This window comes from Cuculus canorus, chromosome 1 (genome assembly GCF_017976375.1).
Source record: "Cuculus canorus isolate bCucCan1 chromosome 1, bCucCan1.pri, whole genome shotgun sequence".
NCBI lineage: Eukaryota > Metazoa > Chordata > Aves > Cuculiformes > Cuculidae > Cuculus > Cuculus canorus.
The window spans coordinates 148,438,739-148,878,306 of record NC_071401.1 but is presented as its reverse complement, the minus strand read 5'-3'; the positions used below and the strand labels follow the sequence as shown (position 1 = coordinate 148,878,306).

Below are 439,568 nucleotides of genomic sequence, written 5' to 3'. Positions count from 1 at the left end.
CATTCCCATTTTAGGGGGACTGTGCAAATGGGCATGAGGTATCCTTTGGTCTCTCAGGGCCAGAAATGCTACGATGGCATCACCTCCTCATCTCTGCTACCTGCACCAGGCCCTGGCTGTGCCAAAAGCATGCTGGGGCAGTGCCAGATGTGCCTGCTACTGAGGTGCAATTTCTTGCTCTTTCTCCCAAAGAGAGCTGAGACCTTTGTGGCTCCTAGCTTTCCCAATTTATTGTCTATCCACTGCATTTAAAAAAAATATACTAATAAAAGATTGTAAGGTACATTAAGAAAAACAAGCAACAAAAAATAAAAGCAGAAAAGAAAGGCTGCAAGCACACAGGGCGAGCACGTCTCCTTCAGTGACAACCTTTAATACCTGTTTGTCTTCATGGAGGAGCTGGAAGGCAGCATGTTGTTAACAAGAATCAAGCCCCAAATCTTGTGCATTAAGCAAAGCAAAACATTTTTGTAAACACCAGGGGAAGGTTTCCCAGTGAAATACACACAGATGTTTTCTTTTTAAATGTAAATCAGTGCGGGAATGGACAGTTTAATTAAAAGCAAAATTATTAGGTAAGTGCTGAGGGAATCTACTTTATTTGCTGGGTACACTCACATATTTTTACTGGTGAGTCAATTGGTATTTTTAATTTCTTTCCTCCTAATACAATCATCTCAGAAAGTAGTCACTGTGATGTGGAATGTTTGGGGGAGGGTTTTTCTTTGGATAGAAGGAAAGTCTGTTCTGTGTGCAAGTTGTGGGTGCCCAGGTAGCCTCCTATGCTATGTCCATTCCTAGCCTTACATCTCTGTTAATCACTAGCAAACACTTAATATAGGCTGCCTCCATGGCACCACCTGGAGAAAATCCTGTCCCTTGTGGCAGAGATTTTGGGTCGCTGCTAGCAACTGAAATACTTGGGCTTCCTGCTGACTGGGATGCTGAGGGAAAGGGGCTACAGTATTAACTGGCTTTACAGTCGCTGATGCTCTGTTGCTAGATTGAGCTCCTTTCCTCAACAGGCAACCCTTTTTTTCAGGCAGATGTTTTGCTGAAGTCCCTCTGCCTCTTCCCTTCAGCCCACACGTCCATTTTCAGCATGACAAATGACACAGACTGACTCTTAAGCATGTCAGAGAACAGTCAGCATTCTGGTCTGGGACTATGACTGCTTATTTTTTAATGTTCTGAGTAAAGGCCCTTATCTTTGAATGCACATGGAAAATATGCTGCATACTTGAATAGGGTTGGGGACCGATGACCTTGATACAGATAAAGTTCAAAATAAGACCACGAAAACCTACAGCAAAATTATCCCATGCATTAGACTCTACAAAAACATAGATATTTTACTCAGTCTGAACATCAGTGGCATCCTCAGTGTGGCTCACCTGATGCAAATGCTTCTTTCAGGGGGTAGCAATCAGATTTACAGTGCAGGCATACAGAGGGATGAGATTTAATTCCCACTATGAAACCAGATGATGCTGATAAAACCTCAGTGGCTTCAATAGATATATCCCAGCATAGACAGGAGTGTGGCAACGAGAAACAGGACAGTTGTTGGTAAGATGCTTTAGGTATCATGGATAGAAGAAAGGTGTGATGAAAGCACACAGTCTGATTAGTGCTCCAGGGAAGGCAGAGATCTGGGTCACCTCATCCATGCCTACCACCACATCTGATCACATTTCTGAACCTTGCTTCCCCATCAGGAGTATCACTGAAATAAATGCCCTAAAAATGATGTGGCCTTTCCGTTTGGGGGGTTAAACACAATTTCCCATCATCGAGCTTTTGCCGTTGGCTCAGGTATTGTCGGAGTCTTGGATCCTTTTCTTTTTATTATTAAAAAAGTAACTTTGAAATATATAAAATAAAGTGCTTATCAGATAATGAAATTCTAGCTGTGGTCAAGTCTTTCAAACAACTAGGGCCATGATTTAATTGGAAGTAATTATAGTCTTTTCTGAAGTATAATTTTTAGGGTATTTTTTCCCCTGACATTTGCAATGTGGAAATTAAAAATAAAATGATGTCAGAATCACGAGATTTCAATCTGTCTTCAAACAATAATGTGGGCTAGCATCAGAGGTTTGTCCTTGGCTGGAAAAATTCAGTAAGGAAAGTCCTCCTGGTGAAAATCTCCAACAGTATATAGTTGTGCATTTTCTGTGTTCAGAAGTTCCAGTGAGACTCTTGCTTCTCAGAGCCTGCTGGAAACCCTCCTACCTCTGCTGCAGTGGGAAAGGGTACATTAGTACCTAGCTCCTGAGAGCATCGCATTTGTGATGCAGGCTTTGTTAATTATTCTGCTGGTAAGGATGTAATAAGAGACACGCTTAGAGCAAGGGAAAAAATCCCCAGTCCATTCATCACAACAAAGATTAAATGCAGTCCTTATATCCTGCTGAAAATAACCCAGGATCTAAAAATGTTATTTCCATAAGTTCCTCCCCCCCAGTATTTTCCCAATTTTCAAAGAAGAAAGTTTTCAAATTATCCTCTTCTATATTCTGCCCCAGTTTCACTTTGTAATTCTTCAGCTTCCTTTGGTGAAATGGTCAGTGCATCCCTTAAGTTCCAGCTTGCACACTCCTTCTTACCCAAACTGTCATTCCCAAGGGAGGGACAGTCTCTGCCAACATCAACTCAGCCTTTTTGGTGGCCAGCAGCATTAGCAGCACCCTGGTACCAGTGATGCTATGATGCCTATGGACAGATATGCGTCTCTAAAAACAGCCACTTGGAAGGATCGTTTGGCCCAGCCTTCAAATCAGCTACTCCAGACTCCAAATAATTTCTGTAGAAGTGCATGGATGTGAGGAGTTGTTTTGCTCTCCAAACTCTGTGCTTCTGGATCTGAAATTTTAGATTTAACACCCATTTTAAATCTATTCCTGCATATCAGTCAAGGGAGAAGGAGAAAACTATTCCAGATTAAAAAAGTCACATCTGGACAGGCTGTGATTATAGTGCTGCATAAAGTACCTGTAGAGGATTGTTTGAGGGATGCTCTGTTCTGCAAAGCATGTTGTCTTTTTGATGAGGCATTAGGCAAAGTCCCCTATCGCTATGAACTCTATAGAGTTATTTACCAGCTGATTTACAAGCCAAATTCCCACTGGGCAGTGTGTGCCTGGCTCACTCGCATACCCCACCTTGCCGCTTGGCTTTATTTATTCCATTACCCACTCTCCATCTTAAAAGGACCCATTGTGTGGCCTCACTGGCACAGAACAGCTATGTGAGATCTCAGACATGGCTTCAGCAGCAAGGGAGCTGAAGCTACCCTTCAGCCTCTGAAACAGCCTTTCAAAGAAAGGTATCAGGAAAGTAATGTTAATTATTTTATTATACTGGAAGTTGTGAAAAGGGAAAAAAAATTATAGACTGATGTAAAATTTTTGGTCAGGCCTTATAAAACATACTCAGTGACTTTAAAGTAATAAAACTTTCTGTAGCGCTCTGCTGAAGTTGATCTTCCATATTTCAGGGATAAGCAGGGATGTGCTGACAGGAACCTTGGGGCTTCCAACCTATACAGTGTGGAGAGCCTTGTGGGATTTTCATCCCCTCTCCCCAAATGTCCAGAAGACTAGCAGTTTTTCAAAGACAAGCATGCATGTTTACTTCTGCGTTTTTCATGCTGTCAACAGAAAACACTTGAAATCACAGGCAATGTTTCCAAGAAAGCAGAGATGGAAATCTTCTTTGCTTAGATTAAATTTCCCAGGACCTTTCAGCAGTTCTTCCTGTGCTTTGTGCTTCTCCTTCCCTCAGCCAGGAGTGTGGAGATCTGAGCCCATGACTTGACAACTGATTTGCTTGTGGTCTTTGTGCACTTGGGTACCGTGGGCCAAAAAGTACATTTGGTACACACAGCACCCACCATAACAGACCTGAGCTTAGTGGAACCCTCTTGGCCAGAGATGGGAAACCTTTGTAATATTTACATTTATTTGACTATTTAATAGAGGTCATCTCATTTTCTAACCCGGACCTCCAAAAGAGCCAAACCTTGTCATGTTGTCCATAACCATTAATGCTCTACCAATACTAATAGATAAGCTATTGGTGATGGGTTCAGACAACAGCGTTGTGCCTCGCAGTTAATCCGCAGCCTGTGACTATGGCTTTAAAAATTGTGCTTGTCTTGAGACCCCGCTGCCCGCCCGCTTCCATGCTGAGAGAGCCGAATAAATATTTACTACTTCTCAAAATAACACCCAGCCACACTCATCCTTACCACTGAAGAGTAGTTCATCTAATTGAAATAAGAATATAAGTAAACTGTTTGTCAAGGCAGTTTATTAGGAAAAGTATTGCTGTGTCAGGAGCTCCCTCACTGTGAGAGATGCTGTGTTGTCTCTCTTAATATTTAATGCTATTTTAATAATATTTCCCAGTTAGGGGTGCAGGCAGATGCTATAACTAAAGGCCAAGGCTGCCAAAGTGGGAAGAAAGAAAGCTCAGGGAAACAGATCAGCTCAACTTCACTGAGTTACCCAAATGGAGGCTGGACAAAGAGCAGTCCTGCTCTTCTTCCAAGGGACTCAACCTCTACCAGGTCCTCCTCTTGGCAAGTTTATGTCAGATTTGTGGATATTGCCTTTCCTCACTTGGAAGGACACTTTGAAAGTTTGGTGCCATATCCTAAGATGGTGTGAGAAAATCACATTTTTCCTTTGACAAATCTATCTCTCATTGTGATGCTGCTCCAGTTTGGATCATTAATCAGGTAGTACCATGAACTACTGAATTTCTCTCAAGCTTTTGATTGCAACTGCAGCTGCAACTACAGCACTTTTAGCTGTCTTTGGCAACTGTTCTTTTGGAAACCTCTAAACCTTTGAGTTAAAGTTAGAAGTATTTTAGCCTTTGAGTTAAAGTTAGAAGAATTTTAGCTCAAGGACTGGGGGTCTTCAGCTTAAGTATCAAAGGTTTCTGCTTCTTCCACTGCTGCTCAGGTGGAAGAAAAGAAAAAAATGGTGGTGCCCCAGTCCCAGTGCCTTCCTGCAGGACTTCTCCTGGCAGTGATGCCCAGCTCAGGGACTTCCTTGTTGTGAAAGACTCATGGATGAAGGACCAGGGAGTCAGAGCCTTTTGAAGCTGCTGCATAACAAGCTTTATTTTTTCCCAAACCTCACTGGACAATTCAATAATAATTACATGAGCTTTATAATCAGCCAAACCAGTGTAGGCATCTGCCCGGCCTACACGTAACATCTATGAGTAATTTTACATAAACGTCAGATACTTTTGAACTTAGTGCACAGTACTTGTGCACAAACAGCTATAGGGGGAGGGCCCAATTATAAATAAGCCGTCCTTAGTTGTCACTTTGCTGTCTCTGACTTCCCACACATTCAAATGGTGAGACTGATTCATTTAATCTTACTCTAAAGCAGCAAGCCACAGAGGCAGTTTCCTTAGAGTTGCTTAAAAAAGTGTAGCTGAGCTCTCTTAAATTGTCTTCCCTTATATTATATTTAGACTTTGTGTTTAGAGTATCTGCCACGATATGCTCTTACTTTAAGGCAGAAGTTCAAGCGGCTTTCTGAAAGCGAACAGAGATGCTCCCAGGAAACGAAGGAGCACGAGCACTGGGATTTGGCATTTAGAAGCAGAGATCTTCAGCTTTGCTTGCCCTGCTGGCTCCCCCAGCGCAGCCAGCCTTATGAAACCTGAGTTTTCAAACAAGTGCATCATTATTTACCATAATGAGACTACTGGGAAGGGTGGAGGTAGCGAAAGACTTAGCGACTGTTTTCCATGCATTTTTGCAATATCAGCTGAGCAATTCTTATGGTCTTCCCTTCTTTCCTTCCTTCTTCCCCGCCCCCCCCCGCCCCTTAAACTTGGCTTTTCTTGGCAAAGGCTTGGATGTAAAATCTAGACACTCCTGTCATATGAACAATGCTTATATATGTTTGTGTCTCTGCTGAGCAGATTATAATAACCACACTTGATGCATTTTACTCTAATTAAGTTGGTGGAGGTTTCAACACAGATACAAACTCAGTGTGCAGCTCTGCCCTTGACAATTGCATACCAAAGAGAATACTGAAAGCTCTTGTTTTGCTAAATATGCTATTTAATATGTTGTAATACTCAAGTAAATACAGTCAGGGAACATGGAGTTTTCTGCATTTCTTTATTATTATGGAAGAGGTCATTAGAGTTGCACTGAAAGAGCTTCTCTTGTTATGTGACCTCCTTTGCCGAAGTGTTCGTCAGATACAGAGCTGCAGATTCTAGTCCTGCTTACCCCTAGCTGTGATGAGAAGACCTCCAAACTCCAGCAGACTTTTGGCCATTGTTCTGGCTGCAAGAGTTCTACAGCAGGTTGGCAAACATGACAAAAGGCTGTCAGGCTAGACAAAGCAAAAGACCTTCTGGGGTCCAAAGCCCCTGGGGAAACAGGGAGGGCTTCGTGTAGAGGGGGAATGGTAGGGAGTAGATGCTATAACTCCAATGTGTTTTGTTAACCTGGAATAAATGCTGCTATGAATTTTAACACACTGAATTGAAAGGTGAGTTTCTCCCATGTCCCAGTTGCTAGTTTTTTATGTTTGTGTAAGATGCCCATCTTCCTCCTCTGGCTGATCCACAGAGATCTGCAAATCTGTTATTGCTTCCACATACCCTCATAGAAACTTGTGCTTTCAGTTAGTATGTAGAAAACTTGAGGTCCTACACCCACATCTTAATGTTGGTCCAAATGTGATTGGATTACCATTCTTTTAAGATCTGCACTATTACAATTCTTTTAAGATCTGCACTATTCCTTTTCTCTCAGATGAAAATGTCATGCTTTCCACCATCCTTTTGTCTCTAGAGACTGTTGAGGAAAGTCCTGGAGACGTGAAGGTGACTTTTCTATGAAATGGTCTCAATATAATTACAAAAATACTTCATAATTTGAAGCCTGCTCCTCAACCTCCAGCAGAGATCAAAGGAACCCCAGAAAAAAAAATAGGCATCATGCATTCCTAGGAGCTGAGCCTTTGGCTGTAATGAATCAATCAACTACCCTTTTATCAGTCAGATATGAATTGACTTGGGGCACTTTGGAGCCTAAGGCTAGTATAAGGCTTCTGTTTCAGGCTTTATTTCCATTAAAAAGTTTGACTCCAAAGGAAGACCTTTGTTTTCAAATGGTGTCTTTTCCTTTTTACCTTCAAGCTTGCTTGGCCAGTTGGGTATGAAAAGCTTGTTCTTGCTTCCTAGCAGCAAGATTATCTGTTGATGGTATTTATGGGGTGCTAGTTACTATCTGTCATTGGTATTTATGAGGTTCCTATTGCTACAGTACCTAGGCGCCAGGTACAATATTGAGATAAGCATAAATGTTACTGAACATGGACTCTGCTCTTCCCATCCTAGTGCCTGACCCCCTTGGTGCTTGGCCCCATTGACTTGAATACTTTTCTTTGTCCTCTCCTTCCTGCTCCTTTTCATATTTGTGAGGCATCTGAGAAAAGGTGAGCTTTGTGCTCCATTGGCTTGTGAGCTTACCCCCCCGGGGAGGGTACTTGGTGCCTGTGACTTCATCTTGGAGCATAGTGTGCTTCTGGCTCTCACACCGGTGAGTGACCCAAGGCATTGGCACAGTGAGTGGTGGTGCCAGGGGAAGAGTCCGCATCAGCCTGGGTCTGCTTTGCGTGTACCCTGCATGCCATCTGCTAGCAAATTATCTTCTGTAGGATGTTTTCTGAAACCCAGCAAACTGTGGCAACTGGGACAGCTGAAATCAAACCCAAGGGCTGCTTTGCAGCATGTGCACAGTCACAGAAGATGTCCTGGTCAGAGAACATGGAAAATTTTGAACTCTTAGGACCAAGAGCTGCCTAGAAGTGAGTGTAGAGCTGCTGCAGCCTGGCTGGCATTAATGTGAAGAATTTCTTTGGGCTATTGGTATGAAAGAGACAGTTTGCTACTTAAACTAGAGGCCTTGACTAGCTTGACTGCCAGCTGTGGCCAGAGACTGAGTTTCAGCCTGATTTGGAGAGAAAACACATGCCTGGAACTCCCTTTCCACTACAGAGAAATTAAAATAATCCCACAAGAAAGTGGAGATGAGATGAAAAAAAGGCAGGTCACAGTAGCAACTAGTTCCGAAGCAGGACAGGCATGAACTTCTTTAATGTGGGTATAGAAGGGGACATACGTCGTTCCTATTATTACCTAATTATAGGAGGGAAATTTGCTTACAAGCTCAAGAAAGAAGTGTTTAAACACATTTTTAAAACATCTGAAATTAAAAAAAAAAATTAGAAAGGAAATTGAAATTAAGTATCTGCGAAGATTTTTTTTCCCTGCTTTCTGATCAGCTGTGATGGTTCTAAGTGAGTCCAAGGAGAAAGCTGGAAATGACATCAAAATGCAGAAGAAAGGGATTGCACCCTTGGCAAGCCCTGCCTGTGGGACAGCAATCTCAGGACGTGCTGAAAATGCAAAAATAAGGAAGGTGCCACAAACCAAGATTTATCTCCTGCTTCCCCTTACAGCTATTTCCTTACCCTCAAATTTTCTGGAACGAAAAGCTGTAAGGATCAGTAATTATGCGAAGGCTTTTCCTTGAGGTATCACCGCTCACTCAAGACTTTCAGCGCATTACACAAATACTAGTGACGTGCTTGGCTGGAACCCTTTGAAGCAGGTAGTGGAGTTGCTGCCAGCTTAGTTTCCCCAGCAGAAGAGCTGCAGTAGAGGGAGGTGAAGGGATGGAGCCTGCGATGGTTCGATGCCCTCACCATCCTCACTCTCCCCAGTTGCTCATACCTCTCCTGCTTTGCCCCTACAAAGGTTTCCGGCCTTGCAACCCATCTGAGGGCAGGCTCCCTTGGAATGAACGTACATTGCCAGATGCTGTGGTGTGCCAGGCAGACAGCAAGCGGGCACCCACCACACAGCACTGAGGGCCAAGCAAGCCAGCGATCCTTCTTCTTGATTGCTGAGGGCAGCTCCACGACGCCAGTAGAGAACAAGCAGGCTGGGGTCAGGTTACCCTGACTCCAAAGGACCAGGCAGCAGCTTCCCAGGCAAAATACATGCCTGGGTGAGTGAAGAGGGAAATAATTATAAATCACTAATTAACTGAACAGAAGTAAAACCAGAAAGCAGAAGCAGGACTGAAAGAGAGAGGGAAAAGTGCCTGAATTGTTTTGTAGATGCAGAGGCTTGTATTTTGCATCTAAAGAAATAGGGGAAGAAATATAAATATATATTTAGGAAAAAAAGTCAAATGGGAAATGCAAAAAGAATTATGAGCTTTGTGAAGAAGCCGCTGAAGAGACAGAGCTATAAATGCAAAAATCCAAATATCAACCTTTGTTCCTTTAGCAGTAAAAAAAATCATTTAGTACAGAGTGAAAGTAAACTTTTGGGAAAGCATCAGAGGACAGTGCTGGGAATTACTTACCCTGTTATTTTTGCTCAGTCATTGGGCAGTACAAGTGAGGTAGTTATTATAGTAGAGGTGTTATTTATTCCAAGAAATATTTAATTCCTTTTCTCTCACCACTAGCTTGCTTACAGTCAGGTGTATTTATTGAAATGTGCCCAAAGCCCTGAACTGCACTACCACCAGTCGCTCAGCACCATCCACTCATCTGGCCAGTAGAAGAAAAAAGATCTCTACCTGGTGAGGTATTCTTTTTCTCTATAGAATCATAAAATGGTTTGTGTTGGAAGAGAACTTCAAAGGTTATCTAGTCAAGTCACTCCCTGCAATGAACTGAGATACCTTCAACTAGATCAGGTTATTCAGAGCCCTGTTTCCAGGAATGGGGCATCTACCACCTCTCTGGACAACCTGTTCCACTGTTTCACCACCCTCATCATAAAAAAAAAAAAATTCTTCCCTATATCTAGTCTGAATTTACCTTCCTTTAGTTTAAAACCATTATCCCTTGTCTTATCGCTATCGGCTGTACTAAAAAGTCTGTCTCTATCCTTCTTGTAGGCCTCCTTTGGGTACTGGAAGGCTGCAATAAGGTCTGCTCAGATCCTTCCTTTCTCCAGGCTGGACAACCCCAAGTCTCTCAGCTTGTTTTCATAGGAGAGGTGTTCCAGCTCTCTGATCATTTTTGTGACCCCCACTCCCACACATCCACGTCTTTCTTCTGCTGAGGACTCCCACAACTTCCTGGCCGCACTTCTGATGCGACCCAGGATTCAGCTGGCTTTCTGGGCTGTGAATGCACATTGTCAGCTCTTCATTTCTCTTATTGAGGAAAAACTAGAAAAAAGGATAGGCCTTATGGCACATTCCATCCAAAAGGAAATAGCTGCCAATGACAAATGTCCCTTGAACACAGATACAGAAGATGGTGCCTAATCCCTTCCTAGAGGGAAGTCCTACCCAATTAAACAGTAAAGCCGGTGGTGAGTGAAACTGGGGCAAGGAGGCAAGTAGAAAATGGCCTGTCAAGGAAGCAGGATATCACTTACAGAGCTCCTGAACTGAAAACACAGCCTTTAAGTTTGTTCCGAAAGCCTAGATGGAAAAGTCTCTATATGCTTTATTTGCTCAACAACAGAAAGTACCTTTTGTACTCCGCTCTCTCATGTTTCTGGATGAAAGAAAAACTCAGCAGGCAATTTACCACCAAATTCACGTCACCTCTATTAAAATAATTCTGGTTCCAAAAGAGCCGAATAAATTTGATCTTGTAGAAACGTATTTTCAGCAGTAATAAAGAGTCTGTACCAGTTGCTTCCCACTTAGTTCTTATATAGGCAACACCTGCGTGGATTTCAGTCATGGACTAGATCTGTGAGGGCTGGTCATGGGAATTGCAGTGCTATGAGCTGAGCTGGAAACAGAGGAGCTGGTACCCGAGGAGCACACTATGTTCCTTAGCCTGGGACACTCCAGAGTCCCCAGAGACACGGCATCCAGGCATGTGCTGCTTTTTTTCCAGCCCAGTTAAGAGGTAACAGGAGTCATAGTGGAGGGAGAAGACTCAGGCAATGTGATTTTAAAAAAAAAAATCAGTAAGGAAAAAAGAAAACCCTTTATGATTTTGTGGCTATTTAAGCACACTGGGTGACGAGGCTGGAAGTATAGGAACACCAGCACAGACTGTATTAGTTTAATAAACTAGAAGGACTAGCATATTTTGACGCTACGTCTCAGTAACAAGCCTTTAGTGAGACAGGGTCTTCGGCCAGTGCTATTCCTAAAAAGGATTTTCTTGCCCTTTTGCTTGCCCTGCCTCCCAGGCACGTGGGGGCTGTGCTGTTTCACTGTCTCTCCCTTCATTTATATTCCCCTTTCCCACACAACCCATAGGCAGTATTGTACAGCACTACTCCCCTCCCCCAAACTTTCCCTCTTTCAATTGGTGTCAACACAATGGAATAGATTATTACTGACACTGATCCCAATTTAATCCTTTCAATAATCTGATTTTTCCAAGAGTATTTATATCCTTGAAATGACAGTGGGGTTTAAAGTGATACAAATACCTGAGCCTGAACACTGGTACTATCCACATTGGCCACTCCAGTTTTGAACCTCCAGAATAAAGTGTAATCACAAAGATTATGTAAAAAATTCATTCCCAAGAGTTGGCAGTGCTGGAATGGTCCTTGGTCCCTCTTTCTGATGGGCAATACTTTTCAAGTTACAGGTTTATTCTACATTACACTGGTAACAAGCTGAGGTCCCAAAATAAGTTTTAAAGCTCATATAAATGTAGAATTTCTTTTCCCTTTGTGGATTTTTAATAACCTTCTGGTGTCTGGAAACAATCAAGAAGCAAAGCTTTCATAGCAGTGTAAGAAGTATAAACCCCTTCTAGTTTGTTATTTCATCCAGCAACTTGAGAACTTTTTTTATTTTCCTAGGCTTTAAGGTGATCAGCCGTTGTTTTTTCCCATCCCCAATCTCCTTAAGAAGCTTATTAATGTTTTACATTCAAAATAAAGACAAAATAATCTGAAAACAAAGTCATCCTTAGGGCTGCATACTCTAAATGTGCTTGCTGGACTATTTCCACTATTTGTAACCAATTCATTTTAATATTGCTCCTGCTTCTTGCTGGATCTGCAGAACTTCAGTTCACACGTAGCCAAGGAGTAGTTCAACCAGCAGTCAACAGATTTTTGTTCTTTCCCCCCTTTTATAATTCAATGCAGTGACCTGTTTATATAACCAAATCCTTTTGTTTCTCCAAAAGGAACTTGGATATTCCACTGAGCAATGACACCCATGATAGGTGATAGTGTGGGTTTTTTTCCAAAGCAAAGACCTCAATTTTCAGCAGAATTTACATTCCAGTAATAAATATTTAAAGGAATTATAATGGAACTGAAGCAAAGAATGTCCCTCAGAAACACACATATGCGGACACACACGTGTGCACGCACGCACAGACACACAGAGTTAATTAGTCTGGGGTCACTCCAATGCAGATGGTGCCTCTGTTCAAACCCTGAAATATTTTACTTTTTCCATGAGAAAACTTGTTTACTTTGGATTTTTAATATTCCATAAAAAGCTCATAAAATGCTATTCCTTACTGTCTATGTAGCAGATCACTCAAACTTCTATGTCAAAGGCACTTAACTGCAGGAAGATCACTTTCTGCCCCTAAAATAGTGTAAAAGAGAATACAAACTGTGCTGATTTCTTGCTGTCCTTTCTCAGGTATGAGCTTTAGGATTTTTGATCTTCTCTATTTTTTCTGCTAAAATAAATGACACTAGTATGGCAGTTTTGGAGCACACCAAGGCTATACCACTATCTTTTGGTTTCAAATGTGTAGGCTATTATTAAACAAATGAGATACTGATGTACTTTTCTATTTACAAAGCTTTTATTTGGCCCTGTGGGCATAACACCAGGTGATGCCTTAATTAATGATGGTGAAGATCATATGTATAACATAAACAAAAGAGCTGCTTTTTAAAAAGAAGAAAAAAGAAAACATTCACACTCCCTTGAGGAAGAAGTATAAACGGATTCCAAAAAAACGGAATAATGGAAACCAAAAGGGAAACCAAGGAAGAATGCAGCATAAATACTGGAGTTACTTGCGAACATCTCCATCTGTAAACAAGACTGTATTCTGTATGGTATGTTGTATCCTGCACAGCACTTCACATTACTCATAGGATAACCTGTCTGTCTTTACCTGTGCATTGATCCTTGTCCACATTAGCAGCACGGCATCTGTATTGTCTGCAGTCAGACTGCGGTGCCCACGGAGTGCTGCCCATTTAGGAGGAATCAGAGCTTGCTGTCCCTTCTCATGCCCTGGACTGCCTTATTTCGGGAGCAGCTTTGCCACAGAAACCTGCCACCCATGGAGGAGTTACCTTTGCAGAACCAACCCACTGAAACAACACCGTATGCTGCGGTCTGGCATGTGCCTCTTTAGACTGGCAGATGAAAATGCGATGGTCAGTACTCACTTTCACGCACTGTGTTATCTGCATCGATCGTGTGGTGGGAGCAACATAGTCATGTGTACCTATCAAGGGAAGAGTACTGGCTATGACTTTCAAACCTTGATGCGTATAGGAGGGGTGAGAGCTGCAGAAAGATATGTCTGGCAGTTTTACCAAAAAAAGCAACTGAAAGGAATGAAGAAATGGGTGTTGGGGGAGAATCAATCTTGGAGAGAGGCCCTAAGGCAAGAGGGCATGAGGGAAACGGTTACATGTTATTTTTCCATACATTCCTGTGTCCAGGGCTAAGCAAGAGAAGAATACTTCATCTCCATCTCCACCCCCATCTCTTGATTTTTCACCTTGGTCATTCTTAGCTCAGTAGGTTTATTTTGCTGACCCAATGTCAACATACCCATCTTTCATGTTGATCCTAGCTTAAACTCAGCAGAAACCAAAATAAGAGTGGAAAATAACCTAGCTGTTATGTGTCTGTCACTACAGACAACGACACTGAACCAGTTTATGAGAAACGGAAGGTGAGCACAGGTATATGGATGATCTCCAGCTACTCAAGGTAGTCCACAGCGAAAGAGCAAAAGGGTGGGGGTGTGTGTGTGGACACGTGAGCGTAGACTTGCATGTACCAGCAGAGAAGCAGGGATAACCACTTTAATATTCATCAGCCCTCCCTGCAGTGTTCAGCTTTCTGCAAGCACCAGTGCAAGACAGCAGCCCTGGGAAAGATTTATGTTCATCTCTAGAGACCTTTGGGATGGATCCTCCATCCAAAGGAGGGAAGGAGAAAGACCTCCTCCTGCAAGAAAGATGCCAAGCAGGGCAGGAGAAGCTCCTTTTGATAGAGGAGCAGGCATGGACGGAGGCAGAAGGGCCTCCTGCTCCTACAGCTGGCTCTTCCTATGCCAGCCCTGCTCCATCTGCTGGCAAAAACAATGCGAAGCCTCCGACGTTTGCCCACTGAGTTTCAGCTCCTGCTGTGGCTTCCCCAGCCCAGATTCTTTCCATGGCCTCATTTCATCTGCCACAAGGGCCAAAGGTGGGAAAAGCAGAGCCTTCTCCAGTACAACAAAGAAGAACAACCTTTTCTCTTGGGTCATAGGATGAGAACTGCCCTTCCATGAACTTCCCTCTACTTTTGTTTCCAACGTCATCAAGGTTACAAAGGAGCAAACTGAGCATTGGGCAGACTGTGTGCTGGCTCACCATCTGATCTACTGGTTGGGAAGCTGATTGCTGTGCTCACTTGTGGTCAGTCAAGCTCCAGTGGAAATGCCGTGCAAATCCCCCAAGGCTGCACGGCAGAGTTGGATCCTGCTAGGGACAGGGTGAGATGGGAGCATCAGCCTCTGGCACAGCAAGTGCCCAGGAAAGCAGGGTGCAGCTGTGAAAGGTATTCAGGGGAAACATGAGCACTTTGACTCTGTTTTGCTGCGCAGCACTTTGAAAAGTTATTGTTTTGGCTTTACTCTGGTTTTCCCTTTGCCTGCTATGTGTTAAAGAGAATGTGCTGGGGAAAGCTCTGGTCTTTTCAAAATATGGAAGCAACGTGGAAAGCATTTGCCGTGTGTGAGGCTGAATGGCATTGCAAACTTTACTCACTTTTGTGAGTGCAAAGAGACTCAGGCGGGTTTAAGAAAGCTTACCCATGAAAGGCAGTGGGATTTTTATCTCTAGCACTGTTGGCATTAAACAGTTTTTGCCTTCTGCAACTGGGAAATCATCTGCACCTGGATTTTGCTTCTCTTTTCCATGTGGGAAAAGCATCATATTCATCCTCCTGTGGTCCTCACAGATGGCATCTCTTTCGGCTGCATGTTAGAGGCAGTCAGATGAATGCGGTGGGCTGAGGTTCCCCACATCAGCTGTTAGCTCGAGAAGGGAAGAAGAACAGCCAGTGTCAGACCAATGTTAACAGAAAGTTTAGTCTCCAGTGGATTTCCCTATTCCAACAAAACAATAGGAGGGTCTGGTGCAATATTATCCCTGCTTCCTCTCTATTCAGATTTTAACTGTGAATTCTTGCAAATAGTAAATGACTGAGACTATTATTGTGGGAAAAAGGAAGATGAAAACATTAGATAGACCTTAGCAATTTCAATGGACTTACTCATGGTGTATTTAGTTATGCAAGTCTTTGCAGAGTCAGGAACTAACAAAATACCTGTTGGAATAAGTAATAATCCTGTACGATCACCAAAGCGGTTCTTTTATGGCTCATTTTTAGTAAGAGATACTGCCTCAGTCAACCAAATGGTATAGAGCTCAGAACAAAAAAAAGAAAACAAACATAGCTCCACTCTTAATGCTACAAAATCTTGGGAAGCAATCCATTCCAGCTCTTCTATGTCTCTGCTTTAATACAGGCATTCTTGATGTAAATCAATGCTGGTGATTAATAGATGTTGTATCAATTGAACTTGAACTGAAGTCAAAAGAACATACTCTTTCTTTTTTAGTTTCTTTCTTTCTTTCTAAACCTGCATTAAAAAAGATTATTCAGAAATCTTGGAATGAGAAGTGCTAGGTCAAAATCACATTTTTCTAGCAAGTCTACAAAAACTTACTTTTAAAAGTCACATACTGTAGAATCTCAATTATCCTGGAAGGATTATCTGGGTTATGGTTTAAGTATGCTATTCATGCGCTGCCAGCTTCTTCTAGAAGTACAGGATGAGCTGTAGTGCCTTGCAGAGAAGCTAAACCCTTCTCTGGGCCAGACAGAGTTCAGGAGCAGTTCAGTTGTTTGACTCGAATGAAGAAGTCCTGCAGCTGCCCGCTGGTAGCATGCAAAACTGGGCTGTGTCTCAGCGCTACAAGCCACGGAGTAATGTGGGTCTTTTGCAGTTCTGACAGGACCTGTATCTGCCTCCCCATCGCATCCCAAGCTTGGGGAAGTTGTCTTCTTTTAGGAATATTGCCGTATGACCGCATAGAGACGGTGTGGAAGATAGTACTGTGTGGAAGATAGGAAGTTTTCATGGGTGCCACCATTCTGTACATTAAAACCTCCTGCATCACTTGTAAATTATTATTTTCCATTATCTAGGGCCTACTCTTTTCCTCCTCATCGCCTCAGGTGAAGGGGAACTGTTTGTATATCCATGAGCTTAATATCTACTGGTCTTGAAAGAGCTTCACTAGCTCATTGTACATTAACATCATTTTAGATGCGTATGTAATTGATAAAATTTGGGCAAAACTTTAAAGCTTTGACTATACTCTGGGTACATCATGAATTTTATGTATCATTAAAACTTGCTACCCACCAGGACTAATTACTAAGAGGAGATTTTACTCTGAAAGGAGAGCTTTCTCTCCTCTGCATAGCCTTCCTCTCGGTGACAGAAAAACAAACATTCTGATTTATGCAAATAGGGCTATGCTCCCAAAGGGGTTTTTTTTTGTGGGTCTCGTGGTATTTAGCGTTCCTATTGACCTCTCAGATTCAGGACAGCAGCAATTGTATGAGAAATCTCTACTTTTCAAAAGAAATGCCTAGCTTTTGGGCAGAGATGCCCAAAGAAAGGCTTAAATACAAAGGAAAAAAGAACACGCAGTTCAGGCTTACCTTGCACAAATCCATCAATTCAGGCAAAGGTAGCTTGTGAACTGAAAGCTGTAATGGTACAAACTAATTCAGCAAACCAGTCTCGGTGTGAAATACATATCCAGCACAGGGGAGGAGAGTTAAGCAAGTGAAGCTACGCTGCAGCAATATCCAATGTGGATAAGCTCTTAATTACTTCTAAAATCTCACCATTGCTAAGCCATGCTTATAATTTCTAGAGGCCTTGAGTTTCTGGAACAACTGGAGTATGAGATTCAATTGCATTCACTTCAGTGGAGGATACAGTTAAGTATGGGCACGTTCATAGGCTGGAGGCCAGTCATTAACTAATTAACGTATGGGAACATTTAGGTTTTCCCCATCTGATTTTGCAAAGCTATCTGGGAATACTTTTTTTTCCCGCTTTTACCCCCTCCCTTCCTAGCAAGCCAACCCCCTACCAGGATCAGAAAGAGTACTGGAAGCTGAGAACAAAAAAATATTTTCTGAGTTTTTATCTTTTTATACGTATATACACATATACATATACATATATATACATACATCTATGCATACATACATACATATATACATACTTCTATACTTACATACATACATATATACATACATATATATACATACATACATATATCCATAGGATTTGGGTTGCTGGGTTTTTTTAAACAATAGGTTTAGTGTGCTTGTGTCCTTTGCAGCCATGCAAAGCCTCCGTTCCCAGAGGGAGAGGCGGGGGAAGAATGCGTGCTGCCTCGGAAGAACTACAGCCCCCAGAATGCATTGCGAGGGATAGCTGCAGGGTAGATTAGCGGTGAGGCGCGGGGCGTTCTGGGAGTTGTAGTCCAGCGGCCACTGCCTCACTGCTAGCCGAGGGCAGCTTTCCAGGCACCTGTCTGTTTTGTGGGAGGCAGGGATGACTCCGCTCCCCGCCGCTCCCCTCAGGGTGTTGCAGTGCAGCTGCCTTCTGGCAGCACGACCAGGAACTGTTGGGAGAGGCATGGGAGGAATTTCAAGGTAAGGATCTCTTAGTATTTGCCGTGGAGTTGGTGGAGGAGGGAGGCTGTAAACTCTGTGCCCCCCCACCCCCCATCCCCCCCGCCCTTCGCCCCGGTCCTCCTCACCCTATGCTCTTGGCTGGGAGGTTTTGCCCTGTTGTCCCCTGGGCAACTCATCTGGATCTGAGTTGGCTCGCAGAAACATCTGCAGTGTTAGCACGTGGGACCGGCTCTTTGGGGATGTCATTCCCCCTTGTAGCTGCAGTTAGAAGTGTTGCTGTTGGCTCCTCTACGTAAAGGTGGGGGGAAATAAATAATCATTCAATCTTAGAAGAAGGCGAGGGAGGGAATCGCACTCCCCGTAGGGACTGGAAATCTTTCTGTAGTCAATAAGGGTCTTATAATATCAGCTTCTTGACGAATTCAAGCTTGCTTTTTAATTTTTTTTCTTTTTCCTTTGAAGTTGACTTTTTAGGTTTTAGTAGAGGGAAATAGCCAAATACAAATTTTGCGGAAATGTGTGCAATAGTCTTTGCCTCCTTACATTTCCTTGTAACAGTGTTTCTGCTGTTTGCTGAACTAGAGGCGACTGCAAGTCTCAGGCTGTGCAGATCACTACAGTAAAAATCCTTGGAAGCACTTCAGTTTCATGCTGCTGCTTGATAAAACAGAGTAGTGGTCAGGAGAGCACAGAGAGGAGAAACAGCTTTGTGTATTTGGTGGGACAGGTAAAACACTCCTGAGCATGTTGCCTGTGATCCTCTGAGAAGTAAGTGCCTGGCAAACTATCCCAGTCTTGCTGTTCGTCCTTACACCGAGTATAAATTTGCCAGGGAGTTTTGGGAAATACTGTGCATGAGGCAGCTCTGCGGGCCTTGCAAGGCTGAACATACATGACATGGCAATAGCCAGCACATAGGGATTGGACTAAATGATGCCATTGCAGCCCGCTGGTCCTTTCCTCCAAATAATTTACTAACTATGAAGATGGGAGATTTGCTGTCTGCACTACTTGGAGCCAGTGTTACTGGTTCGCAGCCATTTCTTCTGGGGTGGGACAGAAAGCAGTGGGCACATCGAAGACTGTGGGACCAGAACAGAAGCGTTCCACTAAGGCTACTGGTGCAGGACCATATTTAAATGCAATAAAATGGAAACAAAGACAGGAGTTAGTCTTAGTAAAGATATCACCTAAGAGAAGCTGCGAAAGGCAGTTCTCAGTTCTGCTGGGAATTGCATTGCCCTTTTAATGGTAATAGAGTAGCTTTGCTGTTAAATCTTGGCAGAAGCTTGCCAAATACTGAACAGGTCTGGACAACGTGGCAATTCCCATCCTACTGAGAGACTTGCTGCCTCTGGGTCAACACAGAGGTACAGCCCTTGGGTGTACTGGGTTTGTGCACTGTGAGCATCAGGGCTGCTGTTGTATGGAAAGTAGAAAGCTAGCGAGAAGGTGTCCTTCATGAATGAAAAAATGCAGAAATGTTACACACAGTGCCCTAGAATGGTTACCCACGAAGAGGGAATATGCAGCTAAAATGAGGATGTTATGGCTAATGTTAGAGGTGTTGCTAAACTTTCTGTGAACTAATCCACTACTTTAAAAAAACCCTCCAGCTGCTGTAGTGGGGAGGTGTCACGGGCTGCTTTTCATGTGAGGCTTTTCATACACCTCGTGGACTTCTGGCATATCTGATGTTCTCTCTGTTTACAGTATTAGAGACACAGCTAATATGTAGGTAATAGAAGATAATTTACGGAGTAGTGGCACTAAAACTGACAACATTCTCTACACATTCCAGAAACTTACCAAAATGTGAGCAGAACTAACATAAAAAACATGGACCATATATGCAAGAAGTATCTCTGACTTCTGCATATTTCCCTGCATGCTGACACCACATACGAGAGTTTAACCCAGGCAATGAGAGCCACTGCAGCACTGGCAGCTCCATCTCCAGAGCAGCAGCACAGTCAGGGATGCCACCAAGACCCCAGGGTCCATCAGGTGCCTGAAGACAAGGATGGTGGTAGTGGGATCTCCTGTTGCACTGAGCCTGTGCGGGCAGCAGCAGTGATGGGTGCCCTTTCCTGTTCCCTCCTGGATGTTAGGGCTGTGCCAGAAAAATGCATGGACTTCCCTACTTCACCTTTCCCCATCTGTCAGTCAGGCTGCAATGTCTAAAACAGGCATGGAATTTCCTGTTTATCCAACATCCATATACCTCCCAAAAAGCAACTGTGTCAGTTTTGTTTTCCTTTCTTCATACATATCAGAAGTGAGCATGATGTGGCTAATGGAATTATATTGACCCACCTCTGCCATTGCTATTAATATCTGAAGAACTTCCCGAATGCCACAGCCCCAGTGATAGTACAGTCGCCTGCATGTTTTTCTCTTGCCAAACAGTTTGGGGTATTTTTACATTAGCAAGTCCAGTAATTGCTAGTCCAAATTTTGCTCCTTGGTAGTGTTAAGAAGCGGCACGAGATTATATATAGAAGAGAATATACATAGAATATCCATTTTTGCAATGGATAGTAAATTGATTTGCGATGTCATTTGAACAGTATCCAAATAGTCACTTGTATTTTTAGAAGAAAGAAGGATGAAAGGGTTTGACGGGGTCGTGTCTTCTTCTTGCTGACCGTAGAAACATAACCCACCCTTTAAAAAAAAATGCATTCAGAATCCAGCCCTGGTGCACAGGCTACTAAATTTCAATTGCTGTTTTTATGTCATTATTGCAATTTCAGTAACTCTATAAAAGACAAGACAAAAGGTTGCTCTTTCCACTTTGAGCTGTTTCCATCCTGCACTTTTACAGCAAAGGTTACCATGAGCAATGTGTACATCTGTCTGTTCTAAGTGTAGAAATACATATTATTCATACCTTGTCAATGTATATGCTGGAAAACAGAAGCTGAATTTATAGCCATATTTCCTCCCTGCCAGGGCTTTTAGAGTTGTGTTTCAGTGTTTCCATTATAAACCCTTGTTTTCTGAGGTTTATAACAGTCTTGAAGAGCTTAGCGGTCTTGAACCATAATAGAAAGTGTGTAATGTTGCATTTACAATACAGCTGTAACTGCACATTAAGGAGCGCAATCTTCTCAGTGTACCCACAATGCTCGAATAAGGTTAATTGGAGTTACATATACTAAGAGAAAACCAATATTTTACCCTTGGAGTTGGTGCTCTCCATCTACAGAGCTGAGAGCATCACCCAGGGACAGAGTGCATCTACCTGCAGTAGCCTTACGAAAATGCCATTCCTTTCCACACCTGTATGTGCCTACAGAGACGCCTCTCAGGCACCTGCTTCTCTCTTCCAATGCCTGACTGCATTACAGACTTGACCAAAGGAAACCAGGGTACAGGGTGGCTGGAAGAAAGTATATTTTATTGATTGTATGATGAGGCTTTGGTCCTGTGTGGTCTCTCTGTTGTTTCTGCCCTTCGCTTCTGATCTTGCATAAATACAGGTCCCATCTGAAACCTCAGGCTCTTCTCCATTTCCAGTCAGTTTACTCCATCTGGAATCTTGTATTCATGTGTCACTATGCTTATGAGTATAGGGTGAATGAATTACAATTCATCATAACATGCTACTGTCCCTGGGCTGTCTGAAGTATTCTTAGCTCTTTTGCCACACAGCTGGGTAGTTGCTGGCTTATCTAGTTAGCCCGAACTACCACAGTCAAAGCAGGGGCACTGAAGGAGACAGTCCCACACACATTGGGGTACCTGGCTGGCCGGTCTGGCTCTCTGAGCTACGTTGCACCTAATTCAAATTTTTGTTGATGGCTGGGCTGGGCTGGAGATCTCACCATGCCAGTTCAGTTGCTTTTTGAGTGTTAACCATGAAAGTTGATGAGAGGGAAGTGTCTTCAAGTAGTGGTGTGTGAACTTAAAATGAATGCCTGAAAATGCATGGTGAGAGGAAGAGCTGAAGTAGAAAGCGGACAGTTGCCAGGGCTGCTGACTATGCTCATACTAGAGCTGATTTATCATTGCAATTGCCCACTTGAACTTGTTGGACTTAATTAGCTGAAGGTAAAGAAAGCAGCAGCATATTCAGAGTAGAAACAAACTTCTAACAATTGTTAAGCCCCCTCCCCCAAGACTCTTGGAACTTGAAGACTTTGTTAGGCTCTGTGGAGAGTACAAAGCTGTCCTCTCAGATTGTCACAGGGCCATGGGTTTTCACAAACCTTAGCTCTGATCAGCAGTCAGTGAAAAGATAAAGTATGATGGCTAAAAGTTTTATTCTATGGATTTTATTTTTTTTTTTAGTTAAACTGAGAAGTATACCTATTTCCTTTATGCATTATCCTAGCCACAGCCTAAGGTTGTGCTTATCTGCCACTCGGTAGAGGCAGCAGAAGGTGGGAAGGAGGTAGGAGGCTGAGCTAACTGTGAACCTAAGGCTCAGATCTTGTTTACGCTTCACTCTGAGACGGTAAGTTAACATGGGCATCAGCAGGGTTGAAATCTTGTTGAAACTAAGTTCTTCTTGCTCTTTTGACTCATATGTCATGTTATTTAGTCTACCACTTAACCTTGCTTCCCATGATTAACAGGTCAGCTTGTTGGGCTCACGCCCCTTTGCAAGTATTGCTAACCTCAAGCATTCAGAAATCACAAATTTACTCCAAAAGTCATGAGACTGCAGGAAAATCGTGCACTTTTTTTTTAAACTGAGCAATTAAAACAGTTCAATTACTATTTTAGCCCTGATCCTTTGAGTTTCACAGCTTTGGAGCATTTTTTCCTTGCTTTGAGGGCTTGACCCAGTAAAACCTGTATTTGTCACAATTACACAAATGAAGAACTAGTGCTTTAGCAAAAATCTGAGGTAAGCCAAGACTTGCAGTAAGAACCTGAGATCTGGAAATGCTGGTTTTGTGTTTGTGTAAGTTTGATTTTTCACTTTTTCTTTCTTCTGCCCCTCACCAGTTATGCGTGCCCATGTTACAACATATCAGCTGAAAATGAGAAAGCTGAAGGGATTTCTGATTTGGTGAATTAGTGTACAAGAGGTCAGCAGAAAGGACTGCAGAAAAAAAGTTGATGAATGGGGGAGCACAAAAGGCTGAAGTAGAGTAAAGCCATCCATATGTTACATGTGCTTTTCTGCAGCATGTAAGGGGCTGTAATTTGCATGTTAGTTATCTGTGCTCCCTTTCATATGCGTAAGGCGGCCTTTGGGAATATTGGGCATGATCTACCAAGCATTATTCATCATGTGATGCATAAATTTAGGCAGTAAATATCCCCTGGATAGGGACATGAGTGAAGATAAGATTTTTCAATGTATTTTATATTGCCCTTGCATTTGGCCCATAGTGTGAAGGTGTTATATATCTTCCAGCCACAGCTGTGTGCTCCAGTGCACCATGCCTTTTGTGTTCTTACTGCCATCTGAAAACGTTTGTTTACACTGCAGTTACTGGCATTTTGAAATATTTACCCTGAGGAACATTTACAAAGGCAGGAGAAGCAACAGGGCACCATCCTGCCCCAGCCTGACTATAGGAGTTGGAGCTGCATCACCAAACCCTGCACGTGGTGTTTTCCAGAACGGCTTGTCCCAGGATGTTTTTGCTGCCTAAAGAAAGACACTCTGTGAGTGCCGCTAAAGAATTGCTGAAGAACTGGAGTTGGCCCTCAGTGATTACTTTGAACTGCCAGATTATGTCTCTGCAGTCATTATCGCCTTTCTATATGTGGATGTACACTAATAGCTTCTGGGCTTCTTGAAGTATGAAAATCATTACCGTGGCAATAGCATTAGTCTGACTGTTTGATTTTGAACTTTCTTTTTCCGTTGTGCCAACTGACTACCTCTTTGGTGCTAAGACTAGACCACATGCATGGTGGTAGGGCATGACTTGTCATGCCTGCCCTGTTTTTGGCATGTTTGTATTGTCTAATCCATTGGCATTCTTTCCCCCTTTCTTTTTGCTTTTAAACAGTTAGAGATAAATCATAAAGGCAGAGCTGATAGTACTCACAGTTCCCAGACAGGACATTGTTCTACCATTCTTGGTCAGCCTGAGGGCCACAAACCATGGGAACATTCTCTGCTCACATCTGTGGAGCTTCTTCTGGAAGCATATGCAATTTGAAAAAAACCCACTGGTGGGCCTCAGGTGAAGGACACTTCTTTACATCATCAGAGGTTCAATGTTTTTGTGACTACTGGTGCCTTCCCCCTTTTGTGATTTTGAGTTTTGACAGGTTATTGACAAATGCATTGTATTAGTGAATTTACTTTTCCAAAAACCCTGTTCCCTTGTGTCTGTTGTTACCTTTTTACCTGTTCCGGGCCTTAGTACTGAGCCTGTCAGGTCTCTGAGGGCACCAATAGTTCTTAATTGTCCTAATTGGCCTCACCTGAGATCATCCACCAACGCACTTTGCTCATGGGTCCAGGAACCCCATTGAAGGTTGGGTCTGGGTCTTCGCTTGCTGACTTGACCCAGGTGGCCCATGGTCCTAGCTCACTCCTCGCTGTGCCGACGGACCCTGTTACCTGCCTTCTGCATTTGGCTTCATGAGCTGTTTGGTGAGGGCTGGTCTATGTGAGAGTTTGCCTTAGCTCTCACCCATCCTGTCCCTCCTCCTGGTTGTGGGAGCTCATCTCCAGCACGCATGTGCAGGCTCTATCAGTAGTCAAGTGCTTTTGAAAGAGGTAGTGACAGCATGTTCATCCAGCTTTAGGCTTGTCCTCTTCACAAGCAGAATGCAGGTTGCTGTGACGGGATACTCAGCCCTGCCTCCTGGCTGCTATTCTCCGCTTTGACCTGTCTACTTGTTCTTATCACCCTTACTTCTGTTAGGGCATCTCAAAGGATGCATTGGCCAGTATTTCTCCAGCTGACAACCCAGGAACCATTTCACTGCTCTGTGCAACGCTGATTGCTGTGGTTAATTGCCTCCGAGGTGGCTGTCCTGTTTCTAAGGAGGCTGTGTGTAATCTTTCTCTAAAGAAATCTCCTTGTATTGCATTGAAAGGATTCCACAATAAAATTATTAAACTGCAAACTGGAGAGGTAAGGTGGGGAATGTAGTAGCTAGAGACAGCACACTGAGCTCTCAAAATATTTCCATTAATTGGGGAGAACCATCTTCCTGTTTGTGAAGTGCAGAGAAGATCTGGGCTTTATGTGTTTTGGTGTTAATCCCATGGGTTAAGGGATGAAAGAGAAGTTGATAAGCACGGTTTAGTTAATTACATTATAGAATAAGATGCTTCTGTTAAGTTTTTCATGGTTCTTTTAACCTGTGGTCCAGCACTGAAACACAGCTTGGAGAATTTAAGCCTTGAGTTTGCTATCTAGAGTAGCCTTTCAGTCAAACAAAGAAGCTTAGATATTTTTCATGGTGTTTAAAAACTGAACTTCATAGAAGGAATTATAACTTACTGGGTCTTACCATGATATTGTTACAAAGGCAAGCATTTATTCAGCTCTCTGCAACTACAAGACTAGTCTAGGCAGGGTTCTTTGGACTTTGCTGTCAATGTGGAGCTATTGATCCATGAACATAAATCCTTACTTATCTCCAGTCAAGTTTATAGGACAATGAAATCATAGGATTGCTTGAATCAATCAATGTTTCTAAACCAAGCTATAGAAATATAAACAAGTTACCAATTATTTAATAAAGTCAATTTGCTTAAAAATGCCTTGGCCATGGGCAGCAGATGTTAAATTAATTTCTGCTTTCTCTGGAATTTCACTGTGGCTTCAAGATCCTAATGTTGCTATTAGCAAAGGTAACTTTATTTTAGAAATTAATTCCAAGCTCTCACAGCAAGAGGAAGAAACTGTCACTCCTTTTGACCACAAAATCTGTGTTATTTCTAAGAGGAGTTCTTTGAAATAACTAGGATATCTCACAGCTTGTTGCTTTAGAGGGAACTTGGTACAGAGGCGCTACATTTAGTTAGCATAATGAGTATTTTAGTCCCTGTGATATTGACTGAGTTTGAAGTACCATAACTTTTAGTCAGCTACGATTACATTTGTTAGTGAACTACAAGTTTGCATAATATTTTAGTTTTCCTAGAATTTTAAGCTGGATTGCTGTTTTCTAACAAGCATTTAGGTTAATATAACCAGGTTCTGTCTTGGGGAAACAATTTAAGTATAATAGTATGTCTTTCTGTTTCTCAGTGGGAAGTGCCATGAAAGCAGCTTCCTCAGAGTCGTTTCACAGTTACCGTGTTTGCCTTTTGAGATCCAGTTCATTGGAGTGATTTTATTCAAGGTGGTTCAAGAATATTCCACAAGCCCATTGTGTCCTTTCAGTGCTTCTGTCCATTTTGAATACAGAACACGATTCTCCTAAGTGGACTTTGATGCATTGATGGTCTGTCTGTTGAGTAGTTTGTCGTAGTTTATCATGCAGGAGTACAGAATTACCTGATTAATCTGCTTGGTCAATCCTTGTGTAGGGATAGTAATAATGAAGTCATAGATGGCCACTGTAAAGCCCTCTATTCTGATAAATTAATATTCCTAGTACTTTGGCTATTAAGGTTGTTTTAAATATAAAAAATATCTCTGTGAAATGCGCCTTTGATCTTTTTGAATGGTCTACTTTAAAGATGTTAAGAATTTATTTTGGGTTTGGAAAGGTTTTTGTCTTTGAGATAAATTAATATAAATACTTACACAGTTTTGTACATGGGCTTTGTTAAACCTTATACATAAACTAGTCTCTGATTAATCTCATGCAGTTTTTAAGCTGTTCAGTGGTATTTCATTTGCAGTATTTTGTAGCTAAGCTGTCTGTGTAACAGAATTACTTTGATCTGAAGACTATGCTACAAATTTCTATGGAGAAGAACTATAAAATTTAAACTTAACACCTTTCTAGACTACTTTCATCTATCATAAAGTTGGTGTGGTTCAGCCTTAATTAGATTTTTATAGACCTAAAACATATGAGGTAAAATAGCATGAGAGAAGTTGAATTTGTTCATTAGCACGAGTTTGTGGTTAGTCTAGCTGGTTGATCATTAGCCTCTGAAATACAGGAGACTACATTTTCCATTGGATATACTTTGAAGACAGGTCAAAATTCTTAACATGATTTAGGTCTACTGAGAAGGTCTAAAATCCTGCTTTTTAATAAGCTCTATATTTCATGTTTGAATGATACTTGTGTATGTCAAGTATTGCTGAGGCTTACTGCTCCACTTGTATTCATTTTGAATTTGAAATGCATTGTTTTGGAAGAGTTTTATAAAGATATAAATATAAATATAAAAATATAAATATAAAAAAATATTTTATAAAAAATATTCCTGGAATCATAGCAGACAGGTCTTTAAGGCATGAAAGCTTCCTGGAAAACCTGGATTTTCTGAGTGCTGAGTATTTTTCAGTAGAAGAACACTTCACTTGTCACACTTTCAATTCTATAACACACTTCCCTTTTTTTAATATTTACTGCTGTGAAGCTCTGGCTGTTTGGGATTGAGCTGCTTCTGTCTTGTAGGTCTACCATTTGCTGGGGATCTCCGAGGTTGCAGTTATGGCAGTGCTGAGGAAGGAGGGATGAAATGGGTGTCTTGAGTGTAAGTATGTGTTGAACATGGGGTTTTTTTTGTTGAAGTTTGTGTTGAACAAGGTGGTGATCAGTGGGTTTTACTTACTATGGAAGAGAAGAGCTTGGGTGGCATCGTGTCAAGGAGGTGTGAACCTTGGTAGATGCCATCTTGAGCGAATCCGTGTGAAGGCAAATGCAGACAGTGCTGCTGACTCATAGCATTCTGACAGCAAAAGGCTCTCTTCGACTTCTGCTTGCCTCTGGCTTCCTCCAGCATGCAGAGGAACTTTGTATTTGTATTATGTATTTTTAGTTAGGACTTTGTATTTGTCTCTGAAGTTCTTTGATACCATTATCATAATCAGCCTGACTGGAATGGCTCCACTAAAAGAACTGGGAGGGAGGTTGGTGAAAAATATCTGTGCCATTAACTAGTTAATTAAGATGGTGTTTCTCACGTGAAGGAACTGTAAAGAAAGGTACAGGAGTAATAAATAGCCTGTTGTCATTGCTGTCTGCATCCCTGACTCCTTTCCCCCTGCCCCACAAAGAGGCATGTGGGTTTTTGTAATTCTTCATGGAACTGAGATTCTTAACTCTGGGATGATAACTGTGTGTGGTCAGTGGTGAGGAGTGCTCCAGGTGGGTTTTAGAGGCAATGCTGCATGCCACCCTTCCTAATGGTTGGAGGTGCCAAGTTAAAACCCTTCAGCAAGAAACAGGTGCTGAGGCTTAAAAAACAAAATGAAGAGAAAATCCCAATATCAACAACAGAAAAGGATGGTTGTTGTTATTGGGAGCTTGATTATGTGTTCTCTTCCAAATTGGATGCTGATGTGAGAGCCGATTTTCTTTCATAATGCATGTGTTTAAGAACTATTCATCCCACCTACCTCCCAGTGTGACTGGGAAAAGGTTCCAGTGCTTCTTAAAAAATAAGTGAAGTTGGTACTTGACTCTGTATTTGCTGACAAGAATTTTGCTGTTGACTTTAATAGGAGGGCATCAGTCCTCTATGAGCAGAAAAATATGACCTTTAATGAAAAAGCCTAGTAAATTTAAGCACAGTGAAATTGGAAAGTTACTTCTAAACCTCTCACTTGTGCTTAGTGGTTTAGTTTTTTCAATATTGGATATTTTATTTTTATGTTTTTCTCAGAGTCCCACAGGGTCAGTTGCTCGTTGGGGTTGGCTTGTGCCAATTCCTTGCGTTACTGATCTTGAATCTTGTTGCATTTGTTCTTGGAGAACTTGGCAGCAGCAGCAAACCAGCAGAGCTGTTATTGACCCAGAATAGCAGCAGCATTGTTAATACAATAAGCAAGGTTTTCTGTGAACCACAGTGCTGTTCTGTGGAGCTGATGAGCTGGTTAACACCTTTTACTTATTTTGCAGGGATCTGAGGCTGGAAGGGAATTAATGCAGTTGTGAAGCATGGAGAACCAAAATAGCAGTGATTCAGTTAGAGTAGAGCCAAATCTTCTTAAAATTAAACTCCATTGTGTTAGAGACTTTACCTTTTTGATATCTATATTATTAACTTCTCTGATAAGAGCTGGAAATGTAATACAGTGATATTGGAGAAGCCTTGCACATTAAATCTAAGCTATTATCTTGGGATTGTATGAGGAGAAACCACTCTTCGTCTGGTGCGTTATGGGAATCAGATGTCACAGCATTTCTGTTTCTCAAGGTTACCATATAATTCACAAATCTTGAATTTATTTTTTTTGTGTAGCCTTGATTTCCTTATTTTTCAAACAGGTTGTTTGGAATGGGTGGGAAGGCTGCAGTACCTATGTGGATGTTTCTAGTTTCATTAGCAACAAACGGACTGTTTGGGGATTTTTTTCATGGGCAACAGTGTTTACTTGCAAGCTGCTGCTGCTGCTGCTGTTGTAATCCTGAAGAATTTTTTTTTTTATAATACCATTTGGTAACTGTGTGTAACAGATTGGTGGCCTTATCTCATAGAAGTGCTTCAAGGTTTGCTTTCCGGTTGACATTTCTAATTGGAGTGGATCAGATGCTTGAAACAGGATTGAGGTTTGCAGGCAGGAAGATATGGAAGAAGGCTGAGGAGTTCATATATTACAAAAAAACATTTCCTGAACTGCAGTCAAAGCTTGACTGTTCATGTGCAGGTTGTTCAAGTGAGTGCGACAGCTTGACTGTGCCATAAAGTAGAGTTGAGTTAGTAGATGCTGGCCCTTGTACTAGAAATACAATGCAAGGGTAGCCAAAGTATCTCCAGAGACGCTGGTTAATGATACTTCTAAGGGGAGCACTGCACTAAGCCAGGAAAATTTGCTGTAGTACTTATGAACCTGAGATGACACAGCCAAACAGTCCTGTCTTTGTGGACTAACCAGTGTGACAGATGCTTACGTGCAGACCCTACTACTACAGTTGGGTTTTTCTGCTCATTAGTTTTTCTTTCTATATATGTGTTCTAGTAGTCACATTAGAAGAGTTTTCCCCTAAATCATCTCTTTAGTTATAATTTAAAGTTTACTTTGTTCCATTCTTTTAGGGTATAACCAGTTTGGAGATTAAGTGCTAATGAAGTTTTACATTACAAAAATGCTCTATTTTTGTTACTTCAGAGAATGCCACTGTTTGTATGCCAGGGCACCCCTGAAGGGCCTTTGTAGTCTTCTTCTGTGATTTGTACTATGGTCAGACTCTCTCTCCCTCTTTTCTTCCCTACTTTTTCCCCAGTTTCCCATACTTGATGTCTAAAAACCTATTCAACAGCACTGATGTCTCAAGTGGTGGGTATGTAAATATTTACTGGCATGACAGTCAACAACAGTGGGAGTGGAGAAATTGCTACATCCTACCATTGAGGGAGCCTTGAAGTTCTCTCTCACAGTATGCAGTCGATGAGAACAGGAAAGGTTTGCAGTTTTTACTTGATTTGGTGTGGTTTTGCTTTCTTGGTTCCTGTTTCGTTGCAGATGTCATTCATATAGCTGTGGAAGGCTTTATCAGCTCTTGAGCACATTTTCTCTTGCACACACACTTACACCACTCAAGGCTGGAACTGCAGTGGAGGAAAATGGAGCCTGTAGATCTCCTGGCATTTGTCTCTGCAGAAATGAATAGTACAACGGTCACCCTGGCTTTGCTGGCCCTCTTCCTGGTCCTGCTATATTGGTAAGTGATAACGATGATATGGGCTGCATCTCAGACATAAAGCCTGCTGAAGCTCCTCCAACATCTATAGTCTTTTAGTCTTAAGGTGAAATGGGAAGAGAACTGTCTAGAAGGGACACGAAAGAGGAGTTGGTTTGACTGCAGAGGTTGAAAACTCATAATGCTTTTTAGTGAATTCTCTCCTTGCAATATTTTCTCGTAAATGCTTTACCAATGAACTGCTTACAAAAATTACCTTCAAAATTAAGAATTTCTTATTGTTAACTTCTTATTAATTTATGTAGGTGGCAAGGAACCTTGGTGCTGGTCAGAAGGAAACCAAGTACTTGTTGCAGATCCTTGTTGGACCTCTTCTCTGTACTATGCTGCACACTCATCCCTTGCCAGGTTTCTTGGCTTAAGTGTACAGACACTTAAACTACTGCTTGAATTTCCTCTCTTGTTCTTTCCATGCTGAGTAGTGGATACAAATTAGAATAACAGCAGCCCTAATGGTAAGCACAGTAGGCATTGCAGTGAGCTGTGCAGAAATAAAAAAAGCAACAACATTCTGTCCTGATAATTTATTTCAGGAATTAAATAGGCTGAACTGTGAGTGCTTTTCTAACTGTTTTTACTTGAATACCTCTTCAAATCCTGCTTCCCAGTCAATCAATGTTTTTTTCTGTGTATTCAAGAAAAAGTTTTGGGGACAGTGGTAGAAAAAGAACCTCTGATGAAACCCCGAATCTAATCTAGAAAAGAATGCCGATGGCATCATGAGTTTAGCACAATTATTGTAATAGTGCAAATGATGTATCATTTCTGCACATATTGCTTCATTCTTTGACCCTGTTGAGCTTTGTTCAACTTCCTTGTGTGTCAAATGAGGGTCTAGAGAGACTGAAAAAGACTTTCTCAGTCAAGCCCATATTTGATGTGCGTTGCCATATCAAGTATGTGGCTGAGCCTACTTTCTTAATGAGATCTGCCCAAATTGCCACAAATGTCCAAGTCCTACTTCCTTTGAATTTTATTGGGAAAAAGAATGGCAGCACTAGGTCTTTCAGTAGAAACATCCTGTTTAGCTGCTGACCTATGGATCCCCATAAGCTTAAGGGGATGAGTGGGAGGGCAGAGGTACATACACAGTTCAGAAATGCAGCCACAGTTCAGAAGTGCAGCAGATTGGCCGGTGAGATCTGGCCACCTGTGAGAAAGCTGAAGGAGCCTGATGCTTCCATGTAGTATGTGTCAAGATGTGTGTAGGTCTCTGAAGACACAGCACTGCTCCATGTAAATGTATGTTCCGGTGCATGCTCCTCCAGAGCCCCATTTTCTGGTTCAATTTGAGGAAGGCTGTTCCTTCCCTTGCGGTGAACGTGGCAGTTTAGTGCAGAATTCAGTCTTACTATAAACAAACCTAGCTGTAATTGTAGACAGAAGTCAAGGTTAAATGAGGCTCCTGGCTGTGGAAAGTTAGATGGTGTATTAAGTGCCTACCATTTAAGTTTCAAAAAGTCCAGCTTGGGAGTAAGCTGGGAAACTCCCTTATAGTAGAGATACACCATTCCCTGTTTCTCCTTTCCTGGCTGAAAGTGAGTTCTGTGAAGGCATCAAGTAAAGGCAACTCGTGTTTTATAGGGAAAGTGTTTTATGCTCTTAACTGCCAATGGCTATTAGGACCAATCTTGTTGATTTACAGATACAGGTTATTTTTAAGTAGCTTAATAAATACAGGTGCCTATAGGTCACTCTTCCAAAGAGAAGCTGGTGTTTCTTAAATTTGCAATGAAATGTGCTGGGCAACATCTGTGGGCTATTGGTAGGCTTGCCTGCTGGCTGGGCTATTCAAATCCATTTATTTCAGTGAAACGCAGTGACTGAACCTGTAAGGTTAATAGCTTGAAGCACATATGCAAGTGTGGTAGTTGTTGTTCAAACCTGTCAACCTATTCACTTGAGAGTCTATTTTTTACAAAGTTTTTTTATACTGCACGTCTGTTTAATACAAATGAGTAAAAAGAAATGCATGCTCACAGCTTCCTTCATTCATGGCTGAAACCTTGGGTTCAAGGAATTATTTAAAGAATACATAAAGGGTTGCTAATAGAAATGCAGGTCCCTAATGCTAGAAAATGTTGTTATTACAAACATGCTGCATACCCAGTTGTCTGGTTCTTCTAGGAGTCAGAAAAAGTGTTATGTATGGCAGGAATAATAATAAAGTAATAATTCTTCAAGTTCCTTTGATGTTTTCATTCTCTGCTTTATTCTCATTTTTTTAATAACTTCTGAATTCTTTTTGTAGCTTTTTCTGCCAGTATTTATCTTTTCAGAAGGGCAGTAATGGGTGAAAGGAGGAACGAATATTTGCTGTTGTAAATTTTGTTACGGTAGAAGCTTATGATTGATTGGGATCGTGTTGTGTCAACCGTTGTGTGAGTACAAAGAATAACCTGTTTGTCCACCTTGTTGGCTGTAAAAAGCTTTCAGGCTAAACAGAAGGCAATTGCAGGTAGAGAAGACAGTCAATATATCTAATGCACACTAGACTAGCAACATGGTGATGGTAACTGTCATGTTATTAATCTATTTCCTTAGCATGATTTTTGTGTTGGGGGTACTCAGTGGTTTAAATGACAGCCTTGAGCTGCTGCTCATTAGCTCAGCCCCAGTTGCTTTTAGCATGTGTATCGCAAGGCCAGCTGTGATTTATCACAGTTCAGCTGGCAGGTGGTATCTTGCTAAGTTGCGATAAGACCAATCTCTTCACATTTTTGGGTAAGGTGAGGTCATATGAAACAGGGAAAGAAGCAAGGGTTGATTGGGAAAGGGAGGAAAGGCTGTAGCTGCATAAAAATAAACTTATAGAGAAGATAAAGGTGGAGGAACCTTGAATGATTTAATAAATTCTTTAGACTATTATTTATGGCACCATGAAGATCATCAATAACTCTTTATAACGAATCCTCTAATAGCACATCTTTGGTTTCTCAGGTTTTGTCATCAATGTAATATGAAGGTGATGCTCGTACTGTATTGTGTCAATTTTGAACCAGTGGAAAATTCAGCAGCTATAATTTCTCAATGTTTATCTTGCACATGACCGTAAGTCAGCTATAAGGAGGGGCTTTTTAAGATAGTCGATAAAATGTTGGGAGTAGAAAGAACAGAGAAGCTTTTGGGTACCTAGTCTCTTCAGATTTGAAATTTTGGGAAGAACCAACCTGAAGTTGCTTTTTTTGGTAATCTATTATTTATCAGGCAGTTCAAGCCTGCTTGCTGTCCTTTGTTCCTGAAGGACTTGTCTGCTACCCTCCCTATCCTTACTACTTGCTCTCAGTAGGTTGAAGTCTCTTCTGATAGACCTCATAGCATGGATTCTTTGATGGCTCTTGCCACCTCATTACCATTGTGATAGACAATGAAATTACTGCTTTACCAGCCACGGAAAGGCTAAACACAAAGTTCAGTAATACCAGTGAACATTCTTAGGAAATCTCTTGCCCATGTCTCTCCCACCCCCTGTGATTTCTACTAGCCAAACTGATTATCAGAATAGTTTTAAGAGCACTTTCTTTCTCATTTCCATGGACTGCTGTCTCTATTTGCTTAATCTCTGTGAATCTCAGGGTTTTTTCAGGCATGAGATGAAAACAAACACTTAAGGGAGGAATGAGTTTAACATTTACAAATACCAGTGATATTCTCTGCTGAAAAACACAGTAGCGTAGCTGTGCAACATATTGTTCGTTTTCATTTCAAACATAAGCTGAGTTGGGTATCCCATACTTGGTTGTAGCTGCAAACATTGCTTTGTGTCTTTCTTTTTGCTGCCTGGGAAGATGTTTGATAAAATGAAAGCAGGAGTTTATCTTGCTTTAAAGTTTAATGTACCATAAGCTTAGCATTATGAAGAAGCTGTCACAGCATTCAGATACCTGTGTTCAAACTGGATTATCAACTTCTTGTCTAAACAAACCTGGGTTTTTTTAGAAACATGGAGGTTGGATGGGAGGTGTTTGTTTATGTTTGTAAGATACATGTCTAATTGCATGCTTTCAAACACAGCAAAATATATGCTAAGGGTGTTCTTGGCTGTTTCTGAAAAGCTAAATCATTCAGAAAGATGCCATTTTTACATTGAAGTAATATTAATGATCACTTGTATTACAGAAAAGTAGAGAGAGAGTGAGAGATTTGGGTTCCACTGGAGGTAGATACTGTCCATCCATCACATAACAAGTCAATCCTTACCCAAAGCATTTGCAGTCTCTGATGAAAAAGAATGTAAACTAAACTTAATATTTCCTCTGGCCTTAAGTCTAGATATTTACATAAATTTAGATGCAAGAGGTGATAGACATTGGGGACAACATGTGTTACAGTTCATCCATTGGTACCATACCCATACTAGACCACATCAGAAGTTAATCTTAGGAGAGGTAGTATTTTGATACAGGTGACTTCAATACTATTGCTTACTTGGCATTACCTTACATTTGTGATCTTGGAAAGAGCTCTGAAAGAGAAAGTTTAGACATAATCTGTCTCCAAACAAAAGTTTGTTCTGGTTTTGCAGAACCTTGCTATTTGGGCTTGAGTTAGGCAAACCCGAGATCAAATAGGTCTCAGGTGGGTGGTTTGTTGTGGTTTTTTTTTTTTTTCCCCCAACTAGATGCCACCTAAAACTACGTCTTGCACAAATTTTGCTCCTCAAAAGATCAGTATTTACGAAAGGTGTTTGATTGGTAGAGTTGTAGACTTATGGTTCAAGTGCAGATATAGAGTGAGCAGGTTATTCATCCTGGCACATACAGATAATGCTTCTAGACAGATCCAGTATCAAGCAGTACAAATCTTGGATCCTTTCTGAAAGAAGCACCAACTATCGGTGGATAGGCCCAAACTTTTTCAGCTGCCACTGCTGCCATCAAAGACACTGGGCTGCAAGGACCACTATGGCTAGAAATAAGCCTGGATACGGAGCATCAACATGCATCCATAAAGATGAGAGGTTCAGAGAGGTGTTCCAATTCTTGGATGTTGAAGCATACTTGTTTCCCCGGCTGGCAGAAAACACAGCTTTGCAGATGGTGAGTGCTTAGGGGTTGGTGCTCTGGCCTGCTGAATGCTCCTTGGTTTTGTACATTCCTCCCACAGCAGTGGCTGACCTCACAGCTGGGCTCTCATATCAAGGTCCTTAATGAATCTTCTCCTATTTCAACATTGTAGCTTCTCAGTTTGCAGTGAACCTCCACATCAAGTTTATAGGTTCAGATGGCAGGGATGTTGTGTTTTTTATATTCTGTTAACCCCGACTGTTTTTTTTTTCCCTGAAATGGTCATTAAGTCACTGGAAGTCATTCTGCTTCCCTCCCCTTGATTCAAATGGCTCATGAAAGCTAGAAGGATCTGACTCAACAGGAAACATCAACAAACTGCTGTTGATGACAGAAGAAACTAACAGATTCTGAATTGTCTTTGTCATGCAGTTTTACATCAGACAAATCTGGAATTTCCACTAACGTGTCAAAGATAATTTGAGCCCACAGCTGTGCAATATATGGTCTCCTCTTTGAGCTAAATCAAGCATCTCTAGGTGAGCCTAAGAAGGGGCAGAGTGAACTACTGAATTATAATTTGGAAAAGTGCCACAGCAGAAATGACTCAATACTTTGTTTCTCTGAAAACAAGGTAGATTTGATCACCCATAATGAAGTTCACTCAGTGCCCTGATTATGCTGCTTTTAGGTAAACAAAGTTCTCTTCATCTTTGGGGTGAGAGTAGAAGAATGTTGCATCATTGCTTTTGCAACTTCAGAGTTAAATTCTCTGGGATGTCCTCAGAGGACATCCTTGGTTACACTGATAAACATAGCTCAGCCTTTAGTGCTCTACAGCTTCATTTTACTTGCTTGCACTTCACTGCAAAACTCAGGGGCCTCTTATGTTCAAGTTTTGTTTTGATTTGGTTTTAAATTTCGAGATTACATGGTCAGCCATGTTTATATGAGGACCCCCAAGTATTTCCTGTTGTGTTGGTTTTGTTTTGTGAAGGTATATTTTACCCTAACACCTCTGTGTAAAGGAGTAAATCTCCAGCCTATTAATTCCTGGTAGTATTCATTTTTCCCTGAACTTTTTCATGACTCTCCACTTAAAATCCCTTAAAACTGATTTATTTTTAGTGCGTGGAGATTATAATGTTAATCATATGTTAAGGTAGACCTACAGGATTACATTAGCTTCCTTTCATTAAACAAGTATATTTACATATCTTCTGGCATCATCTCCAGGTCTAGTGTCCACTGGAACATGCTGCAAAGTTGGCTAATGCTCACAAATGCCATCAGGCCACCAGGAACTGGACACAGCCCTTGAGCAATCCCATTTCTGCTGTTCCTTCCTGCAGGGCTTGGAGTGCACTGGGTCAGGTCTGGACTGGGTTGCATAGGCAGGAGATACTCCCAGCTTCTGCCTGGGAGTCTTCTCTGGAGCCTTATTTGGCTCTCTGGATTAGCACTTGAGTTTTAACTTGTGAACAGCTGTTTGCCTTGGGGAAGGTTGCTTTGTTTATCTTGGGGATATTCAGGCACCTTGCAAGTTAATTTTGGGTGATCTGAATTAATTTGTAGGAGCTCCTGCCTCCATCTACTGACCGTATTAGGAACCTGAGGAACTTAGCGCACTGCTCTTGGTGCACTAAATGGAATTGTAATTAGATGATGAAAGAACACAATGCAGACAACTTCCTTAAAGAGAAGGCTCTGCTGTGTGAGCGGTGGGGCACTCTATCCTATTGTCCAGGGGCTGTCTCTTTCTGTGTCTGTGCATTTAATTGCCAGGCTCAGAGTGGCCTCTCAGGACTGCTTGTAATTCCTCCAGGCAGTGCCATGAACTTGGCTCTCCCTGAACTCCAGGGGAGCATATTGGCAGTTCTTGTGACTGCCTTGCACTGAGGTGACTAGTTTTGCATCCTCATGTGCTCCAAAGGATGTGGGCTTGTCACTCAGCATCTTTCAGATAGAAGACCAAGTGTCCTGCCTGCCTGGCTGTACTCCTTAAATTGAAAGTTAAATCAATGGGCCATTTTGACAGGCGAAACTTCCTCAAAGTGCTGAAAAGTAAATCTGTGTTTCCTCCTTCTCTTGCCTTCTGCAACACTGCTCTCATCATTAAAAGAAAGTTGCTTATATTTTTCTTCACTCCTTTTTGTCTTTAGATCAGGCTTGGTCAATAACAACATTTGGTGCATTTTGTCTTGATTTCTGGCTCGCCAGTAATTAATGCCTTTGATTGCCATGCCTTGTTTTTCTGTAGGGAAGTTTTATATAGTATTTAATGGAGCAGAGCTGTCTGTAAACTATTTTAAAATAAAATATTGACGTTTTATTGAGAGATTGTCTTTTATCAGTTCTCCTTGACATACCCGAAACCTTTAGATGGATTTTTCTATCTGTTATCTCCCTAGATTAGTTTTTGGATTTTTTTCCCCATTGAAAGCAAAGTTTACTGTTGCATGAGCTGAGTGTGTGTTAACTGCTGAGAAACAGCCAAATTATTTTCTGGCTTGGGTTTGGAAATGCATTTATTTCACTTTCACAGGAATAGTGGAGGAGCTTGAGAAAATGATGTTCAATGTTTGTCTCTTCATTCTGTTGCTTTATGTGCCATTGCTTGCCCTGGTGACAATTTCTTTTAACTTCCTTTTGTTTATTTTACATGTATTTTCTGTGGCTGGAATGACTGCAGGTCCATGAGGATACAAGAGATTTAATGCAGGGATCATCTAGCATGTGGTAGATTGCCCACATCCATTCCTCTGGTTAGTTTCTTCTCTGGCCAGTCCCTTCTCTGATGGTTCTGCAGAACAAGTGGGTTGCTGTGGGAGTTTATTAAGGAAGAAATAAACAAGGGAAAAATCTGTTATATTGGTTTGTTTCTTGGATAGGAAGAGAGGCTGGATGCCCAGCAATGGCTGGAGAAGGACTGGGAAGAATGAGTGGAAACAGAAGTATATGGCTCCATGTGAATTTGAAGTGGGTTGTTACAGATTGAGGTCAAGTATATTTGGGAAAGTTGAGGCTGGAGGAAAGAAGCTGAACTGAGATGTATGTTTAGAGTACAGCATGGGGCAGTGGCTCTAAGCTTGTATTGACAAAGTGAAAGAATAGCTTCTTTCAGCTAGTAGAAACCTTGTGATACCTCTTAGGATTTGGGGGTATGGGAAGAATGAAAAGGCAGAGGACTTTAGAGGAGATGGGTAATTGGTTACTGTATGATCATACACTCCTGCTGTATGAAAGTTCTTGGATGAGAACTGCTGGCAGAGTTTTGAACCCGTAACCCTTAAGTATTCTTTTAACTTATTCAGTAGCAATAAATCTGATGTAATCTGTGCATGCATGTTTGTGGTTTCCCATCCAAAAAGCTCCAAAGAGCTTTTATGTAAACACCCTCTCAATAGAGCTATAACAAGATGAAGAGGTCATTGAGGCACGTGGTTTGAAATGTGGGAAAGATGTGAAATATAGCCATCTTGGGAGAGGAGGGAGCAGCTAAAGGATCTTCAATGTGTTGCATGCTAGCGGGAGGGACAGGGGGTTATGGTGGTCAAGAACACAAGGGCCTTCTTCCAACTCTTAAAATGTCATTGTACTCTGTGTGCCCTCTGGAGACTTCAATAAACCTCAGTTTTCTGAAATACTCATCATGGGTTGAACTGCAGCATTCTCTCCTCAGTATACGCTTCATGGTACAAAACCCAAGAAGCTGTATGTTTATGTAATGAACATTTTTTCATTAGTAAAGCACTAATATTCTGGATTGTTTCATGTCTCTGAAAGTTATGATGTATTGTATCTAGTATGGGACTCTGGATTGACCAATATTTCCTCAGTAGCCAGTTGGGTCAGAGCTCTGGGCTAGTGAGAGACAACACAGCTTTAAGAAGAGCAAACACCTCCCAATGGTTCCAGAAAGACTTAGGTCTATGCTGTAGCTAATGAAGTAGGGCTGTTCTGGAGTGATCTTCAGCAGCCTTCACTTCTAGATATGTATCTAGCTTGCTGTCTTTCATCTCCTCTTAAGAGCTAAGAATAGGTGGTGCAATGATAAAAGACCCTTCGGTTTATGATAAATAATTCCTATCTATGGCAACAAACCTTGAGCCTTTCAGATCTCAGAAGAATTGTATTTTAAACTTTGTTTGTCTACCAGGAAGTTTTAGACTTAAGGTAATTTTTCAGTTTGAACACCATCCTCAGCAGTTATGTTTTTAAACTCTGAAAAGTCAAAATTATTAGCAGTAGTTAAGTAGTTAATGGTTTCACAATTTTATTTTCTTTGCTGATATATGACTTTTGCTTCATATAAATGACAGTGCTATATACTTGAGTGGAAAACCAGCTCTCTGGTGTTCTCCTAGGGCACGGAGCCCTGTTGTTGAAAAAAAAAAAGACCATCAGATTTTGGGTGTCAGGCACAGAGGAGTGAGGAATCTCCCAGAGCAAGGTTGCAGAGGGAGACTGAAATATCAACTGTGGGCACAAGATGGTTGAAGGACTGTTAAGAATCCTTAACGGATTCTTAACACAGGCCGTGCATCTCATAAGGACTGATGTATTTACAGTGTAAAGATGTTCCTGCTGGGACTCAGGCTGGGATCTGAGATTTGGGATTTCAGTAGTTTGTCCCCTAACCTGCCTCCTCAGCTTTAGTAGAAGCAAGCTATTAACAAGCGTAGTAACGAGGCCCTCATTTCCATGATAGCTGATGACTCAGTTCCTCTTGCAAGCTTTGACTGTATAATTGATGGACATTTTTTATTTAGTTTTTGACATTGCTAGGGATTCTGTGCAGTAAAGCCTTTTCTCCCTTCTCCCCCTCCTTTTTATTTATGTTCCTGAGTGAGAGCACAGCCAAGCAGTGAGCTCAGTACTATGGAAGCATTTTATATTTTCAGCAGAGATAAAAATCTCATTCCTTCTATAAACAAAACAAATCAACAGATGATGCCCAGGAGAACCATTTCTCTATAGCCATTTTCCTCCAGCTGCTTTCTATTCTGTGCAGCTTGCAATGCACCATATGAAATATGTGTACACCTTTCTGTGTGTGCGAAACACAGGTTTCCTCCAGACAGTGGCAGCCCCATCATAAAAAACCTCACATTTTTCTTTTACACTGCTGTAATAATAAGATTACTAATAGAGTTGAGACATTTGGTTTATTAATAGTATATACATTAGCAGTGCTGGAGGATATGGTGGAGGAACTCTGCCATCACAGCTGCTACCTCTTCCCTCTGAATGGGATTGGACTATTGAGGATGAGGGGCAGAAATTATCTGAGTTTGAGCGCATCATAAACATGGAGGCAGGAGGGTACAGTCAGAATGTTTGGTTGGAGTTTGCTGCCCTGTGTGTGCTTGTGTGTGTTGGTTGGTGAGGAGTATGTGTGTGTTGGTGAGGTGTTTCTCTCTGGTTCTGCTGTGGCTTTGTGGCTGGGCACAAGCTTGTTACAAGAACAAGCCTGATGGAAGGCAATGAGAAATGACCCCTCTAGCCTTTTGTAAGCCTTTGTTTGATGGCATCTCTTGCTTTCCTGCTTTTGTTTGGCTGTGGTGAACAGTTCAGAGGCTCAGGGAATGGCTGAAAGCTGCAAGGGGTGGAGGGTGAGACTCAGCCAGTACCATGGAAGGAGATCTTGAGTGCACCCTCAGCATGTTTGCAGATGACACCAAGCTGAGTGGTGTAGCAGCCACGCTGGAAGGACAGGATGTCATCCAGAGGGACCTGGACAGACTGGAGAAGTGGGCCTGTGAGAACCTCCTGAGGTTCAACAAGGCGAAGTGTAAGGTCCTGTACCTGGGTCGGGGCAATCCCTGTTTTCACTACACAATGGGAGATGATGTGATTGAGAGCAGCCCTGCAGAGAAGGACTTGGGGGTGCTGGTTGATGAGAAGCTCGACATGAGCCGGCAGTGTGCACTCACAGCCCAGAAGGCCAACTGTGTCCTGGGCTGCATCAAAAGAAGCGTGGCCAGCAGGGAGAGGGAGATGATTCTACCCTTCTGTTCCTCTCTTGTGAGACCTCATCTGGAATACTGTGTCCAGTTCTGGAATCCTCAACATAAGAAGGATATGGAGCTGTTGGAATGGGTCCAGAGGAGGGCTACAAAGATGATCAGAGGGCTGGAGCACCTTCCCTACGAGGACAGGCTGAGATAGTTGGGGCTGTTCAGCCTGGAGAAGAGAAGGCTCAGAGGAGATCTTACAGCGACCTTCCAGTACCTGAAGGGGCTACAGGAAAGCTGGGGAGGGGCTATTCATAAGGGCTTGTGGTGATAGGATCAGGGGGAACGGGTATAAATTGGAGAGGGGAGGATTTAAACCGGACATTAGGAAGAATCTTTTCACCATGAGAGTGGTGAGACATTGGAACAGGTTGCCAAGGAAAGTTGTGGCTGCCCCATCCCTGGAGGTGTTCAAGGCCAGGTTGGATGGGGCCTTGGGCAGCCTGATTTAGTGGGATGCCCCTGCCCATGTCAGGGAGATTGGAACTAGGTCTTTAAGGTCCCTTTCAACCTATTCTATGATTTTATGGGAAAGAGTGGAGAGTGCGGGATGAGGAGGTGGTAGATAAATGTATGGAGAGGTCTCACGTGCTTGGGAATATTCGCAGGTCAGCCCTTGGCAGAGGTGCAGCTGCAGGTTTCTCGATCTCAGCAGCATCTTTCTGCTCCTCTCCCCTTCCTGAGATGTGCTTCTGTATAGGAGGAGGGTGGCTAAGCCAGATGTTCCTTACTGGGGCCTGGGGGAGTTGTATCTATCCCTGCAGGGGCAGGGAAAGGTGATAAAAGTTTGAGCATTGCTAGGTTCATGGACTATCTTTTTGCCGTAAATGGTCTGTAGCCTCTGAGATGTGTAAGACCTTGGAGCTAGCCGGGGGGAGGGGCGGGAGGGCAGTAAAATTTGGCAACACTTCTGGTTGTCTTGATAAAGCATGGTTTAGAACTGAAGGAAACTAGTGTGGTTTCTCATCCAAAGAGCTCCCAAGAGCTTTTATGTAAATACCCTGTAAGTGTACATGTATGTACACCCATATGTATACATTCGTATTTATATATAAATACATAGCAAGTGACTTGGAACAAACGGTTTCTGAAAAAGCAGCCAAACATATCAGGTCTGTTCCTTGAATAGATTGCACTCAGTGCCCAAAGCAACTCTGTTATCCCATCTCTAGCCAAATGACTTCTGGCAGCTAAGGAAATAACCTTAGGTAAAACCAATAGAACTTTTATAATAGGGACGTTAGCTATTGACCTTGAATGTATTTTATGACACCACCTTGGGTTTGCCTTGTATATCTTCATCCTGTGGTTGATATGTTGTTCCGTGTTTCTGAAAAACTGCAGTCTCTACACACAACTCCGGTATCTGTCATCGCAGCACTCAGGCTGCAAATTCACACTCATCAGCTCTCTAAAGCATCTGAAGCAGATCTGATCTGGATTGGGACGGGCACATGAGACAATTTTGATTTAATTAATTGGAGTGCAACACAATTTATATAATTTCTGCTATGCTGCTGGGAGAAGATAGGCTGTAGCTGATCTGGTTTAAAGTTCACTTTTTCATGTGAACAAATTTGAATTCATAGAGCTTATTTCTACTAGATCAATGCTTTGGGTGGTGTGGCTGGGATGGTTTTGGTCAGACACTTCTTGCCCTGAACCTGGACTTACTGTATCATTAAAACAGGGCCTCAAACTTGCTTGAGAAGTCAGTTCCATTTACTTTGTGTGATTGCCCTGGAAATTTACAGTGCAGCAACAAAAGGTCAGTAGAAATTTCACCGACTACCAAGCGCACATGAATCAATTTTTGAAAACTTATATTTGTGAATGTGTTTCCCAAGCTGATTTGCTTATGTCTGAGCATTTATTATTATTTATTATGCTTGACTTGTAGCATCATGGAGCTCAAATTCAGAGCTTTAAGGAAACGAAAGGTGTTTTAATATTGAAATATAGCTGACTTTTTTATTTTTTTTAAAGCAAAGTATTTTAGGTGCTCAGTTCTTTTGAAATTTTGGCTTTAAATGGAGATGGTTAAAAGTCAGAAATTTCATACCCGTTGTTGGTGGCAAAAGCTTTTTTTTTCTGGGTGACACTATTTTGTGTCGAGTTATAGAGCTGACTGTAAAATTCAAAAGTGTTTTGGTAAAGTTTACATGAACAACGTATCTCATTCATTATCCAAGAAATCCTGAACTCTTAAATAACTTCTCTAAGCTGATTTGCTAGTGCAAGCTGTTTAAATTCATAGGCTGAATTTGGCTTGCATTGCTTGGACCAGTGATAAAAGTGCTGGTTTTCTTTCTTCCTTTCTTACCTGAGAACAGTTAGAAGTAATTCTTGCCTTTGAGCTCTCACATAGACCTTGTTCTGGCTGCTAAGTGTTGTTAAACATAATATTGATACAGTAAAAGAGCAACCCACACAGAAACCCAAGCCGCACCATAAATCCTTCTCTGAAGTTGCTCACACTGGTTATGTAAATAAAAGAAAATTGATGTTTTTTGCAGAATTGTGATGATATAGGGAAAATTGCTTTTTGCGATAGAAATTCTGTGTGTGTATGTGTGCCCATCTATCTGTCTACCCACCCAGCTTTTTGTTATTTTGGTTAGCTCTGTAGTGGGTGAACATACCACAGAACCGCTACCTGAGGTGGAAAATGTCCTGCCTGCAGATTTCATGGAAGATCATTACAATAGTGGTTTTGTCTTTTCCTTGCTTGGCAAAGACCTTTTAACTGAAAAATATATTGCTCAGTTCAGGAAGATTTACGGTATGTAGTTAGACAATAATGACTTTCAGTTGAATATGGTGGATTTTGGTTCCCATTCCAAATAGTTTTTATAGATATAGTTCACTAAGGGACATTTTAGCCCTGATGACTGTTGATCCCCAAGGATGCAGCTGATCCATCTATGCTTTTTTATTTGTAAATTGCATTGCATTTGTAAATAGCTGGTGGCCAAAATCATTATCAATGTGTTAATTTAAAGATCAGTCAGCATTTTCAAAGGTTGGACAGTTTCAAGAGCTTTCTCTGAGCAAGTTGGAGGCTTTGTCTTGTAGGCTTTGAGCAAATTGTTACAAAACACAAGAGAGTTGGTAGGAGTTTGTGGAATCATAATTAATTGTCAATGGTTTTTCAAAAAACACATTTTCCAATTTGAAATAAGCTGTTAAAATAATTTAGAACAGTGTTATGGTAGTCCCTTGATACATGTGGGTAGCTTTGGGTTAAACATATAAATAATGCTGGAAGGACTATATTTAGTTCCAGACTGATCCAAGGACAACTGAAAAACTGAAGGTCAAATAACAAAATGAAGAAAAGAAAATTATAGCTGTCCTTGTTCTGTTCTGCAGCATGCTGCTTGGCAGCCGTGAAGGTTCAATACTGGGGAATTTGTCACATACAACTATTTATGATTTGTACTTTAAGTAAAGCAAATAAGCATGAAGTGTGTGTACTTATAGACAAAAGCACATCACTGAGTCTTGTCACACTGAATCTAGACAGCAGCTCCTGAGTATTGCAGAATTTCTGGAGCCTGGATAGTAAAAGACCTATGAAAGACCAATTAATCAGTGACAGCTTTCCCCACGCTCTGTCTTGACCCTTGGGCTTTAGCAGTTTCTGCTTGGAACTGGGCTAAAGTGTAACCAGGTGCTAAATGGTGGATGAAGATGATTGCTTGTTGGTGGGATTTTTTTGTATAAGCTATTAAAACTGTTGAACGAGAGAAACTTCAGGTCACTACTAACTTGAGAGAACTAGGAGTCCGTGCTTGAGTGAGAGCATTTTTAAACAGCTCAAGTGCAAAGCTCAGTCCTTCCATTTGCAGAAACAAGTCAATGAGCTTCAACCCATCAAAGTCAACCCTAAGGTTGTGGTGTTTTTTTCCTCCCTGATGGAGGGACCTAGTGCCTGCACTGCTGATCCGGGCAGGATCCAAGGTAGGCTGTATTCTCTTCATCTAGGAAAAACATTTCACTTAGTGGCTGCAGGTAACACCAGCACCATTAGAGCCACAGGGTCAGATCTCAGTGGGTCGTGCCTATTTGTTCATCTGGGTTTCTGCACAAGGACAGTGAAACTCTGAATGCTCAGGCTGGTGATAAATTGATGGAGATTGTCAGTGATGTGATTTGTGCTATCATGTTTATGTGATGTTTCACTTGACCTAATCTTGCCAAGCCTGATCATGCCTGCCTGTCCTCTTACACAGCTCCCCAGCATGCCCAAAGCACTTGCCTACTGGGCAACCAGGTCACAATTCCTGGGGCCAAATCCCTTCCCCATGGTATCCACTGGCTGTTTTGCTCCAGCCAGTTGACACATTCTGATTGCCATGCCACTAAATAACCACTAGATATTTGTGATTTGGGTGAGGAATCTCTGGGCAGAACATGATGTTCAGCAGTGCCACAGATGAATGTGGGTACACCTCTGGCTTTGTTTTAGTATATTAAGTGTGACACTTGCATGTGCATGCAAGAGGAGGAAGAGGACATAAATCCCTGAAACCTCCATTTCCCTTACTGTTGACTACCAAAACAGAATTAAAAAGGAACTCCCAGCCCTCACTATTTATGGTCTGTCACCACAGCAGATTTTGGAGTTGTTTTTGAAGGGCTATTAACCTCACTGTCTGAAAACAAGCAAACAACCAGCATTCTTCTAACTGCCAAATGCAAGTTAAATGGATGCTTTTAAATCAGTTTTTGTCTATGAACAATATTTTGTTATTCATATTAAGTCTGTAAGGGTGCTCAGATGCCCCAGTTAAAGTCAGGGCCCGCTGACAATGTGCTGTCTAACTCTGCATGCTTTTGTGAGAGGAATGTACCTTTCGTAACAAAACAAAGTAAGAAATATCTTAGAAGCATAGAAGGCTTGATTGCGATCTTTATTACCTTGCTATAAAGCAAGAGCAGCACCGCTGAACTGTATGGAGTTGCTCTAAATTGAAGTGTGAGCTCTGAAATAGAGAGCAGAATAAATTCAGTTTATATACTTTAACTTGGAGAAGACAAGTCTCTGTAGCAGTCCCAGCAGGATTACCAGCATTCAATCAGTTTCAGGACTTGTATATCCCAGCATTGTAGGTAGGCTTGGGAAGCTTATTTTGCAGTAGAAATGTCACTACTCTTCCACACAATGCTCCAGTAGCAGCCAAATGTCCTAAATAATCATCATTCCTACTGTTCAGTGTGGGAAAGCTGGGTACGGAAGTGCTGGGGAGCTCTTCCACAGTTCTGGCAGAAAATATGTCTCTTGGAGCATAGGAGACTTTCTGCTGGTGCAAGTCCTTACTTTTTGGGGAACCTATCTCTCTGCTGAGACAACCATCTCTTCATCTCTCAGGGACGGTGTTTTCCAGTGTGTGGCTGCTGAGGGCGGATATTAATCTTTCTGGGTGGCTAGGAAAGGGTTTTACAGTTGCATGCTATTACCATGGGCCAAGTGCACAACTGCAGGATTTTGAATGCTTAAATTCAGTATTCAAACTCCAAAATATTGTGGGGTTTGGTTTCTTTTTTTTTTGGGGGGGGGGGAGCAGGTGCTGCGGGAACCCTAACCCTGATGTCTTTCACTTTGTTATTTAAGCCATAAACAAGTCTTGACTTGCTCATAGCTTTCGGGACTTTGAGACTGCTTTCGGTTTTACCTAGCAACCACAAGCCTGGAAATAACTTTTAGTTGGAGTCCTTTATCCATGCCTAAACTCCACTTCCTTATGCTTTAATACCGATACTTTCAGAAAAATACAAATAATGAGGGATTCATGATAAAGCTGTGAGATTTGGTTGCCAGGTTCATTCTAGCGGAACAGAACTAATAAAACTTTAAGGACAAAGCCTTAGCCAAGATTTTAAGAGTGTGCTATTTTTATTGTGAAAAACAAAATTAGAAAAAAACAACGAAAGCTTGGAGATTGAAACTCAAGTTAATTTAATTCATATGGCCATTGTAGGCTTTTTGGTGAGCTGGAACTAGACAAATAGGTGTCAGGTGCATAGAAAACAAAGCACTATCAGTATGTTGGCTATGAATTGAGCCCTGCTTCCTCCTCCTTGCATGCATGATACTATGATGAAAGTTGGCAAAAGGAAGTACGATGCACGTGATTGAATGTTGACAGCTGAGGAGCTTGGCTTTCTGTTTACAGAGGTAAAAATGACAAAAAAGTTGAGGAGTAAAGCTTCCTATGTGTCTTTGCATGATCCTGGAAAATATGAGCTGAAAAGATGTGAGAAAGGCTGTAATAGCAATCTGATGTAATCAAGGGAAAAAAAAAAAAACCAAACCAAAAACCATTTAAGATTCCAGAATGCTTTAATGAAAAAAAATACTATGATGCAAAGCAAAATCACTGTTCATCCCCTGGGTGTGCACAGTATTCCAGAGCAATTGAGAAATGCATGTTAACAGGAAAGGAGGGACAAGTTTTCTCCTTCCCTGAACTTTTCATATAATTATTTAGCCAGTGCTGAGAGAATCTCTGCATACTCTAAAACTTCAGTAATTTCTGAAATATTGATCTGGCAAGGTCACTAAATTCCAGAGCTGGTGAGGTCAGGGTAATGAGATCAAGTGACAGGCCCAGTGGTACCCACTGATTTAGTTGTTTAGACACTGTAACCAAACCATGACCTTCTTGTTCTACAGCCTCTTTGATCTAACTCTGTGAAAACACAGCTGCATACTGGATATCACCTTAGTTTGCCTGTAGGTGTTAGGGTAACTTTTTGCGACATTTACTTCAATTATTCTGGGGTTGGATTATGAAAATGAGTATCACCCACCTGCCCAACCTTATCTGTTACTCAGAGACCTGTTTTGCACTCTGTCAGTATAACTAGCGAGCAGACAACCACATAGTGTTTGCAAGATACTACTTAAAGAGACTCCCCATCTAACTTGGGAGTGAAGGAGGGAAGTGGAAAAAAATCCTCCTGAATAAGGCAGGAAGCAAGACCTAATCTCTGCAATCTTCTAGAAATATGTTAAGAGGAGGTAGAAATTACTGCTGTCCTCATTGCTGGCAGCTTTGCCTAAGGACTAGCTCTGGATCAAAGTCTCTTCTAACAGACAGGTGGCTATGGGTTGCCATGACTTGTGCAGCGTGCAATGGCAGAGGACACTCTGGCTTACAGGTTTTGTGTGAGGAGACTCATGCATGGATGCCCCAATCCCAGGCTTGGTGCTGGTTTCTTCGTGTCTGCTTTCCCCTGTACTTCTCTGTGCGACACAGCGTGTCGAACTGGTGTTCAGCAGGCAGGGCAAAGCCTCCAGCGCAGGATGTGTGTCTGCCTTGGGCTCTGCCTCCGTGTAAAACTGCCCATGGTATGGGTCTGTTCAGGGAGGAACCAGTGTTTTACTGTTTGTCAGTGTTTATATTTTTCCTCACTTTTAGATAGCTGTTTGGTTTTCAACATCTCTGCAACGCAATGGTTCCATCTGGAGATACTCTCCCATCAACTCTCCACTGCCTGTGCCAGAGTCCACATAGTATTTCCTTCCCCAGGAAAACACAGGTATGCAGCCGAAATTAAGCCTTCTGAAAGCTGTACCATGCTCCCATGGAAATATCTACCCAGAACCATATGAGATCATACATCGGAGCCCAGCTGCTTCCTGCCTCAAGTTTAAACACCGTGAGCACAATAGTAAAGTTTCGTGATGTATGGATGTGACCTAGAATCACTTAGAGCATAGGACTGGGATGGAGAATTTATGTCTGGCCCAGGGCAGAGCACGTGGGCTCCTGTCTGTTGTGTGCTTTTGCCTTTCCACTTGCACACAAGCTTATCAAAATGGTTTGCAGGCTTTCTCCAACTTTTCTGCACAGCTTTTAACTCTTCATTTGAGGGTCTCTGTGAACTAAGGAGTAGCAGGCAGTGCTTAAAGAGGATGCATGGTGAGAGATCAGTTGGAGCCAGGCTAAAGAGCCAGGCTGCTGCAGGGCTCGGCAGGAGCTGGGAGCCTGCAGTGCTGTCTCTGCAGGCATGCTGACTGGTCTCCTTTCCCCAAGGCGTAAGAATAGATGATTTAAAAAATAAATAGGAAGGCATCCTGGAGTGCCACTGTGTGTGTCCCTGAGCATGATTCAAAAGTGTGCACTGGAGAAGTTTAGAGATGATTAGGCATATGGACAGGCATTAGAAATACAAAGTGCATCCAGACAGGAATCACAACTCCCCGTGAAGTCAAGCGAAAATAATCCTGTGATGATTTCTGTCCCCACACACATACACTTCCACACAGACTGGTGTGGGTATGGAAACCTGACCCCACAGTACTGAATGCTGAACAAAAGATGAAAAGGTGGTTCCTGGCCTAATAATCTTGAATACACAGTAGTCCAGTTTAGTTCATAGTTTCTTTCATATGTACAGTTGGCAATAAGGTTCAGATCCTTAAAGTGTGTTTTGTGTTTAGTAGAGAGATAGTTGTCTTTTGAGGAAGACAGAGAATACTTCAAACTTTCATCTGCACTGAAGTAAGGAATCGAAACACCTTCTTTATATGATTTTTCTGTTTTTATAAAACACGGTCTCTCCTACTTTGTATGTAACATTTGCACAGTGGATGCATAAAAGGTGAGCAGAACAGTCCAGGCACTTGCAGATTTTTGCAGTGTGCATAAAAGTCTGGAAGAAGCAGTTTTGGGAATGTCTTCCTTCCTGCCATAAAATGTCCCTTAGCTGCAGAAAAATGAATTACATTAAGGTGTTTTTTTTTTTCTTTTTGCATGAGAGTGTAGATGTTTTATGGTAAAATTAAGTAATTGAAATGCTCTGGCATTTTTCTTCTTGTGCTTATGTTTGTGTCTTGTTGTGACCACCCATCAAGCACCAAACCAAATTGCTGAACATAGTACAACACCAAAACAAAACTGCCAAACATGGTCCAAATTCATAACAAGGCGACAAGTATATATATATTTTTTTTATTGTAGATGTCTGAGGAATCAGCTGAGCATTTGTACCTGTCTGAGCTTTTATATCTAACGCAGATTTATATCAGAATTGGTATAATGAATGAGTGTGGAAGGAATTATTTCTGCTGCTTAGGATTATCTATATGAAATACCTAGAACAGAAGACCTAGTTGAACATTGCAAAGAAAAACAGCTTTCAAAGCATGCACTTTCTCTCTGTTCTAGGTTAAAAGTATTATGCAGAGGTTTAAATAGCTCAGTCTATTCTGCCCTTTCACATAATGCAATAGTGAATGATAATTTACTTTTGTGTTTAATATTGGGCAGCTGTGAGTTGGCTGTAAATACTGGAAGAATGCTTACACCCATATGAGAGGTATGCTCCAATTCTCTAGAGAATGCTATAAATCCTCCACAAGGATCAAATAACTAAACCTGCAAAAAGCTATTGACTGTTCTTCTGATATGATGCATGTAGATAACAGAGTACTTTTCAAAGAAAATTCTGAAATGGCAAAATTTGAAGGGATCTGGAAAGTTGTCTTGCAGACTGATAAGCAATTCACTTTTACTTGCTTTGTTGATTGTATGCAAATTGAAAACATACACACATGTATAGGAGGAAAAGTCTGACCAGAGCATTTTCACATGTGGCGTGTGAGGTGTTAAATCAGAGAGCACCTTGAATTGCAACAACACAGGAAACTGGAGCTGAGACCTGATGCAGTTCAGGGTGAGAATGACTTCTCACTGGTGTCAATGGGAGCTTTCATGAAGTGAGGTACCTCTGCAGGCAATGCATGGTATTGTGGCCCAATACAAATCAAGGAAATGGATTTCAAAGATTGTGTAGTCAAGGGAGAATTGGGAGGATGGAGGAAGAAAGTCAGTCAATATTGAGGTGCAAGAACAAATCACTGAGAAAAAGCTGTTTCAGTACAGGGTGTTAGGTAACTGCGGGGAATGCTGGTAGTATTTTCTGCTTTACCAAAGATGAAAACACTTCAATTTAAAACCTTCTCTACATTTCAGCTATCCAGTCCTTATGAGAACCCTGTGAAGTATGTATGTGATATTGAAATGGATTAGATGGGTTGTGATGGAGACTGTGGGATTAGAGTTTGCTCTCCCACAGTGATCCTCTTGCTCTGGGCTGTGGTTTTGCCCTCTGTACAGCTGTGCCTGGCTACAGGGGCATGTTCCTGCTCAAACTCTCTATGGAGTTCAAAAATGCTACAATCTTACTGGCATAACACTACCAGCGGTGGAGCTTAGCAGGCTGTCTGTACAGCTTCTGTCTTCTTGGGGTCCTGGCGTTAAGGCAAGGGACAAAACACTTGATGGGAGCTGGTTAGGAGAGTGGGGTGCTCAGGAGGGAGAGGATGCTGCCATGAGAGGTCCCATTTCTGTAAGCTTTTCTGTAAGCTTTGCTCTTCTCCATTCTCTCTAGCTGTGCTGGAGAGAAGGGCTGATGTACAGAGACGCCAGACTCTGCCAGAACAGAATTGTGTTCTTACATAGCTCAATATTATGCCATATCTTGGAAGAAAACCTGAATTATTTAGCCACTTGCATAACTGCGTGTAGGAGTGTTTATAGTCAAGGACTTGGGTTCTGTCTGTGAATGACCAGGGCAGAATCTGGGCATAATTCCAGCACTGATACTGTGTGTGAATTGCACGACTATTGTGAATATGACATTGCTGCTCCACACTAGGCCATAGGATGGATGGGACATCTGGCAGTTTGTGCTCACTGCTTTGACGAGTTCATTCACTGCAGGTAAGTGCTACTGTACGAGCATGCAAGCCTGGCACACTTAGAAGTCCTTCTGCTGATTTAGCTACTGTCTCTGGCTAAATGAGAGATCCCTCTTCTTGAGATAATTTAATTAGTTACAAGCCATCCCTTGAATTTACCAGGAGCCTATCTCCAGCAAAATTAATAAGAACCTCTACCCCAGCTATTAACTTCCTTGAGTATTAATTGTTGACTCTTTTTGCTTTTTATTAATGGCACATGGATACAGTCTCTTTACTGTACTTGATAAAATGATGGGCAAAATGTTGCAATTAGTTCCACAGCTGCTTTGGTCATTGACATTAAACACCAGTACTTCTCTAGAGGCCACTTTAAATAGGAACCTGATCCAGGCCATTGTTACCAACCCCTTTTGCTTTTGCCTGCAGCTGAAGGAGTGGAAGCATTGACGTTACCTAGGGAGAAGAGTAGCAAAACTGCTGCGTCTCCATTTCGCTCACTCCTCAGGGCTCTGCTCCATAATGTATGCTTCCTGCACCACTACTGGGCTCCACCCCATCAGTGTATTGCTTTCATCCTCTAGTTACCACTTCACAATGATCTAGTCACATGCTGGCTGTTTGTTGTACTTTCTTCCTCTTCATGGTCCTGAGTGTCAGGTGGTCAGGTGAGAGCCCCTGCTGACAAGACTAGCTCAAGCTCCTCCTGGAAGTAATCAGGATCCTCTTGGCCCCCCGTGTCTGATCATGCAAGGCACAAAACAGAGAAACCTTCCTGCTCTGCAGATTGTACGGTCTAAATCAGAAGACTGCTAGTATGATGTATTCATTATCAGTTAATAGCTGTTGTGTGTTCTGGAGGAAGGCTTTGCCTGCAGTACTGACATCCATCCAATTTGGGTAAATACTGGATTAAGCAAAAGAGAGGCAATAAGAAAATGATCTCCCAGAAACAGCCTGCGATGTGTAACTTCTTTGCCTTGTCCTAAATGAATTAACACTGCTCTAGAAAATGGAAAAAAAACCAAACCTCTCTATGTTTTCAACATAATTATTAATAGAGGACATTCTCCTTCCTGACCATACATTGGTAGGTCAGTAGATCCCTTCTAAAATGACACAAAATTAAGGATGTAGGATAATGTTCCTGTCGTAGCATAACATACCCTGATTTCTTGTCCTTACACAAAGTAATGTCTTTTTTCAAGAAATGCAATTCCAAGTCAGTGGGAAGTTGCCCTACTTATTTTGAGAAACTGTGAGTAACTACTGACAATACAAGAGGAATTTGTTTTGAGGGGGAAGCATCATTCCAAATTGTAGTGTCATTTGGTCATAGAAATATTCTGTTGTTTCTCTTCTGGAGATACAATAGACTTCCCTCAAGAAACATCCATGTATAAGCACAAAGCACACAGCAGTGGAGCTCTGAAGGAGCTCGTCTTTCAAGGGAGGTGCTTATCCAACTCCTTTTCAAGTACATTTTTGTCCATTGCCAGGATGCAGTGTGTTGGTTGTGCACTCTGCTTGAGGAATTTTAATTCTTTGTAGTTCTCCAGTAGCTGGACCAGGATGGCATGTCATCATCTGCATCTGGTGGCAGGAATACAGTCAATGGTTAACTTCCTGGCAATTGCCTGTCACCAGTTATCAGGAATGACACTCTTCTTTGAAGACTAAGTCTCTTTGGGGGGAAGATGGTGGCTGCTGTTTTTAGAAAGCAAAAAATGCAATTACCTTTACCAAAAAGAATGGAGCAACTCTAATAGGATTTTTTTATCAGACTATTTTTTTAGACTATTTGAGTAATTCAGTGATTATTACTGCACAGCTTTTTTCCTTAGGGGATGCTAGGCTGTTCCAAAAGCGTTTGTTAGTTTACTCAGACATTAAAGGGGTCCTTATGAATTTAGATTATGCTAAAGTACTTCAAAGTGCCCCTAGAGGTCCAAGCTACTTTGAACTTAACCTTTTCTGCCCAGTCTTGTCATATGTCTGAGCCCAAAGACTATAAGCAAGAGGCTGTTCATTCTCAGGCTTTTTAATATTTTGACCTATATTACAACAGGAAAGAAATCCTAATCAGATTCCCTCTGATCTAGCCTGGAAGAAAGAGAGAGGACAGTTTCAGTGGACCTCTTTGTAACCTTCCTCTTAAACCACTAGCTCTCCTGACCTGTTAAATAGTACAAGCAGGAAATAAACAAGCAAACCCCAACTTTAAATGCCCATCGTCTTACTTCTAACTGCTTTCCTTTAAAATGTTTTTGGTCCTCAGGATACCTTGAGATCTTAATTTTTATTTATATAAAATTTGAATAATGAAGCGTGTAAGACACTCACGATTGGAAAAAAGATGAACTTTAATAAAAGCTGGTCACGCTGCTTGTGAGCTGTGTATATCACACAAAAATGTGTGGCTAGATTGTCCACTGGGGCTGTTCAAAATAACTGCAGTGACTCCAGTGGTGCTGTGCTGATTTACGTGAGGTGAGAATCTGGCTTGCATCCCGTATTATCTTGCAATGTGACTGTGCAGCTGTAACGCAATCTTATTCAGCTTGTTGGTTCGGGGCAAAATAAGTGCCCATGATTATTTTTAGAAAAGCACGTCATCAGAGGGGTTCATATGATTCTCTCTCTCTCTCTCATAGATTTATTTTTTATTGCTGTCAACCTAACTGAGCTCTTTTGGTGTTTGGAGACTAAAAAGAACAATTCAATATTTTTCTCCACTGGGGTAGCTGGCTGGTTTGTTTTTTCCCCTTTCTGTTGCTTCATGGTGTTGAATGCTATACAGGCAAGGCATTATTTTGCAACACAGCTCTTGATTTTTCTTGACAGGTGGGTCTGACTGCACCTCTTTTCAGTTTTCATGTGTCTCTACACAGCTGTATTCTCCTTCACTCTGTTTGAGGTTTTGGGGTTCATGTACTTCTCATTTTCCCATCTGAAATCCTAGCCTTGAGACTTTACAGTCATCTTGGCTACAGATAATCATGATGGTCGATTTGTCCAGTTTGACCCTTTTCTTCAGTCTGTGGTCTACAAAGGGAGCATGAGGCTATTAGTGTCCTTGGGATCAGGGTCTGTTACTGATTAAAAGGCCTCTTGGACATGTGCATCCTGTTTATATGCCAAGATCCCCCCTAACAGCGTTAGGGAGGAGGAAATTTGGAGTGTCAGTTATTTTTGTAAGCAGCAAGTGCTGCCTATTTCCTCGTGAGGCTCTTTAAGAGTGCTTGGAAGCATGAAGCAACAAGGTACGAATGGGTGTTATCACCAGCATTCTTCTTTAAACTATTTTTATTTGTACGTACTTTATCTCCAGCATTTCTTCAGTCTGAGAAGATGAAGCAGATGCCACATGTACAATGTAGTCCAGACAGCCAGATGACACAGTACTGTTTTGACTCGAAAGTCAGACTTCTGCAAAGCATCAAGGGGCAAACCTTTATCTCTGCATGTAGTGCTGAGGGGTGGAGGAAAGAATTCATTCCCTCAGTCAGTGGAGCTGATCTAGATTTTCCATTGCAGTCTTTCACTGTCAGCCTACCAGCTACAAGGCTCTTTTCACCAAAGTATCTCTGGGCCCCCCCAGTGAAAATTAGATCCACCAGCCTTGTACAGGTTCCTCTCATTGTCTGTTTCTCCTCTGCTGCAAGGAAAGTGCAGAAGCCTCTGCTTGGTGCTCACACAAAGGTAAATGAAAAGTCCTTGCATTCTCTTTCTATCCCACCTGTTAATGAAGTGTGATCGCCACCTCAGTCCTCCTGTGTCAATACCCTGGAGGAAGTGACTGACTTGCCCCCAAGAAATATGTAAACCATAAAGGTGATGCTTGAAATGAAGAGCTTTACATTAATAATTTGTCACTAGATTGTAATGTATTGAGTCACTTGGACTGACATGGGTTCTGGGTTGCAGCTTGCTGTTAAGAGCAAAATCTTGTCCCTTAAAAAAGAATCCTTAAAAAACATTCTTTTACAAGTATGACATCATCTGGTACTGTGGAAAGTTTAGTGCATTTGTCTTCCCTGCCACAAGGTAAACATAAATCAGACTGTGTTTTGATAGAGTTGCTCACTGAAACAAATTCTTAATAAAAGAATAAACATGGAAGCAATTCGTCTGTACCCTCCAAATTCCTCAGTGAAGCCTTCCTAGAAACACAGCTTGGAAGGAAACTGATGGGGTGGACGGGGGATACCGCTTGTTAGTAAGATTGACAAATGAGGAGAGGTGTGCTGAAGTTAATTCTGTTTCCCAAAAAGTAAATTAGATTCCCACTTAACTTCTATTTTGCCAGTGAAGCTAATCTAAACCAGGCAAGTCTTTGCTTTAGAAGCTGAAGCACTAATGCAACGTGAAAAGCTCCGTCCATTAGCTCAGATGTGTGTCATCTGGTCTTGCTGGTTGCAGTATCGTCCTGAATTTAGCTATTGTCAACCCTGTATATTTATAAATACCTTTATTAATCTTCTTCTCTGCCTACCCTTTCTCCCCTTCCAGAAAAAACCCACCATGAGAAACAAACCACCTTGTAACAGGTCCAAATTCAAGTGCACTGTTCTATCCAGAATAAATTTTGTATAGGCTTTGCCCAGATTTCATTCTGTTTTGCGATCTGTCTTGCCCAACCAGAAGAATACATTTAAATAACACTTGATAAATGAATACTTATGACAAATGCCAAGTGCTTAAGAGGAGTATCCATGGAGGAAGCATAGAAGAGTCTTGACCAGTTTGATCCACAGTTCCGAGTTATTGATCCCAAAAACTAAATTGACTACTGAGCAGTGTTTAGATTTGAAATTGTGGTCATTGAGAAAGAAGAGAGAAGTGGCTGTTCTTTATGGAAGAGGAGTTAGTCTAACACAACTTTAGCACCGAGTTGTACTTCTTATACTGGTTTCTGCAGAAACTTTAGCTTTAAAACTTCAACTGTTCCATAAACAAACTTGGAATACTTGCAAGAGTGTTGTTTTTCCCATCTAAAGGTGGGAGAGCTTGAATACAGATTAATGATTTGCCACTGGTGCAGAAGTCCACATCAGGGCTAAGAGTGGACTTGAAATTTCGGGCTTTCCTGGAAGTGTGCTAGCTTTTATGCATTCTATTGTGCTTGTGTGAAAAATGAGTACAATGAAACTATCTCTCCTCCCCAGTGGAGCTGCAGTGTTTCCTGTGTATTGATAACAAGGCAAAGCATCTATAATAAATTCCAGGAATCTTATTTCAACTGTTCTGCACACAGTGATTACAGAACAAGGAGAGAAAATTGTGGTAGCAATGAATGCCTTGTCACTGTCTGAAAGCTGACTTGACTTGTGTGTGCCTTTCCTGCCTGGCATTGTATGGACTGAGCTGAGTTCCCAGTGAGTTTGATGCACATGTGGTCTCCTACAAAAATGACTTTGGCTGCAAAGAAGAATATGCAGTGTTCATCTCAACTTCATGCCCATCCAGGGCTGTTTTCGAAAAGACAACTCTGCAGTGTTAGATGTCTGCTTTTATTCTGTACTGTTAGAGAAAACATACGTTCATCTCACATTTCATTGCCTGCCTGTCTGCTGCTGCTCCCCTTAGCTTGTTTTACCATGCTGAATGAGTAACACAGTTTTTTGCCTGTGCAGACTGGGATAGGTATCCAAAATAGCTGGTCTGGAACCATGATGGGAAAAGGGGAAGGCTGTTACTTGAGATTTGCTGGTACGCTTTGTATTTCCTCACCTGTGAGAGTGCCCAGTGCAGGTGCTACAGACCCTCCAAGGTGTCCTTTGTACCATTCCCATGCACTTGTGAGCTCTCACAGCTCTGGCATAGCAGTGTCAGACCTTCAGTACTATGGTGTGACTGCCAAATCAGCATGAATCCTGCTTCACCTGTGCCTTTGTGAGATCTGGTGGTATGCTTCCAGCCATACCTCGCAGTACTGAGACCTTTCAGAAAAAGCATATGTATGGGGGGATATGGGATGGGATGGAGGGAAAGAGGGGGGAGGGTTGTTTAAACTGTCTCCAAATAAGGATTTGCTTCTGCTGTCTGTGGGTAATATTGATTTAACATATTTTTGCTACAACTCAATTTAGACTTTACTCTCATCCAGCTGTGGGAGCTCTGGTTTGCAGTTGCCTGTGCAATTAATCCTTTTGTGCATTTCTCTCATTGTATGCTTAGTGTCAACTCTCACCTAGCATATCACATGCGGAAAAAATCCAGAAACCTGCCTTGTTTTCATTTTCTCTGTTGTATGTACATATCAGTGTGGGTATTTTAAAAACAAAAACATCCATGAAAACAATGTTATACTGTTAAACTTCTGTCCCTCCCTCCTTAGCCTTCTCCCAACACCCTTCCATCCTTCCTAAGCCTGTTAAAGGCATATATAATCATTTGGCTTTCCTGGCTTACTGCCATATTTATTACATGAACAGCAATGCACAACAGCACCTGTGAGCTTATAAAGGTCTTATTCATCTGATGGGCTTGTGCAGCACTCAGCACAGAGATGAGGAATACATACAAAGGGAGCTGGAGGAAATACTGAATGCCTGCTTATGGAAGAAAATACAAGGAGCAGGAGGTAGAGTGAGGGGATTTTTTTGAGTTGAGGCCTCTTTGTGTCCTTTCTACTGATTGATGATGGCAAGCACTCACCCCAGCTGCCACTCAACTCACTCTCATATGTGCGCAGATTCTTGCTTATAGATCATGCTTCTCTGGACGTACACATAAAAGGTGTCAGCTCTTACTGATATCCTGTGCCTTCTGGGAAGAGACTGTCCTCCTGCTGCCGTGTGTGCTCAAGAGAGGGGCAGTGGAATACAATTTCTGACTGTGCACACAGTCACACTTGTGCATCAACAGTCAAAAAGGACAGTAATATTTGTGTTTTCTTCTTTCTTTTTTGGGATGTAAGTAGAGGATCATATACACAGGGAAGATAGTTTATTGAAGCTTTCTGTTCCTTGAGGTATGCACACACACCTGCACAGGTTTACCTTAAAGTTTAATATTCTTTATACTGAATTAATAAAATAATTACAAGTTTTTGTTGGTAATTTTGAGAAATGTTGTTGCATTTTCTTTGTCAGTCCTGTGATACCTCCCTTCCTATCCCAGGCTCAGGCCAGTCACACTTTTGGGTTAAACCCTCAGCAGAAGAGGAAACACTAGTCAGGACAGCAAGTTAGGTGGGTAGTATAAAGGTTGTAGAGTTTCTCAAGAAGCAGTTATGGTTTTGTTTTTCCTTAAACATAAATTACGTTATTTTTTTCCATTGAAGTTTGTGGAACTATGTTGCTGTAAAATCCTATTAAGAAAGTTCATACTTGAACACCGGCTTCTGGTTTTAGTGGGGTTTTCTGTGTCTTTCCTAAGATTGTTTTCCTATTGGTACGTCAGTAACAAAGACATGCATTTGAAATCTCATGTAGTGTGAGAAGCTTTAAAGGTGTTTTCCACTTGATAAGCTCTGTTTTTGAGAACATAACGTGTTTATTACAGGTTACCAGATTGCATCACTCAATTTTCTCAAAAAAGCGATCAATTTCTTATAATGAAATAGCATTGAAAAAACATTCAAGTGTTTCTTAATATAGCGGCCCTTAGCCTATCAGTTGACTTTTTTTTCTGGTAATGTCTATTTGCACAGTGTCTAAGTGCTGAAGTATATTTTCCTGGTGTTATGGTGTGCATGAAATATAACTCAGAAAAAGTGCAGTGCTCCTTCTATTAAGGCTTAATATAAGACCTAAGCTCTACTTAGAGTTTAATGTAAGCCCTGTTTTGATGGGTTGAAGTAGGATACCTGCTGACTCTTTGCAAAGCGATGGATTTCACGTCTACAGTCTGGTTTGCAATTGATGTTAATAAGGGGATGTTAAAAAGGGAAAGCAGTCAGCGTGAAGACAACTGTGGAAGCCCCACTTTTGACTGGAAACTATAATAGGTGTGGTGCTCTAAGTTTGACATGGCTTTTTTATAGCTTGTGAAATACTGGAATGGGTAGGCCTGTCAAAAAATAAATGGAGGCATGTTGTCAGCTTTCCACTGCTTATTGGGCTGTCCTGCAATAAACAACAGTAAGCAAGGCAAAGGTGGGTGACAGGCTAAGTCTGGAAAGGGGGCTCCCGAGACACTGAGCCCAGTCCCCTGTGATTGTGTGCACCTGTTTTACCCCCTGAGCCTTTTCATAAACTGATAAAGCTTTAAAGCTCTACCTTAATAGGTGATTTTGACTCTCCTGTGTGAATAAGCTCAGTAACATATGTCCTTGTCTTCATACCTCAGAAGTCATTATTTGAGGAATTTCTTTTAGGAGGCCAGTAAGAGATGTTGTTAGGAAAGAGATAAAGGAACCAAAAATATCAGCTTGATGGCCAGGTTTTGGGAAAACTTTTGCAGAGGTCTAGAGGGGTAGGTGGCTTACTTATATCTATGAGAACAGGAAAAAAGAAAAGATGGGAGGGCTGATGTCTTCAGTAGAATAGAAAGGAGACACAAAAAGATACTAAGTAAAAGATGTAGGAAAGAGTCATGTGATGTTTCAATCCACAAAAACAAAGATGAGAAGATTTAAATATTTAATTCTGTTTGCAGAATATAAATATTGTGTTAAAGGAGAAGGTCTTTATAATTCACTGATTGCAACTGAAAAGTCAGGGAGAGCCTTATGAAAGCTAAACACTGCACAGAAGGCAGCAGTGCTGAGGAGTTTGTGTGATACAGCGACAACCAGACGATACAGAAAGCAAACATATGTTGTGCTGCTCAGTGCTCACAGGCCGGCTTCTTGCCTGAAGAACAGGCCAGGGTCTGCATGCATATGGTTAAGACTTTGAAATATCATTGACAATGGTGAAGGAAACATATCTGGATCCCCTATGGCACTTTTGTAGAGTGGTCCACTATGGCACCAAAGTGAAGTGTGTGCACCCCAAGGGATGTGTGAGAAAATCCGTCAGAGTGCAGGAAAAAAATATTTTTGTACCATTAATTAAAAAAAAAAGGTTACTACTTCTTTATTTCATCCTCTCTTAATTTCTACTTTTACATATGCCTTGTAATATATATAATTTATTAGTACAGTAGTACATGGATTTAACTTATAAGTACATACACATATACTGGGGGTGGGTGCTTAAATAAATGTTTTACTGTTAGAGTTGCACAACCAAAAAGGTTTGGAGATCACTGCTCTATGGAGCCTATAGAAACAGACAAGTAGCAAATTAATTGATAAAATACACTATGTCAAATTGGACAATGCATTTCTTAATGCAAATCTACGGTGTGCTGTGGACATTACTGCTCTGAAAGTCTTGTGCAGTGGTGTTCATCCATCAGAGAAGGTCAGAGCTAAAAGGGCTTCTTCGTATTGATTTGGAATGTGGCTGAGCATGCAGTTGTTACAGTTTAGTCCAATCCAGCTTGCTTGATCGGCAGCTAAATGTGAGCAGTTGTGAACCCAATCTGCCTCTTCCCTAGGAAAGGGAAATGAATGGAAGAGACTTGTGGGTTGGAAGCTAAAACTAAAACAGCTTTAATGAAACAACTAATAATAATAATGAAAATACTATTAATAAAATAATAAAATATATACAAAATTGCCCCCACCCCCTGTTGATGACTACATCACCACTGATGCTGCAGAGCAGGCACAGGGTTGGACTCAGCAGCAGATGGGAGCTGGACCCAGGAACTGGATTCAGTAACACACAGATCTAGGATCCTGGGCAAAAAGACAGATGAGGTACATATTAGACATTGGCCATCAAAGAAGAGAGCTTGACCTCTGTGATCCTTTAGCTTTATACCAAGTATGATATGTATGGAATAGAATTCTCTGTCGGTCAGCATTGGGTCATGTCTGCTCCTCCCTGCAGGTGTGATCCTTTTTCGCCTCTTTCACTTATGGCATTCCATCACCTTGAAGATGACCTTCATCTCCGTAGAAACAGATGTAAACATTGGCCTTTCTGCATACCAATGCCCCATTGTTTTGGTGATAGTCATAAATTTTAGGTGTTATCACTTCTAGAGACAGACACTGTCCAAAAACATGCAGTTAATTTTCAGAAAATGAAGTTACTTCAATGAGGCTCAGCTGAAAAGTTAGAGAACTGATTCTACTTCAGCTCAACCAGGACAGCAGTGAGCCTGGAGTGTCAGTGTTACCAATTTCTACATCTAGCTAAAGCATTTACAAAGGAGAGGACGTTGGGAACAAGATCAGTGTTGTTGTAGTGTTATTTATGTGCTTCACCCTCTGTCACACTCAAGCCCATACAGCAAGGGCAAAATCCTTTATTGCCTTTATCCTCAAGCTTTGCTGCTGCTTTCCCAGAGTCAGGTTTTGTCAGCACTTCTCATGTTCTGCAATACTTTTTATTCCAGCAGTAACGCCAATTAACACAACTATATCAAATGAGATTACTTGCAGAGTGGGTCTGATCCAAAACCCACTGAGGTCAGCTGAGGAACTCCCATGGTCTTCAGCACATTTGGGATAAGGTCCAGGATAAAGAGCTTGTTGAAATGGGGTGGTTGAATGAGTCTCTAGCTCTTTTAAATAGATTGATTCAGCTCTGCTAATAGTTTTTTCCAACTGGAAAAAAATAGATAACAGCATGTTTGCGTACGGGCTGTGCTCTCCTCCTTTCTCTCTCCCTCCTCCCTGCATGCACATGTATTTAGCACAGAGGCAGACGCGTGGTTGTGTCAACTAACTGACATGAAGCAGCATATCTCTGATAAAACTGGGACTCTGTTTGATGTAGTTGCAGTCAAATGTGCTTGATTTGAATAAAAGATTTTTTGAAATCTATTTTTATGCAGATTTTAAAGCCTGTAAAGTAACGATTCAATAAGACAGCTATTAACACTTCAATCTTTCTGATACCCAGAATACAAGAAAGAGATGGATGAGATCTGGCTGGTGTAGATTTAGCCGGCCTTTTCGTGCTTGGGTTAAGTTAACCCTGGTTTATATGCTGAGTTTCATGTTTGAGTAGTTCCGGATTTTTGCAAATGTGAGGTTCAACTACGTTAAAGTCTGCTTAGGTGTACTGAGATGTGCACAATGATATTTCTTGACTGCATCCTTCCTTCATTTCCACATTTATATTTCTCTGATAGCATCTGTTTTTCAATCAAATCACACAATAACTTTCACTGTCCTCATGTTTTCTCTATATTTATTGATCACAGCAGGCTTGATTAATGAGCTTCAATTTCTGTCATTAGTGCAGGCCACGGAAGCTCTGTGTCCAATTATTTAAAAGAAATTCTACAGAAAACACTCCCATTATATATTTTAGAAATGAATGTTCTGTTTTTCATGTAAGGTCTCAGGATAAATTACATACACACTAAATCTTCTGTTTATTTTGCTTGCCCTTTTCAGGATACGATCTTAGTTATACTTACTGAGAGTTTCCTGTGTACAAATGCATGGCACTATTGTGTGTGTAACATTCACATATTTACAATTACTACATGTTCAGACTGAGTAATTACACGTGACAGTGCAGATAATTAGGAATTTGTGTAGGCACATACTTGGTAAAACTATACAGATAGTTGTGCGTCTCAGCTGTGTGAAAATTGTGGCCCCACTCTTCTGTTTACAGCTTTTGAAAGCTAAAGGAATTTTATACACAGAACAGGTAGGGCAAACCCAAGAGTTTAGTTGTTGCCTTGCAAGACAGAGAGCAGATGTGCAGCATTCTGCTTCTTGCTGACTCTACATTTCTTGGGGCTGACCCGTAGGTCTGTCTGACAGTGAGATGGGACACCCTGTTCCCTTTGCTGTCTTGAAGCCCTGGCCCCCTTTCTAAGATGCACACTTAACAAATCCATCATTGTTTGTCTCATCCTTCCTCTCTTCTGTTTTCTGCTCCTATATACTGTTCTTTCTTCCTTGCGTTACTAGTGCAGATGCAAACTTTTTCAGCTGGGTTTTTCCGTCATCTTAACTCTTCTGATCTTTGTAGTCAAAACTTCTTTTCTCTGTTTTCCTCAGGTGTTGTATTTGGACACTTACACCTGCATAATGTGACAATTTCTTTTTTTCTTTAGAAAAGAAATAAGTGGCTGAAACTTCCTTTTGTTTCTTGAGAATTTGTAGGTGATGGCTGGTTAAGATAGAGCCCCTTTATCTGAGTAGCTAATATAGATTTAGGAGTTTTGTCTTTTGTCACCCAAGTTTGAAATATGTGGCTGCAGGCAGCAAATCCAAACTCTCATTTATAATGAGGGAAAACACTGAAATATGTCTCTAATAAGTGAGGACAATGCGATGTGGAATATGCAGCCTCTAGGTTACTTGGGATTTTTTTTAGTTAAATCTAGAAAAGCTTGTTTAGTATAAGAGCTCTGTAAGGTGAGAGTTGTGGAGTATCAGTTGTGTACAGAACTGTTGTTGTGCTGCTTGAACAGAAACAAGACCACGGCCAATTCACTGGCAAGGTTCATAAGCCTGAGCTGCTAACATGAGTGCTGTAATTACTGTGTACTCGGGGTGCCTGGGCTGCCTCAGCTCACATACCAACCTTCATAAGCCCAATATTATCTTTAAAAACAAACAAAAACTACCACATGCTTGCACCATTTTAGAGATGCACAACCTATTCTATCACCAGCCTTAACTTGTAGTGGAACAATAGGAACCACCGTAGCCTCGGATGACTGGTCTGAGGATGTTTCATAAGGTCTCTGAGTCATCTCCTGTCTATTTATTTTAATGTTTCAGCAACCAGGTGCAGGCAAGTAAGAGACTCATCTGCCCTTTTTGCCAGCATGCCAGCAGCTATAACTGTAAAACCCTCTTTCTTTGCCTAAGATCAGTCACAAGCATTTCACATAACCCAGTCCCAAAATTTTGTCCCAACACCATGTACTGACATAAAACTTTTCCTTTTCTTTCATTTTTCTCTTTCCTTTTCAAATCCCGGTTTCTAACATCACAAGTCAGTCTCTCACTGCTTTGCTGCATAAGAAGAAAAGCTATCATAAGATACATGTGAAAACCTATGCCAGTAGTCAAGCAACAAGAGGCAAACAGTGCACGCACAAAAAAGGGTTATGCTCTGCTGTAAAATAACAATTCTGTTCAAATAAACCTGTTTCAGAATCAAAAAGGCAACTGTTATTCTACCTCTGATCTGTCAGGAGAGAAAAGTAATAGCACAACTTTAATTTTCAGGAGGTTTAAGCCTACAGGTGTCTTGCCCGTAGTAGTAAGTTGCAGGTGCTTTGTATGTTGCTGATGGAATAATTAAGCCTGCCTGCCACTCTCACAGTGGTAAACTAGTGCAGGCAGAGCTGCCAAAATATATGTGGTCTCCTCTAGATATTCATGTTTTGAAGTTGAGAGTATACCTTATGAGGTCTAGTGTTTAGGAGGGGGCTAGAATACTGACCTGTTTCTTAGTTTACATTGAAGAAGAGACTTGGTTGGAAGTTTGCTATGTTAATATGTAGCAAGTGCTCTGCTTATTTGAGAATGTGTTTGCATGTGCTGGCTTTGAAATGGTAGGAATTGCACCTTTTTTTCTTCTTTCCTTAATAGATGCTTTAAGTTACTGGCAGTTACTGTAAGTTGTAAACCATTCTTTGCAGCTGTTCATGCATCCACATGTCTTCATCTCTCTGTACATGCAGAGGGCTGCACAAAATCCTCTAATGATGTTTTGCTATAGTTGTAAGGTTCAAAATGGTGACTATATTGTGTCTCTGTCTGTGATTGTGTCCTTCAATGACAGATGTTTCCCCTATGCATGTGTAAAAGAGTTTCTTTTAATTATGATGATTTTTTTTTTTTTTTTAAAGTGGACTTTTGGGATGATTGGTTTCCCAAATAGGCTTTATTTGGCATGAGGAAGGGAGGTGTTTCTCTTCACAGAGATCTTTGTGGTATCTTTAGATACAAGGCTTCACGCTCTAAAATATGTTTAATGAAACTCTGTGGTAGGGTAAGGTGCTAAAATAAAAGCCAAGAGCTAGATTCTAGTAAACCTTTCAATACAGAAAAGCCAAAACATGTCTGGGACTGTTTGGATAATCGCTAGCTAGCTTAGTATCTTTGCTTAGGCATTTAAAGAGGCAAAGTGTTCAGATAAGCTGTGGGCAATTTCTAACCAAAGCCCTTTTGTTGCTGTCTTTAGGTGTGTGACTATATTGGTGTGGAAGGGGCCGGTTCTGTGACTTTGTCACTGACTTCACTGACTTGTATTGGTAGCAGAAATCCCTCTCTGATGCAAGAGAAGGAAAAATAGTCTCTCTTCCATTGATAGCAAAGAACAATTAAACCAATAGTTAATCACTTGCTTATTTATAGACCAGAATGAGTTACACTTCCATCTAGTTTTACTTCCTGTGTATTCAGGCTGTGTATTTTCCTTTAAACTTTGTAGGGAAAAGTGCTATGTGGTGTGGGCTTTTGTTTAATTGTCTTTCTTTTGGGTTTTTTTTTGGTTTGTTTTTTTTTTTTTTTACTTTGAGAAAAAGAAAAAGGGCATTAGGAGAGGAGAGGAGATTTTTTTCTGAAAGGTACAGTGGGTCTACTAGCTTCCCTGGTAAACTGCTGTAGTCTTTACATGCCCTCCATCCCGAAAAATGTCATCTGAATTCAGGTTTATATTTCTGTAATGTCTGTATCCAGCTCTGTGAGTGTTTTTGCTTTGGCAGGGAGGATGGAAAGCTTCTTGCAGTCAGAGCTAATTCCTGTGTAAGTATTTGTAGGTAGCTGTCAAGGCACCTCTCAACTTTCTGTTTAATATGCTGCACTAAATGAGCTCCTTCAGCTTCCCACTTAAAAGTTTGTTTTATTTTATTTTGTCTTCCCACCCTTAGAGCTCTTTCTACAAGCGTCCTTTGAGCTCCACCCAAGTACTCCCACGCCTTTCCTGAACTGCAGTGGGACAGGACAGTGCATAACAGTTTTCTTACCTATGCTCTACACCTTGTTTCTTAACTTCTGCCTAGTAGCCCATTTTTATACTCCTGGGGATTATATCGGTGCTTCTAGTCCCACCAGCAAAGCTTCCAGTGCTAATAAAAGGGATGACCAAGGACATGTCTGTGACCTTTCCAAGCAGAGCTTGGAAGTATGATCTGTGTTTCTGCTTCCTAGATGTACCATCAGGCTGCCAGATGAATTCACTTCCCTATTCTTTAGCTGCAGCCTGTCCTTTTTTTGCCCAGTGCTATCTTACCCATCTTTGTGTCAGTGGTTAACTTTGCCAGGAAAGAGCTTTAGAGCCTCTGTGTGTAAGGGAAACATTTCACATACTGACTGAGTTGGCCTAATAGCTCACAGCTTCCAAAAATGGTATGTCCACCAGTTGCTGATGCTGACTCTGGTACTTATTTGGCCCCTCAGTGGATCTATCCACTATTCCCTCTCCTTATAGATAGGAAACCGTCAGCAAAATAAATTGATTTCTCCTGAGCTAGTTGGCTGGTTTAGGGGCTGTATCAGCTCAGGCATTAGGGATTAGGTGAACACAGAGAAAGCAGCAAGAGGGAATATGTGGAGGTGGGTGGTAGAGGGGGAAAGGAACCACTTTTTTCAAGAGCAGTGTGCTCTCACATTGTCTCAGCTGCCTTCTGTAGCCCTGCTTTAATAGATGACCTGCTGGCTGGAGTTTACTCCTATAAATGGCATGGCCAGGATGGCTTTGTCATAGTTCAGGTGAGCAGGACCATTGCTGGCAGTTGTGATATCCAACTGCTATCAAACAGCTGCCAGGACAGATTTCCAACTAGGAAGTCCCATGACCACTCTAATGGCTCTAGGGCAGCAGGATGCCAGAGAGACCTGTGGACACATTCCTTAGCACAGAAAATCTGGATCAGATTGAAGTGAATATAACTAATGATTCTGTTTATTGGTGAATAAGAAGCTATCCCTGTAAATCCTCCTGGTAAGAGTGTCTCTGATTAATACCTCATGGTTATCAGCCACATTTTTTGGCCAAGCATTAAGCCAACTTTTAGCTTGTTTAGTTTGGTGTCACATTAACTCCTCATATAGTGTGAGGTCTTTTAGACAAGAAGTTACATGGTCTGCTGGTTCTAGCACAATGAATAATAGCCAAGTATATACTATTGAAAGAGTTGTATTTATCAACCATACCTATGTCCCTGCCAAAAAAACCCATCTCAATATGAAAGGCTTGTTTGACAATACTGAAAGTCACTAATTACATTTTTTTCGCCTCTCCTTAAACTCCTTTTTGACAGCATCCTGAATTAATAGTTCCGCTATTTTAGGTAAGGATGATGTCAGGCTAATTGACTTATCATTACTTTTGGTTTCCTCTTGTCTGTTTATATTTTGGGACTGTGCTGGCAATCCTTCAAATGCTCTGAGTCATACTAGTGTTCGAGGTTTTGTTAAAAATCGGTATTGTGTTAATACAGAGCATCTTAGCCATTTTGTTAGGCGTATGTTATATGATGCTACTTAATTTTGAAAACCTTCAGCAGGATGCTGTCTCATCTTTTCCTCAGTTACAGATTGCACCATTTCTGTTGCATAAGCTTAAGCAATGCTTTTTAAAGTGTTGGCTACACACTGATACCTATGGATGCAAAAGTTAAACCAATCAAGTCTTCTAGATTGCTTCAGGTAGAGAGCCGCTCCATTCCTTCATCACATAACTTCAGTTTTCCTCTTTCTTCTTCCAAGAATCCTTGAGGCTTGTTATCTTTTTCTATTTTGTCCTGAGGACAGAGAAATTGTTACAGGTGAGTGTATTTACACCAGCTTGCAAGTCCCTAAGTTAATGTGGTAGTCATGGGTAGGTTGTGGCCCTTTGCATGGATTTGAAGTAAAAGCAGTTGAGAAGGGCTAGATTTTCCAGAAGAAAGCTCAAGCAGTAGAAAAGGACAAAACTAAGGTGTGGAACCATAGCATAGAAAATCTTCAGCCTTGCATGTTAGGCTTTGCTCGAGTGTTGTTCAGTGGGGGAACTTCCCACGGAGGAGGAAAACGGTGCTTTCTGTAGGAGGCTGGTGTGAATGCTTGATAGCAGAGTGTCACCTTAACTCACCTCTGCTGCAGATGCATCTTTAAGGAATAGATGCAAATGAAAAATGGATGCTTAGTGTGATTAAAAGCATGATGTACAGAACCCCTTGTGGAAAATTAACAGTATCCAAAACACGCAAAATTGTTAGATGATAATTTTATTCTATAGGGGAATGAACAGAGTTAGAGTTTGTGTGTGTATGAACATGAATATCTGTGTATATATGCATTAATGTGCATATATGGATGCATACATAAATATAGAAGAATGATTTCCTAAAGGATTTGACAGTGCCTTAGCTGGAGTTGGCTGTTCATAGTGTAGTGATAAAGTGAGTAGCTAAAGCAGCCAGTATAGGAATGCATCACCTTAACTGGGCCTTTACATTTGCAAAATTGTAGAGTTGTTTAAATTGGAAAAGACCTTTAAGATCATCAGGTCCAACTGTAAGCGTAGCACTGCCAAGTTCCCCACTAAATCATGTCCCTAAGCATCACAACCACTGTTTCACTTACCACTTGGGGGAGACATTAAAATTAAAGCTCATCTTCACAGCTTTGGTACTGACCAGTGAGGATCACCTTTTTTCCAGATTGCCATGTTTTGCACATGATAGATGAGATTCGTGCGCTGCTGCGCTTTATTTGGTTTGAGTGGGTTGTGCTGAAGCTTTTGTGAGTGTCTTTTTTGTATTCCTCCAATTCAAAGGTTTCTATCCGTTGCTTTTTTTGCCATGATTAGATCTTCTAGTCTAACTTCACTTAGGACAGGCAGTAAACTGAAACTCCCTAGTGGTAAGTAAAATTATTTGTCTTCAGGCCTCCGGATGCATGTCATATGATTACTTCCTTGGAGACAAACTAGAGCTGGAAATAATAATGCAAATCTGTAGGGAACCTTAACAGAAATTATCATTGTTTTAGCACAAGAAATGCACAAATCTAACTGTAATGATTCAGTTTAATTGCTTCAAAGTCTCTTTTTTATACGTGGCTCAAGGTAGTCTTGAGGATCCTGCATGCCCTCCCCAGTACGTAACTTCTCTGAGACTTTGGCTGACCATCCCTATCCTTTCTCTCAACAAAAGCTCTTCATTCCTGCCAGTATTTCTGTAGTCATTCATTGGTCTTATTCTCTTCTGCTCTCCATCCCAATTCTGTTGTCAGTACTTCTCTTTTTATCAACTTCTTAAGCTCTTTCAAAGCCTCTCTGTATCAGAATCTAGTTTCTTTGTTCTGCCTCTGGAAAATATTACTGGTCTACACCCAGGCACTTATAGAGAGGGTGAAGAAAACTGGCTTACCTGGGTGTCAGCTGCCCTATTGCCTCTCTGAAGGTAAATGACTCAGTAGTGTTACCTCCCTGGGGAATTGAAGTTCATTGTAGTAGTTAAAAAGTAATCAAATGACAGTGCACAGACTTCCCTCCACTTTAGGGGACCTCATGATGATAATTTATTTATCATTTTGGTTCCAGCAGGAACTATGAAACCTTGTCAAAGATCAGGGCTCTACTGCGCACATGAAGGCTGTGCGATGTAATGGAAAGATGGTCACTGTCCTAGTGAATTTGCAGTTGAGGCGTTGAAGCGTTTTGCTTTCGTGTGCCAGGAGCGTTTGAGACTGTTTTACTGAAGGAGAGAGGATGAGCTGGGACAGGGGTGCAATAGCAGGTCCTTTGAGACATGCTGTGAGGTGGGTCTTTAACGGATTCATACGGCCCATTACTCGTGCAACACTGTTAGATGTTAAAAACCCAAGAGTCAAAGCAGTAGGCAACAATAATGGACATTCCTTTGTGAGCAGGGACCAATGATTACAAATTGCATCCAGGAGCCTGCCAGATAAACAGTTTGAGGAAGAACATGACTGATAAAAGAGCAAAGATGCTTCATTAAAATTAGTTCTTCCTGTCATGTGTGCAGCTGCTTCACAGAGAGGAGGGCTGTGGCTGTGTGGATTATGGAAGATCCAGACAAGCAGGCAGCAGAGTAAGCTGTCATGTGCTATGACACCGAGTAATGTAAATCAACTGTGTTCCAGGAAAGCCATTTCCATGTCAGCCTCTATGTGAAAATTATCTGACTTGAACAAGGGTTTCTTTATAAAGTTAAGAGAATTATTCTGAAAGATTGGAATTTGTCTGTGTCATGCAGAAATGGCCAGAATGGACTTCAAAGTGCAGAAGTGCAGTCTGAAGATGAGATAATCTGCAAAAAGCACTTTTTCTTTTTATAACCAGCAACCCAGAGAGGAACATGTCAGCTTAAAAAGTGTACTTCTCTCTGAATGGTCCAACCTGATGTTTTACAAGTAATGTGCAGTGTTAATGCATTTTTTGGTGATTAAAGAAGGAAAATACGTATCAGTCCATTCTGCTCTGGGTTTGACACTTTGTGTATACCCAGTGCTGCTATTCCTGCATGTAGTTGGTTGCTCAGTCTCCTTAGGGCTTGAACGAGTGATTCAGAGCTCCAGGAAACCCCAGTTGCTTTTATTTTGCTTTTAATCTGGATGGCACTTGGGAACAACGCTTCAGCCCACTTTTTTTTCAGGCAGTATTTCAAGTTCAGAGATTCTCCCTGAAGTTTGCTTCCTGCAATCCTTTCATCCAGTCTGTTTGAAATTCTGCTTTTCCGTTGGCTTTGTTTGGCATCTATCCAAGCACCTTCTGTTTTGTAGTAGGTATCAGCCTTTTGTTAGTGGCCCACAATAGTTTTCTCAGGCTGGTGATGGTGACTGACTGCTCAAGGACACTGAAAGGTGGTGGAAATAATTTCACTGCTCTTCTTGTCTCATGCCAATGGTTCCTAATGGGTTTTCTGCTAGTGCTGGGGTAAGAGGTAAGAGTTATACATATTCCTTGCTCTACCTAGTTTCTGTTACAAAATGAATTCACATTGTGAAAAGGTCTGAGTTCCTCTTTCCTGTTAGCTCAACTCTTGTCAGTCTGTAGGTAGTCAAGAAGTCATGAATAAGGTGCGGAGGAAAAGAGAAGGCCGAGTTTATTTTCAGTAATTCCACAAGCCTTTGAACTCCACTTCTTTGCTTCCACTCACTGTTCATGTGTGCAGGAGCTTTGAGGTTAGAAGGATTTCTCTTCTTCCCCTCAGGAACGTTTTTCCTTGGTGACCATAGTGCTTTGCTGCTTTTCGTGAAGGGAGCTCTCTGGACACCCTTCACTTGAATCCTAGTGCTATTAAATCATGCAGTAAAACAGAGCTCCGGACTCGCACTGCTTTGATTCATGTATGGTAACTTCTCTTGTTTAATTCTGGGTTTTTGCAGCAGTCACCAGTGCTTTTTCATGATGTAGCAGGTTGTCATTTGTTCCCTGGAGCATTCTCACTCCAGTGAGTCCTTCTATGCTGCTTCATGTGGCTGGTTCAGCCACCTGTCAGGACATGGGAACAGTCCTCCAAGGTGTTTGTGCCTCCTTTGTACCTAAATGGTGTGAAAATGAAATGTGTGTGTGAAGTGTAATTTAATAATTTGTAGTGGGTTTGTTTGTTTAGAGGAATGGTGGAAAGTAAGAGAAACAGGGGAGTGAAAATCTGAGCAAGGAAAGAAAAATAAAGGCATACATTCGTTTTGTGGTATCAAGAGTACTCCCACAAGTCATGGGGAGTAGGCAGAGTCTTCAGTATTAATTTCAAGTTTATCACAGGCTATCTGGTATGTACAGTATTATGTACATCTTTCCTGTAATTAAGGGTCAGACAACGTTGCCATTGTCACCCCACTACTGTAATGGATTAGAACTTGCATAAAATTACTAGCTATGAGCTGAGATTTTATATGTGCTTTCAGACTGAGAGCCAGCACTTCCTTTACTTTCAATCTGGCATACTTAGTTATGGGTGGGTCTGAGAGCATCACAAAATAAGGTGATTCTGTGATGCTCTCGTTATACAAATCTATTTTCAATTGCCTATTGCTTTATCAAACTCTAAGCAGTTGGGCTTGAAGTTTTCCATGTCTAGTGTCTGCCATAGATGCAGTTATTACAAAATTTCCATTAAAATAAGCTCCATAATTTCTGAGAAAAAGGCTAAAGAAAAATATTTTGTTTTATTTTGGAGATGTTTCTGTTTTGTTTTCTTTTTATTGCTCTTTAGAGGTGGTTTGATTTTTATACAGGCTTTGACATAGGAGTTCCAAATTTTGTGAGAGGAGGTGTTTTTTGTCAATGGATGTACTTTTTGCCTTTCTCATGCAAATTTGGGCAAATTGTAAGTCTGAAAAAAATGCAGTTGGCACACGTTCCCTGGAATCTCTTATGTTTATATAATGTTTTAGGATAATATTTCTGTTTCTGTCTTTGCTAAGTATATTCTCACCCCTCGTCAGTGCTGAGGACTGACCAGGCAGCAAGTTCCTAAGAGAAGTTCAGCTTGCTGCAATTACAGGGACTGAGGAAACGTTTCTGTAATGCATCTCCCATGTAATAGCACCAATGAGACTTGGGCATGGGAACTGCAAGCAGGGAGCCTGTCTTGCCTCTCCACCAGCTCTCGACTCACCTACCACCTGTGTGCAGCACTGCTTGGGAGGGGAGAAAGGTTGTGTGCTGTGGGTGTTGAAGTGGTAAGAAGAGAGATGACTGGTACAAGCAGTCCTGGGATAAATCACTGCATGGAGAATGGTGAATGGCTGATACAAACCAGTATGGGACTGGATTGGGGAGCTCTTAATGGGAGATGAAGAGAGGCGGGGTGAGGGGAGCAGTGCAGGTCTGCTCAAATGAGAAAGGGCTGGGAGTGGCACCAGGACTGTGGATGAGGAAGAGTGAGGATGTGGCAGTGCTGCCACAAGAGCAAACGAGTGTTTATTGGTGGGGTGTCAGCACCCAGCAAGGAGCCTAGCATTTGGGTTCAGGAACTCCTCAATTTTACTTTTCTTCCTCTGTGAGGAAATATTAGAGACACCCTCCGGCAGGCTGTGCTTTGCAGCTCCCTTGCGTGATAGACAACCTGCTTATTCTGTCAGCTCTGCCATTAGCTCACTTGGCAAAGGTCTCAGCCATACTCCTAGGGTCTTTTGATGACCCCTGGGGATGTAAAATGATGCAATGTGATGGATTTTTAATGAGCTTTTAGAAAAACTGAGAATTTGCACAGAAAACTGCATTAAAGGCACATTAATGAGGTTGTAAGGTCAAGCATACATGAGTTAGGAAGTGCCAGAACAAAGCTAGCCTCTGGACCATTAACTCGGGCTCTTTGTACACAATGAAATGATCTTCAGTGCTCTGATTACATCTGTCTCTGGTCTACAGGACCTCTGCCACGTTCATTGCGTTGGATGGATCATGGCCCCTTGATGTTAACTTAAAAATAAATAAATGAAATAATTATTTTGTGTGCTGTCTAATCATGAGGGCTTTCTGTATTTATCCAGAACTGTGTAAAGGAAAGTGCATTGTCCCTGCAATCTGTCGAAACTGCTTATTTGAGTCTACAAGTGGGAAAGATGCCTGGAGGTTTGCTCCAGTAACTCTCTGTCTATGCTTTGGTGTGGGCCGTCCTGCCATATGTACGCTGACAGGCTGGTCTCAAAAAGGGAAAGTAGGACTGTGTTCTACAACTCTCCTTCAGTCAAGGAAGACATTTCGGGCCCCAAAAGCACTGGGAGGTGTTGAGCCTTTTGAAGCTTTCCCTGGCAAGGTTGCGACTCCATGCAGCCCTTGTGCCATCTGGTTCTTAATAGCACCAAGCAGCTCTCTTTGTAGTGTTGCTGTTGAGAAATGTGGTGCAGGACGTGAACTCTAAAACCAGTTCCCTGGCAGCAAGAGACGTCATCAAGTTGTCTCATAGACCAGAACTGCATGGATTAAAAAATGAAAGGCAGCTAGAGTACGTATGCATGAGGGGGAATACAACTTGGCTTTGCCTGCATAGCATGTCACTACTTGATATATATGCATTAGATAACATTTAATGTTAGATAACAATTCAGAAATGCAGCCAACATAGCGCTTCAAGACCTTTTTGACCTTATGAAATAATGGGCCAGTGGCCTAGTGAGTATCTTCTTTATGGCAATGAAAAGTCAGAATGGTGAGGCTCCCAAGCAGAATTTCCTCCCTCGATTTTAACATGAAACTGCACCCCTCATCCATACCATTATTCCTGGTATGTAGGAATGATTGAGATGCATACATAAACAGGTGCCATGTTTTCTGCAAATGTAGTTGCATAACTGGGATATCAACTTGCATGACAATTAGGAAGACTAATTAAGCTGAAACTTCATGTCCTTTTAATTATGCAATTAAGATGTCCAATTACAAAATGTCTGTGTGAATAAAAAGGGGGAACAGTAAATTGGTCCTTAAGAAAAGTATGGTACCAGTGGTCCTAGGGAGAGAAAGGAAGGCTCTGCCTGTGGTTAAGGCTGTGGGGCTGTGACATGAGAACCTAGCTCAGCTATCGGCTCTGACCCAGGCTTCCTGCAGACATCATGTATGGCCTCACATATGCACCAGACCTCAAATCTGCTATGGACAGTCCTCTTGGTGAGGAGACCGCACTTTGCACCCACACAGGTTGGAGGGCCTAGCTCCTTTCCTAAAGGATGTATATTGCTAGAAGGACACAACAGACTCTCCTGCTGTTGACCTCCATCATTTTATTTAAAGGTGTTGGGCCAACAACGAAGGGCTGAAGCTGTGGATTTATGACTCTTCTTCTTTTGCTCTTTATTTGGAAAAGTCACTGCCCAGTGTGAAGGGGCTGCACTCTGAGTGACGTGATGAAATATTGTCATTGGCCTGCTGTACGGACCATCTGTCTCTCCCAGGGCTACTCTGGAGCATGGTGAAGCATGTTGATTTTCTGTATGGGCTTTTTAATTTAATTGGCTTTGATTCACTGCTGTTTTGTTTTTTTTAAATCAAAGTAACCCCCAAAAGTTTAAACACACTGTGACAACCTGCAGCCTTATTACAACCAGTCCCTTGAGCCTCTCAGATCTCTTGCGATAAGTGATGTTAAAAAACTTGTTCTGCAGACCAGAACAGTAAGAATTAAAAAAAAAGATTGTTAATAGATAGATTAGGTATAAATTTAATAGGGGCCATATAATTTGGCCTTTCCTGCACATCATTCCTGGTGCATTAGCAAATGTTTCAATGAAGTAATAATAATAATCCTATGGTGATTTAGGTTTTGCAGCTGGAAAACATCTGCCCCTGTGGAGGCAGATGGTGCAAATGTGTGTAATGTCTATCTTGTCCATTTATGTAAAAATTAAATGCTGGGAGTGCGTGCAAGTGATTAAGGAGAGTAAGTGTTACGTGGAAGTTCTCATTAGCTCTGAAACTAGTATTACAGCCCTACAAATTCATAGTTAAAAAGTAGAGATTTGTTGAGCTTGAAAATTAATTTGTAGTACTCAAATAGCCTTATTTCAAACTTGTCAAAGTCTCTCTTGAAGCTCACCTATAGAATCTACAGAAATTATACTTGTGGATATTTTGTGTATTTTTCATTTTTCTGGAACAGTAATAATTCCTTACTCTGAGCCTGGTATTCTGCACAACCAAGCGTATTTCCTTTTGGCAAACCCCTCCATTCTCACCTGGGGTACAGCTAGGTAAAAGTAAAGGCCAATTTGGTAACCTTTGTTGACATGTTAGTCAACATCTTAGTCATAAGAGGGATTTACTTCATTTTTTGCTGTTCTGCTTTGTGAGAGTGCTTCAAGACCTACCTGTCTTTCGGGGCTGGACAGCTGATTTAAGTTTCTGTTTTCTTTTAGCGAGTACACTTTCTGGAGGTCATAAACAGAGGTAGTTGTATCTATCTGAGGTGGTATTCACTTTGGCTGCAATACTCGCCTACTTGCAAGAACCCTTGATTCTGCATGTTCCTCTATCGGAATTGGATCAGATAATGATTTTCTATCTTAAACGTCCTGAGCATCAGACCAGAGGGAATACTTGTATGATGCCAGCCCTCCAGTGACCCTGCTGCAGTATTCATAATGCAAAACTTCCCTGGGAAGACTAAGAGCAGAAAGTCTAACACTGTAGCCAGCCCAGGGATGATATCAGTGGTTCGGTGAGATTGGGCTGTCCAGGCAGCGCTCCAGGCAATATTTTTATATTGAAATGCTGAGGAGGCTACTGTTATTTTGTATATTAGCAATACTTTGTGAGCAAAATACAAAATACAACCCAATGTTGACTGGGATCTGTTATGGGTATAGGTAAATAGACACATATAGGTGAAAGTGCATGATGATTTTTTTTTTTTTTTTTTTTTGGGCAGGAATGATTCCCATTATCTCAGAAAAATACTTTGTTTTCCCACACAGTCTTCCCAAATAACACCTCCCTGCTCCCAACAATGAGATTAAGTAACATCACATTTTTATCTCTGAGTGTCCTAGTTTACAGCTTTTAGATATTATTAGGTTGTGCAGTACTTGGATGTAGAAGGAATAATGCGCTTTCTCTCTTGAGAAATATTTGGGGTAATTTCAATGGTCTGTTGAACTATATGATGCAGAATTGGCAACTCTGTAATGCTATCTGCTACACAAACTGATTGCACTTAATAGTAGACTGTATAGTATTTCTTCTTGCAGTATGGATCAGTACTGACCTGGATGGGCAGGTGACTAATTCTGTTGATTATATATCCATTGTAATTTAATTTAGTTATCTGTTGATTTTAACTCTTTATTTTTTTTTCTTTTCATTATGTTTTGTGGAGAGAATTTCCTATTTCAGAGAGCTTAAATCTGCTATGCTGACCTACAAGAATGTATTTAGCACGTTAACTTTCTTTTAACAGTTGTTTAATATATACAGAGAGCATCTAGCTCTGAGAGGCCATTTGAACACCTTCAAAGAATTATTGAATTGTTTATTGACCTATTTCATTACTGCTGTTCCTCTGGTTCCTTTTGATGCCTTGTCACTTTGTTCAAAATATAATGCCAGCGTTCTAAATTAATAGTTGTGCAGGAAGCCCTACATGTGTAAATATTAGGGTATGTTTCTCCTTTGAGTAGGAATGTGCTAGGTTGTCCAGTAAATATTGCTGTCATCAGAGTTTTATCTTTTTTTCGAGCCACTCCCTTTGCACAAAGACTCCTTCCTCTCTTCCGCTTAAGAAAACTGAAGTGTCTGAAGTTTTATCTTCTATGTTTTATAGAAGACTAATCTCTTATTCTGCCATAGGAAGCTCACAGACTAGTTCCCTGCAAAGGGAAATAAATCTGATTAATTTTCCTTCATTCTCTTTAATCTTTTCCATGTGTGTCTCTTACATTTGTTAAATTCAGGAATTAAAAGTGCCTTTTTATTATTAATTTATTTAATCACTTTTTGAAGTTTTCTAAGCTTCTGGAACAAACAATATTCCATGGCAAGTACTCCTATAGTATTGATTACTTGGAAAAGTGCATAATTCTTAATGCTTCGACCTCAATATTCAATTGTAGGTTTTATTATTTTTTTTTTAATAGTGAATAATATTATGTACTTACTTTCTCTAAGTCATGCAGGATTTTAAATGTATTTGTCATATCCTGCATCAGTTGCTTCTTTTTTCAGTATTGAGATTATAGCCTGTCTGCTTAATTCTTGCATAGAAATTATTCCATTTCTTTGGTCATTTTGGTCACCTCTCAGCATCTCTTGTATTTCTAGATTTTGCATTTGAATTGTCTCTTCTAGTCCATTAACCGGTCATCTACCTGTAATGTGCACCCATAGCAACAGCAGGAGGTCACTTGATGTCATATTAATTTTTGTGATAAATTAATACGGAAGTATGTTAGGTGGGAGAGTGAGAAGACTTCCGGCTGGCATTAAGGCAGAATCAGGACTGTTTTATTTAGCTGTGCAGCTTCTCCAGACTGCCTACAAGACAACTCTGTCTGTTTGCACTCTTCTAGCTTCTAGCCCACCTGCCCTTCCCTGCAACAAAACCCAGCCACTGTATTTCCCCCTGTGCTTAGAACACAGATCGGAAAGTCACTGGCCAAGTGTGTATGTCGTGGTGGTACTGAGTAGCCAAATCACATAAATTAGCCTGTTCAAGTTATCAGTTGCTTCTGGCTGAAAAGACAAAGGGTTTTGCCATGAAGCTGTCAGATTTGTGCATTCCTGGTGTTCGTTATGTGTTATACAGGATAATTGTTTATTTATTTATTTTTTAAAATAAATTCCTTCCTCATTCTCCCCACCCAAAATGATGGGAATGAGCTGAAATATTGCAGAGGTGGGGGGAGAAAAGGCTCTTTAAATAATATTTAAGGTTGCAGAATATAAGCAATTAGAAATGGCCAAAGTCAAGATTACCTGTGCAACGTTAGATCTTCCTTCTTTTGGCAAGCAGCATCATCAGTCTCTAAGCGCTTGCATACTGTTTTATTCTGCAAAACTGCAGTTATTTCAACAATACCAGAAATATTGTGAAGTCAGAGGGTAGAGATAGATGTGTTTATTGATGAGATTTCTTTTTTTTTTTTTCTTTTTCCTGATGGCTCTGCCCTTTGGTTGTTATATTTCAGTGCGTAGCCTGACAATGTCACTTCTATTTCCCATCTTATTATAGATCATGTTTCCTTACCTTTTGAAAACCTACTTCGAATGTAACTGAGTAAAAAGCGTCAAAGAAAGCCATGTTAGGAGGGGGAAAAAGGAAAGCAGCTCCTCAGCTGTATGGAGTTGCCAGTAACATTCAGAAGCTGACAAAAATAAACTGTTCGTCTAAGCATAAATAGTCTTCCGAATCTGTGTGTTTCTTGTCATGTGAAACTGGGGGCACTGTACTCACTATTTTTGTTCCTTTTAAAATATTTGGTGATCACTTCATTCACTTTGTGTAGCGGAGGGCTCTGATACAGTTACGTTTCACTTTGCAGTACATGAAGATGAGGAGTCTATAGAGTGAAATTAAGAGTTAACTGTAGCCCAGCCTGGTGTTTTGTCATCTGCCAAGTATTTTAAAGTGCAAACAGCCAGGATAAAATGCTGCAAAACTGATGAGTTTCCATTGAGATAGATTTTCATACTTCCCACTGTTTACATACAGAACATGAGGAATTTGCTATGAAACAAAGACACTAAAGGAAGATTACAAACAGCAGCAAAAAAAAAAAAAAAAAATCCTCCTTTTGCGGATGTATCATGTAGGCTCTCTGTAGTTTTGAAGTTAAAACATTTTTTTCCTGAAGTGTATTAGCTTCTTCAATAAGGTAAAACTTAATTTTTTTTCAAAGCGGTTAAGTAGCTGAAAAGACAGTAATATGTATAAAATGTGTAATAAATGTCAACTTCTGTGCCTTTATTCTGCAATACTCTGTTGTACTGAAATACTACCCTTGCACAGACAGAAGACACATCATTTCTATTGAGAGGGTTTGTGTTTGTGGAGGTTTGTGCTGCTCCATAAAAAGAACATTGTTGCTATTTAAAAATGATCTAATCTGTATCTTCTGATTACTATTTTTGTAAAATGCCTTCACAAAAGATGACCGATTAAAAGAATATGTACTGTGCTGCAGGAAATCTAAGAAAATGGAAGTATAAAAAGCTACTTACTTGATACTTAAGTCCCATTTTCTTAATTTTATATATTTCATTACACAACATCTCTCTTTCCTTTCTCTCCAGCTGGAGGAGTGTTTTCTGACACCAACTCTTCTCATCCCCTGTCCTCCCTGACCCCAAAGAACTGTGTACTGTTTGCCCGTTAGGTTAAACTAGAATATCCCTGCCTGTATGACATAGGGCATTTCAGATGAGGCACATTTTGATTATTGGACCTGAAGGTGGAGAGGTCTAAGTCTTATCAATGGGTTAGCATAGTCTTCAGAGTCAACATAGCTGTCAACAGTATACTGGGATTAAGAGGGAGTCAGCCTGTCGAGATCTAAGGGCACTGCTTCTGCTGTTTCTCTGTTATGCCATTCAGTTAACTTGCAGACCTGATAGACTAAAGTAGATGATATTGAAACCCCTACACTATTATTAGTCACAGTTTTTATTTTGGGCTATATTTAATTTGCTCCCCAGGCCTAAACAGTCTTGCTGTACTTGGGGTTCAAAGCTGAAGGACTGCTTATAGTTAAGACCTGCCCTGGTAAGTGGTAAAGGATTGGAGCAGAGCTTCAAGTTCAGTTTCCTCTCAAAAAAAAAAGTGTGCCTGCATGTGCCAAAACTGCCCCAGACATGGAGCTATCATGCAGTGGGAAAGCTTTAAATCTATACTATTGCTCTGAGCTAAGGTGTTAATATAGTCACACCCTTTATTAATCTTAAAGCTATCTTGCCCTCCTGGTGATAGTATTAAGCATGATAGTATTCAGTATTATTGTGGTTTTGACTAATCAAAGCTGCTGTTAGCTCTTGTGCTTTCAGGTTTCACTGAGGCCCACTGACTTAAATCCATTGTTTGTATTAATAAAGGGGAGGGGTTGGGTTTTTCTTTCTTCTTTTTTTTCTAGTATTGTCCCTGTCAACTTACCACAGTTTCATCCAAAACAAGGGATGCATGAAGCTTTCCAGTCTGGCTTTTGTTTCCCTGTACTGTACTTCTTTATCTCTTGTTTATTTTGCTGATGGCAGCTGTAAAATGACTTAATCAGCATATCTGGCCCAAATACTCGGCTTGACTGGAACATACTGACAGTGTCTTGGCTCATGCACAACTGAAACTAGTTTGAATTCTTGTTCTGTGATCTGTATAGGTAGCGGTGATGAAGAAGAAAATGCTAGTGTGAAGATCTGTCTTATTCCTTTCCCAGCTGTGCCACAGTTGTCAAACTACCAATGCCTGTTTTGACCTCCTTTGTAGCCTCATGTAGCTTTGGAGAGTCACTTCTGACTTACAACACCCTCTGTGGGAAGAGGACCAGCTATTTCCACTGCTGCACTCACAGGCCTGTGTTTTGAGTCCCTTCTTTTGCCCTCTTTGAAGCACCAATGTGTTGCGTTCGTTTCTGTGACCTGAGGAGCTGCTGAGCAATGTCACTGTATTGGCGGTTCTGTTTGGCCAACGCAGAAAACATCTTCTCTCTCTCTGAATCCAGGGAAATCAATTTAACTAATTATTATGGAAAGTCCTATCATGACAAGATCTAAAATTAACTTACTACCTTATTTTTTCCAGGTACTCCACTTCTGCATTCTCTAAACTAAGTAAAGTAGGAATCCGACATCCTCCACCTCTTCCTTTCATTGGAAACCTGCTCTTTTTCCGTGAGGTAAGATATGAGTGTCTTTGTATTCACCAAAAGTTATGGGAAGACTGCAAAGGAGGTAGAAGGAAGTGAAGATAATCCTGCACCTCAGTGGTACCATATCTTTGAGCGTGTACTTCTGGAAAAAATAAACAAACTCAGCTTTTTGAGGGAATAAGTAGAAGCAGTTGTGTGCAAGCAGCTCTAGTTCAGGGTAAAATAAACGTGAGACAAAGAAAACGTGTAAGCTCCTGCAGTTAATTACTTGAGCTTTTCCAAGAAAGTTCACGCCCTCAGTGAAACATACTTAGTTATGTGAATAGAGCAGATTATGTTAACTAGCCCCAACTGGTTTGCTCTGAGTAGTTTTGGCTCCTCTGACCTTTCTGTTCGTGCTTTTTCTGATTGTAGATGTTCATTTTAAAGCTTGTAACATTGCTTACACCTCAGCAGTAACTTGAATTAGGCACCGCTGAACACTGTTGCTCTGTACGCAAAATATTGGCACTGGGAGGAGGAAGGAAATATTGGGATTCTGCATCCAAATTTTGTTCCGTTATTTTTCTCGCCCATCCCCTTTCATTAGATTCCTAATGCTGTGATTTTTTTGTTCCTTGCTTAATCTCAATAATGCTTTTGAGGGTCTAATGATGAGAAGCTGTCATTCCTCTTGTTGGATCTTACAGTAAAATCTCTCTAGTATATGTCTCTTGTAGTCCAGCAACTTTTCAGGAAATCTGGGCCAACTCCAGCTGCTGTCCAGTTTCCCCTTTTAAGTGCATGGTCATCAATATCCACACTGAGATTTGAATTATTAATGAGAATATAGTGCCTCTTACCTTGGTCTTCATGGTGATTGTTCTGTCAATATCTGAATCATTATTGGCTAAAACCCATTTAAATACCAGTTTTACATGTAACATCTGATTTCATTTAGAAAATAGCATAAAAGGTAAACTTGATCCACTCTTGATTAATTTGAACTGGAATTGATAGAGTGACTTTAACATACAGGGGATGCTCGTAGCGTGGAGTACAGTCCATTCACCCTCATTCTTCTGGTTTCAGTTCAGCTGGATGGCATGAAGCTACTTGTTCTGTAGCAATTTGGTGACAAAATCCCATTATCATTAGTTACCTGCTAACACTTGCTGTAGGAAAGGGTGCTAGAGAATAAGTTATTTTGATATGTTGTGGACAGGCTTGCCCTGTACCAGCAGACAAGAGGAAAGTTTTTGCAAACCATTATCTGTGATCTGCTAGGCAAATTTCATTACCAGAATTCTATTCATTAAAGCAGGCTAATGAAGAAAAGATAAACTTGATTTTACTGACTTTAGGAAAAAAAAAATTAAAGATAGCTGAGAAATTGCTTGGAGTACCAAGAAATACTAATTTGAAACAGATTTGAGTGATGCAAAACCATAAGCCCCACCAGACTCTATGTTCAGCACCACAACATTTCACTGTCTGTTTTCTCTACAGTCCTATTGCTGCCAGTAGGAACAGGCAGGGATGAGTCCACACACTTTGTAATTTTTCTTCTCTTATATATCTTGCTTTGTTTTCTGGATCTGCTCTTGTGGCTGCTTTCTTAGAAATAGTGCCCATAGCAACGTGCTGGTAATAGGAGAGCTGCTTTTATACTGCAGGCTGCTCTCTATAAGGGTGTTTTCAGGGATACGAGTGCTCTCAGGGCAGTCAGTAGAGGACAGGTTCCACTTTCCCCTCCCCAGCAGTGGAGAAGCCTCATAGCTTCTCGGGGATGGGGTGGGTTTTGGGATGTTGCTGTAACAGGCACAGCTGTGCATGAGCAGTGGTTTGTTATGGACTGGTGTTACTTTTTTAAAAAATAGGAAGTATCAAACCATTTATTTGTTCTGCTACTGCATCTATAATGTTGAGAAGTTCTTGCACTTCCATATTTATGCAACGATGTCTTTTCACCAAACTGACATTTTAGAGTCTTCCTTTTAAATATGCCAGCTCCTTCTTGGTGTTGCCAATGTTGTGCAGGGAAAACACACAAGCCACGCTCCCACTAAATCATCAAACTAGCAGAATTCATTCCATGAGCATTTATTTCAGAGGAATTTAGAAGTGGTGACCAAGAAGAATGAATTAATATGTTCTGTATGCGAATCTGCACGTGTATAATTCATATGTTTCCAGTGTCAAATTCGGTCTGCAGATCAACATAGGTTGACAAGCCCTGCACAACCGTGAGATCTAGAAGAGAAAGGGAAATCAAAATATGTAAACATGTACAGCCTTCCAGTCCAAAGAGTGTCCTTATCTTGTGCTTTCGGGCTTTCCTCCTAGAATATAGTTGCTAGAAACATAAGGAAAAAATAAAAGAGGAGAGGGAGTCCCTTTTGACATAATCAAGTAAATCTAGGACCTGGGGATTTAAGAAAAAAACATTAACTATCAAAATCTCTCAGCAGAATTGTGGGAGTAAGAAATATTTTTAACTCATAATGGCATAAAGTCAAAGATTTGCTTGGGAGTAAATCAGTTCTCCTGAAGTGAATGGAGGTTCCTGTTTTGCTCCACTGTATACGTGAGCAGAGCATCAGGCTTTATAATCCCTTTTTTATTATCCTTCTTCTGTAAGCGTGCCTGAAAACGAATGAATAATGCAAACAGGATTTGACCAGTAGTGCTGGGTTCTAGGGTTTTGAATAAATTTTCAAATGTATTTTAAACAACAGAAAAGAAGTTTTCTCAATGAGATTTTTTTGAAAGAGTTGTTTCAGGAATTTCTTGAACAGTATATTTTCTTGCAGTAGTATAAGAGTTGCAGGGCTAAGAGGAACAACAGGAAAGACGTATCTCCATCACAGAGAAGCAGATGTCAGGAGCTGACTTGGGGAAAACAAAGTTATTTTACTGTAAGTCACCCCTTCTCTGTCAAGTACAATAAAGAGAGATAATCACACCCTGAAACTAAAGCTACCCATGTTAATCGGCTTATCTCAAAAATGAGAAAATAGGAAATTATTGCAGTTCTGCAGCTGGGAAATTATCAGAGTCCAAGATATTAGATTAAAAATTCTTCCATTGCATGAGAACAATTTGTAGTGGGTAAGTCTGATGTAATAGTAAATATGATTAGTCTGTTTAAAGAAAGCAGCGTGGTCAATTTTCCAAATAACTGAGCAGACTTGCAGCAGACAGATAAACGTTTTGCTAGAAACTCCTGACTGTTCCCCTGCTTCTCCATGTACTACACTTTTCCTTCCAGTCTGTGAAAGAACAGGAGGATTTTTTGCAGTAGCTGCATAGTGGGAGACACAAGAGCATACACAGCATAGGCTTTCACACATGGACCTGCATGGGCTTTGGAGCATCAGATTGCAGAAAAACAAGACAAAACTCTCCTCTTAATTTACAGGCTAATGATATTATTACATGACAAATGCTCTGAAAACCAAGAAGGCACATGTGTTGCTTTACTCTTCTTCCCAAAGAACCGCAGCAAACACTTGACCTGTTGCTATGGCTAACCATGCTGTCTTTTTCTCCCCCTTCCCTATCCCTTTTCTAAAAAGGCAGCTATGCTGGTTTTAAATGTCATTGGCTCTGACATTTGCGTGGCTCTGGTCGCCTAGTACTGTACCTGTGTGCGCTGCTCCCTACGCAGCCTTCTGGAGAGCAGCGCTGTGCTGCTGCAGCCTTGGGTCTGGCATCTCAGTACACGATGGGGGATGACGTGCTTGAGAGCAGCCCTGCAGAGAAGGACTTGGGGGTGCTGGTTGATCAGAAGCTCGACATGAGCCGGCAATGTGGGTTCACAGCCCAGAAGGCCAACCGTATTCTGGGCTGCATCAAAAGAAGCGTGGCCAGCAGGGAGAGGGAGCTGATTCTGCCCCTCTATTCCTCTCTTGTGAGACCTCATCTGGAATACTGTATCCAGTTCTGGAATCCTCAACGTAATAAGGATATGGAGATGTTGGAACGGGTCCAGAGGAAGGCTGCAAAGATAATCAGAGGGCTGGAGATCTTACAGTGACCTTCCAGTACCTGAAGGTGGCCTACAGAAAAGCTGGAGGGGAGCTATTCGTAAAGGCTTGTGGTGATAGGACCAGGGGGAATGGGTATACACTGGAGAGGGGCAGATTTAGACTAGACATTAGGAAGAATTTCTTCACCATGAGAGTGGTGAGCTACTGGCACAGGTTGCCCAGGGAGGTTATGGATGCCCTATCCCTGGAGGTTGTCAAGGCCAGGTTGGATGGGGCCTTGGGCAGCCTGGTCTGGTGGGAGGTGTCCCTGCCTATGGCAGGGGGGTTGGAACTAGATGATCTTTAAGGTTCCTTCTAACTCTGACCATACTATGATACTATGATCTCTGCTGTTTTGGAGTGGTGGTAGGTGTGTGGTTGGCTGCCTTGTTTTTGTACTTGGTAGGCAGGACATGCAGTTGTGCCCTGTGTACGTTTGTGTGATGTGCTTGCTTTGGGTCCTTATAATTGTGTAATCATGTGCTGCTTTCCTCCTATTACACCTAGCAGGCTCCAGTGATGCTTTTGGCTGGCCATGTGCTTGTATTCCTGCCTTGCATTTTAATGAAGGACATTACTCTCTTTAGCCTCTCTCTGCTTGGACAGGATACCCTTTGTTTACTCTGTTTATTTCTATCTGGCCTAATTGTAGATCCCGGTCTACCCCAGAGTGGCCCATTTCTGCTGAATGGAAGTGGGGGCTGTGAGGGTGCTTTGTCTTGCTTTCAGTTTGGCATCTGGCTGGACTGTGTTGTTTCATGGCTGATGGGTGCGAGTGGAGAAGGGGGAGTGCAGGGAGGAAGCAGAGAGCAAACATGATCTTTTTTTCCACTCTGCATCTGCCAAAGCATCCTTTGAGTTGGACATAAATAAAAGGCAGAGTCCTTGCAGGAATGAAATTAACCCCATGTCTAATTTTCAGCCTAGAAAGCACTGTATCAGTGCTTAGAGAGGTGGCAGCATTTACTGTTCTGGAATTTAATGACATTGCATGTAAACCCAAACAAGGTTGGAGAGAGGCAAATGGTGAAGGTAGTGAAGAGTAAGGAAAGGAGAAAGTGGAGAAGAGGAGCTCTCAGATAGACTGTGGATCTGGGTTTAATTACAACAACAGTATAGCTTACACCGACAGTGAAAGCCTGTATATAGTTTTGTGTTGTTTGTGCAGACAGACAAGAAGAATGGGATAAGGAGTGTTTTGCTACTTGATAGCTGTCTGTGTGGAACCAGAAAGGGCATCCATGGCATCACCAATCAATCTGTCTTTATCTCCCCTAGGTGGCTGTATGCATCTTTTGTGGGCTGCTGACTGCCCAAACAGAACTCATGCAGTGCCTCAGGTCTTCTCTTACTTCCTGGGAAACCTGGCCTTGATTGGGAGTCCTGTTTATGTACGTGTTTTATGTGACGTGAATACATGTGGTGCAGATCTAAACCTAGCCATGTCGCAGTCTGCAACATGACAGAAAGCCTGGGGTTAGGCGTGTTTTTATGTGTATATTCATATGTCTATAAAGTCAGTCTTCCTCCCCTTCAAATACGTATATTTTCCTAGTTTCCACTGATACTCTGTGCTACCTCCTTTGATCAGATGTTAGAGTTGTCAGATACCCTGACGAATTTGGTGCAGTATGTTTGTGGAAACCTATTGCAGGAAATCAAGACATCGTGATTAGCTATCTCCCACTTGACTAGATTGTTATTTGAACCCCTCAGCAAGAGCTGGATCTCTGGTTTCTCAGAAGTGTTTAGCAGAACTGTGCTGTGGCTCACTCCAGCTTCTCCGTAACTTGTGGGATCTCAGCAGGGTGGGCCTGCCCCTGTGGGATCAGTGTGTACGCCTCAGAGACCCTTCTGTAGAGGCACAACGTTCTCATTTTTGCACTTGGTGTTTCCGATAGCTGTTTGCAAAGTACCCCTGGATGTGATGTCAACTTTAAACAATGTTTATGGAAGCTAGAGACAATATTGTATACACAAAGCAACTTGCTGGTTTTATGTGACAGAAAAAGAGGAGTGAATCATTGCTGCTTTGCTGGTGAATAATGGTCACCGAAGCAATGAAGGTAATAGTGGTCATGACAGATGTTTTTGCTTCTTTGGACTACGTTGTTTTTCCTTTGAGGGAAGAAGCAGGTCCCTTTCAGATTCCAAAGAATGGCATGTTGACTGTGTGGCTTCTGAGTAGAGCAGCTCCCACGTGTATTTGCGGTGGAGAGCTGGGTGAGTTTTTCCTGTAGACCTCAGCAGTTGACCCTAGAAGGAGACGTAGACTTTGTTGACAAGCAACATCATGATTTTGGTATTCTTTAAACTGTGTTTGGCATGCTTTATGCTTTATTAAACACTGCATGGGATGAAGAGGCAATGCCTGAGGCAATTGCTAGATCTATGTGGAGCGCTTTACCTGTTAAGTGGAAAGGGGATGATGTTCTCCATGGCAGCACAATGAGTGAGAAAAGAGACTCGCTGATTATGCTCCTGTCTTTCCCCAAACTCCCAATGTGATTTAGGGCAAGTCTGGCTCAGGCAAAGCTTTTTTATTGTCTAGGTAAACAAATCTTTCTTTTGCCTGACCTTGAGTCTCTACTTACCTGCCTGCAAAATGGCATAGATGTTGTTCTGGAATAGATAGGTCTGCTCTTTCATCAGGCTATGGTGGAATACTTTAGGCAACTTCTCTGGGGACTTTTTCTGGTAGACTTGGGGAGGCTGGTATCACTGCCGCCTTTAATGGACTGGGCTGCTTCAAGGCTGGGGGAAGACTAAATGATTTGGCAATGGTCATGCAGCAAGTGGTGCTGTGAATCAATGCCAGGCCTGAGCTCTGGTCTATAAATGCAGGTGTCTGATTAAGGTGGGTTCCCAAAGTAACAATGCTGAAGGACATTTCTCTGCTCTTCCATTCCATCCTTGACCAAAACCATTGCTTTTTGATGCCTTTTTGGAGTCAACTCAGAAACAGCTACTCAATATCCATCAGCGCAGAAGTCTACATCATAAATGACACCTGGCTTCTGAGAGTGGTGTAGGGGAAGTTTGCCATGTGTTGTGCCTTTTGGAGACTATATTTGCGTGTTCAACACATAACCATCTGGAAGTTGCTATATAGCCTGCTCTTTAAGAAGTGTGTACTGCTGAATTAAAGCCAGCTCTGTCATGACATGTAGCAACAGCTATCTATGCAGTACCTGGGTTCAGAGGATGAAGATAATGTATAGCTGCAATGGTAGTCGCATGTAGATAAATCCAGTGGGGGTCCACTGGGTTCTAGGTCCACTTAAACTCCAGGTTCCCTATGATCATACACAAGGAATACGATCCCCACAAGGAGTAGGGACCTTCACCTTGAAAGGCAGCGTAATAGTGGTTTGATGGAATAGGAGGAGTCAAGTAGCTGTCGTATTTAACTTAATGGGCTTCTACACATGGACTTAAAGAAGCAGGAATATTTCTTAGTCATGATTGTCTTCTCTTAAGTTTTGTCTGTAGTCACATTAGTGTGGCGATGGCCTAGAGAGAATGGGATTGGTCTAAATTAAAAAAATTTTAGTCCTTGAAATTAAAAAAAAAAAGAGCAATAAAAAAAAGAGCAATAGATTCTGGGTTACAATAAGAACAATCTCTATTGTTTTAAGTGAAGTATAGCTTGCTCACATTGCCTGTAAATCTGGAGTTTAGTGGCATCATATGCTATTCACCACCTTATTGTGATATAGAAAAATTCATATTCAGAAAACCAGTTCTATGTCAGCAGGATCACTATGTATAATAATGACCAGGTATCAATTGTAATGCTAAAATTATAGCAGGCTCTGATTGGTTGTTGAGAACAGTTTTTATCCATGAGCCAACAAATTTAGCTGAGTCTTAACTTCATTAGCAGTGTCTAAATGCATTAGCCATATGCTCCTCAGCATATGGGTAAATACGTAACAATTTATTTTCATTAGGATTTTCTTACAAGTGCTGCTAACCCAAGCTCTACTAGAAATGTTTACAGCATGACATGTCTTCTCAAATAAGAAGCTGGCCTTCTGTACAGCGAGTCTTCTTGAAAGGGTGGCAAGCAAGATACTTCACTCATTCTTTTTGAGAGTAGGAAGGTACGGCTGCTGTGGGCCTGATCTACTGCAGCTTCCTGGGCTTGATTTCTGCAAGGCTTTATATTAAAATGAGAAAGAGGGTTTTGGAGAACTGCATGTGCAATTACATCTCTGATATTCATTGTATACTGTCTTCTGGCTGCCTGTGGTGCTCCTTGGGTGGCATTGCCTCCTGGTAGTTTTATCTGGATGTAAGACTTAAGACCCACTGGGTTCTCCCCACTTCCTCCCCTCCCCAAGCAGGATGTAGAGATGCTATTTCCCTAAGAGGGACTGACTATGAGATTGGGTCTTAGTCACAGCCAGTAGTCAAATAGGTGCAGTGCCAGGAAGGAAAGGGTGGTTGTCAGGGTAAGGCAGGACTGTGAGGGCTTCAGTCGCTGTGGGCATGGGACAGAGGTAAAGCAGCCATTACTTGCTTGGGATTATCTTAATTTGTCAGTAATAAATGCGACATTATTTTCTGGAGTGATCTTTTTTGGATAAGTATTCATGCAGTTTATCCAGAAATACAAGTTGCCTGGTAAGACATGGAAGTGTAAGAAACAACCAGTCTTGTTGGAGAGGTATAAAGTTCAAAAGTTAATCTAATTCTCCACATCCTCAGAGGCCTCAGCACGTGTCTAAGTGTGGGCAATAGTGGGAAACCAAAATCAGCCAGAGCTGGATTCTAATCATGTTTGTTTGAGAACTGACTAGGGTTGGTTGGTTTGTTTTTCTTTTTGTTTGAGTTTTTTTTTTTTTTTTTAGGGAAACAAAAAATAATTTCCATGGAAATTCTAAACAAACTTCTGTGTTTTAAAAACATGTATTTCAAATTGCTGTGGGTTTTTTTTGTTTGTTTTCACCATGCAACACAGTCAAATGGATGATACAATCTTGGGTTGTCCTTCTACTTTTTGACTTTTTTTGTTTGTTTGTTTCTTTGCTGTTGACCTTTTTTTTCCTGCTTCCATTTTGTAATTTTTAAATTTTCCATGAGTTTTAGATTATGTCTAATAAAGCAGAGGGAAAAGTGGCATGTTCTTTGGACAATTGTACTGAGGGACTTTTAAATTCGCAGATAGAAAAAGAAAAAAACCTCAATGAATATTGGTGATTTTTTGTGTTTGCTACACCATGACAAGAAAAATGGAAGTTATAAACAAGAGAAAAAGAAATTCAAACCTAAACATATGTTGAAAAATATTCTCAAATACATAGTTTCATAATAAACCATGCAAGAAACAAACACTAAAATAGTCGCAATTAGTTTTCACTATTTTATGAACTTTCATAGGTTTTGTGCATTATGTCTGATGGCTTTTTTTTCAATTCTGGGAGTACAAAAAGCTATTAACTTTTCATAGGTAGCATGATGCCATGTTTATTTTGTGAAAACCAGGCTGCGGGAACCATAAGATGTCATGTACAATGATGAGTTTAAGTATTCTCTGGGAAGTTGACCAGGGTTTTATACCGGGTGATTATGTTCCACTCCAGAAAGGGAAAAAGATACCTGGTAAAAGCAGGGTTTGGAGGAAAGCGTCCCTTTGGACATGCAGAGAAAGGGGATGAGAAGACCAGAGTTTTCACTGACTTGCCTCTACCTGCTTTTATGTGTACACATTGAGAGGAAACAGGAGGTGATAAGCCCTGGATAGGATATAGCACCTTGTGCCTCTAGAGAGTAGTCTAGGAAAGAAGTACAAAGAGGTATGACTAAAAAAAATCAGTGACCGATATGTGATTTTTGCAAAGGTTACAGCTTGCAAAGGGGTGAACAAATCTACCTTGATCTATTAATACACTGCAACATAGAATGTGTTGTGAAAAGCACATGGTGAGGCAGCCAGAGGAAGGATAGTGTTTGAGTTATACTTATTTGTGTTCCACAGCTGAGGGCAGTCTTGGTCAGGAGCCCCTTGCAGCCTACATGGGACAGAGAAGGTGTTTGATCACATATAAGGGGGAAATGGGAGAGCATGGGGAAAAAATGGCTGTGGTTGGTGACCTTATACCAGAGGCCTCTGTTTTAATAAAGAGTCTAATATAGTTCATGACAGATAGAATTAGGGACCATACAAGTATCTTGTAGTTATATTTGTGTTTATATTTTTTGCTACCTTTTTTCTCCCCCCAATGCCCCAGGGAGCCATCTCGAAGACCTCATAAATGTGAGATTTCATTTTCTAATGCTATTTCATTTCCTGGATGGAGGACCTGCCACAAGAAGACCAGACCTCAAATTATAATAGCCCTATAAATAACTCCCTAAGGCAAAAGGAAAAGAAGTAAAGCCTTTGAAAGACAACCACAAATGCAAAAACGGAGATGTTTGGGTTTTTGAAGAACCAGAATAAGAAGCTCTACTTAGAACATCATTAATTTAGTCTACGGGGATTTTTTCCTATTTTGCTGTGTTTCTTTGTGTACTGTTTACTTACAAACTTGTACCTTGAAAATTCTCAGAGGTCTTTTGCTTGAGCTTAATTTTCTACAGTGTTTTGGTGCCTTTTGGTCTTTAGAACCTGCTAGCAAATTGAGTTTCGAGGTAAAATTGAAAACAGTCCAACAAACTGACTAAAACAACTACAATCATGAATCAAGTAAAAATAGTCTGAAAACACAACTTTTTCTTCTTTCTGAGTGAAGTTGCTTTATTTCAGCAGACCCTGACTGTCTGCCTGCTTTCCACTGGAAATCTATGCAGAATTGGCACATCGACTAGAATAAAAACATTCCTGAGGAATCGGCATGTTCTGTCAAAACATTTGAACAGCTCCCATCACCCGGAGCACAGCACTGCTGCGGAGCCTGCAAAGGGAGCTCTGCGATGCGTGATGCCAGCTTCCCCTCCAACCTCCCTTTTTGAATTATTGCATCCACCTTTTTGAATTATTGTGGGCAAAATGCTTCAGGTTAAATGATATTTAACAGAGAGAGGAGGTTTGTAGGAGCCTTTTGCACCATGATGTGACCTATGTGAGGGCTGTCCTTTCTCTTTTCGCACTAAGGTTGTGTTACATATAGGATGAAAAGTAGGGAAGATGAGGCTTTAGGACCTCAGTATCTTCTTGTAGCAGCCTGGGTCAATATACTGGCTAGGGAAAGCTAGGCTGGCAAAGCTGAGCTCCAGAAGTCCTGCCATACAGGGATAGATTCCCTCTTGACAGGGAGGCAGAGGCCTCTGTGCCATGCCTCTTGATGCTGCATGACTGCTACGTGTGAGCTCAACTTCCAGCAGCAAAGTTCAGTCTCTGTGTTGTGGAGTAATGAGATTATTTTTTATTTTGTCTTGATTAACAAAAAAAAAATAAGGAAAGAAAATTGTATTTTTTGGCTAGAAAAAGATACACAGCAATTACAGAATGCAACTAAGCAAAGTATGATTAGCCTCAACCTTTGCAGCAGGATACTGATTAGTAATGTCTTAGTCCCTTAGCACTGAAATGAAGGGAGGCTTGCTGGTAGGCTTTACTGTGTATGAATGAGAGTGGTAAAATCAGGCCTGCAGCCAATTTACTAGAGGTGCTGTCTGTTTGTTATTGAGACCGATTGCTTAGGAATGTAATTATATCATTCTTGTTACAAAATTGATATCCCCTGACTGACCGCAGCTAAATGAGTTTTTATTTTTACAGAATTTCTGGGCTGTTGCATGATAAGGCACTGTGGTAGACAGCATGAAGTCAGTGGTTTGAAACAAATGAAGTTTTTCTTTATATTTGAAACAATGATGTGTATTAAGCAATTCTTTACTTTGTTGATGAACTAGCAGATGGTGTCCTTTAAGGGTACACATGTGACAGTAGCCTGTTTGAATGAGTATTGTACCTACTTGTCTAAGCCCTGTCCTGCAGAAAAATCCTTTATAAAATAATAAAAGTAAACAAGGCAGGAAGGCAGGCAACCCTACATAGGTGTTACACCATAGCACATGCCCACATAGCAAATCAGAGCCACCCTGATAAAAGTGGAGTCATTGAGAAATATAAAGGAAAACAGTGATCCGTGCAGAGCACCAGCCCGAGCTCTGCGTTGGTTAGTGGCAGTGCAGCAGTCTTACAGGGGGTGGGTTATGAATATGCATTCCTAACTCTATTACTTATCCCTTGGGCAAGAAGTGTTGCATAGGGAACTTATTTAATCTGTAAATGATCATTCGTGATGGATCACCTCCAGCCAGTCCAAAAGTCACAATCCTGGGCCCCAGCCCACTTCAAATAGAAAGACAAGACCACCCAATATGCTCCCTTTAGGGAAAGGAGAAGGTAGAATTACTGTGATTACTACAATGAATAATTTCGTGTTTTATTGAGTAGTTGTAAACTCAGTGGCCAAAGGAGTTATAGTACTGATGTCTAACATTGTGGCATCTAAAAGCGACACCATGTGATTCTCACAGACTTAACACGTTGTTGCTTTCAAATGTTGCTATTACTCTTTTTATTTAGTTATACAAAATATAGCATGCTGCACTTGTAAATTTTGGCCTGAGCATAAACCATGCTCACAAAATATGGTCTCCTCTGGGACTGAGATAAAGGCAATTTACCACAGTATGGACACAGGGGAGGAGAAAACCTGTTAAAATCCTTGTATGGACAATACTGGCAAATATATATTAAAAGGCTTTGAGAACTTGCACAATGACAAGCCCATCTCTTCCTAGAGGAGGTAACAGGCTGAAATGACATTGCCAGCATTGAAGCCTCTTAATATATTATGTTACTGCGTCACAGAGGTCTAAATGAGACTCAGGTTTGTGCAGACTTATCACTATCCTAACACAGGAGCAGTCATCTGTTTTGCTAAAAGCTTGTCATCTGCAGAGACAGACCTGGAAGAAAGGAAACGTTCTTGCACTTTTATGGACAAGGAAACTAAGGGCTGTAGCTGTAACAGTTTTGATTCACCACCCATTGAGACCAATGGGTGAGTGCCCATTGTCTTCACTGGGTATGGAAGCAGGTAGCCAGAGAGTCCTCCAAGCTTGCGCAGAAAGAGGTAATGGCAAGGCTGCGAACTGCATTCGCATCCAGTGGTCTGTGGCTCAGCACCACAATTGCTGTTGCCTTCTCAGAGCCTTCTGTTGTTACAGGTTAAGTTTATATTACATGGAGGAGGATAATGCCTCAAAACTTCCCCACTGGAATAAATAAGCATCATAAGTCAAGTATTCAAACAACTTGCTTTTCTACTACTTCTGTATTCAGTCTGGTAATTTTTGTTTGGCTTAGGAAAAGTAGGAATATGTGTTAAATTCATGCTTAAAAGCTTGCCTCTCTTCAGAGAAATTTGTTATCAGTTTTCTCATTTTCAACAAGGAAAGCTTGCTTTTGCAGCAGAGATTTTGACATTAAGTGTCTTGATAGAATAATAGGCATGAGATGGATTGTAATCTATTGCCTCAAGACTTTGCCAATCATAAACTAAAATCAGCTAATGCATTGAGTTAAATCTTGCTATATCGTGCAACGTGCTAGTAGTATTAAAAAAAATCAATCTAGAAAATATATTGATTATATTATCTCCATAGCAACAAACAATAATGGGATAATGTTAGCTTAATAATTGTGCTTTGTGAAAACCTTTCAGAATAATTACTGCATTGTGGTCGTTTCACAATGTGGAATGCAATAACGCTTCTTCCTTGACTGCAGTCACCATCAGCGCTGCGTCAAGAGATGCTGTTTTTGTGTGCATGCGTGTATATTCATGGGTAATTTTGCTCCGGGTGAAACAATTTAGCAGACTATTTTGGGATCCATTTTTAAATGGTCAAGCCCACAAACTGGCAATTATTTTCTATGTGGTTTGTTTTCTCAAACCTCCTCTGACAACTGGCTACTGTAAAAAGACTATTAACATTCTTTATCTTATGTCTTACTTTACAAGGCACAAAGATTTTGGCATGTAACAAAACTAAATGTCCACCTGATGTATTAAGGATTTGTGGGAGACAGGAACTCTGCTCTAAAAACAGTGCTTCAAAGCTGTTCTTTTAATTGAATTTCATCTATCGTCCTCTAGAAAGGACCTGTTCTACAGGAACTGAGATATTTGCCTGTATTTTGGAGGACCTAATTCTCTTGTGCATCCTGTATCGTCATATAAATAGCATGAGGTTGTTGTGAATAAATATATATGTGTGTATATTCTTACTTATAAGTAGAGGTGTTTGTATATAATATTTTTAGCTTGAAATTTTATCAGGAGAGTCAGAGGAATAGATATATACACTCTTCATCTGGGTTTTGCTTTTATTTTTACTTCCAGATCAATTTATAATTTTGATATTGAATTAAAAAGAGATGTTGACCTGCGTCTATGATGGAGCGGCCAAGGTTTTAGAGTGGTCAAACCCCCTCAGTTTAATCCCTGTAGCTTAAGCAGACCCTAAACTGTCCTCTCTTTATGGCAGCCCTCAGGGACCCGGCAGCGGATCAGGACTCCATTTACCTTCTGGTTGTGCCTTTTGAGCAAGGGCTGGGTTTAGAGATCAGCCATCAGAGAGTAGGCTGCTGCCAGATCTTGCAGCAGCAGAAGATTCACAGAGCATGAGTGGATGCCACTTTCTCCAGTGGTCACTCCTCTGGCCCTTTTCCTCGGGGACAAACCAGGGACAAACAGTGAGGTCAGGTTAAATTGTTATCTCCATTTCTTAACAGTGCATTGTATTATTTTGACTCTTTCTTGTGGACAGAATTTGTCTGTCCTTTCAATGGCCTATAATTTGATTTCTTACCATTTACCAGACGTGAGTCCTCCTATCTTTGAGGACCTCCAGGAGAAAGCCCTTACATTCAGGCTGTTTACAGTATGTAACTGTCTTGGGCTCAGGAATGTGCCAACCTTGAACTCTGTAGGTGGTGACACTTTAGTATTGTATACATAAGAAATGTGGTATAGTGCAAGCGCTGACAGCTTCGTGTTTGAGAGGACACCTTCAAAAGGAGCTCGATTGTGCTGTTGTGCCTGGCTGTTGTTTTCCTCCACACTCCTTCCAGGATGTTGCTTTATAGAGAAGTTGTGATGGAAGAGTGGCTTTCTGTCCTAATCAGTGGTTACTTTTTGTCAGTGGCCCAATCCCCTTAGGAATGTGGTTAATTCACAGGGAGAGGGAGGAGTAGTGGTTGCTTTCAACTTCGTGCCTTGTGCCAAAGCATCTAGTTCTGTATAGCTGTAGAGCTGAATGAGGATGCCAAGCCTCTCTCAGCTTTTCTAGGTGCAGATGAATGCAGTTACGAAAGGGCAACTAAATGCATCAGTTACTCTGGAAAATATCTGTTATTTGCAGGTGTGTAGCACCGTTCTTAAAAAAAAAAATAAAATAAAGCCCACATGAATTGGCAAGGTGCTTTTTCTGATGCTGCTGCAGAATCCAGCCCTGACTGGTGATCTAGAAACAGAACTGAATGGCTGACACGAGCCAGTTCCATCCCCACCTCCAAAACTAAGCTCTTCTATCTATGAAATTATCACAGTTGAAGCTATGACTCTACTTCTGTTTGGCAATCGCTGTGTTTGCCCTAGTTGCTGGCCAATGGCCTTGCTGATCTCTAGAGCTGTACCAAACTACTATTCCACTGAAGCCGCTTGTTTAGTTCCTTTGTGCTATCTCAATTCATACAGCTCTCCAAAATCCTCTCTCCAGCCCATGCAAGGGTTGGTACTGCGTGTTTCTGTCTGTCTCTTCCTAATCCCATGTTCCAGGGAGGCCTTCTAGTGTATCTGTTTTCCATGCTTTTATCCTACCACATGGGTGGCTTCAGGACAGAGCATGAAGAGTAACCTACTGTATGAAAACAAGGAAATTTGGAATCATCATTTTAAGATACATTAAGAGTCAGCTGTCTGGTGTGATGTAGCTGTTGGGGCTGCAGCTTGTCCTCAAAGGGATAAAACTATTCTGTTCTGCACAGGATCTTAAAATACATTTCTGTCCATAGTGGTTCAGGGTAGGTCTGTCCAACCTGGTGGACTGTCAGTCTGAGAGCAGGATGAACCACACCAAGTATTTTTTGCATAGCTAGGGTGAAGGCACTTGTAGCTTAGCAGACACGTGCCCCCCATGCCCTGCTAAATGTATGGGCTCACTTCAAGGCTCGCATGAGTCAAGCTGACTTGTCTGCCCTTAACCTTGTGGCTTTTACAGAGGTGCCATGTGATAGAAGGTAGTAAAAAGGGACCTGTCATGCCTGTGCCTGGTCTGTCCATTCTACAGATAGCAGCCTGGTCTGTTCCGCATCAGAAGCCAGTGCAATCTATGGGGACATTTTTCTCTTTTTGTGCTTGAGAGCCTGAATCCATACAAGGTGGGAATTAGACAAGAGGAAGCTGGGCTTGTTGAGCTATGTTAAAATACAGAAATAGTCCTAGTATCTTTCAGTAATGCATTAAGTGTCATAATTAATGTCTGCCACATGAAACGCTCTTGCCAGGTCTCATCTCTTGATGGAGTACTCTGCATGCAGCCTAGTGCTTTGATTTGGGCACTGTTTTGTGTCTAAGTGTCATCATGCTAAAAGATCAAAATGTGGGAGCTGAGCACAGATAAAGTTTGTAATAATCTTTAGTTCTTTCAGATCTATGTTTCATAGTTTCAAACCTGTGGTTACAGATAATTAAGTGGCATTGATTTTATAATCAGTTCATAAACAATAGTAGAGACCCCTAGCACTAACAAAGGAAATGTCTCTGAGGAGGCCAAGATCTTATCACCCACTGAATGTGAAATGTTGCTTCCTAAAGCTGAGGTTTCCTTGAAACCCACGTGTCTAAATAGTATCGACTCAGACTCCACTGAGTTAAAAGAATATGAGATAGGTCAGAGTTTGCACCAGAAAAGAAAGCATACATGCTGTCATCCTAATTTTATAGATGAAGATGTGAGATTTGCACATGGACTTGTAGTTTCTCCAGTACTAATTTCAAAGTCTGTTTGCGACCTATGGCACCTAAGAGAGACTGAAGAACAATGGAACTGGTTATTATCTTTTATCCTTAAAAATTACACTTTAATAATCTGAAGCAATCTGCTGTTGATGGATCTAAGAAGGGAGACGCTCTACAGAAGTGGAGAAACTCCCTGGAGAAACAGAAGTCCCTGTCTCCCTTTCTAGGGAAAGAGGTCAACTTTTATTTCTCCAAATGTGAATTTTTTGCCCCCTAAACCACTGCTGTGTGTTCAGAGTACTCCCAAAATGTTTGTTTTCCTTAGATTTAGCTGGCATGTCTGTCTGTCCTACAATAAGTTGTTTCCTTGTCTTTAAATTATGCAGTTACTGCTTTGCTTCCCTTAAGGGATGCCAGCAAAGAAAACTAATAAAATTCATTCACTGTTAGTAAGATGTGCTGAATGCTTGTGCTATTCTATCAGAGAGACATTGAGTATGCAGTGAAAATACACATTGCAGTGGTCTTGCACAATGAATTCCCTCCTGTAGAGAGCACTGTAATTCTCTATTTTCATGTTGTCATTGGAGGTGGTAGTAATATTAAGAAAGGCGACAAATATGGTTAGTAAGTCAGTGGAATTACATACAAGAAGAGATTGTGAGGAAAGACTTATACTCAGTTTGGAAAGAAGGCAACTTAGAAGAGATTTAGTGTAAATTACATATTCTAGTGAAAAAAAAAAATCCATCATTACTTTCTCTTTTGTTTTCCTAGTTTTTTGACTTATTATAAATATATGTTTATCACAGGATCAGAACAGGCGGTGAGTCTGTAAGACCTCATATGGAGCCTTTCATGAACACACACTGCACAAATTGTATTTCACTTTGTACGTGTCTTCATAATGACATGTTTTCTGTTTTTGATAAAGGTTCCTAGAAGCCTGAATAGGTGTCTTCTGTGACATTTCCTATTAAGTAAAATAAGGGCTTAGCAGGTTTAAGTGTTATCTAGACAATAATCCTAATAAAAATAGCAAGGTTGCAATTATAGCTCTACAGCAGATATAAACAAGGTCTAAGCTAATGGCAGGCAACTTCCAAATAGATAAAAAGAAATATTATCTTAGCCAATATAATCAGTCTGGAGAATTCATCATTGCAAGAATCAGGGAGTTGAATACAGCAGCTGGAATAATTTGAGGGTCTGGATAAGTTTATTACTAATTACATTTGTAGCTATGCATGTTAAGATAAGAGTAATTGAATCTTAAGTTAACAGTTGGGTGAGGAGGAAACCTCCCTCTACTTAAAACATTTTAGAGTTAACCATATATGTAAAGTTGTTTTACGTTTGCCTTTCTCTGAAGCTTCAGGCATGTGATATGTCTAAAAGCTCAGAAATAGATTGAATTTGTTCATATTCCTATTTCATATACTGTCTCTGTTTCTGTGGCAGAGAGGGAATGGTTTTGTAAGGTACCAGGAAGGAGGACTAAGAAACTTGCAACTTCTCTCTGGCTCTACCACTGACTCCTTGTGTGGCATTTGGCAAATTGCTTAATCTTGTGTACTTCCAACTTCCCACCTGTGACAGATGGACATCTACCATCCCAGAGATGTTGTGGAAATGAAGTTTGTAAAGTGAAATGAGATTGAAAATAGACAGACAAAAAGAAAGCAAGAATCTCATTGCAGTATGCCAAATTGTCTGAGGCTGTATCTATGTGGGAATGCTTTGGAAAGTTAAGGTGAATCAACATGGATTGACTGGAAGTGTGAATGCAATGTGCACACGTGAAAGCACAGTAAATCTTTTCCACTAGAGAAGAGTCCCTCTTATTCTAGAATTGGCTGTGTATCATCTTGAGGGGTGACATAGACGGGCTGGGTTATTCATTCTACACTCCGTTTCTTCTAAGTATCCACGTCTTATCATCTCCTGTGACTCAAAATCCTCTTTGAGGTTCTTGTTCCTGCTATTCTGGCTTGGAGGCTGTTCTAAAATCTTGCTACATTGGTAGTCAATACCTTTCATCTAATTTCTAGCAACATTTATCCATGGCCAGTTTATACTCATTTGATCTTTTAGTAATATAGGCCTTTATATTAAATAGATATTTTTCCCTCCTTGATGATTACTCCCAGCACATTTATAGACAGCAAGCATGTCTCCTCCCTTTGGTCTGATAAAATGAACCTTTGGTTTGCTAAAATGAACTCTCCTAATTATTACTTGTAAGACAGACCTTCTGTTCCCTGAGGATCCTTGTAACCCTTTTCTCCATTCGTTCCATTTTTAATTCATTCCTTTTGAACATTTCTTGTCAGATTTGTATGCAGCATTCAAGAGAAAGCGTATGCCAGATATTCGACGTTTGTAGTTTCCATCATACTTGTTGTTCATCATTATTCTGTGGTTGATGTGTCCATTCAGATTTTTTGCTTCTCTGTCAATAAACAATACTCTGCTACTGCAGAAATTCTTGGAGTTAGCATGGTCCTTCTAAAGGCACAAAGCTTTACTTTCAGCTAAACTCTCTCCTCTGTTGCAGTCATTCAGGTTCTTTAGGTCATCTGGTTGTTCTGATATGACAATCTTGGTCTCTCTGCCTGCTGAGGAGAGAATCTGTCTTTCAACCCAGAACCATGAATGTACTTCACTAAAGTTGGTCTGCTTTTTGTGCCCAAGTCAATGCTCAAAACTTTGGACAAAGTTTGTCCCAAGTCAGACCCCTGAGAAATCTGCGGGTTTCCTCCTTTGATGCCTGTACTTTTTCTTTCAAATCTATCTATATTCATTTCCCTACAGCTTCCATGTTTACTGTCTTTCAATTTTTATCCTAATCTTCATCCTTTCAGGTGTGATTACTCTGCCTACCACCAGACCAAATGCATCACTGAAGCCTGTGTAGCCTTCCCCCATCCCCTCACCTAGAAAATGTATTATCTTCCCAAAGAAAGATAACATTGAGTGTATCCCTTTTCCTGTTCTTCTGACCCTCTTTTGTTTAGGTATCTGCTGTGAAGAAAGGGTGCCAGGTTGTCACTGGTGGGCCAGAGGTGCATGAGGGACTGTTAACTGGCTGCAGCTGCTCCGTCCAGCCATGCCACTTACGCAGTGCTGGTGCTTATGACTCAAATGTTAAAAACATATGGCAGTTTGTGAGAAAATCTGAGAACTGTGTGTGTTCCATGCACTGGGAAATCCTGGATGCTATTGAGGTCAGGCTCGCAATTGTGTATTTACTTGCTTGGCTTCCCCTCCCTCCTGCCGACTCTTCAGTTAGCAGCCTATTAGGATCAGCCATTAACTTGGTTAATGGGGAGAGACAGCAAATACCAGAAAGGATGATGTGCTTTTCTTAATTCCCCCTTGGAAACCTGACTGTTTTAAACTGTAAACGTCTCAAGCAAAGGCTGAAAAGGGTCCAAAACATGTCTTGCTTTTGTAATGCAGGCATATCCAGGGAGAGGAGAAAGACATGAGGCTGTGTTTTCTCAGTGGGACTTCACTGGGAAGTGATCTTTGGGGGTGAAAGCATAGTGCCCTTCCAAAACTACCCAGGTGGCTTTGAGCTGGCTGTGTGCAGACCTTGGGGTGGCAAATCATCATGACTGAATCATATTTTGGCATCACATCATTGTGCTTGGTATGATCCATTGAGGTGATGACACCTCAATGCCATCTGATCCTTTGGGTGAGATGACTCAGTCCCAACACCCTCTGCCCTCTCTGACCAGTAGAGGTAACAGACAGCAGAAGGAGAAGAAGGGCGATGAAGGGCACAAAGTAAGGGCAAAGGGAAAGGGAAAGCACATGCAACAGAGAAAACAATGATCTTTCGTAGATGGACTCGTTTCTCTCAATGCTGTTACAACAGATCCTTGTTCCAGACAGCAATTGCTAGTGTACCACACGGAAATAAACCTGCCCACTTAGTTTTTATTAAAGACCTGAAAAGGTAGAAGGAAAAAATTTACAATTTGTTTGGTATTTAGTTCAGGTAATTTTTTTTAATTGTGTAATGAGAACACATTGTCCAAATTTTTATATGCAGATTCAATTAGTGTTAGTTAATTAGCCTTTACAGATGAGGATTAACTTAATTACATAACACTAACCTCTCTTAATAACTATCAAGGGTACGAAGGCTGTTTTTAATAAATTTGGAAGGGCTATATGTGTTTTTTAAAATCTGAAATGGCATACTCATAAATTAAACCAAATTACACGCAGAGGACAGCCATTAAGGGTAATGATCAAAGGAAACAAACTATGTAGATGGCTTAGAATCAGGCTGGTTGGAATTTCATGCTGTTTTCCTCCTCTTACTTGCTGGCATCCTAGTGTTTTCACTAGGATTATTACAGGAGATTATGTACAGTCTGCGATCATTCCTTCAGAGTGGGCTGCAGTCTGATATAAGGTTGATTTAATCAAATGTTAGCTTCTATTAAAAAAAATAATCAATTTGACTATTCAGTTATTAGCAGTTAGGTTTTTTTTTTTCTAGGTGGTCTAAGGAAAAGAGACATGAAGCCCATTGAATAATAAAAATCTGATCCATAAATGTCATTTATTGCCATTATGTACCTTAAACAACTGTACAGATTTTTGTCTTTTGATATGAGGTGTGCACTTCAGCAATGATGTGTTGGTTATTTATATCATAGTGAAACAGAACATCATGTCTGACTACAGGGTAGTCAGGGTAGGTTATATATGGGACTAGTGCTGGGAATGTGTCATCTTTGGCTTCTGAGTCACAGGTTTGAATCCAGGCTGTCCTGGTAAGTGACTGACATCAGGTAATATGTGATGCTTTTCAGAAAGTGATAACAAAAGAAGCTTTTTCCCCGCTGGCTATTCTTGCATGGCTAATTTTTCTCACTTGCAATGGATTTTGATAGGCACACCACATTGCTCTCCATACAGCTCAGTTGCTTTTGTAGGATTTAATACACTGCAAAATTCAAGGGCTACCCGCATGCATTCTGGAAGTAACTTTTTTTGAGTCCATATTTTGAGCTACTGTTGGGAGCATCCATCTGCTGGATTCTAACTATGTGGCCACCTTCAAACCATTGTATCTGGTGGTCCTTAAGAACTATAGTTAAGTTCATAAAGCATGTGATTTGTTTTCCAGTTGGCAAGGTAAAATGTTACAAAGTATCCTCCATGCAGTCTGGCTTACTTTAATTTTAAGCTCAAGTTTAAAGTCCCTTAAGCTCCCATTTGCAGCCACTAGATCTGCAGGTATTGAGCAACTGACAAGGATTTGGATATCCTCATGTTAGACACCTCAAAAAATCAAAATGGATGATGCTACTGCCTCTTCCTGAAAACTCTGGCTTAATGCCTACACCCATTTTCAGAAAGGAGGGACGATGACATTGCTGCAGATTTTCCCTCACTGTGGGGAACTAGCAAGGTGAATATGCAGCAAGGAGGGAATTACTCAAGGATCCGCCTTGCAGTGGCAGAATCTGTTGAAGAAAGAAAAGGGGATACTTGAGCCAATGGAGTCCTTTCTGAAACCCTTTCATGTCTGTTCTGCTCAGGCTGAAGTCTCAATTTTCGCTATCTTAAGATAGATGTTTGGCAACAGCCAGACTTGGCTCTGACTGATGCAGACCCAAATCTTGTTCCCTTCCATAGGGGTTGCACCTGTATCCCTGAGAGCAGGATTTGGCCTTGTGAGTGGTTCTACCCACAGATGCAGCTGATGATACACACTTAGAAGGGGAGAATGCAAATTCCCTGTAGGGAGGCGATCGCCAGCCACATAAACAAAGAAGCCTTCTGGGTGTGCAGCAGTCAGCCCACTTGAGCTGCTGTTTCCATGGTGTACCAGATGCTGTAAAATATGCTTTCTTCAGGGAAAGAAGCTTTCCCTACTCCTGTATTGTCTTGTTTGATAATGGGCTGTCATCAGGCTGGTACCTCATGGTAGGGGCCACATGCTGCAAGTCCCCCTGGCCCCAACCCTTTTCTGAGTTGTTGACAATTCATATTCTGCAGCTTCCAAACAAAGAAAAAGCTAAATGATTTTTTCTGACTTGGAACAGCATTACTGACTGTGTTTTTACATTTATTTGTTACAAATGACTGTTCAATATGCTGCAGTTTCTCCTGATGGACGTGGTGTCATCTCATAATACCCTCCATTATTTTGCTTTTCCATTTCCTTCTGTTTTCCTAAAAGATTTGAACACGTTTTTCCATTTTTCACTGTTTACCCCCTTCCAAACCCTGCCACTGCTTCATTATAGCTCCTGTCTTACAGTTGTTTAAGCCACTGGGTACACATCAGCAGACACCATTTCTAAGTTTGTGTCCTCTCCACATGTTCACCCACTGAGTGTTCTTGAGTCAAAGAGAGGTCTTTGTCGCTATTTTCTTGTCAAACAGTTGCTGCTGGTGGGCAAGTGTTTATTTATCCTGTACAATTAAGTACAATTGAAATTATAAACCTGGGTAAACCTACAATAATGAGCATTGGAGCAGATTGACCTCAGTGCAAATAAGTTACCAAAAACACTTACGTGGCTTGCTGTGCTTCAAACATGACTCAGAGGAGGAGGAGGATGTTTTCAAGCTACCTGTCTACTGAAAGCCATGTTCAGGGATATTGCTACAAAACTGGCACAACTATGTATACACAGCATATCTCCTCAATGTGCACTGAGACCATTACAAGATCATTGGCCTTCCTGATGTCTAGGAGAAACACAGGTGACTTCATGTGATCCTAGCTTCCTCCAGCTGAAAGGTATGCCTTGAGTTGTAAGGGATACACGCACGTTCCCTTTGCCTTGCACAGCCACCGCAGCCTTGCAGGGCTCTGCACGCACTGTTTGCTTCTCTCTCCCAGGCAGCCGGATGAGACCTGCTCCCAGATGCTCACCATTGAGGGGTCTAGGATAGCAGTAGGTCATAGGGTGGACGGCGGAGACAGGCAGTGGTATGTATGTGTGTACAGTGATGCAGGACATGAGAAAGTGCCTTATAGTCACGGAAGGGGTCATCGAGCACTGGAACAGGCTGCCCAGGGAGGTGGTTGAGTCACCTTCCCTGGAGGTGTTTAAGGGACAGGTGGATGAGGTGCTGAGGGGCATGGTTTAGGGAGTGTTAGGAATGGTTGGACTTGATGATCCAGTGGGTCCTTTCCAACCTAGTGATTCTATGATTCTATGATAGTGTAGATAACAAGTGCTTTTTTTCACTCCTGAGGATGTTTTCCCACAATCTCTCCCAGGTACTTTTAAACTCCTTTCCTCCCCCGATCCTGCAGGCTTGTAGTTCCCACTTTGTGAGGAAAACAACTAAGCACTGGTAATTTTAAGCCAGTGCAATCATTTAGGAGACCTGGGGGTGGAAAACCAGTTATTGGTTAACAGGCCTGATTTGAAATGTGTTCTGCCTGACCCCTCAACTGTAGCGAGTCAGGAGCTGTGCTTCCAAGAAGCTGAAAGGCTTTTTCACTGAATCATTTAAAGCCTGGGTTGCTTGTAAATGTTAATATCCTGCTGGCTCACTGAAATGCAGCTGGTGGATAGAGAAAGTGCAATACCTAAATGCGTGCTTACAATCCAAAGCAAAACTTACACAAGATTTAGGCTGTAGTTTGGGATGTCCTCATTGAAGGCTTAGGCTAGGAGGAAAGTGTGGTGGAGAAGATCTGATGAGGCATCATCTCACAAGAGTGAAAGTCCCTTTGCCCTGTGCAGCTGATACAGTTGTGATACAGTAGTGCTTTGCACCCCACATTCAACTCTGCCTGGCAACCTCAGGTCTTTCTCTGTGTTGCACTGGTGTCTCAGTGTGGTTTTAAATCTGTCAGCTGTGTTCAGGTAGGATGGAGTCAGTCTCGCAGACAAAGCTTTCAGAGTGTACCGATGAGCCGAGCCTACTTTATGCAGTCTTAGATGACTGCTTGGAGAACAGAGCTGGGTGGAATTTGGCCTCAGGATTTCCTCTTGCATCAGCGGGGGAAGGCAGTAGGCAACCTTTGTAATGCTGAAATCATAACAATTGCAGGCTGAAATCCTACTACTGCTGAAGTATCACTATAGCAAAATGTAGGTTGGTGTCAATGCGTATGTACCTTTTCCCCTCCCTTGGCATCTGCAGATAAAAGCCTTTTTGAGTTAGCTGTATGTATTTGTGGTATTACAAAGGCTTTGTCCACTTTAGTGTTTGTGTGCTAATGGATGAGCTTTTCTACTTACCTTAGTAGTAAAATATTTTTCAGGTGAGAATATATATTTTTTTTCAGGCAGTCATCTAAACCACCTCTTTCATAATTTTATCTTTAGTGTGTTTTCTTACTCACCATCCAGTGCTTTAGCTTTTTCTATCTTAAGGAAAACTTGAAGTTCTTGCCTTAAGTTGGAGATATGTTGTCCTGTAGAATAAACATAATGCAAGGGCAGGATTAAAAAAAACAAATGCACAACCGTATTAAGAACGAAAAACAACTGAAGGGCTCTGTAAGAGGAGGACTGTAGGTAGTGGCAAGTACTTTGCTAATTTGGGTAATAAGTTAGCACCCAAGGATGATAAGTAAGATAAATACTTTGGATTATCAGATTTTCTTTTGCTTAGTGTGGTAAAATGTAAAATGTTCCCAAAGCATACATACATTACATGGTCTTGTTTATTTATGTCTGTGGTTAATGTATTTACAATAGATCATATTGTTCTATCTAATATTCTGCATTATGTCATAAAAAATAAGAAGGATTCAATTTGAGGCATAAGTATTCTACTTTGTTAGGGAATTTTCCCTGACGAATGAAGATAGATCACAATAGTCTTTCTTGAATTAATATAAATGCAGATTAATGCAGTCAAACGTGTTATTTTTCCATAGGCAAGATAGAAACACAATCAGTATGAGTCTTAATATTGCAGTTTTGTTAAAACAGATTTTTTAACACTCATTTTTGGGGCTGCATTTTGCACACCTTCTTTCAGATTAATCAATTTGAATTCATTTAGGATGCTAACAATTGAGTATAATGGCAGTATAATTCATTTATTTATATAAATGAATACCAATTTTCATCAGTTATAAAAAATGAAACAGAGTAAAAATTCTAAAAGTTTGTTAAAATCAATCCACTTACTATTCTGCAGAGTGTCCCAGATGACTGCCTCATGCTAAACTCATGCTTAGCAAATTAGGGTTGTTTTCTTTTTTTTAATAATATAACTAAAACAAGACAACATTTCTACATTCCCTGCATTTCTCTTGGGTGCATTAAGTCATATAATTATTCTGCTATTGATTTCTTTTGTCGGTTTTTCCATCCACGCACCTATTGGGGAAAAAAAATTATTAGTTGGGACCTCAATGATGAGATTAGTTTAAAAAAAAAAAAAAAAAAGCTAACATGAAATAGTAACATATTCTGGAGAGTAAAATTCTGTTGAAAACATGTTCCAAGGCTTTCCAGGTCTTTTCTGGGATTGGATTTTTTTCAGTCATCATTTCTAGACCCTAGTATCACAGATGGATAATGAGAGAAGGGTGAGGTTATGAGTTAATACTATGCTGCTTCTAGTTGAAGGTCAAAGGTTTGGTGTGTTAGCAACACTTTATCACAGAGTTTCTGTTAAGTACTGCTCTAAAATATTGTTGTTGTTTTTCTTTTATCCAGGGTTTTTGGGAAAACCACACAAAACTCATAACGGAATATGGGCCTATTTGTGGGTAAGCTTAACAGTGCCATCAGCGTTCTTATTTACTGGCTTTTGCTGTTTGGGTTTGTTGGGAGGGAGAAGAGAAACCGCCAAGATAACATGTTAATAAAAAAAATGTTGTTTCATTATGTGTAGAAAGTAACCTTGGCTTATTTTAGTTCAGCATTTGGAGTTGGACTTCATTCTTCCCTTTCTAATTTTAATTACACACATAAACTTTAGTCTTTTTCAGAACCGTATAAAGCTACCAGCTTTCAGTATTCTCTTTTCACCCGCATATTCTTTAGATTTATCGTGAACAGTGGAAATAATAATTTTAATGTCTTAAAAACACCCCTTACCTAGTTTGTGAAATAGTATGAATTTGGTTCAGCTGCTGCTATCTATATTTATGCAAAATTCCTAAACTTGAAGTACAATGAAGTACAGATTAGAAATGAGGCATTCCTCTCTCTATAGCTCAGCTGTGCTATCTTAGCAGTTTCTTAGGAGTAAAGTGTGTCCCTTCATGCAAGCACAAGAATATGATTTCTGTTCCAAGAACCATTTTCCAGTTGTCATCGTTTTAAGTGGAAATGCAGTTATTTTGTGGCTTCCATTTTTGTGGTCAGTTGGTGTTTCCAGCATAACTATTATTTCAATATGTAAGTATCGAGCAATATCACAAAGTACAGACACTCAAAATTTTTTGTGTGTGTTTTGAGACTTGTAAGAGAGCATATATGAATATGTTTGAGCATATTTGATCATAAACTATATAAATATAGTTTATATGCTCTTCCAGCAAAAAAGCTCTATCAGAAAGAAGTCTGAGTTAGGCATACGAAGCATTCGATGCTTCGGTCACAGCTGCCTTGTGGCGTTTAGGCTCAGCCCTAAGGACAAAGTGCTGCAAGAACTGATGGAAATAATGAATTCCAAGGGTTAGGTACTTGTCTGAGAGGAAATAATACAGTGTCTTGGCTGACCAGGAATGGAGAAAGATATTCATTAACACTGTGGCAAGTTGTGTGTTGTGTAACAAATGGAAAATGACTGAGGCTTATTATCTCCGTGACCTTTGGTGTGATGCCCGTAAGTGGCAATAATGTAAGAACACTGGCATTCATTCCTCAGTGTATTTCCCTCCTTTTTAATATTGTGCCTATTTTTTTTATAAGCTGAAATTGAGACAAGTTGCTGTTTAGTCATCCGTCTGCTCACTTGGCCACACAGAGGCTATATCATTGGAGAAAGAGATGTATAATTACAGTGTGAGAACAGATAGAAAGTCGCATTTTTCCAGTCTACCCACAGCTGTTAGGGAGTGAAACCTCTGTGAGAATTGCGTGGACTGTAAAGCTGGATGATGGTGGTAGTGGTCAGCCAAGACAGTTCTACCTCTGGGATCTTGTCGGTAAGAGGAGTGAGCTGATTGAGCATAACTATGTCCCATTTATTGGGTGCATGAAAAACTCAGTTTGTGAGGGATCTAGCAGACGGGCAAAGAATAAATGCTGCTTTTTGATATCTCCCAGGAAAACAAAGCTGGGATCAAACATTGTTGTCCTTGAGGTAAACTTTATTTATAGCGGAAGAAGGATGTTTTAAAACCTGGTTTGTGAGCTGCTGTTCAGTAGGTGTTGTATGTGTCAGAGGGTATTTATCATGGTCCTGTCAATTAAAGAATTTCCTTCTTCCCTATACATCTTCTGTGTGGTTTTTTTTGTGTCCTTTGAAATAGGCAGTAAATGGTAGGTGTGTTTACATGTACGGTCCCGGCAAGGTATTGGATCTGGCAGTTTGAAGAAGATGTGGCATTTTGCTTTTCCCAGATTGAAAACTGCTTTCCGATAAGCATAAAGAGCAATGATCTTTATTTCCACAGTGGTGAAGTGAGTTGAATACAAATCTTTGGAACTGAAGCCTTTTTTTTCTTTCTAAGGTCACTTGAACAGTCTGAATGATACCATCACAACTGTTTTCTTTTGTGTGTGAATTGGTTTCCTTGACAACAGGATGTCAAATCAACTTTTCAGCTTTAATCAAGTCAAAACAATATATCCCTATCATTTCAAAAGGCCTCAAGTCGTAGAGAATTATTTCAAATAAGGCTTTTGTAGGTCACAAAAGCATTTTTCTTTTCTTCGCTCCCAAGGAGAGGTGATGGTATTACTCTTTTATAGAGAGAGACAATGCAAATAGTCTTCAGTTGTGAGTGTGTGCTGTGAAAACTGTCTGTTTTCATATAGAGATGACCCAAGATGGAAGCCAAGGCAGAAACAAAAAGCTCTGGTTTGGTGCAAAACCAGGGTTTTAGCGTTTCTGTTCAATGAGGGAATCCAAGCCATGGACATGACTTTTGAAGAGATCTTGCAACAGAGTGTTAGTTTTTAGTTCATGTATAGTTTGATGTATCTTCTATAAAAATACCTCCTCTAAAATATATGTGCTGGTTCTCCATACCAAAAATAGAAAGTGAAAAATATCCTGTTTGGAAAGCAATGTATTGATGCATGTTAAGATTTGTGTTGAATATTCTCCTTTTTATGGTGAGAGTTTTGCAGGAAAGCGGTCTTCATTTCGGTGGAAATTAGTGATTTACGTCACTTATCTTTTGGATGAACTTTGGTATTTTGACACTTTATTTTCACCCATACCGTATCCAATTATTTCATTTCAGCTTTAGGTGATGGCTGCTGATCGGAAATAGGTGATAATAGCAGGCAGATAAACAAAGAGCTTCTGAGTTGAAGCTGAGAAATAATGGGGGGAAGTATACTTTATGGAATCAGAAAAGCAACTGCTACAACATGAGCAGAGCCGTAGTGGCAAAAAGTTAATATTATTTTATATACACACTTTGTATGTGTTTGACTGCTCTACTGTGATTGCATCATTATGACTTTACAGCCCTGTAAGCATGTATGGCTGATACGGAGTTGGAGAATAGTGCCAAAATAAGTAATATATTCTTGGCCCAGCAACACACCACCAGTGAAGGAACAGAAAATATGATATAGCCCCAGGCACAGAGGTGTTTGCCTCTGGGATGAATGAACCTATTCTGCTTCAACTGTAGCATTGCACGTGGATGTGGAGAAGAGTGTAGGTGTTCATAACATAGACCTCAGTGCATATAATCAGAGTAAGAACAGAAGATTAAAATTCAGTGCAGCTTGTAGGGTGACACTCTTTTCTTCATGCCCTTTTGCATCTGAAACAGCTTGCAGCAGGTCAAATCCTGTTCTTAGTCTTCCTTTACTCGAACTCTCAACTTCAACCTGCTGTGAGAAATCTGACCAATTATGTAATAGAATAAGTGCTAAGGAGGACAAGAACAAAGTAAGGTAGGTGTGAAGAGATGCGTCTAGGAGTAGCAAGAGGATGGAGTTAGGATTAAAACGCCTCCAGAACGCTGAAGACAATCAGGGCATTTAAGCCCTGGATTGGAGCTAGATGATCTTTAAGGTCCCTTCCAACCCTAACTATTCTATGATTCTATGATAATATACAGAAAGCAACTTGAAATAGGACAGCCAATTTTCTTAAGGTGTCTGTGGAATTACTCAACGTCTGATCTGTGTGCAGTGTTTTATTTTTTTCCCTAAAGATGTCCTAATATTTCTTAAACAATTTCCTGGTAAGTCATTATTGGGACCAAGATGAAGCCTGGTTACTTAAATGGTTGGGTGGTTTCAAGGATTAGGCTAGACCATGGAGTCAGTGACTTGAAATGTGTCCACGAGTGAGTGTTGATTGTAAGCTATGCTGGCAACTGATGGCTTTTCAGAAGTATCTGCAGCCTGAGTTGGTTCTAACTTAACGCTCGACTTGTCCTCTTCCCAAAAATGTTGCTGCAGATGGCAGTAGTTAGCATTACTACAGATGAGCCTATAATCAAACATTTGTGGATAAGAAACAGGCTTTTGTCACTGCTGTTCCTGGCCTTTGCATCAGGGCTGAAGCATACTGGTTAATCACTGTGAAGGTTTGGGGCTTTCCTCTTTTGTGGGCAAAAGAAGGACATGTGGTTCCAGGATTTGGGCACTTGGAACTTTTCTGGGAGTCTTATCCTTCCTCAGCACTCCTCAAACACCTCCGGGAAAACCTAAGGTAGATAGGGGCAGGATTCCCTCCTGCAGGAAACAGCTGATGCCTTCATCATGTGGTTAGTTTACCTGAAGAAACAGTGTCTTTATTGCCGTTTTAGTTTCACTTCGTTCTCTGTTTTTTTGGGGGGGGCTTGTGTGTGTGTTGTTTTGTTTTGTTTTGCTTTTCTTTTTTTTTTAACCCCCCAGTTTCTAGCCTCACTCTGCTTTATGTGAAAAGAGTAAGCCTAGGACAATATTCTCATCTTTGTCTCTGAAGGCTCATGTAAAGAAATAATTTAGTTTTATGAAACAATCTTACCCTGTTTGATTTCCTCTTCTACACTGGGGGGTCTAATGGACTTACTACCTCTCCTGTGGTCCTTCCTTTACTTTGATATTTTAATCAATTTGCTTTTCATATTTCAGCTAGAGAAAATCATGCCTGGGCAAGTATGGGGAGGAGGGAATAAAAACAGACTTCCTATTTCTGATCTATAGCCCTTCATGATCTGTATTTCACGTTTAACCCGATAAAGATTTTTGATAGCTTCACTTGCCTGGATTTTTGTTTTCTTAAGTGATATACTTTTATTGCCAGAGTCAAGTCTGTCATATTCTGTCAAGATTTTTTTTCCTCACTTTTTTCCTCATTTATGTGTTCTGAATTGTCCTTTGATTCTATAGGATTGTTAATCAGTTCCAGAATTTCAATTGTGAATTGGAGTTATCTTCTTTTCCTTTAAGTTTCTGCAAACTATGCATGCCCTTAAACATGTGCCTAACTTTGGGCACATGAGCAGTCCCATTAAAGTCAATGCTGTTACTCAGTATGCTTCAAGTTAGGCAGAAGTTTTTCTACCTTGCTGAATCAGGGCCATAAAAGAAACAATTGCATTTGTGCCTGAAAAATGATGTATACCAACTGCTGTTGGTACACATAAATACCTAGGTTTATTGTAGCTGAAAGAAGTTAATGGGGAGAAAAATATTTCTTTCCCCTTTCCACCCTCTCTTTTGACAGCACTTTGCATGTAGATAAATCTGTTGCTCCTCTATGTAATGTGCTAGCCATTCTCTCTGAAATAAAAGATTATCTCCAAAATTGGCTGAAGAAGAGGAGAATCTTAAAATTCTTAAGTTAAAGTTAAGTTCGTTCCAATGGTTAAATCAAGCCGCTGGCACAAGTCTGGCGAGTTACTTGTGGGTGTATCATCACCAGTTTCTCCTCTTCTCTCTTTTGCTAATTGGTCTTAAAAACAGAGCCTTTTATGGAACTGATGCCTAAAGATTTACTGAAAAGGTAGCATACTCTGTTCTGAGAATTGGAGTCTAATGTTATTGTTACAGTTCTAACAGGTTTAGTGGGCTGCCTCATCATTATGGAGCATTTTACATTCTGCGTATGGAGACCTGTGGGATGCAGTTTATAGGCAGAATTTATGGTAAATTAGTTGACTAGTTTAATTCTGGCATGTTTCATTTGTACTTAGGTCTCTGGAACATTGCAAATTGATGCTTAGTGTACTAGTAATGTTGGAGGCATTCGTTAATGAGTTCTTCGTAGTCATGGACAAAATCTTATGTTTGGACTATAACCTCCCATGAGAACCATGCAACTTGAGCTTGTCTAATCTAGGATGGCTGTTGATTTGTCACTATGTTCTCTTTCTATGCTAGTCAGGTCCTAGGACATTTGTGTTCTGCGTATTCACAGAGACTCAAAGGCCCTCCAAAATGTTAGTCCCAGCCCTTAGTGTAGCCAAAACCATTTGCATGGTAATTTTGATGCAAGTAGTGAACACTTCTGCACGCAAAGCTCCCTGTCTCCTTCTCGGAGATTCCAGACGCTGCCCTGGGGTAGCTGAGGTTCAGGCATGTGCATCCTTCTGCACTTTTCCCAAATTTCTTTCCTCTGTCCATAGAATCATAGAACCATGACTGCTCCATGACTCTATTGCAGCTGTTCAAGCCAGCCTAAGTCAAAGACCTGATGTAATCTTTTACACCTCTGGAAAGAGATTGTAAAAAATGTGTGAAATCCAACCAAATGAGACAGACAGCATTTTATATGTACTTGGCAGAGCAGCAAAGGACAGTGCCTGTCATCTGTATCACGTTCCTGATGCTCATTTCACTACTCACAGCAATTTGAATTAGTGTTTGCAGAGGGAAATCCCTTGGTCAGTGCAGGTCCACTGAGACAGCATTGGCCGGAACTGTGTCAGCTCTGAAGTCTGACAAGGGAAGCAGTAGACCAGGCCCTTGTACTGTATCTTAGCATTTGAGGAACCTAATTAAATCTTGGTCTACCCCTGCGGGTGCTGGTGCCAGCTGTGGCTGAGAGGTGGTTTTACCTCTGTCTGCTCCCAGGGAGGTGTTTCTTAGTTCCCTTCTTGCCTTGAACACTGGTAGTGCAGCACTTAGCCATTAAAGCATAGTCCATGTGAGCCCCAGGTTAAGGTTATATGAAAACTGAAGTTACTTTTGGAAATATGCTGCCTGAGGGGCATTTTACACCTTAAGTACGATATGAGTGATCTTTGATCTCTTCTGACTGCTCCTTAGCAAATTAATTCTTAAAATCATCATTTTTAGGAGCTTGGGATGGGACTCTTCTTATCATATAACACTGCTGTGATCAGCATCTGCATACCAGACAGCATCATCCTAATTTAATGCAGGGGGAGGGAATATTCTGAGTGAACCACACCATTATAGAAGCTAGTTTCCTAGACTTAATTTCACCTTAACCTATCCTCTTCACCATCTACCAGAGCCTGCATTTCTTAATCTTCTTAACAAGCAGTAAAATCTACCTTGTAATTTCTCCCCCTTTCCACTATTTGAGAAGAAGCAGGCTGAGGGCTTTTAAAAGGTCAAAAAACTTGGGCATTATTTTACTAAAACTGATTTTATTTCAAATATTTTGCTGTGCACTTTAAATGCTTTCATTAGGATTTTCTGCAGCACCCAGAAGTATTAATGCAAACCTGAAGTGGATACATACAATATGTAACATCTAGGAGGTATTAATGGACTTCACCAGCTATGAATCTGATTAAGAACTGGTGTTCTCAGTGCTGTGCATGGCAATTTTTAAATGAAGTTCCTGAATCATTTCCTCTCGCTCTGCACAAAGGGGGGGAAACTGTATCATCTCCCAATGTCTCTTGCCCACCTCCTTCCCTTTCTTGGCAGCATTTGAAGTGGATCAATTTTAAACTAATGCTGCAACTTAGGAGCTTCCTCCTGCCCCTCCTTAGTTGCCCAGCTCTTCACAGGAGGATCACAGTTACTACTTCTCCAGGTGACTCCCTAATGCCAGTTTACTCTTCTTTGTCATAGACTGAAGAAATCCAAAATCAGCTTGTGATTGCTTTTTTGTGTGCCATGAGAAGCACCAGTCGAAAGCGCTTTCCATTCCCCTTTTCACACACTGGGGTCTGGAGAGGAAGGATGCGGAGAACAGTAAATCAGCAGTCTGTTGCATGTCCCAATTCTCTTCAAGCCCCAGCACAGGCTGAAGCATCCATGGCTCTGTCACCTCCTTGTGCCCACCTTAATAGCAACTGCAGGAGGGAGACACACATGCTGGTTAGATTAGACTCTCTCTCCCCATGCTGTGGAGTCCTCAGATGAGATCTTGTGTGGCCTCTGCCCATTAGGACACCTAAGCATTCCACAGGAATAGATTGGAGATGTCTCTTATTTAGTTTCTTAGAAACGGTCAAATTTGCTGCTTTGCCCTATACATGGAGGCACTTTATGTTCTGTTGCTGCCTCTTGTCCTTTGATGATGCCACTACTTTGTTGGCTCTAAGGTTCGTTCTAATTTACTCTTTTTTGCTTTGACAACCTTGTTTTGTGGGCTTTGTATACATGCCTCTTGCTGTTATTTTTTTCTCCTCTTACATATTTGCTCTGGCTCTGTTTTATTTGTCCTGCTTCTCTCCATCTCCTTCAACTCTGTGCTATCAGTTCTCTATGCTCTAATTTTTATTCCTTCCTGTTTTTCTTATCCATGTTGAGCTGAAAACAGTAACATGACCTGACAATTTTTACGTCATCGCAAGGTTTATATGTACTTCCATAAATCTCTTCGTTACTCCTTTATTGTTTTGTCATATATAGGTTTTAGGTTTTGCTCTGCCATATTAGCCTGGGGATCAATTTTGGTCTACTGTGTTTTATTAGTAGTAAGGGGAACAAAACGTCTCCTTTTTCTTTGTTGGTTTGCCACCGTCTTCAAATTACCCTTTTTTCTCTGTTTGACTACCTCTCTTCTTTCTCTGGAGAGTCTGCTTTGTGTCAGACCTTCTTCTGGTGAACTGGGTATGATTTCATCCGGCAACAGGCAGAAGTATACCCCACTGCAAAGGAAGAAGTTCTTTTCTGCTGTTATTCTATTTTTTTCTAGCTTGGCGAGTGTGGAATGGGCTGAGCCACCATTATCCCAAGGACTGTGGATCTCTCTTTCCTTCCAGTAAATCTGGTGGCTAAATCTGGAGGCTTGTCTTGAAGGAGGATTTATTATAGTCATACTGATAAAATTGTACTGGTATAATCAAACAGCTGTAATAATGTCAAAAAAACTCCCATGCACAAACACAGCAGTTCTGGAATGACATTAACTACATAAGGGAAAAAAACCTGACCATCTCCTTCAGCAATTATCGTATCAATAGGGGTGTGCTCCCATCGGATTATTTTCTAGTCTAACTTAAGATTCAAACCACGTTTTGTCCCAGAATCTCCTCTCTTCCAAATGTAAACAAGCCTGAAAATAGTGGTCTAGACCTTCAAGCTGTTGTTTACTTCAGTGTAGCTCCATTAAAGGCATGGAACCATGACTGTTTGAGGATCTTGACCCAATATTTTTAGGTCTCTCTCATGTTATATAACTTTGATTTTTGGATGATGGTGCCTATTGAATAAAATAAGATTTTGTACAGCAAATTGTAAGATATATCCAGATGTCTTAAAGTAGTTTACAGAAAAAGGAGTGAGTTGGGAGCAATGTTGTGACTCTGTAAGGATAGACTTGTCTAAGCAGTAGACATTTTATCACTCAGCAATAATCCAGGCTTTTTTGGTCAATGTTGGAATCTATTTTGTTGAAAAAGGATCTTGATAAGGACACTGGGAATTGCTGCAAAGACTTTCTGAGTGACATTATGAGACGATCTTGGTTCTTTGAGACCTTTTATTGCATTGAACATCTTATGAAGTACACTGTGTGAAGGGCCAGAGTAAAATGTTATGAAAGCAGCCTAACAATTTTATATGTCCACTGGCTGTCCATTTGGCCCAGTGGGAAATAAGCTGTGCACAGGGCATGAGAAAGAGAAAGTAGGTCTACAAGTACAGTACAGAGGCAAATGTTAAAATAGGTCAGATGGTAACATAGCATCACGTGGAAAGGCACTAACCATTAACTATTAAATTAGTTTCTATTAAAATAATTTAAATTCAGATTTTTGAGGCAGAGAAGTGTATTGCAAAATGGGAAGAGTAATAGTTGAAGAATCTAAACTTATACTTCCTACAGACCCAATTTTTCTCCCACATCAACGGCGTTTCATTTGCTTTTGCCCAGTAACTAATGCAATTGGATTTTCATCAGTGGTGAAGAACAGAATCAAGTTTAGGAGACTACCATATTTTTCCTTATGTTCATTTTCTTAGCTAAATATTTAAACAAATGCACAATTTGTAAGCCCTCAAATAGCCCCGACACCCTTCTGATACACCTCTGTGTTTATATGGCCTCACAGGACTGCTTTGGGCATTGTATTCAGTATATTTCCCCATCCCATGCTTCTTTTGAGCTTGCCGTTTTCAATATTGGATTTCTGCAGGCAGCTGTTCCCGTGATTCACTGTAGCTGCCCCCTCCTCAAAATCCGCAGGCTGTCCCTGACTGCTGCCTCCTGCCAGAGGAGGCAAAGCAGTGGTGTGTGCTGAGGTCAGAGGGCAAGCGGGTGTTGCTGGCAGCGCTAAACAGCCAGGCAGCGTCAAACAGCCATGCAGACATCATTGCATATTTAACTGTAAGGTCTCTGCTGGATTAAAAAGGCTCCAGGTGAGGAGAATATGATCAATAATAATGGCAAATATTAAAAGTTGTGCCTTCTCTTGCTTTCCTCCATTCCCTTCTTTGCCTACAGGACACGAAGCATCTGAATCCCCCAGACAATTGCTCACGCATTTACATTTTCGTTTGCTTGGTTTACAGCTAGATTGTTCCAGCGTTTGGGAGGGGCAGCTATCAAAAAGGTACAGGCACTGCCATTGTGTTTTATTGTTGCAGTCCCTTTTTCCCTGTGAATGCAGGTGGGAGTTTTTCAGTGGGTTGGTTTTGTGGTTTTGCTTTCTCTTTTTTTCTAGGCATTTATAACCCTTGTATTGTCAGTCTTCAATCATTTTTGATAGATCAATATATTTACTTCAGTGGTGGTTCATCCTACAGTTGTGCTTGGTTTGGTTGTTCTTTTTTTTACTTTCTTTATAGGGGTTATGAATAGATTCAGTGGGTTGTATCTCTGCTAGATCTCTGTTGCTGCGTGAGTATCAAATCACTTGATCTTGCCCCAATACCTGTATATTTAGGAGGGAGATGAAGTTTTTACATTGGTCTGCTTTCAATTCTACTCATTTTCCCTTTTTGCTAGGTAGACTTTGAGCAGTTAAAAATGCTATTTTTGGTTCAGAAATGTTTCCCTCAGAAATCCAAAGTACAACTGCTGGTGTTTCATGTGTGCTTGACCGTTTTGAGGGAAGGGCTCTAGGAAACCACTCCAGCAGACTTCAGAGATCCAGAGGCTTTGGGGAGTAACATAGCAAAGCAGTGTTGAATAATAATATTTATTTGGATCACTCAGAAATGAAGCAGGTCCATGCAAATCCTGAAGTCTTTAGCTAGGCAGTTGTGACCAAGCCAAAGAGGAGAAATTTTTGAGTCCACATCTCACTCATGTCCCTGGGCAGCCAGGTGCGGTCCAGGATGGCTGCTTAATGTAGCTATGAAAAGAGCTTGAATGTGTGCAGTACACACATGTGAATTGGGTGCCAGCATTGGTGTGATATGCTGCACTCTGGCTGGCCATCAGGAGAAAGAGGTGGGTGAACAAGACCTGCTGCTTCATGGTGAAAGGGGTACACCCATGGAAGAAGAGAGAGCTAAATGTACTCCTGCATCCTCAGGGATTTGTGTTGTTGCAGGATACAGTGACATATATGCTATTCGTTATACAACTGCCCCCTTATCCTCCCTAAAAAAAGAGAGCAGCGAAAGAAGAATGTATGTTACAACTGGTAACATGTACAAAGGGGAAAATAGGTCAAGTAGGTAGTGCTCTTACCAATATTACTGTTTGAAACATGATCTATGTCTTATGACTGCACATTAAATATTAGGAAAAGTCCCCAAATGTGCATGGATTTCAGTGACATTTAATAATTTAAGCCAGGTGAGCATATTGGCTGTTTGTAGTGTTATCCCCATAGCTGCCTTACCAGACCTATATACATCCTGGTTTTCAGTACGTCCATTTTAGGCTAAAATAATTTCCCATGTTATGAAAGTCATGACTCAACTACTGCTCAGCAGCCTGTTGGCCATTTGTAACAGCAGATTTTCCTGGAAGTCATTACTTTGGAGTGCCATTGTCGGCTGTACACATAATTTCTGCTCCTCTCGTCTTTTGTGGCACAGATTTGCCCCTTGTCACTGATGCACAAGCTATCAGTTTTTTCCATTCTTTTCTTCCTTTTCTATCTCTGTTGAATTGCAGTTTCCTTTGTCTTCTGCATAGTGCACTGAAAGAGGTTAGGAAATTTGTAATGGTTATTTTTAATGGGTTTTTAACGTCCAGCATGACACAGATTGAATTGATTCAGGAAAACTTCCTGGAGCTGTAGCATTTTTTACTATTAAAAATATTTTTATCATTGCAATTTTTTTTGGAAGAAAATGCATCTATTTGTTTCCTTCTAGTCCTATAGCAAAGCCATGCTTTTTAATGTTTCCACATGGTCAGATATTAGCCATTCCTCAAGATAATTTAGTTTGGTCATGTGTACAGCCAGCATTTTTATTGTAAAGAATTTTGCTAGTGGTTTCATGGTAAACGTATAAAGCGTTGGGAAATGACTTTCATTTGGCTTAGTGTGCATTTAATAATACATTAACAAAATTAAACGGTTTTGTGTGTACGTTTGTAGATCTTAAGAATGTATACAAAAAGTACGCATTCCCATAGGTATACAAGGATTTTGAAAAATGAATCTTTCCTGTGTGCATTTTGTATGCTGTAGCATAAAAAAGTACATTCACAGGAGCTCAGTAGGTGGTTACTATATTTTTTTTCTTGTTTCAACGTATTTTTTAAGGCAGATCTGGGAAGAAAAGTGAGTCCCAGTGATTGTCCCTCTTGTGGCCAGTCTTGCAAACCTATACTTGCCTGACTAAGGCTAATGTTGACTGGCATCTGCATCTTCATTGCACGCTAATTGGATGAATGCATTGTCTCTTGTTTCTCGTTTATGAAACCCTGCTTTCATTTGCTTAAACTTCAAATACCTTCAGGTTGGTAGCCATGACCAAATCGAAGTGTCTTGTTTCTTATTCAACAAAGTGTTGTATACATGTGTAATTATGCAAAAGTCGATTTTGCTTACTCATTTCATAATGTTATTTTTATGATGCAAAACAACACTGTTTTGAGTCTTACCTTTTATCGATGAATTAATACAGTCTAATATTAATACAGTATTATTTCAGAATGCATTAACAAAACCAGGGCAAAGGAATAAAAAGGCACGGTGTGCAATATATTGTAACTCTTTCATTGATTTAAGATCAAAATGCTAGTAAGAAGGAGTGGACTGAAATAAAATTATGTATATGTTTATTTCAAACATGTGCAAAAAGAAAAATAATTGTATTGTCCACAACTGCTGATCGTATTTACAGGAGGCAGATGAGCTGTCTCACCTACAAAGAAATCAAAGATGAAGTGCAGAATTAAAACAAACAGAAACAGCCTACTGATTTTGAATGCCTCTGTTCTGAATGCCTCTTTTGAAGATATGTATGAGGACGTGACTTTTCAGCAGATAGAGACACTCAGTGTTTTTTGAAAGCCTTTTCTTTCCTTTAGGGCTAAAATGGCTAACCAAAACCAGAGATGTGAAAATCTCTAGCCACACTTGAGTCCTGGCCATGGTATGTAAAGTATATATGAGATGAAGGTAGCAGAAATGCAGATTTAACAGATAGCTTTTCTTTGTACGCTGGTGCCAGGTCTAAAGGAGGAAAAATAATAAGCCCCTCAATTTTATCATGGTCAGAAATGCTTCACAAGATGCAGAAGTCGGATCACACAAGTTTTGGTTTAGTCATCTTGAAGTATGTTTGCATATATGAAGTTTAGTGATGGGTGTGTAACTAGCAACTTCGTTACGGCTGTGGTTTTATTGCAGTCAATCTGCTTTATAGCTTTCTGTATCTTGTGATATTGTAGTATCACAAATTATATTTAAATTGTTTGACCTCCCTCCTGTTTCATTTTCTCCATATAGTTGCACATATGCTCCCTTCTTTTTGTCCTATGTCCCCAAATTTTCTTTGGATCCTGCACCACAACACACACATACTCCCCTGCTTTCTGGGACACTAAGGATCCTCCTTGGCTTTATGGCCACCTGTTTGGATGGGTCCCCCCTGCTTTGCTAGAAAGCAGCAATGCTCTGCATGCCCCTCTTCTATGTGTTCTCTCAGCCGTATTATTTGATGTAGCATCACAGTCATATCCCTCATCTTCAAGTGTGTAGCTCTGTCTCCATTTATCTTGTACAAAATGGCTGTAGCCCTGCCAGGGTAATACTGCATGTTGTTTCCCAGAAATTGCTTACCTGTCTGTCAAGGGAAGCTGCTTAGAGCTTCTGACTAGAAATCAGGATAAGTGCTCAGCAGATCCCTCTCCCTCCCTTACGTGAAAAAAAAAAAAGGGATGGAGAAAATGTTGTCCTTGTTTAGCCCGAGTAACATTGTCTGCTTATCCTCCTCAGTCTTTTTTTAATTTTCACTGCACTGATGAAGAAAGGTAGCACTGTTGAATATAAATAATAGACTCATATAAATCCGTACACATGAACCGTGTATAGATGTTAGCAAATAAAGTTTGGAAACAGAAAGTTTGCTATTCCCAAGATGTAACTTTTCTTAGAAATAGTAATCCAGTGTTCTGGAAATAGTAACCTGGTGGGTTTTCTCTCAGGGTATGGTGAAGTAGTAATTTGGTAGTGGATTAGGTGCAAAGAGTGCAAGATGAGACTGTTCTCATGACACATCTCACAAACTCATAAAAAGACTGGGCACAGAAATATGCTGAAACCCACAGGAAACGTCTGCTGCACCATCACATGAGGTCAGTCAGGCGTACCCTGCCTTAACAAGTGCAGACAAAACAAGCTTTGGTGAAAATGTCACAGTCTAAACACAAGTAACAAAACACAGACTAATACAGTCCAAACTTGGTGGGAAACATCGTGGGAAAAGATTTAGAAATCTTTTGGCAATCTTGCTGAGGTGAAGAGCTACAAGTGCTTTCAGCATCACCCAGTAGAAATAGCATTGCAAACCCAGGCGGGAGGAGTGACTGGTTCCTTATTAATATCACAGTACTTCTCTTTTCCAGGAGCATCCTATAAAAGCAGTACCCTATTTACAGCTTTCATTTCACATTAATGAAGTGGAATACTGATGTAGCTAATCAGCGCTAGCGGTATGATGCAAGCACGCAGAGCAGCGGCAGTGATGGTGGCAATCATCTTAGCCCAGTTGCCAGGATAAAAATAAACCCTACCAGCCCTGGGAAGCAGCAGCTCCCCAGCTGCAGAGAACAGCCCAGAACCCCAAAGAGCAAGAAAAGAAATGATTCTGTTATCCCTGTCCACCCCTTTGCTGCTTCTTTTCTCAACCTCTGAACGTGGGCATGAGTTTTCAGGCTTGCAGTTTAATCCAGACTCAGATTTCCTTAGAACACCAAATGGACACAGGTTGCCAAACGCGCTTGTGTAATTCAGAGGTTATTTTTTGGGGTTTTTTTTTTTTACCTTTTCATGGTACTTTGTGAGCTTAATTTAATCCCTGTCATTTCTTATATGTGGGTAAATGTCATCTACATCATTTCATGAATGAATTAACATAGCCATGCAGAGTCTGCATCTCCTGTGCTGCACACTTGGAAGGGGGAAGGGATTAGTAAGTGTGTGTCGCCCTCAAGTTGCTAAACTCTAACTGGGGTTAGAGGTACCCAGAAATAGATCTTGTTTACACCCTGGTGTAAGGTACTTGAAAGACACTACCAGCTCTCTATCTTGTAATGCCCCCAATCAGTCCTCCTTCTCTTTATTGTCAACCCTAAATATATTACTTTTGTACCATGACTCTAATTGCACCTTACAAGGGAGGAGCTCCTTTAAAAATATCTGTGCTTTTAGTGCTGGGGAGAATATAAATAATCCTAGAATTTTCTTCCTTTTTTCATACTTCCTTAAGTATGTTAGAAAGCAGAGGGTTTTTTTTTGGCAAGATGCAAGTTTGAGATAGGGCTAAGGTTCTTGGTATGTAGAAGATAGCATTTTTAATCCCGAGTATGTGGACAAAGAGGTGGATGCATAGCAGTGCATAGCGGCACAGAAAGTGAGCACGAGTGTGTGGGCATCTTGTTACATGATATTTTTAATACAGTCAGGAATTAAATTAATAGTTTTATGTGCTCATTTTAAAGCTTTCGGGGCATGAAACGAAGTGCAGTTCATCAAAGAAAGGAAATAAGGAACAATTTATTCTGAAACAAAAGTCACTCTGGGCATGTCTTCTTTTTCATGAATTTGCACAATGGGTTGGATTAGTCTCTGGCCGAGGACACTGTGTGTGTGTTGGCAAAGCTGTGCTTTGAAAATTTTTGCTGTGTCTGAGACTGATCCATGCTACCTGGGCTTCATTTTCATGCACAGAAAGTTTACCTGTCTCTAGAGTATTGTGGGGATTGGGGTTTTTTGGTTTTTGGGTTTTTTTCTTTTTTTCTTATGTGATGGTGTGCATTTCTCAGTTCTCTAATCCAGAGATTCTCAACTCGTCAGTGCTTTATAAAAATAGACCAGAAAGGCACCCTTCAAGCTAAAGCCACAGACCAAGGTGCAGGAGAAGTGGCACAGGAGTTAGCTCCTGACTTTCCAGCAGACTTTTCCCTGCCTGAAAAAAGCCGATATGGGATTTCCAGGTGTACGCGGCAGCTGAGGAGCTCTGTTCACACAGGGAGTCAAAAACCCCTGGTGATTGCTGGCAACTCCCAACTCCACCATACCTGCCTGTGTCCTAGTCACTCAGATGGAAAATTGAGGAAGTGTTTTGTTTTCCCCACTTTTTGTTGCTCGCCTTCATTTAAATTGTATACCCTGCAAGCCTAGAATAATCCTTCTCCTTATGTATATCTGCTGACAAATTGGGGGTAGGGACTTTGAAGGCCTCTAGTTGCTAATATAACACAAATAATAACGGGAGACAATTTTTTGTCCCCTCCTTCCCTTCCCTTTCCTCTCAGCTGAAAGTAACCCTTTCCTTGAAGATTATGTTTGGGCTTTTCTGATGTTCATTACGTATCGCGTAGTCCTACAGAGTCTGAATTGCCTGCAAGAGCTGCAAGGGAACAGTGTCATGACAAATCAATTTGCTGACCTATGAAATAATTAAGCAAGTAATGCCAGGCTTGAGTCCTCTTTTAAACAAGCAGTATACTGTTTGTTTATTGTGTTTCTCTGCCTGCAGAGAAGAGAAGAGGCAGTGTGATCTAGGAACTTGTTTTTAAGGAAATGTATCCTAAGAAAATTACCCTTTTCCCCTTTATCTCCATGATTCTCATTTTTTCCCCCTGGTTTCCTCCCCTTCCCCGCCCCAATTCTTTGTTCTTTGTTCTTCCCCAAGGAAGACAGAGATAATAAAATTCTCTATTTTCATTTAGCTTTCCAGATGATCTTTGTGTACTTAACCAGACTGCAGCATAGAAAACAAAGCCTTGTTTATTGCCTAACAGCATATATTTGTTTTTTGATTAATGTGATGTGTTTGTAATACTTGGACTGATAATAGATAGGGAGATCAAAGTCTTCTGTGAATTGACAGCAGCTCTCTAAACAAGGTGAAAGGGTTGCAGGTGTTTCCTACACAGGTGTTATACAAAAACATATGGCCCTTTGCCATGATATACGACATACACACTTCATCTTTTCTTGCGCAGAAAAGCAATGTTGGCTGTGAGCTTTGTTCAGAGAGCACATCCATGGTTCAGGACCTTGGGGCATTCTGTCAGCAGCAGGTGACCTTGCACTGTGACCAAAATGATCTTGTGGGAACAGAAAGGATAATGCTAAATTGGTTGTTCAAATTAAAAGTAGCTAATTGACCCACTACATCAACTGAGAACAGAAATCTGCATTCCTGGGGAGGGAGTCCCAGAAGAGTGCTGGAAACGGAGATGGCTTGCTTGGGTGTTGCAGGAGGGACAGGGCAGACCAACCTGCCTCTCTTCTCACTGTTCCTACCTCAGCTTGTGATTGGACTCAGCAGCTGATCTCTCATGTATCTCTTACCTCCATGGGATAACTTCTCTAGCCACGGCCACAGCAGGCACTAGGTGTGGGCTGGGGCACCTAGGTCTCATCTCTGCAGAAAGCAATGGTGGGGCACATGCAAAACAGCAGAAATCATAGCTGGATTGCTGCTTGTTCTTGCCGATAAAAAGATGCACTTACTAAATGACTAAATATTTGCCAAGAGGACTACAACATCCTGGGTGAAACCTGAACACGAGGCACAAACCACTGTCACTTTTATTAATTGCCCTAAGAGTGGTGCTTGTCTGCTCTTAGGAACCAAACTGCTGCAGTTGGCTGTGTTGGGTATTTGTAGCTCTTAAGTTATTAAAACACTCTGAATGCAGATTGACTTCTTTTGCTCAGTATACTATAACATAACCACTCCCTTGACCTGCGAGACCTTTGGCAAACACACTGGAGGGCAGTCTGACTTCCATAACCTGTGGAAGAACTTGTAAATCCATGTCCTGCAGTGAATGCTTCTGAAAAAGTTTTTGCCTGGCCCTCTCGGGGACGGTGCAGCACAAAGCTGCCCACTTCTTCACCGGCTGCCCACTAGAGCAATGGCTTGTTGTCCATCCTTTCATCAGCTGGAGGAAACTAAAGTTGTCATCATGCTGTTGATGTACTGGTACCAGGTCTTTCCTGTCTCACATTCCAACAGAGCTAGAGCTGCTGGTCTAAAAATGTGGATTTTTTTTTTTTTCCTATTTAGAGGGCTGCATCTTAAACTGAGATTTAGTAGAAATTGCTGTAATGGCATAACTTAAATAAGAGAAACCCCATGTGCACTTGAAAAAGTTGGTCACGCAAGGATTGTGATCTTTATTTTTACTGGTATGGCAATGTTATAACAGATTCCCATGTGTACAGAGTTGTGTTGCACTGAGGATGCTGTTCTACCTTTACGCATTCTCGTTTCTGTGCAGAAGTGAGCTAGATAGTCACAAGTATTTGTATTACATCCTGAATGCCCTACATGAAAATATTAAAAGGGCTGGGTCAAGCGTAATGGTACTGTATCACTGCAGTTAAAGGCAGGACTTCTGTGTGTGGAGAAGACCTGCGAAAAGATTAACCTAGAGAAAGTTAATAAAAAGTGCTGTCCTAAATTATTCATCAATCCATTTGTAATGCACTTGCCGGGAGGCTTTTGTTTTTCTCAAACTCTTATTTATTAAAATCTGACAAGAATATCGGGTTTTGTTCAATAATAAATCTAAGTCTATGTGAGGCTGGTGATATCGTCGTGTAGTAATACAGAATCAAAATGAATTTACATGGCAAGGGTGAATGTGTTATTTACTTGGGAAGAATAGATTATTGTTCAGGAGGATTTTATCTTTTACTTGCCATTTCTGAACAAGTAAGAAAAAAACGAATTCTAGCTGGGAGATATTCTCTTGGTTTGTGACCAAAGTCTTGACCTTGCAAAGGATTTTAAATATGTCAAAACTTTGTTAAGCCGATTTCTGATGGCTTTGCAGGTTCTATACCTGTGTTTGCTAAACAAAATGGCTCAGTTGATCTTGTTTCATACTTAGCTGTTCTTGTCATTTTTCCTTAGCTTCAAGGGAAGATCATGGAAATCATGCTCCTAGCCTGTGGATTTTGACTTCCAAGAATGTCCATACATACTGTCTTCTTCTTGTGTCCTAGAAAATGTTAGAAAAATTATATACAGAAAGTAGAAGAGCAGAAAAAAGCCAAGGAGAGAGCTTTTACTGTGGTAACTGGTGTGTACTTTACAGCAGTCAGTCCTTAAAAGCAGACAGAATGTTGCTTAAGAAACAATTTAAGATATTTTATTCAGTATTTTCAGTTTATTAATTTTAGGAATTTTTTCCCTTTCTCTTCTTTGTCCTTCTCTGCTCTTATTTATAAATAGGTAATGAAGGGGAAAATAGGTGCCTATAGATAGAAAGTTAGAGAGGAGTAAATAGAAAAGAAAGAGCGTAGCTGTGGAAGCAGAACTGGGAGTTCGGCTGACTGGTCTGAGTTGGAGGATGATGAATAGATTTGTTTGCATAAGCTTGGCTTGTGAGTCACTTTCTTTTAAAAGTAGCTTGAGTAGGAGATGCTCCTGTCCCAAATTTTAGCCCTGAATGCATCCAAGCACAGAGTGCATTGTGACATAAGGGTTTTGACTCTGTATTGTCCTGTTATTCTGTTGCACTGGAGCTGGAGCTTTGCAGCTTTCTAAGTCTGAAGTAAGCTAGAAGTGTCTTTTACACACCCACACACGTGCTTTGTGCTATATATTGTGCGGTGCCTATTGGTGCTCAAAGTTAAATTTTCTGGGTAGATAATTGGTTTCTGATTCAGATTTGGCATTTGGTGTTCATAAAAACATAGAATGGTTTGTGTTAGGAAGGACCATAAAGATCACCCAGTTCCAGCCCCCCTGTCATGGGCAGGGACACCTTCCACTAGATCAGGTTGTTTAAAGCTCTATCCAGCCTGACCTCAAACTCTTCAAGGTATGGAACATTCGCAGCTTCTCTGGGCAACCTGTTCTAGTGCCTCACCACCCTTGCAGTGTAGAAATTCTTCTTTATGTTTAATCCAAATCTACCCTCTTTCAGTTGAAAAAGATTGCCTCTTGTCCTATCATTATATGCCCATGGGATTTGTGTTAGGGATTTGGACCTTGTGAAAAGTCATGTGTTAGAGGACCATCAGCCACTTACAATAAAATGAGACAAGGGACTTAAACTTAGAGAGGAAGAGAAAAGCAAGGTGTGAGTATGAGAAGTCAGTACCCATGGATGATCATCCTGGGTAGGACCACAGGTCTCCACCTTGGGAGTTTGCTTCTCTCTATAATGCCAGAGAAATTGTATATAGTACACATAGAAGGTAGGGCATTATTGCCTTTTGCCAAAGACAGATCAAAAAACTTTTTAAAATGAGGCTTCAGCTCACTTTTATTAATCTGTTAGGATTCTGAAGAAAAGTTTGACCATTAATAGCTACTTTGCTGTGGTTTAGCAAACTGAGAAAGGTGAAGGGCATTTATTTAAATAGAACACACAACCTGTATCTAAGGTTCAAGTGGAGCCTGTGGGTTGGATACGGGAAATAATAGTTCCCTCTGAAAACCCATTAAAGAAGAAAAGATCTCTTCCTTCCTGAAAAAAAAAAAAAAGTGTTATTCTTCTCTGCCATTTGTTTGTTATGAGTTTTGGTGGTACAGGGGTCAAGGTGGACTTCGAAATCCTGCTTTGGAATCAAGGTATTTGTCTGACTTGTTTGCCCTTGGTGAAGTCAGTGCTGCTGCAGCTTCATTGCCATGGGAACCTCCAGTTACTAAATTTAATTCAGCCCAGGGTTTGCTTGTCTGTTCTGTTGCTGCAGTGTAGATAGGTGATAAGCAATATATTGATACTAAGCTGTATTATACCAAGATGATAAGGCATCAATATTTCTACAGTATTGCAGTTTGTCTCTCCCGGTGGAGCAAAGGCAGTACCACGTGTAGATTTTTTTGGTCCACCAATGGGCAAGTGCAGGGACAGCAGGCAGTCGCTGCTTGCTGGTGGTACTCCTTTCTGCCCCTCCAAAGCAGCCAAGCACGGAGTTCCCGTGGGCCTTGGAGGGAATCTTGCTGGACAAGGGAACTCTGCACTTGTCAGAGTTGCGGGGTTGAGGTGTGTCCCAGTACCTTTGTGGCATCCACAATGATGTGAAGTCTCCCAAGGACAGACCCTGGCTCCACAAGATCAGGTTAAACTGGGAACACAGAGACAGGGTATACAAGTCTTATTACTCAGTCTTGTTCTAAACTTTTATTAATTTCTTTATACCGGATGACTTTTGGTTTTACCCTTCTTTTTTTTTTTTTACCTTCTCTGGTGTTATGTAAGGTTCAGATGGTGTCTGTTAGATGGTTGTGTTTGTGGTGATGGGGGCTGAGATGTACTCGGTTCCAGTGCTAGTATAAGTTGTGAAAGCGTGCCTTTACTGCAGCCACATTGGGAGGACTTTTGGAAAGGCTGGCTCTAGGCAGGGCTTTGCCATGGAAAGATATTTCATGTGGCTAACTGCAGGATAATAAATTTTGTAGGTCTTTCATGATTGTTTGGGTTGTTGCTTACTAACGTTTTGCTCCTCTGTAGTTTGGTTTAGAATTTGTACAGAATTCCTAGTGAGCACAGAATGTGTTCACTATATTAAGATGTTGGCTGAATATTAATTAATCAGTAATAGGTTTTAAGCTGTTTCCCTTAAATTTCAGGACTATGCATCTTAATTTCATAGTTGAGAGTGGTGGGGAAAGATACTGGTTTACCCAAGGGAATATATTTTGTTCAGTATTTGTTCAGGGCAAATACTTACAAGCCAAAAGAGATATTTTCAAGCTAAAAGAGGTATTTCAGGGAAGGAGACAGCTCGCTAGTGGTCATTATCTACTAAAATGACTGACTCTTTCTTTTTTTATAGGTACTACATTGGTCGCCAGATGTTTGTGGTGATCTCCACACCAGACATGATCAAGCAAATCTTAGTGACAGACTTCAGTAACTTCTCCAATAGAACTGTAAGTAGATGAAAAGGTTGGCTTTGTGGATGGAGTTGGTAGTACTGCTAATTTGAGGTCAAACCAAAAGTGATTGCAAGGGAGCTGGAAACAGAGAGGGAAAAAGTACAGGATTCGATAAGATGTAAAGCTATATAAGCTCAGTATATACATTCAAAAACTCCTATTATAAGGATACTCTGATGATGAAAGACAATGTTCTGAAAAGAAATGTGCTGCCCTTGTGACTGAGTCAGCAGATGGATACTGAAGAGAGAGGGTTTCAATATGCAGTTTTGCCACTGACCTCCTGTGAAATCCTGGGAATATCACTTACGAGCTCTCTTCCTTCGTTCTCAATCTGTAACATGGGGAGAGTATTATTTACTTTCTGCCACCTATGGTCTGTTTTGTGTTTTTAGATTTTCTAAGGCAGAAACAGGTTGCTTGGGACAGGGATATACCTCCTGCAGCTAACGTGTTTCTTTGTCATACTTACTACTCTGAAAATAAATAAAGAATGAGTGTGGGGTTAGCAAGGACTTATATGTACACTGTTGATTACCTGCTTTACTTATATATATATATATATATATTAAAAAGCTCTTTTCCAAGTGCTGGCTAGAACAAATAGTGAGGGGGAAATGACCAGAGGTTTGCAGCAGTTCCTCATCATTGTAAAAGAAAATACTGTCACTGTGACCACATGCTGCCTCAGTGCTATCCATTCCCTGCTACCTCCTGGCCCCTCCGTGTCTTAAACCTGCTCAAATAAACTCACGTGTATTCAGGAGAGGTTTTTATGCCTTCGGGGAAAATTTCATCTCTGATCAACGGTTTGTTTGTCTCCTCTGCCCCTCTGATCCTCTCTGCAACCAGTCTTTTTGCAGACTGCTTTTCTCGTTTCCTTGCTTCTTTTGGTATGTAAGGTTCATATGCTGACTACCTGTATCTTATTTAATAACCACTTGTACCAGTTACCCTCCCTTCTGCCTGTAACTCATACCTGAATGAAAGAATTCCATTGTGCAAGCTTCTTAGGCTGAAGTTGTGTGTGGCAAGAGTCTTTCCCTATTTTCTCTGTATTTAAAGGATTTCCCACCCCTTCCCTTCTTCCAACACTATTTCTTTCCCTCTATAACTTTCCCATGCTTTTCTCCTGTGTATTTAGTAGGAGTAGACTGTATCTGCTATTCATAGCAGTAGCTGGTGGCTAAATAACACCTCCCTGAAATTAGAAAGCATTCCTTTGATGGTACATTCACGTATTTGTTCTGCTCTTGATTTTAGTCAGTGTAGTTATTTGAATATACCTATTGGAGGATGGAATTAAATGATCTTTAAGGTCCCTTCCAACCCGAACCGTTCTATGTTTCTATGATCTGTGCACTGTCACCCTTCTTATTTGGCAGTTTTTCTTTCCCTCTAGACTTTTATGATTAGAGGTTTATCTCTCTTTCTTGTGTACATCCATCTGTCATGCTCTGTAACATTTGTGTTCCTCTAAAGTTCTGATAGGTCAGGTCACAATAGCCAGTTTCTCCCTCTGTTGTTTTTTCTCTCCAGTTAATCTTAAAATATATGTATTAGAGTGAGAGACAAAGGGAAATTGAACTTGTGAAGGGTTGCAAACAGAGGATCTGCTAAAAAGGTGGAAGCAGATAAGATGATGATTCAGTGAACTCCAAGCTTTTATTAAAACTGTCAATAATGTGACGTCATGTATTTGAGTACTCATAAGAAGAATAACCTTAATCTGGGATTGTGCACTTGCTAGCTTCTTTCTGGGAAGTAATCAGAAGACCTTTATGGAATCAGAGTGGTTTTTATTTGCTGAGAGGACTCTTTTGGAAGCATCTTGTGTCCTGAACCACTTGCACACTTCTCATACATTGAACCTACCTGCTCACTCATTATATGGACAACGTAGGTGTTGCGTGTGTTCAGAAGCCAAAGCCCTCTTCACTTTATGCAATTATTTTTGCCTTTGATGTTATACATTTCACATCTTCACTCTAAATGTCTTTCAAATATTGCTGTAAAAAGCCTTTTAGGTTCCCTTGCCATCTTCTGTTGTTTCTGTGTTACTAATCAGTAATTCTTGTGACAGAAGTGTATGATGACTGCAGATCAAATCTGCATTCAGATTCACTTCCTTTTAGAGCAAGCAAACAAGTCTACCACACAGAGTGTTATTCCCCTCTAAGCATGGAGTGTATTTATTGTTAACTGTATAATCACAGGCAATAATGATGTTCTACTTTCCCACTTAATTTTGTCTTGATTAAGGTGAGCATTGTACCATTTAAAAACAAAAATGTCTACTGTAATGTACCTTCATACTTGAGCCGTATGAAGCCTTTTCCCTGTGTTTTTAATTATAGTTGAAGAAGAAAAGTTGAAAATTAGCTTATAGACCTTCTGCCAAAAACTATGGAATTGATTTTAATTTAGGTTAACCATGGAAACCTCAGCCAGAATTCTAGGCAGGGCTGTGCTGCAGTAAATGATAGCTTTTTCTCACAACTATGGTAAGTTGTCTCATGAATAGAAGTTTTCTTTTAAGAGTACTAAGACCGTTTTTAGCTGCATGACTGTGTTGTGAATGTGATAGATTTATAGTGCTTGTTGCATTCTGCCAGGCACGATAGTGATACATAATCTGTTTTCAGATTGTTTTTCATTTCAGCATTGAAAATTTGGTTTTGAATTTGTACTTGAGAATAATTAAAGTGTACCTTTAAAAAAGTAAGAGGAGAGTGTTAACATGGAGCTATGTGGATAGACTACAACGTTGTACATAATTTAAATGACTTGGAAGTCGTAGGCCAGACTATTTGTTAAATATGTGGATCAGTGAGGCCTAAGACAATGTTAAGTACTGGCTAGCCAAGGTTTGCCAGGTTGCTGGAGTCAGTGCTCTGTTAGGATTCATGTGGCTGTCACAAGTGGAAACTCATAGTTGTTCCAGACCAAATCCTTAAATGTGCACGCTGACTTAATGGAGGAGGCTAACTTTTTAAAATATAAAAATCTGCAGCAATTCCAATAGCTGTAAGAAAACATCACTGTTTTCTCATCAGGACCCTTGCTGTTACAGTGGAAAAAGTGACAGTGGGTTAACAACAAATAATAATGAAGTAGTAAAAGTAAGAACAAACTAGGTAGTAAAGAGGTTGGTATAACATGACAGTACAAATTCCTTCTATCTCTCTTCTTTTCATTTGCTTGTCTGTTCTCCCCCTTCTCCCTCTCCTATTTCATCTGTGTGGGACATGGCTATTCTCTTGTCTTGTAGAATTTGCGTGTTAATACTAAGTTTTTCGCTTTGTCTTTATTTTGTTAAATCTGTAAAGCTTCAGGCCTACCTTTGGCATTAAATGGATAAAATACAGCCCCAAATAGGACGCAGCCTATGTTATGTATTTTGTCTAGCTGTGATACAGGATGGCTGCCATACCGCTGGCATCGGCAGTTTTCTCCGGTCTCTTATTAGAGTCAACAGTACTGGCAAGAAAAGTGCGTATGTATCTTGCTCTGTCAAAAGGTCTATCCAAATTTGGTATATGTGCTCCAGAGGTCCCTTCCAACCTCAACTATCCTGTAATTCTCTGGATTTTGGGTCAGGCCCTCAGCCAGCATAAATCAGACTACTTCCATTAACTTCAGACAACTTCACACCCACTGGTAGTGATTATGTGTTTCCAGAATGGGGCTGGGATGCACGACTGGCTTCAAGCAGCTCCATGTGGTGCCTCAGGAACTGCCTCTGTGTGTGTGTATGTATGTGTTCATGTCCTTTTGCAAGCAAAGGGTCACTTGTGTGTCTTGTGCAAGATGTTACTTGATTCATCCTGCCTTGGTTTTTAGAGCGCTGGCGTTGTCTGCACGCAGCAGCCCTGCTGATGCGCTGTCATTCAGTAACCAGTACTAATTCAGTTGTCTGTCTAAATCCATGGGCTGTTTCTTCAGTCCCTCTGTCACGAATACGGGTTTTGTTTTGAAAAATCAACCCACTAACATTCATTTGGAGACATGTCATATAAAAATAGTTACGAAATGAAGAGTTGTGTGCTGTTGCCAAAAGATGCACATTTGTGCTGTCTTGACCCTATACCCAGGGTTCTTTGGTTTAGAAATGTTTCTTTTCTTCAAATTAAACATCCTAGGATTATTTGTGGTTGTGTCAATGCCATCGTCATCATTCTTTAATGTGAATTTCCTACTTTATTTGCAAATTGTTGTTGCAAAGTATGATGAACTCAGTTTGTAAACAGATGATGAGTGTTCTTTGTTGGAGGCTCACCTTTGTATGGGCGTGTGGTTTGAAGCACTAGAGACACAGGTTATGACATCTAGTAAGTCAATATTTGGAAAATTATTCAAACAAATGAGAAAAAATGATGAAATATATATCATGAGATCTTCATTTTTCCACCCTTTAGAACAACTGTTCAGTGGGATGGTTTAATACACCAATGGTGTTCCAGTGTGTGCTAATAATTTGATTGTGATACTTAGTTTTAAAAACAAGCTACTTTTTGTGGCAGCAAAGGGAAGGAATGTGCTTTAAGTTTGTTCACTGCCTCAGTCTTTTTAGGTATGTTTCTTCTTTTTCCTATTCCTTCATCTTGTTTCATCTTGGTTTTTGTTGGGTTCACATGGAATGTGATCAGCCTGTTTCTGGACAGGTTATGTCTCAGGATTAGTTGTTACACCTGTATATGTGCATGCATGTGTATTTGTATGTATTTATGGATGCATACAGATGTACATATATTTGTTTTGGGATCTCTTAGTGATTTGAAGAGATGCCAAATCTCCAGTCCTCACTGGAGTCCTGCAAATGTCAATTGTGCAATGTCTTCTTATGGAAACTCCACAAAATGTGCCTCTTCATACATGCCATGGTGACATTTTAGTTCCTGATGCAGCAAAGCCATCACACCTGGTGGCAGGTGGTGCCTTGAACATCCAGTTCTTTGTGATACAGAGCTGTGATGTTCTCCCTTCCCTCCTTCCCTCTCCTTGTAGGACAAATTCAAGTAAGTGTCAATCCTGCCACATCTACAATAAGGCTCAGTCTCACTAAGCTGAGAATATTCAGTGCTTCCAAAAATCATTCTGTGCCTTATGAGGATAAGTGAAAAGGTGTCCAAGCAGTGAATTTATTAAGATTAACTTTTTTGCCTAGCAGTTTTCTACAGCTGCTGGATCATAGTTTGTTTGAAATCTTGGCCGGTACAGCATAATTATAGAAAGGGAATTGTGCTAGCAGAGAATGTGTTTGGCTGTTTGATTTGCATGTTTGTGGGTGCTGTTGTACAGCCATGTGAATCCAGGTGCCTGAGGGATTTTCTGGTACCAATCTCTGCCAGGGATCCAAGCAAGAGCTCTTATTCTTGTTTTGACCTGATGGTTTTCACTGGGCTGTGCCAGAGCGGGAGTTCCTAGGCTCAACAACAATACTAACGTACCTGTTTTCTTTCTGCAGTGTGTCTCCATAGCAGTCTTCTAGACATACCAGGATACACTTCTTGCTTGGTCAATGTGTGTTTAATTATTTTACGTTGTTCTTTACCTGGTAAAATAGCTTTTAATTCTGGATTACTTTTTAAATTCCTCTTTTTGCTTTCAGAGCTTGCTGGATAATTTTTCCAAGCAATTAAATCTGGTTTTGTTTAAATGTTTTAAAGTAGCAGTGTGTATGTTTGCAATAGACAGTTTAAAACTAAAGTAATAAATATTGTGAGGGTCATTTATTTCAAACTGTGTATGTCTTTTTATGCATGCACAACAAGTTTCCCCTTATTCCCCATATGCTGCAGCTAATCACACAACACTAGCGTTGTCAAATGATCACTGTTATTGACTGTAAAATTAATCAGACTTTGGCTTCAGTTAGCCTTAAGGAAACACTTGACATATTAGTAGGACCTGTTCTGGGAACCACCCAATCCCTGAATCCCAGTGAGATGAAATCTGGTTTTGTGATTAGGGCTCTAGGTTGGTATTTAGGAGCTCTGAGCTCAGATTTTGGCTTTGCTACAGGATTCCTTTGTTCACAAGAGCAAATAATTTAGGAAGTGCTTTGTCACCTTAACAAATCTGAAAGAGTATGTTAGAATTTCCAGCAGAATGTTATTATTAGTGAATGTTAGTGCTTCAGAACTGAAGGAAAAGGATTGGGATTTGGTTTATCTGCTAATTTAAATAGTTGCATTTGGAGGGGTGCTGTTTGTTCTTAAAAGAATTTTCAGAAATGTAGAGAAAAAAGTTTTATTGAAAAGCTATTTTTTTTCCTTTTAGTATCTTTCTATTTTGAAGTATTTAAGAAAAAAACTAAAACAGTAAAATTGAGATTGATAGATTCAATTGAATGTATTTGGAGGATTATCTTCTCTTAAGTTTGACATTTGTATTTCTAATTCGGAACAGGAAACCAAGTGGAATCTCTGTCCTGCAAGTTGAGAAAGCACATTTGTACCTACGCTGAACACCTGGCATGTGCCTCTGCTGACTACAATTCATAAAAAGACGCTAGCATTTACTTACTTCCATGCACTTTCTTACGTCTCATTTAATTCAGTGGGCTGCGAGTGTGTATTTACCTAAGCATATTTATTAATAGTCTGCCCACAATGGGGATGTTATCTTAAACAAGAGCCTTTAGTTTTCCGTGCCTCCTATGGTCTCTTCTCACACATTTAAATACTTTATAAAGAGCAGTTTCTGAAAGTTTAGGAAGGTATCAATAATGACAGTTTGGAGTGCCACAGAATAGCTTACAAGCGAGCAATGTAAAAACACTAACTGTGGTTAAGCCCAGGTAGTTTAAGGATGGTCTGGTTGACTGACTTGGAAAGACCCTCTGTTAAAAAGGAGAACCTCTAATGAACATTTTATTTTCTTTGGGAGGTTACTTAGATGGTTTGTTGTTTGAGAAAGGTTTGCTATCTTGAATGTGGCTGCAGGGAGCTCTCCTGAGAGATGTCACCATATCCCCAGCAATGGTGGTCAGACCATAATTGGGCTTGGAGAAAGCCACACTTCTTGTGAGACTGCTATTTTAACTGGCTGATATATTATTGTCCAGGTAGGCCACGTGAATTTATTTGCTTAAGATTTATGAATCTCTAATTGAGTAAGCAAACACTAGTATTTGTCATAGGTAAGATTGCAAATAAAACCAGCTGATTCCTGCTGTATGAAGGGCTGGCATTAATGGTGGAAACGGATAGGTTACACACAGATGAAATACAGGAATACAAATTTTCCACTTTTTCTGATTTCTAGACATGGGTTGTCTGGTTTTAGATGCTATGGGTCATAAACCTTGGCAACATAAAAACAGTGCAATTGACTGTAAGGAGGCTAGAAGGCTTAAAACCAAGCTTCCTTATGCCCCATCACAACATGATGAATCACTAGTTTGAGAACATGGCTGAGATGCACAGTCATCCTATCTTTTACAGGATGTATTATGAAATGTATTATTTTTCAGCATGGGCCGAAATATTTGAATCTATCCCTGAGTCTTTCTCTGGTTTATTAATGGGCTGCAGTGCTGCCATCACCATGGTATCCTGCTACCTCTTCCCCTGGAAGACTGCATGGTGATGAAATTTTCATTTTTAATTCTCCACTCTCTGTGCCTGTATGTATAAAAATGGTTTGCAAAACCTGGGGGAACACAAACACAAGGACAATCTGGTATCGAGAAATAACTAGTGTTGCTGTGTTGTTTTGTTTGGTTTTAATGCTCGTTCTTTATGCTATTATACTGCAGCCATCATTGGTTCAATACCTGCTCCTAGGTAGACACCAGAACACCAGATGGATTGCATACTTTACAGCACTAATGATAGTGGCTGATAATGTGTGCAAATCTCCCTTTCACTGATTGTTCAAGGCATTTAAGAAATACTGAATACAGCTGTACGTAATTACGCTTCTTTTGAAACTAAACCAGCCTGTGAAATTTCTGTTCCTGGAAAATGGTAAAATTAGTCAACAACAAACAACAAAACAAACAAACAACAAAACCCCAAGCCCTTTGCATATACTTAGTTAATGGTATATTGAGGCATTCTGTTTCTTAGCTGTGAGACTTCCCTGCCAACTCTATTGAGACTTAAAGGGGGGGACAAGGCTGCATAATGAAACTACAAAAAGGTGGGTTTGCTGCAGGTTTAGGAAGATGTTGATTTGACAATACCCTGTGCGTGTGCTCTTGTTTGTATCAGAAGGAGTTTGTGTAGGACTAAGTATGTAGCTTAGCATGTTGCAGGTATGTTAAGGGACGTTCCCTCTTTCTGCCTACTCCCTGTTTCTTTCGCATGCTTCTTTGAGTTACTGTAAGATCTACTTTTGAAATTATCTTTTTGGCTCATTTATGCTCACTTTTTTTTTTCCTCTCATTCTGCAAAATTTCCTTTTCTAAATAACTGAAGAAAACAAGATCAGAGTTTTATTAGGTTTTGCTGTTCCCTTCCCCCAGTTTTTCTCCTGTTGAAACTTGCCAATCACTTTTAAAGCCTACACTGGGCTTTTCTGCAGCACAGGAGTTATCATTAAGGCTTTAAACCCACTAATGAGGGAGATGTGCACTGCTTGAAGGCTCCTGCAATATTAACTACATCCAATTATGTTAGGTAAACGTATGAGTATAGTCAATACAGGATGAAAGCATATCTTTCTATTCAGGCCAAAAGCAGTATTCTGAGCCAATCTTTCATCAAACTTACATTGGCTATTTATTTACTGGCTTTGCAGCACTTTTTTTTTTTTTTTCCACATAATACTGCAACACTGAAGACAAACATCACATATAGACAGGAAAGGACTATCTATTCCCAGGGTTCTGTTCTTTGTTTGAAGAACATGTTTTATTGCTGGATAAAATATGTAAAATCTTAAGGCTGATAAATGTTTGTTTCCTGTTTAAAAACAGAGTTGCTTCCTTATCTAACCCTGTCCTTAGCTGACTGTGTTGTGAGTAGGTGTGATGCCTGTGGAGTGGAGGTGCAGTGCATGCTGGTCTTTGCTGGTCCTGACCTTTGATTTCTGTCGATTTATTGTTTTTAAACACAATTTCAACTTATCGTACTCCTTTGGGCGTATGCTGTAGGGATATTTTTTTCTGAAGCTTATACAGTCTAATAGCACAGGTTTTCAACAGTCCATCATTTCTGACTTCTGGAATTGTTATTTGTCAGTAGCGGATAGGTTGTTTTGTTTACAGTTTTCTCCCTTTTCCCTGTTCTTGCCATGTAGTAAAGTGTAATGTCTTTTAATTCCTGCTTTTGTATGTCTGCTTTTGTTAGAAGAAGAGTAAATAGTTTGACAATAGCTCCAGAATTGATACAGGCTCAGTTCACAACATTCAAGTTGGCCTTTTTACATACTTGAGCAATCAGAGGTTTTTTGTGGTTTTTTTTGGTGGGGTTTTTTTTGTGTGGTTTTCTTTTTTTTTGCTTCCCCCTTCCCCCCCCCCATGTCTTTGTCTACTTTTCGAGGTAACTTACCTGCTCATAACCAAACAGTCTTAAGAAGTCCTTTTGGAGCGTCTGGTGGTTGAACAACCTGTTCAGGTCAATGCAAGTGATGTTTTCACAGCACAGAGAACTGATTTACAAATACTTACCTGAGAAGCCTAAAAGTTCAGCATTGAGCATTGGAGAAGATGTGACTCAGCAATGTATGGTAGTTTGAATGGTTGTCCTGTACTTTGCCTAAGATCTGTGTAGCCTAGCTGGGTGGCCTCTTTTAAAGCTGCTGGCAGCAGAAATTAAAAGATGAGCGTAATAGCAAGACAGACAGTGAAAGTATCTTCTAGCTTATCTGCCCAGCTTCCAGCAACTAGCACTATGGTGACTTCCAGTGCCAGAGTTTGCACCTGCACATCATTTTTCCTAATGGCTCCATTGGCTACAAGTGGTTTTCTGCCCTCCACTGTTGAATCCTTTCTATTACACAAGCAGGTGACTTTTATTCATGGATGAGCTTTTTGTTTTCAATGTGGTAGCAGTTATATTTGTGGACAGGTGTATGTGCAAGTGAAGTTCTTTCCTCTTCAGTGAGAGTTAATGTGATACCTGTGGCTATTATTAAACTAGTCATTTCAAGCCTCTGCTCTTCATATTAAGTCTTTTTAAAAGTAGTATTGTCATCTCAAAAATAGTGGAAGTAATTCTCTCTTTAATCATTCATTCAGATAGTTTAATCCATTTACCTGCTTTTATGTTTATATTTGAGATTAAACTTATGAAACATTTTTTTTCCTTTCCTTTTCTTCTTTTTTTCTGTGATACGATGATAATAGTCTTATCTCACACAATGCTAACAACGTTTTGTTAAGATGTCTTAGCTGGACTTAACCATTCCCACGTCATGACCTACGGAACGGATCATGTGAGCATTCCTCATCTGGTTCAGCTCAGAAGCTAATCCATCTTAGTTTATGTATCAATGCAGACTTTTTCAAAACTATGCAGGCTGACTTGGTGCTGAAGCAGACGATGAGCGCTCACACGGGCTCTCCACCAGCTCCATTTAAGTGATAGTAATCTCCAACAGACAGGGGGTGGCAAACAGCTGATGGAGTAGTGGCATCTTCAACCGACGCATCTGTTTTTGTAGTGGTTCTCTGACCAGAGCCTGGAAAGCTGCCTTGTGATCTTTACAGCATTACCTAGAAATTAACTCCAGTACATTGGCCCTAAGTAAAAATTTTTGCCATCCTGTTTTTTTACTTTGTGGTTGTGCATTATGTAATGTTCATTCTGCAAGAGTAAAACCTTCATGGGAAAGGATGTTTAGAGACAATGCGCTCCTTACTACTGACAGTGTGTTGCAGCTATAAATCTTATAGATCATAAGGGAAAAATGAGCTGGCAGGTCTTATTTTAGTTTCCAGTGAGAATTCGTCTTTGTTTATATAGCAACCACATATCTTGGCACCATTTGTTGTAAATAGTTGATAGCAAATCGATGGCTGATCTGAACATTAGGAGGGGAACATGCTGCAGTGTGTTATGCAGGTGCTGGGGAAGCGCTGTGCGTGCAGTGCTCTTGACCACAACCAAGAAAGTTGCAGAGTACTTGCCAGTGCTGCTGACTTTTCATCAGTGTTAAATTCACCACCCTTAAAAGAAAAAGAAAAGAGGGGGAGAGGTATAAAATGTTCCCAGGTCTCCAGTGTAACAAGTGCTCCCTACTTTCAGCGTGCCTGGCCACTGTTTATTTCTATGTTGATTCACCTGTTTCTGAAGTCTTGGTAATATCTAAAGGAGGATCTGTTTAGCCCCACATACACATATGCAGCAACAGATATATATGGAAATCAGGAAACAGCTATCCTGCAGCAAAAGAAAAGGACTGTTGATCATTGTTAATTATTTACTCCTGCCAGTCTCCTCTCACTGGTGTTAAGCAATAGAAACTAAAATAACTACATTCTTTACTGAAATAATATCCCATTCTTCCTCTTTTCCTTTCACGCTTGCTCTTGCAGAAAAGGGTTTGGGGAAATAAGCAGTAAAACAAGAACTATCTTGCACTGTTCTCCTCTGCTAGCTTAATTGCAAGTTGAAGATACACAAGATATTCTTTTTTTTCCCCTTTTCAAGGCAATTATAAAGGACTGTTTCCCCATTTCCTTTTCTATATTTCAGTATGCGCATTTAGATGAAGCTAAAACTGCACTCGTGCACTTTTTATGCAGCTTTCCTAAAATAATTCTGAATAATTTAACAATGGCTCAGAAACACTCCAGTTTAACCAGTCATTGACCTTCAGTCATGTTTATATGTCATCAGGACTGTATTGATATTTCATCAGTTCCAAAGAAGCTGTAATGTAGCAGGGGCAATGGTGATATCTATATTTAAGTTGCCCAGTATGTTCCATTATAATGTTTGCCTTTCAGTGGTTTATCAAACTTCAGTTGCTTTAATTAATATTTCCCAGTTAGAATTTTTCAGGCAAAATGGTCTCGCGATTTCAGAGAAGCAGCTTAGTGAAAAGATAGAGTTATTTATCTGTTGTGGGGAAAACTAACCCCAAAGTCATTTTCTTTGACTTTGGCTTTGATCCCTCTAGTTTAAGGGCTGGATATAAAAAGAAACACTTTGAAAATCTGACCAAACTGCTTAAGTTTATAAGCTGCTGAAGAATCTCATTAAACACAGACTCAACAAAAATTATTAAAGACCGAAGAAACTCACTTGCTACTATCATTCTCTGGTGACAGAGCTCTACAGATCACTAACTTCTGCAAGTTGTCATATGAGCTTTATGTCTAAAGGTTGAGAATCCTGAGTTTACGACTGATTCATTTAACATGGAAGTTTTTTGTTTTAATAAGTAATATTAAAAGATTTCAGGACATTGTTTTGTTTTTAAATGATTACATATGCAAAATCAAATAGAGAATCCATAGGTAAAAAAGAGCATATGGGTAGTATAGCTAAAGAATTGGACCCATTTTTGCATATGCTTTAGGATACAAAAACTGCACTCAGTCTAAGATTTTTCAAACCTTTTAGTCTTTTATTTTGCTCTTTTGATTTCTTCCTAATATCATCTTAATCGAGTGCAGTAGGAATATGTGGTATGCTATATTGCTAGCATCAAGAAATGAAAGAACCCCAAGCTTGCATGGCCCTTAATGTTTTCTGGGATTTGATGGGAAAACATGTGGAAGTTACCATTTTCATGTTGCAGCTGATTTTGAAGAGTCAAAAGCTGAAATTAAAATAAAAAGCTGATTACAATGTCAATGTGAAGTCAAAGTTGGTTTAATGTAAAGTCAAAGTTGTAAAGTAAAGTTATTTTGTTCCAAAAACATATGTAACAAGGTATTTTGTTAGAAATCTTCTCCATTTTTAATTCCAGACAGCCTGGAAAAACAAATTGATTTTGCAGTATGTCCAGTTTCTCTTGGCTATGGAGCTTTATTTAAGCTTTTCTAACCAGCTCTGGTTTTAATTTAATGTTTGATTTGTGTTTTTAGAGGGAACACCCCTCCCTAACTGATGTTTGACCACATCAGATTAGATGTTCTCTGGATGCCCCAGCTGCTGGATGATGCAGCCTTGGTTTTTCCTTCCTTAGTGTTTAAGCGGGGCAGCTCTCATTCTCTCACTTCTTTCAGATGTTCCCTTGGTGCTCATGGTAGCTTTCTTATTATATTGGCAGCACAGTCAGTTTTGGCTTAGGCTAGTCTCAGGATTAAGATTTATTCTAAGTAAAAATTTCAGCAGGGTTTTAGACGTGTTGCAGTGTTATTTTTTTTTCCAGTTTCAAGGTCCCTTTCATTTATCAGGATGTTGGATGCTAGAGAGGATTCAGGACCGATCTCGGATGTGGGAGAAGCAGCTGTGCAGATGCAACATGAGTTCTAGTGATGTGGGAGTGTGTACTGCACTGTCCATCACTGATGGCTGGAAGCTTAGACCCCTTCTTTTCCCCTTCTCCCACCCACCAGCAAAGCTGGGCTTGGAAGTGCAGATACAAGTAACTTGCAAAAATGCTAGGTGCGCACAATCAAGTGTGATGTGCATGCTGGCAATTTCACTGGTGCTTTATCTACAGTGAGGCCTCTTTTTCTCCTTCACAAGGTAAGTCTCAGCAGTCAGGACTATGGCAACCTTCATTTCAGTTCCCCATTGCCTTTCCGCATGTGTCTGGCTGTTGTGGGGTTAATACTTTGTAAGAGGTTGCAGGTGTTTCATTCTCCTGACTGGCACACGCTCCTTCCCTGGGCACATGATAAAAGAGAATCTAAATCCCAAATACCGCTCTGTCCTAGTTTGCATTTGTCGAGCTTCCAGCGTGTCTACGCCTCAAATGATGGTGCTGGCTTTTTGGGCAACATAGTGGGGCGGAGGGTGGAATTTGGGATCTGACCCATCCCTCTAGTTCTGTGTCACAGTGACAGTGCAGTAAAACCGAAGCAATGAGTTGGTGAAACGGGCCCTGCAAATGCTGTGTCACCTGAAGTACGCCTGTTCTGCAAGAAGGGGATGGGTGAGCTCTGGAACGTGGGCTCCAATCTGTGGGGGTTTTGGTTGTTTTAAAGTTTTATCTTATCCTAGGACTCTTAAGATGACAAGATATGGTGATGTGCTTTATGCTTCATAATCCACACTACTTGCTATTACAAGCCTAATATGTTTGAGAATGCAAAAGCAGCTGATACTGTTAATTTATTTTGAACAAGGGACTTGCTGATACTCAGAGGAGCATTTTAGCTGCTCTCCTTGAAGAAATCAAATAAGAGGGGTGTGAGGAACAGTCTGGTTACAGGTTGTTTGGGAAGTGAGGATGTTTTACTGAAATTGTGAGCTCCAGGGAATTCATGATAAGTCCTGTAATATTATCTGTGTGCAGCAGGACTCTGTTACTGTTGAAATTATCTTATGACAATTCTCGATGTGCTCAAATTAATTTGTGAGAGTCAAATGAACAAATGCTAGTTCATATAAGCATTATAATCATGTTTTGACATGCTTTAATAAATTAGGATTTTTTTTTTCCACTTGATTGAAACCAGACAAATAACCACAAATAGGAAATCTTGCAAGATAAAATCCTGAAAGTGTGCAATTCAACAACTTACGAAGTTTTATAGCCTAGCCCTTCTTGAGGGACAAATAAATGAGGAATGAAAGCAGCTACTACTATCAGGAAAATGCATTAGTGTTTTACAGACAGATGTGGAGATCTTAATACAAAAAGTTTGGGTTTTTTCCCTGATGTGTAAATGTACACTTAATTTAATTAGAAACAATTGTGAAATAGCAGGCAGGGAATTCAAATTCTTCAGTTAAGTGGATATTGCAAATGTGATTCGTTGACAGCTTGTTGTGCTACCATTACAGCTGATCTGAATAACTTTTCAAAGGAAAACTAATATAAGAAGAGACATATTTGACCAGGGACTGCTTTGCCTCTGACTGGCAGCAGAGAAAGAACTGAAGAACAGGGCAAGTACAGAGTGTAATTTCCTACAGAAAGCCCCCTAACATTTGACTGTGGCTGACTTCCTGATCTGGAGGTTGCATTGATGTTTTTCATTTTTAATAGCCCTTTTCTTCCAATAGTTTGATTTAAATAGCATTTTGAACCCATTTGTATTTTTGAAAACCACGAGGAGTGTTCAGAAGCAAACTTTTCTTTGCTTTGTATGACATTATTTCCAAATTTTCATTTTTGGCATTGTGGGGAAAAAAAAGGTGAAGTACTTTTTTCTTTAGTTATTTCACATGTATACGGAAATAATTGGTCAGAAGTACTGATTCCAAATGTTCTGTTTCAAATTAGACAAATCAGAGTTTGAAGTATATTTCATTTATCAGGACGTTGTCACTCAGGAAATAGGATGTTAGGCAACAACTTTTAGGTGCTGCATGGGAAATTGGTAGACTGATAGAAACCCGTTAAAAAGACTCTCAGCTTTTGGTCATAGTTTACTACTTACTCACTTGTTTACTTCTAGTGTTTCTCAGGACTTTGAGATTTTAAGCTAGAATGGCCTGTTTATAATTTTATTTCTGTATTACAACATCTGAGCGAAAGAGGTGAAACAAAAATTGTCAGTAAAATATGAAATACACAAAAATGTGACATTTTTAAGATATACTCTGTTCTGAAGAAGAGTTTTGCATGCAAGTTATATTTTTTAATTAAGCCTTTGGTAAGTCTCTCCTTCTAGCTTGCCTCTGCTACTAATCAGAAAGTCTTAAGCATTTAACCCCCATTTGAGGAGCTTAATTTGAAAATGCAGATTAAAACCCCTTGCCCAGCCGTTCTTTAGTGCTTGGAAATGTCTTGAATCTTGGAACAGGTGATTTCAACACTGATGATTCTTAGGCACCTGCAATTCTTTTCCTAAACATCATCAAAAGCCCTTTGGTGCCATAGTGCTTAACAGTTTTGAGACCTACCTCATGTCCTGCCTACGAGATCTGTGAACATGTTGTTTCAAGAGGAGATATACCTCACAGGTACCTTTGAAACTAGCTAGTAGTTCAGGCTTTGAAGAAAATGTAGCAGCAGCAGCAAACACATTCCTTTGAGTCACGAGGGAGGGTGATAGAATTGGACCTCTTTAATACAGTCCCCAATGATAAGAGGAACTGCCCAGAGCGCAAAAGAAAGGCTTTCATGGATTTTTTTCCTGGAAATTATTTCAAGGCACTCGTCTCTCTGGAAAGTGCAGTTCATGGCGTCCATGGTGGAGAAGCTGGCAAGTCTCTAATAGGGCAGTCATCTGGTTCAGGGAGAGCAAGGTTTGAGATATTACTACAAAATATTACTGATTGCAGAGGCTGTGGTTTCAGATACTAATGCAAAATATTATTCGTGTATCTTTATCTAATGATAGCTTTATATAAACAGACCTTGGAGAGGAACAGGGACTGAAGCACTTTTCACAAACAGAATGAAGGCCCTAAGTCCAGTTTCAATTCACTTACAAGTATTTCCTCAAAGGACAAGAGGGTTTAGGACTATCCTGCCCTGCACCTTCCCCTAGCCTGTACTCCTGCTGTGATACTTCTATCCTTCATCATTATTCTTATTTCCCTAATTTTCTTCCCATCTTTATCCACAGGAAGAAATTCCACTTTTATTCCCATGTGTGAGTTTTTTTCCCTCAGTGATGGTATGAAGAGGAGTTGCCACCATGACTTCTTTCACTTTTCAGTTGAAATAAAGGGATAATCCCTGATGACAGCTGCAGTGGCCTCTCTTCTGGGACAGGTTGTGTAATGATGTCCATGAGAAGTGAGGTGGCGAGACCTTAGAGAGGTGTGGGACTCTTCTTGCATTGCTGTCATGACAGCTTGGACAACTTTATTCTCAGCTTTGGTGAAACCTCTCCTGAGGTTTCTAACTGCATTTGGGTGAGGATTACAACAGGGGTCAGCAGCCTGAAGGATAGGCAGCGGGAGACTGGGCAGTACTTAAAATCTGTCTTCATATTTTCCAGAATCTGCAAGGGTGCTGCAGAAATGTGTCTGAATGAGCAGGTTATGGAACATGATGTTCCTGGGTGACAGAGAGATCTAGCCCAAGTTCTCATGAACATTGCTTGCTATTCCTATGTACACCAGTGACTGAAAGCAAAAGTTATTGGTGACTGGTTTTCTCCAAATTCTCCTTACAATCTGTAAAAGGAACCTTCTGGTTGTCAACCTTTCCTCTAGGAAAAGTGTGCATGGACAGAGATGCTCTTAGTAGTCTTATAGCTTTATCCAACATTAAAAAGCCCAATGAAGTCAGCTGGAAAGTAAATTTAAACATTGTGTTTAAACTGCTTCTCTGCACAGCAGAAGATGCATATAGAGCACAGATTCTCTAATACAACCTGGATTGATTTATAATATGGAAACTCCCAATTAATTAATAGTAAATACTTTTTTCTTTGGTTTGATTGTTTTGACCCCAAATATGTAAACTGACCACCATATGCAAACCAATGAAGGCGTGGACATAATTTTGATCTTTCTTACTCCAACAAATGGAATGATGTGTGACTTGCATCAGTCTGGATCAGACTGCAGGAGGCCATATGTGTTTATTTTAGCATTTATGAATGGTTGTATTTACCTCATTGCAATGACTCGCTTTGGTTTCTATTGACAAAACCATGACTTAAGAGAATGTTTGCAAAGACAAGAACAGATGTTTCCAGGCTGCTTGCCACAGGGAGGGAAAACCCCCAGCATTTACTTGTGAGCTGGTATTGGCTGTGCCATTTTTCCAGTGAGTAGTGATGAACAGTAGCTGTTATTGAGTTGCTGAAGGTCCTGACTTGACAATAAAAGAATGGACTTGGAGGTCCCTTTTTGTATAGTCTGATCTATACAGCAGAGTGAAAGACGATTTCTGTAATCACTGAAACCAATTCTACCTTGTAACACTATTTTAAAATATCTTAATGACCAAGGAGTACCTGAAAGATCAATGCAGTATATAATGCATGAATACTTTGTCCCCTTCTGCACAAGCGTGTTGGTCTCAAATTAAACTAAAAACTTTTACTAGACACTTTTATGAAACTGAAAAGCAACATAAGCTTTTTGGAGTTATTTTAGTGATTTTCTTTTTCCTTCTGCAGCAAGAACACCTCCTAAATCATAGAATCATAGAATCACCAGGTTGGAAAGGACCCACTGGATCATCGAGTCCAACCGTTCCTAACACTCCCTTAAACCATGTCCCTAAGCACTTCATCAACCCATTCCTTGAACACCTCCAGGGAAGGTGACTCAACCACATCCCTGGGCAGCCTGTTCCAGTACCGGATGACTCTTTCCATTAAGAATTTTTTTCTGATATCCAGCCTGAACCTCCCCTGGCGGAGCTTGAGGCCATTCCCCCTTGTCCTGTCCTCAGTCACTTGGGAGAAGAGGCCAACTCCCTCCTCTCCACAACCTCCTTTCAAGGAGTTGTAGAGAGTAATAAGGTCTCCTGTCAGCCTCCTCTTCTCCAGGCTAAACAACCCCATCTCTCTCAGCCACTCCTCGTAAGACCCGAACTTGTTTTAAATGGATTTTTATGGAGGTGAAAAAAGTGTAATGGACTATCAGCAGGGTTAATGATGATCTGAGAGGGTTTGGAGGAAAGTGTTCGTGAAGAAATATCTGTGCACATAGTTTTAATGGTCACGGAAGGCCTGACCAGTCACTTGTGAGCAGCAGTGAGGGGCGTGTAGAGTTTGAGCATCTGGATCTGCAGTTTTGGAAAGGCAAATGAAGAATGAGCCTAGCTTGGGAGAGACAGCACCTGTGTGTAGAGATGGCCTCTAGTGTTACGTGGGTGGTGTTATGCAGGTGGAGCAGAGGGTGGGAGGGACTCAGTGGTCTCCCACACTGTGACACGGTGCTTGGTGGGCAATGCCAAGCCTTTGCCCTTTGTGAAGACTGTGATCTTTGGGTAAGGAGTTGAGTCTTGCTCCAATATGATGATTATTTGTGAAAAGTGCTACTTGTGTGGCTTTAACATCTGTGTAAGCAGAACCTGCTAGGTGGAAATTGTAATGAGCTACAGGGTCTGTGAGGGAAATGAACTCTCTTTTGTTCTTAAAAATGTGCGACACAGTGCCCTCCTGGTTCAACCAGAAACCACCACACAATGTGTCTTTGAATGTCGTGAATGCAGGGAGAACCCGGCATGGCTTTTCCTCTTACAGAGCACCAAGCAGGTTTGAAGTCATGCCCTGTATTAGTTTAATAACAAGGAATTTTTAAAACTAATATATGGAAACAACTTCTGCCTCCTGGCTTTCTTGATCTACTCACTGCAGGCCTGGTAAGATGTGTTCCTAGAAATATCTTGTGTGTGTATTTTTTACCTTTTTATGTTGACCTGTAAGTGTCATGCCACTGCCACTGAAGTACCTTAGGAGGAGATCATGGGCTTACTGGTTCCACCTGCTGGCAGAACTAGTGGTGATGACCTGTAAGTCACGGGTTGAACAAGTAATCTTATGAAAAGATTTTATGTACAATTTCTGTCTGATTGAGGGGCATAGACTATTGTCTTCATGCTATAAACTTTCTCTTTGTTTTGTTTTTTTTTTCATTAAATGTAATTCCATTAAATTAAATTTAAAAATGCAATTTCTTAAGCAGGTTGGCAATATGTAATCACAGGTGCATTTTTAGCAAGGAAAGGACAGCAAGCCTTTTTGAAAATAAGGAGATGAAAAAATTAACCCACTGATGTGCCAGTGTTGCTGCCTGCTCATCACTTCCAGAGCCCACTCAGGGAGAGAAAGCCCAGACCCATTCCTCCTAAAGCTATCACAGATGCTGAATGGTATGCATGAGGCCTGGGAGAAGGATGACTCCTTGCATTGGGAATAGCCTCAAAATTCTCCATAGAAGGAAAAGAGCGGATCATAGAATCAGAGAATAGTTAGGATTGGAAGGGATCTTAAAGATTTTTTAGTTCCAACTCCCCTGCCATGGGCAGGGACATCTCACTAGGTCAGGCTGCCCAAGGCCTCATCCAACTTGTCTTTGAACACCTCCATGGATGGGGCATCCACAACTTCCCTTGGCAACCTGGTTCAGTGTCTCACCGCTCTCACGGTGAAGAAATCCTTCCTAATGTCTAGTCTAAATCTGCCCCTCTTCAGTTTCTACCCATTCCCTCTTGTCCTGTCACCACAAGCCTTTACGAACAGTCCCTCTCCAGCTTTCCTGTAGCCCTTTTCAGAAACTGAAAGGTTGCTATAAGATCTCCTTGGAGCCTTCTCTTCTCCAGGCTGTACCCAACTCTCTCGGGCTGTCCTTCTAATGGAAGGTGCTCTGATCATCTTTGTAGCCCTTCTCTGGACCTGTTCCAACAGTAGATGTGGGGAGAACGCAGACCTAGACTTAACCTTGGCTACTGAAGAAAGGCTGGAGACGTGAGGAGAGAATGGTTCTCATTAGCGAGGGTTGAGACTAGGGCTAGAGTTCAGGGGTGTGTGGGCATGGGATTCCAGTTAAAGCTGGATCCTTCAAAGCCTCCAAGGCTAGAAGAAAGGTGAGAAGAAAGCTTATGTGAAGGTAAGTGGTGTTTGCCAGGTATGACTAATGCCAGAACTAGTTTTGACGTTAGTGTTAGGATTTGGGATTTTGCATGCTTTAGAACTTGGTTCTTTGTTTGAATCTCACCAGGCTTCCAGTGCTGAGGGTTGGATCCAGCAGAAGTAAATATTTTTGATTGGTTTTGGTAGCACTTGGCTATGATTTAGTCTAAGTTTAAGATAACAAAGTTTCTGAGGTCCTGTTTTACAGTTTCATTTCTTGCTGTGTGTTCAAAGCGTGTGGAGTAGATTGGCAGCTGGTTCTTTGGAGGTGAATAGTTTATATTGTAGGTTTCAGAGCTAGCAGGTTTTTAAAGGTCTTTAAGGATGCCATTTAGGTTCTTTGAAGATTCACCTATTTGAGATATTTTAAGAGAGTGTAGCTGCATTAACTTTCTTCTGCTGGTTGCAAACTTTCATACCTCATTTTTGCAGCAAAGGAGGTTTCCATTTTCTACCAGAAGGTTTCTGAGGGAACATCATGGTGCTGCTACCCTTCCTCCTGCTCCAGGCAGTCACTGCTGGATGCCTGCTAGTGACAAACTCAGAAAAGGAGCAAATGATTTACGAATCACACAAGGCTACAATTATACTCCAAAATAAAACAGGGACAGGATATTAGTTCATGAGTAGGTCCTATGGATGTCCATATTGACATGCTGCTTAGCATGGTTTTGTCCTGTATCGACTGGTTGTCCCCCAGGCGTGGTCTGGGCACAGATCAGGAGGTAAACATGCACCACAACTATAAGCAGTTTGGATATGGCCATTCTTTTCAGGAAAGTGATTTAACCTCAAGGACAGGAGATGTTCTGTACCACTTGGCCTCAGAGCCAGAGGAGAGTCGCTTGCCTGAATTATTTAGTAATACACAGGAATCCAAATTGACTCAGGGACCAATAAGCCAATAACTGGGTCTGAAGGGTCAGCCTAAGGAACAGCTTAATGGGGAGGAAATTCTCTGGGAAGATGCTGCTCATCTGCAAACATTATTTTGTTTTTCGTTTTAAAAGCACTGTTGTTTTAAAGGATTTGTTTGGAAGCAAATCATACTAATTTTCTTTGTTGTTTCTGATGGCATTTCTGTGACTGTAGAACTTGCAGGTATGCTGCAGCAGATTACCATGCTGCCAGTAGTTTTCATGCAGCATAACTGTACCATGGTCAGAAATGGTTGATTACACAGCAGAAGGAAGCACAAAGCCGTTGTTGAGTGTTCAGATATTGCTAGATGGAATTTGATAGAGTCTGATTGCATTTGACTTAAAAGCAACTTCCTTCCTCGCCTAAAAACAAAAATCACACCCCTGAATATATTACAGCTGCTTCCCATGATAATATTTCTAGTAATTTTTATAGGCTCAAGAATTCTCAGATACAGCTAGTACTTCGACCATTCAGAGAGAGGTGACACTTCGGCTTTCGCTAAGATACTTTAGGCTGATTCTATATCAACCTGTAACACAGGTTATGCAATTAGAAGAAAAGTGTTTGCGGAAATGATAAGGCAAACCTGATAAATGAAATCCGCTATACACTGCCAGTCACGCTGATGCTATTCCAATAAACACAAACATGTTTTTGTGTACCCGTTTAAAGAGACAGAGTAGAATAATTTATGGCCACAATTATCTTTCTTTCCTTGCAACATTTATATGTATATAATACTATACATGCTAAAAATATGTTAATGGAGCACTACTGACATAAAGTAGAGTGGTAAAAAGGCAATGCTATGATTACTATTGTAGTTATGGCATTATGGTTAACAAGCTTTTTGTTCAGTAACTGAGCTCCTCTCTGTGAATGCACTATATACAGTCTTTATGCAATTAAGAGCATTTTTTAGGGTGAATGTTTGGGTTTAGCAAGGGATTTTACTTTCAAGGCAATTGCAGTCAGGTTTATATTGCAGTCAGGTTATTATCTAAGTGGAGCCTTGTCTTCCAGAGATTTGTCTTATAGAGTGCACAGATTGGGCAGCCTTCAGTTTAGGAGTGGATGCGAAATACTTTTCACCCCTCACTATTTAAACCTGACCTGAAAGACAGAATCGGTCATTTCTTTGTGGGAATTGTTATTCTGGTCTTTTCCTGTAGTTTCTGAGTACCTTAGAAATGTTAATGTGTTGTTTGCAGTTCTGAGGAGGTGATGTGATACCTCCACATTACAAATTAGGAGTGAAGGCTGGTTGTTCAAGTGCAGGTCCAAGAGTATTTGCTAATTTTCAGGCCTTGTTCAATGATCTGATTTCTTGGACTGATGCATTTTGTGTGATCAAGGCACTTTCCCTGTTGTTGATTTCAGTGACATTAGTGAGTGCTCAGGAGCTCTGCAATCTGTGCCTCAGGGCTTGATACTGAAGACCAGAGATATAAGAATACACATTTGGTGACCAGCCAAGTCAAGATTTAGTGCAAAGGGCTTCCCTAGCAGCACATAAAAGCTGTAGAGCAGAGGCTAGCATACAGTCCTTTCTCCAAGGATGATGCTCATTTTCAGTTGTCCGGAGCCTTTCCTCTGATTCTGCTATGCTTTTGAATATCTGTAAGAAATGAGACAACACTCCAGTGATTGTCCCTCTAGCTGCACTTCTAATCCTCAGAACAGATACCTGCTGATGAGTTAGAAAGCAGATAATTTATTTAAAGAGGACACTCAGAGAAAACAGTCCAAACCACTTCAGCTTTGACAACCTGTCTCAAATTTTCCTTATTACTGCGTGAAATAATATAGTCTATGTATATATTATAAAATATCCCCATATTTTACCTAGTCAAAAATAGTAGTCATCTGATGAGGGTACCCAAGTCAGCCTCTTCCTTCCGCTTAATGTCCTGTTACGTACACTGCTACTTGAGAACAGCTCATCTTTGCTCAAAACTGGTCTGTAGTGTCATCTCAGTGACATTAGTTTACTACACCATGTGGTGTTGCTGAGAATGTAAAACTATCCCATTAGCCTGTTTGCAATATAAAATAGGCCTCTGCATTTTACAAGCTTATGCAGTGTAGTGAGATTCTGGCAAGTGTAAAGGAAAAAGGTGTTAAGGAGAGCTGGCAGCTCCTTAAAGAAAAGATATTAAGTGCAAACTCTTCCAGGAAGGAGGAAAGTTATGGACATACAGTAGAAGACCAGTGTAGCTAAACTGTCAGCTCTTCATGGCCCCTGAAGAGGAGATTTTTAACAGAGTGGGAAGTAGGTCAGATTTCCAAGAGCAAGGATAAAAAATTAGCACGTATGGACAGTAAAATCAGAAGTCTTGAGGTGCAAAAAGAGATTAAAATATCCAGATGTGTAACAGGTGGTAAGAACTAATTTTTTCATGTACATTAGTAATGAAAGTAAGACTGAAAGAAAATATTTGAGGGTGAAAGGGATCAGCAGATAGCATTGGGAAGGCCAAAGTATCTTTTCTTTGCGTGGGTCTTTTCCAATAACTGCTGCTGTTGATAACATAAGGGACCGTACTACCACTGCTACCCTAGGCAGGCTACCCGGATACCATAAGATCTCACATGCAAATGAGTATCTCTGTACAGCCTGATACCTGCAGAAGTGTACACCTTCTACCTCCACCTACCAATTTTAGGTTCGTTTGTCTAGAGGACATCGCAGTATGATACCTGAAATACTGACTCAAGATGACTTGGAAAGTGTTTGGGAACACTCCACTGTCAGAAGGGAAGCATGAAGTGAAAGAATCCTAGAGGTGGCTTCTTTTGCAATCTGTACTTTTGTTAATGGGTTAAATGACGGCACTGAGTGCAATAACAATTTATATAGAAGGCACTAAGGTGTTAAGGATGAAAGACGCTATGAAAGAAAGGGTTACCATTAAAAATGCTGTTGATTAGTTGCAGAAGTATCCATAAAAAGAATGGTCACACTTCAACAAGGACATGTTCTATATATGACTCCTAGGAGTAAGCAACTTTAATGATAAAGGCTAGGAAATAACTTCCTAGGGAGTAACAATTCAAGAAGAAAGTCTGAGAGTTGCAGCAAACCACAAGCCAATACATGAGTCAACATTGTCATGCTTTGCTATGTAGTATTTTGGGATGAATAAAGAGGAATATAGCCTGCAGAACATATTAAAAAAAAACCTCCTTTGGCTGGAGAACCATGTCATGTCACTATGAGACTATACCTTCAGAAAGATGTAAATCAACAAGACTATGCAGATGGGCAGCAACAAGACTGAACAAATAGCCCCAGGTAGCATGGCTGGTAAGTACGTATTGAGTGAATTGGTGTTATTTGGGGTAGATGGCAGTAATATGATTAGTGGTTACTCTAGTCTTCTGTATGCGTGGCTGCTGCAAAGAGGGAGAATAACCTGTTTTCTTTGTGTGTGTTAGCACAAAGACTTAAGAACATAAGTTCCAGCAGGAGAGCTCATGCTACCATGGTAAGAGTACTTCAGCACTGGAGGGTTTTGCGTGGGGACATTATTGAATTTCCAGTTTTAGTGGTGTTCAAGAATGATCAGGAAACATCCTCTGGTAACAACATAAGCTGTAGTAGATTTGCTATGGGGTTAGACATCTCCTGATGCCTCTTCCAGATATTAGTGTCTTGTTTACTGACACACTTTCTCTTTTAACTTTTTTATCCCTTTACTCCTTTGTGAATATCACTATTGTCTGGATGAGGGTTTCTTAGTTGGTGACGAGAATTAGAATTTAGCAAATCCATAGCATACATCTTGGTAGAGAACTTCATGGGGCAGTGCTTTAAAATACTATGTCTGACTGACTGCTGAAGCTGTAATTGTCCCAAGCCACGACTTCTTACTTGGGCAGAAATCCATGAAGTGTTCCTTATAGACAGAGTAAGGACTGGGACTTGCTTTCTAATGAACATATTTTCTGAAGACTTTTAAAATGCATGTAACAGTCTGACATACCAGCTGTCACCAGAAATCGTGTCCTCCACTGACACCCGCATGCAGTGCATTGGCACTGGTGTCACATGGAGAGGGAGTGTTGACAGTTCCTTTTGCTATTCACCTTAGAAAGGGAGGAAAGAAGCCAGGGTTCAGCAAACGAGAACTGGCAATTGCAGGAGAACATCAGGAATGGCAGAACCAGAACAGCGTGAGCAAAGAGTTACTGGACTAGCCCAGGGCTTTTTTTTTTTTTCCAAGTCCAAGAGGAAATGTGTGCAGCAAGCATCTCTAGTCTCATCCATGTTTAGCTTGGTGTTTGGGACTAATTTGAACCTCTTTCATTATGGGACAGCAGTGTAACACCATTCATGGCCAATCTTTCCAAGTTCCAAAGTCTCAAGTAGCTCTAATTGCATTTGTGTTAAAACTTAATCATGTTTATTTTTGACTTAGAAGCCGAACTTGATTTCCAAGCCAATGCTTGACAGCATACTTTGTCTTCGTGATGACAGATGGAGGTATGTCCGGAGCCTCCTGACCCCAGCCTTCAGTGATACCAAACTGAAAGAGGTAAGGTGTAGACTGTCTTCTTTTCTGAATTTAGAAGGCATAATTGTTTTCTTTCATGCAAGCATCTACTTTATAGAGCTTTATATTAAGAACAGATGAAAACCTGCTACTTTATGCCAGTTTATTTAGACCCGAAGAGCACATGCATTTGAGCAGTGTGCCCCTGGTTATATATTGGTGAAAATCAGAACAGCTCATCTGAGAATACGATCCTCTGTCTTTATATACACCAATTTTTGCCATAAAAGTGTAGCAAACTCAAAATGGAGCCTTATACCTTCCTCACCCCCACCCTGTTAGGATTAAGCTAAAGTATGGGAAAGGTTATTGTTCCCAGTTGGAACATAGCTTTTCGTGATTTGCAGAGTCAGCAGCTCTCACATTAACATGGGAACTGCTGTCAGTCTATTTTCATTTCTCCATCTCCTTCCACCCCTCCTCCTTTTATTTTTTAATCCTTCCATATAATAAAATAAGTCACTGGAACAGAATGTTGTTGCCAGATAAATACCTCTGACTGAAAATAAATGTCTCCATGCTGACCTGCTGCTAATTTCCTATAAATGTCTCAGCATTTACTTAGCCATGGGAACCCATTAGCCAGTAACAAAGTCCTATTCCAGTGGCATGATATCTCTTAATTAAACACAGATAAATGACTGACTGCTTATAGCCTTCTTTCAAGGAGGGGGGTGGGAGGGTGGGAAATAAAACCAACAACAAAAAAACCACCTCTTCCTTATGAAAGGGAAACATGCTTCACTCTAGTGCCCAGTCCTGGGTTGTAAAATTTTCCACTGGGCAGACGCTTGTGTTGTTTTGACATGCCGCTGTCGAAATCCACAGTAACATCTAAATGTGTCTGGCTCTCCCAGCTCTATAGACAGCGGTTGCATAGCAACGCCGGCTGTCACCTCCTTATTATGGTAAATTCTAATTGGCCACCAGCCTGGTGGAGATGCTGATTAATCACGACTGACAATGCCATTGGTTATGCGCCCCGACGTTTGCTCTGTCACCGGCTCTATCGTGAAATTTTAGTGAGGCAAGGATGTTTAAATATGCAAGCGATTAGTTGCTCATGGCATGGTGGGGAGCTGAGAGTTTTGCATTTTCCTAGCGGAAATTAATCTGCCTTACTGCAAGTCATCGGTTCTTTGCTGGCGGACTAACAAAAGATAAAGCTGTGCTCCCCTCAATTTGTGGAGAGCAACCTCTGCCGGCACCAGTTGGGCAGACTTGATGGAGGAGAGTGGTGAAGGCGAGCAGGCAGAGACCCTGGATGTCATGTTCTGGGGCTGGGTAGGCATGGCGTTGCAGGGTTTGACTGATTAAACTGAGGTGGGAGGAGAAGTCACAGTGCTCACTTTGCAGTGCTTGGTGATGGAGCTGCAGTGCAGGAGTAGTGGTAGGAGGTAAAATGAAGGGCCGAGTAGTGCCTGGTAGCTGTCTCATGTGTGAAAATTAAGATCTTCATTTTTAGCCAGATAAACAGCTTTCCCTGTGCTGTCTCTTCCCAACTCTGTGGAAGGGGTGCACTTGTGCATGGGCTTAGGATGACTTGGAAATGGTCATTTTGTCTACGGAAAGTGGGAGACTTCAGGAGTGAGAAAGGTGTCTCTGAAAGGCTCAGCATTGTTCCTCTGTCCGGTATCTTCACCAGAAGACCATCCTTTCCTACACAGAGAGACACTTGCAGTAAGTCCATGTGAGATTAAGAACTTCTTTTGAATGGATGCAGCCCTCAGCCTTGCATTTCACTTTCTACTCAAACACATAACAGTTCTAGGATTTGAAGTTAATGCAACTAAAGTCCTCGCCCATGTGCTTCTCTTGCTGTTGCTTAATTTAGAAGTCATACCAACACTTCTCACAGGAAATCAATGCTTATTAATTATGATCTTGCTTTTTGACTCTCCCATACTTGGTACTCTCTCGGAATCTCTACAGCAGCATGGAAATGAAAATACCATGTTCCAGTATTGACCATACTACAGAATTTTCAGTTATGTAGGAAACATCCTATTTATAATAAAATCTTCCTTTCTACCTCAAAAGAGTTACAAATAATCTAGTTTTGATACTAATTTACTGCGTAAGTATGGATATGTCTTTTTATACATATTTATAACTACTGCTCAACACATTCCTCATTTCTTCTTCTAAGACATTGATTCCTTTGCCGCAGAGATCTGAGCTCTGACAAAACCCCATACCAAAGTCTTCCCCTCTGCTTACTCTGGATGTCTGCCTTGGCTTTGTTCCTCCATGCAAACTCCCCAGTGATGCTGGAGAGATTGCAGACGTCCCATGTGGCTTTGGAAAGCGGTTGCCCTTGTGTGCTACAGCCCCTCCAAGCACAGACTTGTCTGTCTAGATGCTGTGAGTGAACTGGGAGCTATTACCCTATGACAGAGCAATAAATGTTAACAACTCCTTGTGCTCCCTGTAGCAATCACTTCAGAGAAAAGATGCACGGAGAGCCTGAGAATTGAGTGTAGGTTCCTGATATCTCCATTTCAGAAACACAAGAATCTGCTTCTAGGCTAAAGGACAACTTCAGTACTAGCAATAACAAGAAGGTGGTCATCCACTCTATGACCTGGCTGCTGAAGTAACAAAACACCAGGTAAAGCTAAGGTGTGTTTGTAAGACTTGGTCCACAATATTCCACTGAGGCATCTAGCTGCTGTGGCTGGGGACAGAGGTGTACTTCGCCCTTGTCTCTCCACGGAAGTGGTGTGGTGTCACTAAGAAGTTCACTAAGCTTGAGGAATTTCACCTTGGTTTGGTCACTAAGAAGTTCACTAAGCTTGAGGAATTTCACCTTGGTTTGGCCAAGATCTCCAACAGCCAGTCACCAAATGAGGTGCATAACTCAACAGACTTCTAAGCTTCATCCTGCAGTAAGATTTGGGAGCATCTCGCATGAGATGCCACTGGAGCTGGTAGCTGATCCGATAATCTCTTTCCAGTGAGACCCCTGAATGGATCTCATAGTGCCATTACTATGGGAACACTAAAAAGGAGAAATGAGAGATAGGAGACAGGAGACAGAAAGTTTTGCTTCCAGCTCTGCCTTTGTCTGGCTGTGTGTGATCTGGCAGAAGCTACTTAAATTCTCTGTGCATGAAACAACTTTCATCTGTTGAATAAAAATAATACTGACCACTGAAAGTTGATCAAAGATGTAATTCATGAGGAGCTGGTTAATTAAAATACCTGCTGGCCCTCAAGTAGAAGTTGCAGCTCCCAGTGTTCCTGTCATGGTCTCCTCAGCTATTATGTGTTGAAACAAGCTGATATGTTAGTGATCTTGCTGTACCGATCTTGATTCCCTATTTAGTATTTCTTATTTTGTTGTTCTGTGGTGCCCATGATGATCCTGCAGTTCTGGACCCCTTGTCAGACTTGATAAATAGCTTTGCTCTCTTTTACAGCCAACACCAGCAGAAAACCTATTGATTTTTATTTATTCTGATGCTGCTGCAGTAGTCTTGTCATCTCCTATCAGTATGCCAGGAATCCTCGCCCCCATTAACCAACCATTAAAACAAAACAGAACACAAAAATTAAAGAATAGAGCACAGCATAGTGTAACATTGTCCTAAATAACCTGCGAAGTGGAGTTTATGTTGAGACATTTTCTTTCAAAGGAAAGGAGATACAAAGCAGAACTTGTGATCACATGGCAGAACAGTGCAGGAAAATCCTCTAGTTTCACTCTCAGGCATGTAGATCTTTCAGTATGTCCCAGTAGGAAATAAGATCTGACAGTCCAGCAGCTGAGGTTTCCTTGGCTTGCTCTTACTTTGGTTATGCACATTGGTAAGAGGCATTTTGGAAGGGTCTCTGGGAATTGCTGTTCTTACTCAGTAAAGCAAGTGTGCTTACCTGCGACAAAGCAAATCACTAGTGTTAAAGCTGACATGTCAAATGTGCATGTCTTTGAGCCACCAGTCATTGTCTGGTTGAGTTGCTCGCTTTGGTAAGTTATGCCCATGAGTAGCAAGGCCCCACTGTGAGGTGATGGGAATAAATCCTCTCACAAACATCTTCATGATGCTCTACTCTCTTACTGGTTTTAATCAGGGACTTGAAATCTGGTACAGAAGCAATTCTTATGTTAGGGATGTATCCTTTTTCCTTCTCCTTCCATTTCATCCTATTTGTGGGACAAGAGGCCCAACATGACTTCTGTGTACAACAGTGAAGTCTCCTGTGTCTGTCTACAGTGAATATGATACAGCTTTCTACTTTATAGTCTAGGTCCTAATAATAAGGGGAATAATAATAGTAAGTACCGAAGACCACATCTAACTACAGGAACATGATACTGATGCCTTTGAACAGCGTAAACATCCCCTTGCACTGTGCAGCCACAGAATCAGAAACTATTTGTTGTTATGTGCCAAATAGCATATTGGCAGGATTTATACAGCAAAGCCCCTAGCATCATGAAAACCCTAACCCTGAAAGCTCTTCATTGGCAGAAAGAATGAGATTTGGACTCTGGGCTACTCTTGCTATTAGATAACTGGAAGATCAAATATTTACAGGGACCATATTGTTTAGATTTTTCTTCATCCTGTTACTCTCAGTCAGTCTAAATACAGAGCAGCTGGGGTTTGTTTACCCACCAAGAACTGAATCTCAGGCAGGTTATGCAGCTTTTGTGTTCTCACTGGCAAATGATAATGTATAGAAAGTTAGTGACACACAGGGTGGTGCAGATCAACATGTCTGTTTCTGTGCTGGTTTTCAAAGTTTGGTGTAGTTCGCCCACCCCAACACTGGTTTGTCTTTCTTGACAATTAAACAAAGAGTTTAAAGTGTTAAGGGACTTGAGAATGTTTCAGTCTGTGTTCTTTGTAGTTAACAATCTTGGACTAATTTATGCCCCTCAGGGGAGTAAAAACCCAAACCCAAACCCAGGATTCCTGAGTAGATATCCCCTGTAGCTTTCATATGCAAATAATTGTTTCATTGATATGGCTCTGTCCTATCACGCTAACAATAAATCAAATCCATGTGACCCCCTCCCCATTTTCCTGGTTAGATTTGGTAATAAAGTATCTTATGGCTAGAAATGAATTGCAATGGTATATTAAAAGGCTGATGTGTTGTGGAAAGTGCAGAGGTGCTGTGAGGTGCCCTGGCCAGGTGAACATGCCCCTGCCATCTCTGCCAGCTGTTGGAAGGCAATAGCAATCAGCTGTGTGGTTGAAGATCTGGTGGTGTGATGAAGAATAAAAGAGAAAATAAGACAATAAAAGGAAATTCTGAAATTATCACCATCTGTTTAGATAATATCATACCTGTTAAAATATGGATTTTTATTTTGTTCTCCTTGATTGATTCAGTTCATTGGAGGGGTTGGACCCAGAGATCATAATGCGTTTCACCTTGGTTCAATCTGTTGAACAGCAATGTGTTAATTTTGTTGAACCATTTGAGAAGCAGCTCACTGCAGGGGACCGTCTTTAGTAAGCCGAAAGGGGAAAACAACTGCCACATAACGTCATGTGCACCTCCCCAATACATACCAGCTACTTTTACAGAATATTAATCTGGCTTCAGAATTGTCTTCTGAGCCTGTAGCAAAGCCCAAATCAATCCAGTTTTGAAGTGAATTAGGAAAAACCTGCACCATCCTATATAGGTACGGGGCCTTGAGAGCAGCTAGACACGTTCTTGACTCAGACTTCTGTCTTTGGAAAACATGTTGGATGCTCCTGCGTTGGCCTTTTGACTGCGTATAGTCTTACCCATGTGTTAGCATGGCAGTGTGCCTGTGCACAAAGTGTTATGCCAGTTTCACAGAGGTAGAAGTGCCAAGCAAAATGGACTTGGCTGGGCAGACTGCATAGCTCTCAGAGTGTGCTGAGAGGCTGCAGTAAGTCTTTTTTGGTAACAAGAGTGTCAGAGGAGTAGGATAAGTCTGTTCTCATGTTTGTTGACATCCGTATGCTGAAGGAGGTTGTTCAGGAATGAAAGGCAGGTTTCTGTGCATATGTCTGCTGATGCTTGGCAAAAATGTTGAGGCAAGACTGGGATGTTAAATTGTAGTCTATAAGGATCTCTCAGCAGTCTATATGGAGAAAGAGCCATAGCAGATAATGCCTTTAAGGTCACAAATGGATTGCTGCTACACCCTTCCTCTGCTCCCCTAGTAAGCATAATCAAGGCAAGTGTCAGATGCCTTTCCGATGTAAAAAGTTAAAGAGAGAGAGAGACAGAGACATTAATGAAAGTCTTGATGGTTGTCTATGTCGTGATTTCCATGAAGTACTAAAGAGGAAAATGTTGCACTGCTTTGTACAGCCAGGCTGTCGGTAAATCTACCTGACCATCATGTGTGCAGGACTGAAAAGAACCATTAGCTGAAAAAAATCACGTTCATGTCCATTTAAGGGCATCACCACTACAGAAACCCCTTTCCTCGGGTTGCAATAGCAGTTTGCCCTCAGCAACTTGTGCTGGTATATCTGCTGCTTTTCTAACGTGCAGGTTAAATCCCTCAGACTGGGGGACAGCAGGATGGAAATGCTGAGCCTCTGATGCTAATATCTTTACAAGACTTTGGGACTACGGAAAATATTATTCCTTCTGCCCTGGAGCATATGTAGCCTAAATGTAATGTACTGTAAATATGGATCATGATAAAACATCTGTTCGAATAGGGATTGATTAAAGCAAGAGGGGGATGTCCTTGTTTGATAGCTTTCTGTGTATATAGCCACAGATGGGCCACTATCGAAGGCCAGGTAAGTGACAGAGCCTCTTATGTTTAGGCCCAGAGCTGGAAATAGACAACCTTGTTATGTGTAGGTTTGTTTTTAGCAGGTCATCCCAACTTTTCATCCTACCTGTGCAAAAGTGCCTGACCACACCAGAAGAAGATCCTGAGAGCTCTGTGCTATCTACTGGATAAAATTAAATTAGAATAATTTAGTTTTTTTTTTTCACATTTTAATATTTTCACAACACAATGTGTTTCTTTCTAGATGACACCACTAATAAACCAGGCCTGTGACGTCCTGCTGTGTAACTTGAAAGTGTATGCAGATTCTGGCAAAGCTTTTGATATCCAGAGGTATGTTCAACATGCCAGAAATTAGTAGCAGATTTAAAAAAAAAAATAAATCCATAGCAGCAGTTATTCTAAATATGCACTTACTGTATAAAAGACAATTTTTTTCCCTACCTTGCTTTCATAAGTGGAGATCATAGTTTAATAGAGGATGTGTCTGATAGATGCCTTTTCTTCCTGGGGCAGCCATAGTATACTTGAAAAGTAATTTTGGAAAAGCATCTAATGTTTTTCTAGCTGTTTAATGAAGTTTTAACAGCTGGAAGCAGAAAGGAAAGCTACATCAGTCCCTGTCCAGTCTGCTATTTACAGTCTGCCAATAATGTACAAATATAGGAATTGATCCAGTATCAAATCCCATCACCCTCGTGGGGTTTTTTTATGTGAGGTTTTTTGAGCACTTCATCATTCTGACCACATTCCTCCTAAACCCCTCTAATGGCACGATAGCCTTTTGTGAAACAATGGGATCAGTACTCCAGACAAGAATGCACCACTAATATATAAAATGACACTGATATTTTCCATACTGTGCTTTCTCCCACTTGTTAAACATCTAACATCCTGTTATTTTTTTTGTTGCTCTTTTGTCAGAGGTCTTCACTGAACTATTGACAACACTGTCGAACCCCTACTCTGAGCAGATGCATTTCTTCTAGAGGCTTGTATGGCATATGAGTAGTTCAAATGCATTCTTTCTAATAGGCACTATTTTGCATACTTCAATAGCTGGGTTCGCCAGCACTCTCTAAAGTTCTTCATGATTTCTCCCAAACTGGAGGAGTACAAATAATTTTGTTTCATCTAAGAAAATAGATATTTAGCCACAATTCATCCATCTCTTTCAAGTACAATTTTATGTACACACACAAGTGTGTGTGTGTGGACAGAGATCTCTTTATTAAACGTCTGAAGAGATGCTATGAAACCTCGACATACATTATGCTTAGCCTAGTGCCGTGATGAAAATTGACCTTTTGAGTCCTTCCAGGGTTTTCCTTTTCTTTTTTTTTCTGGTTGTCCTTTTTCTTTGGCTTGTCTTTTAGCTATTGATCCATGCTAGGGTTTCACCTCTCAGGAGGCACTTTGGAAAAGACATTTTGAAAGTATAAATGGATTATGTTGACCATCTCAGAATATGATCCAGTTGTTTTATCATACTACCATTTAAGCAGGTTTGACATACATAAATATGATTCTCATTGCACTGCAGTTTCCCAGAATTGCCTCGGGAGCTGTTTTGTCGGATGTAAATACCCCATCTGCACCCTCCTGTCATCTTGTACATTAGTTGTCTTTAGCTATTTTGTGTTTTACCAACACCTCCAGATTTAGTTTTAAGCTTTCTCAGTAGCCATGGAGAGGTAGATGATCGAGTGCTTCTGAAATTATTATTTTGTTGTACTGCTCCTCTTTTAACATTTCAACCTCTAATAATGATTTTGTGTGTTTGTGTAAGAGTTGAAAATCCAAAGAAGTTACTTAGATTTGCAGTATTGTTGTTATTTTCCAAGTCTACTCTGGTATCATCTGAATGACAGCACCCAAAGGTTGTAGTTTAGAAATGCTGTTTCACAATATATATATACAGGATATACTGGGCCTGAGTCCTGTCCTTATCTTAGTACAAGTTTGCTCAGGTTAAAGCACCAGAGACTTTAATATTAGCCTTCTGTAAGGGAACACAGAAGAACAGTCATTGCAAACTTGACCACAGATGAGAAGAATTGAATTTCAAGGGTATTCTACATTCTCAGTCCATACATCTCAAAATTAAATATAACTGCAAATACCCAGTGGAAATGAAGATGGTGAGAAAACTGGATAGATGGTCAAATAGGCAGGGAGAGATTCAGCAAATTCTGAAGTTTCAAGATCATTGGCCACAGATCATATGTAGTTCTCAAAACATTTGCTGCTCCTTTGCAGAGATACAGATTTCACATGATGTCAGTTCCTTTTGGTTTTGACCACAATTTTCCATTACAAAGGAGCTGTCAGGAAGATGAAGGAAATCCTTTTTACTGAAATTTTACTGAAGCGCTTATTGTCACTGAGACTTTAGACTGGACTGGTAGTAGATGTGGTTTCTGCAGTTTAAAATGATAAAGAAATGATCTCTTTTAATAGCATGCATACTAAGAAAATGCTTATGAATTTCTGACCTGCTACATTTGATTTCTAGGTAATAACAAGTGAAATTGTTTACTTTTTATAAAATTTGTAGTGGCCTTATTGAGCTATATGAAAATATATTCATTTTGTAGATGGAGAGAAGGTGATCATTATTAAACATACATATTTGTCAGAGTGCTGTAAACACCTTTTGTTGGCAAGCTCAAATTTAAAAGCAAAAAGAAATTCAAAGGCAAGATTTAATGTAATGTGGTGTTTGTAGTAGCAAGATACTAATGGATATATCATTTGTAGCTAATGATCTATCATTCTTTGACTCAATGCAGGTGTTACAACTGCTTTACCTTGGATGTTGTTGGTAGCGTAGCTTTTGGTATTGAAGTGGATTCTCAGAAGAATCCCAATGATCCCTTTGTTAAGAATTGCAGAACATTCTTTGAAATGTCTTTGTTTAAGCCTCTCCTCATTCTAATCCGTGAGTATAATCTACCTTTGTCTACTTCTTTATGGTAATTTTCGAAAAGTCATTCATAGAATCATAAAATCATAGAATCATAGTATAGTTTGGGTTGGAAGGGACCTTAAAGATGATCCAGTTCCAACCTCTCTGCCATTCTCAAATTGTAGAAAATGCTGAAGCAGTAGAAGGAAGATGTATGGTGGACTTTATTTCAGTGGTGTTCAGAATGCAACCTACCTGCCAATTATACCCTCAAGGTTTCCACCATATGCTCTACAGCTCTTGTCACTGTTAATGCAACTTCCTCCAGAAACTGAGAGTCTGGGAAGGTTATGCTGCAGATTAATCTAAGTGGAAGGTTTCTGGGGCCTGTAGTTTCTACAGTATCTCTTTTAATAGACTTCTGCATTCAAACAGAGTAACTGCCCTTTGGAGCCTGAAAGTAAAGTTTTTGTGTGCTCGGTAGAGATTGAAATCCCACCCATAAACAGCAGTGGGTTAATAACCCACTGAAGAAAAGAGGTGGCAAAGAAAAAGAAGATAGCATAAGTCCTCCAAATTCTTATCTGAATGGCAGCAGCAGCCTGGCTGATGGCTATAAAAGGTAAAGATGATAAGTGCCAGCACAAGCTGTCATTAAGCGAAGGTATTTATTTTCAGGTGAATAGATAGGGATGCAAGAATGAGGTATTAGGTTGAACCAGAGACCATCTTTGTGATAACATCCCACTTCCAGAGTATGTGGCCTGTTTAGAGAAGCAAAATAATACAGCATACCAATGTCCTAATATTGGAGATCTGTAAATGAGAATGACTACTATGTAGTTTTGTAGATCAGTGCCGTAAGCTGCTAGGCTAGGTCAGGATCCCCCACCTTCTGTATGTAATTCTTTGAGTAGGCAGGGAAAACAATTGTCTCCTTTGTTGTGGTGGCTTTGTGACATCTAGAAACTGAACTGAAATCCTGAAGCACTCTGAAAGCAAGCTTGGGAAGGCATCTGTCTGGCAGGGGAGTCCTGGCCAACACGGAATTTCTAAGAGGAAATCCTTTAGCGGCCTATGGGGGTGGAAGAAAAGAGGGAGCAGGAGAGGGAAAGAGAAAAAAAGAAATGGTTTCACTAACACAACCCACTTGATGAGTTTTATAATATTAATGAAAGGAGGGGGATATAATTTGCTTTTACAGTCTGATTCAGTGTTTTTTTCTTTAAAATTTCTTACAGTTTCTTTCCCATCCATAATGATCCCATTGCTCCGGATTTTGCCAAACAAGAAACAAAAGGAACTGAATAGATTTTTTATCCAAACCATAAAAAAAGCAATTGCCTTCAGAGACCAGCAAGATGCAGCTGAGGTAAGGCCATTTCTGTGATAAATATTTGGATAAGCAAATGTTTTGAAGGAAAATGGAAAGTGGCATAAGCCTGAGTTGAAAAAACAAAGTAAGTCTGAACATTCAAAGCAATTTTGTGAAGATGTTATTCATTTTTAGCTTTATATACAATCAGCTAGGTTTGGTGTTGGTGCAAAACTGTTAGCACATTACAAGAAAGACTGCTTCTCTTAGTTTTTCTGTTCAAATAAGGATGCAGAAAATGTTACATCTGGGATGACTTTCCGACCCAGTTTCTAGACCGAGAAGGAAGGATTCACTCTGTAGAATTCTCTCTCATCTTAAAGTCAAGTGTTTTCTTTATGCTACTTTTCCTTAATGACCAGAGAAAGGAGAGCCCCCACTGAGTGTTTCAACCCAATCATTACCTAGAAGCTGAAGTAGGTTTTAAAATGTCCTGTGACAGTTCCTACTGCTTTTGAAAACTGAATGAACCTGAATGTCTGGTTAAGAGCAGACACTTGATATTGAGATGGCTAAAGAGAAAGTTGGTAAATTCTACCAGAAGTATGCAAACTAATGGGTATGCATTATTAGGCAATCATTTGTTAACCATGTATTTCTCTTTCACCTGAACATAAGGCAGTTCTAGGATTTTTTTGGTTTGTTTTAGTCACTGTTGGTTTACAAAGTGTCTGAAGGCACATGTATTTTTATGACAGTCTCTCTATTTTTGATATACAAAGCGTTTGGATCACAGAATTATAGAATGGGTTGGGTTGTAAAGGACTTTGAAAGGTCACCTAGTTCCAGCACCCCTGCCATGGTCAGGGACACCTTCCATTACATCAGGTTGCTCAAAGCTTCATCCAGCCTGGCCTTTAACACCTTCAGGAATGGGGCACCCATGATTTCTCTGGGCAACCTATTCCAGTGCCTGACCACCCTCCCAGGAAAAAATGTCTTCCTAATATCTAATATAAATCTGCCTTCTTTTTGCTTAAAACCATTACCTCTTGTCCTATGACTACACTCCCTGAATAAAGAGCCCCTGCCCATCTTTTCGGTAGGTGCCATTTGAGTACTGAAAGGCGTCTATAAGGTCTCCCCAGAGCCTTCTCTTCTCCAGGCTAAACAAGCCCAACTCTCAGCCTGTCCTTGTATGGGAGTTGCTCCAGCCCTTTAATCATCTTCACGGCCCTTCTCTGGGCTCAGTCTAACAGATATATGTCCATCCCGTGCTGAGGACTGCATGACTGAACACAGTACTCCAGGTGAGGTCTCACAAGAGCAGAGTAGAGGGGCAGAATATCCTCTCTCAATTGGCTGGCTGTACTTCTTTTGGTGCAGCCCAGGATACAGTTGACCTCCTGGGCTGCGAGCACATGTTGCCAACTCATGTCAGGCTTCTGATCAATCAGCACCCCCAAGTCCTTCTCTTCAGGGCTACTCTCAATCCATTCTTTGCCCAGCCCGTAGTTGTGCTTGGGTTTGCTCCTACTCAGGCGCAGGACCTTGCTCTTGGCCTGGTTGAATTTCATGAGGTTTGCACAGGCCTGCCTCTCAAGCCTATCAAGGTCCCTCTGGATGGCATCTCTTCCCTCCAGTGTGTTCACCTCACCACACAGCTTTGTGTCATTAGCGAACTTCCTGAGGCTGCCCTCAATCGCACTGTCCATGTCTGCAATAAAGATGTTAAACAGCACCAGTCCTGATACTGACTGCTGAGGAATGCCACTCATCACTGGTCTTCATGTGGACATTGAACTGTTCACCGCAACTCCTTGAGTGCAGCCATCCAGCCAATTCCTTATGCACCAAAGTGGTCCATCTGTCAGAGCTGTGTCTCTCCAATTTAGAGACAAGAATGTCATGCAGGACAGTGACAGTGAAACACATAGACGTGTGTTTCATACAGTCATAAAATTATAGAATGGATTGGGTTGGAAGGGACCATCTAGTCCACCCCCCCTTGGTGTGAGCAGGGACATCTTCAACTACATCAGGTTGCTCAGAGCCTTGTCCAACTGGACCTTGCGTGTTTCCGGGAATGAGGCTTCTACCACCATTCTCAGGAACCTGTTTCACTGTTTCACCACCCTCCTCAGAAAAAAAATCTTCCTTATATGTAGTCTGAATCGATCTTCTTTAGTTTAAAACCATTGCCTCTTGTCCTATCACTATAGGCCCTGCTAAAAGGTTTGTCCCCATCATTCTTTTAGGCCCTTTTTAAGTACTGAGAAGCTAAAGTAAGGTCTCTATGGAGCCTTCTCTCCTCTGGCCTGAACAAGCCCAACTCTTTCAGCCTTTTTTCAAAGGAGAGGTGTTTCATCGCTCTGACCTTTGTTTTGAGCCTCCTTTGGACTCACTTCGACAGGTCTATGTCTTTTCTGTGCTGAGGGCTCCAGAGCTGGACACAGTACTCGACTGGGGTCTCATCAAAGCAGAGCAGAGGGACAGAATTGCCTCCCTCAACATGCTGGCCATGCTCCTTTTGATGCATCACACATTGTTTGATCATGTCCAGCTTTCTATCCACCAGTATCCCCATTGAGGGGTACTGTGATATTGAGGGGAACTGTGTCAAGGGCCTTACAGAAGTCAAGATAGATGACATCCGAAGATTTTTGCTCGTCTACTCATGTAGTCACTCCATCAGTAGAAGACCACTAGATTGGTCAGATCTCAAATTGTCTACCTGTACTCCATAGATCTTCTCATAGCTTCTAGGAGGATCTGTTCCATGATCTTCCCAGGCACAGAGGTAAGGCTGATAGGTTGGTATTTCCCAGGGTCCTCCTTTCTACCCTTTTTAAAAATGGATGTGATGTTTCCCTTTTTTCCAGTCACCAGTGACTTCACATGACTGCCATGACTTTTCAAATATCATGAAGAGTGGCTTGTCAACTACATCAGCCAGTTCCCCCAGGATTCTGGGATACGTCTCCTCCGGTCCCATAGACTTGCATGTATACAGATTTCTCAGGTCCTCACGAACCTGATCTTCTCTCACAGTGGAGAGACTTTGTTCCCCCAGTCCCTGTTTTGTGGTCCATCTGCTATAGAGGTGTGGAAAGAGAGGTTGCCAAAGGAGGCTGAGGCAAAAAAGTTATTGAGTACCTCAGCTGCCTTCCTGACAGTTGGTACTAGTTTGCCAGTCAGGGTCATCAGAGGGAGTATGCTTTCTTTGACTTTCCTTTTCTGTCTGCGTAGCTATAGAAGCCCTTCTTATTATTCTCTGCATCCTTGGCCAAGTTCAGCTCCAGCTGCACCTTGGCCTTCCTGTGGTACAAAGGTTCTTCAGATCAACTTGTCCTTTTGGACCATTCTTTGCTGCAGACTGCATGTAATATCCCTAAAAATAAGTTAACCACTTAATTATGGATGTGTGGTGAGAAAGAAGGAATATAAATAAGAATTCTAATTTAAAAGTAACTGAGCCAAGTTTTGCATATCGGTTGACATGAAAAACATGACAACATACTCATTAAGAAGCTGTTAATATTGAAATATGAGAGATGTTTGTGCCACTTTGAGATGAAGAGCAATTCTGATGGGCTAACAGCTCAGGTAAGAATGGATCCTCCCAACTTCTCCTCACAGCCTAACCCCACAACTATAACCTTTCAGGAAGAAAATGGATTTTAGTTTACCCTACATTACATCCAGGACACATTTAAAAGTCAAATTGATTTTCAGACACCGCTGCTCTTTGCTCTGTTGCATGCTCTGCTCTTTTTCTTTGACTTTTTCTGCAACATTTGTATTTTCTTCTGTATTTATTGCACTTTATCACCACATCCTTTCTTTTCTTTCTTCCAGCCCACCTTTATGAGCCTTTGCCCCCACCAGCCTTTAGGTCTTTGTCTCCATCCTTCTTTACACTCAAAAGGTTGTAAGCACTACTGACTGGCCACAAACAATTCATGATTCATAAACATGGTTCTTGGCCTACACTGAGTGCTGGAGGAGTATTTTCTAACAGAAACGGTGTATCTAAGCTGCTTGCAGACACCTTATTCGTAGTGCACAGATACAACAGAAGCTTTTAATACCACACTGGTGTAGCTGTATGTATGGAGAGTTTTGAATCAAAGATTTGTGCCAAAGGGGTCTGCATGAAAAATCTGTTCTGTGTAACAATCATTAACGCATAAAAGGGACAATGAAACAACCTAATGTGGATTAAAAGTAATGTATTAACTGCTGTTAATAACATGCAATATGTTTCTGTGACAGTAGCACTGGGTGGGTAAATCCTTCACTCTACTAGAGATGGTCACTTTCTCAAACTGTGGAATAAGATAAAGGACAGCAGGCGGGTATGGTTAGGAGAAAACAAGAAAACCAAGATTGTGGTGATAAGAGCAGGAGGCAGCGTTTTCTGCATATGCAGTCTGTTTGCAGGTTTCAGTGATTGATGCAGCTGAGGTGTAAGGTTATATTGGAAGGGATGATGGGAGATGCTGTAAGAAACACGTGATAATAGCTGCCTGGTATCAGGGCAGTGTGGAGGAAAGTACAAGGTCCATGTTTGCTTTAGCAGTGTGTGCACGAGTCCATGACTGGCTGTCATCCCGCTTGCTCCTGGATTTTTGCCTTGTTTGCAAAATTGGCATATGGGAACTATTTCAAATACAGCAAGTTAGGCACTTAGGACCAGATTTCTGGGAGCACATTAAGTTCCCTTTGCAGTTTAGGATCATTAGCATGGCTTCTGAAAGCAACCAGAAAGTTTGGGGCTTTCTTTTTGTTTTCCCTTTTCACTGCCTGTCTCCTTACACGCTCAGAATTGTAGGAACACAAGTCTTCCTACAAGTATAGGCAACTTAATAATTTGCCAGGAACATCAAAATGGTGTGTGAAACAGATCAAAATGCAGCTGTGTCCAATTTAATGCAGAAATGTAATCTGTAGAGATTAGGTGTCCCAGATAGCCCTGCATTTGAAGAATTATGTCCTGTCTCCTAGGTCTCAAATGATGAAATGTACCCTCTGAAGTCAGTTGGAGTTTTGGCACTGAATTTTTATGAGGCCAAGATACAACCGGTAGTTACCAGTTCCGTGGGCTAATAATGGGACCTATCAGCAAAGCCTTATGATCTCTCTGTGCTGCATTAGGCCAGTGGATATTTCTTAGATTGCCACATTCTTAGAGGTTACGTTTTGTGCATCTTTGACTCTACATTGATTTTTATCACCATTAAAAATACTTTCGGGTTTTTTCTTTAGGGAGGGGGAGAAATAAAAAAAAAAACCTTTTGAACAAACTGTAAAACAATGAAAAGCTCCAAAAGTGATTCAGCTGAGGCTTGCCTTCTTCTCATCTGCAGGAAGAATAAAGAAAGGCCAAAAAATAGTGTGACAAGCAAAGTGAGGCTGTTATCATCCCTGTCCTATCAGTAAATGAAACAATGGTTCTGAATGCCTAAAGATAATCCCACGGGCAAATAGTAATTTTACAGCCAGGTTTAGATCTAATAATATGCTTGCAACTTATATGAGATCTGTGATGTCACTTTCTCTCATCCCGTCGGTTAGCGCTGCAGATGTCATTTTAATTATATATTATCTTTCTGTGGTCAGTCAAATAATTTCAGTCCTGGATATTCTACTCATTTGGCTTATGTACAAAAACATTTTAGTGGTCATACTTTAGAAACTTTTATATGACATTTATTCATGGTTTCACACTATTGTAAAATGCTTTTCACACTGTTTACAGAAGAGCAAATTCACTCTGCTCAGAAGAAACAGCACGAATTTAATGCACCACTTAACACCTACTTTGAAGACTCCAGCAGGATTTAAGTGTTCAAATTCCTTATCCTGATTATCTGCCCAGGTTTAAATTTTTCCCTTAGGCAAAATGTTTCCAGAAACTAGGCAGATAGACTGTTTGTTTACTTCAATAAATGATTGTTTGATAGATTTTCATTTAATAACCTGATACCAAATAATTATTCATCTAAGAGTTGTTCTTCTGTGATGTCATAGCTCAGTGCTTAACATACCAGTCTGTTTTAAATGATGATACCTAGATGGAGGAGTCTTTCATGATGCTCAAAATTGAGACTCCATTCTAAAACTATGGGTTGAAACTATGGCCCTTTAGCAGATGAAAGACCAGAATTTCATTTATAATCCCTAGTAATAACAACAATTTGAATGGAACAATTTAAGGCTATTGCAAGACATCACTTTTGGAAAATCACAACAGCTCTGTAGGAAAATTCAATTGTCACAGTACACGCTCTTTAACAAGGAGAATTGGAGAGTTCATAGAGGCTCCAACACATTCTTGTGGCATCTTCTGAGTTTTCCAGTCATACTGTCTGCTATGAAGGCTTAATTCAAGATCACTGATCCATGCCAGGCAGGTGATGACCTGATGCTGTTCCTGATGATGATCAGCTTTTTTTTTGGTGGTCACAAGCCGATTTGAAATGAGAGGATGACAAAGCACTGTGAAGTGTCACCAGAAGTGTATTCATTAGCATCTCAGTTGACAGTTTTGTCAGTCTGGCTGAAGACATACAGACTACCTGAATGCTCTCCTTGTAAGTGCAGAGCAAACAGAAGGAACAAGACAAGACTGTGAAGGCTGTGCTGCTGTGAACCATGCTGCCTGTGAGCCACATGGCGAAAAGCCACAAAGAAGCTTTGCAGATGACACTAAGCTGGGAGGAAGTGTGGATCTGCTGGAGGGTAGGGAGGCTCTGCAAAGGGATCTGAACAGGCTGGACCGCTGGGCCGAGACCAATGGGATGAGGTTTAACAAGGCCAAATGCCGGGTCCTGCACTTGGGGCACAACAACCCTATGCAGCGCTACAGACTAGGGGAAGAATGGCTGGAGAGCTGCACGGAAGAGAAGGACCTGGGGGTGCTGGTTGACAGCCGACTGAACGTGAGCCAGCAGTGTGCCCAGGTGGCCAAGAAGGCCAACGGCATCTTGGCTTGTATCAGAAATGGGGTCACCAGCAGGTCCAGGGAGGTTATTCTCCCTCTGTACTCGGCACTGGTGAGACCGCACCTCGAATACTGTGTTCAGTTCTGGACCCCTCACCTCAAGAAGGATGTTGAGGCTCTGGAGCGTGTCCAGAGAAGAGCAGCAAAGCTGGTGAGGGGGCTGGAGAACAAGTCTTACGAGGAGCGGCTGAGAGAGCTGGGGTTGTTTAGCCTGGAGAAGAGGAGGCTGAGGGGAGACCTTATTACTCTCTACAACTACCTGAAAGGAGGTTGTGGAGAGGAGGGAGCTGGCCTCTTCTCCCAAGTGACAGGGGACAGGACAAGAGGGAATGGCCTGAAGCTCCGCCAGGGGAGGTTCAGGTTGGATATCAGAAAAAAATTCTTCACAGTAAGAGTCATTGGGTACTGGAACAGGCTGCCCAGGGAGGTGGTCGAGTCGCCTTCCCTGGAGGTGTTTAAGGAACGGGTGGATGAAGTGCTTAGGGACATGGTTTAGGGAGTGTTAGGAATGGTTGGACTCGATGATCCAATGGGTCCTTTCCAACCTTGTGATTCTGTGATTCTGTGATTCTGTGATTCTGTGAAGCTGTATGTCGGTACTGGTGATGATCTAGCCTCCCATGGATTGTTATGGCCCCAGGATGCCCTCTGCTAAGTCTAGATGGAAAAGTTTTCCTCTAGTCATCAGTTGCCAGTAAACAATTGCAACCCCCTCCAGTTTTTTCCCCCCTTATCATCCTCATTCTTACCAATCCCTGATCTATGGTAAGTACAGTTACTGACTCTGCTGCCTCCCCAGCTGCCTGCACACCCAGGCAGACATGAATGATTCCTGGTATGTGGAGATCCTTTCATTTTCCACCATCATCCATGAGAGCCTAAAAAGTTTGGGTAACTGAATTTTGAGGTAGTCTGAAACTATGCTATTTAAATGCTTGCAGAGGGGAGAGAGAGATGCCCTTTCACTACTGGGTAGCAATAGTAATTTACTATAAGGAAGTGGTATCTTTTAATATCTTTCTGTGAAATGATGCCCTGGTTACAATTTTAATCTCTGTAACACTGATTCCCAGGGAAAAACATGCCGTAAGCTTCCCTAAATTCTTTACCGATGGGGAAGAGGGACATGTGTGTCTGTACCTGCATTCTGGAGGATAAGTACAATCTGAAAGCCTAATTACTGTGGCACTCTGTTCTTTCCTCTTCCTTCCTCAGCAGTTCCCTGGTGTTTTTCCTTTTCATGAACTAATGAACTATTTTATTCAAGAGCTGCTTGAAATGAGTAGAGCAGAGGTAATCCTCCTGAAAAAGTCTGATCCTCTCCTTGTCAAGGGAAAACTGTACAATTACTAGGAAAACTTAGTTAAAAATATGCTAAATACTATGTTCATTCCAGGAGGTGTGTGTGTTTAAACTGTGGAAATGCAGTACAGATGTTAAAAAGTAAATATTTTTCTAAGGAAACACTGGACGGGAGGATTAGACACCTTCTAATAGTGTGCAGTTTTCCTGCCTTTGTAGAAAACAAGCAAAACTTGTTCATATTTGAAAAAAAAAAAGATTATGTCCTTTTAGGGGTATACACTATATGTCCATATTAAGTAATCAATTTTTATTGATTTATCAAGTCAGTAAAACAAAGGATCACTCCAGTCCTTTTGTTTTCCTAAGCCTGTAGGAGGGAGGCTGCGATTCCGTTCTGCTGGGCTGTTTTCACAATTTGATCATGTCATTATCCACTGCCTTGGTTGAATAAAAATGTGAAGTGGGCTTTCCAGAAAGGTAAATGTATGTCCTAAAAATATAGAGGGAATTTGTTCTAAATAGAATATATTAAAAATCTTTTTAACATTAAATCTGGTGTCAGTGCTTGGGCAGCATACGTGGTTCTAAGAGGGGAAAAAAGTGGCATTATGCTAAAAGGTGTTTCTGTTATTCACCTTCTTTTAAAAACCAAGCCATTCCTGCTTGCTTTAAAATTGTATTCCTTCCTTTCCAAATGTTAAAAAAAAATCCTTCTTTTTTATTTTTTTTTTTAAATTTTTCTTAAAGATGTAATGAAATTTATAAATTCCTTGGGATTTCTCAAGTGGGCATTTAAACATAGTAAGTCCTCAAAACCTCAAATGGAGATGAACTCTTAATTCCCTATTAATTTTGGTCACAATTTGAAATTTCTTGATCAGTTTGTTATCTTTCCAATGATGAATTGCAGGCCTAGAAAATGTGATCTTTTGATTTCAGGACTGGTCTGTAGCGTGTAGCTGAGGTGCTTTCATCTTGAAATGCAATTCTGCAGTCTCTCTGCTCAAAAGAGATAAAGGACAGAATAAGTAACGAAAGTGGTGACTTTCTCACCTCCCTGAGGCATGTTGATGGGGAAGCAGGAAGAGTTTTGCATTACTGCTGCATCTGTCCCAGTTCTGCATCCCAGCACACCTGTGAGCCCAGCACTTTATGGGCACTGCAGTCACAAGAAGAGAGCAAACGTCTGCTTGGTTACCTGCTCCCAGCAAGTGCATATGAGGTCTGCTTGCTATTGCTCACCCTTTGCTCTTTTGCACCATTTCTGCTCTTTCCTTAGTTATGGATCAGTGTACTTTATGGATCCTAGACAAGGAACAAGACAGGTGATATCACGCATTATCTGCCCCACTCCAGCAAGCTCTGCAGCAACCATAATGATATAATCCTGGCATCTAGGACTTTTTCTCCAGTATCTCCAATTATCCCCACTGCCTTTTAGTCTTTTTTTTTAGCCACTGCTGTGTATCTTCAGTTCTCCTTCAGGAGGTGACAGAAACAGTGTCCCTGACTTGTACTTTACATGTTCAGGTACTTCAGGTACTGTCTAGGATCCAAACAGCCATCATGCATGTGAGCAATCTCATTGACTTCTTGGAGGACTGCTCACATGCTGCAGTTTGCCAGAACATAGACTTGTACCAAAGGACAGAAATTCAATCAAAGCACCACGGCATTAATTCTGATTAGGCTGGTGAAATCTTTGGGTATCCATAGTTACAAAGGATGATCTTGCGGACAATATGGTGAAAAATGTGAGTATCTATGCAGGAAAAGCTAACCTTACTTTCAAGAGATGTGTGGTGGAGCTTCTTCAGAGGGCCTTCAATAAAACTGCAATCTTTGCCCCTTTCTGGGCAGAACTGAGGAGATTCATATACTCTTTGTAGCAGCATTAATCCACAGGAAGTCATTAGGCAAACAGGATGCCTTCAGAGTCACAAGAAGGAAGGACTTAAATGCTTCTGTCAATAAGGTCTGCATGCATTTGCCTCACTAACTGGTGTGGGAGGTGAAGATGAACATTTGGCTTTGCTGATCTACAGCACAGGAGAAACATCTTTTAATTGAGAAATGTGAGGTTTTTAGTGTTGAAAAGGCTTTTTTATCCAGAGTAAAAATAAACAATCCCAAATGCTCAGTTGTTGGTAATGTCAAGGGGTTTAATGACTTTTTAAAATTGTGTTTATGTGGTAAAATCAGTCACTTAAAATATTATTTATCAAAAATCCAGGCCAAAAGATAGCTTAAGGACTCTTTCAAATATTTGCAGTAAAATTTCTGTGAAAAACTTCAGGAGGAAAGAATTAAAAGGCAAACCTGTCTTTTTCAAAGAAACCACCCCAGCCTTGAAGGGGAAATCAAAAGTCTTTTTTTGTTGTTGTTTTTTGTTGTTGTTTTTTGTTTTTTGTTTTGTTTGGGCCAGCCCTACTTACTTGCACCTCTTTCTAGATGCTGATTGTTGTGGCTATATCCTGTTTTTCCGATACTTTGTACTGAAGGGGAGGGAGTGGTCTCAGCTCTGTTTTATGTGTCCATAAAAATAAGAGCCAGAGCTCATTGTTCTTTGAAGGTAGGATCCAGCAAACATTGGTTTGTGCCTCTGAGCTTTGTGGTAGCTTGACACCAGCACAGGCAAAAAAAATGGAAAAAAAAAACCAAAAAAGGTGGTGGTTCTTTCTAAGAGCATGGGTCTCTTGCTTCTCCTCTGCAACCTAGACTCGGTCCACGCCATCATGATTTTTTTTGCTTTACCCTCCCTTATGATGGCAAGGGGACCCTGAGCTTGTTTTCCAGAGAGTAGTTCAAATGTTCAAAATCCTGTTTATGCCTGTGGTAATTCCCTGTAGGCAACAACGTCAGTGCTGGCCACTTGTCCCAGTCTGATCCTGTGCTAGTAATGAGTATTCGCAGCATGCATTTCAATCTCTGATTAAATCTTTCTGAAAGGCCATCTGTTTGAGAAGCACGCGGCATAGGCTTTAATACTTTTTATACCTAGTACTCAATACTGCTGTTTCACGACCTTAGACATAAAGTTTGTCCCCTGGTTAGTTAGCATCTCTCCTGATACTCCGATCAGAGAAAATAATTGGTTCAAGGCTATTGCAACCTGTTGGATCACTGTATGTCTTTAGGGAAATATTCCTAGGCATTGGGTCACAGAAGTTATACAGACATAATGAAACTTTGTTGTGTCCAGAGCTAAGAAAAAGGTGTCTGTTTTCTGGGAACACTGTAAAGCGTCTCCAACTGCCTTTCTTTTGTAGCACTCAGAGTCAAATCTGATACAGTCGACAAGGCCAAGTGCAAGGTCCCACACCTGGTTTCAATACAGGATGGGGGACCATGTGATTAAGAGGAGTCCTGTGGAGAAGGACTTAAGGGTGCTGGTTGATGAGAAGCTTGACGTGAGCCAGCAATGTGCACTTGTCCTGGGCTGCATCAAAAGCAGCGTGGCCAGCAGGTCAAGGGAGATGATGTTCTCCCTCTGCTCTGCTTTTGTGAGACCGCATCCGGAGTATTGTGTCCAGTACTGGAATCCCAAACATAAGAAGAATATGGAGCTGTTGGAATGGATCCAGAGGAGGGCCATGAAGACATCAGAGGGCTGGAGCACCACTGCCTTGAGGACAGGCTCAGAGTTGGGGTTGTTCAACCTGGAGAAGAGAAGCCACCTTCCAGTACCTGAAGGGGGCATACAAGAAAGCTGGGGAGGGACTTTTTACCAGAACATTAAGTGACATGACGAGGGGGAATGGCTTTAAATTGGAAGGGGGAAGATTTAAATTAGACATTAGGAAGAAATGATTTACAATGAGGGTGATGAGGCACTGGGACAGGTTGCCCAGGGACGCTGGAGGTGTTCAAGGCCAGGTTGGATGGGGCATTGAGCAGCCTGGTCTGGTGGGAGGTATCCCTGCCCATGGCAGCAGGATCAGAACTAGATGATATTTATGGTCCCTTCCAACCCAAATAATTCTATGATAGTCATGTGTCTTTTAACACATGCCTAATCAATAAGTAATCTGGCCTTTCTGTTGCATGTTCTCATCTGTGCGAAATATCCATCCTAGGCAGTGTCTTTAAGGGTCATTTTCCTCTAGGCTTGGAAGCAAAATTTTCCCTTTGCAATTCCCTTAGCATAAAATAAATTTTCTCCGGTGTGTCTTTTCCCACTTCTTGTCATTTGCTTTCCTTCGTGGTACAGTCTCAGTATTGATCCCTTTGGCTGAAAGGAAAAAATCTCACCCTGAAGCTGTGCACATTCCCTTTCTTTTGTAACTCCTGCCTTTTACAGCTCCTCATCTCCTCTGTACATTACCCTTGCAGTCTGTCCCTCCCAAATTTCTGAGAAGAACCTGTTTTAGGTCACTGAAAGCCCTTCCTTTTTCCTGCTTTATCTATGATCCGGTCTTCATCCAGGATATGGGGCTTTCAAATCAGCAAACAAAGGGAATCTTGCCATAAAATGAATCTCTTTTTTATTTATTTTTTTTTTTTTGCATAACAGAGTGGTGGCCTTTAATGTCAAGGTAGAGTGTAAGACTGGGAGTTTTATGTATTTATTTTACCTTGCTGTTCAGAGCAATAGCATGTTTGGGTACTTCCCCCTCTACAAACAATCTTTCTTGTGACATATGTAATTGAAGTGTAGCATCTAAATTCTTAATTTAGACAAAGAATCAGAGATTTACCGACTTAATTTCAATTATAGAGCTTTCCCTTCCTCTGTCAGTTTTAGCATTTTCAGTTTTGCTTTTTAGATTTAATCTTTTTTTTTTTTTTTGTCTGTTATTCGTTCAACATCCTTCCTTGAGTTGCTCCCAGAACTAGGAGAGGAGTTGCAGCACTTGTGGTGTTAGTGGGTGATTTTCAAATTTGTTTCTGTTAGTTTCTGTGTTTCTATTTGCCTACAGTGACCTCTCTAAGCCCCACACACTGCCTGCTTTCTGCAATACAGTATGACCTTTTCTGAAGCAGTTGCAAAAAAGCTCTTCCATGATATTTCATTCTGGTTCAACTGCCTTGTCCATTTGTTGACATATTTTGATCTCTGGAGGCTTTTGCCTTGATCTGTCTTAACTGCTGGTATCTACTGTGCACTCCTTTGATATTTCTCCCTTTTCTCTTGTTTCTACTTACCTTAGCAGATCAATAATCCGACTTATAAGAGACACTGACAACTTGTCTTGCCAACAGGCAAAACATTTATGTGGGCAGTATTTGGATGCCAAGTGCATGAAGATGCTTTTCTTTTGAACTTGGTGGCAAGTCAGCCTGACCATCTCAATGCACAAAGGAGACCAATTTTGTTTGCTGGGGGAATTATCTTTTTGCCACTGTTCCCAGGCTGTCCCAGAGGCTGCCTCTGCCCCCTCCCAGTCTGCTGGAGACAGCAGAACTGGAGGCCTTTGCTAGACCACATCAGATCATGACTGCATCTGGATTTTGAGGATAATGTAATATTGGAGTTATTTGTTGTGGAAAAAAACCAACAGATTGCCACTGGAAGCCTCAAGGAAAGGCCTTCTAAAATGTACCCTCGATGTCAGCTGGCTGTGAGGCAGGAACCCCTGTGCGGGGTTCCTCAGTCTGCCTTTTGCTAAAGAGCAGCCTGAATGATTGCAGCAATTCCTCTTTCTCCCTGAAAATCCGACTGGGAAATCCTGTGTCCATAGCAGTAAATGGCAGCCTTGCCCTGGATTCACAGCCCGAGACTGCGCAGGGCTTTCTCCACTTTCTTTGCACCTACTACCCCTCATTTTCCTTCCTGCTGGGGTAAGAAAGCTATGTTTAAGAGAGAAAGAGTAGAGGGGAGCAGAGCACCTTCTTTCTTCAACAAAAATGTACACTTTTTAATAATGTAATCTCAATTAAAAACATACCAATTAAAATGGGCTTCTTAGCAGGTCTCTGGGGAGAGGGAGGCATAATTCACATTAAAATGTAAAGCTTCAGAAGCAGGGAGAGCTAGGTACATTCCAAGTGCCCAAATATTCAGTGATTTTAATTACAATGGAAACTTGATAAATTGCTTTGTGCCACAATCCATTATTAACAGCTTAATGAATATCACTGCTGCCTGTTTTAGACTGCTCCACAGTAAAAATTGTTGACAGTATTTCAGCTGTGAACTCTGATTTTTAGGATATTTGTAAGTTGGCCCCTTAAAGAAGGGAGGAGGGTGAGAGTCTGCAGGCTTGGCTTTGGGTCTGGGTAAGTTCTGCCGGATGCAGCATCCAGAGAGAGAGAGAGAAAGAAGGAAAGATGGAGCTTTTGTGTTTCACCAGTATTGGGACTGGCTGTGGGTTAAATCTGCTCCTTGTACAGATTAAGAGCAATGTCACGGCTGTTCCTCAGGCATGCCAAGAGCCTTTATGCCAGCTGAGGATTCACCAAAGCACAGGGCTACTTTTACATATGCTGTTTCTCTGCACAATCCCTATTAGGCTGGAGGAATTTGGAGTATCTGCTCAGGAGTAAAGGGAAATAGTTTAACAACCTATGATCACGTGCTGATGAGCTTATTTTGGAGTGAGCAAAGTACAAGTTGGCTCACATTTTTCGAATTTTATCTGGCAAAAAGGTGATCCGAGCTATGGCAAGTCTCTCTGGAGCACTGAAACTTAAAAAATTGTTGTGATCAGCTTAGAATAATTATTGTGGCTGTAATTGTGCTAATTTTAAGATGGTATATGCACATATGTATATTCATAGTAAACTGGTCCCTTCCCCCTCTTTTCAAAGCAGCTTAATATTTCAAGGATAAAGGTCATTATTAGGAATGTTAACATTAACATACCTAACAGCAGGTATGGTGGGCTTATAGTTGTGCCCCACTGAAGTGTTAAGCTGTAGGGATTTAAATATTCATAGGTCTGGGTTCTATGAGATTTATTATTTATTTTGGGTGTTCTGTTTTCACTTTTCCCTTGATTGTGCGGTCTGACCGGAGGGTCACAGTCCCCGAAGCGGGGTTACTGCCAGGTGTTTGACGAGATCTTGACAAGATCTGAGTGAGATGGAGGGTAGATCTCAGAACAGAAATGACTGGGAACTGCTCTTTTGATTCAGAGAAGTCACAAGCACATATATGCGGTAAACACGATTTGTCTGAATGTAATTAACCTCTCAAGTTTTGCTGTTATTATTCTGATTAAGTTTTTCTGGAAAACCACAAGAATGTATTCACTTTCCCCATCTCAGAAATGGCAGGACTATTCATAATGCTGTTAACTTGCACCCTGCCAGTTACACAGAGCTCTCCTGGTTCATTATATCAATAATTACACATAGGATTTTTTTTTTCTTGTGAAAAATCTTTCATTGACAGAAAAGTAATGATGCCTGTAAGTTGCTTAAGTATTGCTTAGTCAGGGATATGTAAGATGTGGGAGACGTCCTCATATTTTTGAGGAGAAAGACAGCTGGTATTCTAGCATGCTGTTAATATTCATGTGTTTCTGAGGTTGTATTTTTCTTTTTTTTTAGTTCAACTTTAGGAAGAATTCCAGACCACGGGGCTGCCTGACTCTCATTTTTCATGCATCCCTGTCCTGGTAAAGGACAAAGTGGCATGAAATATATATTAAAATGCCATCTAATTTTTCTTTTGTTCTTTCATTCATGCACACACACTTCTTCTGTGTGTTTATCAGTGTGCACAAAATGCCTATATTTGCAAGATAATGGCTATGTAAATATTAGAAAGTTGTACTGAAACTCTGTGAAGGAAAGAAGAGCAGGGGGAGAATCCTTCCTGCTACTGAGGAGCCATCTATTGGATAAAACCCATAACTGAACCAAGCATCCATGAAACTGTGGAGGATAACACAATTTGTTATTGGTCACCAAGTAGCTGAAAATAATGCTTTCCTTCCCAATGGTGCTTTCACCCACTGGGTTAGACACCTGCACCCATTCATGCATACAAGTGGAGAGTCAGATGTAAAGGTGATTTATGTACTATAGGTAAAAGCCAGTTTAGTATAGATGAAGGTCCAGAATAAGTCCTAATGTAGGATGGAGGTGTGACCATGAACAGATAAGCCAGCAGTTGGATTGCCCACCAGTAGTAGAGAGCAGTTGCTCAGAAAAGTAACAGAAAATACAAGCATGTTTTTCATATTGTTAATAAAGAATATTAACTGGGCTTTTATTGTACCAGTGTATGCCATTTATATCAGTCTTACAGCCATAATTAATTTAGTTTAAAAAAATATATATTTTATTTAGTTACCCAGAATCACTTAAGGTCATAGCAAAACCAAATAGTGAGGAGTTCCTTCCCTCAAAATGTATGCTATCCATATGTAATGTGATGCAGAAAGAGAGGGTCTTGAAGCAATCATGGGGAGAAATGAGGGCGCAAAGGATGTGAACAGAAAATTCCTAGGATAGCCCCGAAATGTCTTCTTAACTCTTTAAAGCGAGTGGTGGGGCTTTGCAACCATGTTAAAGAGACCATATGGGGCCTGAAAAACAAAGGATAAAGAAGAAATAATGAGATTCCCGTGCATTTTCTTGCATGTCAGGCAACTGCTAAAAGCAGAACTGATTATTAATCAGGAATTAAATTTAAGCAAATACAATTATAACCTGTGGCAAATAGAAAAGGAACAGAGGGCTGCTTGCAACAGCAGCCTTTGGTCAGCAATTTAAGTCAGCAGAAGGTCAAGCTTCTGGGTGTCAGACATTTAGCCTAAAATACTCCCTTCCTGCATCCTCCCTTCCTCCTGCAAATAGTGGAGGGGGAGGAGTGTCCTATGGTTTACTGAGAAGCCAGATAAGCTTTGGGAGAGGCTGTGTGCATACAGCGTGCAGCAGTGTGGTCAGCTAGCTGCTAGTTTGGAAGTTGGTGCCTGTCCCACACACTGGTGTGCATGGCACGGAGTTGACCAAGCTGTTTTCCCCCAGCACACAATTATTTCTTCTCTCGGTGTATTTGCCTGCATATCCAAGGACCAAAACATGTGCAGGACTGGAGAAGCTCAGCTACCACAGAGACAAATCCAATAGTTATTGTTTGTACTATGATAATGCCGATCAGAGCATTGTTATCCTGCATGTTTTGATAATACAGAATAAAGAGGTTCCAGTCTACTGCCATTTGCTACCAGTTTGTCTTGCTGACCGTGACATTGGTATCAGGAAAGCTGTCTGAGACTCTTGCCATTGTATTTTGGGCTATTTTCTGAGCCTTGCTCAGGTGTGCACGTAATGGTGGGTGCTGTGCTGGTTGTATTGTTGTGCTGTGCTCTGAGCTGAGGCTGCCAACCTGGCGCAGAAGTCGTGCGAAACAGCTGCCACAAAATGCGTGACACTCGTTTGCCATTACACTGAGTTTCATGGAGAAAGTTACTGCTTCTCTTAGACACCCAGCTCATTCTGCTCAGCCTGGTATTGGAAGGAAAATCCCTGGAGTCAGAGACAACAGTCAGTTCATTAGGAGTGTAAATGGAGCAGGCTGCTGGCAATCCCTTGTTTTTACACTGAAGAACTAGTGGAAGGGTTTCCAGCTTTCTAGGCAAGCCATAGGTTTCCCTGTGGGCCCACGTAATTAATGAAACAGTCAAACAGGTGTATTTCTTATTTTCTCTTTCCCATAATTGTAGTGTCTCTTTATCCTAAATAAAGTCAGGCCTCTAACTAGGATCTCTGCAGCTCACATTCAACAGGTTTTAGTTGAGTAGCCTCTTTCTACAAGAGCTATAAAGATCTATGCTAAGCCTGTCTCAACCAGAAAGAGCTCTTTACTCTCTCTCTCTCTCCATTCACTAATAATTAGATGTGAAATTAAAATTTATTTTCATCCCTGGACTGTGTGGGAACATCTCGAGGAGGAGGCTGTTGTCTTTCAAAATGTGAGCCCTCTAGTGCCACTTGCAGCATCCTAAGATGAAGGGAGATGGGTCCCTAATCATATCTTGCTTTTAGGAAATCCCTCCAACTTTATTTTCAGGTTGAAGTAGCCTTGCCTATGCCTCTGTAGATTACTACTGCTCTTAACTTTGCATTTTGGAAGTCAGAAAAGTGCAAATATTTTGAGGAAAAAAAAAAAACCCAGCAGCACTCTTCTCCGTCATCTCATGGATGGAGACACTACCGTGTGAACATAGTTTCCTATTTTTCAGCAGTATGATTTTTCTGTTATCAATCTGCTTTCTTAAATACCTACTGAAGTAATATATACAGAGAGAGATACATATACAAGTATAGGTTGTGGAGCGTAAGACCTTACAGGAGGAACTGAGGGAAATCTTATTGTCTGCAATATCTGCAGTGTCTCCTTGGAGGGGCGGGGGGAATATCTCCAGTGACAAAAATGGTTCAGTGCTGGGGCAGATTGCCTGGAGAGGCTGTGGGAATCTGGAGTTTGGCTGGATTTTTAAGAACGAGTTAGACAAACAGCTGTCAGGAGTGGTTTGGCTGATCCTGCCTCATGGCAATGGGATGGAGTAGATAACTCCCTGAGTTCCTTCCAGGCCTCTTTGTCTCATGGGATGGTGCTTCTACCTTAAACTCTTTGAATCTGTGTAAATCTGTTTTCATCCTAGGTCTTATTCTGAGATCATCATTAGCTTTTCCTCATGGGTTTTTATAAGATTTGATGCATGTTGTACCAATTGTACAGATGGAGAAGCTGCACCAGTTACAACTGTATTTTAAGGGCGAAAAAAGAGAGTGTGGCTTTAAGCATCCCAGCTTCTGGGGAGGTCAGTGCTTTAACCAGTAATTCATATTGGCCACTCTGTGGACTTAGTAGTAAACTCAGCCAATAATATCCATGTCATACTTGAATTTACATCTACTCCTTTTTTTTTATTATTTTTTAAAAGAACATTGGTTACATATAGAAGATATGTTTTCTTATCGTGTTTAATAATGCTTATGTGCTCTTATCAATATGCTGATTTACCTGCCCCTTCTGGGCCTGCTCAGCTTTTAATGTAGCGTTTTCACAACGTTATTGTAGGGATAGAGCAAAAGCATTGCTGTAGCTTCTGACATCAAGTGCAGTGTCTTTAAATATTCACAGTGCCCCCTCATTGCTGTGAATTACTACCAAAACTCATATAGGTGTTTCATGATGATGATATATGAAAATATATGAAAAAGTCCAAAGTTATAACAAAATCTCCCTAATCTGAGGTTTTACTACAGATGTTAAGATCAGGCCAGGCTGGCAAAAGGCTGCTTCACTTTCCAAGTGAGCACACAGTGAATTTTTTTTCTTTAAATTTACTCAGGTTTTTAATGCAAGTTATATTGCTTTATTAAGATATGCCTGCCCTCAGATATTCAGCCCATTTACAATAAAAGCATTACAGTGATTTCACCAGCTGATGTTAACAAATACAAACAAAAGAGTTTTTTTCTGCCAGACTGAAAATCTCACAGCCATTCTTGAACAACGGCCATACCGTGCAGTTCAACAGACTTCAGGTCCTTCCAGAGCTGAGCATCGCCTGTGACAGCACCATGCCCTCAGCCTTCCAATTTGAGGGGTGTCATATGTGCCCTCCCAGTTTATTCCAACTCTGAGTTCAAGCACAAGGCAGAAGCATGATCTCTCTGAAATGTTTTGAGACTGGATGTATTTGCAGAGAGGCTGGCCTTTATTTTGTCATTTCACTGAGAAACTAAATGAAACCTACAAGTTTAAAGGAGATATTGATACTTTCAAAGCAGTTTGGCAAAATGGTAGTTTTAGTGGGACTGCACTTTGTGTTACTTTTTCAAAAGGATCTGTATAGCTGCTGCAGTGCTTTACTGGTAACTTCAGGGTGACACAGGTTTGTCTCACCTGAAAAGATAGTTGCTAAATCAAACGTACAAAAAGTGACCTGGATATAAACTAATATAGCACTGTTTGTACAAGTTTGTAGGTAACTGAAAGAATATTTCAGACAGATTTGAGCTTTATACCATGTAGATAATGCTTCTGAAGCTTAGCTTCTGCTTTTTTGAACTGCCATCAGAGAATTTGAGAAAGACTAGGAGGGTGTGCATAGTCTGTTGTGAGTAGTATTAATAGCATCACATTCATATGACGTTTCCACCACAGGAAGTGCTTTACAGTATAACACCCAATTATGTCTTCTAGTTTGGTTCCTTGCTTCATTTTAAACTTGCTTTTGGTAGTTCTGGGCTATTTTGAATTCAAACTGAAGAACTGAGCTGTAAGAGTTGTGCAAAATTTGAATATAGTTTGCTGAAAATGCAATTGAAATCATATCACGAAGAACAAAAATTCTAACTGATGTTCATTTGGTAGTTTTACTTAAGTAATTATTTACTTCATCTTGAAGAGAAGCGGCATAGCTAAATCTCTTTATCAAAAACAACCAAAGAGTCCCTGGATCCCTAAAGCAGCAGTGAATTTGCCAGTAATTCAGCTGGTACTGTCTTAAATATGAAATCATAGTTCCCTGTTTAAGATGGAAAGAGCTGGAAACATCCTCTGCCCCCACCAGGACCCTTGCCTCTTGTGAGAAAAGTCATCATGCATCACATGTGCAGTACACCTCTCTTCTTCTGACAGCTGAAAAAGTTAAAAGTAGTGATTCGAGGAGGAGTGATAGGTACTGCCAGATTGGCTTTCCCCAGTATGGCACGCATTTATTCTTCCAATGTGTAGCACACAGCTCGTTACAGTTCTGTGCGGAATGATTTCTCTGCATGGCCAGGTGATGTTTAAGGAGACTAATGAGAGAAATGATACGGCCCAGAACACTGATGTCAGGAAATATATTGCAAGGTGTCTATCTTGGGGAAGCTGAAAGCAGGACTTGTCTTATTATATATTTCAAAGGGGATGTCTGTGTCACCACCGAGTTAGACATGCACCCTGTCCCATACTGCAGTCAAATTAGAATTTTTCAAATAGTGGCTTTCCATTCAATTTTCTTTGGTTTAATGATAGGCTCTGTGTTGTATAGGGCAAAACAAGAGTCCATCGCATTGGCTTGCTGTTCTTTTGAAGCAGGAACTTGTTTCTGAGGCCATTGTAACATAACTACGCAAGTGTCAGAGGACAGGATAGAGGCTATTATAGGCTTCTGCTTTTTGTAAAGAAAATCAAACAAATGTCCCTGATGGAAAAGGAAAGCCAGCAGCTCTATGTGATGACCAGAGAATGTTTTTGTGCAGTGATACTGTCAGTACTTGGTCTGTTGTCAGACTGAAAAAAATGCCTTTTTTTCCTGCTGTCAATCTAAGTGGCAAAACCCCCGTGAATTTTCATGAGATACCTTTTCCTCATTTCCAGCACTTAACAATCAAATTATATTTGGTTTTATGCTAGTGTTTGCCTCTATTGCAACTGTTAGGTTTTTTAGTTGGAGTGATTTTTCTATCCTGATGGTGCGGAAGAAAAATATGTTTCATGATGACTGGTTATAACCCTGGAAATCTTTTCTCTCGCTTGGATTGATGATGATTTTTTACGTTGCATTCTATACTGATGCCTAAAGTGAAATAGAATGAACCATAAGGAAGAGAAGCTTTGTTAAAATATGGCTTCTTCCACTGTGTAGAATTATCTTGAAAAAAGCTTACATCTTTCTAATTTTATGCTTCCCCCCAGCTATTTTTCAACTAGTTTTTACAATGAATGTTTTTTGTGTAATCATTTATGAAGCCATTGTTCTTAGCAACCTCTACTCATCTGTGAACAAATTACATGGCACAGATAAAGGTGTCTAGTTGTTTCTCCATAGGGTGACCTTACAAACAGATTCTGTAACGGGACAAGCTTTTAAATTCCTAACCAAGTATATTATGCGAGTAATAAAATGAGCTCCTCAAAATGGCCACAGAGGCATTTCAGAGAACATTCTTGGGAATATTCACTTGTGCTAGCATTCATTAAGTTTGCTTTCAGCAAAAATTCTCATGAATGAAATTTTATTCACTAGTCATTATGATTATTACTTTATTATCATAGCAATAACCAGATGCTTTGTATAAGGCCAGGACCTAATTTTGTCTAAGGCTGGAGAAACGTGTTATAGGGTCTCCAGAGAGTCTGTTGTCTAAATATAAGACCAGACTCAGCTAACAGCTCACAACTAGGGACTACAAACCCTTAGAGGGCAATGGGTTTATTTACAAGAAAATTCACAGCTTGAGAAGGATGAATGCAGAAACATACCAAATGTTTTTCCATTTGAACTGTAGTATGTTACAGTGTCACAACTCCACTGAATATGAACGTAATAATACATTTTCGTGTTATAAAGGTAGTTTTGGTGATGATGAGTAGTCTTGCAGATAAAAAGGAAAATGTCTACAGTTCATTACTGTATTGGACTAGTTTATCCACACACTAATGAACACACTGGAACTGACTCTTTGGGCTTTTTTTTTATTTAAGAAATGACCTAACCCAAATATATGTCTCAGGAAAATCCCTGAAGCATAGGCAATGCCAAAGAGTGAGACTCTCAGTTATGCACTGAGAGAACTCTGTGGGCTCCCAGAATGTCAATAAAGCTCTTCCTGGAAAAGTTAAATGAGATTTTTAGCTATGCATAGCTGAAGTATGCATGAGGTCTTGTTTCCTCCAGTCTAGAGGAACATAAAAGAATGAGGTATCCTATCACTCTGGAGGAGGATGACTGTGGCAAGGCAATTGCAACTTTAGGCTTGCTCTATTAGAAATAAGAGGCCAAGGAAGCATGATCAATTTGAATATGGAAATTGTGCCTAAGTCTATGTGCAAGGAAGTATTTTCAGAGCTGCAGCTCATTCGCTGAGCACAATGCTTATAATGCTGCTTTGTGTGCCTTTACACAAAGGAAAAGCACATACTGTATTCTTTGGAGATGGAGCAATTTGACTGTCCGATTTGTAGAGTCCTTTAGAATGCAGTGACTGGCACTGAATACTATCTGTAGTACTGATTCTCAGGTGCACCAGGGTGCAAGATGCACTGTGGTCGTGGGTACAAGGTGCATAGTGTGAACATGCAAACTGAGAAGATTCTGTGGGGTAGAGGGAAGGAGATATTAAAGAGGCCATGTTCCAATCCCTTGTGTTGCTCAAACCTCAAAATAACCATTTCTCTTCCTGTAGCTTGATCAGAACAGTTTGTTGACAGCAGAGCTAAGCACAGGACAGTAAATATTTCTCCTCTTTTGTTGTCTCACCGCTTTCTTTTCCCATGTCATGTGAAAAAAAATAATCTGATTAAGTCCTTTGACATTTATAATTAATTACTACTCCCTTACTCTCATCTTGTTTGCTTGTGCTTTTCACTGGCTTTTTCCGTTTTCTACTTTATCTCTCAATCATCAGATCCAAGAAATCATCCAAATTATTTCTTTTTTGCAGACAAATGCAGCTTTACAGCAGTTTTTGCTTTTGAAGAAAGACTTGGTCCCTTCTTTTGTCCATCCTACTGCACAGGTTGTCATGTTCTGGCACTGCAGTCACTTCTAAATCTTTGAGTTATCATGTATTCTGTTGGTATTTGAGAAACTGAAAATCAATCACAGCCTTATGGCTCAGGCTACAGCACAATTCTATTATGCCCCCTCCCAAAAGTCAATTCAAACCCTTTGCGTTGTATTTCAAAGCCTAATCAAGCTTGCTGTCCAGAGTGGTTTGGAGTCAGCTCACTCTTGTCCGTAGTTTTGTTTATTAGAGTCTTTCTGTCAGAAACTAGTGTGAAAGAAAGCAGTTTTCATAGCAACAGAATCATTCAGTGGGCATATTGCAAAGACAAGCCACCCAAACAGGTTTTATGGTAGAGGAATGCTTACTGTTGTAATGCATTTTTGCAAATATGTTTAAATTTTTTCTTATTTAAATACTATGTTGGCTCCTGTCTTGTTAAGCTAGTACAGAAATTATTGTAGATGCAACCCTAAACCTATCTTCTGGGTTCGACTGGGATAGAGTTAGTTTCCTCCAGCTTTTCGTATTGGCTTGCCAATGAAAGGGCAGAGAGTGCATGGGAAGCTGAGAGGGGACACAGCCAGGACAGCTGATCAAGGCTGGCCAAGGAGCTATTCAATACCATGTAACATCATGCTTGGTGTATAAACTGGGGGAGCTGGATAAGGGTGGAGGGGAGTCACTGCTTGGGAAGGGCTGGGCATAGTTTTCTGGGTGGTGAGCAATTGCACTGTGCGTTACTTGCTTTGGGTATTATTATTGGCATTATTATTATTATTGTTAATAATAATACTACTAATAATATTGTTGTTGTAATTTTTCTCTTCCTTTGCTGTTCTATTAAACCATCTTTATGCCAACCCAGGAGTTTTACCTTTTTCTTTCCAGTTCTCTTCCCCATCCTACCAGAGGGGAAGGAGTGAATGAACGGCCTCAAGGTACTTAGTTGCCACTGGGGCTAAACCATGACAGCTTAGATGGTGATTTTCATGCTTTGGACCATATGAACAAATGAGGTTGATGCCTCCAAGCAGATGGGCCAACTCCCACAAGCATGAGTTAGGCCACCACCACTTGGCACATGCACATGAGACCATACATTGACTATGTTAATTCCCTTATTTCCAGAGGCGCAGAGATTTTCTTCAGTGGATGCTTGACTCCCGTGACTCGGCTGACTCCCTGGAAGCTGCGTGTTTTGATGTGATTAGTTCATCTGCTGCTTCCAGACAGAGCAAGGCACCTCTTAATAGCAAGGCCCCATCTGAAAAGGTTCAGAAGACATTAACAGAGGATGAGATAGCAGGCCAAGCTTTTTTGTTCCTGATTGCTGGGTATGAGACCACCACTAGCACACTGTCCTTTGCCACGTACTTGCTAGCCACCAATCCAGAGTGCCAGGAGAAGGTGCTTTGGGAGGTCGATGAGTTCTCAGCAAAACATGTGAGTACAAGGGAATGGTGTGGGTCTTCATGAAAGGAACAAGACAGTGTGAATGTCATCGTGTCACAGTGGCACATGTGTGCATATAGTAACATTTTATTATAATTTTCAGCCGAAAAAAATCAAAATTAATCTATATTGTTTAGGATTTTTTGGAAACTGGTAAATAATGTCATGTTACAGCTGCTGAAGAGATGGCTCAGAGACTTTGTGTCATAGTGAAAACTGAACCTTTACAAAATATTTTACATTATTGAAATATACCACCTGTTGACATATTCTAAAACTACATGTTTCTATTTTTTTCCTCTTTTCCGGATATTTTTTTGGAGGTTGGGTCATTTTTTTTACTGATCTTTGTAAGGACATAAACAGATTGTTACAAACCATAAACTGCAGTGTTTTGGTTTAAATGTTCATACTTCATTTTCCTTCTTCAGCAGTAGAATGTATGTGTATGCTTCAAAAAAAAAAATCTCAATATCTAGTTCTCTTATACTATGTTCAGATTGCTTCTCTTTCACTATGTGTATTTACCAAAGGCATTTATGTTTCCTGAATAACTGTTGACAATATTTCGTGTATCTAGCAGATAATGCAGCAGCAATTCTTCCTCCCTAAACTCTTTGCACAAGTTGTTAGATATGAGAATTCAGATCAAGTGTCTTTTTCTTTTCATGAACATTTTTATAGTGGATCATGAGACTAACAGGAATAAAATGACACCAGGCATGGCTGTCTTGCAGGATTTTAGCTGCTGTATTTGCATGCTGAAATCCTTAGCTACACAATTTCAGGAGTTTCATACTACTTATGCATTCCGTGCTCTGTGTTGTATGTCCAGAACAAGAAAAGAGTTGTATAGTTTTCTGCTTTGCTAGTTATAGAAAATTCTGAACTATGCAGAAGTGTGCCCATTCAAAATCTACATTTCCCTCCTTTTAATTGTGCAAAAATAAAAGCTAGGATCTGCATACACAGAAAATGTCATCTTTTGTCTGGCATGAAGTCTTCTGGGTATGGTGGTTCTCCATCTAAGATTGCTTTTGTTCTGAGAGCATCTGGATGACAGCATTGGAAGTTAGGACTGCACTATCTGATTCACAAAGCTCTTTCTCAGTGCATGCTTCATACCCCTGGTCTGAGTTAAATCAGTATGATGAAACCATTGATTTCTTATGTTCTAACTTATAGGGCTTGGGCTATATTCTTAAGTTATTAGCTTTACAGTTCTTAATCTGGAGCGTTTTTCCTTGTTTCATTCAAGTACAGCAGACCTAATTATGCCCTCATGTCCGGCTAGTTGAACTAATTTCCTTAAGGGTTACAAAAATGCGAAGGTGGATCTTGGCTTGGAGTAGGTGCAGTTTACTGGTAAATACTAGAGGCAGACTTGCACACAGAAACCCCTCCTAGGCAACCACAAGGAAAACATGGTTCATCACCTAGCCAGTTCCTGAAACATGACAGCCAAATGAACCAAAGTGAAATTGGTGGGAGCTGTATACAATATGATAGGTAAATTATGTCATTCATATAGGTGGTCTGTAGGTGGGTTTATGAATTAATTAACTTTTCCATGTAAGTGCACTGAAAGTTGACTAGTTGCATTTGCCCTGCAGGTTGTCTTTAACTGACTGATTGCTTGTAGATATTTCATATAGGGAGTCCATATATATGGCTATGCCTATGTTAACAAGTAATGTGCTCCCATTGACACAGATTTGGCATCTCCATAATTGGTAGTGAGGACTGGTGGGTGCACACTGTACACACCTCAGACAAGTTTGCTTTGGGTTAGTTCTATTCCGACCCTATGTACCAAACTCCCCTTAGCATAGGACCGATCTTCTGGTTTAGTTCCAGTAAAAGTGCCCTGGCTGGGCACTTGGAGACTGCAGTGTGACCCAGTGCAAGAGACTTGCATGTGAGTGTGCTCCACATCCAAGCCAGAGCACTAAAGGGACTCTATGTTATATATGGTCTGCCTGAGATGTCACTCGCCATTAGTGGTATTTCAATAATTATCTGATTCAAATGGGTAACGCTTGACTCTTGGTTCTCTAACAGGAATATTTTTCTAATAATTTCACCTTCTGCAATATTAGAAGAGGTTCTGGAGCTGGGGACACGTGGCAGAGAAATTAAAACTTGGTGTGGAGAGATGGCACACAAATTAAATTATTTTCACAGGTCAGCACTGTACATGCGTGAATCCAAATTGGTGGCCTCATCTCAAACTGCGGTATCCCATGTCATACATTAATTGGAAATACCTTTCAAATTACTTCCCCATACTTTACTAGTTTTCAGCTTTAGCTTTAGATGAGGCTTATATGGCTGTGTGGCCAAGGAGAAGAGGGAGAGAAGGATAACAATTCATCTGCTGTCCTTGATACCGGGTTATTCATAGATCTAATCTATGCGGCTCCATCCTTCAAAAGATTTCCTGTTATAAAGAGCTGATGATTTGAGGGGGGACAATGCACTGCTCAAGGAGTCCATTCCTCAATAAGGAAAAGGATGCAGCAGTTCAGTCCCCTGAGTGACTGTAATTAACTACTTTTAGCCTGGAAAATAAAATCTATGTGACCAGTTTGTAAGTTGTGGGAGCAGAAGCTATTTTAAAGCAGGGAATATATAGATGCTACATTCAGTTGTCATGCAAGGGAGAAGAAAGGAGGGGGCATAGCAGCTACAGACTCACAGTTAGTTATGAAGTCAGTTGCTAAGAAATTTGATTATGTTATTGCTTCTGCTCAGCGCATCCACTTTGCTGTTATGAAGGTGCTTTGCAATTTTCAGAAAGGGCTTTAGAAGGCCAGGACATGGAGAACGGTACAGTCAGGTTGTTTTGAAAGATGGTCGAAGACTTCTTTGATTTGCAGATATGCAAGTGTTAAACACTTCAGCCAAATTTATACTCAGGTAATTATAACTACAAAATGCTCTCCACTGCACCTCCTTTCTTTCCTCCAACCATTTCAGTTGCCTCATGCAGCATGTTTTATTGTCCTAATCTGTGGAGTAGAGCTGTGGTCTGATTTTACAGCAGCTGCTGTGTATCATCCCAGAGATGGCTGTAGTTTGGTGGTGGACAGAGTGATTTATGTGTAGATAGATTTAGTTTATACGCTTGTTTACTGAAGTTTATAAAGACACGTGAGAGCCATCTGAGAAAAGGTGCTATAAGTGACAGGCACAGTTCCAGGGTATTTGGCACACCAGTCAAAAATGGAAACCACAGTGACCTTGGATAGCCAGTAAGGAGAGCAAGGTCAGTCCATCTGGGCATACAGCAGTATTTTGGTGGCCACGGGTATTGTACTTGAGGATACGCCTCAGTTTGCTCCAGTTTTCTTCTGTCTTACTTGCACAATGGTTACCTTAACAGAATGGGACAGCATGAAGGGGAAGGAGAAGGCCAAGGTACTGCTGTGTTAAAGATCATTGTGCTAGCTTGGTGCAAGCTGCTGTGATGCAGTGCAGAAATACCAGGTTAGGTGCTGGAAATGGTCTACTCCCAGCGCTGTGCAGGAGTCAGAGAGGCAAGTCTGACTGACTGTGTTGTACTGCTGTGTTGTGTCTGGCCAGTTTGTGTCACAGCTGTCTTGAGAGACACTCTACCACACTACCTGAATATATGGTAGAGATTACACTTCCAGGCAAGTGTCCTCGCAATAGAGTCCTGGAGCAGGTCATGGGTTGTCACCTCCTTTTTAACTCCAGGACTTTCCTATCTGTTTGCTTTAAGGTTTTTTTTAGGTCTTTTCTTAGCTGGTAGCTCAGTGTGAAGGCTGGATGAGATCTCTTTCCGTGGAAGTGGGAAGAGGCGCCTGTCCCATTTCAGTCTGTGAACCAGTCAAAGAGGAGAAACCTCTATTGACAGTTGTTGTAGAGGGCAGGACACACAGGTTATGGCCTTCCTTCACTCTGTCTGAATCTTTGGGATGTAGAGAAAGGTAGTGTACAGATTTTCATTGTCTTTGGAGAAGCAGGGAGACATGGTACTGAGTGAGTGGCTACTGTCACTCACTGCGCACTGCATCTTCCCATTCTTCCTGTGAATTCCTGTGTCTGCTCCAACTCCACCAGGAAAGACAAGTTTGAGCATGATTACTCTAACAGATGGACTGAAATTAAAATCTTAGAGACTCTGACCTGGTCCTCTTCATGGATCCGTTAGGATTGTAGTATATGCCCTGTGAAAGACCGTCCACTGAAAATAAGATGCAGCCTACTTGCTGCAAGTTTGTTGCTGGAATTACATCTTGCTTTGATACTGTGAAGACAATATAAACAAGATGAAAAGAGAATTAAGTATCAACTATTAATGGCAGTGAGCTTACATATGTCTGTGAATATTACTTTCTGCATGGACCACAGATCTTTTCCAGGACAGCAGAGAGGGGTCAGATCTTCAAAGGGCTGTAAACTGGCACAACGTGTTTGGTGTTAGTACAGGTATGATGACACACATCAACTGAGAACCTAAGCTCTAATTTGTATGTGCCAGTAAAAGAGGTGAGGGGGAGGAAAAAAAAAGAAGGTTGCTATTTCAAGACCAGATTATGTTACAGGATTTATGGATAATCATCTCTAAACTGTTAGAGGGTATAGACCTGTGAAAGAGATGATTTTTTCCACATTAGCCAGGTAAGAAGGGATACACCCATGGTTCTCACCCTTTCAATTTCAGTCAACAATGATCCCTGCAAAGACCTCTTAAAGATCAAAGGCTTTTGGGGATAGGACCAGGGAGAACGGGGATAAACTGGAGAAGGGCAGATTTAGACTAGACAATAGGAAGAATTTCTTCACCATGAGAGTGGTGAGGCACAGGTTTCCCAGGGAAGCTGTGGATGCCCCGTCCCTGGAGGTGTTCAAGGCCAGGTTGGATGGGGCCTTGGGCAGCCTGATTTAATAGGACATCCCTGCCCATGGCAGGGGGGTTGGAACTGGATGATCTTTAAGGTCCCTTCCAACCTTAACTATTCTATGATTCTATGATCCCTTCAGAAGGCATGTACTTTATGAACAGTTTTTGCACTTGTGACTAATTATTTTGTTGTAAAACCAAGTTGCTTTATATTTATTTTTGGGCATGTGTGCACTTAACAAAAGATTAGCAAGCCTTTTAGCATACAGTCATTTTGAACAGATGGACACTTGCTGCACTGCACTCTGAGCTGCTCTGTTTTGTCTAAGCCACAGTGCTTCAGGTATGAAAAAATGGTGCATCTTCCATGCTAGAGACTCCCTTAGTATGAGGTCTCTATTTCTTACCTTTCTCCCCATTTTAGCATTTAAATGTCTACCTCCCTCCCTCCTTCTGTCCTTTCTTCTCTCAAGCCTGAGTTATTCACAATTATGAATTACCTTTTATATAATTTTTTTTTTTTTTACTGGACTAAACAGTTTTATACAGGAAGAGTAGAGGCACAAAATCAATTGCAAAAACATTAGTGATCAAGTTAACTTCTTATAAGAAGTTATTTGTTGCCTCTGGGTGAAATGTATAAGTGGCTATGTATGTGCTCCTGATCTGTTGTGAAGTAAACATATCGGGTTAAACCATTGAAATGAAGTCATTTTCTTGAGGGAGGGAAAGCAAGTATGCTTCAGGGCAGTGAAGGAGAGCAAAAGAGCTCTAAGAATGAACTGCTCTGCCTCCATGTAAAACAGAAATGCATACTTAAAGGTGCCAAGCATAGAGAAGTCTGGAGCAAAGAGCACCCCAAATTCTAATCTCAGCTTCAGCAATAATTTACTGCACATTTTGTGATAGATAACTATGTATTGCATTAACAAATGGGAAGACTTAGTACTAAGAAATTTGGGGTTTTAGCTCACGTCTTCATTAACCTCGTATTACAGAAAGCACAATTGCCTCAAAGACCTTGTGTTAACTACTGAACCTGAGAAATGTGTTGCTGCACTGATATGCAAGGCTGCAGTGGTTCTGTGCTACTCAGAAGAGGTCTGGTGAAACTCAGAGTAGCAGCTTGCTCCTCCTTGCTGCTAGTACACAGGAATACTTTCAGGATCCCTGGCAAAGGTGAAGGAGAGCATAGGAGTCAGGAGGAGTGAAAAAGTAGATAAAAGTAAATAGGTGAAAAGGCAGCTATTAGTGTAAAACATTAATTTGAGTCTGCAAGACTAACTCGGTTTTCCATTCTGTTTTTAAAATGACATGTACAACTCTTATTTATCACAGCCTGATAAGAGACTTAGACATGTCTCTGTGTGGAGGAATGAAGAGCAACAGAAGTCCCAACGTGTCTCTACTCAATCCAATTTCCTATATACACAAAGCATGAATGTAACTATTCAGTGTTTGTGTGAGTTACTGATGTTTTCACCACTGCCAAGAGTCCATAAAGTTTGAAGAAACTTCGAAGTCTTACCATACTCTCTCACTATTTAAATGGAGGGTTGGAGATTTTTCTTTAATCAAAGAAAATCTTCCTGTTCCCATATATATCTACTTTTCTATTGCTCTACAGCCCACGAAATATTTTCAGTATGTCTAATTGAAAATGTTGACCAGAATATGTTTCAGCCATATTCCTTCCTGTCAATAATATTGAATGATGCCAGCCCAGAGTCATTACAATCCATAGTTTAATTTATGAAAAGGTACAGCTTAATTCCATGTCAACTGTGTGTGTTGTCAGTTGTGGGTGGGCCGGATTGAACTTAAGCCCCTACTTTAATGATTTGTGATTTTGGTGTTTTTATCAAACATACTGGGAGTGGTAGTTGCTCATTCAGGGTAAATTGGCATGTCATCATTGATTCGAGTGTAGCCATACTATCTTACACTGGGCAATGATTCTCTTCTTCACATTAAAGAGCTCTTTCACTAATATCTCTGCAGTCTAATGGAGATGTCTTATTGTAAAGGAGATTCTGACATTTCAAAATTTTCTCTTCCCATAAAATTTCCAGAGAGCAGTGAGAGAGAGAACCATTTTTATAATGTCTCTGTGCCTGATCGAGTACTTGAGATTTTTAGGCTGTTTATGCAGAGAATCTCTTTGGTAGTACAGACTGCTTTCCCTGAGCATTTGTGAAAACGAGAGGTGAAAGTCAGAGAGATGGGAATGTCAGGGAATTACCATGACAATTTGCATGATTTTGGTGCCTTTCATGCAGCATCTCAAGGCACTATGCTCTCAGAAGCCTGCAACTACAGAGACTAAACTTCACTAAGCAAATATTGCTGACGGTGGAGGTTTGCATTTATCAAGGGAGCCTGTATTGTAAATAGTTTGCAGAAAAAAGTCCACAGAAGGGAGTCGCTGTTACACATGCATACTCATACATGCATGAAACACACAAAACCAGTAAATGCAAGCAACGTTGTATGGGGTTGCTGTTTATTGTATTGAAGGAAATTACCCTGTTTTATTTCTTTATTTGAGTAAGATGTTCTAGAGCCTCACAGCATTCATGAGTGTCAGCTGTCAGCAATCAATTTCATTGTTAACAAATGAAAATGCTTTTAAACATGTAGAGACTGAATGCTGTTTGGTTTAGATTTCTGCAGTTCTTCATGCAATTGCTCTGTGTCTGAAATTAATTCTCTTTGTCTCACCATGCTTCTGTACACACAGGTTAAAGATTGCTAAATTAGGAGAAGACGATGAGCCCTTCTCTGCGTTTCCTCCCTTCTCTTAGTATGTTGAATCTACTGATTTGAATGCAGGCTTTCGAGTTGAGACACTCAAAGTCACTTTTCTTGAGTAGAAGTTATTTTGGTTCCTAACTCTACCTAACTTTCAGCCACTTAAGGAACTCTGAAACTCAGGTCTTTGGTCTCTTTGACAACTTCTGTCTCTACTAGGAAAGCTGCCTAGAGGAGAAGGACCTGGGGGTGTTGGTTGACAGCCAACTGAACATGAGCCAGCAGTGTGCACACGTGGCCAAGAAGGCCAATGGCATCTTGGCTTGTATCAGAAACGGCGTGACTAGCAGGTCCAGGGAGGTTATTCTCCCTCTGTACTTGGCACTGGTGAGATCGCACCTCGAATACTGTGTTCAGTTCTGGGCCCCTCACCACAAGGGGTGAAGAAGGATGTTAAGGCTCTGAAGCATGTCCAGAGAAGAGCAACAAAGCTGGTGAAGGGGCTGGAGAACAAGTCTTACAAGGAGCAGCTGAGAGAGCTGAGGTTGTTTAGCCTGGAGAAGAGGAGGCTGAGGGGAGACCTTATTGCTCTCTACAACTACCTGAAAGGAGGTTGTGGAGAGGAGGGAGCTGGCCTTTTCTCTCAAGTGACAGGGGACAGGACAAGGGGGAATTGGCTCAAGCTCCACCAGGGGAGGTTCAGGCTGGACATCAGGAAAAAATCTTTCATGGAAAGGGTCATTGGGCACTGGCAGAGGCTGCCCAGGGAGGTGGTTGAGTCACCTTCCCTGGAGGTGTTTAAGGGACGGGTGGATGAGGTGCTGAGGGGCATGGTTTAGGGAGTGTTAGGAATGGTTGGACTCGATGATCCAGTGGGTCCTTTCCAACCTAGTGATTCTATGATTCTACTATACAAGGAGAGGTAGCCTGAGCAAGCTGTTTGTGCCCAAGCCCATCTCATGTTTGCCTGCATTGCCACAGGCCTCTTCCTAGACTCAGGTGCTGAGGGGAAGCACCTGGAGGGGAAAGCTTGGACTGTGCACTGTGCAAGCCTTAGCAGTATCTTTTTTCTTGGGTTGCCTTCTGTCCCAGACACCGTCACAGTGTCAGCCAGAGAAGTGGTCTTGGAGACCTTTCTGGAAGATCCATGTTGTTTGTTCCTGCTTTAGAGAAGCTGTGGTCTTTAGGCAAACACAGTCATCCTTTGACAGGAGTACAGACAAGCAGGAAGAGTGTGACAAGCCAGGGGCCACATGAGGGAAATTCTTTTTTGCTTACCATGTATTTGTAGGTCCTGCACTGTCTCTACACGTATCTGCTCTCTTCAGGTACCTCTTAAAAACATAAGCACTTCCTGGACAGTCAGTTTATTTAGAATATGGTAAGAGTTAGTCAATCAGCTGCTAAGTCCAGAGTGTGTTTTAGAAATGTTTTGACTTTGCTTTTTTAAAAAGTTTATTACTAGCTTATAGTAACAAAGTCAGTGTTTTAAACCCCACTGATATGTGCAAGGAAGGAGTGTTGTCCCCTTTCCTTGACTTTTCCAAGAACCCTACCAAAAAGGCAACCTGGGTATGAAGAAAGCTTATTTCTTTCCTGGGTAAATCCTTTCAGCAACTGAGAGCTGGTGATTCTGTTTGGCCTGGAATGAGGTGTTGTTGAGATGATTAATGTCTTCATATTTCAAGGAACTTTTTGTTGTTGTCGTTGACATTGCAGGGTTCATTTACTCCTCTTCACCAAGGAAAAAAAAAAAGACTTTTAATTTTCCATTTGTTCAGTTCAAGCTTGTTGGTCTCTTGCCCATGAAGACTTATTTGTCTTTTGCTTGCAATGTCACGTGTTGCTCACTGACTCTGCCTTGCTGCTGTTCTTGAGCAAAAGAATCTCAGGTAATGTACACTAGACAGATACTCGTTTTCACCCCTGATTTTTCCTGGTATTTTGCCATCCTCATAATAACTGACCCACTACGACTGCTAGAGGGTTCATGTTAAAGAATATTTTTTTCTAGTGACATGCAACATTAATGGTAAAGATCTTAATAATACAGTACTTTAAATGCAATTAGACAGATATATTTTAAGTGTAAGTAAAAGGAAGGATGCGCCTTCCCAGCTTTCTATTCCTTCTTCCACCCTCCACCTGAGGCTTTTATGAAGGAAAGAGCATATTTGCTTTTCATCTAAGGAAAAATATCATTACTGAGTAAGAAACTGGTTGCAGTTTTCTTCAGGGTTCATATCCCAACTGATCCTGTATGCTGAGTGGAGTAGAGGTCAAGTCCGGAAAGGTATAGACGAATCAGTATACTAATATATATATATAAATATATAGGTCTTTTCCGTAGGAGCACTAAAAGGTTTTCCATAAGATATGTACTGCTGAAATGTAAATACCTAGCAATGAAAGGCAGCCATAGGCACAACCTCAGATGCAAGAAATAAGAGAAACCACCTGGCCCTGAGCAAACTTACAAAATAGAGAGGGTGGACTTAGATGTCTATATCAGGACCCCACATTGTATCTCAATGTTAGCAGCCAATCACATTCATCAGGCAGGAACTTGTCTCCTGGGGAATGTTAAACACTTAACTAAAGAAAGAAGGATTTTCAAGCTCTATGTTAGCTAACATCCATTTGGAATGAGATCCTACCACATCCCCAGCATAACGGGCAGAATCTTCAGGGAATGAAGATGTTGGTCCAGCTCTGGCATCCTCATCTGCTGTAGGGATCTCTGTTCAGCTGCCTACTTCTGAGAGACCCTCAAGAGTCAGAGATAAAATCTTGCTTTAATAGCACTTTGCCTGGTCATCACAATAGCGACTCTTGAGATCTGTGAAAACAAGTATCACTTCCTTGGTAAGGACTTTCTATGGGCAGAAGAAAAGAGAGAAGGAAAGGTATTGGGGAAGAGTTCATAAACCAAAAACAAATAATAAATTGTGTGTGTAAGTGCACATATGTCTCCCTATGAGAGAGGGAATGAATCATGGCTGAAGAAAAGATCTTTCATCTGAAAGTTCAATGCAGATTCCTGAATTGCATATATTATATGCATAAGGTGGAGAAGCTGAGCTGAGGAGAACACATGCCTAATTTGTTAAGAAACAGGAAATCCCCAGCAGCAACCAAGATGAAATTAAACTTGTATTCAGCATATTCATAGCTTAAAAATGATCTTAGCTTGTATGACTGTGAGGTCAAAATGGAATTTTTCCTCCAGGTATGTACATAAATTAGGTAGCATTAATAGGAAGTAACCAGTCCATTTATTTGTCAATAAGTATTCAAAGTGAAGGCTGAATGAGCCTATGCCAGAAGGAATGGAAACTAGTTTGCATTTCATGATCATGTAAAGCAGTTCTTGGTAGAATGAACTTCTTGTGACCTCCTCCTCCCTCTTTATTTATTTTTTTTTTTCCTTCTCTACCACCCTGGCAGGACATATATATTTTAATTGTTTGTGTATTACTTTTAATCAGTGTGAGGTGGCTTTTATATTGGTTGTCTTGCTCTATCTTATGCTTCCCTTTTAATATGGAAAGAAAGAAAAAATTGTATTTCTGAGTGTGCCCTTGCTCTAGAAATGTAGTGGTCTTCCAGTGATGTGAGTGAATATTTCCCTGCTTAACTAGATAGCAAGACTAGTGCAGAGAAAGTAGTCAGGAAAATGCAAAGAAAAGTAGGAAATGCAAGCTGTTTAAGGACTGTTCCTTTTCACACCAATTAAAAGATGTTATTGTCTCAGAGAACTGATACCAATTTTTCACTAGTATTGCCAACTAATTTGACCCCTAATTTTCAAAAGACAGGTTGTGTGTCTTTTCCAAACTAAAATCCTTTGAAGCAACTAAAAAGATTGTACCTCAGTATAAGTTTTAAGTGTTTTCGTCAGTGCCCCATTACACTTTCTATGGAAATGGGCTGGTCAAAATTGGAATTTCACCGCTGTAGCAGCTGCTGAGATAGGCATTCAGGGCCTCAGTCGGGGGAGACTGAAGGCTTCTGTACACTAGAAACACCGATAGCTTGTGTGGACTGGCCTGTTGGTTTCTAGCCAACACTGAGTGCTTGAATGTAGACTGGTTTAATGACTAGTATCAAATTCTGTGGTTTCCTTAGTCAGGACTCAGATGTGATGAGACTGAAAACTCAGTTATTTTCTCAGTCCTAGGAATTCTGAAAACTCAGTTACTTAGTCCTAGGAATTATCCTTACTGGCTGACACTGAGACATAGGACGTTAGGGCATATTGTGCAAGCAGGAGGATTCGTTCTTTAGTAGTTGACTCAAAACTTTCTGCCTGCATGAAATCTGTGCTTTCAGAATTCAACAAAATATTCATATTAATTTATACATAAAGCATTTTGATTTTACGTGCTTCTTACATAAAAGTTGAATTTCAGAAAGTTTCTGTTAGTAAGTAAGAGAAAAAATATGTAGTTCTTTTTCTATTTTTTTCAATGCTTAACACAACCTCGAGTCAAAAGAAGGTATATGTTAAAAATTATTTTGACATTCTGGTGCAACAGAAATTTTGAATACGCTTTAATATCTTTCTCAATGCTCCTAGTTACACTTCAAATTTAATGGAGAAAATTGAGAAGAACCAGAAAGGTTCCGAATATTAGCCACAGCTTCTTGCTGCTGCTGATCTAAATGAAGGAATGAGGAAGTAATAAGATGTTAGAAAGTCATTTTATTGTGAGCTGGAACAAAAGTCTTTTAAGAGCTCTTGCTTTTTGGAATTTGTTTTCAAGATGCATCAAGTTCATATGCACTCAGGATATGATATGAAGAAGATTTTGTGCAATCAGGAAGAAAGATTTAATAGCCTGATAAGTAGAGAATCTTACAGATAATTTCAAGGTGTTAATCTAACCTTGCTGTGCCTTTAGTCTTTTGGCATTCTAGGGAATGTAAAAAACAGAAGCTGACTGTTTTAATATCATAGAGTAGTCATGGAGAAAAAATGTCTTCCAGCAGAGCAGCTTTTAAATAAATGATTACTTTTTTTTTTTTTTTTCCCTGTGATGGGAAAAAATAACTGTATGATGGATTTAAAGGGAAGTGAATTTACTAAGTGTCCTGCATCTTTCTCTCTCGCTAATTAGTCACAGTCAAATGCTCTTGTTCTGCAGACAGTGACTACAAAGAAAAGGATAAAGAACTTGAGGAAGATTCTAGAGCCAAAATAATTAGGCAATTTATCATTTAGGGTAATTGGACTTGTGGAAAGCAGCATTATTTACCACAGGTTTCTATTTCTTCTAGCTGGGTGTGAAAAATACGGCTACGTTGATTGAGAAATACTCTTAGTGCTTTTTCCAATATGCATTGTGCCAGGGACGTTCGGTTCAAAGTGTGGTGTTCCTCCCAGTGATTTCTTTTCCCTCAGTGATCTTCAGAAGCAGCCTTCAGCTTCTAAAACCTCAAACCAAAATTAGATTAAAGTGCCCAATATGGGGTCAGGAATGGGAGGGAGAGAGAGAGGGGTTTCCACTGGGGAATTTTCACTTAACAAATTGAAGCCTTTGCTTTGTTTCAAAGGATAAATTGCCAAGTGGAGGTACATCTTAATCACATCGATAGCCAGCTGAGATGTTTATGCTAATTTCGAAAGGTGTGTTAGTATAGGAATCAGGGGGTCCAAAACTCCTGCATCTGTGATGTGAAAAACAGGAGCATTTAAGCACCACTGGCAGATAGCTCAGATGTTGTTTCAGTGCAAGGGGAGAGGGGGAATAGTTGCAACGGGTTTGCTTCAATTTCGTTTCACAATTTGCCATCAGTATGAATTCCCCTTCACCCAAAGGTGAATTTTCCAATCATTTTTCCAAGAAGGAGGAGGGCCTCTTTGCGATTTGTCAAATTATGGCGCTTGCACAGCTTTGTGAAGATTATGTCTTCACAAGCAATGTGCTCTGGAAATGTTCTGAAAATCCTTGGATTTCACCACCAAAGTCTCTAGTAAACAGTGACCCCAGGGCTGAATTTCTGCCAGACCCTTGGGGTGGTCTGGAGTGTCACAACAGCCTCCAGCGTATGTGGCTTTGCGCTGCAGGTACTTTGTGGTGCTGGACCCGAGTGCTCAGATACATGTCCCTGTGCTTTGGGGAATGGAAATCTAGTAGTAGATGAAATTGTTATTTAAAAGTGATCTCATTCTATCTGCCTAGTAGAAACCAGCCAGCAGAGACCCCTGCTGGGAGGATAAGTAGTAGGGGAGAAGGTGATGTTTAAAAGCATTTTAATCTCTACCTATGAGAAATTCACAAATATGCACTGCCGGGCTGTCATAGGTGGGTGCCGCAGAAGTGCTTTTAAGTGGCACAGCTTGACACCAGTTGCATGCGTGTCTTCAGATAGTGTCATGGGTTGTGGGTTTTCCCCCCAACCGCTTGTTATTTTAAACCATTTGTATGTGTTTGATACCTTCTATAATAAGAAAGCCATGACTACCAGCAATTTCCTATGGAGATATGAGGAGAAAAAGTAATAGGTTATTACCTAAAATACTGCCTGTTGCCTGAGCAAGCTCAATGTGAGATATAATGCACAATTTGGATGCAGAGTTGAAGTGCTTGTTCCCTTGCCAAAGAAGCGTGTGAACTCTGGTACTGAAAGGCATACCTCTATCAATGAGGCTGTATCATCAGCCAAGGAAGATTCCACCACTTGTCAGTTTTTGTGCCACATCGTAATTTGTTGCCTATTTACATTGATTACCCGTGTTGAGCAGAGCAGCCAGATGAAATTTCATTGTTTCGCTTAGACCTAGGATCCAAATATCTTTGAAGTCACCCTACTTATTTACAAAGAATGTTCAAACTCTGTTTTTGCAGTCCAGCAGGAACTGAGCAGCAGGATGTGACTCCTGCATTCACAGCTCTGGAGATGGGGGTGGTCCTCCACCAAGCCAGATTTGCTGTACTTCTGAGACCATGGCTGGTGGTTCCTCATCTCTTTCTTTATTTACCTTTTCTGATGATATTCATTCTTGCCTGAACATAGAGATCTGTGTGGAAAACTACCTGGCTCTGCCCACAGATGCCTTGCGCATAACCTTGCTTATCATTTTGCATTGTGACAGTCACCTGTGCGAATTTGCACAGGGGCTGTAATCCTCCTTACTTGATTCTCTAATGGAGCTTATCTGTTTCTTATATTTATGCAGAGAGGCGAGTGGTTGCTTGGCCACAGGTTTGAACAATATTTAACCCAAATTATAACTGTGAGGCAAACGACTTTATTTCATTTACGTTTGGTACTCCACCACTTTGGCACTGCAGACTTCTGCTGGTGGGAGGAAGATCTTGTATCTTTTCTAAATATTTTAGGTTATTTTAGGACTTTTCATATGATAGCACCCAAATGATGCATAAATACTAACCTCTAAATGTACCAGCAAGGTTTGTACTATTAACGGCCTTGCTTTTTCAGGGTGAGGCACGGAAAATTGGATGAGAAATAAAGTATTCATCAAGCAATATTTGCATGTTCTGGTTAATTTATATTCCATAAGGAATCTTTTATAAAATAATCTGTTGTTTCTCCCGTAGGTTTCAGCGAAAATACAGTGATTTTCATTACAGAATCACTTAAGTCAATCGGTGAGCTAGTGCGCACAAAGTAAAGGATGTGCATGCATCACCCTAAGCAAGGACAGAAATGGAAATTGTATTATCGCTGGTGTTTTGAGTAGTCCCTACAAAGCACAGTGCTTTCCATTTGAGGGACAGGGAAAAGGTATTGTCTATGAAATTCTTTAAAAAACAGATTTTAAATTTAGGAGTTTATTACTGTCAAGTCCAATCTTCTGTACAACCAAGGGCTTCAGACTTTACTGAATCAATTCTGTTTAAATTAAATTAACTGTTAAATAAAAACTCCCAATTGTTTTAATCAGATGGCCTAAAATGTCTTTCCTGACTTTGAAAATGAAGGAGCCCAAGAAGAACAAGTGAAACAAAATGCTTTAGTAATCTTTTTTTATTATACTTACTCCATTGTCACAAGTTTTGCTGATTGAGAAATGTTGGGAAAAGCTTGTTTTTAACACGTTGTCTTTATAGGATTGTGGAACCTTCCACATTTTGCATTAATTAAAATTATAAATCCTACAAACTATATCCAGGGTAACTGCAAACCAAGAGCATGATTCTTAATTTACATCTGTGCCCTCTTTCACTGGTCCTGTCATGGGAGTGGACCATCAAGGTCTGTGTAAATCATGCTCTCAATTTACCTGCAGCAGTATCATCATCACCTCATTCCTGCATGATGCCATCTTGTTAACATATAAACAAGTGTTTTGCCACTATGGTAAAGCCTGTCTATGCTGCCATAGGCTCTTAGTGCAACTGAGGACCAGACTCCACAGACACATCTCTTGCTCTTACAGTGCAGTTATGTAAAGGAAAGGAGCAATACTCAACTTGCTGGCAAGGAGCACAAAGCAAACCAGTAATTCAAAAAATCAGAAGAGAAAGAAAAGACAGAACAAAACACACTCCATTAAGTTTTCCTGCTTTGTTAGTTGGAAGAAGGGGGATGCTTTTATCATGCTGTGTACTGACTTTTATACCGGAAATGTTAGTCCATGCTAAATAATAGATTTTCATATAAAAGTTAAAGATGGAGTGGAAACAAATTTTTTTTAATTTTCTTTTTTTGTTCACAGTACCTTCTGTTATGTTCTTCATTGGACTCAAGTAGGAACCTTGATGTAGGAATGCAGATAATCTGATTACATTTTGTATCTTTCTGGAGATGAAGTTCAGCTTGCAGAGTAGTGACATAGAGATGGCTGTCGTTTAGGAAATCTGCAAAGTCTTGACCCAGAGTCTTGAAGGGTGTTGCTTTGGTTCAGATCCTAAGTGGGATCAGTGCTGTGCTTTTATAATCAAGAGGCTGCAGTTGGTGGGCTCAGAGTTGCACTTGTACAACTCAGCTCCAAAGGACCAGTTGCTCTGCTGTTCATTGGGGCTGGTACCGAGGAGGAGTGAGAAACACACTAAACATGCAGAGTAGCAGTAAATGACAGGAGGATATGATGCATCACATTGACTAGGTTCAGAGTTTTCTTAGGATGTAGAATAATCTTTTAAATCAATCTTTCATTACCAGAAGAGCCTTAGCAGTGCGCCTAAATGGAGAACAATGCAAGGACATGGAAACTTGGTGCGAAGTGAACATCCTGCTTTCTCTCCTAGCTTTAGTTTTACAAGAAAAAACATAGATAGATCCAGGCCATAACATTCAGATGTGAACTTTTCCCATGTTTTGGAAACATTTGAAATTGAACTCTTGATTTCATCCGCATTCCTACTGAAAGGATTTATCTTGCCACCAGTCCTGACATAAATAGGGCACATTCACACAAGGAGTCCTCCTGCTTCTACCCTAACCTTTCTGGCAACAGTGAATTTACTATAATTTTGTTTCATCTCTTCCTGTAGTTAATTATCATTTTCCTAAATAAAGACTAGGTTTGTTTCCATTTTCAATTTATTGACCTCAGTTTCCCTTGAAATTCCATCATTCTTGGACTGTTGTACAAAAGACTCTTTGCATAGGAAACGTATTTTCTCTTCATTGTGCGATAGAGTATAACTGTAAACTGCAGTGAGATCACCTGCAAGTGTTTTCTTGTGTTAAAACTGTAAGTTCCTAGAATTACTTAATTTTATTTCTTTTTATTTCTTTTTTCTGTTTCAAGTGTTGTAATTGTTGGTGGAGTTAACTGTTTCTAAATGTTGTTAGATCTTTTTGCTAATGTATTATTGTTCTGTTTCTATAGTTCTTTGAGTACACTAATAGAAATTAGATGGAAAGTGTCACAAGGTGGGGGCTTAAGGTTTTGTTTTGTAGGAAAACAATATCACCAAGTCTCTTAACTCCTACCAAGTCAAAACTAATTGCCGTAATGGTTACTTAAAACTAAATTCAAATCTGAATACTCTCTTTTATATTTTTAGCATTTCAGATTAAGGAATTAATAATTTTAATCCCACTGACACTCAGACTTTGCAGAGAAGTGTGGTAGCCACAAGACACTTGGCTGTGCATAAGCAGATATGCAAATTCTAAGCCCTTATGTGCTTCTTTATGCATATGAATATATGTCCACTTATATATCCTTCAGGACTGGGCTATGCTATGACATGGTAATTATAGACCAGGTCATTCTTGGTCATAGATTATTTGAGAGAGCTTTTGAGAGAACTTTCTTTTCCAAGCCAGTGATGGGAAGAAAGGGTTTAATTTCAAGGCGTTGCACAAAGGGTACCACTTCAGTAGTGCAATATGCCTTGTCTCCTGGGCCAGTTCTGCATTACTATCAGTGATGCAGTAATCAAACCAAACTATGGGATTTTAATCTCTTCATTTCTGGACTGCAAAGGGGCAAACAGAGAATCAAACAAGCCAACATTACTAGCTGGAGCTAGGGTGTTCCCCCACTGTGCTGATACTAGACAATGCTTATCCATGCAGAGATATTAACTGGACGTGTTTGGGTTTTCTGCAGAAGGGAAAGCTGTAGGAAATGGGTTTACATTGTTCTTCAGAGCGAGGTAGGAAACAGAACTCTAAGTTAAAAAAATCCAGCAGAGCTTGTGGTTGTATTCTGTCTGGATCTGGAGCAGGGAGAAGCAGAGCCACCAAAGGAACACTCGGAGATGCAATGTGCAGTTACACTCACAGCACTGGTAGGACTGGACAGTCACTAGTTAAAGCTAGTTAATTATTTAAGAAAAATATTATGAAGTATAAAATATTCAGACTGCCTGTGCCTGATGCGTGCCATTACCACAAAGGCGCTTACACCTGGGTTTTAAATAGTCACCTGTTTATTATATATTTTTTAAACAAAGATATTTTAATACTAATGCTTGAATAATATTACTTGTGAAACATTGATAATAAACAAAATATAGGGGGAGAAACTTTGTTATTTCTTTCTTCCAGAGGGGGATATGCCTGCTTTCTTTAAAATGAAAATCATTTACATTAGCTCTCTTGGAAATGAATAACTTATTAAGTGTTGTGATAATTGTGCAGAGAACCCGTTACAGTAACACAGTGTAGCTACAAACTGACTGGGAAATTGGTGCCTTGAGTCTGAAATTACATGTTGCAGTTACCAGGCGTCATTTCAGATTAGCTGTACCTGTCTCGTGGGCAGCTCACTGGGAGCCGTGCTGGTGAGTCAGAGAGACCTACCATTTTCCTCACTTAGGAGCTGGCCTGGCATAGAGGTCTTAACTTAGAAACAAAGAAGAAATAAAAATCAGGCTGAGCTGAGCTGTTGAGCCCAGAGATGGGGTCTGCTAGAGAAGCAGTTCATTGGAAAGCTCAGCAAAAAATAAAACCTGCCTCCTTCAGAAGCCTGGAGATGGTGTTAGGCAGCTTACAAACCAAGTGACAACTCTCGAGTACCTGGCACTTGCCTGAACTTGCTGTCGACATCTGTACACCTGCTCCTAGCAAGCAGAAGGCAACATTTCTCTGACTGTATCTAAAAATGGCATTTCTCACAAAAAGTAAAAAAAAAGGCTGTTAGTTGCGGTATCATTGCCAAACTCCATTTACATGTTGGCTGCTTAAAGACCCATCTGCAGCGTCGATTGCCTGACACCAGTTCACTTCCTGTCCTAAATTGCTGAAAACTCCCAGGGCATAAAATGCTGGTGCCGTGGCTTTTTGTTGAATCTATGACCTTCTCCCTCTCCATGTCTGCTCTATGTACTCTCAGCTCACCTTCCCATGGCCTGTCCTGGTGGTGTCTGTAATAAAGCTCGGTCAGTTGAGATTTCGGGAGCTTGCCCTACAAACATCAAAGCAGGCACTTTCCATCTTCTCTGTTTGCAATGCCATATATACTTGTATTTCCACATTTGCGATCTGAAGTCCTGACCCTAATCTGGGGAGCATTGCTGAGTGTATGTGAGTCGTTTAAGTAACCTTGGGGAGCAAGACTATCTGTATGTGGAAGCATACACTTTGAAAGAGTACCAAGATCCTTCAGGGTATAAGTTTTATAAATGACAGATATAAATCCTGGCTGCCTGATGGCAAGCACTAGAGTGGAACATTTTGTCATCAGTGCTTATTATCTCAAGATTCTTAATTTGTTTCATTGATAATTTTGTCGCACTTGAATGTTTCAAATGATTAAATATTTCAGTGCTTGTTTGGTGGAAAATCTCTCTGCTCTGTGCACCAGGACATAATACACAGCTCTAAATGGTCCATGGAGAAGTGGTGATCTCCATCCCTTCTGTAGCCCCTCATGGGAGCTGCTCTCAGAGCACTGAGGTTGGGTCCCCTTGCAGCTGATTACAGAACACCAAGGTGGCTGATTTAGGAGGACCAGAAGTGGGAATGGTGAAAAAGCCTAGTTTTACTTCTCAGCTTTGAATGCAGTATTTTTTCTCTACTGTCTATTCCATCATTCAGGCGTCCCAGCTGAACGCACAGGAGTCATTTGCCCAATTCCTGCAGAGAAAGATATTTCAGCTAGATGGATTTTCCAGATTTAAAGAATTATACCTGAAGGAAGCTGCCTGCAATTTTCTTTCCCTCTCCTGCACACACTTGTGATGAGGGCAGTGGGTTCCCATGACATGGCTGCAGATCAATGAGTCTCCATTTCGCATTTAATGTGCTCATCTTCGCTTCCTGGCCTGGATGAGCTGTGCCTCCAGCATCTGCTAGGGCCCTGGAGGCTGATTGCACGATGCTGCACCCTAGTCAGCAGAGGAAAGGGCCCATTTTAGTCCCTTGAAACACTACCAGAAGTTCATGTCTAAGCTAAAACCTGAATCACAAGAATTTTCACCACAGCATGTGACTTGCCTAGTTTATATAAAAGAAAAAAAAAAATCCAAACCAAACACCAAAACCCTTTAAAATGCCACTTCTCATAACTATTTACTTAAGCAATAGGCTTGAATGTTGAATATCTGTTGTAAATTGATGTTATAAATTCCCTGTTTGCTTCAGCAGAGAATGTGGCTCTTTGCCTTGAGACTTGTAAGAAGAGAATGATTTAAACCTGTGGTTAGGATACACAGCACATTCATATCATTGCTTTAATCAGATTACTTTTTTTCCTTTTTATATTTTTTTATTATTATTTCTTTTAGACCAAGTTATAGGTTTTTTTAGAGCCCTATTCCTTGAATGTTCCCCATAGGTGGAGTGTAATTAAACTCCACTGGCATCTCCCCCTGCTGGGATTTTGACTGGGGACAGATCTTTAGGAAGCATAAAACAAATACTGTGAAAAAAGAAACCTTGTTAGAAGAGTTGCCAGAGAATCGGCTCTGCTCCATTTACAAGCTGATAGTTTTGAAAATCTGCCCTTTCTCCTTTTGTGAATTGGTTTCTAAAAATTGTTAATTAATCATTTACACATCGGGGGCAGGGGGGAACCCATGAATCTTTCACAGCTTTCCCTCTGCTTATGGGCTGAGAGATCACATGTTGAGAATCATTTTCTGCTTCAAACCTGTTTTTCTGCTTAAAATAATTCAGCAGGGAAGGCCCTGCCTTGATGGTGCTGAGGAGGGAAGGCTCTCAACAATAGCAGGAGAATGGATGCTCAAGCCCTCAGCATGCTGGCGTGCCAGTAACCTATTCCCTGAGAAGCTGCCATCACTGAGGACATGGAGCAGCTCCTTCCCCAGCCAGATCAGAGCTGGTTCCCCTCCACAGGTAACCTTGTGCTACTTCTGTCCATGAAGGGCTGCTCCCTTGCAGCTCCCATGAGACTATTCCCTTGTTGTACCTCATCTACCTCCACCTACAAAAAAAAAGAGTATGAGACCTGCCTCTCAATTCTGGGCCTTTAAATATGAAATAACCTTGGCAGCTCGGGGGCTTACTGTGCTGTAACCAGGATGAGAATCTTTCCCCAGTATTGCTTGACAATTGGCTATCGTCAAAGGCAAAAGGGAAGTGATAATAGTTTGGGATCATCTCCTAGTGAGCCAGTGTCTACATTGCAAAACAAACTGTACTGTAGCCGGGACTGCCTTTGATGGTTCTCCAACCTCAGGATTTAAGATGTTCTCTTTGGAATCATGAAAAGACCTAATATTGGGAATTATATATTTCTCACCTGCCTGATACAAGACTGCTTCCACTTTTCTACATACTCTTGCAATAATGAAATGAGTCCTTATTTCTTGGTCTGCAAAGAATATCACTGTGGATGGTGGAGCAGAGCTCTCGGCTCAGTAGAGGAGAAGAGTATTGTGCTGTCTCCTCACAGGGCATCAATTGCAGTTGCTGAGACCAAGACATGTGTGATCCCATCTCAGCTGGAAAATAAGTTGTCTTGTAATAGTCCTTTACTAGGTAGTGATAGAAAAGCAGTATTAAGAGAATTTTTTAAACCAGTTGGGAAAAATCATACAGCATGCAATACAATGGGTAGGAACGTTGATTGCTTGTAGCCAGTAGAAAGCAGATTTTAGTGGTTTATGTATCAACACTATCAATTCGCTTTTTTCCCATCATCTTTTTATCTATGCTAATTGCTTTAGTGTCTGAGTGCCAGATGTACAGGTGATTACTACACTGCTGTAGTGTAAATTGAGTACAGATCACTATGAAGTTGTTGGTCCTTCCTTCTCCCCTGCATTATCTGTCTTCTCTTACATGCTACGTACTTCCTTCTTGCTCTTCTTTGTGTTGTTGATCTCATGATGGGCCCTCGTGCATGACAGTGCTGGGCTCTGAACTGCTCCCTGTTTGGCAAAGAGCTTTCTTCATGTGGCGGTCAGAGTGACCACATAGAAATGAGATGTTTCTGTTAAGTGTTCTGATCTGAAATCACGCTTGCTGGAATGGCCACATAATATGTACAAAAAATAAGCACCCAGGTTCTACTATGGAAAAACAATCCAGTCTGTGCATCTGTTCACTGCTATTAGTAGTATTAGTTTTCAAGAGCAATCCATTATTATGTGAAGTACCTTACTTTGTTCGACAAACAAGAAACCCCACACTTTTAATCTCCTGAAGCTTTTAATGGCATCACAGGATGCAGGTACTTGATACACTGATACCTACAGCAGAGGGATAAAATGGCCTTCACTTCTCCATCGGCCTGAAACCAGCAGAAAATAGTGCTGTGCCATTTTAAGAGGATTTTGCCAGCAAGGACATTTTTGTAAGCACGTCAGGTGCATGCACTTGGGCAATAAAGGCTTTACACTGGAGAGAGGTCTGTGCTTTGAGAGCTCCGAATTTTCTATAGCTGTATATTAAATTCAAAATAGGAGTCTAAAAGTGTACCTTCTTTGACAGAGAGTGCTGAAGGTGGGGAATAATGGCAGGGTGAGAATTAGCTGAGGCAATGTTTTGGGGTCCAGGGAGGCTTCGGTATCAGCTGTTATAGTACAGCAGGAGAAAGAGCAGCAGCAAGCTGGGGAGCAGGCTGCTCACCTCTCTGTGTAGCCAGAGATAAATTGCTGCAGCAAAATTGTGAGCAGTATCTTATGAAGAGATTGGAGGAGCTGTGCTGAGGGCTGAGGGAGATGAGCTGTTTTTTGGGATTGTCCGGAACAGAGTGTCTTGGGGGTGTTCTGACATGTTCCAGCCACAGCAAAAGTAGGAAATGGGAGTGAGGAGCCTCCACCACAGTGAGACATATTATTATACTATAATTGTATTATAACTATAATGAATGGTTTGTTTGTGTTCAAATATGCATTGTTTGTGTGGCATGTGCACGATGTAGAGATGTTTCTGTGCCTACAAAGTGGCAAAGCTAGCATTTCCTGCCATGGGTTTGCATCTTCTCTAAGGATTGCTGTAAATTTGCCTCTTTCCTTTTTGAACTGTGCATCCAACACTGTACTAAAATGCTTTTTGTGAACAGAATATTGAAGAGAAGAAAGAAAAAAAAGAAAGCATGTGTGTGCTTAATAAAAAAAGATTTTCTGCACTATTGCAGGTGCAGTTGATGCGGTTTAGAGCAGTCACTCATCTCACTCCAAATAAATAGTAATGACTGTTTCCTGTGACTGTGCTGTGAATCATATTCAGTCCGTGCAGGGGAGTAGAAAATAAAGCTGCGTGCAGTCCACACGAGATGATGGCTCTTGTAATATTCAGCAGTTGGGCCTGCTTAGAAGCGTTTCATTATCTCAGAATTAAGAGAGAGCTTCCTGCTGTCACAAAAGCTTGTTTATTCTTCCGCTTTCCCTCCCGCTCCGTCTATTCTTTCTTTCCTTAACATATATCCCCTCTTCATTTCTCCCATCTCTGAAATGTTGGCTTAATGTTTTTGAGCAGAACTGCAAGGTCAAATTAGGGACATTGGCCCTGGAAGTACAGTAGTAGTTTATTGCATAATTTTTGGCTTAATAGGAGGATGCCCGAATTTTCCTTTATCTTCTGCCCTCTGCTTCTTTTCTTAGCTTATACTCAAAACTCATTAGGAAGAAGCAGAAGAAACTGAACTTCTTTCCCATTTCTCAGTGAAATTCAGAGCTTTCCTCCTTGGCTTAGTCCAGAGTCAGTCAGCAGGCGTCTTTTGGTGAGCTCCAGTGGCTGTTGCCACCTTAAGTCACAATGCAGTTGTTGTTAGCAAACAGCTGCTCTGTGAATATAAGCTGGATGTTAGAGGTCAGCTGGTAAACAAATTGTAAAACCAGATTCCCTTCTTGACTCGGAGGCTGAGCCAGATCTTCTTGACTAGACTCTCAAGGAGGAGGCCAAGAGTCAGCGCCTGCTTTTCAGGCTCCACCATTTTTGCAGAGTGGCAGCATGAAGTGAGTAAAACTGTATGAGGCTCACATGAACCCACATCATGGGCTCGCTTTGTAGCTGGTGGGGAAAGACGCATGTAGAGGGAAACATGTCTTGTCATAAGGTCTGAATGATCCCCTGCAGATCTTTCTTTCCTTGTGGGCTAGGGAAAAAAGTTGCCTAAGATAGCTGTATTTCTAACATAGGGGTCAAAATAAAATCTGGTGGAGCTGCACGTCTTGCTGCTTCAGAGCATGTGGAGGATGATACACACACAAGTTCCCAAAGTGATTATATGTCCTATTTAGAATAAGCATGGATAACATGTCTCTGTGTGGTGTGCCTCACTAGAGTCAGGATTGCTGTGAAGTCCCACTTTTGTATCAGTCATAGTCAGCGGAAGCATATCGCTGGAAAGACAAAGGACCGCCTCAAGGCAAGTGTGATTTGGGAAGCATCTCGTCTCAAGAAGAGCTCTGGTTCAGTTTTCCTCAACTGGATGATCACTTTGATTCCTTACAGGAGAAGAGGGACAACCTGGGCTGTGCATACTCTGAATGTGGCCCTGCTGTGTTTAGTGGCCAGCACATTCAGTGCTATCCAGGTGCAGACAGGGCCTTTACAGGGTATGTGATTTCAGCTCAAAGCCAGAGTGATGCAGGGATGTGTCTGATCCTTCCTGGCTCCTCTCCAGCAAGTTCTGAAACTCAAAGAAGTGAACTGCCCTAAGGACACTGGCTTACATGGATGGTGCCCTCCTGGAGGGTGAATCCGTGAATAGTAATGAATTCATTAAGCCTCCTAAAGCATCTCTGTTCCAGTTGTGTTTGCCTCAGCAGCAGTCAAGATGGTTAAAAGGCAATTGCAGCCACTGAAATATGTAGCAAAACTATTATCAGAAGATGTCATTTTTCGTAAATGTCAGTACGTAGATTTTTTTATGGGGATATGGTGACAGGTAGTGAATAATTTAACATAAATTTACATAATATAGTGCAGCTGTTAATTTATGGCCATATTAGACTACAAGGTTATGTATCTAATGGCTTTTGGTCTCCTTTTTTCCTTTTTTTTTTGTTAAGTTAAAACTTTCCCTAAATTGTCCCACTTTACTCATAATTCATGAGACACCTGTCTTCCCTCCCTTGTGCCATAAAGAAGGCTGTGTGTGTCATACGCTTTCTGCAGCCATATGATTCACAGTGAACTCATCCCTAACTCCAGCCTCAATCATTTCAATTCAGTGTATCCCTGTTTTTATTCAAAGCAGGCCTTTGAGGGACAAGAAGTACTGTTACTGTTCCTTGACTTGTATTCCTCAAGGCTGAGTTCTTCGACATAACTACAGATGTGCATTGCTTCTTCCTTGTTTGAAAAGCTGGAGACATGCAGCTGAAGGTAAATGCTCAGTCATTCAAGGTCTCCACCTGCCTCCCCTTTCCAAAATAGTCAGTTGAGGTGGCTTCAACTCGGTGCCTGGCATCTGAAATTGATAGCTTCTTTTTTTCCAAACATTTTTTTCGGTGACTTTCCATGGTGCAAATACTTACCTAACTGTTAGAGAGGTGTCCATGAATTGATCCTTGCAGGACACTAGTATAAAGGTGAGGCTTGAAGCTAGTGGGTCTTGTCAAGGCATGTGTGGTGGCAAGACCTCTCAGAGTACTTGATTTCTGGAGTTGAGATTATGGACCACACTGCCTCTTCCAGGCTGGCCTGAAGCTCTATCCTGCTGCCATTTTACCCAGACTATGTCCAGCTTGTGGGGCAGAACAAGAAAGATATATGCCTAACTGCACTAACTGCATCTGAAAAGTTTTCCCCATTTAAGCACTTAAATAAGACTGAAAATTTCAGGACAGCTGTGTGCATCTAGCACACGTTAATACTAGTACGATACCAGTATGCCCAGCTGTTTGAATCTCAGATGTTTGGCTGCCCCTCGAATGACTTCTAGGTGTGAGGTGAGATCTCCTTGGAAGTCTACTGCAGAAATCAAACCCTTTGAACATCCACACCTCGTTATAGAACATACAGCTCTATAGAGAATTACAATTAGGTATCAGTGTTCCTAACTAAAGGAGAGGGCTTTCTTGCAAGGCAGGTAAGTTTACATCGAATTTGTTGGGGATACTATTTGAAATATTTTTTAAATGTCCAGCTATAGCTTTCCTCCCCTTGATGCCACTCCAGATGGACATGAAAAAGCATGATTCATGGCCAGCAGATAGGTTTGCACCCACATGTGTTTGAATAGGGCTAAACTGCATGTGGTTATGCACATAAGCTTTGGTAAAGTGTAGTTGGAGCAAAGGGTGATTATTTGTCGTTTTGTCCAGGATGATGGAGTGAGGGGTTTTGTTCTCTGCAGAGAACAGTAATCATTAGCATTTTTTTTCAGTTGATACATGATGTGTACAGCTTCACCCCCCTCAGAAGAGTGACATACATCCTTATTTGCAGCCTGTGTAATCCTAGGGGTGGTAGGAAAAAGTAATTGTAGCATTTCACCCTTGTCCTTGCCTTCATCATTTTGTCACTATTGAGGCTTTGGGGAATAAGGAAACCTTAGACCTCAGAGTCTTTGTCCATTCTGTGTGGAGTCATGAAAGAAGTTATCTCCTCTGCCCATGCAGGTAAAGCCCTGAGAACAGTGTGATCACTGTTTCTGTACAGCTGTAGAAAACAATTGGTATTTTAAAAAGCAAGCAAGAAGTGTAATTAAGCTTTACTGTCTCACAGTGGAGGGGAGAGTGAAGGAAGCATAAAACATACAAACATACAACAGGGTAGTTCACATTCCCTAAAATGAAATATCATTCCTTTAGTTCCAAAGTCTCCATCAGACACTGACTTCTTGTCTCTCCTTTTCCAACCCAGAAGCAAGTTGCCTTGTTTTCCCGAGATGCTTCTCCGTATGCTTTGTTTCCTCATGAAACATGAAGCATCATGTGCTCTGTTACCCCTCTGAGGCCAAAATGTTACACCTGTGGTGGTACCCTAGGCTCACTACAGTGTTAAATCAGCGTGATGAAGCCCTAAAGACCCCCTCTTGGAGCTCACTGCAGTGTAACAATGGCAAGCAAATGCCTGTTTGCCTCTCTACGGAAGGATCTCTATTAAATACTTGGTATGTTCCTCATTTTTCCATCTTACTGTCCCACCTCTGCTTAAAGCTCCTCATCATAGCCAGACAGCAAGGAGAGCCGTGGTTAAACAAGATGTCCCTGCCCCTGTCATGCTTGCTGTGTTTCCAAAACTCCTGATTCAGTAATATATTAGGTTGATTAATAGAAAAATGCCTACCTCTCTTCTCATGTTCCTACAGGGCTTCCAGGAATAAAAAGAATTAGCACACAGTCTATTTCTCTAGCATATCACAGAGATGTATTTAGTGTGGCCTAAAACCTAGACTGGATTCCCATTGGACATGATACCAATGGTTAATAATTAATGTCTCTTTTTAAAAAATCAAAGAGGGTGGAAAGAGGTTGATCTATCCCAGCAGTTCTTAAGTGAGAGATGGTAATGTGTTTAAGAAGCCGAAATTCTTCTTACACTCTAATATTTCTTGTCATGAACAGTAAACAAGCTCTGCATTTTTGGGACAGTGGTGCTCAGCGTTCCTAGAGCTCTAATTGGAATATTAAGTGTAAGACAGCTATGAGTCACTGTGGTTCTTATTCAAGTCAAAAGCATAAATAGCACTTCTTATATACCCACACTGTGTCAGTCAAAGATACTGCATTTCCTTTCCCCTTTGCCTCTAATAAACATCCGCTGACCTTAAGCTGCTATATACAGGAAACAGCCTGTTGGTTATTGTGTAAAACTGATAAGATCCCCTGGGATATTTTATCTGTTTCTGTTGTGTGTATAAATTTAGCTTCAGTCATTGTAGGTTTTGTTCTTTTACCCTTTTTCCTCTCCTCCTTTTTTAATGCCTGCTAAGTAAACATGGAATTGTGGAAAAGGGGATAAAGTAATTTTTTAGCATAATAAGATCAACCTCCAGAGACTTAAGAATCCATCAATACACTTTGCCTTTCAGTTCTTTTGCCTGCATCTTTTTTTGCAAATAATGGAATTCTCTGTTTTGAAACCTATACCTGTTATTTGTCACTGTTCCCTACCCACACCCCTATTTCATGCAATTGTAAACTACAGCAGACCAGAGTGCCTGTCACTATGATTTTTCTCTGAGACATGATGGTATTTACAGCAATACTGTATTCCTCTCTGCATTTATGGCAGGTTATGGAGCTTTCCTGCTTGGCACAGTGCTGTGAGATGGCAGCCAGAATTATCTTTTAATGCGGCTCTCTCAGGAGGTTGAGTTCTTGAAGCTGTAGAGCAATTAACGCTCTTAATACTTCCAGTATTGCATGCTTTTACCAACCCCAGACACAGAAAAGATGCTGGATTGAACCTGCTATGTATACATTCTTTGTTTGATAGTATGGCTGCTGCATGACCAAGATATTGGGTTTACTTAGGTTTCTGTAAGCTAAGTAACCTTGGCCCGAACAACACTGAAGTTAATTATTTAAGCATTAATCTAGTTAGTCAGGTGAGTTTCAGTTCTCACTTTTTGCTTATGGTGTGGTTTCCATTACTTTTAGCTCCCTCAAAACTACCTAAGCAGGTACATCCACTTTAGTGGCCTTAACCACAGTACAGACTTAGTCTAAAAAGCTTGGTGTGGATTTCAGGGCAAAGAGAAGAGATCAAAAAGTCTTACAAAATTATAAGGTAAAAAAAATGGAGATTGTAATTTTGGTACCTTGTCCTTGTGTCCGCTTCCCTGGGGCAAGAGCTACACCTCCTTTAATATTGAGAGCCTTGCAAAATTTAAGTGAAAGTAGGATCTTCAGGAAAAGGCCAGATAAATTCTTCACAGCAATAATACTTCCCAAGTTGCCCTGATCCAAGGTAGTCCTTGCATTTAGACTTTCCAGACACTTGTTGGACATCTTCCATAGTGTTTGGACAAGGAATGTGTCCAAGCCAGCCAGGGCCGAGGATCTCACTCTTCTTTCCTCAAAGATGATTTTGTCATGAGTGGCGCATAACAATGCATTAGCAATTTTTGTCAGTAATGAACTTCTTTGTTCATTAGGTTAACATTGGCTGCTGTCACTAGTAAGAACATTTTAATGAGGAAGAGAGCATTCTAAAATTGTGGAAACCTGGCACTCTTGGGTCTAATTCAGAGCTCATTGAAGCTGGTGAACAGATAGACTCCCACTGAATTCAGGTCCCATTTAGAGCTAAGGCAATTTACCTTGGCTGAGGATCTGTCCCTGGTTTCCCCATGTGGCTACTTAAGTGTAAAGTGCAGCTGCTGGTGGCAGGTTTTTCCTTCCATTTAGGGTTCTGAATCTGTCCAGTATTATTTGGAAGGCAACAACACAGCAATTGAAGTTTTGTTCTACCTCCCCAAATTAAATGTAACTCTCTTACGTCATTTACTTCCACTTGCTGGTTTGCTTTCATTTGACCTGCTAACCATGTCACACAGCATTAGCTTTGTAAATGCTGTCACGAACTTTGTTTGGAGGTTTGTGTTCGGTCAGTTGTAATTCCCTGTTTTTCTGTTGTGTGCCAGAACAAGCAGAGAAATGGGTATCATGGGCGTGAGCCCTGGTTTTCAAGGCTCTGGATGTAAGTAAAAGAAGCTTTTTAAAATTTAAAGATTTTGGCTAATAAAATAGTTGAACAGATTCTTAATTACTGTCAGATTTTAAATCTGCTGGTTTACTTGTAAGTCTCAAATTTGAGAGAAACCAGACTTTCACAGTAAATAGTTCCATGTACAAATTCCACTTGTTGCTTTGTAGAAAAATGACGGATGTGTTTTAAAAAGCTGCTTCTTCATTATTTCCTTCTCTTCTTAAATAACAATTGTACTTATTTTGATACAAGTTCTCTTTTCCTGCACGGTACATTTGAATAATTTACACATCCCTGCTGCATGGGAACCAGAGAGCAAAGCAGACTTCCTAAGGGAATATTGCTGCAATCCTTATTCCTGTGATTATTGCTACAGTACCGCTGAGAATTTCCACCCCAGATCTGTGTTTTTTTGGAATTTACAATGTTCAAAAAACTTATAGGACATAGATTCTTAAAAGATTGCAGTGTGTACTTAAACTGACAAAACAATGTGGATTTAAAATTGTATACAGCTGTTAGAGATGTTGACTCCTTTCCTAATACAGGAACTGGAGGTAGGTATACCATTGCTCTTCAGCACTGAACTGATTAGGGCCCTGAGTAAGTACTCGAGTTCCCAGCGTCCCCTCTGTGGTACAGGAGCCTGGATGTTTCCTAAGGTCACCATCAAAGCTTCTGACTATGAATATATATGTGTGTATATATATATATATATATATATATTCCTCTAGAAGCACTCGAGCTGGACGCGGGAGAGCAACAGTTGGTCATCTCAACTTTTGTCTACACCACCGCTTACATTCCCTTCAAATCTTCAAGCCTGAGTATTTGCCCCTCAATCTTGCCTTAGTCAAAATGACCCTATTTATCACAAAGAAATTTTAATTTAGTGTGCGACTTCGTCATGAAGTTGTAGGGATTTGGGATGGAATGAGTGGAAAGCAATTACCTGAGCGGATCTGCTTTCAGGATCTGAGGGGTTGGTAGCTTGCAGTTGAGGGTGGTGATGAGCAATGGAAGCAGTAACGTCATCTGGTTCAGATGCACGCAAGCATGCAGTATGCCTACAACACAGCCATATGTTGACATGCCCAACTTATTTTCTCAAGGCAGCACTGCCTCATAAAGCTGTTTCCAGCAGCTTCTATGGTGCACTCGTGAGTGTGGACTGCTGAAATGAGGTTACTGCCCATTCTGAGTAAAGTTCAGAAAGCTAAAGAAATAGCATGAAGGGAAAATGCAATCTTAGATTTCTTCCACTACTTTTTTAAGAACTCAGGGAGACTACATAACTCATCGAAGCATGTGCCTTCACGTGGAAGCAGGTGCTCAGAGTCTTATTTGAAAGAGCACACAAAACTCCTTCTCCACACACTACCAACACATTGTAGGTCATGGAATGTGTCCCAGCGAATGTGAAACCTCTACTAGGACATCACTAGCTGCAATTATAATGTACCACAGGAAGAAAGAAAGAGAGATCAAGGTCTTAAATCAGAGGCTGACTGAGTTTGACCTGTTTAGCCTGGAAAATAGAAGACTAACAGGGGACTTTATCAATGCTTACAGATATCTAAGGGGCAGGTGTCAAGAGCATGGGGCCAGATTCTTCTCAACAGTGCCCATCAACAGGACAAGGGGCAAAGGGTGCAAACTGAAATACAGGAAGTTCCACCATAAGATGAGGAAAGCTTCTTTACTGTGAAGGTGACAGAGCACTGGAACAGGCCTGTCGAGGAGGTTGTGGAATCTCCTGCTCTGGAGATATTCAGTACCCACCTGGACATGTTCCTTTGCAGCCTGCTCTAGGTGAACCTTCTTTAGCAGGGGGGCTGGACTAGATGATCTCTAGAGGTCTCTTCCAACCCCAACTATCCTGTGATTCTGTCAAGTCCTGGCAGTAACAGAGCATTTGTTAAATAAAACTGATCTTTAATGATCAAAGCTGTTATTAGTACATGGGTGAGCACAGATATCTCTTTAATGGTTTTCATTTTCACATTAGCCTTTTAATAGTGAGTGAAATCTTTCTAAACTATAGAAAGAAATTATATTTTTACAGCTTACCATCTTGGAGGAATTAATAAAGAGGAGGCCTTTGGTAGTTTTTCTGAGAACTGAATTTCTCAGGGCACTACCATTAGGCAGTGGTTAAATCTGCCACGCAATGCAGGATCACTTCCCCAAAGCCATCAGTTTATGCGAGGTTTCCTTCAGATTCCTATAGACAGCAGCTACAAAGGATTCTTGCTTAACTTCTTCAGGCTGATGTGTTGTTTGGTTGCTCTTTTAACACAGCCTTGACCTCCAAGGTCTTCAGATGGGAACAGTGCACATCACAGTTGGGATATGTTTTCCTTAAGGGTATTGTATTGTGGCCCTTTAATATGAGTGGATTGAACTTGATTTAGGGAAAGAAGGAGCAGAGTGAATGGGATGTTTCGGTTTCCTAAGGGAAAATGAAGTGAGCTGTATAATCTTAACTGTTTGTTTTAACTCTTGGTGCAGTCTCTGGCTTCCTCTAAAGAAAGTCCTTTGTCTGTTGGCAGTGACTGGAGAGTGCTTTATAGCTTCCCATGCTTTAGCTTTGCATTGTAAGAGAAATGGTACATATAGGCAATGCTGTAGGCAAAGCTTTTTATGTTTTAGTGGGGAGTGTTTTGTCCTTTAAAAATGTCAAGCTTAATACTGTGATGCAAAGGAGTGGGGCCTCCATTAGCCCTCCCCAACAAGGAATGATCACTGATCCTACTAGTTTTTCATTACAGCAGTGGGGTTTCCCCATAAGGCATCATTTGTTGTATTATTTCCACCTTGTAAATTACGTTTTCTTTTCTCTTTTCTTTTCTTTTCTTTTCTTTTCTTTTCTTTTCTTTTCTCTTCTCTTCTCTTCTCTTCTCTTCTCTTCTCTTCTCTTCTCTTCTCTTCTCTTCTCTTCTCTTCTCTTCTTTACTATGCTCTGGGGAGGAGAGGGAAAGGAAAGGGCAAGATACATCTCTTAATTAGGGTTTAGGGGTGGGGGAAATGAAGGAACATAGTGAAATCCTTTACATCCAAATTTCGGAAATAGAGCAGGCTTCGTAAGGAGAAAGTGTCCTGCAGAGACATGCAGAACAAAAGAATTTTAGGACAGGTCTTGGATAACTACATCGGGATTGTTTTTGTCAGCCAGGTTAAGTGCTTTTGAAAATCTATCATGTTTGCACCTCTTCTTCCATCTAGTTGATCCTTTCTTATTTTCTTAGAAGGGATCCCATCACCCACTGCATTCTTGACTACAGACAGAAAACCAGTGATGCTTCGTGATAAAATTATTTGATCCACCTCAGAACTGTTTTGCTGTCAGTGTTGAAATCTCTGTGGTGGTGAATCTGTCATTCCTCCTTCCCTCTCATGAAAATTTGCTGAGGTCTTTGAGCTGGTTGAGGACTACTAAGAATGGAGACACTGATTATCAAGCCAAAATGAAATAATGAATGCCTTAAGAAAGAAAGTGCATGTAGAATCTGTAAGCTTGAAAACATTTCTTTACAGCTTCTTTTGCCAGTATCGGAGTGCCTTCATAATTTCTTCTGCAAACAGAAATGAAAGCAACAGGACTAAAACCTAGTCAGCATTGTAGCAACATCTATCTTTCTAAGATGTTTGCTAGCATAAACATGGTTACTTCCTTATGCTCTTCCTGGATACTATTAACATAGCTGTGATACTGTGATGTCGTGTCATCTAAATCAATACTTATGCATCCATTGTTGGTCGATTACACAAGGACTGTTAAATATTTATCTTATGTTTTTCAATTGATCCCATGATTTCAGCATCCAGGTTCCTTACAAAGTGTAAATAATCTCAGTGACCTATAGAAACACACAATTAAATTGAATTTCTTACTATTTGTGTCACTGGCTTCAAAGGAGCTATGCTGATTTGTGCCAGTTGACACTCTGGCCCAAAGCCTCAGGCTCACATTCAAGAGGTTCACAATGGAGAAGGACACGTAGCCCAGAGGCAGAGGGCAACTGTCTGTTGAGGCAGGTTTTTATTTTAATGTATTAATAAAGGCTTTTCAGATCTTTCCACTACTTTTGATAATCATAGTGTTGAAATTGTGGCATTTAACAGTTGCAACTTCTCTTATCTATTTCTTCATTGTCATTGAAAATAATGAATACTGGATCTTTAAAATCTTACTAATGCAGGTAAATTGTAATTAATCATGAGCCCTTCATCAATAACTAATTATTCAATTACATTAAAGATAATCTTGTTTTCAGTGAATATCAATCATTAAATGAACTATTGTTTATTTCTAATTCCTAACATCAACACTATTCATTCTGTAATTGCAAGTGTCATGAAATGGCCAAAGAATAATAAAACATGCACGTCCTATAACCTCCATATTAAATCAGAATGTCATTCTGACAGATGCTGTAGCATTGCAGATAAGTCACCCTCTTTGCAGCCACCTTTTTCCAATTGAAACAGGTGGGATTAAATGAGAAGTAAATACTGCCTGTGTCATAGTTAAGCCCATTCAGAAAGGTCTAAAGAAGCAAACTAATAGTTAGCAGACTGATAATTACATACGTTTAAAAATAGATATCTAGATATTTATGCTGTCTGGGGTATTAATAACTTTATTTACAACTGGAATAAAGCTCAGCTGGGAGAGCTAACCACTATATGACATTTCCTTATTCCATGACGGAGCAGAGGTGGCTCTAATAACGAGTGGAGGTTTCACCAGAAAATTTTATAGCTGATGTTCTGTCTGTATGCATGAACAGGTAAAGTGACAGAGGTTTGGAGAGTGTTATTTTACAAAACAGAAACAGTACTGGTTACTCATTATCCAAACAATGCAAACAAAATGAGAATATTCTGTTGTAATACGCTGGCAAACAGAGGAAATAAAAAGCCCATTGTCTTGTAAAGGACCTCGTAACTTTTTGCAATGTGCCATGTTCACACTCAGCCCATGTTCCCATATGTTTGTCTTTACGAGGTTGGAAATGGCTAGGGAAATCCCTGCTGTGGGCTGCTGTGCAGGTCCTTCCTGCTGTGGCGTGTTGTGGTGCCAGTCTGGGTGCTACTAGGGGCACTAATCCCCACTCAGCTCAAGGGGGGAAATGGGTCTTATAGAGGTTTTACTGAAGATTGTGAAGTTCTGGTGGGGCTGAATCTTACTTTCACCAAGGTAAGAGCTACTTCAGGATGGAATAAGAAAAAGGATACATTCATGCAGGATTATGAGCATTTATTAATCTGCGGTCTCGGGGAGTGTTACAGGTGAGGTGGGCTTGCAGGTCAAGAGGTGGTTGCCTGGGTCTGAGCCCCCAGAGCTCAGTGCCAGATGCTTGGTGCCCACAGTACCAGCTCTAACAGCACAAGAAGGCAATCATCTGTTCTAAGGATGGTATTAGTGATCTTTTAATTTCTCGGTAAAATGGAAGTAGACACTCCTGTCAATGTGTGGCTTTGCTGCTTCAGCAAGGCAAGCTGTTTATATTATTAAAAGATGGGTATTCGAATTTGCAAAAGCAGTTTCTCGCAGTCTCATTCAATCTTTCTGCTGTGGCAGTTTTGGTCACCAAGCAATGTGTGTGGGTTGTTAACAAACACTTGCGGATAAGGCAGGGGGAGCAGAGAGGAGGGAAAAGGAAGGGCTAACTCTTTTCCATCTGCAATTCTTGTCACACCAAACTGCCTTGCTTTAAATATGGGCAGCCAGATGCTGTGCAGAGCAGCCCTACGCTCTCCGAGAGCCACCCAGGGCTGGTGCGCAGCCCTGCTCCCTGTGCTGCTTGAGGGCACCTGCAGGGCTTGTGGAGTTCACCCCCCCCCCCCATTTCTATCAGAGGTTGGGGGCCTGCTCAGCAGTAATGTAACTACTGGCAAAAACGGTGTGAGGAAGTAGCTGCTTGTGTTTATCACGCCACTGGTCTCCCAGAGAGATGGTATTCACTACTCTCTTAGTGAGGGCTTAACACTTTCTCTGACCTATGCTGCTGAAGTTGCAGGTGTTGGTCCTGGCCCCTGGGTGCAGAAGGTATGTTGCCTCTGTGTCCAAAATCAGGTTTGTATCTATGTAGGTCTTCTGCCAGTGAATGGGCTGAATTGGACTCACAGATCTACCTTCTTAAAAGTTCCTGAATTGGCCAGGGCATACATAACTCCTGCAGGAAGAGCCCAGGTGGTTTGTGATGGGAGAAAACGGCCTGGTGGGCTGCAGCTACCCCCAGGTTGACCAAGAGGCAGTCCTGGAGACCTCAGGACAGAGGCCCATCACACCCAGCCCTTCTCCCGGCAGAAATAAGGTGCCAACAATGACCTTGAGTGGCGGCCTGTGTGCAGCATTGCCTGTTGGCTCCCAGAGTCATACTCTTGTCATATGGCTCCAAGGGGTAGAAGGCAAAATTTCAAGGGGTAAATCCCTGTATCTTGGGTTTCTGGAGTATATAAGAAGTAGCATAGCTGTAGAGGTAATAATTGCTGAGACATCCCTTAACTCTCCTCTCTACCTGATGCTTGCCACTTTGGTACTATTGGATTATCAATGAGAAGCAGCGCCTTTGTTCATTAGATTATATACCAGCACGTAATTGAACTGCTTAGTTGACAGTACTGCTCATGAAGCTGTAGCAGGTTTGTCCTAATAGCTGCACCCAACTCGAGGCTAAATAGTTAATCCTGAGGATGAGAGAGGGCTGTACAGCAAAGTGTCAAGTCAAAAAGCAAACCCACTGTGCCATGGCTTAGTTGTAGGACATAAGAGCTGGACTGGGTGACAGAGATAACCGCATCTTCAGAGTCAGAAGAAGATACAGGCCAGCCTTTTTGTGCATGACTGCCCCTCCTACCCTGTGCCAGCTGGCACTTGGATCATCTACAGAAGCATATGTTTGACTAGCCCTCCTGCCAGGGGAAGGTGGTAGCTTGGACTGATTTAAGGAGAACAAATCAGTAAAGAACAGAGTAAGAGATATGATTGTTTCCTTTATCAGTATGGGGTTTTTTTTTAGTAAACTCTAAGCTGAAAATATTGTTCCCTTTTAAATTAGCTTTGGCGTACACCCAGACCCAGACCTGACCTGAATGCATGGCATTCAACATCCATGATGTTGGGCTTCTCAGAAGGACCATAGCAAACATACTCAGAGACATGCTGTTTGTCCTCCTCTGAACAGAAAGGGAAAGACGGGTTTCTTTTAGAGGGAGTGGGTGCTGGCTAGTGTTAATTTATTCCTTGTTTCTTACTTTTCTTAACTTCTGGCTTGCTCTAAGACCACAGCCTGTTCATGTGGTAAATGGAGCATGCTTATATTTCTTTTAATGGATGTTTGAAATTCTCGGCTGAAAGGCATTAGAAAAGAGAACATATTATTATAATTTTATTATATCTCCTACTTTTTCATGACATTATGGAAAGTTCATAGTAGTATTTCAGCATCAGCCTACACAAATAGTATTTAGCAGTGGTATTTTCAATCACGGAGGCCTAAAGTTAGGCCCCTAACTGTATATTTAAGCATCTAAATTAGGTGCCTGAGTTCATTAGAGGGACTAACCACTGGCCGTCTCCACTAACGTGAATGAGAGCTTTAGATGTTCAGTGCCCTTTAACACCAAAATGTTTATTTATGAGGGTTGTCCTAATCTGGCATCTCATTTTAAGCATCAAAGTTTGAATATCACTGATTTTGTCATCTTGATTTTGCAATCAGCATCTAACTGCAAAGAAGCAATAACAAAGTGTCAATGCAGTTTATGCAGTTTTCAAAGATAATTAGTGTCTCTTTGGGCTTGTGCTTAAATCATTCACTGCAGGAAACACAATTCACGTGTTTAGCAGTGCTAATGTAAAAAATACTGCGTATTTTTTAATTAAGCCAGGCTCTGAAGTGTTTTCTGGATCTAGCATCACTTATCTTCCTTGTGAAGGTGCACAGCAGTAACTGCAGCCAGTCTGTTACTGCTTTTACTGTATTCTAAACACGCACAGGCATACACACACATCTGTATCATCAAAATCTGGCAAAAGTATTTGTTGTTGTCTCTAAGAAGGAGTAATACTCTCCTACAGTGTACAATTTATAGGCACTAGGTTTTGCTGCCTCTCATTATAAAAACAATTCATCTCATTGCAGAATGTGTGCTTAATTATAATTTACTAATGCCCTTGAGTTTTTTAAAGTCTAATTTATTGCTCAAGTGTGCTGTAGCCAATAATATCTGGTGACAAAGCAGCGGAATTAGCTTAAGGAACTGATTTTTCTAGCACTGGATTTGTGATCTGTGACCTTACACAAAATATCTTACCTTTTTCATGAGTCAGCTTTCCCATCTGTTTTTTTAAAAAAATGGCTGGAGGTTACAAGGCGAAAGGTACCACATTTTTATTTTGCTAAGCATCAGAACACTGGATACATTCAGCACGTTATTTATAACGTACAGCTCTGCATTTGAAGCACCTCACCATATTTATACTTTTAATTTGGCTTTAATTTTGCTATAATTGCTAAATATAAACCACCCACATACTAAGGACATTGATGCTCATAGTAGTCTAAGTCCTATCAGTGATTCAACCTAAACTTGCTGGTATAATCAGTCAGTACTGCCGGTGGTCTTAGGGATCCATCACAACAAAGCAGCATGAGCAGTAAACCTGTTTTTCTCTTGGCATCTGGTTGAAACCAAACCAGCATTAGCCTACTTATGCAGTCAGTGGACAAGGCACATGGGCTGCATCCACATGGTGTGTGGATCTTGTCTGTGCCTTTCATCGGCTCCAAAGATCCTTCATCTGTTGTGCTGAAGGAGAAGAAAACACGAGGATATTGTGTGCAATGGGAAGGAAAGAGAGAGAGAGGTCAGCTCTTTTCTCTGAAGACATGAGCTTTCTCTAGTCTGTGGCAACTTCAAGTAGCCTGCTAACAAATCTGTGCCACTGCTTCTGTTGCAGAAGGCTGTGGATGTCAGTGACTGCTTGCAGAGCAACCCCAGGAGCATTTGAGTGGATGTTTCCTCCAACTGTTGACATCTTAGTGGCCTCAGAAAGCTGGCCCCCTGTGGCTCATAATGGGATGTTGGCTGGATGAGATGAAACAGAGCGTTTACACAAACCACTGTTGTTTTTCAGTTCTTGCTTGAGTTCCTGCTTAGCTGTGTATATATCATATCACATAACATATCTACATCCTGTGAGGCATATGCAGTTGATAGAAAAATATCTTTGATGGGAATATTCAAAGAAATGTCACTATTTTTTGAGCAAAACTGTCCCAAAATCTTTGATTTGCCGCTAGCAGCACTGAGATGTTTTCTTTCATACCTACAATGTGAGTATGGTTTGGGGGACAGTGTGCCCCAAGGGTACACATAAACTCCTGACCCTGATTAAACTGTGTGGCACATGATGCCGGGCACATGTCAGCAACATTTGTGTGTTTGGCACCACCATCCCAAACAATGTGTTTTAACACATCATCCATATCCAGCCGACCTCAGGTCTGGCAATAATGTTGAAATCGCTGATCCTGATCACTTCCTGCCAAATAACAAACACAGCCTGTCCTCCCTAAAAATAGAGAACTTTCTTACTGCACGGTAATCCCATTGCCAGCACCGGAATCATACCTTTCCCCAGTCTGAAATATTCAAATCTTTAAATATTTTTCTTCTACTTTCTTTCTGGCATAAAGCACAGTTTGGGAAATCTATTAGAACTATTCATTTTGTTTTGAGGATTGCAGGGGTGCTAGTGTTTTATTAACACAGTAGCTCCACTCAATGACGTCTGGTTTTCAGAGAGGTTTCAGGGGTGTTTTGACTCCATTTTCCAGCTGTGTTGACTCAAGTCAGGAGGCAGTCAGCCACTCGTGAGAGTGAAGTCTCTGAACACTTAAAGAGCTGAGATATTCCTTGAAACTCCTGGATCTTGGAAAATTAGGGCGGAATCTGACAATACCAATTTTTCCTCCAGAGACTTCCAGTACTCACAGTTCTGGTTCCAGCCAGGACCAGGAAATTAAAAATCACATTGAAAATTTTTCACCACTTTCAGGATGGCTGTAGGTTAGATCTGCATGGAGGCAGAAAGTGCAGCAGGGACACTTAGTTTTCCCAGGTCCTTTGTGTTGTGTGGTTCATGTATCTTGAAAAATGGTTCAGCCTGCTTGAGAAAACGTATAAGTAAAAAGAATAAAATCTAGGTTGTCTGGAGCAAAGAAGGAGAATGCAGCTTTGGTGTCAAGGCATTAACAATTCATTAGGTGTACCTGTGTCCCAGCAGTGGGGCTAGCCAAGCGGTTGATACTCTTATAGCTCATAATGGCTGCATTCCTGATGTATTTTATAAATCACATCCCTTTGAGACTTTTGTAAGCCAGGTGTGGGTACACACCCATGGCTTGAGCTCCAGCAGAGCAGGGAATGAATGGTGAGAGGTGCGCATAAAACGTGGTCCTCCACATTGCTTGCCAGCTCTCCAGCTCCCTGGTGCAGCCTGGCCCCCAGCCTTCCCTTGGCCCCAGCCCTGTGGAACTCGTCTAAATCTCAAGGAAAGCCCAAGGCTGTGACTGCTGGCATGACAAGCCCCCTGCCACTTTGTCCACTATTGCTTCTGCCTTTGCTTCCTTGTCTCCATCCCATGGCATCCGCTTTTTATCCAGCTCTCCTATTTTCTCTCCTTTCATACTACTGAGTTTTCTATCTCTGGTGGTGTTCTTACCTCCTCTTTTTCACCTCTCATCTCACCATGCTCTTCATAAAGGAGGAAAACAGCAAGCCATGAAATATGGCCTTGTAAGCCATAACTAATGGCAGAATGAAAGGGAGAGGAGGGAGGATGACTGTAACACTCAGCATCCAAAATTAAAATTTTTGCTTCTTCTGTGGTCAGTCCTGTTAGAGGAGCTCTGGGGTTCTAGTTCCTGTCCCAGTCATCTGACTGAAGCAGAGGGCTGTGCCGGCTTGGGATGTTGACTTTGAGTCCAAACTCTTCCTCTGCTTTCACTGACCAAGCTCAGAGGAACTTCACTGATGCAGCAGAAACTTGCCCAGAGTTAAGCTGGTGTAGGTGGTGTGCTGTGGCCACGATGGCTCGAGTTCTCAGTTTCAAGTATATTGCCCCAAATTTTGCCCTATTCTTGACCCTTATTTTTTTTTCCCTAAAATAAAATCCTAGCAGAAACTAGGAAAATCAGTCTGTTGAGCAGGGACTGTTGAGTTATTTTAGGGTTAAGTTACAACTGTGTTGGTTTTTTCCATGCATGGTTTTTCTTCCTTTTTTTTTTTCCTTTCCCAGACTGCTTGAGTCCTAAATTCCCCCAGTAAATCTGCTTTCTGTACCATCAGTTCTCAGAACAATGAACCACTTGATATACCTGATAAGAGTTAACATGAAAAATGAATAAATCATTTGCTACTCCCTTTTCTTTTTTTGCTGTAACTGGGTGTTGGTCTATAAAATGAAGGAAGTTACATTGAGCAGGAAGTTTAAAAATGCTTAGACAGATGTCATTAAAAAAAAATCAAAATTGGCTTCCTGCCAAGTGACTGTAATTAAAATTATTCTTCTTAGTGAGAAAAAAGCAGATGCAAAGGGAGGTTTCCTGTCTCTCAAAGTAGGAAATATAAATAACTGTTAGTCTCTCTTTTGTGTGTGCATGTGTGCACATGTGTTTATATGTGTGTGCGTCTTAATGTTGAATATTTCTGAAGCGACTTGTGATTGAAAACTTTAGTCAATACCATGTGGATGGGTGCTTTATTAATCTATCCTGTTTTTTTGTCTTGTTTTTAGAGTAGATCTTTATTGAAAAATAATGTATATAAATTTCAGTATATAAATAGCCCTTTCTGTGTTAGAGATTACTGAAATGACTGTTCCTACAGAAAAGAACAGTAAATTTTTGTGTATAGTGTTGAAGGAGAACAGGATGTGGGTAGGTGTGCATGTGTGTATATAGCTATACACATCTATACACATTATATAGCTATAGCTAATAGCTATATTAATTAAGAAACCAGTGCAGTTAATGCCATGCTACTTCCTAGCACACGTGGAAGCATACGAGTATAAAACTACATCTATCAGAATAACTTCTTTTTTCCTGTACAAGTATCTTTAGTTTGATATAATGCCTTTATATTATACGTTAATTTTGTTTTAATTACAAGGGTTTCTCATCTGATATAATTATACAAATTCTAAACCAGCCCATTAGCCAAATGAGGTAAGTCTGCCATCAGGGAATGGTTCTTTTCTGCCCCACTGTTTCAAAGGGGGATGTTTGGATGTTTCCTTTTCTCTCATGCGTAGACAGGCTAATAACTTGTGCAGGTTGAAGAAATTCTGTCAATCCATTTTCTGTGGGTTTTTTCAGATATTGCACTGAAGTTTGTCGTTCTGTTTCTTTTTTAAAAGGAAGTTCCTCTTGAGGGATTGCAGACAAGGTATGAGCATGTGCTTCGGTGTTGATCCACGAGAACTGGTAAATGTTGGCGGAGCAATGCCGCTTGGCAGTTGTTAAGACTCCTACCTAATGCATTAGTTTGTGTAGAATGTGTTCCATATTCATACCTAAATGGGATCGTTTTCTGGTTTTAGCATCCTCATGTTCACAGTGGTCAGACATACTGTGTAGTTCTTCCACCAATGCTCATTTGTGAGCTTTGGTTATTGCATATCTGGATTGAAATGTATTATAGCATAGATACAGTTCCCAAAAGTGTGCTGGTAATGCTGTTTCTTCTCCTCATTGTATTGGGATAAATGGGTCCATTCAAAGAAGTCGGTAAAAGTGATCTCATACTGATATGAGGTTCTCTGATTTATTATGCTATTTGATGTTATGAAGCATATTATGCTTGAATTTAGCGCCAGCACCATTCTACCAATCAGTACGTGCCCCTCTAACATATATCAAGTAATGTATGAATACATATTTGATATACACTACACAAATAGCAGAGTATATGCATGTGGATGCTGGGCCTCGGTTTGATATTAAGCACATGAAATCAGGAGTAGGAGACAGCAGATAACCCCCCTGTTTGTTTTGAGGTTGATGACCACAGGCAGGCATATCTCTCCTTTTCTCCTTAAGTGCACTGCGATACAGAGGAATAGCTTCATTTTCCTGCTGTTTTCTTCAGGACTCCACAACTGCTCAGCTTCTTTTTGTGGGCTGACCAGTCTCAATGCAATACCTTCAACAAGAACCACTGCTTACATTGATAAACCCTGACTGACGTGAGTATCAGAAGCTGAATAGCATGCTGGTACAATGTGTACTGACCTTTGTAAACAATTCCTCTGTGATTTTGGCATCTTTGAGTGTTCCTGGAAAAACTTTCCTTGGAAAAGATAGCCGAATTTGTTTCTGTATTTTGAGCTGCCAGATTAACTGGCAAGAGAGCTGCTAAAAAGAGGTTATGAGAACAGTTGAAAAAGAGCAAGTACATGCATGCTGCAATCAATAGAGCAACTAGCACCCACTGAGCAGGAGTAGCAGTGATCTGAAAACACGCAAGAGGAATATGGACATGGACATACTATGGGTGTTGCAGTGCTGTAAGAGTCGAAGAGAGTTCTTAATTGCTTAGAGAAATACAGGCAGACTAGTCCAAATGGATGAGTAAAGTAGGCCATCCCCAACAACGCTATTGGAAACTTCAGCAACAGCTAAGCTCATAGCTCTTTCAGAAAATGAAACAGAAACATTTTAAACTCACAATCCACTTAACAGTGCAGCCCAAGGCCACAGGTAATCCATCTCTGCCAATCCCAGGATGTCCTCAGTAAGCACATGCTTAAGAACTGCATTGCAACAAACCTCCTTGTGTCCTGCAAAGAGATTCCTTTCTCTGTTGAAATCCAGAGGCCCTGTGAAAATGTAGGGGAGGTTAAATGTACAGCACAAACCATGAGAAATCCCTTGTTGTTGTTCCAGTTCTAACTCTATGCTCTTCCGGAAGGCACTTTGCCCAAATCTAATGAGGTTGGGTTTGCAGTTACGTCTGCTACTGGTAGAGGAGTCTAACAAATTTGCCTTTCAGAGAGATCCCAGGCAATCGAGAGGTCCCAGGCAATCTGCTGGAGAGGTTATATTGATGCTTCCCAAATGGGAAGGGAAGTCATGGCAGGATTAAATGCCCAGTTCTGTGGCAGAAGCCACAGCTCCCAAATTCTCTTGTGATGCTGTAGGCTCCAAATGCAAAAATGCTTAAACTCTTGCCTTACTTCTAAGCTGCTAAGCCATTACGTGCAATAGATAAGACAGTCTCTGCTGTTGGCAGTGATGCCTTCCTCGCATGCTTCCCTCCCACAGTGGTGTGGTATGTCTGCATTTGGGGAGATGTGCTATGTGGGGAAGAGAATGGGACAGTTTTATTTGAGGCAGGTACAGGGAAGCCTGGTCTTTTTTCTACTGAGTGTCAGAAAATACATCAATGTTTTTCACTCTTGTGCTGCTCTGCTGCAGACATGTTGCCAGCAGAAAAGGAAAGCAATGGGGGTATTTGTTGGCATTTGGCAAAGCATTTTCATAAGCACAGCTGTCCATTGAAGACATCTGTTTAAGTTCCCAACCCAGCATAACAAGCAGATCTGGGCAAAGGCTTGGGGCTGTGTTTTTCTAGCAGGTTTGCTTATGTTTCATACGCATGAATCCAGGGACTAGTAACCAATGCCCTGAGCAGGACTGGCCAATGCTTTCAGCTTAAACATGTGTTTCGTGTCCAATGCATGAGAAGGAGATTGCATTCCCAAGGAGTTCTCTTAAAAGAGTGTTAAGTAAACAATAAATGTCTCCACAATGGAATTTATTCTGAGTGAATTATCAGGGTTAAAAAAATACTCTGTTGCTTTCAGCTCTTATCTTTGTTTACCATATCGCCAAGGACAGTGACCTGCCTTTGTGCCCTAATACTGAACTGTAAGCAAGAGGGACAGGAAATGCTGCCTTCTCTATAGGCTCAGCATATAAGCTTAACGAGAAGAATAACATCTTAGCAGCAGTTGTTGGTTTTGCTCAGTTCGGTTTATTCTCTTTTGTTGTCTTACTTCAGCAAACCTAGATAATCTTTGAGAAGGGCCTTTGTGCCAAATTTCTGCTCTCAGTAATTTAGTGACCTTCAGATATTTCAACATTATTAAGACCAAGTTGAGCTGACAAAAGAGTCTATATCCTTTTCATTTCCCACTGAGCCAAGCATGCTGCATCCTGTCTGGAGCCTAGTCACACGCAGCACTCTCTGAACGCAAGCCATCTTTCAGCTTGAGCAAGGAGGGAGAACACTGACATCAAGTAGAGCACCAGCTCAGTCCCTTACTGTGGTAATGCCGGGTTCACCAGAAGCCCTGCCACTTTCTAGTCATCCTGATTAATAACCCCCCTTAATGGAATAAGAAATGTATAGTGAAAAAAGTAAAGAAATAAAGTGAAGAAGAGATACTCTGGTAGTGCTACAGATGGTGGAGCAGCATTGCCATGTCCCAACAGGTTCCCTTCTGGATTACGGGGAGTGTGGAACATGAGAGCAGTATGAACCCATCCTGACACTTGCTGCAGAAGCCCGTCCTTGTGTCTACTCGGAGAGCACTTTTGGTGCAGCTCCTCTTCCAGAGACCCCACAGCACCAGCAGTTTTCCTGCACAGTTTCTCTCTCACAGGGAGCGGAGAGCAGGGAGGATCCTCATGGATCCCAGCCTCTATTTGGAACCCATAGGCATCATACATTGATAAAACTTGAAAGCAGATCCCTTAAACTTCAAATTGGAGCTATTTTTTTCTACACAAAGGTAGGCAAACAGTGAGTTTCTTTGCCGATTTGTTGCTGGTGTGTAGGTGAGTGTACAACACTCATTACAACATTTTCCCCCCAGCAATTGCACATTGTAAAGAAAGCTTTAATGGCAGTTTAAGTTCACTTAATGAGAAGGAATGTGTAAAATTTCTCTTCTGGTAGTCAGCCCACAATTTTGTTGTCTGTTCAAGATTTACCTTTATTTCATATAATAACAGTATTAACTGCCAAGACTTACCTTACCCATGACTACAAAAATTTTTTTTTAAAAAACAGGGGAGTTACTGTTAGTACCGTATAATGATCAGGCTTTGAACAGGAGCATCATACGTCACCTGCCGCTGAGCATGCCAGCAGTATCCACAGAATCTCACGATTAAGGTTTACCAGTCTTATTAGAAGAGCTAGAGAAGAGGAATAAGCGTTCTCAAATTTACTTGGAAAGCTGCGTCAGGACTTGACCTCCTGACTGCGAGCCCTGTAGCTTCACCACACAACAGCTACTCCCCACACTCCTCCTGCCCTCGCAATAATGTGCCTGGAATCTGACCCTGCATTTCCCACTGTCACATTGGTATCAGCTGGAGATAAATGAAGGCTTTTGTTAGCTTGTTCCTTGCTTTGCAGCCTGCTTTTCTCTTCTAGTTTAAAGAAGAGGCAGTGGTGATGTGGCACTGAGGCAGAGCTACATATATACACTATCTGCACAGTATTTGTAATAAATTGACCAAAGTGTCTTTAGTGGTAGAGATGAGACAAGACTCCATTATAAGGAACACAAAAGGGATTTTTTTATCAAGTCCATTGGAATCAGGGAGCAAGCCACCATCTTCCCTGGCTCTTCAGCTCTCAGCCTGTGTAATACAAAGCAGCGAAAGTGGTGACGTGCATATGCAGAACACACAAAAAAAGTCTTCCTATGTTCTGACCTAGATAAATAGGACTTGGAATGAATTTTCTGATTTCACAGCACTGACACTTTGAATCTTCTGAGATTTAAATGCTGGATTTTTTTTTTTAGTCATTTTTATACCATTTCAAATTGATGGATGTGTTACAGAAAATACACATGCATAGATGTGCACACACGTGAAGAGAGGCCAAAAGTACTAATACCAATCTTTCTTACTGTGCCATAATGTGAAATGGGAAGTGAATGTGTTAGGAAAACCAGTGGATATGGACAGAAGTGCAAGATGCTCTGGCTCTTCTGAGCTGCATTGCAGATGCCTTGGGAGCTAAGGCAGGGAAAACCATGAGGTTGCTCTAAGTTATACTGGCAGGAGGCAGGTCTAAGTATGCACGAGGTGCAAAAGGGAATTGCATCCACTTGCAGTTTCTCTGAACATGTTTCTTACAAGAGGTATAACTCAGGCAGAATATGATCCCAAGGAATCTGCTTTCCAAAGTCTTTGCCTTTATAACTGATTCAAACCCCACTTTTTAGTGCATCATAAGTGCTATATGGATGGGACTTGTTAGACTAGGACTACCAAGACATTACACGATGTCACTTAAAATAGAGCAGCAAAGCTGGAATAGCAGCAACGTGCTATTGGCTTTGTGATTATCCTGCTTGTTCACTAGGAAAAATTATATGTTTCTTTATGCATATGGAAGTCAAAGAAATAATAAGCACCCTTCATCAGACAGATAGTCTCTATTTATACATCAGGGTAGGTGTGGAAAGCCTGAAGTCTTGTTGTTTCTCTGTTTCTTTCTTGCTGATTTTCATTTTTTACTTTTTAATTAAATTTCTTCATTTATAGTCACACAACTGTCTGTGTTTCAGCCATAGATAAGTGGATCTGTGCATGACTGCAGCAACCAAAATTTATCTTTCTTTTCTCTTTCCCCCCCTCGTTTCTTCCCTTCCCTACCCCCCGTCTAGTACCCAACAGAAACAAAATGCTATATATAGACTCAGCACATTTTCACCCCTAATTACTTTGTCTGTATGTTTCAATTTCATTCTGTGTGAAGCTTTGCCAAGGTACCAAGTTTGGCATTTCCAGAGGAGGCTGGATATTTAATTCCCAAGGCCCTTCTTGCAGCAACGCTCCCCCAAAATGTGTGTTACAAAACCGTGGGTATTCTGATGGGCAGCTCACGCTTGTGTGATGTTTATTCACGTGAAGTTCCCAGTCCTAAAAAAGGTCTGTGTGATTCTAGCTAAGTGCTAGCAGCAGATGGCCAAAGGGCAGGCAGGGATGGCCCATGGTGCTCTGTAAATGGAATATTACCAGCATCCTGCTATCGTACTGCTAGTCTCTGGGTATTTGTTTTCTGTTCTCTCAGATCACTCAACACTGAAGTCAGGTGTATAACCAGAATCTCGTCTTTCATTATTAAAACAAAAAACAACCAATAAAAAAAAAAAAAAGGAAAAAGGTTTCTAGTTGAAAAGGTAAGACTGAAAAAAATGAACTGTGGTTCAGAAGCCAGAAGGCAAATGAAGTTAAAAATGTTATTATTTGTCATAAATCTCATATGTTTTTCAGCCAATTTCTAAGTATCTTGGGGCCTCCCACATATTGTTTGAACGATCAGTGTCAGTAATATTTTGAGTGTGCCTAGCTGCTCTTGTGTGTGGCAGGGCCTTTACAGGAAAAGCCTACAGCTGTTCTCTATCTTTATACTCTCAGAAAATCCCTTCCTCCTCCTAACAAATTATTCCGTCTATAGATATCCATAGATCCTTATGCCGCTACTCATGGAAAAAAGGTCAAAGGATAGGGTATTTTATTAGGTATTTTTATGGGTAAAATTGCTAGTGAACCCCCTGCAGACCACTATTGCTTATGTACTTTCCCAGCTTAAAAGAACTCCTTTGTGCTGAATGATTCAGCAAGTGTGTAACTTTGTGGGTGCCACCTTTTTGTCTCATAGGCGTCTGATTTGAACCACCTGCATGTCAGGGCTGGTTCAAATCCAGGTGGGTACCACCATGTGGGCAAGTTCTCCTGGATCTCCACACAGCACCTCAGAGCTTTTGTGACTGAATAGAACAGGATAGATCTTTGAAAAAGAAGAAGAAAGGATAAAATACTGGGTATTAAAGTAGTGTGGCCATAAATGAAATGACAGCACAGAGAGGAGGTGTGGGGAATTGTAAAAATAAGGCTCTCCTTGGAAATAGGGAGAGGTAAATAAGCAACATGGCTAGGCAACTGAGTCAGAAAAGGGTCAGGTTCAAAAAGCAAAAATATCCTTGAGAAGCAAGAGAGAAAGCATGGCAAATTGGTCTTCACACTAGGATCATTGTGGGACTGTGAGGTAATAAATAAATAAAGGCCAAAGCAGCTTACTCATAAAGCAGAAGAAATCGTGAGCAACACTTTCCATTTGCCTTCTCTGTAAGGTCTTATATCATCCTTAAACATGCTAGAAATGACCTTGTTCAGATTACAAATGAATTCTGTATTTTCTCACTGCTGACCCTGTGACTTCATCCTGCAGTTTTTTGAGTTGTGGTTTGGGTTTTTTTTTTCCCTTTCACTCCTGTGTGCTCATGAGGGCAAATGATTCATCAGTACATGTGGAGGGGCTTCCTACCTGTGGTGGTACCCAGTGCCCCTCAAACGACTGTAATTCCTGGGTCCATCCTCAGCTGATGCAGATCAGTACAGTTCCTCTGACTCTGTGATTCAGGTCTGTGCTAAAGGAGACCGCTAAAGATTTGGCCTCCTGAATTGAATGCTGTTCTTTATAATCTCTCTTCCAATATGCATCTTTAAATGTCAGAAAGACCCAGATTTCAGTTTCTCTTCTTGCCTTCTCTTCCATTTGTGTGGATTGCTTGGACACCTATATTGCAGAAAAATTCCAGATAAAAAAATTACATTTTTGTTTACTTCCTGGGATTAAGGACAGGAAAGCTCTCCAAGGGGAGGCCCCTGTGGAGTTTTTCCACTGGCCTTTTTTAATTGAAAATGTTCCCATGATTTGGGTACAGTTTGAGTGTCATTACAGAGGTCCAGTTGGTCCTCAAATAACCTACTGTGCCTATCAGTGTAATCGGGACCAAGTCATTGTGTGAAGTAAATCATAAACAGATGGACAGTCGTACCGTGCTGCTCTACAAAGGGTAGAGGAAAGCAAAGGCACAAAACAGTGCCAGAACATGACACCATGAAGGCTTCACTAAATCTAAGCGTGAACAGGCTTAGGAAAATTTCTGTGTTCCCAGATGGAGAAGAGAGAGAGTAAGGGAAAAAAGGGAAAGAGATCCTTGAATAGACATCTGCCAGGATTCGTTGCAGACAGCTTTGTCTGAATATCTAGAGAGGATTGTCATAGGATGGTGTCATGATAGCAGCCACCCCTGCTCACAGCCAGCTCCCCACTGAGCTTGGGGTAGTAGGTTTTGGACTGGCATGGAGGTTTTTGAAAGATTCTCTTCATGCCTTGGACGGAGGAGGCACAGAAGCTGTTTCAAGTGCTATTGAGTTTTTTCATATACCAATTGTAAATTGCTTTGTTGTACCCAAGTCAGTCAGCACTTTCCAGAGGGAGCAGAAGAGGAAAAGGCATTGAATACTTTGGTGAGAAAATAAATTTTTCCCCTTTCTTTCTCAATTTTTATTATTTTCAACTAAAATGTGAGAAGTTTCAAAAGAAACAAACTTTTCCCTCATGCCTTGTGGAAAGGCCATATGCTAAAACTTGAAGCTAGGACTGGGAGTGGCTTTTACCTGTAAATTTTACCTGTATTAAGTAGGAGGTGCAGGAGCCTACAGCAAGTAACTGGAGCTTTGACACCGGAAAAGCCTCTTTACTTTCTGTACTTTTAGTACCATCCATTTCTCAAGGACAGCCTGAGCCCCAATTTATGATCTTGGCAGCTAAAACCAAACAAAGCTCCTTTTTGTTTAAGACATGTTTTAAAGCCTTGCAACAGATTTCTTTCTTTTTTTGGTCACTTTAAGTGCATTTGGAGCAGTATTTGCCAATTTACTCATAAGAGTCACACTGATGCTGGAAAAAAAACATCAAGCCACTTACAAAGGCTTGAGTTGGTGGGTGCTCAGCTCTTTAGGTTGTAAATTGTTGGCCTCAGTCTTCAGCACCTCTGTTGGCCCCTTGTGTACAGGGAAAGGCTATTTACCAGGAGCACCTCACACATACATTTGGAAGATGACCAACTAATTAATGTTTGCTAAATGCTTTGTTAGCCTCAGGGGGAAAACAACTATGGAAAGGCAAAGTTTTACTATTGTTGTACTGCGCCTAATGTACATAAAATGTTTCCAAGGCATCAGGCACTATATAAATGTTGCATGGTATTAAAACTGACCTGCCCTTGTCGGAGCAAATAATAATTACTCTGAATGATAGGAGAATCTTGCAGTTTCTTTGCTGTGAATGTTTGCCTGTTTACTAATTCAGAAAAGGTCTCATCCAGCAACTGCTGAAGCCAATGACTTAAGCAGCCACTGGCTCAAGCCCATATTTAAGTATCTGCAGAAGGGCGAATTACCGAAGTAATTTATTTTGCGTAAAGCCCTGCTCTCCTCATAGGTTGGACTGTGGTCTCTAAGGCATATTTCCTCAAACTGCATGCCTGGGGCTGAGTCACCTCTCAGTACGTAAGGCTGCCAAGTGTACGAGGCCATAGAGATGAAGAATGACTAAAAAGGACCTTACTACATAGCCCATATGATAGCCTCTGTTTGCAGCATGAAAATTCAAGCTGATGCCTTTTAATAGAAAGGTAATGTGAAGAAATTAACATTTGATTAAACTAAACACACGGGCCCTTTATATGCAAGGCCCTAATTTAGAGCACTGTCACCTCCATACAGGAAATACCAGCTGGAGCAGGAATGATTAAATTAAATCATCTGGCTCTTATGTGATACCATGAATGTCTGCTGAGAGGGGAAAAAAAAAAATCCCTCTTCTGTATTTCTGTAGATCTGCAGCAACCACCAAGGGACAGTTCTGTAGCAGGAAGGATTAAGTCTTGCACGAACTTCAGTGCTTAATGTGCTTTGGACTGGTGACATGCCCTTCGGACAGACCTACCCCAGTTTTATAATTCTCTTTCTCAGCCTGTTGGGCCTCTGGCAGTCCTTTCTCCTGTTTAATTTCCTCCTTGCTTCCCTCCCACTGGGATCCTTCACCATTCAGCATTTCTGCCACCCAAGTAGAAATTTTGATTGTGTCAGACAAGTGTAGAAAGAGAGACTTCGAGCTTGAGTGAGGAGAGAAACAGGGGCGTGTGTGTGTGTGTGGGGGGAGTGTGTGCATGTGTGTGCGCTGGGGGCCAGAGTGTTTTTTGAGGAGTCGAGAAACAGGCAGTCTCTGTGTCTCTGAATGGCCAGGGATTATATCACATCCAGAAATAGCTGGAGTGAGGCACACATTGCATACAGGTAGGGAGCCGCTTCTGGAGAGCAGCTACTCTTCCTCACCAAACCTAATTTAAAAAAAAAAAGTATAGTATAGTATATAAGTGTATATATATATAAGTATATATATATATAAGGGTACCTGTGTATTAAAAGCTGCCTGAACAGGCACTGTCAACACACTGGTGACCTGCTCTTTCATTTGTGACAACAGAGTACTGCAGGTGCCCAGTTTCATTCCTAGTTATTTATTTGCTTTTTGTTTAAATGCACTGACTTCTCTTGGCACAGGAATCTGGGACTAGGTGGAGTTGAGAAATTTACAAACCCAAGATAGAAACTGATTTTTTTTCTCCTTTCTTTTTATTTGTGGCTTTCCTTATAAAGGATTCCCTTAGTGATTTTCTTGTCTTTTCCTGCCTTTTTTCTCCCCAGATTTTCTACCTGATAGCACTCGTTCTGTTCTTGCTGATCACCATGTGTCAGGAGTAATGTAGGTGGAAGAGAATTTCTGTTTTGGTTGCAACTTTTGTGTTTATCTGTTTAGTTTTGGGAGACTGTTCAGTTTCAAGAAGTATTTTTATCTCAAAGTTCCTTGTGAACAGTGATGCTACAAAGACCTTGTTTTAGCACCACAAAAGCTACTGGAGGTAGTGCAGGTCTGTCTTCTGTCAGAAGCTGAAGTCTTTGATTTGCAAAGCAAAGTAACATTAAAGAGAGTCAACATTGGTGTAACATAATACTTTCTGGCTCTTTCCCCAGCACCATTGGGTACACACTTAGAACCACATTTTCCTCTCTCTTACACTGATACGATCCCAGGGAGCTGCATGGATTTGCACCAAAGCAACAGAGGGAATTTGTCTGTAAGGCCTGCGTGTAATGTGGTTATCAGTGCGTAACTGGTGCACTGGCCTTTCCCACTACCTCAGAACTTCACCTGTGAATCAGCACCTGCTTCTGCCTGTGCTCAAACAGCTTGTGTGGCGATCAACCAGGCAAGAGGGAAACAGGAAGGATGGAGTCAGAGGAGGTGTGAGGGTGAGTGGCAGGTGATTCGAACAAAAAGCTGGAATAGTATATTTATTTGGCACATGCTCTTTAGGAGTAGCTGGGAGGAGTTTATTTGAGATGTCCGAAGCACTGAGTACTGCTACAGCTTAGTGAGTTCGTCAATGAGGAACATAACACTCATAAACCCAGTGAACATGCACCAAGAGAAAGGGTGAGAGCATGTGTGGTTGCATTTCCATTTGAATGACAACCCAAGCAGATAAGAGAGATGGCAGATAACCCACATGGAATAAAGAAATAAAAAGAAAGCTTGGGAGTATGTGTTTTGGATAGCCTTTACTTGCTTCTGGGGAAAGGGGCATGAGGGAATGGAGCTGAGGACTTGCTTTAATGTTCATTTCTAGAGAACATGGGAGAAGGCATGATGCTGCAGGTGAGGTATGCTCTAAGGATTCAAGAGGTGAGGCGCCAGGCAGCTCAGGAATCTCTTGTGCTGCATCTTAATCTGCAAATCAGGCTTCTTGTCCTATTTGTCATTTCTGAATCGTGTTCTCAATTCTATAGTCAAGAACTGAATATTTTTCTAAAAGATTCCCTTCTGTAGGCCTCTGCTACTGGAAACAGCCAAGAAATGCTTGGTAATTTTAGACAGGCTCTTCTTTATATTAAAGCAGTGCATCTTAAAGCAACTCTTTCCGCTGTGACCTGCCTCCTGAAATGAGAGGGAATCAGGAGCTTCAGGGTCCTGTTTCCCCAGTGGCAAGGGCTGGTTCTGTCTGGTGCCATGCCTCAGGGAGGCATCTCACTTGGCAGGTGCAGGTTGGATTGCATACAGGAGAGAGAGATTTTGCAGTAAGTATCGCATCAGGACTGCCTTAAGCACTTGTTTAGAATTTCGTACAAGTTCTGAGAATAAAGTCAAGAAATTTTACTCCATTAACTTTTTCCCTATTTTGATGCCTGACATTGTAGGAATGTTTTAGTTTGGTGCTTTACAGGTATTCCACCACACTGTTGTGGAATGTGAGGCAAGCTTTCTTTAAAGAAGTTAAACATAGGCATCTTTGAACTACCCCACACCTTTTTTTTCTCATTGACCTACATCTTGAGTAATGTCCTGTCTCTAACCCTTCCTTTATTGGTATGTTTGTTAGAAAGTTTGTGTGGGGCAGCACTAACTAGGGATAGTATTTCTTCCCCTTCTCCTAGGCTAAGCGTGGCACACAGGCCCTTGTTCTGTTAGGACATGAGCAACTCCTAGAGGTGACAACAGAAAGGTCAAAACCCCAAACAGATTCTTTGATCTATCAGCAGCTTTTGATCCATTTGATCAAGTAACATTATTGACCTGTTTGTGAGTCCTAGCTATGGCAATTGTCTGAGTAGCTGTTTTGGCAGTTTGAAAAAGGGAGGTGGGTGAGAGTCACTGGGAGTGATGCTGGCTTGTTTTCAACTCACCTTCTCCTTGCCTATTGCTATCAGAAGTCTACATTTGGGGGGAGAGCTGATGTGGGCTCTGTAGATAGGCGTACACAGACAACTCATGGATCTGCAGCTGCACTTAAGCAGATCTGCAAGTCATCTCTCTGACATGGACTTTGTCATAGTTACACCTACGCATGAGACATTTGATTTGCATTGCAATTTCCAAGAAACAGCCAGTTCAGACTTAGGCCATGACTCAGCAGCACTAGCTATGAGGAATGTGGTCTCTAGAGCCTTTGATGCTTCCAAATCAATTTCAGGTGCATGTCACAATCTGTCAGCTACTCATATTTTTTTCTGATTTTTTATATTTTTTTTTTATTTCTGGCTGCTGAGCACCACCAGACCATGACCAATAGGATAAGTGGAAATCTTTTATTCACTGCTGTGTACTTGGATTACCATTCCCAAAACAGAGGTGGGAGAGGAGAATCTGTGCCTCATTTGGCAGCCACTTTGGGGAAAAGTTAATATCTTGTCTTAAACTGTCACTGAAGATAGGTTAATACTGGACATTATATGGAAGCAAGTGAGGTGCAGGCATATGTTCCCTTCTGCTGACTTGGCTGTGGCGACACTAAGCACAGCCAGCAAAGTAGAGCCTGTCAGTACTTGGATTCCTGTGGTGTTCATTGAGGAATTAAAAGTTAACTGAGGGTGGTGGCAAAAAATAGGTTTGCCTGCCTAGAAAATGCTAAAGCCAGTACTGAAAAGCAGAGGTGGATCTGAAGACAGTTCTTTCTCTCGGAACTTATATGAGAATTAAAACACATCTTCCTTGTAGCACATAGGCAGTTTTATAATCACTGCTGGTATTTCACCTCAGGATACTTTGTGGGGTAAAGAATTAATTTACCTTCTTAGAAGCCTGAGATTTGCTATTAATCATGAAGGAGAGTTTGTGGCCAAACTAGATGCTTTTTGGACCTCAGAAGTGATTCAACAGTCTGGGATGGGTCAGGGTGTACCATTACATCTCTGATAATCAGCCCGTTGAAACATACACACAGGGAAGTGCCACAAGATGTGATATGGCAATTTCACTTCCATGTCAACAGTAAAAGCTGCTATAAGGCTGCATAAAGCATCAGACAAACTGTGCAAAGCAGTAACTGCAGAATTAAAATATAGGATGTTTTGTTACATGCTATGTAGTGCCTACTTTCTCCCCCCACATCCCTACTTATCACAGAAAAGAATCTCTTAATGAAAAAAACACCCAATCATGAGTAAAAGGCAGTGTAGACAAAATTTTTTCTGGAGTTTAAAGTAGCATCTTTTCACACCCCCACGCCCCACCCCTGCAAACCTGCCAGCAGTTGAAGGATATAAAAAGGGACATTTAGGGAGAAAAGCATATTTAAGCTCCTTTGAAATGTGCTTGGCTAAAGGAATATTTTGAAGAGAGGGAGTGGAAAAACAAATGGAAAATATTTTCTCTGAAATGGGGAAAAAAACAGCAAACTGTCCTTCCTAAATAGAGATACTTGGCTGGTATGTAGTTTACACAGCCCTGGGTCAGACCTTGCAAACAACTACTAAATTAGGTCCAGCTACTTTGATGCTAAAAGCATGGAAGTGCCAATAATTAAGTTGCGTCAGATGTAGGAAATGACTGATGTGTCTGCCATGCTCACGATAGCAGAGTTCACTGTGCTGCCATTTGACTGACCTCTTTATGTAAGCAACAGGAATTTTCTTTTAAGGCAAATCAACTAGTTTTGCACCTTTGTTTTGTTTTCTGAACTGCTAATCCCCTAAAGGTATAGAAGCTATTTCAAAGAGCAAATCAGAGCGCCATAATTTAGTGTTGTATTATTTGTTGATGTATGGTTTGATTTAATGGATACTTATTATATCAGGTTACCATATAATTATCTTATTTATTGACTCCAGAAGTAAGTAGAGGGATTAGGAGACAGACAGAAGGGCCCAGTGGAAAGACCATGGCTCAGAGAATCGAACATATGACGGTGTGCTTTTGGCTCCACCACTCATTTACTCTGAACCTGAATCCTTCCCTCAGCCAGCCTGGCCATGATATCAGGATGGATTGCAGGGAGAGGACTCAGATGCTGACTCAGGGTTCAAAGAGATGCAGGAAAGAGTATAAAAAGGACAGAAGAAAGTTCTGAAAGAGAGATGTAAAATCAGCACCAAAAAAAAAGAAAAAAAAAAGGAAAAAGAAAAGAATACACACCACAGCATGCATTTGCATCAAGGCATTGTGGAAAAAGGTAATTTGGCCATGAAGGCCTGAAATTTGTTTGATCACAGTTCATCTCCAGCCTCTGCTAATGATTTCCAATGTGAAAACAGGTAGCCCTCAGATCCCCTTCTGCAAAACAAGGAGAATAAAAATCATCCTCCTGTCTTTGGTTATAGCTATTCAAATTATTGGAACACAGCTCCTCGCACAGCCTTCAGCCGTGGTTCTCACGACATTGTGACATTTGTGGCTTTTAGTCTCATAGTCCTTTGTCTGATAACCATTGACCTAAGCCAAAGGTTTGAGTTAGTAGGCACTACTGCAAAATAAAAGCAACATTGAAAGGCTGTCAGTGTAGTCTATGCTTCCTGTATTGATAATATTTGACATGTACTGACAAAATATTTCATCTATTGACAAGCTGAGTTGCATCTTTTCCCCTAAGAGAGGAGCAGACACACTGGTTCTGCTCAGCCTGTGCAAATTACTTTCTCTCTTTTGTTTGTTGTGTTTTTTTTTTTTTCCCTGAGCCAAAAACTGGGGATAATAGAATGTATCTATTTCCTTCCTAGAAAAGATCAGTTAATGTGAAATGGTGCATGCTGGCTTAGTGCTGAATAAGTGGGATACCCTAATCCAGCAAGGTATCTTCGTTCTATTGTACGCCTTTTCTGCATACCATCTGGAGTTGTTCTTTGCTTAGTATTTTCAGTATGTACCATATGTTTTTGCATGAAAATTCAATAAAATATGCATTATACATGAAAAGTGCTGTAGTAAATAAAGGAAGGATGGAATCCAGTCCCCTTTGTGAACGGCAGGGGCCCCAGATCTTCATAAAAGGTTTAGTCTAGTCTGACGTCTGTGCTTTTCTCCAATTTTATCAGTCTTTAGGAGATGCTCTAATTTATAACAAAACTCTGCTTTCCTGATGAGATTATTAGATGTACTTTGGCTGCCCTCTGCTGAGAGCATTGAATAAAACAGGGAAAATGTCCTTTTTCCAAGAAAGGTAACAGTGGGAGAAATCCTGTTTGTCCATAGGCTGGATCATGTCACTGCTGCTTGTGGTCATCCACAGCTTGGTATCTCACGCTGTCTGTTTGCTGCCTGTCAGAGGGCAAAGTCTTCTGAGCTACAGCCCTGTTTGTGTTTTGATGCCCGCCACTTGTTGTCAAAGGCTGAGTGGTTTTGTAGGGTTATGAAAATGCGGGCCCAGGCACTGCCCACCGTGCAAAATTACACAGCATTAGACAAAGGGTGGCCACAGGAGGAAACAGTGCTCTGTCCCCAGTCACTATTGCAATGTGCCGGGATGGGATTTGAGCTGTAATTCAGCCCCTTTTACTCAAAAGAGAAATTTGTCGCCGCGTGCTGTTCCTTATCGAGGTGCCTGGTTCTTCGAGTCCCATCTCCCACCCCTCTGCAGGCATCATGTCACTAGCACTTTCTGTAACTGGGAGAGAGCAAAAGGTTTGCTCCAACATCAACAAGAATAACTGAGGGACTTGCTGTTTATTGTGAACAAAGTGCTCCTGGTCTGCCATGCTATCGTCTTTGTGAAAAAACAAGGGTCGTGTGCAGATATTAGTGCATGTATAAAACAATAGCTCTGTTGTAGCTATTAAGGCTCTCTGTAATGTCCTGTTTTTAATACACTCTAGCAAGTCAATTTATTACTGATCTTCAGCTGAGCTGCACACTGTGTTTTGATGATGAAAGGGATGTTATACACATATTTAATTACTGCCCACATTTTTGTATAATTTTATCTTTTACTGTTTTAGATGAGACATCGAGTTCTACAGGAAAAATGCCCAGTGAAAAAATAGATTATTTAAAAGCTAATCTGAGTAGAGCTTGGCACTTAAATGTGAGAAAAAGTAATTGTTCCTATCTTCCTGCCTTTTCAGATGGTCCCTGATTACCAAAATGTACAAGAGCTCCCTTATCTAGACATGGTGATTGCAGAGACATTGCGCATGTACCCACCTGCATTCAGGTATCTATTTTTTTTTTTTCCTTTCTAATTTCATAGGGTAGACCCTTAGCTCTATAAAATGGAAATCTGCTGTTGGAAGACCCATGTGTCCTTGGTCTCTGTGCCAACATCAATAATGCTCGTGCATTTGAAAGATTTAATGTGGCCTATTGAAGGGAAAGTGGCTAATACTGGTATTTCTAAAGCAGTTTTTTTTTATAATGGATGGGCCAAGATTTCTTCCTCACCATTCTTCAAATCCTCCAGCATTAGAGGATGGAGCCATTTTGCAGTAGGACTAGACTTAGAAAGCCATGTGCTGCTGCTTCCATATGCCTTAAGGTTTGGTGATATGGAGCAAAGACCTACCCTAGCCTGTTGGCTAGTGGATGAGTTACCCTTCTGTCTATTACGGCCCTGATCTGTGGAAGGATTGCACATTCAGAAAGCTCTGTTTTACATGTGTGTGTAATTTGGCCCCCTACTGTTTTGCATTTAGTACTGCGTTATAGTAATACAGCTAAGCTAATGGCTACATCCATTAAATTTTGAAAGTTTTCCCCCGATGCACAGAAGACTAATTTTACTAAGTTGTATTGATGAACTGAAAACAAAGGAAACAGTATTTCATTCATGATACAGACAGCGAGATTGAGTGCACCCTCAGCAAGTTTGCAGGTGACACCAAGCTGAGAGGTGCAGTTGCCACACCAAAAGGATAGGATGTCATCCAGAGGGACCTGGACAAGCTGGAGGTTCAATAAGACCAAATGCAAGGTCCTGCACCTGGGTCGGGGCAATCTGCAGTTTCAATACAGGCTGGGGGATGATATCATTGAGAGCAGCCCGGCAGAGAAGGACCTGAGGGTGCTGACTGATGAGAAGCTCGACATGAGCCAGCAATGTGCACTCACAGCCCAGGAGGCCAACCATATCCTGGGCTGTATCAAAAGAAGCGTGGCCAGCGGGTCAAGGGAGGTGATTCTGCCCCTCTGTTCCGCTCTTGTGAGGCCCTTCCTGAAATATTGTGTCCAGTTCTGGAATCCCAAACATAAGAAAGATATGGAACTTTTGGAACGGGCCCAGAGGAGGGCCACGAAGATGATCAGAGGAATGGAGCACCTCCAGTATGAGGACAGGCTGAGAGACTGGAGGAGAGAAGGCTCCAAAGAGACCTTATAGCTGCCTTCCAGTACATGAAGGGGGCCTACAAGAAAGCTGGGGAGGGACTGTTTACAAGGGCATGTAGTGATAGGACAAGGGAGAATAGCTTTAAATTGGAAGAGAGAAGGTTTGGATTAGACATTAGGAAGAAATTCCTCACAATGAGGTTGGTGAGGCACTGCAACTGGTTGCCCAGGGAAGCCTATGACTCTATGAAAATGAAATTAGAAAACTGTTTGAATGTCAGGTTTCCAAGTTATCACAAGCACAAATGCAAATGATAAGAATGGAACTTCTCAAAGTGGTCAGCTGGTTGCATTTGCTTCTCATGAGGTCAAGGGAAAAATTCAGAAGACTGGAAAGGAGCCAAAGCTCAGCTTGCTGTAAGAGCCTTTGTAAAATTTACCCCACTATTGCAAACACCTAAAAATAGAAAAACTTAAAATCATATTTTCTTTTACATGTTCCCAAAGATCAGAAGTCAAGATTTTTCCATGGGCATTTGCAGGACTCTTCGGAGAGTAAATGTCAAAGATACTTGTTCCTGGATGAGATGTCAGGGCTTTTTACTGTGTTTTACATTGTATGCAAGTGGAAATTGTTTTGCCAGTTAAAGCATCAGCAATCTTTGAGTTTCACCTGAAACACTGGAAAACAATCAGTGATTGTTGGATGGGAAACAGAATGAAAATGGAGCAAAGTTGTTCTGAAGTTTTGGTCGGCATTGTCAGTGATGTTTATTGATCTGGCTTTTACGCTGATGGATGTGTAATGGATAGGACAGCCCAATGCCTCCAAAAGATGCTAACTGCCTATGACAAGGATAATGCTGAGTTAGGGGAGAATTTAGTAGCAGCCAAGCTTGTTATAAAATGAATTGGGTTTTTTTAACAAAATAACGTACTAGCTAGAGAACTTTCTTCCCTAGAACTCATGTCTCTACTATCACTAACTTCATGTAGGGATGAGCAGGATGGCTTGTCAATGTGTTTTTTAGCATGCCAGTGTTCTGTTCCAGGTTTTGAGCCTCAGTTATTTATTTGTCTATGAGAAAGACAGAGATGGGTGACAGCGAGGAAAGAATGTGTTCCTGTAATGATACCAGACTGACAGCCTTGAAGCTGAAATCTTTATTCGACTTTTTAGGCAAAGTATGGGGAGCAGCAAGGGAGCTTCTGCACATTGTCTCGTTCCTGTTCTCCCAGCTGGTCCCAGGGAATAGCTCCTAGACTGAGACAGCAGGGCACTCACCTGGGTCTGGGTGGGTTTAAGGTCTATAGCGACTGCCTAGACACCAAAAGATCTATATCAGGATCAGCCACCGTGCATGCACACCCACACACCAATTTTTACAGATTTTACAGACCCAAGCTCAGCTCTGGCAGGCAGCTTTTCTTAGTCTTCTTGTCACAATGAGGTTCCTAAGGACAATCCTACTCTGTCACCTGTCACCACAGGGTGGGAGGAAACTGGAGAGTTTTGTTGCTAATGTCGTTGGCTGTCTTTGATGAGTGTATCTGAAATGCAGTTTTCCAAGGCTTGACAATTGGTTGTATTTTTTGTAGCAGCAGCAGAACATTTAGCTCTAATATTGAAACCATCCCTTGGTAAGTTTCAGGTGCTGACCCAGCATGGGGGAGCTTCTCAAATAAACAAACTCAAAACTATATTTGATATAAATTTTTACTGGAAGCAAATCAGCATACTCTTTCTGCCTGTTACTAAAGATGACTGACATTTCATCTGCAGTTTTCATGAAACTTTGAGTCTGAACATTAGCAGCAAAATTGCAGTTTAACAGTTAACATTTTGGAAAATCATAAGCAACCAGAAATGCTTTACTGTGAAAAGGGCAAAAGTTAGCCAGCTGGGTTGGAGCTGTGTGTTTCTAGGTGGAGATTACTGTAACCTGAGAAGACACTAGCATCAGCAAGGGTTGCTGTATTTATCTACTGGGAAAGTATTACTCCTGAAATTTCAGGGTCAGGTCCAGCTGAGGGATTGACTTTTATGGCTCCTCATGCTGTATTTACCTTTGTTAATCATCTGGGATACATGACACTTACTCTTGCAGGTTCACTCGGGAAGCAGCTAAAGACTGTGTAGTGCTGGGGCAGCATATTCCAGCTGGGGCTGTCATTGAAACCGCAGTTGGACACCTCCACCACAACCCTGAGTTCTGGCCACAGCCTGAGAAGTTCATTCCTGAGAGGTATGCGGAATAATGCTTTCCATTCTTAGTGTCCTTATTTGGGCCTGTTTAGATGAAAGGCCTGCTTTAAATACTGTTTCATGCATTAGGGTGGGTGCAGGACTCCAGCCTGCCCAGTGGAGACACCAGAACCTGCTGCTCTTTCTCAGCCACAGTCATCCACTATTCACTCGAAGCAGAATTTCCACCAAGAGGAGCACAGTTCAATTTAGATAATAAAATATGTTCTTTCTACCAAATTAGACAAGTGATGATAGTGGCGCCTCCCACAGACGGTGTGAGGTTTCATAGAATCACAGAATCACCAAGTCGGAAAGGACCCACAGGATCATGGAGTCCAACCATTCCTAACACTCCTTTAAACCATGTCCCTAAGCACTTCATCAACCTGTTCCCACCTCCAGGGAAGGTGACTCAACCACCTCCCTGGGCAGCCTGTTCCAGTGCCCAATGACTCTTTCTGTGAAGAATTTTTTTCTGATATCCAGCCTGAACCTCCCCTGGCAGAGCTTCAGGCCATTCCCCCTTGTCCTGTCCTCTGTCCCTTGGGAGAAGAGGCCAGCTCCCTCCTCTCCACAACCTCCTTTCAAGGAGTTGTATAGAGTGATAAGGTCTCCTGTCAGCCTCCTCTTCTCCAGGCTAAACAATCTCAGCTCTCTCAGCTGCTCCTTATAAGACTTGTTCTCCAGCCCCCTCACCAGCTTCATTGCTCTTCTCTGGACACGCTCCAGAGCCTCAACATCCTTCTTCACCCCTTGTGGTGAGGGGCCCAGAACTGAACACAGTATTCGAGGTGCAGTCTCACCAGTGCCAAGTACAGAGGGAGAATAACCTCCCTGGACCTGCTGGTCACACCGTTTCTGATACAAGCCAAGATGCCATTGGCCTTCTTGGCCACCTGGGCACACTGCTGGTTAATGTTCAGTTGGCTGTCAACCATTACCCCCAAGTCTTTCTCCTCCGTGGTCAAGGTTGAATTGTGGCATAGGTTTTCAGGCCTATTTTCCAAATTGGGTGCTGCAAATAGTGTTGTCTCTGGATGTAGAAATTCTGAAGTGAGGTAGTATATTCACTGGCATACCCAGAAATATCATGCAGATCCTGACTGGTTTAGATCGCCCTTTTCCCCTCAGATCTTGTAATGGTGTGATTACATTGTAAGTGCCCTCCTCCTTCCCCCCTCTTCCCCCGTCTCTGACTGGGAATTTGCTCTCTGTCCATAATTTAGGACCCTGGGTTCTTAGCTCTGCTTTGCAAGTCATACCTTCACATGGAACATTTATGGTCTTCAGCTGGGGGGAGGCACTGTCGAGTTCTTGGTTTTGTTACCTATCCTGTGTTACAGATGCTGAGTTGAGCCTACACGGAACATTTAAGCTGATGTGGTGCTGTGTGGAAGGACAATTTACTTTTGTGGGCAGCTACATTTGAAGCTGTTCTGTGGGCAGCTGCATTTTAAGCTAACATCACACTGAAAAGTCTACTAAGAAAAAAAGCACATGCTCCACAAACACCTGGGTGTCAGCCCAAAACCATCTTTGCCAGTGAGACAACACATGTAGAGTGCAGGTGTTTTTGACCAGTGCTCCTTCTGGAGCAAATCCTGGCATATGTCCTGCCAGGCACCTTAGGCCATGAAGAAGAGCGCTGCCAGGGTTCGAGAAGCCCAGAGCTTTTGTTGGGGAGGAATCTTAGCAATAACTGGAAGCTGGGGGTTGGGAGTGAAGTTAGCAACATTTTTCTAGAAATGCTGTCTTAGTTGTTTATTCAGCTCTTTAACAACAGTATGAAAGTGCATCACAGGGTAAAATGGATAGTGGGGGCAGCAGTCCCCTTGACTCATACAGTACTGTTTGTTATGAATCTGACATTAATTCCCTTTTGAAATTTCCCTGAGGAATGAAGCATAATTACTAACAGTCTCCCCAGCTTGCATCGGTTTGTAATGTTACTAAGAATATAAAATAAGAGCTTAACAAAAAATAAATTAATTCAGCTACAGCCTTTTTTCCCCCTAATATTTTGGTTTGAAATCTGCCACAGGAATAATACAAAAGACTTTAAATTTAACAGAGTGATATATGAGGGCAGACAAGGCAAGAATAGCATTAACCTGCTTGCATGAGGTCTGCAACAGTGCTCAATATATGAGTTAATGGCCCTTCAATCTCAGATTACAGTCTTCTAGAGTACTTTCTGCAGTAGTATCCCAATTTTATTTAGAATCTTTAAGCATGAGTATGATTTTAGCAGAAATACACAATATAATTTTTTGCCAAGCCTCAAAATAACCTGTATTACCATGCATCTCTTTTTATACTGCATGAATTCTGTGGGCCTTAGCAGTCTAACATTATTGCAAACTGTATCCAAACAGATAAGAGATTATCAAGGATGAACATATACCTGGAGGACAGAATGCTTGTCTGCATACAGAGCTGGAAAAGTAGTTCTGTACTGCCAAAACAGCTCCAAATACCTGATGACATGAGAGGACTATTTAGTTGTCCAGGGTAATGCCATCACTGTAAAGGTTTGCTTGTTTTGAGGAACAACTCTGAGCAGTAATTCGTCACAGGCTAGGATTCACACCTTGTTGATTATGCATTGACCCTAATAACTTGTACTGACCCAGCCTCTCTACTCTTGTGTGTATATATTTGCTGTCCAGTATGCATCCGTCTTTGCAGATGTCGGCAAACAGTTTTTACTTCTTTCACTTTGGACTGCTGTTCAAGTAGGAATTTTGTGACCTTCATTGTGAGGAAAGAAAAAAAGGAAAAAAGGCTCATTTCTAATGGATTGCTCAAGTATTTTAAAGCTAGCTAGTTGATGCAGATCTGCACACAGACTGCCACATTAATCAGTCTTTCCAATTGAACTGACATACTCTAGCTCTAAGGACAGAACTGTTTGCAATTTCAGTGTTTCTCAACTTGGGACGTGGTCCCTTTGGGGCAAGAGCAGAAAGAAGGGCTGTAATGAATTGTAATAACTGTCTTCCTTGGCCTGTCCAATCCCATGAGATCTCATCTCCCCTTGCAAGCTTCAAAGAGAAATTCCCATTGATCTACATCTATGGTGCACTACAGGGAAGCATTGTTGCTAATTCTAGTTAGTTCACATTGCAGCCTGTTAGTTTTCTCTTAGCTGTAATCTCTCCCTCATACATGTGAAGGTCTACACAGCCTGCACATTTGCACCTGAAGTTATCATTCTTCTGAGTGTGCTCATCAAATGAACGCAATTCATTAAAGGTATATTGGAAGTAATACTGATGTCAGTCTTGTCCTAGAATCACCAGCTGACAAAGGTTGATGGCCATAAATCAGTTTTCTGTTTACTTAAGGGTGTCAGGCCCATCAAGACATCATCTGTCAATAGTCCCCTTGACCTGTCTATTAAGACCAATTGAAACAACCACCTTTTGAGATGTAAATGAAAAGCTCCTAATCAGGAGCAAAAGAGCTAAAAAGCATCTCTTGAAACAGTTTCTATCTCTGCATCTTCTAGGTTTACAGAGGAGGCCAAGAAGGAACGGGATCCCTTCACATATCTGCCCTTTGGGACAGGGCCCCGTGGCTGCATTGGCATGAAGATGGGTTTGCTGGAGACAAAAATTACTCTGCTGAGAATTTTGCAGAAGTTTCAATTTAAGACCTGCCCAGAGACTGAGGTTTGTACATGCAGAGGCTTAAAGGCCACACCTGTCAACTTCAGGAAGTTGACAATGTGTGCTAGACAGGACGACTGATTTGCCTTTGTGACTTTCCCTTCGCTTGAGAAAACTGCTAGAGCCACTTCCATAGTAAGGAAGGACAAGAGGCCTGGACCACATGCTTTAATAAAAATGTAATTTAATCTTTATGATATTTTCAACAAAACAAATAGTTACACAGCTCTGTCTTAGTGGACAGCAGTGTAGCAACAGTGCAATCAAAAACCCTTATACAGGGTGAAACCGGGTCTATGTCTTTCATGGGATCTCAGCACTTTAGTATATGCCTGTGGCTATATACATTGCACCTGTCACTTACTCAGCAGCCCTGAGTTTATAGAGTTAATTTCTTTCTGTTCAGATCTACAGTATACCTGGACAACTACTGCCTCAGCCTCTGGCTGTAAATTCTATTTAATATTATACTACCACAGCTGACTGTAAAACTAGTACTTTACAGCTTCCACAGTAATCCTGGTATGAATTTGTCCCCCAGCAAAAACGTCTGTCTGTATGTGTGGCTGTTATATACACTTAAACAAATACATACGACTGTGCATAAGGTGCTCTTTTTTCTTTCAGATTCCTTTGCAGCTGAAATCAAAAGCCACACTTGGACCAAAAAATGGAGTTTACATTATGCTAGAATCTCGCTAAAAGAAAATGTACATGCTGAAGCCTCCTGGGATGGGACTCCTTGTTCACTGACTCACTGGGTATACTTATCTTTCAAAGCCCCAAAGACAGGTGGGAGCCTAAGTCCCACTGAAGGTCGGTGAATGCTGCCTCACTGCCCTCCTGTGGGAGAGCCTCCAATCACTCTTTTAAATGAGAGGTGGGCTCCGCAATCTTTTTGGTGGTTTTTGAATTGCTGTGAATAGTATCTGTAAAGCAGCAGCCCACTTTCACTTGCTTTTCTACATTACATTTCCTTTCTTTGAGAATACTTTCTTCATACTTAATTTCAATAAATGGAGCAGGTGTTAAGCATACACGTGATTTACAATACACTTTAATTACAATTCATTATCTCACACATCCTTCTCATGCGCTTAAAAGTCCCCACTCTAGGCAAAGCAAAAGAGGCACCACAGTTATTGCAGAAGATCTGGGGTCCAGTGCATTGGATTTTTTCATGAACTCTACTAAAACCCAAGGTTGAGTCTCCCAGACAGTGCTTAATTTCTCCCTGGCTCTGCAAAGTGGAAGGAGTTGCACCTTCTTCATGCTTTTGAAGTGATTTGAAAACCATTTAGATTAATAATTTGCAATTGGCACATGGCATTGATATGACTGAAGAGGAATGAAGAGTTCCCCTCCTTAAGTTAAGTTCTAGTAGCTAAGACCAAGGAAATGAGATGACAGCCGTTTTGCTGGCTACTGAGCTGCAGTTGTAAAGATGGAGAAAAAAAAGAAATGCTAATGTAAAGAAAGCAGGAGGACTGGAGGAAACTTAAGGGTAATCAGAAGGTGTTGGAACAATATCTGCTTCACATTGAGAACGTTCCTTTCCAAGTATTGCTGTTGGCACTATCCTTCTCTAGCGCTTTGACTCAATGAAATTAAGAGCACTGCATGCACTAAAGCCAATGACAAGGGAGCAGGATCCGGGCTCATCAGTCTGAGCAGCTTTCTTGATTCCTTATGAGGCCATGGCGCAGGTCACATCCCAAGTGCTTCATTCCATTCAGGAAGCAACTTGTCCAGCTGCAGCAGCACCATGGATCCATTTAAGCTGTGTAACTGCGCGTATGCATATTTACAGCCAGGGCAGCAGTATGCTTCCACTCTTCACATTCCCTCCATGCTCTTCCCCAGTCCTCTGCAAAGCCCTTCAGTCAGCACGCTGCTAGTGCAGTATCACACAGCAGTGATCAACTAACCAGAAAAAATACCCACCTTTCTTTAAAGGGACACCACAATCTGGTTGGCTGTACAACAAAACCATGAAAAGTGATGGTCTTGGTCTCAGGGTCCTTTTTGTCCTTCTAAAATTTTTATAAATTGCAAAAGTTCTTATGGCACCTTGAAAATAAGGAAGCACCTTTTGGTTCTTTGGAAGTGTTGACCTTCTGCCTGCTGAGATACTCTGCTTGAGGTTTCCTTAGGTACAGCATCTCTCTTGGTGGTGTGCACAGGGAAGTGTCAATGGCAGCAGGAGGAAGAGACTTGACTGCTCAGCTTCACTGCAAGGATTGCTGGAAGAAGCCATCTGCTTATTGATCTTAAGCTAGTTCCCTAGTTCTTCGCCAGCAAGCACCTTTTGCTGCCTTCTTTCCACATGGTGCTTTAATAATCATCAAATTACTGTGTCTTGCTCCTGGAAGATTTTGCCTTTCTCTTTAACAGGAGGTTGTTGGGTTTTGGTTTTTGTTTTAAGCCAGAACTGTACAGGTGGTAGTGGTGAAGTACTGACCTGGCAGTCTTGGCATTGTTCCTATTCTCATGCAGCCTCTCTGCCATTCTAATCAGAAGTGCCCTCTTACAGTCACACTGATTATATGAATCACTGATGGAGTAATTGTTATTTATTTGAAAAGCAACACACTATACAAGCATATACTGTAGTTTCTACAGGTTATCCATAATTTTTTCCCTCTTGAAAACAGTGTGCTGTACAGCTTATACATACAACTGGCATAATTTGCATGGGCCTTGCCTAAAAACTTCTCATCTACCTGAGTGATGAGAAGTTTTTAAAGCTCATTCCAGCTCAATAAAGCTCATTTCAGTCTGAAGTCAGCTGTCAAAGTCTTGTTTATCTCTTCAGATTTTTTTTACTGTTTTTCTTCCTCGTGTGAATTGGCAGGTCTTTGGGTGCTTCATTTTTGACCAAATACTCCAAGCCTAAATCCAGCTTGTGCCTTTCTTCCGTATGCTTTTATATGGGCTCTTCTGCAGCTTGTCTGAATGCTGTTTATATCCTCAATATTTATCCAAGAAAGTGTCAATAACGTGTAAAGTAGTCGAACAACTCCTGTTTCTGAACAGAGCATTGTCATCTTGAATACCATGTTGACCTCACTAGGAAAAAAAACAGTACTGCAGTGGCTGCAACTGTGCGTCACATTTTACTGGCTTGGAAACTGCACTAAGAGTCTCTCCCAGTGACTTCTAAGCAAGTTGAAAGTGGACAGTATGTGTGATAATAAACTCACTTGAGTCTGCCTAGCATTTTTTCAACTATCCTGCAAAGTTTTCTGGTTATGAAGTATTATCTGTTTTCACCTGGTGGTTTGTTATGGTGTGGAACGGAGGAACTGTTTTTGCAGCTGTAGGCCAAGTCAGATTTCTGCAAGTGCATCGTCTTTTGTTCTACATCCAGCCCTAACGAGACAGTTAGAGGAGATAGAGAGACTACCAACTTTCCAGTAAGATATGAAGAGCTCCAAGCCATTTCTTCATTTTAAACAACAGCTGCCGATACAGTCACCAGACACTACACAGACATTTTACTAGGATACCTTATGATACTGGCCCTCACCCTGGCTGAGTGGCTTCAGCAACATACCTAAAAAGTGAGCTGTGTTGAGGGACCTGTGCTGCTCTAGTCACCTGGTAGCACATATTAGTGAAAAACAAGACATGAGACTGACAGCAGCTCTCCAAAACAGAAACTGGTAGCATCATATTAAACACAGTGTCTTTGTGCACCCATATAACGTGGCCCTGAACTGATCCTGAGCAGAGTTGGCTGTAGGATTCGTTACTGAAAAAAAGAAAAAAGCATTCTGCTTATAGTTGTAACATCAAAACATAATTTTATATATTTAAGAATTAAATTATGGTGATTGTTAGCATTTCTGGTACAGCACACTTCAGTCAAAAGCAGTTGAGTCTAGGGAGGAACATGGAAGTTGATTTAAAATAATTTTTCTCCTTAGAAACAGTAAGTGTGTTGTCTTGCATTGCTGAGCTGTGGGTTTGTTTAAAATTGGGCATGTCTGCTTTACAAAAGGGTCTTAGTCATTCTCTGACAGCTGATGGGAAGCAAAGTCTGCTTGGTAAAGGAAAGCTTCTATTAAAAAACATCTTCTGGGACTTTGCAATGATTACAGAAAGCTGTCAGAATAAAATGGTATTTTTAATGAGACTGCTGATATGGAAAACCATTACAGTTTTGTACTTTATAAATAGTATTCCTGGAAAAACAAAGCTGGTTGATAGAAATCATTGATTGCAAATTTGAACTATTCTTACGTGGCATTAAACTGCAGAATTTCCTCTCTGATACTTTCTGAATACGATCACCTACTTATTCCCCTTTGTTAAATCATGTTTCTGTCTTCGTCCTTAATCTAATATCAGAGTCTTCAATGCATTTACAGCAGCAAATATACTAAAAGAATTGAAAGCTGACTCATAAACTATTTATTTCATTGCCTGGTTCACACTGACCCCACACTCTTTCTTTTGACTGTGGAAAGTCTGATCAGTCTCTAACGTGTTTGCTCCCTGCACTCTTGGGTGTTATGGCTGCTTTCAAATAGGGAGCAGGATTCCCTGAATTGCTAGGATTTTTGCAAGTAGAGATGTATTCATGACTGGGCTTAAACAAGAAGGACAAGGGAGCTGTTCAGACCTGTGAAGTCTATCCCCTGGTAAAATAGGTAAGCTCCAGTAACCATGGCCATGCAACAGCCATTCCTCCTGGATTTTGTTCTGGAAGTACACCAAGTAAAGCACCATTTCTACTACTCCTGCTTGCCCTTTTTGGCTCAAAGTCAGCAATGGTTTCTAAGAAGCAAAGTGCAAATCTTCTCCGGGCCAAGTAGTACTTGGCCTGGAGTCTCTGAGTACACTACCATAGCTGGTACGTGCCATCCACCTAAATTTTTCTTATCCGCTACTCATACTTCACCACGGTGCAGGTATCCAAACTGGGTAGTGTACCACTACTTCTCCACTGCTGCCATGTTTTCTACGCCCACATCTTATAAAATCTAGGCAGAATGTCACGGCAAACGTGATTACAGGTAAAACCAATTAAATGGTGTGGTTGGTGAATAGATGGTAGTGAGACAACCTTAAAAAAGAGGTTCAAATATAAATTTTTGTCTAAATTTTGGCTTTAATGTAAATGATTATTTAATTTGTTCCTTTTCAAATACAATCTAAATAGTTGTAGAGGGACTCTACTACTTACCAGCAGCATTTTGAAGAAAGTTTCCAAGAACTCAGAAACATAGTGAAACACAGTACTTTTACTATTGAGAGACAGAAAACCAGTACAGGGAATTTAGTGGTGTTAATACCTCTTTATTTACTACAGAAAACAAAGTTACCACTGCAGTTTTAAAAGTGGGAAACATGGTAACTTCTGGGGTTTTGTGTGCTAATGGAGAAATAACAGATGACAAAGTAGCAGAACCAGCCACACACACCTATGTGCACACACACATGCACCCTTTCGCGTCCTCTCCAAGATTTAAATTAAAGATTTTAAAACTATTACTAGCCACCAAAAATGTTATTAAAAAAATAGCTGAGCTTTTTGCATGAAAAACTTTGTTTTAATTTTCTGTCAAAATACTAACATGACTTTAGCTATTCCAGGTCTTATCAGAAATGTTGGTTATGTTCAGAGGAAGAAAGGCATACTAACATTATTTTTATTTACTATGAATGTGTAGATGGACATGTTTTTTTGGTTTGGCAGAAAAAAACCTTATTCTGCACACATATGAAAGCTTTCATACAAAATGTTATTCTCTTCAATTAAAGCAGTATTTGCTGACAAGATGTTGTGATTTAACTTTGCAGGCAGCTGAAACCATCACACAGCCATTCACTCACTCCACGACAGTGGAATGAAGGAAAGAACTGGGGAGGAGGGAAAAAAAAAAAAAAAACCAACAAAATTCATGGGTTGAGATACAAAAATCTTAATAGGACAGAAAAGGAAGAAAATAAAAATAGTAACAAAGATAAAACAATATACAAAAGTGATGCACAGCATAATTGTTCACCAGCTTGTTCCCAACATGGGAAGACGTGGTTCCCTGCTCAGCTTCCTCCAAGTTTACATACCAAGCATGGCATCATATGATATGGAATGTCCCTTTGGCCAGTTTGGGTCAGCTATCTTGGTGATTCAAGCAAGTTCTGGTTCATCACTGAAGCTCTTGTCTGGTTGCATCATTACCATTCTTTGTTCAGTTTCAAAGGCCATTCTTCATTAATCTGGGTGATTCTTGCTGTAATACCATTAATATGGCATAGAGCAACCAGAGTAGTGATAACATACAGTATTATGTATCGAGTAATATCATGCAGTTCAGATCCTTGTTTATTTTCACACAAAATCAAATCTCCTCAAGGCACATGTTGGACTTCTCCATTGCCCACGTAGTGCACCCAAGTCCTTGAGCAAGCAAAAGCAATCCCACAGAATGTCTTTGCCTTTGCCCAAGGAAGGAGTAACCCAGACTGTCTTCTCCAACATATTTATGCGCACTACAGGGACTTTATCCCTTTCTGCAGTACCTAAAAGTTTTGATTGGGTAAGACCAGCTTGATTGGCAGATTCCCTAGTGTTGACTACTAACCAGGTGCCTTTTGCTGACTGAGTATCCCAATGTTTGAAGGTCCTATTGCCCATTGTTCTTTGTAGTCTTTAATGGTCCATTATATTGTTTGATTTTCACGGAGGCTGGTGCGTGACGGGGAATGTGATATACACACACCATGCTGTTTGCCCCAGGTGTCTATGAGGTTGTTTCAGAAATGAGTCCCATTGTCTGACTCAATGCTTTCTGGAGTGCTGTGTCACCATAGACTTGCTTTTCAAGGCCCAAGGTGGTGGAATGGGGCATAGGATATGTTTCCAGTCATCCAGTGCTTGCTTCCACCATTTTAAGCACATAGCACTTGCCTTGGCAGGTTTGTGGGAGTGTGCTATAATCAATTGCAAGGCTTCCCCATATTTTATATTTCAGCTGTCATCTTCCATACCACGGAGGCTTTAACTGCTTGGCTTGTTTGATTGCAGTGCATGAGTCACGTTTATGGATAACTTATGCAATAATGTCCGTGGGCAAGTTCACTCCTTCATCACGAGTCCGTGTATGTTACAACCCTTCCTTGATAGCGTGAGGTGTCATGGACCCACCGAGCTATAAATAGTTCACCTTCATGTCACCAGTCCCAATCCACCTAAGGCACTTCAATCTTAGAAGTCTGAGCCACATGCTGTTTGGTTTGATGTTCTTCAGTGGGCTGACTCTTGGATACGTAAGCATCTATGTGACAGACTTTTACAAACAGGTTTTCTGCCCAGGCAGCAATATCTTGCTACAATGCGGTGGGTGGGTTTGCCTCTGTGCTGCCAGTTGCTCTGCTTCCATTGCTGCAACCGCTCCCACAGGGCATTTGCCACCGTCCATGAGACAGAGCACTGGCTACTTTTCTCCTTCAGCACTGTCTAAAGCCAGCTGGATGGCTTTCACCTCTGCAAATTGGTTTGATGCACTTTATCCTTTGGCAATTTCTGTGACTCGTCATATAGGACTCCGTACAGCAGCCTCCCACCCCCAGTGTTTTTCCACAACACAACAGAACCCATCAGTGAACTGGGAATATTGCTTCCCACTTTCAGTGGGGCCTTTTCAGTACACATCACCTCCTCCTCTGGCAATACTCTAAAATCCTTGCCTTCTGGCCAGTCCATGATCACTTCCAGGGTTCCTGAGTGACTGGAGTTTCTTATTCAAGCCTGCTGTGTAATCGGTGTGACCCACTTACTCCAGGTGGCATCAGTTGCATGATGTGTGGACGGGACCCTCCCTTTGAACATCCAGCACACGACCAGCAGTCAGGGTGCTAAGAACAGGTTCAGTAGCAACCACTTCCAAAGCAGCTTGAACTCTTTAATATGCTGCCAGTATCTCTTTCTCAGTTGGAGTATAGCAAGTTTTGGATCTTCTTTATCCCCAACTCCAAAACCCTAGGGATCCACCTCAAGTCTCCCCTGGTGCTTTCTGCCAAAGGCTCCAGGTAGGGCCATTCTCCCCAGATGTGGTGCAGAGCACAATTTTTACTTCTGGTCAGACTGCCCCAAGAGCTACTGCGTGAACTATCTCCCTTTTAATCTGTTCAACAGCTTGTAATTGTTCAGAGCCCCATTTGAAATCATTCTTCTTCTTTCTAGGTCACCTTATAGAGAGGGCTTACAACAAGACTATAATTCAGAATAAGCATTCTTCAAAGCCCACAATGCTTAAGAAAGCTTGTGTTTCCTTTCTACTAGTTGGTGGAGACATACGTGTTATTATGTTGATTACATCCATTGGGATCTGACGATGTCCACCTTGCCATTTTATTCCTAAAAATTTAATCTCCTGTGCGGGTCCTTTGACTTTAACTTTGCTTTATAGCAGAACTGACTTTCAGAAGGATTTTGACTATTTTCTTTCCTTTCTCAAAACCAGCTTCTGCTATATTGCCCCACATGATGATGTCATCAATGTATTGCAGGCGTTCCAGAGCTTCATCCTGTTTCAATGCAGTCTGGGTTGGTCCATGGCAAATGGTAGGGCTGTGTTTCCACCCCTGGGTCAGTCAATACCAAGGGTACTGGACACCCATCCAAATGAATGCAAACTGTGGCCTGCACTCTGTCACCAAATAATAGAATGCATTAGCAATATCAGTTCTTGCATACCACTTGGCTGCCTTTGACTCCAGTTGATATTGAAGTTCTAGCATGTCCCACGTGGCAGCACTCAGTGGCACATGATTTCATTCAGACCGTGATAATCTACTGTAAGTCTCCACACTCCATTAGATTTTTACGCTGGCTATATCAGGCTGTTAAAAGGTGAGCAAGTCTTGTTGATCACTCCTTGGCTTTCCAGTTGACAAATCAGCTTATGAATGGGTATCAGAGAGTCCTGCTGAGTGCGATGTTGCGACTGATGCACTGTTGTGGTAGCAATTGGCACCTGTTGTTCTTTGATCCTCAGCAACCCCACAACAGATAGGAGGGGAAAACTGCAGGGAACCATTAGAGTTAGGGTTACATTTTAGGGTTAGAAGTGTTCCTGTGGAAAATTGCCCTAGACCCACAACCAAAGCATGCTGTGGTCCTCCAAGGGACTCTGTGCAAGGTAGACAAGTGTTTAATTTCCCCTATCTCCAAGGTAGCTACGCCAAAATCCCACCAGTACCTTTTTAGGTCCTCAAAATACCCTGAGGTAATCTATGCCAAGGATGCACGGAGCCTCTGGACTAGTCACAATGGGATGCTTTTGCCACTTGCTTCCAGTCAGACTTACTGACTGGGACTTACTGACAAGTTGGGATCCACTTGTCACTCCAGAAATACAGATGGTGTCTGCCACTTTATAGTTTGATGGCATTAAGGTACATTGTGCACCAGTAGTTTATAGTCATTGTGGGTCATCGAATCCACACAGTGCAATAAATTTGGTTGTACCCTTCTTCCACTTGGCTGGAGGCAGGGCTCCTGGTCACAGTATTCATTACTCAATTCCGGTAGATCAGATGTCCCTTCAAGAGAATCCGAAGTAAGATCAGCTCTTCTACTTTATCTGGGGAGCTGCCCACTGGGTACTGGAGTGGCATTTTTCTGGGAAGAACCTTTTCTCATTAATGTTTTTTCTTGCAGCTCACATACCCATGTCTGTAGGGCTGAGGTAGGTTTTCCATCCTACTTTGTCATTTCCTCTCCAAGGTCACACTGGTTTTTACCTTTTCTTTTTTATGTTATATTTTTTATGTAACCTCACTCTTACGCACAGGAACACATTCTCCTTATAGCTGAGATACCAGTCTGTACAGGCAGGGAGTTGTTAGACGCATTTTCTATGAGTTGCTGGACCTCCCGAGACAGTTTTTCAAAAAGATTTTCAGACGTTTTGGACAGTTTTTCCACAGTCAAGATGCAGGCCCATAGGGAGGAAGACAAGTTTTCTTCATATTGCTGGAGCTGGCCAGCCAATTAATCCACCATTGGTCCCTCTTCGTCTTTCCAGGCCAGCATGGCCAGTGAATTGGGATACAACAACAATGCGCTCCATACAAACTTCCACCACGTGGGTCACATGGGTCATGTACATTGGACTTCAACTGGGTCTGTGGATAACTGCTCGTTTTCTGGCTCATTATGAATCACCCCCGGCATGGCTAATTCCCTCACGTACTGTATATCTCTCCATGGTGATCCACTTGCTAGGTGACATACATATCTTACTTGAAGGGATACCTCTCTGTCATGCCTGACAGGAATTGCCTCCAGAGGCTAAAGGGTTGTGCCCCTTTTCCAATCACACAGTCAATGCCCCCTTCCCTAGTCAGGAATCCCAGCTGCTTGACTCCTCTACCTTCTAATTCCAGGCTACCGGCCCTATTATCCCAGCACTGGAGCAGCCAGCTAACAATTTGCTCACCTGGATGACAGCCGAAATCTTTTCATCCATCTCTCAGCTCACTCAAGGTAAAGGATGGGGTGGTTACCTCTGGTTCTGCCTCATCCTCCTGTTCTCACATCAACACCCAGCTTCGCCCTTCTTTACTAATAAGCTGACTTCGTGTCCATTTCTTCTTATGTAAAGGGGTGACTGACACCAGCACGGGCTGGTTCTTTGGTTAAGTTGAAGTGCCTGTCACCAGGGACGGAGTAGCCGCAGTGCTTGTTGGTTGGTTTTTCCTTTCTTTTCCCTGAGGGCAGTCCATAATACTAAGCAGTGTCTGGTAGAGCCTGGTCAGGGCCCAGAACAGTGCGGTAAGTTGTGCGTTTTTTGAATAGTCACAGCATTTTTATTTTTTTTTTCCAAATATTCTATCACTTCATTAGTGACATGTAGTTGCCTAGAAGTGAGGTTCCAGACTACTGGAGGTATTTCTTTACATACCTACCCCTATTCTCCCACATGCTGCACCACCCATGACAATCCAGTCTCAGGGCAGATGTCTGGATAACATTCTTATATTCCTTATTAACCTTAGGCAAAAACAAAACAATACTCCCAAGAAATACCAATAGAAGTATTTTTTACCACCCAAGGCTGTTCAAGATATGAAAAGTTATTGTAATGAAGGGGGAAACATCACAGCAGAAGGTAGCAAAGGTGCCATTCTGTATCTCCTCCATAGAAAAGCATAATTGCTAATTGTCTCCACAAGATGGTACCGAAGTACAGTAATGGCTTTAGTACAAAGCACAAATACCAGATTAAGCTCAAGGTCAGTGTTTTAATAACAGATTTCCCAGTCAAAACACCATGAGTCACGGCAGACCACAGCAAACTGCAAAATCCAACACTAATCTTTAACATGCACTAAACTTTAACATGCATTGACTTGCATTTATTAACAGATATTAATTATTTAATGTTCTCCAGTTAATCTGTTATGATCTCAAACCCTTCAAGCCCTACGTTCAGCACCTAAAGGACTGTTGTGGTTTTACCCAGTACGCAACTAAAACCAACACACAGCCACTCACTCACTCCCCCACAGTGGACTAAGGGACAGAATCAGCGGGAGTAGGGGAGAAAACTCATGAGTTGAGATAAAAACAGTTCAATAGGATGTAAAAGGAAGAAAATAATATAAACAGTAATGATGAAATATACAAAACAAGTGATGCACAGCACAATTGCTCACCATCCACTGACCAATGTCAAGCTCGTTCCCAAGACATGGTTCCCCCAGCCAGCTTCCTCCAAGTTTATATACTAAGCATGACATTATATGATATGGACTATCCCTTTGGTCAGTTTGGATCAGCTGTCCTGGCTGCGCTTCCTCCCAGCTTCTTGTCCACCTCCCTCCTTCTCATCAGGCCAGTATGAGAAGCTGAAAAGTCCTTGACTGCTTATCAACAACTAAAACATCAGTGTATTATCAACATTAGTCTCATTCTAAATCCAAACCTTAGCACTATACCAGCTACTAGGAAGGCAATTAACTCTACCTCAGCCAAAACCAGGACACAAGTTCCTTTGCTGACACCAGATTTATCATGCATGTTCTATTACAAATCTTTCAAAAGAAAGAATAGTCAACTTGCTTTCCCACACACTCTGTTTTCCTGGGTTGAAACATGAATAGGAGTACTTTCCTTTAGGTATCCTTTAGATGTGCTAGTTTTACAATTCATATGAAAAGGAGTTCTGCACAGTCTTACTCTAGCTGGTCACAGGCTTCTGGTTCATGGTCCTGAAGTAATAGAGAATTAGCCAGTGTACACCTTTAAATCATCATCCAGGAAAAGAAGTGCTTCTGGAATACAGGAAGAGATAAGATTTTTTTGGTCCTATACAAAGTATATTTTAAGGCTTTCACACTATCGCTCATTTACGAGCATTAAAGCCGTGATAAACTACCTGTTTATGCATCAGCAACTTTAATCTTAAATACCTGACAGTTCAAATATTTTTTATTATCTGCATACATGTATGCTGACTGATGAACACTAATAACATCTTTTGCTGTGAAGAATTAAATATGCAACTTCATCTTGAGATTTCTAAAGGTTTCAGCTCTGTGGCTGAAGACCACTCCCCAGATAAGCATATTTTTCCTGCAAGAAAGTCCAAAGATACCTTGAGTACACAGGCAACCAGTGTATCTCCTGCAATCAAAGGAGCAGTATGCCTAATTGAGATAGTCATTCACTGTCCTTCCTAAGAACTGTAGAACCAGAAAGATGCTGCACAGAAACAGGGTATTTCTAATCAAATAGTACAAGCAGTGTATTTCACTGCTAAGTATGATATTCTTAAATGATAGGGTGAGTTGCCTCTTCTTCCCTGCTCAGAATCTGCCAGCACTTTCTCATTTCTAGCCACAAAGTCATGAAAAACTTGTGCTCTCACACATCTAATCTAAAGCATTTAATAGAGGAAGCCAACTGACCACCACAGCACCAAGCAACCCTAGCTATGTTTCATGTCTTTGGTACTTGTTTTAAATGAGAAAATTAACAAGTTAAAAGAAGTCTATGTTCCTTTTCAACAAGCAAGTTTCGTTTTTGAGACTCTGTTGGTGAAGATTAAGTACAGACAGAAAACAGTCTTGCTAAGAATTTAAGCAATGAGTTGAGCACAGAGACAGATTACACAGTCTCATTTGCAAATACTTGAATGTGAACCGCTACAGAAGACAGATTAAAAAAATCAAATTTTATCGAATTTTGAGTTAAAAGGTAGGTAGAAGGAGACAGCCTTTGACTAATGAGCTCATGTAAAGATCTACCCTGAAACAATTTTAACTAAATATTGTTTAAACTCAGCAGTCAGCCAATCTTCATGTTAAAACCATCAGTGAATTAATCTATTAAATTTATAAAAGCCTCTAGTAGTGCAGGGAAACATGATACCTGCTAAAGAATAGGAGACAGCCACAGTATTTCAAGAATTCCAAGACATCCTTTGTGGTTTTTTAACCCTGTTGTGGTTTAACCCAGCAGGCATTCAAACACCACACAATCGCTCACTCACTCTACATCCCCTCAGTGGGACAGGTCTGAGAATCGAGGGGAAAAAAATACAATTCACGGGTTGAGATAAGAACAGTTTAATAGGACAGCAATGGAAGATACAATGATAATAATAAACAAATATTCAAAATAAGTAATGCACAATGCAATTGCTCGTCACTCACTGACTGACTAATGCCTAGCCCATTCTGAGCCAACCCTTATTCTAGTTATATGCTGAGCGTGACATCACATGATCTGGAATATCCCTTTGGTAAGTTTGGGTCAGCTGTCCTGGCTATGCTTCCTGCCAGCTTCTTGTGCACCTGCTCACCTGTAAAGCATGGGAAGCTGAAAAGTTCTTGACTTAGTATAAGCATTGCTTAGCAAAAACTAAAAACATTGGTATGTTATCAACATTATTCTTGTACTACATCCAAAAAACAGCACTATAACAGCTACTAGGGAGAAAATTAACTCTATCCCAGCTGAAACCAAGACAACCCCTCATTTTACATTGACAGAAAGGATAGAGAATAAATGCTTGAACTCTCACCTACCCAATTTCACAGCTTCTAAAAATTACTTTTTTGCCTTTTAAGTCAATACTAAAAAAGGTCATACCAGCTAAACGTAATGACAGGTTTTGCTGCTAGCGTAGTTTTGCTAATACCTAATCAACATAGACTATGAGATACTCTGGATAAATCTGCTGCTTCTCAAAGATGACAAAGATAGAAGGGTTTGAAGTGCTATCAACACAACTGTCGTAGAAGTTTTGCTTGTCCTTCAAGGGAGGCCGAACATAAGAAGACCTCCCAATAGTGAACTCCCCCACCAGCACCCGTGCCTGAAACATGGTCTTGGTGAAGAAGTCTTCCTTGCAGTAGTTGTGAGAATAAGATGCATCCCTTGCAAAATAGCTTCCTGTAGAAGAGATACCAAGACAGTTGATAAGGCACTAAAACTGCAGGGAAAGAAGTGATACTACGTAAAAGTGAATTCATAAGCAAATCCATTAAGCAGTTCACAAACAGCCTTTTCAACCATCTCTAGAACTGGCCTCTCCTAAGCTTGTCTTTTCTTACAAGGACAGAGTGGACCACAGAGGCCAAGGGCTTTCAGTATGCCAAATTAGCTCCTAATGATTACTGCCAAATTCAGCTATGTTGTCCACATCATCACAGCACTAGAATGGATGAGTGCCCTCTTTCTAAATTTACACTTCTACAGTAGCTACCGAGAATTTTTTAGCAACTCTAAGGTTAATGAAAGAGCTGAAAAACAACCTTTGCCGTAGACTGTCCCATGAAGGCCACAGATCCTCCAGTCAAAGTTTTGATGACAGATGGCATCAATGTATCTTCCACTGGTCCCATGAAATAAAAATCGCTCATCCACAACCCTTCCACCATTGCTCTTCTGCATTTGTTCCTTCTGCCTGCAATAAGAAGCACTATCTTTGCAGTTTCACGGTGGCTGTGCCCAGACAGGTTCCAGCCATGCTGGCACTGATGATTTTAGAGAGTGCATCTCAAAATCTTTACATTAAGGCCTGAACTTTGGGCATACAGGGTATATTGCTGCCTAGCTGTGTACAAACATACTTTCATTATACACGAATGCCTCCAGGTATTTAATAACAGAAGTGTTTGATTTCTTTCACTGTTGGGGAGGCATCTTTGCATTATTATTTTCTCTAAACACTGCAGTTCACGTTCAGGCTTTCCCTCAGCGAGTTTTGCATTTAGTTTTGAAGACTGTTTCAGTTTTTACCAGCTACAAACCAGTATTTGTGCCAGATGTGACTGATCACAGGTTCAAGGCTTCAGTGGAAGGCAGCTGTCGTGTACATATGCCTGGCAGAAGTCAGAACCACTTACTCGGGAGCAAGGATTCCTCCCACGTAGGTCATCAAACTATTCTATGCTCTGTGTCTTGACTGAGTTTTGGTTTTGTCAGTACCTCTTTATCTACATCTCAATCCTGGCTAGGTATTTCAGTAGTGGAGTGGAAACAGATTCCTGAAGGCAGCTGCATTTCAGGGCTGCATGTGTCTATCTTTAGCATATAGCTAACTGCAGAAACAGCAAACTTCACGCACACATACCAGAGTAGTATTTTACACATACCATTGATACAGTTCCCAGAGAGATAGGTTCTGAACCCTAGAAATCCTTTTAATAACTGTTTTGGGCATTGTGCGTTGAAAGTCCAGCTTGACTTTCTTGTATTCTTCAGAAGAACTGTCAAGCTCAATCAGCTGCAAGGAAAAGATAAGAAAGATTAATCTTCTACTGAATCATAACAAAGTCACCCTACCTAGTACACTACTCAGACTTTTAAAATCTTTTCAGTGAAGCAGAGGTACGGAACAGCAAAAATATTCTTGGTAAAAAGTCAGACTAGAGATCTCTGCTCTGTAAAAGTGAGCTCTTACCTAGGGAACATTAACTCCCGGTTGCTCTCTCACAAGACATTAAAGGAGCTGCATGCTTTTGTGCAGCCACCTAGCCTCTTTTAATATTGGGCCAAGATACATATGCACGGATATATCAAACGGTACCTAAATACACAGAAGAAATTAGCACATAAATAAAAAAGAATACAGAATTTATGTTGAGGCAAACAGAAGAATACCCCTACCCTATGCTTTCTAAATCTTTATAGTTTATACTCCCTACAGCCAGTGCAAACACACTGCACAGCCTGATATGTTTTTAACTAAACTGAAAAGGCTTTATGCAATCAACCACTCTGGGGAAGAGTAGGGATACTCTTGTCAAAAATAAGTTCCTTACATGGTAGTCCTAAAAGCAAGCAAAGTTTTCTGCTTCCATGTTTTCTGCAGGAACATCAATAATGTCAATGTTAGCCTTCCCTATTTTTTATTGACAATTTCTTGAGCATTCATATTGTGCAAGTTCGTAATTTTCAGGCTTCATAGAAGATGATCTTTTCTGTACGTATTGTTACTAGGATTGACAGAGCTGGTGGTGGAGGCAGGAAGGAAGTCAGCAAAAGTAAACCATGCAGATATTAACTGGGTGTGTTACAAAGGTAAACAAACTCACTCCTCTGGAGTTATGGTACATTTTAATAAGTGACCCCAGTTTGAACTCTGCTGATTTTTCCAATGCTCCATAGATGCACGACAGTCTACCTATACACAACTCAGGAAATGGCTACTCTGAAGTTTAGAGGCATGATTTATGTCTGATGATTCAGCATGTTTTAGACTTCAAAGCCATGTATTTTGGGCCCAGTAACAGTCTTGCTAACACAGCATAAGCTTCAGGCAAATGTGCCAAGGAAAGGGAGACCTAGTAGCAGGGAAAGTCAATGTTGCCATGGTTATACTGCCACCATTTGCCAGTTTAAATTTGGGTGTAGTTTCACCTCTAGGCCCACTGCAGCATCAGGCTCAAATTTACAAACACCTCTGCATTATGTTGCATAACAGTCATCTACAAAAGCACAATAAACACTGAACTTGTGATGGTAAAAAACAGTAAGCAACAAAAACAATGGCAAGAAAAACAAAAAGCTCCAAACCTTGAATCCCTGTTCAGGCAGGGCAGTTTTGTCCCAGTGAGCAGGAATGCCCTTAAATTCTCCTGTATGTTTAAAGCCCCTGAACAAGACATTAAGAACAGGTAATTAAAACAAAACAAATCCCTACTTGTTATGTATATATGCTACTAAATATTTTTGCCAAGTTTAGGGGAAATATATGCAACCAAACATATTCAGAAGTATTTCACAATTGTCTTTCCAGTTCAGTACATGATGTTCCAAATCATCATGTCAAGACTTGGCAGGAAGCAAGATGCCAAATGAGGAAAAAAATATATATACACTGAACTAAACATGAAAGTAGTTCTCTTGGTTGCAAAGAGTTGAATGTATACATGAATGCTCTGCTACACTGGGGCAGATAAATAAAAATGCATCCAGTATCATAACAGTCTGACAGAAACAGGATAGATATAGTCCTCCTTTTTACTTTCACCACCGTTTGAAGTATTGCATTTAGCTGCTCTTTTCTATGTTGTTCAAGTAAGCACTTTTGCAGACTCCCACTTTTTGCTTCACCTATTACAACTACTACTTTCCTCTCAGATTGTCTAGTTCTCAAAAAGAATTATATCTAAACTTGTGCTTAGCTTTAAAAATTACTGATCTCAGATGTCAGAAAGTGCTAGCATGCCACAAACATTATTTCTTCCATCTGTATCATCTACTTTAATAATATCTCTCTCTCTAATCAACAGCTCCCAACAACTCTGCTACATATTGAATTATCTTTTATGCTCCCACATTCTCTGTGTCCAGGCTCAAACTTCCTTCATCCCCAACGCTCCCAAGTTGCTTGAAATCTATTGGTCAGCTGCAATACTGCCCCTAGCTAGGCATTGTAGGAAACTTTGTAAAAATTAGGAAAAATTGTAGACATTGTACGTCCCTTCCCCTCTCAGATTCTTTTACAATTGCCTTAATAGCTACTACTTCACCTTGTTTATACCCTTGGAAGACACTGCTTTCACAATGCCCTAAATCCATCACCCCATAATGAGTAGCTGCAGTTTACCTTGCTCTTGTCTTTTCTACCTCTGTCTGAGAGACAAATTTAGGTCTTCTGCAAATCATTCTCTCCGTTGTGTAGCGAAGGTTTTTCTGAATCATGGCTGGGAAAAAAAAAAAAAAACCCAAAACACACCCCGAACAATCAGAAAGATGTTTTAGAAAGCCTTCACTCTCCTGCAAAACTTGCCACTAAGTTGTTGTCTCAAAAACGTTGACAAAAAGACACCAAGGTTTTTCTATTGCTACACAAAGGGAAGTTAGAGCAGGATGTGGAAACCACAGACTGTCTATGTAAAACACAAAGATTTCAGTTTCAGTTTTGCTCTTTAGAAGGGATGACAGACACTAGTAGCTATTTTCACTTCATTGTTGCATCGGTCATATTTAATCAAAAATGATCATTGTATAATAAAATAAGTATCTGCTTTTGCTCCATGGATTGCATCCCCTCCATCTCAATTTGAAAAAAAGATACTGTTTTCCTACACATAGTTATAGATTTCAAACCCCATAAATGCTTCTTAACAACTATCACAGGCCATTCATTTTTACTGTCCAAGAGAAACATGACAAAGCAACCCGTATTTCAGAGGTATTATTTCTGGGTCTTGGAACCTCTGTAGCTACTGCCACATCACACAAGAAACTAAGAGTCAGTAGCAGCCAGGAGAAAGAGGCCTCATTGTCAGAGAGAACACAAGCAAACAAACAAACCTCTTTGCACCACCAAGCTTAGAAACTGAGTTTTGGAAGACATATACATTGTTTATGTTTGCTTAAGTTACTAAAAAAGTCTAAACCTTAGAAACCAGATTGATTTATTATGCAGTTTTCCCTTCTAAGACACAAAAGTTTCCCCAGCCTATACAGAAGATTGCAGTATTGCTTTCAACTGATTCACAAACATCGTGTGCCCTTTCTCCTTGGCTGTTTTTTTTTTTTTCCTTGCAGAATGAAATAGTAATGGAGAGTTGGATCAAAGGCAACTACACCAAAATGACAGTCTAGGCAGGCCAATTCCCACCACTGCTGTTCCCCATGATTTTTTGACAAGGATACTTGGAGATGCAACAGCTCAGAGAGTACGGTGCCATCACAAATGGCTTAAGTTTCCTGAACTCTTGGGAAAAACACCTTCCTACTTTGACACAGTCAAGTTATTTCCTCAGCCTTTCCAGACAGGCAGAGCTACAAATAGAAAATTGCTACATAAATCTTGCAATGCTAAGGATTGTCTGGATCCTAGACCTTGCCCAAGTACTCATTGTTCTGTGAGCCAGTGATTAAACCAGACCAGAATTTGGCTGGCCCCCCTCCAGGAGTTTCTCATCATTTGTGTCAGTGCTTGTATTGATGGCAATGTCACACTTGGACTTTCCGGCAGACATTTCGAAACCTAGCACAAGAACTTCTTGAAAAATAAGAGGCTTGGAGGAGTAGGAATGCCACTTTGCTTATGTGAACAGCTCTTATCCTGTGAACTTTTGACAGCAGCTCTGCCTCTGTAAGCATCGCAGTTCAAAGTTCAAATTTCTCTCTCCTATCTCCTATAGTAATGTAGTTTAAAACCCACAAAATACCTAGGAAGGAGGTAGGGATGAAGTGAGGGAAGAAGGGAACAAAAACCCGAAGCATATGGAACCTACCTCCAAAATTGAGTTCATATTCATGTCTTCCAGCTTTGAAGTTCAGCTTTGTAGAACTTTTGGCTAGATAAGCTTTTTCCAGGTCATCACTGGACACAGTGGCAGCTGCATGAACATCATCCTGTCAAGTCAAAACCAGAGGAAAAAGAAGATTCTCCTGGTCTGTTATATACAAGCAAGTTTAAAACCCAACAACTGTCATATGGTTTGGTGGCTGCAATTATGCATCAGCTTTTAGGTATGATAGCAGCTATCTGGTAAAAAACATGTAATAAGCCAGTGAAACTATCCATAAAACAAACAAAGTGGTGTTATGAAGCCTAAACTTACACTGAAAAAAACATGCTGTAAACACTACTAACGAGATCATACGTTCACCAACCAGACCTTAGCAAAGGCACGGAGTACCACTGAAATCTCAGAAAACTGAGTTTTCGTCAGGAGCGATGAAAAGAATGCATTAACTTGATCCTATCTGACATGACTCACTGAAGAATTATCTGTCAATAATATTTGTGACTCATCAGTGAGCAGTCCCCTGCCTGAACCAATGAAATTCACAGGGAAAAGATCCCACTTGGCCTCCATAAAAGTCCATCTGCACAGTATGAGTGAGAGGGCAGGAGGGAGAAGGTGACAAAAGAGGGGGAGGATATAAACACTGTGCACTTTTCAGTAGTTTTGCACTTTTTAAACAGAGTTGAGAGTCTGTCCTTTTCTCCACACTTACTTTTCTTCCATACTCCAGCCACAGGCCATTTTCATCTTTCCAGTACCAGATCCATTCTGTTGTAAGAATGAAGTGAGGGGGTTTGGTCACAGAGGAGGCTGTAGAAAGACGTCTAACCTTTGCAAACCCGCAGCACATATCCCGAAAAGAGATATGTGACAAGGCAGAGCCACTTTCAGTAACAGCGTTATTAAATCTATAAAAAGAAAAGGAAGAAAAAAACCCACCAGAATTGTTTGTGAAGCTTTACACACAGGATGAGAAGCTCATCACAAATTTGCAAATTAAGTCAACATCGCTCAAAAGCAGAACACAAGCCTGCTCTGTCTTGTGTGTGTACAAATTTTGTATTACGTCTCACATTGGTTTGTTCCATGGGCAGTAACCACTACTAACTTGTAAACTAGCGCGTTACACAAGATGAACGGAAACTGCAGAAAACGCACGCTGCCTTCTTCTTGCTAACCTACTATAATCTAAGCAGAACACCGTCATAACTCAGGCATAGTTTCAAAGAGCCTATCACATAACATAAGAGGGCTAGGTAAATTCTCAAGCATGAGACACAGCACTCTGGTATGAGCCCCTTCCAACACCATCTCATGTTACATAATGAGTTCCAAACTCTTAAAGGTATTTCTACATTCTTAATGTTCTCTGCACCCATGAGTATCTCTGTCTCCAGGTATACAAGGTGTACAAATCTCATACTACCTTTCCATCTTCCAACTCAAAAGGTGAAAGCAAAGTTTATTTCTAATCTAATCCAAGTTATTTCCATTTCTGTGTATTGATAAACTCTAACTAAAGACAGATTCCCACAAGTACTTGTGATAAAATCACCATTCTCTGCAGTTTTCCAACCATTCTTAGTGAGGATTAGATTTTCAAAAGTAGGAGCAGTAGGAAGTATTTATATACTTTTTACAACAAAGAATACTAGAGTCTACAGGTTAGACACATAAAATAACTGTGGTGGATTGACCCTGGCCAGCAACCAAACACCCACACAGCTGCTCACTCACACCCCTTCTTCTCCATTGCACAACCGAGGGTTGAAAATTGGAAGAACAAAGCTGAGAAAAGTTGTGGGTCAATATAGAGGTAGTTCAACGCATTAAGAAGGGTTTGTGTGTAAAATAAACAAAGAAACAAATAAAGAGTGTGAAGCAAACAGCTCACCACCTCCCACAGGCAGCCTAACGAACAGCCAGCCATCCTGGAAACCAAAGACCCAACCCTCTTCCTCCTCTGCCCCAGGTCTTATTGCTGAACATGACATTATATGCTAAGAGAGATTCCTTTGGTCAGTTCAGGGAAGCTGTCCCAGCTGATCCTCTCCCAACCTCTTGGCCGCCCCCAGCCTGCCCACTGCAGGGCAGTGGAAGCAGAAGCAGGGCAGAGTGGGAAAAAGAGAAAGCCTTGACCTTGTGCAAGCACAGTACAGCCATACCTGAGACACTGATGCGTTATCAGCACTGTTTTAGTCACAAATCCAGAACACAGCACTATACGGGCTGCTATGAACAAAGTTAACACCATCCGAGATCAAACCTAGTATGGTAACCCAGAGGGTCCTATACGGACTTCAGGCATAATCAGGTCCCAATGGATCAGATCTCCAGCAACAGCAGATCAGCAAAGTGAAGTCAGTAGAAAGAATACCACTGAATGAAGCTACTTATATAATGACTGCAATAGAATCGGAGCAATTTACAACCATTAAGGGCCTGGTCCAATACAAGAAACTCCAAACATTATTAAATTCTTCATAAGAGTTTATACCTGGTGTTATGGGGGTCACAATATGCTTTTTCTATTTCTTCCATATTCTTCAAGTCCTTCCAGGTATTACCATCATAGATCTGCCATCTATACGGCAAGTGAAAATGAGTCCTGATACACTTGTCTGTGAAAGTTTAAAAAAAAAAAATGTAGAAGAGATGCATCATTTTTACAGGCTATGCGAAGAACTCAAACATTTCAGGGCTACACACCTAGCTGATGGGAGTATCAAATGCACAATTATGGAAAGTGTTTACCTGTGGAATCATTACAAACAGTAGTTCAGAATTTTTCAGCATGAGAAAGCAAACTTGATTTTTGAACTTAGGCAGAAGTTCAGTTTCTGCACCTACTAGATTGCGCATCATAATTGCTAGCAGGAGCTCAGTGGTGAAGGGCCATTCTGCCTTCTCAGTTTCAGAGACAAAAATTTACATGAATCAAGATGACAAGCTCACAAGAGGCTATTATTTCATCTATAGAACAACCAGGTAGACTCTAATATTTATGCTTAACTACTTACTCTCAAAGTCACATTACTGAGAATAAAAACCCACAACAGGGCTTAGTTTTAGCATAGGAGGTAGCTCATTTAAGGACTTCAAGAAGCCTCTTAGGGTTGAGACCCCACCAAGAACAAGAGCATAGTGGTGGAAGTGTCCCAGGTATCATAAATGTTACTCAGAAATCATTTGAAGAGTCAGTATGCAGTCACTCCTCAATAGAAGCAAAGACCACATCACCAATACACATATGCATAAACTTGAGGCTAGCTTTCATAGTAGAACAACAGGTAAATTAAATACAGGGAAAGTCAAGATCACACCACACAGTTCATATGAGAATGTGTGCAGTACATCATGGAGCTACTACAGGTCAAGAAGATCGAGAAGGACAAGGATGACAGAAGGACAAGAAAGCCGGCACAACAGTCTTTTTCCTGGAGGAAGACAGCTCAGACATACGGAACAGAAGAGTGCTAGAAGAAACAAGGAAGAATGTAGAATTCAGAGTCTCTTTTGTAGCTAATTGGAAATGGCTCATATAATCTGCACCATACAGCAATCCTGTAGGTGAAGACAGGTGGAGTAGCTAATCTCTAACACAGGCAGGTGTTATATATTTCAGAGTAAAATAAAACAGCTACTTTGTTTGGTATACCAGGTAGGTTAAACACTTTCCTACCAGTACCTATGACTATAATGAGATTTAACTAAAGATAAGCATAAGCTCTGAAGTTTCCCCTTTCTGTGAAAGACGTCTATCACTTCCTCTTTATGAGAGAAGGAAAAGAGACTAGACCTGATACAGTCACAACTTACCTTTAAAGCAACAACTTCTGTATAGATGATACAAACAGATCTGTTCCAATTCATCATCACTTCCAGCTGTGGACTCCTGGCTACAGCTCTGTTTTCTCTCTAAAGGGGGGAATTATAGGCCTTTTAAATACAGTTTGTTTCAACAGGAGTTCTTAAAAAGGTAGGGAAAATGCCTAAAACAATATGTATGACTACGTAACTGCATTCAGTTCCAAAAAGACACTCAAGTCTTTGACAACCTTGTATACACAGAAGTCCTATCCCTTTAACCATGCTTTCTGAACTTGAACTCCCAATGACTCCAAAATTCTTCAGATAGTTTTTAGCTATCACCTCAAAGCAAGAATAGAATACAATGTCTTTACATTTCTAGATGGACTTAAGTTAACAGTACATTCCACACAGCTGTCCACATTGATGACTATAAAATCTGAAGTCTAAAAATTTGATACCTCTGTAAATTAAAACACATCTAAGGAAACAAAAAAAAAAGAAAGAAGGAACTGCAGGGAGATTAGTAGAGATTTACACATACTTGGATCTTCCATTCTATTATGCTTTTCTTTCCTGCTAAATTATACTTCACTTACAATTTTGAAGTACTTCAAAAGACAAGAACAAACAAAATATTACATCTCTGAGAAGTAATGAGGATAGTGCTGTCTATGAATTGTTGTGCTAGACAATTTCTGCATTAAAGAAAAAAAACCTGATAAAGTAGTTTATAATCACACAAGTAAATGCCATCCCCATTCTTAAACAGTTCTCTACCCTTATTTATGTTTTCTAAAAGAATATTTTAAAAATACAGATCTCACTATTTCCAGTTCCTGTTTTGCTTTTCTAACTCCAAACTTGAGATTTCTATAAACACCAACCACCTTCTCAAGAACCCATAATGCCTTGAAATCCACTTCACTTAACAATGAGACAGGTGCAGGGTCCCTCCCAAAAGACACATTAAGATGTGAATTCACTCTTCATTAACAACATCTGTGAGAACCCCATATTCACTATAGTGAGTCTTCAGATGTTTTCAAAAGATGGTATCATTTACCTTTACATTGCGAAGACTTGGCATCTTCCATGTCACACATGTTCGTGTTGCCATATTTTATGTCATACATATTCCTATAGATTGAGGGTAGTTTCTCAATAATGTCTGAGCTCAATCCCTGTCTCTCCAGTTTCTCATAACATTCTGACTTTAATAAGTCATGGGATCGCTTGCAGCTGCTGCCAAATCTGCACTGTCCCCGCAAAAAGTACTGGCAGACATGCAGTTTAGTGCAGATCTTTTTATAGGTGCAAGATCCATCAGGTCCATCACCTTTGTTATAATGCAAACAGACCTTGCGTAAAGGACAAAAAAGAGAATTGAAAGATTAAAGTATAATGTGCTCATACAGAGTGTTCGAATTCACAACTTCTAAATGTTTACAGATTTGCATTTACATTTGCATTTAAAAGACTTATACTTCTTTCTTCTTGTTTTCAAAATGATTACTTGAAAGTTTTCCCTTTTACCTGCTAATGTCTAGAAAGACCTTTCAGGAGAAAACAACCACCTTATAGAGCTTCTGAAGCAGATGAGATTTTGTTCTCAGTCACATAAATGTAGGATGATGGATTTTATTGTGTCACTACTTAAACTTGTTGGTTTTGTAGCTTTGGAATAGTGAACTTTTTTGACTTGATTTTGATGGTAAGAGGTACGGGATCTGGCTTGGATGGAGTTAACTTTCTTCATAGTCGACCATACCACAATATGTTTTGGATTTGTGACCAAAACAGTGTTGATAGCACACCAAGTTCCAGCTACTGCTGAGCAGTGCTTGCAGTGTCAAGGCTTTCTCTTTTGCTCCACTCTGGCCCTCTGACCTTGGGTAGGCTTGGGGGTAGGCAAGAAACTGATAGAGGACACATGCGGGACAGCTAGCCCAAAACGGCCAAAGGGATATTCCATGACATATAATGTCATGTTCTAAAATAATGAAAAAAAAAAAAAAAAAAAAGGAGAGGGGTTGGCTCCTTCTTACAAGGTGGCCCTTGCTCAGAGACTTGCTGGGTATTGGTCTGCTTGTACAAGGTGGCAACTAACTTCCTTTGCAACACTTGTTTTCTCCCCTCTTTCCTCTACTTGTGAGGGGCTGTGTGAATGCTTAGCTGTCAGCTAGGGTCAACTCACCACATATGAGAACAGAGGATGCAGATTTAAAGTTTTAGATTTGCACTGTACTAACCAAACTGACACCTAACATCTTCATCTACTATCAAGCCTCTTTCATTCTGTGATATTCTCTGAAACACAAGGCTAAGAAATTGCTACAGTACTCACCTCTGGTAAGAGGGAAGAGTCATTTTGAAGCAGAAGCTGGCGGAGTTCATTACCGTTTAAAGTCTCAAGTCCATATTGTTTTAGAACATTGAGATTGTGGTCCGAGTGGAAGTTGTGAACAAACTTGCATTCCTTCCTAGGAAGCCAAGAAACCCAAGTGCGAAACAAGTGTAACATTAGTGGTATTTTGCTACCCCCACTGGCATCACACTGAACACTTTGGATGGGACAGAGTTAATTTTCTTCCCAGCAGGTGCTGTGCTTTAGAGTTTGCATAAGAATGTTGATACCACGTTAATATTTTTAATATTAATATATATGGGGGTTGCAGAGAAATCAAGGACTTTTTTAGTTTCCTAGGGAGCTGACCACAAAGATATTTGATACAAGATAACATCATGCTTAATACACGAACAGGAAGTGAGACAGGTGTTGGGGTTCATCTGCTTGGTAGTCACTGCTTGGGAACAGGTTGGGTATTGACTGTTGGGTAGTGAGCAATTAATTGTGCATCACTTGCTTTGTACATTGTATTATTATTATCCTTATTCTCTCTTCCTCTGTCATCCTATTAAAGTGTCTCTATCTCACTCCTGAAGTTCTCCTTTTTACTCTCAACTCTCCTCCTCATTCCATGGGGGAGGAGAAAGCGAGAGAGTGGCTGCATGGTCCTAAGTTGCCGTCTGGGGTTAAAACCATGTCACAGTTTAAAAAGCACAACGAATTAGCTAGTTTCAGAAAAATCTGTAGTGCTCCTTTATAAAGTAATTACGTGATTTGCTAAGCGGATCACATAATTACTACGGGGATAATTGCCAAGCTATTTCTGATTTACAGTCATTATAACATTAGTGTAGTCTGATAATATTGGCATTTTTGACCTGCAGCTCACAACTATGCACAAGAAAACACCAAAATGGCAGATTAACGCTTCCTCCCACTCAAATCAGCAAGCACACTGCCCAGCTCCAGGCAGCACAAAGTGCTCAGGTTCACTGCCTGCAGCTGACTGAGGGCAGGGCGTAAAGCTTTCACACAGTTTGGCTTCCAGCACTCTCTGCCCTGCCACCAGGGGCATTGAGGGGAGGAGGAAGTGCAGCAAGCCAAACTCTGTGAAGTAACCCCTTACTGGCACAAAAGGAGGGAAAGCAGCATTTTTTTCTACATAGAAAAGGCAGCAAGGCCATTACTGAAGCCTCCTTCCACTGAAAGGGGCACACTGAGCCCAAGGCTGGGCAGAGTCACCTTCACCTCATGGGACACGCTGGTTCCAAGCTCAAGCTCTCAGCCCGCAGCGAGACGGGCAGAAGTGGTTGCAGTTTCCTGTCGTGACTCATTAAAGTAACAAGAGTTCTCTCTCCAGAAGAGCTGCCTTTCCTACGAATGTGTTTGCTGAGCACTGCCAACAGCAGCGGGACAGCCAGCACAGCCCTCAGCAGCACCCAGACCTGTGCTCACCACAGGACGCAGATGCCCGAGGGGCATCACTCGAGCCCCGGGCTCCACCTGCAGTACCGTGTCCCGTTCCAGAATCCCCCCAAAAAGAAGGATATGGAGCTGTTACAAGAGGTCCAGAGGAGGCCACAAAGATGATCAGAGGGCTGGAGCACCACTGCTATGAGGACAGGCTGAGGAAGCTGAGGTTGTTCAACCTGGCGAAGGCTCCAGGGAGACCTTATAGCGACCTTCCAGTACCTGAAGGGGCTTCAGGAAAGCTGAGGAGGGACTTTTTTTCAGGGCATGGAGTGACAGGACGTCGAGGAATGGTTTTAAATTGGAAGTGGGAAAGTTTAGATGAGACATTAGGAAGAAATTCTTCACTTTGGGAGTGGTGAGACACTAGCACAGGTTGCCCAGGGAAGCTGTGGATGTCCCATCCCTGGAGATGTCCAAGGCCAGGCTGGACGGGGCTCAAAGAGCACCCTGGTCTGGTGGGAGGTGTCCCTGCCCATGTCAGAGGGGTTGGAACTGAGTGAAGGCTTTGATGTCCCTTCCAACTCAACCCATTGATCGATTCTGCGATGTCCCCCCACGTCCCAGTCCCGCCTCCCTCCGTGCGCGAGCAGCGCCGGGGGAAGGAGGGTGTCCCCTCGGGAGGGATGGATGCTCCGCTCACCTCGCCTGCTGGTTGCGGCACAACCCCCTCAGGTGGTACTTGCAGAGGTGCAGCCGCCCGCAGCGCCCATCGCAGCCCGCGCCGTGCTGCTGGCAGAGCCGCACGGGGCTGGTGGCCACCACCACCACCACCTCCTCCGCCCCAGCCTCGCCGGGACGCCTCGACAGCGTGAAGCGGTGCGAGTCCTGCAGCGCCCGCTCCAGCCGCTCCGCCGCGTCCCCGCCCGGCAGCCGCCGCCGCAGCTCGCCCTGCTCCAGGCTCCCGCCGCTGGCGCACAGCACCCGCAGCACCGGCACCCACACGGCCATGGGCGCCGCGGGACACGGCCCAAGCTGCGATCAGCCCGCGGAGACCAGCGCGGGGCGGCGCCGGCCGGCGGGGCGAGGAAACGAAACCGAAACGGGGCAGGGAGGAGCCGGAGCCGCGTGTGCTGCCCTCCCTGCCCGCCCATCCTATGCTGCCCTCCCTGCCTTCCCATCCTACGCTGCCCTCCGGGCGTTGCTTTCCCTTCTTTCCCTCCCTTCCTTCCCTCTCTTCTTTCCCTGCGTGCGCTGCCCTCCATGCCTGCCCTGCCTTCCTACTCTGCCTTCCCTCCCTCCCTTTCTTCCCTCCCTTCTTTCCCTGCGTGCGCTGCCCTCCCTGCCTGCCTTCCCTCCCTTCTGTCCCTGCCTTTCCACCTTGCCTTTCCACCCTGCCTTCCCTCCCTGCCTGCCTTCCCTGCCTTCCTATCCTCTGCTGCCTTCCCTCCCTTCTTTTCCTCCCTGCCTCTCCTCTCTGCCTTCCCTCCTCGTCCTGGTGCCGCAGATGGTGTTTTAAGAGAAATGTCCCATTTTCACAGAATTACAGAATCACCAGGTTGGAAAGGACCCATTGGATCATCGAGTCCAACCATTCCTAACACTCCCTTAAACCATGTCCCACAGCACTTCATCCACCCGTTCCTTAAACACCTCCAGGGAAGGTGACTCCACCACCTCCCTGGGCAGCCTCTGCCAGTACCCAATGACTCTTACTGTGAAGAATTTTTTTCTGATATCCAACCTGAACCTCCCCTGATGGAGCTTCAGGCCATTCCCTCTTGTCCTGTCCCCTGTCACTTGGGAGAAGAGGCCAGCTCCCTCCTCTCCACAACCTCCTTTCAGGTATTTGTAGAGAGTAATAAGGTCTCCTGTCAGCCTCCTCTTCTCCAGGCTAAACAACCCCAGCTCTCTCAGCCGCTCCTCTTACGACTTGTTCTCCAGCCCCCTCACCAGCTTCGTTGCTCTTCTATTTTCACTAGATCCTGCCCCCCGTGCTTGAGATGCCTTTGCTGCTCACGGGAGCCGAGGCTCCCTTTGCCTGCTGAGGTGCTCCCAGGAACCCAGGGTGACCCAAAAAAGCCTTTGCTGTCTCTTCAGTGGGGTTTGGTTTGTTTTTCTTTAAGCTATGTGTAGTGGTAGTGCTTGAGGGCCCTTCGCATTTCTTTCTCCCTGATGATTTTTTGGTTGTATTGGCCATTCTTAACGAAATGCAATGAAAAAAAGAGGTGGCAGCTGCCACTTATAGGAATAAGTGGCCCAGGGGAGAAGAGAGACCACAGCCAAGTCTCCTTCACCACCTTCAGTTACAGGAATCATTGAATTATAGTATCATTAAGGTTGGAAAAAACCTGTAAGATCATGTACGAACTGTCAGCCCAACACCACTGTGCCTATTAAACCATGTCCCAAAATGTCATGTCTACACATTTTGTGAACACCTCCGGGGATGCAGACACCACCACTTTCCTGAGCAGTCTGTTCCAATGTTTCACCGCTCTTCTGGTAAAAAAAAAATTTCTTAATATCCAATCTAAACCTCTACTGGTGCAACTTGAGGCCATTTCCTCTTGTTCTATCACTAGTTACTTGGGAGAACACACCAGCACCTACCTTACTACAACCTCCTTTCAGGAAGAAGGCTGAGATGTGAATTCAGCCATTGTTAGGCACCAAAAAAACTTCTCCATTAAATTTTCTGACCAGTTTTCCGACGATGCTTCATGAAGGCCATGTTCACACTCCTCTCTTTTCGATAATTGAAAGCTCAGTCATGGGAATGCATCTGCATGGCAATCAACTGCCCAGGTTGCAATGCACATTGTACCACATGCTACACAGTGTCACTGCATTCTCTTGCACTTGCAGCCATGGCACCAGACTGCAGCCAAGCAATATGCTCACCCTCTGGAAGATCGTAAACTCCTTAGAAGAGAGACTGTATTTTCATTTTTTAAGTGCCTTCATCTGAGTCATTTTGGCGTGTTGCATGATGTTCCCTCAGAAGCATGCTTTAGATCACAGTAAAACAATATTGTAAAATAACATTATATAAGTCAGACTGGCAGAAACAGGCACAGGCACTCTTAAAGCAGATAGTAATTCTCATTCAACAAGAGTCCTGTCTGCTTCCTTCTTTTGCCATCCAGGTTCTGTTGCGCCTTTCCCCTTATCATGTCTTTTTTCCTGCTTGTCCTGTGAGATCACAGGCTGCTAATCCTAGCAGCTCAGGAGCAAGCCATCCCCATGTTCCAGAAAAGGAGCCGGCAGGGGAAAAAGCCAGCTTGGTTAAGCAGGGAGATTTTGGGATGCATCAAAAAGAAGAAGAAGGTCTATGAGCGTTGGTGGAAAGGGCAGGCGTCTTGGGTGGACTACAGGGAGGAAGTGAGATCGTGCAGGGAAAAAATCAGAAGGGCTAAGGCCCAACTAGAAATCAAATTGGCTAAGTCTGTGAAAGATAATAAAAAATCTTTCTACAAATACATCAACAAGAAAAGGAGGACGAGGGAGAATATTCAGTCCCTATTGGATGCAGATGGAAGAACAATGACAGGGGATAAGGACAAGGCTGAGGTACTTAATGCCTTCTTTGCCTCAGTCTTTAATAGCAAGGAAAGTTGTTCCCTCTGTGTACAAACCCAGGAGTCAGAGGAGCAGAATGAGGTTCCCATGATCCAAGAGGAGGCGGATAGAGACTTGCTTGCCCATCTAGACACCCACAAGTCTGTGGGGCCAGATGGGATCCACCCAAGAGTGTTGAAGGAGCTGGCGGATGTCCTTTCCAAACCCCTTTCCATCATCTTCCAGCGGTCCTGGCTGACTGGGGAAGTTTCACTAGACTGGAAGCTGGCTAATGTTGTGCCCATTTACAAGAGGGGTTGCAGGGAGGATCCAGGGAACTACAGGCCTGTCAGTCTGACCTCAGTGCCAGGGAAAGTCATGGGACAGGTAATCTTGAGTGCTATCATGAAGCACATGCAAGAGAACCGGGTGATCAGCCCCAGTCAACACGGGTTTACAAAAGGCAGATCTTGCCAAACTAACCTGGTAGCCTTCTATGACAAAATGACTAGACTACTGGATGGGGGAAAGGCTGTGGATGTTCTTGGACTTTGTTAAAGCCTTTGACACAGTTTCTCACAGCATTCTGCTTCAGAAACTGTCTGCCTCTGGCCTGGATGGACGCACACTCTCCTGGGTTGAAAACTGGTTGGATGGCTGAGCCCAGAGAGTGGTGGTCAATGGAGTTAACTCCAGCTGGAGGCCAGTCACAAGTGGAGTTCCTCAGGGCTCAGTACTGGGTCCAGCCCTGTCCAATGCCTTTATCAATGAGCTGGATGAAAGCATTGAGTGCACCCTCAGCAAGTTTGTGGATGACACTAAGCTGGGAGGAAGTGTGGATCTGATGGAGGGTAGGGAGGCTCTGCAAAGGGATCTGAACAGGCTGGACCTCTGGGCTGAGGCCAATGGCATGAGGTTCAACAAGGCCAAATGCTGGGTCCTGCACTTGGGGCACAACAACCCTATGCAGTGCTAGAGACTGGGGGAAGAGTGGCTGGAGAGCTGTACAGAGGACAAGGACCTGAGGGTAATGGTTGACAGCTGACTGAACATGAGCCAGCAGTGTGCCCAGGTGGCCAAGAAGGCCAATGGCATCTTGGCTTGTATCAGAGACAGCGTGACCAGCAGGTCCAGGGAGGTTATGCTCCCTCTGTACTCAGCACTGGTGAGACCGCATCTTGAGTACTGTGTTCAGTTCTGGGCCCCTCACCACAAGAAGGATGTTGAGGCTCTGGAGCGTGTCCAGAGAAGAGCAATGAAGCTGGTGAGGGGGCTGGAGAACAAGTCTTATGAGGAGCGGCTGAGAGAGCTGGAGTTGTTTAGCCTGGAGAAGAGGAGGCTGAGTTGGAAACCTTATTACTCTCTACAACTACCTGAAAGGAGGTTGTGGAGAGGAGGGAGCTGGCCTCTTCTCCTAAGTGACTGAGGACAGGACAAGGGGGAATGGCCTGAAGCTCCGCCAGGGGAACTTCAGAAAAAAATTCTTCACAGAAAAAGTCATTGGGCACTGGAACAGGCTGCCCAGGGAGGTGGTGGAGTCACCTTCCCTGAAGGTGTTTAAAGAACGGGTTGATGAAGTGCTTAGGGACACGGTTTAAGGGAGTGTTGGGAATGGTTGGACTCGATGATCCAGTGGGTCCTTTCCAGCCTGGTGATTCTATGATCCTATGATCAGGAAGGGAGTGACAAAAATGAGAAGCTAGACAAGTGTATCTAACAGAAGAACAGCTATACTAGGTCAGTTAAAGGTTTATATAGATCTGTAGCCTGCCTCCCAGAGGCTGTTAACAGATGTCTGGGAGGCGACCTGAAAGGCTATAATATTACTTTCCTTCATCCCTCCCTTCCAGCATCCACTATTAGCTTTCTTGAAAACCAGGAAAAGTGCTATTCACTTTCTTGGTTCAATTTCAGATTTTTATCAACTTGTGGTATTATATCCCTCTTTGTGTCTCTTTTCCAAACTGAAAAGTTTTGATCTGTTTTAGGCTTTTATTGCATGGAAGTAATTCCATAGGTTGGTCTGTCTTGGTCTTCCTTTGATCCTTAAGACAGTCTTTCCTTAAGGGGCAGACCTCCCAATGGTATGGAAGATGTGAGTACATCAAACATCCACAGTGGTTTTTCAGTGCCTTTTGTTTTGTCTTCTGTTACTTTCCTAATGATATCTCCTGTTAGATTTTGTTGATTACTTCTGAGGTTGGAGTTTCACAGTTCATTTACATATCTCAACTTTACAGGACAAGGTACTCTGTAAATTGGAGTTTATTTTATGAGCTCATTAGGAAAGGAGACATACAAACACATCAGACAAGGGCTTGGTGTGATTTTGTACAGACTTGTGAAATGTGAATTCACTAACTCATCAGTTCATTAATTCATGATGTTTCTAACTCACAGGTTCTTTAATTCCTAACTCGTAACTCCTGCACCCATGAGCAAAATAGTTACCTCACTGAAGATGAGCGTGCTCGTTCTTCCTTCTTAGTCAGAGTATGGGCATCCCCTGTATCACACCAGGAAGCACAAAAGCCTCAGCATTAGATCAGCTTCAAAAGCTTTTAGTATAAGCTGATGGCATTTATCTCTTCCAGTTTGAAAGTTTGGTCTATAACATTTTCATAAGTTAGTGGCTTCTGAAGAAGATTCCAGAGGATTGATATGCAAGAATGTAGAATATGATTGCTACAGGAGACATCAAACTGCAGGTGGTAATAGCTGCATAATGACCTTTATCCTTGCCTGTCTATCCTGTCCTGCTTATGTTTGTTGCTCTCACTTTGTCCTAATGGTGCTGGTCTCAGCATATGAGTGAACAGACACATTGGAGCTGATGTTTTCACAGAATTACCCCATTTTCACTAGATCTCGTTCCTGACCAGTAACAGTTCAGAAGCCATCACTATCTATACGAAGATCAGATACTTTCTCCCTTGTTGTCTAAATATTCGCTGAATTTTATCTGCCATTTCATCATCAAGTGTACTATAGGGTCTTTCAGCAATTCCTCATACTTTGCCATAATCACTGTTTTCCTGAATAATAGTGTGGTGTTGGCAAATCTTACTGGCTTAGCCTCTTCTCCTGATGATTTATGTTAACTAGTGCAGGACTGAGCAGGCCTGCACTGTGGGACTGCCCTCTGCTGGGAAGAGCTTTTGGAAATCTTAACTGTACAAACTCTTCTGACCCTTGTCTACATGCTTGTTGTTCCCCTCAAATAGTTCCAATTAATTTAGTTGCAATGATTTTTTGGGTATAAATTTTAAAAAAAGCCTTGCTGGATTTTGCTTCCTCCTGTTCCAAATTTCAGGTTTCAGTGATTTGGCTTCCTGCTCCGCAATTCTCTGGATCACTCCTGTGATCCACGTGCCACATTTGCTACTGAAAGTCCTCAGGACTTCTAAGCGAGAGATTATACACCACACATCGTGATTGACATAATCAAGGGGCAGCTGAGTTTGGAGGGGGCCTTAGGAGGTCATCTTGTGCAAATTCAAATTCACGTATTTCATCAGTGGGTTGTTCAGAACATGGGTGAAAACCTAATTTTGGCATGCTGTCTAATGTTTTCAGATTGTTGAATAACTATGTATACTGCCACATCAGCAGGAAATATCTCGACTGAACCAAGACTCAGAAAACCCTTCAGGTTAAACAGCATTGAAGCCAGCACGGTACTAGACAACTCCCATTCTCCCTTATGCGCATCCATTTAATTTTTCTATGCAGTACTCTGAAATCTGCCCCATCTAACTGACTCCCAGCCTTTTACATCTTAAAGACCTGTCCCAGCATCACTGTGCAGTCCAGGTGCAGTAGAGGGCATCTCCCCTACACTTCCTTTCCTCCTGCATCTGAAAAAAAACCCCACTCAATTGACAGAAATACAGCATATTTTAGTCATAAAATATGCATAGGTGACTACGTCAATGCAGATGTCAATATTATAGAGGGAGAAGTACCAAAGAGAGCAGTGTAAGGTTAGGGTTGGTGAGGTGTTTGCAGGTAAATTTGCACCATTGCAGTTAATTCCAGTGTGCTGGTGTGTATCACAAGGAAGTTCTCATTGCAGTTTCTGCTTTGCAGCTAGAATGAGTTTTTTTGAGGCTCTGGAGCAGAGTGATCATTTTATCTCTTTTCATGAGAACAAATGTGAAACTCGGAAAACAGCCAATGATTAATGCAGAGAGAAGTTTTGCAGAGCTGCCTTCAAATTTACATACCTTCCCATCCCCAGACGCATGCTTGAAGTAAATCATAGCTTATTCCTTCTCACACAAGTTTCTTGTACTTTGTTTTGTGGCATGTTCCTCAGGAAGAGAAAACAGTACCTCTTTGATTTGATAGAACTTCCCCACCTTTGAAATATATATAAGCAAAATTGTGTTTTCTCTTTCTTCAGAAGAATTTTATGCTGAAGGAAAAGTCAGTTTTCATTTGTAAAATTAAGTGCCTTCAATGTAAGAAAGGGTTACATGAGACCTCAAGGGCAGGTAAGGCAAGTGACTCCTCTTCACCTCTCAAATACCCTAATCAAAGGTAAGACTGGAACGATTTTCTTAAATGCCATTGTAGTGTAATTGTGTATGATCTATTCTACCTACACTTTATGACTGCCCTGTAATAAGCTCCCTTTAAGTGGCTCCTGTGGTTTCTGAACAGCTGCTGGACTCAGAGCACGTGGATTTTTTGTAATTGGGGGACTTCAGGTACTGCAGTTAGTGAGCCATGTTTGCTAACATCTGATGCATTGTGCTATGGAAACTTTAGAAATTTTCAAGCATCAGTCATTAGAATAATATCTTTATTCTTACAAAAAGTTGATGGAGAATTGTGTTACTTTGAATTGTGACATTAGTCTTCAAAATATAGTAATTTAATGATTTTCATATGACTTTTTGTACTCATCTTTAAAACATCCATTACTGTGATACTCAATGGTGCCCCAACTTCCTGCCGCATCCTCCTGTTTTAGCCCTTCTCCTAGCTAGTACGGTGAAGCTCCTAGCTTTGTGTTGTCTATTCTGGAAGACAATGTCAGGAAAACGGGCAGAACAAGACAGATTTTAGGCAGTTGTTAGCTAGAGTGTTCTCCGGTGAAACATCACCTTGTTGATACAGCTGCACGGCTGACTCTCAGGGGTTCAGAAGTATGTAAGTGTGATATGTTTGCTTGCAAATGTTTTTGATTGCCTCTCAAGCTACATTTAAACAAATGTTCGGAGGGCTAATTGTTTTCCCAATGATGGGCTGACAGCATGGTTGCTTTTAAACACTTGGCTAAACCTTCAGTAGTTTTGTCTACAACTGGTCTGTTTGTAGTGGCTTGCATTTCCTATGTTTTATTTCTGTGCACTATTGTCATTGCTTCAGTTATGACTTGTATTTCTGAAAGCTGGACTAATTGACAACATATCAAGGTTACAGCTACAATCTCAGCAGTTTGCCAGTGGCACGTTAAACTAAAAAACAACCAGCCAACAGATGACACATGCACCTACGTCGTGAAAGCAAGGAACTGGTAATTTGGTTCTGGTGCAGTATGTGAGTACCACCAGGCTGTGGGGCTGTTGGCTCCCCAGAGATCTTGCAGCCTGTGCAGAGAGCAGGATACATCCTCATTTTCTGCTGTTGCCTCAGGTCTGGGCTTATTTTCATATATTAATGTTATAGTCTGGACAGGATATAGGACAAACTATTTTATAAGAATAGGCCAGCCTAATGGTACATGCAAGAATTTGTATTGTGTAAAGTTTGCTTTTATTTAGCATAAATATGTTTCAAGTGGCCTTTATTCTGAAAATAAAAATAATTTGGGGATGAAAATTCACAATGTAGGTACTGATGCTGTTATTTGTCACTGGCACACCTCTAGTCTGAAGTTTTACTTACTTGGTGCGGGTGCAAATGTCTGTTTATTGTGCAAGCCATAGGTTTCATACCCTCAAAAAGGTATTGTATTCACACAGACCCACCACCTCCTACACTGGCTTCCTCTATCTTTCATAAAACTCACATGGACCTCTCTTCTAGACTCTCCTTTCCTCCACAGATTGCGTCTTCCCTACTTTTTTTCTTGTAAGGACTGAGTTGTGCACCTTTCTGTGAGGTCTGATCCTAAACTTACAGGGGTTAATGTGGGAGAGAATCTTTCCATTACTTTTGAGGCAGTAGGTCTCATTCCTAAGTCAGTATTTCAAGAGGCTCATCTTTTGCTGGAAGAGCAATGCAGCGCATATGTAGACGTGCACCTAAAACTTCTGTGTTTGCTGGAACTAAGCCTCAAAAGCACATCTCTCTTCCAGGACTTCTTAACAGCATCATTGACTTCTTTAATAATACAGTGATCCTCAAGTGAGCAGTAAGTGAGCCGTATCATGAGCAGCAGTATTTTGATTCACCCGTGGAGAAGATGTGTAGTATATATATAAAAAAAGAGACTCCCCTGTAACGCTTTTTATTTAACAAACTCAGAAAATCAACCGTGATCACCTTCCGAATAGTTCCCTTCTGAGTTTACACACAGTTGCATATGATGCTACCAACAAAGCAATTGTGCAGATCATTTTCTGGAGAGCTATTGAGGTTCTCCATCATTTTTGCTTCTACCGACAAAAAATGGGTTATTTTGAGCACCAACTTGATCTTCATGAAGAAGTGGAAATTGCAGGGAGCCAGATCTGGTGAGTAGGGTGGGTGCTCAAGCACAGTGATGTTGTTAGTAGCTAGAAACTGCTTCAGAGACAGAGCGTTGTGGGCTGGCACATTGTCTTGATGTTAACTCACTCTTGCACTCTTGCATACTGACATTTTCCAGCCAAGGGTAAAAAAAGTCCATATTTGAATGTGAGTCAGCTCATACTAAGCGAAGCAATTGAGTTGAGCCTTGTCTCACTGTGACAGGTTGAAACATGTTCTATAAGCATTTCTTTGTCCTTTGCCTCCTACTCTTGGTTCCTGAGCTGTAGGGTTAGTCTCAATTTTTTTGTGTCATATCTCGTATATGCTGGCTACAGCAATACAGAATATCCATAACAAGTAGCTCTGCATTGTTTTGTCCAAATTTCTTGCCATGACTATATTTATATCCATGAAAATACCTTAGCTCACAAAGTCACTCCTTTAAAAGACAGGGAAGGTCTCATGATTATGACAGGAGTAAAAACCCAAATCCTTTGATTTTAGGTAAGTTTTCATGTTCCTGTTTCTCTCCAGTCAGAATAGAAATTGAAGGTGAAACTTCTGCAAGGTGGGGAGCAGGGAAGCAAAGGAAAAAACCAAACCAAAAAAAAAGTTTATTGAAACATGCAAATACAGAGGGACAAAGTCTAGAAGCCTTTTGTTGTCTCACAACCGTTTTGCCTGTGTTTATCACCACATTATCCACTATCTACATTATCTACTGTCCTAATATACTGAATTTGAATATGCCTGTTAATACCGCCTTTAAGCCTTGAACTTTCTGATGGGAGTGACCTCCCTGTTGACAGTTTGTGAATAGTAATTCTGTTTTCTTCAGGGTATGAGTTGTCACCAAACCACTTGTCTATGTATCACAAATATTTTGCTTAACATGCATGCATTTAGATTAGTACTTCCAACAGTTCAAAAAGTTCTTTTAAAAGTTCAGTGCTTCAGTTTCTTATTTAATAAAAAATATAGTTTGTTCAGAAACTGGAACAGTTATTGAACCCTATGTCACATTTCATTTTGCACTGCAAACAGTAACAATGAAGATGTTGGCCTCATCGTATGGTGTTTCATACTGTGTTAGACAAAATATGAAATTCCATTGATAAGAACTTACCTCTGCTCAGTCTCCACCAGCTGTATGAAGAGATATCTTTATGGCAACATGCCATGCTTATAAATGAAAATTCTATGTCTGCACATACTAGTTCAAAAAACTCTTGGTATTTTATAGTTAGATTATTAGTATTTTTAGAATATTCAAGCAATTCAGAACATGGGACAGAAGGAATCAAATAGATAATTTCTAGTCACTCGCAATCAAATAGATAATTTCTAGTCACTCGCAATCACAAGCAACTACATTTTTAGATATCCAAATCAGAAAAGTCCACAGCATTATCAACAGATACCCTGAGAGCCAGAAAGCTTTTACAGTCTTTACAACACATTTAAGACCTGTAGACTCTGAACATCCCAAGGAAAAATAGGATCATCATAACCATAGGACAAGGCAATAGATTTCAAAAGGAGTTGTTATGTTTCTCATGGCTTCTGCCCAAAGCCTTTGAAGACGACCGTCAGCTGTGTAAGGGAAACAGTCTGAGCAAACACAAAAAAACCTTAAAGCTGCCTTTGCAAGCAATTAGAAACTTCTAACTTTATTTTCCAGTTGCTAGACCCTACTTTCCACTGCAGCTTCCTAATTTCTGTGAAAAATTTCTGAAGTTTTCTTGTGACTTTTTGCTTCTGTGAGTTCATTTACTTCTCTGTGTGTTCATCAGCTAAATTCACAATTTTTCATGCAGTGTCGCACATCACCTGGAATATCATAAGGAAGAGATTCGGAGATCAGTAGCAGCCACTTGTTGTGACAAGGGATAAACAAAAGGAGCGAAGGTTCTCATCAAAAGCAAGAAAAAATCTGTGCTTTCAAAAACTTCTTGCAACAATGTATTAAGCTGTATAAGTAACATTCACATTATCTTAAACAGCTATCTACAATCCCAACTAAAATTGATGCTTGGTAAAGGGATAGATAAAATTTACATAATACTTGAGTATATATAGTTTAACTGGAAATAAAGTAGCAAAGCGGGAATGTATTCAGAGATATTCAGCAGATAAAGGGCATTCTACACAAAAGTACTTCCAATCGGACTAAAAGACAGTAAGTTTCTATAACAAAGTGTATTGCTGGTGCAGAAAAAAGTATCATTTCAGAGAAATGATCTGGTTCTTTTGTCAGATGAGCACAAGAGAGATTTTTCACTCGGGTGCCCCTTCTAACTAGCAAGATATGCTGACTAATCTAGATTATCTCTCTTTGATATGTGCAAAGCAAATGTTCTACATTGACACAGAGCTAGCACATTTATCAGCTGAAATGTTGTTAGCCTTGCACTCCCTCTTGCCACGTAAAGGCAATCAATCTACCTATGTGGTACAAGGGCTAGCTACTGATGTAGTACCTTGTAATTTCTGTATAAAAATATGTTATGTGTATTTTTTGTGTAATGATCGCTTTTACTTCTTCATAAGATTCTTAAAATAAACCTAGTATATCTGCTGAAATGCAGGATGCAGAAATATCACTTTTGTTCTGCAAGAACGGTGCTACTATATGTAGCAAGTTTCAAGTTCTATTAAAAAAAAAGGAACTTATTTTAATATACATTCTGCTGAGTCATGTAAGCCTTCTAAATGCAGATTTACAACTGTTTCCTAGCATTCTCATGAGAATTCCATACTTGCAACAGAGACAATTTTAATCAAAGCTGGTGACTCTTTTTTTGGCTTATTTTCCTTACATTTGGTACCTTTCATTTCTTGGTATATGTTATTTCCACATGCAAATGTTTTCTCATCAGTCTTTGTACTCTTGAAACAGCAGTTTTGAAACAGCAGAGAAAGAGCTCTTGTGGGAAGAAAGGCCACTTGTGGGATTTATTATCACTTATGCTTAATATTTAACTACAGGCAAACAGTACCAAACAAGAGACAATCAGATATCTTCGAAATTATGCATAGAGCAAAATATTTTCAAAAAAATATTTTCAAAAAAAATATTGTCTATTTTTTATTTTGCTTATAAAAAAATATCTATCTCTCTTTCCTCATCAGTATATAAATGGATTCTATTTCTACTACATATATCAAGATCTTCATGTCATCTTTGTGTTAGAAGACCATGTACAACTAGAAAATGAATCATTGAATTATAGAATCATAGAATGCTTTGAATTGGAAGGTACCTTAAAGATCATCTAATTCCAATCCCCCTATGATAGGCAGGGACAGCTCCCACTGGATCAGGCTGCTCAAGGCCCCACCCAACCTGGCCTTGAGCACCTCCAGGGATGGGGCAGCCACAGCTTCCATGGGCAACCTATTCCATTGTCTCACCACCCTTATGAAGAAATTCCTCCTAATGTCTAGTCTCAGTCTTCTTCTCTCCAATTTATAGCCATTACCCCTGGTGCTATCCCCACAAGCCTTTGTGAAAAGTCCCTCCCTATCTTTCTTATAGGCCCCCTTCAGGTACTGGAAGGTTGCTATAAGGTCTCCTTGGAGCCACCTCTACTCCAGACTGAACAATCCCAACTTTCCCAGCCTGTCCTCATATGTCCTCTGCATCTTTGTAATCCTCCTCTGGACCTGTTACAACAGTTCCATATCCTTCTTATATTAAGGATTCCAGAACTGGACACAATACTCAAGATGAGGTCTCCCAAGAGGGGAATAGAGGGGCAGAATCATCTCCCTCAACCTGCTGGCCACGCTTCTTTTGATGTAGCCCAGGATACGTTTGGCTTTCCAGTGTGTGAGCACACCTTGCCGGCTCACGCCAAGCTTCTCATCAATCAGCACCTCCAAGTCATTCTCTGCAGGGCTGCTCTCATTCACATCATGCCCCATCCTGTATTGAAACAGTGGATTGTCCCAACCCAGGTGTAGGACCTATTACCTGGCTTAAGAAATGATCTTCAATGCACTCTAGGAGTCTCCTGGATTGCCTACAGCTTGCCGTGCTACTTTTCCAGCATATGTCAGGGTGGTTGAAGTCCCTGAGTACGATTAGAGCTTGCCAGCATGAGGCCGCCTGTAGCTGGAGGAAGAAGGCTTCATCGATTGGCTCTTCTTGATCAGGTGTCCTGTAGTATACACCAACCACAAGGTTCCTTTTGTTGCCTTGGTATTTTATTCTGACCCACAAGCTTTCAATCTGTTTGTGGCTACTCTTCAAAGACAGCTCTTCACACTCTATCCATTCCCTTATATAATAGAGGGCAACGCCTCCACCCCTCCTTCCCAGTCTGCCCCTTCTGAACAGCCATCGATAGCCACACTCCAGTTGTGGGATTTGCCCCACCAAGCTTCAGTGATGGCACCATGAAATGAGAGCAGATGTGCCAAAGCTTTGGCTTTTTAGCCACAAGCACATTTCAGGCTCTAACTGCGTCTCATAATTAGCTGGAGTTTATATGAAAATTTATGCCTCTTAGTAATCCTAATTCTTCACACCCTGCTGCAGTGGCTGACTTTGCTTGGAAATTTATTTGCAAGCTCATCCCAGACACTTCAGGAAATGGAACACTAGCAATATCTGCCGCCTCTGATCTGTAAATGCTTCAGAAGATTCCACTTCCCACAACTTTTTGAAGTACGTTTCATGCACTTTATGCCTGTAATTGATCTGAGAGTTTGTTATTTTTGTCATTTTCAATATAGAGATAAACATCGAGAATCTGAGAATTGAGGGGAACTAATTTTTAGTTAGTTACATTTTTAATAGGAATTATACATTTTCTATGCATCTCTCTGAGTCAGAAGATTTTAAAATATATTAGAAAAAAATATTATTGCTGTTAAAGCATGTTCTGGTAAGAATCAAGAAGTCCCTTATAAGTCCATCACTTTTTTTTAAAAAAAAGGACCATGACACTATGTTCTAAAGTAAGAAACAGGTAAAACCACAACCTTCTTGAGTGTGCACACAGTGAAAACTGCTTTAAGAGGATGTTAAGATTACAAATGAAGTAATCAAAAGTTAGTTACAACATGACAATAGTTTGGCAATATTAAGTTGACGGTACTTCTTTAATTTGCCCTCACAATGTAAGTGTGTTAAGGTACTATTTTGACACGATCATAAGCCATTTCTGCTACAAGATCTTTTCCTCATTCAGTGCATCTATGGGATAGCGTTCTTTTCATGGGTAACTAGCCAGTGGGATTTCTTTATTGATTGCATCTCCAAGCCTTATGTACTACACAGTCAGATGTTGCTTTCAAGAGCTAATTGCTAACCTCTTTATAGACTTTTTTTAATGCTCCCCTCATTACAGCATATGAATGCTATATAAGCATTAAGACATTTATATTCATAAGAGCATTGTATTGAGAAGATACTTTTATGGTCCCTGCTTTACAGATGAAGGCACAAAGAGGTTAAGTCAGAGAATGACCTCTGTGTCATTTTGTGCATTCAGTATAAGACACCAAACAACTCGTGTCTTTGAGAGTTCAGCATTTGTGGGCAGTTTGTGGGCTCAAACCACTGCTCAGTGACTACACTTGCAGCTGATACTGCTCAGCATTTCTGCAAATCCGATACAGGGTCCCGAGTCAGAAAACCTGAAAATGAGGAACATACAGTAAGTGATCACCTGTGAAAGTTGTTCAAAGGGACTTGCCTACCACTATTTGGGAACTCTGTGGTAGACACGGGGTCAGAACCCACTTCTCCAGGGCAGCATCCAGCTGCTTTAATTTTGAGAGCATCTTCTCTCTTCTTTACTCACTAGATAGCTCATAACTTCTGCAACAGATGCACCAGGGCTTCTGCAAAGTCTTGTTTACTGAACAGTCCTAGTTTACAATTAGAGCAAGGTTTATTCCATGCACAGACAAAATAGTAGGACCCTTCTGAGGAACATGTTAAAACATATACTCAGGGAGGAAGGAAAGGAGAGGATTATGTTTCGATATTGCTTTCTTTTGTCTTTAGAATTCTTCCTCACTCTCCTGGAAGAGGACCCCTCTTCCCCCACATAAAGATTCCTCAATCAACAAAAATAATATTTGGAAAAATCCTGGTGTAAAAAATCTCTTTAGTCTGACACCTGCATCTCTACCATTTGAATTAACTGCTCAGCCAATGACAATAGCAGGTTGCCATCTTCCCACTTCAGCAGCGAATTTAATGGAGGCATTAAGAGTCCAGGTAAAATCTTGGGTTCCACTGTAGTCTTGAGAATTTGGGAGTAAGAAGAAGACATTGGTCCTCCCTCCTCCATCCTCAAGCTTGCCCTCTGCCTCTCTTATCTTTCATAAGCTAGTCTTCCGTCTCCTTTTTCTTTGACTTCTATTCCTCTTCCCCTCCTCAATAAAGAACATATTAGCACAGGCTTCTCATCCCTGATCATACTGTCCTCATCCAGGCCCCACAAAATTAGTCCAGATTCTGTTATGAATCTTAGCCTTCCTTTTGTGTTCTTGCCAAATACCTTCCAATTTTCTCTTCTCAAATCCTGGTCAAATTTCTTTCTGGCATCTCTCCTCACCACTCCACTGAATACAGTGGAACTCAGAGCCAGTGTCTGTGCAATCACCCTCCATTTCTCTTGACCTCCAGCTCCCAGTATTACTTCCCAGCATCTTCTGCTCTTCTGCAGGAAGGAAACTGCTGTTTCCTTCTTACATCTCCCCTGGTACAAAGCTTCAGTTACAGGGTAAGTCCTGATTTGCCCCTGCAGTACCTGTTCATAGCATGTGCTGGCGGAATACTACATGCCCACACCTGTGCCTGGGAAGAAACTGGACAGGAAAGAAGAAAACCACCGGCCCAGGGTCCTTCAGCTTCCAGTGCTAAAGTATAAAAATTCATTGAGCATAAGTGAAGAATTTCAATGGCTTGCAATGTAACCTATATTCAAGTGAGTTTTTATGGAAGAAAAAAAAATGCCCCTAACACAAACCATACCATACCTGTGAGATTCTCTGTTTCTGATCAACAGCATAATCAAACAGTCGTGAAGATATTTTTTGAGGACAATGTAGTTCTTCTTGCCATGCATTTCAGCTAACACTGTAGAACAAATGTTCAAACTGAGGCCCACAGTGGCATAAAAACATAACATCTACCCGGTTGTTTCTGTCATGATTTGCATTTATGGACCTTTCTCAATGTGTATTTAGAAGCAACATTGGAAGCAGACAAGACTTTCAGGTTATTTCCACATTGTTCTAACTGTTCAAGCTGTCCAGGCATGTTAGGTACATACTTATTTTTAAGTTAAAATGTGCTTCTGGATAGTCATGAGTTTAAGAACACATCTGAATGTTTTCTAGAACTGGATCCTTAGCTCTAAATATGTTTGAACTGATCTTTACAGAAGTGACTTCCAATTAAACCTGTTGTATCTTTATTCTACCTTCTTGTATAGGACTGAATTAAGCAGTTAGCTGACCTACAGCTTAACAATAATTTAATAAAATAAGTAACCAGAAGCCTTAGCTTATAAACCCACAATTTCTCTTCGCAATTTACCTTTTATTCATGTTTCTTTATCAGATACATCCTAGAAAACCTGAGTGAGCTAGACTTGCTGAGATCATGCTGTAGGTGTGGGTTGGGGAATTCCATGGAAGACATGGAACAGGACATACGTACAGCTAGGTGTAGCATAACTGTCAGATCTCTTGCTTCCTTTTTGAATTAAATGCTAGTTCAAGATGCATTAATCTAGCCACCTTCTGTTGTAGGTCTCTCTTAAAGAAATTTGATTTTAGAGTGTTTATTTGATTCTGTGGACTTCTGTGGATGTGAAAGTGGAAATGGCAATATGGCCAAAAAAACCCCAGTACTCCTAATTTTTAATCTTACCTGATAACTTTTGCACTTATAATTCACTTTTGAAGCCATTTACCCAATGGAATGTAGGAAAAAATCTCATAGACAAGTTATTTGTTAGATTATACCATTTCCTTTACCTCAAAAAGAAACTGAGAAGAGTGTGATGAAACAGAAGCCATTACAAAAAGACAGTTTCATTTGCAATGTAAAGCAAAAAAACACTCCACTTTAGCAAATTTTCTTTTAAAAGAGATTCCAAACCAGGAACCAATATTACCGACATGCCTCCTACCCTACTGTCAAGTTACAGGATTTCTTTAACACCAGCTTGTAAAAATCCCCAAAGCCTAAGTGCTTCTTCAGCACTTCCCTGATAATATAGGAAGCATTTATGCACTAGTCGTAGCACTTCATGCCCACATAACTGTTTGCCTCATCAAAGCATAAACCCCTACTATTTGGGACAGCTGTTTTTCAGGCTATAGTAGCAAAAGGAATTCTTTTTTTGAAGAATTTCCTTTACTGTTCTGCAGTTCCTTAAAATGTATTTTTTTTATCTAGATTTCTGGCAGAAATCTGACCTCATTCTGCTCCTTCAATAAAAACAGAATGGGCTGGGTTTTTTTTTGTAATATGACAAATATAACACCAAGAATGACTTTAAATAGTTTTCGTATTTTACCTACTTTTTTTCCACAGCATTTGACTGTAGGGTCAGATATGTTTTCACGTCTCCAACTGCACGAGATCAACCAGCTGCATCTCACAACTATTTATTACTATTTTCATCCCAAGCAGCTTCCTTCCTTTCAGATGACCTGTTTTCAAGTCTTCGCTGTATTTTTGCCATCTCAGCCCTATGTAGGAAACATTTCTTAAGCTCCCTGGTGGAACTTAATGTAGATGTCTATCCCTGCAAATTGTCATTTTGTCAGAGGCTCAAACTGCTATGCTTTTGGTGGTTGCACACTTAAATATTTTCTTAGCTTTGTGGTACTAGTCATGTAGTATGGTAATAACTTGTATGGAAATTGTATCAAAATATGATCACACATTTTGCTTTAATAGAGAAAATAAGAGCATATTCACTTAGCAATGCATCTGCCTGGGAAGGGCAGTTGGCCTTCCTGTTGCACATTGCAGAATTTAGGCCAACCTGTCAAGGTATATATATACACTATATTTATTTAAGACAAAAGTACATGCAGCAGAATTAGCTGAAGGAAAATTCCTATGGAAGATTTCAACTTTTGGTTGAAATCCCAAAATTATTTCTATTTTCAGTTTTCAGGAGTTAATGCCAACATAGAGTTTGCTTGTCTAGTTCTTCATTTGCTGATGAAATTGCACATTTTCCAAGAAACTTGGTGCAAGCAACTCATATTTTTTTAAGAATGTTTTCCTCCAATTTTAAGTGGAAATTTATTCTTTTCTAGTGTCTCAGACTATTTTGCCCTATTTTAAAGTCATAAATGGAATGCATACACTTCATAGACCTTATACTAATATCCTGTAGAGTGTTTAATTTCATTTAAGGTAAAGGTCAGTTTGCATTCTCATAATGAAAAAAGCACCTTGTATTCTTACAATGTATGATATTGGTATTTTCATTAGTAGTATATTCATTATTTCTATTCCCTGGCTCAACAGACTTGGAAATCCCAGGCTTACAGAGGATTTAAAGATAATTTAGGGCCTACTTAATAATAGACATTGATTTTTCTTCTTGTTTAACAGCTGCAGATGTGGTCCTTCAGGAGATGCTTACATGTTATGTCTGCCTGAACCTGGTATGTATCTTAAAAATATTAGGATTGCATTACATTTATACTATTTGCTTCTATATAAATCTACTCTAGGTCTTCTACTTGTATGGGATTTTTTTTATCTGCTACACAGTTTCTAAGGCCTTCTTTTCCTTTTTCATTGATTCTCTGTCTTTTTTTTCCAATTACATCTGGTTTGTGGTAACTATCATGATTGTATCCAAAACCTTGGTGCAAGTCCTTTATAATCAACCTATTCTGAAGATTGATAATAGCTATCAGAAATTATTCTGCTTTTTTATATTAAGGTCAGAATAAGAAATTAATGGAAGCAAATATGTTAGTCATTTCAACCATTCTTGTCTTCTTAAGACTTGTTCTTAGATGCTGCCTCCCCCAGCTCACAGCTAAAGTGGAACACATTTTGCATTCCCTACATACTCTTTTTTTTGAACACAAAATTAGTCCCCTACAACAATTCCAAGTTCTTGCACTGCAGCCAGCAGCCACACATGCTTTTATCAGTTTTCTTAGAAGGCCTATATGTATTCTGAGAATATTTTCTTTTCCCAAATACCAAATCCCTCAGATTTGTTCCTAGGCTCTACCTGGAAGTATTATAATTGGGAAATGGTTTTGCACTCTTACCCAACCTGAGTTAGAAAGCACTGTTCTGCAGTTGCATAACTCTGTAAGCATTTAATTTCATCAACACCTGTCTTTCAAGATTTCTAGATAGTTAGAGATCTGAATGTCATATAAAAACATGTTAAGTGTCACCACGTGTAACAGTCCAGCATTCCCCAAACATTTATGGCCTAAGGAATTCAATAATATACTCATATTTATTAGCCCTGAGTAGATTTTCCTCCTATTTCTTTTTTTTTAAAGGTATTATTTCTTAGTTTCTGCAACATCCTGTAGATAACTGATGTATTTTATAAATTAACAATTTGTTGTGTGATGTATGTACCCATTACTGGTTGTGTACTTGCCTCCTGTGGTGTCCTTTAGTGTTCCTTCTAATATGAGGACTGTATTAGACTGTATTGACTGTATCTCAAGTCATACTCTCTAAGTTAAGACTGATTTAAAGCTATCTGCCATCACCACTCTATTTTTTTTCAAGTTGAGGAGGCAATGCTGGTTTTATGCGTATCAACAAATGACCCAGTCTGATTAGATCAGTGCCTTCTTTCTTTTTAGTGCTACTCAAGAGTCAGATGCTGCACTTTTCGCCGCCTGAGGTCCCCTGCATTGTCCAAGCTGGCAGCTTTTCCTAGACCATTCCTAACACTAATGAAAGACCTTTCATCTCATGTGATTTCAGACACTTCATTTCAAAATGTGGGAAAGAGCTACCTCTTTTTAGTGTTGTGGTTCGGCGGCTTGAGTGCTTGCTGTGGAAATAGGAAATTTGGAAACAGCTTTTTCAATGGTTAGTGGAGATTCAAAGTTAGATGTCCCACTGAGGCACAGCTTCAAGCTGAAAAAGTGCCATAGCCTGAATTCAACAAACAAGTCTGCTGTTGAGGGCTTTCTACTGAGTGGTGGGGAACATGAGGTCGAACTCCTGAAACCAAGGAGGCAACAGAATCCACATCGCTGCTGTCTGGGGCACTGCTGCAGTCATTCAGCTAGCATGGACACCAATGCCCTATTTCCCAGAGAGGCTTTAAAAGTAAAAAGGGGCTGGGATTTCAGACAGCCTGTTTCTTACTAGCTAGGTAAAGTGATTTTACTTCCTGCATGGTGCTGCAGCTGCTGGTTTGATTTTGAAATACAAAGCTGCCTCTAGAATCCTCAGAGAAGAATAAGATATTGCATTCCAGAGGCATCTAAAGTACATGTATTTCAGTACCTAAATTGTAAAGTCCGCTTTACATTGACCTGGCCATATGTCTATGCAGTGGAAAGACAGGGTTTCTAAGTTCTGATATGGTTGCAGATGCTACAGTGGCTATTGTATCTTATCAGCTTTCTCAAAATGGACACAACCGCTTGCAGACATTCTTCGGTATTCAAAAGGCTCTGTCACCAAGTCTTAATATCTGTCAAATCTCACCTTTATGATTTAGGGAGAATGGGACTAAACTGGGGTAATTAATTCATTCTGAATTCTCTAAATGCCTCTTGAATCTAAAGGCATGTTTCTTCCACAAGTAGCTCGTTTACTGGGAATATGATTAGTTTTTATTTGGCTTCACCAGTTTCACTAGTAAGAGTTATTAAAATACTGTGTTATTCTCTCTAGATGCATTCTTGTTAAGTAAATTTTTTCCATTTTTACCCTTATCAAGCTCACCTCTTAATGACAGTCTTTCCTTTATCTAGTCCTACTCTTATTAAATGCTTTCATATTGTTATTCCTGTCTTACTCTGATAGTTTTCCACTGAAGTATTATTGACTTGTAGGTATTTTAGCTATCCTATTATTTAAGGGTATAGGTATTATACCTGTACATTAATCAAAGTAATTGTTTCATATTTCACTTTAAAATCCTTTAGATAGAGTTGTTTTTTTCACCAATGTGCTTTTTGTTATTAGTTCCTTGTGCTTCTGTTGTGGTTTCTGGTTTTCTATCTTCAAGGGGCTTCCCAGCAGAAAGTCACTTCCTTTGGTTATATGGAGTCAAAGAAGCAGCTTCCTGAGAAGCCCTGCTGACACAGACAACTGGTCCAATATATTGGGCTGAGTTGTAAAGTGGGGGCTTTAGATGTGGGTTTTCCAGTGAAGGCTGATCTGCCCACTCATGCAGCTTTAGCCTTCATGCTGCACTTCACTTCTCTTTTTAGGCCTCAGAAGAGGTAATTAAATGTTTAGACCTAACCTCTGCAAAGATTTATCCTAATACCTAGTTTTATGACTTAAACTATTTGATGATTCTAAGCGGGCTATGTTACAGATGTAAAACTAGCCAAGTAAATGTACCTTTTAAGATCGGATTGTAAGTTCTTAAAGCAGGAAAACATTAAGATTCAAACATATCAATGGTTCTGTTTATATCCTTTACATTAACATAAACATATAATTCTGAAATAGTCTAAAATGACAGTATCTTCTGAAGAAATAGCAAGATATATTTTCTTTGGACCTATGAAGTCTAGGAAATTATTAACTCTAAAAGGATTAAAGCGTTTTAAAAGTAAAATATTTAAAAGAAATATTAAAATTAAAACCTGATTCTGAGATGGGAATCCCAATGTGATATGCAAAGGTTTCATAATAAAAAATCAGAAAATTAGACTGATTGAGATAATCTCTCATTTTAGGCTTAAAATTCAACTTGTAAAACATTTTCAATTTTTTTTTTCTTTCTTAAGGAGAGAAAAAGCTTCATACATAAGATGTACTTGGAGATAGCGGCTGGGCTCTTTTTAAAAAAATATTGCCCTGTAAGTAATTACAAAGAGCTCTTATAAGGATTAAAATGGAAAAATGCTGCTCTCTGTTTAACGAACTGTAACGCTTTATAAGTTAGCCGAAGAATTAAAACAAATCAGGAAGCTGGGGAAAAATGTGCAACATTAGTGCTGGCACAGCAAGTTTCCCCTTACTGTACTGAAAATAATACTAGTGTCAACTATGAGCCAGAACCTCTGTACAAACCATCAGTGATCCTTTGGCTTTGGTGGCTCTATACCAATTTCTGACAGCTAGGGAATCAATACTATAACTCCACCAGTTACAGTAAAAATCTATATTTTGGATTGCAGAATTTTCCATTTGTAAAATTCTTTGTAAGTCAAGTGAAGAGCTTGAATTTATGATACCTTCTTGATTTGAATAAAGGACTGTTTTTCTTGAAATGCATAAACTGACGTTTTCCCAAACAAATGGAATTGTTAGACCCAGATTCATCATTTCATTTGCCTACATGATATGATGCCATTATTGGTTCTTTTGGTTTTATGTCTCCTTTCAGATTTTTTTCTGTATGTATTCTACACTAAATTATCTGACCAAAATCATGGTAAACAATAGTACTTAGGCTGGTATTAAGCAGCATTTATTCCTTTTGATATTTGTTTGGTGTCTGGGTTTTTTTTTAAGGAGAGTTTTCATTGTATTCCAGGGCTGGGCATGAGAATTCAGGCGTTTTCGTAGCCCGGTAGCTTGAAGTTCAGATTGCAGGCTGATTCACTGGAAATACATATCATCGCATTCTACATGTAAAAGAATACAGCACTCCGTGTGGTGATCTCTGTTCTTACTATGTAGAGAAAAGGCTGCTTCCTTGCTGTCAGAAACTTCTCAGTTTATTTTGAACCTTGAGTGGAGAGGACCAGAAGCAGCATAATAACAGAGATTTGAAATTTCACTGCTCAACATGGTTAGACCATGGTGGTGAGCACAAGCAGGTTATCTCTCAAGCCTTCTACTTTCAGATAAACAGCATCTTCATTTGTGTAATTGTTCTGAGCCTACCCCCATGAGGATTCACATCAAAGATTATTACAGAGCTACAAGGTCAGAAGGGGGTGGCAAAGGGTTCTGTCAAGGGACAGAACAAGTATGTAAGCACAGAAGCTCTCTGTGGCTGTCACATTCATAAGTTTCTGATCTTTTGGAGACTGTTGAGCTGGTACACATCTGTTCTGTATGGGCACATGACTCCCTGGGACAGAATAATTTCTACAGTTAGTTGGCTTTTCTTTTCCTATGAAGTGTCTTCTGATGTGAGTGGTCTATCTGTGTTATTTCCAGACATTCAAAAATCTTTAAGAAGGATACAAATGCATGTTGAGAAAAATTACCATTTCAAGTTTTGCATTCCTTTAGGAAGAGAGACTGATTTTTATTCTACACTTGAACAATACCTTATGCAAGTGTCCTTATACTTTCTCAAGCCCTCCAACAAGTGCTGTACTACATTATTTAATTCTGTTTTTTATTCAAAGGGAGGTGAAAATCCTTCTTCTGTGCTATTACTATGAACTGGCTTGGAATGCCAAGCAAGGATGAAGAAAAGTTCTGAAACTTAAACAGTCATTCTGTCGTTGGAAGTTTATTTTTAAAACATGGAGGAAGGAGAAGAGCTTGATGTTGTGGTTTCTAACTGATATTTGAATTTTTATATCAGGCATGTCAGTTATTTGAGACATTAAAATGTGAATAATAAGTTCTCTTTCTCCAACTTGTGTCTGGAATCCATCTTCCCATGCAACACAAAAATCAAAGCAGGCTTTCTGCTGCAATAACATCAGTGTTGGCTGATGCTGTACCATACCCTGCCTCTTCTGAACTCTTGACGGCTCTTACTCTCCCAGAGACGTACCCTGAGCTCACTCTGAGCTTGTGACAGGCCAAAGTTATAATGTTCAAATGGGCTGCAGAGTTTAAATCTACCCTATAAAGACAGCATTTGCTCTTGGTTTCTTGCTGTGTGTTTGTGTACCTTCCCATCTGCTCTGAAAACAAGCCTTCTGCTGACCTGCCTAGTGGTGTAGCCTCTTATTTGAAATAAAAATGATTTGATCAAGCATTTTGGTTTGGTAAGATTGATGGTTTTAGTGGTCTTCAAACCATTAGCTTTAATCTTTCAACCTTCACCCTCTTTTACTACTGGGGTGTGTTGGTCCCAGCCAGCAGCCACACCCACATAGCCGCTTGCACACATTGGGAATTTAACATAATTTATTGCCATAATATATTTAGTTGCTGATTTGAGTATTGGGAAGCAAAGAAGACAAACATTAAACCATCTTTTCTTCCCCTTTCCCAGGCTCAACTGCACATCCACTCAACATCTCCTCCCCTCTTGTTATCTCTCAGGTTACACTCAGTCCCTTCAGTGAGGTGGTGGGGACAAGGGACTGGGGTCAAGTTTCTCTCTGCCTTTCCTTATTTCTCACCCATTTCTTCCACTTATTATTATTCTTACTTATTTCCTCTCCAATGGCCTCCATCAGCCACAGTCACTTTGGGATGTAACTGCTCAGTCGTGGAACACCTCCAACTCCTTTTACCTTGTTGTCCCTTCATAACCTCATTTCTCTCCTTCTTCCCTCCTGTGTTCCCTCCCAGGTTTGTCTTCTCACCTTTGGCATTTTATGCCCTTTCCTCAGTATGCTTTCACAGAGGTGATGCACATGTCTGATGGGAACTGCTTTGTCACGTGGTGGGTCTTCTGCAGAACCAGCTGGAATTAGCTGTGACCAGCACAGGACAGCCCTAACCTCCTTTTCAGGGGCCACCCCTGCAGTTTCATGGCCCAGATAAGTGAGGAGCACAGGAGGGTAGAACAGTAACTGCCCAGCTTCAGGTAGAGATGTAGGTGTAAGCAGGTCAGATTGCATCATTAGAGAACCTGTTAGCACATAATTTATCAGAAAGGAACCCAGGAGGGACCTTGAAGCTAATTCATAATTTTAAACCTGATGCATACTTCTACTTCGGGAAAGAACCAAACCATGAAACCTATGCTTTCCATATTGCAAAGGAAAGTTAACTGCATGTGGAAAGCAAGTTAGTTGTGTAATCGTATTTTGGCCTAGAATTCAGTGCTGAGGCACATTTTGATGTTTTCAGAGCACAGTTGCTGGTTAATTTTCCCTTTATAAGCCCAAGTCATGCTAGAGAAATACCACAAAATGGAACCTGTAGTTAAAAAAAAGCTACCTACGTTTATTAATATATTTCACTAAACAAAATGCTTTTTATAACTATATGGTACAAATTCTTAAAAGGCAGCTTGCACCTGAAACCAGCAGATAATGGTTGTTAACGCTGGTTTCAGGTTGCTTCTACTCTGTATTCATAGTTAGGCTAGTTCATGACTATGGTTATTGATTGAGGGAGTATAGATAGAGGAAGAGGTCATCACTGTTTTACATCAGTTTTGTAGCGAATGCAGAGGAAGTTTTGTAAAATGTGCTTCTGAAAGGCTTGTCTGCAAAGAGCTACAGCACAGCATAGATTATGTCAGCAATAAGTTTCATACTGAAAAACACAGAGTTCTTATTCTGTAGGATGTAACATCATGGCTTGTAGCTGCTCAGAAAGAGCGCGTCAAATCAGTGACTACAGCTTGTCTGAGCCTGTGCTGAATGCTTTAGAGAGTGCTCTGGAGCTGGGCCTGGGCTACAAACATAAGCTTTGAAGCAGAGTTCCGAGATTTCCTCAAACACTTATTTTGGGGTCTGGTTTGTTCTGCTGCTTACACTGAGCTAAGCAGAAGGTTCAGATGAAACCTCAAGGCCCACTGCAGTCTATATGGGACAGATGAGGGATGTAGATTTTTGCCCTAGACACATGGTATTGGTGATGGGTTTGTTAGGATATGCCATAGCCAAAAGGAATCTCTCTCGGTGCCTAGAATGTGCGTGTCTTGGAAAATACTTAAAACATTTAATTTTATTTTAGATCAGTATAAATAACCCTTCTTTTGTGCAAAATGAGGGGCCATGCTAGCAGTGCTATACCTTTACTCTCTGAAAAATCCCTAAACAAAACACTTCCCTAAAATCAGCTATTTAATGCAGCCCCTTTGCCAGCCCATTGCTGTGGGAACCCAGTCTTTCATTTATTTATGAAACCAAGCAGATTCTTGTGTTGCGTGTGGAGTTGCAATTCTAGGTAAGTGTTCAGACTTTTTTTATACTTACTTAAGGTGTCATTTTTTCTTTTACGATATGAATTCAGCTATGTAAGTTACATGACTGTTCAAAAGTACCTTGATGATACTTCTATGTTTTTAGGCTTTGAAAGGCATGACCAGTGACTGTAGATGTTCCATCAAGGTTACCAAGCATCACTTTGGAGTTTGTGTTAGACAAAAGCAATTTAAGGAAAGTGAGTTACTTAGTATTAGGGGAATACTATGTGAGGATCTTTACAAAGGAAGTTCATGCCTTTAATTTCTACAGCTCCGCACCCCAAGAATCTGTGATCACCATTGCAGCTAAAGTATTAATGTGGCCTATTCTAGTTTTAGAATAAAATCAGATGAGTTTATCAAAATACTTGCTGAACCAAAGTCAAAGAGAATAATCCTGTCTACATCAGTGGGGTCAATTTACTGAATCACCAGGATTTCACCATATTTGCTTGGTCATTAAGATTTTAAAAAGCGTTTACAAATTTTGACAGCACTTTAGAAAATCTTATCTAGGGCATAATTACCAGGTTAGAACATTCTTGGTGAGACTTGAATACAACTCTTTCTCATTTCTATTTATGTTTATGCATCTTGTCTCTTCTTTTCTTTTTAAAACGCCAGACACCAATTTTGCATCTGCTGAAATCACTGGCAAAATTTCGTACACTTTCAATAGATTACAATCAAACCTTTCATGAGTAAAACATTCACGAATACATTATTATCATCATTAATATTATTATTACAATTCTTACTGTTTTTGCAATTTTCGAATAATAATGTAAGTGAGAACAGGAAAAAATGCAAGGAAACAAAATCTGATCATTATAATCCATAACAAATCAACCTATAACAAATAAAAAAGAGGTACTAAGGAATTGTTTTGATGTAAATTTGTGTAAGGAATAAATTCCATATTAAACTGACCAAAAATGTGAATATTTTCACTGATTATTAAATAATCAAATTTTCTTCTAGAACTCAGAATTAGTCTCGGAGTTTACATATAATCTTATACAGTCATAGGATTCATTACAGAAAAAAACCCTAAGTTTGTTTCAACTATGTCTGAAAAGAAAAAGGTCTTAAACACTTGCATTTGTTCAGGTCAGTATTTAATTTGGAAATTAGTAGCTGTCTGTCAGCAATAACACATTTTCACTTCATAATGTCTTTACAAAATATGTTTACAATGATGTGGACAGTAATTTGAAAGTCTCACTATTAGTAAAACTGGAAACTTGGGTAATGAAAAATTGTATGAATTTTAAACCCCCAAAATACAATGTTGTGTGTATGTAATTTCATTAAAATACCACTTTCTAATCCTAAAATACTTTTATCTGTATTATTAAATATATTTTATTCCATCACTAGAAATAATGTAGAGGTATTTATTTTATTTATACTGAAAGAATTATTGTTTATTTTGAAATATACAATTTAAAACTATTGTTTATTTTAAACAGGATTCAAATTTTGATCTCTAAATAATGGTAAGTCTGCAGTGCCTTCATTCTCCTCTATCACTGAGTGCTTCATATATGCTACAGAAAACTATTAAGCAAACTCAGATTTCGGGGATTGTTATAGGTTTTTTAGAATAAGCTGTTCTAAAATGACAATGAACAGTTTTCTGGAAATACACACTTGGTTTCCTGTACTGGCATAGTATAATATTTTCTTTGCCTAACTATTTCATAACTTAAACATAATAATTACTGTCATGTATATGTAATTGAATGATAATTTTGGCTTCATAAATCATGTTATACAAGTGATACATACCTCTGTATTACATACTATAAAGCACTCCAATATCAGAAACACCCTTTATGTAAACTTCTGCTGCAAATTAAGGAAATGAACCTTGAAACATTTGCACGAGTGAGTAATGTTACCCGTGTGAGTTGTCCCATTGACCTCAAAGAGACTTCTCAAAGGAGTGAGAACTTTCTCATAATAGTAAACGATGATGATAATGCCTCAGTGCCTGCAAGGTACATTTTCCAGGAGGATGTGTATTCTATATTATCGCTGTATTTATTTGGAATTTTCTGACTGACAGTTGAAAGAACAGCCTGGTCTTTTTCTGGCTCCTGATAGAAAAATGTTCTTGCAGAGTTTTCCTGACCAAGACGTGCTGGGCCAGGCTTTTGAGGATGCACTAGAAGTACTACAGCAGCACTCTGACAGAGAAATGCATTATTCACCAGGTAAAAAAAAGACCATTGTTTCATTTGATTTACTACTTTGTATTTTACAGGAAAGTACATCTTGAAGCACATAGGTGGAAGAGTAATTTCCCAGAGGTGGGTTAATGGACAGGAGATGGGTCTGAATGGGAAGATGGAAAGAGGGAAGAATATTTGGATTGTTTCTGCCCCTCTGTTAGTACTGCCCAGTGTGGCATGCATCTTCTCTGTCACAGAACAGGGAAACTGTTGGACAATCCCCCTCTACCTTCCCTGTAGTAATAGCAGATGTGCATTGAACTCAGATTTCCTATAATCAGAGGACATATGACAGTAGTGCAACAACCATTTTCTAGTTTTAATGTTTCAACTGAAAACACCCCTCTGTTTTGCTGTGAATACACTCATATACCAATGAATTTCAGTGAAAAAAAAAAAAAAATACCAAGAATCCAACCGATGAAATAAGTTTCTGCAATTGCTTTTTTACCCTAAAATATATATTTTTTTTTTATATGCAGAAATAATAGTTGGATTCTGGATAATGAATAGCAAAGTGCTTTTTTTGGCCTTAAAAGTGTTCTACTTTACAAAACTCAAAATACAGGCCAGCTATACGTTGTTCCAGTTCGGGCAAGGTTTTGACAATTAAATGACTATAAAATTTAAAATCTATGTTGGATACTTTACATTGTAAATAGAAATGAAAGGAAAGCAAAATAGAAGACTGTATTACAAACCTTCTAATTCCAGAACAAAATATCTACTGTCTTCTGTGTAGAATGCATTTCATACAAGGAAGTTTATTTACAAGTTATCTATTGTATCCTGAAATGTAAATAAGACCAATTAGGCCTTATCTTCAGCTGTTATTAATAAATGTTTAGCTCCACTGGACTGCTAATTTGCACATGCTGGAGAACCCACTATGTATAATTATTTGTAATCTTCCTGCCTGTATCTGTTGTTAAAACCAAGGAAGAGAGGTATTAAACACTTGCAACTCTGTGTTTGGTGTGTCCCACGACTGCACCCGCATTTCTACTTTCAACAGATGTACCGACCGAAACCTTCTCCTGACAACCTGCAGTGTGTAATTTATTGAAAGTGCCTCATTCCACTGTTCTCCTCTGCTTCTTTTAAACATCCTAAGGAACTGGGTTCCTTCTGTGTTGGTCTTTCAGATGCCCTGAAGCTCTTTCACTTCATTCATGATTGGAGACTCTGACTTGCATGGTATTAATGGCTCGCAGAAGAACTGTGTGCCATTGCCTTCTGCTTTGTAATGTGTGTATTATAGTAGTCTGCAATTGTCCCATTCATTGTTTGGTAATCTGTTTCTATTACCCAAATTATTTCATGATACTATGAAATATCTGACATTTTATCTTAACAAATATTGCTTTTCATTGTGAAGACAAACAAAACCAGCCTAAGGGTTTGATTGGCACTAACAGGACAGATTATGTTGGATAACTTACTGATGTGAAACATCTTGTCTCTGAAGAATTTGTCATGTAGAAGGCAGCCATAGGATAAATGCTATTTGACAGATCCAGCAGCATGTTAGGCTGTTTGCCACTGGGTTTTTATTTCCTTCTTCTCTCCCTTATATTCACTCAATTTTTGCTCCGTTCTCCTAATTCTCAGGTTATAAAAATTGCTTGACTATGATTAACCATCACCACCACTGTCGATCAAGTCCCAGCTACTCTGCAGCACCATCTACTGAGGACCAAGGATATAGCTGGAGAAATGTGGTTGTAAGTGAAATGATTGCTACCAGTAGAATCAGATGTAAACGGAAAATTGGCTGCCCATTTGTGATTTCTAAGACAAATTGTTATGCTAACTCTAACAGAAATTCAGTCTGGCCAGGAATGACTCAGTCAAAACTGCCTTGGGGAATATTTGGAAAACATGTTTAATAGTCTTTTTCTAGGATTCATTCTCCTCTGTGGTTCATCACGCAACATGACAACTAACAATCAAACCTACTAGGACAGAACGGAGAGTGGTTTCTATCACCTAGGAATAGGCAGACAACAACTACCAGCCTCTGCATAGCCTCTGCCGCTGCAAGAAATTACCACACCTTTGATTTCTTATTCAGCAGTTGGCTTTAAGAGTGCTGGAAAGACCCGTGTTATCTGGACTTTAAGCTCAGCTTCAGCCTGCAGAGTCCATAGTCATTCTTAAGTGATTCTGAGAGTATGGGCTCAAGAGTAATGGAAAATTAATATTGCAGGAGAGGGAATTTCAGGTAAATAGATTTCACAAAATCCCATTTTCAACCAGCAGATTAACAACATTGTGACGATGGAACTACAGAGTTTGTAGGGGCCACTGTCCAGCTGGCCCTTGTCTTTTACTAACTCTGGAAACAGAGTCCACTGCTTCTCCTCTGCTTCCAGCAGAAGGGTTGAAGGTCTAGAGTGAGGCAATTACTCTGTTTTCCCTCTTAATTTCTCCCCTGGTGGGCAGTCCTTCCAATTGGGCATAAATTGATGCTGCTTGTTACTGGTACAGTACGCTGCATGCCTTTGTGGCTGAGAAAAGTCTTCCATGGGTGAGGTGATGAAGGGTTGCATTTTGAAGGCTTCGGGCAATTAATTACTACAAGTTCCTTTTTCCTCAGAGAACGTACTTTATTAGTAACTCTTCATTGTCTTAATTCTTGAAGAGCAGTGCAGCAGATTTTTATGCAGATGAGACTGTCTACCATACGCTGCAGAATACTCCAGAAAGCCAAGTGATGAATGCTGCTGCTGGCCAGCCAAAAGCAGGGAAAGGTGAGTAGAATGAGCCTATCTTGATATGTTCTTTGTGTTACTTCAAAAAATATCTTGGAGAGTAATTCTTTCTCTTTTTCTGATTTTTTTTACTTTTAATGGGAAAAAAATAAGTTAATATTTTATAGTAGCTAAAATACAACTTCTAATGCTAAATTTCTATCTGCTAAATCTCATAAGGTAAGATAAATCTGTTGTCATCTTATTCTGTTCTCTGATTTAGTATGTGGAAAAACAAACGAGAGATGCATTTTACTTCAAATCATCTGGGATGAAGTCTAGTGAAAAGAAGTAAATGTAGCTATTGATGACATCTTTATCTTCTTTAATAACTAATTTTACTTCATGTAGTCCAACAAAGACAGATTTCCTTGAAGGTCATTCACATACATGAATATTTTTGCACCTGATTTTGTGCCTTTCTTCGTTTACTTTTCAAATTGCCTCGTAGCTTTTGACAATTTCATCAGGCATATTTATAGCTATTTTTTGTGCTTTATTTGAGTGGATAGCTATTTTGTAAAAATAGATTGGGTGACATTGGTCATTACAGTACTTCATTTGTTCATTGTATTCATTCCTTGTTTTTCATTTGGGACTCGGCATCTTTTCTATGACTCTGCTAGATGGGATTTACACAGCTTCCACCCTGAGCTGTTGTACCTACTTTTAACCATGGCATCTTTTTGAGTAGCTTCCTGGTTTTGCTGCTCTTTGAAATCCCCTTCCCTCAACTTCAACCACATGGTGTCAGTGGTTTTGTTATCATCCCTTCCCATTGATGCTGAACACTGTGGTTTCTGTTGCTTAATAGCTGCTACTACTACTACTACTACTACAAATTTCTTGGGATGATGGGAAGAGTAGCCTCTCCTTTTAAGTTCTGTACTTCTACTACTTGAAATTCACCATTGCAAATGAAAATTTGTCAATCCAGAAAATGTTGCTTTTCTAAGTCTTGTGCAGTGTTGCGCTGGGGAATTTTACATGTCAGTATCTGAATTCACCTTCAGTTGTTCAGCTCTGTTAAACTTCATTTCCTATTTCCTATTTCTTTTATATTATTATTAATCTGCTTTTCCAGAAAGCCATGATGCATAATTTTTCAGAATGACTAGCTATTCTTATGGAGGTTTTTCTGTCCTTTTATGGGTTTCTTTGTGTCCATGGTGATATTCCTGCCAGAAACTGTGATTTGGGGGACTATTTCCACTATACCTAAATAAATTTAGTCCTCTTGGCTTCTTATTGAGACATGAGAGGTTTTCAGTATACCAGCAAGTAGCATGGCTCTTTAGGAATATATATGTAGATGAAATAATCACTACTAAGGATCCAAAGTCTATGTTTAAAGTGTTTCACAAGGCTTTAAGCTGGCTGCAAGTTCTGAAAGCTGCAATGACATGCTCACTCCTCTAGAAAGCATCTTTGAGTTAGATTTCCTCTGAAAGGAGTCCAGCTCATGCACAGCAAGACCATTCCATGATCTGCATTAAGCTTGGTGAGTGGAGACAATAAAGAGAGGTACTTGAGAAAGGAATCTGAATCAGATACACTCAGAGAGAATTAGGCTGCTCCGTGACAAACTGGTGCATCCACATTGTGTAGCACTCTGGAGATAACAACTGGGCTCTAGAACCGCAGCTGCATTAACACATAAGAGCAAATAAGCCCTGTCAGACCAAGACATCAGCTAGAGGTGATGTGTCTAGAAATGAAAGCTTGGGCAGAAATGACAGCTGAACTAAGAGGACAGACAGCATGGAATCAGATGCTGCTGCAGACATGGCTACATTTTCCAGCAGGGACTCAGTCTGCAGTTGTTTGCAGATTTTCCTCTGATCTTACTTGTTCTAGCATATGTTCGTAGGTTTATAGGATAGTTTGGGTTGGAGGGGACATAAGGAGGTTTACTGCTACCAGGTCGTGTCCTTCACCAGTTTGCTTTTAAGCTTCTTGGTGATACTATATGTTTTTCTAGTAGAACACGTACCTCTAGTCAGATGCCAATTTTTATTTAGATAACGAAACTTTATTAATTTTTGGAAAGTACCTGGGATTTCGGGCTCTTCTTCTTCCTAGTCTGACCGTCACTTCTCTCCTCTTTCCTTACCACCAGATGCAGATTTACTGTCATCCCTAGCAGATGTCTTGGCTTGACCCCAGTGTTCCTTAGCAACTGGCACTTTTCCGCCGTTCCTAGTCTAAAATAGCCACGCAAGGCAAGACTTTATGAACTTTAGGTGCAGCTGCTTGTTTCCACTTTGGTTAAAGTGGAAGCTGTTCTTCTGCATAGACTCCCCTTTCTGTAAAATGTTCCTCTTTGTCTCATAATCTTAAATTCTTCCTCCTTACAGCAGCTTCTTGGTCAGCCTTGGCTTTGTGAAGGGAACTAGAAGTACTTCAGAGAGAGGGATATACAAGACCCAAGCGAAACTAAATAAGCCTCAAGAGTAAACTTAAGTTTGAAAGCTGAACCTGTAGGGAGAAGCACTTAGCTGACAAATATTGCAGTACTGAACCTGCTTTATTCTGCATGGGAATGCAAGTTGATACTTTTGCACATTTTTAGAACACTATGGCACACCAGAAGGTCTAAGTCCTTATTGACTAGATGAGAATTATATTTCAAAACTAGCTTGCTCTTCCTGCTCACCCACTCACTTTTTCTTATATCAGAGATTATCTTGCATCCCCAAAACATTCCTGAAACAAACCTGACAAAATTGTCATCTCAAAATCTTTCTGTTTTAATTAAGTAGGGAAAGCATTTATTAAAAAACATTCAGACTTGCTCTCATGGATCTCTTTCCTGCAATGTCTGAGGATGTAAATTCCTGCAGAGGGTTCCTTGACCTGCACTGCATGTGTATGAAGACCGCTGAATGTGGCTTCTGAGATCTACCACACAGTGAAGTCACCAAACACTTGTCATGATCCCCAGATAACCTGCACTTGAAAAGCTAATGACCAAGTCCCTTTCTGTCAACATAGTTCTGTACATGTTTCAGAACTATCATCCCACCTGTGTTCTGGGTCTTCCATTGAGTAGTTTATACTGATCTTTTAATTTGTAGTGGGGTATCAGGCTTAACACTAAGACCCTTTCCAGAAAAATGACAACTGTTCATCTTTCAAAGAAAGGATGAGTTCTGTTCTGACCTTTTTTACTTTATTTCTCAATAGGTAGAAAAAAACTTCGACTCTTTGAGTACCTCCATGAGTCTCTGTATGATCCAGCTATGGCAAACTGTATCCAATGGGTGGATAAGCCCAATGGTGTCTTCCAGTTTGTCTCCAAAAACAAGGAGAAACTTGCAGAGCTGTGGGGAGAAAGAAAGGGAAACCGCAAGATCATGACGTATCAGAAAATGGCCAGAGCACTAAGGAATTATGGAAGAACAGGTGAAATCGTCAAAATTCGAAGGAAGCTGACATATCAGTTCAGTGCTGTTGTTTTACAGAGACTTGCTCCATCTTATTTCTTGGGAAAAGAAACAGTTTATCATCATCCATATAGCCAGTCTAATCCAGACTATCAGTGTGCAGATGACTGGATCAATTACAATAATTACATGTATAATAATGGTTATGCATTACAGCATGCTAACAGCTAGGCATATCTTTCACAAAACCAGGTCTTTGTTATCCAGTAATACTTTCCAGCCCAGGAACTCTGTACATAGCTTTTCCTTTAAAATATTGTACAAATGTGAAGAAGTGCATTTTAAAAATTATGTCGATTTCATTTCTGTCCCTTTTGAAGTCCATGATAAATTATTATTGACTATTGAAGAAAACCAGCAGCTGCAGGGCACATTCTGTTCTCTGTGATTTTAATCAGAGGAATTACTTCAGATTCAAGATGGTATATCCAAGATCGGGATTGAGGGTTTTACTTGTTAGTGGACATCAAAGACCCCATCCTGAAAACACTCCTTGGAGGTTTTATGCAACATTCCAACACTTCCAATCAGAATTTAGATGCTGTTATACCATAGCGTACACACTCCCTATTAGTTGGGTGCACTTGAATTAGAAAGGGAAGAGATTTGCTGACGGTATGAAGCTACTGTCTGCTCTCTTCATCAACGTCCTTCCTTAAGAGACATTTTCTAGGTGAATGGTTGACTGAACGATAGAGTCCACATGAAGGTGCACCTGTTGGCCAAGCTGTTAATCCTTAATCACTTAAATTAACACCTCTTAGCACAGATCCTGACATATGGTGTTAGGATTGCCAGGTGCGCATTTCACCTTTGGCAATGGATTCATTGGGAAAGTGACCATACTGTGAGAGGGTTAGCAAAGGATTATGCTTTTCATGAAGTTATTTATGGTTCTTCTCCCACTAATATGAGAACCTGCACTTTTATCCAGCAGTTCTGTACTCACCTAACCAACACAGTTTTGTTACTGATAACTTCTTTTGGAGTCACAACTTTATACATATCAATACAATTTCACTTCTCCAACCCTTTTCCTGTGTGGGAAGGTACCTGAAAGACTCAGTGATTTTTCACTCTTTTCATGGGGAAGAAAGACTAAATTTAGGTAAAAAGAGAGTACTAGCACCTTATGCCAGGATGAGACCTATATATCTACTTTTTCTCATATATCTGTTACCTGACCAACTTGTGTCATCACTTGAGTTGACTGTTGTGCCAAAATCCTTCCATTCAGCTGCATTCAATTCCAAGTTCTAGATTTTGCTTCAAGTGAGTGCAGGCCTGGGTATTAATAGAGGCAAAATTAATTTCTGTGAAAAGGTGTAAATGGTGGCCTGATATACTTGATAAAATTCACTGGGTGTGATAGACGCTCCTTGCTCTAACTCCTGCTTAATTGTACAAGGATGTAAATTTATGTAATAATGCAACACACTCCACTTAAGCAAAGGTCAAGGTTGTTAGCACTTCAATAAAATGAAAGATACATATTCTTATACATCTGAAAAATGTTAAATAGCACTAGAAACGGACCCAGATTTTAATTCAGCAGACATCTGCCAAAATAAGAAAGTCATAACTATGTTGTTAATATTTCAAGTGCAATGTCCTGTGAAATGTAAACATTACTACAAAACAGACAGAAGAACACCTCTAGTATTATAGAACTTAATCTGTATCCTGCTGTAGCACTGGAAGTGGTGAAAGTTTAACTCTTACAAAGATCTGAGACTAGGTGACCATATTTGTGAATATATTTCAAATGTCATACTGTATATAGATTTGCCAAGAAACTGCACAATTTAGTTACTCCATGTCTGTCACTCATTGCAATCTGACTTTGTTATTTAGGAAGCTGGTAACATACACCATGTTAAGAGTCTGCTTTGTGTAAAATGCTTACTTTATCAATATGTTTATACAGTTTCCTCATCTACCTGATAAGAAAATAAATACTTTTTCAGATTCTGTGTTACCTTTTTAACTTAGGTATAAACATTATCATTTTATTTCTATAAAACTGGTAACCAGGTCAGTTGTTATAGCTATAGCTGGCAGAAGAGTACAGACCTGAAAGAGTATAGGAAGTGAGAAGAACTGAAGGAAATTCAGGCAGAGAAGAAATGAGGGAATTATAGTATCTGTGGATAGGAAGAGACAGATTTCAGCCAGAGTAACCCTGGGGACTCTCAGTGTTAGAAAGAGATTTCTTTGGGAAAAGGCAGCCTCCTCCCTTCCCTACCCCAGTCAAATGTACCTGGAGAGATTTTAGAAGCTCCTATCTTAGTTCTGGAGCTACACAAAAGGATATTTAACAGTGCGATGTGTCAATATTGTGATTACATACAGAAAAGATTCTTAACTGTTAGCAATGCTTTAACCTAGAAAAGACAGATTAAATAATAAGGAAAAGCACAAGATTACCCAATATCTGAAGCACAGACTTAGACTTACTGAGGTCTGAAATAATGTACAGATGTTTTTAACCATGCAGGTGTTTGACCGCTGAAATAAAACACCGAGGGATATGGCAGATTCATTGTTTCTCAAAATCTTTAACAGAAGACCATATCCATTTCTAAGATGTACAGTATTGTAGTAAAGTCATGATAAAGTCATAGCCATACCACAAGACACAAGACTGAATACAGGAAATTGGACTCCTGCTAGTCATGGTGTTTGCAGGACTCTATCATATAACTCCATGTGGGAAAGTAAAGGCTACACGTGGAAATCTACATGGAACTGCCGCAGGTGCTTGAAAGGCATTTTGACTCCCAATGCAATTCCTTGTGGGACTCACCTTCCATCACCATCCTCCCACACTCAGCCCCTGCAATGTGTTTTTCACTCTTCCATCAACATAGGTTTGGACACAAAATGTAATCATGCCAAGCACCCAGGGGAAACATGAGAGGCGCTCCCAACACAGCAGATTTATACCAACTCTTGATAACTGGACCTTTGCTGCAACTGATGAGCCTTTTGGAGTAAAGCAGCTAGACATTTGAAGGGTCTCTCTGCTCATTCCTTGTGATGAATTTGCTGTTTGATTTCTGTACAGATGTGGCAGACAAGATCAGAGGGTACCAGGCAAGTGCTGGGCTGGTGCCTCTTCCCAACACACAGTTCTTGTTTGCTCAAGCAGCCCCAGGCAGAGTATCATGCCTTGTCTATTTGCTGTAGCTTCAGCATTGTCCTCTGTTGGAAGGTCCCCATGCTACAAGCCGGGATGGCAAGAGGTGTGATTGCACCTTGGTGGAAAGAACTGTGACTCTTCGGCTTAGAGGTGGCTCTGGGCCCACAAGATGGCACTAACGGACAGCTTTTCACACCGCTTTTGTGATGCTCGCAGGTCTGCTGGTTGGATGTTCTCTGCGTTTACCTTTGGTTTCTTCTTTTTTTTCCCCAATGTTTAATTTTGTTTTCATCTTCGGGCCCAGCACTGCTGCGGATATGGCAGAAGCAACACCTTTCTTTTTGAACTTATTACCAGTTCAGTTCCAGCTGTGGCAGATATTGAAAATGTCATGACCAAGATGATATGAAACCCACAAACTAAAGCAGATACTTTACATCAACAGATCCACAGCTCTGTGTCAACCACTCTTGATAAAAGTAGGTTTTACAGCTGCTGCTCAGTGTCTTCTCCGAAATAAGTGTGGCTGTAGTGACTTCCAACATTTCTGAAGGTGGTGCATGAAGAAGAAATAAAGTTCATCTTTCAGGTTTAAAGTTTTTAATTCCTATAAATAGGAATTACAATGACAGCCTTACAAACTGTGAAGGAGACAGAATCAAAGCATCTTTGTAACATATTTTTTCTACCACATTTTGCCCAGCTATGGCACACTTACTTATACCTATCCTTTTCAGCGGTCTGAAAGCAGAGGTATTCTTAGCTTCTAGCTGAGAAATTATTTGATTTTATTTAATTTTATTTGAATTTGACTCCAGTGAAACTCTTCCCTTGGGTAGCACCTTAAGCGCACATCGAGTACCTGCCTCCACATGCATTCTGGTGGCAGACGGGTCAGGCTGCCCCACCGTCCCAAGTGTAGCTGGCTCATGGAGACCATTGGGTTATCAATTCCTACTTTTTACTAGCTGAGATCTTCTACAATCACAGAGCTGCATGTTTTTTTTTTGCCATTGGTACATTGCTTAGTGAGTATAAAAACAATGGAAAATACTACAAACAGTGGTGGGCTTTTTTTGCAAGACACTGTCCCATGGATTGTTTCCTAAAATGTATCGTGAATGGCAGATGTAAACAAAATTGCGTAAGCTCCTTTCTTTGGTTAATGAGAGCTTCCCCTGCATTCTTGGCAACATCTAAGCAACCATAGCTAATTGCCTAACAGACAAATGACTGCAAACACTCTCTGGTGTTCCAGGGTAATATTAGACATCAAGTTGAGTGTCCAGGCTATTTTCTAGTCAGATTTTATTTACTTTAGCAATTTTTTCCTTGCTTCCTAGTTTTCAAACTTTCTTTTACAAAGAAGGTCAATGCAAAATCCCAGACTCTCTCTAAACTGCAGGGCCATATTCCTACATCTGTGCATGATGTTGCATGTGCCTGCTGCTATCTGCATGAACAGATTTATTCAAGGGACTGGAGAGAGTTTGAGACCACAAAACAAATTTTGCACTTTAAATCTTGTTTGGACAACAGTTTTCAGTTCTTCTTTTAATCACATTTACAAATACATTGCATTTCAGACTAAAAAATATTCCATTAGGCAATGTGATTAGGATCTCACAGGTATGACAGAAGACCTGAAAAAACGAGTAGCCAGTGTGCTATAGAGACAAATCCCTTGATGATAGCGACAGCAGAGGATGTTTGGTCTTGGAGTTTTTAGGTCCAGCAGAGCTCTCTGTGAGTTACCAACTGATCTCCTGCAAGTGGCACTTCACAAGCATTTACTGTATACCTGGGTGAGGAACTCTGATGAAAACTCTTACTATTTTAGAGCCTTATTTCATCCAACTTCTAGTTGCCATACCTGCTGAAATGCTGTGAATTTCTTCTGGTGTATTTTGGACCAAAATCTAGCAGCTTTAACTATGAACTCACCATTGATCTATTCAAAAGAGGCTCATACCTCTAACATCAGAGTAAAGTGCATCACCAGCAATGGAATGACTATGTTATCATGTATTTTATTATATCACCTTCACTACGAGATTTCAAAGGGTTATGTAAAAGTAACATTATCCCCATTGTATCTGCAAGTAGAGCAGAGCATTCATGAAGTACAGTCAGATGTTCATGGACTCAAGGCAGGTGAGTGGCAGGGCTGGGAGGAGAACTCTGACTTTCTGAGCCTGTCCTGTAGGCAACAGCCATACCCACCTCCTATCAGTTCAGCTTCCTCCAAGGCATCAAAAGAAATAAGTAAATTAATTAGCAGAATCCAATCCATGCATTGAAAGCACCCAAAAGCAAAGTAAGCACTTCTCTGCTGACACATAGGACACGTCTTTAGGCAGCACAAGCTTTTCATATCACTCAACTGCACACCTCAGATTTGAAACGTGGGCTGTACTAGTGTGGAAGAGGAAACCTGAAGCAGATAGGCAGCTTTTTTCCCGAGTAGAGTAATTCTTTTGTGTTTATCTAGTGAAGGAAGCTATATCTAATCATGGCAGTCGGGAGCTTCAAGACAGCCAGACATGGTGCTGGGCATGCATTTTAAAATATGACTCTCCCTAAGAGGCACCAGCCACCTTGTTAGGAAGTTGCACATCGAACAGTCAGTGTTGATACAATGGATTATAAGGTGAATTACAGTGCAACCAGGCTGTATTAGCAAGATGCCATCAAACTGCATGCAAAGTGTAAGCTGATGGATGGAAAAGTAAATTCCTTATTTGACATTCCAGAAACACATAACCTGAGCCAAGGGTTCAAGAACCACAATGAAATAAAAAGGAAGACAGCTGGTTGTTTGTCATGATATCTCTGTGTAGAATTAGAGACATTAAATACATACAGGGAATATTAATGACAGTTTAAAGTGGAATGTAGCTAACCATTACAGTACTATCTACAAGAAGAATGCTGGTGAAGGCATGTAATATTTTCTTTCAGGGGAAATGAAACCTCTAAATCTATTTGGTGTACTAGTGGCAGATAGTAGGCTGAGGGTCTAGGTTGACTTTTCTGCCTCACTAGAGCAGAATTCAATCACAAACAGAAGACACAATTCCTTAAAAATTTCACTAAGGCCATCAGTTGTTTTGAGATCCAGAAAGCACAGGAGATGGCTTTAAAATCATGAGACTGGCTTGAAAAATAATAATAATTGAATAACTTTATTTGTTTTCCAGTTTTGAACTTTCTTGATTCTGCATTTCCAACCTGCACCGGGCAATACTGAGGCTAACGATCTTTTCGAAAAAAGAACCAAGGACTAGGAGTGCTGAGGTTGTTAGAAAAGCAGCACATTTGGAGAGATGAAGGATAGGGAGAAAACTTCATCTTCTGTGCAAACAGCAACATGCTTTGTAATGAAGGCAAACCCATTACAACTGCAACTGGTTTGCAACTTGCAGATAGAGATGAAGGGAAAAAACGCAGCTGAGATGGTCCCTGGCCACTGAAGTCTGTGTAATCACATGGGCAACCAAGTTTTCACCCAGTTCCTGCTGTCCTGTTTCCTCTTGGCTGGTTTTAGGCAACTGGATTACTTTGGACCTCTGAGGTCTGCAAAGCACCTCAGTCTCCAGGCTGAGGCTAAGGATTTAGATGGTATTTTGGCATGCTGGGACAAAATCCAGATAGTCTAATTGTTCATTCCACTGGTCAACAGTATTTAAACCATATGAGTATCAGGTTTAAACAAGTCAAAAAGCCTTGGAAGTCCATGTATCTCACTAAGAGCAATCCTGCTGGAAACCTGCAATTTTTGCCGGGAGTCACTGTGATATTTTGCTGTGTCCTGTGAAAAGGACACTAGAAATAGAAAGTGCTGGGTTGGCAGCAGAGCATCAGAGTCCTGAATGCACATTTCTCTCTCCCACGGATTTGACTGCCTGGGCTCAGGGCCAGATTTGATAAACAGCTGTCTGGCCTTGAAAATGTGAAGAAAGAACTGTTTGCAAAGAAGCTGAGAAAAGCCTCAGTGGAGGCTCTCCCTCTTTGCTTGAGAGTTGCATTTAGGCTGTTTTGGACCCTTACTGAGTTATGCTGCATTCATGTCCTGCATGGTCATGTATCTTGTTCATCCAGACAAGCATCCTGACCCTTGAACTGACTTTGTCATGTTACTTCAGACCTTCTCATCACCATGGGCTTTTCTGGCAATCACTGGATTCTGTCTGACCCTGTTACTGCCACCAAATCCGTTCTGTCCACCTTGGTTGGCTGACATGGGACTGCAAACTCGTCAGCATGGTCTCTGCCTGGTCCATCTTGTTATGGTCAGCACCCTGCTCACTCTCATTTGTGAAGTGGTTTGCTCTTGTTCATGGACACACAGACAGCCAAGGTGCAAGCTGTTAAAATTTTCAGTCCTAGAGAATGAATGATACCACCACACCCTGGGAAGTGTAATGGAACAAAATCTCAAATGAATTACTTGAAAGTAGTATCTAATCAGTATTTAAGAGTCTTGTTTGACATATAGCATCTCTTTCTGATCACTGTACAAAAAGCCACCCCTAACCTAGCTCTTGTCTACAGAGGGAAGTTCTCTTATTATGTGCTAAACCGCAAATTAAACCAATGTTGTTGCATTAGTGTTCCCTTCTTCTCATGTGAGTTTTCATTCCTTGTGGATCTCTGCCAAATCCATGCTTACTCTGAAATGAACATTGCACAAGTATAGTTGTCAGTGGTAGAACTGATAGCACTTCCTTATCTGGATTAAGCAAAGAGAAGTTTTAATGAAACAGCTCTGCAGGATTTGGACTGTTGCAGTCTGCAAGTAACTGGAAACATAAGTCTTTCTGCTTTCTGTATTGATTTAGCTCAGATACAGTATGCATTAATTTCCAGTGTACGTCCTTTGGTTTGATTTCTTCTTATGTTTTGTTGTCCCTGGGTAGCTGTAATTCACCCCTTGGCTTGCCCTCTGACATGGTGAGGACAGCAGCACATAATCAATGGCAGGCTTGCTCCTATTAATCTTATTCAATAAGGGTCTGATCCTCTTTCTGTGCAGGGCAAGAGGACAGTCACACTGACTTCAGTGTAGGCAGGAGTGTGCCCCAAACACGAATGGCTTCAGCAGCAGGTGTTCGAGGGAACCCACATCAATCTTCCTTTTTGTTGAGATTAAGACTTTTGCCACCCTGTGCTGGGCTGGAAGTCAAATACCCATGCAACCTGACCCTCCAGCATTAGGTGTGAAAGGTGTTGCCACGCAAAGCTCTCCACTCATTTTAATTGCAAGAAAAATTATCAACTAACCCACTTTAAAAATTAACACCTATAAAAGTGCTCACAACTACTCTAAGTTCTTATGTTTAATGATCTTCTAAGAATGGAAAGAAGAAGCACTATGCACTGTGAGAAAGATGAATTTCTTACTTCCCAGTGGCAAAAATCTCCCTTTCTTATGTTTTTTTTAGGCCTGGAGCTAGGTACAGATGTGGGTATTGTGATAGAGAAGTGACTGTTTTGTCATCCCAAGACTTGGGTCAGAGTCATTTGGAAGCAGGAGTCCTTCTTTCAGAATCTCAGTCTGCCCAGACTCTGAACCGCCTGCATTAGGACTTGACATGAATGTGAACCTTGGTACTACTGTGTCATAACTATTTTTTTTACAGCAGCTTTTCAAAGGTATTCAGAAGCCTGGAATACTTCCTGAGAAGCTAGATTAAGCTCCAGTCATACCGGGATTTTGGTTGGTAAGTCTTAATTTTATATTGTGCAAGACTTATGTAAGTCATTCTCAGCACAGGCTTGTACAGAGGACACTCACAGAGTGTGGTAAATGCAGTTCAGCTAGTCAGGACCTCCAAACATATGCAAGCTAGACAATCACACAACTAAACATGCCACTTATTGCATATCTGTAGATTTCCAAACTGTTAGAGGCATATATTTGTGCATAACTCAATCACTCAATGTCTAGCATTTATATATTTGCATTGTTTATCTTGCATAATGCAGAACATACACATACACATACACATAAAAGTTTATATATACAAATGGGTACCAATATAATAACTATTTAGATTCTCTGTATAGGCTGAAACAGGGAGAGAGAAAGGCGATGGCTTACTTGGACTCCATCTACTTCTCTGGTATGATATATTGTAGCTGTTTGATTGTTGATGTAAGTGGTTCAGCAGATACGTGAACTGTATCTCGTTAAAATACTTTTCATATCATGTTGTCTTTAGAAAAATGAGTTTATTTTTACATTTTTGTATCATTTATGCCTGTGTGACAGGATCGATTTTTAACTTTAAGGTAATGAGAAGTGTGAGTGGCCATAAAGACACAGCAATTTGCTTACTTATTCCTTACAACTTCTAATAGTACTGAGCTATTATTGACATTTGTTTTGAGGGCTTTGCATTATAAAACAGAATGTGCCAAGAGCTTGGGGAAAGGTGAAAGAAAGGTTGGAGGCCATGGATGAGGATAGTCTGCCTCTTGCTGGCATCTCTTTGGTGCTGTTTAGTAGCTGCAGCATTGCAGCAGGGTTGAAGTTCTTTCCCGACCCTGGAGGACTTAAAAGTATTTCATCGGAGTATTTCATAGAGAGGCATGCAAAGGCTTCACATACTGCTTTGATCGTGATCTGAATACTCCCAGTTAATTAATTCTTTTGTTATGACTAGTCTGTCCAAGGAGCCACAAAATTGGCATTTCAAATTCCAAAAGGCGTAGTTGCTTGGTCTGCTCCATTTAGGGATGAGCATGCTGTGAAGTCTGTATTTAGACCCACCGCCCTTGTACTCCATGAGACTGAGAGGTATTAAAAAATGGTGTTTACATTTTATCCTCTGTTCAGTTTAATGTCACCATGAAGCACTCTTTTGGATGAGGGTATTTATCGCTGTTTGTTTTTCACTCTTTTTCTCTCTTGCCCTGCACCGAGATTTGTCATGCTCCTAATACCTTGCAAATATACTCACTAGGTAACAGAGAAACAATGCAGGGTCTGGCCAGTTGTCAATCATATGATCGAAATGCACAGCACTGTGTGTTCCAGGTCAGTGATGAATTTACATCTGGTCCTGTCTAGCATTTTCTTACTCTGGATATTAGAGTATTTAGACGTGGAAAAGTGGAATCAGATAGTCTACGCCACAAAATTATGAGCTCAAGTCCTTCACAGGTTGCTACAGAGATCATTACTTTTTTTCCCTGAGCCAGGTAGGAGGAGCGATGTCACCTTCACCACTTTACCCTGCATGTGACTTTAGTTGATCTTGACCCACAGCCAAGATGCTGAGTGCTAGCTTTATGATTCAAGTTATGGCATGCTGAAGAAGGGGAACAAAAATGTAAGACTTCAAATTACACTTTGGCAAGCTCTGTAAAATTCAACTCTAAACCCCTTTAAATCCTTTTGGTTAAAGCTTTATTTTTTTTAAAGGTCAGTGATCATTTGGTCATCAGAAGGAGCTGCTGCTGGAAATAAGGACCATAAATTAAACCACAGTAGAGCTAATAATTTTTCTTTCATGTTCTTTGCACCCAATTTAACCTTTAGCTTTAAAAATTTGTTTTACTTACATGTACAGAAGACTTGCTTTGCTCTCCTCTTTAGGAAAAACAGTTGAGATACAGCTAATTGACAAATCCTGCTTATAGTGAATTGAGAGCTCCACTGGAAGCTACTGTCCGGAGACCTTGATTTTAATGTATTCCCAATATATAGGACAGATAAGATGCAAACAGTCCTACCTACTTTTGCTAAAGCTTTATTTCAGAGGTTTGTGGACACAAATATCTATGGGAGGTAAAGATTCCCCATTTGGTGCATAGCAATTTTTGCAGTGTTATGAGCTCATGTCTGTGCCATTTCTACAAGGAATCTTAGTATAATGTGTGCTTGGCACACTGTACCGTTAGTATTATTCCTAATGACTTTCCCTCCATCCTTTTTTCTCCTTTCTTATCCATGTTTTGACTTTTTCCAGTCACATGTCCTCATCCTCCAAGACTTGCTATAGTTCTCTCTTGCATTGCTTGCAAAAGCTCCTAATTGCACTGTTTACCGGCCTTCAATGGTATTGGGTCATGTTTGACATTGAATGGACCTAGACAAAGTTTTAGCATGCCTTTTATCCAGGACAACCCAGTGTTCAGTGTACTATCAATGTTAACATATCAACTTTTCATTGCATCATATATCTGTGTGTAAGGTATACCTCAACTGTTTCCTCTTGCTAGATATGAATGTTTTATAGCTTTGTATAGAAATTTTTCAGCAATAAAAATAGAAACACTGATGTCAGTTCTTGATAAGTTACCCATATCAAATCACATCCCACTGGTAATATGGCATAGCTCTTTCTTGCAAAAGTATTATGTGAATGGATGCCCAAAATAACATTTGGTGTTATTAGGAGTATCAAGGTCTCATCTATAATAACAGTAACCACTAGAAATCTTATAGGAATAAAACAGGTGATGGTTCTTCTATTAAAAAAATTGTGGGTTTCTTTTTAATTTCCTTGTGTGACATGACTTAATGAGATTATTCCTACCTCATCATTAAAGGTCATCAGTGATAACATAAAATTTAGAAAAACTAATCTTCATTAAGTATTTCAGGTCTTTTCTCTTTTTATAGGATTTATATAGAAGTCATTTCCAAAGTGCTGAGATAAAGTAAAAATTGCATTACTTTATTCCAACGTTCCTCTGTAATTTTTCCCTGAAACCATTACATCTGCCACTTAAAAGTCAGCATTTACCACTATAGTACCAGATATGGTGCCATTAGCACAGATGATTCAATTTAGTTGTTAGAAAAAAATAGGGGAGTGTGAGGGCAATGAAACAACGCAATACATCTCTAGGGAGGGTGCACATTCTTCAGTTCTAGTTCATGGTCAGGCTAGTAAAAAAATTGGAATCATAGTTGGATAGGTAATCTTGCCTTAGCACAGGGGGTGCGTGAAACAATCTGTTTTCTTAAAACTGTACATTTTAGCATTACCTTTGTAAATATTTTATAGGAATAACAAGTAATAGTAAGTAATAACTGGAGAATAGGAGCCATCAATAACCATTGAAAACTCTAGGCACAAGAGAAATAATGTCAAAATATATGAAAAGACTGGAATAAATTACTAGTGTAGCTGAAAATTGAAGTGAAATGGAATTAAATTAAATCTAACCAAATGAAGCTGAAAAAAATTCTGAAGAGACCTTAGAAGATAAGCAGTGCTTTTGTTCACATCTAAAGACCCATTTATTCACATATATATCTGTATGTATATATACTTATAATATATGCACATACATAGATTTTAATTTGGGCACAGTTATATGAACGTAGGTCCTGAGAGTCATCTTTTAGACTAATTTACCTGTCAGGTCACCAGCTGGAGAAATGAATATTTGGGTAATATTTTTTTTTCCTCAAAATACGCTAAACGTCTGTCTCTACAAGACATCTAGGAGAAGGCTCTGTTATTAGGTCTGACAAGGCTCTGACTTAGCAATGCTGGGAATCAGCAGGAGAAGAAGGCCCAGTCATTTGGGAAGCCATTGCTAGATTGAAGCTAAGAAAGCAATCTGATCCTTCCTGATTTTGACAACTTAATTTCCATCATTCATTGCAGGAAGTGACAATGTACTGAGAATGAAGGGTTCTAGTGCTCAGAAATTATTGTCAGCTTTGGTAGAGAGAGGAAATGCAATATACCTGTGTGGTTCACAATTTTTCTTTATTAAGTACTTCCAAGATTTCCTAGAAGGGGAAAAACCACGTCTTTTTGCCAACTTACTATTGTTTTGGATTCACTGCCAAATTCTGCAATAAAATCTCCATCCAGGGAGAATTATTTAGTGTTGTCTGCAGCCTCTAGCATGAACTGTCTCTCTGAAATTTTATTAAGTTGCAAGTTCTGCTCTAAACCCGCAAAGCTAATAAGGCAATTGTATGTTCACACCAGAGCACAGAGTCTGAATGTTCCTTCACGTATCATTACTTACGTTACAGCTGTGACAGCTAATCATACTGTGGTCGTGCGTTAAGTATAAGACAGAGGGCACTATCATGCAAACAGTTACTTTAGTCAACATACTCATTCCCATGGAGAGCCATTAAAGCACATTTTGCACAGGATTGTACTCAAGGAAGTAAAACTGGTGATTGAAGCAACCCAGGAGAAATGCTTCCAAGAAGGCTTATTCTCAGAGCTTTCTGCAACTCTGCACAATGCTCATGGAAGCAACTGCATAAATTTTGCAGTGCTAGCAGGGCTCAAATTCTCTGTGCCAGACACAGTCAATTTTAGAACCTTATCCTTTCATTTCTTTTCTTTCATTTCTTTCTTTTTTTTTTTTTTTAATCATAAAGGGCAAAGAAATTGATAGGCAGCAGCTAGGCACAGAACTATGTCTAATCAGGCAGTCTCTACGTATTAGATTTCTGTACACAAATTCATAAGCAATGATGACATTTCAAGAGGTTTTCTAGAATTTCCGTAACCTTTCTCTCTGGATCTGCTATGTATGCTAACGGAGATATGAGTACATGCGCTGTAACACCAGCATGGCTGTTCTGAATGCTGATGCCCTCATCCAGTCATTAGAGGCATCCAGAAATCCTAGAGAAATGCATAGAGCTCTCAAAATCTCTCTGGGCAAAATTATTAGACCAAATAGGATGTGTCAGAGAAACTGTAGACATGTGAACTGCTCAGTTGTTGAGGTAGTCATATCAAAATGTAGTGGATCCCAATCATGCACAGGCAATTATATTGCATTGCTAGAAGGGAGAGAGCAAAGCAGAGCACAAGAGAGAGAACAGCAAACTCCTGATGGGCTGCTGTCCACATCGCTTTGAGTGAGGCATGAAGCTATACCACAGCAAACAGATAAAGATTTCTTTGAGCAGGGAGGGGGAATTAAACAGCCCATGGGTGAGCTGTGGTGGCAGCTGAGGCCAGAACATTCCTTTTCAATTGAATTTTCCTGGCATGCAGTTTCTAATGTGTTCTCCCCTAGAACAGCAAGAAAAATCAAAGTGGTTTTAATATCTTCCAACATGAAAAAAGAGGAGGCATTACCATGCCATTCCATTGCTTTATTGGCTTATGGAAAGAAAGAAGAAGAATTTCTTTTGATCCCACACAAGAAGAACCATGTCTGTTTCTCATTTTGAATTCAAAATGCATGCACAAGGAAAAGGACACTAAACATGCCTTAGCTCTGTCAAAGCGCAAGTAGGGGTACGTACTTAGTTCCTGATCTTAACAAAAAATTTTCCCCACTGTGCCCATCCCATACAGAGTGGAGTGGAGGTGATCTGTTCTGATATAGTTTTGAGTCACTTCAGTAATGCCATGGGCTTAGCACAATAAAAAGTTTGGTGTGAACATCGTTCCCCATGAATGTAATTAATTAGTAAATTACACAATAAATATTGAGCTTTCTCTTTCTTTTGAGTTCTTCTAAGTATGTTCCTTCAGTGTAGCTCATCTCAACAGCCTGCAGTAAGCACCTCAAACAAACCAATAAGCGTGAACGTGTGTGTTTATATGCAAGTGCACGTGCAAGAGGGAGCAAAGAGGGGTCAGAAAAAGAAAGGGAGAAAGAGAAAGACAAAAGGAGAGAGGGAAGGTGTGAAAGAGAAACTAGAAGAAAGGAGGGAAAGAAGGGAGGAAGAGAGGGAGGAAGGGAGGGAGAGAGGGAGGGAGGGAGAGAGGGAGGGAGGGAGAGAGGAAGGAAGGAAGGAAGGAAGGAAGGAAGGAAGGAAGGAAGGAAGGAAGGAAGGAAGGAAGGAAGGAAGGAAGGAAGGAAGGAAGGAATAGAAATGTCAGGTAGGAGAGTCTGCTGTCTTACACTCTGTCTATCCTGTCCTTATTTCCTGAATTATGTCAAGCAAACCCTATTTTGCCTTATTTTAAAGAAGCACCTGGGTAAAAGGATACCCTTTAAAAACGTACAAGGACACTGTATGCATATAAAGTACTTCCTCAGCACTTTATTGAATTCCTATCCATGTATTATTTAAGCGGTTTCCATATAGCATGGGTCTTTTTTATAAAAACCCACCCACTCAGATACCATAATAAAAAAGGCTATCAGATTTCTTTGGCATTGTCTGATCCACAAATCCCTTCTGGCTTTAAACCAACAGGTTTGTCTGCTCTATTCATCTAAAAATAGATGCTCCTCTGAGATTTTGCTAATATTTTACCTGGAACTGAAGTCAAGCTACCAGAGCTAGAGTTACCCAGTTGTCTCTCCGTCTTTTTAAGGACTGTAACATTTCTGTTCTTCCACTTTGTCAGTTTTCCAGCTTTTAACATTCATAGAAACTTCTGAATATCTATAGAAATGTCATGGTTGCTAGAATAATTGTTTGCTACCACTTCTTAAATAAAAGCTTTGGCTTCTTTTTTTTCATTATTGTACCCTTGTAAGAATTACAATTGATGAGTTCTAAATTTCTTGTCACTGTTCTCTTGCACCAGTGCTGTGCTGTCCTCCTCTACAGATCAGCAAAAAACTTGCCCTATTTCCTAACTCCTGAAGAACAGGCAGTGGATAAGCCAGGTCACCACAGCAGTGAGCTGGCAGTCTGATTAAAAGCAAACTCTGAGCATGAGGATCCTTCTTGCACCATCCTTGCTTCCAGGAGTTATGGAGAAGAGGGGAGAAAAGTGTTACCAGCCTTTTTTCTCATTCCAGCTTAGCCACTCTGCAGAGCAGAAAGTGGTGAGGGGACAGAGCCAACCATTGCCTGTCTTTTACTCACCAGCTGCAAGCCAGCCCTGTTGAAGGCTGCTATCTGAATCCATGAACCCAACTGCCCGTACTTGGTGAAAAAGGTTTCTTATTTCTCTGTGCAGAGATTTAATCTAAATTAGACAGTGAGAGAAGTGTCTACATTAGATAAGTGCCAAAGCTGCAGTGATTGTTCAGATCTTGTCAGAGCCTCTTGGCTGGACTTATCACGAAACCTCTCATGAAAGAGTCGACCTTGTGTTTCTGGCGTGGTATATGCTTATAGCTTTTAGCAAGGGGGATAAAAACTGCTACACTTCCTCCAGAGCTCTGGCCACAGCCAGCAGTGGGGAATACAGGGGTAAATAAAAATTAAAAAGAACTTTAAAACGGAATGCAGGAGAGCTAAGGTGTTGTAAAAATTTGAACCCATTCCTATTTTATCTGACTTCAGATATATTCTCTCCAATTTCTTAACTTCCAAGAGCACAGGGGCTACAATACAAAGTAGCCCTTGGCTATGGCTGGGCAGACAGCAAGTGTCTTCTGTCTTGCACTTCCAGGGATAGTATGAAGACTTCCATCATGCCATCTGCTTGACATCATCAGGAACAGCAACTGCTTGTTTTCCTTGTGATATATTACTTCAAAACAACATAAATGTCAACTGGCTGCCTGCACATATTACACTGGGAGAAAACAGCGTTGCCTTGAACCTCTAACTTAGTTTGTGGACAAGCTGAAATGCTTGTGTCTTTAAAAAGTTAAAATCAAATAGAATCCCGAGTAATCATTAAAGTCAAATTTACTTCTTTTTTGTGCCACCTCCTTATTTGCACTGCTAGAACAATTTTCCGTATATTCTTACCTTTTGGTCCCAGCCAGTTTCACCTCTTTTGTGCTGGCTCTGGCAATCAACATAAAGCTGTATTCATTTATCTCAGACCTCTTCCTGTTTAGAGATAAAATGATCCTAAACATGTTGTTACCTACCTCACTGCAACAGATGTCTTGACATCCTCTTTGGTTTTGAGGAAAATGGTTTATGAAAAAAGTGAAAGCCAATCTCTATCTTATCGTCAAATATTAGAAAGGGAATCCAGGGCTTGGCTTAAATAAATTTTCCTTGGCAGGAAAATGTATGAAATCACTGAAAATAAATTGGAATCTTTGTATGTTCTAGCAAAAACTTGCTATATTGCAGTAATGCCTTCGACAATTTTGTAAAACATTAATTCTTTTTGCAGGAAGATACAGCATCATTATCCTCATTTGAAATCACATAATAATTGTATATGATAAATCCAGTTAACTTTAAAGAGTGTACTTGAGAAAACATAAGCTTTAAAAATTACCTTTTAAATAGACGTAACCTTTCTTCTAGCTTTGAGAGTAAAACCATCCTGTCTTTTCACTTCCTGGCTGAAATGGTGGAAATAGCTCCACGAGTGTTCTCAGGACAACTCAGTAGATTAGACCTGAACCACTGAATATTCAGAGACTAAGTCTATCCTGTCATGGCTGTTGTTTTGAGAAAACTATTTTGAAGATTGATCATAGTATAGTCACAATATCATGGAGCTCTGTACAGCTTATGATGCCCCTCCAAGTATCTACCCAGTCTTTTGCATGGTTTTTGCAGCCTGTGCTACATTCCTGGCTGCCACAGGCAAATCTGCTATGACAATCCAGTTTAAATATTGAATAAGTATTCTTTAAGCAAGTAGAGCACATGGCAGGTCCTACAGTGCACTCATCATTGTAGTGCAGATTCTTGTATTTAAGTTACTGGGCCCATGCTTGCAACCCAAGTTATTCATATGCATGCGTGTTTGGTGGTTGCTGATATTATGCATAGGTCTTTTTTCAACGAAAGGAGAGAGTCAGTGCTTGGAGTGCACTTGGCATGTATGCATCTGTAAATTAGTTGCATATGAAAAATTGTACTCACCATACATTAAAGAAAGCTATTAAAGCCTCCAGGAATTATGCAGAAGGTGAGAGGTGCTGCTTGTTATTTTTCCCTTAAGAAGAAATGATAAATTAAATGAAAAAATACTACACTCATGAAACACTCCCAGTGCACAGTAAAAATAAATTCAAGTAATGACAAAAGATTAAGTTGTGAAAATGGCTACATTACATTATGTGTTATACTATATTTTGCAGCTCTACTATTAAATTTTCTCTGTTAGCTGTTTTTCTTTTCACCCTGCAACAGGGTGTTAGCTTTTGTTTTGCAGTTTCTCATTACTGTGCAATTGCTCAAAGTCTGGGGAATCATGACTGCAATGCATTGCAAGAGACTTCATTCTTTATGCTTGTCTTCTGACAACACAGAGTCTGCATTTATCAGAATAATTTTGCAACCATAGTTTTATCATAATGCTTCAAAGTAACGACAAACCTCTGACAGCTGCAGCTGTTTTCAGACTCTGTAATGAAATGGAAGATGAGTCAGACTGACACCGTGCCAAGGGATACTGCCAGTGCAATACAACCTCCGTAATACCTCCAGTGAGGAAAGCAATGTCAGTGAAGAGGAGGTGTCTAGAAAGGTTGAGCCAAGATATGCCTCAGTAACAGATCTCAAGAAAGGAGCTACATCCCTTAGAATGGAAGTCGGTAGTTTTAAACTTGTTCATCTGGGTTTGGCACTGCTAGCCTCATCAGCTGAATGGGTAGACCATCTGCTACATAGTGCCCACTGGAGGACATACTCGACAACGTGTGGGTCCACTGATAGCAAGATCAATTAATTGGAAGAGCTCTGATGACTCAAGGAAGTGTCCTCCAGTGCCTTCTTCCAGAAGATTCACTGTGCATAACGTTGTAAAATAGAAATGTGGGAAGACTGGTAAAACAGGACAAATGAACAGCATTAAAATGGTGGGCTGCACGTACAAGGTAGCAGATTTCAAGATGGAGATTTTTTTTATTTTATCAAAAAAGAGGAGGGAAAGCATAGAAAACAACTGTGACAGATTCCGTCAATAACAAAACAGCATATAAGGAATTAAACCTGGGAAAATATAAAGCCAGAACCCTATAGTATTTCGTATGTAGGAAATATTAGAAAACTATGAGGTTTTGGAAAATCATTGCTCAGTTCTTAGCATTATGAGCTCTTATCAAAAAAGATGTGCAACTTGCTAAGCAACTCAATACGCATAACCGGATATATATATATATATGCAACTGTACAAAGGGCATCCCAGGTAGAGATTCCTATAAACTTAGATATTAAGTTGATATTAAGGAAGAAAGAGGGAACATTTTGATCCCCCAGTCACCTCCAGCGAGTACACTTAGCTCTCAATGTGCTTTCACTTCCTGAGTAAGTACAATATTGCTTGGTGTGAGCTTGCTGGCTCCTGGTACGACCATTTACTAAAGAGCAACAAAATTAGGAGTTGGTATTATTTACAGTGAACCTTTCCTCAGTAAGTTAGTTTTTTCGGTGTAAAACACTAAGGACAGGCAGGACATTTTAGTGTTTAGAACAGGATTAGAAACCAGCCTTATAAGAATACAAGAACATTCTGCATCCTGTCAGAGGTCATTTAGTGTGCAGTAAGATCCTACAGATACAGGGTTAAAATCTCATTCAGGTCAAGATGTTTTTTGCTGTGGGCAGCTGAATGTTCCTTTACATCTGGAAACTGAGTGGCTGATATACTCTTTTTCTTTTTTTTTTTAGCTTGTGTATCTGTGGATGAAGTTATTTAGACTTCTGAGAAATGGGCATCTTTGGGAACAGACGAATTTACTCTGACAAAAGCTTTTCTTCCTGTGCAGGAATCAAGAGCTAACTACCTCTGCCCTTCTTCCTGCAAGTGGTAGGAAATGACACCCTTACCTGGCGGGTAATAGAGTTTCTTCGGGGAACGACGGATTTTGCATTTTCCTTGAATTCCCAGAGGCCTCTTCATACATTCCCACTAGCACCCGTGTCAAGGAATGCTGCTAGGTTCAGTGGAACAAGTATTTGGGGAGAAGCATACCTCAGTGCAAATAGGTTTGTTCATATAGCAAAACTGTATGAATGATTATGTCTAATCTAGCACTTTGGTTGGCATCATTGCAGCTTACACTAGAACTATTTCAGTTATTCGGTTACTCATATCATCTTCAGACTAAATATCTTTTTGTGCTTTAGCTTCTCTATGTAACCCGAGAGAAGCTAAAGTTATCAATAAAAACACTCTACTCTTTGGTACTTTATATCGCTTTGGATCTCTTCACTGCTTCCTCCTTCTTCATCATGCCAAATTCCATTTCATGTTCTCACTCTCCTAAGACCAGAAGGTGTTGTAATCAAGCCCTAACTTTCTTTGCTTGCATCTCTCTCATCCTGCCTATTTCAACATTTAAATATTTTCTTTCACAACTACCTCTTTATCTGAGGTCTCTTGTAGAAGTGGAATTACCTCTCAGTTCTAGTTTATCTCTTTAATCTTCTTGTTTAAATTCTTCCCTAAGTTCTTATTGTTCCAAACCCACTAACTCCCTCTGAAGTAAGACCATGTGTGTCAGTGGCCTTCTTACAGGTATCTGACTATCAGACAAAGACTGTCTTATCCTGAGATTTATGCAAATCCCAAATCAGGATAGAAGCTGACCTGCGTGGTATGCCACAGACCTACATGGCAACAGGGAGAAGATACATAGGATTTTAACTTTCTAATCTGTTGTGTAAGTTTCTCAGTTCCTGAGACTGCCACATCTACTCTAGTTGGTGGGCTTAGTAGCTTTAAGTGACCAGGAAGACAGAGTTGGACTTCTCCAAGTTAAATGACTTCCATTATCACTGTCAAAGGGAAATGGAGACTTTTAAACTCAGGTATGAGAACTACAGCAGAGACTGGCTTGCTCAGGGTGACAGTGGTAGAGGATGACATTAAAAATTATCACCTGTATTTTCATTATTAAGCAGTATAAACTCCATTGGCATACCTGCTGATTTTTAGTAAAATAAGACCCTGAATTTGAGTTCTTAAGCCATATTCAGATTACTGTGTCTAACTTTGACAGCACTGCATAGACTGCAGCCCCCTGTGGCAACATAGGGCTCCTGAAAACTAAACTAAAATTTTAATGTTTGGTTTGGTAGCCACCTTTAAATTCTGTCTTTTTTATATCTTTTTAAACCAGTTGCAAGCATATTCAGGAAATTGCAACATTCACTAATGTGACATTTCTGCCTATTCATAATGTTTAATGTCAAGGGAAAACGATAGTGCTGCATGCAATCCGCTAGCTGATCCTTTTGACATTGCCGAAATCTGATAGTTTAGTTTTTTCTCTCTATTTTTATAGTTCTTTGCAGCTTGATCCTTGGCAAAAGCACATGACAGACAATAATTGCAGAACAATAACAAAAGAAACAAGAGAGGGTGGGAGATTTGAGACAGGAGATAGAAGTGAGCAGGAATATAGAGAGACTTAATAGTCTCTCCTGGAATACAACAGGAGAGTTGTATTCCACACAACAACCACAACAACCAACACCAGGTTATTGGTGGTGAAATTAGCAGGAGGGTTTAAGATGTGACCATTTTCAGATAATCCCAAATACCAGACTGCCAGAGGTTGTCATTGCAAAGCTGAAAATACTCAACAAAACCCAGTAAGTGCTGCTGGTCCACTTCAGGATGCAGTTAGCATTGTTAGCTGAGATCAGTACTGAAGCTATTTCTAACTGCCAAGGAAGGGTGAGAAGAAACTAGCTGAGAGAGTAATTGCTTAAACTGCTAAGCTGTACCTGTCAGAAGGCAGTAGCAGAGGGAGTGTTGAGTCCTCTCCAGCTGACTTGGCCAAAATGATTTGCTGTGTGACTCACAACGAAGAAGCTTTGCAACTGACAGTCTAGGACCATTGCTGATTCCTGCTGCAGAGGGCAAGGGATGTACTGCCACTGCCTTCCCGAGAAGTTTATACAAAAGAAGCATTTTCAAACACATAAGTGACCATTTTACTGTGGGAATATTTCAAGCCATAGAACTTTTTTGAATTTTGCACTTGTATTGAAAGAAAGAAGTTTGTCATGCTGCTTGTTTGTCATGCTTCTTTGCTGCTGAAGCAATTCCATGAGGATTATTGAACTGGTAATAAGAAAGCAGTGATGGCATAGTGCACAAATGCTGTTCACCCCCATTTGAGCTTCTCATATGTTTGTATTGTTATGGTTCCAGATTGCTAATACCTTAAGCCTCAGGCTCTAACTTGAGCAGGAAGGGTTTATTTTTGGAAGAGGAATTTTTCCCATAGAGGAGTGCCTGCAATACCAACTTCTTTTTTTTATTTCCTTCTTTTTCTTTCTTATTTTTTTTCTTTCAATAAGCCATACAGTAAAATTTAGACTAAACTGAAAAGATTTGTCCCAAAACATCATTGTACGACTGAGAAAGGAATAGTCAGAACCTAGTCTGTAAAGTTTGTGCACTAAGAGAGTTGCACTGCCAGCAGTGTGTCTAGAAGCTGGTGGTAGAGAAGGCATGGAACTGGGTGGCAAACGGATGCATAGAAGAAAGACTTTGGATGATGTGTGGTTCTCTGGGTGCACAAACACTGGACAGGTGAAAATCCAAACTGGGCTGCTTGCTGTGGCCACTCAGGGAGAAGATGCAGAAGCCTTGGAGTTTAGTAGCCATAGGACAGCATCTGGGAGGAGGCTGTGAAAAAGGGGAGGAGCATATGAGAAGGTTCACTTTGGGGCATCCAATGCATTGTTGTAGTTATGAACCTAAAAATCTCTCGTAATCATTATTCTCTGTGAAAGATGCTTTGGGCAGGGCTCTCTGTAGATCTACACTAGAACACTGAAGTTTGGGCTGATCATTGAAATCCAAGATATAAGACATCTCATCTTAAAATTCATGTCTGCATCTGAAAGCCATTCGTTAAGGGCTTAGTTCATCTCCCTAAACATATGTTTAGTGTCATCAGAGATGCCTGAAGTTACTTAGGCAGTTATATGGAAGAGACAGACATGACGCTGGACTTACTGAAGACCCACATGGTCTGCAAGGGCAATGGGAGGGATGAGGGGTACCATGGCTGCATGTAATCATGTTTAAGTAGCTGAACTGACTGTGATGACTAGATATCCATTGACTGCATGGATGAAAGAGACATTGCACCCACTGAAACTTAAGCACAAAGGATTTCACCCTAAAGAAGTCAAAACAAGTGTCTGTTCTGAACTTTATAAGTGTAGTCCATGGCAAAAGAGAAATATATCCTCCTGGGATTTCTCTTTCAGGGTTAACATATTGAGAAAGCAGCATATACATTTACCTAGGAGCCAAGGACAAAGGGTGAAAGCCATATGTCTGGAGTCGTGTCCTTTGACCTAATACCTACCTCACACAGATCTTCAAATCCCATGACTTTTCTCCATTTATTCCTTTATAACATATTCTTTCTAGCCTGCTTTGACCAGCCTGTTTGTGAAGCTTAATTAAGGCAGTATGTTGTTAGCTGATTACAGTATTTTTTAATGTTTAACCTTGCCACTTCTTGACTTTCAGCCCACCTTTAAAATTCATGCCAAATGTTCTCCTAAACCTTTAAGTCAGAATCTTCCACATACAAGGTTTTATGGAAGAAAATCTCATTGCCATTCATTTAAAAGTCATCATTAATTTCTAGCCCAGTGGAGTAATTAGAGGTTATAATGAGTTCGGAAATGTTAACAGAAACTGGGACTTTATTACTATTAAAGCAAATAGATGTTCATAAATGAAGACAGAGTTGGTGCCACATTAAGTATGTCACATAGCAGATGATGTTTGTTAGTGGACAAAGGGAATGTGCCATTCCTTTCATTACATAATATACATAGGAAGAAGGGAAATCTTCAGCACTCATTGAGTTCAAGTGGAACCACAGTAATATAAGGACTGATCAGGATCACAGAGCAAATGACTAAAACTAAATAACCCTCCTGTCCTAGTCAGAAGGTGAAGGCCTACACCAAAACAGATATTCACAGCTAATTATTGTAGGTTTGGTTTGTGCTCCCAGGGGATGGTGCTGCCTTTTCAGTCTCCTGCAGCCCATGTTCAGTCTCCCCAGTGAATCAGTGGGACACCTCCTGCTGAATTGTTCACAGAAGGTTGAAAGGAATTTTTTCACCCAATAGGAAGGAAAAAGTATTTGGATAAGGAAAATCTATCTGCACACAGAAAACATTTTTGGAATTAACAGGTCGGTATGCAGTACTTCACATGTATCTCAATTACCTTCCAGAATAGGAAGCGGATGTTTATAAACTGTGGACCTCTGACACAACAAGGGTATAATTTCCCATTAAACCTAACACTATGTATGTGTAGGTTGCAGCTAAGAGGGAGAGGCCCACTCTGGAGATCACAGAGCTGATAGAGAGTATTGCTCCAGTTAGCTAAGCCAGCAGAAATGAAGTACTTCCTGCTCCAAATGAGTAGGATTCACTCAGATCAGTAAACTGAAATGACTCCTCCTGCACAGTCACTAGGTCCAGTGCAAGGAAGGGGACGAGACCTTCTGGATGAGGGAGGAGAAAGAAAGAAAGGAGGGGAGGATGAGCCCATCCTGCTAGCAGCAGTCTGCAGCTGCTCTAGGTTACATGAACCAAGAAAATATACCATTAATATGTCAAAAAAATTAGCCCAGTGCATTATACTGGTATAAATATACTGCAATTACGCTAAAAGCAAGTGGTTTAATAAGTAAGAAAGAATACCACCCCCAGAAATTGATATATTTTATTCCGTCTATTTATATGCAGCAGTATTTTTTAGGCATTGTGAATAATAGCAACTGAGATTAAGGTTCTGCTGTGCAAACGGGTACTCATTCGCACTCCCTAGGCTCTCTAAGGAAACAAAGAAGGTAGGGTAGTAGCAATAGGGGAAAAGAATGAGTTATCATCCCCAATTTAAAAAGAGAGAACTGAGGTATTCCCCAGTTAAGGAAACTGCTTCTGATGGTGTGTATGAACTCCTTTGGACATCTGGGAATTAAATGTGTTTCTATTAAATATATTAATAGGGTGATCATTATACAGCACAGATGACCTTAGATGGTGGCAATCTGAATGCAAACAGCCACTTTGGCAGCATAAATAGATGGCAAATAAATAGTTTGAATGAATTTTAAAGTTTTATTTTCAGGCCCTCCATGACTGGAACTTGGACATACTTCTTTGAAAATCCTGATGAACTGTGACACTTGGGTTTACTTCATTCATTCTGAATTGTTGAAATATTTATGTACTTCTATGAAGTATTAAAGTCTGCAAGACTACAATATTTAAAATTCTAAAGGGGATCAAGTAATTTTTTTAAATATTCATATACTCCTAATACTTTAATTTACAGGCTTGTGACAATTTTAACATACGAGACTGATATTACATAAGCACTAATTACAAACTCTGCCTTTGATATTGCGATAATTCTAAAACTGTCTAAAAAATATTAACCAAGCTACTTGTAATCCCTTGTGTCAAATAATATAGGGTGGGCATCTTTGGGTACAAGATGTACCTGTGGAATTTTGACTCTAGAACATGCTAATTGTACCCATCAGGGAAGCATACTTGGAAAAAACAATTTGAGAAAAAATGTGCAGTTGTTGGAATAGTTATGGATTTCAGGAATTTCTGGGGCAAAATTTCTACAGGCATTTTTTTGAAATTCTGAAGACTTTTAATAAGATATATCAAATGCATTGAAAATAATTTTAAATTAATATATCAGGTTCAATGGTGAAATCTATATTCAAATCAGAAAATATCAAAAATGCAATTATGAGAGACAACCTGAGATTAGAATCCTAGGTTTATAATGATAAAGGAGCACTTTCCTGCTGTCAAGCGTCGTTGGCCACTGCTGGAGAAACTGTACCAACATGATACACCATAATCTGCTGGGCAAATCACGTGCTCTTTGTAAGCTGCTGAGGTAAATTTCACATGCTTAATGAACAGATCAAATCAGGGCCAAAGAAACTCCTTTTTGTTAAACTGCATCAGGCATTAACAATTAGACGGTTTTCAGTATCATGGAGCATGTAAAACCAGCATGGGCCTTGCTTACCTAAGAATAGCTCAGATGCGGATCTACTAATTTCACCTGTGGAAGTAAGAGCAAAAATTTGGGCTGCAATGTATCTTTCATCTCTTGGCTCCAGGGTCCTCTTTCAATTTTCCTCTTAAAAAGGGAGCAAAATAAGCTCTGGTTCTCTTGAAGTCGGTAGCAAAATTCCCATCAGTTTTCCCTCCTTAGAAACCCTCATCTTATTTTTTTCTGACTAATCCAGTCAAGCAGTAAGCAGAAAGAAGCTGCTCTCCTTCCTCCTCCTGCTGCTTTGCCTGCTGCCCTGACCTAGGGACTAGCTCTTGACTTTGGTGCCGAGTGCCTCAGTGTGCCGGAATTTACTGTCAGAAAGGAAACACTCTGAGTGCTATAGGACACCGTTGGGCATGTGTTGCTTACACAGTAATGTCACCCTTTGGGTCATTGTAAGGCAGAAGGTAAAGCTGACAAGTGGTGTTTATCTGTCAACGACATCTTGTACATGCCTTGAAGTGTCTCCAAGCCGACTGTCTTGGAAAAAAATGCAATCTAGGCTTTAAAGTTTAATCTTCCCTTGTCTTGCTGCATAGAGTAAGACCCCATTTGTGGATGCTACATCTATACAGAAAGTATTTCTCATCTCTACTCAACCAAGGTCATGTCTCATTTACATGACAGAAAAGTACAAGAGTTGGAAATTCTCTTTTTCCTGGTGGGTCTACAGTGCAAGTCAGTTGTAATTAAACTGAGATGGCCAGGTAAATCCAGGTGTCTTTCACTAACACTATTAAATTCAACAGGAAGTTAGAAAATAAGAATTGCTTTTACATATTTGATGGGGACTGAAAAGTAACAGATATCCCGACATGCACTATTTTTCCATGCTGCAGTACTTCCCTGACTTGCAAGAGCCAAAGTCGTGCATTTTTCAGTTGTACAGTATATAGTCTTCCACAAGTTAGAAATTGAAATAATTGATTTATTTGTTTTATTGGTAGAAAAGATAAATGCTCTGCAGATTATCAGTGATATAAGGAGAAATAAATTCACCAAAATCTACATCATATTTTAAATAGAGTACATGGCAAAGGCAGAATCTGAGCACAAAATGACATTATTGTGATGCAATTCCGCTGTAGAGATGGAGAACAGGATTTTCAGCCCTTGTTCATGGTAAGAACAGACATGGGACTCAAGTGGGGCATGGGCACAGTCAAACCTCATTCCAGCTTCCTCCTAGAGACGTGTTTATGGGTTTCTCTTGATGAGAGGGAAGGCTCCATCTGCTGCTGCTTCTTGTCCTTCATCTTTTACAGTTATTTATGGCTCAGTAAATAGCTGCTTCTTAAAGGCTTCACAGCTAAAATATTAAAACTGATGAAAAATCGTTTTCTATTATGTAAGATTTCAAAACTTTGGATTCTTTATTAGTTAAAGACCAAGATGCTATTTATTTTTTTAATGAAAACCCATAGACAAGGCTGTATTTTGGGTGTTATTTCCAAATTTTGTCCAGTGTGGACTGAGAATCTTTTACCATTCTAGTCTAAACTTATCATTTCTGCCCAAAATTCTTGTTTCAATCAAATGACTTTTCTCAACAACAATAAAACCTTTTTCGTGGAAAATTTTTTAAATAGGATGGTAGAATCTTAGACTATCTCAAGTTGGAAGGGACCCCTAAGGATCACCAAGTCAAATTCCCTGCATTTCACAGGACTACCTGAAACTAAATCATATGACTAAGAGTGTTGTTTGGTTAAACAGTTTTGTTAGGGATTTGTCTCTGAGGTCTTCCAGGAATGTCCTTTGGCTTAGTCGCATGATGAAGATTTTTCTCTGGTAACAAACAGTGACTTACTAGAATAGAGACTGAAGTAAGTGAGAGACTTCAGTCCTAGGAATAGCAGCAAATATGAAGTTATGGATGCAGATCTAGCAGCTGCTAGAGCAAATAAGGGCTTTGGATGTTTGACCAAGGGAATTTATTAAAAACAGATGAGAGAGAATGATTTAATTATCTGATGCCTTGGTTTGATTGCTGTTTGGAAACTGCTCAAGGAGCTGAACAGAGTTAAAATAGGCTACTCTAGTTTTGGAAAGAGACCACAGGAAGATTAATTGGGGCAGGCACAGAAGAGAAAGATTCAGGAAGCTTTGCATATTTGGCCCTTAAGGTGGCTGAGAAGAGGTCCTATGGAGGTACACAAAAGCCCTACCGAGATGAGGATCAATTTTGGTAGGAAGGACAGAATATAAGGCCACAAACCAACTTATGGAAGGAGGATATCAAGTTACGAGAAGGAAAGTTCCCATCTAAAGACATAAGGCGGCCTGTGCAAACAGGGGTTCTTTTAGCAATCAGGTAACTTAATGACAGAATGGCAGGATATAGCACAGCCTCTGCTTCCGTCTGTTGACGTACAGGAGGTGGGCTAGAAACAAGGTGGAACTCGGCTCTTTCTACCTTACGATTTCTGGCTCAGTCATTGGCAAGTAGGCTGATGGCTGGGTCAGAAGGTGGTTCATGGCCCTTTCACCTATCCAAGAGTTGTGTGTTCAGCACAGAGGAGCTAAATGCTTCCTCTTCTGGCTCAGCTCCTTCACAAGATTACTCACAATCGAATCAGCGGAGTGATTGCCAGAAGAGCAGGACTGCAACACAAAAAAAAAAAAAAAAAAGGTAAAAAATCTGAACTTCATAGAATGAATAGGTAAATGCATTTATTAACAGAGTGTGTACAGGCTGGGTGGATTCATAGTTGTAAGTATATTTAGACATCTCAGTGATTCAAGGAGGATAAGCTTAGAGGTGACCAAAATGAAAAAAAAAAAACCCAAAACCCAAAGACAGTCAAGTGTTTCCTTCTTTTCAGTTTTTTCTTCTTTTTAACGGTCTTAAACAGTGATAAGGCAAGTTTGATGACTACCATGAACTCTGCAAATGTGGAAAAGAAGCATAAGAAGACACGCTCTGAATGACTTCTATACAATGACACCAAAGTATTAATAACTGTTATAGCATAAGCAAGATGAGGTTGTCATAGTGATAATATTAGTGCCAGAAGAAAAATAAACTAAAATGCATGGGTTGTCTTAGATTAGAGTGTGAAGTATCTGCAGGTGCCTTAGGTGTGGAGTCAGCTGGGAATTGGACTAAAACACATAAAATATGGCATACTTCCTCAGTAAATAAACTGCTTTCCCCGCCACTGCTGGTGCTATGGTACACATATATCACAGTCTACACCTATGTCAGTGCATCTTTTGTAATACTATTAAAAATTACATTATTGGAAAGTTGCAAGACTGGAATTTTTTATCAGAGTAAAAGAGAAAGTAACATTAAATGCAGTAAATTATATAAGTATAATGCAAGGGTAAGAAAAAATGAAGACATGAGCAAATTTTCAGATCATTATGCCACAGTTTCAGTTCATTTTGTGAAGCTGAAGAAGCTTTTGCTTGCACTGTCAGCTGGCCTTTATAAAACAAGAGGCCTCAAGGAACACACATCTCTCTACATGCTACAAAGGCAAGTAAAGTTTTTGTGATTTTTTTTTCTACCCATAACCCACCTGCTTCCCTCGCTGCCTGGCAGAGGTTGTAGAGACAATTTAGTTTTTCTACCTATGGCTACACCAGTAAACTAAGCAGGGCTAGGGTATGAATTCAAGTGTGGACATATGATTATCCACATGGGGGATGGTTGTCATGATCCCTGGTACCATTTTGTCTTGAGCCAGCTAGCACTCTCTCACCTATGCCTAAGCATAGTTCAGGCACATGCCAGCAACTGCACTCCGTGGACATTTTGGCTGCAGTCTCCTGGTTTTGGGATAGAGAAGGAGTTTTTCTGTGTAGATGAGAACCGTAGACTATCACTTGTCCTCTAGGCCAGTGAGTGGTCTCCAATACTGATTTATTTAGTAGTATAAAGGTATTCTATGAGTTAGACTTCTGTCTTCCTGAAATTCTTCTTCCTATTCCTGTAATAGAACCCTCTAAGGATGTCAGGTTATGCACTGGCATCCAAACATTTTTTCATCATGAGATTGCAATGTACGTCCTCTCTAACCCATCCAGCACTAGACTGTGAACATATTTAATCTTATTTTTATTAATAGGACTCTCCAGACACATCATTCTCAGCATCCCTTGACACATGACAGGTGAAATGCAAAGCAAACTGTCTTTACATCTTACAAAGGTCCAATAAGAAACCATCATGCTGAAGAGAATCAGCAGTTGCTCTTTATGCCTCTCTTGTACCAGCCAGTACAGTGTTCAGTGCCTGGATATGAGTAGAAGAAAGGATAACAAGAAAAAATGAACTCTGCAATGTTATTAGGTCTGTTCATGCACCGATACCCCACTGCCACCACACCAAAAAATGGGAAAAAATCCCTAGTTACCTATTCAGGGTACTGGTCTGTGTGCTTTCCAAGTATGGGAATTACTTTGATGATATAAGGAGGTTTACATAGACAGTTATCTGAAACAAAGCAGGAAAATAGCTTTAATATTCCTTCTTTAGGTTCTTGTAGGCCGTGGTTTTGCCTATCTCTATATTTTATTAGCACGTGTATTAGTCAAATAATAAAACATCACAATGAGTAATGCAGAAAAACCCAGATGATAGTCTGTCTTTCTTAAAAAACAGAATTAAACATCCCTTATAAGGTGTTTATAAAATGGCTAAATAGCCAGAAAAACAACAGATTGTAGTAGAAATAATCATGCATCCGCTACAGGAACAGGCACACAACCACTATTGTATCTCAAACTCATATTCAAAGACATAAAATATGTTTTCCATAACGTTTGGGTGTATTTAGACAGTGAGAAGTTAGTCTGGTAGCCTAGTTCATATGGATGTATGATAAGGGCATGAACATGTGTTTCAATAGTATGAAACTGTTGACTGCTCCTTCATCTGTTGCACAAATCACTACAGTTTTCTCTCAAAACGCTAAAAAGGCAAAAGAACATAAATCCTAATACCCCTTGATTAACTCAACCTGAAATTGTATTTCCTATATATTTGTAGTTTAAGTAAGAGTTTAAGAGAACGGCAGCCCAGTGGCTCAGTTTAGTGGCTCAGTGCATGTGCTACAGATTTCCATTCTGTTTTCCTGGTACTCTACTTCTCACTTAATCTTTGCATAACACTTCCTTTTAAAGGAAGAAAATAAAGTTTAACTGCAGGCATTCTGGCTATAGGAAAAAGGCATAAATGCATATAGAATCATAGAATATAGGTATCATGGAATATAGAACCATGCATATAGGTAGTTCCTATGAGCTCTGCGAGCAGGAGGGGCTCTTTAATAACATGGCAGTCACTTTTTCTCTATCTGCGTGAGTATGTGTGTCTGCATGTTACAGAGAGAGCCGCAGAGAGCAAGCAGTGCAGCTGAATTTAGAAAGTTATAGATGTTCTCATCAGCCCCATGCAATGCAGCAGAGATTCCTTCCAAAAGCCAAGGGAGCAGACACTGCAGACAACAGATGTGAGAGGGGTTCCCATAACTGTCAATTTTCAAAGTGTGTGCATTGAAAAGAGAGGAGGTGCTATTTTGATTGATATTTCAGTCCCAGTATATAAAGCAGAGGAATTCATCTTACCCTCCGCTTGTCATACTCTCTACATACTCTCTCAGCTGGACTTGGGGCTACTACTGCATCTGAAAGGCTGAAACTCACTGGGAATAAAGAATTCTTGTAACAATGCCGGAACCCACCAAGAAAGATGGTAAGCATAAAAAATACTACCTGGACATTTCTTAATTACAAGAATTATGAGTATGCACGCACACAAAATGCCTATTAGACCATCTTGCACATTTCAGCAACAAATTATATCTAAGAGTGATAGCTCTGCAACATCCATTATATTATTACAGATCATAAGTCCTTTTAAACTAAGCAATTACTTTCAGGTAGGGGAATAGCACAGAGCTGTTTTGGCCTCCAACATTTAGACAATAAACTATGGCTTTGCAGAGATATTGAGAAACTCCTTGATTGGGCAAATGCTGTATTCACTTCTTAAAGCCTGCAGGATTTTTGTAGGGCAATTAGTGGTTTCTCTATAGCTAAGATATCTAGACTCCAGAAAACAGGGAATAAGCATTTCTTACAGTTTAAAGAGTCAGCATATTGATATGTTTTTTCAGAAAGTCTTATAAATTATTGAATAGAAAGGAGGTGTTTATGAAACAGTGCTAAGACACTGATGAGAATATACTCTATTTATCTAATGCTTAAGTGAAGAATGTAGCAAGTTTTTCTGGACAAGTCAAACTGGAATGATACATTTTGCCACACTATAGAAATTATTATTATATATTTCAGAAGGGTACTTAAAGGCAACAATATCGGCCACTTTTGTGCTACTTTAAAGTTCATAGCAAATAAGCTAAGTAATAGTCTGCTAGCGAGATACAGAATCGTCCACTGGAGGCTGCCTAAACAAACTTAAAATGTTCAGGGTCTATTAATTCATAAATTTTTAAAAATTAGAATTTATTTGTTATATTTTGAAAATTTAACTTCATGAAGTTTTTTATATTTGCAGCACTCCTATAGCCCTTCTTTTATTCTTCTTTCAAATGTAAACATTTTAGTGAGAATTTGTGATAATTATTATTTAGCATTGACAATACACACAGCTACTTCAAAGATAAGTGTGCAAACTGTATATGTTTTGCAAGTGTTGGCAAAAAAGAAGTATACAGACAGGTTCCGTAATGCATTCCCATATGCAAACCTAAGTTAAATCTTAAGAATAATATTATGGAAAATATGGAAGTCATTAAATAGCATTTATTTCTCATCAATTCTGGAAGATCTGATAGGCCCATTTGTGTAGTTTGAATGAGTACATTTGATTTAGTACTGACTTTTGAATAGTATTTGCTTTATTTTAAAAGTCTTTGAAATATTTTCTGGTTTTGTGGAGGACGAGCAGAGCAACTATCAGAAGCATTAGGCAGTTTCAGCACCTTGTCGGGTTGGGGCATATGAAAACTAAACTTTTTGCATGACTGAATCTTAAGCAAGTAGTGTTGACAGACCGACGTGATCGTTTTACTTACTGGCCCTCCTTAGTGCTCGAGGACAATGATGGATGAAGTATCCTTCTGAAAATAGCTACACCAAGTGCACATATTAATACAAGAGCCTAATCCTCTATATCAAACCTAGAGCCAAGCCTCTTCTAGAGTGTCTTATTTGTAATTCAAATGATTTACACATGTATTAAGTGTCCTTTTTATTTGATCTGTTATTTGACTGGATATTACACAGTTTAATCAGAATGCATTCTGTGACTACCAGCTGAAAAAAAACCTAAAATATTTCTGCACTTTCCTAAGATATGTGCTTTGGAGAAAATTTGATAGTAAGCTGATGTGTCTAAAGGTTATTATTCTGTTAAAGAGTAGGATGTTTCAAAGGTGTTCTTACAATGCAGTTGATTACAAATGCAGCTCTGCGGTTGTATTGCAAAATAAGTTTAGCAACTCTCAACAACATTATATTGAGAGTAGAATAAATGTGATTTTTGATGAGTCAGTATTCAAGAACATTAAAAATATTGAAGCCTTCTGTCCTGATAGACTTGGAGTTCACAACAAGCAGTGAGCTCTGGAAAAGTGATGCATACATGTTGTACACTGGTTGTTCCTTATTGCACACAGCTTATTTGCAGTCAGTATCGGGGTGGTAACAGGGTTATCTTATTGTACTTAAGAGATTAGCTGCTTCCTAAAGATTTTTTTGTTAATCAGGAACACAACTGAGCAGGTGGCAGTACTTGTATAGTAGGTACAATTACTTCGTAAATTAATGGCAGGAGTATTTGATATCAATAATAGTGCAATACCACTGCTACTGGTACTACGTCTACCAGTAGGAATTCAGAACCTCACGTGTCAATTAAATGCCTGTTCTTGAGGTAATCGCCAAGGCGTGAGGGACTGAGGGTAATTAATTAACGAAGATGAACCTTGGACAGACTGGAAAATACCACTGGGAGGACTCGCTGAGAAACCTTTGGAGAACTTGCTGGCAGACTACAGTAGAAAGCAGAGGCAAAAAAAAGGGAGGCTTAAGGCTTCTTCATCACATGGGCACCTAAGAAATATTCTTCTGGCATTTCCAAAAGAACAATCTATGTGAATGATCCCATACTCCTTATTCTCATTGGTCCTGCCACATAAAAAAACAGCACACACAAGTGCAAGCAGCTGAGAAATCAGAAAATGGCTAACACTTGAATGTTAAGAAAATCTCAGCTTTGCATATTTTTGTGACTGCAGTCTCTGAAGTACATAGCTAGACTTTTCAGAGGCAGTGCTGTAGGAATCTCTCAGGCTTTTTTTCAGGCCAAAGATTGGGCTATTTTAAGATTATTAGATTACCAAAGTGAGAATTTTCCTGACTTGGTGAGGGTGGGGCCTCACGATGCCCTCTTAACAAATAGGATCAACAAATTAAAGACGCTCAGCTTAGAGAAGGTTGCTGGTGCACTTCAGCCTAATGGAATCTGTCACTGGGGAAACAGACTACCGCAAGCAATGATTTAAGGCTTTTATTTTACTCCTAAAAAGTAGAAGCCCTATATATTACATCAGCTGTGCCTTCCTTGGAGTGTACGGTCATGTCATTGTAAAATAGTTTTGTCTTGACTGGTTTAAAATTTCATTTTCACAAGGTGAATACTACATCCAAGGGTTAACTAATCCCAGTGGATGACTAAATTAGGACAATGATGCTTTACCAATGCATTTAAAGTTAATGGCCTTTAGTTTTCTTGGTGACTAAAAAAATAATCCTCCCTCATATAATTACTTCCTTTCATTTACTGTAATCACTTAGTCAATCTTTCCTCTACCCCCTTTCTTTAACCAATAATCATAATAAGAGCTGCCCATTAATTAGGTGCCCTCTTAAACTGTCACAGGCCATGGCATTTGGACATGTTTTTGTATGAGTGCCAAGTCCCTCAAGAGCAACAGTTTCAAACTATTTGTGGGCAGCATCCCACAAGGACAGGTGCAAGTCAGTCGCCAGTAGGCAGCTCTGTAAATTTGTCTTATTCATTCTCCCCAATCTAGGAAATAACTCATGGCTATGAGTTTAGTGACTAGTCCAAATTTTAAGCCAAAGCATTTATCAACTGTCTGCCAGCCTCATTTTCTAAGGGTTTGCAAGCTCTGCCTGAATACCGCCTGGAGCATCCATATACTGACAAGGAATAGAAATTTAAAATCAATGTGTCTACTATGGACAGTGTTTCAGTAAAACTTTTTTTATCTATAAACAGCATAGATATAAAAGTTGTGAAGCAAACTGTGTTCATGTATTGTTTTGTTAGAAGGACAATCTCTAAAACATGAAACGATTTGTGAAAGGAAGTGAACAGAGGGGAAACTGCTTCAGAGATACGATGACACTTTTCTCTCTAACTAAGCCCACTGGAAACAGCCTTTACTCTTATTGGCTTTTAAATATGACTGGTTTTGTTTCATTCTACTGTTCTAGAAGTATATTTGTATTATACTTATAATATTACAGTCTAGTGTATCAAGATAATAAGCATTGTCAAACAAGTTTTATCACAGCTAGTCATATAGAACATGTAAGCAGACATATAGAGCAGCATTCCAGTGGGAAATCAACCTCAGTATCAAGGTTGGATAAAATTTAATTAAGGATTTCTTTTCATATCATATTTTCAAGGCTAGACAATTCTTCAGGTGTGAAAAAGAAGTTAAATGGAAATTCTGCTTTGGTATTTGAATTTGGCTTGTGTCAAAATTAATGGTGCTGATGGAAATTTTTCCTGAAAATTCAAGAACCCAGCATGTGAACGTTGAATAGGACTTTCCATGCAGAAGACTAGACCTGTAGAATCATTTGGTTGTGGCACCAAACTGGGTAGTGATATCCTTGCTGCATAGGTACATGCTTCAGGCAGGCAAAAGAGAAGGATACAGACATCCGTCTTCTGCCATCGTCATTGTCCCTCTGCAGGACTGACAGTAAAATGCATTCACATTACTTCTAACTTCCTTCAGTCTCAGAGCCAAATCACACTCAAAGTCAGAATGATATATATCATTTACAAGCACTGTATTCAAGTCACAAGTGAATGAGTTATGTTGGCCGAGAGAAGGAGGAAACCCTAACTCCTTGTCTTATTTTCCCCTTCAATTCTTTAGAAAGTTTATCTTCCTCACCTCTAGCTAATAAATTGGAAGCCCTCACACACAGAAAGCAAACTTGAGCCTAATTAGATCAATTAAGGTGGGCCCTGCTCCACTCACCAGCCCTATAGATCATCCTCTTGCACGGATCTTGTTGGGAATTGAGTTGTTCTTAGATTGCCTTTGCCTTCCCAAAGCTAATTTCCAAATGTTGCTTCCACACTTTCTTCTGAGATACCAGAGCATCTCAGATTTATTCTTTGACCTTCTACCTCCTGCTCCTAACTTTAAGACTACTTTTCCAAAAAGATTAATTTGATTGGAAAAATCCTGTATTGGCAAAAAAAATAAAATATCCAAACTTGATTTATTTTGGAATTCCTATGTTTTGTTTTATTATGCTGTAAACTGAAGGAACTGTATTGGTATTTTTTTTTCTTATACAATGCATTGATTTGATTTTAACGCTAGTGTAGATGGATAATGCAACATTGATCTTGTTTACCATCTTTCTTATTTTAGTTGAAAAGCTCCTCCACTCTGTGCAAAAAGCAGTGCATCTATGCACAGGAAAAGTATTTAATATGGTCACAGTAAAATAAAAAATTCATTTTGTTTAGGAGGAAAGCAGATAATGGTCTGTCAGCAGACCAGAGGGTGCTTTGTACTTGGCAAAACTGAAATTAGCAAATGCTGCCTTTGTGCCTTCCTATGCTGCACCTGTTGGGAAGATAAATAAAGGGCTGCCCAGTTCTTTCCCCTCATGCATCCTAAATATATACTTTAAGAGAGCTTTTTTAAAAACTAGCCATGCTACAGTACCCTTCTGTTCCACGAAACACTGGATGAATTTCTTCATACTTATTTCAGGGGTCTACCAAAAAAGATGGGGAGGTCAGTGGTCACATAGCTAAAAAACAGCCAAGAGATCTGGGGGCACTTCCGTTATCAAAACATTAGTAGCTGCCACATACATTAACAGTTCTTCAAAACTACGTTGAATGAAATATTTCACGTTTTGTGAGGGGACATTCAGAAGGTTCCTTTCAAAACAAATTTGAAAATAAATTACCTGGGGATATTTCCCTTCGGATAAGGCCAAATAGTAGAGTTCTCATTTGAGAAAAATACATAAATGCCACTGTATTAGCGGTCTTGATTTAGTAATTGCTCTAGAGTGAGGGAAAACCATTGTTCTCATCCAGACATTAATATGGCTTCTGTAAAGTATATGAAAAAGCAAATTATTAGAATCAATAACTTCAGTCAATTAGTTTTCTCAGTCCCACGGCAAGCAGCTTTGTTTCTTGAGTGTGAGGGACTGTGTGGCTGAGAAACAGTCCCTTTTTTTCCCATGGAGGTCTTTCTCTTTCTGTCTCCTTTCAGTTGCAACTGAAGTGCTACTTCTGAGGACTCAAAAAAAAAAAGGTTTCTCTTTTTCACTGCTGTTAAAGAACCAATATTTGAAGCCACTTTTCTATCACTCACCAGGGGATTTTGATGCACTTCATGACCACTGAGAGATTTTATTCTTTTGCTTTGAAGAGTTGTTGGTGTTTTAAGAGTTAGAGAGGACTGATCTAAGCCAAATGTCTAAGTTCATAGAGAACTTTGATATGTTCAAAACCATATAAAGATTCTGATGGTCTTTACACTGCCACAGAAGATCTCTGGCTTAGGAACCAGATACCCAAATGGAAGTGTATGCAAGTAAACTTGATGTCCCTATTCCTACTGGAGTCATGGACAGCAGATCATGACAGTCAGTAGAGTCCAGACTGCTGCTCAGCTGCTCAGCCAGCAGTTGCCTAAATGTAAGTAGCTACTGCCACTTGAGACACTGTAGGATACACAGAATACCCTTTTTGGGCTGGCAGATTTGACTCAGGACCTATGGAAGATCTGTAAAACCATGGAGTAGCAGCCAGAAACCAGAGGGTATGCTAACAGCATCTGAAAGCCATTGACAACCTTTGTTTAAGAAAATCCCTTGAGCCATAAGCAGTTATTCTATGGTGAATAAAATCCAATCCCATTGATAAATGGTAGCTCAGACTCCTAGCTCACACCGTAGACACATTCATGTGTCTGCCTTTTTTTCTGAATACCTTAACAATAAGACTGCAGAGTCATTCTCCATAATTTGTTCGGTTAGTGTTTGATAATTTTCTGCAATTAGTAGTTTTATAAGAAGACAAGGGGAGCATGCCACTCCAGCACAATTTACGTGTGATATTCTGGTGCTCTCTCTCAATAAGTGAGGGAGTATTTGGGTCCCAGATTCCCTTGAGTGGAAGAGAGTGCACCCTTCTACATTCTGCTGCGTGCACTGCTGAAAATAAAAATAACTGAAAAAAAGAAAGGTGCTACTGCCATTTTTTTTTTTAATTTGGGAGATCCAGATGGTCTTACTCGCTTTATTTTTTATAACAAGGAGTCATTATATTTTATATATTATGGCTATGCCGAGTGTTTAAATCAACTCAAAATTAACCTTTTTTTTTGCATCAATGAGAAGAAATCAAAAGTTACATTTCTGTTCAAATCAATATTGATTCCTCTCCTTCCTTTCTGCTCTAGCTTACTCTCGCTTCCTCCAACAGCTTTATGCTGTTAGATTAACGACTGGTTAAATCAAGGATATTTGTAGCTATGAGTAACAAGCACTATTCATGTTAAATAATAAAGCATTTCTGAATATTCTACAATGTATTTGACAAAGCACATATAGATTTACAAATTTCCATTAATTCCTACTTCTGGAATTTACTCTCTCTACTTTGTCAGGAGTGGTTTTGCCTTCTAAAGCTCACTGAACTAGCAGGTGGTTCAGCCAAGATGAAGATGCTTGCAGAAGAGAGTGAATTAGAATCAAAATCCAGTTCTGTGTCAACCAGATTTTATGAACTAGAGAACCCCTCTAGCAAGCATGTTTTGGTAAAACCTTCAATCTCCACTACTTCCGGAGATGTTCTAGGGATAGGAAGAAGCTTACTATGGATTCAGTAAGTATGAAGGTACATTCCTGCTCTGAGACCTCACAGAACATTAAATAATGCAGTAATGTTCTCTGGCTTGACTCCTCCATTACTTATTTCTGTATTGCTCACAACATCTCCACAGAGCAGTCAGTGGGACCTAGCTAAGCAACGCATGATGCCTGACATCCACTTAGATGACTGCTTAGAGCTGCCTCTTCTGAAGAAGACCAGTCACAACCATAGTCCTCTACTGCTCTACTGCTTGTATCTTTATATGTACTTTCAGTTGAAAGTGCCAAAATAACCTCTGGCCTCTGCTGTAGTCAACCATGGTAGTATTAGGTGTCATAATACCAAGATGCAGCATGTCCTACTCTCTGCTAGTGCAAGATGAGGGTTAATTTAGGACATTAGACCTACTGGAGTAGTTTTGGAAGTTTCTTGAACAGAAAGTCAAATATGACACTGTTTCAGAAGGGTTCCAAAATCTAAAAAAAAACACCACCAAGTTGTTTGCTTTAGGCAAGACCCTCACAAATATGACAACTTACAGGTCAGCCACTTCTTGTGACTCCTATGCTTTTGCAGAGAGTTGCAGTATGTGGGACATGGCTGTGTGATTCATTGCACTGTTTAGACCCACCCCACCTCTCTTCATTCCCCATCTTCGTGTTCCCAAAAGCATACAGACACTGCAGCAAGAAGGGAGTCCTACTGTATCTTGCAGCGATGGAACATCTTTGAGAGACTTATTGCTCTCCCTTCCCTGGAGATTAGGAAATATTTCTTACATAGCTTGCTATCCCCTGGCCGTACTACTAATTGAAAATAACATGTGATCTACTCCTTAGAGCAGTTGTCCTTATATGTGATGGCTCCAGCAAGTTATTTTGATCAGGTGATTATTACTAAAAAGCTCCGTTCTAATTTAATTCTCTGTAGGATCAAATGGTGTTTTTAGTGAGCATCTGAAAGTGGTGTTCAGTAGTGCCATGATGCTTCCTGAGAGGGATGCATATTAAAATACACACTCATCACTTTGCAGGCTCAGAATAACTTCCTAATTTTGGTCATAAATGCCGAGAGTAGACAGCAGTCATACACAGACACAAAAAATGATTCCCTTCTCATACAGAATTCTCCTTATAAATCTTAGCTCTGTGTGCACAGAAATAAATTGCAAACACATTTACTCAACTTCTTATTGTTGAACTGAATGGATGGAACACCTTAGGTAGGGGTTGAGCCAAAGCAACTCACAATCCAGCTCAAACAGTTACTTTTTTTTCCAATGGGAGACATGCTTTGCTCAGCTAGCATGCAAAACCAGTCTGAAAGCCTAGTCCAGACTTTGTCTTCTCTCACAGCCCTGACTTGACGAAGTCAAACTGAAAAGAGGTGCAGTTAAAACCGAGAGAGACCCTAAATGAAAAGATTTCTGGTTCAATTGATGGCATAGGTCTTACTCCTTGATAATCACCCGGTGATGTGGAGAATATCTGTGGCTAGAGATATCTAGGAACAGTCACACGAGAAATGCCATGTAGATGGAGTAACTCACTGACTAATAGTTTCTGGGTTTCGTGCTGTGATATTCATGTAGATAGGGATATACATACACAGTCTGTAGAACATTCGGTATCTTCTGTTTTTATAAGAACATAGTATCTAGGCCAAACCCCTTATTTTAGACCCTAAGAGGAGCGTAATACCAATGGAGACTATGACTGCCACTCCTCCACAGATGCAGACTCGAGTGAAGGCACAGAGGGTCAGATGCCTGATGACATTTTTTCCATGGCATTCCCTCCAGCCTTACTAATCTTTCATCTAAGCTTTCCTTAGCCCTATTTTTAAAGGGGAAATCTGACCTCTGTCCTCTGCCCCTTTTTCTTTGCCCTTGTTTTGCATTTACTTGTTTTGCAATGAAGGTTTGTCTCTTACCCAACTGCTCTTTTAGTTAGAGAAGGTACATTCAGTAAGCTGTGACTGTTACTTACAACAGCACCTCAAAAGTATTTTGCTGTCGTGCTTTGTAACATCTTTCTTTTTATACGTATTGCTTACTGATTTACTGATGCAAACCCTCACAGTTTGTCTGCAAACATCCTGCTGCGGCGTTTTTCCTAAAGGCAAAGTTAAGTGATTTTTTTTTTAAGTGAAGGCTTTTAATTCTCACAATTATCTTCACTGCTGCAGAATGAAATTGAGAGCTATAAAATGTAATGGTACTATTAACACAGAAGGTTGCATGTAATTTTGTATGCCTAAAACCCACAAAGGGACAAACGTGATTTTCATGTACATAAATATCACTGCATGATCCACCAAAGATTTGCCTAGTGCCATAGGTTTCTGGGAGCTTAAATCTCATAAATTTTTACCTAACAAAAAAAGTCCACTCTCTCCACATGTGCAATAAAAGCCCTAAAGGTTTTTCAATGCAATGTTGAATTTCAGACATCCGAGCAGTAATAAGTATTTATATGCAAACAAGTTTACAAAAAAAATAAAATTCCCAAATTCAGTAGATGGAACTCTCCTTAAGTAATTTTCTGAGCTTTAAGGTAACTTCTGATTCTTTTAGTGTTTCATATCAACAATACTGCAACTCTGATACAAACCTTTCCTGCATTGCCAGTTGTTTGCAGTTTTCTTAACTCTTCTCCAGACTTAATTAGAAATCATCTTTGGTTTTCATGTACTGGAACATCAGCACTCACAAAAAGTAGCAGCCCTGCATTTTATAGCTGATAAGTATGAGTTAACCTCAGCAAACTAAGAAAGTGGATGCTATTACCCTCTTTTTTTTATCTTGAGTGGGTTATTTTCCACAAGCCTGATGACTTAAAATTAGGGTTGGGTAGAAGATTCAGGTTGACATTAGTAATGGATCATTAGTAATTAGCTACTTGAAATGATCTCTAGTCGGCTAAGTGCCTGACAGTCCTGTGTCAGGGCTCGTTACAATCCCATTGTGTAAGAAATTGTCTCTCAAGAGGAGGCTGAATACTGAAGAGCAGATGACAAGAGAGTGTTTTTAACTGAATGAAGCCTGAGAAGACTCTTCCTTCTTCAAAAGATTACGGAGTATCAAATTATCTGTCACCCACTGTCAAACAGACTTGAAGCAAATGCTTTTCTTATTTGGTATTTGGACACAGTCGTGACAGTGCTTAGACACAGTTGCAGTACATCTTTGACAAAAAGACGATAACAAGGAGATAAATTCAGTCCTTGGGAAATCCCAACATGTACACGTTTTGTTTTGCCTTGACCCTCAAATAAAAGTTGACATTTCAAAAACTACAGAATGAGAGTGCTGTTTTCATTTTAAATCATTCAAAAGTTTAGTCTGAAATTTCGGAGTTAAATATTTAAGGCTATCTCAGCAAAACAATAGGGTTGTGATGTGGGTTGAGCATAGTGAAGACATTTTTTTTTAATTTTAGCTATGAAAATGCTTCCTGAGCTGCTTTGGAAATTATCTGGACAACCTGAAAGGAAGTTCTTCACTCGTTAAATATTCATCTCTTGAAATAACTGTCCTTTCAACTTTATTGTTGACTTTTATCCTATAATTAGAAGTTCAACTGTCTTTGAAAATATATTGCTAAATTTGAGGAATAAATTAGTGCCGTTCCTGAGTAGCAGTTCTTTGTTTTATGAAGTCTTTAACCCAATAACCTGGTCCACTTTATTATGTTTGTAGCTTTCAGAAAGGAAGTTAGCAGTACTCAGTGCACTGCTGTCTCTGGTGTCATACTGTGGTGTCTTTATCTTTCCTGGGGAATATATTGAATGAAAATATTTACTTCCTGAGAAAAATTATTAACGAACTATTGCAAGGAAGGAGAGGAAACTGAGAATTAAGTATACTGACATAATTTTTTAAACAGAGTCAAGCTTTTCTGATGAGTGAATTAATTTATTTCAGTAAATATATAAAAAAGATTAATTAGATTAGATTTTTTTTAGAACAAGAATTTCACTTGGCTGGGCGAGAAGGCATTTTGAAAGTTTGATTTCTCATTAACACCTGCTGCCAAAACCTCATATTATTTTGCACGCAATTTCACACATTAAAACATGTCGCAGTATTTAATGAATCTGAGAATATATGAACTATGCTCTGTGTGTATATACTGTGTTTATGCAGGAAAGACTGTCCCTGAACACTGGAATTAACAAAACCTGGCTCTCTACTGCGGTAGAGCCTTTTGTCTCTGCAAATACTAAAATACAGATCACTGAATTTTGACCTGTGAGCCAGATCACTATTTTTTAACCTGAAGACAAGAATCAGACCTGCTCTGGATCCTCCTTGCTCCCTGGAAATCTCAGTTATACCTGAGGATGGGAACCCAGAGAGCGGAAGGGGGACCCGGACAATACTGTTAGCCAGCAGCGCCCCTTATGGGTCATAATCAAGTGTAGTTTTAGTTGAATACCATGAATCTGTTCACAGACCTTAAAGGGACCTATTAAACATATACTATAAAAAAGGAAGAGTGAATATTCACAGCTGAACTACAGTATACAGGGAGTGATTCTGCGGAGCTTCCACCACACCTACAGCCCTTTTTCAGACAGCAGAAGACTTAATCTGTGCTAACATCTGACACTAAGCAGAGCTGAGGCATTCCGGTATGAAACTGTACATAATACAGAAAAATTTGAAACTATAATTGAGTTACCATTTGTAGGAAGAAGCTCAGCGTGGAATTTCCATAGTTTTCACTATGCAAATATTATGTAGAAAATGACTACTAAGAATTTTTTCAGTAACATTTTATTATAAGTTTTGCAAAGACAGTACAAATTAAAATGGTTTTATTTCCAGACTTGGAAATAAAACCTAACGCATCAAGATAAATAAAACAGAAGATAAATCAATACTGGAGAATTTTTTTTATAGCTTTGCAGGTATAGCTGTGCAGAAAACCTCTTCTGATAAAGGTACAGTTATGATGGCAAATTGAATTACCTTATCAGCAGAAGTCAGTAAACACTGTAACACATTTCAGCAAAATCTTTCTGCCATATAGATGGTCTAACCAGCAAAACTTTGCCTACAAGATTTTGTAGGATAGATCAGATCCCAAATTTCACTTCTGGAAGTTAACTTTTTCTTTTTTTAAATTATGGAATAAATTAGGAAACTTCAGTTGCAAAAAGCTCAATGAAAGAAAATTCAGTAAAAACATTTTAACTAGGTGTGGCCCTCCAACAGCAGTCTACTGCTACAGTCACTGTCTGTGTTCCATGAGACACAAGCATGAATAGTGTTGTTTCTCTTACATGCACAAGTGCTCAGGAATGAATTTTTATAAATTTATTTATTTGATATAAAGTAAGATTAAAAAAGATGCACTGGAACTAGAAATGGAATTTATTTGCTTCGTGTTGGTGCCTTGTGGGTTGAATAGGTTAAAAATGATTTTGAGGATGCATGGGAATTTGATAACTATAATAAAGCTACCAATTTTAGCTTTATCTCTTTTAAACACTGTCACTGCTTGGCAGCCTTCTAGTTACAGTTACAGTATATACACAACTTCAAGACTGCCAAGGAAGTCTTGCACCATCTGATGAGGGTGTTGACTGCTGATGGCTGCCTCCTATCTACCAGAAATAAAATATGGGGAGATTTAATGCATGGATGACATACTTCTTTACTGGGCAGATTACTTGCACAAACTTAGGAGAATATGGGTATGTAAAAATACATTTTAGTGAAGAAATTGCTTTTGATTGAGGTCATAGTTACCTTTTTCTTTTGAGATTAATTCCTATGTGAAAGTAAAGTTCTTAACGGAAATGAGAAAGGTGTGGAAGCTTACATATGGTCAGATTTGCTTTAAAAGTATTATCTCAGGAAAACAAGAACTGCAAGGAAAACACACTAAACAAGCAATGGTTGTTTTTTGCACTTTCATAATTATGGATGGCAATGAAGGTAAAATTTGGAGTCACCAATTACACTGCAGCTCCTCAAGCAAATCTATGAATTAATTCTTTGGCGTCTAATCTGCTCCACAGAACTCACTATTACAAGTCTTTTTTTTCCAAATGTACATTCAGTTTTTCAGTCCTAAAATCAGAGAACATTCTGCATTTATGATATCATTGATCAAATTCTGTGACTCCTAAAATTCTCTATCATTTGAAGTATTTAGATTATTCCAGAAACAGGAGTATTGTAGGAGAGATTATATGCTGGGAATAATTATTATCATTGGTTTTGCTTTTTTCCTATGAGCAAAAATTCATTAGGAACAGTTTTGAATTTTAATCATGCACAAAACTAATCACTAATCTTTTAAGCAAATTCTTTGCTATGTTTATTTCTTCTCTATTCCCTACTTGAAGATGCATCACTGGATTATGGTGCATTTAATTATTGAATATAAAAGTAATTTCAGCTTCAGTAATCATTCTGGTCTGTTCATTTGTTACAGTAAGAGACAGTATTTAATGTAAGATTACTGTTTTCACATTTAACCAGAAACAGTCACAGCGAGCTAAAACAGGCAGGCTGTCTCTTTCCACCATCATTACAAGTGAAAACAGAAAATAGAAATGCATTAGTAAATTTATAAAGTATAGATCCATCACACTGCTGGCCACAGTAATAATCATCTAGGCGGCCACCAGAGCACCACTGCTTATTCATTTCAGTCCTTTAGAATGATTTTTGGTCTCAGAAAGACTTTCAGTCTTAGAATACTTTGTGTAGCATAGGAAATGTTCATGGGTAGCCAGTGAAAAAAGTTCAGCTGGTATTATAGTTTCCTGTTTCCACTCAGATTAGGAAATGTCCATGGAAGTTGCACACAAATCACGTTATTTCTCAGTGGAGAACTGAGACTCATGAGGCAGAGGGCAGACCCTGTCTACATAACCCTGCTCAGGTTTTGCAGAGCGATGATTCTGCTCATTATTGGTAAGAATAATATTTACTTCAATTTAAGCACAACTGAACACTGTGCTTAAATTGAAGTAAATATTATTCTTACCAATAATGAGCAGAATCATCGCTCTGCAAAACCTGAGCAGGGTTATAAAATCAATAAAAGCAGTGCTATAGCAGTGCTTTTATTGATTACAAATTACTTTGAATCAGGCCCTCTTTTTCCCAGCTAATTTCATCTGGGGTCTGCTAACAGCATTGTTTTCCAATAAAATTCTTATCATGCTCTGGTAATCTCTATAGTTTATTGAGCAAGTTCTTTTCTTCCAAAAGATGAGGCTATAGCTTTAAATAGCATCACTGATGTCTCTGTGCCTCTGTACAGGCCTGGATGAAGTGATCCATAAAAAATGGTCGTGCAATTTGAGCCATTTCTCTTCTTCAGAGCACTTTTTTTTTGCCTGAAATTTAAGTAACACTGAAAGGAAGAAGCTTTACTGCTTTTCTCTGCCAATGATCTGGACTTGAGGCCCCTCAAGCAACAGTCCCACATTTTTGGTCCTTCCCTGACCACCTATTTCAGTGGAGCATCTACTCCAGGAGAAAACCGTGTGCTACAACAATTCTCACGTATTATAGGGCCTAAGCACAGTGAAGAATCCTTACACACGACAACTGCACAAGGGGTAGGGTGAGCCATGTTCTCTCCCCAAACTAGCATTTTGTCTATTTTTGTCTGACTAGCAGAGTCAGCACTTCAGGAATGTCTACGTAATAGTTATATTTGTCTGATCCCTTGAGGCTATGTCCGCAAGCTTAATCCACCTACTTAAATTTGACACAAGTTGACAGATCTTTGTGACAAAAAGCATTAAGTGACCATCCTCGTGCTCTTTGACATATGAAAGTCACTTTAATATGCTGCTGTTAAGAGACAGATATCGTACCTTTATCAATGCTGATGCAGCTATAGTCCCGGTTTCCCTTTCAGGTAAAAGAGAGTAAGCCCTCTGGTCAGACTGAGTGAGATCCTGAATCACTTGGCTCTTCAGAACAGAGTGCTGGATTGCAATCAATCTATATCTAACTTCAGGGAGAAATTAGTGCAGGAGACTTCCCTCCTCCCTCTTGTGAATGATCCAGCCGGTGATGGTGAAATGCTATCTTTAGACTTTGTGCAAGCCCTGATGCAAGCTCAAGGTCGCTTCCTTCACCAAAGGGGGAAAAAACCAACAAACCACTACTCATTGTCCTATAACATTAAGAGTTCCTAAGCCTACTCAAAATAAACCTTGTCCTCTGCACAAAGTCACAAGATGAGAAGCGTTATCCAGCCAGATTTCTATCCAAGCATGCTTACTGATTACCTGCAGCTCTCAAATGTTCTCCACAATACTTTGCTCCCAACGCAGTAGTAAAGCAGGACCTGGAGACTGTTTTAGAACGGTCAGTATGACTTGTCTGTTTACACTCCAATGTGAAAAGTAATATATGTGATGTCAGGGAGTTTCTATGCTTGTTACTGTCACAGAAGCCAGTGAAAGTGGGAATTCAGAGCCCTTGAAAACTGGGCAACACCATAAGGACCCTGACAACTCCCTGCCAAAGCTTTTTGTAGTTAGTGCCAGTTGGATGTCAGTGCAGCTCGACCTAAAATGGAATTGAATTTTTAAATAATGATAGCCCCAGTTTAACATGGTTCCTGAGGATTTCCATAACTTTTGCACATGGGTAATCTCATGGAACTTTTTAGAGCTTCATTATCTGTATGCATAGCAAAAGATTTTAAGTCTTATTTTATCTGAAAAATCTGGAACAGTGATGGAAAATTGTTGGTAATGGGTCAAGTTGCATCTCCAGCTGATTTTTCAAGAGTGTATGTGGGCATGTATAATTATAAATCACAAATAAAAATGTCTTGGCTCTAAGTGGCCATATCCTATGTCAAACTGGATCTTGGATGCATCTCATGACATGGCTGAGGCATGAAAGCATTTCTGGAGATGTTATCTAAGTGACAGTTGTGCTTTCACTTTATTTGCTAACTACACTTCTTAATATACTATCCTTTCTGAATAGACTTGTAGAAAGGACTGCTAAGTTGGTTTCTTTTCCTGCTGTAGAATTATATATGGCCAGTTGTTTAACAAGTTGCACAGCAAATTAATAACCAATGGCAACGCACTGAAATGCAACATTCTTAGCTTCTTAAATAAAGAACTGCGAAGAAGAGACCATTACCCATTGTCTTAGAAACTGTGAGACAGAAATTAACTTTAGTTGCTTAGTAGAAGGTCCAGTTGACATTAGTGCATCAATCCACTGGTAACTGGACCTTCAACAGTCTCTTTCCCCCATAGCTCAAGAGGCGTCATTACGACACGCTGAAGAACAGCTCTTTCCCAAAGGGCTGAGTGCATGCTGGAGGCACCACTTCCCCACTACCAGCTCCCCTGATAATGCCTTGACAGAGCACCATATTAGGCAATGGGGCTGTTGAGAATGGCATCTGGGGACTCCAGTGAGCATGCCTCCTAGGGAAGGAGCACAACAGTAAGACACTGGTTGAGTGCATGGAGCCCTGTCCTGGCTGACCAGCCTGTTGCAGAGGTCAGCCAGAGAGGGCTATCATTCTTTGGGGAGGTGGAAACTACTCAGTGCTATTAATGGGTTTTTTTCCTGGCTGTTGTTGGGAATGGAGCTGTAAGCCAAGCATGACCATGAAAGGGGTTGCACATGGCTGAAAGATTACGTTGAAGTATCTCCCACATCTCTGTCACCTCCGGTGTCTGAAACTCTCCCCCTTCCTTTTTTCCCTCCCACTTTGTTCTTCAGATCTCTACCCTGAGCTCAGTTCTTGCCTTAATTTTCCTAGCAATAGCCCAAATAGCCTTGATTTATGGTTTAGGAAACCACTGACTTTCTGGTCTGGCTTGTCATCATCCCATCACAGAACAGCAAAATAGGTGAGGCTGGAAAGGACTTCTGGAGGCTGTCAAGTCCAACCTCGCTACTCAGAACTGGGTCAGCTAGAGTAGGGTGCCCAAGACAGTGCTCAGGTTGTTAATAACTCCTTGCACGTCTACATGTATGAGATGAAGTTTAGATCATAAAAAATAGTGTTTCAGGTGTAGTCTGTGCTGTAGATTTTGGCTAACATCTGAGCCTATTTCTACGTAAGCCAGGACTAGAGAGATGTGTGATTTCTGACCGAAAGGCTGATAGCCCTTTTATCTGAGCCTGTAAAGTCCTTAGTTTGGTGAGCTTTTTTATAGATTTGAGGCTTTTGCTGGTGAGCTAGGGAGAATTTTCTAATTCAGTGTTGGCAAGAATACTCTTTGTTTCTAGTTATTAAATTTCAAAAAGACAAATATACTATCAATAATTTCCTGCTACTACTTTTCTTTGCAAGAAATAGACTTCCATGTCACAGAAATGTTATTTTATTCTCAGTGGGAACAGTGAAAAATTTCATAGTAGTGAAGGGGATATGATCCAAGATGTACTTTTCGTGGTGGAATTCTCATATTTTCATATGACAAATTTTCATATTCTCCTAGGCCGCAAAGGAAACCAGTATGCTAGTGATTAAACAAATGGAATAATTGGCTATGAAACTAAGTAAAGCTATTTTATTACAGTCAGTCTCTGTGTAGCTGGCCTTCCATACACATTCTCCTTTTTATGTCATATGATGGGTGCTATGGCCAGAATGTACAGCACTGAGTTCTTGTCCTTGCAGCAAGGGATTCTCTTTGGACCCCCTACAAGTATTTGCTATGGCATCTGTGTATGTGGCTGAAAGTTCCTAAACAATATCAAATGCACACACTTGGCTTCAAATGATATTCGCACTAAATGTATTCCTCCCTTTTAAAAAATCAGTGGATTTGTTCAGAATGAGAAACACTTTTTAGTTATATTTAGACTTGAAAGCAAAGGATGAGCCTTACCATCCTTTCTGTGTGACAGAAATTTAAACTTCATTTCCTGAATATGACCTGAGATGGGGTCCCAAATGTTAATAACCATAACATGACAAAGGTCATTAAGAGCCATCTGCTGTTATAGTTAAGGATTTCAACTTTTTAAATATTTGCTTGTTGTGAGTAGTCGACTTGTAAGCAAATGCACTATCTCCAATAAATATCACTATTTTCAAACAGTCTGTAGAGTCCTGAAGAATTTTACAGGTTCCTTTATTATTTTAAAAATGAACTTTATTTGGTTAATTTGTTCTTACGTTTTTAGATCAGTGTGAATGTCATTCCAAAACGATAACATTGATAGGATAAAATAGGATAAAAAGCCTTGTTTCTGTATCACACATCTGAAAGGAGGTGATGTAGAGTAAAAAAACATTACTGAATATAAAAAATGAAATAACAAAAACCCAAACATACTGTAGGTTCTACACAGAACAGTCAGGTAGATTTTTTTTATTTTCTGCTTGCACTGAACACTGAAATTTAGATCTAATGGTGTGGTGAAAATGAGACAAAGGTCTGGATTCTGAATGCATGATCCTCCTCAATTAATGCATCCATTACACTTCACAGTTAAAACCACAGCAGATATTCCAGTTAATAGAAAGTTTGCTCAAACATGAAACATCTGACAAAAGTGTATTTGTGATGCTGCTGATTTGGTTAAGTTGTGCACTTAAGCATTGGCTCAAGATCAATTGACTTAAATCAAGCCCAAACTTGAAATTCGGATTGGGTTCCATGATATTCAAGAACTGTCCTAAACTGGTGTTGCCAATATGTATCGAAATGTACTAAAGTCCACCTATATAAATTAATAAGAATACATGTAGGTAGATAAGTATTATTGCTCTCCAGACTGAGCAAGTTCAGTGCCCTCTCTTCATAGACCATAAGCTTTGGGACTCTGACCACGCTGAAGATGCCATGTGTTGCATTTGTAAAGAAAATATAGTTTAAGAACAGCATTAAAACACTAAATCAACCCAAACTGTGTTCAAATTCAACAAATATATACCAAATGTGTGAAAAATATTTTATTTTCCTGAAGATCAATAACTCTCTTTCCTCATTTTACAGAGACTGAAACTGAAAGTGCACCACCTCCACCAGGTTAGTGTAAAGTGCTGATTTGTGCTCTGACATTAACAACAATTGCATGAGACTAAGATACTGCATAGCTATAACATGATATGTGTTCACTGTTTTTTTGAAAGTGAGAAGAAAGTAAGAAAAGTAAGAAAGCCTGCCCAAATAAGTTATTTTCACTTCGCTTTGCCTGTATGATGTTTTTTCAGACTCAGTTTTGGGTTCTGAGGGACCTGATGTTTGCATAATGATGCAAATGTCCTTCAGGTCACAGGAAAATGATGGCCACTTTAATTGTGTGGCTAAATTATGCTGTATTCGTGAATGCTGAACAGTATCTAATTACCAAGATATTCCCTTTCATTTCTCCTCAAAGGCACACAGTGAGTAAAGTTGACAGAATCAACATGGGATACATTTTACCTAAATTTAGATATCTGAAAACTGGGTATCTTAGATGTCTAAGTTGTTCAATGGTACTCCAGCTATAACCAATGGAGCAGACCTTGGGTCATACATGATCATCCAATGAGCATTTCCTGGACAATCTATCTAAAATATCACTGAAAGTCTATGTGTAGGTAATTGCCCTGAGAGTTTTAGTTGTCTGGATAGGAGTGGGCAAATAACTTCCAAGATGCCAAAGTTAGGTGGGGTGAAACTAATTTATTAAGAAGTAAGCCTTCAGGTAAAGCTGAACCTCTGTACAAAATGGTTACCTTTTTTTTTTTAGTCAGGGCTGGAAAGGCAGGTAAGCCTTTGTCTTACGGGTTTTGATTTGCATTGGGTAACTTGAGTTATATTCTCAGATGATGTTTAATAAAATTATACATTATGCATGTCTAACTTAACAATTTGATGAGTTTTATTCTCTGTGTGGCAACTTAAACATCAATATCAAACAGAATGAATACTCTCCAGGTATTAAACCTTCATTTACTTACCGTCTTGCGAACCGGCATTTTACCAGGCTGATTAAAGACAGTTTTGCTTAAATGATGCACACTTTCATTAAAAAATGCTGAAGTCTGAAGACAATAGTATCATTTGTCACAATATATGATTTTTATGCGAAGATTAACTCTTTCATATTGCATATATTTGTAAGGAAAGTTAATTGATGTTTCATTCATAATAGTTGTGTTTTATTTAACTGTAAAATTTGTACAGTTGATGATAAGTAATTTATTTCAAAATACTCACCTGGAGTTTCTTATTTGGTGTACCTTGTACTTAAATTCATGTTCTTCACCAAACTTTTAAGAAGAACTGAAATAAGAAACTGCTTTTTGTGGACAGGAAGGAATAGCATCTCTGAAGCGTTATATTAAAAACATCTATTAACATTTTAAAAAAAACATCATCTTCTTGTTTCTATTTAAATAAACAGGATTGAATATGAAATAAGTATTATAAGCTCCTTCTTTTCCCCCGTATCTATAGCTCTTCTGTAAAACAAATAGGGTGTCAGTAGGCCTTACTGTTAGGCACAGGCCAAACTGGGATATTTTTCAGCTAGAAGAACCAGTCACTTCTCCTAGCCTCTTTCTGCCTGACTCAAGATGCTGTCATCTTGGATTAACAAGTGCTATCACAGAACGAGGGAAGTTGGTTGTTCAAGAATCCAAATGTTACAACATATAAATAGTTTATTGGATGTAATCAGCATCTTAAACTATACCACTAAATTTTTGGGAAGCCATTGTAAGAACCCCTTCTAGATCTCAATGTCAAGCACTCGTGTTGGTATACTTAGTACTGATCAGGTTTTCAAATGGGATTTAGACATGCTACCACCTGCCAAGATCAGTGAGTTCTCCTCATCCTAGATCCTAGCAAGAAAGGAGATTTACAGTAGTTAAACTCCCATTAAAAAGGAACAGGTTTGACCATCTGGCCAAGATGGACATCCTGACAACTGGAGCCTGGAAATTTAAGGAATCCAGACGGAAGCATCTGGGAGTCTGTCATGCTTCCAGAATATAGACTTGTCTTCCAAATTTCAAGTTTCATTTTCATAGTTACCATGTCTATGCACATGTGAAAAAGAAATCAGGATAATCATTATATCCACTGGCTGCTGCAGGTGTTTCCTGCATGGTACAGAAGTTATCTTAGCTCCATTTTGACAAAGTTAATCTATTGACCTTTTATCAGACAGTTGACAAGTAAGTTTGTCACTGAAATTAATTTTTCACAGGCAATAGACTATTGAGTGTTTGTACCCTTAAGACAGGACAATTCATACGATTTTACAAGTTTCTAACTGTATTTGCATGCCAACTGAACGAGACAAGAAACCAAAGAGAATAGGAATCCTATCAAATCCTGGAACAGAGAAAGCACATAATTTTTTTTTTTGATGAAACTACAGTCCAAGTATTCTCATACATGTGACATCAAAGATAAGTCACATTCACTTTTCTTGGAGTAGAGGGCAAGCTGGCAAATCTTTTGATGAAGAAAACTAAAAACAAATAGCCTAGAAAAAATGATGATGACAATGAAGGTGATGATAAAGAATTAAGAACACCCCCAATACACTGTCTCTGTGCTGTACTTCTTCTGAATAGAGGCACTATTCACAAAGGCTTGTGGTGACAGGACAAAGGGGAACAGGTATAAACTGGGCAGATTTAGGCTTGATATAAGGAAGAATTTCTTCACCATGAGAATGGTGAGACACTGGAACAAGTTGCCCAGGGAAGTTGTGGCTGCCCCATGCCTGGAAGTCTTCAAGGCCAGGTCGGATGGGGCTTTGGGCAGCCTGGTCTGGTGGGAGGTGTCCCTGCCCATGGGAGGAGGGTTGGAACTAGAAGAACTTTAAGTTTCCTTCCAACCCAAACTGTTCTATGATTCTATGATTCTATGATTCTATGATTCTATGATTCTATGATTCTATGATTCTATGAAGCATAAACTGATTAAAATGATAGAGCTCAGGACACCATCAATATTTGGCAGTCTCTCATGGCTGATCTAAGTCCATTCAAATTAACAGTTCTATGTAACTCATTTCAAAGTCTTTGTAAAAAACTCAAGAGCAAAAGACTAACAATTACTAGTTATAAAACCCTAGTATTTTTCTTCTACTGATTAGAGGAACACCAAGCTAATACAACTCTTTCAAAACACAGAAAATATATTGTTATGCAAAGAGCTGCAAAATGCTTTGAGGGGTTGCAACTGTATATTACATAAACAAGTGTATCAATAATTCTTTAATTTTGGTTTTTCACTACTAGCAGAACATAGAATATTGCTTTATTTTTTAATGCTGCGTAAGTTTTTCTTTTTGCCTTAAGATCCTCTCAAAACTATACTTGTACTTCCTACACAGAACAAAAGCCAGCACAGGATGGTGAAACTGGAAAGGGTAAAGGTGAGTCTGGAATCATATTTTTAAAATGGGCATTAAAAAGAATATTTGTAAATGCTGTTCTGATGCTGGATTGCTTGAGCTTTAGTTCATAATTTGGGTGCCAAATTTCAGAAGTGTGATTTGAATCTTCCTGAATGCTTTTCATGCATGACTTACCCAACACAAGGAAATTATGATAACATACAAGCATCTTCAAAAATTCTGCAAACAAGACTGACACTTGAGCAACAGTATTTATACAGACTGTTTAATTAATAGATTAAATTCCAAGTGATTTGCATGAGCAGAAAGCCATGCTTAAGAGAGCCTGGATGTTGACATTGACCAAGCTTGCTAAAACCCAGACACTATGCATATCAATAGTTTTTAGATAAAGTAGACAATCTGCTGTCATTCTAAGCTATTTCCATTCTACCATAGAAACTTGGTGTTGCACGTTTTGCCTTTCAGCAAAGTCCAATAGATTTTTTTGTCTGAACAAGGACATCACCTATTCATTTTTCTGTCCTCATTGGGCGTCCAGCAGCTGAACTCATTATCAGTTCTGAAAAACGTCTTTTGAGGACAGTATGCTGTGAACAGACACATAACTGTTCCACTAGCAATGCATGTAAAATCCAGCTCATTTTTAATATACATTTTTGAGCTGCTATTAGACTTCAGCTCTGTTGATAATTCTTCTTGTTATGAAGATACGTTTTGAAGGAACTGGGCCAAATTCTGCTCCTTTTTGTACTCCTTGCCGAAGTGGAATACAAACAGCTCATCACTTATTTTGAAATGAATAATCTTTTTTTGTTGTTTCTCGTTCTGATAAAAGGCTAATCAAGACCAAAATATACTTACAACTGCTAGCTTTTCATTCAGCGTGGTTTCACTTTTTCATGGCAGATCAAGAATGGCTTGCTGGAATATGCATTCTGTCTTTCAGTCTCTCATAGACAAACTCTTGCCTTTTAGACAGACTGGATGCATACTTGACACTTGCAGACTTATTTGACAAAGGTGTGCATGACTGTTTTTCTCAGCAAAGTCAAAATATAAACACTGAGAGTGTGTGATTCAAGTACTCTTTTGAAAATAAAAATGCAAAACAAGAATTGAGTGCACTTTATTTTGCCAGCTGTCTTTGCACTGAGAAATTATTTTGACACACAAAATTTCATGTAAGTAATCAAATCTGTCATCTTGGCAATGGAAACACAATTCAGGAAAAATTTGCATGCCTAATGATAGGAAAAATATGAAAGTCTTGCCTGAAGCTATTCCAGTAGTTAGTTCTGCTTGCTTTAATCTTGATAAGAGAGAATTGTTTGTTCCCGAACTATATGAATGCTGTTTTCTCCACTGCTTACAAGTCTACAATTTACTCAATAAAAAAGAAAACATGGTAGGTATCTTATAAAATCCTTCGATTCTATTATCTTTGTATACATTATTATGTTTTTATTTTTAATTTAGTGAAAAACACATGTATTTCCTAAAGGGAAAAATGCTTTGGTGCTTGTGCTGTCTAGGAGGGTTTTGCTACCAACAAAATTGTTTGAGATCCTAGTACAGAAAGCATCTCCAGTTTTAGTTCATGGTGGCAGCAGCCACCTCAGTAACAATTCAAGTGAAAGTCTGGATACCAGTATGTAGAAAGAATGACGTTCTGCCATGTTCCAGTGAAATTGTCACTGCCAGACACTCAGTAGTAATTTTTTTTTTTTTTTTAATTAGGTGTAGTACAATTGTTCCTATCAGGTCCTATTTTACTACGGAATATCACCAAGTAAGGGAAAGTATACTTTCTGAGAGTGATTCTTTCATGTTTGTCTACCAGAAGAAAATGTTTAGAAGCGTGAACATAATTCACAACATGGGAAAAGGTTCCATTTTTCCAATCTGTCCAAAATCATTTACACTAGAAAATGAGCAGTTAAACAAGAATATAAGGACATAATCAGCCTTAAGAGGTTAGCTTTTGCACAAGCTATTTATAAAACTGTTTCTGTAGCTTCAGAAGTAACAGATTTGGTTACTTCCCTGAATGGGGATGAGGTGGAAAGGATCTTATGTCTGAATTCCTCAGCAATTCTACAATCAATACCTATGTGTTAGCAGTTGTGACCTCTTTATTGATAATTTATAAGAAACAGCACACTGTAGGAATCTGGGTCATCCCCTCTCTACAGCACAGTCAGGCTCTGCTGGAACCTAGCAGGTAGGAAAGTATGCTGGGTCCATAACTACAGACCAAGTGGTCCATAATGTTCACCTCATTTCTAAGATAAAGTTATTAGCAGAAGTTAGGAAGATAATGTATACTTATTTGTGTGTCTGTTTTACTGTTCTATTTCTCTTTAGTAGTCATCGTCTGTGTGAAATTCTATATTTGTGTTCCTTTATGTACACTGTAAAGTTAAGTAATAGTGGACAGTGTGATAAATTCTTTGTTATTTTGTGGTCATTTTCTGTAAATTAGTAGCTAAAAGCAGCAAAAATAAAATTTTCTTGCATAGAATAATCTTTTATAGCTTCAAAGATATCTGAAATTATGTAAAAAAAAAAGGATATATATGATTATGTGTTTTATTTTCAGGGGAAAAAATGACTCAGAGAAATCCTACCAAATTTAGTATGTTATCCCATACTCATGCAATTTAAATTCTTCTGGTTTTGTTTATAATTTTAGCATTATCTTACAGATTGAATATTGGAATAAATGTCTTCCGACTTGCTGAAATAATGATTGAAGTTTAATACCAATTTGCTCATTCCTTTTTTAGGTTACATCCAGCCATTCAGAGAGAAACTAAAATTTCTGCATGTTTTACTGATACCTTATTCTCTAGGTTCCATCCAACCATCTACTAAAATGCTTGCAAGTTTCATGCCTGTATTTTTCCAGGTTTCATTTATCCATGCATCTCTCTACTAAAACTCCCATTGCTGTATGTATGTAATTCATTTACCATTTCCAAAGCTCGAAGTCCCACTGACGAATACTTATCAGATGGGTAATTGAAGGCAACTAAATGTTAAACTCTCAGACAGGTTAAACTGTGCTCAGTAATTTCAGCATAAACCAAGATGATTCAGGCAGTCTGTTAAGTTACTCTGTATTTATTTATGTACCCTGAAGACAAAGAGTTCACTCTTCGTGGTGTTTATCTGCCTCCTGTCCTAGCCCTGGGCACTTGATCCATTGTGCAGTAGCACAGATAAATATTAGGGCACTATGAAGTCACCTGCGGCTGCAAAACTTCGTCTTTCCTCTGCATGACATTCTGCCCGCTGTATATCTCATGCCACCTCCCATGGTCTTTAGTGTGTAAGAGCAAGGAACAATATCAAAGAAAGATTAATTAGTTTACCAGCTCTGTTAGCTGATTAAATCAAGCTTGAGATGCTGCTCCAGTGGAGCCTATTCCAAAATTCCCCTAGTCAGTTCTGTAGCATCAGGCTTTTGACATTGACACATGGCTTGCAAATTTTCTTTTAAACCAGTAAAAACCAGAAAAGTGAAAGTATAAATTAATATGATTTGGCATTTCTGCAAAACATTGATTTTCTCAACAAAGTGAATGATGGCAAAATAGCAGCTTCCATTTTGCTGTGGTAGATATCAAATCAAGAGAAAGTAGAAAATAACAGCAGTTCGTATATAAATAAGTAGCTATTATTTATATTTTGACTGATTTTTCTACACTTTTGCTGTGTCAGCAGTCAGAAATTTTAATGTTCAGGTTACACTAACTGTCAGCTTTAAGAATTTTTACTTTAGCTATTTCTGAGATGTGGAGCACTATTTCCTTCTACAAGACTTTACTCCTTATGGAGTTCCAAGAAACTTCTTCCTCAGTTGACGTGATCATTTAGATACAAGAAAATAAGCATAAATATCCTACTTGTTGATGAAAATACGCCACAGATGAATAGCAGCCAAAGAATAAAAATCTCTGTAGAGTAATATATCCTAACAATCTACTGTCAAGTGAATGATTTAATTTCTTCATACCTATTTATTGCCATGCAACAGATTGCTACTCCATTAAAAGTTTAGTTGCAGAAGCAGAGTACAGTGAAATAATGATCATAGTTCTATTGCCATGTCTGCTAGTTTCGTGATTTTTGTTTTGTTCAGTATTTGTTGCTAACATAAAAAAATCATTCAGCACTTATCACAATAACATAATATTATCACAATAACAAAATATTATCATAATATATTGGTTATTGCTGTTGAACCATTTTTCATATTTGTTCAATGATCAGTTCATTTCATCCTAGAAGCCTGAGATATAAGGAATGATTAATTGATAATTACCCATTTGTCAAAACAATCCTACTGACATGTTTTGTTTTCATACTCTTTCCAGTCAATTTTCACAGTCAATTGTGCTTTCATTTTGATACTTCTGAAATGTTTGTTTGGTTTGATTTTTTTCAGCTTTGATGTTAACATTTTGTTTTAAAAATGATAGATTACCCTGGAGAAACCCCAGCGATCCTTCTGCAAAACTAATAACACCTTTTTGTTGTTTTAGTTTTTCAAATGTTTAAAGAGAATAGAAGTGAGATAGGGTGATCCTTTAATTATGTGACTATCATACACCATCACACAGGGCACATCTCATCAAATGTTTCATGCTGATTGATCTTAATCATTTTTTTCTGTCCAGAGAGAATATTCTGTACCTCTTCAAGTCATCATCAACCGCAATGGTGAATGTATTGACAAAAAGAAATGGAAGTACACTTTATAGTTCCATTAAATACAGAGAAAGATTTGCAGTGAAATTACATAGTCTTGCATTCATTTAGTTGTTATCACAATATGTTAAAACATCTGACATGACTTTATTGTTACTGTGTTTTCACTGAAATTCAACATGTCCCTATGCCATTGGATGATGCAGGTGGTAGGAACTCTTCCACTAAAAAAATTCTTTTTTTGCTCTGAATAAGAAATTATTTTTTTTCAGATAACACATTAATCCTTCACGTGTAGGCCTACCTTTTACAACTGGCATCCTCTACTCAAGGGATTGTTAAAAAGAAACTTGATGAATCATTAAAAAGGAATGAGTAAAATCTAGTGGCTCAGTAGTTAAATTCTATTAACAGACTTTCACTTACAATCCATTGGTTAAGTAAACATAAAAAATTAATACGTCCAGTATTTTAAAAAATGCAACTACATTTATATATGTTTTTTTCATAGTTATTACATTTATCCTTGAAAAAATACAAATTATAGCTTTAAGGTCAAAATCAAAGGATAATTTCAGAATTAAAATTTTATTCTAGAAGCCCAAATTTAAAACCTGAAATAAAGCTCTTTAAAAATAAGGGTTAATATTTTTCCAGTTTTTCTTCTTCAACTGTTGTTTCCTCCACTTTGAAATGTTCTCCAAATGATTTTCTGATACTGCATAAAAAAAAAAAATTATCTTTAAATCGTATATGTATTAAATCTTAAATATATCCAGTTTAATGTATCCTTTCAAATGTTACATTGGTAATTTCTTTTTTTTTTACAATTAAGCTTTTAAGATACTAAGGTTTTTTTGCATATTTTTGTAAGAAACTGGTATCTCTGAAGTTTCTAGTCAACATCTAAACTTCAAACAGGTGTAGGAGGCACTTGTGAAGATGGTCTTTACCTTATTCTGGTTTTCTAATAATTATGATTACAATATATCAGGTTTAACATCAGTTTCATGTGTTTTCTGGCTTTGGATTTGTGTAAATACATACCTCAATAAACTCCATGAGATTAACCATTTTAAAATACCTGTATAATAATTGATCATAGTAATTAAATACTTTATGATGGTCAACTTTTAGTGTGATTAAATGGAAAATGAAGTGTGATTATAATAATTCTGTCCTTATTTTAGATTATTCTTCTATCATATGGAAAAAAAATGAATTGCTTATTCCTTGCACTTTAAATTAACATTCTAATACAGAAATTACAAATTATAAATACAGGTGACTATTTTTAAATGTTGCTTATCATGATTTGATGATGCTGAATGCATATATGGTGCACATTTTAATTGCAGACACGGACATCAGAGAAATGGCATCTTCCTCAGGTCAGATATGTGATTGACCATGATTTCATTGTGGCTTTTTTGTATTTACTGTGGATTACATCTCTAACAAACAGAACCACTCAGCAGCTTTCATATAAACTCATGATTTAATAATAGATCACAGTCCACATCTCATTTTTCTTTTACTTGCTTGAAACATTAAGGTTTACCATTTCAGCTTCTGAATTACACAAAGCTTTCTTCATCAGTTTGAAGCTTCCATTGTGAATGCTCCTGACTATTATGATTTCTTTCCCTTTCTTTTGCAGGTTTTACATTTTCACATAGTTGTTTTAAAGCAGATGATCATCTGTGGTTTCATTTTCTTTATGCGCTTTTTCATTTGTATATCTTTTCACAGATGAAGATGACACTTCAGTTAGTACTCCACCAGCAGGTTAGGACTGTGATAGTGCTTTGTGTGTGTGTATGTATGTATGTATTTTTCTCTTGACTATTAATGAAGAAAGAATCCAAACCATTGGACTGAACTCAAAGCGTACTAATCAGAGATGTAGTTTTTTGAAATGCCCTCCATTAAATTAATCTCTATTCAGAAGACCTTAATACCATATAAGTTCCTTTCCTGTCCTGCTTTTAGGTCTTTGGTAGAGCTGTAAAAGTAAGATTGTAAGGTAAAATATTGGTTAGCAGCTCCCAATATCTTTTCCTGTCAATAAACACAGAACGCATCTTCAGTATTAGTCTTGAGAGCAAATTCCAGAATTACAAATAAAACAAATGCTTTATGAGTTCAAAACAGGTTTCTCTGCATAATTCTGTCACCTTACCTTGGGCCATATGACCTACAAAGTATTTTGAATGTCCTACTCCAAGCCACTGCTGCCAACTTGGCAGACAAAACACCTTGGTTATTGGCAGTGAAAGAAAAGCAACACCACAGGGATCCATCATGTCACATGTGACATGGCCAAAATTTCTCCATTGCTTCCTTAATATGATTTAAAAAAATAAATTGTGAATGAAATAGGGATTTTGAACAGTAGAAAATTCTTTGCAGTGTGTCAAATGAAAAACATGATCTTAATTATATTCACTGCTCCAAATGATTGCATTTTCTTAATTTCTCCCAAAAGAATTTGTATTATTAATTTCGGGCTGAATGCTATCTGTAAAGTCAGTAGCAGTATCTTTATTTAGAGTACTATAGAAACATATTGTTAAAAGCTAAATGTATAAATAAAATGGCCTAAAAATTAAAATAGCCTAAAAATTAAAGACTAAAATTTAATTTTAACTATTTGTCATTATTTTGCTCAACCTATATAAATAAATAGACTATTTAATTTCTTTAGGTACCATCCCGTAAGATAAATAATAAACAACATAAAGTCATCTGTTATCTAGAACTGCACAAATTATGAAGAAAACACCCACTTCACAGAACCCTTCTAAATATGAACTACTAAAAAGGAAATCTTGAATGAAAACTAAACTAAATTAATTTAGGTTTTCAGGAGAAAAGGGGGAAAGATGTCTGAATTTTTTTCACAGCTGTTCCCTTCCTTTTTCTGTTATTCAAGTAGTTTCTCATGAGATATGGTCCTAAATAACTAGTCTAATCTTCTTGCATGAAGAATCAGTCTTCCTCAAATCTCAAATATGTGAGGTCAGTTAAGCTGTGGTCTCTGAGCTGGTGTCATCTAAATTGCTCTTCCCTTTCAGATGGGATGTCTAAGCCAGCGGAAAGAAAAGATTCAGGTGAGATGCCCTGAAAAACATGATGAAACATTCCAAAATTTACATAATAAAATTATCATTAATACTTTATTTCTTTAAAATAATGTTTAATATTATTTTCATGGTTTACACAGTATCAAACTGTAACTGTTGAAGTGCTTTTAATTACTTGAGCAAATAGGTTTCTAGCAGCTAAATGAGGAGTGAGAGAAGGCTCTGCTGCACAAGACAGGGCATGTATCACTATTTTACACATACATACATACCTATCTATCTATATCTATTTCTATATAGATAGATACACAGCTATTCCCTTCCTCCTCAGTCTACAGGGTGACAGTGGCTTACCTGAATCTCAAACACCGACCTCAGGAAACTGTAGGAGAATGGCTTCTTCTCACAGCTCAAAGGACAGTGGGGAAAACTTAGCAAAGTCATAACCTCTTTCTTCCTACCCTGGCAGGTAACGCATACTACACCCACTTTTGTGGTTTCAGGATTTGCAGCCTCTGGAACAAAATGAGCAGCAAGTACTTCAACCATGGTTATTGACCTGGCATAGCCATCTATGCCAGCCCCTGAGCCAACGTCAAACCCACGTTTTGTTCTGTTTGTTTAATAAACAGGAAAATGCTAATATCTAAAGGTGATGATAATATTTAGGTGTTATTTTATGTGATACTGAATTAATGACTTTATGTAAGCTTCTTCCATTTATTAATATCCTTTTTCCATTTCATCCCGTGGCGCGTTGGGTTTGTTTTTACATGTGACCGGGTCCTGTACCAAGCATTGATACATCATTCTGTTCACATCAGTAACTGTTACTTGTTCTTACGTTGTTTCCATACACTAGCATGTTATACTGGCATTATCTAAACATCTAGAGCATAAAAAGAGTATATATAGATGTGTATCTATATATACACATTTGTATTCATGTATGTCTGTGTATATATTTTCATATATGTGTATATACATGTGTGTATATACATGAATGTCTTTACTGATAAGAAATATTGTACAAGCAGGCATTTACAGAGGTGTCAGGCATATCATCCATAATCCACTGAAAGATTGAAAGGCAAAGATCTTACCGAAAAGCTATCTAGTATTTTTATACCATTTTAAAATTCCTGGCAGACTTTAGGGCAGTAAAAACAGTTTGGTTGCATTTTCCCCAATGAGTTATGTTGCATTAGTGAGTAACAGAAACTTTCATGAGTTAAAAAGGTTCCCACAGCAGTCATCTCTACATAGTGGAAAGACAATTCCGATGTCTGGCAAATGAGTTTCTGCAGAAGACACTGAGCAGGGAAAGGAACTTTTAATTTCAAGACCAGGGTTTGGCTAAGTGAGAACTGTTGTGTGACTGGATCCTCGTTTTTGCTATTCAAGAAACCAAAACTGAAAGAGCATTGGATACACTATAAAAAGCCACCTTCACTTCTGAAACAAATAAAAGTTCAAGGGGATCAAGGGAGATGCACTTCTGATTTGAAAGCAACAGATGGCTTTGTTAATTATAGCTGTACAATTCCACATTTGCTCTGCTCTTCAGTATTCAGTAGAGTACTGGCTTTACTCAGTTTTCTCTATGCACTGGCAATAACTTCTCAAAAAAAGGATATGTGGCAGTTGGACTCTGCAAGTTCTCACATGGAACATGAGGCATATGCTTTGCGTCTCTGCAGAAAGGGAGTAGGTAACAGACAAATGCTCACTGCCTTTTATCTCCTGGTCTTTTCCATTGGGAATCAGCTTTGACTGTAGTTTTGCATGTATTTACTCAAGATGTAACTGTATAGCACAAAGCCTGGGCTGCTGAGATGAGCAGAAAAGCGAGAAATGTACAGCTGTGTTGGTACAATTCTCCACCCTGGGGAGACAGCTCCCTTGCTGCTTCTTTCAGTACCGTTGCTCCTTTTCAGTCCCAAAATTCCAACTTCCAGAAGAGAAGGTACTGTGTCTGAGCATATGACACAATCATTTCCATCTGACAAACTATTTTCTGTAAAATATCAGCCAATGCACATGGCAGGATACTGTAGTGACTGATCCCCAAACTCTCTACTTTCATCATAGTAGAAGAGAACAAAGTTCAAAAGTAAGTTTCGTCCTTGCCGTATTTTGCAGACAAAGAGGTAAAACTGGCTTGTACAATTGACTGAGTTTGGGCTTGAGAAAGACCGAACAAAACTATGCATCATATGTGTTTCATTTGTGCCCATAGCCGTTTGTGTTTTCAGAACATCTCTTCTGAAAAACAAAGAGCTGACCCTTGTGCATTGCCTCTGTGAAGCACTCATGGTTGAATACTGGTACCATTCAGGTTGCTCAGTACCCGGACCTGGCTGATCAGGTTCCCCTCTCTTCCTCCCTGATAGATTCATTTTCTGTCACCATAAAGGTAGTGTTCTTACAGGAATCGTAAACAATGTGACAGACAAGCAATGGATATCAGCATGACCAAAAATGTACAAATATTTCAGGACATCTGAAAAGAGAGGTAATAGGGCTAGAGGGTTTAGTAAGTTCAGGTAAGTGCATTTTGGAGTGAGTAAACCACACTTGGATGATTGACATTTCCCTCTCTTTCTGCATCTCAGTATGGTCTCTTGGAGAAGGAGCTCCAGAAGAGGGTGAAAAACGTGATGACTCCCAAAGATCCACTTTATTCGTCGAAAAACCTCAGAGTGGTTCAGTGAGTGTTGGTAAGTGCTTAGAAGCAAAATGAAAAGCCACTCCCAGAGATACAGAGGCTGAGGCAGAGCCAGGAAAGGTATGTTCACCCCCTTCACACTTGGCTTCTGCCTTCAGCTGGAAGTGCTTCCACTGAGTTTGTTTGGACATAAACAATGAGGAGGTTCACTTCCAAACTGCACTCCTAAGCCACACTAACATGGTAAAGTAGCTGCACCTTAAGCAGGGTAGCAGCAATGGTGAGATGCTCATTACAGCCTTCTTAATCTGTCTGTTGTGTACTTGGATACACTAAGATGTGGTCTTTTTTTTTTTTTTTAAATGCAAACTGATTATTATTCTCAGTTTCTGAGTAGAAAAAGAGCATTTGGGGGGATTTGTTTGGAAAATAAACATGAGGAGTTACCTGTATTCCTCTCTGGAGTCCGTGAATGTTAGGATGGAAACTCAGCAGAGGCTGGGGAGGGGTGTTCTGAAAATTGAGCTAACTTTACTATTCTCAAATTATATTTAGAGAAGACTTTTTCCTCTCTCCTTAGATGAAAGAATTAATAATAGAAATGCATGTAGAGCTCCAAGTTTTCTTTTCCAAACTCTTGTGTATTCATGTTAAAACTGCCTGGTAGCCTGTGCTTGTTGTAAGCAAGAAAATTAAGTATTGGGAACAATTTGCCCATGACAACATTGAGCTTTGCCTCAGCTAATTTATCCTGCTTCTCAGTGTCTCAGGCTCCACACTGAGACTGGCAGAACGCTTCCAGACCCAAAATCATTAACTTCTGTAACACTGCAGTACTTTCATATTCTGTGTGACTCCACCTGACTCTTATTGTCGTGGCAGAGCCAGCACATGGAGACTGGAAGGAACAGTAGTAAAAGAAACTTGTGCAGATGTGACTGACCAGCCACATGTTTCTCAATAACTGCATTCTTGTTTCTTTTTAAAAGGTGGGAATATTACATTTATAGCCAAAGTAGAGGCCAAAGATCTTCTGCGAAAGCCAAACGTTAAGTGGTTTAAAGGAAAATGGATGGACCTGGCCAGTAAAGCTGGGAAGCACCTGCAGCTGAAAGAATCCTTTGAGCGTCACACTAAGGTGTGTCTTTGCTTTTCCTACTTACAGGGGCAAACTCCAAAGAGATCTTAAAAATCAGTTTAAGATGACAAGTAGAAATTCAAGAGCAGTAAATTCTAATTTTGGCTTCCCCACACATATTTCAGTGATGATTTCTGACTCCGCACAGGAGCAGGCTTTTCTGCTCTCCCAGCACAGGACAAGTGATAGTGGGGAAATTAAAGATTTCCATTGTGATCTCTGTGTTCCGGCCTCTTTCCGGAGTCTTTTATTCAAGTCATCCATTGTTCCTGGTTTAGGTCTGAAAGACTAATTTTTTAACTTCTGCTTTATGCAATTAATGAACAATTATGTTTGATTTTCAGATTCACACATTTGAGATGCATATCATTCAAGCTAAAGAAAACTATGCAGGGAACTATCGCTGTGAAGTATCATATAAGGACAAGTTTGATAGTTGTTCTTTTGACCTTGAAGTCACAGGTAAGATTCCACTTGTATCTGTAAAGCTTTATGAAGATTTTTCTTTTTTTCACCTTAGATGACACCCAACTTTGTTCTGAAACTTTAAATGAAGTAACACTTAGAGTGAACATTTTTAGCACGGGGCTCAAAGAATTTGCTTAAGTGTCTGTAATTGATTGTTTAAGCTAACACCTGTATAGACAGCATTTGAGACATTTATACAAAATTAGAAAACCTGGCAGCTAAAACTAATATTGAATTCAAATCAGGCTCTGGCACACAAGACAGAGAGCTGGGCTTAGGGCTATTCAGAGAGCCAGGCTTCATCTGGGAGCATCTGAGCAGAGGGATGTGGAGTGGTCATGGCTTGTCAATGATTTGCACCTTGATGAGGCATGGTATGATCATACTCCAGAAAGCAATTTCTAGCACTCTTCATCAAAATAAAGAATAGTACGATGTAGAGAGCTCTGGAGTGTCATGCCTTTGTCTATTTCTGTGTTATAAAAGGCCTTAACTCTGGCAAATGTTAACCCTTAGGCTTACCTTTTCCTTTGGGAGCAGTTCTGTCAGCAAAACTGCACACACATACCCGCACAATCACACTGAGAAAGACGGGTGTCTTCTGAAATGCCAGGGCCAGCAGCCTCTGGACAAAATAGTTCTTCACCCTCATAAATCATGTCTACTGAATGGCCTAGACCAGACTATTCTTTCATTAGCCAGGGTAGCCAGTCCCAGTAAAGGGGACATTTAAGGGCTGACTGACACCCCGAGGGGCATAGGTAGGTATGTGGTTTTGGAAGTCAGCAAGGTAGAGACCAGCCCGGCTTCTTCTGTTCACCATCTGTGCATCAGAACCGATTAATTTGATTCAGACTGGCACAAATGGGTAATTCACATAAGGAGGAATCATCCCTGCGCAGAGAATCAAAATAAGTCTTTCACTGTAGAGAAGAATGCCTCTTCCCTCTGATGCTGAGCATACCAAGAAAGTGCAAGATGCAAGGAGGAGAGAAAACGTAGGGAATGGGAAGACAAAAAGACCAGAGCCTGAATACAGGCAGGAAGGAGATCAGAGAGAAACACCACAGAGACAGTTCTCCTGTACAGAACTGCAGAAAGTAGTTTAGAGAAATGCATTAAGTAAACTTAACTTAGCACTGAACAGTCAGAATTCAGTGCCAAAGGAGCAGTAAAAACTATGGTCACTAAGCAGGAAACCAAACAGATTTTGTAAGTCAAATTACACTGATTACATAAATTACATTAATTTCAAATTACATTTTTAATTCCTGTACTACTGTTATTTCATAGAGTCTTCCCAAGCTGCTCCATCCATTGACATCAGATCTGCTTTCAAAAGAAGGTAACTTCAACGGTGATCCTATGAAGCTCCTGAGCAAAGGATGCTGGTAGCATGTACAGAACTTGCATCAATCTTGTCAGACAAATGTATCAAGTATTAAGAAAAATGTTTTTGTAAACACAGGTTAAAGAAGTGGGATTTGGGGTAGTTGGCAGTGGGTAGAATGAAATAGTTACAACACATACATAGTACTTATTATATTAAATATTCTACAGTGAAATTACGTTGTCATTGCTTTAAGAGAAGATGGAATATTTAAGGAAATTAAGTGTCTGTTTCTTCAAAGGTTTTTAAAATCATATTTTAATTCCCTAAGATATTCTACTGCATGTTTCCTGAAAATTATCAGTTATAATATGTCAGTTGAGAGTAAAAAAGTGTCATAAGGCCATTGTTACAAAAAGACTGCAACTATTATATTGCAGAGGCCGTGAGATGTGTCTGAAAACTTTTCCTTTGTCAGTTAGCTTTGTGATAAAATAGCAATTCAATCTAGTACAGATTGTGATAAAACAGTAATTTAACCCAATATAAATGTAATCTTTACTGTTCATGGATAAAATTGTTTTAGAAGGAAAAATATTCAGAATGAAAACGTTTTACAAACAGAAAATTAATGCAGTTTGTTAATTCAGACATAAAAAAATTGGTTGTAACTTAGAAGTACTTGTTTTTATTTAGAGAGATTTGATTTAAAGTGTAAATGCAAAAGATGACATTCAAGGTGCACTCCTTTCTTGAGCATATTTTTTAAAATGGCAATACCTATTGTGCCCTAGCAGATAAAGATCTGAATATATTCTGGTTTTCAAAGTAATATCTTGCATGCAAAATCTAGGATGAAATATTGGTATCATTTGACTTAACATTTGCAGGATTTTGCCATTTTTATGAATATTAAGGGCATTTCTTTTGTGCTTTATAATAAGGTATTAGTCCTTAAGGTCACATTATAGAAAGAACTGCACCGTCGCAGGTCTTTGATTCTATCTGTAAAATGTGCAATGTACTTTCTTGGTTTTTTAATCTGATTTCTCCCTTTGTTTAAAGAAAGGTTAAATCTTAAGTGCAATGCTTTGCAATCAGTATTTGACACAGCTAATGCATTGTTAAAAGCACCACCCAGCAATGCAAATCTTTGTTTCACATTTGTAGCAAAAGATCAGCACAAGCCCTTTGTTTTTATGCACATACACTATGGAAATGAAAAACAAAGCTGCTCGTGTTGACTAGTTTACATTTATTTGTGTTACTGAAACCTAACACAAATCTCGGCAAATTTATGTATGCAGTTACAAAAATTTGTCATCAAAGTACAATAACAAGCAATACAAACCTTTGTGTTATTTTTCACAAGCGCCTAAGGAAACGTAATTTGTGTGAAAAAGAATACAAGTTTGTGTTGATTTTATACCATTATTTGTGTGTCCAGACAGTGTTGAGTGTATGAGATATGTAGAGCGTTTGCAATGTGTGTTGTCTAAGTCTTCCTGTATTAAACAAAGATTTGATCTTTTTCTATTAATAACAGCGGTGATGGACAAGACGATGCAGGAGAACTTGACTTTAGTGGTCTCCTGAAACGTAGGTGAGAACCAAGTGATGCAGTGAGCAGGTGTGGATTGCAAACCATTAGGTTGGCACACAGAAAGAATCAGGTCTAGCATTAATAACGTCTTAAGAATATTCTCATTTTTTTCACTGTTTCTAACTATTATTCTCATAGTATAATATACAAATGTTCAGTTAATTGTACATTTAAGTGTGCAGAAAAGAAATTTCAGATATGAGCACACTGGAACAAAAGTGAACCACAACCTAAAGAGGCCAATAACATTTAATTTATTTGCTATTTCTTTTATGTTTGCATGGAGGGTAGAGGGGGACAACTTCCTACACAGGGATGAGCAGTTCAGAAAATTGAGTCTGGTGCAACAGGCAAAATCAGAAAGGGTTGAATTTACCTTCTTGTGTATATCTTAATTTGATTTTATAAGCATCCTCATATGAAAAGTCATATATTCTGCTTTCAAAGCGTTGGTATTCATATTCATTCTCGGTAACTTTCTGTTTCAAAATATTCACACAAATGTTTGATGTTGTTTCATTCAACTTAAATATTCTGAGAAAAGCTTGGGCATATGTTTCTCTTGTTTGCCTTAAAAATCTGGGTTGTGATAGATATGCCTCTAGCTATTTCAAATCTTAAACCCAATATAGTCTTTTAATACATTAAGACAAGATAGCTAGAAATTTTTACATTTATCACAGAAATCCTATATCCCACAGAAACGAATAACAACTAACCAGAGAAAATTGGAAAAGAAAATAGATCCTTTATCTCATCTACCACTTACTCTGAAAGAGGAAAATCCAAAATGTGCATTAACTACACAAAAAGATCACAATGAGTTCAGAGTGAGGATAGAATACAAGCAACTAAAACAAACAGGACAGGATGAAGGTAAAAGTAGGCAGTAAAGGAATGACTTGAACAAATTCAAATCCACCAGGTCTTTGGTTTTTTAATCTTCTCATCCCTAATTAGGATCTTCAGTGTGACTTTTTATCATACTAATACAATTTACCGTGACAGTTCTCACGACTGCTTGTGGGGTGTTTGATTAGCAATGTGGCAGTTGCATGTAAGAGGTCTTGGTGCCTTTATGGAAAGAGAATTGTGATTTAAGAGTCATTATCACTTCACTAACAAGTAACTCACCTGTTTTATAAGATAAATGCTGTATAGCCATATAAACATAGTATACCTATTGTATGGTTAATGGGCAAAGCAAACTTAGTTTTAAACACCGTTATTTGGTATTGGTCAAATCGGTTCATCACCTCATTTCTTCAGGCACTGAAATGAAACCTTATACTTTGGAGCTTAATTGAGTAAAATTTCTAATTAAGCTCCAGTGTGGATATTAATATGTATTTTTATCAGGACAAATAAACATTTTCTTTTCAATTTTTTTCATGAGACAATGTTGCAGTGCATTCCTTATTTTTTGTATTACCAAGGAATGAGCTGGAACTTTTCACCTGTGGTGCATATACTTGAAACATGTTTTTTAAAAAAACCTAAATGCATAGAATCTATGTACTGCCTATTTTCTAATTTCGTGCTGGTCTTGCAGGAAGACAGACCAGTTCTAATCTCAGTAAGCAACACTGTGACTGGTTACGCTTCATCAATACAAAGATCAATAATGGCACGAAATTATAAAAGGCACAAGAACTCAAAACCACTCAAACATTTAGGTCCCTTTTTTTAAAAAAAATAATACATCTTTCAATGAAATGCACATTTTCGGGGAAAAGATCTGGAAGTGATTTTGTGGGGAGGTCACTCTGCTTAGGAAATACTAAGCATTGTTTGCCCACCACCTACAGTTGTGGTCTCAAAACAAATTTGGTTTGCTGCAAGTGTCAAAATTTGTTCTCCAGTTAATCAAAAGGAAAATGTAGTCTGGAATTAATTACTTCAAGCTGGTTGAAAATCAGGATACTATAACTATCCTCATTCTCAACTACCATGTGATATAAAGGGGTATATTATCTCAGTTCCTATGGAGTTTACCTCTCCTCAGCACAAACAGGGCTTGCATGGCCAGAGGCCAGCCCTGAGAGAGGGAAATGCCACCCCATGGGGTGTGTCAGCTTTTACATATGTTCGCAAGCTGATCTTGGCTTGCCACCATGCAAAAGGGATGTCACTGAAATGCCACTGTTCGCTGTACATACTCATCCTCCAGGAAGCATGAACACAGATAGAAGCAAAAGGAACGAAACGTAAAAGTACATACCTGAGATTATCTAACAATAATTCTAAGATAACAATGTAAGTATTTCAAAGATTGCTCAGTAAGGAGCTTTCTTCTTTTTTTTTTTTAAAAAAAATAAGACTGGCTACTTATGAAAATAAATAAACCTCATGCATTAAAATAGTAAAGTGGTTTTCCAAAATTCCTCATCAAACCATGCAGAGATTCTCAGGGACCCACAGTGCCATTTCTGTGTATGTTAAATAAAACTCTCTATCAGACTTGTTAGAGCTCAGCTCTAACAGTGTCTCACTCCAAAACTCAGTCTTTTTTATTTCTCAAACGTTTATTTTCTCACTCTGTTCTCAAAAATACTGATTTTATTAGGCCATAAAGAAAAAATCAGAATGATCCTGGGCTAATCTTAATTAATTTACTGGAAAAAATATTTAGATTTCTAGTCCAATTCCTGGATTTTTCTATCAGTTCACTTTTTTGAGCAAAGCTTTCTATCTCAAAAATTATAATTTTGTTTATGATGTTTCTGTTGCTCTCTCCTTTAATGGCTGCCATTGTGAAAATAATCGTAGTTCTCTTTATTGGTTGTCTTAGCCAGGAGTTGCAGATAACAAATACAGTATTGAAACTTCTGTGCAAAGGTGATGCTAGTCACAGAGGCCTCTGAAAACACTTCTTGCTCTTAAGATTGAGATAAACATGGAATCCAAAATATCCATCTCGCAAGTCCAAGCTGATGTGGAAATCTTAAGTTCCTATGCAACTTTAAGTAACTCTGAGGAATGCTAGTGTAACTACAAAGCGATCCAGATTTCCTTGGATTTCAGTGTTCTTTCATTGGTCACCCCTAGTAGCTGTTACAGGGACCCAGGATTTGAAAGCATTTTTACATAATTATGAAATGTATAGACTAGACTTAAATCTCAGTGGTGCCATCATAAATAGTAACTGATGCCACTCAGATTCCAACAGATAAAACAGATTTAAGTGGGATTAGCCCATATGCTATTGAAGTACTACACTTTCAAACTGTATTTTTGTAAAATAATGAAGCAATATAAAAGCAGTCATAACTGTTTACATCAGTAAAGGCCAAATTAAAGTTTATATCCAAATTCTACCCTGAAGAAGTGTAAAATAAGGTGTGAATGTCATTCTGAGGTGTTCCACTCGTATTGAGTGAAATAAATAAATTATTATGGCCTTCAAATTTTTATCAAAACATTTCTAAACTCATCACAGATTCAGCTTCATACTTTTTTTATGCTGTGATAAAGCTTCACTAACTCTTCTCCCATAATTCTATTTTGCTACTGTTAGGGAGGTTAAACAGCAAGAGGAAGAACCTGAGGTAGATGTGTGGGAACTCCTGAAGAATGCGAATCCCAGTGAATATGAGAAGATTGCTTTTCAGTATGGTATTACTGACTTGAGAGGCATGTTAAAGCGCCTGAAGCGCATGCGCAGGGAAGTGAAGAAGAGTGCAGGTATGAATAAGCCAGAATATTCTTATGTTTGACAGTCAAACATAAGCATCCACTCTAAAAACTCACTCTTGTTTCTTTTCAATGTAAGGAGACTTGCTAACTACAACTCAAGCCTTATTACCACAAGGAGTTAATCAGAAGAAGGCTCTGTCCCACTGTGATTAGTGTAAGCAGCCTATCCCATTCCGTGTTTACCAAGAGCATTCCTCTTGGGAACAATAGTTCCAACTGGAGCAAAGTCCTCTGGAAAGGTGTTACATGACCAAAAAATATGGAAATTCGACCTTGTGTTGTCATTAACATCTTCTGCTCTAAAATGCAGTCACTCCAAATAAATCTTTCACTCTTTGTAATTTCATTTTGCATTTAATTTGACATTCCTCTGAAATTTCACTGGTACAAGAAACCCTGCACCCTGCACTGGGTGAGGACATTCAGGCCTGTCTTTCCCCACCTATCCTACTAAATAGTACAATTGATGTAATACATAAATAAATGTAGATATGTGTTTATATGTATGTGTGTATATATGTGTATATAAAATATATGTATATGTTGCATAATACATATTCACACATACAAACACACACATAAATACAACACTCTATCCATTACACTATAGTGGCATTTGCTTGTTCCTGGAGAGCACTTCAGAACTGGATGCAATATATACATCTGCTGTTCCACTTGTTTCCTGGAGGAGTCCCTTTGTGTAGGTAAAATCCTCCAGCAATCCAGCTGTAATCCAGCTGCCTGACATATGCTCTCGCCTCATCAATTACCTCCCATTATAACATGTGTAATGTTACTACACATTAATTTTTTTTGTATATTTTTCATTTGCCATTATATCTTATCCCAGCCACAGTTGAAGGAGGGAACAATGGAGTCAATGGGCTTTGGCTAAGCCATTCGGACAGTTTCTGTATCCAGTGGAGCACTTTAAAGATTCAAAGCTCAAGGAAACTCCTCTCCTTCTCCCAAGAGTCTGGTGTAGGTCTAGAAGTATGGGCAGGAATCGCATGGTTGTCAGGAAGAACTGCTCCCTGCCCAGGTGCATCACATAGAAGGTTGTGAACGTTTTACTGGAAAAGGGGATCTCTCAGCACATGGGAGTGGTTTGTCTGGTCCCTCTCCCAAGTTCTCTGTTGAGTAGCATGGAGTTGCCAGTCATATCAGGATTTGTCAGTGGACAGGGAATCAAGATGTTAGGAAAAAATGTCTATAGTAGTGACAGGATGAGAGTAGGGTGTTCTTCCTCTCACACTACTTTTATTACTAACTGGAAACTTTTACACTGCAACAAAATACATAAAAGGTCCTTTTCAGATTTAATAACTCTGCTTGTACTGTGTCAACATATTCAGTCTCCTGCAACCAGACATATGCATGATATAAATCTTAGCAGAAATTAATTACTTAGCTGTAGACAATTTGTTTGATGCACCATTTCTTTATTGATTTTTTGAGCCACACGTATCTACACCCCTGGGTCTAGCTCTTGTGGGTGGCAATAACTAAACATTTATGTTGAAGTGTTTTGAAGCTACCTTACCTTGCCTAGAACAACTTGGCCTACATTTGCATGTCTCAAAGAACCTTTTTGAAAGCTCCATTAGGATTCACAGACTGACAACTTTTGCCTGGTTTCAAATATTTTTGCAAATGTTTTGCAGCTGTAATATTTATCACAAATGGAACTGTAATGTACACCTTGCAACAAACAGAATGAATTAGGAAAGCTAGTTTGGCTTTTAGACAAACCAACATGTTTATTCTGATAGTGGGAAGCTTGGTAAGAATTTTAACTTAAAATTCCCTGTTAACCTGAGTGGCGGTGTTGATAGAGAAGCCCTTTGTAACTGATTCATTGTAAAGGATTCCATGGCACCAGTTATGTACCATTTTATTCTGACATGGCACTTCTCAGCAAGCTGTCAGACCTACATCTACCCTATCCTATTCAGAATACAGTCACACTGCAAGGTCATTAAGACATACTATCTTAAATTTGGTCAGGAAAATCAGATCCACACAGCTTTGCAGTTATTCTGCTATCATTCTAATATATAGAGGGATACATAACATTGTATGCTTCTGAAAGCTTTGATGAGATTATGAAATGTCATTTCAGGATTCATGTTTTTATGTTTTTTCTGATCCTCTTTTATAATTACACTTGGCTTCCACAACAGCTTTTGCCAAAGGTCTTGATCCTGCATATCAGGTGGACAAAGGAGGTAAAGTAAGATTCATGGTGGAGCTAGCAGATCCAACAGTGGAACTCAAGTGGTATAAAAATGGTCAAGAAATACGACCAAGTGCAAAGTAAGTGGTTTTATTGTATGTAAGCAGTAAAATGGGTACACATGTACTTCCTTGACAAGTGTGTTGCGTAGATCTATCTCTGCTTGGGTTGCATCAATTTTACTTCTGAATTTCATTTTACTTCAAAAGTATTCAAATGATGCTATATTGCTCATGACCCAGAAAAGTCCACTGTATGCTAAATGTTCATGCAGTAGCTTTTAAAAAATTAGGAAGCACTGTGAGTAAATAAATTTGTTGTCCTCAGTACTATGTCTGAAGAAGGTCAGAATCTTTCTACAGTAGTTGGGTGCTAAGAAGAGAGATGTTTAACATCGTGTACTTACCCATCTGTTTCATAAACCGCCTGAGGAAAGGGGAGTGAGGTTTGTCTCACTTTCCAGTACACAGTCAATGCTTACACTGAAATCAGCAACCTGTATTAGCTCAAAGTGATTTCAGTGATGTGCAATCCATCTAGTATACCCAAACATCTTCATCATATCACCTACAAATTGGTTTAGCATCTGGTTTTATCTAGACACAGCGGCTTTTCAGGTGCAGACGCTTGAGTACAGGTAGAGCAATGGCTGGAAGTTGAGCCCAGTCCCTGGTGTGGGCGCAACCAGCTCTTACAGCCTGGTGTAGAAAATCCCATTCCACAGTCAGACACAGCTAGGAATGATGCAGCGTAACTAGTAATTCAGAACAATCTCTCAAATGCTTCTTAGAAGCACAAAATCCTAGCAATTTTCTCCTTTGGCCCTGTGAAAAAAACCAGTAATTAGCAATAGACCATTTGCAGAGAAGGAGACTTCTTGCTGTTGATGCAAAGGTCAATGAAGGATTTTGATAAGAAAAACCTCATAGTAAAGAGGTTACATTTTCTTTAGCCCTTTCAACTGCCACAAGAAGTTCAGATCTGTTTTGCAGGCATCTATATGGATACCTCTCCACTAGAAGGACCCGGATTAAATGTTCCAGTGCATTTCTTCCAGGCTGCTGAAGCAGCTGTCAAATGCTAATGAGCTTTGGTTATTACCAACCTGGAGCAGATCTAAACTGGTGATGCAAAGGCGAAAGGTTCCATATCCCATTACCAAAACCCCATATCCCATTACTGATCTCTTGTGCCATCTGGCCTACCAATAATGTTAACTTCTTAACCTTGGCTATTATTTTACTTTACAAAAATGTTAAGACTGTTGGAATGAGGATGGTGTCCTGTTGCTAGTTATTTTCATCTTTACTCATCTAGAGTTTCAGACCTCAAGTTTATTTACCATCCTTCAGGGACTGCTCTTTCTTTATTTCTTTTGTATCCCTCAAGCCTGTGATTTTGGAACAAGCCAGAAGATGATTTCTTGTCCCCCTATATGATAGCTCTTTTTGCTAAAAGTCTATGAAAGTTCTAGTGAACCTCAGAAATTTCTTCCCAGAACTACTTTTCCAGTTCTAAGTAAACACCAGGACTTTCACCTCTAAGAACGCCTAAAGCATTTTGTACATAAAACAAATGAGGTCCAATAGTTTTTCTAACGTATCTTTGCTGTATTCATGTTCAAACAGATACATTTTTGAGCACAAAGGTAACCAGCGAATTTTATTCATCAATAATTGCTCGATGGCAGATGATGCTCGCTATTATGTAACAGCTGGTGATGAGAAATGCTCTACAGAACTGTTTGTGAGAGGTAACTTTGTCAGCTTGCTCCTATTTCACCTGCTTTAAATTGATGTAGCTTTTGACTGCAACAGAAATTAGCAGGAAGGATATGGTTGAGCACATTTTTATATTTGTATTAGCAGGCCTTAGGATCATTTTGTATTGCTGTGATCCCTGACCATCTTTTTTTCCCCCCTCATCCTGTATTTAGTAATTTAGTGAAAACACTAAAATAGTGGTATGGTTTATTTCATCCTGTGTTATCTAGTAGGGCTGTGGTCCCTTTAATAGTTTTAATGTCATTTTGAAGGCTTATTTGACATAGCAATGACTTTCCCTAACACTGCACTCAGATAGCTGATGATCCCGATAATCTTGGTCCAACGGACTTGTTTCGAGCACCCTCAGATCAGACTTTCAAGCAGTTAGTGTTCATTTGATCTGCACAGATCTAAGGGAAGACTCCATCAAAAGCTATGAATGGGTAGCCATTTCTTCACCCTTTTTGCTCCCACAGTGTTGATAGGCTTACTGATAATATTCATGGCATCACCCACAAATGTACAACAAAACAAACAGGAAAACAAAACCTACAGAGATACAAAAAAAAAATCATCAAATAATTCAAAAAGGTATTTTAAATAATGGACCCCATTGCCCCTATAAATATCAAGGGATAACCATTGTACAATCTCTTACTATTAAATAAAATTGAATTTTAACAGCAGGAATAGGTTAAACCAACAAGGGCACTGTGTTATGTCATCAAGTCATTTTATTGTGTTCAAGGGGCTATAGGATCTAGTGAAAACACAGAGTTATGAGAGGGATCTATGGGAGGTAAGGGGGGAATATCAGCTTCTCATGTCAACCTGCCTAGACAAACTGCCAATAGAAGGGGTGCAAGGCAGTTATCAGTCTGAATAAATGATATTATTTTACCTATCACATTTCCTATTAGCATCTTAATGAGCAATTGCTCTTCTTATTTAAGGCAGAGAAAGCTTAACCAAGACTGATACTTAAAAGACATGTAGATGTAGAACTTAGGGACATGGTTTAGTGATGGACTTGGCAGCGTTAGGATTATGGTTAGACTCAAATATCTTAAAAGTCTTTTCCAACCTAAATGATTCTGTGATATTAAAATTTTAAAGTAGTATCATCTTCTATACATGATTTTGAAAACTTCTTTCACTTAGTTTTCTCTCTCAGATTGTAAATGTGCAACTTTCTCTTTTCAAAGATCCTCCAATTTTGGTGACAAAAGGCCTGGAGGATACTAGTACCTATGTTGGTGAACGAGTAGAACTGAGCTGTGAAGTGTCTGAGGATGATGCAAATGTGAAATGGTAAGCCGCATTTTGAACAGATACTTTTTTCCTTGAGAATAAACCCAAGATTATTTAAATTGTTGGCAAAAATGCAGACAGCTTTCTGTACCAGTAAACCTGAAAATTGTTAAGAAAATCCCAGGAAAACACTATTCAAAAATGTAGCAACAGCAAAAATGATGAGTTTGTTTAACCTTTCCTTAGGCCTTAAGCCTTATGAAGTCTTCTCTGGAAGTGTCCGTCTATGAGAGTCTTATTTGTGCAGGACTTTTATAGGGAGAATATAATTCTTTGTTTTCTGCTAGGTTTAAGAATGGTGTAGAACTTACCAATGAACCTAAATCTCGGTATCGAATCAAGGTTGAGGGTAAAAAGCACACTTTGATCATAGAGGAAGCTGCAAAAAATGACAATGCAACTTATTCAGTAATGACAACCGGAGGCCAATCAGAAGCTAAACTTACAGTTGATTGTAAGTATAATGTATCTTGCTCTTGAGTTTGCATGTCACATTTTACTAGTTTACAGATATAAATAATTTCCTTCTCTTTTCCTGGATCTTCAAAGGAAGACTTATCTTCCACACTAATTTCTTTGCTGCATATCTCCAGAACAGTGACTTCCCTTTAGACGTTGTTGCAGTAACAGGCAATGAAATAGTTCTACTTGAAAAGTTTCTCTCACTTTTTTGAGATGGAAAACAAAGCTTTCCATCCAAAGACATAATAGGTCAACAAAGCAAAATTTTCAAGGGAAGTATCTGCTTTTCTTTAATCCTTTCAGGTTTTCACAGGAAAGCTAAACCAAGGCTTTCTAATCAAATTCAGTAAAAAAGCATGTTGGAAAAAAGAAGTAGTTCTATAATGAGGCATACTGTTAGCAGGCATCAGGGTCACAAGACCTGAACTCATAGCACAAACAACTATGTAGCTCCCTCAGTATTGTTTATGAAACATCTCTTTAAAACATCTGTGGGTTTTAGCAAAATGTATGTGCCATGCTCTAAAGTTATCATACATTACACACAAACATACACTGTTTTGTAACACATGGGTTTTGAATATTTTGTACAAATTGGCGTCTAAAGAACAATCAATTCATGCTGTTCTATTATCAAGTTGGAAATTATCCTCCATGGCTATTGAGCTCATACATCTCTCTTTTCATGCAACTTCTTCTTAGGTTTTTCCAACTAATTTTCTTTAAAACACCGCTTTTCCTAACACTCTTGGTTTCCTATGTCAGTTTATAGTCATAGACATTTACTGCATTCAGTTGGTACTGTATGTTAATTCTGGACTATGGTCTACAGCATCTAATCTTCCAGATAGTGGAACTGAACTGAGGGACCAGTTCTCAGACTCAAGTTTTACAAAAGTTAGTAATATCTGTGGGTATTCATAGTGTAAGTTTGGGCAATTTAGCAAACGAGAGAACAAGCAGTTTATGAAGTTGAGCTTACTGGGCAGTCAGACTTTGCCACCGGCCTGCCAAAACAGGTTGAGAACTACAGTGAGGAAATACTTTGGAAAGTCTCCAAATTACCTCGGATCAGCTATGAAAGCAGTTAGATTGCTGTTAGATCACAGGAAAGGCGTGTTGTAATCGTTTCTAGCACATAGGTCTGGGGAACAGGACTTTCATTTCTTGAAAGTTTCTTGCTGGACTCTGAGGGATAGAAATATCTTACCTCTAGCACCTAAACACTATAAAGGGGACGGTATTCAAATTGTGCTCCTGGGCTTAGTTCTTCTACTAGAAACATACATGAAGTTTCCTAAGTCAGATCATGTGTATTTTGGATCATCCTTTCTAAGGCATTAGACTAGTTGAAAAGGTTAATTTATGCAGCTTACATGTACATGTTACTGGTATTTTGACTTAAGAACATTATTATTGGAGGCATTTTAATGATTTGAAGATTATTGTGATTGCTAGCAGCAGCTCCATGACAGAATCAAGAGCTATTGTTTGATATTAGCATTAATATCTCTGCTTCTGTTTTCCTAAGTGAGACCACTGAAGATATCACTTGCACTAGAAGATCAGACTGTGAGGCTTGGACAGGAAATTCACCTGAAGTGTGAGATATCTGAAAATGTGGAAGGGAAATGGTATAAAAATGGGCAACTGATTGAAGCTAGTGATCGTGTAAAGCTTTATCACAAAGGAAGGTAAGCCTGTTCTGCACTGAATTGACTTTTGATGGAATAGCACTGTAGACATGTGTCAATATGTGGTTTACATCACTGAAAATTATCTGGTAATCAAGCCTAACCTCTGTCCTTCAAACATACTTATTTTTATCATCGTAAAAGCCATGTCTCCTTGCCCTCTTTCATCTTGTGTCTTCTGGCTGTGGAGGACAATAATCAAATCCTTGATCCATCCAAGTTCAAGCTATTCATTCTTCTTGACATTGTTGCTGTTAGTATGGGATGCTAAGTAGCAGTATAAAATAATTGTTAGTTATTATTAAAAATACATAGCATTTAAATGTCTATTTTTCTGAGAGCTTCTGTTTGTGTCAGTTTGGAGCATGTATCTCTGCCCATGCAAAGTATATGGAGATATTGGGACCCTTTGCATTTATAATCTGTCATTTTTCAAGGAAATACTGTCATTTAAAAAAAAATAACAAAAACAGGTCCTAACTTTAACTACCATCCCCTTCACTTCAGCTCAGCAGACCATCCATACAGCTGGGAAGTATAGTTGTGAAGATGCTCCTAAACGGGCTATGAAATGTTTGTGTTCACTCCATAATTCTTGCTAAGTCCCAGTAACGGACAAGTGCGAGCTGTGAAATGACCCCTTGAACTGGCATAAGGTGAATGATGTCCCCACAAGCCATGTAGGCCCCTAGGGTGAGGTGAGGGAAAGGGGAACACAAAGGGCATTGAGGTGCACTCGAACAAAGCTCAGCCAGCGCAGGTCATAGGAGAGCAAAAATATTCATAGTGCTGGAAGATGTAGTTAGGTAATAAGAGCAGCATATGCTTTGTCCTCCAATTTCTTTATTGGAAAGAAATAACTAGTATCCTGTCACAAAGATGGCCTAACAAAAGTCAGAGTATTCTCACGATGGAATTAGCTAAAGGTTTCTTCTTCAACAATCTAATTACAATTTAATGGCAGCAGCATAGAATCCTTGTGTCAAAGAGATAACACTCCTTTATTTTTCTGCTTCTGTGTTCAAACAAAAATATTACGACTCGTTACATTATTTGATGGTTTTCTCAACATTATTTTGTGCAAATTACACAGTATTTAATCAGCTGAATTTCCACTAAGCAGCCAGCAAGCAATTTTTAGGCAGTAATTTTACACACTTGCACAGATCTCCCAAACTTTTCACAGATTCTTTCTTATAGCTTCAAGAAGTCCTCAAAAATAATTTGCATTGATTTCTTTTTCAATATTTTTTACAGAATCCACAGATTTGTTATAGCGAGCGCTGCTGTTGATGATGAGGGTGAATACATGTTTGTACCAGATGCTTATAATATTAATATTCCATGCAAAGTACATGTTGTGGGTAAGTATATGGCACAATGACTCATATATAACACCCCTTTCCCTGACCCTTGGAAATTAAAAGCAGTGTGAAATATCCTTTATCATAATCAGTTTGTTACCTTGGAACAGGCATTTACCAGAGAAAAGAGACCTGTGGCTTTGGCAAATTGCAAATAAGCTAGTCAGAGAGCACTGTGTCTGTGCTCAGGACCTGCTCATAGTTTACAAGCCTGGCAGAGTTCCCAGAGAAGACTTCTTCATGTTGAATCCCAAAACCTAAATCGCTATTAAAACTCTGTGTAAAACATCTGTTGCTATCCTCTTTCCAGATGTCGAGTGTGGTCATCTTTGAAGAATTGGTTTGCTGAAATTGAAAAATGTGATTCAGTTTGGTAAAAGGTTAGAGAAATAGGCACATATTACCTAGTCCTTAAATATGTTAAATGCTATCTAGAGAGCAAAACGTTTCTTGCCAGCCTTTATACACTCAGAAAAAAAAAAAATAAATAAAAAGCAGCTTATTAATGAACCTGGTCTTTCAAACAAATATTAAACAAGGCATTGACTCTTTTCACAACAATATCTCAGTGGCATTTAACTGCAACCAGCAACTCAAAAGGAGAGCAATACAGATGATCAAGTTTTAGAAAATATGTTCTCCAACTGAAGCTGTAAGAAGTAGGGTATCAGTATTAGAAAAAGTTGGCAAGGTTGGGGAGAATGAAGAGGGAAGGGGTAATAGAGGGGTATGGCCACTGATATAACTTCCAATACATTAAAAAAGAGTTGTAAAAGGATGTTCATCAAATTTTCTCCATACAGACAGGGTACAACAAAAGTGATCACTTCATTTTCAGAAAAAGGGTTAAGATATCTTTTGAACTGTAAGAAAAGGGATGTCTGAAGCATGGTAAAAGGTGTTGTACAAAGCCTGAAATGGAAATTCTCAAGAGCCACTTAGAGAAAATCTCTCTCAGATGTTACTTAAATATAGATAATTATGCCTCAGGAAGATAGATTTTTTTTTTAATGATGTTACTATTCCAAAATTTCTATGGTGTCATGATTTATTTTTCATCAGCTAACTACTTTCTTAGAAGTAAATTTTATTTAAAAACTTTCTTCCTAACAAAAAAATCAGTTGACTAAAAATACCAGGAAAATGTAAAAGATAGAGCATATTTATTTATGTTGCAGACCTGTGCCAGGTCACTGATCTCTCAAAGCGGTAGCCCCATGGCAAATTTGAATAATCTCTCCTTTTTCAGATCCTCCAAAACTCCACCTAGATGGTCTTGGGGAAGGTAACACTGTGACAGTAGTGGCAGGGAGCAAACTACGGCTTGAGATACCCATCACTGGTGAGCCGACTCCAAAAGTCACGTGGAGTAAAGGGGACAAGGTACATCATCATTATATATGTTTAGCTTAATAAGGGGACTTTTCCTTCAAAAAATAACCTTAAGCCTTATGAAGACATTGATTTTAGTGGCAGAAAATAAGGACAAGATGTGTTTTATCTAAAAACCTCTCCTTGCTCAAAAATGAAGAGTAAAATGGGTAAATATTAATGATTATCTTTTGGAGAAAAGACTGAAATTAATGAAGAAAAAAATATAATTTCACTATAAATAAACTCTAAAGGAGATGGGCATACGAGCTGCAGAAGAAAACTAATAAAAATCTACCAGATGGCTACTTCTTCTGCACACATTGCCCAGAACAGCTGCCAGGTTTTGACAGGAAGTCATGGTATGGACTGGGTCTGAGAAATGAATGATGAATTCTGATGGAGTGTCAACTCTGGAGTGAAACAATAAGTTGGTCAATTGGTGACTTGCATCTGGTGTCTTAATGCAAAACTTTGCAAAGTTCAATCCCTGGCTGTGTAACAACAAAAATCCAATGTTCATATTTAAATGTTCATGCTAGTGTATGGAAGTTAGAACAGGTTATTATTACTGGATTCATCAGACCTATCTGTTCAAATCCCTGACTACTCCTTTGAAAATATTAATTGTAGTATAACTACTGTGGACTTGTCCAAATGGGGAATTATTCTAGGAGAGCTCTTACTCTAAAATATATGCTACCAGTTAAAATCTGTGAGGACAAACTACTGACCATTACAATCACTCGGGCATTTAAACTGAATGAACTACATCTCAGTCTGACTTTTGCAAGAATCCACTGCTCTCTTTCCATCAAATTGATGTTGACAAAAGCATATTCTTCCTCACAGGATAAGTGGCCATTTTTGTGACCATTAAACTGAAATACTGAGCTTTGGTTTGTTTTTTTTTGATTCTCAAATCCAGAAAATATGACTTTTCCCTTGCTTACTTTGATTTCTAGTGGGTCACAGACAGTGGAAGAATACGGGCAGAAACATACCCAGACAGCAGCTGTCTGGTCATTGATGCAGCTGAGAGGGAAGATTCAGGTCCTTTCAGAATATCATTAAAGAATGAGGCTGGAGAAGACACAGCTGTAATCAACATTAAAGTGGTTGGTAAGTCATGTGGAACAGTGCATATGAACCCTGTCTTTTATTACAGCCATTTTCAATAAATGCTCTCTGAGGGACCCTACTTTTTTGCACCACCACAAGAGAAAAAATTTTCTTCCTCTATCTGAAGGGTCTGTTCTGTTCATGTCATCCTCCCCAGCTATCAAATTGTTCTCAGAAAACTTCCATTTTCCTGTTTGTCCACATTTTCAGATGTAGACTTGAGGTGCAAGGGTACCAAGCCCCACTGTTACCGAATGATACAGGAGATGAGTGCTAATTATCACTCTGCTGCCACCTCACACTGCAGGGGCCAAACTTGTGCAGCTGCCTCAGACTGCTCTCAACACTCTTTGCTCTCCATTGCCCATGTGTCTCACCACATGCCCATCAGTGCCTCTCAAGTGCCTTGACTGTGCTGAGGATCTTGGCATTTATCCTTTCCTAACCACCTGCCAGGATCCACGAAGACCTTGTTTCTCTCTCTACTCATTACAAACTCCTGTAGGACTTCAAAACCTATACAGATTTGTTTCTCATTTGACATTTTTTATTTCAACCTATGCAAACAGAAGAAAGTTATTTTGTTGTTGGTGGTTTTTTTCAATAACATATGCTTTGTTTACAACAGACGTCCCTGACCCTCCTCAGGCACCAAATGTGACTGAGGTGGGTGAAGACTGGTGTGTTATGACCTGGGAACCTCCAGCAAATGATGGTGGATCACCCATCTTAGGTACATACTTTTTTTGTGATGATGCTCTAATACAGACAAAAGAAACAACCCCTCAAATTATGGACGACATAGGATCACAGTTTAGCTCAGGCCTTGGACAGTTGTAACCAATCCCCTTACTTGAAAGGCAACCTCTCATAATACAAACTCTGAACAGTTAGCCTATTTGAACATTAGCAAGAGTTTCAGAAACAATTTACTGAGTAAATTTGAATATCTTCTAATACACTGAACCAAGAGAAAAGTCAGAGGGGCCCAGAGATCAGCAGGATCAAGCTCTTTTCACTTGGAACTAAATACAGCTGTGCTGCAAGTGAAGTCTGAAAAAATCTTGTACTTGACCATGGAAGTCAAACAGGTGATTATCAGACAACTTGCAATCGGAAAAAAATTTACAATAACCCTTAAACCCCTCTGAGGCTAGAAAGGGATATTGAGGTGTATCCATTAAAAAAAAATGCCATTAGGTAGTCAAAAAAGAGACTCATCACCAGCAATGTTTATGCCACCACTTACTATAATAAAATTTTGTCTGGTCAATAGGATACTTCATTGAAAGGAAAAAGAAACAAAGCTCCAGGTGGATGAGGTTGAATTTTGAATTGTGTAAAGAAACAACTTTTGAGCCAAAGAAGATGATTGAAGGTGTTGCTTATGAGGTCCGTGTGTTTGCTGTTAACGCAATAGGCATGTCCAAACCAAGTATGCCTTCGAAGTCCTTTGTTCCTTTAGGTAAGTAATCAATAGCAGAGAGATAGGTATGCTTTTAGAAAATTATCAATAATTCCTTATTACAGTCATTTAATTATATAATTGTTGCACTTATGTTGCTCAGTACTTATCTTTATTAGGTGCTGCATAAACTATATGTCAATCCCTGAAGGATTTATAGTCCTTTATAAATGATAAACAAGGATATCTAGACAGAAAAATTGTGCACTACAATAAAACAGTAAAATACGTGAGCCTGATACGGTCACTACTGCAGTCAATATGTTTTAAGGACCAGAACTAATAGTTCCACATATTTGTGTATCATAGGTACTTCCTCAGCCAATAGAGTCAAATTATTGCTAGTCAAACTGACAATCTAAAGAATCAATAAAGATTATTCACAAATAACCCATATATTTCCATTTAAACAAAAAATCACATGTATACAATCTACCATAAAGGTAGAAATCTATGGAAAAAATTACTTTGCCCAATATTGCAATAAATCTTATGATAAGATACATCTGAATAGTCTGTAATTTCTGGCTACACTTCATGAATCCCCATTAGCTGAAGCAGGGACTTCACATATTGAACCACATATTTTCAATATCCATTTGCAGACAATCCAGATTGGTCATATTTTATACTATTCTACACCTCATCTTATTGCTTTATATTAATGTAACAGCTAGAAGTCCTTGTCATTCACCTAGTGAGAAACTAATTTGGTAACCTTTCTGTACAAAGAAACAGATTTTGACATGATTCTGACAACCACAAGTCCCTGTAAAATGAAGTTGTCTTGTTAGGTAAGTCAGCAAAGGTTCCCACCTTGCTCAGTAGCACCCTCACAATGCAGAGGAGGAGGAGGAAGGTGGCTGTTATTCCTAAAGCATGCTGTCCTCTTGCCAGAAAATACTCGCTGTTGTAGAATATAATACTTACAACCACTCTGCTCTACTTTCCTCCACTCATTGTCCTTCTCACTCCTCAGCAGGAGGAACTTAACTCTGGGTTAGGCTGTGAGCAGATATGAGGTGAGATACCTGCTTCTCCTGGTTTGATCTTAATTGGAAGAGAAGTGCCAGGAATGACTGGAAATGCCTGGTAGGCAGGAGTTAGCCTGTCGCCTGTGTTGCTAAATTAGAGGAATACCTACCATAAATGTAAACTTTTAAATGCAATATAGTTTTCTGCCTTCTCCCTGCTGCCTGCTCGCTTCAGCTGTTACCAGTCCACCAACTCTCCTGGCAGTGGATGGAGTGACTGATACCTCAGTTACAATGAAATGGAGGCCACCAGACCACATCGGAGCGGCAGGGCTAGACGGCTACGTTATAGAGTACTGCTTTGAAGGAAGTAAGTGACAACAACTGCGGTTCGTTACTCATAAGGAAAGTAGGTGAGACTTTCTCCATTTTTTCTCTACAGGTATCAGGTCCTCTCACTGTAAGGCAGAGACTAATCAGTCAGAAGACCTCACGCAGCAGGGTTCTGTTCAGGCTTCCTTTGGTTTGTATTCCAGATCCTACACACTGACTGTAGTTCAACCCATCCTACATTTGATCTGAAATCCAAATCAAAAGCCTAATCTACTGTAGTGCCGTATTAATCGTTATCCTCCTTTTTGCACCACATGAAAAGTCAATGCAGTAAAGAGTGGATGGATGGATGAATGAATAGGAAATAATGAATGGCTGTAAGTGTTGTCCAAAATATGTGCAGGTTGGCTGGGTTTTAGAAGTAGGATTTCCTCAGTGTGGTAATCCCTACCTTGACACTTTACTGATTGGCTACTTCAAGTACCAGTTCCCAATACTGAGGACAGACAGCCCCTCCAATAGCTGGCTGTAGAAGTTAACATCTAGATATTGAATTTATCCAGTGTTCCAGTGCAGTTAGATACAGGATCTTTAACTATGTCCATCTAAGATATAAATCTATATAGAAATTATTGAGAAAGATAAAAAACTAAGAGATTGAGTAAATTTATGAGAGTAAAATAACAAGGAATAGGGAAATATAATTCATATTTTACAACTAAGAGTTTTTGGGGATCAAGCAGCAGAAACGTCGCACTTTTCCACATATTTTCTTCTGAACTGGCATCAAATGAAGTCTATTTTCAAAAAGGAAAATCCACCAACACCTTGGGTAAGTATCAAATAGCCTGGAGCGGTTTGTGCAATGCCCAGAGTCCTTGGGCAAATATCAATCAATGGAACTCCAGGAATGTTGCCTATTTGGATGAATGGGACACAGTTATCTTCAACTCCACTAGCTCCTGTTCTTAAGTGCACTGTAAATCCAGTGATGAGTTGGACACCATTCTTCATAAAGGCATTTATTTCAATGAAAGCTTTTCATGAATGCAGTCCACAGCCTGGAGACAAGAGGTAGAGGACAGAACTTGTCATTCACACTGTCACATTTCGGATTCAGACAATTCAAGAAAACAGTAGTTCACAAAAGTGGTCAGATACCACAGGAGCAGTGTGTCCTCAGCTCTCACTCAGGCGAGTGGGAGAAGGAGTGAAGAAGAACCACTGGCTTTTCTCAGAAGCGCTCAGCATCTTGTAGTATTGAGCTGAATATCTGTAAGGAGCAGGAACAGACTGCAAGAACCTCAGAGGTCTGGAGAAGATTGCCTGAAGGCAGACACAGCTGGAATGGTAGGAAGGGTTTTCCTTGTCTTTCGGGAGGGAGCTGTGGGAACAGCTCAGAACGAGTAAGCATGCAGTCATATATTAAGCAGCAGCATTCCTGTAATGTTTCCATCGCACAGACAAGACGTATAGAAATATAAAGGGGACTGTCAATGTGAGGGCTTTAGTGTATGCTGCATACTATGCTCTGTTCAGCACAGGGCATTTAGTACAGGGGGAAAGGTGGTAAAAAGCACTTTTAAAAGTGCCTGTTATATAACTGTCATATAACATTTGACAGTATGTCAAGCCAAACTCAGTGACAAGAGAGAATGACAAATACGTATATATAAACTAATGCAAAGTATGGTTTTCAGAGGAATAGTTCAAATCTGTCTTGTAAGGACTATTAGAAGATCATTGTATACCTGTTGAATGGAACAAATTCTTTACTTTTTTTTTCAGATAGGTTTAAAACATACGAAGATACAATAAAATGGCATCAAGTCTGTCATTTTATTGTTACCCACCTCAGTTAAAATACAATGGGTACAATGTATTTTACATAGCTTTTTGAGTGTTTATGTATATCTATATATACCTCCTATATATGCATATACATTTATATATACAATATTGACATTATTTATGTATATATGTTACGAAAATGGTTAGGAAGAAGCAAGCTTAAGAGAAAATACCAAGTTAAAAAGATGTGTTATTGGAATATACATCCTTTTCTCTGTGTTCAGTCTTTTTTCTTCTTTCTTGCAATATCTCAGTGCCTCTTTTCTAGTCCTTACACTGCCTGTTCTACCTCAAACTAATTTCTTCTGTAACGTTTAATAACTCTTTTTAATTTCAAGGTACTTTTTATGACTGTCTATATCCACTTTGCTGTTCTGTTCTTCTAGTTATTTGTTTGTAAACTCATTTGTCTTTACCTTCTCCGTTCCTTCATCATTATCAGTGAAGTAATTTTAAGGAGGCCTTTTTCGAGTCTTCCTTATCATAGCAATCATTAGGAGAAATCACAAGCTGAAAATAGGAAGACAATATATATATATGTATATATAATTGTAATTTAGAAGAATCATGTACCATGAGCATTGGTTTGGCTTCACAAAAATTGGTATTTCCCTTTAATTTGAACCTCGTTACTTGATCAACATGGTGGACTCTTGGAATTCCTTAACTATGCGAGCACCTGTGACAGCTTTCTGTGTATATTACTGAACTGGAGTCTCATCATGACCATTTGGATCTAGCATTGCATAGGTGTGAATGTGAACATGAAACTCCCAGGGCTAGTTTATAACATCCAGTTTGAACTTCTTGCTGTGGTGATGTGGAGTGATCTAAATCTTGTTGACACCCGAGAAGTCTGTTCCTAGTAATGTATGTTGTCAACTGGTTCCTGTGTGGCATTCCAAGAGTAATCTGATGAGCTTGGCCCTAGTTTTCCCTAAAACGCTAAATTAATCTGCGTTTAAAGGGCCATTGTACCTGCAGATGATCTGTTTTCATAGCTAGTAAGTAGACTTCAGAGAGTCTCTGTTGGCTGAGATCTTTGCAGTGTACCCATCCGGGACCAAGCACACATACTAAAATAGTATTTTTACTATACTGAAAATAGCCAAGTCCAGGATTCCAGAAAATACAAGGCAGTGATAACTTTGTCCAGGAAAAAAAGTCTTAGGGATTACATCATATCTGTCATCATCCATGGTTTTGACCTTGTTTAATTTTCCTTCTATGTTGTCTTTAGCTAAATGTGTTCTCTTCCTCTGTTTCCAAAGTTTTTATCAGACTTCTCTTTTTCTGTCTCTCTTGATGAGATTTCTTCTCTGAATTTCTTCTCTCTTCCATGATGTCTTCTTCTCATCCTACACTTTTTCCCATCAACACTTTCTTTCATTTCTCCTTACAAATCTTCATTTTGTCTCTTTCATTCCATCTTTCCAGGGCTGTGATCAGGCCCAAATTAAAAACATAAACCTTATCTCCTCTTCTCCCTTTCTTCTTCAGCTTTCCTGTGAGCATCATGCATAACTGCTCTTTGATCTACGTTCCCTCTTCCCATCTCTTTCCTCCCTACAGTCTCCCTAAATACAGGTCCCCTAAATCTTTAAAGCCCGGCACCTATCTTTGCATACTTACTAACAGGAATTGCTAACTACTGACAAAATGCTCCATCTGTGTGAAAGTGGGTGTCTCTGATTAATTTTAAAGATGGATTCTCACAAGGTATATCGACAGATCTGGCTGAGGAATTGGTGGAGCCACCTTTTAACCTGGAAGGTACAGTACTCAACAAAGGATATACATCTTCTTTAATGAAAGGAAAACTCTCTTCCTAGAAGTAAAGATAAATTTCTGAGAGTGAATTAGGGGTAACAGCCTACAGAATTTGGTATGGCACATGTATAAAGGGAGGGGGAGGTGCTCGGGAAACTGTCATTGATTGCAATCCTCTTCTGCTAGAAACTGAAAGAAGCAGCTTGGAGGAGAACATAATACCCAAGTGAGACGTACAGTTATGAAACTTTACCACAGTGTCGCACTCTAAGTCTTCAGGGCTCTCTAGGTCATAATAGTTCTCTTGTCTTCTGCACTAATTTTACAAAGCTGTCTTTATGTGATGTGGAAAGTATTGATACTGACTTGGTATGGCATAAATCTGACTCCAAATATCAAGGTGCTAGCAGTGTTAAAACAATATGTGTTTGGGGTCAGGGTGGAATAAGAAAGTATCATTTGTAATTGAAGATTTTCTAGAAGACTGTACTGTTATGATCAGTCTATGGATAATGTGACTATCTAGATGTAGGATAAAAAATATGAGAATGCTGTACATAACATGAATAATACTGACAGTCTTCCTTTTCTAAAGGCACAAGGAGAGATGGAATTCCATTGCAATTTGTAAATATTATTTGTTTCTCTCAGTCCCTGCGCTCTCAGTGGCACTTTCAAGGATACTCAGTACTGGTTGAAACTAATTGTAAAACCTGTTTCTCTCCAAGGAAGCTGTTAAAGCAATGATGAGTGATTTTGGAAATAAACTCCATGTCCCCCTTGTTTTCTGTCAGCTGAATTTAAAAACTAATTGGTTTTCTCTCTGGTACAATTAAATGATAGACCTCTTCTAAAATCTTTTATTTGTCTAAATAAAATATACCCTTTAAGGTTTGAAACATTATTCCAATATATGAAAATAAATCAATATAATATGATAGCATAATTAGAAAAACAAACTAAAGGTATTCATTAGAATATAATGGATCTATTACTGTTACATAATTTTCCTCTTCCATGCAGTGGATGCATTATAATTCCATACTTTTTTGATTTGTCCTCACCCTCCTCTTTTCCCAAAACTAGCTGATGAATGGATCGTGGCTAACCCGGAGCTGACAGACAAATTGAAGTTTACTATCAACGGACTGCCAACTGGCTCAAAGATCCTTGTGAGAGTAAAAGCTGTGAATGCTGCCGGTGAAAGTGAGCCCAGGTACCACCCACAGCCTATTTTAGTCAAGGAAGTGATAGGTAAGACCCTGCTGCCTACACTCACCCACAAACACGCTCTGTTTCTATATTTAGTTCTGGTTTTTTTTAAGGCTCATACTCACTACTTGTTGGAAACTGATGATACAGCCTTACTAAGCCACCTGTGCAGTTGCTAGAAATTATGAAACCACCTTTAAAAATGCATAATTCTTTTTATTTGTTTTGTTTCAGTCTTTATTGCTCAGACTTCCAAGGCTTTTTGTCCAGCAGAACTTGACGTTGCTTTTTTTAAGTCGCACAAAGTTTCTCACCTACCACCACAGCATTTTGTGTTACAAAAAACAATAGTGTAACATTATGAGACCAAGAAATTTAAGATACCTCACTCATTAATCCCTTCTGGGAACTGTAGACCCCAAGGTCTCCTATTTATACTGATCATAGAATCATAGAATCACAGAATCACAAGGTTGGAAGGGACCCATTGGGTCATCGAGTCCAAACATTTTTAACAATCCCTAAACCATGACCCTCAGCACCTCGTCCACCCGTCCCTTAAACACCTCCAGGGAAGGCGACTCAACCACCTCCCTGGGCAGCCTGTTCCAGTGCCCAATAACCCTTTCCATGAAAAATTTTTTCCTGATGTCCAGCCTGAACCTCCCCTGATGGAACCTGAGGGCATTCCCCCTTGTCCTGTCCCTTGTCACTTGGGAGAAGAGGCCAGCTCCCTCCTCTCCACAAACTCCTTTCAGGTAGTTGTAAGGAGCAATGAGGTCTCCCCTCAGCCTCCTCTTCTCCAGGCTAAACAACCCCAGCTCTCTCAGCTGCTCCTCATAAGACTTGTTCTCCAGCCCCTTCACCCAGAGTTTCATTGCTCTTCTCTGGACACACTCCAGAGACTCAACATCCTTCTTGTGGTGAGGTGCCCAGAACTGAACACAGTACTCAAGGCGCGGTCTCACCAGTGCTGAGTACAGAGGGAGCATAACCTCCCTGGACCTGCTGGTCGAGCCGTTTCTGATACAAGCCAAGATGCCATTGGCCTTCTTGGCCACCTGGGCACACTGCTGGCTCATGTTCAGTCGGCTGTCAACCAACACCCCCAGGTCCTTCTCCTCTAGGCAGCTTTCCAGCCACTCTTCTCCTAGTCTGTAGCACTGCACAGGGTTGTTGTGCCCCAAGTGCAGGACCTGGCATTTGGCCCAGCAGTCCAGCATGTTCAGATCCCTCTGCAGAGCTTCCCTACCCTCGATCAGATCCACGCTTCCACCCAGCTTAGTGTCATCTGCAAACTTGCTAAGGGTGCGCTCAATGCCTTCATCCAGGTCATTGATAAAGACATTGAACAGGGCTGGACCCAGGACTGAGCCCTGGGGAACCCCACTTGTAACTGGCCTCCAGCTGGAGTTAACTCCATTTACCACCACTCTCCGGGCCCGGACATCCAACCAGTTTTCAACCCAGGAGAGTATGTGCTTGTCCAGGCCAGAGGCAGACAGTTTCTGAAGCAGAATGGTGTGAGAAACTGTTTCAAAGGCTTTACTGAAGTCCAAGAACACTACATCCACAGCCTTTCCGTCATGGTGATGCCCATCAGTGCTGTCTCCAGTTAAAAAGAAGATAAAAGTCAAACAATAGCTTTTGGCTTTTTTCAGAACCTCCAAAGATTCGTCTACCAAGACACTTAAAACAAACCTATACTCGAAGAGTTGGAGAAACTGTGAATCTCGTTATTCCTTTCCAGGTAAGAACTAAAAATACTGAAAGGAAAATACCGCATTTTTCTTATCCTGCTGCTTTTTAACATATTTCTATGTAACTTCGCTAGGCCAGTGAGTTAACTTAAGCAGATGTGGAAGCACACTGAAGTACATAGGCACTTGAAACCTTTTACTTTAATGTCTCAAAGAAATGAAGTTAAGACAATTAATGGATTGGGTATCTATCTGTGACAGATAGATTTGTCATCTGTCATCCAAAGATCACTAATAAATCCTCACAGTAGACATTACATTTAAGACAATTGTTAGCACAATGCCAAGTGGTTACAGTGGCAGTAGTTACATGTGGTATCAAGGATGGGACCGTAGCATTTAATCATTTTCTTGTCATGTGAGAGGGAGAGGGAGGGGAAGAGTGGACAGAATTTCATTGTCTCCTATAGAAACTGAAACTTCTACATCCTTGAGACCACAGCTATAATATGACTATTTCTAAGGATACACTACATTTTCCCACAGCATTGTGTTAATCTTCATTCCCATACCTTTTACAATGGTGACTGTCTCGCTTCCTGCAGGGTCCTTATTCTTCTGAATACAAGAATTATGTCAGAATTCATTTCCATTTCATGTCTGCACACCTAAAGATACTGGGTGGACATAATACGGCTTCTACGAGGCTGTTAAAAGCCAAAATAAAGCTTGATCAGGAATACACTGCAGATACAGTGGTCTTGAGAAATTAAAGGAATATTCTATGGTTATTCTTTAAGATAAGGCATTCAAAAAGGTGTGAGAACACCCTTTTCAGACAGCATCTGCAAATTGCTTGCCCCTGGGAGGCAAATTCCGTGGTAAAGCAGGTGGAATTCACTCTGATATAAGTACCTAAATTCGGCACTACTTGGCCCACAAAAATGGCACACAAATGATGTCAATCCAGCCTACCTAACAATTGTTCCAACTGCTTTTGCAATGAAAGAGGAGAATTTGGGATCCCTGGAGGTTTAGTCCACTACTTTCCTCTTTCACTGGCAGCATAGAGAATGTAGGCACTTCCAGAAGGTAAAACATTTTGTTCTGCATTTTCTGGGGTCTTTTCTCCTTTTCTTCTAGAAAATTGGAAATAGGTTGTCAAATTGAGCCAGAAAGTTAATTTTCCACTTTAGCCAGAATTTGCAAATATTTTCAGTCCTTTGGAAAAAAAAAGTAGAAAGCAAGCTGCATTTTAGATTACTATGACTGCACCTCTCTCAAATGCTGATTTTAAAAAGAATTCTCAGTTTCTTTCAGGATGGTTTTTATTTCTTTTTTGGGGAAAATGGGAAATAAACCCATTATGTCTCCCACTCTTTTCTCTCCCAAAATCATATACAAATTGTTTCCTGGCTTCTTACAGGGAAGACCAAGGGCAAAAGTGTCATGGCAGAAAAATGGTTCCCCAATAGACAAGAACCAAATCAACATCCGCAACACTGAAAATGACACTATCATCTTCATCCGAAAGGCAGAAAGGAGCCACTCTGGAGAATATGACATGACGGTGGAAGTAGAGAACTTGGTGGACAAAGCTACGATAGATATCCAGATTGTTGGTATGTTTTGAAAAACAGAAATAAATGCATGCCAGAGAAGCATTTCCATTCCAAGGCTATAGGAAAACAGAGGAATCATGAAGAGCATCTTTCCTGACACTGATAAATCTCCACACCCAATTTCTCAACTATAGATTTGTGGTCTCTAAGTAAACCTACACAATGGAAGGTGCTTCTTGAAACATATCAGTCGCTTTTTTTCACCGTTATGATTTTGATGTTCTTTTCCATCCAGGATGTAAGCTTTTTTCCTGTTCAGTGGTATTCAAAGCCAGAAATAGTCATAAGTTCATAATAACTTTATCAGAAGTGTAATGTAGAAGAAATTCTATATGTTGAAACTACATGAAAGTAGAAAAGATGGACAAGAAAACATATTTGGTTTTCATTTTTACCAATCTATTTCTTTACATAGCAGGCAAATCTGGTAGCACAGCTGTTATAATGACTGTCTTTGTCCTTTAGGAACACATCTTCGACTGGTTTTAACTTTTCTAAAATATCACGTACTTATGCAATTAAAGAGCATGTGCATATTAGAAATCATACTCACAAAGTGCTCAAGTTACATTTTTCATAACTCTGACATTTTAACTTCAGAACGTTTTAGTTAGTAACCTCAGGGGTTTTTTTTGGCATTGGCTTTGGCATGTGTGTGTTGTAAGAAAGAGAGAAATCAAACCAAGTGGAAGATGTATATAGCAGAGAAATGGACAGAGAAAGCAAACAGTGGGAAATGACAGCAGCTATTTTTTTGTTACAGATCGCCCAGGCCCACCTGAGATTGTAACTATTGAGGATGTCTGGGGAGAGAATGTAAATTTATCATGGAAGCCACCAAAAGACAACGGCAATGCTGCCATTACTGGATACACTATTCAAAAAGCAGATAAGAAGAGTATGGTAAGTAATAAGGACATGTTCAAAAGTTTGACGTACTTATGAATTCTACCTTTAAAAAATAAAAAGACTTACATACTTAAATTGATTGAGGTGGACAAAGTATTGATTAGTCAGTGTTCAGAAAATCTGTAAAGCATCTCTAAAAATTGCAAAAAATCTCCTCTTCATTGTATCTAAAGCCTAGAAATGGAAATTTTTTCAGATTATGACAAAGAGGAGGACTAAGAAGGAAAAGACGTGTGCATTTGAGGGAAGTGATTCTGCTCTTTTTCCTTTGTCTCAGTAAATAAAATAAAAAATAAAACGCCAAAATATTAATTCTGAAGTCATTAGGTTGCTACTAGAATCAAAATGAAATGCTGCTGTTTTCAAAGCAGTGAATGTCACACTGTGCATGTTACTGCCACTCCTTAGAACCCATAACAAAATGGTACATATGTAATGAATGCATAAACTGCTTTGAGATTTACAGATGAAAAATAATAAAGAGATGTTTGTCATTTTCATTAGACTAACATGAATTTTACACTTCCTTGAAAGACAGTAGCTGGATTCATTCTTACATTTAACACTTACTACTAATTTAAACACTGGAAATTTAGGACAATATTTTGGGAGTTGCCTTATCTAAGGGAATCTTTTTGCTGCGCCATCTTCCACCTCCCTCTTTAATATGTTGATGTGCTTCATAGTCTGATTAATTCATTCTTCCTGTGCTATTGTTTCCCTTCCCGTCCTTCATTTTTTCTTTCTCTAAAAGAGATGGTCTAAGTACAGTGACAAGAACAATGAAGTCCCCTGCCACTAAGTTACTGTGTTAAGGAGAAAGGAACAACAGCAGTGTCCATGATCTAGTGTGTCATGGATGATTTAGGTCGTAGTTTCCCCACATTCTCTGTGGTGCTGAATTCTGCAGTTCTGGCACAACTGGTTTTCTATAGAAACCTGTTTTCCCAAAAGACACTTTGGCTCTAAAGATGACCAAATACCAATGCAAACTGTGGCACATAGAACTCAGCACAAGTTCACCTTCAGAAATGCAAGAAAACTATATAGGACAGAGTAAAGAAGAGTAAAAACATTGCACCTTATATTAATTGCACTTTTAGCATTAATGTCTTTCATCTCAGCTTGCTGTTTAGTTATTGTGTACTCGGGTAGAATTCATATGTCCCATTACTGCTGCAAGACTAAAGCACTAAAACCCACCTCCTCATCTAAGCCTTTAGATATCAGAAGGTCACTTGCATAAAATTATGCAACCGTGCAACCGTGGAACAGAGGGTAGATTAGTGCACTGGCCTTTTGAGGGTACACGTTACCACAGATTAGGAAATGTTACTGCTTTTACGCCCTCAGCCTGCAGCTTTTCTTATCTGCAGCAGTGCCTTCTCTGTCAGCAGCGCGGACTAGGATGGAGGACCCTGCCATGACTTGCACAATACAACCTTTGTAATTTCGGATTTTCTAAAACAAACCCTCCCAGCTAAGAGAGTGTAACAATTCAGAGGAGTACACTTTCCATTCTTTCTTCACTATTTAGTGGTGAGCTCTGTGATATTCTCATTACCACTCACCAGAGAGAACGGTTAATTATTGTTAGCTTCTAGTATTTTAGTATTCATTAGCACTCCCTTAAAAGAAAACTCTTATTTTCACAGTCTTAATTATTTTTCCAAACAGTTAATGGCTGAGACGGCCAGGTCGCTACTTCCTCTCTGTGTTTGTGTCTTCCAGGAGTGGTTCACCGTGATGGAACACTACCACCGCACCAGTGCCACCATTAATGAGCTTGTCATAGGGAACGAGTACTATTTCCGAGTCTTCGCTGAAAATATGTGTGGCCTCAGTGAGGATGCAACAATGACCAAAGAAAGCGCTTTGATTGCAAAGGACGGTTAGCTAATTATCCATTTCTTGTCAAAAGGGAAGGGGTTCCGAGTCTGGAAGGTGATCAGAGGGAAAGGCTGTATCTCTAGGGCATTCTGATGCATTTGTGGCCCCAAGATGAGGTACAGGTAACAGATAGGGAGTTTCATATTAGGATTTCTTGGTTTGTCCACACAGTTCATAGTTTCTTTTTTCAATCAAGAATGGGGCTTTTCTCCAATGTTCTCACATGTTCTATGATCTGGGATCTCATACTCTATCACAACTGGCAGATCTGAGTCAAGATGAGCTGAGAGAGGAATCAAGCAGCTATTCTGTTAGCAGTGGTGGGTCACTGCCTCCCAGTGGAGATCTGGCATCAACTGTGCAATTGGTCATGTCCATTTCAAGCAGGCCCCACGTAAGGCATATCCTGCAGGTGGAGGTGGACAAATTCCAAATCTCTGTGGTCAAAATCCTGACATTTCAGAAACCATCAGTTTCAAGTGGTACTTTAAACTCTAAAAAAAAAAAAAAAAAAAAAATTACCTGCCCCTTTATGAAAGAGAAATTCTACAAACAGATGGTTTAAAGAAAATCAAACCAGATCACCTGAATTTATCTAAAAGAAATGAACACATGACTGCTGCCATGATGCAAAGGACAGACAACCTGTACAAGCCACAGTGACAGACTGAAGGAATGAAGGTCCAGGGTAGCGGACCCCACTTCCATTAGTAAGAAGAAAACTACCTCACTTTTTGAAATGGGATTATGAACCGAAGAATGACTATAGGAATTGCTTTTCATCACTGCTTACCTGTACTTTCATGAAGTCAGTACAAGAGCTCAGATCAGGTTTCAGTGAAGCAAAGAAGCCTAATGATACCTGCGAACAATAATAGATGTTAGTCTGTCCAGCTGTTTTAAATGACAGCTTAGTTTGTGGGTGAAGATGATTTATTGATAGCAATCTCCATTGCAAAGCATGGATAAAGTGGCAGTGAGAAACTAGATTTTACTATCATATTTTCCTTATACAGAAACTACATCTATTCAGGTAACTCTATTGTTAGTGCACCATAGGAAACAGAAAGAAAAATGGATTTTAAGATACAGAGCCAGTTTGTAATCAGAACCAACTGTGAAAAGTAATTGGCAACAGAGTGAATATGGCTTGTCAAGGCAGGCATCCCGCAGTACGTCAATCAGGATCCATCCTGTTCTGCAACACACAAGGCTCGCAGGCAAAGACACAGAATAAAAGCTTACTACTTCGTATACCATCTACTCAGGAAACAAAGAGGATCTCTCAGACATTTACTCTATAGCACTGCCAACAACTATAGTCACTTTGGAAGCTCACTACTAGCCTCTTCTATAAGTGCAATTACTAGAGTCAAGTTGGTAGCTAAAGCAGTGCAGATCAGAACAGACTCTTTGTGCCTTTTTAAGGTTCTTGGTAATGTAACTACACATCAATGCTTTTTTTTTACAAGTGTTTTATTATCATTTTATAGGTAAAGTCTACAAATATCCAGTTTATGACGATTTTGACTTCACTGAACGGCCACTGTTTACTCAGCCTCTAGTCAACACATTTGCTGTAGCTGGTTACAACTCTACTTTGAACTGCAGTGTTCGGGGCAACCCCAAGGTAAACCATAGCTCATAACAGTATCAGTTGAAACACAAAAGAGTTTAACCTGACAATAAAAACTGTAATACTATTTTTACTATTTTTCTCGCTCACATGCCAGGCTGAAGGCAAAAAGTACTGTGGGTTTTAAAGAACACAAAAAAGGAACTACGTACATATGTAATAGGTATTATAACTGATATTAACCCCACAGACAACTCGGTGAAAGGGCAGAACCTCAGGAAAAGGCTCTGCTGTTCTGGGATCAGCACTGACAACAGCTGTACAGTTAATATATAAATAAGGGTTGTTACTAAAATAAAGCCATAATGATTTTATAAAAAGCTAATTATGCTTTAAGAAAGCATGTTGCAGGAATATTCTGGGGACCATGCTGGTTTTCAGCCCCACTGTGTAATGCTTCTTCTAATTTCTCTTGAGTTGTGTCTTTTTGTGGTTTGTTTACTGTTGTGAAATCTAAACTGACCTAGTAAAACAAGAACTCAGCAGTGTTTAAGAACATGCTTGCTGTTCACTCTTCATCCTCACAGTTTCTGGCTGTTCTGTGTGCAATATTGTGACAAAACACGCTTTTATTATTGACTTAGAGTAATTGAATGTCAAAAGGTATTATTACACAGCACCTTTTATATTGATAACAGGCTTATGCTTATGACTTTAATTATGTGATAGAAGTTACACTAAACGAAATCATGCTTAAAACCAGATGCATGATATAGCCTGTGTTTATGTTTGAGTTAAGAATTACAGTTTCCTTTACCTATTTTGTATGATTCCTGGATTACTCAACTTCAACAGAATATCATAAGCAGTGATAAAATATTTAAATTCATAGGTTTGTGCCTGTGCATTTTCTTCTGTTTTTACCACAGCCCAAAATAACCTGGCTGAAAAACAAAGTCGTTATAATGAATGACCCAAAGTACCGGATGTTCAGCAACCAAGGTGTCTGCACCTTGGAGATCCGCAAACCTAGTCCCTATGATGGAGGCACTTACACCTGCCGAGCAGTCAATGAACTTGGAGAGGCAGAAGTTGATTGCAAACTGGAAGTAAAAGGTAATGGTTTTAAATAACTTTAAATGTCCTGTTTGTCTGAACACCATCTACACAGGAGTCAAAAGCATGCAAGGCAAATGCAAAAGGGAGTTCAAACACCTTTTTTTTTTTTTTTTTTTAACTATCCCAGATGAAAATAACAACATAATTAGGACAAAATAAACTATATTGGTTGCCTTATTTTCTTTTTGAGGACCAATATTCTATGCTAATGCTATATTGCCCTTTTTCTCCCCACTCCAATTCACATATTTAATGATGGCAAGGACTTCCTCCACAAGTGACAGAATGGTAGACTATACCTCGTAGAGCTATGCCATTTACCCAACAAACTCCAAACATTAAAAAAATCAGCTTGCATAACAGACAGATCACTGAAAGAAATGGCAAGGGGAGAAGAAGAGAAGGGAGAAAGATGAATTCAAGACAGTCTTCTTCTGTCTTAAAATTCTATATTAAACAAACATTTGCTTTCAAGGAAAACTTCTTAATGTAATTTGTTAGCAAAATCACGTAGCAAAAGGCAGTATTGTTCCCAAGGACACAACCTATTCGATAAATTTTTCTGGATTTTATTTAAGAACAAAATAATAAAAACCATGGATTTTTTTAAATACAGGGAAACAGGACCAAGCTGGTTAGCCTTCTGCAACTGAAGACATGTCTTTATTATCATTAATAGATATATTTTATTAATTCCAGGCAGCTTACCATTGATATTACCATATCATGACTGGCAATAGGATTTGGATTGGACTACTAACAAATAATGTCAGGACAACATTTTTCAGAAAATTACTTCCTAGGAAAATATGGGGTCATATTTAGCTGGACTAACCCCCACCAAAAGCTTTTGCTTCAACTGTATAATAAGCTAAGTATTTCTGAAAATAATTAATTTGAGGTTATAAGTAAAGAAAGCTGCTGCCTAATACCAGCTGACAGGAAGTGTCTTCCTCAGGAATTTACAGGAAATTTAGGCTAGCTGAATATGACCCTAATTATATTATTTGCATCATTCCAGTCTATAATGAAAACCATACTATTTAATAACCTTATGGACTGTATTGTGCTTATTTTGGATTTCAATTTCCACTTTCTGTATTTTCTGATGTGTTTCAATCCACAGCTCAAAACTGCTAGCAAGAAGCCACTGAAGCGTGTGGTCTATGAAGCTGAACATTTAACTAATGTAATAAAAATATGCATACTATGTTTCTTAATTTTCATTATTTATCTCTGAGACATTTTGTTTAGAAGGTGATATCCTCATCCTGGAAATATGATTGTTTTCCTTAATCACCAGCAAACTCTATTTCACAGTGTAACAGAAGACCTCATCACCTGAGAAGGCAGCTTCATCTATGTTTTTATACTGAAAGGCCAAGTTTGTTTTTTCATTAAACTTCCTAAGTCCTCAAAGCCCTAAAGCTGTTACACACAATCACACTCAGCACTTTGCTGGTGGTACAATCAAATACTATATTTTAAATACAAGAAGTTGTTTATTTCTGTCCTTTGTTTTACAAAGAATTCTTTATACATAATGCGCAGAATACTGTTGAACATTTTTAAGACAAGAAATAATGTAACCAACATCTCTCCACTTTAGGAAGTTCGAAGTCTGAATGTGGCCATCGATTACATATTATGCTTCAGTAATTTCCTTTCCAGCTGTTGTGAAATGTAGGTGCTTCTATGGATCTTGGAAATCTTATTCACTGAAATCAAGATGAATTAGCTTGCTGGTTTTGAAGTGTAATACAAAACACCACGTTTTCATTCAGGCTCTTTTAAGAGTTTCCAAGAAATTGTTCACCAACAGTGGAAGCAAGAGCTTAAGAGAGAAGTGTGGAGAGATCTTTGCCTTTGATAACAATGATGAGGAAATTAATTTCTTACATTTATGGACTGGTATCTGGAATAAGCTGCGAATGCTTAGATCCTTCTCCAGTCAATTACAAGTAATATAACTAGGAAAAAAAAAAGCTACAGTTCTGTCCATTAAGGTCGTTACTAGGTACAGCTGAGATACGTCCTTGATGATTTTTGCTGACAAATGTTTATTTAACTTTTATAGGTCCTATTTCAGAACACTATTCAGAAAACCGAGAGCACATAACATACTATGTTGACAGGCTGCCACCTAATTCTTTCCATAACAGCTGCATTAAAGATTAAAACAAAAAACCTACATCTGACAACATGGCAGCAAACATTTAGGGCAGCCAACAGTCAGAGCAGTGAAGCAGTAGAGCAGATTTCCTGCAAAGGTTGTAGAGTCTTTGGTACCAAGAACCTTTAAGAGCAGCTTAGGAGAATGACTGCAGAACAATTTGTTAGGATTATGATATGCACTAAATGACATCTTAAGATTGCTTCTGACTCTGTAAGACTGAGATTTTTAATCAGTTCTTAACAGTGAAAGAAATACCCTAGCATCTCAGGCAGTTTCAAGTACCCTCCCAATCATTTAATCCACAGGAAACTCTAGATGGATTCGTGAGCTTTGCATCGCATCCTGATGACTGTATTAATCACCCTATGAGCAGGTTGCAGCATATCCTATGGTCTCAGTTCATCTGACAACTTATCTTGGGGTTGCAGTTGAACATACTTTTGCTACAGTGAGAATGATGGTGTAAACATCACTCCCTTCAGACAAAATTTAGTCCATCCTTCCCCACTTTTAAACAAAACCTCTCACAGACTGCAAAAGGCTTGTAGCATAGACATTCCTAGAATCAAAAGCCTTATTTCTTCACAAAGAAAGTAATATTTCTTTTGAAAGATCAAGTGAAAAAGAATGAATACTATGCCATAGCCATCTTTCTCAGAGCAGTACTTTAGTTCTGCATAACACCTGGAAGAAGTCCTGAAAAATGCTGCTAGGATCCTACCTGGGTTATGTATTGTTTCTCACTCCTTAGGTATGTGACGGGCTGCTTCATTAACTAAATACCACCTGCCCTAGTTAATGATTGGCTCCTGAACTCAATCTGGCCTCAACCATCATCTGATGCAGTCCCACTCCCTCCCTCCGAGCTCGGTATTGTGGTCACCTTTGCTGAGATTCCTCTCTCCATCCTGGCAGGTTTAGCCCTTACTTTAGACTCCTTTTTGAAGACTGCTTAGACCAGCAATTTGCAGGGCTTAGACGCAGGACAGCTGTTGCAAGGGTTTGGCGCTGACGCTCTTAGTATGACTGGCAGTTCAGCTGATGAATTCAAAGGGAATAGGATTAAGTGAATACGGCAGCTGTAGCTTGGCAAAGCAGGGTAGGCTCAGGGTTTGCTATATGATACAGACAAATGCAAACAAGTATTAAAGAGCTGGAGCATAAAAACATAATTAAATCTTATTTCACTCTTCTATTGACTTATGTGTTGAATTATCATTGTCTTAAGTTTCCCAGCCTGTTTGTTCATTTAGGAGGGCTCTTCGGATGACTACTCAACATGCTGACACACAGCAAAGAGTTACAGATTTCTGACTCGCTGGAAATGGAGCGCAGTGTGTGTGTATGTGTGTGCGTGTTTTCATATGTATAGCTTTAAACTGGTTCAGCTTTACTCCAACAAGAAACAATCAAAGTATGAATTTGTAAAATGTTGAATGTTGCCTGAATGACATAAACAGGCTCAAGGCTATGCTATCTATATGGTGAATATACTAGCTACAGTGCTACTCTTACAGATCTTTGGATAGTAAGTCATGCTAAAGAGCTCTACGCCATGCAACAGTATAAGTCAATTTTCCTTATATTGGCCAGTCTTTTATCCATCTGTTTCTGAGGTGCTGGAGAGCTGAAATTTATCATGCATACATATAAGTTTGATCCCAGAAATGTCATAGAACCGTTCACAGAACAGTCTATTATTTCCCATTTTAGCTACGAATACTCTGGCTATGAATAATATCAGTATGCTACAATGACCTTTTTAGCCACTCACTTACCGTGTTTGAGTGCCAAATTAAAACCCCTAGTAGTCACTAAGTTTAACACTTATTTCTTGAAAAATAATTAATGATAATTATGAGTACAATAATAACAACAGAAAATAAAAATTCTTATACTATCCTCATAAAAAAGGTGGGGATGCATTTACTGATGTTATTTCAGATGGACAGTACTTCATTCATCTGTCTTTAGTTTTGCTGATTGAACTTAAAGATGGCAGTTACATGAGCTGCTTACAACTGCACGTACAATGGCTTTTTTCATAAATATAAATGTGCTGAACAGTCAAGTAATAGATCCTATAAAAAGAATAGCTCTACCTCAGGTATCTTGAAAGATGATACATACACAGAATCTAATTATATATGTTATATAAAGAAAACTAAAAATATATATCTTTTAAGTTTGAGGTATATCCCTAACTACAGCTGTAAATCTCTCATACAAGCAGTAAGGAATGGATTCCTTATCAGTTTCTCTGAGGTCAATGAAAAGAATCAGACAAAGCACTGTGCTCCTTTTATAATGAAACAAATATTTTTGGAGGATGTTTAACTTAAGAGCTAAATCAAGGTTGATGATGACTCTAATGGGCTGACAATAGCAAAGGTGCTATGTTAGAAATATTAATAAGTAAGGTGTTAAGATCAACTGGAAAGTATTGCAAATGCGAATAAATACCACTATGAATATTCTAATTCTGCAGTGATATATCATGGAGTAATTAACCCAGGAGAACCATTCTTCTTGGCGGGGAATAACCAGGTTTATAATCAGCATACCTCTCTGGACATTCCATTTCATTCCCTTCCTTTCTTTCCACATGCAAACGCATTTTCTGCATGCAAAGTGTGTATTTCTTTGCTTTTTTAGATTAAACTAGCTAGTGTCTCATGGCATACAATGTCTATGTCACATGAGCAAAGAAGGCCAAATTAATCAAGAATATGGGTATTTAATATCAGAGTTACAAAGGTTTTAGACGTATCTCTGCTATGCCATTGAGCATAGAACTTCCTATACCTATAAGGAACTTATTTAATGACTGTGAATATCTTGACCAAAACACTTAACCTTTCTAGGAGATAGAAATTTGCACTGAAAAAAATGAGCTCTCAGTTTGTTTGAAGAATTATTGAAAGAAGTATCATAAAGCCATTTGCAGTACTTAAGAGGTATTTTTTATTGCAGAACTATACTCTTTGGTTACAAGTTAGTGCTCAGAATGCTAATCCTTGCCTGAGCTTACACTAGAGAATCTAAGGATGAAATCTTCATCCAGCTGAAATCGATGAATATTTTTTACTTAGGAGCATATAGTTTTACTTCATTTTCTCTAGAACTTATTTTAAATTCAGGTTTGGTGGGATTAAGAGAATGGGGCCCTTTCTATAGAAATGTGTTTGCTTGTAAAATTGCCAGAATATTTTTAAATTATTGAGATGCCCAGAAACTACTCTTCAGTGTATTATGCATCTAAATATGCTATTTCAAACCTAAAGCATGTTAAGAAATCAGGCTAGATGTTTCTGTAGTATTTCAAGTACTAAGGTATTTATCTTAACCGGCTACAATAGGTACAAAGTTGAGTGATTTCATATATAGATATAGACATATATAGCTATATACATATATGTTTTAAAGAGTCAAAATGTTTAATTAAATGAATGGGCTCCTATGGAGTAAGTAGCATGCTTTAAGTAATGTAAATGTGGATATATGTCAAGGTAAACATACTTTAGAGCACAGGTACGTAATTAGTCTGTACTTGATTATTTTGCCTTATAGAGTTTCAACACATATATATATACATATATATAGCTTCAGTGTTCTGTGTGTGCTTTTTTCCCTAGTGGAAAACACTATATATATATGTGTGTTAGCTTCTTTGAAGCTACATTTGGAAACTTTTACCATAAATGTCAGTTGCATAATTTGGTTCCAATCTATACTTTAGACTAATTACAGGAATTATAGTTACTTGTACCTATTAATATAACTTTTACACATTAATGATAATTTTGAAGTGGAACTGGATCCCTACCTTTCACTCTTCATGTGCTTCTATTCCTTCATATTTTACATGACTAAGGATTAAAACAATATCTTTACATAATTGTAAGCATAATTTTACTCAACATTTGCTCTCTACTTTTGCGTTCGCGATTCTATTGTTACTTCTCTTTCTCTCTCTCCCTTAGTTACACAGTAAGGATTTTTGAATGTATATTGTCATCTAAGGTAAGCTTTCATATGGTTCTTGCATATGAAGCTTATGTCTGTTTACACGTCATACAATGTCTGCTTAGTATGACATGATTGACTTAATAAAAATGTTTTGGTTATTTTTAAATGAGTAGCATGATAGATTTAATGCATAAAACCAGATTTTTATAATAATTCCTTTTAACGGTAATTCTTCTTAGTAGTAAAACCCAATACCTTCTAATAGTGCACACTGCAATGGAATTTAACAGTGTCTGAGTTACCATGACTAATTAGCATGAATAAAATGCAAGCAATAAAAGAGCATTTTGCATTTGCAGTCAGTTATTTTCATATAGGAATATACCTCTTCATAAATGAAATATTTATTCCACAGTTAATTTCATTTAAAAATGAATGATTCGTTCACAACTTGCACTACATGAGTTGAGAAGAATGCCAAAAAGCATGCTTTTTTTTGTCTGTATTGTGCATCTACCTAAGGTCAGGAGCAAACAGTTCTGAAGTGATGATGATGTTAAATGAGACAGTGTAGTCTCATAATCACTAGTAACTAATAGCACTTGAATTGGATAATTGTTGTGTTAATAAAGGTTATAAACCCCTAAAATCTACACTCGGGATAAATTCTAAGTATCAGCTCAGCTACACTTAGTTGAAGCATTCAGACACTGTGATACCTTCATCCTGGCAATGCACTTTTGCTTTAAAGCTTTTATTGTGTTCCAGAAAAGGCTCCAAAGGTAAGTGCAGTTATTAGTGGGTAGTTTTGCAACTATCTGAACAGAATACTTATGCAGGTTTCCAAAAGTAATAGTAATAGTACCCAGCTTTCTTACAAGAAATGCCACCCTTCGCCTTGAGAAAGGGCAGACTAAGGCTTTAGCAAAATATTTACCGTTTTCCCACTGCTCCTTTCAAATGTCATTTTATTTCAATGAAATTAATGTAAATACTGATATATTTAGCTTCCATTACATTTTTTTCAATGGCATGAAATTTCATTCCTAATTTGGATTATTGGTATTAAATTACTACTTCTGCATCAGCGGGATCTGGAGTGCCCTGGCTGGTGAGTTAGACACTACATACCTGGTTTTTTGGGCACTGAAAGAAATATTTTGTTTTGGATTGCTAAAATTATTAAACGTTCCTCAAAAATCTTTTGCCCTATTCCTTTTTCCAGAACACCAAAGAAAACTTTGAGTACTTCCAATGGCTTCCTTGTAAGTCCAGGTTTCTACTGTATCAGTGATTCAAAATTGATTTGGTTCATTTTTTTACTTACAGTGGCTAAGCCACAATCATAAAGCACATAAATCCAAAAGGCTGGGCAAGGCTAGAAGAAACACTAAAAGCAAAAGGTTCCTGTTTATCAGTCGGGCTTGTGAGCACGGGCATACACCACTGCAGCTAAGGAAGATCCTGACCACAAATGTGGAGTATGTCTCCTCTGTGGAGCAGTGCAGGGCCTCCCTCAGTTTTGAGATCACACAACAATAGCTTCAAACCCTGGGACAACTCTACAGCTTCCAAAGAGAAAGCACCTCATTCTAAGGTGATTACATGAAGTCTATTTTTTATTCAAAAGCAAATCCAAAATCATTCTTCAGAGTTACCCAGAAGATCAAAGTTTCATAATTCATCACCTCTCTCTGGAGTCTAAAGACACCTGCACCTAAACTCCTTGTTTTTTTTCCATATGATTTTTTTATACGTCATCCCAGCTGTTATTTACATGGTAAATATTTTGCTAAATACTTACAAACCATTATAAGATAGAGTACTAGAACAATTTGAATGCCTCTGCATGTTTTCCACAACTCATTGTTGTCAGCTGTTTCCTACATTGTTCCCTCTGGGCTGACTTCCATCTTGGCCAATACTCGATCCAACCTGATGGAAATCCAGGAGGGTTATTTAAGGTTAAGCTTATCGCAGACTATTGCATGGGGTAAGATAAATGACTGAATATATGATATCCTAGAAATGAAATTCACCCTGCACAAGAGGACAGGAATGTTTTGTATAGTACAGAGATTAAATAATGGTTAATTCTTGTGCTATACTTTTGAACAGGGATGAATTTTATCCCATCTCAAAATGAAGTATGCAATAGGGACTGACTAAATCTTTGTCATTTATGCCAGAAAATAAAGGTATAAAGCTCTTGCTTCAGGGACCATGAGTCTGAAGACTGTTTTATTCCTTGTTTGTAGGTGGGCTTTCGTTCTTCAGACTATTGATGGATGGAGTGCCTCCCCATATCATTGATTCATATATGCGTGAAGTACTGGCAGGCAAAACTGAGGGGAAGTAAGAGTCCATCCACGGTGTTTCCTCCCACTGCACCGGAAGCTGGTAGCAGAATTACAGCATTTTAGTTCTTGCAATGACAGAACAAATGTGTGGTTGGGGGTTCTCTTTTCTTTTCTCTTCTTCTTCTTATTTTTTTTTCTTATTTGTTGTTCTGTTTTCCCTACCTGCTCTTACTGAAAAGAAAGAATACGCATGGATTGCTTTGGGGTTGAAATGAAATGAACTGAAGACAACACACATTTTGGAATGTTCAGCTTTATTTTCTGTTTGATATTGTGTTCTGTGTTCTAATGAGGAAGGAGGAGAAACTGTATAATAAACATGAGGAGGCAGTCAGAGTTTGTACTCCATGGTAAAAAGCATCTCTTTCTCAGACTGAAAGTACACGGATTAGCCAGTAGCTGTGCAATAAGGCCCTTGGAATACATACCTCTTTGATAATGTATCTTATTGACCTGAGAATTGTTTAACAGAATATGGTTTTACTATAACGTAATTAATACCTATGTACTTAATGATCATTTAAGCTGAACATACCTTCCTTTAGAAGTTTTGATTTCCTAATTCCAACTCATCAGACTCTCAACTGAACTGAAATTGTTTTATTTAATGTACAATAAAGATGAAGTGTTTAAGACCTATCAAGTCCTTGTTTGTTTGTTTTTCTGTTTCATCCTACCACATTTCTCATCTAATTTCCACATATTGTAAAGCAGGTACTTGGGCCACCACACTGAACGGAAAACAGTATCAGGAACCACTGAATGGAAAACAGTATCAGGAACCAGACCAAATGGGCTTACACTTTAAGATACATGGGACAGAACATGAGTGAAGATAAATGCTACAGATGCATGCAATTTTGTATCTATATGTTTTCAATATTTTAAATATTATAAAAGCCAAGCATGACAGCTTTCATCATTCTGGATCTGCCCCCTTCCTCAGAAATTCATGGAACTCTTGTAGATACCACAGCAGAAAAGGAACTCTGACCATATTGCTACCAAGTTTACCAGACAAGGCAAAAATGCCTTAGATGAGGTAAAATAACTACATTGCTTTTCCAACTCTAGCATCAGTAAATTCCAAATATTTCAGGAGTGGGGGTGATTGTAAATCTCCAGCAAACTCTGAAGCATGTGAGATACAAGGTCATACACATTTTGGGCAGGTTGTCTATTCTCTATTGCCCTATCATTTATTTACCTGTTCTCACTCCGGCTGTATAGATAGGGTAGGTTATGTGTTTACTGACTAAAGATTGATCTTCAGTTACAGTTTATAAAGATAAAGGTCTACTTAAAATGTACATTACAAGATGGTTAGTCAATGTCAGTGCATTTTCAAACATCCAGCAGTCAGTAATTATGCAATAATAAAAGAATGTGTTACTATGAACGGCCACTGCAGAACTGGTGTTTTCTCACTTGAATTACCATTATTTCACCTTGGTGATCTGACTGCATTTTCTCACTTTGTTCTGTGTTACTCGCTCTTTTTCTCCCTTCTCTCCTTCCTACCTTTGTGATTTTCCCTGTGCTGCCATCTGTGCAAGGAAGCGATTCTCCATTCCCAGTGATCCTAGACACCCCCACCCACCCTGCTCCTGCCAAAATTCTCTCCTACATGTTATTCACACCTACACATGGAAGGAGGCAAGACATCTACTAAGAAGCAAATTTCATAAAGAATTAATGATTCCTCTTTTTTCTGTATCTCACCAGTAAATCGGGACTCTCATTGCCTGTTTTGAAGCACATAAGGCTGTGGGAGAGGCTGTTTGAATACTTACCATACAGTTTTAAGCATTTAAGCACATGTCCATCATTTAAAATATTCAATCTGTTGAGATATATTACAGTCAGCACCAAAAGCTATGGTTTATGCTTTTCAGTAAGCCAACAAGGATGGACACAGCCATCTGCACTTAGTATGCAACAACAATTACAGTTTTAAGTTCATGTCTCCTCAATCTTAATACACCATACACAGTAACCTGGAAGCCAGCCTAAATCTTAGCTTCTGCAGGCTCTCTGCTGATGGAATTAGCTACTCTAATTTCTAACAGATGCCAGCAGTGTTAAAAGACAAGCTGACCTAAGCTACTTTTTACTGTGGGAACCATAAGTATTGTATTTGGATGCCCTTAATTCCTCCCTAGTTGCGTTGCCCAGCATTTGAGATTAGCTGTCCCTCAGGCTTCAGATGCGCTACGCCAATAGGAAATACCTGGGTATTGGGCCACAGGTGGAACTGAATTGACATGAGGCATTATTGTGTTATAAATTAATACTCTCATTAACTATGCTGATCAGCCATGCCTCTGTATTAAAAATTAATTGAAAATGAATTTGAGAGGAATGATAGGATGGGGTGGGATAGGAAAGGGATTTCTAGTAGATCTAAAACAGGCTGCAGAATGTTAAATAGAGAACAACAAAAAAATGAAGTTTTTATTTATGATGATTTGCTTAATGGGATTCTCCAGGGATATTTTTTGAGAGAGGAGATAAAGTGACCAAAACAACAGAGTTAAGAAAATGCTAATAAAATCTTCAGTTAATACTAGCTTGAGAAAATAAAGACATACCAAAGACAACAAAAACTACAGTCAAAACAACCTAGAGAAAATAGAAGCAGCAGAACATCATGCAATAGAAAATATGGCCCAGTGCTTCCAAGAAGAAATTTCTCCAAAGTCAGCTCACATGAATTTCCAGGAAATCAGTGAACCTGAAAGAAACATAGGAGTAACAGAAGACAACAAATAAAACCCTGTCATGTGATATAAAGTAACAGCAAAACACAAAAGCTCCAGCAGAAGTGAAACTAGAAGCCCGCTTATGGTTGTGTTCCTTGATGTCTCATAATATGAGACCAGTCTAAGTCATCAGCTGGTTGCGTTATTCATATTATCAGTTTGCTATGTGCAGCCTCGATCAACTACTATGTGCTGAGGTTATAGTTCAGTAGTATCTTTAATAGATAAAGGTTATAGTTATATATAGTTGAGGTTATAGTTCAGTAGTATCTTTTCTGCCCACTTTCAAAAATCTGGTAGGAATTTAGTATTTTTGAAAGCTCTGCATTGGTGTTCAGTTTCACTTACACAGGCCAAGGGGAAAGTTGTTACTTGGAATAAGAAGGCAGATCCAAACATGTATACACATGATAATACACACGCAAAGAAGAATCAAAATTAATTTTAAAAAGTGTTTTATTTTTAAAGAAGAAAGGAAAATATTTTGTTGCCTCTTCACTTGTTCTCCTTGTCTATGTCGGGGCATTTGGCATATAAATGTTACTGATCTGTAAATCTATTCTCAAATTGCTGTATATGGACCTTGATATGGGCACTGTAGGTACCCATTCTCATTGAAAGATTATGGCCAGTATCAGCCCATTTTTCCCTCACTGAAAACAATCTCACAAATATAAAAAAGGAAAGAGAAAAAGCATGTGCAAATCTTCTAAAGAATGCTTAAATTGGAATGTACTGTTTATAAGGAGGTTTTACTGAGAGTTAGAAATTTTAAAAAATACTTCTTTTATAGAAAATTGTTTCAAGCTTCCTGTACTTCTTTTTGGGGGGAAGAAGGGTGAATTAAAATGTTGCTGCCTTCTACAGAGCACTGTGAAAGGAGACTGACTTTATGAATTTTGAGATTCAGTCAGGAGACTGACTTTTGTAGCATTTTGAGATTCTGGAGCAAAAGGCATTCTATTTTAAGCACAGTGTAGTTACTGACATTTGATTTTCATGGCCTGCTTTCCTGACTGACAAGTAAAGCTGCCGCTTTGCAGAAGCAGAGAGCATTTGGAAGCAAACGTGTATCCTGAAAACTGAGGAAACATTAGAAGTCTAAATGCACTGGACTATAAATTCTATATTCTTTTGTTCTACGCTTTGCTGCCAAATACTTTTTAAATTAAAAAAAAAACTCTTCCTCAAGCTCAGTGACAAATTTAGTAGGGAATCCATTTCTTCTTTCCTCTATTCATGTAGTCCTCACTTTTTAAATCACTCACGTTCTCCTTCCACTTCTTTTCCTGTTTTTTTTTCTCTTCTTTCCTTCTTGGTATCACAAAGAGCTTAAGCAATCTCTCCATAAATACCAGTACCATTACATTCTTCAACTACAGCAATGCACAAGGTATTAAAAGAAATGGTGTTTTACCTCTTCCAAAGTAATTTCAACGGATTGGTGATCTTGCTGATTGTGGTCTAATTGTCACATTTCCCTTTTGGCCTTTCCAGCTGGCTGTCACTGAATCTTTTTTTACCATATTACGTATTCCCCTCTTCTTTGCGGGCAGTTTTTCTCTTCTACATTTTGGCCCCCGATCACAATTGCTGTATCATACCGTATTTAGTGATCCGTAAAAGAAATCAGCTGATGAATGACATAGCACTTGGGACACACATACCACATCAAGGGATTTTGACACCATCCTTTTGTATATGTCAGGCATTCCTAACACTTGTAATAAAGGAACCTATCAAAAAACATATTAACTTTATAAGACAAAGTGAATTGGCTCACTCTGAATAACAGAAAACTATGCAGGAAATTGTTGCCTCTGGCCAGAAAGCTTCAGCCTCTGGCCCTCAATGGAATAACTTAAAAAAAGCATTCCTGATTCTAAGATGCCATTTGGGTATATAATACTAGAGGTTGCATTTTTTCCGCTTAACCTTTAATGCAGCTATGCATTTCTCACCTTTCCTTGGACACATTAAGAAACCACGTACTTTTCTAGGGATTCAGGGATACATCTAATATCCTTCACATGACCCATTCCAGTAATTTGACACAATTCCTGGAAATGCATATTTGTTTTGAAGTGCCTTCTCTAACAAGTCAAGGAGGTAGAATCATAGTATCATAGAATGCTTTGAGTCGGAAGGGACATTTACAGGTCATCTAGTCCAATCCCCCCACAGAGGCAGGGACATCTTTAACTAGATCAGGATGCTCAGAGCCCCATCCAACCTGATCTTGAATGCTTTCAGGGACGGGGCCTCCACTATTCCCTGGGCAACCTGTTCCAGTATTTCACCACTCTGATTGTAAAAAATGTCTTCCTTATATCCAGGCTAAATCCAGGTAAAGTCAGTCCTCTGTAACACAGTGTCCAGGTGCCTAGTAATATGTCAGACTGCCACACTCCAGACAGTCGTTTCCCTCCCAGCAGTGGAGGATTCTTTGGCTGATAACAGTCAGAGATCTCCTCCCCGCAGACATGGCTGTGGTGTCCTGCTAACTGCAAGGAGGTTGCCTGCTACCCAAGCCCTGCCTTTATGCTTTGCTCTGGCAACAAGCCTCATTGGCCACCAAGTATATTACACAACATGTGAAAGGAAAATAAGATGAATGAGGAATTATGCAGAAAAAATCATGGAGGTTTAGGGGTATTCAACCCAACCTGTCCACACTCAGACAAAAGGCTGCACAATGTCCAGTGCATTTAGACTTCCAGTGCTTCCTCAGTATTCAGGGATGAGACGTGGGTGCTCAAGCCCTCTACAGCAGGCACAGTCACCAGCCATGGCTGCACATGGGCCTGGGCAAATCACAGTGGCTTGGATTGTAGGGGACCTTGAAGATCATCCAGTTCCAACCCCCTGCCATGGGCAGGGACACCTCCCACCAGACCAGGGTGCGCAAGGCCCCATCCAACCTGACCCTGAACACCTCCAGGGATGGGGCATCCACAGCTTCCCTGGGCAACCTGTGCCAGTGCCTCACCACCCCCAGAGTGAAGAATTTCTTACTAATGTCCAATCTAAATCTCCCCCCTTCCAATATAAAGCCATTCCCCCTCATCCCGTCACTACATACCCTGTAACAAGTCCCTCCCTAGCTTTCCTGTAGCACCTTCAGGTACTGGAAGGTCGCTATGAGGTCTCCTTGGAGTCTTCTCCAGGCTGAACAGCCCCAACTCTCTCAGCCTGTCCTCGTAGCAGAGGTGCTCCAGCCCTCTGATCACCCTTGCAGCCCCCCTCTGTCCTCATTCCAACAGTTATGTTGAGGATTCCAGAACGGGGCACAATACTCTATATGGAGTCTCAGGAGAGTGAAGTAGTGGGGCAGAATCCCCTCCCTCACTCTGCTGGCCACGCTCCTCTGAATGCAGCCCAGGATGTGGCAGCCAGGAAGGAATCACAGAATCATAGAATCCCTAGATTGGAAAAGACCTTCGAGATCACCAGGTCCAACTGTCCCTGTCCACTACTCAATCATATCCCTAAGCACTTAATCTACCAGACTTTTAAACACCTCCATGGGCAACCTCTGCCAGCGCTTGAGAACCCTTTTGGTGAAGTTTTTCCTAATGTCCAGCCTGAACCTCCCTTAGCGCATCTTGAGGCCATTCCCTCTCATCCTATCACCTGTCACTTGGGAGACCAACACCCACCTCTCCACAACGTCCTTTCAGGTAGTTGCAGGTAGTGATGAGGTCTCCCAGTCCCGTTCAATATAATTATCAACGACCTGGATGACGGCATTGAATGAACCCTTAGGAATTTCACAGACAACACTAAGCTGGGAGGTAGTGTTGATCTGCTGGAGGGTAGTGAAGCTCTCCAAAGGGATCTGAACAGGCTGGACCACTGGGCTGAGATCAATAGGATGAGGTTCAACAAGGCCAAATGCCGGGTCCTGCACTTGGGGCACAACAACCCTGTGCAGTGCTACAGACTAGGGGAAGAGTGGCTGGAAAGCTGCCTGGAGGAGAAGGACATGGGGGTGTTGGTTGACAGCCGACTGAACATGAGCCAGTGGTGTGCCCAGGTGGCCAAGAAGGCCAATGACATCTTCGCTTGGATCAGAAACGGCGCGGCCACTAGGTCCAGGGAGGTTATTCTGCACCTGTACTCGGCACTGGTGAGACCGCACCTCGAATCCTGTGTTCAGTTCTGGGTCCCTCGCTACAAGAAGGATGTTGAGTCTCTGGAACGTGTCCAGAGAAGAGCAATGAAACTCTGGGTGAAGGAGCTGGAGAACAAGTCTTAT

At 40.1% G+C, this 439,568-nt stretch overlaps 4 protein-coding genes and 1 long non-coding RNA gene across 18 annotated transcripts; 3 read left to right on the top strand and 2 right to left on the bottom strand.

Moving 5' to 3' along the window:
* The first annotated feature begins 17,882 nt into the window (after nt 1–17,882).
* Nucleotides 17,883–261,024, top strand: TBXAS1 (thromboxane A synthase 1). 6 transcript variants are annotated; one of them, XM_054086768.1, is made up of 15 exons: nt 17,883–18,007; nt 27,503–27,581; nt 30,514–30,712; nt 82,660–82,753; nt 109,394–109,446; nt 131,614–131,710; nt 157,625–157,741; nt 164,749–164,837; nt 167,297–167,445; nt 168,654–168,784; nt 193,572–193,886; nt 252,756–252,844; nt 256,062–256,199; nt 259,713–259,875; nt 260,500–261,024. In XM_054086768.1, the coding sequence occupies exons 3-15, from the start codon at nt 30,615–30,617 to the stop codon at nt 260,572–260,574; spliced, it is 1,608 nt and encodes a 535-aa protein (XP_053942743.1). In that variant the 5' UTR covers nt 17,883–18,007; nt 27,503–27,581; nt 30,514–30,614; the 3' UTR covers nt 260,575–261,024. The 6 variants fall into 6 exon arrangements, with proteins under 6 accessions (XP_053942743.1, XP_053942768.1, XP_053942741.1 ...); XM_054086793.1 differs by lacking the exon at nt 30,514–30,712 and having other exon boundaries at nt 17,885–18,007; XM_054086766.1 differs by lacking the exons at nt 17,883–18,007; nt 27,503–27,581; nt 30,514–30,712 and adding exons at nt 45,529–45,737; nt 49,202–49,322.
* A 12,412-nt stretch (nt 261,025–273,436) lies between these two features.
* LOC104058962 (protein mono-ADP-ribosyltransferase PARP12) lies at nt 273,437–288,273 on the bottom strand. The gene is made up of 12 exons (XM_054056159.1): nt 287,886–288,273; nt 285,770–285,905; nt 284,489–284,783; nt 283,432–283,530; nt 282,110–282,233; nt 280,325–280,520; nt 279,595–279,715; nt 277,953–278,049; nt 276,917–276,995; nt 275,494–275,624; nt 274,651–274,802; nt 273,437–274,288 (listed from the first exon to the last, which is right to left on the bottom strand). Exons 1-12 carry the CDS (start codon nt 288,191–288,193, stop codon nt 274,035–274,037), a joined length of 1,992 nt encoding a protein of 663 aa, XP_053912134.1. The 5' UTR covers nt 288,194–288,273; the 3' UTR covers nt 273,437–274,034.
* Nucleotides 288,274–295,135: 6,862 nt separating this feature from the next.
* On the top strand, nt 295,136–325,055 carry SPIC (Spi-C transcription factor). Of its 5 annotated transcripts, XM_054079944.1 has the most exons (8): nt 295,136–295,285; nt 307,032–307,084; nt 311,137–311,531; nt 316,131–316,157; nt 316,784–316,877; nt 318,507–318,619; nt 319,540–319,648; nt 322,835–325,055. In XM_054079944.1, exons 4-8 carry the CDS (start codon nt 316,155–316,157, stop codon nt 323,263–323,265), a joined length of 750 nt encoding a protein of 249 aa, XP_053935919.1. In that variant the 5' UTR covers nt 295,136–295,285; nt 307,032–307,084; nt 311,137–311,531; nt 316,131–316,154; the 3' UTR covers nt 323,266–325,055. The 5 variants fall into 5 exon arrangements, with proteins under 5 accessions (XP_053935919.1, XP_053935913.1, XP_053935924.1 ...); XM_054079938.1 differs by lacking the exon at nt 311,137–311,531; XM_054079949.1 differs by lacking the exon at nt 311,137–311,531 and having other exon boundaries at nt 295,222–295,239.
* Nucleotides 318,602–433,174, top strand: MYBPC1 (myosin binding protein C1). Of its 5 annotated transcripts, XM_054079914.1 has the most exons (32): nt 318,602–318,619; nt 319,540–319,648; nt 331,879–331,959; nt 374,219–374,251; nt 377,568–377,609; nt 388,009–388,113; nt 389,051–389,199; nt 389,544–389,661; nt 390,961–391,012; nt 392,544–392,600; nt 396,118–396,284; nt 398,480–398,612; nt 400,161–400,285; nt 401,504–401,609; nt 401,897–402,063; nt 403,603–403,765; nt 405,023–405,129; nt 406,379–406,512; nt 407,466–407,622; nt 408,251–408,355; nt 408,899–409,087; nt 410,297–410,431; nt 410,504–410,584; nt 413,950–414,018; nt 415,102–415,269; nt 416,889–416,977; nt 418,354–418,549; nt 419,313–419,452; nt 421,190–421,349; nt 422,842–422,978; nt 423,854–424,040; nt 432,447–433,174. In XM_054079914.1, exons 7-32 carry the CDS (start codon nt 389,134–389,136, stop codon nt 432,545–432,547), a joined length of 3,309 nt encoding a protein of 1,102 aa, XP_053935889.1. In that variant the 5' UTR covers nt 318,602–318,619; nt 319,540–319,648; nt 331,879–331,959; nt 374,219–374,251; nt 377,568–377,609; nt 388,009–388,113; nt 389,051–389,133; the 3' UTR covers nt 432,548–433,174. The 5 variants fall into 5 exon arrangements, with proteins under 5 accessions (XP_053935889.1, XP_053935881.1, XP_009558814.2 ...); XM_054079906.1 differs by lacking the exons at nt 318,602–318,619; nt 319,540–319,648; nt 331,879–331,959 and adding exons at nt 354,624–354,799; nt 430,203–430,242; XM_009560519.2 differs by lacking the exons at nt 318,602–318,619; nt 319,540–319,648; nt 331,879–331,959 and adding an exon at nt 354,624–354,799.
* Nucleotides 350,133–370,222, bottom strand: LOC128853657 (uncharacterized). Its single transcript, XR_008452327.1, has 3 exons — nt 370,100–370,222; nt 353,460–353,539; nt 350,133–351,699 (listed from the first exon to the last, which is right to left on the bottom strand). It is a non-coding gene; the product is annotated as an uncharacterized LOC128853657 (long non-coding RNA).
* Nucleotides 433,175–439,568: the final 6,394 nt, after the last annotated feature.

What these genes read in the sequence shown, in the direction of transcription:
- LOC104058962 (XM_054056159.1), bottom strand. Translation starts at nt 288,193, where the DNA reads ATGGCCGTGTGGGTGCCGGTGCTGCGGGTGCTGTGCGCCAGCGGCGGG. An exon ending in TGCCGCAACCAGCAGGCGAG is followed by an intron (nt 285,906 to 287,885) that starts GTGAGCGGAGCA and finishes TTGGCTTCCTAG; the next exon opens with GAAGGAATGCAAGTTTGTTC. An exon ending in ACTCTTCCCTCTTACCAGAG is followed by an intron (nt 284,784 to 285,769) that starts GTGAGTACTGTA and finishes CCTTTACGCAAG; the next exon opens with GTCTGTTTGCATTATAACAA.
- SPIC (XM_054079922.1), top strand. Translation starts at nt 316,772, where the DNA reads ATGTTCTTGCAGAGTTTTCCTGACCAAGACGTGCTGGGCCAGGCTTTT. An exon ending in ATAGCTGGAGAAATGTGGTT is followed by an intron (nt 318,620 to 319,539) that starts GTAAGTGAAATG and finishes TAATTCTTGAAG; the next exon opens with AGCAGTGCAGCAGATTTTTA. An exon ending in CCAGCCAAAAGCAGGGAAAG is followed by an intron (nt 319,649 to 322,834) that starts GTGAGTAGAATG and finishes ATTTCTCAATAG; the next exon opens with GTAGAAAAAAACTTCGACTC.
- TBXAS1 (XM_054086766.1), top strand. Translation starts at nt 45,692, where the DNA reads ATGGAGGGACCTAGTGCCTGCACTGCTGATCCGGGCAGGATCCAAG. An exon ending in ACCTGCTCTTTTTCCGTGAG is followed by an intron (nt 82,754 to 109,393) that starts GTAAGATATGAG and finishes TCTTTTATCCAG; the next exon opens with GGTTTTTGGGAAAACCACAC. An exon ending in AGACCTGCCCAGAGACTGAG is followed by an intron (nt 259,876 to 260,499) that starts GTTTGTACATGC and finishes TTTTTCTTTCAG; the next exon opens with ATTCCTTTGCAGCTGAAATC.
- MYBPC1 (XM_009560519.2), top strand. Translation starts at nt 354,775, where the DNA reads ATGCCGGAACCCACCAAGAAAGATG. An exon ending in GAGTGGTTCAGTGAGTGTTG is followed by an intron (nt 388,114 to 389,050) that starts GTAAGTGCTTAG and finishes TCTTTTTAAAAG; the next exon opens with GTGGGAATATTACATTTATA. An exon ending in GTGTTCGGGGCAACCCCAAG is followed by an intron (nt 422,979 to 423,853) that starts GTAAACCATAGC and finishes TTTTTACCACAG; the next exon opens with CCCAAAATAACCTGGCTGAA.